At 39.3% G+C, this 470108-nt stretch overlaps 8 protein-coding genes, 1 long non-coding RNA gene and 1 pseudogene across 37 annotated transcripts; 6 read left to right on the top strand and 4 right to left on the bottom strand.

The window, feature by feature from the left end:
- Nucleotides 1-11031: 11031 nt before the first annotated feature.
- ACBD5 (acyl-CoA binding domain containing 5) lies at nt 11032-51725 on the bottom strand. Of its 5 annotated transcripts, none has more exons than XM_026490268.4 (14): nt 51659-51725; nt 50255-50426; nt 46005-46125; nt 44280-44352; nt 38391-38505; nt 38261-38293; nt 34434-34568; nt 33084-33287; nt 31709-31815; nt 28064-28325; nt 23500-23699; nt 18911-18955; nt 18480-18589; nt 11032-12970 (listed from the first exon to the last, which is right to left on the bottom strand). In XM_026490268.4, the coding sequence occupies exons 2-14, from the start codon at nt 50328-50330 to the stop codon at nt 12958-12960; spliced, it is 1494 nt and encodes a 497-aa protein (XP_026346053.2). In that variant the 5' UTR covers nt 50331-50426; nt 51659-51725; the 3' UTR covers nt 11032-12957. The 5 variants fall into 5 exon arrangements, with proteins under 5 accessions (XP_026346053.2, XP_026346051.2, XP_048075364.1 ...); XM_026490266.4 differs by lacking the exon at nt 51659-51725 and adding an exon at nt 50610-50793; XM_048219407.2 differs by lacking the exon at nt 38261-38293.
- Nucleotides 51726-60469: 8744 nt separating this feature from the next.
- On the top strand, nt 60470-67121 carry LOC113248684 (uncharacterized). Its single transcript, XR_003313587.4, has 3 exons — nt 60470-62038; nt 62784-62859; nt 64317-67121. It is a non-coding gene; the product is annotated as an uncharacterized LOC113248684 (long non-coding RNA).
- Nucleotides 67122-71841: 4720 nt separating this feature from the next.
- On the top strand, nt 71842-195810 carry ABI1 (abl interactor 1). 10 transcript variants are annotated; one of them, XM_026490284.4, is made up of 12 exons: nt 71842-72202; nt 129118-129285; nt 166596-166772; nt 171438-171452; nt 172176-172276; nt 173538-173678; nt 177055-177155; nt 178064-178144; nt 182465-182638; nt 185715-185801; nt 189718-189903; nt 193643-195810. In XM_026490284.4, the coding sequence occupies exons 1-12, from the start codon at nt 72086-72088 to the stop codon at nt 193816-193818; spliced, it is 1524 nt and encodes a 507-aa protein (XP_026346069.1). In that variant the 5' UTR covers nt 71842-72085; the 3' UTR covers nt 193819-195810. The 10 variants fall into 10 exon arrangements, with proteins under 10 accessions (XP_026346069.1, XP_026346066.1, XP_026346063.1 ...); XM_057304722.1 differs by lacking the exon at nt 71842-72202 and adding an exon at nt 81694-86470; XM_026490278.4 differs by lacking the exon at nt 178064-178144 and having other exon boundaries at nt 71881-72202.
- LOC113248693 (putative 60S ribosomal protein L39-like 5) lies at nt 150034-150310 on the top strand. The gene has a single exon (XM_026490291.4). It carries the CDS (start codon nt 150124-150126, stop codon nt 150277-150279), a length of 156 nt encoding a protein of 51 aa, XP_026346076.1. The 5' UTR covers nt 150034-150123; the 3' UTR covers nt 150280-150310.
- PDSS1 (decaprenyl diphosphate synthase subunit 1) lies at nt 195617-239851 on the bottom strand. 7 transcript variants are annotated; one of them, XR_008956548.1, is made up of 12 exons: nt 239665-239851; nt 233616-233680; nt 233080-233200; nt 230129-230259; nt 215964-216105; nt 213197-213308; nt 212993-213102; nt 204740-204820; nt 204521-204634; nt 203934-204154; nt 200065-200138; nt 198806-198886 (listed from the first exon to the last, which is right to left on the bottom strand). XR_008956548.1 is itself a non-coding variant. In XM_026490286.3 (11 exons), exons 1-11 carry the CDS (start codon nt 239791-239793, stop codon nt 195934-195936), a joined length of 1227 nt encoding a protein of 408 aa, XP_026346071.1. In that variant the 5' UTR covers nt 239794-239851; the 3' UTR covers nt 195617-195933. The 7 variants fall into 7 exon arrangements, 4 of the variants coding, with proteins under 4 accessions (XP_026346071.1, XP_057160706.1, XP_026346075.1 ...); XM_026490286.3 differs by lacking the exons at nt 200065-200138; nt 203934-204154 and adding an exon at nt 195617-196074; XR_008956549.1 differs by lacking the exon at nt 200065-200138.
- LOC113248680 (E3 ubiquitin-protein ligase Mdm2-like) lies at nt 223954-226065 on the bottom strand (annotated as a pseudogene).
- Nucleotides 239852-239895: 44 nt separating the features above from the next.
- SELENOO (selenoprotein O) lies at nt 239896-285155 on the top strand. 7 transcript variants are annotated; one of them, XR_003313590.3, is made up of 20 exons: nt 239918-240465; nt 244082-244200; nt 244837-244965; nt 247594-247658; nt 247746-247802; nt 247892-247990; nt 248180-248247; nt 250069-250156; nt 252362-252431; nt 253416-253488; nt 255637-255720; nt 256644-256773; nt 262984-263028; nt 263349-263430; nt 263526-263618; nt 264647-264726; nt 265674-265717; nt 270781-270860; nt 272693-272770; nt 274069-274152. XR_003313590.3 is itself a non-coding variant. In XM_057304715.1 (19 exons), exons 1-19 carry the CDS (start codon nt 240219-240221, stop codon nt 284231-284233), a joined length of 1830 nt encoding a protein of 609 aa, XP_057160698.1. In that variant the 5' UTR covers nt 239917-240218; the 3' UTR covers nt 284234-285155. The 7 variants fall into 7 exon arrangements, 6 of the variants coding, with proteins under 6 accessions (XP_057160700.1, XP_057160698.1, XP_057160701.1 ...); XM_057304715.1 differs by lacking the exons at nt 272693-272770; nt 274069-274152 and adding an exon at nt 284057-285155 and having other exon boundaries at nt 239917-240465; XM_026490276.4 differs by lacking the exon at nt 272693-272770 and having other exon boundaries at nt 274069-274354.
- APBB1IP (amyloid beta precursor protein binding family B member 1 interacting protein) lies at nt 266789-393814 on the bottom strand. Of its 3 annotated transcripts, XM_026490296.4 has the most exons (15): nt 393706-393814; nt 392770-393093; nt 351130-351201; nt 346223-346310; nt 342511-342803; nt 339625-339702; nt 333452-333611; nt 332157-332278; nt 316286-316372; nt 313784-313927; nt 309549-309659; nt 302291-302389; nt 301600-301714; nt 293702-293805; nt 290373-291212 (listed from the first exon to the last, which is right to left on the bottom strand). In XM_026490296.4, the coding sequence occupies exons 3-15, from the start codon at nt 351199-351201 to the stop codon at nt 290709-290711; spliced, it is 1977 nt and encodes a 658-aa protein (XP_026346081.2). In that variant the 5' UTR covers nt 392770-393093; nt 393706-393814; the 3' UTR covers nt 290373-290708. The 3 variants fall into 3 exon arrangements, with proteins under 3 accessions (XP_057160697.1, XP_026346081.2, XP_026346080.2); XM_057304714.1 differs by lacking the exons at nt 290373-291212; nt 393706-393814 and adding an exon at nt 266789-268665 and having other exon boundaries at nt 392770-393474; XM_026490295.4 differs by lacking the exon at nt 393706-393814 and having other exon boundaries at nt 392770-393484.
- A 3475-nt stretch (nt 393815-397289) lies between these two features.
- Nucleotides 397290-444317, top strand: LOC125282790 (ankyrin repeat domain-containing protein 26-like). Its single transcript, XM_057304645.1, has 10 exons — nt 397290-397301; nt 397379-397609; nt 408818-408944; nt 411602-411635; nt 416705-416768; nt 420049-420106; nt 420219-420391; nt 423525-423637; nt 430707-430740; nt 443141-444317. Exons 1-10 carry the CDS (start codon nt 397290-397292, stop codon nt 443459-443461), a joined length of 1167 nt encoding a protein of 388 aa, XP_057160628.1. The 3' UTR covers nt 443462-444317.
- A 32-nt stretch (nt 444318-444349) lies between these two features.
- On the top strand, nt 444350-461295 carry LOC130542185 (ankyrin repeat domain-containing protein 26-like). 2 transcript variants are annotated; one of them, XM_057304727.1, is made up of 4 exons: nt 444350-444543; nt 446000-446228; nt 459887-459932; nt 461060-461295. In XM_057304727.1, exons 1-4 carry the CDS (start codon nt 444395-444397, stop codon nt 461110-461112), a joined length of 477 nt encoding a protein of 158 aa, XP_057160710.1. In that variant the 5' UTR covers nt 444350-444394; the 3' UTR covers nt 461113-461295. The 2 variants fall into 2 exon arrangements, with proteins under 2 accessions (XP_057160710.1, XP_057160711.1); XM_057304728.1 differs by lacking the exons at nt 459887-459932; nt 461060-461295 and adding an exon at nt 452000-452242.
- Nucleotides 461296-470108: the final 8813 nt, after the last annotated feature.

Genomic DNA, 470108 nt, shown 5'->3' with positions numbered 1-470108 from the left:
ACCTAGGAATAAACCTAACCAAAGAAGTGAAAGACCTGTATTCCAAAAACTATAAAACACTGATTAAATTGAAGATGACACAAAGAAATGGAAAGACATTCCATGTTCACAGACTGGAAGAACAAATATTGATAAAATGTCTACACCACCCAAAGCAATCTACACATTTAATACAATCCCTATCAAAATATTAAGAGCATTTTTCACAGAGCTAAAACAAACAATCTTAAAATGTGTATGGTACTACAAAAGACCCCAACTAGCCAAAGCAATGCTGAAAAAAAAAGCAGAGCAGGAGGCATCACAATTCTGGACTTCAAGTTACATTACAATCAAAACATGTACTGGTACTGGCACAAAAATAGACATGTAGATCAATGGAACAGAATAGAAAACCCAAAAATGAACCCACAACAATACGGCCAATTAATTTTCAACAAGGCAGGAAAGTATATCCAGTGGGAAAAAGACAGTCTCTTCAACAAATGGTGTTGGGAAAACTGGACAGCACCATGCAAAAGAATGAAACTGGACCACTTTCTTACACCATAGACAAAAATGAATTCAAAATGGAATAAAGACCTAAATGTGAGACCCGAAACCATACAAATCCTAGAAGAGAACACAGGCAGTATCCTCTTTGACATCTGCTGTATCGACTTCTTTCTAGATATGTCTCCAGAGGCAAGGGAAACAAAAACAAGAATAAACTAATGGGACTACTTCACAATAAAAACCTACACAGCAAAGAAACCAATCAACAAAACTCAAAGGCAACCTACTGAATGGGATAAGATATTTGCAAATGGCATATCCGATAAAGGGTTAGTATTCAAAATATGTAAAGAACTGATACAACTCAATATCCAAAAAACAAGTAATTCAATTTAAAAGTGAAAAGAAGAGGTGAATAGACATTTTTGCAAAGAAGACATCCAGATGGCCAACAGACACATGAAAAGATGCTTAACATCACTCATCATCAGGGAAATGCAAATCAAAACTACAATGAGATATCACCTCACACCTGTCAGAATGGCTAAAATCAACACAAGAAACAACAGGTGTTGGTGAGGATGTGGAGAAAGCAGAACACTCTGTTGGTGGGAATGCAATCTGGTGCAACCACTCTGAAGAACAGTACAGAGGTTCCTCAAAAAGTTAAAAACAGAACTATCCTATGATCCAGCCATTGCCCTATTGCAAAATATACTAAGTCAAAAGCCTATTGCACCCCTATGTTTATGGCAACATTATGTACAATAACCAAATTATGGAAACAGCCCAAGTGTCCACTGATTGATGAATGGAGAAAGATGTGGGGTGTGTGTGTGTGTGTGTGTGTGTGTAATGGAATATTACTCAGAAATTTTACTCAAAAAGAATAAAATTTTGGCATTTGCAACAATGTGGATAGAACTAGAGAGTATTATGCTAAGTGAAATAACTCAGTCAAAGACAAATACCATATGATTTCACTCACATGTGGAATTTAAGAAACAAACAAGCAAAGGGGAAAGGGAGAGAGAGAGAATGAGAGAGAGACCAAGAAACAGACTCTTAACTATAGAGAACACACTGCTGGTTAGCAGAAAGGAGATAGGTGGGGGGATGGGTGAAATAGGTGATGGAGATTAAGGAGGGCACTTGCTATGATGAGCACAGGGTGATGTACTGAAATGTTGAATCACTACACTGTGCACCAGAAACTAACACTACACTGTATGTTAACAACTGGAATTTAAATAAAAAGCAAAAAAAAAAAAAAAATGGCTGAGTAGTAAAAATTTAGGAAACGAAATCCTCGGTGAGTCTTGGAAGTAGCCAAAAGTAAATCCAATTTACGCTATAAAAGTCCTCAAATAGGTTCAGTTAGGAGTAGGTACCAGGAACATCCCAAAGTATGAGTCAAAAGGACTGGTTAAAGTAATTCCTTGAAATCCCTATCAGAAGCAGAATCCTAGATCCCCTCCCCAACTGCACACACCTTTCTGAATAGGCCCTGAATATGCCAAATATTGTAGGTTTTTCCGCTGCATAGGTAAGCAGAAAGGATGCCAAGCACACACGAAAGTAGGGGTACTGACTCTGCTGTAGATCTGTCAGTTGCCCCTCCAGATCCCCTTTCACCCTTCTCCAGCCTGCTGTGTGTCCTGGGAAGCTGACCCGTGTTGACTACATCCACAGACTCCCCTATACTCTGGCTTCCAGTCGGATTTGGCTAGTGGGGAGTATCACCAGGAGAACCAAGGGAAGGAAGAGAGTGAAGCTGAAATATTGATTCCCACACTTTCTTCCCTGTTGGTCCAGGCAGGCTGGCTGCCTCTTGACCAGTTTTCAGCTCTTGTAAAGTAGCTGTCCCCACAGTCCCAATCTGTCTGCGGCATCAGATATCGCTTCTTCCCCTTATTACTGAAGACCTAGGGGGGAGAAACAGAGACCTACTGTTGTTACTTCCCAAGGTACTTGCTATGATCTGATCTGTGTCATCTCAAAATTCATATGTTGAAGTGCTACCCTTCAGTACCTCAGCCTCTAAGTGTATTTGGAGGTAGAGTCTTTATTTTTTTTTTTTAAGATTTTATTTATTTATTTGACAGAGAGAGATAGCCAGTGAGAGAAGGAACACACGCACGGGGAGTGGGAGAGGAAGAAGCAGGCTCCCAGCGGAGGAGCCCAGTGTGGAACTCGATCGCAGGACTCTGGGATCACGCCCTGGGCCAAGGGCAGGCGCTTAACGACTGAGCCACCCAGGCGCCCCTGGAGGTAGAGTCTTTAAGAGGTAATTAAGTGAAATGAGGCCATTAGGGTGGGCCCTATACCAAATGACTTCATCCTTATAAGAAAAGTAGGTTGGGACACAGATACAGAGGGAAGACTGTGTGAAGTTTCAGGGGAAAGATGGCCATCTACAAGCCAAGAAGAGAGACCTCAAAAGAAACCAACCCTGTCGATATGCTGATCTTGGACTTGTAGACTCCAGACTGTGAGAAAATAAATTTGCTTTACGACTAGGCTGCTTTAGCCGCCTCGTCTATGGTACTTTGTTGGGCAGCGCTAGCTAACTGATATTGTACTAAACTATTCCCTGTGGTTTCCTTACGCCCTGCCCATTCCTTCATAAATAGGCTCCTTGTTACACTCTCCTCAACATTCCAAATGACTTTGCCATTTCTGTTGGGTCTCTAATACAATAATAGCGTTAAAATGGGCTTTGAAAGAACATGTACATCAAAGGCCAAGACCCCCAGCTCTCTAACTCTGACCCTCAGTCACCTCCCAGAATGCAGGTAGAGAGGATCTAATCCTCTAGGCAAGAGATTATTTAGAGTGTTCTCAGGAATTTAACCACCTCAAGAGATCTTTAAAAATATCCAAAGATGGGGCACCTGGCTGGCTCAGTCAGTGGAGCATGTGACTCTTAATCTCCGGGTCATGAGTCCAAGCCCCACCTTGGGTACTGAGCTTACTTAAAAGAAAAGAAATACAGGGGCGCCTGGGTGGCACAGCGGTTAAGCGTCTGCCTTCGGCTCAGGTCGTGATCCCGGCGTTATGGGATCGAGCCCCACATCAGGCTCCTCTGCTATGAGCCTGCTTCTTCCTCTCCCACTCCCCCTGCTTGTGTTCCCTCTCTCGCTGGCTGTCTCTATCTCTGTCGAATAAATAAATAAAATCTTTAAAAAAAAAAAAAAGAAATACAAAGATGTGACGTGAATGTTCCCCTAACTTTAAATGACTTATACAGAAAGCCCTTCAGTGAAGCCTACTACTGTATCTAAGTCCCACTGAGAGCCTCCAATCAGCTTTTTAGTCTCTTATAAATATGAGCAAACAACCAAAGATCACTGGATACCTGAGGAAAGGCTTTTAAAATATATAGACCAAAACAATTTGGAGAAAAAAGTAATGAGGGCAACAGAGTCTACACACAGAAAACTTCAAAGGTATTACCATTAGAATCCCCAGAGAGAATTTAAAGGATCTTGCATATAGTAGAGTATAAAGAAAAGAATACTCAGAAACATGTTAAAGCATTTTTTAAAATATGATAGTAGAAACAAAAACTAAATAGAAAAGTTCAAAGTTGAAGAAATCTCCCAGAAAGAGTAAAAAGGCAAAGATGGAAAATAGGAGAGAAAAGATACATTGCAAGAACTTGTTTAGTTTAGTGGTTCAGTATCCAAATAATAGGAGCTCCAGACAGAACGAACAGAGAAATGGAAAAGAAATTATTAAGGAAATCAGTCAAGAACAGGTTCAGCACTGAAGACCATACATTTGCAAATTGGGAGAGCCAATGCCCAGCATGAAGAAAGAACAGTACTGAGGTAGATTGTATTATCGTTTCCAATCCACTCCACACCCTTCCTCATGTACCAGTGCAGTGTTCTCCCTAGAGTGGTTGGAGTAAATTTCCTCCAAAATCGGGTGTGGCCATATGATTTGCTTTGGTCAATGGAAGGTTAGTAGACATTACACATGCTGGTCCAGGTAGGAAGAAGAGGCACACAGAACAGAACTGAACTCACGCCAAAGCCTCACTCTGACAAATGTACTGACCCCGGCGTGGGTAAAACCTACCCAGAGACTCATAAGTAAGAAAAAGAGGCTTGTAGACCATTGAGCTTTGAAGTCATTTGTTACGTGGCATCATTGTAGCAAACATCTTTCCTATGTATACTAACTTACAACAGTGAAATTTCAGACACTGCGGCAAAAGGAAGATCCTATAAGTATCCAAAGAGGAAGAAATAAGACTGGTGTGAGATAATAGAAAATATATATGTTGACTTCTGTCCCTGGTTCCTGGCACAGAGCTCCTAAAATCCTTGTAATTTCCTAAGTGATAAAAGCAGTAGGAGCATCTGTTGTTCTCGTATCTGGTCTTTGACCCCAGTTTTTGCTTCTAAATCCCTTGGAATTTCCTAGTGACAGGAGTATCTTTTGTTCTGATGAGATGACTCTTGGATGGGGACTGGTTGCCAGAAAGACAAAGCCATGACTAGAAGCTTGGAATTTTCAACCCCATCCCCATTCTTGAGAGAGGGAAGAGGGGCAGGAAACAGAGTTGATAATCAATCATGGCTCTGTGGTGAAGCCTCCATAAGAATCCCAAAAGTACAGGGTGCAGAGAACTTCTGGGTCAAACACGTGGAGGTTGGCGGGAGAGCAGTGTGTCTAAAGAGGGCGTGGAATGCCTGTACCCCTTCCCACACACCTGGCGCTATGCATCTCCTCCATCTGGATGTTCATCTGTATCATTGACTACATCCTTTCATAATAAACTGGTAAACAGTAAACTGTTTTCCTGAGTTCTGTGAGCTGTGCTAGCAAATTAATCAAACGTGAGGAGATGGTTACAGGAACCTCCAGTTTATGGCCAAATGCTCAGAAGCACAGATGACTTGGACTTGGGACTAACCTCTGAAGGGGGATTGGGAGGGCAGTCTTGTGGGACTGAGCCCTTACCCTGTGGGATCTGACATGATCTCCAGGTAGAAAAAGTCAGAATTGAGTTAAATTGTAGGACACCCAGCTCGTGTCAGAAGTGGTGTGAGGGGCGCCTGGGTGGCACAGCGGTTGGGCGTCTGCCTTCGGCTCGGGGCATGATCCCGGCGTTCTGGGATCGAGCCCCATATCGGGCTCCTCTGCTATGAGCCTGCTTCTTCCTCTCCCACTCGCCCTGCTTGTGCTCCCTCTCTCGCTGGCTGTCTCTCTCTGTCAAATAAATAAATAAAATCTTAAAAAAAAAAAAAGTGGTGTGAGCATAGCAGTGGTGTGAGTGTCAAGGAAAAAAGGAAGCATTTGACATGTCTTCAAGCTTCTTAACAGTTACAACTGCAAATGAAAAGGCAACCGAGCAACTTCTGAAACAGAAGAATAAAGACACTTTCACACATACAAAGTTTCAAAATATTTACCTCTTGTCAAGGAAGACACTGGAAATCATGCTCTAGCAAAATGGGACAGTAAACCAAGAGAATACATGGATTAGGGGAAGCCAAGTCTCCAACAGAGGACAGAGGTAAGATGACCCCTCACAGATCATGGTCAAGTGTGAGGCTGGCGTAAGACCTCTATGCTGGGCACAGGGCACAGCCACTTCAGAGCAGGTCAAAAGCTGCCAGCAGACTTCGTCAGCTACACGAAATTGATAGGATACACATTCAATTGATAGAGTACCTGAGGTTATTTAGACAGCTGGGGAAGAATTGGGGATTGAATTATTGATAAGTATAAAGAAAACTAAACAAATGAAAAAATAAGAGTATTGGGGCACCTGGCTGGCTCAGTCAATAGAGTATGTGACTCTTGATCTTGGGGTTGTGAGTTCAAGCCCCACGTTGGGCATGGAGCCTACTTAAAATAAAAATAAAATAAGACTATTAACTCCAGCAGTAACAAAAAAGCTGTGCAAGAAAGGGAAAATTGTCATAGTTTAATAAATTGCTCACATGTGAATAATGTTTACATGGTTCTAATAATGTGAACCCAAAATACGGATCTAACCATAATTATAATACAAATGTATTGTAGTACAAATGTGTGAGACAACAAAAATTCTCCATGGCTCTTGCATGTCTCATGTCCTGTGAATAAGGCACTGACTGCCCTTTATTCTGGACTATATTTTCAAGGATGTTTGTATGGTGAACAGCCTTGGAAGACAGAGATTGTATCTCCTTTTGCAGTAAATGCAGGATAGTTACTAACATAATAAAGATAGGGTCTCTATCCAGAGTAAAGTTCAGGTCGCTTAACACCCGTTATAAAAGATTCAGGTTCCCTAAAGTCAGGGCTCCTCTCCTGTAATGCACCCCCACTGCATGGGCAGGTGCCATATGGCCTCTTGTGTCACCCTGTGGGGGTTGGGGCTTGGAGCACCAGTACCAAAATGCCAATACTCTTGCTGCTAATACTGCTACGTATAATAAACCCTCCTTCGTTCTACCAGCATCCGTAAAACTGTGCCAGGCAAACTTGCTAGCTTCCAAGTAGCGTAAGATCTAAGAGCCTTCAGTTTTGACAAACTGTTTTTCAAAGGTGGGGAAATGAAAAGGATATACATGAGCAATGAATGTGAAGGAAGGAAAAAGAATGAGATGTTCAATTTCTGTAGTGGGAAGTAAACAAATAATCCCTAACACAAGTATCAGAGAGTAATAGTTCAAACATATTATTTAGAACCTTGGAGGTAAGTACCGCCCCCAAAAAATCAACCAAAAGTAATGAAGATAGTTGCTTCCAGGGAAGAAATACATGGCAAAATCTTTGAGGAAAGGGATAACATCCAGAAGATAAGTGGAGGAGACTGGCTCTTGTTTAAAAACAAAAAACAAAAAACAAACCCTTGCACTGGTGTTCCAGTGTCTTATCTTTTTTTATAGCACTTTCAAAACCTGTGAAAGGGAATTGGGTGTCTTCTTATCCTACTTCTGTAGAAGGACTGATGGTGAAATGATCAAAATGATATTGCCAGCACAGTAGCTGTCAGTTACTAAGTACTTACTGTATTCTGAGCGCTATTCTCTGTACACTACATGTATTAACCCTATGATATTATTATCCAAATTTTATACATGAGGAAACTGAAACACAAGTTTTAAGTGACTTTCCCATAATTGGCACAATTCCAACCTAGCCAGTCCGGCTCAAAGCCTGCACACCACATCGGTCCCAAGAATCGAGAGCTGTCTATAGTAGTCAGGACTCTGGCTGCGAGTGTCAGAAACCCAACTGAAACTACCTTAAGTAACAAGGGAAATTTATTAATCCATTAAACAAATTGTATAAAGAGAGGAGTAGCGTTTTCAGAGGTAACCTGAGTTCACTGTTTCTGATTCGGGTCTAAGTTCTTAAGTCCAGATGAGGCCTTATTATCTCAGCCTCCTCCAAGCTGCAGGATAGAAGGCCCACGCTCTCTACAGTATCAACCTTACAGGCTATAATTCAAAGCGAAAGAGAAGGAAACCACGATGGCATGCCACTGCCCACCTACCAGAAAGGCTCAAATCCAAAACACTGACACCACCAAATGCTGGCAAAGACGTGAAACGAGAACACCAGTCATTACCGGTGGGAAGACAAAACAGTACAGCTGCTCTGGAAGACATTTTGGCAGTTTCTTATAAAACTAAACATACTGGGGCACCTGGGTGGCTCAGTCGGTTGAGCATCTAATTCTTGATTTCGGCTCAGGTTGTGATCTCAGGGTTGTAGCCCCACACTGGGCACTGTGCTGGGCGTGGAGCCTGCTTGGGATTCTCTCTCTCCCTCTCTCTCTGTCCCTCCCTACCCCGCTCACGCTCTCTCTCCACCTCCTCCCCCCCAAAACTAAACTAAACGTACCTTTGCCATGGGATCCAGCAATCATGCTCCTTGGAATTTACCCAAATGAGTATGACCACACAAAACATGCACACAGTTGTTTACAGCAGCTTTATTCATAACTGCTCAAATCCGGAAGCAACCAAGGTCCTTCAGCAAGTGGAAGGATAAACGGTGGTGCATCCATACAATCAAATATGATCCCGGGCTATAAGGAAATCAGCTATCTAGATCAGAAGTCAGCAATCTATAGCCTATGGCCCAAATCTGCCCCCCTCCTGCTTGTTTTATAAAACTCTATGGAAACACAGTCATAGAAAATATAAAGAAATGAGGTATGGAGCTATAAAATTACATGGAGGAACCTTAAATGCATATTGCTAAGTGCAAGAAGCCAATCCCTAAAGGCCACATACTGTATGACTCCAACTATATAACGTTCTGGAAAAGGCAAATTATTCCCTCCCCTGATTACTTGAAATAAATCCAGAGAATAGCACAACTTGCCCTACTTATGGTCATATGCCCATCCCTGAGACTGTCAGTGTGGTCAGTAGAACGGGATATACACTGGCCAGCTCTGTCACAGGCCCACCACTGTAGTATGCGGAGGGGCAGGGCTGGCATAGCTGCGTGTTCCATTGACAGCCTCCTCCGAAATCACCTAATGAGTGCGGGAGGAAGAGCTCTCTCCAAAGGTGGAGGGACAGAAGGGAGTGGTGCTTTTATCAGGAGGAGGAGGAAAGGACGCTAGGCAGAGTAACAGAACAATGCCTCCCCCCACCCCATATTACATATGTATTTAAAAGTTCAATTGTTGGGGCGCCTGGGTGGCACAGCGGTTAAGCGTCTGCCTTCGGCTCAGGGCGTGATCCCGGTGTTCTGGGATCGAGCCCCACATCAGGCTCCTCCGCTATGAGCCTGCTTCTTCCTCTCCCACTCCCCCTGCTTGTGTTCCCTCTCTTGCTGGCTGTCTCTATCTCTGTCAAATAAATAAATAAAATCTTTAAAAAAATAAATAAATAAATAAATAAATAAATAAAAGTTCAATTGTTTTTTAAAAGGAAAGGACAGTTATCATTTTCCAGTTTATAAAATGTGTCACCATTGCAAAAGAGGATTAATGGAGGGGCGCCTGGGTGGCTCAGTCCTTAAGCGTCTGCCTTCGGCTCAGGGCGTGATCCCAGAGTCCTGGGAACCAGCCCCATATTGGGCTCCCTGCTCTGAGGGAGCTTCTTCCTCTCCCACTCCCCCTGCTTGTGTTCCCTCTCTCATTGGCTGTCTTTCTCTCTGTCAAAAAAAGAAATAAAATCTTTAAAAAAAAAAAAAAGAGGATTAATGGAGACAAAATAGGATAAACAAGGATTGAGAAGCAGAAAGGAAAGACAAGTAGAAAACGAAGAGACCTGAAGAAGGGGGCACTTAAGCCCCAAACACATGGTCTTTCCTATTATATAGGGGCAAAAATAAATTTGTAAAATTATACCTGTATAAACTGGAATAATTTTAGTCTTTAAATAATGTTTTTATAGACAAAGACATAACTGTGGGACACCAGCTCTAGCCAACAAAGGGAACGTCCTGTGTGAGAGTTCCAAGAAGTTACTGTTTCCTGATCAGCTAAAGATCTTTGCCTGTAAAATAGACATCAGACCTAGGTGAGCAGCAGCCACCTGGCAAGCAGAACGACCCAAGCCACACATAAAAGAGGGTAGAATAGAATGACAGAGGGAGCCTGCGTCCCCAGTTGCGCTGTGGAAGCACCTTACCAGACCTAGGCTTCCTACCTCTGGACTTCTTCTTTTTTTAAAGATTATGTATGTATGTATGTATGAATGTATTTATTTGGGAGAGAGAGAGAGGGAGAGAGGGAGAGCTCAAGCATATGAGTGGGGGGGAAGGGCAGGTGGAGAGGGAGAAGCGGACTCTCCCTTGAGCCGGGAGCCTGACCTGAGCCAAAGTCAGACGCTTACCAACTGAGCCACCCAGGCGCCCTGTGTACTTCTTGCATATGAGAAAAAAAACCCAAAACTTATTCGGTCAAGTCACTGCAGTTAAGTTTTTAGGACATGCCACAGAACACTGGTATCTTAAATGATACAAATAGCTAACATCACTTTTACCACTATCTGTAGAAGTTATAAGTCATATATTTCTATTAAAGACACAAATCCTGGGGCGCCTGGCTGGCTCAGTTGTTTGAGTGTCTGCTTTTGGCTCAGGTCATGATCCCAGGATTCTGGGATGGAGCCCTGAGTTGGGCTCCCTGCTCAGCGGGGAGTCTGCTTATCCCTCTTCCCCCACTCCCCGCTTATACTCTCTCTCAAATGAATAAATAAAATCTCTAGGGAAAAAAAAAACCAAACCAAAAAACCACAAATCCTCTCACTATATTCCACCTAAGACCAACTATGTGTATTTAAGATGTCTTGGCTGATTAAGGGTGTATTGAGTGGCTGAGGGAAGCTATCTGTTTGGTCTAAGAATGGAAACTAAGATTTTGACGGGATCAATAATATTCTCAACGAAATGACTGAAGGAGTTCTACCTTATCCCACTTTCGGACTTTTATAAAATTGTACGAATAGCATGGCTTTATTCTGAGAGAGGCATGATTATTTTCTATGAATTGCCACTATTTATGCTCATTTAATCCTTTATAATCAGTGTACTTCTACCAGTAACAAGTAATAAACCATAGGATTTCTCATTAACCTTTTATTTTTAACGTACTTTTACAATAAACAGAAAAGAAGTAGATCATTAAAAAAATACCAGCTGTCAATTTAAAATTTTAAATGACGTTCTTGTTAAACAAAGCAGTACCACTATATCCTACAATTACATCTTCACTTATATATACAAGAACTGTGTGCAAAGTGCTTTTCAAACTATAAAATAAGACTTTGGAATAGGATACAAATGGTTATCCCTAGGAGTTAGTTACCTCCCACTGCCTGTAATGAATCACAACTGCTTACATTATTAATTTGCATTTAATTAATTTATTTACTAAAGAGAAAAGCCACCATTTTCTGATACCAAATTGATATCTTATTTTTGAAAATAATCCCTGATCCACAGGTCTAAACCTTATTTTTACATATAATTCAGTTACTTCATTTTTCCCCCTAAATAACTAGAGAACAGTTTTTTAAAAAGCAAACATTAGTAATCCCTTTAGATAGACACATTTTAATCAAGATGTGATTAAAAAATAAAAAACATCAAGTTACATGAAAAAAATAGAAAAAAAAAGAGTCTGGGGAAAGCAAATTCTATTCTTATACTTTTTTCTTCAAGCAACAAAGAACCACCCTCTACCCTAGGGACAGAATTACTTTCTTATTGAAAACACTCTTGAACACATGATGCTTAACCCAACAACATACATACCAAGAATGCTTAAAAAGTAATTGCTACTTTGCCTTCGAATGAGAGAAATCTTTACAGTACGAGGTGTATCTAAATGAGTGGAGTTTTGCGAAGAATACAGGAAGAATAATTCCAAACAAAGCCTTCAAGGATCTAAATTACAGTCTTCTTTTTAGTCTAAATGGGGGGGGGGGCATTTCAGTTTACATTAGCTGGGTGTGCCTTATTCATATGGAAGCATATGGCCTGCTAGCTTGCAAATCCTTCCATTACCCTTGTGAAACAGGTATATCTCAAATATTATACCCCGAAGGAAAAACGGAGGCACTAAGAGGTTAAGAGTGCAGTCTGTGTAGTTTACCAGTTGCAGAAAAGTGATTTTCATGTGTTTCCTTTTTGACCTCTGTAAAAACAGTATAAATAAGTTTTCATTTTATATTTCAAAGCACCCTATGAAGCAGAAACAAGATATCTTCAGTTAAAGAAAAGCGATTAGAAAGGAATAAATGTATACGACTGAATAAAATCTTATCAATGATCTGCAGGCTCAGAGTATACTTTCAGACCTACTTGAAGCCAATGCATCATTCCTGTCAGCAGGTTATGTCTAGTCTGTGTTCGTTTGTAAGAAGTAAGCCTTGTACGAAGGGCTCTACTCTGTAATAACGACGCCTGAAAGCGCTAAAGTCAGCGCTGTGAATGCCCAGAGAGGTTAGGGGCAGCCCACAGAGTGGATGTGGAGAAGATTCTTCCAGCAGTTTTCTATTCCTTGGATGGCATTTCAGTGACTAAGATAGAAAGTTGATTCAATCTCATTTGAAATTCACTCCTTGTTTGCATTCTTTCTCATAGTTAATTCAGAAAATTAAAAATATCCAGTTATAAATCTCATTATCACAACTGTACCTTGGAAAAGCAGCTTATAGTTCTCTATGGTAGATAATCAGGTAAACATGTTACCAAACAATAATTAATAATTTAATGTCCTTCAAGTTCAAGGGTAGGGCAAATCTATGTATGCTACTTATAACCTAGTTGAGATTAATTATTCAAGTATCAGCAATATTAGTCCTTAAAATGTTATCATTTGTGTAGTGCAAAATATATATATGTATATATGTACACAAACCAAACTATTGGACGACAGAAAGAAGTGTAATCATCACAGACTGAGATTTCTTGTGAGTTCCACATTCCATTTCATTCTGAGGTCATTCAGGCCCAGTAGTCTTCTCGGGTAAAATACCATTTTCTTCAGTTCAGTTTTCTTTAAAAAGAAAGTAAAAACCAATTTCCTATGAATATAAATGCAACCTGAATACAAAACACATCCATACCAGAGAATTCTTTGAACAATAACGTAACAATAATACTCACATTCAGAATCATACAATAAAATTAACAACAGTCCTTAAGAAATTACTTCTTATCGTTTTCTAGTTGGCTTAATACAATTCAGAGTTTTGGCTTAATACAATTCACAACTTGGAAAAGTTGTGAAACAAAAAAAGCTGAGTAAGACTACAAAAGGTTGGGGGCGACTGGGTGGCACAGCGGTTAAGCGCCTGCCTTCGGCTCAGGGCGTGATCCCGGCATTATGGGATCGAGCCCCACATCAGGCTCCTCCGCTGGGAGCCTGCTTCTTCCTCTCCCACTCACCCTGCTTGTGTTCCCTCTCTCACTGGCTATCTGTATCTCTGTCAAATAAATAAATAAAATCTTTAAAAAAAAAAAGACTACAAAAGGTTGATAGATGTATAACCTAGACTACTCATTTAATCAACATATATTGGGGCGTCTGGGTGGCTCAGTTGGTTAAGTGTCTGACTTCAGCTCAGGTCGTGATCCCAGGGTCCTGGGGTCCCTCTTCCTCTGCCTGCCGCCTCCCCCCCCCCCCCGCTTATGTACTCTCTCTGTCAACTAAATAAATAAAATCTTATAAAAAAATCAACATATATTTTGTGTCTGCTACTTTCCAGGCACTGTTGCCAAGCACTGGGAATTCAAACATAAATGAGGCAGGCTCTCAGCTCTCAAAAGAGCTCTCAGGTTAGCTTGGGAGTGGGGAGAGACAATATAAACTAACAATTTGGATAGGCATAATGTGACAGTTTTAGTGAGAGCAGAGTGAATGAGTGATCAGAGAAGGGTGGGCTTGTTAGCACAAGACACAACAATTTACGTATGATATGAGGTCTAGCAAGGGTCCCACAGCTGTAAAATCTCTATTTCCTCCCCAGAACTCACGATGCCAAAATGCCTGAAACGTTCTCATTACAGATTCATTCCTCACCTCTGTAGAAATGCTCTTATGCAACCCAGTTGGCAGCAGTGATATTTTGGATAATACCGTCACCCTTTATCTTCTGTAGAAATCCTCTTACGTACACTTCCTTGGCAGGAGTGATATTTTAAATAATCAGATCGATTTTCAAATAACAGAGGGAGAGCCCTCAAGGCATGAAGGGAAAAAAAGGCCCCTGGAGCCAGAACAGAATTGTGGGTAGTCCTTTCTCTCTCTTTTTTTTTAAGACTTTATTTATTTATCTGAGAGAGAGAGAGAGCGAGTGGGTACACGCGCTGGGGGGAGGGGCAAAGGGAGAGGGAAAAGAAGACTCCCTGCTGAGCAGGGAGCCCGAGTGGGGCTGGGGTTCAATCTCAGGACCCCAAGATCATGACCCAAGCTGAAGGCAGATGCTTAACCAACTGAGCCACCCAGGTGCCCCAGAATTACGGGTGGGTCTAAAGACTAACAGCCTGAGTGAGGTTTTAGCAGGAACGTTAGCTGGAAGGCGCATGAACAGTTAGCAACACTTACTGAGAACCCATGTGATGTAGATAACTACACAAAATCCTCTACAGATTTACAAAAACACATACAACTCTCTGAACCCTCAATCTTTTCCTGTAATAGGTTAATAGAATAAACATAAACCTCCGATCAGTATTTTCAGAACTCTGGAATGTTTTTCAAGGCTCTTCATGAGATCTTTTTGTCCTTTTTTCTTTTTAAATTAACTTGCAAAATGTAGGGTATGGTGTGATAAGAGAAGAAAAGTTACAGAAAACAACAGATTAAGGGTAGAGGGAAACATCATGCCTTTTGCCGTGCCCGCTCAACTATCTGCTCTGGCTGTACAGATGAGATTTCCTCTCCTCAGAAGCCTGCGCCTGACTTTTCAAGGCAGGACCATCTGCCCCAGGGTCCACCTGAAGAGTGTTCCCACAGAGATCTTCCCCACACCTATCCTGTTTCTAGAACCTTCTCTACAGAAAGCTCAGTGCCCCAAGAAAACTATACGCCTAATTATGACCCGGGCAGAATGATTAAGAAAAGTGGTTACAGGGGCGCCTGGGTGGCTCAGTCGGTTAAGCGTCTGCCTTCAGCTCAGGTCATGATCCCAGAGTCCTGGGATCAAGCCCCGCATTGGGCTCTCCGCTCAGTGAAGAGTCTGCTTCTCACACTGCCTCTCCCTCTATGCTTTCCCTTTCTCTCTCTCTCTCAAATGAATAAATAAAATCTTCAAAAAAAAAAAGTGGTTACTAACATCCTTCCCTTCAAAGTAAAAGCTCAAGAGTAGTCTTTTGGACTTAACATGGGTGCTTTTAGTATTTTACTCCTGGATGATTTTACTAGAATGGTCAGGTTGGGTAACTGGGAAGAGTCAGAACCACAGGAGGCCACGCAGGGCCAATTTCTGAACAAGAAGTCTGCAGGTGTTACTACATTCAGAAAAAATGTCTTTTTGTTTTTTGGTTTTTTTCTGATCCACTGCAGAGTGATAATGTGAGCAATTTACTTTTTTTTTTTTTTTTAAGTTTTTATGTATTTACTTGACAGAGAGAGAGAGAGAGAACACAGGCAGGGGGAGCAGCAGGCAGAGGCAGAGGGAGAAGCAGACTCCCTGCTGAGCAGGGAGCCCGACGTGGGGCTCAATCCCAGGACCCTGGGATCACGACCTGAGCCGAAGGCAGACTCTTCACCGACTGAGCCACCCAGGCGCCCTGCGAGCAATTTACTTTTGAATTTAGACTCTTCTGCACTGGGGGGAAAAATCAAGCAGTGGACCTTACACATTACTTTTAATGCTTAAGAAAACAAAACAAAACATCTTTTCAAAAAGCTTACCACAAATAGACAGCTACTTATTTTACATATATATGGGACTCTCTCCGTGTGTTTGTATCCAGAGGCATATTTATTAAATAAAATGGAAAAAAATGTTTTAATAAATAAATAAAACGAAAACTTTCTATATCATACAGTACTTCAGCGTGAACTCCTATAAATCATGGGCCTTCGGCCATGAACTCAGCACACATTTACTGGAAGTCCACTACATGCCAGACACTATAAGAGGGGTCGAGGCACAGAATCGTCCCTATTACGAATAGGGCACACCCACTCCTTTCCACACCTTTCCCACTCTAACTGGATTTCTGGATCTTTCTCCTCATCCTCTAACACAGAACCCATCTCCACCAAACCATACACACTGCTCTCTAGTTTTCATTCCTATAACTGTCAGATTAAAAATCACTACACACATCCAGATGAAAAGATATCTAAGTCCCCTCAAGGCTGAAACGTATTTCCGTATCAAACATGGCTCTATCTCCAACCCCAGTTAATTTGTTACGTATATAAACAAATAATATATAAAACACTATCTCATCAGGGGCCCCTGGGTGGCTCAGTCGGTTGAGCATCCAACTCTTGATTTTGGCTCAGGTCAGGATCTCAGGGTCTGAGAATCGAGCCAGGCTCAGCAGGAAGTCTGCTTGAGATTCTCTCTTTCTCCCTCTCCCTCTGCCCCTTCCCTCCACGTGCTCTGTCTCTCAAATAAATAAATCTTTAAAAAAAAAAAAACAAACACTATTTCATCAAAATGCAGTTGCACACTGCTAAATAATTAGTAATTTGGAAGGACTAAACACTTAACATACTGAAAACTTGATGAAGATTCAACAACAACAAAGCGGAATATTAAAAACAGGTATAGGAGAAAAGGTGTAGATGTCTACCAGTAAGGAATATCTTAAAAAATACTTTTAGAAAAATGGCCATTTCTGGTGATTGCTGAAGCAAAGTCATTGTTTTTTCAGTCTTTAATAAAGTAACAAGCTGCTGCAAACTGAAGCCTAACATGTATTATTAACCCAAATAAGCTTTAGGGTTTTTGTCTCATGCCGAATTTCTCTACTCTCCAACCCTCAACTTTCAACAAAGGAAACATGAAAAGGAACTTTGAAATACATTGCAAAATATGTCAACACCTAACTTTAGTGCCACTGTGTCCTGCTGCTTGAATCTAGCACTCCTACTACAAGTGAAAAAAGGTTGGGTTCTACTTCCCTCCATTTATCAGGGAAATTAAAATTTAAAACACTGTGTGAGGAACACCTGGGTGGCTCAGTCTGTTAAGCGTCTGCCTTCGGCTCAGGTCATGATCTCAGGGTCCTGGGATCAAGCCCGACGTTGGGCTCCCTGCTCAGCAGGGAGTCTGCTTCTCCCTCTCCCTCTGCTCCCATATGCTCTCTCTCTCTCGCTCACTCTCTCTCTCAAATAAATAAAATCTTAAAAACCCCACTGTATAGCACTAAACCCAACCATCATGGGAGAAATGTAAAATGTGTGAAAAGAAAAAAAGAAAGGACTTAAACTCAGGTTTATCGAACCCTGACACCCACCTTCCCCACAGCTGAAATGACATTTATACAAATGACTTAGAAAAGAGGTAATAACACTGCGAGAGCAGCTTTTGTTTCTGAACTCCTACTCAAGCTTTCTCAAGTGGGCGGGTGTACTCCAAGAACATGAATGTACCACAGAACTTATTTAGTTCTCTTATGAACCTAAGTCGAACTGTCTTAAGCAGAAAGCAAGAAGACTGAAAGGATTCACCCAAATCCCGATGCATTTCAGTTTCTCTGCCATCAAGTTTCATCACTGGAGCGCTGACACTAACTAGTGTGCTGCTTACCCCTTTCAGAGAAGAGAAGGGCAAATGTCTTGTTTCTGCTTTGGGTAACAAGTACAGTTAATTCGGGACTTGGGTTCTTTGGTAGAAGAACAACATACCCATAATTATTTAAAACTTGTAGATTTTTAAAAATGTGTTTCTGTTGCACATATTGTTACTTAATGCCAAATGGTGATAAAACACCAAAAACACAGTAAGTGAGGCCATGAGTGGGGTAAATGATGGTCTATATGCCCACCCACGTGAAGTAATTCAGTTTACATAGCGTCTAAAAAAATGCTTGAAGAATTTTTTTGAAACCAAGAGATTGAGACTCGGGTTATTCTTAACCTAGACAATCTCAGAGCCCTTTCAAGGATCCCAATCTATTATTCTCAGACCAATCTAAGGTATCTCCTGGCGTCCCAAGCTACAATTTTGGCCCTCAAATTAGAAAAATCTCTATTTCTAGAGATAGTCAAGCACCAGGCTAAAAATCTTCTGAAATGCATCTATTCCAAAAGTACAGAGAGCACGCAGGCATTATTTGTTTCCCCACCCACAGTCTATAGTCCTTTCATGTTAGCAAAGGGCCCAAAATAAACATCGGACTCGAATTTGTTTAAGTCTAACAGGTACCTAGACATCCACTAGGTATCATTTCCAAGATAGTTTCAGTCTCAGGATCGGTACAGAACCTTTACTATGACAATATATCTATAAAATGGAGCTATCCTCGTCACTGCTGTTGAAATCTCTGTCTACTCTAGATTATAAGACTGCACACTATTGTTAATTATAAAACTAAATTACCTTCTCCTTCTTTGATAATATAAATGCACCAACCACTGGGCAATAAAAGGCCATATGATAGCAAAAGTCAATGCACCAGGAGACATCTCGAAGGGCCACCAAGGTGGTCTCTGAGAAAATAAAATAAGCTGGTCACCAGTCTATTACACATTGCATGTATAAACACAAAAACATACCTATTTCATAATTTTGAAAATATTATAGTAGCAAATCTCAGTCCTGCTAAAGAGCAGAGGGATATTCTGTACCTCAGAGCATAACTCAGTAAGCAGACTTTCAGGAGTACTTTAGACTTAAACACATAACAAATATATTTTAATTTCAAAGTTCTACAGGGTAGATTTCATTTGGAATACTTTAAGAACCTCGTATAATCTAAATTTAAGTTAATTGAAACCCTGGGACTTAGATTTAAGAAAAGAATTTCTTACCTGTGGGGGAGGCTGATTACTGGTCTGTAATGTTGATGATTTTGCCTATAAATACAAATGAAAGTGATTAGCTTTGACAAAATGAGAAAAAGATAGTATTTTTTCTATTTCCTATCTTTTTTTTTTAAAAAAAAGAGGCTAAAATATTAGTTTATTCTGCTAACCATGCTTTGATTGTCCTAAAACCCATGCTGGCCAAATAACAAGGTCCCTAAATTGCTAGCCAAATAAATACCCTTGACATTTTATATTTTATAGTTCAAATTATATAAAATTATCAAAATAAAACCTCAAATTAATCTAAACATTACTTCTTTTATACTGTTATTAAATTACCTAATCAACTTTACTTATTCTTTAAATTCTAAAAAAGTTACCAAATTTACAAACACATCTGAGAACTGCAGCCTTGATTATTATTAAAATTATATATCATATCCAAAGATCTGTTTTGAAAATTCATAAGTTATAGCACAAGAGATATGATAAATGTGAGAAATGAACTGTTAGTGTTGTAGGTTTATTTTTTAATTTTTTTCTAGCTCTATTAATGTATAATTTGAGACATAATTAATATATATATGTGATGATTTGGTACATATATATATTGTGAAATGATTACCATAATCAAGTTAATTAGCACATTCCTCACCTCACATAGTTACCTCTTCTAAGGGGAGGAATACTCTCGGTTTTTCAATGAGATTATAAACTAAGCAGAAAATTTTCAAATTAATTTGGGAAATTTATATTCTACCTTGGCTCATCCAGAAAACAAGTTTCCTTACACTACTTGTTGGAAACTTATTACTTTAGTTTCTCCATTTATTATAGCTTCATAGAAATGGTATGAAAATTAATAAGATCATTCATTCATCATTCAGTCAATATTTACTCAGCGTCTATTATGTACCAGGTACTACTCTGGGCGTTGGAGATGCAACAGAGAGCAAAATGACAAAAAGTGCTGCCCTAACGGAGCTTATGCTGTAACGGAGAGGTACAAATAATAATGAATAAATTAGTAAGATATATAGTATATCAGGTAGTGATAAATGCCATAAAGAAAAATAAAACAGGAGGGAGGGAGGAAAAAAAGAAAAAGAACACAGAGAGAGGAGATGAGACATGTTGGAGGAGGAGAACTTGCAATTTTAAATAGAGTGCTCAGGGAAGCCTTTACTGACATTGGAGCAAAGACCTAAACAAAGAAAACTGTATGCTATGTGGCTAAGGGGTGCGGGCTGCAGGGAACAACCTTCAGTACAAAGGGAATAGCAAATGCAAAGACCCAGGGTGGGAGGGAGCCTGCAGGCAAGTTCGAGGCACAGCACAGAGGCATATATACTGAAACAACAGCAGGAAGTGGTGAGGACGAGACAGGCTTTAAATTTCCTTGTTATATGTAATATTCCAAGGACCCCAGTACCCAGGATGACTATACCTTACAGGTGAAACTAAATTAGTTGCCTCCAGATGTTGCACTAGTCCTCACACACCATTAAGGTGTTAAAGAAGAGAATAATCAAATTGCAAGTGCTGAAAGAATTCAGACAAGGTAATGATCTTTATGATATTAGCTGTAATTGTACCTTGTAGGCGTAATGATATATTTTACAGATTTACTTATTTCCTTGAAAGAGAGAGTACGCACACCCGCAAGCACACAGCGGGGAGGGGCAGAGAGAGAGAGAGAGAGAGAATCTTGAGCAGACTGCTGCTGAGCACAGAGCCCGATAAGGAGCCTGAGGCGGGGCTCAATCTCAGGGCCCTGAGATCATGACCTGAGCCAAAACCAAGAGTCAGATGCTCAACCGAATGAACCATTTAGATGCCCCAAGATAAAACAATATTTAACCAGGAGATTAACTTTATGGCACGTCTTCAAAATAAAGAATAGATTTACAAAATTGGGCTCCCTGGTATATGTTGACTTAACCACGGTCACATTAATCAGTGTGATTTTGAATGGAATTCAAGGTGACCAAATCCCAATATGGTGACACTATTCTTCACTAAAGCAGCAACTACTAACAAATACTAAGGTTGAGTCAGAACTATTAAATGTTAACTATTAGCGGATTTTTTTTTTCTAAGTAATAAACGGTCTGGAAAGGCAAAGATTCCCAAGGACCCTTGCTTACATCTAAGCAGCACTGGCATTAGCTGTATAATTAGCATTATGATTTTTTTGCCTTAATGATCTTTATGCATACACGTTGTTGAAAAAAAAAATTAGTGGACGCATGTGAGAACACAGTAAGGAGGGATGCGTATAGGACCTTCTGCAGCAGGGGAGACAGATGGCGCTCAACTCCCAGCACAGCGTGGGCAAAGGGGAATTTAGTGTCAAGGAGTAGGGCTGGGATCAGTGGATGGAAAATTCCTAATAGGAAACATCAGGGGTAAGGGAGATTCTGGCTAAACCAACCTAACAGGATTCTTGCTGAAGACGGGCCAGGCAGATCTCAGACATCACCTGACTGCTGGTGGAAGATGAGGAGCCCGTCTGGTTAAACTGACTGAGCAGGGTTCTTGATAAAACTGGATTTTACAAGGAAGAAGTGAAGAGATGGGCCTAAGAGAAAGTTCAGGAGTCTGACTAAAGTTTAGTCGAGTAATGAATCTTTGTCGGTACTGGTGGCTTTTACATATTTAGAAGTTCTATTTACCATTCTATTGCTAGATTAAAATAAGGATTACTGAATTTTTTTGGAAAAGATTTTTGAAAAGAAAATTCTCATACAGTTGTAACCATTGCAAAGAAAATATGAAGACAGAGAATTATTTAAGTTAGGTCCTTTCTAGGGCTGTGAACCTCCTGAGGGAAGAAACCAAGCTGGTTTACTATCATTGCTATTGTCACCATCATCGTCTCACATGACAATATGTAAATGTCACATGAGTGTTCCAGGCACTGTACTATGCATTTTACTTTATTCTCTGAACAATCCTATGCGATAGGCATTACTAGTATTTCCATTTTATAGATAAGGAAACTGAGGCACAGAGAAGTAAAGTAACCTGACTGAAGACCACACAGTAAGTGGCAAGAGTCAGGATTTGAATCCAGGTATTTTGTTCCAAGCTCTGCTACACAGCGCTGTCTCCCCTTTCCCTTATGCGCCCACTGCCCAGAAAAGTACCTGGTGTATGGCCATTCAACAAATATTAATTGAGTGAAGGAACCTCAGGCAGCCCACTGTGATGGAAAGCGCATTGCATGAGAAATCTGGAAAGCTTAATTATAGAGCTGGCTCTGCTACTGATCTCACCTTCCTCATCTGCTGAACCACAGGTATTGAACTAAGTTTCCTTTAGCTCTACAATCTACTACCATTCTATCATCAATTTATTTTTTTATTCATCCAAATGAATTATTCAAATTTAAAGGAAAAGTCTGTAACATGTCAAAATCATTTTTGAATCATTGCTTTATGTAAGAATAAAAAAGAAAACTTCTAAAGAAAAAAAATCAGAAGAATTTTTAGCAGAATTTCAATAGCATTAAAGGCATTAAGTATAAACAAAATACTCTTTTAAAAAGTCACAAAATAGGGGCACCTGGGTCGCTCAGTTGCTTGTGTCTGCCTTTGGCTTAGGTCATGATCCCAGGCTCTTGGGACCGAGCCCCATATTGGGCTCCCTGCTCAGTGGGGAGCCTGCTTCTCCCTTTCCCTCTGCCCCCCCCCCCGCTCACTTTCTCTTGTTCTCTCTCAAATAAAACATCTTTTAAAAAAACTTTTTTTTATTTTCAAGTAATCTCTACACTCAACATGGGGCCTGAACCCTCAAGCCCAACATCAAGAGACCAATACTCCACTGACTGAGCCAGCCAGGCACCCCTTAACAGCTCTTATCCTTCTAATACTAAGTACCCTACTTCTACCTCCAACATGGTACTGGTAATTCTACACTCGAAAAATTTTCTATTAAGTGGTAGTTAGCTTTTGGATCAGTCTTTCTTTTTTAAGATTTTTTTTTTTTTTAAAGTAATCTCTACACCTAACATGGGGACTGAACTTACAACCCTGAGATCAAGAGACAGAGGCTCTACCGACTGAGGCAGCCAGGCACCCCTAGGTCAGTCTTTTCTTAAGTAAAAAATATTTTCAAAGATAGATCCTTTTATTATTTTTTATTATTATTATTTTTTTGAAGTAATCTCTCTGCCCTACATGGGGTTCGAACTCACAACCCAGAGATCAAGTTGCATGCTCTGGGGTGCCCGGGTGGCTCAGTCGGTTAAGTGTCTGCCTTCAGCTCAGGTCATGATTGCAGGGTCCTGGGATGGAGCCCCATGTCATGCTTCCTGCTCAGCGGGGAGCCTGCTTCTCCCTCTTCCCTCTGCTCCTCTCCCCCCTACTCTCTCAAAAAAATAAATAAAATCTTTAAAAAAAATCACCATAAAGGAAAAAAAAAAAAAGAGTTGCATGCTCTGTCGACTGAGCCAGCCAAGCACTCCGAAGTCCTTTTTATTTGTTAAAAAATCATTACATTACATTGATTTGTGTAAATCTGATCAATACAGATTACACTTACATGCTGTTTTACAGGATCAGCAGTGGGAGACGAATTCGAAAGCTCACCTGTGAAGCCGTTAGTGTTTCCAGTTTATGAAGTCTCTGAAGGACATTCTGCATGTCCTCCTGTAGGCGCATGAGGACGAGAGCAATCTGTTCATTGAGGCTGCCTCTTGACCCTCTGTCGGGGCCCCAGCGTTCCCCATCACCACCACTTCCCACTTGCCGACCCTTGGATCCTTCGCTCATGTGTGGCATTCTATGCCCTATTTTAAGACAGAAAATAAGTTAGTTTTAAATAATTCTTATAAAAGTAGAAACAGGGACACTTGGGTGGCTCAGCTGGTTGAGCATCTGCCTTTGGCTCAGGTCATGATCTTAGGGTTCTGGGATTAAGCCCCACATTGGGCTCCCTGCTCAGCGGGGAGCCTGCTTCTCCCTCTGCCTGCCGCTCCCCCTGCTTGTGTTCTTTCTCTCTCTCTCTGACAAATAAATAAATAAAATCTTAAAAATAAAAAAAATGAAAATGAAAATAAATAAAGGTAGAAAGAGTGCATTTTACTCATTTTCCTCTGTTATTTCTTTGAGATCTAAATCTCCAAAGTAGAATGGACGCAATCAGGAAGTACACAGAATACTGGGAACAAAGAAGTCAATATATAAGCTTCTATTTATGTTGATATACCCAAAGTTTTTCTTGCTAAGATTTTATAATGTACCTACTACACTAGCGTATGACTAAATGCATATAATTCACATATAATTTAAATATTTGGGGTGCATTCTCAAAAATTCCTTTACTAATAAGGTAACAAGATTGATAAAATTTGAAGACTGCTTTTTTTTTTAAGATTTTATTTATTATTTATTTATTTATTTGTCAGAGAGAGAGAGAAAGAGAGCATGAGTGAGCACAAGCAGGGGCAGCGACAGGCAGAGGGAGAAGCAGGCTCCCCGCTGAGCAAGGAGCCTAATGTCCCGGGATCATGACCTGAGCCAAAGGCAGATGCTTAACCGACTGAGCCACCCAGGCGTCCCTGAAGACTTCTTTTTTAGAGTATTAAAAGCTACACTAAATAGCTATATTTTCCTTTTTGGTCATTTTTTATTCCATCACATTGAAAATCTCTCAAAAGGTTTTTTAATGTATCTTTCTTATTATAAATTCTATTATACTTATCACTACTATTAAGATTTTGTTATATAGCCATCCATTATACATTTTTCCTATGTATATATTTATAGAATTGGCATTATCCCTAATACAAGATTTTGTGTCTTTCTTTTTTTTTTTAAAGATTTTATTTATTTATTTGACAGAAAGAGAGACAGCCAGCAAGAGAGGGAACACAAGTGGGGTAAGTGGGAGAGGGAGAACCAGGCTTCCCAGCGAGCAGGGAGCCCGATGCAGGGCTCAGTCCCAGGACCCTGGGATCACGCCCTGGGCTGAAGGCAGACACTAAACGACTGAGCCACCCAGGCAGGCACCCCTATGTCCTTCTTTTAAAAAAATATCATAACATTTATCTGCATCATTAAATTTTATTTCAAAAACACTGCAATGGCTAAATAAATTCCCCAGGAAGACCATGAAATAATTTACTCAATCATTCTCCAATTTTGGATAATTAGGATGATTCCAAATTTTCACGATTACAGATCACACTGCGATGAATGCCTTTGTATATAAATTCTTGCCCAAATTTCTGCTGATTTCTTTAGGAAAAACAAAATCAAAAAAGAAGAATTACTGAGTCAAAGGATGACAACTCCGTAGGGGTTCTTTTTTTTTTTTTTTTTTTTTTTTTTGGAGAGAGAGAGCACGAGCTGGGGGAGGAGCAGAGGGAGAGGGAGAAGGAGACTCCCCACTGAGGAAGCCTGATACAGGGCTCGATCCCAGAACACTGGGATCATCACCTGAGCTGAAGGTAGATGTCCAACCCACTGAGCCATGCAGGTGCCCCTTAGTCGAAGTTCTTAATGAGTGTTGCCAAGTTATTTTTCAGAAAGGCTGCAACAGTTTTATATTGCAGCCTATAAAAAGCACTACCGTGCAGAAATGAAATACTACAAGTTTTTATCTGTTTGCTAAGACAGTGGATAACTTTTGTTTGTTTTGTTTTAATAGGAAACTGTTTGCCTCGTTGCCCTTTGGCATCCCGGAGCCTTAGAGCAATAGCAGGATTCCCAAAGGTAAGCTTGCATCAAGCAGTGTTTTTGTAAAAGTGATCTTGTTAGAGAAACCCAAATGGGGCTGCTTGCCAAGTTAAACCCCAAAGAGAACACCGAGGTGCTTATGCCATTCCAAGAAGACTTCTACTCTTGTATTGAAAGGAAGTAAGTTTTGAAATAGTTCTTCAGGAAACGACCACATCAGTTACTGGTATGGAATTTACAAGGGGAAAAAAGTGGGAAATCTGGTCAGAGGCTTAGTTTTTTTCCTGCATCCTTAAGAGATTAAGATATTCTGTGAGGGCTTATCAGTGGGTACAGAAGGCCCTAGAGAACTACTCCCATCTCTGCTCACTTTAGTACATCCCATGTCACAGTCAGCTTTCAAACCAGCCTTCACAAAGACAGGATCAATCACACCATTGCCATGTTATGGTAACCCCCACCTCCACTCACTCACTCACTCACTCACTCACTTCAATTACTCATTGTTTTTCCTTCAGAGCACTTATCACCATTTGCAACCAATCTGAATTATTTACTTACTGTCAGCTCCCCTTTACTAGAACGTGAGCTCTGTGGAAGGAGGGACTGTCTCGTTCTCTACAGCATCCCCAGAAACCCAGAACAGACCTTCACAAAGAACAGCTCAGTAATATCTATTCAGTGCTGAGGCAGATTCACTGTGAAACTCACGAAGCTTAACTTCAGGGCCTGGCACTTGTACGGACCCCTGTGATTGCCGGGAGCTGTGGTGTTTTATAGGTGGGGTGAAGTCAGGTTATAAAAGAAAGCCTTTCATACATACGATTTTGGTTAATTGCTTAAAGAAAGGGACCTGAATCCAAGGCTCTAGTAATATGTTACGATCTTTCTCCTCTTTGTTAACTATTTACAATTCAGTACGTGTTCAAATGGCTATTGCTTAAACAGTAATTTTCTTTTTTTTTTAAAGATTTTATTTATTTATTTGAGAGAGAGAGAGCACAAGCAGGGTGGAGGGGCAGAGGGAGAGGGAGAAGCTGACACCCGCTGAGCAGGGAACCTGACGTGGGACTCAATCCCAGGCCCCCGGGATCATGAGCTGAGCTGAAAGGAGACGCTTAACCAACTGAGCCACTCAGGTGCCCTAAACAATAATTTTCTTAATACCATTAATTCTCTTTTTTCCCCTATGTCTTCATGTGTTTTATGTATATTTTTTTTCAACCAGATACACAGATAATCCTTTAACTTTTTATGACCTAATGAAATTATGTAAGGATTTTCTTTTTTAAAGTGTATAACATAATGGGGGCACCTGGGTGGCTCAGTCGTTAAGGGTCTGCCTTTGGCTCAGGTCATGATCCCACGGTTCTGGGATCGAGCCCTGCATCGGGCTCCCTGCTCGGCGGGAAGCCTGCTTCTCCCTCTCCCACTCCCCCTGCTGTGTTCCCTCTCTCACTGTGTCTCTAGCTCTGTCAAATAAATAAAATCTTTAAAAAAAAAATAAATAAATATAAAGTATATAACATAATGATTCAATATTTGTATATATTGTGAAATAATCACCACAATAAGTCCAGTTAATATCCGTCACCATACTGTTAGAGATTTTTTTTTCCTTGGGATAATTTTAAGATTTACTATCTCAGCAACTTTCAAATACGCAATACAGTATGAATAGCTATCGTCACCATGCTGCACATTATATCCCCATGACTTACTTATTTTATAACTGGGAGTTTTTACCTTTTGACCTTTGTCCCATTTCACATTCCCCTCACCCCTACCTCTGGCAATCATCAATCTATCTGTTCTCTATCTATAAGCTTGGACTTTATTTTTTAGACTCTACATATGAGATTATATGGTATTTGTCTTTCCATTAATTCTCTTTTTTGACAGTACCTATTCATTCCTAACTATGAACAATTATAAATTAATAATGTACTTACTTTTCTTCCCCATTCACCTCTATTCTGTTACCTGATCACATTACTATTCTTGATGTTTACCTTTGTATTGTTAAATGTTCTTTTATCTCTATTACTTGATTTGTCAGCTTTAAACAGTATCTTTTGATTTAAGTAGGGAAATGTGGAAAAGACAGAATTCACATTTTTACCTACATAGCAAATAAAAGCAGAAACGCAGCTGGAAGAACCAGTAAGTGATTGTTTGGGGGAAAGAGGGCTGACAGAACATATATTTGGCTATCTCAAAAAACTGTGTAAAAGATGTAGAAATAGGGCTGTTCCCCACCCCCCAACCTGTACCTTCAGAGATGAAACTACTAGGCCTTGTAGAATCAGAGGAGAGAACCAGGCATAAAGAAAAATGGTCAGATGTTATGTAAGGATAATTTTTAACATTCCCTTTGTAGATGGACAGTTCTCATGTCTCTCTTATCTGAACCTTTTCCGTTTTACTAATTAGTTTACAAAGCTAGTCAGTGAGAACAGAAAACAATACACACCTCTCCCTCTTCTGACATTAGAGAATTCCTCATTTTCTCCACCCCGTCTCTCACGGTGCGGTGCTCCGCTGTTACTTCGGCCATCTTCTCCTCCATGCTTTACTTCGCCTTTGCCTTCAACTGCAACCACCTGCGTAGCCCCAATGTTGTCATTTCCAGGAGATCCTTCTTCAGGAAAGCCAGAGTTTTCCAAGGGCTGATTGGGATCACCACCCAAGTAATAGCGAAATGGTCCACTGTTTGATGTAAAGCTGTCTAAAGACTACAAATTTAAAACAACACTTAGTTAAAAGCTATAAACATAAGTTTCTATGATAATAGAAGAATTACTGTTTTTATAAAACTTTTTCCATGTTATGATAAGAATTATTTTTCTGAAAAGTTATTCAATTCATCTTCTGCCTCCTATATATACAGAAGAAATGGGATAGAAATGATTTATCCATGAGCAAAGAATTGAGTAGTTTTGGCAATGAATTGTTCTCATGGGTCAGTCTTTCATCCAAGAGACTTTTTAGAAATGTCTACTCTTAGGGGCACCTGGGTGGCTCAGTCGGTTAAGCGTCTGGCTTCGGCTCAGGTATTGATCCCAGGATAATGGGATCGAGCCCCCGGCAGGCTCTCTGCTCAGTGGGGAGTCTGTTTCTCCCTCTGCCTCTGCCCCTCCCCCTGCTTATGCTCTCTCTCTTTTTAAAATCTTTTTTTTAAAAAGTCTACTCTTATTCTAGTTACTATACTAAACTCTAAGGATAATATAAAGAAAGAGATAAAATCTCTGTCTGCAGGAGGCTTCTAGTCTTAGTAAGAGAGTGAGAGAAGTAAGATCATTACAGTATAGTCTGATAAGTGTTATGAAAAATATAGAAAAAGGATGCTTTTGCCATAGGAACTGACGGGAGGGGTGCCATACGGGGGCTGAGTGGAGGCTTCCTGGACGAAATGATATGAACTAAGTAAGACTTATGAATGAGTATAAGCCAAGTCAAAGGTGTAGTAATGATGTCAGCCTGTACCAATAGAGTAGCAGCAGGACAGAGGGTGATTTGAGAACTTTTGAGATTACAGAATCAACAGTAGTTGAAGACTGAATGTGGGAAGTAAGGGAAAGGAAAAGACCAGATGGTGATACTCACCAAGATAGGAAATACAGAGGACAAAGAGGTTTCAGGGGACAGAAAGAGACAACGGTATAGTTACAGGTAAGTATAAACTAAGGCTCTTAGGCATGATGTTTAACAGGGCAGTTAGAATGCAGAGATATAGGTTGGAGATAACACGTTCAGAATCAGCAGCACGTGAGAGATGGCAGACACCAAGGGAGTACTAACTAGGAATATATTCCTGAAGAACACCAAATTTAAGGGGTCAAAAGAGGAAAAAAAAATTGAAATCAAGTTATTAGGCCAAAGGGAGGAATATGTAGGAATGGTGTATATAGCAAATATTTCTAAGTTGTACACAGCTTATTGGAAATTGAATAAAATTACACTTGTTATCATTAAAAAGAATCCTAGGAATCTAATCCACCTAACAAAATTCCAAGTATACTGGTCTGTGTTGGTCTACTGGTTTGCAAGGACATCAGAAGCATATGTATACGTATATATAAAAAATATTTCCTATCTCAAATCTCTTCTTCAGTTTCAGAACAGCACTTTCAACCAAGTCTCTACTCCACTAAATAGTTATTCTAGAATCATTTTCTATTTTTAGCTACTACAAAGCAATTATTCAATCTTTCAAAATTTCAACCTTTTAGAAAGGGATCTATAAGCTGTACAACTTATTTAAACTGAGCTGAAAAAACTGAAATAAAAAACTGACTTTCTTTTTCTTTCTTTTTTTTTTAAAGATTTATTTATTTATTTATTTATTTATTTATTTATTTATTTATTTGACAGAGACAGCCAGCCAGCGAGAGAGGGAACACAAGCAGGGGGAGTGGGAGAGGAAGAAGCAGGCTCCCAGCCGAGGAGCCCAATGTGGGACTCGATCCCGCAACGCCGGGACCACGCCCTGAGCCGAAGGCAGACGCTTAACAACTGCGCTACCCAGGCGCCCCAAAACTGACTTTCTTTCAAACAATAATTTGTTAAGTGAGATGAGGCCCTTGAAAGCATGAAGTCTTCTAACATGTCAGAGATTTAGTTAAACCCATGAGATGTAATGCCTTCACACCATAAACCCTACAGTAAGGACAGAAACCAAGGTAACATAAATATGAGATAAAAACATTACTGTATTCAAAAAGCACTACACACCTCACACCAATCAGAATGGCTAGTATCAAAAAGACAAGAGGTAACAAGTGTTGGTGAGGATATGGAGAAAGGAGAACCCTGGTGCACTGCTGGGAATGTAAATTGGTGCAGCTACTTTGGAAAACAGTATGGAGGTTCTTTAAATGATTAAAAATAGAAATACCAAACATTCCAGTAATTCCACTACTGGGTATAAACCCAAAGAAAATGAACACACTAACTTGAAAAGATATATGTACTTCTATGTTTATTGCAGCAATATTTACAAAAGCCAAGATACGGAAGCAGCCCAAGTGTCCAATAGATGAATGGATAAAGAAAATATGGTATATATACACAATGGAACATCACTTGGCCATAAAAAAAGAATGAAATCTGGTCATTCTCGACAAAAATGGATGGATCTAGAGGGTATCAGGCTAAGTGAAATAAGTCAGACAAAGACAAATACTGTATGGTTTCACTTACGTGTGGAATCTAAAAAACAAATAAAAGCCAAACAACTCTTAAATACAGAAAACAAACTGGTGGTTGCTAGAGGGGAGATGGATGTGGCGGAGGTGGGTGAAATAGATAAAGGGGATTAACAGGTACAAACTTCCAGCTATAAACTAAATAAGTCCCAGAGATGGAAAGTACAGCATAAGAAATAAAGTCAACAACACTGTAATAGAGTTGTATGGTGACTACACTTGCGAACACCGAGTAATATACAGAATCATTGAATCAACATGTTGTACACCTAAAACCAATATAGTATTGTATGTTAATTATATCTAAAAAAAAAAAGTCAGTGTGAAGAACACATTTATTTGAAAATTATTCACTTTTCTTGACTGTCAATCAATGTTTCCAACACAGGGACTAGCTTTAAGAGTTTACCCTCTGCCTTCCCCATCCCACCTCCCTCAGAATATTTACAAATATAAATATATTACAAATAACAATATTTAAATATTTTTGAATATTTAGGAATATTATCTATTTTTAAATTCACAAAAATAATTTTAAATACAAATGTTTAAATATTTTATAGGTATATTTTCAAAGTGATGAACAACATGTACATCTGCTATTAAAAGAAGTTATGCAGGGCGCCTGGGTGGCTCAGTCAGTTAAAGAGTCTGACTCTTGATTTTGGCTCAGGTCATAATCTGGGGGCTGTGAGACTGAGCCCCGCGTTGGGCTTGCACTGGGTGTGAAGTCTGCCTGAGGTTCTCTCTCCCCCTCTCCTTTGCTCCTCTCCCCACCGCCACACATGTGTGCTCTCTCTCAAAAAATAAAATTTAATAAAAATTAAAAATTAAAAAGTAAATAAAAAGTTATGTGCTGAATTCTGATATATCACTTTGAAAATTTACCAATTAAAAAATGTCATTTTTACCTCCTCTTGTCCAAATTGTTCCATGGAATCACAGTAAACTTCACTGTCTGAATCACTTGTCAAATGCTGAATTCCCGAAACATCTTCAACATGATCATCATTTATATCTAAAAATGAACACATGTCCAGGTGGAATTATTATTCTCTAACTGAAGAAAAATGCATTTATTCCATTCTTAAAATTTATCAGCTCTATATAATTTTCATACTGGAGACAAATTCGATTAAGCCATATTTTTTCTTTCAGCTTACCAAAACTTTAAATTTAGTTGAAAATTTTTATTTGAAAAGATTATAAAGTAGTTTATCATGTAATTACACAAAGATACTGTCCATATCAAACCATACAAAGCTAGGAGGACTAAATTGCTACGCAACTATTCAAGTTCAGTTGTTATATTAAAAAAGTATATTTCCTGGGGCACCTGGGTGGCACAGTGGTTAAGCGTCTGCCTTCGGCTCAGGGCGTGATCCCGGCGTTATGGGATCGAGCCCCACATCAGGCTCCTCCACTATGAGCCTGCTTCTTCCTCTCCCACTCCCCCTGCTTGTGTTCCCTCTCTCGCTGGCTGTCTCTATCTCTGTCGAATAAATAAATAAAATCTTTAAAAAAAAAAAACAGTATATTTCCTGGTTTCTTGACTGAATTGCAGCAATGTTCATAATTCATCAAATATATACTACAGGCTCACCCCTGAGTCCTAAGATATGAAAAGACTATAACTTATCTTGCTGACTGGAGAGCAAAGACATCATATAATCAGAGGTTTAGGTTAAAAGAAACAACAGGAATAAAAGTAAAACATTTCAAAATTTTATTTTAAAATGCCATACAAAAACACAATAAAAAATGTCTCAATAAAAATATAACAGTTGCCCCTAATTCACTATCTTTCAAAGCTATACACCCTTATAATATTAATAAACCCTAAGATATTACTGACTAAAAGGTTTTTATGGGAATTTCTTTTCTTCCTCCCTTCCTCTATCCCTCCCGTCCTCTATCCCTCCCTCCCTCTATCCCTCCCTCCCTCTTTCCTTTCCTTTCCTTTCCTTTCCTTTCCTTTCTCCTTTCTCCTTTCCTTTCCTTTCCTTCCTTTCTCTCTTTCTCTCTCTCTAGCTCCTCCCTCCCTTCCTTCTTTCTTTTTTTCAGTAGGCTCCACACCCAGTACAGAGCCCAATGTGGGCTCACAACCCCAAGATCAAGACCCATAGCCGAGATCAAGAGTAGAACACCCAACTGACTGAACCATCCAGGTGCCCCCTGAATAAGAGGTTTTAAAATTCTAAACTGCTCCTAAACATCCTAAAACAATGAAAACAATATTCCGTTCATAGGAAAGAGGCTAGGCAGATAATTATTATGGGACAAGACCTTGGTGAATGCAGACAGCAGTTTTTCCAGTTTGCTCCAAGTTTTCATCTACAGGCTTTATTTCTTCAGCACTTCTGCCATTCAGGGAAGAACCGACATGAATGTCATTCTGTGTATCTTGAGCAGAGCTGTCTTTATCATAGCCATTAGTAACAATGATTTCCAAATTCTTATGGTCTGCAGATGTCTTCAGCATTTTCTTATCTTTTATAAGAAAGTAGGGAGATTCATAAAAGTTCATAGCAGGTCAACTTCTGTGTATATGTTCTAATATCAAGTAATCATTTCTCCAATCTACCATAATCCCTTGGATCAGTTTCCTACTTGGATCAGAAAGACAGAGTACTCCTTGAAAAGGGGTTTATTATATGCTGACAGCGCACTCAAAACTGCTTCAGTTCCCTGTGAATCTTCTAGAAGATATTTTATTTTATTTTATTTTATTTTATTTTATTTTATTTTATTTTAAGTAGGCTCTACACCCAACATGGGGCTTGAACTCACAACCCTAAGATCAAAAGTCACATGCTCTCCCAACTGAGCCAGCCAGGCTTCCCTAGAACCCCTTTTAAAAGATAACCTCTCAAGGTCTTTACACTCTCTCAAGCATAGGCAAATTGCCCTGCGAGACCCAGCAGTACAAAGGGGTTAACACAGTCAGTAAAAATATCCTTCAAATAAGGTATTATTTGTCATATCTTATTAGAAAGACAAAACTAAGTTGTGCCATTTGTTTTAGTGTCTTCCTGCCTCCCCTTTCTCAAATAGTTTTCCCAAGAATCACTGGTACTCTTACTAACAAGGCCCCCCAGTGCAGTACCCCATGACTCCAATGTTCCCTCTTCATCAAAACTTCTTCCTGTATCCAATTCTCTGGATTCCATTCTACTCTTGATAAGGTCTTCAGAGTTTAACCTGTCTCCTCTCCTTGGTAACATATGCATAGTCATATCTGGAACAATACCTAAAATGAATACATTTCTTTTTCTTTTCTTTTTTTTTTTTAACTCTATGCTCAACATGGGGCTTGAACTCACAACTCTGAGATCAACAGTCGCATGCTCTACTGACTGAGTCAGCCAGGCGCCCCATAAAATGAATACATTTCTAATGCAGCATTTCAGGCATTACATTTAGAAAAGTGGTCTATTCTTGTTAGTGTTCAATTCCATCTACTCTATCTCTGCACAAGGCTGACTGTCCCTGTACTTTTGGCCCACAAAAAACTTGGTTATAAGGTCAATAGCCCATATCCCACCATACACACAATTCTCATACAAAACCAAATCAGCCCAAACTGCTCCATATTTTATTTAATATTAAATTATTAGCTCATCATCCAAAGAGTACCATTATCACTTTGCTCTGCTCCTTTCACTTCTTCTTGGGCCTCTTCTTCCTCAGACTCGGCTCCACTATCACTGCTTTCAGCTTTCCCATTAACAGTTTTGGCATTTGGAGTAGAAGTTAGAACATTACCAAGATCTAAAATATGAAACGATCATTTAATCGCTAGTGGTATAACATATAACAAGGCTGTAATTTACAAATAATACTGTCATTTACAAATAAGTAATAAAATAATTTTGATAAAACTTACCTTTTTTCTTATTCTTTTCTTTGACTATAAATATACATATATTACATAAATAAACCTCTTCAAGTTTCAGTTTACAACAAAAATGATAAAGCTATCTTAAATCCTTTCTAAACAAGACAGAGAATGTTATTTTTAAGTTAATTATCAACCAAAATAGTAAAGTTAGAGATGAATGATCTACTTTATACACAGTAAATGACGAGACAGTTGCTATATGCTAGCATACTGAAAACAAATACAACAATCTCATCAATATTATAATTGAACTACATTTAAAATTTTTTTTAACCTTTTATTACCTTTAAGGCTTTATCTTTTTTTTTAAGCATCAGTTAATGCGATCAATCACTTAAAAAGGCACATACATTGTCCTACTGGCCAGTCATATGTTGAGAATAAATACATCAGAACTTCTCAAACATTAACATGCTTAGGAATCACCTGAGATCCAGTTAAAATGCAGATTCTGAATCTGTAAGTCTGGAGTGATCTAAGATTCTGCATTTCCGTAAAACTCCCCTGTGATGCCAATGCTGTTGGTTACTGGACCTCATTTTGAGATAAAGGGAATTACATTTCTATCACTCTTTAAGATAATAAAGGCCTCCTACACGGCTACTGGCCAAAAACAGTGGTCTCCCTCCATAAACTTTTGGGCTCATTTTCGCTTACTCAAATGCATTTTGGATGCTTCCCTGCATCCCAAACAACATATTAAATTTCAAAATCTCCATACATCTTAAACAGGAACAAAAGAGTAAGAACTCAACTCTACCATTGCCATTGTGTTCTACTCTCTCCTAGAGAACCATGCAGCATCACAGTTTATGAATCTTGTTCTCTCCCTGACAACCAGAAAAAGCAAGACTAACAAAAACAAAAAACAAACAAATAAGAAAAAACACTAACCAAAAAAACAACAAAAACAAAAACAAAACAAAACCCAAGAAACAAAAACACCCACCACTCATGGACATCTTCAACAAAACTCAGCACAGGGAATCCCCTAAACCCCCATCAAATGTACGGTTATAGCAAAACTGCTTGACAGCAGCAAAACCAGCATCACAGCAGTTCTGTGATGAGAGGTGTGGAAAGCACAGAGAATTTCTAGCAAGCCCTACTCAACATTCAAAAATCAGTTAATGTAATATACCATACTAACAGAATAAAGGACAAAAGCCACATGATTATCACAATAGATGCAGAGAAAGCATTTGACAAAAATCAAATACTTTCATGATAATAATGCTGAAGAAATTAAAAATACAAGAAAATTTCCTTAATCTGATAAAGGGCATCTACAAAAATTCACAACGAGCATCATAATTAATGTTAAATGACTGAATGTTTTTTGCTCCTAAAATAAGGAAGAAGACAAAGATGTCTGCTTTTGCCATCTCTATTTAATATGGTACTGGAAGTTCTTGCCACAGCAATTAGACAAGAAAAATACAAGGCATCCAGAATGAAAAAGAAAAAGTAAAATGGTCTCTGTTTGCAAATGGCATGCTCTTGTATACATGAAATACTAAGGAATCTACAAAAAAAAAAAACCCCAAAACCGATTAGAACTAACAAAAGGTTCAGTAAGGCTGCAGGATACAAGATCAATAAGCAAAAATCAATTGTATCTCTACAACCTAACAATGAACAATCCAAAAATGAAATTAGAAAATAATCTTATAATAACAGTAAAAAGAATAAAATGCTCAGCAGTACACTTGACAAAAGAAGGTGTAGGAATTTTATACTGCAAATGACAAAACACTGTTGAAAGAAATGAAAGAACTAAATAAACGGATTGGAAGACAATATTGTTGTGATGACAGTACTCCTCAAAATGACCTACAATTCACTGCAATCCCTATCAGAATCCTAGGTGACCCTTCCTGCAAAAAATTGACAAGCTGATTCTAAAATAAAATCCTTGGAAATGCCAAGGATCCAGGATGGTCAAACAATGTTGAAGAAGGACAAAGTTGGGCAGTTCATACTTCCTGATTTCAAAACTCACTATGTATGTATACTATGAAAAACCCCATATGAGACAGATACATCTGTCCTACTGGGCCTAAGTAGCTACTTTTAATACCACTCTTTGTTAAAAAAAAAAAAAAAAAGTCAAGATTGCAGACTATGAAACACCCATATACTTTGACCTTGGCTATTAGATTTCTAATACTATTTCTTACAGATATTTCTTCCCATATATTAAATGACATTTGTACAGGGTTACTTTCAGCAGCATTTTTTGAAAATCAGAAAGGGAACATGGTACATAACATAGTATGTTAACTATACTAAAATTAAAATTAAAAACTTAATATAAAAAAAAGAGGAAACAATCTAAATGTCCATTAGAATGTTATAGGTTAAATAAATTATGGTACAGGTCCACATCCTTTATAACCCTTGGATCCAGATCTGATTTAAAATCCAGTTTTCTAATTTTGCAAAGGTCATATACTGTATGTACTATATATTAAATAAAGTTTTTACAGCAAAACATATGAACAGTCACACTAAATAGAATAAAGATTTAAAATAGCTTCATGTCATTTCAGGTCAGGGTCTGCTGCTCAATTAGTTCATGTTCAGGTCTTAATTTTAAAGATACAAGTGGCCACATTAAAACTGTGTATAAGCCGAAAAATATGCAAAAATGATACAGGACCTAAAAACAGGTCCAGATTTATTCCCCTCTGAATCCTAGCAACATGCTTCATACGGAGGAAATACTTAATATTTTTTCTGCATTGACTAGCACGAATTATAAGGAAGATTATTTGTTAAAATTCGATTCCTTTAAGCAAATCAGCTCTAGAGGATGTGGTTATAGAGCATTATGCCCAGTGAGCAGTGTATCAGCTACTATTGCAGACACAAACTGCAGATCTTATGACAGACAGCAAGGTAACTGTGCTGAAACGGCTAATTTCTGTCAATTAGTAAAAGATATCTTGTAAATAGGGATGCCAGGAAAATAAAACATATATAATTATCATTGAAATAATTCTTACAGGCTCATTTCACTCTGTTTTCTTAAAAAGAAATTTAAAGAGCAAATGTTTACAGTTAATGCCAGGAAATTTGCCTATTATTCAACTCCTGCTAGTATGTAAAAGATAAGCCTTTCAATTCTTTCCTGAGAGCACAAAATTAGAATCTAGAAAAAAAAAAAAGACCAAGCTAAGTGAATTCACCGATGTCTTGTTTCAGGTTGCTACACTATGTGGTTGAACTATACTATAAACATACCCACGTTAAAATTAGCTAGAAAATCATTTCAGCCATGGCACTGTTAATGTAATTCAGAAAGCGAATCAGAAAGTATGATCTATTGAAACAAAATCATGAATTCTGTTCTAATTTTGTGTACACTTAGTGAGCCACCTGTTGTTTTAATAACTGAAGTAAACTAAAGCGTTTATAGTATTTTTGAATTTTATGCAATGTATTTGCTTGGAATGAAAACTTCTGGAGTGACAAGCTTATAAGCTATATAAATTTGTGCAAAATTCTTTTGGCATGTAAATTTTAAACAAAATGTTTACATGGATGTCATTATTCCTACCTTCCAAGTATTTAGAGATTTTCTCCAGTCGGACTGGCATGTGAAAGTAAAAAAAAAATTAGACATATAAATATTAATGCATGCATAATATATCAGTTGCTGGATTAAAAACAAGGTAAGACAGTCCAACCTGAGGCTAAATCAGAAGTTCCGCCACTCTTTTTGTCTTCTACAATTTCATAAAATGGACCTATGACATGTAGCAACTCTTCAACTTTCTCAGTCATTGGCATAGTTTCAAGAATCTGTAATCAAAAGAAACAAATCTTGTGAAATCACAAACTACTAATCTGATGATCTACACCAATACCAAATAACATAATATTTATAATTTATTTTGTAATATTTTTGAGATTTGATGTTCATTTATAGATTCCCCAAAGTATCTATATTAATTACATACTTAAGCTGTATACTCTCCTAGAAAAGTTTCAAGTACATTAAAGATTTAAAAGTGTCTTCATTTTGAAGATTGTTTTATACAAGCTTCTTTTAAAATTTTACACAATAACCTATAAATTGTGCATTAAAAACTAAAGGCACTAATGTTAAATACAATTGAAAATGCTGGGGTGAGAGTAAAATTATTCTGTCTGTTCTTTAAGGTAGTGTTTCTAAAAGGGCACAAAAGTAAAGTAGGAAATGGTCATCACTTTCAGACACCTTCATACCTATGGGCCAATTTAGAATCATCAAATTTAAAGAGCAAGGTAAATTAACTGAAAAGGCATTCAAATAAATAGCCATCAACTGGTAACTGATAAAATATTTCCATATAGGACATATTTTTCAGATATTTAAAAAGAATAAGGTTAGCTTTGTGTGGGCTGACAGGGAAAACATCTAAATTTTTTTTATAGGCAAAAAGTAGTGAACAGTACCAGTAGTATAATACCATTATTGGGTTTTTTCTCGTTTTAAATAAGAAGATATAGATATAGATACATCTATGTGTTTTCTGAATCAATCTACAAAATAGAATTAAAAGTAATTATCACTTAAACAATTAAAATGGAGGGAACAGGGAAGACTCACTTTTCATTTTAGACTTTTTTCTGAAGTTTGGATTTTTTTCATTTACATATATTACTTTTATTACTAAGATGAACACATTCATTACTTTAAGCAACCAAAATCCTCTATCACTTTTGCATATTTTTCAGCTTATACACAGTTTTAAAGTGGCCAGTTTCATCTCAACCTCAGACTCATCAGTCACTCTCCCTGCTTTACTGTTTGCTTACTGCCTACCTCTCGCAATACAACGTAAGCTCAGTGTTGGAACAAGGCCTTCATCCGTTTTTGATCACTCCTGTATTTCCAGGCGTCTAGCACACACAAGGAATTTAACAAACAAGGCGGGGGTGTGTTGAGAGATTATACAGAATGAACTATGCTAAAAATAACTGGTGTTAGTGATTATAATGTAATTTTAGAGCTCAGAGTAGATTATCTAATTGCTGCTCCTATCAATGGATAGGAGTGTAAAAAATTGCTTTAACCAGAAAATGTCTTTTTGTAGAAGGAAGCACTTGTTATTGTAAGGCTGGGGCCATTAGGGAGGGCATTTTTATAGCTTATTATAGATACATGATCTGTAATTCGTATAGATTACAATAATAATTCTGAGAATTAGATTCAACCCAAAAACTGAAACCATTAGGTAATATTTACTTTTTTTTTTTTTTTTGGTGACGTTTACTTTGATATGACCGAAGTCCCAGCTACTACATGGCAGAGATATAATTCGAACACAAGCCAGCACCCTTTATTCTATACTGGAATAGTGTACGTATGTAAAGACTCAACAGAATCTAGTTAGCCAATCATATAGCCCATCTTGACCCACCCCACCCAACATCTCCATTGATCCTCTTTCAAACCACATCTCTTTTAGTTATCTCTCCGTTAAAGATTACTCTCAAAAGTCTCTCAGATTTGTCTGTAAGTAGGGCTACTCAAATCTGTTTCGGTTTCTCATACCCCATAGGTAACAGACTGAATTACGGATTTCAAATATCAGAACTAAAGAAATGTAGCATGTGTCAGTGCTAAGCAAATTTAAGCAGAGTAATTTTTCTTTCGATAAGCTAGAATTTCAGTAGTCAATACAGGCGGGACACAAGTGGTCATGGTAAGATACACCCAGAATTTAAGAGGTTAGTCTCTGAAGAAGAAACTTAAAAAATACAAAACCCAAGAAGAATGATCTTGCACCTGCAAAATTCTCTCCCTCACTCCAATGCTGAAATAAAAGAAATGGCACACACGCACGACACACACACACACAATCTCGGCTGGGACAGAGACACAGAAAGACCAGCAGAGCCAGGGAAATCTCAGTCTAGGTAAGTACTCCTTAACCCCAGAGATTTTATTTACAGTGTAAGTAAACTAAATCAAGTCAACTGGATTGTAACCTATCCAAATGAAGACTATTTGGTGAGCTGCACGGACTCTGAAAGCAGCACGATATTTTTCTAGGTTTCTCCAGCACATTTCATTGGTAAGAAACATCATTTTTGCATGATGAAAATTTACTATTAAAGGTACAGAGATGCTGTATTGTAAAGCAAAGATTAAATTCCTCAGATTTTTTTTTTTTTTTTTTGGTCAGATGGACACATCTCTTAATGTCATCCAAATCTCAGTATTCTACACTCGGTTCAACAGACAATCTCAGCAATCACTACTCCAGTTTCCCAAGTGCCTCTGACATTTTGAGGAGCGTCCTCTATCTCAATCCTGAGTCTGCTGCGCACTAGAAGGTATAACACCCACTGTAAGTTAAGGAATTAGCGTTCCGGGGGGGAAAAAAAAAAGAAATTAGCATTCTGGCTTTTCTCTAAATCTCCAGAACATGGTTATCATCAGTCAAGACTTAAAAAGAGAAGGCCAGTGTTCTGGACTCGTAGAGCTACAGACCAGACTCTCAGCCATGGTAACTTTCAGGTTCCATCCTTTATAAGACTCTATTCGAATCCTCCCTCTAGTACAGCGATTGTCCCATCCTCTTAGAAATCCTGAAATAATGAGTCTGGGGTTATGCTGGGGCATTTTTTTTTTTTTAAACAAGATCCCCCTAGTGATTCCAATGTGCAGTGCTGAGTACAACAATCTCTCTTTAAATCCCACAGACATGATGCATATTATTCAAGTTCTGGCTGAATTCTCCAGAAATCCTCATTAAGATAACCTACACAATTTGGGGGGTGGCTGGCTGGCTCAGTCAGTAGAACACGCAACTCTTGATCTTGGGGTTCTAAGTTCGAGCCCCATGTTGGGTGAAGAAATTCTTAAAAATAAAATCTTTAGGGGCGCCTGGGTGGCTCAGTCTTTAAGTGTCTGCCTTCAGCTCAGGGCATGATCCCAGCGTTCTGGGATAGAGCCCCGCATTGGGCTCCCTGCTGGGCGGGAAGCCTCCTTCTCCCTCTCCCACTCCCCCTGCTTGTGTTCCCTCTCTCGCTGCCTCTCTGTCAAATAAATAAATAAATAAAATCTTTAAAAAATAAATAAATAATAAATAAATAAAATCTTTAAAACAACAAAAAAAAGATAGCCTATAAAATTTGTACAGAAAATAGAATTTCATATTTCCTTTCCATTATGAATCAAAATTAACTTTATTTAAAGAACTATGGATTATTTCCCACAAACCACATTAGTTATTCTGCTCCCTCAAAGCTAAGATCCTATTAAATTATTTTAAAAGAATTTTTTATTCCAGCAACTTTTTCAGTGATATTTCACTGGGCAGTTTATAAATTACAAAAAGCAATTTTCCATAAGACATTATCTATTATAAGATATAAATTAAATTGATAAGTTCTTAAACATGTGAATGCAAAAGCGCAGAATGAGATTTATACTAAAAGAGTAATTCTAAAGAGCAATAGCACAGTGAACTATATTTACAAATATAATTTAACAACCGGTTCAGTTAGTAAATTATTGCAATTAGAAGTCCCAGGGTGCCTGGGTGGCTCAACCGGTTAAGCGTCTGCCTTCAGCTCAGGTCATGATCCCAGGGTCCTGGGATCTAGGCACCCCCACCCCCCCACCCCCGCATCAGGCTCCCTGCTCAGCGGAGAGCCTGCTTCTCCCTCTCCCTCTGCATCTCTCTCTGTCTCTCTCTCTCTCAAATAAATAAATAAAATCTTTTTAAAAAGTCCCAAATTCAGTAATCAAATCTTTGGGATAATGTAGAACCCCATACCATTATTTAAAACATATATATTTTTAAGTCATCTCTATACCCAACATGGGGCTCGAACTCACAACCCTGAGATTGAGAGTTGCATACTCAACCAAGTGAGCCAGCCAAGTCCCTCCCATCTCCTGCCACATCATTATTTAAAAGCATACAATTTTATCTGCTGATGTCCACAAAGCAAATCTCTGAAAATACTTTAAAAAACTAATCAAATTTTTCAATCTATGGGTATCCTAACATTCTTAGATTTATCTCTAGAAGTTTACTATAAATTTTATTGTATTCACCATATGAAAAATGAAATTTGAAAAGTTTGAATGGAAATAGTTGGTATATTCTCTTAACTAGAGAAGTAGCTATAGAAATCTACAGGCACAGTGGAAGTATCTTAAGACAGCTAAAAGGCAGCAGTGTAGTTTAAATCCATCTCCCTCCCACTTTAAACTGTGGCTACATTATTAATTAATCAAATCGGATAGGGAAATGGGTAAATTTTACATAATGTGTCAATTCAACTTTACATGATAGAAGCGTGTCCTAAAAATTATAATGATATTTAAAAGAAAGAAAAGGAATAGTTACCAAACCAAAAAGGCTTTAGATTTTCTCTCTTGGCTTTTAAAAGTTTCCTTTGTTGTTGTGCTACTGATACAGTTAACAGCCAAAAGGACCAAACTCTGCCTTCTGTTATAGATAAACCAGGTCCACTAAATAAAAACTGCAAAAATTTAACAAAGGCCACAACTTTGAGCAGTACAGAAGAAAACAAAATAAAACAAACAAATGAATCTCAATCGACCAAACAGAAATTACTTCTAGAAATTAACACTGTCAAACAATCTGGCAAAAGAACTATTCCATTTTACAGATTTTCTTTATGTTCACAGAAAATGTATTTAAGATTATCAAATGGACCTAAACTTTACAATTTCTGATCCAATTCCAAAATAGAAATGGTGTAAGAGTATCTTTAAAATCCAAGATTTCCTCATAAATTTGCTCCTCAAAACAATCCCTTGAACAGACTTAAAAGAGCTAGCTAGTAAGGAATGCCCTCCTTACTAATTATCAGAGAAATTAAAAGCATCTTATTCTGCTTCTGAAGGATCTCTGCATTCAGAGAAAAATGCTTGTTACTAAGAAGTCCCGTGATGGGAGTATCTCAATTCTTGAGTCAAACCTGATGAGAACACTGATGGGCAGGGTTGTTAACTACTTCTCCTAAATAAAAAGTTCCAAAGCAGAAATGCTTTCAAGACAGCCCAGGTACTGCCCAGATTCCTGAGAAATATTCAATATTTCAAAAGATTCCTATTTCCACACTTTCTGAAGAAGTTGACTATGGAGAAAGACAGAGAAAATGAAAAAAAAAAATCACATTGCATCACTCCAATGTGATTTTAAGGAAAAAACACTTACCTTAAGATGAACATGAGGAGACAGATAAAGCCCTAATAAATTCAACAATTTAAAATTTCTATTCTAATATATTGTGATCTCTTTGTTCCTTAAAACAAAGCAGCTAATTTGCTTGATAACAAAATTATTAGAGCTGCTCTGAATATTTTCATCTTCTTTCTTTTCTTTCTTTCTTTCTTTCTTTCTTTCTTTCTTTCTTTCTTTCTTTCTTTCTTTCTTTCTTTCTCCTTCCTTCCTTCCTTCCTTCCTTCCTTCCTTCCTTCCTTCCTTCCTTCCTTTTTTTAATTCATGACCTGAGCTGAGATCAAGAATCAGACGCTAAACCAACTGAGCCACCCAGGTGCCCCATGAATATTTTCATTTTCTGCTGTGAATTATTTCCCCTACCTTTTTCATTTCTTCAACATATGCAATCATGGCCTCCTCTTTGGTCATATCACCCAATGAACTCCAAGCATCCCTAGAAATGAGAATATCCAAATAACAAAAAAACACATTTTCCAATTGCTCAGAATACAATTTGTAGTCAATGCTATAGGATCATTAATTTAAAACAGGCTCTCTACTTAAAGCCTACACAAAGATATTATACTCTCAAAGGATCACTTTAAATGTACCATCTTAAAGAAAAGTATCAGAGTAAATAAACCGTCAAATTAAATAGTATTTAAAGTTTGCAAATATATAGCCCATCTATAGATTATAGACTATAGATTACAGAGACTATATTATATACACTATAGAGCAGACACTATAGACTGTTGAAAAATACCTGCTAAGAACTCTTCAACAATTTTATATTGTAAAGAACAGTAACAGAAATGATCATTTTAGAACTCTACATGAAAAAAAAAATGAAAAAAAAATGGAAAAAAAAAAAAGAACTCTACATGAAATGAACTATCACAGCCATATTTTAAATGAACAGAAGTTTTGGTTAAAGGTTTCCATGAATTTAAACAAGAGTCTAACTTACACACTCAAAAAATAAAAGTGGTTTCCTATGTCTAAAAAAACAAAAATGTGAGGCATAGGACATTTTTAAACCCCTAGATAATGAGAACAGTCCTTTGAAATTTTTGCCTAAAATGAAAAGCTTTCTTTTTACACATTTTTTCCAGAAGCAGTTTAGATCCACCAATGGTCACTTCTGAGGAAAAACCATAAAGTAAATCAATTTTCTTAAAACAGGTTAAATAACACACTGCTATTACATTTAACCTATAATCTATGACTACTCATAAAGAACTTAGAGGAAAGTACAGTACTAAGAAATCCTCAAAGGAGTTTAAGGACTTCCAATTCAGTGTAAAGAAATCTGGCCATTGGGCGCCTGTGTGGCTCAGTCGGTTGGGCATCTGCCTTCAGCTCAGGTCATGATCCCGGAGGCCTGAGATCGAGCCCCACATCAGGCTCTGGGCTCAGCAGGGAGTCTGCTTCTCCCCTTGCCCCTCACCCTGCTCTCTCTCTCTCTCTCTTTCAAATAAATGGAATTAAAAAAAAAAAGAAATTGAGCCATCAAAATGTGTGGCTCTTAAGACATTCTTCACCAATTAGAATACTCTGTTCATCACATATAGTCTATGTTACAGAGGTATCTCTGGCTATTTTATGATTTTCTTAAGTATATTAAAGATCAAATTTCTATTCGAGTACAGTGGGACAGGAGGGACAGCCTAGATAAAAAGTTAGCACCGCAGTCCCTTAGTCATGCGCCTAGTTACTTATCATCTAAAGGCTCAAAGCAAACAGTGTCACTGCGTAAGTAAAGTCATTATTTTTCTTGGTAGGTACAAGAGGCAGGAGAGTTTGTTTGTTTAACTGACTTTGGGAGTTGCTCTTCTTACAATAAATGGAAAAAACCCCATCAAAGGAAAGACTAACTGAAAATGATTTTTTTTATCTTTGATACACCTTTCGGTTTTATTGCTTTCCTCTCTTCCCCAAGACTTTTCTACTTGTATGAAATTGTGTTAAAAGCACATGGAGGATAAAAATTGGATCGAGCACGTTAGAACACTTCTGCTTAGAATACATAACCACAAAAATATGTCATATGATAATTATGTCACTAAAATAAAATTCCTTCCATAGCTCTCTATATGAAATTACCATTTGTATCTTCCAATAGGATCCCAGAATCCAGGCCTTGAAAGTTTACAGGGTCCTTCAGTTGCCTGCTTATAGAAGCTATAGAATTTGAGCATCATTTCATTTGTTGGCTGAAATGAACCTATTGGAAACATATTAAATACAGATCACCTAGAGAACACAATCGATAATCTAAGGCTATAAATCAGCTTAGCTATACTAATAGTGATTTTTAAATATTTCATTAATAGTTCAGATAATCATTTCTTCCTGTCTTATAGAAACAAATGTTATGGCTCTGTTAGTTGCTATACTCCTTCAATTCAAAAAAAATCTCTCGAGATTTTTATACTTTAATAACAATGCCTAACATAGTTCAGTAAGTAAAAGCGTAAGTGAACAAATATGCTGTAGGTGTAACTAAAATAACTGTCAAATGTCATTTAAAAAGCATTATATAAAAATATAGAATAATTGCATTAGGCAACTACAATAAGGTATTTTTTATTGAAAGACTGTGACAAACCAAACTGACTAGCATAAATGAAAAAGCTAAATGTACACTATACTTAAAAAAACTTCAGTATTAAGAAATTCAACTCCTTTTGGCCAAATTTCAATTTCTTGATGAAAAAGGAAGTTTGGCTAAAGTCAACCAGTACGTGCTGTGGTAGAAAAAGAATTAATCCAAGATAAAAGAGATTTCTCGGGCCGCCTCTCGGGCCGCCTGGGTGGCTTAGTCAGTTAGGTGTCTGCCTTCAGCTCAGGTCATGATCCCAGGGTCCTGGGATGGAGCCCCGCATCGGGCTCCTTACTCAGTGGGGAGTCTGCTTCTCCCTCTGCCTGCTGCTCCCCCTAACTGTGCTCTCTCTCTCATTCTGACAAATAAATAAATAAAATTAAAAAAAAAAAAAGAGAGATTTCTCATTTCCTACCTCTGTAATTTTGGACACATCAATTTCAGTGAAAATCAGTCTTCATATATGTCTCTAGCGTATCTATAACCTTTTTTATGTAAAAAATTTCAAACTGTATGCATGAATGCTATAAGTTGCAATACTTAATAACAGGGAAAATTGGAATGCAAATGTTTTATAATAAATAATTGCCTAAATAATTATGATACATATATACAACAGGATAGTTTATAACTACAGCCCTTAAAAATTGTATGGTATGAAAATATAAACAATGGCTTGAGAAAAGTTTCACAATCTATTATAAAATGATAAAAAAACAGTAGTTTAAAAATTGCATATCCAGTACAATCCATTTTTGAAAATAAGTATTATATAAAGTAATAAGTATATACATAAAAAGCAGAATAGAAGGAAACACATCAAAATGTTAAAGAAGATATCTCTGAAAATAGTAAGCATAAAGATTATTTTTATTTTCCTTTTTGCTTATTTGTGTTTAAACATTTTTTTTACATTCAGTGTGTTTGTATATTACTTTTATACCAAAATTATTATAAAAATAAAAATTAAGGGGCGCCTGGGTGGCTCAGATGGTTGGGCATCTGCCTTTGGCTCAGGTCATGATCCCGGGGTCCTGGGATCCAGCCCTGCATCTCCCCCCCCTCTGCTGCTCCCCCTGCTTGTGCTCTCTCACTCTGTCAAATAAATGAATAAAATCTTTTAAAAAATAAATTAAAATTAAAATGTAAAAAGATATTTTAAAAACTTTATAGATTGCATAATAAACAGATAACGTGTAGTAATCAAAAACAAGTAGTTTATAAACGTTGTGAAAATTACAACATAGACAGGCAGAGAGGTGGTATTTCAGGTTTGGCCAAGAATGAATAATTCCAAAATCACAATAACAATTATCTCTATATAACATATGTTCTTTTAGGAGTATCTATTAGATATATTATTTCAATAATATGGTCCTTCTTTATATAACAGAGGTAAAAAAATGGGGAAATTACAGTTAAAATGGTCACGTATTTTTTTAAGCTTTGAAATAAAGTTTTATTTGAAAAAATATTTTTAAATGGTTACCTACTTAAATAAAACAAATCTACATTTAAAACACCAATAGCCTCGTCTCATAGTATCTTCAGTAAATCAAAGTAAGATTTAAAAGTTTATTTGTTAAGGTGAGTGACATATACATTAGAATATATTACAGTAAAAACTGATAACATATTATATATATTCTGTGTGTAAGATACCAGATAAAGTATAAGCTGTCTTCAAGGTGCTCACACATAATATGTTTGATATTTGTATTAAAAATGTTATCTAAGAATTTAAATTTCAGGGGCTCCTGAGTGGCTTAACAGCACCTGCCTTTGGCTGAGGTCATGATCCCAGGGTCCTGGGATTGAGCACCCCATGGGCTCCCTTGCTCAGCAGGGAGTCTTCTTTTCCCTCTCCCTCTGCTCCCACGCCCCCTTCAGCGGGGTTTGTGCTGTCTCTCTCTCTTGCTCATTCTCCCTTTCAAATAAATACATAAAACCTTTAAAAAATTTTTTTAAAAATAATAATAAAAAAAAGAATTTAAGTTTCTAAAAGCTAAGGAGAAACCAAACATAGATGCTATAGGATTGATTATAAGTTTAGACCTTAAATAAAGATTAAGCAACAAGGAACAAAAAAACTGTAAGAACTTACTCATTGCCAAACGGTTCAGGGCAGACACCAATTAAAAAGTATTATTATAAAAAATTTAATAATTCATTGTAATAAGACTTCCAGCTTCAATTAATATCAATTTAATTTCACACAACTAATGAATCATCGAGCCTTACATCAGAAACCAGGGATGTACTGTATGGTGACTAACATAATATAATAAAAAATCATTAAAAAAAATCAATTTAATTTCAGGGGATAACAGTATACTGAATACTGTACAACACAGGTGCCATTTGGCAGGATATCTTAACTTTGCAATAGCTTCTTAAATGCTATGTATATACAGATTATATTTACATATGTTTCTTAATACATAATATATATCAAAAAAATAAACTAGAGACACCAAGTTCTACCTTTAACAATTTTCAAAACATTATAAAAATGTGTGGTTTAGGAGAAAGGATGAAGATACAACTTACGTAAAACTCAGAATGATGCCTTTCTATAAACTCTCTTAATCAGGCATTTAAAAAACCAATAGCTAAGTAAGTTCCTGTATTATTTCTTTACATATTCTTCATTCACTCTTAATAACAACCCCCTCCTATGTCCTTCCCTAGTTCGACGTTTGAGATTACAAAGGAATACTTTTTTGTGTATATTTATTTTTAAAATCTTTTGAATCTGCAATTAATTAATTTTTATTAAACGGTGTTGAATATTCATTACCAAGTTAATTCATGATTAATTAAAATAGAGACCATATTAAATACTGCAATAACAGTGTATTCATTGAGCATTCAGTGAGTTTTACCCTCTTGGCACAGTAATAGTGCTTAAAAACATCATTTAAAAAATACAAGTTTATTGTGAAAAATAATTCATATGATGAAGAAGGATAGGAAGTAAAACATGAAAGTTCCCCTTGCCAAGCCTCTCCACAGGAAAAAATATTTGAATAACGGCTTTAAATTTCCCAACTTTGGTCAAACACATAAAATTACAAATTTGAAAAGCTCTGTAAGCTAAATAGGATAAGTTTGAAGAAAACCACACCTGGACACATCACAGTCAAATTGCTGAACGGCAAAGAAAAAAGAGAAAAATTTTGAAAGTTGTCTGAGAAATGACACATTAAATACAAAAGAACTGGAATGATATTTCTCCTAAGCTGAAAGGAAGGCCCCATGTAAGAATAAGAAAGGGAACCCTAGAATAAGAGAATAGCACACACAAAAAAGTCACAAATATGTGTATTTATTAAAATAAATCATTTTACAAATGAATGTAGCTATTCTTTCCTTTCCCTCCCTTCACATCAAAAGTTTTTGAAAGGCTTAATAGTACACTTTATGAGTATGCGGCACCAAGCATCCCCAACCCAGTTTTATTTTTTTTAACATATCCAAATCCGCAGTCATTAAGTGACAGACTTTTGTTTTCAGCAATGAAAACTACTCAAAATCTGGATAATATATTTGTCTTGTGCTTGAAAGATCAGCAGGTCATTAATTAACGCTCTTCACCTTCCCTCCAATTACATTCCTTTTAAACGCAAAAACGAAGTAGGTTAAATTAGCAAGACTAGAAGCAGAAAGAAGATTAAAGGAGGCGAGGTTCGGAAACTGGGGCCTCCGGCCTCTGCAGGAGGCTTCTCCAGCGCGGGCCCAGCGCACTTACCATTTTTCGGCAAACTCTGGATCACCTTCACCGCCGCCTCAAACCTGGTTTCGTGCACGGATCTCGTGTCAGCCATCTCCAGCCGCCAGTGCCGGCCCCAGTCCCGGTCCCAAGGTCTGTCGGCTGGAATCAGGCAGCAGCAGCACCAGCTTTCCCAGGAGCCTGCATGAAACTGGAACATGGAGCGCAGCCGCGGATCAACATGTCCAAAGGGAGGAGGCCCACGCAGCTGATCATTGCCCCGTTACCCTGCCCTATCCAGGCCACCCAGACCGAGGTGGCCCAGCTCTTTCCTCCTCCCCGGGGCGTGACCTAGGCCGAGAAGCCGGCCCGCCGAGACTGAAAAACAACTCACCGAGAGGAAGAGCATCTCTAGCACAACACGGAGGGGCTCCGGCCACCCGTGGTCGCGGAGCCGCTCTCCCACCCGCAAGACCCTGGCGGAGCAGCCACACTCCCCATCCCGGCGGGGTCCCCACAGCCCCGCCCCAGAGCCACTAAAGGACCCACTAGCTGCCGCCGCCGCCGCGGCCGCTCAGCCGACTCCACCCACCCGCCCCGCGTCCGAGGCGACGACGCGCGCTGCTGTGGATCGCCTGGGTAGGGCCAGAGAAGAAGGCAAGGCAGAGAAGATGGATCGCATTTAGCTTTTTGAACAGACCGGACCGCGGCGTCCATCCCAGTGCAGCCTGACAGGGGGAAGCGCGCAGGGGACGCGGGGTTGGATCCTGCGCCAGGGCCCAAAGGATGGAGTATCGGGCAAAAAAAAAATGCCCCTGCCCTCTTAGGTTAGGTTTTGAGGAATGTGATGGGATATAAGCAAAGGGCTTTAGATCCGGATAGGCTCGGTGCGAAACTTATGTTCTGCCATTCGAGTTCTGGCACCCTAAAGAGTAGATGAAAGAATCTGAGATGCTGGAACACAGTGTTCAGCAGTGTTTGGGCCGCTATTCTTTGGCAGTTTTAACCGCCTCGAGCCAAGAACGTCCTAGAGTAACCAAAGGTGTGTGGGAAGGTTGCCAGCCCGTAGACCGTGCCGGGGGAGGAAGGAGGAACGAGGGCACTTTCCCCAGCACCACCACTAGCTTCAGCCCGATTTAATAGGCCACGGGGCTCGGGGAGGGAACAGTGAGGACCCAGTACGGATTGTCAACCCTAGAAAGGTGTACCTTGGGCCTTCACCTTTCTAGTTTAACGCCCCGAGACCTCAGGCACCTGGAAGAGCCCCCAGGCCCACCGTGGAGGGACTGATACGGGTTTTAGGGACGGAGTCTTGCGGCCCAGAAATCCCCGAACTCCCAGGGCCTCTTTGTCAGTTCGGGGTTGGTTAGGAGGGTTACTAGCAGAAATCTAAGCGCAGACTGTAAGTTACTCTTCCCTCGGAGCCTCACTGCCGGCATTTACCTTGACATTGCCGGGCAAGGCCCGTCCGGTATTGTCCCCGACGCCCGCCCCTCGCCCTGCCCCGTGGACTTGTGGGAAATGTAGTCCCCCCACCCCCCACCCCCTCCGGCGCTTCCGGATACCTCCCTCGGCGGCCAGCGTTCTTCCCACCTTTTTCCGGTTGGGCTTCTCCGTACCGCAGACGCTCAAGCCGTTGCGGCGGAAATCCCTCCTTCTCGCTGCGTCGCACTCCGGCACTAATTTACAATGCCACATCCGCTTCCAGCAAAAGAAACCCTCTGTGATATCTTCGGAGGTATCCTGATGTGACCTGGTGTCAATCGGAGAACTGGGATGTAGTTTTTTGCTCCTGGTTGCTTACTAACTTTGAGGGCAAGTATATGAAGGCAAGCGCCGTTTAGGTAATAAAGACTACCGCTTTGCTGAGTGCCAGGTATTTGCCAAGAGAATACACACGTTCCAAGACCGCTATAGGGTGTTTACGAATGAGGAAATGGAGGCTCACGGTAACTGATTGGCCCAAGGTCCCACAGTTTAGTAAGTAGCAGAGCCAGGAGTCAGTCCAAAAAACTCTTGCTTTAGATCTTGGACTTTTTCCAGGACGCCAAAGTGTAAGAAATTAACAGTTTTTGTAATAGACTCAAACTAGGAAGAATTTATGTGGTTTTTTTTAAATTTATGTGTTTTAATATCTGCTGCTTCCTCACCTCTTTGTTCTTTTTTTAATTATATTCATTTCGGTTCCAAGCTATTCAGTCATGGATACTTATAAAAGGGCTTGGGTGTTTATTTCTAAGTCTTCATTTTGACAACTTTTCATGAAGTTTATGTAATAAGCAAATGTATGTTGGTCTTTAGGTACAGATGAATGGGAATTTTCTGTCAGTGATTTTTGTGGAATTTCCATTTGCAAGTAGTGTAGTATAGATTTCCAATCAAGGAGAATAGCATAAGGAGAAAGGAAATTGAGATTATTCAGGTAAAGTTATTTTAAAAGTAGCTGTTTCATGTAGCTGTGCTGGTTTGTATGTGGTAACTCCTACTGAAACACAATGATGAATATGATGGATTGACTCAGTTCCTAAGCTGCCTTCCATTTATGTGAACAACCTATAATTCTACCTAAAATATATCTCATGGAACACTGGTTAATATCTTTCGATACCAGGGCGCCTGGGTGGCTCAGTCAATAAGCGACTGCCTTGGGCTCAGGTCATGATCCCAGGGCCATGGGATCGAGCCCGCATCAGGCTCCCTGTCCAGTGGGAAGCCTGCTTCTCCCTCTCCCACTCCCCCTGCTGGTGTTCCCTCTCTCTGTGTGTCTCTCTCTGTCCAATAAATAAATAAAATCTTAAAAAAAAAAAAAAATATATATATATATATATATATATATATATATATATATGTATGTATATCTTTCAGTACCTTCAGAACAGTGCCTGATCTGAAGCATTTTTTGAGATTTAATTGACATACAACATTATGTTAGTTTCAGGTGACAAAATAATGATTGTCTGTTTGTACATATTACTAAATCATCACCATAATAAGTGAAGCATTCTTTTTTATTTTTAAAGATTTTATTTATTTGACAGAAAAAGAGAGAGCACAACCAGGAGGGAGCAGCAGGCAGAGGGAGAGGGAGAAGCAGACTACCCACTGAGCAGGGAGCCCCGTGCCCTAAAAGGCAGACGCTTAACCAACCGAGCCACCCAGGCGCTCCAAATGAAGCATTCTTGATTGTGTTCTTCTAGAGATATTTTAATTACGAATGGGCCCACTTCTTACGTATGACCATAAAAAAGGTAAAATGGTATCTTTATGCGTTTAAATAAACATAAAGGAGCAAATTTTAAAATAACCGAAAAATTCTTCTTTTAGATGCTCTTTCCTTTACAAGCATTTTTAAACTCCTACTATGTCCCATGGGACATAATTAACACTAAGGTTACAAAGCCGGTCAGGGAACTCAGTCTAGGGTGGTAAATAGCCATGTAATATAATAACCACAACACAATGCACAAGTGTTAAAATTGAAGGATATAAAAAGAGCTATATTATGTACACCAAAACAAGTACAGAAATGTTGGTAACAGTACTATTTGGTAAAGGCCCAAATCTGGAAACAACTCAGTGACCATCAACAGTAGAATAGACACATATGGACTACTGAAGGGCAATGAGAACAAATGAACTACACCTATTCAACATGTATATAGCTCATAGACTTAATGTTGAGGAAGAAGCATCTAAATTCAAAAAAGAACATAATGTGTGATGCCCTTTATATAAAGTCCAAAAACAGGCAAAAGCAAATGTTTAAATTCAAGCTGGAGGTATAGTGTCTAGAAAGGGGATGAGGGAAACTTGGGGTTCTAGTAACAGACAATTTCTTGAATTAGGTGTTTATTACATGAGTATGTTCAATTTGTGAAACTATTGAAATGTATAATTAAGATTTATTTGAATCTTAAAAAAAACCAACAAACAAATAAATAAAAGGCAGAATCAGACCTATAAATACAGAGAACAAACTGATGGTTACCAGAGGAGAAAGGAGTGGCGGGTTGAGCAGGATGGGTGAAGGGAAGATGGAAATACAGGCTTCCAGTTATGGGATAAATAAGGCACGGGAATGAAAGGCACAGCATAAGGAATACAGTCCATGATACCATAACAGTGATATAACTGGACAGATGGTAGCTACACTTGTGGTGAGCATAGCATAATGTACAAATTGGTCGAATCACTAAGTTGTACACCTGAAACTAATGTAACATTGTGTGTCAACTATACTAAAAAAAAAAAGAGGGGTGCCTGGGTGGCTCAGTCGGTTAGGTGTCTACCTTCGGCTCAGGTCATGATCCTGGGGTCCCAGGATTGGGCCCCATGTCAGGCTCCCTGTTCAGTGGGGAGTCTGCTTCTCCCTCTCCCTCTGCCCCTCCCCCCTGCTTGTGCACATGCTCTCTGTCTATGTTAAATGAATAAATAAAATCTTTTTAAAAAATTAAGAAACGAAAAAGAGAAAATTTCTTCTTTCACTCTCTAAAAAAGATTTATTTTTCTTTGTGTATGTTATACTCCATTTAAAATTGAAATTTAAAAAATTGTACCTGTAGGGGCACCTGAGTGACTCAGTTGGTAGAACATGTGACTCTTGATCTCAGGGTTGGAAGTTCAAGCACCATGTTGGATGTAGAGATTAGTTAAAATAAAATCTTTAAGGAGTACTTGGGTAGCTCAGTCGGTTGAGTGTCCGACTCTTGATTTCAGCTCCAGTCCATTATCTCAGGGTTGTGGGATTGAGCCCTGGATCAGGCTCCTCACTCAACAGGGAGTCAGCTGGAGATTCTCACTTTCTCTTTCTCTCTCTGTCTCTCTCTCTCTTCCCCGCAAATAAATAAATCTTAAAAAAAAAAAAAAAAAGAGTCCGTGGGGTGCCTGGGTGGCTCAGTCAGTTAAGTGTCTGCCTTCGGTTCAGGTCATGATCCCAGCGTTCTGGGATCAAGCCCTTGCTCAGCAGGGAGTCAGCTTGTCTCTCTCTCTGTCTCCCTCTGCCCCAGCCCCCCTTCGTACTCTCTCTCTTAGATAAATAAAAAATCTTAAAAAAAAAAAAAAAGTGCATGCGCTTAACCCTCATAATCTATCACCACCTTAAAGAAATCCTAAATATTTAAAAATAAATAAGTAGCTGCCTTCGGCTCAGGTCATGATCCCAGGGTCCTGTGCTCGAGCCCCACATCAGGCTCCCCACTCCACAGGGAGTCTACTTCTCCCTCTGCCTGCTGCTCCTCTTGCTTGTGCTCTCTCTCTCTCTGTCAGATAAATAAAATCTTAAATATATAAGCATTTTTTAAAAAATAAAAATAAATAATTAGGGGCACCTGGGTGGCTCAGTTAAGCATCTGCATTTGGCTCAGGGCATGATCCCAGGGTCCTGTGATTGAGCCCCATTTCAGGCTCTTCTGGGAGCCTGCTTCCTCTCCACTTCCCCTGCTTGTGTTCCCTCTCTCACTGGCTGTCTCTCTCTCTCTGTCAAATACATAAATAAAATCTTTAAAAAAGAAAAAGTAAATAAGAAATAAAAAAATAAAATCTGTAAGGGGTGCCTGGCTGGTTCAGTCAGAAGAGCGTGTGACTCTTGATCTCAGGGTCATCAGTTCAAGCCCCACATTGGGCATGGAACCTACTTACAAACAAATAAACTTTAAAAAATATTTTTTAAAAGATGTACATGCTATGGGAACATAAGAGAGTATTAAATCTATGTGACAAAATGAGGAAGATCAGAGAAAGCAATATTTGAGCTGGTTCTTCTGGGATGAGATGGCATTTGCAAGGAGAGAAGGTGAGAGAGAACCATTCTAGGGAAAGGTAAAAAAGCTAAAACACACCATATGTGATAAGCAGCAAGTTTGTTCATGTAATGGGACTGTACATATGAGGGAAGGTGGGACAAGGTACTGGATGAAAAACTGGCTGAGGCTCACTTGAAGGTCATATATATGCCATGCAAAGGAGTTTGTACTCTGTTTATAAATTCATAAAGACAGTATATTTTTGTATGAACTACAATTTGTTCAGGAAAGCACAACTATTATGATTGATATGGTATCAGACATTAATTACACTATATTACATTAATTAGACTGTATAATTGTGGGAGCTACTGAAGAGTCTATGGAAAGCTATTGTATCTGTGTCTGGAGGGGAGCTTAAAATTGCTATAGGTCAGTGTGTCTTGTAGTCAAGAACTTACATGAAGTAGGGAAGAACAAAGAAAAACTGAAACCCCTAAGGACAAACTGGAACCAATGAGGACAAACTGAATTCTATGTTCTCTCTCACTGCCTCTAAAGTCAATAACATTGATGGCCTTCAGAATAAAATGGTACCAGTCTTCATGCAGCCGAACTCATGCCTGACCTAAGACTCAGGAAAGTAGGTCAAGGTTCTACTCCATGCCTGGTACCCTCCAGAGATCCTTCACTCCTACCTATCAAATCTCACATAAATTCTTATGGTCAATCCTAATTCAGAGCAACACAAGGAAGGGAATTCTGGGAGATATAGTTGTAGCTTCTCTAAGAATAATGACCCAATACAAATTGACCAGAATTATTCTAATTTTTACTTTTATTTTTTGCTTTATTTATTTGAGAGCAAGAGAGAGAGCGAGCAGGAGTGCAGGGCAGAGGGAGAGGGAGATACAGATGCCCCGCTGAGCAGGGAGCCTGACATAGGGATGTTTGATCCTAGAACCCTGAGATCATGACCTGAGCAGAAGGCAGACACTTAAGTGACGGAGCCATCCACGCACCCCATTCTAATTTTTACTTTTAGAGTGACCAGAGTTTATTCCAGAAATATACAGAAAGATGAAATTAAAAAATCTAACATAGGACGATTATGACTAAGAGTCAGATGCTTAACCAACTGTGCCACCCAGGCACCCCAAAACTACAAACTTAGACAATATGACAGTCTCGGCTAATGCAACAAGATTAAAGAAAATGAATGAGATATAAGAATCAGGAAAGAAAAAGTAAATATTTCGTTATTTGTGGATGATAAGTTGTCCACATGGAAAATTTAAGGGAAGCTACTATTGTTACAACTTAGGGTTCAGCAAGGTCATTGAACATAAAATCAATCAATAATGATCCTTTAAAACAACAGCAATAGATTAGAAAATATAACAGAAATAATATTCACAATAGCAATAAATTCCAAAGTCCTAGAAACAGAAGATGTACAATATCTTCATGGAGAAAAACTATAAAATTTATCTGGACATGAAAAAATCTGAATATATAGACATATGATAGTTACATCCAAAATTATAAAGATGAAAATTCTTCCCAAGTTATCCATAAATACAATTCCAATTATAATCCCTGTAGGACTCTGAAACAAACTTCATAAACTTTATAAACTGACTCTTAAAAAAACCTAAAGAAAAGCCCAAAACAGGCAAGATGATTCCCAAAAGAATGTGATGGAATGTTGGTCAGGGTGGGCTAACTGCTACAGTCAACAACTGCAGTATTTCAGAGGCTTAACACGCAAAGTTTCTCTCTCATTCATCTTACAGTCCAATGATAGTGGCAGAAGAGGAAGGGGGAGGTTGGATTCACTTCACTGAGTCTTCTAGGAATCCAGAATCCTCTGCCTTATGGCTCCATCATCCTTTAGGACCTCAGAGTCCTCCAAGAATCCACTGCATGCAGAAGAAGAGGTTAGAGGGATGGCCTGGAGAATCTCAAGAGAGATTTTTAGGAGCCAGGTCTGGAAGTGGCAAAGACTGCTTTCCACCAGCATTTCATGGGTCCCACTTAACCACAAGCAAGACTGAAAAATTCTAGTCTAGCTAAATTTCTAGAGAAGAAAACTTGATGAACAAATAGCAGTCTCTACCACAAAAGATTGGTCCCACCAAGTAGTAGCATACTTAAGAATTGTTAGTAAAATGTTATACGCAACTAATGAATCATCGAACTTTACATCAGAAACCAGGGATGTACTGTATGGTGACTAACATAATATAATAAAAAAAAATTTAAAAAAAGAATCATTAGTAATTAACAAGTGTGGGATACTGACTGAAGAAAAGCTATTTAGCTTAATGGGATGGAAGAGAGGGCTCAGACAGGAATTAAAGATTACTGGAGAAAATATGAACTATTTCATAAATAGCAATGGAACGAACTCTATATAGAAAGTAAAGATAAGGGGCGCCTGGGTGGTGCAGTCGTTAAGCGTCTGCCTTCAGCTCAGGGTGTGATCCCAGCGTTCTGGGATCGAGCCCCACATCAGGCTTTTCTGCTGGGAGCCTGCTTCTTCCTCTCCCACTCCCCCTGCTTGTGTTCCCTCTCTCACTGGCTGTCTCTGTCAAATAAATAAAATCTTTAAAAAAAAAGAAGAGAAGAAAGCAAAGATAATAAGATCCTTACCTCAGATAGACACATAATAAATTCCACACAGATTAAGGATCTAATGTGTAAAGTACATCTTTAGTCATTAGAAGAAAAATAGAGCTGCTGCATTACACAACTCCAGGGGGCACCATTCACGTTGTAATCTGTATTAATTAGTGCCCCCTGAAGTTGTGTAGCACAATGATCTTGTTTATGATTAGTGTTAAGGAAAGGATTACTTAAGCCTCAAAAATAGAATTGCAAAAAGAAAATATGGGTACATCTCTTAGCTTAGGCTGCATTAACTAAATGCTATAAACTAGGTGGACAGTTATTTATTTCTCATAATTCTGAAGTCTGGGAAGTCCAAGATCAACAGTCCAGCAGAGTGTGATTCTTGGTGAGGGCCCCCTACCTGGCTTGCAGCTGGCTGTCTTTTTGCTGTATCCTCACATTTCTTTTCCTAGATGTGATACATGCTCCTCGAGAGAGAGATCTCTTTCTCTTTATCTTCTTATCAGGACACTAATCTTATTAAAAGTCCCAGCTTCATGACCTAATCTAAGCCTAATTACCTACCCAAAGTTCTCACCTCCAAATAGTATAACATTGGGGAAAAGAGTTTCAGGATATGAAGTTAGGGTAGACATAAACATTCAATACATAACGATACATTTGACTACATGCAGATCGAAAACTTTGGTGTAAAAGAAGATACATATATAAAATTAAAATATGTTACAGATTTGGAAAGAACACTTTCAACATGTGTTGAATGATACAGTCTCCAAATCCATCTCCCTTCTCCCTTGTCTCTGAGGAGATTATGAAAAGCCCAAAATTCAGTGTTCTAAGCTCTCCTACAGCTAAAGGTAGCCATGTGTCACTGTTCTGGTTTATGTACGTAGTAAACATTGCTCGATAGTGCTTCTGCGAAGGTTTTTAATGAGTAAAGATTTAGCTGGAGCATGCCTTTGCCCTTTTTAGCCTTTCCCTTTTACCTTTATCCTTCTTATTCTTGAAATGTTGAAATAGATGGAAGTATAGCAGCTATCTTGTCCCATAATGATGAAAACCAGGTACCAAGTTGGTGAAAACTAAAAGAGAGGAGGAGCCTGGGTTCTTGGTGGCATCATGAACACCTGCACCAGTCTAGCATGGTCTGTGCAAAATCTCCTGATCCAAGAAAAATATAAACATCCTTCTGTAGGGTTTTATTGCCTGAAGCAAAACAGAATTTCTAACTGCAACAATCTGTAAGAGACAAAAAAAACCTTTTGTACAGAATGAAGAATTCTTGCAGTTAATTAAAACCAAAGGACAAAAAACTCAACAGAAAAATGGGTCAGGGAAAAGACTGGCACATAGCAGACGAGGAAAAATAAATGACCAAAAACACAAATGGGAAGATAAGCTCTATAATAATCAGGGAAATGCAAATTAAAACAACAATTAAATACCACTTTTTATTCCTCGGTCCTGCTAATGATCTTATGTCTGACAATATGATGCTGGTGAGAATATGAACGTATGGAACTCTCATACACTCTTAAACTTTTTTTAAAAGATTTTATTTATTCATTTTGACAAAGACAGCACAAGCAGGGGGAGCGGGAGGCAGAGGGAGAGAGAGAAGCAGGCTCCCCACAGAGCAGGGAGCCCGATGCAAGGTTTGATCCCAGGACCCTGGGATTGTGACCTGAGCCAAAGGAAGACGCTTAAGTGACTGAGCCACCCAGGTGCCCAGCTCTTATATGCTCCTAATGAGAATGTAAATTGATACAACCTACTGGAGATCAATTTGGTGCCTTTCTTTCTTTCTTTCTTTCTTTCTTTCTTTCTTTCTTTCTTTCTTTCGATTTTATTTGACAGAGAGAGACTGTGAGAGAGGGAACACAAGCAAGGGGAGTGTGAGAGGGAGAAGCAGGCTTCCCGCTGAGCAGGGAGCCCGATGCAGGACCCAATCCCAGGACCCTGGGATCATGACCTGAGCAGAAGGCAGATGCTTAATGGCTGAGCCACCCAGGCACCCCTGATGTTTTCTTTTCTTTTAAGATTTTATTTATTAGAGAGAGTGAGACAGACAGAGATAGCGAGAGCGAGCATGAGTGGGGAGGAGAGGGACAAGCAGACTCCTGCAGAGCAGGGAGCCTGACTACGAACTCGATCCCAGGACCCTGAGATCATGACCCCAGCCAAAGGCAGATGCTCAACCTACTGAGCCACTCAGGCGTCCTCAATTTGGTATTTTCTACTGAAAATGAAAATACACATACCTAATAATGGAGCAATTTCCTTTTCTAGCATAAATTCTAGAAAACTTTCACCCATGTGCGCATGGAGACAGATATAAGGATATTCATTAGAGAGCTGTTTGTAGTATTAAGCAGTTTGAAAAAACCAAAATACCTTCAAATAGAGAATACCTAACGAAATATGGAATGCTGGAACAACAAAATACTATATAGCAATAAAAAGGAATAAACTATACTAGAACTATATGAATCTTGAGAATATAATGTTAAGTGAAAAAATAAATTTTTAGAATATATAAAATGCATTAAACAGAATTATAAATTGTTTATACCAACTTAGTACATAAAGTTATTTTTCAATAAAAAGAGAAACAATAAATTCATGCTAGTGGTTACTTCGTGGGTGGAGAGACTGGTTGTGGTGCATAAAAGGTCCACATTTTTATCCAAACATTTTATTTCCCTTTAAAAAGCAAACATGAAAAATGTGACAATTTTGCAATTTTTTATAGAATTTTACCCAATTGCCCTCCAATGCTTATTGAACAATCCATCTTTTCCCCTTGATTTGAAATGCCTCCTCTTAAAATACTAGTTCCCACAACTCAACAAAGAAAAACAATCAGATTTTAATATGGGCAAAGATCTTGAATAGACATTTCTGTAAAAAAGATATGCAAAAGGCCAGTAAGCACATTAAATGATCCTCAACATCGCTAATCAATAGGCAAACGCAAATCAGCTGTTTTTTGGTTTCTTTAGATTTTCTATTTGTTGATATTTTCATTTTGTTCCCACAATGCTTTCTTGACTTTCTCCACATCCTTCCTTAGTTCTTTGAGCATTTTTTTTTAAGATTTTATTTATTTATTTGAAAGAGAGAGAGAGAGCGCCCGAGAGATAGAGCATGAGCAGGCGAGAGAGGAGAAGCTCAGCAGGGAGCCTGACATGGGGCTCAATCCCAGCACCCCGGGACCATGACCCGAGTGGAAGGCAGACTCTCAACCAACTGAGCCAACCCAGGTGCCCCTGCAGTTGCTTTTCAATGTTGTAATCTTTATTTATTTATTTATTTATTTATTTATTTATTTTCTTCCTTGAAATGTGTTTTTTCTTTTCTTATGTAAAATGAAGATAACAATACCGTTCTTACAGGATTGGTAAAAGATAAGAGATAAAGAAGGATGAAAGAACTTGGCATGTTCTTGGTAGGTAGTAGGCATTCATTTTTTTTATAATAATTTTTTATTATGTTATGTTAGTCACCATACAGTACATCCTTAGTTTTTGATGTAGTGTTGCATGATTCATTATTTGCGTGTAACACCCAGTGCACCATGCAATATGTGCCCTCCTTAATACCCATCACTGGCCTATCCCCCCCCCCCCCCACGCCCTCAGTTTGTTTCCCAGAGTCCATAGTCTCTCATGGTTCATTCCCCCTTCTGTTTACCACTCCCCCTTCATTCTTCCCTTCCTTCTCCCACCGATCTTCCTTCTATTTCTTATGTTACATAAATGAGTGAAACCGTATGATAATTGTCTTTCTCTGCTTGTCAATGTCGTAATCTTTAATATCTGGCTCTGGAAAGGGGGAAAAAAACTAAAAATGAAGGGGCGTGGAGGGGTTCTTTAAATTCCCTGTAAGTCACTTCAGTGAGAGGGGAGGGGCTTGCAACCCTGGAGAGAGGTGCACCAACAATGCCTGCTTGCTTTTCTGGCAACACTTCATTGATCAGGTGCAGTAATCAGTGATCAGATCCCCGATCCCTGATATTTGGGGGAGAGGGTCCTTTTTGCGCACTCTGGCGCCCACAAGCTGTATGCAAGCTGCTCCAGGAATATCTACACACCTGCCTGCGGTGTGGCAGGGGGTGGGGGAAGGGTAGCAGCTAATGTGCTAAGTGCCGAAAATGACCAAAAGTAACTGCGATTTTCCTTCATTTTTTTCAGGAAGTTGCAAACTGTGGGTAGACTCCAGAGTAGTTACATCAGGCAGACTGTGCCAGCGCAATTCTTGTTTGGAAGGGTAGGCCGATTCTTGGTGCTTCCTGCTCTGCCATCTTCCCAGAATCCTCTCTCGAACACTCACTTTTAACTGGTGGTGTGCTAAGTAGTTTATGGTTCATTTCATTTATTATTTTCAAAACATAAGAATTAGCAAGGTTTCTGTAACTTCCCCAGAGTCTCACAGCTGGTGGATGGTCAAGGTTGTATTCAAAACGAATTAAGAGAGGCACGTCCAGAACAGCGGAATAGGGGTCATCTTAACCTGCTCCTGCATAAAAGCAATGAGAACATTGGCAAAAATTGCCGAAGTCACTGTTCTCCAAACTCTGGCAATCAAGCAAACTCTGGAAATTAACCATAATCATGAAAAATTAACTGTGGGGGCGCGCGGGTGGCACAGTCGTTAAGTGTCTGCCTTCGGCTCAGGGCTGATCCCAGCGTTATGGGATCGAGCCCCACATCAGGCTCCTCGCTGGGAGCCTGCTTCTTCCTCTCCCACTCCCCCTGCCTGTGTTCCCTCTCTCGCTGGCTGTCTCTCTCTGTCAAATTAATAAATAAAAAATCTTTAAAAAAAATTAAAAAAAAAAGTGTGTGACTCTGGCTGAGGTCATGATCTCAGGGTCCTAGGATTGAGCCCCCTGTGGGGCTCTGTGCTCAGTGGGGAGTCTGCCTCTCCCTCTGCCCCTCCCTCCCCTCCCTCCCCTACCCTTCTGCACTCTCCTGCTCTCTCCCTCTCTCTGAAATAAATAAATGAAATCTTAAAAAAAAATTAACTATGGAAATAAAGGAACATTGATTCAAGAAAAAAGCTGAGGGCTCTTGGATGGCTCAGTCGGTTAAGCCTCGGATTCTTGATTTCCACTCAGGACATGATCTTGAACCCTGAGTCAGGCTCCTGGCTTGGGCTCAGTGGGAGCAGGCTCGAAATTCTCTCTCTTTCTCAAATGAATAAATAAAATCTTAAAAATATATATTTACTATTTATTTGAGGGAGAGAGCACAAGCAGGGGGAGCGGCAGAGGGAGAGGGAGACAAGCAGACTTCCCGATGAGCAGGGAGCCCGATGTGGGGCTTGATATGGGGCTTGATCCCAGGACCCTGGGATCGTGACCTGAGCTGAAGGCAGACGCTTAACCGACTGGGCCACCCGAGCACCCCAAATAATAAATCTTTTTTTTTTTAAAAGATTTATTTATTTATTTGACAGAGATAGAGACAGCCAGCGAGAGAGGGAACACAAGCAGGGGGAGTGGGAGAGGAAGAAGCAGGCTCATATCGGAGGAACCTGATGTGGGGCTCGATCCCATAACGCCGGGATCACGCCCTGAGCCGAAGGCAGACGCTTAACCGCTATGCCACCCAGGCGCCCCCCCAAATAATAAATCTTAAAAGAAAAAGAAAAACTGCTAAATCTCTGTAAAAACAGTAAGCTTTGTGGCGTTTGAACTTGCCTTATTTCCATCCCTCTCTCCCTAGCACTGCAGTAGCCTTGAAAACAAACTGTCTTACAATCATAGTGTACACCAAGCATCATCCTAGCAGCCTCTGGACGGGGAAGAACAGGCTGGGAAAGCCCCCAGAAGTCCAACCTCCAGAAAATTATTGCTATTTGACCTTGCTGGCAGCTCCCTGGAAAAGCCCCATTCTCAGGACTTAATCTTTCACTTGACTCAGAACTCACTTCGCACCAACAATTCTAGCCTCAGGGTATTTGTTAAAAGCCAGTTTTAACTGTTTTCCATTGCAGTGGCTGTGGCAGCAAGAATAGTTAGGACAAACAAGAGGTTGAATAATTTAAAAGGAAAATCTGGAGAATGAGATGTCCGCAGAGGATCTTGAAAAGCAGCAACATAAATTTTTGGAAATCCAGAATACCACGAATATATGCAGAGTCGTGCACGTGCCCAGGAGACACTGAGACACCGAGGAGATACTTCAGTGGCCGCAAATGACAAAGAATACAGATGTTACAAAATTAGCTTGGAAAAGTTATCAAACAAACAAACTAATGACAGCAGCAAACAGGAACACGATCAAAACCTGGGAAGAAAGCCAGATGTTCTTGTGTATGAGTAACTTGCACAATCTCACAATAGCACCCAGGCCACATGTATATGTATTGCAAAAGTTTCCCCACTTGCCGTGAACACCTGACACTCTTATTTTCTTTGATTATCTACTCTCTCTGGAAACTTTCCACACCAATCTCGGGGTGTTCAAGTGATTATGCTAATGCTGTTTCAACATGTCTCCATTGCCAAAGTTGATGATTGTAAAGAAGAGCCAATTCCAGAGGGACTAATCAGATTTTCTTTCTGAGGAATGTGGATTTGGAACCGAGGGAATTTAGAGGAGGATTGGCTTCTTGAATGGTGGAGATGAAAAATTTGGGACACAAATTTGTCATGCTCTCCGCCATTTACAAAGGGTAGCAAAAACAAAACGAAACCTTTGCAAAGAAACGGCACTAAATGAAAATGCTACCTGGGTTCCTGATGGCCCTCCCAATGACTTGCACTAGAATTTTCTTAGGACTGACTGCATTTGAAGTTTTGAGTTCTGTGAGTGAGCATGAATTTTCGTAATGAGAACTTATTTTTTCTTTTTCTCTTTTCCCCTTTTGTCTTTTTCTTTCTTATGCTACCTTGGGGTTTTGTTTTCTGTACCTTTCAACTAAAGAAATACTAACTTTACATGGGCTGCCATTTGTCTTTAGAACTTTTAAATATTATTTTGTTCATTTGTCAGGGAAAGAGAAATTACTCTGGATATTTCCAACACTAAGGGATTTATAAAACCATTGGAAGTGTTGGAGGACAAAGTTCAGGGAGGAATGTGATTAGCCAGTTCTAGGCTAGGTTCAAAGATTGAGATACTTGTTATTGCTGGAGGGGTCAACTGTTCCGGGAACAGTTCTGTTGTCACAAAGCCCCACAGCATGTTATTGAAGTTGAAAGTGAGAGGTGGAGGAGGATTCAGCAGCTTCCAAAATTAACAAGTGATTAATTCATTCAGACCATGCTGGAAATATTACAGCTTCTGGAGAAGAAGAAAAAAAACAACATGAGATTGCACTTAAAGGCTCTATTTTCCCCCCACAGTACTCCAGATACTTGGCATTTTTAGCCACTGCTAATTTTTAATTATTTCATGATAACAGCTTGCTCCACCGTTAAATAATACTGACATTCTGCCGTGGCTTGACTTAACGTGTCTAAGGGAGACCTTTCCCCCATGTTAAAGGAATCATCAGACCTGCCTGAAAACTAGCCTGTAGGTCTGGCCTGCTACAAATACGATGACTTTGTGTAAAAGAATTTCCGCCTCCAATTATAATAAAATTTGAAGGAGAGTTTACAATTCACTCTATCTCCTGAAATCCTCTTGTCTTGTGTGGGCCTTGCTAAACTGTTTAAACAGAGCAGTCCATTCACCCTCCTTCTTTTCTGAGGATTCCTGGATGGTACTGTAAATTTGAAAAGAAGCAAAGAGGTAATAATGGGGGGTTGTAGAATCCTAGGATGTCAGTTAATCCTGGAATGATCTGTAATGAACTGACTTGCGTCCCCTGCAAAATTCATATATTGAAATCCTAACCTCAGATACCTTAGAATGTAAATGTATTTGGAGATAGGGCCTTTATTTATTTATTTTTTAAAGATTTTATTTGTTTATTTGACAGAGAGGGAGAGTGCTCGTGGGTGCACAAGCAGGGGAAGCAGCAGGCAGAGGGAGAGGGAGAAGCAGCTTACCCAGCAGGGAGCCCGATCTTGACCTGAGCCAAAGGCAGACACTTAAGACTGAGCCCCCCAGGCGCCCCTAGATAGGGCCTTTAAATAGGTAATTAAGATGAAATGAGGTCATAGGATATGACCCTAATCTAGTATGACTGGTGTCCTTATCAAACAAGATTAGGGGGTACCAGGATAGCTCGATTGTTTAAGCGTCCTGACCCTTGGTCTTGGCTCAGGTGGTGATCTCATGGGTCGTGGGATAGAGCCCTGCTCCAGGCTCCACGCTCAACGCGGGTCTGCTTGGGATTCTCTCTCTCCTCTCCGCCGGCTCACTTTCTCTCTCTCTCTCTCAAATAAATTAAAAAAAAAAAAGGCAAGATTAGGACATAGACACCAGGGAAAAGGTCCCATCTGAGGACATAGTGAGAAGATGGCCATCTGCAAGCCAGGGAGAGGGGCTTTGGGAGAAGCCAAGCCTGCTGACGCGTTGATTTTGGACTTCTAGCCAGCAGAACTGTGAGAAAATAAAATTCTGTTCTTTAAGCCACTCAATGTGTGGTATTTTGTTTTGGCGGCCTGAGCAGACTAATACAGCCCCCCTCCCTTTTTTTCGTAGAGAATGTATTCATGTCACATAGTGGTGGTGGAGGAGGAGAGGAGGGATGGTGGGGGGAGAAGCCTGATTGCCTGACTCCCAGTTTCCTAACATTATACCACATTTCTAGTCCACATTCTGGTTTGTTGATCACACAATTCCAATTTAGTATCCTGGGATGCAATATTGTGAATTAACCGTGCAGAAGTCTGACACTAAGTATGCAGTGTCAGTTGTATCCCAGATGACAGGAGAAGCAATCTTGTACCAAGATAGTCCAAATTATTCTTTCCTGGCACATCTCTTAATCCCTCTGAAGTAAGGTCTTTATGATTATCAGCAATCTGGTATTTCAAGGTTGAATATATGAAATTTCCATTTATCCCCACGCATATGTGCAGAATTTGCAATTACAAACTGTTTTTCATGACCAAATTGATTATCTTGACTAGACATCCATGAAATGAAATGCAAAAGGTCTGGTTTTCAACTTGAGCCTCAGTATACATCATATAGTTTAATACAAACAATCTTATTCTTTATTCTGCCTGCAGCTCTCCCTGCTTGTGCTCTCCTTCCCTCTCTCTGACAAATAAATGAATAGAATCTTTAAACAAAACAAGACAAACCCCAAAACTCTTTAAAAAAAAAAAAGAAAAATACTAAATCAGTAAATAGTATAAAAGTGCGCATTCTGGGAGAGAAACTGGACTCAAAAGCTTTCATGACATTCATAATTTAATGTCACCACGTCTGCGTGCAATTTTTAATGTTAACTCTCACCCATTTAGTCACCTATATAACTTGGAAAAGCAAGTTGTCTCCTATCTTTTTGGTTGTATGATTTTTTATCCTATATCAAAGCCAACAAAAATATGTAATTTTTTCCCTGTTCTTTAATATTTGAAGCAAGGAATTTTTCTTCTGCTTGTGATTTCTTTGGGGGCCAGTTTCAGTCAGATATAATTTAGTTACAATAAAACTCACTGATTTTAAATGTGCAATTCAATAACGTTTGAGAAGCGCATTTAGTCATGTAACCCTCACTACTATCATGATTTAGAACATTTCCATCAACTCTAAAAGTTTATTTATACCTGTTGGGAATCTGGCCTCTTGCAAAGTCTGATCTGATTTTTTTTTAAAGATTTTATTTATTTATTCGACAGAGATAGAGACAGCCAGCGAGAGAGGGAACACAAGCAGGGGGAGTGGGAGAGGAAGAAGCAGGCTCATAGCGGAGGAGCCTGATGTGGGGCTTGATCCCAGAATGCCGGGATCACGCCCTGAGCCGAAGGCAGACGCTTAACCGCTGTGCCACCCAGGCGCCCCTGATCTGATTTTTATCACCGGAGTTTTGCCTTTTCTGAAATTTCATATAAATGAAATAGTGCAATATGTAGTCATGTGTGTGTCTGACTTCCTTCACTTAGCAAATTGCATTTGAGAGTCACCCATGACTTTGTCTGCATATATTGTTTATTACATTTTATTGAGAATAGTATTCTATTGTTTGTTTATCCATAGCTGGTTGAAGGACATTTGCGTTATTCCCAGCTTTTAGTTCATGTATATAGCTACTATAAACATTCACATAGTGGTTTTTGTGCCAACATACATTTTCATTTCTCTCGAGTAAATACCTACAAGTAGGATTGCTACGTTATATATTAGGTATATACTTGGCTTTATAAGAAACTGTTACACTGCTTTCCAAAGGGGTTGTAGCAGTTTGCAGCCAGTTATGTATGAGAGTCGAATCATTCTACATTCTATTTTCTCCTCTATTGTCAGGATATTTTATTTTAGCTATTCTAATGGGTGTGCAAGGTAGTCTTTTATTTTTTATTTTATTTATTTTTGTTTCAAAGATTTTATTTATTTATTTGAGAGAGAGAATGAGAGAGAGGGAGAGAGCACATGAGAAGGGGGGAGGAGTGGAGAAGCGACTCCCCGCTGAGCAGGGAGCCTGATGCGGGACTTGATTGTGGGCATCTGGGATCATGATCTGAGCTGAAGGCAGTCGCTTGACCAACTGAACCACCCAGGTGCCCCCAGGGTAGTCTTTTAAAATTTACACTACGGGGTGCCTCGGTGACTCGGTGGTTTAAGCGGCTGCCTTCGACCCAGGTCATGATCCCAGCGTCCTGGGATAGAATCCCACATCGGACTCCCTGTTTGGGAGGGAGTGTGCTTCTCCCTCTCCTCCCTGCTCATGCTCTCTCTCGCTATCTCTGTCGCTATCTCTGTCTCTCTTTCTTTCAAATAAATAAAATCTTAACAAAATTTACATTACAGGGCGCTTGAACGGCTCATTCAGTTAAGTGTCAGGCTCTTGATTTCGGCTCTGATCATGATCTTAGGGTCAGGAGATCCAGTTCAGCGTGAGGGTCCATACTCAGTGTGGAGCTGCTTAGGATTCTTTCTCCCTCCCCCCTCCCCCAGCTTGGGCATGTGAGCAAGAGCGTGCAGGTATACACACTCTAAATAAATAAATAAATAAATAAATAAATAAATAAATAAAATTAAACAAATTTATACTACATACTGGTGGAATGCACTATTATCTTAGTATGGCTTTATTTTATTTATTTTTTTAAAAAGATTTTATTTTCTTGTTTGAGAGAGAGAGAGAGTGTGCACATGAGTTGGAGGGGGGCTGCCGAGGGAGAGGGAGAAGCCGACTTCTGGCTGAGCAGGGAGCCCCACATCAGCTTCATCCCAGGATCCCGAGACCAAGACCTGAGTGGAAGGTGGACACGTAATGGACTGAGCCACCCAGGCTCCCCAGTATGGCTTTAATTTGCATTTCCTTGATGAGTAATGAGTTGAGTAGCTTTTCCTATATTTATTGGTCTTTTGTGAAATAGAGTTGTCTTCTTTTGTCCATTTTTTATTGAATTGCCTTTTTTTTTAATTGGCTTGGAGGAGTTTTTAAAAATTATATCCTGGGTATGAGTCCTCTGTCAAATGTATATGTTGTGGCTTATCTTTTCACTTTCTTAATACTGTTTTTTTTAAGATTTTATTTATTTATTTGAGATTGAGAGAGAGAGAGAGAGCACAAGCATGGGGGAAGGGCAAAGTCAGAGGGAGAGGGAAAAGCAGACTTCCCCAAAGGTTTACAGGGTGAACATTTTATGGCCCCTAGTAAAGATAATATTCAATAAATACCTATTGATGGGTCAATTTTTAAAGATGTGATTGGGTCATGTTATTATTCCTATAGTTATCGTGATTTGAAATGACTTAGTGGAGAGCTGAAAATATGGATTTTTTAAATGATTTTCAAATCATTTAAATCATCAAAAATCAGTTTGCTTTTTGGCCTTTGGACACCACTATTCATAGCTCATTATATCAAAAGCATTTACTGTTCTAGTTGAAACGAAAATCTTGAAATATAGGGCCTTTCGCACTATTACAAAGCAGTTGAAAAAAAAGACAACAAAATGATTTTCTGCAACCTAGATAACCCATACCTAACTTCAAAAGTGTAGGGGCACCTGGCTAGCTCAGTCTGCCTTCAGCTTGGTCATGATCTCAGGGTCCTGAGGTTGAGCTTGCATCAGGCTTTCTATTCAGCAGGGAGTCTGCTTCTCCCTCTCCCTCTCCCTCTGTGCTCACTCTCTCTCTCTCAAATAAGTAAATAAAATTTAAAAAAAAGTATAGGCAGATATTTGCAAAGAAGAGTCAAAGAAAAAGAGATTAGGATGGAATAACACTGAAATTATGTGTATTTATTTAAAGATTTTATTTATTTACCAGAGAGAGAGAGAGAGCACATAAGCAGAGGGAGCAGCAGGCAGAGGAAGAAGTAAGCTCCCTGCTGAGCAAAGACCCTGGATGCAGGACTAGATCCCACGACTCTGGGATCATTACCTGAGCCTAAGGCAGACACCTCACCGACTGAGCCACCCAGGCGTTCCTGAAATTATGCGTATTTATTTATTTTTTTTTAAAGATTTTATTTATTTCTTTGACAGAGATAGAGACAGCCAGCGAGAGAGGGAACACAAGCAGGGGGAGTGGGAGAGGAAGAAGCAGGCTCATAGCGGAGGAGCCTGATGTGGGGCTCCATCCCCTAACGCCGGGATCACGCCCTGAGCCCAAGGCAGACGCTGAACGACTGCACCACCCAGGCGCCCCCTACGTGTATTTATTTTTAAACTGTGAGTCTTTACAGGTAGGGAGTATCCTTGTTCAACTCATACCCCCAGTGTTTAGTACATGCTTGGTACAGAGCTGTCAATGATAAATGTTTGCTAAATTTTAAATGAAAAATTGAGGGTGGAGGAAGTTTAGAAAGAAAAGCCTGAGTCGTGTTATGTCTAAGAAGACAGAGGAAGTAAAGATTTGGATTTCTTCATATTCTAGCCCTTCTTAATTCCGTATCAGAATTGATATTTCTGATCACTGACATTTCCTAATCAAGCAAATTCTGCCAATTTTCACAGCCTTCTCCGGGAAAGGATTTCATCCTCTAGATTCACCCTGTGGCGCCACCTGCCGGAGATGTCAGGAACCTTCGCGCTTAAACCCCCTCCCTGGGCCGTCCTTACGCTCCTCCCCGTCCTTTACGCTCCTCCCCTATTCGCATGCGTTTTCGATGGGCCTCCTAGCCCGTGAGAGACTACAGTTCCCAGAAGACCATGCCAAAAAAAAAAATCCCGTGGTTGCGGCGAGGAGGAGGGAAAACGTGAAGGCTCGCGAGAGAACGGGATTGAGGCGGCTGCGCGAAGTGGGTGGAGCGGGGTGGAGAGAGTGAGGAGGAAGAGGAGGAGGTGCCGTCCCACAATACCAGGCGGGAGGGCGGTAGGCGGTTTGTATCCGGGCTGTGAGGTGCTCTGCGCCTCCGCGGACCTTGCTGCCTCCGTCTCTTTAGTGCGAGAGGAAGCGATGCAGAGGGGTGGAAAATGGCAGAGCTGCAGATGTTACTAGAGGAGGAGATCCCGTCTGGCAAGAGGGCGCTGATAGAGAGTTACCAGAATCTGACCCGGGTGGCGGACTACTGTGAAAACAACTACATACAGGTGAGGAGCGCGGGCGAGCGGGCGGGCGCTGGCCGGCCGGGCCGAGGATCCACCGCCTGCCGCCCGAGAGATCAGCCCACTGGGCGGGGTGGGGAACTGCCGTAACCTCAGCGGCTGCCTCAGCCCCAACCCCAACCCCAACCCCCAGCCGGGGAGATCAAGTGGCGGGGCTGAGGGAGTCGGGCTGCGATACAGGAAGTGGCTGTGGTGGTTGAAACCGATAGAAGGGGAGAGAGAAAATGGGCGAGGGAACCCGGAGCTCGCCGCCGCCGGAGCCCGGCGCTCCCCTGCTGTCCGCCTCCTTTCGGGCTGGCCCCCCCGGGTCGCGCGCTGCCCTCGGCAGCCTTCCATTCTCTGGACTCCTGTGTGGGAGAGGCAGCTGCCTCTCCGTCCGGAGAGGGGGTCTAGGACGGGGAGAGGAAAGGGCAGGGACGAGGCGCGGGGAGGAGCGGCAGAAGGGAGAGGAAAAGCGGGGTGTGTGTCGGGGGAAGGCGGGGTGGGGGCGATTATGTCAGTTTAACCCAGAGGGTGTGTCTTTTATTTATTTATTTTTTAAAAAATTTGTCATGAGTCACATAACACAGACCTCCCCGAGGAGAGGAGGAAGCGGGTGGGGAGTGAGGGAGGGCGTATAAGAGAAGTTAATCGCAAAATTCCTTTAATTGAAGGTTTGTAAATTTGCCTGGCTGTCCGTTTTCAAGTCGGGTTTTTTCCCCTCTCATCATTTTCACTTCCGCCCCACCATAATGTATTCTAGAGGTTGTTAGGACTATCGTTATTATAAAACAAATTCTTCTTAACTACTTGGAAAATGTCTTACTCTCTCTTCCCCAAAAGTTCTTGAACTGTTGGCTTTATAAGTAACTTAGAACGGTGTAACCTCCGGTTACTTATTTTCTGAGGTTTCTCTCTTTCCGACCTAAGTAAATGCATAGAGTATGAATCCAGATAGATTACCGAACATATTTAGTCCTACGACCATAATATAAAATGTTATTGTAAATTTATTAGAACATTCTTGGGGCCTTATTTATGACAGAATCTCGTTTGTTTTTATTTTAATTATTGGAAGTGATTTATGTTGTGGTAGTTTGGTTTGTAGATCTTTAACTGGGTAAACCAACAGTTTGCTATATATAGAAGCAAATAAAGAGCAGAGTCCTTTGTATGAGTATAATGGCATCAGAAATTCTCTTGTTAGGATAAAACATAAACCAAACGTGCTTTGAAAGAATCGGGTTATTGCGATTCAGAACTGAAGTATTTATAGAAATGCCTCCCATGTGATTTATCATTTTTAAGAACCAACAGTTTCTGTGTTGGCAAATGCTTTTCTTTATTTTTAGAAGGAGATACTGTTTTCAGAATATTTCGAATATTTCTCAATTTCCATATTAGTAACATTGTATCTTCAGTATCAGCAGTAGGAATTTATCTCATAAACTCCTTCAGGTTTTTACTTTAGGAGTTCTGATGAACTTGTTGAATGCCCAACCCTGTCTACTGTATTACTTGTTTTTGCAAACTTTGTAGTTAGCCTTTTAAAAAATATTCTAAAATCTATAGAAATGTGAATATAGTTTTCAAAGAGAAATGTGGTCTTGTAGTTTATTGATATTAACACATACAACGTGTATTCAGCCTAACAGGAAAAGCCTTAAAATTGAGGTGAATCTCAATTTGCTGAGGGTTCTCAAGATTTTGAAAGTCAAAGGGAAAGCACAGGAAGTTAATGTGCCCCCAATCCAGAAAAGTCATTTCTTTGTAGAAGTCATTAAATAAGTACTTCATAAAAGGGTAGCTTCTTTTGTTTTGTGTGTTGGGAAGTCTAACAAATATATGGTGTGGTAACTGCTATGTGTTGGCAAATGCAAACGTGTTTTAACTTGTCTGTTGACTACTTTTTTTTTTTCCAGGTAGTTGTGTGCTGTAAGGTTTTTATTTTTTTCCTCCCTGACCTCTTTCCTCTTCTCTTGCCATTATCATGTAACCCTGAAGCACTTTTAAACTTTATTGGTAATATTCCTAGTTAAGATAAATCGTGGTATTTCTTCTGTAGTCTCTCTTAAACATGTTAATACCATGGTGCCAAGAGCCATTGCCAGTGGCCCCCAATTGTTTTTGGTTGTTCTAAGTTTGACACCAGTGAGATATTCTGATCTTCCTGGGGGGAGGGAGGGAAAGATGAAATTCACACATAATGTTTATCTTAGTAGCCTTGGAACCTTGGGCAGCATGGTGCAGGCTACTAGCTGCCTTCCTGAGATGCTCAGATGGGGTTAGTCTCAGACAGGCTCAGAAGATGATGGAGACGGGGCACCTGGGTGGCACAGCGGTTAAGCGTCTGCCTTCGGCTCAGGGTGTGATCCCGGCGTTATGGGATCGAGCCCCACATCAGGCTCCTCTGCTGTGAGCCTGCTTCTTCCTCTCCCACTCCCCCTGCTTGTGTTCCCTCTCTCGCTGTCTGTCTCTGTCAAATAAATAAAATCTTTAAAAAAAAAAAAAAAGATGATGGAGACTGTGGAAGTTCATATTGTAGCTATTTTGTGATGTGCAGTGCTGCTAACTTTGGTGCTGTGAATAGGAAACAAATTGTGCTAGAAATACCGATTTAGATGTCTTTTGAGATCTTTCTGTATCCTTTCTGTGACTCTGATTGGGTTATAACCAACATCCTACATAAACATACCACGTCTCAGGGAAAGTATGCAGTCACTTGTGTTTTGAGAATTTTTTATACCCAAGATGAGTTAATTTATTGCCTGGGTGATTTTTATCCTGAGAGTTCAGTTTTCATTTTGTTTTTCTATAGTTTGGAAGTACAGTTCAGTTCAGGTGAGTTGTTTAGCAGACAAGTTCTTTTGGCTGTAGTTCAGTTGAGCCTAGAGCACTTTCTTAGCTCATCGGGTCCTGTTGACTTTAATTATTAAATTGTTTTATTAATAGCAAAACTTCTCAAAAGAGCCTATTATTGTAAAAAGGATGGGGCTTTTGAAATTGTTATGGGGAAATAATATTCAGAATATGAAATGTTTTGTATGTAGACGTGAAGAAAAACCTTTGCCTTTTTCTGGTGGGTTATGTCAAGGACAATCACTCGCAACTTGCATACACTCATCTGGCCAGTTCTCTTTGCTCTACTTTAGGTTCTGTACTGCCTTTGTCATGGGAACTATTTGGGGGAATAGGAAGGTAAGTTAAGTGAAAGGGAGTAGAAACTACTTAAGAAAGGTTTCTCAGCATGCAGATTGCTAGATTGGGGAAGGACATACAAGTCTTCCATACAACTTGTTAATTTAATTTTTCTGCCTGGAATTTTCCCAGCCAGAGCTACATTTGGGTTAACAAGAATATTCTCTTTTTTTTTTTTTTTTAAATAAATTGATCTGGGACATTTTTTTTTTTTTAAGATTTTATTTATTTATTTGTCAGAGAGAGCGAGCACAAGCAGGGGAAGAGGCAGAGAGAAGCAGGCTCCCCGCAGAATCCTGGGATCATGACCTGAGCTGAAGGCAGACTCTTAATGAACTGAGAAACCCAGGCATCCCTAACAAGTATATTCTAAAGTCTGGGAGTATGAAGGGGATATCATCAGTGAGCTACTTAGTTTAGCTTGTTTTCCATCTTCCATGATGTTAGTTTATGCTCCTTCTTATGCACATTTGATCTTGGAAGGCAGGTAATTTTTGAGAAGGAATAGTTTGGTGTAGGTAAAAGCTAACATTTCTGATACAGTACAATGTATGGCAGTTTATAAATAATGTCAATTATTACAGTAATTCTATGCTGCAGTTCAGAGGCATCAAATACCTAGCCTAAAGTTCTGTATCTTGTATTAGATAATGTCTGAAATCAAACCCAGATTTTCTGATTCCGTATCTTCAGTTCCTTTTAATGAATACTGACTGAATGGGGTATTTACCTCAGCATAGAGGATAAAAAGCTGGTGAGAAGAGGATACTATAATTGCTTCTATTTATTGAGTACCTACTCTGTCACAGTCTCTGCTGCTTGATTTGTATTATCTTTAATCCTTACAGAAACTCTCCATGATAGGCAGTATTTTCACAAACGAAATTAGGAATCAGTAAAGTTATATGAATTTTGTTTGATCATACAGTTAGTAATTGGCAGTCAGGGTTTCTGCTGGACTCCGAGAGACTCCACAGGCTATACTCTTGCTATATCACACTGTCTCCAGACTTGAATGAGTCTAGAACTCAAGAAACTAATTCAGAAATGTCTTGCTGAGCAAGTCTAGGAACCTAACAACTATTTTAACATTGTTTCTTCTGAGTTCCAACTTGCAAATAAAAGAACAGGTATGTTTGTAATTTGGGGGCTTGCCTTCATCACCAAAGGATGGTAGCTTTGGCACTTGAAGTGCTGAATTATAGGAATCAGGCTAGTTTTTCATTGAGCTTAGTGGATCTTTTTCCTTTCTGTACATCCTTGTCTGTTTTTAAATTCTTGTTCAGCTTTGCAGTTGTGATAAGAAAATTTGTAGAATAATTAGTGGAAGTTAACAGGGATGTCTGGGTGGCTTAGTTGTTTAAGCGTCTGCCTTCGGGACAGGTCATGATCTCCTAGTCCTGGTATTGAGCCCCAAGTTGAGCTCCCTGCTCAGCGGGGAGTCTGCTTCTCCCTCTCCCTCTATGCCTCCACCTGCTCTTGTTCGCTCGCTCTCTCAAATAAATAAAATCTTTAAACAAAATTAGAAGAAGATAACAAAAAAGTCTTGAAGTATTATGGTTATTTCTGATTTCCACACAAACTAAGTTCAGGTAAAGACAGTCAAAATGATTAAGGAGATTAGGATGGATTAGAAATGGTAAAATTCTTGGAATTGCACTTTGCATTTTGAGTACAGCAGGGGCTAGTGAAATTAGAGATCTAGGTTGGAAATCTAAATGAATTAAACAGGCTTTTAGTAATGTACAGTGTGGTGACTATAGTTAATACTGAATTGTGCATTTGAAAGTTGCTAAGAGAATAGATCTTAAAAATTCTCAGCACGGGAAAGAAAACAATTATTACTGTGTGGTGATGAATGTTAACTAGATTTATTGTGGTGATCATTTTGCAGTATATACAAATATTGAATGATGTACATGTGAAACTAATGTTATGACAATTATATTTAAAGTAAAAACAGGGCTTTTTAAAAGAAAGATTCTATTTATTTGAGAGAGAGAGAGAGCAAGTATGAGTGGGGGATGGGCAGAGGCAGAAGGAGAAGCAGAAGCAGACACCCCCTTGAGCAGGGAGCCCCATGTGGGGCTTGAGCCCAGGACCGCGAGATCACGACCCGAGCCCAAGGCAGACGCTTAACCGACTGAGCCACGTGCCCCAGAGCTTTATTGTTAAATTTTATTTATTTATTTTTTCAAAACCGGTCTTCAGATAATTTTATGGAAGATCCTCAGTTAATTGTTAGATTGATCCGTATCATGTCACAACATGTTTATTAATGTTGCTATGAAGCAGAGAGGATCTGACCTTCCATATTACATCTTACAAAAGTCCATTCATAAGAATAGAATATTATATTTCTTAATATATGCTCTCTTAATAATGCTCTCAAGAATATGGACTGTTTTTTAGGGCTGTTTGTCATTTGAAAGTTTGTATTAAAACTAATGTCCTGGAGCGCCTGGGTGGCTTAGTCAGTTAAGCATCTGACTCTTGGTTTCAACTCAGGTCATGATCTCAGGGTAGTGAGATGAAGGCCTGCACTGGGCTCTGTGCTCAGTGTGAAATCTGCTTGAGATTTTCTCTCCCTTCCTCTCCAACCCTCCCCCATCCCCCCCAAAATAAATAAAATCTTAAAAAAAAAATAAAACTAATGTCCTCTCCTTTTTCCTTTTGTACCTTTGATACTAATAAGAACTTTACCTGTGGTGCTTTGATTTAGTCCTGATCTGTTTAGATCCTGAGTTTTAGCATGCTTGTGTCTTTTGGATATTCTAGTCCCTCAGGATGAGGACACTTTTCTCATTCCTTCTGTGTGCTTCTGCTTCCTCCAGTTGGTTCTGATAGCTGAAGAATGCTAATGTTCCTTGTAGTGGAGGAAAGGTATTTGAACAAATGGAGGTCTGATCTGTGGTTGTGGTTGGAATAACCCTACCATTTCCAGTCCATCCTAATCTCAATCATTTAGAATAACCCTATTTATCTATCTTGAGTGAAATTTGTCCTAGTAATTACATCTGTGAGTTAACAAAAATATATTAGCCAGAAAGGAAAGCACTAACGTTGGGAGAAGAGGTTGAATCAAACATTAGGAGATTATGTGGATATAATTCCATAAAATTTCCATGTTGGATGAAAAGTAAGTTTAAAGTAATAGTTAAGTGCTAATTTAGGGGCATTAAAAAACTTTGAGGGGGTGGGTGCCTGGCTGGCTCAGTCAGTCTGAAGAGCATGTGACTCTTGATCTTGCTCTTGAGCTCTGAGTCGTGGCTTTGAGCCCCATGTTGGCTGTAGAGATTACTGGGGGGGGGGGGGACAAACTTAAAAAAAAGTTTGAGTTTTGGGGGAGCTGTATAGTTTTTCTAATGTCTATTTGTGTCGATTGTGATCTCCATTGAAGTTATGGTTTGATTTTAGAAGAAATAATAGTCAAACCCCAGAACTAGAAACTTTTAGTCACTAATTATTTGTTAAGACACTATATCAAAAAATAAGGGATTTAAAAAAATTACGGCATTAAGGGGCGCCTGGGTGGTTCAGTCGGTAAGCGTCCAACTCTTGAGCTCAGCTCAGGTCTTGATTTTAGGGTCGTGAGTTTCCAGCCCTGGGTTGGAGCTCAGCATGGAGCCTACTTAAAAAAAGTAAGGGGCGGGGGTAGGGGGCCAGGCCGGTCCGCCGGGGCGGGCCTGGTAGCCAGGGGCTCCGCGGACCACGGGAGAGGCCGCTTCATTGGCGCAACACCTCCGCCTCGGGATGCTCGGTTCCCCGAGGCAGGGCCTGGAGGAAGCCCCCGGAGTGCCCTGGGACCTTTGTCTGTTCCCTGTGCCGCCTGGACCCTTCATCCAAAGGGAGGCCTGGTGCATTCTGGCCCCCCTGGTTTGCCCCTTTTGGCACCGACCTTGTCACTGGGGGAGGCCAGGGGAGGAGGCCCAGCCTCCTGATGAGGAATAGCAAGGAGAGAATTCAGCTCCAGTTCAAAAGCCTACAAAATCTGAGACTGTCACTGCTCGTGTAAGGATTCCAGCTTTCCCTCCTGGCCAGAAATGTGCAGCCTGGACTTATTCAGAAAAGATCGGGCCCAGCACAGGCAGCGTCAGTGCAAACTTCCCCTACCCCGCCTTCCACCCATGTGTGTCAACCCTGCCCCTGGAGGGACCATCTCTCGAGGCTGAATGTTAACATTTCCAACATGGCAGGCAAAGGAGGAGTCAACTTTCCCTCCCCAAAGAATGGAGAGTGGAGGAGAAGTCTTTAATGTTGGTGGAAAGGAAGAGGGCATACCTGAGCCCTTCTAACTTTCTTCAAAATTCTCTGGGGTGGGAGTCAGCAAACTTTAAGTGTCACAAAATACATATTCTGGGCTTTCTGGGCCGTATGGTTTCATTTGCAGCTCCTTCACTCTGCCACTGTAGTGTGAAAGCAGTGGTAGATAATACACAAACAATGAGCATGGCTATGTTCCAATAAAACTTTATTTATAAAAACAAAACAAAACAAAAAGTAAGGGGCGCCTGGGTGGCTCAGTCGTTTAGCGTCTGCCTTTGGCTCAGGTCATGATCCCAGGGTCCTGGGGTTGAACCCCGCATCGGGCTCCCTGCTCAGCGGAAAACCTTCTTCTCCCTCTCCCACTCCCCCTGCTTGTGTTCCCTCTCTCACTGTGTCTCTCTGTGTCAAATAAATAAAAATCTTTAAAAAGAAATTTAAAAAATTACAGCATTGAGAAGATAAAACTTTTGGAAAATAGTAGTTATTGGATTTTATTTTTATTCATTTATTTATTTAATGTTTTTTATTTGTAATCTCTACACCCAACGAGGGGCTTAAACTCTCTGCAAGATGAACAGTTGCATGCTCTACGGACTGAGCAAGCCAGGAGTCCCTGGATTTTATTTATTTATTTTTATTTATTTATTTATGTGTTTATTTTTAAAGATTTTATTTATTTATTTGTTTGTTGGTGGGGGGGCAGATAACTCGAGCACGCAGACAGGGGGAGTGGTAGGCAGAGGGAGAGGCAGGCTCCCCGCTGAGCAAGGAACCTGATGAGGGACTTGATCCCAGGACCCTGGGATCATGACCTCAGCCTAAGGCAGATGCTTAACCAACTGAGCCACCCAGACATTCCTGGATTTTATATTTAAAGGAAATAGCTGAGCTGATAATTTTTTTTTTTTTAAAGATTTTATTTATTTGACAGGGATAGAGACAGCCAGCGAGAGAGGGAACACAAGCAGGGAGAGTGGGAGAGGAAGAAGCAGGCTCATAGCAGAAGAGCCTGATGTGGGGCTCGATCCCAGATCGCCGGGATCACGCCCTGAGCCGAAGGCAGACGCTTAACCGCTGTGCCACCCAGGCGCCCCCTGAGCTGATAATTTTAACAGTAAACATTAATTCCTTAGAAAGGAGACTTGAAATTTCCTATTGAAGTTTTCTAGTGTTACGACTCCATGTCAACTGAAATAAGTACAGTTAAACTTGGTTCTACTGGGGCGCCTGGGTGGCACAGCAGTTAAGCGTCTGCCTTCGGCTCAGGGCATGATCCCGGCGTTATGGGATCGAGCCCCACATCAGGCTCCTCCGCTATGAGCCTGCTCCTTCCTCTCCCACTCCCCCTGCTTGTGTTCCCTCTCTCGCTGGCTGTCTCTATCTCTGTCGAATAAATAAATAAAATCTTAAAAAAAAAAAAGCTACTTGGTTCTACTAATTTTCTCTATCTACAAAATGAAATTTTCTTAGAAAAAATTCGTAGTGAAGTGAAGTTTGTGAAGAAAATCTGAAAGCAAGATAAAACATCCTTAGAAAGATAATGTGTGTTATCAAATAGATTCTAATTTTGATATGTATCTGAGCTTTAGCAACTTCAGATGTTTGCAGAATTGTGATTTATGTTGATTAAAGAATATTGGTAGGATTATTTCAAATATAACTTAAAGTATACGGAAACTAATTTTAAATCTTATTTTACCAATAATTAATGCAATAATTGAAAATTTATTATGGAAAATTTCAAAAATACTCAGAAATGAAGAGAATATATAATGAAACCTCATATGTTCATCACCCACCTTTAACAAGTATTAACTCATGGTGAGTCTCCTTTCATCTGTATTCCTCTTAAATCTCCATACATTATTATAAAGCCTATCTTTTATATATCATTTCATCCACAAATACTTTAATATATTCCACTGAAAGATAAAGGCTTATTATTAAATCGTTGCATAAGTTTTATATGTGGAGAAAAGATAATGAATGTTACTGTAATTTGTGACAAAAAGAGCTTTAAAATAGTTAATATATATTTACAGTTAACATTTTTAATTTCTTTTCAAGATTTTATTTATTTATTTGTCAGAGAGAGAGAGAGACAGCAAGCATAAGCAGGCAGGCAGATGGAGAAGCAGGCTGTCTGCTGAGCAAGGAGCCTGATGCAGGACTCAATCCCAGGACCCTGGGATCACGACCTGAGCTGAAGGCAGACACTTAACCAACTGTGAGTCACCCAGGCGTCCCAACATATTTTTAACTTACAGCTAATTTTGTTAGTGATTCCTGCCACAGGCTGATTAGATACAGCTATATTATTTGGTTCGTAATGGAAGGTTTTTGTTTTTGTTTTTTGAGGATTTAATTGGCTTTATTAAGCAATTCATGAATCTGGGATCATTCCACATAGCAAGTAGAGGGGAGCTCCCAAGTGGAATTTTTTTTATTCAGGTATAATTCTTATAATATAAAACCAACCATTTTAAAGTATTTAGTTTAATGGTATTTAGTACATTTCCAGTGTTGTGCAACCATCACCTTAATCTAGTTCCAAAACATTTTTATCACCCCTCAAATAACCTTGTACTCATTAAGCAGTTTGTCCCTATCCCTACCCACCTAGTACCTGGCATCTACCAATTTGCTGTCTCTCTGAATTTACCTATTCTATATAGTTCATATAAGTGGAATTATACAATATGAGGCCTTTTTTTCTGGCTTCTTTCCGTTCATAGTAAGTATAATATTTTTGATGTTCATTCATTTTATAGCATTTTATAGCATGTATTATTATTTAATCCCTTTTTATGATTGAGTATATATCATCCATTGATGGACGTTTGAGTTGTTTCTGCCTTTTGGCTATTGTGAATGGTATTGCTGTGAGTATTCATGTATGGTATTTATTTGAGGGCCTGTTTTCAGTTCTTTGGCATATATACACCTAGGAGTGGTTCATAATGCTCTTTTGTTGTGAAATATATAACTAATTGCACTGTAGTACCATTATATTGCAGTGTAATGAGGGATTTCCAGGCTTGAGCATATACTCAGAATTTCAGTGTAAATTGATAGAAATTAAGACTTAGAGCCTAATTTTTCACTTTATATTTAAGCTTAATTTTCCCTGATTACCAAAGTAATATGAAATATGGTAATTGCACAAATTTTAAATTTTTTAGAAATATACATGGCTTAGACAGTTACAAGTTGGTGGAGCTTGTAACTTTTGATCTTGAGGTTTTGAGTTTGAGCCCCATGTTAGGTATAGAGATTACTTAAAAATAAAATCTTTTAAAAAAACTCACTTCTTTGTACAGCCTTTAAAGATTGTATCTAAAGCTTATGCTGTACAGTTGGTAAACTCATATTGTTTACTCTAAGGCAGAAAATATTTCAGTCATAATATATTTTAAAAACTAAAAACATTCTGAAACTTCTGTGAGATTATCTAATTATTAAATCAAATGTGAATTCTTATTCAGAGCTTAAAGCGTAGTATGCAAGATGTATATCTGGATATTCTCAGCTGCTTTTAATTAGAGCAAATTTTTATTTTTTATCTCCTTGAAAGTTAAAGGGAACAAAAATACTGTGCTAACAACAATGTATATCATTGAAAAACTTCAATTTACCTTTAAGCTGCTTGTTTCCTGAATGCTTTATATTTAATTCCTAGTAGTAATTTCTACATGCTGTGATAGAATTGCATTCGATAAATTTTATTTTTCCCTTTTGTGAAAAGGCAAGCATGGTGCTTTTTTTTTTTTTAAGATTTAAAAATTTTTATTTTTAAGTAATCTGTACACCCAATATGAAGCTTGAACTCACAACCCTGAGATCAAGAATCATATGCTCCACTGACTGAGCCAGCCAGGCACCCCAAGCATGGTGCTTTTGAGAACTCTTTCTGTTCTTGCCATGGGAAATTAATGTCTTCCAGAAAGGTAAACACCAGAAATGTATATAATGCATCATGTGGAAAAAGATACTTCTTTATTCAAATATTAGCAACCTAAGACAATAACAAATACTTTAAAATGTTGTGTACTGGAAAAGGTTTATGAGTGTCATTTTATTTATTTATTTATTTTTAAAGATTTAGTTATTTCAGAGAGAGCATGAGCAAGGGAAGGGGCAGAGAGGGAGAGAGAGAGAGAGAGAGAAGCAGACTCCCTGCTGAGTGCAGAGCCTGACTAGACGAGGGGCTCCATCTCACGATCCCGAGATCGTGATATGAGCTGAAATTAAAGAGTTGGGTGCCCAACTGACTGAGCCACACAGGTGCCCCTGTGAGTGCCATTTTAAAATCATGATTATTGCTCAAAAGTGGGCCCTTAACATAGCCCAGCAATCCCACTGTATTTTTCACATCAATATATTCTGCTGCTCACCATAAACTGTTTTAAATGTTCTCTTCCCTTTTAAAATCTCTTTCCTTTCTAATCTTTTATTCCATAGAGAAAATAGTCCTCATTATATGACATATAATTTCTTACCACTGCATCTCCAAGCTTACTAGCATCCTTATCCAACCTGTTCTACTTCCTTCTTATAATGGAGGAGAGATGTTCTTCCTCCTAGCTAAGGTCAGTCATTATCTTTGCTCTGAATGCCATTTTCTCTTACCTTTTCAAAAGCCTTAAACTTTCCTTCTCTCTTTATTGAATTTGTGCAGTTGGAATCAAAACATCTCAAGTCTTTTCTGTATTAGAAAATTATCCTTTTGGGGGCGCCTGGGTGACTCAGTCGTTAAGCGTCTGCCTTTGGCTCAGGGCATGATCCCAGGGTCCTGGGATTGAGCCCCACATCAGGCTCCTCCGCTGGGAGCCTGCTTCTTCCTCTCCCACTCCCCCTGCTTGTGTTCCCTCTCTCGCTGGCTGTCTCTTTCCGTCAAATAAATAAATAAAATCTTTAAAAAAAAAAGAAAATTATCCTTTGATTTCATAGATCCATGTAGTAACTGACCTCTTTTAATGTTGCTTAGAGTTTTATTAAAATTATCATCTACGCCTTCCTCCATCCCTCACTTTGCATTCACTCTTTAACCTGTTCTGTTTTGTCTGTCATCAGCACTGCTCCACTGAAATTGTGTTCAGTAACCTACTGCTGCAAAATTCACTGAACTCTGTTTAGTTCTCTTTTTTAATGGTAGATATTTTTTAAAGATTTATTTATTTATTTTGGGGAAAGAGGGAGAGAGCATGCACGTGCACGAGCAGGAGGGACAGAGGGAGAGACAATCCCAAGCCCAATGCAGGGCTCAATCTCATGACCCTGAGATCATGACCTGAGCTGAAACCAAGAGTCAGATGCTGAGCCACCCAGATGTGTGCCCCCAAATGTATTCTCATTTTGTCTTCTTGCATTATTTCACACAGTTGACTATTTCCCTTTTTTGAAAAGTTAATCCTTGTTTTTTTTTTTGAGTGTAGTCGATAAGCAATGTTAAATTAGTTTCAGGTGTTCAAGGTAGTGATTCCAGAGAAGTCTATACATTATGCTATGCTCACCACAAGTGTAGTTACCATATGTCACCGTATCAGTGCTATTACAGTATCATTGACTATCTTCCCTATGCTGTACCTTTTATCCCTGTGACTTATTCATTCCATAACTTGAAGACTATAGCTCCCACTCCCTTTCGCTTATTTTGTCCAACTCCCCATCCTACCTTTAAGTATTAAAGTGGCCTAATCGATACCTCTGCTTATTTCAGTCACAAGTGCCTCAGACTTAACATGCTAGAAACTGAATTCATCGCCTTTCCCCAGTCTCCTTTACTACTGGCCATTCACTCACTTATTCAAAACCTAGGCATCATTCTTGAGTCCGTTATTCCTCTTTGTCCTGTCCTCCAATTCATCTGTAACAGGTCCTGTTGATTCTTCTAAGTATCTCTTAAATTGGCCTATTCCGTCTCTACCATCCCATTGTAAAGCTTAGACAACTGCTATAGCTTCTAATTGTCTTTAAATCACCACATGTCTTCCTCTGATCACATTCCCATTATCTGTACTGTGGCTCAAGTGGTATTTTGAAAAGAGAAATCTATCATGTTACTCCCTGCTTAAAAATCTTCCTGTGATTCCCCATAAGTATACAATCTCACAATAAGACCTAAGAGGCCCTATATAGCATAGCTCCTATTTTTCTAGTCTTGTTGGATTCATCCTGTTACCTTCATCTTACTAGTCATATTGGCCTTTCAGTTTTTGAAATTTCATTCTTTTCTAAAGCCTTCGCAAATGTCGTTCTCTCACTAGAAAACTTGTTCCTCTTAGTCTGAATATTACCATTTGTCAGGTCTTGTAGTTCAGAGAAAATTATTGTACTTACTCATTGTTCACTTGATAAAAATTCTTTGAGTACCTACCATGTGTCAAGTACTCTCTGAGGTTCCAGAGATACTATAGTAAGGCCAAGTACCTACCCTTATGAAGTTTTCATTATAGAGATGAGGAGAGAGACAATAAGAGACAATAAGACTGTTTTAGATGGGGAGAAGTGCTGTTTGGAAAATTAAATGGGAAAACAAAGTGATTAAAAAAATGGGCAGAGGATCTAAATTGATATTTTTCCAAAGAAGATGTACAGATGGCCAGCAGACACATGGAAAGATGCTCAACCTTGCTAATCATCAAGGAAATGCAGATCAAAACCACAGTGAGATATCACCTATACCTGTCAGAATGGTTTGAATCACAAAAGACAAGAAATAAGAAGTGTTGGTGTGGATGTGAAGAAAAACGAACCCTGTGCACTGTTGGTGGGAATGTAAATTGGTACAGCCACTGAGGAAAACAGTATGTAAGTTCCTCAAAAAATTAAAAATAGAAATACCGCATGATCTAATAATTTCACTACTGGGTATTTACCCAAAGGAAATGAAAACACTAATTCGAAAAGATACATGTACTCCTGTGTTTATTGCAGCATTATTTACAATAGCCAAGATGTGGAAGCAATCTAAATGTCCATCAATAGATATATGGATAAGGAAGATGTGGTACACACACACACACACACACACACACACACAGGAATATTATTCAGCCATGAAAAGGATGAGAATTTGCCATTGTGACAACATGGACGAACCTAGAGGGTATAATGCTAAGTGAAATAAATCAGACCAAGAAAGACAAATACTGTAGGATTTAACTCATGTGGAATCTAAAAAACGAAACAAATGAATAAACAAAAAGTGGAATCAGACTTATAAATATAAAGAACAAAGTGATGGTTGCCAGAGGGAAGGGAGTGTGGGCAAAATGGATGAAGGGGAGTAGGAGATACAGTCTTCCAGTTACGGGATGAATAAGTCATAGGAATAAAAGGCACAGCATAGGGAATATAGTTAATGATACTGTAATAGTATTGTATGGTGACAGATGGCAGCTACACTTGTGGTGAGCATAGCATAATGTGTAGACTTCTCTGGAATCACAGTGTTGTATAGCTGAAACTACCGTAACATTGTGTGTCAATTATACTAAAAAAATTAAATACAACAGAGCAAATAAACTTAGTATTACTCTGACCTGGTTTAAAAAAAAAACAAAGATAATTAAATGGGGTGATGATACAGAAAATTTGAATTGGAAGGAGGACTTTAAGGAAGTTAGGGAGTGGTACTCTATGGAGGTGACGTTAGAGCTGAGACCTGGAGGGTAGATATTGCATCTTCCATGTGAAGATCCGAGGAAAAGGAAAGATGGGAAAAATCTTTCTAAGGGTAATATGGCTAGAGGATAGTTGGTGTGAGGGAAACTGGTAGGAGAGAGGTCAGAGAGATTGTCAAGAGCCAGAGTACACAGGGCCTTGAAGGCCTTGAAAAGAGGTTTGATTTTATTCAAAATGTGTTGGGGTTATCATTAGAGTACTTGATTTACTTTTTAAAAGAATCATTCAGGCTACTGACTGGAAAACATAACTGAAGGGAAGGACAAAGCAGAATCAGCCAGCAGGGAGGGTATCCTGGTAGTCCAGGCAGGAAATGAGAATTGCTTGTACTTTAGTGTGGGGTGGGGAATTAAGGGGAGAGCTTGGATATTTTTAAGGCAGAGCTGGACAGGATTTACTGGTGGATTGGATATGGGGTATGAGGGAAAGAGAGGAATCTAAGAATGACTCCTAGTTTAAATTTTTTTCTAAGTACGTTAGTGGATGTAGTACATCTGTGGGAGGATATCAAGAGTACTGATTATTAAGTAGATACCAATTGTTAAGAGATACCAATTAGACAGCCAAATAGGCCAGATGGTCATTCTGGAGCTTAGGAAAGAGTCAGAGTTGGTTAACAACGTTTAGGAATCATAGAATAGATTAGCACTGTTTCACAGAAATATAATGTGAGGCACATATGTAATTTAAAAATTTTCTAAGAACCACATTAAAAAAATATGGAGAAACAGGTTGAAATAAATAACCCAGTGCATCCAAAATAATTATTTCAGTAAGCAATCAGCATAGTTAATTAAAGGGATATTTTACTGTGTGTGTGTGTGTGTGTGTGTGTGCACTAAGTATTTGGAATCTGATGTGTTTTATACTTAGCACATTTTAGTTGGGACATGGATAGTGAAAAACTGGGGGTATTAATGGGTAGGAAGTACTGTGGTATGAGAGGATAGTTGGAATTGAGGTACTAGAGTAAGTAAACTGTAGAGATGGAAGTTGTGTGTGTAGAATGTGGGATTTTTGAAATCTAGATTTTTGAAATTGGTGTAATTACTTGGCGATGATCATGAGAGTTTTTGACTGTGGTGAAAAAAATGCAAGAAAAAATTGTTTCAGTTCAGAAGGTCAAGTGAGAGGGAAGGGTTTTTGGTGGATTATCAGAATGTATGTGGACATCACTAAAAAAAATGATATGAATAGTGGTGAATTAGTGAGCTAGATGTTAGAGTCCCTCCAGTGTGATGGATGTTGGTAGATGACACTTATAAGGAGGTTACTTCCTTAGACACCTCTTCCCTGTCCCACAGGTCAGTTTTATACCCTGTTAAACACTCGCATAGAATCCTATATCCTCTGTAGCATTAATTGCACCTGTTTGACACTTGATGCCAATCTCCAAGAAAGCAGGACCAGGATTGTCTTGTTTATTCCCATAACTCCAGTGCCTGCTCAATACCTGGCACATAAATTCTCTTAAAGTGTAAAGAAGTCTAGAAGCTTGGTTCCAGTCCTTATTCCATCTTGAATTAGTTTTATTGTAACCAGCCTTTAACTCTCTTTTACCTTCTGTGAAAGGGCAAATTTGAATTAGGTTATGTACAGATTGACAATTCAAAAAAATTTTTTTAAAAAGTATTTGTTTATTTGAGAGAGAGAGCAAGTGTGCATAGTGTGCGCATGAGTAGGGGGAGAGGCAGAGGGAGAGGGAGAAGCAGACCCCTGCTGAGTAGGAAGCCTGAAGTGGGGCTTGATCCCAGCACCTGGAGATCATGACCTGAGCCAAAGGCAGATGCTTTAACTGACCGAGCTACCCAGGTGCCCCTATTTAAAAAAAATTTATAAGTTTTAATTCCAGTTATTTAATACACAATGTTATAATAGTTTCAAGTGTACAGTATAGTGATTCAATAGTTCCATGCATCACCCAATATTCATGGTGACAAGTACACACTCCTTAATCCCCAGATTGACAATTCTGATGGTTTTTAGTAAAGTTTGTTCCTGTATGACTTCCATTTCTGGTGTTTTTCGTTAGTTTGTTTCTGAGTTCTTCAGTTTTCTCCAAAACAAACAAACAAATCTCTGATTTACTTATACCTGTTCCTTCCATTGAGTTGGTAGCAGATGTTATGTTTAAATGTTTACTTTGTTACAATTAAGATATCAAGACACTGAATAAACAGATTATTCAGGAAATGATTTAATTCCAGTTGTTATGAACTGTGATTCCTCTTAAACATTCTTAAAACCTTTGGGTTAAAATCAGTTTTTTCAAGGCTTACTGAAGAAAGAAAATGTAGGGTAGTATGTGTTAGAACATCTTTTTCTTTATCTCTTGATCAGTTTTCTATAATATAGATCAATATTACTGAAACTTAACGGTCTCAGGACTCCCTTATACTCTTGAAGAATTGAGGTCCTCAGAGAACTTTTCTTTAGCTGAGTTATATCAGTATTTACTGTATCAAAAATTAAGACCAAGTTTAAAATATTTATTAATTCAGTTAAAATAACATGTAATGGGCTTAATATTGTTAATGTAAATAATATATTTTTTTGAAAAATAACCATAATTTTCCAAAACAAAAAAATTATGTTTGATAGGAAGAGTGACATTATTTTACATTATTGCAAATCTCTTCAGTGACTAGCTAATAGCTAAATTCTCATCTGCTTTTGCATTCAATCTATTATATTTTATTTTGGTTGAAGTATATAAAAATATGGCTTCATACAGTTGTGTAGTTGGAAGGAAGAGTTGGATTCAGGAGGAGTATTTTGTGCATATAATTGTGGATAATCTTTGTTGGTGTTTCATCAGAACTTGGCACATTATAGTTTCCTGAGGGTTGGTTGCAGTGTGGACTCTGAAACCATATCGGTAAACATTTTGTCCTCCGTTACACTAGAAATTGTTGTATAGGTCATTTGGAAAAGTAGAGAAGAGCTTTCAAACTCATATTGATGAGTACAGGTTTTCAAAAATTCTAATTTTTGCTTGAAAGCTTGAATTTTGCATTGGCAACAAATATTACCAATTATTTTCCTTGAAGTGATAGGCTCTTCTTAATAACCATAGTTCGTCAGTTGTTTTTTGAAGTAACAATGACCTCGTTTTTGAAGTCGTTTTTTGAAGTTCTGTGGAGAAGTAGCTTTTTCAGCTTGTAGATACAGTGCTTTTTCCTAAAGGCAACCATCATACTTAGAATTTGAAAGTATTTTATGTTTACTCCCCATTTTGTCACACAGAATATTAAAAGTCACATTAAGGGCCAGGATTTAGTAAGGTTAGTATTTTTTCCTCTTTTTTCAAGAACATTTTTAAATGAAGCTGTTTTTTTCTCCCCTGAGATTGGTTAGGACTATAGATCACAACATTTGTTAGTGCAGTTGGTGACACTGACTTGATTCATGCTAGAAGGCTGGTGGTTTGTCACCTTTGCTTTTTCACCATCGTTGCAAATATAAACAGAAAAGAAGGCAAATAGTGTTAGTATTATTGTAAAAATAGTTTTGACCTTGTGAACCTCCTGAGAAAGTCTTAGCCACCTTGAGAGGTCTGCAGACCACACTTTGAGAAACTTGATATAGATGATTGGTTTAGTTGTCTTAATGTCTTCCTTTTGTTCTAATAATAGTCTGAATTTTAAATACGACATTGTAGCGCTATATATATTAGTCATCTCTGACTAAAGGAGCTTGGGTAATACCTCATAAATTTAAATTTCCTTATGTAGGAATTCTCTTAGCTTTGCATATACTGTGTTAATTATTTGGATAGTTTTTTTTTTTTTTTAAAGATTTTTTTATTTATTTATGTGACAGAGAGACAGCCAGCGAGAGAGGGAACACAGCAAGGGAGTGGGAGAGGAAGAAGTAGGCTCCCAGCGGAGGAGCCCGATGTGGGACTCGATCCCAGAACGCGGGGATCACACCCTGAGATGAAGGCAGATGCTTAACGACTGGCTACCCAGGCGCCCCTGGGTAGTTTTTATATTGAGTCTTATTGCTCTATTTTACCTCTCAGTTGCACTAATTTTGAAATACTTTAAAAAGTTTCAAATATGTTTTCTCCAAATTTCAACAATGCTAAAAATTTTGTAACGTTAGAATAAATTTATTTAATAGGAAGTTGTTCAAAATATATGATTATAATGAAGCAGTATGAAATACTAATTTTAAAGTGATACAGTAATCACTTATTTCTAATTTGAAAAGTATGTTCCACATTAGATTTGAAGAAATCTATTCTTTTTTTTTTTTTTTTAAAGATTTTATTTATTTATTCGACAGAGAGAGACAGCCAGCAAGAGAGGGAACACAAGCAGGGGGAGTGGGAGAGGAAGAAGCAGGCTCCCAGCAGAGGAGCCCGATGCGTGGCTCGATCCCAGGACCCCGGGATCACGCCCTGAGCTGAAGGCAGACGCTTAATGACTGAGCCACCCAGGCGCCCCTGAAGAAATCTATTCTTGATATTATCCCATGGCACATATCTTCCTTTTCTTTTTCTTTTTTTAAAAAGATTTTATTTATTTATTTGAGAGAGAGAGAGAGAGATCACAAGCGGGGGGTGGGGGATAGAAGGAGAAGCCAACTCCCTGCTGAGCAGGGAGCCTGATGGGGGTCTTGATCCCAGGACTCTGGGATCATGACCCAGGCTGAAGGCAGATGCTTAACCAGCTGAGCCACCCAGGTGCTCCATGTCTTCCTTTTCTATACTAATGTATTTATGTCTTAAAAAATAAAAATAACCAAAATGTAGAAAGGAACAAAATAGGAGGATATGCTTTTGTTTTAGCTGTTTTCTGGCATTATATATATATATATTTTTTTTAAGTTTTTTTTTTTTTTTTTTAATTTATTTGTCAGGGCTGGGGGAGCATGCACAAGCAGGGGGAGCAGCAGGCAGAGGGAGAAGCAGGCTCCCCACTGAGCAAGGAGCCTGATGTGGGACTTGATCCCAGGACCCTGGGATCATGACCTGAGCCAAATGCAGATGCTTAACTGACTGAGCCACCCAGGTGTCCCACTATTATATATTTTTATGCTTTTCATGAAAAAGGCTTTGGATTAATTCATTTCTTTTTTAAACCATTTTTTTTTTCAAAAAGGTTAAGAAACCTTTTTTCTTTTTTGGCTCCGTGTTCCATTGATTAACATTCAATTGATAATACTATTCAAATTTTCCTTTGAATAGTGGGAAGACATCCAGGTGATATGCCCCCCCCCTTTTTTAAAGATCGTATTTATTTATTTGAGAGAGAGAGACAGAGATAGAGAGCACAAGTGGGAAGGAGAGGGAGAAGCAGGCTTCCTCCTTAGCAGGGAGCCTGATGTGGGGCTCTATCCCAGGACCCCTGGATCATGACCCGAGCCAAAGGCAGACGTCTAACCAACTGAGCCACCCAGGTGCCCTGATATGCCCTTTCTGTCACAATATTCAGAGAATACCATAAAGATCTTAAAGAAAATTGTCAAAATTTTATAGGATCCCAAGTTCTAAGAGAAATGTTCAGTAAAATGAAATATGTATAATTGTATGTAACAGAGTTCACAGTACGACAGAATATATTAATTTGTCACCTGTTTATTCAGCAACTTTTTGTTGCTTATTACGTTCTAGAGTGTGTTGTGTGAATCAGATAATCTCTGCCTCCCCCCAATCAAATAAATCACATACTTTAATAAACTTTATCTAGGGAAGTACATGTTGACCCGAGAATATACATAAGGTTCCCCCACCTAGCCTAGTGTGTCAAAGAAGTAATGTTGGAGTTGAGATTTGAAGAGTGAATATATGTTAGCCAAGAACTTTTGAGAGAAGGAAAACAATGTGCTTACCAGAGGAAACAGAAACATTGTATCTATAGGCCCAAAGGTGAATAAGAGAAAATGATTTTGAACAAGATAAAGACCTGTGTGTGCCTTAGAGTGTAGTGAGCAAAGAGGGGAGAGTGACCTTTGAGGAGTTGGGTAAGGATGAGATCAAATAAAGCTTTATAGGCTATGGTCAGGATGTTGGTCTTTTTTATGAGACTGATGAGAAGACATTGAAAGTTTTAAGCAATGGGAATCACGTTATCATTTTTACTTTTTAAAAAGATTACTCATGTTAGGAGAACAGACTGGAAGGAGGCTTGTATATGGATTGAAAGAAGCTCAAGAAAAGATGGGGCAGAGGCTAGTTTAGAGTTGATGGTAGCAAGTGGTGGTGAATTATCTAAAATCTCTAGTGCATGGAATCAATATGGTAGGCTGTGGCTACTTTTCTTTTTTAGAAAAAGAAGTGTTGTGGCTATAGGGATGTTACAAGTAGTTCAACAAATAGTTTGATATTCAACAAATATTTACTGTCTACTCTATGAAAGACTGTGCTAAGTACTGTGATGAAATGTGTCTATTATATGTGATATTGTTATGCAAAAATCATTGACTAATAGCAGATTATAAAGCCTTAAATTTAGGGAGGAGAAAATTGATCTGTAGTACTGATATTTAAATGAGGAAATATTCTGTATGGAAGAAAGTAATTGTTATTTTTGAAAGGTTTTCAGTTTTAGTTTTGGCAGTCAGTAGAATTTTGCTTGTGGAAAGAAAAAATGTCAAGCAGTATTTTTTTTTAAGAGCATCTAGATATTTAATACATTCATTCCTATAAAGGATTCAAATAATACTATTGCATTAAAGGCAAAACCTAAAATTCCCCTTTCTTCTTCTGCTCCCCATGTTCCTATTCATTGCCTTCCCCATACTGTTGTCAGGTTTATTTTGTATCCTTCCACTTTTTACTCAAAAGTTGAGGTGGTTTAGGAAGATTGATCTGGCACTGGTGCAGGATGGATTAGTGAAGAGACAGACTGGATGCCTGATGACTAGTTAGAGGAGTTGTATTTGTCCAGATGCAAAGAATATTTCTTGAATTGAGATAGCTGCAGTTATGATTAAAAAGGAAGGAATAAATGCAAGTATCAGGAAACCTTGGTGAAGGGGATATGGGTAGATAGGGAAAGGGAGAACTCAGAGATGACTTACTTTACCTATAGCCGTTCTCCTCCAACATAATGCTACTACGCCTACAGAAGGTAATTTGCAGTCACAGAAGTCAATCTATAGATCCTCTCTTTTCAACCGTTAGTACACAGTTGGTTCAGACACTTCCCAGGTTTTACTCCTCCACAGTTGAATTGATTGGCAGAGCAGTGGGTTGGAAAATAGGAATGAGGCTTGACTGTTAGCTGGCTGTGTGGGTAGAAGCTGGGAGAGGGAGGTGAGAGAGGAAAGGGACTCCAAGGTCTCTGGCTATATAGTATGATGACGTGAGGTTGAGGTGCAAGTTTCTCCTTCTAATGTTAATTTTGATATTCTGTCGTATGTTCTGTATTATAGATGTTGACATTTTTAGGTACATAGAGTCTTTCTATAAATACTTCTAAAACATGTTTGACTTATATGTGAATTGCCCCTTTTAAAAAGAAACTTTTAGGGAGACTTCTAAGGAACAGTTCAGTAGTCAGGGGTTTCAGGGAAGACCTCATAAAGACTGAGTTTAGCTGAGTCATGAGTTTAAAGAGTTCAGGGGCAAGGGAGATTGGGAGGCAAGGGTGGTAGGTAGTAGGAACAGCATGTGTACCAATGCATGTTTGAGAGAGATACAAGTAGTTTGCTTTGGTAGTGTCAGATGTAAGGGAGAGTAGTGGAGAAGATGAGAGCTCAGTCAAAAAATAGGGAGACAAAACACACACACGCACATACGCACACCAAAAAAAAAAAAAAAAAAAAAAAAAAACACCCCAAACCAGGCAGACTGCTGTCATTAAAATGTAGATAACCAGTTCAGAGTTTCCCATATTTGAAAACAGAAACCACGTTTTAAATTTAACACTGATAAGATGAAATTGTGCTTTTGCTGTGTCCTGATAGGTATTCTGTTCCTTTGTCTAGACACACTTGGCATAGTCAACAGATACCAATGAGTAAGTGGGTAATTGCGGGAGAATTGATTTATAGGTCTAAATAAATTGTTTTTGTATGAACTAAGTGTCATGACTCAGGACTGCTTGCATTAGTGGATTTATTATTAGTGTTTATTAGTATCTTGTGGAATGTGAAGCCACTTACCTCCAATTCAGTTGTGCATTTCTTCCACTCATCCTTATTCCTCACTTCTGAACACACACACACACACACACACACACACACACACACACGAAGAAAGGCAGCATGGTACTACCTATATGAAAATCCTTCTACTGTCTGAGTTTTTGTTTTCTTTTACTTTGGTTTTGAGTGAAGAGGTGAGATGGCTTAAGGCGAGTGGAAGAGTAAATAATATATTTACATCATTGAGAAGAATTGCAATAAAACGTTCCTTTTACGGACAGAAATCCTAGAAAATTTGCTTCCACCAAGATGTTTTGACTTCGTAAATGCTATAAATCATGTAATGATCTTGTTTCTTTTATCTTTGTGGTTTCATAGAGATCAGAGCCAAACTTAAGGCTCCAATTTATTAAGTAGGACTGTGTGGTCTTTGTGGTCTATTAATGTCCTGCCTTTATATTATTGGATATCCTCACTTTTATCTTGTATATTTTGCTGTTTTGTACACATTTTTGGTACTGATACAGTAATAGCTAATGGCCTTACCCCAGACCAATGAGATTATAATCTTTTTAAGGGAAAATGAGGATTAGATCAAGCCCAGGCCTCTGGATTTTTTTTTAAAACTAGAAGGTGTAGATATCCTCCTAGGGTTGAGACTCACTTGTGCTAGAGCAGGATGTTTTCAGAAAAGGGCTGGATAGTAATTGTTTTAGGCTTTGCAGGCCATATGATCTGTCATAACTACTCAACTCTGCCTTTGGAGTAAGAAAGTATATATAAATTAATAGGTATGACTGTGTTCTAATAAAACTTCGTTTGCAAGAACAAGTGTTTAGCCCGAGGATCATAGTTTGTAGAGCCCTGTTCTATAGTCTGAACTTTAGTGACTGTGCTATACTGCTGATAGACCAAAACTATGTTGGAGCTAACATATTGAGGTTAACGGATTTCTTCCCTTTTTTTTTTTTTAAAGATTTTATTTATTTATTTGACAAAGAGAGAGAGAGACAGCCAGTGAGAGAGGGAACACAGGCAGGGAGAGTGGGAGAGGAAGAAGCAGGCTTCCAGCGGAGGAGCCTGATGTGGGGCTGGATCCCAGAATGCCGGGATCACGCCCTGAGCCGAAGGCAGACGCTTAACGACTGAGCCACCCAGGCGCCCCTCTTCCCTTTTTAAAGATAGACTTTTTTTTTGTTTTTTTAAAGATATTTTTGTTTTTTGTTTTTTTTTAAAGATTTTATTCATTTATTTGAGAGAGAGAGAGAGAGAACACAAGCAGGTGGAGCTGCAGAGGGAGAGGGAGAAGGAAGCTCCCTGCGGAAGCTCCCTGCTGGGCAGGGAGTCAATGCAATGCGTGGCTTGATCCCAGGACCCCAGGATCATGACCTGAGCCGAAGGCAGACGCTTAATTGACTGAGCCACCCAAGTGCCCCTTTTAATAATAGACCTTTTTTTAAAGATTTTATTTATTTGACAGACAGAGACAACGAGAGAGGGAACACAAGCAAGGGGAGTGGGAGAGGGAGAAGCAGGTTTCCTGCTGAGCAGGGAGCTGATGTTGGGCTCGATCCCAGGACCCTGGGATCATGACCTGAGCCAAAGGCAAACATTTAATGACTGATCCACTCAGGCACCCCTAAAATAGACTTTTTAAGAGTAGTTTTAATTTCACAGCAAAACTGAGTGGAAGGTAAGGAGATTTCCCATATACTCTCTATCCCTACACATGCATAACCTCCCACATTATCAACATCCCCCACTGGGATGGTTTTTTTGTTACAGTTGATGAACCTACATTGACTCATTATTATCACCCAGAGTCTATAGTTTACTAGTTTGCATAGTTAAGGGTTAATTTTTGGCGTTGTACTTTATCTGGGTTTTGACAAATGTGTAATGACAGCTATACACCATTATAGTATCATACACAGTAATTCCGCTGCCCTAAAAATCCTCTGTGCTTCACCTATTCATCCCTTCCTTCTAATCCCAGGCAATCAGTCAGTGATCTTTTTACTGTCTCCACTGGTCTGCTTTTTCAAGAATATCATATAGTAGTTGGAATCATATATTATGTACCCTTTTCAGATTGGCTTTTTTCACATAGTAATATGCATTTAAGGTTTCTCCATGTCCTTTCCTATCTTGATAGCTCATTTGTTTTTAGCTCTGAATAATATGCATTGTTGGATGTACTACAGTTTATTTATCTGTTCAACCCACTGAAGGACATCTTGGTTGCTTCCAGGTTGTGGCAATTATGAGTAAAGGTTGCTATAAACCTTTTTGTTCAAGTTTTTATGTGTACATAGTTTGGAGGTCCTAAGTTGCTATACCATTTTGCATTCCCACCACAGATGAATGAAAGTTCGAGTTGCTCCATATCCTTATCAGCATTTGGTGTTGTCATTGTTCTGGATTTTGGCCATTCTAATAGGTATATAGTGATAACTTATTTTATTTATTATTATTATTTTTAAAGATTTTATTTATTTATTAGAGTATGCGCACAAGCAAGGGGAGTGGCAGGCCGAGGGAGAGGAAGACGTAGGCTCCCAGGTGAGCAGGGAGCCTGATGCGGGGCTGAATCCCAGGACCCTGGGATCATGCATGACCTGAGATGAAGGCAGATGCTTAATCGATTGAGCCACCCAGGCACCCCTGTGATAACTTGTTTTAAATTGCATTCCCTGATGACATATGATGTGGAGCATATTTTCATATTCTTATTTTCTGTGTATCTTCTTTGATGAGGTGTCTGTAAGGTCTTTGATCCATTTTTAATTGGATTGTTTGTTTTCTTATTAAGAGTTCTTTGTATTTTTTTTGATAATCTTTATCAGGTATGCTTTGCAAATATTTTCTTCCATTCTGTGTCTTGTCTTTTCATTCTCTTGACAGTGTCTTTGCAGGGCAGACATTTTTAATTACATTTTTTTTAGAAATTTTTAATTTTAATGAAGTCTAACTTATTCGTTCTTTGATGGATTATGTCTTTAATATATCTAAAAGTCATTGCCAAACCCAAGGTCACCTAGATTTTCTTTTATGTTCCCTTCTAGGAGTTTTATAGTTTTGGGTTTTACATTTAAGTAGGTCTGTAATAAATTTTAAGTTAATTGTTGTGAAGGATGTAAAGTCTTTGTTTAGATTCTTTTTTTTGCATGTGGATGTCCATGTGTTCCAGCACTATTTGTTGAAAAGATTTTTCTTGCTCCATTGTATTGCCTTTGCTCCCTTGTCAAAGATCAATTGCCTGTATTTATGTGGGACTATTTCTGGGCTCTCTATTCTGTTCTTTAGATTTGTATTTCCGTTCTTTTGGCAGTACCACACTGTCTTGATTACTATGGCTTTACGGTGAGTCTTGAAGTTGAGTAGTGTCAGTTCTCCAACTTTGTTCTCAAAATTGTGTGTTGGCTGTTCTAGGTCTTTTGTCTCTCCATATAAATTTTATTTATTAAATTTTTTTCCAGGTACACTGAGATATGATTGACATGCAACATTGTGTAAATTTAAGGTGTACAACATGATAATTTGGTACACGTATACTTTACAGAATGATTACCATAATAGGGTTAGTTGACACTTCCATCATCTCACATAATTACCACTTTGTTTTGTGGTAAGAGCCTTTAAGATCCACTCTTAGCAACTTTTCAGGTATATGATACAGTATTATTAATACTGTTGTTACCATGCTGTACATTAGATTCCCCAGAACTTATTCATATCATAACTGGAAGTTTGTACCCTTTACCCACATCTCCCCATTCCTCCCACCCCCACCTTTGGCAACCACTGTAAACTCTGTTTCTATGAGTTTGGCTTTTTTTGATTTCACATATAAGTTGGTACCATATAGTTTTTTATGGTATACCCATGCCCTCAAGATCCATCCTGTGTTGTTGCAAATGGTAGGATTTCCTGTTTCTCATGGCTGAATATAGTTCTGTGTGTGTGTTTTGTATGCACCACATCTTTATCCATTCATCTGTAGGTGGACATTTTAGTTTGTTCCCTTATCTTGTCTATTATGAATAATGTTACAGTGAACGTTGGAGTGCAGATATCTCTCCAAGATCCTGATTTCATTTCACTTGTATATATACCTAGAGATGGGATTTCTGGATCATATAGTAGTTCTATTTTTATTTTTTTCAGGAACTTTTATACTGTTTTCCATAGTGACTGCACCAGTTTACGCACACCAGTTGGCCACACGCCAAAAGGTTTCCCTTTCCTCCTATCCTTACCTACGCTTGTTATGTCTTATCATTTTTTTGTTTTTGTTTTTTTAAAGTAGGCTCCATGCCCAGTGTGGAGCGCAACGTGGGGTTGAACTGACAATGCAGAGTTCAAGAACTGAGCTGAGATCAGGAGTTGGACATTTAACCAACTGAGCCACCCAGGCATCCCCTGTCTTATCTTTTTGATGAGAGCCATTCTAATAGGTGTGAAGTGATAACCTCATTATGGTTTTGATTTGCACTTTTGTAAAGGTATTTCCTGCCTTTTTTTCTCTTTTTTTAAAAAAAATCTAATGAACTTATTTAAAATAATCTCTGCACCCAGTATGGGGCTTGAACTCATGAGCCTGAGATCAGGAGTCTCATGTTCTACTGACTGAGCCAGCCAGGCGCCCCTGATTTGCCTTGTTCTGGTGATTAGTGATGTTGAGCATCTTTTCATACACTTGTTGGGCATTTGTCTGTCTCTTTGGAAAACTCTTCAGGTTCTCTGCCTTGTTTATTTATTGGCTTGCATGCTTGCTTGCTGTTGCTTTGTAGGAATTCCTTATATATATACACTTTGGATATTAATTCATTACCGGATAGGTGGTTTGCAAATACTTTCTCCTATTCTGTAGGTTGCATTATCATTCTGTTGATTTTTGTGTGTGGTTTTTGTTGTTGTTGTTGATGATGATGATGATGTTTTTTGCTTTGCTGTAGCTTTTTAGTTTGATGTAGTTCGACTTATTTTTTTTGCTTTTGTTGCTGGTGCTTTTGGTGTCTTATTCAAAAAAGTCATTGTCAGGATTAGTGTCAGGGAGGTTTTTCCCTATGTTTTCTTTCCCTATGTTTTCTTCTGTGGTTTCAAGTCTTAAGTCTTTAATCCTTTTTGAGTTAATTCTTTTTTTATTAACATACAGTGTATTATTGGTTTCAGAGGTACAGGTCTGTGTTCATCAGCATTATGTAATACCCAATGCTCATTATATCACATGCCCTCCTTAATGTCTATCATCCAGTTACCCCAGCCCTCTACCCCCTACCCCTCCATTAACCCTTAGTTTGTTTCCTATGCTTAAGAGCTAACTCTTATGGTTTATCTCTGTCTCTGGTTTCATCTTATTTTATTTTTCCCTCTCTTCCCCTATGATCCTCTGTTTTGTTTCTTAAATTGCACATATCAGTGAGATTATATGATAATTGTCTTTCTCTGATTGACTTATTTTGCTTAGCATAATACCCTCTAGTTCCATCCACAGTGTTGCAAACTTTTTGAGTTAATTTTTGTGAATGGTATAAGATAGGGGTTTAATTTCATTCTTTTGCGTGTGAATATCCAGTTTTCTCAACACCATTTATTGAAGAGATTATTTTTTCTCCACTGAGTGTTCTTGACTCCCTTGTCAAATGTTACCAGACTATATACGTGAGGGTTTATTTCTGGGCTCTCAGTTCTGTTCCACTGGTCTATGTGTCTGTTTTTATTCCAGTGCCATACTTTTTGGATTATTATAGCTTTGTAATACAGTTTAAAATCAGGAAGTGTGATGCCTCCACCTTTGTTCTTTTTTCTTAGGATTCCTTTGGCTATTTGGGATATATTGTGGTTCCGTATAAAATTTAGGATTGTTTTTTCTATCGGTGAAAAATGTCATTGGAATTTTGATAAGGATTGCATTGACTTTATAGATGGCTTTGGGCAGTATGGGTATTTTAATAATATTCTTCCCATCCATGAAATGGGATATTTTTCCATTTATTTGTGTGTTCAGTTTTTTTCATCAAGGTCTTAATAGTTTTCATAATACAGATCTTTCACCTCCTTGGTTAAATTTATTCCCATGTATTTTCTTATTTTTGATGCTAATTTTTTTCTACTACGTAAAATCAATACAATTGCAGTACAAAAAGTTGTATTTTAGTGTTTGTGATATATTGTTTTATATGCTATTAATGGAATTAAAAAAATTCTTTTTCATGTATTTCATTGTTAGTGTATTGAAGTGCAATCGATTTCTGTGTACCAATTTTGTATCCTGCGAATTTACTGAGTTCTCTTGTTCTAGTATTTTTTTTTCCTTAAGATTTTATTTATTTGTTTCAGAGAGAGAGAGAGAGAGAGAGCGATCACAAGCAGGGGAGACAGTAAAGGGAGAGGGAGAGGGAGAAGCAGACTCCCTGCTAAGCAGGGAGTCTGATGCAGGGCTCATCCCAGGACCCTGAGATCTGGACCTGAGCCAAAGTCAGATGCTTAACTGACTGAGCCATCCAGGCGCCCCTCTAGTATTTTTTGATGGAGTCTTTAGAATATTGTATATAGAAGGTCATATCTCCAAACAGACTGTTAACTGCTTCCTTTCTGATTTGGATGCTTTTTATTTCTTTTTTTTGTATAATTGCTCTGGTCAGAACTTCCAGTACTATGTAGAATAGAGGTGATGAGTATGGGCACCCTTACCTTGTTGCTGATATTAGAGAAAAAGTTTTTAATCTTTTACCCTAGAATATGATGTTAGCAGTGTGCTTGTCATATGTGACTTTTATTATGTTGACGAACATTTTTTCTATAACCAATTTCTTGAGAGCTTTTGTTATGAAAGGATGTTGAATTTGGTCAAATGCTTTTTCTGCATCTATTGAGATGATTATACAATTTTTATCTTTCTCTTAATAACACGTGGTGATTTGCATATGTTGAAACAATCTTGCATTTCGGGGATAGATCCCTTCTGGTTATGTTATATGATCTTTTTAATGTGCTATTGAATTCAATTTACTAATCCTTGTTGAGAATTTTTACATGTATATTCGTCAGGGATATGGGCCTGTAGTTTTCTTGTAGTGTCCTTACCTAGCTTTGGTGTCAGGGTAGTTTTGGCTTTGTAAAATGAGTTTGGGAGTGTTCTCTTCAATTTTTAGAAGAGTCTGCAAAGGATTGGTGTTAATTCTTCTTTAAATATTTGGTAGAATTCACCAGGGAAGCCATCTGGTAATGGCTTTCGTTTGTTGGGAAATTTAGAAAAAATTATTTTATTATTTTATTTATTTGTTTGAGAGAGAGAGAGAGTGCATGCACATGAGTTGGGGGGAGAAGCAGAGGGAGAGGGTCAAACAGATTCCATGGTGAGCATGGAGCCTCTGATGTAGGGGCCAGTTCCACAACCCTGAGATCACAGTCTGAACCAAAACCAACAGTTGGTTGCTCAGTTGAGCTACCCAGGTGCCCCTGTTGGGAGATTTTTGATTACTGATTCTGTCTCTCTTTTTTTTTTTTTAAAGATTTTATTTATTTATGTGACACAGAGACAGCCAGTGAGAGAGGGAACACAGCAGGGGGAGTGGGAGAGGAAGAAGCAGGCTCCCAGCGGAGGAGCCTGATGTGGGACTCGATCCTGGAACGCCAGGATCACGCCCTGAGCCGAAGGCAGACGCTTTAACGACTGCGCTACCCAGGCGCCCCTGATTCTGTCTCTTTAGTTGTTAGTTTGTCCAGATTTTCTGTCTTCCCGATTCGCGCTTGGTAGGTAGTGTGTGCCTACAACTTTATTCATTTCTTCTAGGTTATCCAGTTTGTTGGTGTATAATTGTCCATTGGAGTCTCTTATGATTCTTTATGTTTCTGTGGTTTGTGTTATGATATTTTCTCTTTCATTTCTGATTTTATTTTTTTCTTTTCCTCTTTCTTTTTTTTCTTTTTTCCTTTCTTTCTTTTCTTTTTTTTTTTAAAGATTTTATTTATTTATTTGACAGAGAGCACAAGCAGGGGGAGTGGCAGGCAGAGGGAGAGGGAGAAGCAGACTCCCCACAGAGTAGGGAGCCTGATGCAGGGCTTGATCCCAGGATGCTGGGATCATGACCTGAACTGAAGGCAGCCGCTTAACCAATTGAGCCACTCGGGCACCCCATCTATCTTTCTTTTCTTTTCTTTTCTTTTCTTTTCTTTTCTTTTCTTTTCTTTCCTTTTCTTTTCTTTTCTTTTCTTTTCTTTTCTTTTCTTTTCTTTTCTTTTCTAAGTGTCACTAAAATATTGTCAATTTAGTTTTTCTCTTTGAAAAACCAGGTCTTAGTTCCTTTTTCTGTTTCCTTGAGGTGTAAAGTTAGGTTTATCTGAGGTCTTTTTCTTAATGTAGACATTTATTGCTATAAACTTAACTCTTAGAACTCATTTTGATGCATCCTGTAAGTTTCAGTAAGTTGTGTTTACGTTTTCATTTGTTTCAAGATATTTTTTAATTTCCCTTTTGATTTCTTCTTTGACCCATTGGTTGTTCAGGTGTGCTTAATTTTTTTATATATTTGTGTGTTTTCCCATTCTTCTGTTATTGATGTCTAATATACCGTTGTGGTCAGAAAAGATACTTGGTATGATTTCACTCTTCTTCAATTTGTTAAATCTTGTTTTGTGACCTAACATAGGATTTGTGGAGAATGATTTATGTATGCATGAAAGGAATGTGTATTCTGCTGCTGTTGGATAGAATATACTTACCTTCTTGTAAGGCAGGTTTAGCGGTGCTGAACTACTTAAGCTTTGTTTGTCTGGAAAAGTCTCTATGTCTTCTTCATTTCTGAAGGATAATTTTGCTTGATAAAATATTCTTGGCTGTATTTTCTTTCAGCACTTTGAATATATCAACCTACTCTGTCCTGACCTGTAAGGTTTCTGATGAGAATTTTGCTGATAGCCTTACGGGGATTCCCTTCTAGGTGACAAATTTCCTTTCTCTTGGTGCTTTTAAGATTCTCGCTTTGTCTTTTGTTTTTGACATTTTCATTATAATGTGATTAGAGAAGATCTCCTTGAGTTGATTTGTTTGGGGACCTGTAATCTTCATGAACTTTAATGTCCAAATCCCTACCCTGATTTGGGAAGTTCTCTGCTATTCTTTAAGTTTTCTGCCCTCTTAATTAGGCCATCTCTTTTCTGTAGTACTCCGGTAGTTCACAGATTGTTTCTTTTTATGCTCTCCCAAAGTCACATAGGCTTTTTTCACTTCGTTTTCATTCTTTTTCTTTGTTCTCCAGTGACTGAATGATTTCAAAGTTCCTGTCTTCTACTTTACAGATTCTTTCTTCTGATTGATCCATGGTGCTGTTGATGATCTCTATTGCATTTTCTATTAAATTGTATTCTTTTGCTTTAGAGTTTGTTTCTTTGTTATGATTTTTGTCTGTTAAATTTCTCATTTTGTGTATTGTTTTTGCTGATTTTTAAAAATCATCTGTTTTCTTGTAGCTCATTGAGCTTCCCAAAAGAGCTATTTTGAATTCTTCATTGAATAAATCGTAGAACTTCATGTCTTTGGGGTTGTTTACCAGAAAATTATTGTGCGCTTTTGATGGTGTCATTTTTCCTTGAATTTTCATGTTCCTTGAATTTTTTTTTAATTAATATATGTTATTCACCATACAGTACATCATTAGTTTTTGATGTAGTGTTCCATGATTCATTGTTTGCGTGGAACACCCAGTGCTCCATGTGGTATGTGCCCTCCTTAATACCCATCACTGGGCTAGCCCATCCTCCCCCCTCCTCCCTCTAAAACCCTCAGTTTGTTTCCTGAAGTCCATAGTTCCTTGAATTCTTGTGTTGCTGTTTTCACATTTCAAGTAGTGGTCACCTCCTCCAGTCTTTACTGATTGACTTCAGGAGAGAACTATCTTCTGTTAGCTGTGCGAGGGATTCTGAGGCCTTAACAGATCTTCCATGGCTATGTCTGCTCCAGATTCCTTGCTTATCCTTGTAGCAGAATTCTTAAGCTTCTGTGTTCTTTTTTGATTCTACAAAGTGCCAGGCCAGGTGTTGAAGGCCTGCTTTTGGCTTTCCCATAGGTGGTACTTATATGCTCAAGTTAATGATGTCTCCCAGACTTGCAGATTTGGGCTGGCTTTCTGTGTATGCTCACCAGCCTTTTGCAAAAGCTCACTTCCTTCACCGTCAGGTGTGGTCACAGAGAGCCAGTGATGAGGTGGGGGTGTGTGGGGGTCAGTCACATGGTGCACCAGTAGTGTCTGTACGCCAGTTTGGGGAGGATCCACAGGCAAAGTGTTTCCTGCAGCTCGTGGTTGGGCCTTCTGTTCTGAGTCTGGCTGCTGGTCTCCCAGTTGCTCACCGCCCCCTAGTCATACAGCTCATGACTTAGTATTTTGGGTGGGGCAAGAAAGAAATGGACTTCTTTGGCAGTGTGTCACACATCCGGGGAAGTCGGGCACTCTCTCACACACTCTCAGTTTACCTCAGAGGAGAAATCATTGGCAGAGAAGGGCTCTCTTGGCCCTGAGCTGTTTTGGAGCTTTCTTGGAGGAGGGGTAATGTGGGTAAAGTCAAACTATTCGGTTTATCCTTTCCAAAGCATCTTATCTCACTTTTTTTTTTTTTCTCCAATGTTGTGCAGGAACTTTTCCATTGGACTCCTGGACTTCCCAAAGGTTTTCTCATCTGTGGGTGATTGTCTAAATTAGTGTTCTCCAGGGGCTCCTGGACTGGAGCTGGTTCATGGGCCACTTCAGCATTCACATTCAGGACCAATGTCTGTATATCTGTTACCTGATGTATGGGTGGGTGAGAGTCCTTCTAGATCCCTTGGCATGTGGTACTAGTGTCTGAGCCAAAGGTAATTGGGGCTGGAGCCGAGTCAGTCCTCTGTTAAGGAGCTGATTGTGAGTCTGTAGTCAAGACCGTAGTCAAGTCAGCTGCCTGGTGCTGGCCTGTCTTCTTAGAACAGCTCTCCTCAGTCTTGAACTGCACTAGGTTTCACAGTCTCTTCTCTGGATCTTAAAACTCTTACAAAGGCACTTTTGTCTGGATGCCAGATTGTTGTGGCTGGAGGTGGTTATGATGGGGGATATCTTTTTTGTCTATCTTGCTGATATCACCTTTCCATGTAAACTTTAGCATCTGTTAGTGTTCACAAAATAACTTGCTAAGATTTTGATTGGGATTGCATTGTATAGATCAAGTTGGGAGTTAGTGACATCTTGATAGTTATTGAGTCTTCCTCTTCATGACCATGAAATATCTCTCCATTTATTTAGTTCTTTGATTTCTTACATAAGAGTTTTATAGTTTTCATTCTACAGGTCATGTATATATTTTGTTAGGTAGCTTTCTTTCTTTCATTTTTTTTAAAAAAGATTTATTTGAGAGAGAGACAGAGTGCGAGTTGGGGGTGGGTAGGCAGAGGGAGAGGGAGAGAAACAAGCAGACTCCCTCCTGAGCATGGAGCCTGACACAGGACTCGATCCCAGGACCCTGAGATTATGACCTGAGCTGAAGTCAGACACTTAACGGACTGAGCCACCCAGGTGCCCTGGTAGCTTTCTTTTTAATGCTGTTGTATCTCCTTAATGGCATTTAGATTTCTTTTCTTTTTCTTTTTTTAATTTTTAAAAGATTATTTATTTATTTATTTGAGAGAGAGAGAGAGAAGGAGCATGAGCGGGGGCAGGGGCAGAGGGAGAGGCAGAAACAGGCTCCCCACTGAGCAGGGAGCCCTTTGTAGGGCTCTATCCCAGGACCCTGGGATCATGACCTGAGCCAAAGGCAGATGCTTAACTGACTGAACCACCCAGGCGCCCCTGGCATTTAGATTTCTAACTGGTTAAATTATTTGGTTTGGATTCGGTATCTGGTAATTTATTAATAAAGAATTTCTTCCTCTTTTGTGTCTTTATTATAACTGATGTGTGTGAACAGAACATCTCTGTTCATATCTCAGATTTTTTGAAATAGCTACACAGATGATTCTCGATCTCTTTTTGGCATGACTGTAACTTAACAAAATTCAGTTGATTTCAGTAAAGGTTTATTAATTGAGTCTTATACTCTTATAATTCTCATACTTTTATATAACAGATTAAGAAATCAGGATAAATATAATTTGTCAGATAGTGTCATACTGGTCCTGATTTTTGGTTTGGAAAATGTGGTTAATGAATCACTACGATGGAGACAGCCAAGACTGATTCTGTGAGACTATTGTAAGCTGGTATGAGTGAGGAAATAGGGAGAGTCAATGGTAGGACAAGGTACTTTTGTTGGTATTTAATATTTATAGAACTTTTTTTTTTTTTTTTAAAGCGGAAGTACTTTGTTGTTCTCAAGTCAGTTAATTAAGGGTGGTACTGATTGTGACAGTATTAACTACCACTTTACCTAATAGTTTACAAAACATGCATTATGGTCCGTAAGTAATTTCCTAATGGAGTCACATTTATTTGAGGATGAACTGAAGATGTGAATTTGTTACTTTAGTGAGGAATAACTTAGAAAAGTGTTAAATGTTTAATTTTTGTTTCTCTCATTTATAGAACCTCTGTTCAGAGCATTAATTGTTTTGTAGATCAAAAACATTCTCAGCTGCCCTGAGAAAGTCAGCTTTCTCTATTCTCTTCCCTTCCAGATAATTAGAATTCATTTGGTGTACAGATTAGTTAATGATGACTTGAAGTGGTTCATGTTAGAGGAACTACTTTAGTAGTTTTACTCTGACACATCAGAATTATATTTTGTTCTATCTTAGAATTATAGACTGGGAGGCAGTGTGGTATAGTGGAAGACCATGGCCTTTGGAGACATAGTGGTTCTGTTTTCCTAGCAGTGGTACTTTGGGCAAATTACTTAACCTCACCAAATTTCTTTTTCTTCATTGTAAGTTATTCTAAATGGGATATTTAACATAAAGATAGATGCCTTTCTTGTGTGTGGTACAGGGTACATATTACAACAGAATTCCTGTCTCCATTCTTGTCTTCTCTCTGTTTTCCCAGTCCACTTTATAAAACTGCAGCTGAAGGGCTCTTTCTTTCTTTCTTTTTTTTTTTTTTAAGATTTTATTTATTTATTTATTTGACAGAGATAGAGACAGCCAGCGAGAGAGGGAACACAAGCAGGGGGAGTGGGAGAGGAAAAAGCAGGCTCATAGTGGAGGAGCCTGATGTGGGGCTCGATCCCATAACGCCGGGATCACGCCCTGAGCCGAAGGCAGACGCTTAACCGCTATGCCACCCAGGCGCCCCTGAAGGGCTCTTTCTAAAGCCAAAAACTAGTTCATGCTTTTTCTTCCTGAAAATCCTTCTGTGGCTCCCTTGTAGCCTCAGGATGAAGTCCAAATTCCTCAAGAGCCTATAGGATTTTTCTAGCCTTGTGGTGTATTTTCCCCTTGTGCTTGTTGACTACTGAAGCTTGCTCACTGCCAAGCTGATGTTCTTGTTCATTACATTCTGCTTTGAACTCTATCTTTTCCTCTTTGCCCTTCTCCTTTCTGATCCCCAAGCTGCTTCTGTTGTTCAGAATGTTAAGTGAAATAAAATTTCAGCCCCTTAAGTACATATGACAAGAGTAAGAACTGTGTAAGATGACCATTGGATAAAGATGCAGACCTGGGTTCTAGTCCTAGCTCCTCTGTTTACTAGTTAGAGGATACTTGGACAAATTAATATCTCTGAGCTTTATATAGTGCCCTTTATCTGTGAAACCTGGATGCCTGCTTAGTTTACTGTGTGAAAGTGTTTTGGAAACTAAATATATAGCTGTTAAAAGTATTACTGTCAAGAGCATATTTTGGGTATTAGTGAGATGGCTATATTTCCTAATGTTTGAGGAATTGGAATATGTTCTCCTGCCCCAAATTTATATGTTGAAGCCCCTGCCTGTGACTGTATTGGAGATAGGGCCTTTAAGGAGGTGACTAAGTTTAAATGGAGTTTGGGGTGTGGCTCTGATAGAACTGGAGTCCTTTTAAAAGAGGAAGTGACAGCAGAGATTGATTGCTCTCCATCATGTGAGAACATGTTGAAAAGGTGGACTTCTGCAAGCTAGAGAGAGAGCTCTCACCAGAAACAGAATGCTGACCTTGGATTTTTCATCCTCTAAAACTGTTAGAAAATAAACTGCTGTTGTTGAAGACAGTCAATATTTTGTTATGGCAGCCTGAGCAGACTAGTACAGATTAAAATATAATTGCCTTGTGGGAAGGGCAAACTAGACTGATTTCTCAGATAACATTTTTTTTTTTTTAAGATTTTATTTATTTGACACACACAGCGCGGGTGCACACCCAAGCAGGGGGAGCAGCAGAGGGAGAGGGAGAAGCAGGCTCTCCGCTGAGAAGGGAGCCCGATGTGGGTCTCAATCCCAGGATCATGACCTGTGCTAAAGGCAGATGCTTAACTGACTGAGCCACCCAGGAGCCCCTAGATAACATTTTTTTTTTTTTTTAAGATTTATTTATTTGAGAGAGAGAGAAAGAGAAGGGGAGGGCCAGAGGGAGAGGCAGTGAGTATCTTAAGCCGACTCCACGCTGATGCGGGGGTCTATCTCATGACGCTGAAATCATGACCTGAGGCGAAACCAAGAGTCAGAGATGCTCAACCTACTACGCCACTGAGGTGCCCCTCAGATAACATTTTAATGAGTAACACAATCAGCTATAAATTAGTGGACTAGTTTAGAAATTGGCCTTGGTAATTTGGGAGTTACCCTAATAGATTTTTCGTCTGTATGATGAGAATTAGTGTCAGTTGTTACTTTCAAGTTTAACCAAAATCCTTTTTTTGGAATGTACTTTGCCCCCTCCCATATAAAAATTAGTAAGGATGCATTTGGCTGTAGTTAATAAAAAAGAACTCAGGCATAAGCAATAAGGAACATACATTATTTTATATCACAAGAAATTCCAAAGTAGGGTTGTCCCAGCGTTGGTTAGTTCTTTGGCTTTGTATTACCAAGGATTCAGGTTCTTTCTGTTTTCCCTTTTCTCTTTGATGGAGTGGTAGTGGGGTATTATTAGCCTTATTTTTAGTTTCCTGGTGTCTGCAAGCTGGTTGCAATAAAAATGTTACATTGTGATTGTAGAACATTTGGAAATTCCACAAAAGAACGAAGATGAAAACACAAATCGTTTATATAATCCTGATGTAATTGTTAATAATGCTGATGTATCTCCTCTCAATATCTGATGAGTTACTTTGCATAGGTATTTAATTATACCAAACAGAATTAGGTAACTAATATGTATTGTGTTTTTTTATTTTTTATTTATTTATTTTTTTAAATTAAGATTATATAAAGAGAATTTTCTTAGTAAAAGTAATTTCTTTCTGATTATTGAAGTGATCATTGAAAAAATTAAATACAGAAAAAAAATAAAGAATATTAAAAAATCACCCATATCTCATTATCCAGGTATATTTACTAATTAATATGTTAAAATATTTTTATATTTTATGTTTATATAAATAAACATATATTACATATATAAAATTATGTATATTTTAAAGATTTTATTTACTTATTTTAGGGAGAGTGTGTGTGTGTGGTGCAAGTGGGCTGAGGGGGAGAGGGAGAGAATCTCATGCAGACTCCATGCTGAGTGCAGAGCCTGTCTAGGGGCTGGATCTCATGACCCTGAGATAATGACCTGAGCCAGAGCCAAGAGTTGGCCGCTCAACTGACTGAGCCATCCTGGCACCCCTATACAGGTTTCTTTAAAAAAAACCCCAGGTATTTGGGGTGCCTGTGTGGCTCAGTTGATTAAGTGTCCAACTGCATTGGGCTCTGCGCTCAGTGTGGGGAGTCTGCTTGAGATTCTCTTTCCCTTTCCCTTTGCCCCTCCCCCTTCTCTCTCTCTCTCTCTCTCTCTCTCACACACACACTCTCTCTCTCTCTCAAATAAATAAATAGAGTCTTAAAAAAACAAATAAACCAGGTACATAGTCATTTTGTAATCTGCTTTTTACTGAATATACATGTTTTCTTGTGGTTCATACCCCAACATCTTTGCTTCTTCGCCTCAACCGATACCTGTTGTCTCATAAGGAGTTTCAATTGACTGAGAAAGAAAATTTGGGCCGAGTTTACAGATGGTTTTGCATCATATGCTGGTACCACCTGAAGATGGATATTTATAGCACTGTAACCACAATCAGGGGTATGACCCAGAAGGGCAGTGGTGAAGGGAAATTCTCCTGATGCGTAGAACTTTGTACCTCCTAATTTATTTTGCATGGAAAGAGAGATGGTTAGAGATGTAAATCCATTCTGACTCATGGGAGTAACAATTCTTGGGCCTATTCATTATGGACCTGGAAAGAACATAATTGGAAGTATGGGGAGTAGATATGTAGATACACTTCTGAATGGACATTAGCTAATGTTCGTGTTCATCGTGTGAATGCCTATCAAAGAGCAATCGCAGCAGAAGGATCTTAATAATCAAGTGGACAAGGTATAACCTCTGGATTCTAGCCTCTTTCCTCATTTACCATGATCATTGCTCAGTGGGCTCATGAAAAAGATGCCAGGGCGGCAGTCATGGAGGTTGTGTGTGCATATGCTTAGCAATATGGACCTCCACTCACCAACACCAACCTGGCTACTGCTGAATGACCACCTTGCTAATAACAGAGCGCTGACACTGAATCCCAGAGAGAGCACCATTCCTCTGGTATTTCATATGACACTGCCACCCCTCTTTCTAAAAGATTTTATTTATTTATTTATTTATTTATTTATTTATTTATTTGAGCACGTTTGCACGTGAGCAGGGAAAGGCAGAGGGGGAGGGAGAGGGAGAGGGAGAAAGAATCTGAAGCAGACTCCGTACTGAGAGTCAGATGTTTAACCAACTGAACCACCTAGGCACCCTCATATCACATTGCTTTTGACTAGGCAGCTCGTTTTACAGCAAGTAAAAGGTGGCATTGGGCTTATGTTCATGAAATTTCTGATTTTACCATGTTCCCCACTACCCTGAAGCAGCTGAATTGATACAACAGTGGAATGTTCTTTTGAAACTCACTGCACCAGCTGGTGGCAGTTCCTTTGTGGTGTTGGGGTAATGTTCTTTAAGTTGTGGTCCAGTCTCTGAATCAGCCACCAGTGTGTGGTGGTATTTCTTCTGTAGCCAGCATTCATAGGTTAGAGAATTAAGAGGTTGACACAGAGTGAATTCCTCTCACTATTACCCCTAATGGTCTACTAGCAAAATTTTTGCTTCTTTTCTTACAGCTCTGGGGTATGCTTATTTCGAGAGGAATGCTTCTACTGGGGAATGCAGCATTGGTTCTGTTGTACTGGAAGTTGAGCACCTGGCCACTTTGGCTTCCTCATGCCAGTGAATTCATAAGTAAAGCAAAAGATTACTGTATTGGGGGCGCCTGGGTGGCACAGCGGTTAAGCATCTGCCTTCGGCTCAGGGCGTGATCCCGGCGTTATGGGATCAAGCCCCACATCAGGCTCCTCTGCTCTGAGCCTGCTTCTTCCTCTCCCACTCCTCCTGCTTATGTTCCCTCTCTCGCTGGCTGTCTCTATCTCTGTCAAATAAATAATAAATAAAATCTTAAAAAAAAAAGATTACTGTATTGGTTAGGGTGATTGAGTCTGACCCCAAAGTGGAAATTGGGTTGCTGCTACACAGTGGTAAAGAGGAATATGTATGCAATGCAGGAGATCATCTGGAGTGCCTCCTAGTACTTCCATATCCTATGATAAAAGTTAATGGAATACTAAAACAGTCAAATACAGGCAGGGCTAATGGCAGTAATTTGAGTCAGCACACCAGGCAAGGAGTAACGACCAGATGAGATGATTGCTGAAGGCAAATGGAGTATGTGATAGATAGTGGAAGAACATTATAAATACCAGGTATGACCTCATGAACAGTTACAAGATGAAAACTCTATTGATGAGCATTTGTTCTGTACTTTAATATTTGTGTATATATTAGCCAATTCTTTTTCTCCTCTCTCCCCAGTTGTCTTATATTTAACTTTAGGTGTGTTAATAGTGGTTAACCTAATATTTCAGTATTTAAATTGCAGGATATCAAAGGGGAAGTACAACTCAGCCAGCTAGAAAAAGAATGAACATTACTCAGAGAAAGTAGACTTTGTATTCTCTTTTGGGGAGATAGAATTGTTTTGGTTGTATGAGGATGAGTGTATCATGTTAGACTAAAGCATGTTTTTGCTATTGTCTTTATTCAGGAGTTAAATATGATGAAAGAGGTTTGTACATATACCATATTGACAGAGGTATTGTGTTGGTTTGTACTGTTGGCAGTTTACTTAAGTTGAAACTATGTATCTCATAGTTCTGTATCAGGGTTCCTTCCTTGTATGGTTGTGGGTTAAAATTGGCTAAAAGAGAATTCGTTTAAGCAACATTCATTAACCTCTAAAGGTTTTTGTGGTTAGATGTAGTAAGAGGCAAAGAGGTGTTGGTGGGTTCCAGCTTGACCTTGGTCTCCTTTGCTCTGCATGTAGTTCTTTTTGCTGGTTGCAGACAGTTTCATCAACAGTGGCATCAGGCCCCTTACCTGATAGGAGACCTGCAGAAGCATAGCTTCCCAGATCTCCCCAGGAGCATTTCTTTGCAGTCCCATTTCTCCAGCTGGGTGTGTTTGGTTTCTCAAATTGGCTGATGCCTTTCTGATCCTCCCACTTCCCTTGTGGACTATCTCAGCTTTCCCAGCTATTTCTATAATTGTGTAAGGTAAAATTCTATAATTTTTTTTCTTATTCTGTTAGTCTTAGTGGCTCTGCTTCCCAGTTTGAATCCTGACTTACTACCCTTTATTTGGTAAATAGCTATCACTTTTATTGACTACATGGCATTCTAGTATATGAATTTTTTTAACCACCTGTCATTGGTCATTTTGATTATTTCTTTTTTTTCCCTTGTGATTATAAACAAAGGTGGTTGGACATCCTTAAGCATACAATGTATTTTTTGTTGTTGTTGTTTGTTTTTTTTGTTTGGTTGGTTTTATTTGTTTTTTGCACTTGACCTTTTATTTTTTTTGGGGGGTAAATTCCTAGAAGTGAGGACTATATACGTTTTAAAGAACTGTTGTACATGTTGTCTAATTGGATCGTCCAGCAGTATGTGAAAATGCTTGCCCAACATACAGTCTCTATCATGGTGGCTCTTTCAATTGAATTCTTTTTTAAGTTTTCATTTAAATTCCAGTTAATTAGGGGCGCCTGGGTGGCACAGCGGTTAAGCGTCTGCCTTCGGCTCAGGGCGTGATCCCGGCGTTCTGGGATCGAGCCCCACATCAGGCTCCTCCTCTAAGAGCCTGCTTCTTCCTCTCCCATTCCCCCTGCTTGTGTTCCCTCTCTCGCTGGCTGTCTCTATCTCTGTCAAATAAATAAATAAAATCTTTAAAAAAAAAAAAAAATTCCAGTTAATTAACATACAGTATAATATTAGTTTTAGACATTCAGTATAGTGATTCAGCACTTCCATACAACACCCGGTGCTCATCACAAGTGCATTTCTTGGGGCACCTGGGTGGCTTAGTCATTTGAGCATCCTACTCTTGGTTTTGGCTCACATTGTGATCTCAGGGTGGTGGGATCGAGCCCTGCGTTGGGTTCCACACTCAGTGCCGAGTTGGCCTGAAATTCTCTCCCTTTCCCTTTCCTTCCCCCTCTGCCCCTCTCTCCCCTCACACGTGCGCTCTCTCTGTAAAATAAATAAAATCTTCCAAAAAAAAACCCCTCCAAAACCTAGAAAAACAAGTGTACTTCTTAATCCCCATCACTTCTTTTAACCCATCCTCCCACCCACCACCCCTCTCAGTGTAATTCTTTTAAGAAGAAAGAAGATCATATGAGAATATAATTAGTTAACATGGAGTTAATGGGAAGGAAGCTAGTGCCTTGGGCTAAGTATGAAATATATTCTGTCAATAATACTTAAATGTGTAACTAATTTTGTGTTTAAATGTAGTGCCTCTTGGGGCGCCTGGGTGGCTCAGTTGGTTAAGCTGCTGCTTTCAGTTTGGGTCATCCCAGGATCCTGGAATTGAGCCCCATGTCTGGCTCTCTTCTCTGTGGGAGCCTGCTTCTCCCTCTCCCCTTCTTGTGTTCTCTTGTGCTCACTCTCTTTCTCTCTCTCAAATAAATAGATAAAATCTTTAAAAAAAAAAGTAGTTGCTCTTTTGAAAACTGGGTTCTTACAGGTTTTCTATTAAGCCTGTTTTTTAAAATGTAAATCTTTTTTCTTTTTTGAAGATTTTATTTATTTGACAGAGCACAAGCAGGGGGAATGAGACTTCCCCTTGATTTTGCTGGGTCGCAGTTGCTTTAAGGGGGTGATGGTAGGAGGAGCTGTGCTACTGCTTACAGTAACTAGGTTTCAACTTGAATTGTTATGCAAACAGTTTGTTCTTTTTGCTGGATATTTGCCATAACTTGGTAGGGCTTCTTTTAGTTATTTTTCACTTCTCTTGAAATGGGAATTGTGTTGGAGAAAATTACATCCTTTTAGTGCTAGCTGGGTATTGAGTACATGCCTACCCTAATCCACATGACTTCATGCTTAATAGGTTTATTTGTCAGTAGTGAACCAGCATTTGGCCTGTGTACTCTTCCCGCCCCCCCTCATCCTCTCATTCCTCTCCACAAAATGATTATGGATTCCTCCTGGAAAGCTTCTCAGGTCTCAAACAATCAAATCTTAGGTTAGCCTTTGGCAAAGTAGATGTTTTGTGTACTTTATGGTATATAAAACTCTTACTGTTACAGGTGTTAAAACTTGACATTTTAAATTCTTCCTATTAGCATTAACATACTTTTTTTTTTTAAGGGCCCTTGGAACGCTCCCTGCTCAGCGGGGAGTCTGCTTCTCCTGGCTATGCCCCTTTACCCTGCTGGTGTGCGCTCGCTCTCTCTCTCTCTCTCTCTCATGAATGAATAAAATCTTTAAAAGGAAAAAAAAAATACAGGGCCCTTAGACCAAGAAGTGTTCCTTATGTACTGTATATATAATCAATTTTAAGAAACTTCTTCCTCACCCCTTAATTTTAACATTTCTGAAATTGGGATTCATTTTACAATTAAAAAGCTGTCAGAGCAGTAGTCCTTGTACTTGTGTGAACTTGGTTGTTTTGCTGGTGGTTTAGCTGGATTATTGCAACCTGTTAACAGATCATTTATGGACCATTTGAGGAAAGAATAGAGTCCTGGGTTTTGCCTTAAGACAATTTTGGGGGGTGACACCTTCTGGTAAGATTAAGTTAGCATTAGCTTCCAAATGTGCAGAATTGGTGTCAGCAGGTTGGAAGAAAATTCTTGAAATAATGATAGAGCCTTATCTTAAAAGATATTGTATCACCTGCAGTGGGAAGTATACAGCATCACCTATATAGTGTTCTTGCCACTTTGTTTAATCAGAATCAGTCGTAAGGGAATAATCAGACAAATCTAGTTTGTAGGACTTTCTGGAAGAAAACTGGTTTTTGGTTTTTATTTTATTATTATTATTATTATTTATATATTTATAAAAAAGATTTATTTATTTGAGAAAGAGAGAGTACACGAGCAGGGGGAGGGACAGAGGGAGAGAGGGAATCTCAGGCAGACTCCCAGTGTGGAGCCCAGCTGAGACCATGACCTGAGTCGAAGCCAAGAGTTGGACGCCAGGGGCGCCTCGGTGGCACAGTCGTTAAGCATCTGCCTTCGGCTCAGGGCATGATCCCAGCGTTCTGGGATCGAGCCCCACGTCAGGCTCCTCTGCTGGGAGCCTGGTTCTTCCTCTCCCACTCCCCCTGCTTCTGTTCCCTCTCTCACTGGCTGTCTCTGTCATGTCAAATAAATAAATAAAATCTTAAAAAAAAAAAGAAAAAAGAGTTGGACGCCAAACCAGGTGCCCCAGCTAATTTGGATAATATCTGTGTTTTGAACATAAAACAGTGTCAGGGTTGAAGGGTAAAGGTTATTTTAGTTTTAAGGAAACTAGATAGATATGACAATAGCTTTGGAAAATCTTTGGTTGGGTTTTGGATCATACAAAAGATACAGAGATTTTTTGGGGGGCGCCTGGGTGGCTCAGTTGGTTAAGCATCCGACTCTTGATTTTGACTCAGGTCATGATCTTGAGGTTTTGGGATTGAGCCCCGTGTTGCACTGTGTGCTCAGTTGGGAGTCTGCTTCTCCCTGTTCCTCCTCCCCTCACCCTGCTTGTGTATCCTCTCCCTCTCAAATAAATAAAATCTTAAAAAAAAAAAAATTTCTCTCCTCTCTCTGCCCCTACTACCTGTAAAAAAGGTTTTTTTGTTTGTTTCTGAATTTGGATAACTGAATATGAATTTTGTAGCAGATTTTATTACTTCATGATTAACACTGACATAAATTATCTTCTAGATAAGTCTGAAAAAGTATTTCCTATAAGTATGAAATGAATTCTTCATCAGAAAGCATTCTGACACAATTGGCAGGTTTTTTCTTAGTGATACATAAAAATCGTGCATCTAACAGCTGATTTGTTATTCTTTTGTAGACTTCGGTTATTTTTAAATGGATTGTCATGAAATTGCTTCTATAAAGAAATAGGAAAAGCCTTATATAAGCATGTAAAATATTCTATGGGAAAAATACTGACTTTGGAAAAGTTTCTGGGAGATTTGGATTAGAGGTCAGTTAAAAGTTATTAAAAGAAAAAAGTTATTAAAAGATATCATGTGACATTTCTAGAAAGGGGGAGAAAAAGTAAAGACAAAAAAAGATGGCAGAAAACTTTTTTTTTTTTTTAACGCATAGACCCCCCCCCCCCCCGCCCCTATTTGTTACCTAAGTAGGCTCATTAAAGCACTTGCAGTTAGGGCAGAGAGAAATTGTTTTTCAGAGAAAGGAAATTACCTTCAAGTCCTCTTGGCAGACTTTAAGGAAGGGTTCAAAGTGAGAAAGAGAACATTTTAAGTTATTATTTTTTTGAAATGTTATTATACAGGCCAATGCTATAGCATGTGTTCTGGGTATAGGCTCTGTTTTCCATATTGGACATCTTTTAATAGTAGGACCCTATCTTAGAATGGCACTTTTAATGTTAGCCTATAGGTTGATATTTAGAGCTTAATTATATAGCTAAAATGTTTCTGTGAAGAGTTAGAAGAAAATGATTAATTCTATTAAACTTGTAAAATGAATAAATTAGCACATTTCATAAGTCAGTGGTGCCTACTGTTTGAGGAAAACAGATTTAAGGTAGAGCTAGAACAAAAGGACAGTATTGGTGTTTTGTTATTTATTTCATATGACTAAAAATGTTATATGGGTATTTAATTTTTAGGATACTTTTTTTTTAAGATTAAAGATTTTTTTATTATTTTGAAGTAATCTCTACACCTAATGTGGGGCTTGGACTTACAACCCCGAGGTCAAGAGTTGTGTGCTCCACCTGCTGAGCCAGCCAGGTACTCCTTTTTAATTTATTTTTTTAAAATTTTAAGTAGGCTCCATGCCCAACGCAGGGCTCAAACTCATGACCCTGAGATCAAGAGTTGCTCTCTCTACTGGCTGGGCCAGCCAGGCGCTCCAAGATGCTTTCTAAGAAAAGCATTCTGAGTTTATTTAAAAAATGAGTGAAAATTAATTTTTAATGTATTCCAGTTATAAAATTTTGCAGGCAGGGGAGCTTGGCTTGGCATAGTCACTGGAGCACGTGACTCTTAGGGTGCTGAGTTCAAGCCCCATGTTGGATGTGGAGCCAGTTTTAAAATTCAAAAAAAAAAATTGCATCCTTATAAAACCAAGTAAAATGTAAAAAAAAAATTTTTTTTGAGAGTGAGTGGGGGTGGGGTGGGAGGAGGGGGCCGAGGAAGAGAGAAAATCTTAAGCAGGCTCCATGCCCAGTGTGGAACCTGATGCAGGGCTTGATCTCACAACTGTAGTATCATGGGCTGAGCTGAAATCAAGAGTCAGATGCTTAAATGACTGAGCCATCCAGGTGCCCCTAAAATGTGAATTTATAAAACTAAATATGATATTTTGCTGAAGTTGAAAAACAGGTATATGGGGTTATCATATTATTCTTTCTACTTGTATATATATTCTTTACTTTTCAGGGGGAATAGTAGGAGATATTCATAATTAACTGTACATGTTTTCCTCTGAATCCCTACAACTACTAAATAATGCCATCTCTTGTTTGGTCATTTAGAAGAAATTAGATTTGAATTTTTTTTTTTTTTAAACAGGGCTCAATACATTGATGCCCTCATTAAAATCAGGTTCTTAGTATTAGAGGATTTAAAATGAGGCAGTAGGCAACAAACAGGTTACTGCCATAACCATGAAGCCATTGAAAATTGTTTTTTGAAAAAGATGCTTACCTAGACTGGCACATGGAGAAATGCTCATGGTATATTTAATGGAAAAAGCAGGGCGTTAACTGTAGGGTATAATGTCAGTTTTTTCATTCTTGCATACAAACACATACTGGAGAGACTTGGAAGAAAATACACTAACATGTTAACATGGTCTATTTGATAGGACCATGATACATTTTTTTTCATTTTTCATTTATATTTCTCTTTTTCTGTATTTTTCTGTTAAAAATCAGGCAAAAAAATTTTTAAAAAACTATATAGTATTTGTTTTCATTTAGAATGCATTAGTTTTGGGGCACCTGGGTGGCTCAGTTGGCTAAGCGTCTGCCTTCGGCTCAGGTCATGATCCCGGGGTCCTGGGATCAAGCCCCACATCAGGCTCCCTGCTAAGCAGGGAGTCTGCTTCTCCCTCTGCTCCTCCCCCGATCATGCGCGCGCGCGCTCTCTCTCTCTCTCTCTCTCTCGCTCACTCTCTCTCAAATAAATAAATCTTTTTTAAAAAAAGAATGCATTAGTTTTTAAGCATAGTCATGACAAGGATGTTCTCCGTTTCTTTTAGGACTTAAGTATTTACATGAGGTGGAGGGGGGAAGAGTTTTGCTTTGGTAAGAGATGAAGGTTGAGAGAATGAGGGAGAGGAAATATTGTTAAAGGAAAATGTATAGATACGAGAGAGATTGCTTATAGCTAGTAATTTACACTTGAGGGAGGGGGGAAAAGATCACTCTGCCTTTGTAGTCACCTTGAAGGGCAAGAAAAGGACTTATAGGTATAGATATTACTTGAAAATGTTCTTTACTACAGCTAGCAGATCCTGACTCAGTAAAGCTTGATTTCCACAGGTAGAGGAGGAAAGAAGACAGCTAGTTTTATGTATGGGCTGTTCATAAAATTCAGTTATCTAAGGAATTTCCTGTTTAGTTCTTGGCTACATTGTTTATTTTGAGTTTAGCTCTTTTAAATAATTAACTTTATCTTTTAAAGCTGAACATGTTTATTTCCATTTTAAGAAAACTTCATCAGTGGCATAAGACGGGGGTGGCAAATGGATTTCATATCACATGTCAGCTCCTGGAGTGATTAGTTAAGAGTTTTTAGACTTTGCAGGGAAGACTGCTATAATTAACACTGTCTGTTTTAGTTCTTGAAGAAATGTTGGATATTTGTCTTCTAGTTTATAATCCATTTTGTATGATGCTTTGGAACGTACTAAAGCTATTGGTAGTGATTCAGTTAAAGTATAAAAAAAAGCAGGAGGGAGACCAACTATTGGATACTAAATTTACAATTTGAGATAAGCAACAGCAGCAATTCTTGTCTAGACTTTACTTTTAAATTCAGTGACCTGTAGAGGAAATTAACTATAACTGTGTCTTCAGTAAGGTAGCTGCAATCCACATGTGGTTCTTGGGCACTTTTTAAAATGTGGCTAGTTTGACTGAAAATGAATTTTTAAATTTCACTTCATTTTAATTATTTTAAATTTAAGTTAAAAATGGAAATTGTAAAATATTTTCTGTTAAACACAACTTCATTGTTTTGGTAGGACTACATTTTACTTTAAGAATTGCATTGGAACAGGGGCGCCTGGGTGGCTCAGTCGTTAAGCGTCTGCCTTCGGCTCAGGGCGTGATCCCAGGGTCCTGGGATTGAGCCCTGCATAGGGCTCCCTGTTCCGCTGGGAGCCTGCTTCTTCCTCTCCCACTCCCCCTGCTTGTGTTCCCTCTCTCACTGGCTGTTTCTCTCTCTGTCAAATAAATAAATAAAATCTTTAGAAAAATAAAATAAAATAAAATAAAAAAGAATTGCATTGGAACATTCATGGGAGGTTTTTATGTCTAGGCCTGGAAGTGGCATCCATTTCTGCTATCATTCCATTGACAGTATTTAGTTTTGTGACCATGTGATTAGGGAAGCTGGAAAATAAAGTATAATTTTGTGCTCTAGAGGAAGGGAGAATAGATTTTAGTACAAAACTAGAGTCTTTCCTACTCTTGTAAAAGAAAAGTGTGCAACTTGTAGACTGAAAACAAAAAGGCAGATGAAACTCTAAAATTCAGTGGATGACCGAAAATAACCAAGTGTCACTCAAGATTAAATCTGCCTAGTTTGGTAAACATACTAAGAATAGAAAGTACTTCCTTAACTTCATAAAGGGCATATACCTTCGTAAAGGTCAGATGCCCAAAAAGCCAGAGCAGTAGAGCAAGAAAAAGAAGGTATAGAAATTGGAAAGTAAGAAGTAAAATCATCTTTCATGATTGTCTGTGTACAATGTCCTAAGAAATCTACGAAAAAGCAACTGCAGCAAATAATTTAGCAGTGTTGCAGCATTACAAGGTCAGTATTCAAAAATCAGTTGTACTTTTATAAGCTTGCAATGAATAATTGGCAATTGAAATTATAAAAACAGTACCATTCATGATAGCATAAAAAATATGAAATATATAGAGATAAATTTAACAAAAGGTTTGCAGTTGTAAACAAACACTTTAAATTTTCTCAGCAAAGTTTTTAAGAAGACCTAAATAATAGGAGAGGGTTATTGTGTTCATATCTGGAAGATGCGGTATTGTTAAATGGCAGTTTTCTCCAAATTTATTTATAGATTCAGTGTAATTCCAGTCAAATTTTCAGGGGGCTCTTTTGTGGAAATTGACAAACTAATTCTAAAATTTACATGAAAGTGCAAAAGACTTAGAAATATCTAAAACAGGGGCACCTGGGTGGCTCAGTCGTTAAGCGTCTGCATCCAGCTCAGGGCGTGATCCCAGGGTCCTGGGATCGAGCCTTGCGTCGGGCTCCCTACCCTGCAGGGAGCCTGCTGCTTCCTCTCCCTCTTCCCCTGCTTGTGTTCCCTCTCTCGCTGGCTGTCTCTCTCTCTGTCAAATAAATAAATAAAATCTTAAAAAAAAAAATCTAAAACAATCTTGAAAAAAGAAAAACAAATCTGGGGTACCTGTCTTCAAGAGTTACTAAAGCTATAGTAATCAATACAGTATAGTACTAGATGAGGATCAACAGATGTAACAATGGAACCCAAAAGAGAGCCCAGAAATTGACCTATATCTATGCAGTCAATTGATTTTTGAGTAAGTGCCAAGAGAATTCACTGAAGAAAAGGGTGATCTTTTCAACAAATGATGCTGGAACAGTTGTATATTTATGTATAAGAGTTTTGACCATTACCCTAACTTGGCACCATATGCAGAAAGTTTATATGAAGTAGATCATAGGTCTGTCTAAATGTGGAGCAAAAATTATAAAACTTCTGAAGGAAAACATGGAAATTTTAGTGACCTTGGGTTTGGCAAAGATTTTTAAAAACAGGACACAAAAATCATGAAATATAAAAGAAAAAACTATAAATTGGACTTCATTAAAAGAAAAGTATTTTTCCCTTCAAAAGACTTAATGAAAAGGCAGGCTACTGACTGGGAGAAATATTTGTAAAACATATCTAACAAAAGACTTGTATGCAGTTTATAAAATCAACTCAGTAATAAAGCAAACCGGTTAAAAATGGGCAAAAGATTTGAACACTTACTGAAGAAGTGAATAGTATATAAGCGTTTGAAAATATGCTCGTCATGATTTAATAGAGAAATTGAAATTAAAACCACTAGTAGAATGGTTAAAATTAAAAAGACTGACCATGCCTAATGTTGCCAAGGATGTGGAAAAACTAGAACTCACATACATTGCTGGTGGGAATACCAAATGGTATTGCCACATTGGAAAATAGTTTAGCAGTTTCTTATAATGTTAAACAGAAACTTAATTTACCATGGACTTGGCAATTCTGTTCTTAGGTATTTACCTAGGTATTACCCAAGAGAAATGAAAACATGTCTACTCAAAGACTTAGACTCAGAAATTTGTAGCAGTTTTAGTCATAGTAGCCCCAAACTGGAAACAAACCAAATGTCTATCAGCTGATGAGTAGATAAACAAATTGTGGTAAATCCATACAATGGAATATTGCTTGGCAATAACGAGGATAAATTTTGAGAGCAATATTCTAAGTGAAGGAAGCCAGACATAAAAGACTATATAATTTTTTTTAATTTTTATTTTTATTTATTTATTTTTTATAATGATTTTTTTATTATATTATGTTAGTCACCATACAGTACATCCCCGGTTTCCGATGTAAGGCTCGATGATTCATTAGTTGTGTATAACACCCAGTGCACCCTGCAATACGTGCCCTCCTTACTACCCATCACCGGCCTATCCCATTCCCCCACCCCCTTCCCTTCTGTGGCCCTCAGTTTGTTTCTCATAGTCCATAGTCTCTCATGTTTCATTCCCCCTTCTGATTACCCCCCCTTTCTTTATCCCTTTCTTCCCCTACCGATCATCCTAGTTCTTATGTTCCATAGATGAGAGAAATCATATGATAGTTGTCTTTCTCTGCTTGACTTATTTCACTTAGCATTATCTCCTCCAGTGCCGTCCATGTTGTAGCAAATGTTGAGAACTCGTTCTTTCTGATAGCTGAGTAATATTCCATTGTATATATGGACCACAACTTCTTAATCCAGTCATCTGTTGAAGGGCATCTCGGCTCCCTCCACGATTTAGCTATTGTGGACATTGCTGCTATGAACATTGGTGTGCATATGGCCCTTCTCTTTACTACGACAAAAGACTATATAATTTTGATTCCATTTATATGAAACTCTAGAACAGGCAAAACTGTAGTGGCAGAAAGAAATCAGTGGTTTCCAACGTCCAGAGAATGGGGAAGTAGTTGACTGTAAAAGGACATGAGAGAAATGCTCTTTATCATACTGGCTACATTATTGTACACTTTTGTCAATGCACACTGAATTGTATACTTGAAAAAAAATTTTTTTTTGAAGATTTTATTTATTTGACAGAGAGACACAACTAAAGAGGGAACACAGGCAGGGGGAGTGGAGAGGGAGAAGCAGGCTTCCCTCTGAGCAGGGAGCCTGATGCGGGGCTCGATCCCAGGACCCCAGGATCATGACCTGAGCTGAAGGCAGACACCTAATGACTGAGCCACCCAGGTGCCCCTGTATACTTGAAATTTTTGAATTGTATACATTTCATACTTTAATAAAGCTGACATACCCATCCGCTCCTGAGGTGGTTCTTAGCATCCTACCAAACTGGTCAATGACCTTTTTAGAAAAAAATTTTTAGGGGCACTTGGCTGGCTCAGTCGGTCTTAGAGCATGCAACTCTTGCAGGGTTGTGAGTTCGAGCCCCATGTTGGGCATAGAGATTGCTTAAAAAAAGTAATATTGTTATGAACTCTCAGATTTAATGTGTTTCATTACATTGTAGTTATTATCCTCAATTATGGTTACAGTGTACCATCTGTGGTCTCTGGAAGCTTATTTCACTTGATTCCCAAGTGTTTTTGACATGACCTTAGAGTTATCCTTGGTGGCTTTCACATGCCTTGTGCATCTTGTGCATTTCCTGTCCTAGACTTGTAGTTGGCTAGGAGTTTAGATTCCTTGCAGTGGAGAGTGGTATTAGAGATTACAATCTGGGTAATAAGTAGTGTTCCATGGCCACTAGACAGTCATTATTTTTAGGCCTTATCCTTTTTTTCTTCCTTGCTTTGTTCAGGTATAATTGACAAATAAAATTGTAATATATTTAAAGTATACTTTGTGATAGTTTGGTATACGTACACGTTGAGAAAGGATTCCTTCCATCTAGTTAATTAACACATCCGTCACCTCACATATTTATCTTTCTTCCCCTTTTTTGGTGACAACATTTAAGTTCTACTCTTTTAGCAAATTTCAATTATATAGTATGGTTGTTACCAACTGTAGTCACCATGTTTTACATATAGGCCATTTCTTTGGACAGGGGTAGGATATTGATATGTGATATGATAAAACATAAATTGGGTTCAGACTGTTGTTTTCAATTTAAAACCAGAACAACATGTTTTTTCTTAAACCTTGTTCTTCTTGCAATCAGAGTCTCTTGAATCATACCAAGATCTCACTTCTCAATGACATAAACACACAATGACTTGCTTCATCTCACACTACACAAACAACAGTCTCAGGATAATTTCAAAACTACCACCAGCAGTAAAATGATTGACAGTAGTTTCAACGGTGTTTTTTTTTTTTCTTTTCACTTTGAATTATTTTTGTCTTAAAGATAAATCCCATTAAGAATGAACAGTCAAGGGGCACCTGGATGGCTCAGTCGGGTACATGTCCAACTCTTGATTTTTGCTCAGGTTATGATCTCAGGGTGGTGAGATGAGCCCCTTGTTGCTGCACATTGGGTGTGGAGCCTGCTTAAGATTCTCTCCCCCTTTTCCCGCTGCCCCTCCCCGACCCCTCTAAAAAAAAAAAAAAGAATGAACAATCAAATTACTGTCATTTGAAGTCACTTTTTATTTCCCCTTTGGTTAAGCCACTAATTGGACACACAGTTAGGCACATTTTACATCTAATTTTTGGGTAATTTTTTGAAATTTAATTTTGTTTTATAATTGTGTAAATTATTTACATAGTTCTAAAAACAAATCTACAAAACAAGGTATGTTTAAGAAATGTTAGCTATGCTCCCTCCAACCTGTTTAACCCTTCACCCTAAATGTAATTATTTTTTAATTTTTTTTTTTAAGATTTTATTTATCCATTAGAGAACATGTAAGGGGGGGGAGGGGCCCAAGGGAGAAGGAGAAGCAGACTCCCTGTTGAGCAGGGAGCCCGATGTGGGGCTTGATACCAGGACCAAGAGATCATGACCTGAGCTGAACGCTTAACTGACAGAGCAACCCAGGTGCCCTTAAATGTTATTATTATTTTTTTAAATGTTGTAGTTTAGGGGCACCTGGTGGCTCAGTCAGTTAAGCGTTCAACTCTTGGTTTCCGCTCAGGTCATGACTTCAGGGTCCTCGAATTGAGCCCTCTGTCGGGCTCTGTGCGCAGTGGGGAGTCTGCTTTCCTTCTTCCTCTGCCTCCCTCACTTCATGCACTCTATCAGTTTCTCTCTAAATAAGTCTTAAAAAAGTAAAGTGTTTATTCTTCCTTCTTAAAAAATACAAGCATATATTCTCATATCTTTCCCCATTTTTTAAATGGTAGCATTCCAGAAACATTTTTTTTCCGTCTTGTGTTTTTCACCTTAACAATATTCTAGAGATCACGGTGTAGTGGTAATAATGACATTCCTTATTGCAGCAGTATAGTACTCCAATGTTTAGAGAGCCCATAATTTATTCAGTCCTCTATTGATGATTATATGGGTTGTTGCCTATCTTTTACTATCATAAATAAATTGTGCTATCATGAATAACTGCATTATATATTTTTGCCAGTGGTTTTTTGAGGTAAATTCCTAAAATGAGATTACTGGGACAGAAAATAAATTGGTATGTAATTTTGCTGGTTATCACCAGCAATGTATCAGGGAGTCTTTTATTTTTTAAAAGATTTTATTTATTTATTTGTTTGTTTGTTTGTTTATTTAAGATCGAGAGAGAGAGCAAGCAAGCATGTTGGGGGGGGTGCAGAGAGAGGGGGAGAGAATCCTCAAGCTGACTCTTCACTGAGTGTAGAGCCCAATGATCCCAGGACCCTGAGATCATGACCTAAGCAGTAATCAAGAGTTGGTGGCTTAACTGACAAGCCACCCAGGTGCCCCTGCATTTCTTTTTTCTTTTCTTTTCTTTTTTTAACATTTTATTCATTCATTCATTTGAGAGAGAGAGAGAGGGAGAGACCACAGCAGGGGAAGGGGCAGAGGGAGAGGGAGAAGCAGGCTTCCTGATGAGCAGGGAGCCTGACGCGTGGCTTGATCCCAGGACCCTGGGATCATGACCTAAGCCGAAAGCAGACACTTAACCAACTGAGCCACTCAGGTGCCTTGCATTTCTTTTCTTTTCTTTTCTTTTCTTTTCTTTTCTTTTCTTTTCTTTTCTTTTCTTTTCTTTTTTTTTTTTTTTTTATAGTGAATAGGTTGAATGTCTTTTCAAATGGTTAAAAATCGTTGCATTGCCTTTTGTGTGAACTGTTAGACCTCTGTTTTTTTAAATTGATTCTTGGTCTTTTTCATTTTTAGATTATATATTAATGATATTTACCCTCTATTTGTGATCTAAGTTGTTGCCTCCATCCCCCTACACAGAGTTTATCACTTGTCTTTGAACTTTGTTCTGATCTTTGCTTTAAACTTTTTTGCCTCTGAACTTTCTCACCACTTGACTCTGAGTTATGTACAGGACTTCGGGAAGAACAGGTGTGTAAAGGTTTGGTTTATAAGATTCACAGTTTTTGTGGAGATGAGAGATGTGGTTATAATGGATAACAGGGAGGTTGGATTTCTGATGTTGATTAATGTAAACAGGAATATAAAATGGAATGGATTTAATCTATGTCATTGTTGGTAGGTGTTGGGATATTTTGTTAACATTTGTTAAGTAGAGCCTCTGGATGATGAGCCAAGGTTCAACAAAAGACTTCGAGGGAAAGTGGAATAGAGAAGTTTATTACTCACAGGTCCTGGGGGTACGCAGTATGATGTCTCCAGGGGACACAGGGAGAGTTCAGTGCAGGATGTAGGCAGGCAGTGAGCAGCAGGACTTGGTGTGTAAGCCTTTATTAGGGTCCTCAGGTGCAGTGCTCTGGGGTTCCCAGGTTAATTGTGGATTGGTCAGTTCAAACCAAAAACGAGGGTTTTGATAACCTCCAGGGTGGTCTTTTCTAAGGGGCACAAAAGAGGAAGGAGCTGGGAGACAGGAGAGATTGTTTATCACAAAGGGGTTTTGGGGAATCATATCTGGAACTTAAATTTGCTTGTGATCTTGAGAGCCGTTATCTAGGTCATGCACTGTTGGGAGGAGGTAGTATCAATATAAGGCCCCTTTAGGCCACTTAGCCACACAAAGTGGATGCTGAGGCAGAGTATTACAGAGTAGTTTAGCTAAACTCTCAACAGTGGGTTAGGAGGTTGGGGCTGGCATAAGGTCCTAAAGATGTAATGTGCTAAATTGGTGGTTTAAGGGGCTTTAGGTGACTCAGAACCAACTGTAATGTATGATTCTGATGATAGTCACTTGGTGGCTCCTTTGGTGGACCTCAGTGGATTGGCCACTCAAGAGACAGTGGGTCCCACCCAGCAGATAGGATTTCTGCCGTGGCCTAACCAGTGTCCCGAGACTATCATCAGACTTATCTGATAAGTTTTTTGATTCAGCTGGGTCTTTCCATTAAAAAATATAATTATAACTTTGCCTTTCTATAGAATATATGTTTAATGAATATTAACGTAAGTATTGTTTTTTTGTTGTTGTTGTTCTTATTTTCAGGCTGCAGATAAGAGAAAAGCTTTAGAAGAGACCAAAGCCTACACAACGCAATCCCTAGCTAGTGTTGCTTATCAAATAAATGCATTGGCCAACAATGTACTCCAATTGCTGGATATCCAAGCCTCTCAGCTTCGGAGAATGGAGTCTTCCATCAATCATATCTCACAGGTAACAGTTTGTGCAAGGCTCTACGTTCACATTTAATCAGCTGGCAGAATAGAAGCTGCAGAGTCAAAGAAGTAGATTGCCTGAAAATATGGATTCTTTACTCACCTTAATGACTGTAGTTATTTAGGTTCGGCTTTGAGTTCAGTATACCTACTTTTCTTTTTCTTTTTTTTAAATTTTTTGTTTTCGTGGTGAAATATACTTAACATAAAATTTGCCATTTTAACCATTTTTTAGTGTATAGTTCATTGGCATTAAGTATGCTCTTACTGTTGTTTAACCATTACCAGTTATCCTACTGTTAAAGCCTTTTTTTTGAGGTAAAATAAATTGCACATAATTAAAGCATACAATTTTATAAATTTTGATACACATACTACCCTGGAGACCATCAGCACATTCAAGATAATGAACACCGACCAACCCCCAATTTTTTCATCCTTCTTTGTTATCCTACCTTTCTATCCCCTGTTCTCAGACTTTCTGTCACTATGGATTAGTTTGTATTTTCTAGAGTTCTATATAGATAGAATTATATGATATATACTGGTTTTTTGTCTGACTTCTTTCAGCATAATTATTTTGAGATTCGTCCATGTTATGTGTAAAAATATTCCACTCCTTTTTTATTGCTGAGTACTACATTGTTCCACATTTTGTTTATCCATTCATGTGTTGATGAACATCTGGATTGTTTTTGGGTTTTGCCTATTACAAATAAAACTTCTATGAATATTTGTGTACAATCTTTATATGGCCATATGTTTTTATTTCTCGGTTAAATTAAATACCTCTTGAGTGGAATGGTAGATGAGTTACATGGTAGATATCTGTTTAACTTCATAACCAAATTTATACCTGAATTATTTTCCAAAATGATTATACCATTTTATCTTCCTACCAGCACTATATGAAAGTTTTAGTTGCCTCACGTCCCCACCAGCACTTGATATGGTCAGTCTTTTTAGTTTTAGCTATTCAATTAGGTGTTTAGGTATTCTAATACTGGTGTTTTAGTTTCCATTTCCCTGGTGATGATTAATGATGTTGAGCATCTTTTCATGTGGCTCTGTAGGTTTTAGTATTTTAAGGGTTGCCCATCTTTTGTCAGATTTATTCCAAAATATATCATATTTTTATGCCATTGTAAATGGTATTTTTTATAATGTTATCTTGATCATTTTTTGCTTGTATGTACAGAAATACAATTGATATTTGTATGCTTATTTTGTATCCTTGTTAAAGTCACTTAATAGTTACAGTAGTTGTTGTATAGATTTCATTGGATTTTCTACATAGAAGATTAAATACAGTTTTAGTTTTACTTCTTTACTTTCTTTCCTCTCCTCCCCACCACCTCCCCCTCTTCCTTCCTCCTTTCCTTTCCTTTTTTTTTTTTTTTGCCTTACTACACTAGTTTGATCCTTCAAGAAGATGTTGAATAGGGGTAGTGAAAGTGGACATTGTTTTCTTTTTATTTTAGTAAGAAAGCATTTAGTTTATCACTATTATGTGTATTATAGGTTTTTCAGAAATATGCTTTATGATATTGAGGAAGTTGCCTTCTCAAGGTGCAGTTTGCTGAGAGTTCTTACTAGGAGTGTGTGATGGATTTTGTCAAATGCTTTTTCTGTGTCTGTTGAAATGATTTTTTTTTTTTTAATGTTAAACTAGCCTTGCCTTCCTTGGATAAACTCCATGTGTCTTGTGATGTATTCTCCATTTCATAGATTGTAAGACTTCATTTGCTAAAATTTTGTTAAGAACTTTTTGCTTCTATGCTTCTGAGAGTTATTGTAATGTCTTTGTCTGGTTTTGGTGTCACTATAATGCTGGCTTTACAAATACGTCAGACAGTATTCCCTCCTCTTCACTTCTATGGAAAAGTGTCGAATTGATACTTGCTACCTTTTATATGTTTGGTAGAATTCACCAGCGAAGCCATCTGGGCCTGGAATATTTCTTGGCAGGGAGGTTTTATCTATGTATTTAATGTCTGTAGTAGATATAGGGCTGTTCTCTCTGTTTCTTCTTAAGTAAGCTTTGTATTTTTCCAGGAATTTGGCCATTTCACATATGTTGTCATATTTATTTGCATAAGGGTGTTATTAACATTCCCTTATTTTAATATTTGTAGAATCTGTAGTGATGTCACATTTCTCATTCTTGATATTCTTAAATGGTGTCTTTTCTCTTTTTAAACTGGTAAGTATGGCTAGTTTATCAATTTTATTGATCTTCTAAAAAAGTCCTCAGCTTTTGGTTTCATTAATTTTCTGTACTGTTTTTCTGTTTTCTATTTTGTTGATTTTTATTTTGTAGTTGATTATTTCTTCTCCTTTTCCTTTCCTTGGAATTAATTTACTCTTATTTTATGCTTTCTTAAAGTAAAAGGTGAGGTCTTTGAGAGCCTTTATCCTTCCTTATATAGGTGTTTTAGGTCTATAAATTTCCTTTGAAATAGTCTGTTATCTGTATCTCAAATTTAGGTATGTTGTACTTTCATTTTCATTCAGCTCGAAATAATTTCAAATTCTCCTTTTTGGGTTCTTCTCTGGCCCAGGGGCTATTTGGAAATATTTCAGGATTTTCAAAGGATCTCTCAGCTATTGATTTCTAATTTAATTCTGCAGTAGTGAGAAAATATTATATGATATGACTCCTTTCAAATTTATTATAAATTGTTTTGTGTGCACTTGAATGTGTATTTTGTTATAGTTGGGTGGAATGTTCTATAAATCTCATCAGGTCAAGTTAGTTGATAATATTGTTCAGTTCTTCTACATCCATGCTAATTTTCTGTCTTGTTAATTTATTAATTGTTGAGGAAGGTGTGTTGTAATCTCTGACTCAAGTTTTTTATATATTCTCTTTCTCTTTGAATTTTTATCACATTTTAATGTATTTTGGAGCTATGTTATTAACATAATACTGTAAATGCTTAGGTTTGTAATGTACTATTGATGGATTTATCATTATGAAAAGACTTTTTTTTAAATCATTGGTAAGCCTAGGTTTGACTAAGGCAGATGTAGTTTGTCCAGGCACTGGGGAGATGGAGTGAGTTCCTGCAGTAGAGGTGCTAATTGGATCAGTGCTCTGAGTTCTCAGACTTTCTGTTCTCAGGCACACTTAGCATCTTAAATTATTGAGAGTGCAAGGGTTTTGGTTTATATAGTAGATTCTCCAGTATTTATCATAGCAGAAATTAAAACTGATAAATTTTAACGTACTTACTAACTTACGATAAACATACCCATTACATGTTAATACAAATAACATTTTAATGAAAAATAACTCTTACCCAAAACAAAAAAATTTGTGAGAAGAGTGGCATTGTTTTTACATTTCTGCAAATCTTTTTAATGTTTTGTTTAATAAAAGATAACTGGATTCTCATACCTTTTTTTTTTTTTTTTTTGCATTTAATCTGTTGTGATTTGTTGTTTTGGTTGAAATATATGAAGAAAGTCTGGATTCATACAGATATATCGTTAGAAAAAGAAGGATGTTGGGGACCCTGGGAGTCTTGGACCATAGTTGGAGAGCCATTGCATTATGGTGTTATTACAGTTTAGTCTATGATATGTATTCTCAGTGTCATATACTGGTCCTCATGCTTCCATTTTTATTTATTTATTTATTTATTTATTTATTTATTTAAGATTTTATTTATTTGACAGAGATAGAGACAGCCAGCGAGAGAGGGAACACAAGCAGGGGGAGTGGGAGAGGAAGAAGCAGGCCCATAGCGGAGGAGCCTGATGTGGGGCTCGATCCCAGAACACCGGGATCATGCCCTGAGCCGAAGGCAAACGCTTAACCGCTGTGCCACCCAGGCGCCCCCTCATACTTCCATTTTTAAAAAAATCTCCCAAGTTTGTAATATAACTCCACCTATAGTTTTTTCTGGCTCTTTGTTGTATAATTCTTCGTCCATCCTTATTGACTTCAGTGTTATTTTTGGTGAACTTACCCATAATATCATAGGACTTCTGTTGATCCCTAATGGCCTGTTGAAATTTATTTTAGGTTTCCTCAACCAGTTTCTTAGAGATATTTCATGAGTTTTAAGATTAAGCATGCTTCTCTTCTTTGACACTTGTTATCAGCTGAATTGTGTTCCCTCAGAATTCATATGTTGAAGTCCTAATTTCTAATACCTCAGAATGTGACTGTATTTAGAGATAGGGTTTTTAGAGAGGTAATTAAGTTAGAATGGGGTCACTGGGTGGGCCCTTATCCACTATGATTGGTGTCCTTTTTTTTTTTTTTTTTTTTTTTTAAAGATTTTACTTACTTATTTGAGAGAGTGAGTGAGTGAGCAGGGAGAGGGGCAGAAGGAGAGAGAATCCAAAGCTTCCTGCGCTGAGCAGGGAGCCCTGTGTGGGGCTTGGTCCCAAGACCATGAGATCATGACCTGAGCGGAAACCAAGAGTTGGACACACAATCGACTGAGCCACCCAGGCGCCCCTGATTGGTGTCCTTATGAAAGGAGAAGATTAGGACATAGACACACACAGAAGAAAGAGCATGTGAAGACACAGAAGAGGGCCTTTTACAAGCCAAGGACAGAGTCTCTTAGAACCCTTCTAACATGTTGATCTTAGATTTCTAGCCTCCAGAATCATGAGAAAATTAATTTCTGTTGTTTAAACCTTCCAGTCTGTAGTACTTTGTTATGGCAGCCTTTTGTGATGGTCTTGGCTAAGAATGACTTAGGCTCTTACCCAGGCCCGTATTTACTCATAGCAAGCCCCATAGACATGCCCCCTATTGCCACTGGGGCCATTGTTTTGGCTGGACCAGCTCTCATGGTTCATAATGATTCAGGACCACCTCCTAAAACCAATGGGGGAACTTTAAAAAACAAGATTTACTATTTACAGGTCTTGAAGAGTATATGGGCAGAAAGATACAATGCAGATTGTTGAGTGTCATTTAAAATGAGAAGGCATGAAAATAAAAAAGTAAAAATGAAATGAGAGAATATGATACGTTGAGTTAGCTCGGAGCATTCATAATATTCATTTGATTGGCTGATTTACTGTGAAAAAAAAATATTAACTGCCCTGTTTGGAATTCTAATGGATTTCTAATTTCTAATTCTAATGCATCTGACATTCCTAAGATGAACCATATGGTATTAGGCTGAGTAATGGTCCCCAAAGTAATGATACCCAAAGGCATCCAAGTCTTAATCCCTGGAAATACTTTATACAACAGAGAGGACTTTGAAGATGTAAGTTAATACTTGAGCTGGGGAAATTATCCTGGATTATCCATGTATGCTATAAATGTAATCACAGATGTCCTTATAATAGGGAGGGAGAGGGGTGCCCATGTGACTCAACAGGTTGGGTGTCTGACTCTTGATTTCAGCTTGGGTCACGATCTCGGTCGTGAGATCAAGCCTCCATTGGGCTCTGCGCCGGGCGTGGAGCCTGCTTGGGATTCTCTTTCTCCCTCTTCCTCTGACACTGCCCTCCTACCCCCAACACGCTTGGGCTCACCCTCTCTCTTTAAAAAAAAAAGGCAGAAGAGAATTTGACATAGAAGAGCAGAAATCAAAATGTTTATATAAGAACAGAGATTAGAATTATGTGGTAACAAGCCTAGGAATGCCAGAAATTGGAAGAAGCAAGGAAAAAGGTTCTCCCTTGAAACCTTCCAAGGGAGCATGGCCCTTTTGACACTTTGATTTAGTTCTATAAAATTCAGTTTGGATTTCTGGCCTCTAGAACTGTAATAGAATAAATTTCTGTTGTTTTAAGCCACTACGTTTATAGTAGTTTGTTACAGCAACATTAGAAAAATAATACACATGATACAATAAATCGGTTCTAAATGTGGTATGACTTTATATTTGTGTAAATCTTTGGTAGAGATTGGTTCTTGTCATCCTTATGATGTGGATTAGAGTTTATTTTTTAAAGGGTTATATAAAATTGTGTAATATCTTAAAATCATAAGGAAAACATGAGAAATTCCTCAAGCTTCATGCCACAGTTCTATTATGAAATAGTATCTTTTATCTTCACCTTTGTTATTTTAAGACTGATAATACAATCTAACCAGTTGCTAACTTTTCTCCATTTTTCTTATACGTATTAAGATTCAACAATCAAATGTTTTAGGGCAAATTTCTTCACCTCCTTTTTGGAGGGGGGACACCTTTTATTGAGATTAATGAGGCATTCTTCCTTTAATAACAGTTATTAACAAGATAGATTTATAGAGGAACAGCTATAGTAAAGATGTACTAATAAAGAATATAGGTTCTACTCTGTAAGTACATGGCGCAGAACATATAAATGTTTATCTGTAAGAGTTGAGGGACTAAACTTTGTCTTGGCGCTAGACTTTGTCTTATTGTTACCTAAAATAAAATTCTTTTAATTACTGTATGGATAAACATTTGTTTCAAAATTAGTTATTCTGCCAGGGACTCTTATAGCACATAGCACAGTGACTGATACTTAATGTGTGCTTCCATGTGAGTTGAAGGAATTTTTGAATTTTGGTTTTAGACATTATCTGAAAAATTTGAAATTAAATAAAAATACTCTAAAGTATAACAAAGATTTCTGGTATACCTTTGGTCCTCTACTTCTCATTATATTCTTTCTATATATATTTGATTTGTATGATATGATTTGTATCATTAATATGTGTGTGTATGTATTTTACTCCAAATTCAGGTTTTTTTTTTTTTCCTGAAAAAATGTTTGAACCTTGTCTGTCAGACGGTTAGTCATTGGTATGACACTAGAGCTTCATGCCATCAGATGACTTTCATTAATTTGAATGTTTATTTGAATAAATAATTTAGTGCAGGGATCAGTAAATGATGATCCACGTGGACTAAATTCAGTCCTCTCGTTTTTGAAAAATAAAGTTTCATTGGAACAAAGCATTTTTTTTTGTTTACATGTTGCTATGGCTGTTTTCGCTTCTGCAATAACATGGTTGAGTAGTTACGACAGACACCATGTGGCCTGTAAAGCCTAAAATATTTACACTATTGCTCTGTTCAAGAAAAGTTTGCTGACCCTTCATGTAGTGTTATACAAACTTCTGTTTCAAAAATTTTAAGAAGTTTTGTGGGATTTGATACCACTTTCTCCAACTACTTATAATAACTTTGTTTTTTTTGTTTTTTTTTTTGAGATAATTTTTCTGGAGGTTGATTTGCTGAGCCGGAAATTGTAAGGAATGGGGCTTGCAAGTTGTAGATGGCACGATACACATCCTACAAGTTTTATGGCTTCATTCCTTCTATATCTCAGCATAGAGAAGTTAGCTTGTATAAGAAATGATGGAGGAAGCTCCATTAGGGGTTTGATATTCTGGCATCACTTGGTATACTGCAGTGCTATTCTGACATTAACCACTCAGAGTCATGACTGCTCCCATTTCAGATGCCAGTGGCAAGTTGGATCCCCATTCTACCCACACTTTTGACCAACTGGTCACAGATCTTGAGTGGGCTGGGGGTGGTAGGGGGTGTCTTACAACCCCCCTGAGGTGTGATAATTTATTAGAATGACTCAGAATTCAGGAAGACACTATTCTTATGGTTACAATTTTATTTTAAGCAAATAGATTGGGACCAGCCAAGTGAGAATCTGCGATGCTCCCGAACACAGAGCTTCTGTACCCTCTTCCTGTGGAATCAGGGCACATCAGTGTGTTGTTCATCAACCAGGAAGCTCTACTGAGCTTTGGTGTCCAGAGTTTGTTTCACGTGTAGGCATGATTGATTGAGTCATTGGCCATGTGACTGAACTCCATGCGCAGCCCTCCTTCCCTACTCAGAAGCTGGGCTGACTCAAAGCCTCAACACTAGTCACATGGTTGGTCGCTCTGGTGACCAGCCCCCGTCTTGAGCCATCTTGTTAGCATAAACAGAGATACCCCTATCAATGGGGGAAATTCCAGGGGTTATAAACTCCCACCCAGGAACAGTGACAGAGGCCAGTCAAATTCTTTGTTATACAATAGCTATCAAATTTGAGGGTTTATGCCCCCAAATAAGTTAGTAAGAACCAAGAGTTAATAATGTATTTGTTCCATGGTTGAATCTACGATTTAGTTTTGTTCGTATTGAAGTTTATATAAAACCATGTTGGAGGATTGCTATGTCAATTTGTTTTATAAACAGTTTTTGCTGCCATAGAACATTAGATCAAAATATGAAAGTTATAGGATGTTTCTTTCCTTTTTTTTTTTTTTTAAAGATTTTATTTATTTTTGTGTGCGCTCGAGAGAGTTGGAGCATGAGCGGTGGGGGAGGGGCAGAGGGAGAAGCAGGCTGTCCCCTGAGCAGGGAGCCCGACATGGGACTCGATCCCAGGACCCTGGGATCATGACCTGACATAAAGGCAGACACTCAACCGACTGAGCCACCCAGACGCCCCTATAGGATGTTTCTTACATCTACTTTTCATATACTAATGAAGTGTAGTATATTTACAGAAGTAGATTTTTCAAATTGGTAATTCTATAGAAGGATATTTAGCATTTTAGATAACTGAAATTTCCTATTTTAATCATATAATAGAAATTTTTCTAATATAGTACCTTCTTCTATATTTATGGGTAGACTGTAGGTAATCCCACTCCTCTCTAACCCCCATGACAGAATTTGTAGGTTTTCTATGCATAAAAGAATCTCTGAGAACTGTAGACTTGGGTGAATAACCTCAAAACATGTTTTCTTCTCATGGCTTTCACTTTTTAGGGTAGATTTGATTGGGGTTGGAAGTAATAAGATTGATTTGGAAAAGAAGGGTATCAAATCTTTGAATTTTCAGTATTCCCCTTTCCTTCCTTTCTGCATCTACATTTAGCACTACAACAACCCCAGAATGGTCTTATTTATAGATTATTTGTGCCTAGATGTAGTTCCAGGACTAATACTGTTTTTCCCCCCCACAATTGTTTCTGGTTTGTGAAGAAAGAAAAGGAAGGTAAATCTAGTGTTCATGTATATTATAAGTTGGCGGAATGTCAAGTAAGGTCTCTAAGATTTTAAAAATTTTTAAAATGACAGTTGATTGTAGTGTTTTTGTTTTTAAAATGTTACTGGCCAATAAAATCGGTAACAGTACTTTTTCTCCTTCCCCTTTTCTTCCATTTTGTCTGATTTTTTGTTTGGTCTTTCATTCTGTCTCTTTCTTTTTAATTTACTGATCCTGAAATTCACAGTTATACTAACCTAAACCTTTCCATGTTCTAGTCACCTTCTAACACACGAATGCACACCAACCCACCATTCACTTCTGAATGAATGAAGATTGAAAGAGACTTGTGCCATCAACCTTAGAGGACTGGAAAAATTAATATATTTTTAGGCTATGGAGAATAGAGGCAAAGTTATGTATTTAGTTTCTAGTCTAGAGCTCCCAATTTTGTAGTAAAAGTTTGCCAGTATCATAGGCTGACCCTGAACTATGCATGTGTGGAATGAAATGCGAGCAACCTAGCCAGGGGTAAAAGAACTGAAACGAAAGTTTCAGCTGCTCTCCATCTTAGAGGAGACCGTTTGGAGTTCAAGTCCAGCAAAGTTTACTAGCAGTACTTTTCAGAGAACTATAATAGGATTTTGAGTTTCTGCAAGGTATCTGTTACTGTCATTACTGGACCTATGAAGAAATGGGAAACATGACCAGAACTCAAGATAAAAGGCAGTCGGTAGAGATCAACTCTTACGTGTGTTGGACAAATAACTGTTTCATTATATGATCAACTGTGAATTCAGGGACTTGAAACTTTTTATAGTTAAAGGGAATTTCAAGGTACTGATTCTAATTTTATTCTGCAGTATTTTTTCTCATGTGTTCTAAGGTCTGACCTACAGTTTGGTGGTCTCTTGCCCTGTAAGATTAGGTCGCCATGAATAATTTCCAGAATTCTAAGAACTGGCTTACTAGGAAAGCTGTAATCTCTGATGGTGCCATTGTAATTACTGACTTTAAGAATTTGATTAATGGATTCCAATAAAGAATTAGAAAGCTTTTGCCACTTTGTTGCTGCCTCAACTACCTCTTGACACTTGCAGCTGGTGACTGGGTATTGGAATTTGGAGTCCAGTCTTGCTTCCACTGCAGTTGCTTCTCAATATCCAAGGACTTAGAGAATGGATACTGGAGCACCACTTTGAAAAAAATCTCAGATCTCAACTTGTTTACCAATAGAGAGTAATATAAAGAGGTAGTAAGAGATCTCCACCTCGCTTTTAATTTCTATATCCCATAAAAGTGTATCATTGACAGGTCTGAAATTGTATCCAGAAGCCCAGTTGTGAGAACAATTGAACAATGTTGGTTTTGGCTTTTTAGCTTCTGCAGAGCAAGAAGGTACTCTTGGGGTGTGGGGTGGGGTGGAGAGGGTAGAATGAAGATTAAGTGAGCTAGTTTTACAGCAGGCCTTGATGTTATCTGCACTCCCCTAGCACTTTAAACACATAGCAGTTGCTACATTTACTTTTGGCATTATGTTTTTGTGTAGTTGGGGAGCTTTTGAAAGATAGGATTGTATTATTTAGTTTTTAAAATTCTAGAACCGAGCACTAATCCTGTCATTGACTAAGCATTTAGTGAATGTTTGTTAAAAAATTTCACTTGGGAGGAGTTGGTATATATACTATTAAATGCAATGCATGGAAATATTTAATAAACATTTTAATAGAGTAGAAAGTCCCGTGGGCATATAGTTAGGGTGGCATTGAGGGAGTGACATTTAAGTTGGGTTTTAAAGGTGGTCTGTGCCCTTATCAAGTGATGTGGAGTGCAGATACATTCTAGTCTGAGGTAATGGCATCAGACACAGACACAGATGTTTATTCAGGGTGACCAGGATGTGTGGTGGAATGTTTGGAATGCGGCATGTACCTGGAGGTCAGTTTGAAAAAGTAAATCTGAAGTTCTAAGTTGTACTTCATTCCCTTTGGTTTGGCTTCATTGATGAGGCTGAATAATGGCTTTTGTTATGTTAGGAGAGTAGATAGTATCCTATTGCTTCTTTTTTGCTTCTCGTATCTGCGTAGTGCTGGAACTGTACAGCTCCTGAATTGAGCAACATGCTTAGTAGAAAGAGAGTCATCAGTCTTCCTAAGCCATTGTCAGATGGCTGACTGATGTGATGAAGCCTGTGAAGCAAAAGGGAGACCGCATTTTTTGGAAATTGGAGACTCTCTTCTTTGCTTTCACATTAAACAGCAGGTTTATCCTGCCTCTGTTAAATATGCTTTTTGGAGAAAAGAATCGTCCAAGCCCATCTTCTGCCTCAGGTAGTCTGTGGTGTTGAGGAAGCAATCTTCCAGTCTCCTCCCTATTGATCACAGAATTTGGGCTCAGCATCTTTTTCATTCTGTCCTAATTAACAATGGACTGTTCTCATCTCACTTAAGTAAAAAAGGATTACCTTTTTTTCAAAAAGAGACTTTGGAACCCCTCCTTCTTCTGGCTTGATTCTATATAACTAGTTTGGGAGTCTCCTTCCAGATATTACATTCTTTTGGTTGTCTGTAATCCTTTCACCAGGCTAATTGGTTTCTGAGTCTTCACAGTAGCCTAATCTTGTTGCAAAGCCTGGAAATGGTTTTTCACTTCCTGTAGAGTTTCAACTTTAGATTCCACAGCATGGCATAAAACACTCTTCGATCTGGTCTCTTCCAGCTCTCAAAGCATTCCTGCCATGCTCAACTTCTTGAAATGTTCCAAACACAGCATGTACATTTGTGCCTCTTTGCTTTTCCATAATCTGTTTGTCTTACTTGGAATTAACTTTGTTGTGTTTCTTCTGCTTGACAGGCACCATCTGAAGTCTTCACTGATTAGTTCAGGGTAGACTTAACTGTCTCTTTGTGCTACGCCATCTAACTTGTTCCTGCTTTTGTCAATGACTTGAGGTATAGATGTCTGTCTCCCTTTTGTCACTCTTGAAAGAGCATGTTTAATTCATCTCTGCTCCTCAGTGCATAGTAACTGGCACTTAAGTGGTGTGAGGGGTGTCTGGTTGGCTCAGTCAGTAGAGCATGTGACTTTTGATCTCGGGGTTGTGAGTTTGAGCCCCACATTGGGCGTAGAGATTACTTAAGAAAATAAAAAAAAATTTAAAAATGAAATGATTTGAGAAAAAAAAAAAAAGATGTGTTTTGAAAAGTATTTACTGAATGGATAAAGCCATGTGGTATGGTGTGCTTTGGAGTCATAAAGACCTGGGTTTGAATCTTAATTCTGCCATTGTATAATGTGTTCAGATTACCTAACTTCTTTGAGTTTAGGTTTCTTATTCTTCATATTGGGACAGTTGTGCTGACCTTAGAGATTAAATAAAGAATTGTACATAAAGCATTTAGCCTAACACTTGTACATAAAATGTTGGTATTATTATCATATCTATCATCTGTTCTTTCTCTTACGTGCAACTACTCTCGTACTCCCCCTTCTAATCAACATGCGAGCATGTTTGTTTTTTCCCATTGTAAAAAAGCTTTCCTTACCATACCCTCAAGATGTTATCTTTTCTTTTGACAGTTCCCAGCCCAAGATCTTGAATCTGTCATCTCGTGGCATCTTTTTCCTCCAAACATGTATGTGTCTCAGTCCACTGTGATTTGATTTTTTGTCTCTATCACCCTGTGGATGTTACTTTCGCAATGATCAGGAACAGTATCTTTGTTCTAAATCTAATAGCATATTTCATTTAAACCTCATCCTTATTGTTTTTATTTGTAGTACATAACAAATTTATAATTATGTTTCTTTGTATGTTTACTTATAAATGCTTCTTCTATTACAGGTAAGTGTAATGATGACAGGAACCTTATCTGTTTTGTGCATCACTGTATCCCTAGTGTCTCCCATAGGGCTGGCAAGGAGTAGATCCTCAAATCTTTGAATATCACTGTGGCACTTCTGAAAATGTATAGTCCTTTGGAAATAGGGTGGAGGTTTCAGTGTTGTTTTTAGAAAGTTCTCCATTTCGGGGTGCCTGACTGGCTCATTTGGTAGAACATGTGACTCTTGATCTTGGGGTTGTAAGGTTGAGCCCCATGTTAGATGTAGAGATTACTTAAAAAATAAAATCTTAAAAAAAAATAGCTTTCCATTTCATAGCAGCATGAATATACCCTAGTGTAAATTTTGAGTTATCAGTGCTTTGGTTCAGAATCTTAAATAAATTACTATTATTATTGTTATTATTTCCAAAAAAAATTTATTTATTTATTTATTTATTTACTTACTTATTTATTTATTGCGAGCACGAGCAGGGCGAGGGGCTGAGGGAGAGAGAGCATCTCAAGCAGACTCTGTGTTTTAGTGCAGAGCCCAACGTGGGCTTGATCTCATGACTCTGAGATCATGACTTGAGCCAAAATCAAGAATCAGACAATTAACTGACTGAAGCTACCCAGGTGCCCCTTAAATAAATTATTTAATGTGGTCACTAACAATGTTTTTGTCTTCCTCTTCCCTGAAAAAGTCAGTGCGGAGAATTACAAAAAAAAAAAAAAAAAAAAAGACTGAAGTGACTTAGAACATGTAATTAGGTATTAGTAGTGTTTTTGCATTCTTCTCTACACTCCTCCTCTGCCTTGCAGTTCTTGTGAAGTGACCAGGCAAGAGCTATTCAACCAAGAAATAAGAGAGAATTTATTTCTACCATTAAAACAAAAAAAAAAGTCTGTGTCTGTTACTTTTTTTAAAACCCGGTCAGATGATACTATGTCAGCCCTTAAACTCTGCCTTCAGGATAAAGGCTAGTTTGTTAGCATGGTGTTGATACAAGCTTGATCTTGTCTCTCCTTGCCTCTCTAGCTTCATTCCTTTCCCCTTCTTGCCTCTTACTTTGTGCTTCAGACATCCTAATTGATTTACTCTTGTAGCGGTACACTTTTATAGTGGCTAGTCCCTTTGCTTGGAATGTCTGTCTCCCCTACTTCTGTCTGCTAACTCCTGCTCATTCATTCATTAAGCTTCAGGTTAATTGTTCCTGCCCAGAGAAGCCTTTTTTTTTTGGGATGGGGGGTTCCAGAAGGCTAGTTTCTTTCCTAATACCTCTGTGCATGGTTCTACATGACAGATAACTTCTGTTTGATCTTCCTAATCTACTCTTCCTATCCTGGTCTTTGCTCTGGGAGGCTTACCTGTATGGATTATGTCAATGGGCATCTGTGACTTCGGGCTTCAGAGTGGGTGCAGCCAGTGTGGAACACAGGAAGATAGGAAGCAGTAAGGAAGGTAAGCTCAGAATATTTACTTCCCTGGTTTGTTCCCTGTGGGTTGGCTGTGTCCCAGGACAAATCATTACTCCCTTCAAGATGGCCTTCTCTATGTGACTTTCTCTTCCAAATTCTGGTTATCTCTCCTGCCCCTTATCCTTTTGTATATAGGGGTACAGCTCCTGCTGCTACTAGTTCCTATACCTTCTGTTGCGTTCCCCTATCCCTCATGATTCCTTGTGTTTAGTTCCTTTATATGTAAATGCTTTTTGAATTATTCTAATTGGATTATTTAATCAGATTCTGATTGGAAGTCTAATATAACCTGGCATATATTATTTTGATAATGTTTTCTTTTCAATAGTTGCCTCTTTCTGCCTTTGACTTTACTTAGGTAAATAGGCTCAGCTCATGTAGTTCTAAAGTACCTTATTTCCTCTTTAGACAAGACATTGCTACTTTTGTATATATTACATATTGAGCTTCTATGTATAAGGTGACTTGAAGTAGGATTGAACAGTAAAAAAGGTTTGAAAAGTCTGACTGTGGGGACAAGATTCTTAATATCTTTGTAGTGGCATTTGAGGATCTTTAAAGGCTTGGCACCTGCATCCCCCCCCCCGCCCCCCCGCCTCATCCCCTACTACTAACCCTTCATGAACTTTCAAGCTCCAGGGATACTAAATGCTGTCTGCCATGTCAGTGTCCTGGCATGCATTGTTACGGACATGTTTCACCTAGCTAACTCCCACTCATCCTTGAGGTCTTACTCTAGATATTCTTAAAGGGTGGTTTTTCTCTGTTGCCCCTTTCTGTCCTGTTTCCACCTGCACATATATTATTAGAGTTCTCTGTTAACTATTTGTATAGCATCCGATACCTCCCTTCATAGCATTTATCATTAGAATTATATAGTTATTTGTCCTGTTGTTCAGTATCTGCCTTCCATAGGGTTCTGTTATCATCATTACTATATTCTCAGTGCCTAGCATGTATGTATCCATTTATTCAACAAATGGAAGGAAATTAGAATGGAAGGTCATAGAATTTCTTTAGAGGGGTGTGATGAAGAGAATTTAGGGCCATTGGAATTTGTCAGTTTGGAATGGGGTCATCCCCTTTTTAAGTTTCATTGATGAAAAAAATCAGTATATCCTCTTTATAGATAAATCTTACTTGGTTCTGTTCCTTCATAGATTGATGGAGCATGGATCACTAAATACCTTGGAATCAGTGAACTAAAAAAAATCCTATTCTCATTTTTATGACTGAACAATAAAGATTACTTAAAACATTTGTGGGGGCTGGGTGGCACCTGCCTGGCTCAGTTGGTAGAGTGTGCAACTCTTGATCTCGGGATCGTGAGTTTGAGTCCCACGTTGGGAGGTAGAGTTTACTTAAAAAAATAAAAAAACAAACATTTTGAGGGGAAGAATTTTCAATTTACAGAAAAGTTGCAGGTACAGGAGAAAGAACTTTTTGTTTTGAACAGTTTGAGAATAACTTGCTGGTATGCTGGCCTGTCACCCCTGAATACTTTGGTGTGTATTTTCTAGACACAACCATATTCTACAGCATAACCACAATGCAGTCATCAAAATTATGTGATTAACATTGATACATGCTACTATCTAATCCTCAAATTACATTTAAATTTTCCAGTTGATCCAATAGCTTTGTAGGAAAAGGATCCAGTTCAGAAGCTTTTATGTTATCATGTCTCCTTAGTCTTCTTCAATCTGGAATAGTTCGCCAATCCTCCTTTGCTTTCCCTGGCCTTGATACTTTTGAAAATTATAGGCCAGCTCATTTGTAAAATGTGTCAATTATGGGCATGTGTAATATTTCCTCATGATTGGATTCAGGTGATAAAATAGAGATACTTTTTGGATGCAGTAGCTTCCTATTTAAAAACCACTCCTATTGTCTTAATTTTTTTTGAAGATTTTATTTATTTATTTGAGAGAGAGAGAGAGCACGAGCAGCGGGGAGAGGGAGAAGCAGACTCCCTGCTTAGCAGGCAGCCTGACATAGGGATGTTTGATCCTAGAACCCTGAGATCATGACCTGAGCTGAAGGCAGGCACTTAACTAACTGAGCCACCCAGGCGCCCCATGTCTTAATTTTTTTCAAGAAGCTTTTTTGTTTACATATTAAGTGTTATTCTAAATTTTTTAAGTTTTGGGGGCTTATAAATCCATAGTAATCTTCAAAGACAGAGGAAACCTATAAAGAACCTGGCATGTACATCAAACATAACATCCCTAAAAATATTTTGTAAGAGACCAACAAAACTTACTGTCATAGGAATTTGTATTTCAACTAATCAGGAATAATTTATTTTGCTATATTTTGTCATTAAGATCACATTGTGGCTTCTGAATTGCTAGTGGTACTTCTAAGACATAAATAAGTGTATTTAATTATGGCAGAACTTATTTCTAAAATAACCCTCTTGGTTAAAAACAAATTGTACACATTCTAGTTCTCAGTTTTAGCTCTGAAATAATTTGAAAATCCAATGAAAGGCAGTCAGAATCACTGTTCTAAGCCTATTTTTAGATTTTTTTTCTTTATAGCTGGTTTCCTTTCTAGCCACCTGCAGTTTTATGTGCAGTTGCACGTGTTCATTTTTTCTAACACTGTCCCCTTATAAAGCTTGGCCTGTAAGCAACCTCTGTAATGCTTTTGGTTTGTTCTTTTTGATGAGGAAAGTGTAAATTATAAAACCTTCATTGAGTATTTCAATTCATTAAAAATATATTTGATAAAATATATTATTACAGAAGAAAAGACTGTCTCTAGGAATCCTTTTTGATTATAGTTTACTTTGTCTTAATATAGTACGTATTATATAGAATATATCTTTTTTTAAAAATTTCTTTTCTTTTTTTTATTGTATTAGTCACCATACAGTACATCATTAGTTTTTATGTGGAGTTCCATGATTCGTTGTTTGTGTACAACACCCAGTGCTCCATGCAGTACGTGCCCTCCTTAATACCCATCACTGGGCTAACATATTCCCCCACCCCCTCCCCTCTGAAATCCTCAGTTTGTATATAGAATTATCTTTTCTATTTGTTTACTTTCAGCTTTTTTCTGTTTTTTTGTTTTTTTGTTTTTTTTTTTAAGCTTTGTCTCATCTAAGCATAACTGGATTTTAAAAAATCTCTTAACTGGGGCATTCGTTGCATTTACACATAATGTAGTTGGTGATATATTTGGATTCAAATGAATCCTTATTTTGTCATTTTATTCATGTTATCTGTTCTGGGTGTTTTCCTCTTTTTCTGGATTAACATTTTCTTTGGATTAACATTTTTCAGAGGCTTTTTTGTGTGCGTGCGTGCATGTGTATTTTGTTCCTTGGTTATGGTGAATTATTTCCTTATGTGTTTTATAAATTTTGATTGTGAGCCCATCTTAAAATCTCATCTTTGAGATCTGTCTAGTATAAGAGGAATACACTGATAAGATAAATTGAAGATATATTCCTAGTTTAGTTAGGGGTACCATCAGTACCAGACTGTTTAAAGTTTTGAACCTAAAGACTTCATAGGAACATGTTAGACTTTCTAGGACAACTGCTGCCCCCCACCCCCACCCCACCGTGTGTGTGTGTGCGTGTGTGTGTGCGTGTGTGTGTGGTATGTGTGTGTGTGTGTGTGTCTGTCTGTCTGTCTTTGTGTGTTTTCTTTAGCTGCTGTGACAAATTACCACAAACTTAGTGGCTTAAAACCACACAACTTTACTATCTTACAGTTACAAAGGTCGGAAGTCGGAAATGTGTTTCACTTGGCCGAAATTGACATGTGGGCTGGACTGTGTTCTTTCTGGACATTCTGTGGCAGAATCTGTTCTCTTGCCTTTTTTCAGCTTTTAGAGACCTCTTGCATTTCTTGGCTGGTGGCCTCTTCCTCCATCTTCAAGCCAGAAATGGCCATTTGAATCATTTCACATGACAGTCACCCTGATAAGCATTAACTCTCCTGCCTCCTTCTTTCCCTTATAAAGACCCTTCTGATTACAGGAGCCCACCTCAGAAATCTGAATAATCTTTGTGTCTCAAGATCCTTAACTTAATCACATCTGCAGAGTCCCCTTTGCCATGTGAGTTCTGCCTTCCCACCTTCAGCAAACTGAGGCCTTATGTTTTGTTCCCATTTGGCATAAAAGTCCTACCCCCTTTCTTAGTAGCTAGCAAGTCTCTGTAGAGTAGCTTCTTTCATGTTTCTGCTCTGGGTTTTAGTCCTTCCTTCTTCCTCTTCCAGGATTTTCTTTACTCTCCTTAGCATTGGGCTATGAATTTTTAAAAGACGCTGTCACAGTCTGTCAAGGATGTTTAGGTAGTTTGTAGTAGTAGAGAGTTTTCAGGTTATCTAATCTGCCATATTGCCCCAGTTGCCATTCTTTATATTAGCAAGGTATTAAAGAGTTTTAATAAGATGTAAAGTCTGTCACTTTTATTTTCGAATTTAAAATGCTTTTAATTTAGCTTCACTAAAAAAAAATCTCAATGAGTCTCATCATTGAAGAAGCTGATCCATTAAGTCTGATTAAAACCACTTTATCTGTTTGAACATGTGTTTTACTCTTATCAACACACTATCTTTTTAAATTGTAATCTGACCCCACTCTGTCCTGGTTAGTCTGCTACTTAATCCAGACTAAGAATCTGTCTCACCACATCCTGCCTTCTTTCTTGACTGTCTGGTCAGGTGGTTCTCTTTCAATAAAAAATGTTATTTTCTGTCTCATCTGAGCTAAAGTATATAGATATTATTTTGTACCCAGCTGTTACCATTGAGCTTCATTTCACAGTTTCCTACTTCTTTTCAGTGATACGGAAATGTGGTTAAAAGCCATTCAGATATTACCTAAAGGATTATAATGGTAAGTCAGGTTCTAAACCCCTTTCCATACCCAGTCTTGCTCTCTGGAGCACTCACATAGTGAGTACTGTGTATCTGGCTTTTTATGCATGTGAACACCTACCAATTAATTCATCCTCACAACAATCCCATCTTACAGATAAAGAAACTGATACACAAGTAGTTATGTGACTTATTTAGGATCAGATAGCTGTTAAATGGCATTTGAACCATGCAGTCTGGTTTTAGAATCTGCTTATCACTGCCTGCTGGCTCAGTTGGTGGAGTGTGTGACTCTTAATCTTGGGATTGGGTTTGGCCCCACGTTGCGTGTAGAGATTACTTAAAATAATAAAATCTTAAAAAAATCCCCAACAATCTGCTTTATCACTATGCTGTGCTGCTATTACTTTTAGACTGAAAATTTTTTTCCCTCAGACTTTTAAAGGCAATATACCATTTCTTCTAACTTCAAGTATTGTCATTGAACTTTATGATGTGTCTCTGATTTTATTTTATTTATTTATTTTTAAATATTTATTTATTTGAGAGAGAAAGAGAGAGCAGGGGGAGGGGCAGAGGGAGAGAATCTTCAAGCAGACTCCTTGGCTGAGTGTGGAGCCCGATGCAGGGCTCTATCCCACGATCCATAAGATCATGACCTGAGTCGAAACCAAGAGTTGGACACTCAACCAACCGAGCCACCCAGGTGCCCCGTGTCTTTGATTTTAGATCTTTTTTTTTTTTTTTTTAAGATTTTATTTATTTATTTGACAGAGAGACAGCCAGCAAGAGAGGGAACACAAGCAGGGGGAGTGGGAGAGGAAGAAGCAGGCTCCCAGCAGAGCAGGGAGCCTGATGCGGGGCTTGATCCCAGGACACTGGGATCACGCCCTGAGCTGGAAGCAGATGCTTAACAACTGAGCCACCCAGGAGCCCCTGATTTTAGATCTTTTGTATGTAACTTGTCTTTTTCTCTCTGGAAACTTTGGAATATTTGTCTTTAGCTGTGGTATTTTGAAATTTCATAGGGATATAACTCAATACTGGTCTTCTAAAAGTACATATGGTCCCCTATTTATGACGGTTGACTTAAGATTTTTTAACTTTATGACAGCGTAAGAATGATACCCATTCAGTAGAAACCGTACTTTGAATTTTGATCATTTCCTGGGCTAGTAATGTGCTGTACAATATTCTTTTGTGATGCTGAGCAGCAGCATCTCAGCTCTGTCAGCCACGTGATCAGGAGGGTGAACAGCGGATACACTTAACACCATTATGCATCCATGCAGCAATTCTGTGTGTTTTTTTTTTTTTAAAGATTTTATTTATTTATTTGACAGAGAGAGATGGCTAGCGAGAGCGGGAACACAAGCAGGGGAGTGGGAGAGGAAGAAGCAGGCTCCTAGCGGAGGAGCCTGATGTGGGACTCGATCCCAGAATGCCAGAATCACGCCCTGAGCCGAAGGCAGACGCTTAACGACTGCGCCACCCATGTGCCCCCCATGCAGCAATTCTGTTTTTTACTTTCAGTACAGTATTCAATAAACTGCATGAAATATTTAACACTTTGTTATAAAATGGCTTTGTGTCAAATGTAAGCTAGTGTTAAGTGTTCTGAGCAGGTTTAAGTTGGCTAGGTGAAGCTATGATATTCATTAGGTTAGGTGTATTAAATAAAGTTCTGGCTTTGCTCCGCCATTGTGGTATGTACGATTCACTGTCCTCACCATGTCTCCTCACAAAACTTTGAGGATCCAGTCATTCCTGTCCAGGAAACAAAAGCAGAATTGTCCCATTCCCCAGTGGATTTGGATGAAAACTGGTAATAAAATCAGGTACAGCTTTAAGAGGAGACATTGGAAAAGAACCAAGCTGGGTCTATAAGGAATTGCACATGAGTTGGCACACATTTATGCTGGTTTTTTTTTTTTTTTTAAGATTTTATTTATTAATTTGACATAGCCAGCCAGCGAGAGAGGGAACACAAGCAGGGGGAGTGGGAGAGGAAGAAGCAGGCTCCTAGTGGAGGAGACTGATGTGGGGCTTGATCCCAGAACTCTGGGATCACGCCCTGAGCCAAAGGCAGATGCTTAACGACTGCGCCACCCAGGCACCCCACATTTATGCTGTTTTGATGTTACTTGCTCATATTATATCACTGTATATATCACTACTACCTAAGCAATAGACCTGTTTTATTGGGGAAAATTTTTTTTTCCTGTTTATAGGCTTCTGCACTAGTAGTTTGGTTCAGTAATACATGAGATCTTCTATTTGAAAAAAATGCACTTTTGACTTAACAGTATTTTCAACTTACAGGTTTAATAGGATATAACTCCACTGTCAGTTGAGGAAGATCTGTACATTCTTTTGGCACTTGGAGAGATGCTACTATATTTTTGGGAGACACTGTTATTTAATAATTTCTTTTCTATTATATTCTCTGTATTCTTTTTTTCTAGATATTCTATTCAGATATTAGACATTTTGTGTTAATATTTTAGTGCTATTTTCCTTCTTAGTGGAAAATTTAGATGGAAATCTCTTTGGGAGACTTACTCAACTATAAATTCCACTATCTATTATTTATTTTAGTTTTTACTGTTCTTTTTAATTTTTAAGAGTTTTCATGTTCTTTTTCATAAGTTCTTTCTTATTAATGGATGATGTTTAATTCTTCTGTATATAATATAAAGCCTTGTTTTTAAGTATTCCTCTGATCTCTGAAAAATCAATCTTTCTTTTTTTCTTTTTTTAGCTTTTGCCTCCCCTTCATGAAATATTGCCTCAAATAATCTAGTGATCCTTGGCTGTTTCTGTTTAAGAATGAGGAACTCAAATGCTTAAGTAGAAACTTGATATGTGATAGATTGTCACTTAATGGGTGATTGGGCTTTAAGCAGGGGCACACCAGATTTTCAATATATAGAAGTCTATTCTTGTGCCATTATATTTCTGTTTTGGAGAATTTTCTAATTTTTTTCATGAGAGTTCCATTCATGAGGGAATGCTGGCATTCTGAGAACATGGTGAGTGGAAGGGAGGGAAGTCCACTATTTGGTATATAGACACTCAGTTATTCAGCTTTCAGCTTTGTTCCTCTCTTTTCTTTATTCATGTATTTTAAATTTTATTTATCTATTAGAAAGAGAGAGCGCACACCAGTGTGGGAAGGGGCAGAGAGAGGTGGACAAGGAGATCATGACCTGAGCTGAAGTCAGATACTTAACCGACTGAGCCACCCAGACTCCCTATTCCTCACTTTTAAAAACAGTTCTGTTGAGATATAATTCACTTAGTGTGTAATTCACCCCCTTAAAATGTACAGTTGAATGGCTTTTGATACATTCATAGTGGTATGCATCTATCAGCACAAACTATTTTGGAACGCTCTCAATTACTCCAAAAAGAAACCCTCGGTACTCCTTAGCTGCCGCTTCCCAGTCCCTGTATCCTCTCTCTACCCAGCCCTAAGCAACTAGTAATCTACTTTTTATCTCTGTAGATTTGCTAATTCTGGATATTTCTTATAAATGGAGTCATGTGGTTCTTTGTGATGGCCTCTTTGACTTAGCATATTTTCAAGGTTCAGTCTTATAGCATTTGTTAGTACTTATTCCATGTTATTGCTAAATAATAGTCTGTTCTGTGGATATATCACATTTTATTTATCCATTTATCAACTAATGGACATTTGGATTGTTTCCACTGTGTGGGTATTATGATTAATGCTGAAACCGGAACATTTTTTTACAAGTGTTGTGTGGACATAGGTTTTCACATATATTGGTTATATACCCAAGGAGTGGAATTGCGGCATCATAAGGTTCAAGGAACTGCCATTGTTTTCCAAAGTGGTTGAAGCATGTTACATTTTCACCAGCAGTGTGTAGAGTGTCAATTTCTCAACATCCTCACAAACCCTGTTTTATCTTTATATATATATTTTTTATTACAGCCATCCTAGTGAATGTCAAGTGGTATCTCATTGTCGTTTTGATTCTGTTCCTCACTTTTGTAGTCTGTAGAACCTTCCAAATTCTGAGCCTCTCAAAGGTTATTATTTTTTTCTTTTAGGATAAATTGTCTTGCTGTCTACAGGCATTTTGGGTTCTAGCTTCTTCTTCTTTTTTTTTTGAGAGAGAGAGAGAGAGAGCTTGCGCATGTGAGCAGGGAGGGGCAGAGGGAATATTAAGCAGCCTCCACATCCAGCACAGAGCTGGACTCAGGGCTTGATTCCATGACCCTGAGGTCATGACCTGAGCCAAAATCCAGAATTGGATGCCCAGCCGACCGAGCTGCCCTGGTGCCCCTTCTTCTGTCCTGATCAGTTATCTTGACTCCATTTGCTTTCTGATACCCAAAGATTTATTGGCAGTTCTTGTCCATTGATTTTTCTCCTTTTATTTCCCCTTGTCCTTATAGGGAGGAAAAGTATATTTTAATATATATATTCTATATTACTTATGCAGAATATTTATGCATTAATTATTATATATAAATTAATTTTTTGGTATTCATTTTGGTGGCAGTATCAGAAGGGAGAGCTATTAAGGTATAATCAGTTCTCTAAATTTGATCTGAATTAGCGGTTTGTACCTTTAAATATCTTTTCTCTGTAAATATCCCCAAATGTGGTTGTTACTTGTAAGAAGAATTATAGTACCACAAATCAACTTTTATGATGAATATGAAAGAAGTGAGTAGGCTCAGAAAGGGCTACTATTGAGTATAATTCAAATCTTTTCAAAGTGTTGGATTTGATTCTTTTTTTCTGATAATACTGATTTGCACTCCTTATATGTTTAATGTGGCTGGGCATCTTAAATGAGCTAAGTAACAATTTTTAATTTCTAAGATTGATTATAAGAGTTGTATTTTTTTTTTTTAAAGAGTTTATTTATTTGACAGAGAGTGAGAGAGCGCAAGCGGGCTGGGGGAGTGGCAGGGGGAGAGAGAGAAACAGGCTGCCCGCTGAGCAGGAAGCCCAGTGCAGGGCTTGATCCCAGGACCCTGGGATCATGAAATGAACCGAAGGCAGACGCTTAATCAACTGAGCCACCCAGGTGCCCCAAGAGTTGTTATTTGTTATTGGCTTTAAGCTTTAACTGGTTTAACATTTAGTAAACTCAGTTAAATGCTTGGATATGGATTGGGGAACAGAATAATAACAATAAAAGCTAACATTTATTTAGTTCTTTCTGCATGCCAGACACTGCTGAAAAGCCTTTATATATAATAACTCATTTAATCTTCACAATAATGGTGTGAGATTGGTAAATTTGTTTTTTGTATCTCATTTGTACAGTAAGAAACTGAGGGCATGGAGAGGTTAAGTCACTTGCCCTAGGTCACACAGCTAGTAAATGTAGAGTCTACTCTTAAATTGACACAGTCGGGTTCTTGAGCTTGTGCTCTTAATCATTAGACTATAATGTGTGACATTTCTACAGAATGTGAAATACATATATTATCTTTTTAAGGGAGGGGCACTCACGAAATAGTAAAAAAAAAAAAAAAAGTTCTTAGTAAGGAGTACTAAGTTGAGGAATAAATACAAATTCATGACCTGGTATTTGGAAGATAAACTGTGATCTGATGTTCTCTTAAAAGTTCATATTTGCTTTAAATCCTAATTTGGATAAAAAACGGTCATCCCTGAATTAAGCACAAAAAATTCTTTTTTTGAGGTAGATGTATAATTACCGTGTGTAGTATTCTACATTGTGTCTTATATTCTTAAGCAGAAGAGGAGACAGAAAAATGTCATTTGGGTGGTACTAAAAAATTGGATATGGGCCAAAGTGTTAGTGACAAATCCAGTTTTTCCCAGGATAAAATATTTCAGAATAATTCTGATCCAAGTGTTTTAGATTATGGTTTTTCCACCAGAGTCTTATTTTGCAGCTCATCTTTTCTAAATAGGTCTATTTTATAGTGTGTATATATAGGTCATTCTGAATCAAGTTAACTTTGCAGTTTATTGGGACCTTGTTTCAAGCTTATTGAACAAAGCTCCGTAACACAGGATTTTGGGCATAGGGCCATTTCCAGAGTCTGGTCCAAATAAGCAGTAACAAACAAAGATTGTCTCTTTCTTGGCTGAAGGCTTTCTCTGTGTGGCTTGTCTCAGGACTCTTTTACACTTTTTCTATCCCTTTTATACTCCTCTCCCTTTTCTATTCAGGGCAGAAGTGTTTCAGTTTTCATTCTATAGTTATTCTTTCAGCAAACATTTATTGTGCTTTTACTTAAATATAAGTTTCTTTGCTTGAAACCTATAATGCCCTCCCTGTATTGGCAGTGGCAGTTGTGAGGATAGTAGGGCTTCCAACATGATATTGTAGAAAATATGTGAAATGTTGAGTAGTTTTGCTTTTCTGCTCTAGCTTTCTGTCTTTTGATAACTAGGATTTTTTTTTTTGGAGGATCTATAAAAGAGCATGTTTTATTGCCCCTTCTCTCCTCCCCCTCAACTTGGTAAGGGAAAGGAAAGAGAACATAATTAAAACAACTTATTTCGATATAATAGTTTAAAATAATCATATCTTAAAATATAATTTAAAAATCTTGTGTACTTACAAAATTTGTCTTATTTCAACATTTGTTTTAAAAAAATAATATTTTCCCTTTTAAATGGAATCACTTTTGGAATATTTTAATTAGAACCTTTGCTTTCCACAAAGTTTATTTTACCTGTTCAATTCCTGATCTGATTGTATTTTAAAGGGCCTGTTTGACCCTTTAAAAAGAAATTACCAAATTTCATTTTCTAATTTCTTTAGTATTCCTTTAATAACTTTTAATCAGAGCAGAGTTTAACTTATTTTTATTTATGCTGTTAAAAATTTTCTCATATGTCTAAGCAGGTATTGTATTTTCGTGTCTCTTTGCCTTTGCTTATGCTGTTCCCCCCACTTGGATTTTCCTCTGCCTTCCATCCTCCTTTCTACTTTTTGGTCTGCCAAATATGGCTGGCTAAAATGAGGTTTCTTTTATGGAGTTCCTTGATACTGCTTGAAGAATTTTAATCATTTTTTTTTCTCTGTGCTCTATTTAGGACTTTGTGTGTGATTAAGGACTTTTGAAAAATTATATTTAATACATTCAGGGGAATAGATGTAGTGCATGTTACATTTGTAATAATAAAACAAACATCTGTGACTCCACCACCAAAGTTAACTAGAAAATGATCAGTTCTGTTTCTTCTGCCTGTGTGTTTCAATCCATACTCCCAGTGTCCTTGCCCTTCAAAAAAGTGTATCACATAAATATGTATTCCTAAACAATTGTTTAATTTTGTTAATATTTGGGTTTAGTAAAAATAGGTACATGCTGTATGCAGTCTAGCATTGCTTGCTTTTTTTAAGTTAAGCATTATGTTTCTGAGATTTATCTGTACTTCATGTATAGTTCATTCATAGTTATTCATTCATGTTAATGCATAATATTTCAAATATAAATATGCTACTTATTTGCATTTACATTTAATGGATCTGGACTTGATTTTTTCCCTATAGTGTGAAGTAGGGATCCATTTTTAGTGTTTCTTTCTATATGGAAACTAGTTGCTCCATTTGAATAATGTATTCTTTCCTAATATGTCATCACTGTAAGATACCAAGTTTCCTTGTTAAGGGTGAGCTTTTTTCTGAGTTCTCTCTTCTGTTGAATTTGTCCATAGTCTTACTCACTATGGCTTTATAATAAATCTCAATGGGCAAGTCCTGTTTCCCCCTTTCTAATTTTTTTTAAACCTTACCTTGGTCATTCTTTAGCTTTGCTCTTCTGTATATATTTTGAAACTATGAAAGACCTGTTGGGGTTTTTATTGGGAGGCATTGAAGTTGTAGATCAGTTTGGAAGATTTGGCATCAGTACTCCATTGGATGGGAGTGGGGGAATGAGAGAGATGTCTGATTGTAAGTGGGTGTGTATTATACTTGGCTTAGAAGGCCACATAATTTTTTTTTTCAGGTTAATTTTTCAAACTTCCGTTTCACTGTTTCTTTATTTCTTCCCTTAATTATAACTGGTTGGGGAGAGAGTTTGTTATGGTTTTATTCAGGATGTTCTGATCATTTCTGTTGATTATCTTATGTTCCACATTGTCATGTTTCTCTCACAACTCTCGATATTATTTGTATTTGTATTGAGTCTGTCAAGAGTTTTCTATTTGTGTTAGCTTAGCTCTAGATTATACCTCTTACATTACCCAAATTCAGAGGCCTCATTTGCTTTGTATTCAACTGTTGCAACTGTGTCTTTGTTCCTGGCCATTGTTGTACAGTTTCATTTTGTGTACCGAAAACGCAAAATAAAATATTAATAAAATTGAAAAAATTATTTTTGAAATGTGAAGACTTTCTTCAAATTAAAAAGTTTTACAGGGGCTCCTGGGTGGCTCAGGTGGTTGAGGGTCTGCCTTCGGCTCAGGTCATGATCCCAGAGTTCAGGGATCAAGCCCTGCATCAGGCTCCCTGTTCTCCATCTGCCACTTCCCCTGCTTGTGCTCTCTCTCTCTCAGATAAATAAATAAAATCTTAAAAAAAATAAAAAATTTTACGAGCCATTGCATAGTTTCAAAACTGGACAAGGAAATTGTTAAACTGTTTTATCGTCATTTGACGTTTAGGCAGTAAGCAGAAACATTGCCTTATGTTATACTTAGTTCTTTGATTTTTTAAGCTTTGAATTATGCATAAGGTCTTCAGGAATGTACTCTTCCCTTAAAAGATGATCTTCTGAACATGTTCATTCTATCTTTTACTTCCAAATTTATCTCCATGTACATTCTGTTTTGACTTTATCACTTCTTTAGGTACTGAATCATCAAACATGATCTTCATTTATCAGAACTTGTCTTTGGGTTTTTAGCTTTTCTCTAGTTTGTCCTGCTGATAGCCACATCTGTAACATCTGCTTTCTTCTTTCAAGTCAGTTTTAGTCTTTAGGGCTTGTTTACCTTGGGATCATTGAGTTTCGAGCTTCCAGAATTGTAATGCTCATTAGACTGGCTCTGAGGAGTCCTCTAAAATCCTACTATTGCTACTGGCAAAACTGGAGATTTGAACATAATTCACATTCATCATCTTTCTTTTTTTATTTTATCTTTTAAAATAAAAATTGTGTATATTTAAGGTGTACAACATGATTTGATGTACGTATACATAGTGAAATGGTTACTATAGTCAAGCTAATTAACTATCTTCTTCTCACAGAGTTACCTATTGGGTGTGTGTGATGAGAGCACCTGAAATTTACTCTTTGTAAATTTCCAGTATTCAGTACTGTTATTAACTATAGTCATCATGCTGTACATTAGATCTTTAGGCTTACTCATTCTATATAGCTGCAACTTTGTAGCCTTTGACCAATATCTTCCCATTTCCCCCACTACCAGAGTCTGGTAATCATTTTCTGCTCTGCTTTTTGTACATTCAGCTTTTTAGGTTCTTTATTTCCTCTACCTCCCCACCCCATCTCCTTCTGTGTTTGACTTTTTTTAGATTCTACATGTAAGTGAGATGATGCAGTTTTTTTTTCTTTCTGTGTTTGGCTTAGTTCACTTAGCAATTAGTTCACTCCAGGTTCAACATTCATTATATCTCTAATACAGAATGTGATATTCACTTAAATAATTTTTAATTATTAATTAAATTAATATAAGTTTAATATATTAATTTTAAAGTAATATTTTAGACATACTTTGCCTTAACTTCAGGGTTGTAGAGTGGATAGTTTGATAAATAAGATTCAGATTTGGTTAATTTTTTTTTTTAGTACTTTTTTGTATCAAGCAATATTCTGTTATCCCATCCCCATTTTATATAAGCAAAATGGAATCTTAGTGAGCTAAAAAAGCTTGTATAAAATATCACAACTAGTACGTGGAAGAGCCAGTGTTCAAACCTAGGTTTTCTGATTTCATATTTGTGTGTGTATGTGTGTGTATTGGTCTAGGGATTCCTGCAGGGTGATCACGTGGGTAACTAGGGTAACTCTTAAATTTTATCTCCAGTATATTATAGTTGAAAACTAATTTTCTTTATATCAAACTGCTTATTTTGCTATCTAAAGATGAAAAAACTGTGAAAGTAAAGAAATTCAAGTGTGAGAAGGAATTAGTCTCCCTGAAAAAGCTAACTTTGGCTTGGTGAGCATATGCATGTTGTTGTTATACAAATGTTCCAAGTCTGTTCCCCTCCTCCTGCCTGCTGTATTCAGTCACCCTGCCATATGGAGTGTTGTGCATTGCAGAAAAGGGTTGTGATTTGGACTTCTGTGATTCCTACTTGGGAAACTGGGGAGGGAGTGGACTCAGAGAAAATAACTTCAAGAAATTTGAAATAGTGTCCTGAATATATCTACAGTGTGTAAGGGAGGTAGGGAGGGTGAAAAAGATTATTTTAAGGAGAGTTGTGGATACCGTGATATTTGAGAGAAATAGGGAAAGAACTCAAGCCATTTTGAATTTGTTTTTCCCATGAAGACTTGGAACCATGTGGGATGTTCTTTTAATAGGATTTAAGCAGGTGAGATGTCTTCAGAGTTTTTCATTTTGTTTTCTCAAGTTTACTGTTTTTGTAAAGATCACCATGGTTACACCATAAAGAACAGATTGGAAAGAGAATAGATTGGATGCCAGTGGACCGGTTAGAAGGCATTTGCAATAGCCAAGGTGAGAGACGATACAGTAGATTGACTAAGATAAAGGTGTTGGAGACAGAAGGAAACACATTTCTGGTTTGTATATATGTATGGTTTTAAATTGAGGTAAAATTGACATATTAGTTTCAGCTGTACAACATAATGATTCAGTATTTGTATATATTGCAAAGCGATCACCACAGTAAGTCTAGTTAACATCTGTCCCCATAGTTAACAAAAATTATTTTCTTGTGATAAAGACTTTTAAGATTTACTCTTAGCAACCGTCAAATATACAACAAAGTATTATTAACGATAGTCACCATGTTGCACATTACATCCCCATGACTTACTTATTTTATAATTGTCCGTTGTACCTTTTGACTCCCTTAACCCATTTTGCCTAGCCCCTGCCTCTAGCAACTACTGATCTGTTCTCTGTACCTGTGGGCTTGTTTTTTGTTTTTTAGATTCCACGTGAAAGTGAGATCATATGGTATTTGTCTTTCTCTGTCTTATTTCACTTAGCATAATACCCTCAAGTTCCATTCATGTTGTCGCAAATGACAATACTTCATACTTTTCAATGGCTGAAAAGTACTCCATTGTATAGTATACCGTTGTTGTTGTTGTTGTTGTTGGTGGTGGTGGTGGTGGTGTGTGTGTATAAGATAGACACACATGCACACATATATCCCACAACTTCTTTATCCATTCATTGATGGACATTTAGATTTTTTTCCCTCCATATATCTTGGATATTATAAACAATGCTGCAGTGAAAATGGGAGTGCATATATACTTTTGAATTAGTTTTTTTATTTTCTTCAGATAAATACTCAGGTGGAATTGCTGGCTCATAGGGTAGTTCTGTGGGGAGGGGAATGTTACACTTTTTTTTTAAGACATATTTATTTTAGAGTGACAACATGTGAGCAGGGGGAGGGGCAGAGGAAGAGAATCTCAAGCATACTCTGTGCTGAGCGTGGAGCCTGACTTGAGGCTTGAACTTATGACCCTGAGATCATGACCTGAGCCCAAACTAAAAGTTGTACTCTCAACCAGCTGAGCCACCCAGGTGCCCCTGTTATACTTTTTTTGTACAATTCTGCAGCTCAGAGGAGAGATCTAGAATAAAGTTTATGTGTATATGAATGGCAGTTTAAACTTGAATGTGGATGAGTTTGTCAAGGAGAGGTTATAAAGTGGAGAGAACCTAGGACCCAACGCGGAGGCATTGCATTTGTAAGGTGACCTTGCAAAGGACACAGAAATGAGTGTTCAGGGAGTTAAGAGCAAACCAAGGTGAGTGTTGGTCCATGTTTTTTTACCCTCCGGTGAAATTTCAGTATTTTCTGTGGAGTTACGAATCCCCAAACTTAATTCCATGTCAATCAGAATTTAGCTAAAATTTGTACTAACTAAACTTCTGCTGTTAGAAAAGGAAAGAGTTTATTTATTTTAAAAAAGAGTTTATATTAAAAAAGATTTATTTATTTATTTATTTATTTATTTATTTATTTATTTATTTTGGAGAGAGAGCGTGCGCGAGCATCCCCCCCCATCTTAACCATTTTTAAGTGTTCAGCTCTGTAGTGTTAAGTACATTCAAAGTTTGTACAACCAATTTTCAGAATTCTTTTCATCTTGCAAAATTGAAAATCTGTTTCCATTAAACAATACCTCCCATTGCCCTCTCCCTCCAGACTCTAGCAACCAAAATCCAACTTTGTCTCTATGAACTTTACTATTCTAGGTACCTCATATAAATGTAATCATGTAACATTTGTCCTTTCATGACTGGCTTATTTCACTTGGCATAATGTCCTAAAGGTTCATTCATATTGTAGCATGTGTCAGAATTTCTTAACTTTTTAAGGCTGAATAATATAATACATAGTATGTATATACCACACGTTTTTATTTATTCCTCCATCAAAGGCACTTGGGTTACTTTTGCCTTTTGCCTCTTGTGAATAATGCCACTATGGACACAAGTGTGCAAATATCTCCTTGGAGATCCTGTTTTTAATTCTTTGGGTATATATCCAGCAGTGGAATTGCTGAGTCATATGATTATTTTTAATTTTTTGAGGAGCCACTATGCTGTTTTCCACAGAACCTGTACTATTCTACATTCCCACAAGCAATGCGCAAGTGTTTCACTTTCTCCATATCCTTGTCAACACTTGTTATTTTCTGTTTGTTCTTTGAGGATGGTAGCCATCCTGATGGGTATGATATCTCATTGTGGCTTTTTTTTTTTTTTTTAAGAGAGTGGTAGGGGGGCGAGAGAGAGAAGAAGAAGAAAGAGCAGGAGGAGGGGCTGAGGGGGGACAGGTTCTAGAGCCAGCATGGAGGCCAATATGGGGCTTAGTCTCACAACTTTGAGATTGTGACCTGAGCCAAAATAAAGAGAGGCTTACCTGACTGAGCCACCCAGGTGCCCCCATCTCATTCTGGTTTTTGATTTGCATTTCCCTGATGATTTAGTGATGTTGAGCATCTTTTCATGAATTTATTGGCCATTTGTATATCTTCTTTGGAGAAATGTCTAACCAAATCCTTTGTCCATTTTTGAATCCAGTTGTTTGTTTCTTGTTTTTGCATTTGTTGAGTTGATTTTTGAGGAGGTTGTTATAGCATTCAGCAATACAAGATGCCTGTGGATGGTAGGGAGTATGGAAAGCCATCAAATACCTTGACTAATAGCCCATGTTAGTGACTTACAGAATAAAAACATATCATTCTTTTTTTTTTTTTTTTTTAAGATTTTATTTATTTATTTGACAGAGATAGAGGCAGCCAGCGAGAGAGGGAACACAAGCAGGGGGAGTGGGAGAGGAAGAAGCAGGCCCATAGCAGAGGAGCCTGATGTGGGGCTCGATCCCACAACGCTGGGATCACGCCCTGAGCCGAAGGCAGACGCTTAACCGCTGTGCCACCCAGGCGCCCCAAAAACATATCATTCTTGCAAATCATTTGGAGAGTGAAAAACATAGCACAGATTAGCATCAAGGGTAACACTAGTTTGGCTGGAGTCAGCTGATTGGACTGGAATTAGCAATATCATACCTGAGAAGGTGTCATCAATGGTAAGGCACCACTAATAGCCTGAAGGGGGGGCGGGTCAAAGATCTGATGTAACCAATCTGTCAGTAGCAAGAGTTGTGGCCTCTGTCATGTGAGGTAAATGGGTCTTATGGGAATTACAGGTGTGGGATGTAGTGGTTGCCTCTGTATCAGGAATATAGTTAAGAGTCCTTTACTCTGTCTCTCTTCTATGATGGTAATGTGTTGATAGATCCTGCAGCAGTAATGGCAGTCTGGGCAGTACAGGCCCAATCAGCAGCTTCATTCCATGTAGACAATGGTCCCTTACCAAGGGCATCTATATTTATGACCTAGATGATCTGATCAGCAACTGCAATATGTCCCCACAGTTTATGGCTAGTTTTTAATGTCAGTCTGTAGTTTTCCAAGTGGTAGACCAAACAGCTAGGTCATCACTAACAGACTCAGAGTCAGTAAAAATATAGCAAGGTTTATGAAGAGGAGTATTGGTCAAATCTATGAGAACATCCTTGAATTCTGCCCACAGAGCAAAGCAGCCACACCCATTTTCAGCTTTGTGTAGCTGGCCCTGAAATTGAACAGCATAGCAGGCCATTGAACACCATAGGGTTTCAGTGTAATTGAATCATTCATTAGTGAACCAGGCTGAGGCATTTATGGGACCCTCTGTGAATTAGGGGCCTCAGTGAGTCAGCAGCTTTGGTTTAGGTAGAATGGAGGGTAAAATTTCCCCAAAGGGATAACTGCCACTTTTTTATTTAAAGCTGAAATACTATAGGGGCCAGGCTGGCTGCATTCTTGAGTGTACCACTTTAATGTGATAAGAGAAGCTTGTTAGGCTCTTACCACCTTATTAGTCATTGAGTTTGAGTTGACCCATCCTCAAATGGGAAACTTCGAAAAGAGTGCACCTGGTGGCTATGTCAGGGAGGCATTGAATCCAGAAACCAAGGGACACCTTGGTGGAGGCTGCTCCTCTTGCCAGAGGCTCCAGTCAGTAAAATCATCTGTGCGTGGAGACTTGTACACAAAGGAGTCATGAGGATTTTGGGGTGCTAAGCTATCAGTTCTTTCTACACGGGCTCTTCCCAGAGGCATAATCCCCTCTGGCACTTAGGAGCATTCATAGTACAGGCATGTAAAATACCAGCAAATTATACAGTCACAACAGTAATACATTGAATTGGTCCAAAGATACCAACTGAAAGTATGAGTTACTCTTTCCCTGCTGTGTATCCCAACCAAACATTGGTAGCTGAAAGCATGTATCCTCTCCCTCTGCATGATGGGAAATGAAGGTGATGTGGGCTCCTGTATTTAACAAAGCCATAAAATTTTGAGTCCCTCCTCTTCTGAGTGTTCTAGCATACCTGGGTGTGTTTGATCTTAAATTTCCCTTGGGAACTAGGAAAACTCATCTCCATCCCCAGTCATCTTTCTCTGCAAAGCAGCTGAGGCTGGGCTGTGGGGAGATTGGGAGAGAGCAGCTCTGCACCCATAAACAAGGTGCATTTCCTTTCAGTTTTGAGCAGCGCTCCAGCTGCATGCTGAGCAGTCGAATAAACCTGTGGTATTTTTGATCCACCCAAAGTCCCATGTTCTGTGGCAAGGCCATCAATACTGACATTCAGCAGCTATAAGCACATTGCTTTCTGACCAGGCAGATGAGCTTGTGCCCTTTGCATGACTTGGGCTAAGAGCTGCACAGTTGACAGCATTGTTCAGGAGTGTACCTAATGTAGGCTATTTGCTGCTCCATTGTCAAGATATCTCTTAAATTCTTGCTTGATTTCAGCATAAGAATTAGAAGAGTTTTCCATGGTAAGAAGGTCTGACAGCAAGAATTTATCCAGATTTCCTTGGGCAAGTTTCTCATTCTCTAGTGAATCACCTTCATCATCATTTTAAACCCAGTTCAGTACAGTAAGAGCCTGCAGACTATTCAGTGCCCGTAGTAGTTTCTCTTAGTGAAATTTCTGGGATGGGGTGGGGAGGGTGATGGGCAAAGCTCTCTTGTAGCAGACAGGACCCATTGCCAAAAAATGCTGAGGTCTTTTACTCTTTTTTGTTTTGTTTTGTTTTGTTTAAGATTTATTTATTTGAGAGAGGGAGAGGGAAAGAGAGAGAATGCGGTGGGGAGGGGCAGAGGGAGAGGGAGAGAGAGGATCCCAAGCAGACGTCCCATAGAGCATGGAACCCGATGTGGTGCTAAATTCCACAATCATGAGATCATGACCTGAGCTGAAATCAGGAATTGGACACTCAGCCGACAGCCACCCAGGTGCCCTTTTACTTATTTTGAATGGATTGAACATTGACAAAATAGGCTGTAGGAGGGTCTGAGCAATAAGATAGTCAGCTGTTGTCACCTTTTTTAGTAAGCATTATGTGTCCCATCCCCACATCTCCTAAGCAAAGTAGCCGAAGTTCTGAAGATTCTTGTGGTTCTGACCAGAGTGGTTGCAGTTTTTCTCCTTTGGCACCCAGTGTAACATTGGGCATAATGTTATCTGAAGAAACAGTCCTTTGTATTCCCCACTCCCCCTGCCAGGTAAATCTTAGTACCAGTTGTTCACAGGGCAGACCTGCTGAGGCCAACTGTCAGGCTGATGGAAAGTTGACAGTAACTGGGGCATCATTCAGACTTCCATCTTTGAACCTGCAAAATGATATTCAACCTGAAACTACATCCTCAATTTAGCCTTTATTAATAAATAGGCAGTAAATTGGAGGACCATTCATTGCTTTGTTGACCATCCCATTTGGTCAGCATGTTCACTCACGATTCCCACGGACTTACATTGATTCCTGTTAACTGGTCTTTCATTCTGTTTCTAAAAACTCTGTCAGTATTCCATCCTCATTGCCAAAACTGTCAAAAATTGTGAAGAGTTTAAGATTTTACCCTTTGTGCAAAGCTAAGAAGTTAGCCTGCCACAATTTCATAGATATTATTAAAGACATGAGACTCTTGGACAAGATTCAGGATGTCATTGCTCACGGCAGTAGCAGTAGCCAGTGTCAGCATTTGTGCTAGATAACTAGCCCCAATTTCCTTAGGATACTGAAAAGAGAGCCAAGTGATGTCTACACGGAGTTGGGTACATTACAGGAAAGGAAGTCCCAGCTTAGGGGACCAGATCATTTATAATGGGCAATAAGCATTCCTGACCTTTGCCCCAGGGCTGACATTATTTTTATTACACTGGACGGTAAACAAACCTACCTTTTGCTCTCCGGAAGACACTATATCTTCTAAGGCTATTTACTATATAAATATCAAGGACAGAGGGAGCAATGTCTTTTCTTAAAAGATGTGCAAAAATGCTAGACACTGAAGGGGAGTTGTCTCTCTCTACCTTGTTTTGGAGTTGGTAGAACATTTTTGATTACAGGTTCTTTCCCAATCAATTTTTTAAATTCTGGAAATAGAACCTTAAACAAACATTAACATTAAACTTGCTTTTTTTTCCCTGACAATACCCCTACACCCCGTTTGGTTCACATCCTTGCTTCTCCACCTAGACTACCATCATTGCCTCCTACCTGGTCTCACTGCCAGTGCTCTTGTTCTTTCTGTCCTCAACACCTCTACCAAAGGGATTTTTCTTTTAAGATTTTTATTATTTATTTATTTATCTATTTATTTATTAATGAGAGAGAGCAGGAGCAGGGGGGAGAGAGAGAAAGCCCCAGACATACGGCTCAATCCCAGGACCCTGGGATCATGGCCTGAGCCAAAGGTAGATGCTTAACCAACTGAGCTACCCAGGCACCCCTACTGTCTAGTTTTAAATGTTGGCAACTAAAAAAACAACAAAAAATTTTTTAAGCCATAAAGGCCGGTATTAGGTAGGTTGCATGATTCCAGTTCATAACCTCTGCTCTAACTTACCATCTTTTCTTTTATACTTTTGTCTGCAACGTGAATTATTGCCTTGAATAATTTCCATATTTACCTCTTCTATTCATCCTTAAAAACCTACAGATTCTATGTAAAGTCTTTAAGTGAGCCCTTCTCGACCTAGTTAGGTATCTTGGCTCTGAACACCTTTGGAGTAGTTTCACATACACTGTGCATATGTCACTGCAGCACTTACCTCATTGTGTTGTAATTATTAATTTTCTTCCTGGTCTGCATCCCCAGTAAATAAAATGTAAGCTTCTCAGAGCAGGACCTCTCTCCCTTTCCATACATACTGAGTTTTTGGGAATGAAAATTGCTTTCCTGGAAATTGTCTTTGAACCAAATCCATTAAATCAGTTGATGCTTTTAATCATCTTTAGATATTCCCTGTTTTGAGCCTCAGGGACATTAATTTCTTTAATTTTGAAGGGAAAGATATAGTATTCACTGGAAAATAGACATGCAATACCATCCTGTGGTCCAACCTTGTATGTGGCCCACTATATATGGACATTATTTTAATTTACTATGCCTAATAATATTTTCTTTGTTCAAATTTAAAATACAGACCGTGGACATTCATAAAGAGAAAGTGGCTCGGAGAGAGATTGGTATTTTGACAACAAATAAGAATACATCAAGAACTCACAAAATAATAGCACCTGCAAATATGGAGCGTCCTGTAAGGTATATTCGGAAACCTATTGACTATACAGTTCTGGATGATGTGGGCCATGGTGTCAAGGTAAGCGTTTTTATATTGCATTAACTTGAAATAATTTATCCAGTAAATATTTTGGATAGGAAATAGGGTAATAAAAATAATTTTCTTAATAGATTCTCTTAGCTAGTAACTAACATTACAATTTTCAAAGAACATTAATATTAGTTATAAGAATTTTATCTGTGGAATAGGCTGTGTTCAAGACAATAAAACTTACTTAACATGGCTATTCATCAATTAAGCCATTTGAATCCTAGACCAATATTACAGATTTTATTTTGAATACCATGTCTTACTTTTACTACTCAATGAATATTTAAAAATAAAAAAATTATGTGCTTTACAGAGTTGGTTTAGAAAATAATTTGTAAATACTTTAAACCTTTTATTTAAAAATATGTATATAAGTGCATCTATGTAGATGTGACTATAATTCTAGCAACCTATGAAAAATAAAAAATTATATATATTTTGTTTTGTGCACCACCCCCTCCTTTTCTCCCTCCCCTCCCCCAATAGGCTTTTAGGAAAGAGAAGTTTTGTTGCCCATGTTTATTTCTTAGCATGGCAGAATTAGTCGCTCTTGAAGGATTCGGTAGCTTGTCAACTTCTTAGGTGTTTGTGGGTCATTTTGCAAACCTACTGAATGACCTGAATTCTTCAGCCATTTCTGCTCAGGCTACTTGTTTGTTTGTTTTATTCTTACCCAGAGGATGTGGCTAGGCTTGTAAAAAAGCTTAAATTCAATTTTAATTTAAGATATTTTAGAGTAGATTGAGCTACAGGATTTGAATATTGATAGATATAAAGAGAAGAACTCTTTTTGTATTAACTGCCTTAGGATTAAAATTTATATGTATACACATATACCTGTACATGCATGTGCACACACACACACTTGTACTCACTTCTTACCTTTTGGCCTAGTTTTGAATTTTCTTTCTTTCAAAACAATATACATGCATAAAAAACATTCTGTCACCATCTTAGCAGTAAATATCCTATATTATTCCTCCACTAATAATTATATTTAATAGTTTAATACACATAGTACTTAGCAGAGTAGAAGATGAAAGCAAATTTTACAAGGAAATTTTGCGTGAGACTGTTTCATTATATATATATAAATGGGAAGTGTAAATGCCACATAATATATTGAAAGTATGCAGATGTGAATTTTGGCAGTCTACTTTCTGTGATATGGATATTGACATGGGTTTTTTCTTTTTCTTAACTTTTTTTTATCGTGGCAGAATATACATTAAATTTACCATTTAACATTTTAAGCATACAGCTCTGTGGCACTAAGTACATTTATATTGTACAGGTAATTTTTTGTTTTTATTTTTTTACTCTGTTAAAATTCTGAGTTTATTTCACATGTATGTACAGGTTATTTTTAAGTATATTTTTTACTAGGAATAGGAGAGTGGGTGGTCTGTGAGAACAATATATTTTAGAAGCTGATATGTGGCATATTTGTCCATATTTTGTTTCTGTGATATACAAATATATACACAATTTTTCCCCCAGTTGTCTCCTTGCCACTGTATTTCTCCTGTTTTCTGATTTCTCTGAAGGATCATTGCCAGCTTAATTAAATATTTCTAGAGCACAGTTAGAAGTATGTGAAAGTTAGAAATTAGGGTAGTAGTTAATGAACAAATGCTAGGGTCAAAATTATGAGAAGGAAAAGAGAGAAGCTATAGTTAGTTATAGTTCTAGAATTATTTTCTTATCTTTCATCTGCCACTTTCCTATTTAGTAGTTTGTTTTCCTACTGATTGGTAAGAGTTCTTTTTTCTGTTAAGGAAATGAGCTTATATATTGGCAGATATTTCTTCATACTGCTGTTTGACTTTTGACTTTGATGTTTGGGTATTTAAAAAAATATATACAGATTTTAAAAATTGTATCCAGATATATTAATATTTTCTTATAGCTGCTAAGTTTCATTGCTACACTCTGAAATTAATATTCCATCATATTTTCTTTTGTGATGTAAATTTTAGGGTTTTGGTATTTGTATTATTTAAATAATATTTATTATGTTAAAACGTTTTATGCTGTGAAGTAGATGGTTACACGTAAGTTTGGTAGGAATTAAAAATATGGAGGGGCGCCTGGGTGGCTTAGTCGTTAAGTGTCTGCTTTTGGCTCAGCGCGTGATCCTGGTGTTCTGGGATTGAGCCCCACATCAGGCTCTTCCGCTGGGAGCCTGCTTCTTCCTCTCCCACTCCACCTGCTTGTGTTCCCTCTCTCGCTGTCTCTCTGTCAAATGAATAAATAAAATCTTTAAAAAAATATATGGAAAAAATATCTTAAGTCTGATTTGACTTTTGGAAACAGTGTAAGATATGGATAAGAGAATCCTAGCATAAGGAAACTACCAGAATATATACATAAAGGAGAATGGAAAGAAGATGAACCTTATAAGAGAGCACAAGTTTTCAGAGTAAGCTATAGAGCAGAGAGGACCTGAATACTTAGTAGAGACATTTAACTTTTTTTTAAAAGATTTTATTTTTTTGAGAAAGCAAGAGCACGAGTGGGGTGGGGGGGCGGTGGGCAAGGACAGAGGGAGAGGGAGAAGCAGACTCCCCGCTGAACAAGGAGCCCAGCGCAATGCAGGGCTGAATCCCAGGACCCTGGGATCATGACCTGAGCTGAAGACAGACGCTTAACTGACTGAGCCACCCAGGCGCCCCTAAATTTACTTTTAATTAACAGTTTTATAACCTGATTCATAATTTACAAAAAACTGACTTTCAGTGTATGTGTTTTTAAGCCTCAAAAAGACCATATGATCTAGGAGTTGTTACATTTTATTAGTAGAGACACTAAAGATTTACAGTATGTACATAGGAATGATATTTTTTTGAAGGTTTTGCTTGTATTAAAGGAGTAAGCTAATGAGTCATATATCAAAGAAGGGATTGGCTGGCCTTATAGACTTTCAGCACCTGTGGTATACAAAGCTTATGATTTACTTAGGGCCAGAAGATAGGGAGGAATCGAAGAGAATTCTGTTGTTTTCAACCTAAGATTCCAGGGAAATGGTAAAGTGGCTCATCCATAAATGTAAATGTTAAAGAAATGAAGTGAGATTTTAAGGAAATAAAAGTCTAGTTTGGATGCATTTTGGGGACATTTAAGTGGAAAAATCTTGTAGGTTGCTAACAATTACAGTATTCTAAGCTGTAAGATACAGAGATTATTTTCTTTTAACACTCTCAAACTGAAACACTTCTGAATACATAAATACACGCTTGGTAGAAGAGGCGGGGCTCCATATAAAGTTAAAGGTTACACCATTGCATAGTCAGAGTTCAGCTAGAATTTTTATTCCCAAATTCTCCATTCATTCTTTCACTTGGGATCAGTTTATACTTGAATGTTATTTTTTTTCCCCTCTCGTTCACTTGAAACAACAAATGAGGGAAGATGTGTGGTCATATTTAGAATATTTCCAAGTTTAGAATGGGATAGTGTTTAGCATATTGTAGTGCTATCAAATTAGTATATCTTTATTTCCAAGGATGATAATGTTACTCAGGTTTACAGTTTCTAAATCGAGGTGTGATATATAGCAGCGAGGTAGGATTCCAGACCTTGATAAAAACAAACAGTATCAGTCTAAACAAATATTAAAGAACACCAAAATTCTGGCATAATTTCTGGAAATGAAAATATATCTAAGACAAAATACATTCCTCCTTTGGTTGACTTTCTTAATATTGCCTTTATGGTCACCTGAAAAATGATAGATTCATATTTAGAAGGGCAAATATTAAAGAAAGAATATATACACGGTTAGACTGTATGACCTTAAGATATTTCTTAAGTGGCATAGTACAAGTAGTGATGCTTTAGGACTATACGGAGTATTTCATATTATTTATAGTACATTACTGCATATACAGGCTAGTCATCTTTCATAGAAGTAGCCTTTAGGATCAAAGCAATCATTCTTCAGTTTTGAATGTTAGTTAAACTGGTTCAGAAGAAAACTTAGAACTAAATCAACCTAATAACTTCCTAGTATTGTTGGCCTGCTCAGATTTAGATTCGTAAGTTACAGATGAGAGGGTTGCTAGACCCTGTTTGTTTATGCCTTTGTTAGAATCTGGCTAAGCTGCTAATGTGCATAGTTGTTTTGTTTTAAACATCAGGGTGCTAGGTCCTTTTCTGAATTTGGAAGCAACATGTGATTTTGAATTTTAACATTAACAGTTTATCAGTTTTTAAAATACCATATTACCAGTCATCTAATGAATACTTGGGCATTGATTGTTCAGTAAAGCCTTACTCTTGTACACTGATGTTAAAGTAGCCTTACATTGAATGTGTTAGGTGTTTGTGTTTAAATCAGTGTTTATCATCTGTGATTCAGTTGATTAGTTTCATAGGATAAAATACTAACCTAAGACATTATTGGACCTGCATGAGATTGGCATAATTAAGTGGTGGTTTCCTTATGAATATATTCTTTTGAAAAATATTTGATACACATGAATATTTCCCTACTGCTGATGGATATTTTTTTTTTATAAAATATTTGAAATATGGCTGGGTAAAAGCTTAATAACATGAATTGAATAACTATAAATGTAAATGTGTCCTATCAGATATAATTTGTTTAGAATTAATTTCTACTTTTTCCCCCCTTTTTTTGCCAACGTAAAGTGGCTAAAAGCCAAGGTAAGAGATATTACTTATCGTTTGATCCACAGTATTCCCTCTATATTGATAGAGGCTGCAGAGCCACTAAAATTTGAAAACTCTTCCTATGTCTGTCTGCTTTTTTCCCATAGGATTTATGTAGATTAAATAAACTCAGTTCAAATCAGCAACATTTAGCTTGGATGTGTTAATATATCAAAGATATATTGACATCTGCATTTATATAGGAACATTAATTTTGCTAACATTTATTGCTTTGCTCATTTTTTGATAGTTGCCTTGCTTTTATTGACTTACAATTAGGAGGTTTTCCAGACATATATGACTTTGTTACTGAATTGTTAAGATAAAGATGATTTTTATCTTAATATTTTAGCTACTTCACACTGAGATTTGTAGCTTTTATTCATGTACACATCTAAAAAATTTTGGGAAATCCAGTATTTGAATGCAGATAAGTTTGATCTCAGTGAACATGTTTAACAATAAAATAATGTAGAAAATCCAGTAATCACACCTGTATTTGTCATCAATTGGTATGAATAGCACAGGATAATAGGAGAAAAGCCAAGTGCAAGTGGTTTCTTGACTTTTTAAAATGTAGTACCAAAGTCTGTTATTAAAACTGTCTGGGAATCCTTACTTCACATTCTGATATTTAAAAAAATAATAATACATGATGTCAAAACACCAACAGAACAATTTGATATAAAAATAAAAGCTTTTCTCTCCACATTTTAGCATGGAAATAACCAGCCTGCAAGAACTGGCACACTGTCGAGAACAAATCCTCCTACTCAGAAACCACCAAGCCCTCCCATGTCAGGCCGGGGAACATTGGGGTAAGAATTCAACTACATTTTACAAGAAAATCCATATGTGAAAGAAAAAGATGTTTCTATGACTTAAGTAAGTGTATGGGTCCTTGCCGGGGGACTCTCTCATTGTGAACTACCTTTTGCAAATTCATTTTGGTTCCTATTTCCTTGAACAGAATCCAAAATAAATCTGCTTGTTTTATAATATTCTCTGTACTCCGTACTAGAAAGGTTCTTTTGTATATGTGTAAATAAGCATTACTTATTTTTTTAATTTTCTAATTAATTTTTTGGGGAAAAAATAAGTCTAGCCTAAGTTTATTTCTAATGAAATTGCTGGAGGATTCCATATGGTGCTTTCACATGTGGTAACAATATTCGTATTGCAGGACTTTGAGTAAGTGGTGTATTTTATGTCGTTCGACTTCATAGCCTGCAGATCTTCTTGGTACCTAAGACTTAGGGATTCTACCTGGAGTACTCTTAACTGTGTTTCTGCTGGTAATCTGAGTGCCCTTCAAACTTGAGCTTTGGGGGTAGGCCAGTTGGAAAAATAGAAAAGATAACAGTTGGTGGCTTCTTCTTTCTCAGTTCTCAGTGCAATGAAAATATTGAATAATTGGTAAGACATTTCTGAAAGATTATTCACCTTAACATAGGAAGGCAAATAGTAGATTTCTCATTTTTTGGTAGAGGGGTGAGGAATCATTATTTTATAGTAACAGGGATTAATCAACATTTTTACAGAATTTTAGTTTCCATTTTCATTCTGTAAATCCCTAGCCCCTGAAAAAAAATATGAAGTTGTTAAATAGAAAAGTTAAAAACATTTATTGAGAAATACATAGCATTACATAGGATCAGAATGTACTCATTTATATATTTCTACACTGAGGTAGGAATAAATTGCAGGGGAGATACTTCGTTTTTATAATATGGGAGGACAGTGGCTTGTGTGTGGGTCACGGAGCTGAGAATAGTGTATAATTCAAAATTGAATATTACTGAGCATTTAAAAAATTATAATTATTTTTAGAAATAAGGTTAGAACTTTTAAATCACCCTTTCCTATGGTTTTAATAAGAAAAAGTAACAAACTTTAGTTTTTGTGTAGAGTAACAAAATTTATATACCCCAATTAAGAATTTTTTTTAAACAAAACTTATTATAAATTAAAGAAAAAAATTGTGTTATATTTGGTTACAAAGAAACAATCACAAATTTGGGGGAAAATACCACCTAATCTTTCTTATTCGTTATTCCTTTCTCTGTTATGCTTCTTTAGACGAAATACTCCTTACAAAACCCTGGAACCTGTTAAACCCCCAACAGTTCCTAATGACTACATGACAAGTCCTGCTAGGCTCGGAAGTCAGCATAGTCCAGGCAGGACAGCGTCTTTAAACCAGAGACCCAGGACACACAGGTAAACCTTCAGGCGGAGTCTTTAAATACCTGCGAGTGGGGGTTATTGACTGGTGACAAACTCCTGTAAAGTTGCCGAGTAAAGCATCGCTCTAATGCTAATACAGAATATAAAAGATGAGGGGTAATAACATTGTATATGTTTCTGTAAATGAATTTATGCCATAATTCCTCTGTTTTTTAGGTTTTAAGTAGGTTTATACTAATTGCAGATTTGCCACTATGTTTTCTTTTTTTTTTCTTTTTTTTTTTTTTTTAAAGATTTTATTTATTTATTCGACAGAGATAGAGACAGCCAGGCAGAGAGGGAACACAAGCAGGGGGAGTGGGAGAGGAAGAAGCAGGCTCATAGTGGAGGAGCCTGATGTGGGGCTCGATCCCATAACGCCGGGATCACGCCCTGAGCCGAAGGCAGACGCTTAACCACTGTGCCACCCAGGTGCCCCACTATGTTTTCTTTTTTGATGGAGGTATAAATGTATATTTGGATCAAGGCCTAAAGAATGGTTTTTTAATTTTTTTTTTTTTTTAAGATTTTATTTATTTATTTGACAGAGATAGAGACAGCCAGCGAGAGAGGGAACACAAGCAGGGGAAGTGGGAGAGGAAGAAGCAGGCTCATAGCGGAGGAGCCTGATGCGGGGCTCGATCCCATAACGCCGGGATCACGCCCTGAGCCGAAGGCAGATGCCTAACCGCTGTGCCACCCAGGCGCCCCTAAAGAATGGTTTTTAAAACAGTTATTTAAATAAGATCAAGGCAGCCACTCAAATATTTTGGTTTAATAAAAGGTGAAATATCAGAAATTATACAACATGATTTAAACTTTATGAATAAGGTTGGAAGAAAAAAGACACCTTAAATCTGAGGAAGAATTTTGTTAAGAGAGTTGCTATACTAGAATATGTAAGTTTTTTTCAAAAACTTCTAGAAATCACCTCCCCAGTGGATTTTTAAAAACTTGATTATGGAGCATGATGTATATTCAGAAAAGCATACAGTCTATTAAGTATACAACTTGATGGTTTAATACAAATTGAATATACCCACATAACCATCCCCAGATCAGAAAATGGAATATTACCAGCAGCCCCGAAGGTCCCCCTTGGGCTCTTTCCCAATTATAGCCTCTACTTTCTTTCCCCAGAAGTAGCCACTCCATGTTTGGGTACTTTTATAAAGTTAGACAAATTTATTGTAAAACTTAATTTATTTTATTATTATTATTATTATTATTATTGTTATTATTAGCTTAACTTTATAGCTTTAATTTATTCTTCAGTTTTATCTATCACTTAATAACTTGGCAAGGAACCTCTCTTTACCTTGACTTTTAGGTTGGTATTTAGAGAAATTAGGCAAAATCATTTTGGGGGGATTCAATTAAGTAGGGTATGTCAGGCCTCTTAGGTGCTATGTAATGGAAATTTGTTGTTATTGCTACTGTTAATAAATAAAATTTTTATATTGATATCTGCAGTTACTGTATCAGGTCATCAGTTTCAGTGAGGACCAGATTTTTATGTGTGTGTTTGTTTCTGAATAATAATTCATAGCATGGTTTTTCTCTCTAGTGGAAGTATTACTAGTTTAATCATATTCAACAACCAGTTACTGAGAGTTACTTCATTAGGTACTAGGGATATGACCGTAAGGTATAGTTTAATTTTCCAGAAGCTCATTCTGTTAGAACAGGGATTGACAAACTTTTTAATAAAAGGCCAGATTGTTAATATTTTAGGATTTGTGGGCCATATGGTCTCTTGCAATTACTCAGCTCTGTCATTGCAGCATGGACAGCACATAAGTGAATGAGCATGGCTGCATTCCAGTCTAACTTTGTGTATGGAACTGAAATTTGGATTTCATATGATTATAATGTGTCATGAAATATTCCTCTTTCAATTTTCTTCAACTATTTAAACATGAAAAGAATATTCTAGAAAAGAAAAAAGAAAACACTAGAGAGAAAAACCATGCTTTGAATTATTATTCAAAAACAAACACACACATAAAAATCTGGTCCAGGTGGCTCAGTCGTTAAGCGTCTGCCTTCGACTCAGGTCATGATCCCAGCGTTCTGGGATCGAGCCCCGCATTGGGCTCCCTGCTCAGTGGGAAGCCTGCTTCTCCCTCTCCCACTCCCGCTGCTTGTGTTCCCTCTCTCACTGCCTGTCTGTCAAATAAATAAATAAAATCTTAAAAAAAATATATATATTTTTTAGCTCACAGGTTGTAAGAATTGGACCCAGAGCCAGATTTGGCCCATGGGCTCTAATTTTCTAACCTCCATGTGAGAAACAGGGCATATAGGCCAATAATTGTAGAAGAGCATAATAAGTGCAAAAACTTCATATGTCTGTGATGCATTGCCGGCACAAGTCAGGATATTGATCACCTGGTTTGAGGGAGTAGGGAGTCCATCACAGTCAAGCAATTTATGATATATAAACAGCTTGCTCTCTTTTTCTTTTTCTTCCATTAACATATGATAATGTAATTATAGAATAATCATATTGGAGAAAAAATATTTTACCTAAGCAGCACAAGTCTTTACTCTCTTCAGTTTCTGGGCCTGTTGGGACAGTGATTTGGTTTTTAAGACAATATGGAGCCTAAGGTTACACATCACATATATACATGTGCATACATGTACACGCACATGTTACTAAAACAACTGGATAGTGTGAGGTCATATGCCTAAAGGGACAGTAAAGCCATAGGAATCAGAATAATAAGGAATTGGTTAGAGTTTAACAGTATCGACTCTCTAGAGTGCCCAATGCTGAAACTTCACTTTTTTGTCGTTGTTGTTGTTGGTTTATTCATTTTCCAGAAAGCTTCCCTGTTTTATCACCATTTTTTGAGATGGGATGGAGATTTTGGTACTAATTCCAGACTAAAACTGATTACACTTTTTATTAACTTCCATTACATCTTATACATTTTCTTTTGTGGCATCCATCATGCTATTTTTTAACATCTATGTTCCCATTCTCATCTGTGAGCTCCATGGCAACATGGTTCATGTCTGCTTTAGATAGTGCTCTTCATAGTAGGTTTTAAATAAACTTTTGTTGGGTCATTGTACTCTAAGATTTTATTGGTCATTCATTTCTCAATAGGATGATCTCTTCGGATGGTTCTATGTGCTATGTTATGACTACACTGATTTCCAGTAGTTTGAGAAATAGAGTAAAACACAAGAACCACTTTAAGTATTAGGGTTAAAATTGTATTGAATAGTTTTATAAACTTTTTGTTTTATGTATTTAACACACACACACACACATACCATAAAAGCAGTATTTAGTGGCTTTGAATTTGTCTTTGGATAAATCTCTAGAATGGCTATTTTCAAATTTGTTTCTTTGCAGTGGAAGCAGCGGAGGGAGTGGAAGTCGGGAAAACAGTGGAAGCAGCAGTATTGGCATTCCCATCGCCGTGCCTACACCTTCACCGCCCACTGTTGGACCAGGTATGTTGTGTATTAACCTGTTGTAATATGTGCTGGAACTTACGAGCTTTATTATGAAAGTCTGAAATAGTTATATTAGATAAAATTTACCTATTAAATTTATGTGATTGTTGCTAGAAGAAATGCTAACAAATTTAAGAGCATTTTTAGGGAGACTTTCACAGAGACTTTAGGATTTTACTAGCTCTTTTTGCTTACATACAAAGCATATTACATAACATTATTAAATAGTTTTTTGGCCATTTTGCTCTAGAAATACTTTCCTTGGGGCAGTAGTCAAGAATGATATTTATTATTTCAAGAGCAAACCAATATAATGTGAATTATATACCAGTGAGTTGTTTTGTTGTTATTGTTTTTTAATACCAGTGAGTTTTGATGTTGCTTTGTAGGCTGTTGTCTCAACTGTGGCGTTAGCTTGTTCTCTGACTTCACTACATTTATAATATTCCATTACATACTTTAGTAAAATGCCATGAATATAAAATGGGATTAAAATAGGAAAAGTTTTTTACTCTTTAGATTATAGAACAATTGAAGAAATCATTGCAGAGCATTAATTAGTCCCTTGATTTTTTTAGTAAATGAAACGAATACTTTCAGTGTTAAAAATACATATTTAATAATCAAAACTGTTAGGAAAAATTCTTAGCTTCTCAAGGAGGTTTTTGAAAAAGGAGAAAAAGCTGCTTATAAAAATAGCGTATTTTACAGTGGATGCAGGTATGAACTCAATGTCCTTTTTATCTAGTAAAACAAATCATATTCATTTGGACATGTTTTACATATGGGTGTCTTTCTTTCTTTCTTTTTTTTTTTTCTTTCCAAATCTTTGTACTTTCTTACTGTTTCAGAATGTTTAGTTCTCTTTCTTGTCCTCTGACGTGAATTATAAACTATTTTACTAGAAAATATTTCTGTCCCTTCTCCTTCTGGAGCTCCACCAGCACCACCTCTTCCACCACTTCTCCCAGTGAACACTGTGATAGGTGAGATTGCATAACCACTGGAGTGCTTTAACTTACTTTTTGTAATTCATAATAAACTCCTCTGTTAGACTGCTAGCTTTTATTAGGTTGTAGGTGGTAATACAAAGGTTTAAGTGTTAATCTAATTTACACTAATTTCTTCTGGTGAAAGGCCTCTGAAGTTACACAGTTAAATGTAAAATCACATTCTCTGAAATGTGAGATGTTTTTTATGCTTAATTTGTAACCAATTTCATGTGATTTGTATTTGTTGCTTGTTTTGATTTTTTAAGGAAAATTATAGCAGTGATTGTTCAAAAAGATATTTTTAAATTAGTAATATAGTATTTTTTTTACGTGAAACTTCATTTGGAACTCCCTGGTGTATACAGTCAAAGGATTGGAGTGAAGACGTGGGACAGGAGGAGTTAAAATGGAAAAGAAAATGATGTGTGGTCGTGGGGTGCTCCTGAGGCTTTCCTGTGGATCACAGTGTAAAAAACTCAGTATATAGCTCAGTACTTGCGGCGTCTGGGATGCCAAGAATTTTTTTTTTTTTTAAGATTTTATTTATTTATTTGACAGAGAGAGACAGCCAGCAAGAGAGGGAACACAAGCAGGGGGAGTGGGAGAGGAAGAAGCAGGCTCATAGCAGAGGAGCCCGATGTGGGGCTCAACCCCATAACGCCAGGATCACGCCCTGAGCCAAAGGCAGACGCTTAACCCACTGTGCCACCCAGGCGCCCCAAGAATTTTTTTTTTTAATCAGATAATTTAAATTGTTCCTAAATCGGAGGTGACTGGATTGGACATATTAGGAATTCAGAATACACACATAGTATGAAACCATTCAGCCTAGAAATGTTCAAGAGCAATAATCCGGGTAGAAATGGATAATGAAACATTTCAAATGATAGCTGAGTTTCAGCTTGAGTGAAGTAAAGCTGTTCAGCCACATCTTTTCAAAACATTGAAAAGGGGCAAAAGGAGATAATAAAAAGAAGACCCTAATAATAAAAATTATTGTCAGAAATTCCATGTGAAAAAAAAGTCCCCAGCCTACTTAATAATCAGGAAAATGAAAGTTAAAATCACAATGAGATACTATTTTATATCCACCTTATAAGTAGAAATGTAGAAGTGTCCTAGTACCCAGTGTTGATGAGGATATGTAGTAACAGGAAAGTACACTGCTGGTGGGAGTTTATTAGTTGATACACTCTCTTTGGAAAGTAATTTGTTGTTACCTAGTCAGGTTGAACAGGTTTCTACCTTAGATTTAATAATTTCATTTCTAGATTTTTTTTAAAAGATTTTATTTATTTATTTGACGGAGAGACAGCCAGCGAGAGAGGGAACACAAACGGGGAGTGGGAGAGGGAGAAGCAGGCTCCCAGCGGAGGAGCCTGATGTGGGGCTCGATCCCAGAACGCCGGGATCATGCCCTGAGCCGAAGGCTTAACAGCTGCGCTACCCAGGCGCCCCTCATTTCTAGATATTAACCCTAGAGTATGGCTTCTCAGAATATGGCTACAGGTCCCCTGGGGGGTGCTAAGATCCTTTTTTGGAGTTTTTGGGGTCAGAATTATATTCATAATAATACTAAGACCTATTTGCCTTTTTCATTCTCATGTACAAGTATACAGTGGAAGTTTCCAGAGGCTGTATGACTTATGATAGAATCATTGCTGTGACAGCTAACAGAATGTTTATTCGTATTTGGTATATTCATGTGTTTTAAAGATGTGTCAGTTTTAATTTCTAACATAGTAATTACCTCTTGCTATAACCCACCTCTGCAAAAGCTTTTTGAGGTTCTCTAATTTTAAAGAGTGGACATAAAACCATAAAATTTGAAAACCACTGTCCTAGAGCAGTGGCTTTGAGAGTATGATCCCCAGACCAACTGCATCATCATCACAGGGGAACTAGTTAGAAATGTAAATTCTCAGATCCCATTCTAGACCTACTCACTTAGAAACTTTGAGGACTAGGCCCAGCAGTCTGTATTATAACAAGCCCTCAAAGTGAAATTGTGATCAATGCTGAAGTCTGAGAACCAGTGTGGTAGAGAAACTCAGGAACCACATTTAAGAACGTTCATAGTAATAGCATTAATATTAGCGAAAATCCAGATGTAACCCAAATGTTTAATCACAGTAGAATGGTTAATAAATTGTGGCATGCTCACATGCAAATAAAACAACAAAAATGGATGATACAATATTGATATGCTTACCACCGGGGATGAATCCTAAATAAAAAACAAAACAAAAAAGAGCAAGCCAGCAGCATGCATAATTACTCCATTATAAAAGTTTATAAATTATAACTTCTCTGTGTATTGTGCATTGTTTAAGGGTACATATATATGTGTTTTAAAAAAAGAATCTGTAAAGAAAGAATGTTGGACACCTTTTGGGTTTTGGGATTTAGGAGGCAAAAACAGGAAGCTTTGGTGTTACTGGTAATATACTGTTTCGTGGAGCTGGGTATTTTATTTTTCTTTAAATTATATATAAAATATTTATATAAAAATTATATGTAACAATTACATATAATTATACATATTAGTATATATAATATTTCTGTATATAACAATTATGTGTATAAATCATATACCCATTGGTATTATGATTTATTACATAATAAAATGTTAAAGAAAAATTCTGAAATAAGCACAGTTTGGAAATGCTGAATGGTTGGTTTTCAGTTTTAGATCATCAAGGAGAATACTTGGGTTTCATGTACTTTTTATATAAGTCAGAGAAATATAAAAATCATTTTACAGAGATCTCCATTAAAAACAGCTAAAGGTTTACCTCCTAGCTCTGTGGAAACCCTAGCTATCCAAAATTTCTTATTCATGAAGGATCTTGAATAGAGTGTTATATTTGTTTATTTATTTATTTTTTAAGATTTTATTTATTTATTGGACAGAGACAGCCAGCGAGAGAGGGAACACAAGCAGGGGGAGTGGGAGAGGAAGAAGCAGGCTCCCAGTGGAGGAGCCCGATGTGGGGCTCGATCCCAGAACGCCGGGATCACGCCCTGAGCCGAAGGCAGACGCTTAATGACTGTGCTACCCAGGCGCCCCGAGTGTTATTTTTAAAATGTGTTTCTATTTAGAAAATGAGCATTGGGATGATTCAAATAATTAGTGACTGCTTATGGCTTGGGAGCTCCAAAATGTTAAATTTATTAGCACTTTTTAAAATGAACAACCTCTGCTGTATGGTTTTATGTAATAACTTGTATGACCTCTAGGAGAGGTTAAATTACACAACTGAATGAAAATACACTAGTTTTACTTACTCTGGTTAGATGTTTGGGTGGGGCAAAGAAGCTAACATTAATCCTGAAGTTACCTTTGGAAAGTATGGTTAACTTTAGAGGCTTTGAACTTTATTAACCTTTTAAATATTAAACTTTTGAAATGTTGGTAAAGATGATGTTGAATAAAATTTTAAGAACTGTTAGTACTTTAGTCATTCTAGATATGCATGATACTAAAAAAGAAGATTGTTTTGGGTATAGGATGGAAAAAAACCCTCCAAGTATGGTGAAAGGTAATGGATTTTCTACATGAAGCTGCTTTAAAATTGTAAAATTGTTTTACAAAGGCTAAAATTATTTACAGTTTTGTCAGTTACAAAAATTTAAGTGAAAGGGGAAGTATGTTATTCTTAAAAGTTTGGAGATACGTAACAAATCCGATACTATATATAAGTACTTTGAAACTAGAAATTGTGCTTCTCATAACAATGATTCTGCTATCATATGTATTTGATTGTAACCACTAACACAGTAAACATTCACATAAAATATGGCAGTGTATGTGGAAAATATGCTAGCCTGTTTACATTTTATAATTTCACCTGTGCTCCTGAAGATTTTGCGATGGAAAAGGAAGTTTGTAAACCAACTGTTAATACATTCACTTTTGAAAACTGATGCGTTCCATTTCATATTACCTTTTGGTACTTATTTTGTTGGAGAGACATAGTTCACATGTAAAACCTACATCTTCTAAAATGATACAGAAAAAAATTATGTATAATATTAACAAAATACCATTTGGGATTCTGCTAAATTAAAAGGTTTAAGAATGTTATTTGTTGTACTTTTGCAGCTTTCCACACAGTATCTATTTTTCCTTTTGTTTGTAACTTCAGAGAGCTATTTGTGCTTTATCTTCACTTTTCTCTTTATTTTGTGCTGTGGGCTTTAAAAAATAATACATATTTCTTACTGAGAGTCCCCCTCTCTTTGTTCTGCCTTCAGAGGTCACATGTTTCTCAAGTTCTTTGTTGGTTGCTTTTGACTAATGCTTTTCCGCAGCCCCGGGCTCAGCTCCTGGTTCCCAGTATGGCACAATGACCAGGCAGATATCTCGACACAACTCTACCACTTCCTCGGCATCTTCTGGTGGATACAGACGAACTCCCTCTGTGACTGCTCAATTTTCTGCTCAGCCTCATGTTAATGGAGGTCCACTTTATTCTCAGAATTCAAGTAAGCTTTTGCTTTGCAGGCGTACAGCAACAGTGGAGTTCCTTTTGAAGGAAATTATTTGAAGCTGTTGTTCTTGCCAGTGATAGACAACAATTGAAACCAGGCTATTTCATGTTTAGTTTTGCTTTAGGAAATCAGTCCTTGAATCCTGCCATTTTAAGAATTAGCACTTATCACAAAAATAATTGCTTATCACTTTCAAAAAAATTCAGACTTAACTGAGTATGCTTACGTACTAAAATTTAACTAATGGTTTAATATTGTCATTTTTATTACTATAAATAGAATTAGAGAAGAAAAATACTGAAATTAAGCTGAGTTTATTTTTATTGGCATGTTTGAGACACTTCAGTAGCAGTGAAAGTAAGAACATTGTGAAAATTTTTCTTTTAAAGTAATACAATGAAATTGCTGGCTATCACTTTTAAGCTTGTTAACCTGTACTGAAATGAGTTCAAAACCATTAAAAACATTTGTGATGCTTGCTTATTCTGTCTCTAATCACTGTTAACAGTGGGGAGGATTTTCTTCTGATTTCTTTCTCTTCATGTCAAATTGCACATCTCAACACTAACTGCAATCAGTGTTTTTAAAGGCATACAGATATTTAAAGATTAGAAACTAGTTTTGGCAGGGAGTATGAATTGCCTAGGGTAATCGTTAATTTCACTTATTATGTTAAGATGCCTAATTCAAAAAGGAAAAAAAAAACCCTGACATGAGTCTGTTGTCCAGTATTTGTTATTGGCTTCAAGAGGCGAACACTGGGCATAGTCTGGAACACAATTTCCCATGTGGCGCTTGTAACTACTTTCTAGAGCTGCATGTTGTATTAGTAAAAAACAATGAGTATTCCCTCTTTCCCTAAGAAGTTGGTTTTAAGATAATTTATAATGCATGTTCTGAACATGTATTTTACAGCAGAGCTAGAGGAAAGTTCTCTTATTTCTAATGTAAATTTTAGAGTTAAAGATTGTGTTCTAGCAAAAAACTCCCAAGAATTGAAAAATACTTTAGCAAAAATGTCAAAATTTACAGATAATCCCCAAATTTATACAGTCCTTTTCCAGACCAAAATTTTTAACCAGGCTACCTACCAAGAAACTTTACCAGTTAGAATTTTATCTCATGTTTTCCCTGATTTCCTTTTGGTAATGAAAGGTACCTAGAGTCTGAATATTCCATGGATTGATTATCTGATTATTAGCCTCAGTAGTTTCATGATCTTTTAATTTTTTTCATAATATATTGTGTTTTTAGATCCCATCTTTATGTTCTTTATTTTTCTTTGCCTCACTTAGATATTTAGATTACTCTTCAAATAGGGTTTTTAGTGACACTTCACCTAGTACATGTTTGTGTAGTTTTATTTTAACAGTGCTCAGTGGATTACTTATTCTCAAATAAGACCTTTTCAATACTGAGTAACTATATCTTTTTGATATTATAAAGGAAATTTGGACTCAAATTTAAAAAATATTATGTGTCAAAATAACTATCCCTCAATCTGAGTTACTGTTGGTGTTGTAGTAATAGTGGTAGTAGTGGTGGTTGCTGTAGTAGTAGTAAGTAGTAGTAGTAGTAGTAGTAGTAGTAGTGGGGTGTAAATGTTTTTAGTGTTTTGATGTGCATATTTCCCCTTCTGTCCAGGTGTGTTGGTAATGACTAGTATCTTCATAGCATAGCTTTTCTTTTTCTCTCTGTACTAACCAGCATGTCTAGTTACTAAGGGTTGTTTCTAAACAAATTTTTTAGGCTCGTGGGAGGTTTGTTTTGTTTTTAAATCAAAACTGTAACATTTTATTTATTTAAGAGCCTTCTATATCCAAAGTATCAGAATCAATGAGAACCAGTTTCATAGTGAATTGAATGTTAATTTTAGCCATACAATGGGTATAAATGCAATTACATTGCTTTGGTAAGTTATTGCTGCTTTGAATACTGAACCTCTTTCAAATTTTTATGCTTACCAACAAAATTTATACATTGGGTTAATTGAAACCCCCTTTTGGTTAAATGATCCTTGGGAACCAACAAATCGTTTTTCTCTGTCGATTTAGTGTCACGTTTTACTAACTGCCAGTAAAGAATTTTGCGAGTCAGTCCTGTTGATTTTTTCTAAGCAATCTTTGGCAATTACTATCTTGTTAAAAATGAGACAAAATGGTAAACTTAGGAATGTTTACTTCTAGTTTGCTACAGTTTTTAATACATTTGTTTCCCATGTGAGCATTTGATATCAACTTCCTATAAATTATGTCCTCTCTAGGTAGAAGTTGGAATGTTTACAGCTACTCAGTGATTGGTTAGAAATTACTTTAATGCAAATAACTGCATATTTTAACCTGTTATGAGATCAGGTTTCCTATTTCAGAAAAGTGATAAAATGAAGAAGGTCTTTTGAAATACTTACCCTAAGAAACTCAATGAACAGTTAACATGGTATGTGGAGCACACTTATTCCCTAGTAAATTTAGGAGGGATATCTTTACAAATAAAATTGTCACCTTAGAATAATAATCACCTTGTTTTACAATAACAAGGGTTTTTCCTGGAGAGCTGTATGTAAATTTAGATATATAATAAAGGAAACCTGTGACTAATATATATATTTATATATGGAATAAACAGCTATTCCATAACACATTTATTTGGGTTCTAATTTACAACATTACCTTAAAAGCTAGACATACCCGTTAGGTTATAGCGATTTGGCAGACACAATATCTTGGAAATACTGCTGTTACTCATTTTTTAAAGTCTTTCCTTAGAATTTGAAAATGAGTGTGATGGTAAACTTGAATCTTCCCCAAACAGAATAACATTAGGATTAAATTACATGTATTTAAAAAAATTAATCAGTTGGCTAAGCAACAGCTCAGTTTAGGTTTGCTGGTGGGAAATGAAGAAGTTTCTGCAGATTTTTGTTTTGTTTTTTGTTTTGTTTTGTTTCATTTGCAAACTGTTCTTTGCATACTTATGTTTGTGGTCCTTGTAACTGACTTCTGCTTTTTGTTTGTTTCTTTTTCTTTCCTTTATCTGTTTTACTTCCCCCATACTGTGTTGTTGCTACCAGTATCTATTGCTCCACCCCCTCCCCCTATGCCTCAGTTGACTCCACAGATACCTCTCACAGGCTTCGTGGCCAGGGTGCAGGAAAACAGTAAGTTCGGAAAAACAGAGCTGTCAAAGAGTAGAGGCTGTCTCCTTATAGCTTGCATGGCTGATGAGTCATCATTTTCTTACTTTTATTGAGAAGCTAATCTTATCTTGAAAGTAGGTGCAGATATGTTTTTGAAACTGAAGAGCACGGTCTTCAGTTTTTTCTCTTGTGTGCATGATTACTGACCCATAGAAATTTCAAAACTGCAACTTTCTTATGTTATTTACATGATCTAAAACATGAAATCTGATCTCTGCAGATTCTTAAGGAAAGCGTAATGAAACATAAAAATTCAAATTGTATGGAAACTACCAGCTTCCAGTAGTTATTAGGGGAATTAGAAAACATTTTGTATTCTGTTGCCAGCAAATTCATCAGCATATGGATAATTACAGTATGGGATTAAATTTATTATGCATTGGGGGCAGGTTTTTTTTTTTTCCCCCTTTAGTTACATAAAAATTTTGGTGAAAGCTTTGTAAAAGCCTCAGATTTTTATGCAGAAATAATTTTGAACCTATATAAAGATTTGTTGTTAGGATAAGAATGAATCTGCAAGAATAATTTACATCCAGGTTATCCATGTGAGAGTGATAATGGTGAGCTCTCTTCGTGTTTTGGCCCATGAGGAATATTTCCGAATACCCACATCTTTCAGCCTTTAGGTCTTCTCTCAGGCAGGTCAGGTTAATGATTTTTGGAAATTCTTTTGAATACATGGATTTGATTAGGATAGAGTAGTTTATATTGCTGCTTACATTGAGGTTCCAGAGGATGTATGATCCTAACTCCACAGAGTGAATGTTACTTGACAAAATAAAAAATACCACTATTACTGAATTATACTATCCCAAAATAAATGTTGAGATTAAGATGGTAAGGTGGTCTAGTAATGATTTACTTCATTTGGGATCATCGCCATGCAAATTTTAGAATGGTTATAACAAATGTGTAACCCACATGACTACCCCATCTTCCAGGAGAAGACAGTGTAGCAAATTCTAATGTTCAGCTTTTGCTAACCCTGTTGTGTAATTCTCCACATTTCCTCCCTTCCTCCAGTCAAATAATTGTTTATTCAGTGTTATGTGCTAGGCTCTGGGAAGAGTACAGATAGTCTAAGACAAAGTTTCTACCTTCACGAAACATGTATGATTGAATGGGCTTTTTATAAAATGTTGTAGTTCCAAAATGTTGAAATTTCTGAGTGTAAAACATCCTTATTGTTAACATTTGTTTGAAAACTCCAGTATATTTAAACTTATTAAAAAAAGTGAATCTTATTTTTTTAAAAAGAAGTAAGTAAGGGTAAATTGGTGGTCCTTAGTGCTACAAGAGTTTAAAAACTTGAGCTGCCTTACAGTCAAAAATTGGGAGGAAATATTTTAAGATAGCCATAATAAACATCCATTTAGTGGGGCCAAAGCATATTGACTAGCATTTTGGTAACTTTTTATTTAGATTGTATTTATTTATTAGACAGAGGGAGGGAAAGTGAGCCTGAGAGAAAGAGAAAGAGGAAAAGAGAGAGCGCACCAGCAGGAGGAGAGGCAGAGGGAGAGAGAGAAGCAGACCCCCCACTGAGCAGGAAGCCTTGATCCCAGGACCCTGAGATCATGACCTGAGCCAAAGGCAGACGCTTAACCAAAGGCAGACACTTAATCGACTGAGCCACTTAGGCACCCCAACTCTTTTTTTTTCTTTTTTAATAGAAATTCAGTATTAATGTATATAATTCTAGGCATGCATGGTTTTTGCTCAGGAGGACCATGGTACTTACTATTTTATTTTAGTTCTTTTCCCCAGACTTAGGAACTGGAATCAGTTACTCTCATTTTGCTGCAGAATGTGCAGCTTTATTTAGGATCTATTTTCTTTGAAAGCATGTTAGGAATATTGATTATTAACTTTGTATCAGTATCTTACATGTTTTATGGAGTATGAATTTTCTGTATTCTCTTAAATACGCAGTTTCCTGTGGCACTCAAAATTGGTGATAATGGCCTGTGGCAGTTAACCTACTAAATGTGCTTCACTTTAAGACATGAGCGCCTGAAAAATGTCCATGTGTTTACATCTGTGTATGATTAACATCCGGAAGCATTTTTGAACTAATTATGTGTGGTGTTAGACAAAGGATTATGCGTAGAGAATTAGATTGACCAGACTTCTGCCCTTGTGTATATATAATTTAGAGATAAGCCAATGTAGAGTCACAGCAGTTGGACATGAAGCAATTGAGTGAAAACATGAAACTAGTTATGTATTAAAAGAGTAAATGCAATTTAGGGGTTCAGGCAAACAATTTACACATTAAGCCAAATTAAGAATATGAGCTATGGCTCTTTGATGTTAGGATGGATTCATACCCATTTTCTTCTCCTCTCAATAATATTAGAAAGCTTTGTGGAGAAGGTAAGGGCAAAAATAAAATGGATCCAGGCATTTGGTGGAAAAATAAATTGTAGACCTGCTTGATAGCTATCAGAATGAGCGTCACTACACAAGATTTGTTTTCTCATAGTCTTTCTCATCTCCCGACAGGATCAAATAAAAATCAGAATTGAAGTGCTTGTGGAAGTAGGGCTATTATCCACAGGTGTTCTAAATCTGGATCCCTTGGTTATATTCTCAGCACGTTTTTCCAAATAGGGTGGAGTAAACTTTAAAACCTGTATTACAAATAGATTATGACTGCATGCTTTGATCACATAAATAGCTCCAGAAATTGGCATTTGAGTTAGGATGTTGGTATTCTGAATTCCTCCCCTGCAGTTATTATAGAATTCCTTGTATCATTTGTGTCAAAACATTTTCACGTCTTTAACTTTCAAAGAAATCTGTGGATCAGAAATTCGAATTAAGAATTAGTTGCGTGTTCTAGCTTTGAATTGCTTAATATTGGGAGCACTTGTTACCTGGTATCATAATAGTTCAATGAGCATAGTTCTAGCCTGTCATTTTCTCATTTCACTGTTCGATTATTTAAATCACACACACATACATGTACCACACCCATCTACAACTTGAGGTATGAGTTGTTATTATTGTTTTGCATGATATGAGTTTTTGTTTGTTTGTTTTTAATTACATCTTCCTGCAACACTTTATTTTAAAAATCTTTATTGTGGATGTATTCTTAGAAACTTGTATCTTTAGGATCGAGTCTTTCCCACATCCCATGCTTAAGTTTTACTAGCAATAATGCAAAAATTCTTAGTTTGCTTTCTGCATTTAAAAAGCTGATTATGAATTACAAACGTTTTTGAAAATTTTCAATGAGATATTGGAATTATTTAATTTCTAACTTAATTTCTCTTGTTAAAATTTACATAAAAGAGTAGAAAACCTACACAATGAAGCAGACCTGATACTGCCAATTTTTTTCTCGGTTAAAACAGACAAAAATGAATACCCACCCACTGGAGGCTTATTTCTGGGGAACTAAAAGATAACTAAAAGCTAAAATCAGGGACCTGAATGTGCACAGTGAATGGTTATCAAACCCTAAATGTAGTGGTGTACATAACATTTACAGTAGTCCACATGAGAAATGTGACATAAGGCTTACTTAAGGAGGTAGGCTAACTAAAGAGTGACATTTGTTCTGATCCGAGCCTTGGACTAAGGGAACTTTTTTACTCCTGTATCCTTATAAAAAGAGACATTGTCTCCTAATCTCCTGCGTTTATTAATTTGTAGCACTTCCTAATACTCTAATTTTTAGCTCATTTTATCATTGCAAAATTATTCTTAGGAGTAGAAGCTCTAACACACCAAGCTTTTATTTCTAATCATTGCATGTTTTATTAGAGTGCATGCTATATACAAATTAGAGCTTTCTTAAATTCTGTTAATTTAGGAATTTTCATTTACTCTAATTCCTGATTCAAATTAATTATCTGGATTCTTTTAGTTGCGGATAGTCCGACTCCACCGCCACCACCTCCCCCAGATGACATTCCCATGTTCGATGACTCTCCACCTCCGCCACCACCACCTCCAGTGGATTATGAAGATGAAGAGGCTGCAGTAGTTCAGTATAATGATCCGTATGCGGATGGGGATCCTGCCTGGGCCCCCAAGAATTATATTGAGAAAGGTAAGGTACAGTCACCATTGAATTGAGGTAAAGGAAACTTAACCTCATTTTATAGAATTTTAGAGCTATAAAGAACATCTAGTCGTTTCTCAACCCTTTGAATAGCTTTACCAGCCAACATAATTTCGTTAAACCTTATTTCCTCTACATTTCCAGTGTAAAGGAATGGTCTTTCTTTATTTTTAAGTTAAAAGTATGTTATGATGTTAGATGTGGTTTTTCAAATGACATAGGCTTCCAGCTGGAGATGAACTTGGCTGTTTGCATTTTGTAGCTGAAATAAATAAGGCACAGAAAAGGAGTTAAATGACTTACTAACGTTATATAATTAAGATTTAAAACAAAATTTCTAAACTCTTAAAGAGAGAAACTTTTCATATCTAAATATTTTAAAATATATTGAGACTATCATGAGAAAGAGCCTCAATTAAGGTTTTCAGTTAGTTGATCTTGTAAAAGAGAAGATAATCACTAGAATTTCATTTCATGAAATTATGTATAACTCTAACATCCAGATCTATCAAAATTACCTGACATTCACTATAATTACGTATTAAGAAAATAGTGGTAGGAAAGAAAGAAATCCTGTTTTTAGAGATTTAATTGCTTTTCTTCATCCAGCTGTCATTTTAAAGTCTGTATTTGTCGAGTTTTGAAAAATGCTTGTAATGTAGTTAAGCACATTTGATTGCCTTTGAAATGTATTTCCTTCCATTGGCATTTACTCGGTTAATTTGACAGTAAGCAGCTATAGCTCTTGAGGCCTGCAGCATTCTCTCGTACCTAGAGTTTTGAATACATGGCTAAAAGGGAATTGGGTGTTTTCCTTTTGTATGTATGTGTTTAAATTTTTTGAGTATAGTTGACACACAATGTTACATTAGTTTCCGGTTTACAACATGATTTAGCATTTCTGTAGGTTATGCTGTGCTCACCACAAGTGTAGCTGCCATCCGTCACTATGCAAGCTATTAACATGCCACTGACTACATTCTCTATGCTGTGCCTTTTTAAATACTTTTAAACAGTGAATATTCTATATACTGTTCAGGAAATCTTGAATATTCTACCTTATGTTTAGATTCTCCTCTGCCTTTAGATAGAGATATGTTGTGGTTATTATGAGGTTGATAAACTTAAGTAGTTTTGAGTTGTGTACCTGTATTTCCTGGTTTGGAAAAGCAGATTTAACTTTAAATTGGGACTAATATGGAACTAATAAAAAGATAAATTTGAAATTATTTAATGGTTAATACACTTGGCAATAGAGCAGAATTACAAAATGTCTTTACAAGTTGAAATAACAGTTTTAAGTTAGCGGTCATCACACATGTTTTGTAAAAGACCGGATAATAAGTATTTTTAACTTTAAAAAAAAATTCAGGTATAGTTAACACAACAGCATTCTGTTAGTTTCAGTTGTACAACATAATAATTTGATACGTTTATATTGCAAAAATGAAATATTTTTAAGTTTGCCAACCATACAGTTTCTTTTGTCACAACTATTCAGCCCTGCTGTTGAAGCACAAAAGCAGCCATAGACACTACATAAGCGAGTGGATGTGTCCATGTTCCAGTAAAACTTTATTTACAAAAAGGGCAGTGGTTTGGATTTGGCCATGGGCCACTGTTTGCTGACCCATAGTCTAAATCAGAGAGTTGAGATTTAGTAGGATTATATTTAAAGTCTTCTTAAATAGTCACCTTTATAATCACAAGATGAATAAGACCTGGTTTAAGAGGAATTTAGTTGGATATATTAATCAATGGTATGACATGACTGTTCCAAAAGCCAAATTCCTAGGGTACATTAGCTGAACTGTAACCTAATATATACCAATCTAATCATATCCATTTATATTACACTAGTATTATGTCTCGTTTTGAGTACCACATTTTAAGATCCTGCAAACAGAAATGTCTTCAGGAGGAGAATATCAGGAGGCAGAATATCTAGGAAGTGCACCAATAACGTGAAACAGTTGAAAGCATTGTTTCTAAGTTGAGGAGAAGATTGTAGGGGAACTAGGTAGCTATCTTCAAATTTTTATCATGTAGAAGTAGGATTAGAGTGTGAGACTTTGAGTTCCAAAAAATCCTACAGTACATACAGAAGGGGGAGTTTAGCTCTGTATGAATTCGGATTCTGGAGAGTGGAATGGACATTGAATTGTTAATGATTAAGTACTCATCAGTAAACATTATTATATGAGAGAATATATGCATCGGGGAGGGGAAGTTGGGTACGACTAGGATTCGTTTACAAAAGGACTTGGAAAATAGAAACAATTTGGCTCAGTACTTTCACCAGCTCTTTGTGTAAGTGGAGCTAAAAGCCTGAGGAAAAGAAAGCTTTCATTCTGCTGACTAACTTTGAGGGTGTCAGGCTTCTGTCATGATCCGTCTAAAAGTCCTCTACACCACACAAACTCTGACCTATTGTGACTGTGAATACAAAGAAATTAATGTTACCGAAGCTATAATAAATAATAATAATTGACAAATTAATAAGTAATACGTTAATGACTAAATTATTACATTATTTTCCTTACTAATGGTTTTCTAGTAATCACTCAATTTTCTTGAATGGTTATTTAGCCAAAAGTAATACCAGGATAATAGTTTAGTACTATTTATTCTGTATGTTTTTGGGTTTTTTGGAAACCGGATAGGTCAGTGAGCTTATAACTATGATTCAGCTGCAGGATTAAAATAGAGGAGAGTGGACTTGAGTTTACTTAATATAATTTTGTAAAGGGAAAAAAAGGTTGCCTGTTTTAAGTTTGTGGATGGTGCTATGGATCAGTACTTTAAGCCTCTTCCTTATTTATAATTCACTAATTCAGAATAATTAGGAGAAGTTATCTTTCTCAGGGGAAAAGCAAGTTCCAAAATAAATGTCCTAAGAGCTGTTTTAAGAAAAAAGATAACACGAGGTAATGAAAATCTGTCACATACCATTTCACATATACTAGATAATTGCATATAACTTCAGAACTATCAGGCTATAAAGGCAGGATGAAGGAACAATTAAATTCATAAACCAGTTGTTTGGAAAACTAGTAATGTTTTGATGACTCTCCTTTCCACAGCACTCTTTACAAAGGAAGTGAGTATTTTGAACTCAAAATAATCAAATAGCACAGAATTGCACAGTTCTCTAAGTCTTAATTAATGGGCCTTTGCTCACATATTTCCCCCTTTTAAAAAAAAATCCAGTTGACCTTTAAAGTATGTAAATACTCTTTTAAATAATCTAGGTATGGCCCCACAAATTACATGCATATTTTCTGTGAATGAGTAGGATGAGATTGACCTCCCAGGATATGTGTATTTTCAAATTAGACAGGTTGGGTTGTTACCTGATGTACTGATTGGCTCTGTAGCTTTGCCCACTACGTATTTTGGAAGATGGTGTTTTGCAATGGTTGGCGCTTAGTCGATATTTGAACAAATGAAACATCTAATAAATAAGAAAATTCAGGGATCTTTCCTGGATAGATTGGTTGAAACTCTGGACTTCTCTGTAGTCAGATTGTCAATTTGGTCCTACGATCAAGCCAGTGATTTAGACACATCGTTGGCCACTGACTTGCCTGTTTTTACCAGTTTAACAGTATTTGTACAAATAGTTGGTTTTGCTCTACTATAGATTTAACTGGAATTACATTTTAAAATTCAGTTAAATGTTGTAAATAGTGCACTTACCACGGTATTTCAACTGTTCTTTCCATAGTTGTGGCAATATATGATTATACAAAAGACAAGGATGATGAGCTGTCGTTTATGGAGGGTGCAATCATTTACGTAATAAAGAAGAATGATGATGGCTGGTATGAAGGAGTCTGCAATCGAGTGACTGGTCTGTTCCCTGGGAACTATGTTGAATCAATCATGCACTATACTGATTAATTTTTTTTGCTTTTAAAGTAGGTTCTTCTTATTACTCAGTCATACTGTGGGACTATTATGGTTAACAGAATTGTCTTAAAATGTTTTAAAATGTGCCCATACTTTCAGGACATGCTGTTTTATTGGTATAATTGAATGTCTACCTGTAAGCATACATCTCTGAGGCAGTTTGTGTATTGCTAAACGGCAATTTATACAAGAGGCTGTCCATAACTGATTATGCTTATATACTTACTTACACAGTTAACTTTATGACCAGCCTAAGTATTCTGGGGGTGTGGGGTATAATATTTAACAAATCATGATTCAGATTGTACCATTACATGTTTCAGTGCAGCATGGTTACTAACGCTATGTCAGACTAATATTAAAATCAGAAAATTTCAATCCTGGTGCTGGTCATACTTTTTGTTCAGACTTTCTCATTCTTGAAATATACTATTTGTTTAAAGCATGCATACAAATTTATGTATTGAAATATACTTAAAAAAATTCAAGATGCTTCCAATTTGTGTAATATTTACTTGGAGTACTAGTACTTAGGTCTCTTGAAATGAATTGAGTCTCTAAGGTCTCCATGTGAAACAAAACAAAGGGTTATCTGTAATGTTGTAATTTGTACCTAAGTTTTTTAATGAGTGAATTTGCATTATAAATTTTTTCCATTCATAAATACATAAGTGAACCAAAGGTTTTTGTCCTTTCCTTCACTGGTTTGCTTTTAAAATAAATAAATAAATGAATAAATAAATGAATAAATAAATAAAAGATACTGATTTATTGCAGAATTATGGTTCTATTTTCTCAATATATTAACTTGGAAGAAAAATATTAGCCTTATCTCAACCTGTCCCAATGGCAGTGACTGATTTTTGCAGATTTAAAATCTGAGATGGGTATTTACAAGTCAATCTATTGAATTCCTTTTCTAAAGTAACTTTTTCAAAGCTAAGAAAATGTGTTAAAGTGTGCACATTCTGTAAGTAAAAATTCTCAAGGACTGCCGTATCAGCCCTTCGGGTTTCCAGTGGATTGTTGTATACTGGGTTCAATGAAAGGAAATTATAAGTATCTTTTACATGTTGTTTTTGTAGAAGTGGGTGCAACTGACTTTTGAATAGGCGCTATTTAATCCATTACCTGGCACTAGCAACATAAAAAGGTTTTAAAAAGAAAATAATTTGAAAAAAAGGTGGATCTTGTATTAATCAGTGAACAGGGAATATACCTGACCAACAGATTTATATTGTCTTTTGAAATAATTGAAATGCAACACATGCACTTTGTGTGTCTCCTCTTTATTTAAGGGAAGGTTGGAGGGATGTCTTTTTCTTGTGTGTAATTCTATATTGCCTAGGATATTAAAGTAGAGCACTCAAGTGTGGGTTTCTGTGTAGTGAGGATTTGTTTGGATTTCAAATTACAGTTATGTACTGGGCATTACAGACTTATAACAGCATAGTAAATGGTAAGACTAGTGCAAAACATTTATTTCTGAAAATTAAAGGCCATTATTGCTACCAAATCAATGTGACTGTTGTATATGCATTTTGCCTTTGTTAATTTTAAACATGATTTCAGTATCACTAGTGATCAGCTAGCTACCTTTTTCATTTTTTCAAGTGGAATGTTCTCTTAATTTTGTATATAACCTGTTGTCTAAATTTTATGTACAGTCTTTTATAATAAACCATTCTCCTATATGAAATTTTGGATATTGTTAAAATCTAATGTGGATTGAAATGTAGACTTCACAATTTTTGTGACCTTTACTCCTATGGTGAAACACGATAAACCATTTGAATTTTAACATTGATTATTTATTTGTGTAATGGCTTTACATGTGGATCTTAACAGTGTAAACAATACCACATATAACCATCAAGATACCTCGATTAGAATTTACAGGACTAGAGTGACAGATTCGGATGGTTTAATTACATTTAAAAATTTTCTGAAAAACTTTGCCAATAAAAAAAAATTGCCCATCAATAAGGTTGAAATGATTTTTTGAAATGATTTTTGGTTATCTGCACATGAAGCAAAGGATATTTCACAAAATTCTTTAGGCACAGTCTGGTAAAAAGTAGCTGCCGGAAATAACAGAAAGAGTCGTCATTTATCTCTTGTGAGGACAATTTCTGAAAGCTGAATGAGGGCGTCTCTTTCAGGGGACGGGCGAAGTTTGCTGATCTCTCTCACTGCTTCGTGGCAGTACCGCTGTGCGAGGTAGGTGGTTTGCTGCACACCGTCACTCTGGGGGGGGTACAGAGCAAAAGAGGTCAGACGCATCACTCACTGGGGCAGCGCTTACATTTCTGCTATGACAGAGAGTTAAAATGTATTTTTGTGGAGATCGGGTTAATAAATAGCCAGACTGTGTCTTAAGCGCTGTCTCTCCAGCTCATCATTGCAGCCTCCTCTGCCTACTGCGTTGAGGCACTTTTCCCAGATTGAAGCACATTTCTATTCTGCCAGCATGCAGAGCAACTAACTCATTAATATCAAATAGCCACCTACTTTCCCTTATTTTTAAGTGAAAAAAAATCTCAAGTTAAAAAATATAATAAAAAAGCACATATGATGGAAATCAACAGTTCCCTTCTTCCAAAGACACCAGTTTTATCTGCTGGTTTTAATGTCTTAATTAGTAACTTATCTACTGCCTTTCTGCTGAGAAAGGTGAGGATTTAGCCCATCCACCCTGCGCCTCTTGATTTGATAATTCTGTTACCATCTTTAGTTCTGCTGTTAACTACTTTTGTCATCATATAGCACCGACTACTTACTTTCTCTCAAGGATACCAGTGTGCCCATTCTTTATTCCTTTACACTATAGAGATTTGTATTCTCTTCTGGAGCCATGATTTTATGTTGGTTCTAAAAGCTGAACACCAGTAAAACACTGTTTCCATAACGTAAAGATACGTTTACTACAGAATCAAGTCTTGTACTGTCATTTCCTTCCACATCGTTCCAAGCTCAGGAGCCCACTGTCATTCAGAATATTCCTAACGTCACTCTGAAAGGCCTCTTGATTTTCTGTACTTTACCAATTGATAGAAAATAGGATGCATTTTCGTCTGCTCTGCCTGAGTGTACAGAAGCCCTTCTGAATGTAACTGCCTGATCCATATCTTTCCACTGCCTTCATCATTCGGTTCGCTGCTTGGACGGACCGCCTTCCAGCCCTAACAGACAGACAGCTGCCTTCCCCGGCAGGCTTCCATCAAACTCTAGTTCATTCCACTGGTTTGAGTGCCTGCAGCTTTCTCTTCCTTGGTGTTTCCATGCCGTTACTGAAATACATCCACAGATAACTCACTCAGGGAATGGGTACTGGAAATCAACTTTCCAGTGTGTGATGACAACTTCTGCCTTCATATTTAACGAATGGTTTGAATGGATTTAGAATTCTAGGTTGAAAATGTTTCCCCATCATTTGGAAGGCCTTGCCTGCTGTTTTCTAGCATCCAGGGTTTTTGCTATACACTGAGCCAGTTTTGAACTCTTCTCCTGACCACTCTTTTCTTTTTCTTTTTGGATTCTTTTTCTGAGATACCTGTTACCTCATCATACTGATCCTCTCGCAGCTTTTCTCATTTTCTTCCCTTGCTGTTTATGTTTTTGAAGATTTGCTCATTTCACGTTATAACCCTCCTCTGGAGTTAGTTTTTCCACAATCATTTAGACTTTCTTAGAGCTTGTTCTTACTGTTCTTCTTTTTTTTTGATATCCTGTTCTTGTTCTATGGATACGGTATTTTTCCACCCCCCACTCATATTTTTGCCTGAGTATTTCTGTTCGTCTTGGTCTCAGCAAGCTTTAATCAACTGTTCAGTAATCCTACTAAGTAAATCCTAGTTGTGCATTCATATGTAATGAAGGAATAGGGACTGGGAAGGAGCTCTGGGTGAAGGGAGCTAGGATTTAGCGGTTTTTGGAGAATTTAAGAGACCATTCTTGTACCTTTCTAAATGCATTTCTGCCTAGGCTTGCTGGATCTTCACTGTTTTGCGAAAACCGACAGTTAATTTGCCCTCTTTTCGGTCCCACCTCTCACTCCGGCCTTCAGTAATACTATTTTTGACACCAGAACGTCTCCCAGGTACATTTATCAGCTACAGCCCCTTCTCATACTGAGTTTTTACCAGTACCACCGAACTACCCTCCAAAGACGTGGTGGCAAATTATGATGCTTAACAGTGTAGAGTTAAGAGAAGTACATTCTTTGGAGGGGGTCTTGCTTTTTGGAAATCTGAAAGGTAATTATTTGGAATTCTTTTAAATACTGCACTAACCATAGATCTCAAGTCACACATTAGCTTACTAAAAATTGCTCACCCCATCTCATTCATTAGATCGACTGGCTCCAAATGACTTTGGGTTTGGATTTTGGAAACAGCTCATTCTCAAAAAGATAGTTATCAAAAGTGAAAATATATGAAAAAGATCTGGCTTCTACAGAAAAGTTCTGAGGATATGTGGCAGTGTATCTGAAATAGGCTTACAGCCCCTGAAGGTGAAACAGTCTGCCTCCGTGGGTTCTTAAGTGACCACTGATGGCAATTCTAGGGGGGAGTAGGGACGGCCAATACTAAGGTGATGGCCGCAAGCGCCTGATAACCTGGTGGTGGCAAAGGTGAGAGCTTGCACCAGGAGGCGTGTCTGGGTGACTGGAGGGCAGCAGTGCTGCCTGTGGATTTGGCGAAGACTGGTTTCAAACCGGTGGGACTCAGCCCACACTACACATTAGAATCACTTGGGTAGCTTCAAAAAATTCCTATGTCCAAGCCTTACCCAAGGCCAATTAAATTAGTCTTTAGAAAGAATTCTAGAAGAAAAAAGAATTATATAGGTGTCTCTTTTTAAATTTTTGTCAAGAATTGACCACACTTCGTTTTGCATCTAAAATTTGTTACATTTGGTTAACAGAACTCCCGCATCGTACCTGCTCCTGCCTTATTTCTTTGTAAAACAATCTTACCTGTAACACATATTGTCGAGCTCTGTCCACATCTCCAGGCAAACGGAACCGTCTCATTATCATAGCATTCATTTCTGGGAACTAACCATAAAGACAGAAAATCTATTTATTGCTCTTGAGAGAGTCAAATGTTCTAACACTAAGTTTGTAACAATAGGAAAAAACAAAGGTGTTTAAATGTTTAGATGGTTGGGGGGGCAATAAATTGCATCAATTAAAGAAGCAGAGCTGAGAGAGACATCCATTTTCCATGCCCAGGGACTGAGCTGGTGCTCAGGAGAGGCAGCTGTTGATCCTTGTTCATTCTGGTGTTCTTTCTACTTCTATTCTTAGGTCCAACACTCAGAAAGAGTGAAGGAACAAAGTACATCCCTAAAATCTCCTTATTGGCTTCTCTTAGAGTTCTCAAACTTAGATTGCATGAGAATCACCAGAGGCCGACTGGGCCGCTCCTTCAAAGTTTCCTGATCAGTAGGGTTGGGGCCTGAGCATGCATTTCTAAGATTCCCAGATGATACGGATTCTGATCTCTGCTGACATTTTGAGAAGCAGTGGCCGAGGATGAGGGTGGGAATTAGGCATTCTACTTTTAGTGCTACACTGAGTGACACTTGAAAGCTACTGAGCTATCTGAGCAGAGGGACTATGAGCAGAGCTCTACCGTAGCAGCTTGTCAAGTGGCTCAGAGCAGGGGTCGCTCAATGTTGACTGCACACTGGAGTCAGGAAGTTGATGGCTGCCTGGATCTGCTCCCAAAGACTCTGATTCTTTTGGCTGGTGGGCTGGGGCGGGGGGAAGGGGGTCTGGGCATCAAGATTTTAAAAGCACTCCAGGTATTTTTAATATGTAGCCAAGTTCGAGAACCACTGAATTAGAGGAGGTAGAGGTAGAGAGGCCAGTTACATTACTGTAGTTAATTATAAAGACCAAAGTTAAGCTGTGGCAGTAAGAGAAAAAAAGAAAATAGCTACACAGAAGATAAAATCTATATTCTGCAATACATAGCAACAATTCAGGAGAATTGTCACCATTAACAAAATCAGGAAGTCAGGACACCAGATCACTTCGTTTTCTAGACCGGAGCTCTAGTCCTGGTGCCTCCATAGTCGAGTGAGCTCCGTAACCTGTGGGTCCTAGCCGCCTCCTCAGTGTCGCGAGGGAGCTTAACCAAATGAGCTGAAATCCGTTAGCTCTAACAGCTTCTGGTTCCATGACATAAGAAGTAAGATATGTTTGGTTCTGGACACATCAGTGCTTACAGCAGTTGCCAGTTTTTCCCTGGCAGTGAGCCTGAAGTTGATGTCCTGTAACCACCACCACGGTATTAGTAATCCTAGAAGAAAAAATAGGGCACACATAGAAAAACCTCAACCGGATGATGACAGATGAAGAATTAAGAATGTTCCTTTCAGAGCAAAGTATGTGTCAGAACAAAGTTCTCAACATGTCGAGGCTGCTCACATGCTTATAAAATGTAAAGGCCAGCAAATGGTTAGTTCTTAAATGAAAACCGGTAATTTGTTTTAGTTACTGGCCTTTTAAGAATAGAACAATTCAAGCTTTATAGGAAATACATCAGGAAGCTCAAATCAATTTTAGTGGTAAAAAAGCCAAATCAAGTAAGCATCTGTCTTAGTATGGTGTTCCAAAATCGGACTTCTGGCAGGCCATATCCTCAGAACTGACAGGACACTGTCCTGGGCATCAAGTAAAATGACCTTGTTCATGGTGCGTGAGCTTTCTCCGTACCAACAAGGGTGGTAAAATGTGCTGTGTGCGGACTCCTTTGACTATAAAAAGCATCAAGAAAGCAAAGTTTGAAGAAAATATTTGCAATGAGTGTGACTACATCCTTCCTTTAAACATGTAGTGTGTGCAATTTTAATATGCAAATACCAAACTCTTCCCCTAGGCATTCGCCTGTCCCCTTACTGTGATGTGGAGCAGAAATGAGAAGCGTAATGGGAACAACAGTTGCCTGCTTACAGATTTTGTGAGAAGTTAAGAAAATTCTGTTTGTCCAGGCTGTTTTAGTTTGAGGGTAGGGTGACCTTTTAAGAGTAGGATGAGTCAGGGGCACCTGGGTGGCTCAGTCGGCTGGGAGTCTGACTCTTGGTTTCGGCTCAGGTCATGATCTCAGGGTTGTGGGATGGAGCCCCAAGTCAGGCTCCACGCTCAGCAGAGTCTGCTTGAGGGGTCTGTCTCTGCCACCCCCTTTCTCTCTTTCTCTAAAATAAATAAATCTTTGGGAAAAAAAAAGAGTAGGACAAATCATATTCTAACTGTGAAATACATCCCTAAGCTAAACTACAAAGGTGATCAATAAATGTAGTGAGCTTACGGAAACAACACCTGGGTAACTAGGGGACCAGCCAGTCACAGTAACAGAAGCTTGTACAGCTGGTGCAGGGGCTGGGGCTGCTGACGGCAGCTGGGAGTGCGGCTAAGGCTGACATTTAGGGCTGGTGACTTACAAATAAGACAAGCAGAAGAAAGGAAAAGATCTTTTAAAGGATTGAGAACTAATGTAATCTCACACAAAAAAAAGAACCCAAAAAACACTCCCATTTGGTTTCTGAAGAGCTCGAGATCCAACTTACATACTCTTTTTAAAGACTTGACGTTTTTGTTCTTACAGTAAGTATGTATACGCATATAGATGGAGCGACACCGTCATCACTGGGACCTCTCCAGAAATCCCGAAATTCTTCTTAAATCCCCTGTACCAACTGGTACCCAGAAACCTCTTTAGAGAGATGTCAAAAATAGTGAATTCCAAAGAGAGGGAGTTTCTATTAAGTTGCTGGGATAGGAACAAATTCCTATTTCAAGACAACGACTGTGTTAAAAAGGAAAAATGGTTTCCCAAAGTGGCTCGTTGTGGTCGAGACTCAGTGTTCACAGATGGAAAAATTCAAAGGCTAATTTAGTAATTGGCAAACAAAACTCACCCACCTATAGAAAAAGATTACAAACATCTTACAAGGACTCCACGAAATGGGGAGGTTAATGACATCCTGAGAGCCGACGCAGAGGCTCTCCCAGAGCGCCTGCCGCCAGTCTCAGAGCACACAGGTTACCTGCTCTGCGGGAAGCCCCCCGGGGGTCAGACAAGCTCTCAGCAACGCCAGCGCTGGCCAGAATAGGACATTGTGGAGTGAGAGGAATACTGGTCTTAGAGGAGTTGGTGTTTAATTGTCTGCTGTGCCATTTACCAGATGTTTAATTCTGGCCAGGTTTGCGCATCACCTTATTTGTAGAGTGGGCATAATACCTACCACAAAGAGGAGTTGTGAGGTTAGAGAGAACGTACGAAAGATCCTTTGCAAACCATGAAAACAATGCACTTTCATTAAATGGAGATACTGCAAGTCTGTTATTTTGGAATTCGTTTTACTCAAAATCACTTTTGGCCCCATTAATCTTTTCACACATTTCTGGCCAAGAATCCCCTTTTTTGAAAGTGTAATCCACGGGAGAGCCTACACTTGATGTTTTCTTTGAGAACAACTTAAACTTTTTTGAGTAGCTTTTGCCTGTGCCCACAGGACACAACAGCCGGTCAACTTAGGAAACAAGTTCTGTCCGGAGTCACTTCCTGCTCGGCCTCTGTGTGTTCCCTTTTCTAAGGCTGCCGTGCGCAATTTTTCAGTCCTTCTCCTACCGCCTTACAGGCAGATGGGAACAGTGCTGTCTGGTGAGGGTGAGTGGGTGCCTCGTGACGCTGCCTGTCCCAGTGAGACACCGGAGCACTGCGGTTTGGGACGCTGTGAGCTTTTGTGTGTTCCTTTTCCTTGCCTTTTTTTTTAAACCAGCATTTTTAATCTCTTATGTGTGACTCACTCATTAATATGTAGGAGTGATCCATTTTGACCCCTTGACCCACTATATCTGAAGGGAGAATTATTCATTACTCCTTTGTGTAGAGGAAAGCAAATTCATTTATTCTGAAATATGCTCACGGTGAAACAATCAGAAGAGGCATCCATTCTTAATCATCCTACAGACACGTACAGACTCAGCTGTCAGCGTCACGAGGGCTCATGACGATTATTTGTAACTGTTAAGATTTCTAAAAGTACGACACCCAAAGCTTTTTGGTAGACTGCAAGCTTCTTTCGGAAAAGACCTGTTCCTTAGTCATCCTGATAACCTCAGGGCTTCGCTCCAGGAATCCTCACTCACATTTGCTGGCCAGGTTCTCAGGAGCAGACAGACCGCTTACTGTTTGCAGTTGTCTAGATGGCTGGCAGTGACGGATCTTTCTAGCCTGGGGCATGGCTCACGAGTCCTCAACTTTTATGTGGGTTAATGGTAAAAAAATATAATGTTCCTTACTCATGCTTTAATGTATACAAGGGGATTGTATAAATTTTTGTCAGAACTTAGCACACGTTTTAAAATTCTCCTTGATTTTTGGAATGACAAGTTCGTCTCCGTAGGAGAAAGGACCCATTCATAGCACGCCTCTGACTTCTCACCTCTGCCTCAAAATTCTGTGAGGACAGAGCCTGGTAGTGAGGACAGATATTTCCACAAAGGGCTCCAACATCTCTGTTCAGAGCGCTCATTCCTCAGTTGACTGCTGTCCACGAGTATATTGTCCTGGCCCAGCCCCTCCAAGCCATCGGCCTCCTCTGAGGAGAATTACCCTGGTTAACGGCTCTGCTAGACAGTGGATAGAAGATCTCTCCTTGCTTGGATCAGAAATTCATCAAAAGTAAGGTCACTGGTTTCAATAATGGAATCACTGAGTTCTATGGAAGACATAGTTTATCTTTGTAAATTCTGAGAAAGAATAGAGGCACAAATCTCAGAAAGACTAAAAGTTACTAAAATTTTAGACCAAAGAGCTAATTTTTTAATTTCATGGCATGGTGATGAACATCTTACTGCTTTGCCGAGTTTTAACTGGATTAAACATACTACAAAGATGAAAATCTATTAAAAAGACGTCCAAATGTCAGCCAATGTCCCACTTACTTCAAAGCACATTTGGACCAGCCCCAAGCAATGTGGCCAGGCTCCAGAGCAGGCTCTGGAAACGTCTGCCTCACAGTCCCTGCAGCATCTGCACTTCCTAAACTCTCATCCACATTAGGGAGAATATGAAGGCAGCTTTACTTACTTCCTTAATGGACAGTCCCTCAATCTGGAGAAAGAAGGAACTATGTGGTTCTAGCAGTGCATTCCACTGACTTCTTGACATTTTGAGGCAATGGCCAAGGCTCTCTGAGTGCAGCAGTCTCATTAAACTTCTAGAACTGCAGAATTTCTCAGAATTTCTTATGCTCGGAGGCCCTTCCTGTGCCTTTTTAAGGGGCTCCGAGGGATACCCCAAGTCCAGTCCTATAATCAAGATGCGGAAACCATTCACCTTGTCAGTGCCTAAAATATATGGAAATTATCATCATGCTACCTTAAATGCACACAGCGTTTAATTTGTAAAGTACCTCCATGAACATTATCTCAGTTCATCCTCACAACAGCCCTGGGAGGAAGGTTGTAATCTCCTCAGCGTCACCGATATGGACACAGATAAAGCTTAGAAGTAAAACAGCCAGTCCCAACATCTCGGTCACAGAGGCCAGGATCCAATCTAGATCTGAGGTCTCTCATATAAATGCTTTCCCACATCTCCCTTATCTGAACTCCCCCATCAGCTGTGCCTGGAAGACACAAAGCACTGTGTCAGAGCAAGTTTGGGAAACGTACCTGTTGGCAAGCGAATAAGACGGGGCCAGTGGCTAACCCAAGCTTCAGGTCCGCTGATGTTGGTTTGCCCATCTGGTCAGAACATGAGGTGAAGTCCAACACATCATCTATCAGCTTATGGACGGAAAAAAGGAATGTCAGGAGCACGGCCACGCCGGCATCATCACTACCCTTCCCCCTGTGCCAATGGGCCATGTTCTTAAAAAGCAGAGGACCAACCTGAAAGGCGATGCCCACATTTTTCCCATATTGATAGGCAATCTCATGCACCACTGGGTCCGGGCATCCTAGGACAGAGACCTGAAGCAGAAAGATCATTCTGGAAAAAGTTGCTGACAACGAGCAAGGCAGCCAAGCCCTGAGTGCAAGGATGCATACATCCACTCCCTTAAATAAGAGGCGGTGAGGCTGTATTATGCGTGGTCAGGAGATCCCGCCATCAGAATGAGACCAGACACCCACAGAATACCTGTGTTCTTAGAGAAGGGATTTCAGCCTTGATCTCAGATTGTTCTCTTAAATTCTAGGGAAGCTACCTTCCACCGCTCCTTCCCTAGGATAAGACCTCTTTCTCACTGCTTTCAGCATTCAGCAAAACTGGCCTAAATGTTGGCTCTATTTTCATTTTTCTATTGATTTAGCCCCTATTTTAGGAATAGATACCTAATCTGCTCTAATCGCACACGATGTTGCCATATATTTCCTCATTTGTAGTTCCTCTCTTTTAATAATTTTTGGTGATTTCACTTATTTCTCAAATGCAGTTATTTTCCCAACATGTCTGTAACAGCCTCAAGCCTCACACTTCAGAGAGATACTGTTTTCTCATTATCAAAGGGCCGTCACTGGTCCTACTGTTTCTCTGTTTCTTATGCAAGAAGTAATTAACTACATAAACGCTCCCCACCCCCCCTTTTCAGTGGAGGAGAAATAGGACTTCTAAGTCTTTTTAAAACTCAAAAAACCCTACCTGGCACTGGCCACTTGAGCGCACTTCCCACTGCTCTGCTAAGCGTGCTAAGCGGGCCCTGACGCATTTCTAGAAAACAAAGACCGGGTAAAAACCAAAAGGGGGGAACGGGGGGGGGGGGGCGACATCGACTCCCCTGGAGAGGAAATGTCTATACTGAGTGCACGAGAAAGCCAGATGGCATCAGTGTCCTGCCTGTAGTGGGTTACTGATGATGAAGAGCCCCGTCGGCTTCAGCCCCTGCCTCCGTGGCCCCCTCGTCGGGGCCCTGTCTGCACAGGCATCAGTGGCGCCGGCCGTGGGGACTGGGGCTGGGGGCGCTCTGCAGTCAGGCCGCTAGGGGCGCACTTCCGCCCCTTGCGACACCACGTGATCTCAGTATTTCTGTGCTTGGGTTTCCCCCTTCGGTCAAATGCAGGATCTAAAGCACTTAGCTCGAGTTGCTGTAAGGAATGCATGTCATGCTACTTTTAAACCTCAGCACGGTGCCTGGCAGCTGGTTCTAACACTAGATGTGTGCTGTTACTGTTAATAATCCTCCTCCGCATCCCCCGGTGCAGACGCAGGAGCTGGGCAGGGTCCCTGCATCGCGGCTACTAAAAGCCAGATCCCACCACCCGCTCAGCCCAGAGGATGTTTTTGATGACGTAAGGAAGCCCGTGACTGTGCACGTCTGGCTGCACGCCCTCGGATGAAAATGTGCGCGTCGTGAAAGGTCAGGTGACCACTTCCTTGAGTGAATAGTAAACTCATAACAGCTACAGGGAGGGCGTCCTCTTTCCAACCAAACTACAGAATCTAGGAAACCACATGTGAAGCAATTCAGAAACTTCGGCAAGAGTCAAGATAGCCGTCCACTTGGCTGAATGAGCAGACGAGATTCGGGCAGGCGGGCATGTGCTGAGCTCAGAACACGGGGACACCCCCTTTCTAGATGGAAATACTTCACAGAGCGCTCCTGTTCACGCAGTTACCTCAACACAGAATAGCGCCGCAGTGCCAGCTTTCTTCCCGAAAAGCAAAAGCCACTTCAACGCTCCATTCTATTTCTAAACTTGCCGGATTCAAATTTACGGAGCACCTAGCATAAGCACTTCACATTAGCTTAGTTAAACCTCACAACGTCCCATCAGCGTTTCCGCGGTTGACGGTTGCGAGGGGCGAACAGTTCCCCAGCGCTCAGTCGGCGCGGGTCCTGCTCTGAGGTGGCCCGCGGGTCAGCTCACTCACGAGCGAGGCCCGGGGGCTCAGAGGGTTCGCCCCAGATGTGTCGGGGCTGGGAAATGGCGGGATCAGAATCCGAACCCGGAAGGTCTGACTCCAGAGACCGTGCTCTTAAACACTTCACTGCGTCGCTTCTGCTGGGCACAGAACGGAAGCTCGAAGGGGTCAAGTGACGTGCGGTTCAGGAAGCACACGGCTGCGGGCCCGCGCTCACGCGCTAACCCACAAATGAGCGTCTCTCCGTGGGCAGCTCCTGCTTCGCAGGCGGGGAAGGGCCCTTTCTGCTCGGATCTCCACCACGGCGGGGTAAACGCCGGTCCTCACAAAGAATCCTGCTCCCCCACCCTGGGGAGGGGCTGCGGGGGTCTGTCCTTCCCCAGCCGGAAGGTCACAGGCCACGCAACACAAAAAGCGCAAAGGAGGTGTGCCGGCGGGACGCGAGCGCTTCCTGTCCCCGCGTCAGAGGAGAGTTATCGTTCTGGACGTGGCTGGGGGACAAGGAGGGCTTAAGTCAATGGAGGAGGCGCTTGGCTAACCGTCCTGCGGGAAGCAGGCCCACAGCCAGGTCATGGGGTACACTTGTGCCTCTTGGCGAGGAAGGGCCACACCTCCCGGAACGTTCTGGTGCGCCCTGTCTCGGAAAGGCTGCGGAGTCCTGATCGCACGGGCAGGGGCCGGGCACTTGGTATTATCTCTGTTGTCTCTTAAGTGTGTGCGCCCACCATGTCAGACAGATACGCACATGTATCGTGTCTTACTAAAAACAGTGGAGATTCCTGGAGCTCCATTCTCACATAAAAATATCAAAACAGGTTGTTGTCAAAAACCAACTAAAAGTATCGGGGGAGAACACTGGCAACATAAAATCACGGATCAAGAGCTAGTATTCTTACTATATAAAGAGCTGTTTAGAACTGCGGGGATGGGGGACCAGACACCCGCTAGAAAGCGGGGACAGGACGCGGATAGACAAGTCACAAAAATTCAAGATAGAAAAATGGCCCTTAAGCCCCTGAAAAGTTGTTCAGGGTTCCTTTAGAAAGGAGCTATGCGAATTCAAACTCCACCACGATGCCATTCCTGGGAGCGGGAAGCCTCGCGACCCACTCTGAGCGAGGCTGCCGGCGACGTCGACACCCGCATTCACGGCCGGTGGAAACACGGTAACGGCCCGACCTGGCTGCGGAGATCGGTGCTGGGGCAACAAAACCACGGACACAGTCACCCCGAAAGCCAGCCTGCAGGTGCACTGCCAGCAACTCAGAAGCACACGCCCGGTGTGGCACTGTGCCCTCACCTGTCACTGTGAGGTGCTAGGAGCCCGAATGCCCGCAGGCAGGAGGGGCTGAGAAAAAGCACGGCGCCTCCACACGATGGGATGGGAGGCGGCTGTTTACAAAACGAGAAGGGGTTCCACAGAGCAGCATGGGATGGTCTCCCTCATACCTGGTTAATTGCAGAAAGCAAGGTGCCAAGGGAGAGTGGCACAGCATCCTGCTTTTCCTTGTAAGACAGAAGGGGAAATCCCAGCCTGTGTGTCGTTCATTTGTGTACCGAGAAACACAGGAAGGAAAAAGCAGAAACTGAGCCTGGTTCCTCGCAGGGGGGAGGAGAGGCTGCGCAGCGAGGTGGGGGGCTGGCGGGCAGTCACCTGCGGTACTGTTCTGACTCGCAGTGCTTTGTCAATGTTTCATACACTCGAAAACGAGAAAACGACAGCAGCCTCCAACCCCAAACACAAAATCCCTAAGATTGGGAGGGAACCCCTAAAATGGAGTAAAAAAACCTCACCTATATGTCAAATACTAACGTAACCACACTGAAAAGGGGTGAAAAGTAACTTTCGAACACAGATTTTTGATTATATCATCCTCAGGCTAAAGACAAAAGGAGCTGTAAATGAATACTGAACTACTAGTTACCGATTTTTAAGCCCCTATCGTATATTCTAGGGGATTGAGCAAATAAATATATTGGGGAAAATGGGAGCCAAGCTTCTTACTCTCAGGGAAAGGAGTTACAAATACAGTTGACCCTTGAATAACATGGGGGTCAGGGGTGCTGACACCACTCCCCACCTCCCGTGCAGTTGAAAATCTACCTATAACTTTTGTCTCCCCCAAAACTTAACTACTAACAGCCTACTGTTGACCAGAAGTCTCACTGATTAACACATTCGATTAACACATATTTTGTATGTTGTATGTATTATATCCTGTATTCTTGTAATAAAGCTAGAGAAAAGAAAATGTTATTAGAAAAATCATAAGGAAGAGAAAGGACTTTCACAGTGCTGTATTTATTTAAAAAAACAAAACAAAACAAAAAAAAACCAACCAACCCGCACAGAAGGACCTGTGCAGTTCAAACCCATGTGGTTCAAAGGTCAACTGTATGGAAAGAAGGAATGCTAGAATAAATCATGAATCCTGTCGTTACCTCATGGTTTTAAATACACATAGATGAGGGGCGCCTGGGTGGTTCAGTCGGTTAAGCGTCTGTCTTCAGCTCAGGTCGTGATCCCAGGGTCCTGGGATTGAGCCTCACAGGGCTCCCTGCTCAGCGGGGATCTGCTGCTCCCTCTCCCTCTGCCCCTCCCCCCTGCTCCTGCTATCTCTCTCTCAAATTAATAAAATCTTAAAAATAAAGAACTACATAATCATAAAATAAATACACGTAGATGAGATATAAAAAGCCCAAGATAGATGCATACCCATTTTTATATATATACTGTCCACTGGGAGGGCCCAATGATACCTAGGGCAGGATCTTGGTTTCTAAACACCATTCTCCACCAGAAAGAACAGGGCTCCTTAGAGAAACTATGAATCCCAGTACTGGAAAGAACACGATGAACCTGGAACACCTCCTGCTAGAAATTAAGAAAGTGCGGAAAGAAGGAAGAGGGTAGACAGATTAACAGGACACAGGAGCCAGATTAAAGGGCCTTGCCCACTGGCCAAATATGGGATCCTTTAGCATTTAAATAAATAACAATAAAGGGTTATAATCCATAGAATAAGAAAGCAAGAGCCATTATAGATAAGATCTTCCTTAAAACAGAAGACCCACTCTATTGGAGAAGCAGGGCGTGGAAGGAATGATGGAATTCGCACAACTGTCTTTCACCACCATCGTGGGAATAAGTCGAAACAATCATAACTAGATGTGAAAACCGGAGAGCTTGATAAGAAGCAGATTTACATAATCTCAAAATACCTTCCCAGATAGGGAACAATAGTAACTTTCAAGTGAAGAAACCTGGCAGTCACCACCACAATCAAGTGGTCAAAGTGAACATCGCCAGTACCGGGACAAAGCGACGTCACGTGCCCCGGACAGGACGAACCGAGAAGGCGGCCTCCCTTCTGCTGTACTCCTGCCCCAAATGCATAACCTGTATCTTAGTGTGCGAAGTCGCAGACAACTCCAGCTCGAGAGTCCAACAATATAACTGGCCGGTGCTCTTCAACAGTTCACGGTAACGTAAGAACGCAGACAGATTGGGGAACTGTTCCAGAAGAGACTGAAGATTCACGACCGCTAAATGCACCGTGAGAACCTGGATTGGATCCTGAACCAGAAAAATTTTCCCCTTCTTATGACAATATTATGACAGTTGGCAAAATAGGAATAAGGTCTATCTGCAGATGAGGTAAGAATATCGTACCAAAAGTCTGTTCGCAAATACAAGCCACAGAACAAAAGCCTGTAATGACGCGCCATGGCTTTGAAAATAAAGTAACAGGAAGACAGACCATCGATGCCAGGCCCCATGCAGCACTGGAGAGAGGAGAAATTCAGAAAGAAAGAAAGAAAGAAAAAAAAAAGAATGAAAAACGAGTACAGGATTACCACACCCAGTTCTAGGTTCAAATCCCAGCTCAGCCACTGTCTGACTAACACGGAATGGGCCACTGGACCTCTCAGATCTCATTCCCATTAGATTTTCTGGGGAACAAATCATAGCCTTCATTGGTAAGCTCAAATGTATTCTGCGTGACTATGTATACAAATAAATAACACTTATTTAACAACATTACTACTATTTTCATATCAATCACTGTCCTAAAACAATCCAAGATAGCCCTCTCTTAGATTTTTATACCATTTCTACTGAAAATACAAGTGGTTAAGGAAGGGGGGTGGTATCTTAGCATAAATTATAAGCTGCTCAATTTCCTTCAAATTCCCGTAACATCTTAGACTCTTATTAGTTATTCCATAATAATCCCAACGTTTAAATTTTCTGTATTCCCTCTTTTTGGCCCTTCTAGTTTGCTTTGCATGAACTTTTGGAGCCCCACATGTCTTTGCATTTTGAATACCAGGAGTATATAAAAATAGCCCTTTTGAATATGTAACACCTCTGGAATATTTCTACCCATAGGCACTTAAATATAGAATCTTTTATTTAGAACGCTCACACTATGATTTTGCTTTATTATTCTAACAGTTCTGGGGTTTAGGAATAAATCACAGAAAAAGTGGGTCGTTGTGGGATGATGCCAGCATGCCTCCTAGTGGATAGCATAAAGCATCTCATTTTTTAAAAAGGGCTGAGCCATGTTAATACACACGTCTCCCGGAGCCTTGCTAATCTGTGAAGAACGGGGTGCAGTTTATAAATGAGTACGTGGGCTAGGACAGAATGTCTCTGGCTTTCCAAACAGAGAGGATAGGGACCACAGTCCAGGCTTTCCTTGGTGCCTCTGGTCCATCTCCTTGGCCCTTCATAGGGTTTGATCACAGAGGGCATCAGCACCTCTGGTTCTCACGGGGTGCTGCGGCCCTGTGCCTGTGGGATGTCTACTTTGTGTGAACGACGACTCTCAGCGTGTCCAGTTCCAACGGCCCCGCTACCCACCAGCGCTTCCTGCTGCCGTGTCCAGCCTGTGAAATCACCCGTGAGCCTCACCGAGGGCCCTAGCTCGCCTTATGAGATTGGCGCTCCGTCTTCATGGAGATTTTGACCATCAGGGATACGATGGTCAGTGAAGGGTTAATGTAACAGATTGATGGCACTCCCTTTTAAAACCAGTCATTCTTTTATTCAGCATTCTACTGGCTACCATATTTTCATCCATCTCTCTATTTAAAAAACCACACCTGTAATTCCTTGGAAATAAAATACCGACCCTTTTGATAAAGACAAAAATGGCTGAAATCGTGGCCAGCACGTTCTACGTAATTCACATTTCTTAGAGGTGTCATTACGTCTTTTTAGAAAGAAAATGTCCTCATCCTTTTATGACTCAGTTATCCATTTCTTGACACTTTTCAGAACTGAGCCACTGTTGGCAAGAGACCTTTCTCACTGGAGAGGCCTGAGGAAAAGCTCTAACTGCAGTAATAGTAAGAGCGCACGAGGGCAGCAATGCACGTCTGCGCCCTGGAGGGCTCCCTCTGTCGCTGCTTTGACCGCAAGGGGCCAGGGCCTGCCCACCACTCACGTCTGTCACGTAGGGTAGGCTGAGACGCAGTCATATGAGCAATGCCATGGGGAGAACCTGCTCTCATTTAGGGGACAGCACTGAATACCACATGCTGTAGCCTCCAGACTCAGGGGAGTAGGGACTTCTTAAAAAAAGAAGAGCGGAGGGAAAGCCAGGGAGGCAGAGAAGAAGGGATGGTTCACACCTGATTTATACCCGAAGAAAAATGGCGTGGGTTTTTTTTCTTTTTTCACAGGGCTTGAACTCACAACCCTGAGATCAAGGCCTGAGCCGAGATCAAGAGTGGGACACTTAACCCACTGAGACACCAGGGTGCCCTGAAAAATGGCTTGTTTATATGTCATGTAAAAAGACCGAGAAGATCTACTACTCATAACAAAGGCCAAAGAACACCAGGACAATCTAACAGGCATTTTCTCCTGGGCAAACAGCATATTTAAGGACAAAGCACTTCGCTAGTTTTTAAGGGTAAATGGCAGAAATGGTATACGGGACAATTGGGAAAGCAATTATTTATGAGAAGTTGTTCCAAACGTCACACAGTTTGGAGATTAGACCGGGTGCAGAGGGCTAATTTTGATTCTGCTCTTGGGAGGAAAGATGAAAAGTGAATGTCCGCTAGCAAAAGACGACCGCAAAAACAAACCCACAGCAGAAGCTCTCCGCTGTTTGGGGATGTCATCCTTTTCTCAATGACCTATTGGGATTTTGGTTACTATTTTAAGGTTCTCCAGAGAAATGTCCCTCAGGAAAAGTAGCTCCCAAGAAAGAGCTATGAGGCTTTTTTTTTTTTTAACTTGAACAAAGACAGAACGTACATACTGCTTTACAACTGTTGGCTATCAGACTGGCCGTCTTCTTGAAGGTCTTCTCAAGGTAGTGTGCAAATCTTTCGTTCTCGTTTTCTTTTGACCCCAGCTGTAGAAATTCACCTAGAAAGAAAGAAAGGGTCACTTGCCATATGGCTTGATTGCCTGGCTAGTTAGACTGGGACTGAATAAAAAAGAAAAGTCAGAATTAACCTACCACGCACCAAATCTTCAATAACTTGGGTTAAAATAGATATCACAGCTGTATTTCCAATTCGTGCCAGAGCTATAGACGCCGCAGAAAGAATTAAATCACCAGCAAGAACAGCCTAGAAAAGAAGAAAAAAAAAGAAAAGCATCAGAGCAGTGGAGAAAAGCATCAGAGCAGTGGAGCCCACAATGGAGCTGGCTGTCAGAGAGGACGTGCAGGACGAGAAGGAGGGGTCATCTCCGCGGGAAGTCTTCCCTTCCCTCCTCCTTGGCGGGCCTCTGCCTAATAATCAGTTACAGATTCGGGACATTGCTGGAACTGGATCGGTTCCCAGAGATTACCCAGTCCTTCTCTCCAGTTCAGAGCACAGCAAGTGAATGCCGGGGGGACGGGCGCTATCTCGCTCTCCAGCTTCGCGCCGCGGCCGCACCAGAGTGCAGCGGCCCTCGGGTCAGACGTGCTGGAACCCTCGCGCTTCCCTCACACCACGCTGTTGTGCCTGTGCACTGACTGTCTCTTCTATTCAGAAAATCCTTCCCCTTCTTCACTGGGCAGACTCAGCCGCACAGTTAGCTTGGGTGACACTTCCAGGAAGTCCACCGGGATCCCTCAGTCTGTAGATGCTTCTCCTCTGTGTGCGCGTGCACGTGCACGCGGCGCCCCTCGCATACTGGGGTCTTCACACTGTCTTCAAACACCGATGATGCCCTATTTACCCAACTCCTTGGGGGCCCGGGCTGCGGATTATCTCAGCTGGCGCCGGGCACACCCCAGCACCTGGCACAACGTGTGCTTTTTTCAGTGAAAAGCAAACCAAGGCATCCTGGCTCCAAGTTCAATGCTCTTTGCTATACACACTGCCCCCTGTTCCTAGAAAAAATTTTTTGTAGTGAGCACTAATCAATATTTTTCCAATCTTCTTTAGATTGGGAGTAGGTGCCCATACTGTACTTACAGCTTGTTATAAATTATACATAACTGAATTATACACTGTAATCAAATATACTTATTTTCATATTTAAAGATATGCCTGAGTTTTATTATAGTGTAGTTACAAATTGTAAATGCTAGATTTCATAGAAATTTTCAACATCACATTTCAATTTTTTTGTCTTTTCTCTAGTATCTAAAATTAGTGTTCGGTATGTTTACCTATTAATCATTTTATATAACATATTGTACAAATTATCTCGACATAAACAGAAATATACATGTATAGAGTCATTGTACCCAGGATGATATATATGGACACATATATATCCCTCATCCACCCCTCCATCATTAGGGCTCTGGATCTCTAGGCTTTTATGTCTTTCCTCTCCTGGCCCCAGGGATCCTAGAGGCCAAAAGGTTCCAGCGTATGAAGGTGAAGCCGCCAGACTGGGCGCTGGGGAGCGCTGGGTGAGGGGCTGAAGGAAAGGCTGGAACCCGGGCTCCTGGAGGAGGCGCTGTGTGAATGGATTTTTATCGGAAGCACAGGTACCTTCCATGAGAGGCAGAGAAGGGGAGGAGGCTGGCAGACCAGCCTCAGGCTGAAAGAAGCCGCCAACAGCAGAGGGGATCTCGGGGGTGGGGGGTGGGGGGAGGGGTGTGTGTGTGTGTGTGTGTGTGTGTGTGTGTGTACAACGACGGTTGGTCGGGACTAACTAGGCAAGGAGAAGACCCGAATTTGTTCTCCGAAATAAAGCTTCAGGACGGGCCCTGAAAACGGACAGCCGCCTGTAGGCACGTGTCCTAGAGGTACCCGTGACCTCTCCAAAATGAAACTGCACCCCCTCACACGTTTTTTTGAAACAACGTTCTGAGGTATGGAATTCTGTCAATAGGACACAAAACCTTTTAATTTCACATGCGAAACAAAAGATTTGTCAATGAGATCGTAGGACTCGGTACACAGCAAAGTCACGTACGCGAAAGTAAAACCAGCATGTGAAGATGACAGTTCTTACACATTCCTTCTTTTTCATAAGGGCGGTTAGAAAACAGGAGGGAACCCGGTACCATAGACATGTGAGGAAGGTGAGCAGAGGGAAACCTTGTTCACACTCGTGTTTTGTTCGTGAGGCGTGTGCTGCGGGGACGCCGCCTCCGAGCAGAAGGCCTGGACGCCTTCCCGTTCATTCGTTCAGCGCCACTCCCACCTTCAACCCGTGACTTAAAGATCTTCAGGCAAAAGTCCCCATTCTACATTCCCCCTTCAAGAGATGCTAATAAAATACTGTGGAAATCGGCTTTAAAATATACATGTATGAACCAAATTCAATTATAGAGCCTCTATTTAAACATGTATAATTTTCACAGTAGATGCGTGTATGTATATATATCTTTTCACATATCTATATTTAAGATATATAGATACACACACATAAGTATTTTAACTTTCCTTATTTACTTGCCGTGATACTCTTGCACAGGGCCGTCAATAAACGGTTAAAGAATTAAACTGGACCTGCGTAATCTGAGCCCAAAAGTCAAATGTATGGTTCCTCAGGAGATATGCTTTTTGGATAACAACGAAAATCCCTTTCCCTATAACCAAAAGGAATTCTGCATAAAACTGTGAATAGCCAGAAATACGAAGCTTATTTTCCTGTGGTTTTCTCTATTACGACACGCATGTACACACACAAGACGTGAATACTATTTTGAAAGTTGGAAGGCTGCATTTGAGGAAGCATATTTTACTTTTTAATGAGACAAATCTAAAAAGTAAATGCAATCCAAAGAGCGTGTGAATGGGTAAGAAGATGAAAAGGAAACAAAAACACCGTACCTTCTTTTCACCCCAGATCTTATTAACCGTGTGTTTTCCTCGCCGAGAACTTGCGTCGTCAATGACATCGTCGTGTACCAGACTAGCAGTGTGGATCATTTCTGCAATTAAGGCTATGGAGCGCTGGCTCGCTTGCACATCTCTAGTTAACAGAAAGCAATGCTTTTTAACAGAGACGCCGCCTATAACCTTCTCAGCAATCATCTTGTGAAAACGGGACATCCGATCTAGGATAAAGAATTTTATTTCTCTAAGAGAAACTGTATAAACACTTTAGCTTCTCTACCAAGCCACTTCTATCATTTGGAGAACATTTTAAAAACGCATGAGATACCCAGCCAAGACTCTGTTTTATGGACAACACATTCAGAAGGAGAATTTGTATGATCGACAACAACAACAAAAAAGCTTAAATGGCTCAGAAGTCTGGCCGTCAGGCTGAAGAATCACCCTTATACCCTGTAATCGTGGTCCTGGGCATCTTGGGCAGTTGGTCCGAGTTACGATTAGGTTAGGAGATTTCAGGGGTACATGGGGGAGACAGGTCAAGGAGCATTATGGAAAAGTGTACTGAAGAACCAATAGTCCCTGTGTTTAAAGCTTTTAACATTGTGTTAAATGAAATGTTTAGGAAGAAGACCTTAAGAACCAAGACAGAATTTTGGTCAAAACTGTCTTCCAATCCACGTTTAACCTTTGCATTAGAAACTGAAACTTCTCGGGGCGCCTGGATGGCTCAGTTGGTTAAGCATCTGCCTTCGGCTCAGGTCATGATCCCAGGGTCCTGGGATCGAGCCCCGCATCGGGCTCCCTGCTCAGTGGGGAGTCTGCTTCTCCCTCTGCCTATGTTTGCTCGCTCTGACAAATAAATAAATAAAATCTTAAAAAAAAAAAAAAAAGAAACTGAAACTTCTCTTTCCAGCTATAATACAATATACAGGATAAGCACTCTCAAGAAGATACATGGCTGTGAGGTTTACGGCTTTTAAAAGGAAATGTGCCCCAGTTCCTTTTTAATCATCATCATTATCACCATCATCATCTATGGGCATTTTAAAAACTGAATTTGGAGAAAATCAAATTGGGGAAATAACCAATGGAATTTTCTGACCCAAAAACACACGCCCGACTTAAACAAACACATGCTGACCAAATGTTTCACTTATTCCAATGGCTTACTTTTCAGACACACTCACGCTGTCTCTTAGAGGGGAGCAAAGTCAGAGGGATGTTGAAATAGTCTGAACATCTGCAAAAGATAGTGCCCATTCTAAGTCCTCACATCTAGCAGAAAGCAATGAAAAAAGGAAGTGCAAGTACATAAAAGCTGCGGATATTTAACTAGACATGAAATCAGCCTGGAGAATGTCTTCTGATCTTGCTTTAAATATAATCTTAAAATGCGGTGTTTTGCTGCCAACTCTCAGCTAAGATTTCAGAACAAAACCTCAGAACCTTCCAACTGCTTTTAGCCCAGAAATCACTTGTAAAGTGCTGCCCATTACTTATTAACCTGTCACAATCGTGACAGCTCTAAATCCTTCCAGATCACACCACGTTCTTCAGAGGCGGGGGGTGGGGGGGGTGGGGGGGTTAAGCAGCAGCGGGTAGGGACGAATTCTAACGCCGTGGTGGGAAATGAGAAGATGAACGTTCCCATGGTTTCTATGAGCTGGTTCTGAAGCCCTTGGTGAGACACTCGCTGACCCCACAGTAGGAAGCCTGGACTTCAAATATTTTTCAGGTGAATGTGTTGGACCCTACCTTACTTGAGTTCAAATGTACAGGAAAATGTAGACATTTACAGGTGTTTCCTATAAAGGCTATCTCTCAGGGTATTTTCTCAACGGCATTTGGGTCTCATTTACACTGCCTAGGGCTTCGTAGCAGAACTTACCTTAAAGCGACTGTGAGGGCCCCTAACCGTTCTCATGCTTTCACGGGGGGAGGGGGGGCCACCTCCATCATCACAAACTAGGTCAATGGACGGGGGTTCCTGCCAGAAAATGGCCGCGCTCACTGAGACACCGGAGTTTTTATGATTTGAGGATATTAGAACAAAGATTTCTTAAAATATTTTGATATTTCAGAGACCAGATGTATACAGAAAGGCCACCTGACATGGCTAAGCTACTGAGTGGTGCGATCAGGCTTCTTGCTGAGAAGGTTATCTGGCGTTGTGACACAGCCCCCGTGGGCGATAAACATCGTATTTTAGATGCGTTCTAATTGTGTCTGATGTCCTTCCTACACAACTAAGCTTTAATGCGTGTCGGCTTCTGTCAGGAAAAACTGCCACTGCTTTTCCACAGCACAGCATCATGCCTGGAACCAAAATTTACGTATTACAGAACACTCTCACGCTGTCTTTAAGATGACATCTCCAAAGTGCCAAACTGAGTCATGCCTTTGGAAAGCTGGGCACTGTTTCCACATCCTACTGGGGGAGAGCTGACACACTTTCCCGGCTTCTGGAGACGTGTAAGAAAAGCCAGACTGGCAAGACGGCACGAGAAACAGAGGCCCTTGGCTTGAACGTTGGCTATGTCCCCTGTAGTCACACACGCACGAGGATGTGATGATTCAGCGGCCCCAGGACGTTTGTTTCTTCCCCTTTGTTAGACTGACAACAAAATTTTTACAATGGTGTATTTCAAGCACAGACAACAATTAGGTGTAACAGTATAATGACGCACCCCCCCACTCTTTACCCAGCTTACAAGCGATTTAGGTAAAGTGTTATTTTCCTTATTCATACTAACACACATTGTGAAGTCTCTCTTTTTTTTTTTTAAGACTTATTTATTTTTAGAGGAAGAACGCGAGCAGGGGGAGCAGAGGGGGAGGAAGAAGGAGAGAACCTGACTCCCTGCTGGGTGGGGAGCCCGAAGACCTGGGACTCGACCCCACGACGCTGAGATCAAGCAAGACCTGAGTCGAAATCAAGAGTCAGATGCTTAACCAACGGAGCCACCCAGGGGTCCCTGTATAACGCAAAGTTGTAAGTTACACGTAAAGCCCCCAGTGTGGGAAAAGGGTCTCTAAACAGAAATTCAAACCTTGTCAATGGATTAGCTGGGTTCGGAACAAACGAGGGAAGCAAATTTAAATAGTAAATGTGGCTTTACTCTAACAGCAGAGACTCAGAAGTTTCTATTCCTAAATCTACAGAGGTTGTGTAAAGAACAGAACTCTCAAGTGGTATACGAAGGGCTCTATTTCTATTTCAAAATGTTTTTCGTCTCTCCTAACAATTCTAAACCTAAGCGTTTCCCTTGGCTTGTTAGGACTTTGACAAGCTTAGTGTTTCTTAGACATACATCCCTCGTCCACCATGTCAGAATCTGCGGCTGGGGCCCAGGAATCTGCATGAATATGAAGCAGGCCAGGCGGTGCTGCGGCACAAAGTCTGGGAAACGCGGGTTTGGGTACCGACGCCGCCTTCGCCGGTCCGCAGCTGCACCGCCTCTAACTCATGGACAAATGGGACAAGACGGCGCTGTCCTGTTCTAAACATGAGCCAGAATCTAGAGGGGTCCGTTCAAAGGTGGTATGCTATTGACTCCCCAAGTCCTCCGCGGCCCAGGAGCACAATGGCTCACCTGCTCACCTGCACAATCACGGGAGGCTGACCTCTCTTTCCTCTTACACTCTGCATCCTTTTGAGTTTTAAAGCCTATGACCGAATACTTTATCCGTTTGGTACTGAACAAACTCTCTACTTAAAAGGCAAGTCAAGTCCTTCTCTTTCTCCATCAAATGCTTCAGGACATAAACCACATCTCCTAGTTGTTACCTGATAAAAGTCCACACATTCAAGTTTTCAGTATGCCGAATGCTCCATCCATCTAGACACAAATCAGATTACCTTTCTCCATCACTGAATGGACTTGCTACAAGTTGGGGTCCTTCACCTACTGAGACCATGGAGTGTGTTCTGCTTGACCCTCCCGTCTGCTCGTGCAGAAGAGGCACCCCTGGAGGGAGAGAGAAGCCCCGGGGCCCCTCCCCACGCTGACGTGATACGACCTAATGCCGGGGTCTGTGCTAGTTTCCCGTAGCTGCTGTGACCGATTACCACAAACTTGGTGGGTTAAACCACAGAAACTCTCTCAGACAGTTCTGGAGGCAGAAAGTCCAAAGAGGGGTGCCTGGGTGGCGCAGTCGTTAAGCGTCTGCCTTCGGCTCAGGGCATGATCCCGGCGTTCTGGGATTGAGCCCCACGTCAGGCTCCTCCGCTGGGAGCCTGCTTCTTCCTCTCCCACTCCCCCTGCTTGTGTTCCCTCTCTCACTGGCTGTCTCTGTCAAATAAATAAATAATAATAATAAAAAATCTTAAAAAAAAAAAAAAAAAAAGAAAGTCCAAAGAGTTCCACTGAGCTCAACTCAAGGTGTCGGCAAAGCTGTGCTCCACTCACAGGGGCACCCCTCTGCCCCTTCCAGCCGGTGGCAGCTGGCCGCAGGGCTTTGGCCTGCGGCCACAGGGCTCTGACCTTTAAGACTGGCATCTTCACCACCTCTCTGCTCCACCTTCACAGCTTCACGCTGCCTGCTCTCCTGCGTGCGTCAACCTCCCTCTACCCCGCTCTTACAGGCAGACATGGGGCTGCATTTAAGGCTCACCGGATCATCCAGGGTCATGTCCCCATGTAAGATCCTTAACTGACATCATTTCTGCAAAGACCCTTTTCTGCTGTATACCGTAACACAGGCTCCAAGGATGGGGATGTGAATGCCTTGGGTGGGGCCATTCTTCAGCCTCACGATTTCTTACCTTCACTAGCCTCTTGCTGGGGGCTCAAATGTTTCCTTGTCAGTGATCTGATTCTTGAAATACCTGCTTTTACTGCACCGAAGATCTCCTCTGTCCTCATTATTGATACTACATTGAAGTGTCTCCCCTTCCACAGCGGCGGAGTGGGACCAAAGACGTTCCTGACCATCTCTCACTCTCTAGTTCTCCTTTGGCCTCATGTTTCTATTTCCTGGCCTCTGTCTTTGGCCTCTGAAATCTCGTTCCCCTTTCCTGTATTCCTTACGGGCATGTCGAGGATGGACTGGCATGAACACCAAAGGTGCCTTCCATCTAAGGAACAGCAGAGTGCAGGGGGGATGCCTGTGAGCTCAAACTTGCTTAGCAGGTCACTATCCTTGGTCACTGGCTATTCACCTTCCAAAACCCAAACACGGACTCCGGGCTCAGAGCAGCGTCTGTTTCTCTTGGTTGAGAATGGTGGTTTCAAGCCTGATCACCAGCCAGAATTCAGGGGCAGTTCTAACATTAAGAGAGAAGAACTGACATCCAAGAGCAGCAGCTCCTGGTATTTCACATTTAGCTCTGGATGGCACGGATGCCCACAAAGCCGCATCACACATGACGCGGGTTCATGCTACTATTTATTTTTTTGCCACTGAAGACGCACTGCAGAAGTTTCGGGATCTGCGGACGTGCAGAGAGCAGCCTGCCACAATGATGTCTTAGACCTGCGGCTTACCCAGGCTGGTTTTGCACACAGCTTTCTCCATAGGAACGGGGCACTACAGAAGAACACAGCACTGGGTTGTTTGTTTGTTTTTTTTCCCCAAATTGGCCGCAGCGAATGAAAGTGTGGTTGATTCCTCCGGTGATGACATCACCCTGGCGTGCTGGGTGCACGTAGCACGTTTATAAGCCTACAGGCCTCTTGCTCTCACTGCTGTCCTTATGCTTGAGCTGGACCTCACCAATGCAAGCAGCGGCCACCTGGTTATCAAAGTCCCCTCTGCCTCAGTTGCTGTCCTTTATTACAGACTCTACTTCAAGGTCCCTTTTTAAAAAAATGTTCTGTTGCTTTTTATTAATTCCTGTTAATGGTCCATTTTATAACAACATATTCAACACTCCTGAGCACCTTTTGCACTTCTGCGTTCATATATTTATCTTTTTAAAGGAGTATTTGTAAATGTCATAAATTCCCTACCGTATATAATTGAAAGCTGCCTAGAGGATGGACAGTTCGGCCACAAACTTTTGAACAGCTGGTATTTTTTTTTCAGCCGAGAAAACATTTTTTTGTAAAGACTAAATCAAACCCCAGTTCAGAATCCGAACAACGAGCAAGTACGACTACAAACTTTCCACAAGACGTCTCCCTATGACAACTTGCGGTTACCTTCATAAGCCAACAAACGCCTACACACACTAATCAGTATCTTTAAAACGCTTATTAAAAATGAAAGTGAACTAAATGATGCCGAGAACTAACCCTGGTCTGCCTGGGGGCCCGCAGGCTCCTGCCTTAGAGCCAGCTACAAGACTCGGGCCCGGTGCTTTGCGTCCCTCAATAAATTCCTCCTGAGCACCTGTCCATGTGTGTCACAGTCAAGAAGAGGTTCTTGGCCTCGTGGCATTTAGTTTCCTAGCTGATGCAGAGAAATTACAGGCAATTACAACCGGGGTTTTTCATGCTGACGAGTAGCAGGGTGGCCAGCCCAACTCCCCTCTCTGCCCCAACCCCAGCCCTTCCAGACCATTCACCATCACTAGCTGAGAAACCACTTAAGCCAACCTGCCACGGGATAACACGTGTGGGAGATAACACAGGAGGAAGAGAACGGCAGTTCGTGGCCCTACTAAACTGTAAGATCCTCTCTCAAGTTGAGTCTATTCGATACCTTGGAGGCTCCCAACTGTGTCGAGCTGTCCCTTAATATGTGTACGGCCACAGAGGGCAGGCACCGCCATTCCAAAAACAAAAGCACATTCAGACGTGGACCTCTGATTACCCGAATGGATGATATTCAAGTATAATTTCTTTTTAAACACAACTCATTATGAAAAATTATTTCTAAGATCCAATAATCATATTCTTGAAACAATGCCTAAACATTTAATGTTTTTATTTGGCAATCAATAAATAATATAAAAATTTAGACAATCAAGACATCTGCAATGTAAAGGCACCAGAATGAGACTATTTCCAGATCTGAATGTTTTATAAATAGCATAATCACTGCATAATATACCCTGAATATACAGTGTTTATAATCTCATTTTTACTAACAACTCTCCTCAGAAAGGTTCCAGGATCATGTCCCCATTTCAAGTTCTAGTTGATTCTAGTTGATTCTAGTTGGTTCTAGTTGCTTATAAAGCCCAAATTAATAAAGCTTTACTGCACTTCTGAGGACGGGTCTCTGGCTACGGTGCTAATCCATGTAGCCAGGTTTCCTACTTTCATATGCGTATGTGGATAAGTCACGTGCATGTGTGGTTTTCTTTTAAAGTTTAATACAATGTGCTGTTAGTGACTGGCACACAGATTTGCTGTGCAAAATTATAGCCCTCAGTTCTACTCTAAACTTACAGTCCGGTTGATTTTATTGTCCTTACCCGAGTACATACAACTGTCATACATGGGAGAAAAAAACTGGGACCTTAAAGTGCTTATTTTCACTACTTTGCTTAGATTCCGATTTAAATATAAATGGAGATATGAACGTACGCAGTTTGAGAACTATTTTAGAATTCTCTTCTGACCCCATCTTTCTAGAAGGAAAATGATGCCTCATTTCTGGACATATCAGCAAGAAGAGATAACATTCCCAGCTAGTTTAAAAACAATCCTTCTGTTTACTGAATTTCTGGATTAGTCTGTGAATTCACCAATTTCTAAACCCAGCTTTAAGCAAAGGTCTGAAACCTAGGTAACTACCAGGGCCTATGCAATGCAGCCCAAGAAGGCACTTCAAAGTGTCTCAGGATGGTTTTCCAATTTAGGGAAAACAACAGATTGTACTAAATCCTGAAATTATGTGTGGAAAAGGGCCTGGTATGCAGGTGAGACCCCTAGGACAATTCCACATTTTCCTACAGGGCCTTAAAATAGTTTTGTCTTATGGGTAAATGATGGCTTTCTCAAAGACTTCTCAAATGACACCATTACCACCTATCTCTTACTAGACCAAAGAGTTGGAGAATTAGAAGTGCATTTATACTTACATAGCACTAAATACAACTAACAATTTCTTTTTTTATCTGGAAAAAGAATTTTAAGAGGCTCTAAAAGAGCAGAGAAACTAAGGATTGGAAAGTTTTAAAGTATCTAAAATTTAAATATTAAATCTTTTATACAAACTCTCCTTACATGAAATAACATACATTTAAATGTCCTACTTCTATATTTTAAAATCAGATACTTCTCTAAAATGTAAGAAAGTGGAAATTATTTAAAATACAAGAGGTTGGGATGCCTGGGTGACCCAGTCAGTTAAGGACCTGCCTTCGGCTCAGGTCATGATCCCAGGGGTCCTTGGATTGAGTCCCGCATGTGGCTCCTTGCTCAGCGGGGAGCCTGCTTGAGATTCTCTCTCTCCCCCTCTCAAAAAAAGGAGAAAACTAGATTCCACCATTCTTTTGACTTTTGTTTTGTGTTTTTTATTTTGTTTTGACTTCTTGGCTGCCATAAATGATGCTATTAGAAGTTGACGGCTGGGAACAGTCCTCACTTTCTTGGGGTTAGGAGGCTTGTGTGATTTTATCACCATTCCCTCAGCACAGGATTCTCTGGAATCATTCACTGTAGGTTTTTGTTTGTTTGTGGGATTTTCTACAATCAGAGACATCAAAGCCCTCTTCTCCTTGTGTTGAGTTTTCGAGTTGGCTTTTGTAGGCGTTTTCCCTTCATCTTTCCTTTATCGTCAGGAAGCCAGCTCTCACGAAGGGCCCAACATGTCTGCAATGAGGTGGAAGGGGACGATTCATCTCCCTGCATGAAGTACAGCTCTAACAGTCAGCTGAGGAAACTTCAGGATCTTCAAATGCCTGTTTCACTCTCCCCCGCCTGATGCAGCGCCTCAGTATTCGTCCTCATCTGCATCGGACAGTGCTTGAGGCTGCAATCTTCTGCACAGAGAGACTCAACCTCAAAGTCTACACCAGCTTGACCTGAAACTGAATCCTAATCCAACCGATCACCTCACTCTTCACTTACACCAGCCTCCAGATCTGGGTTAGACAGAGTCCCCGTTGATTCACTGCTGCTGCTTCTTTCACAAGGGACTTCCCTTGTGACACACAGAGCAAGGTTTCATCAATGGAAAGGGAAATCTATCAGATCTATGAGCTCTGTCGTTCACCAGGTCATTCATCCGAATGTTTTTCTGCCTCACTAACTGCTCTCCTTCTGGAAGAGGAAGAGGTCCATGGTGGAGACGCCAATCTGAAGGCACAGGGTTCTCTTCCTGTAGCTCCTGTGTGGGTCCTTTTGATCTCTCCCACCTTCCAGGTGACACCTCTTCTCACTCACGCAGGTGCCTGAGTCGGACAGGTCATGCCGACTGACCACTGCCAAGTGTCTGTAGAACGCTCTATTTTCCTGTGCTCTTTCACAGAGCAGCTCGGTGCTCTAAAAAGTCCCCTCAAGATCCCTGGGGCCACACGCTGTGCCGATGCTTCTCATCACGTAGTCATGTAGTCAGACTGGCCGAGAGGAAAGAGAACTTCTGTCCCAGTAAGATCAGTATCGTGGCGCGTGTATCTCTAGTGCGGCCCTTAACCTTGGATCTGCGGATGCCCAAGGAGTCCTCATTCATAGCTTCAGTGTCTCTTTGTGTGTCGACAGACTTTAACCACATTAAAAGCAATGGCTTCGGTCTCACCAGGGTCTGCGGTGCTTACAGGACCGGCAGTAGACACAGACGTGTCAGTGCCGCACGCCTGCCCGGCTCAGGGTAGCACAGTGCTCTACGTGGGTGACCACAGGTATCCAGGTCTAGTCGCCCGTGAATACGGCTGCTCCTCACCAACTGGGGGTTTTCTGCGTCCCCAGTAGGGGGAGCAGGGACCCTCAAGGCTCCCCAGTTCCCTCTACTGGACACGCGGGAAATGCGACGGCCTGGACCTTGGCGACCATTCCACTGGCAGGGCCCAGGCCACCGGGATGCTAGAACGCACCAGGTCCAGAGGAGGCTCCCGGCAGTGAGAGAGGCAGGACCTCAGAGGGGGTAAGGCTGCCCCTCGGGCTCGGGTTCTCGCTCCACTCTCTTCCAGGTGCTGGGGCCACAGGAGCCCAGCGGACCGAGGGAAGCCTGATGCGTGGCCCCTGCTGCCCTCCAGATCCATTCCAGTACGGACACCGAGGTTAAAAGCAAAAACGTTTCTTTTGGCACCAACTCTCCCGCCTATCCCATAAATTGCTATGGTAGTGGCTGGCTCGGTGATTCAGAACACAAAGAAATCAGGAATGGTTCCAGAATCGTGAATGGCCTAATCTTAGGAATCATTTAAGTGAGATGGTGCTGTAATGACTGTTTTGTTACAGTTTTCCCAGGGTAGACTTTTGTCATTTCCTTTGTCTGTATTAGTATCATAAAAGTCACCTCCTCGGCACGTAGGATTTTCATCACACTTGGACCCTTGATATCGTCACTAATGTGAAAATGGCAACTTATAATCTGTGCCATCTGATCAAATGTCTGGCTCCATAAGCTGGCCCAGTGGGATTCAGTGCCCCTTGGTCATTTGCACAATCAAGACCAATATACTGTGAGCAATCCTGTTACCCCAGTCACTGGCTGCGATACCCACTTCCAGAGCTGGAAGGCTTCCACACAGGGACGGATGGGGCCAAGAGCGAGGACAAGAAGAGGTCCCCTCAATGTGGTTGCTGAAAGGGGGTTGGGCTTGTTGGAGAAAGATGAGACACTACGGCTGTGCTGCGTTCAGTGAGGACAGCAATTTTATGGACCTCTATTGACTCGAAAGCTCGTTTGTGATCTAGATTGATAAAGTAAGTCTGACTTACAGTCAGTTTGCTGAACTCTGGTGCACGCTGAGTTCTCTGGGAAGCAGACTCTGAAGTTTAAAGTACAGGATGTCTGTCTCAGGAGTGCCCTTGGGATCAAAGGCTGTGGGAGGGAGAGAAGGAAACAGGACTGGGGTAGAGGGAGAAGTGTCTGTGATGTAGGCCCAGCCACAGTGTGCGCTGGAGCAGAAAGGCCCTTCATCTCTCAGTCTCTGTGTGTGGGCCGGCTCTGGTGAAAGGATGTGCGGCAGCGGATGCAGTCCTTGAGGCTGAGAACTGAAGGTTCTCTGCCAACGAGACGGGGTCCAGCACTGAGTCCTTCACTGCAGGCGGACCTAGGTGGCGCATTTCAGAACCACTACAGCTGTTTTCAGACCTTTCAAATCCAAGTCTTTTTATTTGTGTGTTCTTACTTTACCTGCCCAGGTACTGTGTTATCAGGATACAGACAGGAAATATACAGATTGAGTCTTAAGCTCTTCGGGGCCATATTACCTTTGGGAGAATATATTATGAGCCTCTGATATCCTTCCCCAGAAAAATGCAAATACACAAAAAATTCTGCATACAATTCTAAGGGACTCACAGACCCCCGTAACGATCATGGACCTCAGGTTAAGAAGTCCTAGTAAAGTGATCTCGCAAGGAATATTTAATGGACCACTGAAAAGCTTGTAACAGAAAAAGGAAAATCAATAAAAGGTAGTTTCTCCCCTGGCTATTTCTTAGGTATCTGTTCTATTCAGTTTTCCAAAATCCCCTCTAGGATTATTATATACCTATGTAATAGACATTTCACACACGAGAAGATCCATTTTGATGAGCCTCACAGAAGCCATTAAACTCTGATTGTCAGAGGATAAAGCAGGGATCTCTCAATCTGCCATCACCAGCGAGCGAGCAAGCAGGTGCAGTACTAGAATGGGTTCTGGTGCCCCCGGGGGGCTGGGGGATGCCTCCGGTGGCACTGGCTAAAACCAGGGGCTCTGTGAGGTCCAGCCCCGAATCTATAGCTCCCTCTTATCCATACTGTTCTAAGTCTTCCTCAGCAAGCAAAACTGGAAATGGCCCAGGTCCCTTCTTGCTTTAAGGGGCATGGAATTAACAGCTAGTTTTAGCCAATTAAGAGCCTGATTCAAAAGGGCTCTTAGGAAGCAAGTATTCTGAAGCTGCTGGGGCCCGGAGAACGATACTGTGGGACACCACTCTACTCAAATGCACGCCACCGTCGCAACTCTGCCCCTGCACTGTGCCTTTGGTGAGCCCCGCTCCCATCACTTACAGGACAATGAGGCTGCAGCTAAAACACCCCGGAGAGGGCAGTGTGCAACGCACTTTTCATTCTATTCAAGTAAATTCTACCCCCAACATGGGGCTCGAACTCACAACCCCAAAATCAAGAGTCACAGGCTCTCCTGACGGAGCCAGGCAGGCACCCTTGAACTTACTTTTTTTTAAAGATTTATTTATTTATTTATTTGAGAGAGGGGGAGAGTGAGCAGGGAGAAGGGCAGAGGGAGAGGGAGAGAGAGAATCTGAAGCAGACTCCCCACTGAGCGCAGAGCCCAACGCCGGGCTCAATCCTGTGACCTGAGATCACGACCTGAGCCGAAATCAAGAGTCAGACACTCAAATGACTGAGCCACCCAGGTGCCCCCGGAACTTTCTAAACTAGCAATGCCTTTGTTGTGTTACATTCTCCCATGTTTTCTGCAACCAAGTTTATACAGTTTCAGCAAAACAAACTGAAAAAACTTGCAACCATGGGGATAACAGTGGAGAGGACTTAAAACGATGCAGGATATCTTCCTTGCCATGTCACCTCTGAGGGTAACAAACCATATGACACGTTAATCTGAGACACACACTCTCTCTAGACCAGCGGTTCTCAACCAGGGATGATTTTGCACCTCAGGGGACATCTGGCAATGACTGGAAACATCTTGGTTGTCACTGACTTGGCAGGGGCTGGGACGGTGCTACTAGCATCTAATGGGCAGAGGCCAGAGACGCTGCAGAACATCCATGGTACAAGGACAGCCCCCTCACAAAGAACTGTCTGGCCCAAAATGTCAAGGCCGAGAACCCTGCCCTAGATCGTGTGAGACGTATTTCAAATATGGTTCATTTCTGCTGTTCTGCCTCCTAGGTGAAGTAGACGTGGTCCCGAGGATGGTCCCTGGCCAGAGATTTCACCGCCCGTTCCAATCGCACTGTGAGCACTTGGTGAGTCTTGGGGGGTGGCTTTGGGGGGAGGCACCCCAAGGTGGTGGGAAGTGCTGGAGCTGGCGGCACAGCAGCGGGGAACAAAAGGCTGAGGAGAGCAGCTGCTAAGAGGCGACATCTGACACTCCCTGAGGCATTCCTTCAAGTGCGCGCCACGCAGAAGAGGGAACGTAATACAAATGTTCCACGCCAGGGCAGCGTATGAGTACGTTCTGGTGTACTGGAATTTCCATCAGCGGATCACACCACGTAAAAATAACAACTATGAAGACAGTCTAGCAACGAGGTCAAGGGTGAAAACAGGGGTGAGCAGAGAAAGCAGAACACAGAATCACTGAGACATACAGAATGACTCCGTACAAGAATAGCGGGGAAGAGGGAGTGGTAGAGATAGCTGCATAAGGGAAAGGGTCAAGCCTATTTTAAGATTTCCTGTAATACGGTTGTTTTAAAATTATATATATTCAAAACACAGAAGTTGAGGACCAATAGTCAAAATGCCTTCTTTGACACAGATTTTTCTTTGGCCAATTTCCGCAGGTCACAGGAAGGCAGACCGTCAGGGCGTGTGGTGCCCAGACTCACGGCGCAGGCGTGTAGCTCAGGACTTTATAAAGATGAACCTTTGGACTAACGGCCCCGTGTATATAAAGGTTACATGTACACACCCAGCTCTTCTTTACTTCTGAGTGAGAAAACTAACTTTGGCTTTTAAAATTCTTTTTTTTTTTTTTAAAGATTTTATTTATTAATTTGACAGAGACAGCCAGCGAGAGAGGGAACACAAGCAGGGGCAGTGGGAGAGGAAGAAGCAGGCTCCCAGCGGAGGAGCCTGATGTGGGGCTTGATCCCAGAACGCTGGGATCCCGCCCTGAACCGAAGGCAGACGCTTAATGACTGCACCACCCAGGCGCCCCTAAAATTCTTTTCAAAATGGTTACTTGCAGCTGAAGTTGTTCTTCTATGACATGAAAAAGCGTGGAAAGGGAAGATGCCCAGACCAGGTGACTCTGGGGACTCAAAGCCAGAAACTACTCACCACAAAGTGAATTCTAAGATAAACACTACCTCTTCATCTGGGAACTAAATGGCAAGCTTGGGAAGGAAGATTTGCCAAATATCAGAACGACAGAGGCGTGAAAGTAAATAACTCACCGGGAATTATTATGATGAATATTACACGCCCGGGCCATTAGCACCACAATAATTGGTCGAAAGGCTTTTCCTTTTCCATCAAAGTAGTATTCAGACATTTCCTTAAGTTCGGCTGTAGATATGAGTAGTTCCTGAAATAAAGTTTCTCTGTGTCAATATGGCATCATGACAGCACAAAGGGCAACAGGATTTCTTTTACAAAACTTTGACTTGATTTCAGTGTACTCGCTTGAACTCAATATACTCATTTCACTTGAGAAATTCAACACTCAATTGGAAAAGGTTCCAGCGTTGTAAGGCCGCAAACCTGGCCGGCTGCCCTGCAGCTGGGCCACAGGCAATGCCGGGCCCGCCTTAGTGGCCAAAGGCCTGGCACGAGCAGGGCTGCCTGCCCCCGAAGACTCCAAAGGACTCCAGGGAGGAGGAGAAAGCACTAGGCAGCACAGGGACCACAAAGGAACAGGGGCTGGTAAGGAGAGGACAAAGATGGGGAGCGTGGGAGCCAATGAAGCAGCAGTTAAGGGGGGGTGTCTGGGGTATGGAGGCAAAGCTGTGTATCAGGGACAGGAAGAGAAGATGGCGGCCGGGAAGAAGCAGGGATCAGTTAAGCCTGGCTCAGCCAGACGTGTCAAAATTTCACAGAGGAAGTGAAGACATGGTTTGCCTGACTGTGAGGAACTTACAACTGAGTTGGGGAGATAAATTTTTTAAGAATATAAAATGTTCATAGTGGTAACTTGAGCAATGACATAATTAAACTAAATGCAATAAATTTTTTTTAAGATTATTTATTTATTTATTTATTTGAGAGAGAAAGAGTGAGAGAGATAGCACAAGCAGAGGGAGAGGGACTAGCATTCTCCCCGCCGAGCAGGGAGCCTGACTTGGGACTCGATCCCAGGACTCAGGGATCATGACCTGAGCTGAAGGCAGATGCTTAACCGACTGAGCCACCCAGGTATCCCTAAATGCCATAAATTAAATTAAATGCAGTAAAAGTTCAGAGAAGGGAGAAATTGGTATGGGCTAGAAAACCAAATATTTAATGAAGGATAGAAGCTTTGACCTGGAATTAAAGAATAAGTAGGACTGATTCATGAAGAGGAGGGAGAGCCTTCTAGGTGATGGACTTGTGTTTGTTGTATCTGCCTTTCAAGGACTTGCTAGAATGAATCACAGCTTATGTCTCAAAGCAATGGGAGCTAAGAACAGCCCCAGGAGCCTTGGCCAGGCTCAGGTGAACATGGTACAGCGGGCCAGTCTTTAACTCACCAAAATACTGACTTCAGTGACAAGCACAGCAATAAATACAGAGGTTACAAAGAAAAATAAGACAGTCCCTGCCTTCAAGGAGCTCGGTCTGGATGGGGAGAACACAGTAACTGCAGTACGCAGTGTGACGGGTGCTGGCTCTGAGGTAAGAGCGGCTCCTCCAGGAGCACAAAGGGGGCACTGCCGGCTCAGGAGTAGGCAGGAGAGCAACATGACAGGGCCACAGAGAGGGGCATGGCCTGACCTAGACTGGGGGATGAAGGCAAGAGACAGGCGAGGAAGATGTGGAAGGAGGAGAGGAACAATTTCAGGATCCTGCCCGGGTTCCTGGGTGGTACCTTCAATGAGTAGGAAAACCAAGAAGAACCGATTATGAGGGGAAAGTAGTTTCAGATATGTTATGTTGAGACAGTCACGGACACTCCATGGAACTGCCCAGCGACAGTTAGATGCATGGTTTTAAGAGAGAAAATTCAATCTGGAACAGACCTATTATTTGGGAGTCATAAGTATGGAAGTGGGTAAACTGAGGACACAGAGAGAAGAGGGAACAGACAGAACCCAAAGGAATGCCAAAATCAAAGGGGGTGGGGAGAGGACAGAGAGGAGTCCAGGAAGCAGACTGAAGGATGGTCTAAGACTTAGGAGAACGAGAAAGGTGCAGAAACCAAGGGAAGTGTTCCACGCAGTGGGGAGCGGTTAACAGTGTCCAGTGTTCAACAATGTCAAGGAAGAGAAAACCGGAAGTGTCTGATGGATTCAGCGGAAAAAGCTATGGAAGCGAAGGGCTGGCAAAGCCAGGTTCAGAGAGACGCTGGGAAGGAAGACACAGTGTGATGGTGGAGGAAACATGAAGGGACGAAAGAAAGAGGCAGAGAATACTGGAAGGGAAGGGGGAACGCGGGGTCAAGGGACGGTCCTTGAAAGGATGAAGGTGAACAAACTGGAGCGCTGACAATGGATGTGAGAGGCATGAGGAGGGAAACCTTGCAGATAAAGGTGAGCAAACAGGCAACTGTGGGAGTCGTTCCTAAGGCACCGGGGAGGCAAAGGGCCCGGGACGGCGCTGGTGGTGAAGAGACTCCTGGAAAGGAGGGAACATTTACTTCACCGAGGAGGGAGGACAGGAGGCCCGGGTGCAGACGGGCACAGGCAGGGTGACAAAGCAGGCGCCCAGGGAGCGACTCCTCAAGGCCTCGCCAAGATCACTCAGATGGGAAGTGGTGCTGTGTGAGAAGAGGAGAGGGGAGTGGGGGTCTGAGGAAGAAAGTGGAGAACCGTGAAAGGGGACGGAAGCTGACAAGGGGCACGTGAACACTTCTGGGCAGCATTTGAGAAGCCACCAAAAGTTCTGGGGGAAAATGTGGTTAATGGAGAAAGCCCCGTTTGGGGCGGCCTGGCACGGTCTTCAGCACTTGACTATGCCCGGGGCGGGGGAAGGGATAGGAGAGGGTAAGGAGGTGCTGCCTGTCCATGTTTTCAGTTCCCCAACTCCGCAATAACCTCGCTCTGGGTGGTGATGGGCACTGCGTCCCTACACCGCCACCCACCTCCTTGGTGCTCTGTAAACACGGGACACTGGACACTCGTGAATCAAGGTTTCAAGTGAAAACCCGCACTGTCTGTTCACAACTCTCAGAAACCGACATTACTTCCTAGCACGTTCAAAATGATCTTACCTTCCTAATGTCCTCATACAGACCGTTCAAGTCTCTCCAACCGAGTTTGAAAGGATCGGTGTATTTCTCCCCACTCCGTGTCTTGCTACAGCAGCACGCTGCTGACGTCGTGTGATGGAACCTGGGACAAGCAAAGATGCAATGGTAAGTGTGTTTCATTAAGTGAGATAATTTCGTTTTTAAGTAAGAATTATATACACATCTGCTTGCTGGAAATTGAGCACGAATCCAAAATGGCCATTATAATCTAGAAAAACGCACAGAATTCTGTTCTTGCTCAACAATACAGCAATAGTTTATTTTTATACCCAGGACCTTGAGAACCCACAAAATCAAAGACTAAACTAGTTTATTGTGTTCTGAGTTTAAATTTTATTACACTCTCATTTTTGGAAAAGGCAGAGATCATGCAGAGCGAATACTGTGGCACTTGGTTAATCAAAATATTCAATTTGTTGGACTAGCCCACCACAACAGAAATTTACTGGCAATATGGCTAATAATTTTAGCAGTTGTAACACAGATCATAAACTTACCGTGACATACTATACCTATTTGGAAAAGCAGATGTTAAACTCTTCACAAGATTAAAATAGGACATCTATAAAATAAAAGTATTAAGAAACTTGTAAGAATATTCATGAAAAATATGTTTATAATACCTACTAAAAACATTCATAATCCACAGAATTCATAAAATAATTATTCACATGTAGTAAGAGTTCATAAAAAATTCATAATATATATCTTTATCTTTTAGTTGTCCCTTTGTAGGTAGACTGCAAACTTCAAAAGATGATAATAAAAAAATTTCATTATTACAAAAGCAATATTTGTCATTACAGAAAATATAAGGAAAAAAACCACATCTATAATCTATCCCTTTCTCCAAACGCTAGTTTCCATATTCCTATCTAGCTTTCCAGACCCGAAAAGGTAGTTTTAAAACAATTTCCTTCCATTTAACTAAGATTGGTCAGAGAATAGTAAAGATTAGAGTTATTTACACTCTTTTACATTCTTAAACTAGTTGACAACAAAGAGTACTGAAGCTCCCCCAAGCATCAGACCAGAGAGTGCAAAGGAAAAAGACTTCAATGTTGAAGAATGAATTTACATTTATACATGAACACTACCTATTTTAAGTTATCGTTCCCAAACATACTTGGAAATGCTACTTCTTGATCAGTAACATTCAACAAGAAGCAAGCTCAGGGGCACGTTTTGAGAATAGCAGAGATCAAGAACAGATTCTGAGGTGGTGGAGACATACGTTAGTTCCAGTGATTACTGAGCACCACTACGGGCCAGGAAATGGGACAGGCACTACAGCCCAAAGATGCAGACTGCCAATCTTACAGAATGCAGGGACACAGTCATTTCAAAAATTACTAATTTATGGGGGTGCCTGGCTGGCTCAGTCAGTGGAGCATGAGACTCTTGATCTTGGGGCGGGGGGGAGGTCATGAGTTCGAGCCTGACGTTGGGCGTAGAGGTTACTTAAAAAAATTTTTACTGATTCACTAATTTAATGTGGTAAGGGCTTTGTATGTGAAGAAAGTATTTTGACAAAAAGGATGAATTTAGCACAAGAAAAATAGAATGAATCCACTCTATCTGCAATAAAGTCTTACAATGTGCTTTTACAGTATTTGACCCTCACAAACTACCTGTTTTTATACAGCTGGGGAACTTGAAATTCAGAAAAGTCAATTCTGAAAAACTGAGATACAGATAAATTGACAATATATCAAAAGAAAAAAGTTGGTGGCTCAGTCGGTTGAGCCTCCAACTCTTGTTTATAGCTCAGGGCATGATCTCAGGATCGTGGGATAAAGCCCTGGACTGGGCTCCATGCTCAGTCTGCTTGGGATTCTTTCTCTCCCTCTATCCCTCCCCTTGCTCAGGCACGCACAGGCACTCTAAGTAAATAAATAAATCTTTAAAAAATAAAACAAAAGAGCATCTACAAAACCATACATATTACGTGATCCCACTAAAAATTTATATATTCACGCATGCACAAATAAAATACAAAGAGAATAGGATTTAAAAGCATAATAAATTAGGGTATTAAAATGGTTATTTTTGAATAAATAGGATTGTGGGAGTTTTTCGTTTTATTCCTTTTTTGGTTTCTATTTTCTGATTTTTCTCTAGTGAACACATATTGCTTTAGACATATTAAAACGACAGTAAAGGTTGACTTTGCCAGGCAGGCAGTGGCCACGGAAGACTGGCTGAGTTCTAGTCTTTCCACCATAGCGTTATATATTCATTAAACCAGTAAGAACATTAATAATGTCCCAAGAAAGCCAGGCGATAATCCTCTCTTTTGATTTTCCCATTATATGACATTTAACCCACTTCTCTCAGCTTCTTTCATTAGTTCAAATGAATTCAGTAATTCACTGTAATACTTAGTTTGAGACCTAACCTCTAACTTGGGGTGAAGAGTTAAAATTACACAGCTAGGGTAGTTCTACCCAGCAACTGAACTACTATGCATTTATCCAAAGGATACAAACATAGTGATCTGAATCAGGGGCACCTGCACCACAATGTTAACAGCAGCAAGTCCACAATAGCCAAACTATGGAAAGAGCCCAGATGTCCACTGACAGATGAATGGGTAAAGATGTGCCCGGAGGTCATCGAAAGATGAATGGATACTTAAATAGAACACACACACACACACACACACACACACACACACGGGAGTATTACTCAGCCATCAAAAAGAATGAAATCTTGCCATTTGCATCAATGTGGATGAACTAGAATGTATTATGTTAAGTGAAATAAGTCAGTCAGAGCAAGACAAATACCATGTGATTTCACTCATATGTGGATTTAAGAAACAAAACAGATGAACACAGGGGAAGGAAAAGAAAAATAAAATAAAAACAGAGAGGGAGGCAAACCATAAGTGACCCTTAAATATAGGAAACAAACTGAGGGTTACTGGAGGGGAGGCAGGTGGGGGGATAGGGTAACTGGGTGAAGGGCACTTGACATAATGAGCACTGGGTGTTATATGCAACCGATGAACCATTAAATTCTACCCCTGAAACTAAAAATACACTATATGTGAACTAAATTGAATTTAAATTAAAAAATTATACTATTGATACAGAGTGCTTTTAACGACTACGGAGTGTAACAGTGGTTAAAAGCATGGTCTTTGGAGGATGGATCTTGGTTCCAACCCAACATCTCCTGGCCGTGTTACCTTGTGACATCTTTCTGGTAATACCTACTCCTGGAGGGCGGCTGCGATGTGTAAAGCTCTTGGCTGAGCGCCGAGCATGCTGTATACATTTAACACAGTATCTACAGATCTACCGTAGCTCCAGTATTTACTATCTACTCCATCATTTTCTGCTTGAAGAGGGAGCAGTGTTCTCCAAAGTAAGGCTCGAGGCACTCAGAGCAGCAGTGAGGTCTGACGCGGAGGCTGGGACGCCAGAGCCGCACCAATTGGGAAGCTGCTACTGGCAGTCGTGACAATCGTTTTCCTATCTCAGTACTGTTCCCTTCCTTCCCGTCACATACTCTCGCCTGAAAGCCAACCTTGCCTTCCATGAATTTACTTAAAAAAAAAAAAAAAAAAACCATGCTGAGGAAGAATCAAAAACATACCGACAAGTGATTTGGCAGTAACAGATGCACCCTGGTTTTTGTCCTATTACAAGATTTGTTAATGCTACCAACGGTGAGGCTGGGAGAATGTACCTATATCAGGAAGCAGAGCTGCATCTGAGCGTAGATGTGGCTTTTATTATTGTTGCTCTTTGTCCCCAAGGACTCTCAGGCCCTAAGAGGCTTGAACTAACCAAAGACACATGCCTGAGGCATACACCAGAAGGCTTATCTTGTATAGTGAAAACAGCAATGACACACGAATCAGCAATACATGGCATTGGCATCATCAGTGTAGTCCCACCCTGTGGTCATGAAGGCAGACACGGAAAACACTGAGTGTATTCTCTCCAGGAAAGCACTCTTTCTGTGGTTGAGAAAGTTGCTCAGTGAGGACGTCATCCAAAAAAAAAAAAAAAAAAAAAAAAAAGAGCGTCAGGACTACGTCAAAATAAAAAGCTTCCGCACAGCAAACAATCAACAAAAGACAACCTACTGAGTAGGAGAAGATCTTAACAAATCATATATAAGGGGTTAGTATCCAAAATATATAAAGAACTCATACAACACCAAAAAACCCCAGAGAATCCAATTAGAAATGGGCAGAAAACACGAACAGACATTTCTCCAAAGACATACAGATGGCCAATAGACACATGAAAAGATGCTCAATCTCATTAATCATTATGGAAATGCAAATCAAAACCACAACGAGATATCACCTCACATCTGTCAGAATGGCTAAAATCAAAACCACAAGAAACAAAATCAAAACCACAAGGAACGACAAGTGTTGAGGATGTGGAGAAAAAGGAATACTCGTGGACTGCTGGTGGGAATGCAAACTGATGTAGCCACTGTGGAAAATAGTATGGAGTTTCCTCAAAAAACTAATCAGAATTACCATATGATCCAGTAATTCCACCACTGGGTATTTACCCAGAATACGAAAACACTAATTTGAAAAGATATACATACCCTGATGCTTACTGCAGCATTATTTACAATAGCCAAAATACGGAAGTAACTCAAGTGTCCACTGACAGATGAATGGATAAATGTATACATACAATGGAATATTACTCATCCATTCAAAGAATGAAATCTTGCCATTTGTGACATGGATGGAGCTAGAGAGTATAACGCTAACAAATAAGTCAGTCAGAGAAAGACAGATACCAAATGGTTTCACTCACATGTGGAATTTGAGAAACAAATGAACATAGAAAAAAGAGACAAACCAAAAAGCAGGTAATTAACTATAGAGAACAAACTGATGGTTACCAGAGGGGAGGTCCACCGGGGATGGGTGAAACAGGTGAAGGAAATCAAGAGTACTTATGGTGATGAGCAGAGTCATGTACAGAATTGTCAAATCACTATATTGCACACCTGAAACTAATATAATACTGTGCATCAATTACACTGGAATTTATTTACTTTAAAAGATTTTATTTATTTATTAGAGAGAGAGGGTGTGCATGAGTGTGCACAAGCAGGGGGATCCACAGAGGGAGAAGCAGGCTCCCCGCTGAGCAGGGAGCCTCACTCAGGGCTGCATCCCAGGACCCTGGGATCATGATCCAAGGAAGACGCTTAACCGTCTGAGCCACCCAGGCACGCCTATACTGGAATTTAAATAAATAAATAAAAAGGAGTGTCAAAGAAGTATCCAGTGCAATCAGATGGCGGGTGCAAACATCTCTCCAAATAATGCCTTCAACTGTGATGCTACAAATATTTGAAGTCTGGTTAGGACAGTGCTGAAATGGATCCCGGCAAAGCCCTGAGACTCTCTTTGCCCATATTCTGTTTTTACTAGCTGTCTGCTGGCCCTGCTGCTGCTGCTGTTCTCTCTCCAAGTGCCTGTTCTGGATAAGTTGTGATATGTATCCACCTTGGTACAAAGTAGACATTTATAAATGCTACATATTTCATATAGGCAACTGGTGTTTGACAAATACATGGGAATACGAAGTGTCCCAAAGCCAACTGAAATAGAAGAGTCCTCAATTCAATGAGCTTTAAAAAAACCAGCCCTGTGGATGAAAGGAGAACACATCATAATTACTATATGCCTGGAGAAGTCTCTAAAAAGGACAGTGAGTCTACAGATTGTACTCAATTATTCTAAACAGTACGGGTCTACCCTATGGCACGTTGAGAGTCAATCACTACAAAGTGCAGGAAAGACTCGTGGAGCCACAGAACATGTCACTTCACAGAGGCTAACCTGGACGGAAAGGGAGAAAATGAGGTCGGGCCCAAGAGCAGCAGAGGAGAGTCAAGCAGTCATGGTTAGTGCTGAGATTCTGACTCTACTCAAGAAGTCACGTTAAATCAAAGTTTAAGGTCTCTCCACTTGTGCCATCCTCAGGCCTTTTCTCCTTCCAGTGCCCTTCCACCCCGTCCAGGTAGGGTCTTCCCGGGAAAGCAACTACCATACGACAGAAATCCGGTGCCCCCGGGGCATGAGCCTTACACTTTCCACAAACCGCCCATTCCCAACCCAACTGGATCTCTGAGCCCTCAGGGCACCTTTTTCTCTAAAATCCTAATTAAGACCTGTCCTCCTGAAGCCCTGGCTGAAATCCGAAAGGAAACAGCTGCACTCGGGTCTCCAGGGTTCACGGGCTCCATACCCCAGGAGACAACCTGACTACCTTCCCCCGAGGCCTGGCTCCTCACCGCTCCCTCCCCAAGCCCCGAGGCTCCTGGGTCCCCAGGACCGCGCTCTGCGGTCTCCCGCGGGGCGCCACCGCTCCACGTCCCCCGGCGGGGCTCGGGTCCCGGCGCCCAGCCAGCCCGGGGTCCCCCCGCAGCGCAGCTCCGCGGCTCCCGGCCCCGACGCACGTGCCGCCAGCTCCCATTCATTCCGCCGCGCCGCTGTCATTGGCGCCGTGACCTCTGCGCCCGGCCGCCGCGCGCGCCTCTGGGCCTCACCTGAGCGCCGGCGTCTGCAGCCGAGGGCGGCCCGGGCGGCCCCGCGCGGCCGGGGGAGCCGGGCCGGGGGCTCCGGGCCGCCGGCCTCCAGGAGCAGCAGCGTCGCCAGGGCCACCGGCACGAGGCCATGGTCCGAGTCCGAAAGCCGCGGCGGAGCGCTGGCTCCGCCTGTGGCCCGGCGGTCCGCCTCCCGGGACCCGGAGCCGGAAACTTGGCACAGGAAGAGCTTCCGCCGCTCCCGGGCCGCGGCTTCTCGCTCCTCCCCCGGCTGGCGCCGCCCGCGCGCTACTGGGACGGCGGCGCGGAACCTTGGGTGATCCCCACGCGCCTGCCCCGAGCTCGCGGGAGCGGCCCGTTGCCCCCCTGCCTGCTCCGGTACCTTCTGTCTGGGCGAACCGTCGCTCCCGAGCCCCTGCCCGCCGCCCCGGGGAGCCAGGAGCTCCAGCGGTCACAGCAAAAATGGACCTTTGGGAGACCGGCTGTTAGCAAGAGCTGCCACGGGGCGCCAGACTTCCAGTCGCCAGCTCTTCTGTTCTGAGTATTTAGGCAGAGCTATGACTCCAAGAATCGGGTTCCCGTTCTGCTGCCTAATGCGGGGGCTCCCGTGTCCGCCGCTGTTTCTCTTGGGCGTGACCTGCCACGCCGTTGTCCGCTGCTCGTTGCCACCTGGCCTCCAAGGAAGTGCCCGCCTTTTGCATCTTTCCACTAACGTGTCGAGCCACGAGCTGGGCTACTGTGAGGCAGAAGCTAAATTAGCCTCGTCTCTCGACTTTTGGACTCTGTCCTCTGAAAACCTTATAGGTATATCGTGGCATAGTTTGGCAGTCTTGCTCATGTCTGGGTAGGAATCCCACTCGTGGGTGTACTTAGGTGTTTAGTATTTGGTAATGTTGAACATATTTGCCAGCCTAGGGGATGCTGGAATGTGTACAGGATTAGTACCTGATGTGGGTTAGAAAGACCTCTCCTTGGTTCTATAGCCCGATCTACTCTTCTCATGGTAATGAGAAAGCGTACTTACAACAAAAATCCGTGGTGTAATTAATAATTCATCATGCACACAAGGAAACAGAGCCAGGGAGAAAAAGGGTAGGTGTTAGGGATACAAAATGAAAGAAACTTCATCTGTCCTCAAAAAATTCACCGTTACGAGGAAATAGACCAGCAAGTAGTCAACTATAATTCTCTAAAATTTTCCTCTGTTCTTCTGAACCATGCTTTTTGCATTTAAAAAGTGAAAGTACCCCTAGTAGAGCTGAGCACATTATTTATTTTTTTTAAAGATTTTATTTATTTGACAGACAGCCAGCGAGAGAGGGTACACAAGCAGGGGAAGTGGGAGAGGAAGAAGCAGGCTCATAGCAGAGGAGCCTGATGTGGGGCTCGATCTCATAACGCCGGGATCACGCCCTGAGCTGAAGGCAGACGCTTAACTGCTGTGCCACCCAGGCGCCCCGAGCACATTATTTTTATGTTTATCTTCAAAGTGTCTTTTACTGAATAAAACCATAACACAAAGTTTATGAAAATAAGCCAATTTTATGATTTTTTTACAGTCTTGAAGAATATGATGTAAAAAAAAAAAAATGCCCTGAGCCTTACAAATAAAGGTTGTTAGTACACATCTGTGGCTTGCTACAGGTTTGTATATTAAGAAATACTCCCTCCACAGGTAAACTTCTCCATGGTAAAGTGTAGCAATAAACACTTGTATTTACAATAATCCTACAACTTAGATAGTATGTGCCGTTTTTCACAGATAGGGGAATGGATATGAGGATTTACATGTCTTGCCAAGCTCACAGTTGGCAGATACAACACTGTCTACCAGGCCATTTTCATTGAGAGATCATTTTCCCTGATTAAAACAAAACACCTAGCTCTTAAAAAGATGTAGCATGGCAAGGCTAAGTAGGGAAAGCATATGAAATTTGTGAATGTTTCCAACATGACTATAGCTAAACTTTGGATGAGCTATAACCTACCAATAGGACATGCAGAATACAAAGTAGTTCTTTTAACCCAAGGAGGCCAAGCCTGTGTCTAGGAAGTTAAAACCATTGAGCTGTGCAAGTAACAGCCAAAGAAAAGACTCCTCTTCGGCACAGGCTAGGAGCAACATGGGTCTTTTCGACTGTACTTATATGAATGGAACGACCAGTATTGACTGATAAACATGGAGTAAGTGTGTAATTGAAAGTATTTTCAAAGTTGTTATTTCGATGTTGGAGAATTGATTATACTTTAATAAGACATTTTCTTTCCATAGTGATGATACTGTTCAAAACATGATCTATGGTGGGACCAGGTTTTATAGCCAAGGAGAGATTATATACATAATACCATATATATATATATATATATATCATAGTACTGCCTGAAAACATCTCATCCTGATGTTATTAGCTAAATGATCAACGAATTATCAAGGTAACTGTGGTAAGAACATTTTTTGAGAGAAGAGGTTCAGACATCATTGCATTGAAAGATTAACGGTTTTTGTGGATTTCATATTCTTAGGCAAAACTGAACGCTAAAGAATTTAATTTTGGAATTACTGATTTCTCTGAGATGTTAAGATAAAGACAATATATATTTGGAATTTTGTCTTGGGTTGGGTTTGTGGTCTATGACTGATTCTTTGGTTACAGTGTAACGAGGGTGAGGGCTGGGGACCTCTGAAGCAGTTGACTCTTTTGTTCCATAGCCAATGATTAAATGTATTGGCTGGTCAACTGCCTTGCCAAAATGTGAATCAGTCAGTCCAAAACCGTGAGTATTAATGAACAGTATATACTGTCTGTGCTCTGGTAAAATGTTAGGGCATCATAATAAATGCATAAACTGTAATTTGGTCTGTTTCTACATTATGGCTCCCCTAAAAAGACAAGAAAATACACTGTTGGATCTTCTACTTTTAATCATATTGACAGGTTTCTGTGGTGAATGCTGAAATCAGCTCTTTTTGGCTGACAACCCATTTGTTTCCCATGATATGCCTTTTATACCATGTATTTAGGGGAAAATATGAAGGTTAAATCTGGTCCACATTTGCCTGTTTTTATACTCATCTGGGAAAGATAGAAGATTACTTTTATTTCTGTTATAACTTACATTTGGTTCACCTAGGCTTGGGTGGGATAAATAGAAGTTAATCTGAACAGTTGGATAAATTGTCTTGATGTCACCTTTCTCTACTGATTCAAAATATCATTTTCATTATATAGAGAATTCTTAACATTACTTTGGCTGTTTCTGTTCTTTTTATTGAGTCCCTTTGTTCTTTGCATCTATTTTTGGGATAACTATTTTTAATGGTTGTGTTCTTATAATTTATGATAAGAAAATTCTCATTTCTAAAGAATTAGTTTTTATATTTCAAGATTTATACTTTAAGATGATCAGTTGTTTTTTTTAAGATTTTATTTATTTGAGAGAGAGAGAGAGAGAGAGCAGGCAAGCAGGAGGAGCAGTAGAGGGAGAGGGAGAAGCAGGCTCCCCACTGAGTAGGGAGCCAGACCCCAGGACCCTGGGATCATGCTCTGAGCCCAAGGCAGACGCTTAACCGACTGAGCCACCCAAGCCCCCCTAAAATGATCTGTTTCTTAAAAAAATCCTACTAGGTTGTTGGTTGGGTTTCCCTATGTTTATTAAATAATTTGGTTACACTAACGTCTTCACAATATATTCTCTATCCAGAAACAAGTTTTTGTGTCCCCTTGTTTTGTGATTTTAGTAACACACCTACCCTCTTCTGTTTGTTTGTTTGTTTGTTTGTTTTAATTGGTTTGGATTAGGAAAACAGATTAAGATTTTTAAGATTGTACTTAAAATACGTTCTGAGTATCTAAAGCATGTTCAAAACTCTTTTTTTGTACAGCTTTAAAATAAGGTCCATGTGCTTTAGCACATGTTTTGTACATTTAGTAAAACATCGGTTGCCTGGTATTAGAGTTTTTTTTTACGTGTATCTGTTTCCTTCAGTAATTATGATTTTCTGAAGGGCAGAAAGAATGTGATTAACTGCCTGATATTTTTTGGTTGGAGTCCACCGAATTGGCTAGTACTGTAATTCTAAAACTGTAATGTAGCTCGCCTCCACTTCATTTATACATTCTTATTTATAATCATATTGTGCATCCGTTGGTCTCCCACGAGTGCAAATCCTCGAAGACAGGGTATGTGTCTTGTTTTAAACTTTTCCCATCTCCCATCTTCTTGGGTGGTTCCATTTACTGTATTATATGAATATTGGATAGATATGGTTGAAAATGACAAAATAGGCTTTAAATAACTAAGTAGGAAGAAAACAGTGGTATAAATTGATTTTCTAGGAATGTTAATGCTGTCTGTGGGACAAATGAGAACATTAAGAAGAGTTGTTGTTGTTGTTGTTGTTGTTGTTGTTTTAATTCAGCCGTGTTGCCAGTTGATCCTGTTCAAGAAAATTATGTTCGTAAAGTGAAAAACTGTATTTTTTCAATTGCCTTCCCTACTCCCTTCAAATCAAGAGTACGTCTTGCAGCAGTTTCAAAGGTTAGGCTTTATTTTTTCACAACAAAAATACTTAATTCATTGTAACTTTTGTCTAAAAAAGATATTCATACCTTTTATAGTTGAATTGTTAGCCTATTGATAAATGATTATCTTTGTGTTTAGAGTTCAGACACTTGGAGAATGTCATTCTTAGAAATCACTTTTTGATACAAATTCCTGGACCCTAGTACTCCGTTTCATCTTAAAGTTATCTTACAAAGAAAATATACTTTTTTTGAAAAAAGGGGACAAATGAGTTCAATTCTTAGAAATGGGCTCTAATAACAAATTATAAATTGCTCTTTCATGATACGATTGGATTTGGGATAGAAGTAGGACATTTACTTTCTCCTAGTTCCTTTAAAGAATGTGTGCTAAGAAAAAATGGTATTTTACTATGCATCACAAGAATTACATAAAAATTTTAAAACTATCTAATAGAACTGATTTTTCCAAAAAGCATAAATAAGCATATAGAGTATGATACATCCCTCATGAGAAAATATTAATGTACTTTTGGAAGAGGTTCATTTTTCTAATTTTCTTCCATCATATCTCTTTTCTCAAAAATTATTAAAGGATTGCTTAAGTCTGTAAGGTCTTCTTGGTTTGTTTTTTTGTTTTTTCCTGCTTCAGGAAGTTCTAGAAGATATTTTGGACCTTGACTTATCTGTCTCAGAAACAGATGATTTTATCCAGCTTGTGAGTGGTGAAAAGATAGTATCTGGGTCCATTCCATTGGCTCACAGATATGGTGGGTACCAGGTATGAGCAGCATCAGCATGACTTCCCTAATATAAATATAATTTACATCTCATTAATGAAGGTTTTTTTTTTTTTACATTAATTCCTCTAATATTAGTGTGTGGAGACTTCGACAAGATGTTTCTAGAAAAATGTGTCATGATAAGATATTTTAATTGGCTGATGTGATTTCTTGCTGTGAGAAAGCTAATGCCCAACTTTCTTTGATGGAATCGAGAAAACTGGGGTAGCACTAATACAAAATTTCTGTGATTTATTGCTAGAGAGCTCATTCAGGGACATTTCAGACAAGAAATGTAGGCAAAGTCAAGTAGCACAAAAAGTCAATATAAAAACCTCAGAAGGATAAAGAGATAATAGTTTTGCCAGGATAGCTGCAGAACAAAGTTTTAGAACTGCTAGAAACTGCTAGAATTTAATCAGGATTAACTGGGGGTGTTATATATGCTGAAGCAATTAAGAAAGAGCCTTCTAGAAATGAAGTTAAGATATTGAAGCAAGTTCAGGTTGTGGTATCTGACTAAGTTAAAAAAAAATAGGAGAAAGTGAAGGAACACAGGATCAATTGTTGAACTTGCTGTGACTTTCCTATGAACTAGATAAGATGAACAGTCTGGTTGTCTGGGGGCTGGTTTACTTTGGAATATATTTTAGGACAAGTAGCAAAGTATAATAGGGTTGGAGTAAGGATTAAATTAAGAAATATGAAAAGTGAAAAGTGCTTCCATGATAGCTATTATAATAATGATAATATCAGGCTCTGGTTTGTTGGGGGCATTTAATTCCTTTTAGATCTTTGTTGCTTTCCTTCTTCAATGTCCTAAGAAGCAAAAGTATCATGGAAGCTAAGCTAACATAAGCTGAGAAGCAAAGTGACATAGACCTTTAGAACTGCAAAAGACTTCAGGGGTCATCTATGACAAACTTGAACCTCCGTGTCGTGATCCGTAATGTGCAAGGGTTGACCAGGTCCATTCCAGGAACTGCGAGAAGGGATGTGGCAAAGAAATCCGCTTAATTTTACTTAACACCCCATTTTCCAAACATACTTGACTGTAGGGTATTGTTGTGATTTGTTCTTAAGTAATAATTATTAACATTTTGCCGAACTATGTTTCTCCATTTCGAAACTTCTGGACAAGATGATCCTTATGGTTTTTTCTAGCTCCCAAATATAGGGATTCCATAGTTCAAAAAGCCATTCCCCATATAGGTTAAATTTATCAGATAGCATTTTGTGCTGGTCCTCGCATGTACTGTTAGAGTACAAACGCAGACCTTAAGCCCTGCAGAGTTTTGTTAAGGTGTATTTTTTTGTAGGGTGGTTTTTTTTTTTTTTTGATAGTATAGTAAATTAGATTTTAAAAATCAATTTCATGTTTCATCTCTTGGTTCATCTCTTGAAATTATAAAGATTTATTTCTAAGGATGGGTTTGCCATTTTGAACAGTAAATCATTTCTCTTTTATTAATAGAGAACTACCTTCTTGTTTCCCCTGACTTCACTCCTAGCTCTGGATTCACCATTCTTTCTACTTTTTCATGGTGTGGGATATACCTAATGTATTGTCGACTTTAGAAATTGCCAGAGTATGCTGAGAGCACCTCTCAGATTTGTGCTCTTCGAGGTATTAGGTAGCTAAAATTAATGGTGATCTGTGTCTGGTTAAGATGAAAAAGTAAAATACTGGGTAGATTTTTCTCAAGTTCATGTTTTTCTATCAGAACTATCAACAGTTTAAATATTCCACACCTGTTTATAGAACTCCTTTTATTGCCAGGAGCTATGATGGTGAATGAGACCTTCCCCCTTTGCTCTGATTGCTAATACTCTAGGGGAGGGGATAAAGAAATCTAATAACATCACGGTCACGATAGGGGTAGGCATAGGAGTTATGGGAACTCCCAGAACCCTCCTAGTCCCAGGAAGTCAGAGACATCTTTCTGGTGGAAGTAACATGCATGTGGGAAATGGAACAGTGTCTAAGCCAGCAATTCAGTGTTGGTAATGAGAATTATTACCGTCTTCTGAGCACTTGCATATGTCGGACATAGTACAGGGCATCCGTTGGCGTTCATTCTTACAACAACCTGGCAAGGGTCATCCCATTTTACAGAAATGAAAGGTCAGTCTCAGTGGGATTAAGTAACTCAAATTCCCGTAGCTGGTAAATGGCATACCTGGGAGTCGGGCAACCGCAAACAGACAATGTTGGGAACAGCTAACTGTAAGTTCAAAAGCAATTTTCCAGTTATAAGTATTTTCTTGATTTTACATTGCATACATATACTATAGGCAAACTTTCTATGAATAAATTGTTCCGAGTTCATATTCTGGAATTAAATAGATCAATAGGTCAGTTCTAAATATTCTACACCTAACAAACTTGAGCTCAGCTGTAAGATGATGAAGTTAATTATATGTCTCAAATTTATATTTTGAAAAGGAATTTCACTTATGTTTTATTGACTGAATTTTTTTCACCTTTGTTCTAGTTGTTGATTATTATAATTCTAAAAATGTAATACCCCATTCTCAATTTTGACAAAATAACTTTGGCTATAATATTACTATGAAAGCTTTAAAAAAGGGTAATAAGCATGAATAATTTTCTTTTTCTCCTTTAGTTTGGGATATGGGCAGGTCAGCTTGGGGATGGAAGAGCCCACCTTATTGGAATTTACACAAACAGGTACCACATGTTTTCTGATATAATAGCTTTTCTGCTAAATATTAGTACGGATCTTTGAATACTAAGATTTCTTCATTGTTGTTGAAGGCAGGGTGAAAAGTGGGAGCTCCAATTAAAAGGCTCGGGAAAGACCCCATACTCCCGGTACAGTTTGATATTTTTTTAGTCATCTAAATAAAAATTGATGTTGTCTTCATTACAACTGAAAATCTTTTTTCTCTTATTTGCCCTAGAAATGGTGATGGCAGAGCTGTTCTTCGTTCCTCAGTGAGAGAATTTTTATGCAGCGAGGCCATGCACTCTCTTGGAATTCCAACCAGCAGAGCTGCAAGGTAAGTCCTTTTTCCTTGAAGCTAACTTTCAAGACTACATCATGTTATCTGCAGGCACGTGTCAGTAAACTGAGCCGATAAATCTCTGGTAGCGTGATTTCTTATCGTTTCTTATGGTTTTAGGCACTTCTTGGTAGCTTGCTAGCAGCTAATATGTAACTTTAATTGTTGGGTTCTCTTACGTTTCAGTCTGGTTGTCAGTGATGATGAAGTATGGAGAGGTCAGCTCTACAATGGAAACATTGTGAAAGAACGAGGTAATGATAATTTTTAGAATACGGACATAAAATTAGGCTAAGTTCTTAAAGAAGAACAGATCCTGGACCTCTTTGCGGTCTTCTTAAAAAATGACCCGGGATTCTTCAAGATGTAATTGCAGCATTAGAATATTACCGTAGGGGGGGCGCCTGGGTGGCACAGCGGTTAAGCGTCTGCCTTCGGCTCAGGGCGTGATCCCAGTGTTATGGGATCCAGCCCCACATCAGGCTCCTCCACTATGAGCCTGCTTCTTCCTCTCCCACTCCCCCTGCTTGTGTTCCCTCTCTCGCTGGCTGTCTCTATCTCTGTCGAATAAATAAATAAATAAAATCTTAAAAAAAAAAAAAAAGAATATTACCGTAGGGTATCCTGCCCCACATCCTTACGTCACTAGCCCTTCGGTTTCAAACAGTAGACAGCTGGGAAGTGAACAAAAATGCTTATGCACAGCCAGCAAAATGGACACGAAAGCTCATACACTTTCTTCTGAGGAGAGCCCCTCAGACCTTTCCTCAGAGCCTGATTGCTCCTACTTCATGCTCCCTTCCAATCGGTTCAGTTAACTTTTTCCTCAGCCTTTAGTAAGCCAAAAAAAAAAAAAAAAAAGATTAGGAAGGGGTGAGGAGTGTGCTGTAGGGCGGCAAAGAGAAACAGCGAGAGAAACTTGACCTTGAATCTCTGGGGCGGGAAGAGCCCTGAAAATCGATAATAAATGTATTTTATTTTATATGTATATATGTATGTATGTATGTAAGCTCTACACCAACGTGGGGCTTGCGCTCACTGCCCCGAGATCAAGAGTCACGTGCTAATAATAAACTTATTCAACGGTTTAGAAAGCAGAGCTGTTGAGGGCTGCCGATACCCTACCTGCCCTGTTGGGTCCTCCGGACATCACTGTAGGACGGGGCAGCGTCGTGCTCACTGATGTTCACGGTGATTCACGAGTGCACGAGTTATGTTCTTGATACTTAGTGCCTAGTATGTTTTGACAAGATTCTCATAAAAAACAGCCCCCCTAAAGTATTCATGCTTAACGGAGTTAAGGGTTATTTATCTTTGAAATTAGGAAGGATTTCGGTCGGGGGAGAAGAAGGAGCGCGCCCGCACGTGGGGCGGGGACTAGCACAAAGGCCCGGAGGTAGCAGTGAGTGGGACCGTCTGGAAGGGCAACGCACCGAGGCAGGAGGCTTTGCTGCCTGGGATTGACTTCACCTTGACATCCAAACACACGGAAGTACAGCATTCCTATTCAGAAAAAGAACATGAATTCTCTTTACTAATTGTATTACTAATGTCTGTAGTCAAAACAGGAGGTGGCAATAGAAGGCTGCAAACACTAACACAAAAATGCATAGATTCACTTTATTTCTTCCGTGCATGCATATAACATATGCAAACATTTATTTATTGAAGTTGATTTTCAATGAGTTACACCAAGAGAAGGCACTTGTAGGGACTATGCCATGGAAATCATCCACTGATTCCCTATCTCAAGATGAAGTACAGGGAAAAGGTCCCAACAGAGGAGACAGTGGGAATCCCATGTTGGGAGCCTAACAGTTGAACTGAGCAGCCTTTAGTGAGGTTGGGACCTTAGTATTTCTGCAAGTGTTGTGGTTTCTGACATTCTAACTGATTCAAGGCTTAAAGAAATAGAGAAAAATCCTTGATCCTTTCTGGGGTATAAATTTGTTGCTTTTCTGATAAATTTGGTTCCTGTGTTATTTTTTACTAAAATAATTTGAATTTTCAGAAAAGCATATTATGCTATATTTACATAGTTTAAAATAATTTATGCTAAAGTGTGTGTTTTTCAGGTGCAGTAGTGCTGCGTGTTGCAAAATCATGGTTCAGAATTGGATCGTTAGAAATTTTGGCTCATTATGGTGAGCTGGATTTACTAAGGTTAGAAAATGACTTTTGTTTTTAAATGATAGAAGACTTTTAAAAAATGCTTATGTGAGTGCTGTGAAGTTAAAATATTTTTGGTTTTCTTGTAAGTAAAACCAAATATTTCAATTAATAAATATTTTTTAACGCTTGCTATGTATGGGTTTCCTAGGAGGCCAAAAGAAGTGTGAGACCCCGTAGACCCTTTGCTCAAGGAATTTTTAATCTCATATGCAACCCAGTTTCTTCTGAGGGTCTCTGTGCCGTTCAGAGCCCTGGGTGGAAGTGATTCAACCCCCCCCCAAATCCGCAGCCTGCAGAGATCCAAAGATCTCCTTCCAATTTCTGGGATTCCCAGAGTGTGTCTTCTCTCTTATGTCTCTTCTTTCCTGGACTCCGGTTTTGACACACGTGAGATGCCTGCTTTGCTCTGGGTTGACCCACTTGAAACTCAGCCCCTTCACTGGAACAAAAACAATCAAACCAACAGGCAAAATGTACACAAAGCATTTAAGAACAGAGTGTATCTTACTGAAGATTTTTCTGCAGGGAGGACAGAGGATTACTTCAAAAGAGCGAAAGCAACGAATTCTCCCCCATGCATCACACGGTACAGCTTCCAGCATTTTGTGATGTCTTGGTGCCTACAGTGTCTCTACTCACAATTCCAGCTTCCGCAAGCAGACTTAGCAAGATGTGTCTTCAGACAAACATATTTCCTCCTTTAAGAGGAAATCTTCCTTTTGTTAAGATAGTAGTTTTTTTAAAGTCATAAAAAATCATACAGATTCTCTTAGACAAACTAGAATCGTTTGGGAGGTGGATCCTGTATTGCAGTGATCAGCATCATAAATCCAGGTACCTGGTCCATAAGGGTACCGGGAGAAAAGACACGAGGGAAATGAGTCAGCAGAGTAGAGAACTCATCGCACTGGTCAGAGTGGTCTCTGAGTCTCTTACTTTAGCAAATGTTCCCTGAGCTTGTGGTCATCTCGCTTGTGGAGAAGAGTTGTCTACACTCACTGGGCATTATTTCTAACTTCCCATTTGTTTTTTGGGTCACTTCTGCTTGGATTCACAGTGTCACTGAAATTGTTCCATCTGATGGTAATACTTCCATTATAGTTCACTTATCTCTCTGACATTTGATGTATATTAGTGACCGCCGCCTCCTGAAAATCTCTCCATTGGTTCACATAACCACGGACATATTCTTTTTTGTTTCCCAAATACCTGCAACAGTTCTTGACATATAAGCACTTACTCACCTGGTTAAATTATTAAATGATTAGAAAAAAATAGGGGCGCCTGGGTGGCACAGCGGTTAAGCGTCTGCCTTCAGCTTAGGGCGTGATCCCGGCGTTACGGGATCGAGCCCCACGTCAGGCTCCTCATCAGGCTCCTCCACTATGAGCCTGCTTCTTCCTCTCCCACTCCCCCTGCTTGTGCTCCCTCTCTCGCTGGCTGTCTCTATCTCTGTCAAATAAATAAATAAAATCTTAAAAAAAAAATATATATATATACACAAACTCGAACCCACTCCTTTTGTTTTGACTGACTTTTAGAAATTCCCAGGTCACATCTACAACCCCCCATTTTTTTCTGGCTTCTTTCTTATCCAGTGCATTAAACACTATAGTTAGTGGACAAGTCAGTTAAAATAGGGAATAAAAAAATATGATGCACAGACAACTTAAATACTTCAAGTTCAAACATTGGACAGTTTTTTGCCACCCCCCCCCCTTTGCGAAGCCTTATGTGACCCTGCAGACATAAATAATCGTTCCCTGCTCTGTTATCTTTGTATCTTTTATAGTGTTCTGTTATTGCATGTGTTACACTGTAATGTCAGTATTTCTTCCTGTGTTCTTCTCCCTGACGGGCTCTGTGTTCGTTGAGGTTTGGGTCCTCTGGGTCTGGGGCTTGGCCTCCTTTCCCCCAGTACTTGCACCTGGCGGGGCATATGGCAGGTGCGCACTGGACGTTTACTGAACTAATCAGCATTTGTAATATAACATGGTGGAATCTAATTTTGTCTTAGAAACACATTCCCAGTTTTGACTGGTGTTGAGGAAGTATTTCTCTATGGCTGTTTTGAGTGTAAAATCTTATTTTAATTTCTGAACATTTTAAGCTTGAATCTCATGGCTTCCTGGATGTCACAGGCAGATTGAGATGATTCGATACTGAGGGACACTGATGCTCTCTCCTTCTCTCCAGGACATTATTGGACTTCATCATACGGGAGCATTTCCCCTCAGTGAAGGTCACAGAACCAAACAGATATGTGGTAAGTTTTTAAAGAGAAAGGTCAGTACTAGGTTTTCTCTCTTGGCCCGCCAACATCAACGGTTACAACTCAGAACTTAACTAAAGGTAGGAAAGGAAACGGAGAGCACTTTGAACATTTTGTGAGAGGAGGAGAAGGTGAACCACTTCGCACACAAGGCATAGGTGAGAAAGGTGGTTTGACAGGCGTCTGGAGAGAAGGAGCAGGCGCTGCAGCGTCCTGACTCCAACGCTGTGTTTTGTGCGTGTGTTGTATAACTTGGTCCCACATGTTCTTTTCTCACACATGAGAAATACAGATATTTCTATTGTCGTAGTTCTGAAAGAAGCACAACACATAACAGGAAAATGTGATTTTCTATTCTTGTGGAGATGATTTGGTCTTCATAACCCTCTTTCATTCTCTTAGCAGCCACAGAGAAGGGAATTCCGTTATTTTTCTTGGTGACTCATTTCAAAGTTTAAGAACTCACTTTGCTTACATTTAACTCTCTTGTGCTGAATTCTATTGCTTTTCCTGCTCTTATTGGACATGGAGAAGGCCTGGTCGTTATACTGTGTCCGAGCCTTTATATATTGTATCTCGGTGACTCATTCCACATTCTTCCATTTTTTTCATACATCTGCTAATTTCCATTCCTTTAGTCATCTTTTGGCACGCTGAATTCTTTCCGTGTTCTCCTTGTGCCTTAGCAGAATATCCTAAAAGAGTATACATTCCTGGGGCGCCTGGGTGGCACAGCGGTTAAGCGTCTGCCTTCGGCTCAGGGCGTGATCCTGGCGTTATAGGATCGAGCCCCACGTCAGGCTCCTCCGCTATGAGCCTGCTTCTTCCTCTCCCACTCCCCCTGCTTGTGTTCCCTCTCTCGCTGGCTGTGTCTATCTCTGTCTAATAAATAAATAAAATCTTTAAAAAATAAATAAATAAATAAATAAAAGAGTATACATTCCTGAAAATCTGAAAAATTTCTTGATTTTATTTTAGGATTTTTTCTCTATTGTGGTATCAAAGACGGCACGACTCATGGCCTTGTGGATGTCTGTTGGTTTTGCTCATGGTAAGTCATCCATCAGGAAAATGAAACATCAGTAGTCATTTTCCTGATGGGAAAGTAGAGTTAATTTGTTGAAGCAGAAGACTTCTTTTTTGTGTACTTCAAAATATTCCTGCTGATGAGCTTCTTAACATTTAGTGTATGAGTTTGTTTTTAGCAACAGAGAAACAATTTTCGTGCATTTAAAATGGTTTTGAGTGGAACAATATACACCAGACAGAAGAAGCATCCTCCATTCAATGAGGATGTGATTACCTGTAAAACTTTCTTTTTTAAAAAAAGATTTTATTTATTTATTTATTTGTTTATTTATTTATTTTAGGGAACAAGCAGAGTGAGGGGCAGGGGGAGGGAGAGGGACAAGCAGACTCCACGCTGAGCACAGAGCCGGACTCTGAAAGCTGGACTTGATTTCACAATCCCAAGATCAAGACCAGAGTCAAAGTCAAGAGTTGGACGCTTAACCAACTGAACAACCCAGGCGCCCTGGCCTATAAACCTTTTAAACTTTGTGGCTACATGTATCATATTTAGGTCTCTTTAAAGCTGTTTTTATTTTTTATTTATTTATTTATTTGTTTATTTATTTTTAAAATATTTTATTTATTTATTTGACAGAGATAGAGACAGCCAGCGAGAGAGGGAACACAAGCAGGGGGAGTGGGAGAGGAAGAAGCAGGCTTCCCGCGGAGGAACCCGATGCGGGGCTCGATCCCAGAACGCCGGGATCATGCCCTGAGCCGAAGGCAGATGCTTAATGACTGAGCCACAGGTGTCCCTAAAGCTGTTTTTAAAATCTTATTTATAAAAGCACTGCATGCTATGGTAAAGAATTATAAGTATAGAGTGCTTGGGTGGCTCAGTTGGTTAAGCGTCTGCCTTGGGCTCAGGTCATGATCTCAGAGTCCTGACATCGAGTCCTGCGTCAGGCTCCCTGATCGGTGGGGGGTCTGCTTCTCCCTCTGCCCCTCCTCCCACCCGTGCTCACACACGCTCTGTCTCTCTCTCTTTCTCTCTCTGGCTCACTCTCTCTCTCAAATAAAAAAAATCTTAAAAAACAAATTGAAAGTAGAGAGAAGTGAGTGCGAATTCCATTCTCCAGGGTAATCATTATTAACCATTTCATATCAATTCTTTTGGACTCTTTTGGGATGATATTCATACACCTCCTGTGACAAAAGCAGGGCTGGCTTGTGTGTTTGAAGCCTTTTAGTGTGTGAAGTTGCATAAGAAGGAATATCTGCCTCAACTAAGAATAACTGAAAAACAAACCGTGTATGTCCTAATGTCTCTAGATAAATACCAAAGAGAATCCCACATTGCAAAACTTCTTGAAATCTGCTTAGTTTATCACATGCATACTCTGTGTATCTCTCTTGGGGTGGGTTGGGGTAGGGAGAGCCGGGTAGGTGTTTCAGAGTTTTTGCTACTATGAACCAGTGACTGCCTTGCAACTGTATCTTCCTATTCCTGAAGGTGACTTTTGAGGACAAACCGCTAACGTGGAATGGCTGGGTCAGAGAGTCTGTACATTTAACATTTTGATAAACAGGGCCCTGTTGCTCTGAAAAAGGTTGAAACCCTATATTGGACAGAGTTGCCAAATATCCTGTATCAGGCTGGCATATCCATTCCCCAGCTTCCTCCTACCCCACACTCCTGCCGCCAGCCCCCTCGGCTGGGAGGCCGCACTCCCTCCCCACTCTGCTAGTGGCCTCCAGCTGATGACAGTAACGGGCGCGCACATCCATATTTTCCCCTTTTCCCATCCTTTGAAAATGAATTAATCTTATTCCTTTACTAGTTTCACTTCCATTCCAAGTAGCCTATATTTTTTTAGAACAAATGCAAGAAATTGAGGATAAGTAAGAAGAAGTTGTATTTCTTGGGGCTTTTGTTCCTGCAGTATTTGAAATCTTTGTGTGGGGGGGTATAAAACAAAAGGCTAAATTTAGTTAAAGGATGTAGTTTGAATATATATTAAGCTATTTAACATCACCCAGTTAAACTTTCAATTGGTAATCTAATTTTGTTTCACTTCTAAAACAAATGCATTTCCATTACCTTTTCTATTCTGGATAATTTTATACATTTAAAAATGCTTTATTATTTCATTACCATGTTTTTGGAATCCTTTTGTTGTGGTTTCAGGTGTTTGTAATACTGATAACTTCAGTTTGTTATCTATTACAATTGACTATGGCCCATTTGGTTTTATGGAAGCCTATAATCCAGGTATGTGTGATTTATATGTAAATATGTATATATATATACACACACATATAATTTCACTAAACTATATAACTATTGTTATAGTGATTACAGTGATGGGGTAGTAGAAAGAATTGGGTTCATTCCTAAAATGGTCATTTTATGTGGTACTCCATGTTCTAGGTGCTGTTGGGATACAAAAATGAGCCCTTCGTGGTCTCTGCCCTTAAGGAATTACATAGTAGAGAAGATGACAGGGAGGGTAGTAGGGAACCTGTGTGAGACAGATCGCAGGTTTGACCTCTGCCATCTGAGCCGTAGTGGCTGTGAGCCCTTCCTTGGACAAGTTACTTAACTTCTCACTTCACCAGTATAAAACGGAGGTCATAGTAACAGTCCTTACAAGGAGGGATCCAAGCGGGCTTCGTGGAGGACATGCCACTTGAGGTGGAGTTTGAAGTGCATTTATGATCACCTGAAAATTCTTTTTTTTTTTTTTTAAGATTTTATTTATTTGGGAGAGAGAGGGAGAGCGAGCAGGAGCAGGGGGAGGAGCAGAGGGAGGAGAGGGAGAAGCAGACTCCCTGCTGAGCAAGGAGCTTGATGCAGGACTCAATCCCAGGACCTTGGGATCATGACCTGAGCCGAAGGCAGATGCTTAACTGACTGAGCCACCCAGGTGCCCCTGATCACCTGAAAATCCTTACATATTAGAATTATTTCCTCTATTGGGCAAATATTCATATTTAAAAAGAATTTCATGTGTATGGGTAGTGAGCGTTCATGTTATTTTTTTAGTTAAATGTTTAACGTCAGAAAGATTTAATAAATGTAGACCTATCTGATAATATAAATTTCTTAAGTTTAAAAATAAATTTAGAAAGGGAGAGGCCATTTATTAAAATTATCTCCACTATAAAATGCCAATATTTTTTTATTTTAAACAGATTTTGTCCCAAACACATCTGATGATGAAAGAAGATATAAAATAGGAAATCAGGCCAATATTGGGATGTTTAATTTAAACAAGTTGTTGCAAGCTTTAAACCCCTTACTGGATCCTAGGCAAAAGCAGTTGTGAGTAAATCCTAAATCCACTAATTAAATCTGTGTGAAAATACATTTGTATAATGATCATTTTTTGAAAAACAAGAAGCTAACATTTTAAAAACCATCTTATTAGTCTTTAATAGTGAAGGCATTTCAAACTGTATTTTTTTCTTTAGTACAGTTTTGGCTTTTTCCCACAGTTATCAGGATAAAGTGTTTCCTTATTTATTGCTTTTTAGGTGTTGTGAAATTTTAGTTTATTTCTCCTTTGATCTAAGGGTTATTTATCATTTTTTTTAATATCTAATAGTTGGGCTCATTTTATTCATATATTTTTATATGTGTTTGGTAAAACCTACTATTTAAAATATGTTAAGGTTTCTTTGTGGCCTCAACATAATGACTTTTGTGCATGTTTCATGACCAAACAAAATAATGTATACTCTTTAGTCAAAGGTTTTACTATATCAAATTGAGTGTATTGAATGTATTATGACTCTATTTTTTATTTATTTGATAAATTTGATTCATAAGAGATGTGTATTAAAATCTTCCACTTGTATTTTTACTAAGTAATTTTTTCTAATTGTTTTAAATTTGCATATGTTGCTATTGTATTATTAGTACATACAGATTTTTACTTATATTGCCTTAAAAAAATGTGCCTTTTAGCTTAACATCATGACCCCTTCATCTTGATTTATCCTTTTAACTCCAGATTTCAATTTATCTGATATTAATATTGCGATTCATGCTTTCTTTTTGTTGGATTTGCCAGGAGTGTCACTTTGTTTTTTACCTTTATCACTTTGTTTTAAAGTATGTTTCTTGTAAAAACAAACAACATATATAGCCAGATTTTAACTCAATGTGATGGTTTCTGTCTTAATAGAAGTATGTAGGCTGTTCACATTTATTACAATGATTGATTTTATTCTTGTCTTACATCATGCTTTATCTTTATATTATGTATTAGTCCCCCCCCCCCGACTTTCCTTATGTTTTTATGATTTGAGCAGTTCATTCATCACCCCCCCACCTTGATTTGGAAACTACTGTATTCTCCACCCACCACTGGTAGTTATCTTCCTTTTTCTGCCACTTTCTCGGTGGGAAGTTATGGGAAGATGAGTTTCCAAACACTTTTCCTTCACTAAGATTCTGTTGGTTTATTTAAGTTTTTCCCTCCATCTCAGCGAGACTTAGAATGCTTTTACGTTTTACCTCTAAGTACCCAACTGCTAGATTTTGCTAATACGACAGCTTAGTATTTTGAATTTCAGACCGTTGTAGGTTTTCTCTTGAAGTGTATCTCTCCTGTCGTAAGACTCTTTGCCCTAGTGCTTCCCCCACCTGCACACGCACACACACACATTTCTAATCATTTCGCTGCTGGCCACTGCTTTTTATTCATGGTTCCATCACCAAGTTTTGATTACTGTATTATTTCACTTACCGGGGTATAGAGGTGATATATTTTCTGAATTCTTGCATAACCGTTACTGTTTTTATTTTACTCTGACAGATGATTGAGACATAGGGTATTAGATTATAGATTCACTTGTGTGTAACAGAAACCCAGAATAATAGTAGTTTGAACAAGATGGACATGAAAGCGTACAGGTTGGTAATTGAGGGCTGGAGTGGGGACTCTGCTGTCCCAGACTGCTTCCAGCTTTCCATCCCGCCATGCACTGCGTGTAGTCCTCAGGGTCTGATCTCGGACACCATCTGTAACATCTGTATTTTGTGTGGCAGCGTGGAGAAGAAAAGAGTCAAGTCCTCACTATTGAAGGATACATGTCAGAATTTGTGCACTTCACTTCCCTCCTTTCACATCAGCCAGAACTCAATCATAGAGCCATATAAAGTGTCGGGGCCTTACATTGTATCAGCATAGCTACGCTGGCCCAAATTTTCCTTCCCTGTATGGTCGTGGGTTCATTGGCCCAAGAGAAGTTTGCAAGATCTGGAAGGCGGAAGTGAGGCAGCAGCGTGATTACACCCAGAAGGCTGGTCTCGGGTCAGGCCCCACTGCCGCTCGCACGTACTGCCGTCCATCTGCTGCTTCATGGTGTTGGTGTGGGGAGAGAGCCAAGTCGCATCCTGGGCCGGGCGTGCACTGCTCCGTGCTCAGGGCACTGGCTGACCCTGCAGCTGACCTGCGCCACGGAGCTGGGACACTGGAGGTACAGACAGGGGTTTCAGCTTGTATAGATTCCACTTGGTCTTCACTGTCTCCAGTCTCACACACAATTTTCTACCCTCTCCTCTCTGCCCACGTTGAGCCCCAAAACCAGACACAGAAGCAACAGTATGATATGTCGTTCTTCACTGGCTCCCACAGTCACGGAAGGTCAAGTCCCTAAGATACACCCCTTGTCCTAAAAACACCAACAGTGGTTCTGCTGCTCTGCTACATTTCCAAGGAGAGAAATCTCTGCTTTTGCTTAACTGTGGACTCTCTTCCATTCATTTCTTTTTGTGCTTTGGACACTCCGTTCTTTGTATGAATCCTCCATACATCCCCAAGTCTGTTACTGTTTTCCTGATGCTTTCCATCTCTTTGTGTTTTTGCGTAGTGTTTTGTGGTAGTTCTTCTCCCCGAATTCCTAGGCCACTAAATTTGAGTCTCAAGAGTAACCGTCTTCTCTCTCAATTAGCCCACTGAATTTTGTAGTCGGAAATGCTATCTTGTAGTTCCAGAAGGTCTGCTGAGGCATAGCTTATTCTTCTGAAGTGTCTTATTCTTTTTTTTCATATTGTTATCTGTCTTCACCAGCAGTTCCATTGTGCTAAGAGCCAACTGTTCTGACGTTCTTTTGTTTTTCCTCTCTCTGGGTGTGGGAGGAAAACCCTTAGGCGCCGTGTTATTTTCCTTTGCCTCTGTGTTGGGGCTCCGCTCCAGGTAAGTGTTGGTACCCGTTTCACGGGCTGGCGGAGTACCTGCAGGATTTTAGCTTTCTGCTGAGCCTCTCCTAGGCTGCCTCTCTGCTCCCAGCTCCCAGCCAAGGCTAGCATTCTCCCACCTTCGGGGGCAGAGAGGTTTTAGCAGCGCTCCGGTAGCTTCTTGGAAGCCAGGGAGCCCACTAACTTTTTGCAGTAACGTTTATACAGGTAGGGCCCGTAACGTCTTTGCTCTGCTCAGCCATGTGGTACCTCAAGAGTGAGGGCCTGCAGCCTTGCTCAGACCCTCCAGGCCCCGCCTGCCTCCCCCAGCCCCTCGCAGCTCTGAGGCCCAGGAGAGGGGCTGAATTAGAGCAGGGAAGGGCAGGTACCAAACATTCATTTGAACCGCCATCTTCCTTTGACATCTCTGGTTTAGTGTTTGGCCTTAAAGACTTTTAAAAGAAATCACTTACTCTCCCTTTCAGTGGTTACCTGTGGTTGGGGGGGGGGGCTTCATTAGAGTACATAGTCCTTCTCTGGCTCCATTTACTCCTCTCTGGGGGAAGAAGGGTTAATGATCAGTTCGATGAATTTGGGAGAAGAAACTAAATGTGTGGCTCATCCTATAAATACCTCTCTTTTCAGAGAGCTGCCCAACCAGAGAAAGCCCACATGTTCTGCTTTTTTATATGAAAATTGTATGGAGGTGCGCCCAGATGGGGGAGGCCCATGGTTGTAACTGCTGTGCTAGTAACGGAGAGAATAAATCTCTCTAATTTAGGCGCAATATATTAACATGCCGATTTATCCGCAGACTTAAGCCATGTTTTCCAGACTAGCTTTTATCAATAACAAAGCTGAACTTATTTATTTATTTATTTATTTATTTAATGTTTTTTTATTATATTATGTTAGTCACCATGCAGTACATCCCTGGTTTCCGATGTAAAGCTCGATGCTTCATTAGTTGCGTATAACACCCAGTGCACCATGCAATACGTGCCCTCCTTACTACCCATCACCGGCCTATCCCATTCCCCCACCCCCCTCCCCTCTGAGGCCCTCAGTTTGTTTCTCATAGTCCATAGTCTCTCATGTCATTCCCCCTTCTGATTACCCCCTTTCTTTATCCCTTTCTTCCCCTACCGATCATCCTAGTTCTTATGTTCCATAGATGAGAGAAATCATATGATAGTTGTCTTTCTCTGCTTGACTTATTTCACTTAGCATTATCTCCTCCAGTGCCGTCCATGTTGCAGCAAATGTTGAGAACTCGTTCTTTCTGATAGCTGAGTAATATTCCATTGTATATATGGAGCACAACTTCTTAATCCATTCATCTGTTGAAAGGCATCTCGGTTCTTTCCACTATTTGGCTATTGTGGACAATGCTTCTATGAACATTGGGGTGCATATGGCCCTTCTCTTCACTACGTCTGTATCTTTGGGGTAAATACCCAGTAGTGCAATGGCTGGGTCATAGGGTAGCTCAATTTTTAACTTTTTAAGGGACCTCCACACTGTTTTCCAGAGTGGCTGTACCAACTTGCATTCCTACCAACAATGTAGGAGGGATCCCCTTTCTCCACATCCTCTCCAGCAATTGTTGTTTCTTGCCTTGTCAATTTTTGCCATTCTAACTGGCGTAAGGTGGTATCTTAGTGTGGTTTTGATTTGAATTTCCCTGATGGCTAATGATTTTGAACATTTTTTCATATGTCTGTTAGCCATTTGTATGTCATCATTGGAAAAGTGTCTGTTCGTATCTTCTGCCCATTTTTTGATTTGTTTATGTGTTTCTCGCGTATTGAGTTTGAGAAGTTCTTTGTAGATCTTGGATACCAGTCTTTTATCTGTAGTATCATTTGCAAATATATTCTCCCATTCCGTTGGGCTGCCTCTTAGTTTTTTTGACTGTTTCCTTGGCTGTGCAGAAGCTTTTTATCTTGATGAAGTCCCACAAGTTCATTTTATCTTTTGTTTCTCTTGCCTTTGGAGATGTGTCATGAAAAAGGTTACAAAGCTGAACTTTTAATCTCAGTCTGACTATTGTGTGATCTCTCCTGAATTCGGGCTGAAGAAAAAAGGGTACCTGGTTGCCGTTTTAGACAACAGAATAAATAATAAATAGGCAACATTGTAATGTTTGTAATTACTCAAAATGAAATATCTTGCATATGTATACAAATAAGCATGAATAATAATCTAAGTATGTTAATAATTACATAGAATGTGAAGATATTTCTTGATGTAACCACTGGACATCGAACTCCTTGAGGGCTGGATCACGTTTTAATCATTTCTGTGTCTGTAATGTATTTGCCAGAAGATAAAGTATATTTAACTTCACTCTCTCCCCCCCCCAAAATCTAAAATTGACCATTTCCAGTACAACAAGATCCCAGGTGGAAGGCAAAGCAGATAGTAATTTCATTAACCCCAGGTAGCACAAAGGATTACTACAACAAGGTAAAAGTTTTATATACCATCTATGGTTTCCTTAATATAATTTAAAAATATATTGGTAATACATTATATTTCAAAATCAAAGTAATATAAAACAATATTCATTAAGCAGTCACTCTTGTCTCCATTAATTTTACATTGGTTTTGTCCTGCAGAGTTCATTTATTCGTTCAACAAACATTTATTGAGGTGCTTAATATGTGCCAGACGCTGTTGTAAGTGCTAAGGGGACAGCAGCGAATCAAACAGCATGATAATTGTGCCCTTGTGGTGCTTACTTCCGGTGGGAGAGACAGTCAAACAGAATAAATAAGTTACATAGCTTATTAGAAGGAGATAAATACAATGGAGAAAAATAAGGAGGGGATAGGGAATAAAGGAAAGGAGGGGTTTGCAGATTTAAAAGGATGGTCAGTACCTCCCTCAAGCAAAGGCTCGAAGGAGTCACGGGAGCAAGCCGCATGGAGGCCTGGGGGAAGGGTGCTCCCGGCGAGGGACCAGCCTGTGCAAAGGCCCCGAGCAGGTTGTGTGCGGTGTTGTAAGGCACAGCAAGAAGGCTCCTGTGGCTGCCTCGAAGAAGCATATGGGATGAGGTCAGTAAAGTAAAGGGAGTGGAGCTTCAGAATGAGTTGAGCTTTTGTGTGATTTAAAGTACATATAAGAATCTTATGAAATAGAAACTTAATTTGTTTCAAGATGAGTTTAAGGTTAAGAATGCTTTAATCTTTATATTTTTATGAAATGTATGAATTGAGATTGATAAATATAATTACCATATTTATATTTAATATGTGAAAAGGTTCCCTTTGTTCTTGTAAAATGTAATTCAAGAATGTTAATTTTTAATCAAGTTTCACTGTCCTTCCTTTTCTCTCCCTGTAGAGCAGCTCAGATTCTTGAGGGATATCCTGTTCTTTATTATACAAGGTTTGTCCTTCTGAATAGGGATATGAAAGCATCCTAGTTGGGGCGCCTGGGTGGCTCAGTCGTTTAGCGTCTGCCTTCGGCTCAGGGCGTGATCCTGGGGTCCTGGGATTGAGCCCCACATCAGGCTCCTCACTGGGAGCCTGCTTCTTCCTCTCCCACTCCCCCTGCTTGTGTTCCCTTTCTCGCTGGCTGTCTCTCTCTCTGTCAAATAAATAAATAAAGTCTTAAAAAAAAAAAAAAAAGAAAGAAAGCATTCTAGTTGGTTTGAGGACAATTCTTAAAATAGTGAGAGTTGAACTAAACCGACATTTCTCTTTCAGATTTAGAGCCTTGTTCAAAGCCAAACTGGGGTTACTTGGAGAAAGGAAGGGTGATGATGATTTAATTGCATTTCTCTTACATGTGAGTTTGTCTTTTTTTTTCCTGACTAACATTTGAATTACTAATCAGCATATTCTTGAAGAATTGAGATTGATAAATATAATTATTTTCATTAGCTCATGGCAAAGACAGAAGCTGATTTTACAATGACATTTCGGCAGCTCAGCGAGATGACTCAAAGCCAATTAGAGGAGCTCGACATTCCCCAGGTAGTCATTTGTGACATTTGGTTTTCTCTTAATTAAGTTTTCTTTAACAGATGTACAGAGGTATAATTTCCATGCCATAAAATTCCACTGGCTTTAAGTATATAATTCAGTGATTTTTTTATAATTTACAGATTTGTGCATTTATTACCACGATTTGATTCTAGAACAATTCCGTCACCCTAAAATAAGAGCCTTTGTGCCCATTTGCAGTGAATCCCTGTTTCCATTCCTAGTCCCAAGCAGCTACTAATTTACTTTGTGTCTTAAGGTTTTCACTTTCTAGATGTTTCCTATAAATGGAATCACACACAATGTGGTCTTTTTCACTTGGCTTCTTCATGAGCCGAGTTTTGGGGTTCTTCCACGTTGTGACCATAGCAGCAGTCCTTTCCTCTTTGTTGCTAAGTGGTGCGCCACTGTACGGATATACCATCTTTTGCTGGTCCACTTCCAGTTGATGGACATTTGGGTCATTTCCACTTCCTGGCTATTGTGAATAAATACTGCTCCGAACACGCAAGTACAAGTTTTTGTGTGAACATATGTTTTCATTTCTCTTGGATAGATACTCAGAGTGGAATCATGTCTTATTAATTTTTATATCCTTCCCACCTCACATAGTTCCCAGTGCAGCATTGACATTCTGTAAATATTTGTTGAATGAATTAATAGATGACTAAATAAAATGCAATTGCAAATTAAGTTTTTAAAAGTAAATTATACATTATTTAAAGGAAGGCTTTTGGATAACGTTAAGTATTCACGTGTCATCTCTCTAAGGACTTCGTTTACCTTAAATCATGCCATTACATGAATTACCATGAATTAGAATTTTACAGTTGAATGTCATGTAAGGAAAAGGAAAATATTACTCTTTTTTAGTACTACTTCTACTTGAAATAGCATGTCTTAAAAAAATCTGGTATTACAAATTATTATCAAAGAACATAATTTAAAGTAACATGAAGTTAAAATAAACAGAACTAATATTAGTATAATAAGCAGCCTATTACCACATTTTCATTTAGCAATTCTGGGCACTGAAGATGATTTCGAAGCACAAGCTTTTTCCTGCCTGGGTGTCCCAGTACCTTTTGAGACTGAACAGGTAAGGTCATCTAACCACTTCTGAAAAAGCTTGTGATGGATTACCTTAGCAGAGGCAACCCATCAGGTTTTCCTTCAGTTCCAACATTTCCTTCTACTGCTGGGTACTTTGCACCTGCCTGTGGCAACATGTCACCCATGCAGAGAGCACTGGTCTGTTCACTTCAACTCTGATAACACTGCTTCCCCAGATGCCCTAAGCTCTGGAGGAGAGCTCCCCAGGCTTCTAGCCCTGCCTGTTACTTGTCACATTGGCTAAGAATTTGTAAGAAGTTACTTTGTTTCATAAATCCCAGCAAAGTAGAAGCAACAAACTTGGGAGTAAAGACATTGTAGGTAGTGGCCCCTGAAGAGAAAGACAGGGAGAAATAGCCCTTCCCAGTTTAATTGCCTCTGAGGGCTGTTTATCAAGATGACCAGGATATATCAAGAAAAGAAAAAAATGGAATCATTTTCAGAAAACTGTTTAAGATAAAAGTATCAGACAGTTTAAAATTTTTAGATAAACCTTTTTAATTTGTAAAAATAAAAGATTTGGGATTAGATGGGGCGCCTGGGTGGCACAGCGGTTAAGCATCTGCCTTCGGCTAAGGGCGTGATCCTGGCGTTATGGGATCGAGCCCCACATCGGGCTCCTCCGCTGTGAGCCTGCTTCTTCCTCTCCCACTCCCCCTGCTTGTGTTCCCTCTCTCGCTGGCTGTCTCTATCTCTGTCAAATAAATAAATAAAATCTTAAAAAAAAAAAAAGATTTGGGATTAGCTAAAATAACTAAACAAGGTAGTATTTTATATATTATTTAATCAAATTCAGTATTTTCTATCTTCCTTTCAGACACTGATTCAATGTGATTTTTAAATGTCCCCCCCCCCAAGATTTGCCCACCCTTTTGAAAAAAAAGATACGAGGAGACAATGGTTAATTTTGTCCTTTGTTTTATTCCTTGTTAGTAACACAAATGATTCAGATTCTGAAAGAAGAAAAAGAATGACAAGTGAGTAAACCTTTTGATTTTTTCAACTTTAAGGATTATCACATAAAAGCAACACTTTTTTGAAAGCTAGAAGTAATTACTTGAGGGAACCGAGGGTTTTTTTTTTTGTTTTGTTTTGTTTTTTGGTTTTTATGGCTTGTTTTTAACTAGAATAATTCCAGTTGAGTATAGTTTAGTTGAGTTGGAGTGTCATTGATGGGCTTTTCTAAATGACCTTTAACAGAGTATAACAGTTCTGCTTTTAGTAAGTTTGCATACTGATGTTAAAATAATATTGTCCTAAAAGATGGTGGAGAGACAAGGTGGTTTGGGTTATGGTGGAAAGAATGAGTTTGGGGATCTGGCAGATGCATCTCCTTTTAGCTGTACGATCTGAGAGATACTTAACTCTGAGTTTCAAGGCCCTTAGCTGTTATAAAGTGGGGCTATTTTGCAGCGATGTTGTAATGATGAGCAATGTATATAAGGTATCTTGGTACAGTGCATGGGCTATAATACACACCCCGTAAGGGGGAGCTCTAGAAAGAAATCATCTCTATATATCAATTTCAGTTTACCATGTGACTTCACACTTGGTTTGGAGAAGAAAAAACTGGAAGTTAGTTCCTTTTGCAGTGTGGATTCTAATAAGGTCAAAGTTCAGACAGAACGTTCCCAAGTCCTTGAGGCCTGTTGCCTTACTTAGGACTTGTATACAGAGCTCGAGTGTGTCATCAGGGTGGCCGATTCATGCGAATGAAATAAGGGTGACGCTAGCAACCCACGGTACGTTACGGAATGAGATTGCTTCTTGAACTCAGGGCATTATTGTGGAAATAACACCCAGTTTAGCTTTTACATTGAAGTGAGTGATCTCTTTGGGGCTCGGCACGGATTTCGTTTCCAGCCACTTCTGTCCACTGGTGCAGTCATACAGAATTCATAGCCAGTTCAGCATATGGACACTCAGCAGTTAAGGGGAAGAAGAGATCGAAAGACTAACCTGTGGTGTCAGTCTTCAGTATTTGGATTTGTTTGGTTATGACGGGATGGACGAGGGGGTAAATGAAAGAAATCCAATGAACTCAAGGCTGCCGCTTTCAGTTATTTTAGAGAAGTAGTCAGTGCTGAATAGTGAGCTCTCGAGGACGGGAGAAAGATCAATTTCCACAAAGAGCAATGGTCTGATAAAAGTTCATAATGATAGCTCAGTTATTTTTTTTAAAGGTACACTTCCATACATTATTACTATATATTTAATTGAGATGAAAATGCAAATATGTAAGAAATTGCCCAAATTATGTAACAGTGTGTACCAGGGGTGGGAATTGAAGAATTGAACAGGCACGAAGAAATAAACCATGTAAGAAGAGGGTCCAGTGTAGTGAAGTCTGAATCTTCATTTCCCTTATAATCGACTCTTCATTTCTCAGCTCTTGACCCGAGCTTCTTTTCCTTCGAGGGACAGTATGGCCTGGCCGCCGGAGTTGGACCAGCTGTGCCTGAGCTCTGGTTCGGCCATTTCTTTCCTAGATGTTATTAAGCAGGTCGCTTGATTCCTTCATCCCTCTTTTTCTCTTTCCGGTGTGGACATGTATTTTTTTAGTGGCTTTATTGAGATATAATTTACATAACAAAGTTCATTTTAAGTGTACAGTGATTTTTTTTAAACTAAATTTAAAAAACTGTGCAATCATGACAGTCCATTTTAAAACATTTCTATCCACTTGACCTCACTTTTGTTTCCTCATCTGTAAAGTGCATTTACCTCATGGACTGTTGCACAGCATCAGGGAGATGGTAGTTGGCACATAATAAGTACTCATTAAGTGTCAGCTATTATGTGAGTGTAAAGTACATGAAATATCTTTGTTGGGAAGACTGGGATGATGATGTTTTTTAGAAACCAAAAGACTAAAAATATATTGCTGTTGTATATTGTTTCAAAATATTAAAAAAATCAATAGTAGATGAGGAGAAGTTTTTTGTTTTTTTTGTTTTTTGAAGTAGGCTCCATGCCCCACGTGGGGCTTGAACTCACGAGCCTGTGTCAAGAGTTGCGTACTCTACCAGCTGAGCCAGCCAGGTGTTCCAGGGGAGGATTTGCTTTAAAATGTTTTTGTACATGCTCCAAGTTGCAAGCAATGAGAACATCAAAGATAAGTGTTTTAAAGGTCTTAGAATTTTAAAAAAAAAAAACGCTATGAAATTTATTGTTTTTAAGACTCCAAATAACTCTACGATCATAAGCCATCAGAGGGCATTGATCACTTCTCTTCTATGTCATACCGTGCCCACCCAGCCCGGAAATCATACTATAATTTTATTTAATAAATGCTTTTCATTACTGTCATTACTGTGCACTGAGCACAGCCATTGTAGTTCCAGCATTATACAGCTGGGTTTATATTGCTACGGAGACATTTTAAAAAGCTCTAAAACAGCTGCATGTGCGATAAAACTAACTTGGTTGTGATTCTGAAAAATGCATCAGTGTAATTCTGCTTTCTTTGTGCCTAGTAGTGAATTTGTGGCACATGCTCAGAAGAATCTTGACTTGTCCTTAGAACACAGGTAGTTTAGAGCTCAGGGCCAACTATGTTGAAATCCCGGGTTTGAGCCTCATTGGAAAATACAGCCCTAGGCCTAGTTCACAGACCTTCCCGTCTGCCACCTTACAAATGGCATGCCCAGTGATCATGGAGAATGAATTGGCCCAGACTGGGATTGGCTCAACACAAATTTACCTCTTTTGAAAAAGAACACAAAGAGAATGCTAGTGTGATTCAAGTCAGATACCTTTCCTTTGTCTGCTGGGACTCTCAGTAGAAATTAAGCAAGATCATTGGGAATCAAGGTGAAAGTGCTCTCAGTTAAGGTGATAGTATAAATTTAAATTGTGGCCTCTAGTAGATATTTCAGACCTTTTGTGGATAATAGAAGAAAAAGTTCCTTCTTCATTCTTCCTCCTGGACATTAAAAAAAAAGAGAGACAGAAGGAACAATGGAAGATGCTATATTTGAAATAATTTTGCTCTTAAATTATTTTAATAACTAACAATTAATGAGAATACAATTTATTTTTATTGAGTTAGATAAATGATAAATAGAACTACCATTTTCACTGCCAGCCTATGAGAGATTAGTTGTGTTTAATAATTGAAGAGTTCAGTGTTTTATGGCCATCGGGTCTGCGAACTTTCTGATACATTAAGCTTTTCCAATTGGATGGGAGCAATGATATGCTTTATTTATAATCTGATGTAGTCAATAAAACAGTCTTAAATCTCTTCCAGCACTAAATTTGCTTATTCAGAAACATATACTAAGCCCCTATAATATGTCCCTTTTTGTACAGTCACGTTGTTTAAAGTTGAAACTACAAAGATGAATTTGAGTCCTGTCACTAGAGTCAACACTCTAGCGGGTCAGGGATTCCCACATTGCATGGAGCTCTGGCAGGGTTTGTGCGTGGACATAATCCTCACTAAACCACTGCTTAAAATTTTGTTGCCAAAAGAACCCACCAACAGAAAATTCCCAACTAGGCTCCAATAACTCCTCAAAGAATCTTATAAACAGATCTATAATTTTCTGATTTCCAAGTAGTTCATATATTTATAACTTGGTCCAAAGCACTTCTGCTTGTAGCTGAAATTTCTAGTGTGTTTAAACAGTATTTCATTATCAGCTTTGTATGAAATGTTTGTCAAATTTGTCAAACTTTTCATTGGAAGGCTCCACTCTCCCTCTGCCTACACTGAGTGTTTCCACAACTCCCCTTGCTTGTTAGTTTCCTTTTTGTTTAAGGATTGTATGTATTTTCTGTGTACATGTGTTTTGTTTTAAACAAGTACTTTATAAATTCTTCAAGCTTTGAAAAATGCAGATTTACAGAAAGACTAAGAAAAAAATCCCGTTTTCCCAAACACAGTTATTATTTACTTTTTTGATACATTTACTACTAGTCTCTCTTTTTCTGTGTGTATTGATTAGGAGAAAAATATAGTAGTAATCATACAATGGTATAATTTAGGTGCTTTTTTTTTTTTTTTTTGCTAAGAGAAAATAAGGCATTTTCCCTTGCACTTCATTCTTTATAATGTAACATTTTTAACGGCTACATAATATTTCTTCGAAAGGATATGCAGTGTTTTACTTAACTATTCCCCTACTAAGTATTTAAATTGTTTCTAGTTATCCTTAATATAAATAATACTTTTTTATGTTTAAATTTGTTTTCATAGACTATGTTCCTACAGAATTACTGGGTCCCATAGCACTTCTTATTATATCATTAGATTATATGTCATATCTTGGCTGATCGTTAAAACCAAGTTGAAAGGGACTTTGTATGTTTCCTCCATTTGAGTAGCTAGCTCAGCAGGCTGTTGAGAATCACAAAATGATGATTCCCGGAGTCCACTCAGAATTTCTGTTGAGCTAGTGGGGAGAAGCGTCCCTCCTCTCCACTCAGTTGATAAATTATTTTGGAAAAGTCTCATCTCAACTAAAGACATGGTTTCCGGAATTTTTCTAAATGTGCCATTATTATAATACTTTAAAATGACAAAATGAGTGGTCACTATCAAAAATATAAATTTGTAAAGAGTTTTGCCTGCATGTAACCTTTCATGTTTGCTCTTGGCAGCGTTAACATTAAGCAGTACTACTAAGTCGGAACTGAATTCTGAGCTTAAAAATATTAAAAGCAGCAACTTCTCTCCCCCACCCTCCACTTAGGCTAACAGGCCTAACTCAGATACATTCACTACTTTCTCCATGCTTTAGAAAGTGCTTAGTGAACTGAACAGGGTGAAAAACCACAGTAATGATGCAACACCTTTGAAGAGAAAAACCAAACACGGTATTGCTCATACGCTCAAAAAAGTGTTTTCTGTACCATAAGGTAATAGACAGTGTACATTGTTTGTAAATAATAAAAATTGACTGATGCTGATCGCTTCTTCTCATTTGCACTTTCCAGCACAGTCCTTAAAGCTTATCTAGTTTGGGGGATAATTTCATATGGCCTATACGGACTTAGTAATTTATTGTTCCAAAACATGCTTTTCCCTCTTAAGCTGTTAATCCCAGGTATGTCCTGAAGAACTGGATGGCAGAGTCTGCAGTGCGAAAAGCAGAAAGGAATGATTTTTCAGAGGTAAGGTGTTTGAGGCTTCTGGCTTTATTTTTATTGATTTTAAACGTATCATATTATAAGCACACTTATTTTGTTTGTAGACATGCTGAACTAGACCATTGCCAGCACCAGCTTCCCAGAATTCTTGCTGCCTCGTCTCCCTTTTTTTTTCAGTGAATCTTTTTTTTCATATTTTCTAATTTATTCTTTAATGTATTTAAAATTTTAAAGATTCATTTATATTCTCTATTATTCGAACTTCTGAGGGTCTGATTCTGCTGTTTATTGCTTCTGTTTTGGAATTTTGGATTTCCGTCTCCGAGATCCAGTGAAGCCTGATTTAAGGGTGTATCTCTCCAGAGGGAATTCGCTTTTCGCTTCTAGCAGGTGTCCATGGCACTAGCCACGGGGGTCCACTTAAATTAATCCTGACAGCAGTGAAGACGGATGAACTAAGTCTACATGCATCTACCTGGATGAACCCCACGTATAATGTTAAGCAAAACAAGCAAGTGGCAAAGGCGTATAACAAGCACCACTTAAATACAGTGTAAAACATGCAAAATTATACGTCACGCAAGGACGCGTGCATATATAATGAAAGTAATGAAACGAATAAAGATGATAAACATCCTCTTCAGACAGCGGGTACTTTGAGGGAAGGAAGAAATTTGAGTTATGGAAGGAGACTCCTCCTGGGCTCCAATCATATTGGAAGTATTTGATTTCTGAAGCTGAGTGGAGGTTACACGGTGTTCATTGTATTGTTCTGCATACCTTCTTGTATGCTTCAAATACTTCATAATCAGTTATTTAAAATGCAGTGCATGTAATATGTTTTTAGAAGAGGAATGGCCTTGGCACTTGTGCTGTCACTGTCCTGCACTGGAAAAGATATCATGCTCATGGCTCTCTTTCCCTCTGACACTGATGCCACCTCAGAATCATTCTTACCACAGCACGTATGTGGTCACTACCAACTGATCAGAGTTGGCATGAGAGAAAAACTGTTTTTGCTATTTCTTTTTTTTTTTTTAAGATTGATTTATTTTAGAGAGAGAGCGAGAGCATGCATGAGTGGGGGGGAGGGGCAGAGGGAGAAGGAGAGGGAGAATCTCAAGCAGACTCCCCACTGAGTGCGGAGCCTGATTCGGGGTTTGATCTCATGACCCTGAGATAGTGACCTGAGCTGAAATCCAGAGTCGGACGCTTACCTGATTCACCCAGGCGCCCCTATGGCGCCTGTCTAATCGGGCCCTATGTCTAATCGGGAACTTGCATTAACTTTTTGTTTCAGTAGTTTCATTAGCCTGACAAATCTACGTTTTCGCTTTAGAAAATAAAATAGTTTAAAATGTAATCTTTTTATGGTATCAAAGAAAGACAAAGAAAAGGGAGAGGGCTCAGTATTTATATTTAAATCACCTAAGCTGAGGAAATGAAGCATTGTTTCATCAGTTGTTTTGTTGGCTTGTTTCTCCTTCCTTCTCTATCTTTTGTTACTTGTTTTCTTCCCTTCCCCCAAATTATATTTGAGTGAGGGTGCAGTGCCCATCGTGGGTGAGGAGGTGTCTTCCTAGGTTCAAGTGAACATTCAGATTCATAAGGCTAACACAGGCTGCTCTTGGCCCCACTCAACTCAGACGGACAGAGGACAGACCTGGCTTCCCAGCGGGACAACATCAGGGTCCTCGTTTGCAGGAGTTCTTGTGGTGGCCCATGGCAGCAGCCCGGCGCAGCCGCAAAGCTCAGGTGTAAAGAGACGAGGTCCACACTGGGAAGATGCAGGGGCAGCCCTGGCTTCAAAGCTTCATGTTCCATAGAAACCACTATCCCTTGTCACAACTCCTTAGGCATAGTTTCCAGTGTCCCCACAAGAGACCTGCCTTGTACCAAGTCACCACACTAGAGAAAGCCGAAAGCATCACCAGGTATTTATGCTTCTCCCATCCAGATGCTGTTGGTCAGTCATAAGCATTGTTATATGGCGATATTTATATAGTTGTCATACTACCTTATCAAGTGACTAGAGGAACAGACCTGGAAAGTTAATTAAGGGTCAATTCTCATGCAAGGAAGGAAAAAGATTTTGTTAAACCTCTATACAGGTAACCCTTTACACATACGACTTGTGTTTACCTGCCTGCATCAAACATTTCTTAAAAATCTATGTGAGGTGCTATGAAGAAGTATATAAAAATGTATCCAGGGAGATTTTTAGCTAGCAGGTGAGATTAGATAGGCATAAAACTAACTGCAGTAAAAGATATGTATAGAAAGCACCTGGGGGAAGTTAAGAGGGGCTCTAAGAGCACCATATTGATTATGACGAGTCTTCCTATTTAAAATATTCGTAACACAGTAATACCCTCTCTTTGACCTCTTGGTGTATTTTCTTAGTATAGATAATCATGTATCTTTTTCTATCAGAACCAAGCATTCCTTTATTAATACCTAAGAAAATGGCAGAAACAACAAAAAGTATATTTTAATTGAGGTATAGTTGACATATAACGTTATATTACTTTCAGGTGTATGACATGATGATTCAATATTTGTATATATTACAAAACTATGACCACATAAGTCTAGTTAATACCTATCACCATACTTCGTTAGAAAATTTTTTTCTGGTGATGAGTTCTTTTAAGATCTACTTTCTTAGCAACTTTCAAATATGCTGTACAGTATTTTTAACTATCGTCACCATGGTGTACATTACATTCCCACGACTTATTTATTTTATAACTGGATGAAAATATACATTTTGATCCTAGAATTATTGCTGAAAGGGTTGTGTTCTTTGATGCCTCGGTCTATTACCATGGGTCAAATTGCAAATGAGGAAGCAGCATGAGTTGGAATCCATGTCCTTGATTGGGAAAAACTGCAAACCACTGACATTCTTTTATTTTTGTAAATATTTTAGAAAACTATAATTCTCTTCATGTTGCAAAAGAACTTCAAAATTATTGGGACATATATATGTAGTCTTTGTGACAGGGTACATATTTGCTGTCCTGTTTTAGCACAAAACTAGTACTTAAAGGCACTTTTTATGGAATGATAGAAATTTTAAGTAACAACTGTAGTTGAAATTTAAAAAAAACATAAAATGTTGAAACGTTTTCAAAGAAATATAAATTTAACCTGTCATTCTGGGAATTTAGAGGGTTGGTAAGGCTCCTGAGGAAGAAATCTGTATCTATGTCCTTCGACTGTTTGCCAGGTCCGTCTTCTCCAGCACATCCTTCAGCATCCTTTCCAGAAGCATTCTGCAGCTGAGAAAGCAGGCTACTCCTCACCTACTCCTTCCTGGGCTAAAGACCTCAGAGTTAGCTGCTCATCTTAATTTAGGGTAAATAAATTAAGGACTACTGTCATTGAATTCGACATAGAATGATCTATTCGATAAATTCTTAATGACTACATTTTGATGACAACCCCACATTTCATAAAAAGGATTGTGTATGCAAATATTTTTTAATCAAATAAACTGGACCTATTCTTTGGAACAACTTTGTGATCATTTTTGTTCTAACAAATAACGTTAGTGGAATAATAAAATACGTTTGGCAAACTGTGTGAGTTATTGTCAATAACTGAAAAATCTTATGGGAATCTTTTAATGAACTTGTAAGTATTCATCTAAGACATGCTGTGTACCCAGTGTTGTGGGGGCACATCCGATAAGTATGTAGTTTTACTGTACTCCTAGAGCTTTTTCATCTGTTATGGTAATTTTCAAACATTAGCCAAAGTAAAGAGAATAGTTTAATGAACCTGATTTTCCAGCCAGCTTCTTAATTATCAATGCATGATCAGTGTTATTTCAGCTACATCCCTACACACTTCCCCTCATTTCTAGTTATTGTTTTAATTGAGGTATAATTTCTGTATCCCCACATAAGTTCCCATATGTGTTTCATTTAATTTACAAATATTTCTGTATACATCTCCAAACGTTAATGATTGAAAACACATACAATACCATTATCACCTTAAGGCAACTGAACAGCTCCCTAATCCATCAAATCCAATAACTAGTTTTTGGATGTTTCCTGTTGTTTTTAAGTTATTATCACTACCATTATTATTTCATAGTTGTTTATTTGTATTGGGATCCAAGTAAGGACTATATATTCAAATTAGATGACAAAATCTCTCGAGTTTCTTTTGATATTTTTGGGTACAACCACCTGCATCTTCCTTTTCCTTGCAATTTTTTGTTTTGTTCTGGTTGAAGAAACCAGGTCACGTATCCCATAGTGTGCCCCAGAGTCTGCATTTTGCTCATTGCATCTCTGTGGTATCGTTTAACATGTTGCTCTGTCGCCTGTATTTCTTATAGAAATTTATCGGAGGAAATACTTGCCATCAGAAGGCAAGTGTGTGCACTTCCACCAAGGGCATATCATCTGTCTCTTTTTGTGATATCAGTAGCCACTGACAGTCATCTCCTGGACCCGTTGATTCAATAAGGTTGTAAAATGATAATCTAATCCTGTCATTCATTTGTTAGCTGGAATCCTTCTATAAAGGAAAACTTTCTATCATTAATTATTTGGTTATCCTGAGATACGGAAAGGCAAAGAATTGGTTCCCAAGCATGCTCCAAAGACAGCCAGTAGGCTTGTTTATTTGTTTTAGTATCATTAGGAACTCTTGAATTTAAGCACATTTTATGTGCCTAGACTATTGCAGTTATTATCTTTACTGATGTACAAATTGTCCCATGTATGGCCAGTGAGGTTTTATTCAGATGGCTCCTCGTGTACATGATCTTAGAAGGTTTTCATAGCGTCTTTGTTTTCTGATGGGGTAAGATGTTCCAGGTGCATCATGTGTATGTCTTGCCTTAGCCCTGGAGCCAGTCATTTTTCTAAGGAGGCCCCGATCAGGGAAATGATTTAGAGACTGCAGATTAGACGCTTAATGCTTTGTGAATATTTGAAATGCTTTACAAAGCTTATTAAATGACAGCAAATATCTGAGTTATAAACCTTCCCTAAAATTAAATGACATGAGCTAAGAACAAAAAAAGCAAAAAAATACACTATTAAAACTAAAGAAAAGTCCTAACCTCACAAAATTTTAAGGTGACCATCTATTATTTAACTGTTAAAGTAGTACTTGCTCATGTTAGGTAATACATGCTTGTGTAAAAAATGTTTTAAGAAGTATATTGAATAAATGGTGGAAGTCATCCTTCACACTGCACTTCCCCTCTTTCCTATACCCATTCTGTATCCCAGAGGTAAATAGGCTTTATGAGGCTTGTTTCTTTTTAGACTTCTGCTGTTCATGTACATACCTATAAACCAATGTACATATATAAGTGCACAGGCTTCTGTGACTAGGGACATACCTGACCTACTGTTTTGTAAACTACCTTTTATTCAGTTACATATATTAATGTTCAATATGAATATGTACTGATCTCCTTCATTTGCTTTAATGGTTCAAAAATATTCCATAGTATAGCTATACCGTATTTTGTGACTTCATTACATATTTGGTGCCCAATTGTGCTTCCAGATTTTTTTCCATTATAAATAGAGCGTCCTTGTCTGTATGTCTCTGTAGAGTCCTACAAATAGAATTAATTGGGTCAAAAAGTATATGCATTAAAAATGTTTATGTATACTGCCAAATTGAACCCCCAAAAGGCTTTACTAATTAATATTCCCAATGATGTATCACAATACTAGCTTCTCCACACCCTAAGCATTGGATATTTGTTTTATATATTTTTCCCAGTCTGATACATGAAAATCTGATTTATTATTTTAATATCAATTTTAATTATTCGTGTAGCAGATAAGTTTTGTTTTTCATGTAATAAATAGTGTTTCTTTTCTATCATCAGTACTTTATTCTTTAATGGTGTCTTTTTAAACAGGTTTTTAATTTTCATATGTTTGAATTTGTCAATTTAAAAAAGCATTTTTGGATTTGATGTGTGGTTTGTATTATTTAAATTTTATAAAAAGTATTTCCTCATATTTTCTTCTAGTATTTTTAGAATGTGTACTTTTAATCCCTTTGGGATTTGTTGATTGTTTTTGCCACATTGACAGAAAGTGTCCCAACACTATTTGTCAAATACTTTATCCTTTTCATAGATGTTTGAAATACTTTTATTTTATATTAAGTTCTCATGTCTTTGAGCTCACTGCTAGACTTTTTTTCAACTCTTCTAGCAATGCAACTCTTAATTATTTTGATTGTATAGTACTGACAGTATAGTATATTTCAACAGTTATTTTATCATTAATCTTTATTTTTATTTTTTAAATTTTTAAAAAAGATTTTATTTATTTATTAGAGAGAGCATGAGAGAGAGAGAGAGAGCACAAGCAGGGGGGAGGGGCAGAGGGAGAGGGAGAAACCCACTCCCCGCTGAGCAGGGAGCCCCACCTGGGGCTCGATCACAGGACCCTGAGATCATGACCTGAGCTTAACCAACTGATCCACCCAGGCACCCTCATTAATCTTTTTTTTGTTAATTAATTTATTTGAGAGAGAGAGAGAGCACGAGAATCCTGAAGTGGACTCCCTGTTGAGCATGGAGCCTGAAGCGGGGCTCCATCCCAGGACCCTGAGACCCTGAGATCATGACCTGAGCCGAAATTAAGAGTCAGATGCTCAACCGACCGAGCCACCCAGGAGTCCCACAAAGAAAACATTTTAAAAGAGTAATGATAGGGGCACCTGGGTGGCTCAGTCAGTTGAGCGTCTGACTCTTGATTTTGGCTCAGGTCATGATCTCAGGGTCGTGAGATTGGGCTCTACTAAGCATGGAGCCTGCTTAAGATTCTCTCTCTCTCCCTCTGCCCCTCCGCACCACTTGTGCGTGCATGTGCTCTCTTTCTCTGTAAATAAAATAAAATAAATAAAATAAAATAAATGTTTCCTTCGCTATTTAATTATTTTAGATGAATTTCTATGTGTGTCAACTTTCAGAAAAAATCTTATTGGGATTTTGATTGGGTTTATATTAAATTTATAGAGTGAGGGACACGTGGCTGGCTCAGTCAGTTAAGTGTTTGCTTCAGCTCAGGTCATGATCCCAGGGTCCTGGGATGGAGCCCTGCATTGGGCTCCTTGCTCAGCAGGGAGCCTGCTTCTCCCTCTGCCTGCTGCTCCGCCTGCTTGTGTTCTCTCTCTCTCTGGCAAATAAATAAATAAAATCTTAAAAAAAATAAATTTATAGGGGCGCCTGGGTGGCTCAGTTGTTGAGCGTCTGCTTTCGGCTCAGGGCGTGATCCTGGCGTTATGGGATCGAGCCCCACATCGGGCTCTTCCGCTATGAGCCTGCTTCTTCCTCTCCCACTTCCCCTGCTTGTGTTCCCTCTCTCCCTGGCTGTCTCTCTGTCAAATAAAGAAATAAAATCTTCAGAAAAAAAAAAATTATAGGGTGACTTGGAAAGAATCGACATCTTTTCAACATTGTTTTCCCATCCAGGAACATACTACAGGCATTCTTCATTTTGCATGGTACTGCAGGACTGTAAAAATGGCCATGCAAACTAAAACCATGCAAAGTGATCTTAATAATCAATGAGAAAAATTATGATTGTTTCGTGATCTTCAAAAATTTTGGTCAAAACCTTAAAAACTCTTTCATTGTTGGCTATAGATATACAGGGAAATAAAATAGTAAAACTATTATTTAGTGCACTGCAATTTAAAACATTAGAAACATTGAGCAAGAAATTTATGGAGAGTGGCTTGAACAGTGCTTGCCTTTTTTCTTGTCATGTAACTCATAATACAGAGCAAGGATCTTTTCTATGCCTTATTGAGTTGCCACTATTTTTTTCTATAACTCCATTTATGTTCAATTTGAATTTCACTTTCAGTATTATCATTTTTCATTTATGTGTTGCAGTTTCATCTTCTTGGCCAATTTCCCTTTTTTGATGATCATTTTTATAAAATGTCACGTGGGTTTACCACTGGGAGACAAGGAGCCAATGCAACTACATACTTTGCTGTCTATGCATAAACTGAATGACAAATACACAGTAATCAATCACTAACAGACTTTGAAAGAATATCATGATCATGATATTCATCTGTTTTTAATACAGTGATTTGTGGACTGTAACGCTAACAGTGAAGTTTGTAATTTACCCAATTACTCACTGTTATAATACCATGGTAGCAAATGTTGGAGCACTAGTGTTATTTAACTAAATTGTGGTAATTGGAACTATGCAAAGCAAGGGCTGTCTGTATCTGTTTCCTACCGTTTTCTCTTATGTCCTGTAATAAAGATTTATAGTTTTCTTCATATAGGCTTTGAAGATTTCTTATATCAATTCTTAGATATATTGTAGTTTTTGTTGTTATGGTGGATGAGATCATTTTTATACTACATTGTCTAAATGGGCATCACTGGTACATAGGACAGTTTCTGGTTTCTATGGTTCATCTTGGATCTAGCGATGTTGTTGAACTCATATCCTTACAGCTTTCAATGAATTGCTTTAGTCTTCTTTGTTTTTAACTAGATATTTACATCATCTGAGAATTGAAAATTCTTTTTGTTCAGCTGCAAATAACTGCAAGTTGACTAACATTGTTTTGACCACATTGAGGTTTGTTTGAGTCGGACAAAGGGAAGTGTATGACCAAGCATTCTGAGGCTGGTGCAGCAGCTCAGCAATGCCCTGAGGGGCCCAGACTTTCCCTTCCATTCCCGCATCTGCTTATGGCATTGCGTTGGTCTTCTGCTTGTTGCTTCATGGTCAGTAAATAACTGATGACCTCTAAGCTCTGATCCTCGGTCCAGTCAGGATGGAGGAAGGGAATGGGGAAGAAGGGAGGGTGCCTGTAACAGGGAAACAAAAATCCTTCCTAGAAATCCCCAACAGTCTTTTACTTACATCTCATTTCTATTTTTGTATTTCATTGGCAAGGGCTGGGTCACATGACCATTCCTGGCTGCAAAGTGAGTCTAGGAAACTATTTTTAACCAGGTATGTTGCCATTCCAATTAGATCTTTTAATTAAGAAGAAAGGGAAATTAGATACTAGGTGGATGAAAACAGTGTCTTTTCATTTCTTCCTGTGATTATGAGACTACAGTTATCCTCTTGCATCCAAGTTGATAATTATTTTGTTTCTCAAAAAAATAATCTAATTCATCAAGATGCTTAATTTTGTTGATGTATATTATATGTGCTATTTATTGTCTTATAATATTTAATTTCTTCCATAGCTGTAATTTTGTCCCTGTACTTGTTTCTAAACTTCTTAATATATATTCTCGATCTTTTATCCTTGATTAAATTTGCTAAATCGTAGTCTTTTATGTTGGTCTTTTCAGGTCATCTGTTTATTTATTTTTTTGATCTTCTGCTTAATTTTTATTTTTCTCTTTGTAAGTGAAATCTTTCAATTTCTTTAGGTTTATTTTTTTTTGTTCTTTTGACTTTCTTGGTTTAGTACACTCTTAGTTCATTTATTTTTAATCTTGTTTTCTAATATATGAAACTAAGACTATAAAATTTCTAGTGAGTATTGCTTTGGCTATTTCATTGTCATTAGTTTCTAAGTAATCTGCATTTTTTAAAAATTTATTCATTTGAGAGGGAGAGAGCAAGAGCATGAGCAGGAGGGTCAGAGGAAGAGGGAGAAGCAGACTCCCCTCTGAGCAGGGAGCCTGATGTGAGGCTCAATCCCAGGATCCAGGATCGTGACCTGAGCTGAAGCCAGACATCCAACTGACTGAGCCCCCCAGGCGCCCCATTAATCTGCATTTTTCATATTGATTTTATTTTTTATTTTTTTAAAAGATTTTATTTATTTATTTGACAGAGAGAGAGACAGCCAGCGAGAGAGGGAACACAGCAGGGGGAATGGGAGAGGAAGAAGCAGGCTCATAGCGGAGGAGCCTGATGTGGGGCTCGATCCCAGAACGCCGGGATCACGCCCTGAGCCGAAGGCAGACGCTTTACGACTGAGCCACCCAGGGGCCCCTCATATTGATTTTATTTTTAACCTAAGAGTTCTATGGAAGTTGCTTTAACTTTCCAAGTGGGTTGGCTTTTTCATTTTATGTTTTGGCTATTCTTTTGTAGTTATCTGTTTTATTTCACTTTGTGGCCAGAGACTATACCAATTTGGGGGAGTTTGTTTTTTTTCTGTGTGTCCTAATACATAGAAAAATATAACTGTTTCATGCATATTTGATAAGAACGTGTATTCTTTAAGTTAATGTAAATACTATGTATTTTACTGGATCAATGTTTTTAGTTGTGCTACTCATTCTTACTTATTTTCGATCTGCTTTAGTTATTGGATTTTTGAGAGAGATGTGTTACAAGTCTGACAGGAACTTCAAGGAGATCTAGTCTCAGGCACCATTTCCACACTTTTGTGGGTTTTATCTCCAGGAGTTATACCAGGTTCTCACAGTGAAGATCTGAGAAAAATCCCCTCATGTTTCCAGCAGGGAAAGAGGGAAAGTAGCCACTTTGAAATATGACAGAGCATTCCATTCTTCTTAACAAGACCTGCCCTCAGGAAAAAAAAAATGTTTTACTGAGCCTAACCTAGTGAGGTTTTATCACAGCGTAACTGACCAGGGGAAAGTGAAATGCCAACTCCAGCCTCCTCTAGCCTTTCATGTGGGGAAAGGGAAATACTCGACTCTAACCCTGTAACCATCTTTTCCCAAGTAAGGGGGAAAAAAACTGAGAAGCACTTGTGCACAGACCAGTGCCCAGTGTCACAGGCTAACTAAAAGACTGAGACCTAATCACAAGACTATAAAACACTTCCCCTTCTCCATACCTTACCACACATCACTAAAGACATATTAACCACAGTGCCTTTTACCCAACACATCATGTCCAGCTTTCACAAATCACAAGGCATACTAAAAGGGAAAAAGCAGTTTGAAGAGACTAAGCAAGCATCAGAGCCACAGTCAGATATGGCAGGAATGTTGGAATTCTCAGACCAGGATTTAAAAATAACCATGGTTAACATGCTAAGGGCTCTAACGGAAAAAGTGGACAACAGGCAAAAATAGATGGATAATGTAAGTAGAGAGATGGACAATCTAAGAAAGAATAAAAAAGAAATGCTAGGGATCAAAACCACTGTAACATAAATGAAGAATGCCTTTGATGGTGTCATTAATAGACCAGACACAGCTAAAGAAGGAATCTCTGAGCTTTAGGATATGTTAATAGAAACTTCTAAAATTGAAAAGCAAAGAGAAAAAAGACAGACGACAAAAGAAAACAGATTATCCAAGAACTATGGGACAACTACAAAAGGTATATTATACACATCCTAGGAAGAAAGGAAGAGAAGTAATGACTGAGAATTTTCCCAAATTAATGTCAGACACCAAACTACAGATCCAGGGAGCTCAGAGAATACCACGCAGGATAAACACCCCCCAAACACCACCTCCAGTATTTAAACATATCATATTCAAAATCTAGGAAATCAAAGATAAAGAAGAAATCCCAGAAGTTGCCAGAAGAATAAAACAAATCATAAATGGAAGAAAAAAGATAAGAATTACTTTTGACTTCACAGAAAGCATGCAAGCAAGAAGAGAATGGAGTGAAATATTTAAAGTGTTGAGAGGAAAAAAAAAAAAAAACACACCACCAAACTGGAATTCTGTATCCTACAAAATTATCCTTCAAAAGTGAAGGACAAATAAAGACTTTCTTAGACAAGAAAACAAACAAAAAACAAACAAAAAAAACGAGAGAGAGAGAGAGAGAGAGAGAAAAGAAATTTGTTGCCAGCAGACCTGCCATGCAAAAAATGCTTGAAGAAATTCTTCAGAGAAAAGGAAAATGATATTGGTCAGAAACTCAGATCTACATAAAGAAAGAAAGAGCATTAGAAAAGGAATAAGTGAAGATAAAAGAAAGTTTTATTTTTCCTATTCTTAATTAATGTAATAGATAACAGTTTGTTAAAAACAACACTAGCAACAATGTATTAGATGATTATGGCTTATGTGTAAATGAAATCAAGGACAGTAATGATATAAGACACAGGAGGGAAGAATAAAAAATATTTTGTTATAAACTACTTGCACTGCCTATGAAGCATTGTAATGTTACTTGAAAGAGGATTTGGATTACTTGTAAATATATACTGCAAACTCCAGAGCAACCACTAACAAAGTTAAAAAAAAAAAGTATAAAAAAGGAGAGAAAATGGAATCATATAAATGTTCAGTTAAAACCACAAATGGGGGGTGACTGGGTGACTCAATCAGTTAAGCATCTGCCTTTGGCTCAGGTCATGATTCCAGGGTCCTGGGATCGAGTCCTGCATCGGGTTCCCTGTTCAGCGGAGAGCCTGCCTCTCCTTCTCCCTCTGCTGCTCCCCCTGCTCTCTGTGTGTGCTCTCTCTCTCTCCCTCTCTGTCAAATAAAATCTTTAAAAAAATAAAACCACAAATGGTAGAAAAAGAGTGGAAGACAAAAGGAGAAACAAAGAACAAGGACAACTAGTAGAAAACAGTAACAAATATGGTAGATAGTAATCTAACCACATGAATAATCGATTTAAACATTAGTGGTCTAAATGCACTGATTAAAAGACAGAGATTATCAGAGTGGGTCAAAAAGCAAGACCCAACTATATTCTGGCTACAAGAAATCCACTTTAAATACAAGGACACATAGAGATTAAAATTAAAAGGTTGGAAAAAAGATACGCCACACTAACATACACAAAAGAAAGTTGGAATAGCTAGATTAATTTCAGAGCAAGGAAAAGTATCAAGGATAAATAAGCTCATTACAGAATGATAAAAGGGTTTATTCTTCAAGAAGACATAACACTCTTTAATGTGTATGTGCCTAACAACAGAATGTCAAAACACATGAGGCAAAAACTATTACTGCAAGGAAAAATAGATGAGTCCACTATTATAGCTGGAAACTTCAACACCCTTATGTCAGAAATGGACAGATCCAGCAGGCAGAAAATGAGTAAGGACACAGTTGAACTCATCAGCACCATCAATCAACTGGATATAATTAACATCTATTGGTTATTTTATCTCATAACAGCAGAATACACATTCTTCTCAAGCTTACATGGAACATTCACCAAGACACACTATATTTTGGGCCATAAAACAAACCTTAACAAATTTATTTATTTATTTATTTATTTATTATTTATTTTAAAAGATTTTATTTATTTATTTTTTTTTTGCAGACAGAGCACAAGCAGGGGGAGAGGCAGGCAGAGGGAGAAGGAGAAGCAGACTCCCCATTGAGCATGGAGCCCGATGCAGGACTCGACCCCAGGACCCCAGGATCACAACCCGAGCCGAAGTCAGACACTCAACCAACCAAACCACCCAGGCGCCCCAACAAGTTTAAAAGATTATAAATCATACAATGTCTGCTCTCAGATCATGATGGAATTAAACTATAAATTAATAGCAGAAAGATACTTGGAAAATCTCCAAAGACTGGGATTAAACAACACACTTCAAAATAACATATGAGTCAAAGAAGGAATCTCAAGAGGAATGAAACAGTATTTGATGAAAATACAACTTCTCAAAATCCGTGGGATGAAGTGCTTAAAGAGAAATTGGTAGCACTGAATGCATAGAGTAGAAAAGAAGAATGATCTAAAACCAATAATCTAATCTTCCTCCCTGAGAAGAGTAAATTAAATCCAAAATAAGCAGAAGTAGAGAAATGAAAGTTAAAGCAGAAATCAATGAAATTGAAAACAGGAAATCAATAGAGAAAATCATCAATACCAAAATCACATGGTCATATCAATAGATGCAGAAAAAAGTATTTGACAAAATTCAACAGCCATTCATGATAAATAGTCTGAACAAACTAAGAGTAGAGGGGAGTTATCTCAACTTGCTAAAGAACATCTACCCCCAAACCACAGCTAACATTTTACTTTATGGTGAAAAACTAGAACCTTTCCTGCTAAGGTCAGGAACAAGGTAAGGATGTCCCCTCTTGCCACTGCTTTTCAATATCCTACTGTAAGTTCCAGCTAACTTAATAAGGAAATAGAAGGTATATAGACTGGGGAGGAAGAAAATAAACTGTCTTTGTTTGCAGATGTCATGATTGTTTATGTAGAAATTGACAAAAAAAAAAATCCTGGAACTGATTAGCAATTACGGTAAGGTTGCAGGATTCAAGGTTATATGCAGAAGTCAATTGCCATTGTATTCCAAATACCAGCAATGAACAATTAAAATCTGAAATTAAAAATACCGTTTTCATTAGTTCCCCCAAAATGAAATACTTAAGGACATTAGGGAAAATATACAAAATTAAGAGATAGAAAGGATAGTGAGAAGGCCTGACATACATTTCACTGGATCTCCAGAACTGGATAAGGAGAGGCAATATTTGAAAACAAAATATATGAGAATATTCCAGAATAGTGAAATCCACATATTTTAAAATTATGAGACTCAAAAGATTCCCAAGCATTCAAATAAAAAGAAACCCACCCTTGAACCCCAATAAAGAAAAGTCTTAAAATCATCCGGAGGAGAGAACAAAAAGATGACCGAAATGAAATGATAGTTTGACAGTCAACTTCTCAACAGCATCAGCGGAAGCTAGACGATAGGGGGACAACCTTCTCAAAGAACTTGATGTTCTTTGGTATTTACTGAAGTTTATCTACAGCCGACCCAGAATTTTATATAGAGTGATACCATCTTTCAAGAGTGAGTGTGTGATAAAGACAATCTAGGAAAAAAAACTCTGAGACAGACTCCAACATTGGACAACAATAGAGTCTGTGTGTGTGTGTGTGTGTGTGTGTGTGTGTGTGTGTGTGATTGAAATTAAAGTGTTCTCAAGTCTTCATTTGTCCTGGTTAAAGTTGTTTAACTTTAGACTTTCTTAAGTATGATGCTGTCACTTATAGGTAGCCATTGAAAAATAGAAACAGAGTGTATAACTTTCCAATAAGAAGATTTATTTATTTATTTATTTATTTAAAAAGACTTTATTCATTTGACACACCGAGTAGGGGGAGCAGCAGAGGGAGAAGGAGAAGCAGGCTTCCCGCTGAGCAAGGAGCCCGACTTAGGGCTCGATCCGAGGACCCTGGGATCATGACCTGAGCCGAGGGCAGCCACCTAACCAACTGAGCCACCAAGGCTCCCCCAGTAAGAAGATATAAAATGGAGTAAGAGAAAAATCCTTAGTTACATGAAAAGAAGATAGAAAAAAAAAAAAAAGCCCCAGAAGAATCCAGACAATAGTAGGTACAAAATAAGATATTTAAAACAGTACAAAATAAGAGTTATAAAAAATATATAATCGTCACAATAAATGTTAAGAAAAAAACCCTGCCAGTTAAAAGACAATGATGGCCACACTAGATACACAGCAAAATCCACTTGTATGCCATGTACAAGCGGTCAGCCTCAACATCATGCTGTAGAAAGTGCGACAGTCAGTGCATAGAAAGATTTTTCAGGCAAATCACCGAAAACAGATGGTATAGCTATAGGAATACAATAAACGAAGAGCAGTACACAGAAGTATATCGTTCAATTTGCCAGGAAAATATACAAATAAATTTCATTTATACTTAATATTAAGTGTCAGAATATGTAAGGCAGAATTTGTCAGAAAAATGATACGCTATTGACAAATCCACCTTCATTAGAGGGAATTTTAACACATTCTTCCGAGTAATCGATGCATCAAGCAGACTAGATATTAGGCTGTGGACGGCTTGAGCCACATGCTTAGCAAGGTTGTTTTAAGCAACATTTACAGTGCATTGTACCTAAACACATGTGGGTCATTTATAAAAACTGGCCATATATCAAGCCATAAAAAAATCTCAAACTTCAAAGGCTCAGTTATCATTGATAATTTCAGTATCATACCAGCCATTGTTTCTATGACTAAATAAAATCTGTAAAACACACAGTAGAAGCTTAAATGTTCATTTCCCTCTGAGACCCGCTGAAAGCAGGAGAGTCTGTCTCCTGGCACCTTAAATCTTGTTTCTTGTAAACTCGATCAAACCCTATGTTTTGTTTTATTTTGCCTCGCAGTTACTCTGTTACCTGGGTCTTTGTCCTGTCGGCCACAACATGCACAAAATGCTGCAGTTATTATAAATTATGATACAGGATTACTGTCTTAATCCCATAGTTCCTTCCTCGCTGGCTGCACCCCAAAGATGGTACTTCCCTCACATCCAAATTTGTGGCTAGCTTTTCATGAAAGGGGAACAAATTTGGGTGCGTTTTCAAGGCTGACCTAAGTAGACTCACGTATAAATAGTGTTTGGAAGAACTTTCTGCAAGACACCAGAGATTCTGTTCCACTTGAGTGAAAATCACACAGAGCTCCTGATCTGGTGCCTGGGACTATTGAAAGCAAACTTCTGCCCCAAGATGAGGCAAAAGTAGCCCCAATTTCTAAGATTGCTGACTGAAAAGACCTTAGCACCAGATTCTTTCTTGGATACTCGTACAACAGAGATCAAAGTGGGCCCACCACACAGGCCAACAAGGAAAGGAGACTCATAATGTATTCAACACTTTGGTTCACTAAAGCTGTCAACACTTTGACCACAAAATCAGTTGATTTTCTTCAGGAGCTTTCCCAAAATTCCTATTATCAAATGCTAAAACTCACAAACATTTTAAGGTTTGAATTTTTATATTTTTTTTCTCTGTAAAGGAAAGGTATGGTATGGATGGGAGTTAGGAACCTGGGGTTCTGACCCAGCTCTGTGGGATCTAGGTTAAGCACATTGTCAGGCCCGATTTCTCCTTACTGTTAAGTTGGGAATATGTTTGAAGTGACACTTTTTGGGTCTTCTGTGAAGCCCATAACAACCACAGCTCTCCCTTTCCCCTCCTCAGTGCCCTCACCCTACTCTCTGAGCCTTCTTGATCAACAGTGATGGGCCTCAGTACCTCCCGTGTTCTGTTCTGGCTACCAGCGATTGGGCTGAGCACGTGACCCTTTCTTCACTGAGGCCAATGAGGTTCTCTTTTAGAGAATTTTCCCAGTCGAGGCTAAAAGGTAGACCACCAGTCTGTCCTGATTTCTAGACAGATGTGAAGAGAAATTCGGGAGTTGGACAGTGAGACTGTCTTCCACCATAGGAACTGAAAGATGAGTGACAACACGAGAATAACAATGTTTGCAAAGAGAGGGACAAGGAGGCAAGCGTATGGACAAGAGCAGAGATGAGTAGAGGGGAAGACTATGAATTTCCAGGCACCAGTTCTAGGCCCTGCCCAACAGTCTAGGGGCACATGTAGCCTCAGGTACTGACATTCTGCTCTGAATTGTGTAATCAAGTCCTATTTTTTGCCTAAGATTGCTCCAGGGGTTTTGTCACATAAAGTCAGAATCCTAATTAGTGTGGTGGGTCAGTTTCCACAGTCCCTTCATCTTTGCGATTCTGTGGCTGTGGAATGGGGAACGCTTCTGCTTCCTGCTCTAGACATGGCTGGGAAGGGCCATTAAGGTTTTTATACTCTGAAATCAAGTCAGCAAAAGGTTATTTTTTTTATTGTAGAGGCACTGAATTGTAAATTATTCTTCTCAAGTACTAATGCGTTTCTTCATCTGCGAACTAGGTGGTCATTTTGAACAAAGAAAGTAAGATCCGGGTAATTCTAATGAACAATCTTTTGTCCTGAACCTCACAGGCTTGGTTCATTAACCTATGTCAGGTTGAAGCAACCTGGACAATTCTGTGCGGCCACAGAATTCTGTTTTACATTTCCTCTGTGAGCTCTACATCTGCAAATCAGTTCTTAAGAAAATTCTGCCATTAACATCTTTCCTGTATTGTCCCAGAGATCTGCATAATGACCAAGCTTTCGCCAGGTCTCAGAAAAGCTATGTTTTTACTGCATCTGACGTCAAAGATATCATAAAACAAAAACAAAGAGGAAAGGGTTACCGTGCATGAGGAGACATTTAATGTAAAGCATTTACCTTCTATCCTATTTTAGGAACATGCTTAGGAAAAGTATAGAGCGCTTCATCAGTTTTGATTACTAAATATTTTGGCTTTAAAGTCTGAATTTGCTTTTTTGTTTTCAATGTCAATTTAGAGCTTACCTTCCCCCAAATATTAAAACATAAGATTAATCATCTTCCTTAAGCAGAAAGTAACATATGAGTTATTATTTATTTTCTACCTGCTTTAAGAAGATTTTGAGATGTGGAGAAAAAAGAATCCTTGCTCACTGTTGGTAGGAAGGTAAACTGGTGCAGCCACTGTGGAAAACAGTATGGAGTTTCCTCAAACAAAAACAGAAACACCGTATGATCCAGTAGTTCCTCAACTGGCTATTTACCCAAAGAAAATGAAGATACTAATCCTAAAAGATACGTGCACCCCTACGTTTATTGCAGCATTATTTATAATAGCCAAGATATGGAAGTCAACTAAATGGCCATTGATAGATGAATGGATAAAGAAGACGTGCTATATATACACAATGGAATATTAGCCATAAAAAAGAATAAAATCTTGCCATTTGCAGCAACATAAATAGACCTAGAGGATATGATGCTAAGTGAAACAAGTCTGAGAAAGCTAAATCCCATAAGAGTTCACTCACATGTGAAATCTAAAAAAAAAAAAAAAAATTTCAATAAACAAATAAAAAGCAGAGACAGACACTTAAATACAGAGAACGAACTGATGGTTGCTAGAGGGGAGTGGCAGGGGGATGGGCAAAATGGGTGAAGAGTGGGGGACACAGGCTTCCAGCTCTGGGATGAATAAGTCACAGGAATAAAAGGTGCAGCGTGGGCATACAGTCAATGATATTGTAATAGCTTGTCGTAAGCATAGCAGTAACACAGAGTTCTCGAATCACAATGTTGTACCCCCGAAACTAATGTAACATTGTGTGTTAATTAAACTTCAAAAAAAAAAGATTTTGATGTGTTTCACAATTAAAAAGAAAAATAAAACAGAACCATGGAAATAAAGTTAAGAAAATCTAAAAGGACTCCCAGAAGCCAATTTGAAAGAGAAGTGAGATAGGGTAACAGGAACTCAAGATACATTGGTTATTAAAATTGAGCATAGAATTTATCTGAGAGAAAACATTCCAGGTTAAAGAATATAAACGATTGCCTTTTCCTGTCTCTAAATTTTAATTTATAGGATACTTACAGCACTGTAATAACAGAGAATCCCCAAACTCTACATATCTCTTTTCTTCATTACTATGTTATTTGGCCATTGGAAAACCAAAACCAAAACATTGTATGTCCAGGACCCCCATCAATCAAGCCATGAGTCTCAAAGAAACTGAATTCACTCTGCCTCTCCTGTTTTTTCCTTTTTCCTCTTCCGATTTTTCATAAAATTCTGAAGGTCATGGGGGTGGAGATGGAAAATATCTCGAAGATTAACAACACTTTAGAAGGGCCCACGACTTTCAAAGCTATTTTAAAAGGTCAAGTGTATTATAACATGGTGTCGATATCACAATAGATTTATATACACTGATATTTTTAGAAATACCATCTTCAAGAAAAAAATTAACTTTTATTAATGTGATGCTTCTGAACATAATAAAATAAAAGAACATAAAACATTTTAGTTATCTTGAAAGGAAAGATGAATTCACGTAAGTGGAGACGCAGGAAAGATATGTACATTTATGCAGATACTCTAACTTCTGTGTTAGGTTAATGGTTATGAATGTATTTGAGCTACGGTGAAACGTTTTACATCATTTCTAGTCTGAATATGTCAATATTTTATCGAAAATCAACAAGATGTCACGAAAATTAAGTAGTAAAAACGCACTTGAGGTTAGAAATGCTTATGCCCATCACAAGAAGCTATTTCTCCGTTTCCCTTAGGACATGTTGCCTCTTTTCTTTTGCAAAGCTTTCATGAGGTCGGACATGAAATCTTGCTCTCCGCTGCCTCCCCCGCTGGGCGGTCCTGGGTTCTCTTTTCTCTTTGGGGGAACTGGAGCTCTTTTAACGCCAGCGGGGGGCGGCTTCGCGGCCTCGGGTGCAGGTGGGGGCGGGGGAGGGGGCGGTAACGGAGACCCCGCAGCCCCTGCAAACGACGGCGGTGGGGGAGGAACGAAGTCCGGGGGCGCGTCGTTAAAATCGGGGGGCGGCGGAGGCAGGTCTTCGTCGTCCAGGGGCGGCGGTGGCGGGGGTGGCGGCAGGGAGTCGTCGGGCGGGGCAGGGAAGCCGCCGCTCAGGCCCTTGGCCCTGGGGACTGTCGCCGGGCTGCCGCAGACGTCCGAAGAGCGTCGCACGGGAGGGGGCGGTGGCAGGCTGGACTTGGGAAGCTGAGGGGCCCTGGGCGCTCCTGGGTGGTGGTTACCAAGGACTGGCCTCTTGTCCTTCAACAGAGCAATCAGAGCATGATATTTCCATTGAAAGGTGAGGTCTGCCTCCCGAGGGGTGGGGGAGCCTCCCTTCCTCAGGCCCTGGGACTACAGGTGGTTCATGAGCTCCCTTTGTTCTGCGTGAGGAGAATGACTCCAGATGGCCCTTAACGTTATTACCGATAATAACATGATTTAACGCTAATCTGTGTCTTCAGTAAATGGAATACGAGGTGTTTATTGTATTTAGACTTTAGATGTATCACCTTCCAACCACCTTGGAGAGGACTTACCCATGGCATTGGAAGAGCTTTAGTGGTACAGAGTTGAGCTAGTTACCGGGTTACTTCAGTCTTTACCTACCCTAAGCTCAGCCTAAAGAAACTCAAAATGGCAGCAGAATGGCTCTCCTGGAATTCCCACACATGCCTTGGTTCCCAAGACAAGCCAACACCGCAGGTCCCAGGCATATGCAGCCTTAACATTTTTCTAGTCTCAGCCCAACTGGTTGTGAAGCTTCGTTGTCAGGAGCACGTGTCTGTTAAGATTATTTTGCTTCTGTATCGTACCTCCGGTGGCAGAGAGGTGATTAAGAAGTTTCCCCAGACCTTCCCCAAATCTCCTGGCTTAGAGGTCCTCCTTTGATTAGTACAAGGAAGAGGGAGGGGAAAAATGAAACAAAGAGTTCTCTCTAGGCTATCGGTAACCTTCGTACAAGTCTGGGCACAAAGAATAACTCTCCTTGCAAAGAACTGTTCTGCCTTCTCTTGCATGCGTGATTGCTGGCGTGCTGAGAACAGAGATGCCTTTCCCCAGGACTGTGGGCTGGCAAGGAGAAGCCAATGACAAGCTTTTCTCCTTCTGGAGTGACAACTTCAAGGGGGGTGGAGGGTGGCCCAAGAATCCACACACCTGGTCCACATTTACCTTTTCTTAACCGTGTGAGTGTCAGCTGGCTAATCAGGGATAGAACGAGCATCGCAGGCTTTGTTGTTATCCATGCTTCAAGGTTATGATGGTATCAAATGAGCTAAATGTGTGGCTGGGTTCTATAGAGTAAAATCATGCTGCCCGTGCTACTACTGGTGGAAAACAGAACACCAGACTTGGCCAAAGGCTAAGAGAGGCACAGTCCTTTTTCTGCCAACAGTGGAATACATAATAATAGTAAATTACATTTATACAATGCAACTTCTACAGGAATTTCAGGCAGCTTAGCTGAAACCCTCTGTTTTAGTTCTAGTTATCATTGCAATTTACAATTTATCGGGCTTCCATTTTTTTCCTTTTGCTTAACAACCTTTTACCACTGACGATTAAATTTAGAAGTTATGTTTGTTTGTTTTTTTTCCTACAAAGTGCCTTATGATTTTCTATTTTATTTAGTTTATTTGCTTGGCATGATAAGCTAGTTGACTAGTGATGTCCTTAAAAAAAATTCTGAAAAGGAAGTTTGGGAATTGATGTTCACACAAAACGAAGTGATTTCTATTTTGGGATCCTTTTGTTGTTTTCAGCATTTTCGAGTGTTTCTTTTCAGTTGGCATTACAGGAACCATAGAAATAATTAGAGCTGAAGGTACAGTGCCTGATGTCAGACTCGAGAAGCTCATGAGAATATTAGAGAAACACAACTTTTAATGCTCGACAACAGTTTTCCAAAATTATAACAATTTAAATAAATACAAGATTTAATTGTTCCCACCACTGGCTGATGGACAAAATGAAAGGGGGGAATAAAGTGAAAAATAAGGGAAGGTAAAATTTTTCATGGCTGTTTGAATCACATGTGGAAGATATTCAACAGAATAGCCCGTTGAGATGTTACCAATTAAACTAGTAACTAGATTACAACTTTAAGCTACAGTTTTCAGATTAAATAAATCATTAATCTTCTCTACTGAAAAAAAAAGTTATGGAGGATGTTATATCAATTTGGCTATGATTTTAAAATGTGTTTTCTTCTCCATCACTCTGAGGATGTATGTAGAATGTTAACAGAAAAATATAAAATGCATATTTTCTAATAGAACATTTTTAGTAGTCTTCTAATCTGGTTTTGGGGCTTAGCTAGCATTTACTATAGGGCTTCTAACTGGATGCTCTAATTTATTCAGAAAAAGATAAGTAAAAATCCCAAGGGCTTAAAACTCAGGGTCCACTTTCAGAATGCTAAAACCACTTGCTTAAACCAAGAAGGTCCCTTCAGCCAAAATCAATGTAGCTGAATTAAAAATATTTACCAGGCATCAGTATTAAAAAAAAATTCTTACATTTTTCTGGAGCAATGTGTTAACAGTTGGCTTTAACTTTTCATTCTAGCCTGTATAACTCTAAGTTGAAAAAGAAAAGGTAATTATCTAAATGAAATTATAGTGACTTCTCAGTTGCTGGAACTAGATTTTCTCTTTTTAGAGGAACAGTTATTGGACACTGCTAATGGTTTAGTATATGGGCTTACCGGAGACAGGCTGAGAAGGATGCCAGTTAGTCTGTGGCCTTACCTGAGTTGTTTCTGCATGCCTCTGGGCTTCTTCGAGAACAGCACTTACAGAATGTGCAGCCTGGGGAATCTGACCATTGGCCTGGGTGGTGCCTGTTTTAAGTCCTGAGAAGGGGGAAGAAAGAAAAGAAGGGTGGGTAGGGCATAGTCAACATTCTTGCAAGTTCATCTAAAAACATACAGTAGTTTCTATATTTCGAAAGCAAAAGACAAGGAGTCATAGGTACATAGGCCTTAACAGAAAGTCTGAGGTTCTATGGCAATACTTCATGGGATTCAGCAAAGGTTCGGAAAAGTGAATGCTTTATATAGGCTACGACATCTGAATTAACTAGGGGCCTAGAGAATAGTATGTTCTGCTTTCAAAAGCCTTTGTTTGTTTGTTTGTTTTTGTTTAGAGAGGAAGAGTAGGGAGGGAGGGGCAGAGAGAGAATCTTAAGCAGGCTCTACACCCAGCCCAAAGCTCTACACCAGGCTTGATCTAAAAAACCCTGAGATCATGACCTGAGCCAGAATCAAAAGTCGGACACTTATGGGGCGCCTGGGTGGCTCAGTCGTTAAGCGTCTGCCTTGGCTCAGGGTGTGATCCCAGAGTCCTGGGATCGATCCAAGCATTGGACTCCCTGTTCCTATGGGAAGCCTGCTTCTCCCTCTCCCACTCCCCTTGCTTGTGTTCCCTCTCTTGCTGGCTGTCTCTCTGTCAAATGAATAAATAAAATCTTAAAAAAAAAAAAAAGTCAGACACTTAACTGATTGAGCCACCCAGGTGCCCCTCAAAAGCTTTTTGATAAGTGGAGACTATACTTTGAAAAAATGTTTAAAAAATTCCTGTTGTTGAAGATTTTTCTGAAACGTATGTTTCTAGTTTCATACTGTGCTGTGTACAGGAACAACTTTCGAACATTATTTCTCAACAAAACGTACTATGGGCCCAAAAATAATAGACAGAGGGGACTGAGCAACATGTGCAGACCCCTGAGATACCCTGGAATAGATTTTCTTCCAGAAAGTTCTGATAAGCACTTATTTTATTTTCCTGCCTTTTAATTTACCGTTTGTCACAAAAGTGAGACTAACTGAGGTTTCACAGTTTTGAGGGAATCTGTTAGGTTTCTTCAGATGTATGTGGATCTCTATTGCTCCTTAGAGAACATCCTGGAAAGAATGGCCATCTCTCCACACATGAAAGCCATTTCTCCAATGACCGAACTTCCACCTGGCCCACGATGACAAGAGGTCTTCTCACTGAGTGAACTCAGAGACTAAGCTATGCTTCGTGCCAGCAGTTCTGTCAAATATTTATGACATGACCGCTTGCTTGCTTCTTCAAATATTTTCCCAATAGTTTGAGAAACCCATTCATCTACATAACAACTCAAAGAAGGCTGTTTAGAAGTTGAGATTGGAAGAAGGGAGTGTTTGATGAGGAATAGGATATTAACAGGGCTTCAAAGTATCTCTCCACAAATTATTAAATACCAGATGAAAAATCTGTACAGGAGAGAAATCAGACAACACATTAACCAAGTGGTCAAAATGAATGTTTCCAATGAGGGGCAAACAGACATCGTATGCCTCCGATCATGATACCCTGAGGAGGACACGCAGCCCTCGTGCAGGATTCCCTCCAAAAATGCACTACCTGAAACGAATCATAAGGAAACACCAGACACATCCAAACTGAGGAGTGTTCTGTAAAATAAATGACCCTTATTCTTAAAAAACTGTTAATGTCCTGATGGAGAAAGGCTGGGGGAACGTTCCAGATGAAAGGGAACTAAGGAGCCATGGTAAGTAAATGCCATACACCATCCTCGGGGGGGCCTGTGCCAGGAAACACGCTGCTAGCGCAGGCACCACTGACACAACTGGGAAAACTGGAACACGACTGTGCTTTCGATAATATTAATATTACATTTCCTAGATTTGATAACTGTACCACAGTTGGTAAGAGAATAGCCTTGATTTTAGGAACCACGAAGGGAAGACGGAGGGGTAGTCAGTCTACTCTCAAGTGGTTTGGAAAAAACATGTGTGTGGATCACATATAGAGAAGTGGGAGTCTGAGAGAGAAATGATAAGGCCAATAGGACAAACACTCACTACTGGTGATCTGGGGAAAGGGTTCCTTGTACTATTCTTGCACCTTTTCTGCGTGTTTGAAACGACTTCAGAATAAAAAAGATATTTGTGTTGATTTGTGCAGGTGAAATATCGGAACAGGCTATAACCATTTTCTCTACTGCCAGTGTTTTATTATAAAATCCACATTCCTCATTTGGCAAGGACAGCCATCTCTGTTCTGAGCGGACCTTGGCTTGCCCTCCTCAGCACCCCACGCAGCGCTGCCAGGACATACTGATGTGCCCCGTAAATGTGCATTTCTCTAGCTCTAAGGCTTATTAAACGTCTCTAATTAGCCATAGCTTTGCTCTGGAGGTCAGGAAGCAACAGGTCTAAACATCTCAAAGCCCTAGGATGTTTATACTTAAGATTTTCTTACATGTATTCAAATCCTTTCTTCATATATAAACACCTTTGTACAAAGCGAACAGAAACTGAAGCTGAATCCTGAAGACCATTGGGGGAAATTCCTCTGAAGGGCACAAATTGTAGTTTGTTTTTGCTTCTTTTGTCTAAACACATACACAGGCTGATTTCTCACCCACACCGTGTGTGTTTTTATGTTAACTAGGATGTCCTGGTCTTTAATCTGTCTGTGAGAACAAACAAATAATAATATCCTGAATGCTCCAAGCTGCTGTCTTCCCATGTACCGGGAAATCCAATTGTTTCCGTGGGCTCTCTGCCCCATCCTGGGACAACCCATGGGTACCCACATAACCCATATATTTTGTAGGTGCTACTGACTTGGGATCTAGGTTGTCTGGGCTCACTGTATTAACAGTCCCAGCCATCAAGTAGCAATATAGTCTCTCCCACTGTCTCTTTAGCAGTCCTCAGACGAACTAGGGGTTGGAAGTTGATTAAACAAATATGAGCCCCAAATGCTTTACAGGACTCAAGTGTATTCTGAAAAGAGGACCAAACCCCACGCCCCTCATTCTTAACTCACATGGTTTGTGAAAGGCCAATCCTCCCACTTGACCTGGCAAGTCAGAGGGTAGCAACCTCTCGGGCACAGTGAGATTGTTAGGAATGGGCACAAAGCAGAGCCCTCCCAGAGCTTTTTCAGAGATGGGGCATTCTATTTGCACTAATATTTCTAGCTGTGTGAAAAACATAAGCCTAGAGAATCACTGGCTGCCACCTTATGGGGATAGTGCTTAAGAAAGAAACCGTATCTTGATGACATCAATTACACACCTGGATCCTGCTGTGCCTGAAAGCAACTTACCCTGGACCTCCTAAGTTTTGTGCCTTAATAAATATCTCCCCCCCACTCTTTGTTGCTTAAAACAAACTGAGTTGGATTTCTGTCAACTGCCAAGTGAAGAGTCCTGACTAAAAACAGCTGCTAAAGTCAAATTGATTTAATAAGTGCTAAAAAAAATCCCGTCTATGGCTCTTCTCTAATGTGAAAAAGAAAAAAGCTGTCATTTACCAAGAAAAAATTACTTGTTAAGCACTTTGGATACAGAACAATGCCTCCCTGTTTTTTCAGTTGGGAAAACATAGCAGAAACACCTTATGATTTCCTTCAATGTCCAGAGGAGAAAACAGTTCTAAACTAATCAAACAGGTTATTAATTATGACTGGCTTATAAAGGACAATTCATTGTAGACCTGAGGATAGGAAGGAATTAGCCTCATGAAAGAAAAAATATCACAGAGGGAACAGCATCTGAAGCCCTTAAGAAAAGAAGGTGTTTGGGGCTTTGAAGAACTAGGAAAAACAAGTGGCCCACTAGCCGGGAACAGGAAGACACAGGTGGGGAAAGAGGCAGCAGAGCTGGGCAAGGCTCCTATTATGCAGGCTTGGTTGGCCTTGCTAAGGATTTGGGACTTTGTCCAAGGGCAGTGGGAAGCTTCTGAAATGTTACCCGTAGGGGAGAAATCACATTTACATTTAGAAAGGTGACTCAGGGAGGGAGAGAAGTCCGCAAATGTAGGGAGTTGAGCTCGTACACCACCACCATCACTAGAGGCCAAGTGAAAGATCATGGCGGCTTGGGTTTGATGGGAACGGAGATAAATACACCTGTACAAATTTGACCAATATTTAGAAGGTAGAATCAACAGGATTTGGGGGTGATTGGATTTGGGCATGAGTGAGCTTTTCTTGCATGTGTCCTGCATGAGCAACTGGGCAGATGATGATTCTTATCTACAGAAACTTGAGAACAACAATGGAAGAGCAGGTCTGGAGGGTAAGATGATGAGTCAGTATTACAGATATTGAGTCTGATGTATCCAAGTGGAGCCACTGAGCAGACAGTTGGATACATGGTTTTGGAGGTCAACAGAGAAGTCTGGGTTGGATTTATATATTTGTGGGTGATCAGCACACAGATGGTGCCGGGAGCAGATTTAGACCACTTAGAGAGACAGTATAACATGAGAACAGGATTAGGATTGACTGGGTTGTGGGCAATGTAAGGTGGCATAGGGAGGGAGGTTAGAAAAGAGTGAGCAGAGAAGTTGAGGGTGGGATGGAAGATTCGGAGCGTGTGGTATTTGGAAAGCCAATAGACAAGACTGTTTCAGGGAGGAGTGGTCAATCGTGTTGATGCTGCTGAAATGTCAGATAAGAAGACGGGTTTATAATACCTGCATTTAGTAACACGGAGGCCACTGGTGGGATTGGCAAGAGCCTTCTCCATGGGGTATTAGAGGCAGAAGCTTGCCTGAAATGGGTGGAAGAGTGAGTGAGGGTAGAAAAGTGGAGGCAGCATATGTGGTCCACCCTTTAGAATAGTTTGGTTGTTGGGGGGGCAGTAGCTATAGGGAGATGTGGAGTCATAGGAGGGTTTTAAAACTTACTTGCTTGAAGAAGGGAGCAGTGTTGATGAGAAGGACCCAGTAGAGCAGAAGAGGATGGTATAATAAAGCATCTGTCCAGTCTTTGTCCTGGGTTCCTGGCACAGAACTTTTAAAACCCTTGGTGTTTCCCAGGTGATTGGAATGTCTTTGCTATTCAATGAACTCCTAGGATCACATCTGAGTTTATGCTGACAAGATGGCTTGGGATGTGGGTTGGCTATCAGGAACACTAACAGGTGATTAGAGGGTTGGGGGCTTTGAGCTAACCCAACCTCGGTGGAGGCACTGAAATCAATCATGTGGTCAAGGAGAGGACAAAGCAGCTCTGCAGGCAGGACCCTCCTAGACCTCGCTCTGTGTGTCTTTTTATTTGGCTGCTCCTGATATGTATCATTTATAATAAAATTATAATAATAAGGATAGCACTTTCCTGAGTTCTGTGAGTTATTCTAGTGAACTGCTGAAGCTGAAGGGGTAGTGGGAACCTCTAAAATTATAGCCAGTAGGTCAGAAGTATGGCTGGCAACTGACGAAGGCAGCTTTGTTGGGAATGGTGCCCTTGACCTGTGGGGTCTGAGCTAACTCCAGTGGTGGGCATCAGAGTGATACTGCAGTGATACTGGTGTTGGAGTAGGGAACCAGAGCACGCATGGAAGGACTGGCCCTTGTTGGGAGGTGACATAATGGATGCAGGCTAGGATGGGTGCCGATGCAGGGAAGTTGTTGGGTTTGGTGGTGGGAAGTCAAAAGAGTTCCCATTTGATAGTTCCATTTTCTCTGCTGAGAGTGAAGGATTTGGAGTTTGGAAGTCTGAGGAGAATGAAGAACATTGAGACCGTGAGAAAACTAGGAATTACATTGACAGGAATAGGTTTTCTCAACCTTATTGACATCTGGGACTGGAAAATTTTTTGTTGTGTGGGGGGGCTGTCCTGTGCATTTTAGAACAGGGAGCATCCCTAGCCTCTACCCTTTAGATGTCATAAACATTTCCCCCAAGGCGTGACAACCAAAATTGTTTCTAGACATTGCCAAATCTTCCCTAGGGGGCAAGGTCACCGTTGGCTGAGAACTGCTAGTCTAGAGAACTGAAGTAAGATCAATAGGCAGTATTAAAGGCCCAGTTGTGGGTGATGTCCCGAGCTCTGTGGTGACCAACCTCCATTCTAAAGCTACCAAGGGGTCCACCATGAGTCACCTCAGGAAATTCCTTGGGCTCTTGAGGCTATGTCAGGAACTGAGGCCAAAGACCAGATATATTTCTTACTGAACCACAGAGACAGTTTGTGATCCGAATGATTTGAACGAACAGCTGATGTCAAAGATGATCCTCTGAGCACCTGACTGGATATGGCTCTTCCTGGCCGCTGACCACAAAACCCCAACTTCCTGACCGATACCTCACTCAGCCAGAGCCAGGCTAAGAAACCTGTCTGGGTAACAAGATGATTGTCAGTATACAATACACAAGTTGCTTCATTCTGGGAAATGGCTGATACTCCAATGCTTGCGAAAAATAACTAGAATCATTAGCTGGTAAGAAACAGAGCTATCTGCTAAAGCAAGTGATCCCAATTTCAGAGAAAAATGCTCAGAAGAAAACATTCTTTGGAAAGGAAACTCATCTTAGTGTTCCCTTGAATCAAAGGACTTAGAGCCTTATAGGCTCACCTGCAGTGAGTAAGACCTGAGGCCACAGGATCTGCCTCAGAAATAACTCAGGAGCCTTTACTGGAAAAGAGGCCGTGCGCCTCGGGGAGATGGTCTCAGGATGCCTCATCTCGAACAGTGACTCCATTTTAAGAAGGGGAAACTTGACAGCCAAGAACTCCAAGTGGTGTTTCACTCCCAAGCTGAAGACTGATAGAATTAGGAAACCCAACTCCCAACCAACCTCAGCAACCCTTTATTTAGTAACTCAATAAATATTTACTATCTGCCAGACTTGGAAACTCTGGGAACACAATGTGCAACGTGGTGAAGTGGTCCTTTGTTCTTTGGAGACTTAGAGTCCAGTGGAGAAAACAGGCACCAAACACGATCATGAATACATAAAATAACTACAAATCGTGGTTAAGTGCTTTGCAGAAAACAGTTTTATTCGGCATAAACACTTCCAGAAACTCACTGTACACAGAGCAGCCAGACTGGACACATCTAATGAAAATATCTTTAAATGTGGGGTCAAATCTGCTGTATTGTACCTTCTACACTTTCAAGCTGCTTTTACCCTTTGAGCTGCAAAGAACATATATACTGGCCTTTGATATGACCATTCTCTAACACTGAAGGACAACGACCAGAACTTTCCTGATGTAAATGGTTCCTTTTCTTTCAACCATTATTTATCATAAAGACAATGTGTTTGAATTACAGCTCAGCCACAGAGAAGGCACTAGACACTTATCCCAGCTTCAGAACTTCCTCAGCTGTAGAGTGTGGATAATAATCTATACTTCGCAGGGCTGGTGTAAGAACCAGAAATAGTCTATGTAAAATGATGCCTGTACCCACTTCCTCTCTCAATGTTGTGTCCTCCTCAAAAACACAAACAAGAAGCTGTTATGTTACCACAGAAGGTGATGTCCAGGGTTGGGTACGAGGCTCTGGCCATGATACCATGAGGCAAAACAGCAGGGAATGATCTCGTCCTTTGTGTGGGCTGTCTACTGGGTGCTAACGGAGCTTTGAACAAATGTCGCCTTGATACTCTGATGAGACATGGTACTTGACCAGCTCACCCTACACCGGTGATCATTCTCTAATCCACAAGCATATCATGAGAAAAGTGGTTGAAGCCTTGCTAAGAATCACTTCTAAAGAAATAGATACAGGTGTGTGTGTGTGTGGAGATCTTGAGCCAACAAAGTTCCATTTTTATAAAACGTGTTGGCTAAGTCTGCACATGAACTCTGAGCTTTGAGCAAGCATGAGGATTTCCTCTTTGCACCATACCTGTAGAGGATGGGGCTGGCGGAGCCGCGTTGACAGTGCCCAGGTTTGACCACCGGGAGGCGAGCCCGGCCCTCTCCATAGCTCGCTGATAGTTATCATAGAGAGTCTTTCCGTACTGGGGAGAGAACACAAAAGAACCAAGAAAGAAATCCATTTATCCCAAATTCTGCACCCAATTGCCATATACATATTGAGGAAAAAAAGTACTTTATAACTACTTTTTACTTCTTTCCTGAGTTGTTTTTAAAGTATATTTCAATAAAAAATCCCTAGATTGTTTTCTCATGTTAAGTGATTTTCCAGAAAAGCAGAGTCACTTAATACTTTTACCTAGATGTTAGAGGAGGGCTTTTGCCACCCAGTTCTGATTACGTAGGTCTTCACGTAAATCTACCACAGGTTATGTGTTGTGTTTCTTAATTACATACTACATATGCAAAGCTCTCCACGAGTAAATAAAGATCTGAGAAGTCTCATGGGAGAGTAAACCCTTGATTCTCAGGTCGTTGGAGAGGTCATGTTTCTATCACTCTCACCTATTAAAAGAACCCTGTGGGCAAGTAAGTAAGACAGCACCTGAAGCACTGACCCATTAGGATGGGTAAGCCATTTCCAAGTAGCACAGAGACTGCACCCAGGTCAGGACGCTGGCACGCAGCTCAAGACAGGGTGGGTCCAAATGCTCTCTCACCTTGGCAATCCTTATTCCCATGACCCATTGGTTTAGGGTTCTCGCGTCGTCACAGCAGAGATATTTGATATACTGGGACTCCTTCTGAATTTGGGGATGCTAGAAAAAAGTAATTTCAAAGACCATTTATAAACTCTTTATTTATTAACATCTTTCAATTTTTTTTTTAACTTAACAATGTATGTGATTTCCCGAGATGGTGGAAAATTGCTGGTAGCAATTTTAGGATTAGGAATAGGAGCACTTTTATTTTTTTATGTTTATTTTATTATTTTAAAAATATTTTATTTATTTAATTTTGAGAGGTAGAGAGAAAGAGTTGAGGGGCAGAGGGAGGGGGAGAGAGAATCTCAAGCAGACACCCCACTACCTGCTCCCTGCTAAAAGTGGAGCCCAACGCAGGGCTCAACCTCATGAGGAACAGGGGTACTTTTAAATGGACTAAATTTTGAAAGGATTTAAGAAACCTGTGACATGATTTATCATAAGCATTTCTTACTATATAATCAATAATAATTTTCTCTTCTGCTTTTTTACCCTTTGAAAGCCTTCACATACACCATGTCTCCTTTCCCACTAGAAATCCGAATTGTGTCTCCATTTGTCAGATAAGAGACCTTACCTGATGTAATTCTTATGTCACAGAATTAACGCTCCGTGACTCCCAGTCAGACCCAGGGGTATTTCTGTTACCAGGAATTCAGGGTTTTACCTATTCTTAATTGTCTTCTCCTACCCAAACTGGCCATTTTGGCCTCTGGAGGGATGGCCCAGAGAAGGAATATTCTGTCTATTCTCATGTGGCAATGGCTTGAGGTGCTGCACTAGGATCCGGGCCTTCCAGGATCTCACAGCCAGAGAGAGCAGGGATACCGGCAGGCATGAAGAGGAGAGAGAGACACCGGTCCCTGGTCATCAGATCGCCCTGGGCCCCTCTTTCTTAATCCTCATTGCCCTTGTAATTTCTGTTGTGTGTGTCTGTCTCCAATAGACTGTGTGCTCCGTGAGGGTGGGGACCATGTTTGTCATTCAGTGCTGAAGACCCGCAGGGCTTAGCACTAGCCTGGCGCACGATCTGTATTCTGGTACAGAGGTGTAAATACTTGTTGAAGAAAATAAACAAGAGCAACATTTTTGTTCAGCCAGAAGTCTTATGGCTACAAGGTGAGGGGCAGGCAACAAAATCTAGATTCTAAGTGCCACGTGAATTTTCATGGGTCGTTATCATTTTTTTAAAAAAGATTTATTTATTTATTTGAGAGAGAGCACACATAAGTGGGGGGAAGGGCAGAGGGAGAGGGAGAGAAAGGCAGAGCAGCAGACTCCCGGCTGAGTGTGGAGCCCCAGGCGGGGTTCCATCCCAGGATCCTGAGATCATGACCTGAGCTGAAAACAAGGGTCGGAGGCTTAACTGCCTGAGACACCCAGGCACTCTGGGTCATGATCATTTTTAATAAGTTTTATTATATAGAAAAATAATCACAACCATAACCATTGTGTGTTCATGTGTGTGTGTGTAAGACCAACTCTTCTGTCTGCACCTCTCAGAGGAGTTTGGTAATCCTGACAGAATGGGGACAAACTGGTAGTAAAATGGAATGCCAAGAGAGTGGGAAGCTGTCTTCTGGGGCAGCTGTCAGTTCCTCTCTTAGAGTATCACACAGACCTCTCCCCTTCACTTTTGCTTTTGGCTTCGTCACTGACGGTCAAGGAAATGGCTATTTTCAAAGCTGATCTAAGTCAAAGGCATTGTGCCTCTGAACGTCAGTTTGAATCTGAGAAGAGGCATCTGGACTAGTCACCCTGCTGATCTTTCCCACAACTCAGTGGCACTGCTGTCATTGCCCAGAAAGGATAAGACCCCTACAGACTCTAAGAGCTTGATGAGAGGTTAGTAAGTTTTGGTTTTACAAATGAGAAAACTGAGGCCCCGAGAAGTTACCGTATATTTTTTATGCCATCGTCCCCTAGAATCTTGGGGGTCTCTTGTCCTTCTACCTAGAATTTCTGTATTTATATTAATTCCAAAATAATTCCAAACTTTAAAGATACCACAGAAAAATTCAGAAATTGTAAAGAATTCTTCCTTTTGGCCTTTTGGCCCAGTTGAGGAAAGACCACCTTCATACTTTTCTCCGTAAAGGGACCATTCCCTTTGTTAAGGTCCTTCGGCTCTGAGAATTTGCATCCGTATCACTTGAAGAATGCTCTTAGGTTTCCCCCCCCCAAGGTGACACCATTGGGCTCCCCAGTGTTGCCGTAGTTTTCCATTCTGGCCGTCAGATGGCAGCATATACTTCTGAGTGGCTGCTGCACATTTCCCCCATTACTGGGGTTCAATGCTTCCTCATTAATTCTGAATGTTAGCTTTTAGCTTTATTATAAATGTAACCCCAATGATCATCCTCTGTGGAGGCCTTTAAAATGGAAACTCTCCATCAACTCAGATAATGTGGCCCAACAGCAAAAGTGGATTTGTAACATTAATTAACTGGAAGGTCATATTGATGACAAGTGACTTATTTCCTGGATAGAATGTAACATTCCACAAATGCCTGCAGCACTCCCTCCAACAATAAAACCTGCAAAGCCAAACCAAAGTTCTTGGCTTTCAGTACCAGAAACACAGCTCCCTAACTTGCAACGCATTCTCGTTGACGGTCATGTAAAAGGGGCAAACTTGGGTCCCTTCAGCAACTTAATGCTTATCATTTTTCTTAGAAAGCAGTTGTTATATTTTTTTTCCTGAGAAATTTTAAAAGTTAACATTGTTACCTTGGGCTTGGTATATTAAAATATTTTTCGTTTGTGTTTTGGTTCATGCCTCATGAGAGCCAGGTTTCTAACAGCAGACTACACGTCACATTGTGCTTGCAATGAAGTGTAGAGGTACCCACTTAAACAGCACAATAAATGATTTCTTAAGTATGTTATTTATCCAAATAGAGTAAAATGTGGTTATTCCATTGAATATAATGGGGCTTGAGGATAAAACAGAGGCAAGAACTCTTGAACTTGAATTCTAACAATGGCTCCTCCTATGACGATGACGTAAACATACAGAACTTGGTTCATTCTCACTGACTTGCTTACACTACACGCATACTACAAATGTACATGGGAGAGTCAGCATCCGATGACCTCCGAGGTTGCATGCAATACTCAGATTTGATGGTTTTAAGATGAGTTATCTAGTGGGCACAAGGCTCCTTTCTGGCTCCCGGGACGTCACACACTAAGTCACTGTGCTTGTTTTCCAGTCATGGCTTACGGCCTTGCCAACGGGTTTCCTCCCTAACTGAGCCTTTTACTGAAAAATTATTTGCAAAGGGGTTTAAGAAAAAAATACTGCTGGTTCAGTACCACTGGCCAGACTCTTGTGCAATTGGTTGGATTGTTCCTGAAAGAGAGAAGCTCTTTCATGCAGCGCAGTGCACAAGGGGCAGGGCAACTGCAGAACACTGCTGTTAAAAAGGATCTTACAGATCCTCTAAACTGGGGTAACTATGTGTTACAAATGAGAAAACTGGGTCGAGATAGATTAAGCCAAAGGCCGAAGGAGTGGCTGAACTAAGGACCTGCAAATTCACCAAATACCTTGGGGTGCTAAGAAATATACCCCTCATTAATTAAGGATGAGTAAGAGGCTCACACCATAATTAGGAAGTGGTGGCTGGGGATGTTGCTGGAGGAGACATATGTCAACAAATATATGATTACCCTATGACGTGGTGAAATTCATAGTAAAAGTTTGAAAACAGAATGAGAAAGGCTCTTTGGAAGAAGTGTATTCTATCACTCAATCCCATCTGAGGCACATCTAGAAATTCTGTGTGGTTAAGGTCTGGGAGCCATGGAAAGGAGAGGCAGAAAATGAGCTGGAGTCAGAGTCCAGGGCATGGTGTCAAGCTAGCATCTGGACATTGTCCTGTAGGCATCAGACATTTCAGAAAAGCAGAGGGATATAGGCAGCAACCGGCAGTTATGTTGAAGATGGGCCTGGAGTGAGGAGGAAGGACAGACAGAGAGGGCTGGATGAGAGATGTCTCTGATGGAAAATCAGAGCTTGATGATGGACTGGACAAGAAAGGGAACAGAAGGGACTTCCGGGATGATTTCTCTATTTCTAGTTTAAGAGTAGGTGTGTATTATGGGTTTAACTGTGTCCCCTCTAAAGATATGTTGTAGTCCTAACCGCTGGTACCTGTGAAAGTGACCTTATTGTAAATAGGATCTTTGTAGACATAATCTAGTTAAGATGAGGACATGCTTTGATTAGGGTGGGCCTTAATCCAATATGACTGGTGTCCTTGTGGGAAGAGAAGAAACACAGACAAGCAGAGAGCGGAGGGCATGTGATATAGAGGCAGAGATTGTCGTTATGCAGCTATAAGACAAGGAATGCCAAGGATTTCTGGAAATTGACAGAAGCTAGGAGAGAAGCATGGAACAGATTTTTCCCTCAGAGCCCTCCAAAAGGAACCAACCCTACGGACACGTTGGTGCAGCCCAGGGTAACCAGCAACCCAGGTCAGATCATTCAAACCATGATTCCAGGACCTACTTCCAAACTTGTGAGTTGGCATAAGAAACTGAGTTCCTGTCCCGCTCGCTGTGTCTAAACCTCATCCTGGGAACCCAGAGGTTCCCTCTGGGTCTGGGATCTTGTCTTTCTCTCCCCAGACATCCTTGCTTTAGCCTCTGGGCCCCAGCCCTGGGGTTGGAACCTCTGTTCCCTCCTGACAACTGTCATTCCAATTGTCCACTCTAAAGTGTATTCTATTACCAGCTAAGCCCAGACTGTGGATGCTTAGAGGTAGGACACATTCTAATGCTCTGAGTGTAAAACTTGGCTGTGCTTAGGGAAAGCAAAGATTCCTGGGCCCCATCCTTAAGTGTTTTGAGTCAGTGGGTCCAGGGATTTGGAACTTGTATTTCTACCGTGAGTCTAAGTAAGCCAGTTACTGACCAGCATTTCAGAACCTCCTCCAAAATCTTCTGCCTGCTAAAGAGATGTGGGCACTGGAATGCACACTTGGAAATGAGGGCCTCTGGTCTGGCAATTTCTCAGGGTCTCAGAATTCCAAACAAGGGCCGTGGAGTCAGAGGAACACAATGAAGACACAGTTCAGGCCAGCTGGTGGCAGGGGTGGCACAGGGCAGAGATTTTGCATCCTAGCAAATAGCAGTCTTGAGAGGGGCCCCTGAGCCACCACCTGGCTGCTTTCTTTAAGTAGGCTCCACAGCCAGCATGGAGCCCAATGTAGGCTTAAATTCATGACCCTGAGATCAAGACCTGAGCTGAAATCGAGAGTCAGATGCTTAACCCAGGTGCACCTACTGGCTGGTTTCTTATCCTGGTTCAGCCACTTGCTGGTTGGGGAGTCTCTGTGCTCAGTTTCCACATCTATATTTTGGGGAGAATTGTGGCTCTTACCTCAAAAGGTTGGTAAGAGGATTAAATGTGTTAATGTATGTAAAGTGCTTAAAACATTGCATTATAGATGCTAAGTAAGTGTTTGTTATTATTCTCACTGCCCTGTCTATGCCAGGAGAAAAGAGGATGTGGGAACCTGAAGTAGGCAGGACATTCTCCTCATCTCTCTTCCTTCTGACCCAAATGGGCCCCTACCTCAGGGCCTTTGCACTTGCTGTTCTTGTTTCTGGAATGCTCTTCCCTGGGTATTTCTTCCTTCCTCACTTTACTCACATCTTTTGTTACATGTCATTCCCTCAGAGACTGTTTCCCTGACCAACCCATTTAAAGAAGCCCTGGTCCTGGCACACTCTGTCCCCTACCCTGCTTCATATTTATCCAGAACCCTAGCATTACCTGATATCACATTTTTTTTTGTTTGTTTATTGCCATTTCCCTCACACTGAATATAAACTCCATGAGAACAGGGATTATTTTAAGTTTGGTTTACTTCTGTATTCCTAGCACCTAGCAGGGAGGGGGCATTCAATCAATATGGAGTAAATGAATGAATGGATGAATGCCCAGGCTGTCTGCAGTCAATCAGGGTTTTGGGACTGTTTTGGTCTAGGGGACACCCAACTCCTGTAGTAACAGATACATGACAATGCCACATTAGTGTGGACACCTCTGAAATGACAGAGTGGGTACACGGTCATCTCTAATGATGTGGTCCTGGACAAAGAATAAGTTTGCTATACACATTAAATTTTTTTTTATAATTTTTATTTTGTTAGTCACCATACAGTACATCCCCAGTTTTTGATGCAATGTTCCACGATTCATTATTTGCGTATAACACCCAGTGCACCGTGCAATACATACACATTAAATGTTAAGTGCTGTCCTCCACTTATGAAAATGATGTAAACCTACAGTATAGACTTCGAACCACTTCCTTAGGAGAGTGTCAGCTTTGCTATGGAGTACATGGGCACGCACGTGGAGTCTGGCAGCATACATTTCTAGAAACATGGTGATGGGGTTCTTCCTTGGGGGGCGGGTGGGTGGCTGACCTATAAAAGGATCTCACCAGGAACCTGGTCTTATCAACACCTGCTCCACAGACTTCCATCCCAGATGGAATGTGAGGAACCTGACTGTCAGGAGAAACTCTGCACACAGCCTTGCGCCATACTTATGAATTAGATACTCAGCACTCTCTGGTGTGAGACGTGATTGAGGGGCTGAGAAGGGAAAGGAATTTATGGTGTTTGAGGCAACGGTATGGTCAGAACAGCTATGTAAATTCCCTGAATCCATTTCTAGGAGTCAGTTGTTCATTTGGCAGAAAACAGTTATTTTTGCCCAAACTTCCAAAATATGGTGCTAATGTAAACCTCACCAAACACCTGATAATTGCCTTTTGATAATATACACCTTAAAAAGTTTCAAGACCCAGTAATTCTATTTTTAGACAAAGGTGTTTTTTCCCCTATTTTTTGTATTTTCTCTATTTTTCTAGGAAATCTTGTGAAGTTCCTAATTTCTAAAAACTTCTTACAGCAGAATTATGGTCCAATAAAGAACTGAAAAACTGTAAATCAGATTTGTTCAAAATGGAGAGTTTTCAAGCCTGGACAGATTCATTATAGAGTTTTAGATTCAGAAACAGGAACTGAGGGTAGAAATGCTTCCACCTTTCCTATTTTGGCTTAAAATGAAAAAATTATTATGGTACACTTGTGGTTTATTATATGACATTTAACATTTTTTTCCCTTAATAGGAAATATTAACTCGAATTGCTCACAAATCTAAATCAAGGACTTCTTATGACATACCTTTAAAACAAAGCAGTAGTCAGTGGGTGCTTTATATTTCATTTTACACTGAATCCCATAGTAGATGTTGACATTTTCAAACTGTATAAAACATGCCAGATCTCGAGATGTCTGAAAGAGAAGGAAAAAAATAACCTTAACTGAGTTGACAGCTAATAATTTTTCAAGGTTGTCCTTGATGGCACAACGAAGGATTACATATTAGCCAAAAAATATTGAATTTCAGGTAACTTCTTTAAGCATCTATCATGTCACGCTGGCATTTTTAGAGGTAAAAGAGCACACTCAAGACAAAACGGTGTGCCGCAGACCCAGACATGGAGTGGAATATCATAGTGCTGTTCTGGCCTTGTACATGGACTCCCAGGGCCAGAGCTGACTGGCTGACCTTGAGACGCCCTTCCTGCTGCAGGGACTGACCACCTAGGCAGAAACTTCATTTTGGCTTTTGCCATTCCAACTCAGTGGTGGATTTCATGATGGAGCATTAAAAAAGAGAAAGTCCTCCTCAGGATGAACAATCAGAGGTACATTTGATGCTCAGTAAATTAGCACACACTTCATGCACTTCTCCCTGAGAAAAAAAAGATTCCTTTCATGCTTTCTCTTCAGTGCTGGCAGTGTTGCCATGGAGACAGAAACCTCTCCTCCATGTATTTTGCGCGTTGTGAGCCCTGCAACCTCTAATCTACATATCTGGTTACACTTCAATTACAAATTCGCCCTATTACTCTTTTTTTTTTTTTTTAACCTTCACATTCTATAATTCTTTACCAGGTTAGTGAATAAAGAGTAGAGGGCAGAATCACTACACCTTGGTGCACAACTCCTCCTTTAAAGACGGTTGTACGGTTTTTTTCTTGTAAGATACTTTCTTCCGGATTTTCAAAGTCATTTCTTTTAAACTGCAAAAATAAAACCTATTCATTGTAACTTTAAAAACAATGTATTATACATATATATAATAAAATGAAAATCTTCTTCCACGCTCCTTTTTCTAATTCCGCTCTTTTCCCTGGAAGTACCATTGTTAATAGTTTGGAAGTATTCCAAATGTTTCTGGGTGAACATTTATATACATATGTATGTGTAGACATACCCACATACATACATGTATACAATTTTTAAAATATGAATGAGATTTTACTGTGAACACTGTTCCATGAACTTCTTCTTTTCTTAACATAGTATCTTGGGGTCTTTCTATGTCCAGACATATGGATGGATACATGACAGCCACGGAATGGCTGCACAGAGCGCTCCACTCCATGGGCGTAATGATTCATTTAACCATTCCCTACCACAGATGACTAGAAGTTATTGCAATATTTTGCTCTTGCAAAAAATATTGTGCATATGAGCAAATATTTTTGTGGGGTAGACTGCTAAATGTGGAACTGCCATTTGAAATGAAAGGGCATTCCCCTTTATATTTGAATAGATCTTGTTAAATTGTCCCCCAATTTGGCCATACCAGTTTACATCCTAACCTTCTGAGCATGACAGGGCCCGTTTTTCTTACTCACTCCTGCTGAAATCTGGATATTATCAACATTGTTCATTTTATCAATCTCATAGGAAGAAATATTTCACCTTTCATTTCACCTTTCTCTGATTTACTACTCGTAAGACAGAGCAACTTTTTAATTGTTCACAAGCAACTGATATTTCTTTTTCTGTAAATTCTCACTTAATAAGCTTTGTTGTTTTTCTATGAGCATGTTTATTTTTCTTACTGATTTGTTGAGGTCTTTGTATTTTATAGATATTCGTATTTGGTTATACATGCTGAAATGTACTCTCTAACTCCAGAGCTAATCTTTAACTTCTGTTTGGTATCTTTGGCAGTAAAGAATTAAAAAAAACTTGGGTGGGGGGTTGGGGTAATTAGGTGATGGGCATTAAGGAGGGCACTTGATGTAATGAGCACTGAGTGGTGTTATATGAAACTGATGAATCACTAAATTACTTCTGAAACTAATAATACATTATATATTAATTAAATTGGTTTAAATCTAAAAAAATAATTAAAAAACACTACACAATCAAATTTATCAATTTTTTCCTTTATAATTTTGAATTTTTAGTCTTACTGAAGGTTTCCTCATCCCTGAATTATGAAAATATTAACCTATATTGTCTCAGAAAATTTAAAACAAAATATAGATAAAAGAAGATTTTATATTTTTTCTAAATATATTTAATCAATCTATGATTTAATTTGGAACATGGTATGAGGTAAGAAGCTGTTTTTTCCAAATGGATATACAATTATTTTAATGCTATTTAACAAATACCATATTCTTTCCCCACTAGTATAAAATGCTCACTTTAATTTACCTTATATTACTAGATCTCTCTGTTGATCTGTTTTCTCTACTTGCAATGTTTTTATCTAATGTTTTGGCATCTGGGAGGAGGAGTTCTACCTTAATGTTCTTCACAACTTTTTTGGGGGGGGGGAACAGTATCTCTTCCTGATTAATTTTACTTATTTAATTTAATTATAATTTTTTTTCAACATGGGGCTTGAACTCACAACCCTGAGATCAAGACCTGAGCTGAGCTCAAGAGTTGGGTACTTAACTGACTGAGCCGCCCAGGCGCCCCTCTGATGAATTTTAGTGTCAGTCAGTCTGTGAAATTCTAGTCAAAACAATCCTATTGAAATTTTTCTTGGGATTTAATATATAGAAAGTTTGGGGGAGAATTAATATCTTCATCCACCAACATGGTACATTTCTATTTATTTCAGTTCTATTTCACTTCTTTTATTAAATTTTATATTTTATGCCACAAAGGTCTTGAACATTTCCTGTTAAGTTTATTGTTAAGTATTCTGTATTTTCTGTTCCTATGATGCATAAAATATTTTGCACTATATCTTAATTTGCATATTGTTTGTACAAAAGAAAACAATTTCTTTCAAATTTATTTGGTCCTAATAGTTTTTCAGTTGAGTGTCTTATATTGTCTGGTAGACAATTATGTCAAGTGTGACTAAAGAGAGTTTTGCCTCTTCTTTTCCAAAAATTCTACTTCTTATTCTTTTTCTTGACTCCTGGCTTATTCCTCCATTCCAAGGTTAATGGTAACAGTGAGAAAAAGTACTCTGGTCCAAAGCCACTGTGAACACTTCTAATTTTATCACAAAGTGTGTTGTGATAGATTTATTTGTACATCTCATTTACACGTAAAGGCCAAAGACTTTTTCCCCCAAAACACTTCTAAATGATAACTATTTATGGGTCAACTCTTATGTCCCCAGTGTGGGACTGGACTGAAGATGGCACAGATGGGAGGGTACCAGTTGTCTAAGACTGACACTAAGTAGGAGCAGTAGCTGCCCTAAAACCGAGCGTTACCCATAATGCCTCTCCCGCATTCTGACAGAGGTAAGAGAGTCTTCCAAGTAGAGGAGCAGGCCTGGGTATTTCCCAGGACTTCACCTGCTTGGGAATGTAGGTCAAGCCTTAGTAGAAGAAGCCTGCAATTTGTACATATGCCATTTGGTGGTGCCCTGGATTTGGCAGTGAAGGCAAAATACTTCAGGGTACCCCATATAGATGAGATATAGATGAGAGAGGTATCCGAAAGCTTTTTAAAGGTAAGCAAAAATGCCCCAAGCCTCTAAAAAAAGGACTTAGAAAAAGCTAATGGTCAGAATGAGAGTCAAAATTCATTTCAAGGACGAAGAATTTATGATATGCTTGTAGATCTGAGGCAATAATCCTAACTCGCCAAGTAGTTTAATGATACCTAAGATACTCTTCTAAAATAGGCAGGAAATGCATCTAGCACACCTCAGAGAACAATTTAAATGTTCAGAGTATAAGGGCTACAATCTTAATGTAGTTCTCTCAACACTAACACCTCTATGATTCCAGATAAAAGAAGTTTACTATAATGATTACAGAACAAGAGAGTAAATACAGGGGAAAAAAACCTTCAGAAATAGATATGTAAAGTAACAAATTAATCTCTAGAAAAGTGCTTCTGCCATAATTTTTGAAACCTGACTTTAAAACAGATAAAATTCTTCACCTTCAGGAAAAAGGTATGGAAAAATTCAAAAAGACTTCTGCAATTCTGTCTGAATAGGGTATGTATTTGTATAAACATTGTAATAACACAAATTTCAGAGCAGAAGAGTGCATTTGAATTGCCACCTGAGGATTTCTTAGTTTCATTTTCATAAAATGATTTTTTGATAGAGTTTTATTTTTCCTTCTGACCTTAGTTTTTCCTTTGGGTACATAATAAATTCCAGAAGCCCGTAAAAGAAAATAGCGCCGTTTCCAGGATTTCTTTCCATCTTCTTTCAAATAAAGAGCTCCTTCAAGTTCTGGGACAATGATGGATGTTCCACAGAAACTTTCCTGAAATTGAAATTCCAATCATAGAGAACCCATGAAAGAAACAAAAACCACATTTTTGTTCACATTTAAACAAGCTCCGGCAAACTAGGCTTTACTTTTGTGCATATGCCATTTGGTGGTGCCCTGGATGACTTTACAAGTCATTTGTTTATAATGCTGAGTGCATACGCTGACATTACATGCTATTTGTCGAAAGAGAGGAGGAGTACCGTGGCGGTTGAATCTCAGCTCTTGAGCTAGACTTCAAGGCTTCTTCACCACTTAGCTTTGTGAATGTTTGCAAGTCACTAAATCTCAGTTCCTTTACTTGTAAAAACTGAGTCATAATAGCCCAGCTTCATAAGAAAAGTTTTGAGTACAATCTTCTTGGTTTGCTATAAAAGTAAGCATTCCATAAAAGCTATTTCTGTCATTTAATCTGATAAATAGAAAAATTATTCCTTTTCCTATAAATAAAAAAATTATTATTTTACTGCTGGGAAATAGAAAAATTAGAATATATAATCCTATACCTAAAGATGTGTAACTTAATTTATTCTTGTAATGGTTTTCTTACTGAAGAGTAAAGAAAGCAATTATTAATACTATTAGGTATCAGAAAAGGAGAGGGACAAAATAAATTTTCCAGGTGTAGATTTTCAAATGTCAAGGCTTACATACAATTATACCACTCTTAGTAAATTCCTTTTAAAAAACAATGCAGTAAAATTAAATATCATTCTATCTCCCGGTTCAAATACTCAAATTTATTTTGGGCTCTCTTTTTTATAACTTTCAACCTCCTTTCCTTCCATCTCATAAATGTAGAATAACTTTTAATTTTGTACTCTGCAAGTAAATTTATATGTAGTGGAGCTGGGATACGTTTTTGTTCACATTTCCGCCCAATTTATCTAGTGTTAGTTGCCTTGTCAATAATCTCTTCAATCAGATTTTTGGTCCAAATTAGAAAGCAGGATAATGCTGATTTTTCACAGTGTAACGTGCTTTGTATTTTCTTCCACATCCAGGTTTTCATACACTGCTGAAGTTCTATATCAAGAGCTATTCAGGCAATTGTATAAATCAAGGCACAAGCAGTCCCTGATTTACAGACAGCTGATGGACAAGCACTGATTAAAAATAAATGGCGGTGTCAGGACACTTCACCCTCCCTTTCCGTGTCTGTCAGTCCCCATCACTGCTAGGTACACTCAGAACCTGAATCTCCTTGCTGCTAGGGACACCTGGGGCTTTCTCTTCCTCAACTCAACCTGGAGTCTGGTAAATGCAGAGAACATCCCCACTCCACTGTTGGGCCTCCGCAGGAAATACCCACCGTGCTCTTGGCCCCAGAAAGCAGCATCTGTCACGTGTTTTCAGGACCTCAGGAGTGGCAGAAGGTTCTGGTGCCTACTCCATCTGGTACAGGGCTGGGAGAATGTGGTGGGGAGAGAAACCTGTGTGAGACCCTGGCCAGACCTTGGTGAATGAGAGAGGGTGCTCGTCAACGTCAGCGAGCTGCTTCCAGCTGTGAATGTGGCCCAGGTGTCACCAGGTCTTCTGAGTTTTCAGAAGAAGCCTCAAATCTACTAACTCAAGAAAAGGTCAACACACTGTTGAAGGCGAAGAAAACCTGTCTAGGCCTCCAGCATGCCCATATGTGACCTGTGATCTCTGCACTTCTCTGCATTATGTGCTGGGAACAGAGTCCTGAGTTTTAGCATAGTTAGTATGTGAAAACTCACTAGGAGTTTCAAAAAAAACCAACCATCAAATGATCTTCTGGAACGTGCCCCTAGAGTGATAATCACAAACATTTTCACAGTGATCGAGACATGGTGTTTTCACTACCTCCCTGGATAGTTGTAATAATTCAAGATGATCCAGGAGACTGAGGTTCTTGGGCTTGCCCAATAGCACATGAACCTCAGTGGCAGACCCAGACCTTGAGTCAGGTCTCCCAGCTCCAAAGCTCATACTTCCTACCACACCTGGCTACTGGAAGAGCATCTTAGAATTCAGTGTAAAGAAGGTTTGGAAATCCTTACATCTGACTTCTGTGGAGCAATTAAGTAATGAAAAACATGGAATGTTAAGAGATGAGTTTTATGTGGATTCATAAGTGCTCTAGTCAAGAATTACTAATCGAACTTCATGAAAGTAAAATATAGTCTAAAGCCATACTTTTAAACAACTGACTCAAAGAACCAGTTTAATTATCTAAATAGCTATAATTTGTAATAATTTGATTTTAAAACCCCATGTTAAAATTTCAGTGTGTCTCAGAATCTCCCATTGTTTCAAGAAGCAAATAATTTAAAAATAGATACAGTTAATATCCTTGTCTTTTCTTCCACTCTGCAAAATTAAACTTACCTCAAGTAAGGATTCCTTGTTCTTAGCATTCATTTTCTCATTTGTTTCCTTTCCTTCTTTTTTTCCTTTGTTATCCAGGTAAAAATTCTAAATAAAATATTAAAAGAGCAGATCAGTAAGTGTTCATGACCATGCTAGCCATCTAGGGAACTCATGGTCTTGCTGGAGAGAGAACACACACCTACAGGAAATAAAATGGGAACCACAGCATATTGTATGTGTCAACCAAGTGCTTACCGACCATTTACCTAGTGCTGACTACGGTGTCACTGAGACTAATGTAAAAACCTTCTCTTCTTCCCACAGTGCATAATCAACAAGGAAACAAACATAAGATAGAAAACACTAGCAAAGGATATTACAGCATTTAGTTGTTAGATTCCATTTCCTAGAACACGTGCCCAGGGCTGGAGGCTGGGAGACCCTAATGTCCTGGAAGAGGCTGGGTCTAGCTTGCAGGGGGAGCCTGTGCCCCAAGTGTAAAAGGGTGACTTCTTTGGCTTGTGGGTGTCATGTGGCATCCCAAAGCCCTCTGGACTAGAGTTTCTGGCTTATGAAGAGAAGCCTGAAATCTGGAGTTATATTTATTTATTCATTTTAAAGATTTATTTACTTTTGTTTGTGTGTGTGTGAGAGAGTGTGCAGCAGGCAGAGGGAGAAGCAGGCCCCCCACTGAGCAAGGAGCCTGATGCAGGACTCGATCACACCCGGGATCATGACCTGAGCCAAAGGCAGATGCTTAACTGACTGAGCCACCCAAGCATTCCTGAAATCTGGAGTTTTATAAACGTCAGTGACTACTTTTAATTTTTTAAAACTGTATGGGTCAATCACAACATGGAATTTGCTGCTTGGCAACTTCTAGGGACAGAGGGAAGTAGAAAGGGCATTTCTGGGAAAAGAACTAGCCTCACGAAGACAGGGAAGACCATGGTTCAAAAGCACTCATGAACGGGTGCATCATTTCTTTCTTTTTTTTTTTTTTTAAGATTTTATTTATTTATTCGACAGAGATAGAGACAGCCAGCGAGAGAGGGAACACAAGCAGGGGGAGTGGGAGAGGAAGAAGCAGGCTCACAGCAGAAGAGCCTGATGTGGGGCTCGATCCCACAATGCCAGGATCACGCCCTGAGCCGAAGGCAGACGCTTAACCGCTGTGCCACCCAGGCGCCCCGGGTGCATCATTTCTAAGTGGAGTTTGTATTAATCTATGTATCATACTTTGTTAATACTGAATATCAATGAGATGGCTGAAACTAAATGTTAAATGAGTAAGTTTCCAGAAAATCATGAGTATCCAAGGGTTAATCTTCATGTAACCACTACAGCTGACGTATCAATATACAAAGTGATTATTACTAGTGACCACTGTCATAATTAAAACACTGAAGATTTTTATGTGAAAATAATGTAGAGTTTTGTAAAATAATGCATGAAAAAACGTATTAAAACTAGAACATATACCTCTGTAACACAGTAACTAAAATAAGGACCTCCTGAATTTAGCCACAAATGTTTATTTATATCACAAGAGTGTTTCTCCAAGTGTGATTCCCCAGACTAGTTGATGCTCAGCAAAATGCATGTTCCTGGGATCCTGACCTACTGAACTGGAACCTCTGGGGTGGGGCCTGGAAATCTGCATTCCAACCTGCTTCCTGCATGATTTTTATAGACACTGAATTTTAAGAACAGAGTGTACTGCAGATGGCCAACAGATACATGACAAGGTGCTCAACATCACTCATCATCAGAAAAACACAAATTAAAACTACAATGAGCTATCATCTCACACATGTGGCACACATGGCTAACAACAACAACACAAGAAAACAGCAGATGTTGGTGAGGCTGTGGAGAAAGGGGAACCCTCCTGCTCTGTTGGTGGGAATGCAAACTGGTGCAGCCACTCTACAGGAAAACAGTATGGAGGTTCCTCAAAAAGTTAAAAACAGAACTACCCATGATCCAGTAATTGCACTACTGGGTATTTACCCAAAAATACAAGAACATGAATTCAAAGGGATATATGTGCCCCTCTATTTACTGCAGCATTATTTCCACTACTCAATTTTAAAACAGCCCAAGTACTCACTGATAGATGAATGGATAAAGAAGATGTGGTATACATATACACAAAGGAATATTATTCAGCCATAAAAAAGAATGAAATCATGCATTTGCAATGACACGGATGGAGTTAGAGAATATCATGCTAAGTGAAACAAGTCAGAGAAAGACAAATGACATATGATTTCACTCATATGTGGAATGTAAGAAAAAAAAAAAAACAAGCAAAGGAAAATAAAAAGAGAGAGACAAACCAAGAAACAGACTCTTAACTACAGAGAACAATCTGTTGGGTTACCAGAGGGGAGGTGGGTGAGGGGATGGGTGAAATAGGTGATGGGGATTAAGGACGGCACTTGTGATGAGCACAGGGTGATGTATGGGATTACTGAATCACTATATCATACACCTGAAATTAATGTAACACTGTATATTAACTATACTAGAATTAAAATAAAAACTTAAAAAGTAAATAAGAAATATTTTTTTAAAAACAGAGTGTACTGGACAGAGGGGAAGGAAGCAAAGTGCAGGCAAATAAAATATGCAAAATTAGGCTATTTCCGAAAAACAAGATGCATAAAAATGGTGATTTGCCAAATTAAATAGGGGAAATAAATCAAGTACAATTACTTTGATAATTCTTTTTGAATTATCTTTTAATATGTTTTTCAAGACTTATAACTTTTTTTTTTTTTAAAGATTTTATTTATTTATTTGACAGAGATAGAGACAGCCAGCGAGAGAGGGAACACAAGCAGGGGGAGGGGACTTATAACTTTTGGGGCGCCTGGGTGGCACAGCGGTTAAGCGTCTGCCTTCGGCTCAGGGCGTGATCCCGGCGTTGTGGGATCGAGCCCCATATCAGGCTCCTCTGCTATGAGCCTGCTTCTTCCTCTCCCACTCCCCCTGCTTGTGTTCCCTCTCTCGCTGGCTGTCTCTATCTCTGTCGAATAAATTAAAAAAAAAATCTTTAAAAAAAAAAAAAGACATAACTTTTACTTATTTGATAGGACAGTATATCATGAATTAGTGTGATTATCATCTAGGGTTCTGAAACCATTTTAATTTTACATGTTTGGCTTGAAAACCATGACCAACCGTAACAGGTAACGTATACCGCCTGCCAGAACTCTGCGCTAAGGTCTCACTTACAAGAAACGCATTGCATAGGTATGTTACTATTTTACAGATAGGGAAGCAGAAAGTCCAATCAGTGCCAGAACTTTGAGTTTTTCCTATTTTTTTCTCAGCATTAAAATGCTCTAAATACCATAGGAGAGAACCTGGATCCACAACAGTGGGGATGCACTTAATGCCACTGAACTGTACCCTTAAAGATGATTACAATGGTAAATTCCATGTTATGTATATTTTGCCAAAATAAAAAAAAGTGAGCAGCCATAAGAGTGAATGCAGAGTGTTGCTCCCAAGCACCCCTCGCTGGAGGGTCCTGGAAATGTGAATTATGCGTGAGTTGAAAGAATGAACAGAGAACACAAGGAAACTGTAACATGCCCTTTTCATTGTCATCTGGGAAAAGGAGAGCACGTGTCACCCTCTGCAGGGACAGGTAAGGGAAGAGCCTTTCTAAACTGTGAAGGGCCTCGTTTTATGAGAATATCCCAAAGGGTCAGGATCTGTAGTTGTATCTTCCTCTGAGATTTTCTCTGAGTCCCCCTCTCACTTTTTCAGCTTCAGAATAAGTTTTTTCCCCCTCCAAGTGATGGTGCTGTACTGTTTTTTGTTTCAAGGAAAATGGAAAAACACAAAGTACACCAGAGTTGGAGTTCAGGGAGCGTAGTCCTTAGAACGGACTGATTGCCCTGGGGTCAGAACTTTTCATCAGTCGGTGGTCAGCCAGCTCAAGTCGGGCTGCTCTGTAGCAGGCGGCAGAGCTCAAGAGTGAACTCATTTTCTGTCACACGTGGAACTGTGGACAATCTGGGCTGAACAATAAGAGAACTGTAAAATGGGAAATGAGACTTTCCGTTACAGCTTGCTCCCTTTTCTCACAGCTGAAAACACAAGATGTGGGGGCAGCTGAAGAGGAAAGAAACAAGAGCATTACTTTTTAAAATGTATTTAAAAATACATTACTTTTAAAATACTACCTTCTTGGAATTAAGAGCAAACCAAGCCGTTATCAGCCCACAGATAAATATCTGTGAGAACCCTCTACATGTAAAATACCCCCGTTTCCGAGACTCTGTCACATTGAGAAGATACGTGTTAATAGATGGGTACGATCTGTAGATGGGGAGCTACATGACACACTGCGATAATACAAAATGAGCCATTTCTATAGGCTTTCAGAGAGGAAGCAAATCCCTGTAGGCTGAAAGGGTCAAGGAAGACTTTGCAGAGGAGGTCAAAGTTTGAACAAGGCCTGAAAGATGTTCCATATTCAGATAGGGAAGAGGAATGAGGAAAACACTGGAGGCCGGAAGAGAAGCACGCACGAAGGCCTGGAGGTAGTTAAGGACTGGGAGTATTCGAGTCACCAGTGAAGAGTCTGGCTATGGTTTGGTCTTCAGCACAGCCGAAGACCAGACTCTCCCTTCCATTTCTTCTCTTCTTCCCTGTGTCAGAATACACTCAGGGCCCGTCATCAGATGACGGAGCAATGCCTCCCCCTACGATGGGTGGAACTCATGTCCTTGCCCCACTTGTGTTGGGTTTAGCCACGTGACTTGCTTTGGCAGCAAAAATCTGGGTTGAATGGACAGAATGTGGGTGGAAGGGACAGGGCATCGATTCTGAGCAGAGGACTTGAGATGCTGTGTCATGTGTTTCCACACATCCTCCTGTACTCTTGCCGTTCACCGTAAGAAGAATGTGTCCCAGGGAACTGCTGGTCTGAGGGCAGTAAGAGGCAAGACCTGACTCACATTCTGGAGCCAAAGATGATGACCTGAAGACCCAGGAGAGAGGAAATGTCTGTGGCTGTAAGCCACTGGGCTCGGAGGTTGTTTTTATGCATCAAACACTGACTGATATACACGCCCACGCTAGCTGGTAAGTGGATCTGGGACTCTGAAGCCAGAGGTAGACTTTCCTTTAAAATAGGAAGCCATATTGGAGACCTGAAATGTGATTACTGTTAAGACTTCCTCCTGCTGGGCCTGGTCCTGGATGGTCAAAGGTGACCCTTGGTGGGAGGAGGAGGTTGGAAAGCAATGGTGGAAAGACGCCGTGAGGTAATTTTCTCCCTCAGTGGCTGGCACCCTTCTGCGCCTGAGGAGCAGAATGAGGTTGTGTTTCTCTCTCTGTTCCAACGCTGAACCACAACCACTACCAAATTTCGGTTAAGGAACAAAACAAATGGTGGAATGAACACTGCCTAAAACATCAACAATGATCATTGTTGGAGTGAAAGATTACGGATAATTTAAATTTCTTCTGTTTGTCAACTTTTTTTCTTTACAATAAGTTGTTGTTATTTTTGAAGTCAGAAAAAAAATGTTATTAAAAGAAATAAAAAGCAATTCAGTTAGCAAGCCCCCCTATATCAACTGATTGGCCAGTACCTTCTTTGAAAAACAGATTGTTCAGGCTCCCAGCAAGAAAAATGGAGAGCTGCTCTACCTCCAGACACGCTCCTCAGTCCTTACACCTCTCTTTTGGTGTTCAGACAACACACTGGTCTTTGCATAGTGGGACTTTGTGTCAGTATAATCCCGGGAAAACAAAACTCTTTAGGTTACAGCAGACTTCCGTTTCAACAGTTGGCACTTAGTTAGGAAGAGCCGACCACCCTGTGCTTCCAATCAACTGGGAAGAGTTGAAAAAAGTAGAAAAAACTTTTCTAATGACAACCAGGCTAAGAAACTAAGCTGCTTTTTAAATAAAGTTGCTTTTATTAGGATAGTAAGTATCCCAGGGTCCTGGGACCAAGCCTTGTGTTGGGCTCCCTGCTTAGTGGGGCATCTCTTTCTCCCTCTCTTCCTCCCTCCTGTGTGCGTGCACTCTCTCTCTCAAATCAATCAATCTTAAAAAAAAAAAGTGAGAGTAGATGTCCCAACCCACTTTCCCCAAGAGAAGCAGTACCACCTGAGCAAGAGGGGCCCCTGCCTGGACTCCACTCCTTAGAGGGTTCCTGCTCTTACCCTCACCCAACCACTCCCCTACTCATAGGGTGACAAGTCTATAGGGCCAAAAGGATATGCCCACCTGGAGCCAATGACCTTGCCACATTTCAGTCCACATTCTACAAACCCGGGACCTTGGAATTCCCTGCCCAAGCCGCCCTGAGACTCTGCCCTATATCCATTCTCCTGAGGGCAGATGGCATTACTAGTATGTACATTTTAGGCCAGAGGGCAGCCGAGGGGCAGCTCTTTGCAGGGGAGTGATGGGTTGTCTGGAGCCTACTCCCTGGGCTGGATCGTCCACATCATGCATGCAAGGCTCCCATGATGCAGGATGGATGGGATGGGTAGAGGGGGAAGTCTAGAGGCAGGCCATGAGCAGCTCCAAGATACCACCTTGCACAGAACTCAAAGAAATCTAGGAATACTAAGTCCAAACTTTTAGGTCATTATGAAGGCACTAAGGTAGGAGGATAGAACACATTTAACTGCTTATTAACTTGATTTAGAACTTTAAATATAGAGATATATGGTATATAAGCCTTCAATCTACTTTTGCCCTAGCCCCTAATAAATATTGGGGGTGGGCTTGTGCAGATGCGTGTCCTCCATTCCCTGTGGGATTCCACATTGCCTTCCACCCCAACCTTTTATTCTCTTCTTTTAGTCATCATGCCTACTTGAAATGCAAAATAAAAATATAAAAGAATTTCTTTAGACTCTTTCTCTTTGAGAAATGCTTAATTTTCTAGGGTATTTGAAGCCTTGGGAAACTTTCTCAGTTATAGAACAGCCATAGTTGTTAATGAGTAGAAGAACATGACACCTCCCTTCCTCATCCTGGATTTTTCTGCCCATCAGCCTACATCCTTTAAAGTCTACATCCCAGGCCCCAGGCTGGAACAGGTCCCCATCTCTGACAACTCTGTCTCAGTGCTTAGGATATAGGGCTAAACATCCTTCCTGAGCCCAGAGTATCCTGGCTATACTTCACTGGCTACTGACCCCATGCCCCTAGGCAGCCAGCCAAGCAGAATGTCCCCATGTCACTCATTTGTCCTCTGCATGGACCTCACTTCCTAAAGAATGCTGGTTGCTGCTTTTATTTTCACACTAGATCCTAGATGCTTCTGCTCCTTCTGCCCATTACATCCAGCCTGGCCTTGTAACTCACCTATAGTCTCCTTGCCTGGCTTTATTCCAGTACAATGTAGATGCTCAAGAAGTGTTTGCTGGTTTTGAGCATCTGGAGCAAATGCCTGGCATCCTGGGGAACCTAGGGATTAAATCCTTACCCCCTTAATTTGTCCTGAACAACTTCAGGTAGCCTGAGGTTAGACTCCTATTCACACTTCTTTGAGTCCCTGGCCCAAAACTTCTGAGATTACATAGCACCACTGTCCCAGATCAAAATCTGGCCTGGCTCCACTCTTATCGCCCTAATCTGAGAGCACTCTGACGCCTTCTGGAGAGTTGCTACCGTCCTCCCACATGCCTCCATTGCTTCTCTTCTCCAGACAGTTCCCTACAATGAAGCAAACTAAAATAATGGTAATTATTACACTTTGTGTGGATGATAGCCTTTAATTCTCACCACACACTTCTAAAAACAAATGATCTCCATTTTCAGACAAGAAAATAGAGACTTGGTGAAGTTAGATGATTTTCTCAAGGGCCCACAGCTAACAAGCAATGGAGTCAGGATTCGAATCCCACCCGTCTGACTTTAGGACCCAAGTCTTGGACACTCCACAGACTGCTTTCCAGGGAGAGGCATTTTTGCAGAAGACAAATTTGAACAGAAAATGCCACATTTATGAAGTTGAAAAACCTTAGCACAGTGTGGCAGGCCCACCAGCCTGCCCCTACACACCACTGTCCCCATAGCGTTCTCCACAGCAGCCTCAGTAGGCCTTTCCACTTCTTGAACATGGCATACAATCTTGATTCTGGGCCTTGATAATCCTGCACTATGGCTTAGAATCTTCCCTCCTGCCTCTCTCCCTCATCTCAATTCCCTTGGTGAACATCAGAAACATTGCTTCCTCAGGGAGGCTGTCTCTGATCCCAAGAACTGGAGGACCCTCCTGCGGGAGGCTCCCAGAGTCTCCTGGTCTGTTCCCATTACGGTATACACTTCACTGGCTATCATTAGCTAAGTGTCCTTACTGGTTGACAAGAAGTTCAATGGCACACACCCTCCTTGAGCCTCCTAATGGTTGAAGATGAAAATGACACAAATTATTATTTTATAGTAGTTGTGACAGATTCAGAAGCAGGGACACAGTTAACTGTGGGGGAGCCTGAGCCACCCTTCAAGGCCAGGGGCCTTTAAACTGTGTCCCCCTTGGAGCGTGTATTGAAGCCACTCAAAGGGTACACAGGCATCGATTTCCACATCCTCAACTTCCACGTGCACTCTTCTCTAAAGTGGATCTGCCTGAGACTGGAAGGCCCCTTTACCACTTCACACAAGAAAGGAACACCTCATAGCCACACGGCCCTGGGTGGGAAGTTCAAAGACTCTAAACGAAGGGACAACCTGAAACACAGGTGTTGAGAAAGGGAAAGACTCACCACTCAAAACAAATCTTTTTGGAAGTCAAGTGGTTTCTAGCTCTGCTTCTACACAATGGAAGGCAGCTAATCATCTTGTCAGGTGGTGTATTAAAAGAACCATTGATCCCTCAGTGACAGATAACTTGGAAGGAGTTCAAGAAATGGGATGGCATTGCTCTCACAAAGCTCTTCTATTCTCATCCACTTATTTATGGGAACAAGGTTTCTCACTATTGATATCTATAAAAAGTACTTAACTTCTATAGAAATGAAAAACAGCAATATAATTGATACTGAACATTCATCCCTTTATCCTGGAACAAATTAGAGGGGAAAAAGGTTTCATCTATTATCTCATTAAGAGATGTTTCCCCCCAGATTTTTCCTTTTTAAGCTTAATAACAATATTTACAATTGTAATGTTTTTAAGTTGTTTTAACCAACTGTGTAATTTTTTAACACGTAAGTGCCTTATGATGACAGGATATAAAAATTACTTATCAATTTATAAACAATTTGTTGAAGAGAAGTATGAGAGAGATCAATAAGAGACTTAGAAACATAGAAATATATCACAGTAGGAGAAATCTTTGTGGAGAAAGCAGAATGGGAATAGTTCCAAGGGGGAAAAACAAGGAACAATGTAAAATTTCCCAAATGTTAAAAAGGCTTATTGTACACCACCAAGAGTGAACCCTAATGTACACTGTGGACTTGGGTGATAATGGCGTGTCAATGTAGGCTCACTGATAGTAACAGATACACCACTGTGGCGGGGATGCTTATACTGAGGGAGGCTATGCATGCGTAGAGGAATTTTCTCAATTTTACTGTGCACTGAAAACTGCTCCAAAAAATAAAGTCTATTAAAAAAAAAAGCTATTCATGTGCTTTTTTTTTTTTTGATTCATTATTTGCGTGTAACACCCAGTGCACTATGCAATACATGCCCACCTTAAGACCCATCACTGGCCTATCCCAATCCCACCCCCCCCCGCCCCTCTGAAGCCCTCAGTTTGTTTCCCAGAGTCCACAGTCTCTCATGGTTCATTCCCCCTTCTGTTTATCCCCCCTTCATTCTTCTCTTCCTTCTCCTCCCAATCTTCCTATTTCTTATGTTCCATAAATGAGTGAAACCATATGATAATTGTCTTTCTCTGCTTGACTTATTTCACTTAGCATAATCTCCTCCAGTCCTGCCCATGTTGCTGCAAATGTTGTGTGATCGTTCTTTCTGATGGCTGAGTAATATTCCATTGTATATATGGAATCTTCTTCATGCAGTCATCTGTTGAAGAGCATCTCAGCTCCCTCCACAATTTAGCTATTGTGGACCATGCTGCTATGAACATTGGGGTGCATATGGCCCTTCTATTCAGTGCTTTTTACACGGATGCTGGTGGGAAATCAAATTGCCATGAAACTGTATTTAGATTCCATTGGGGAGTTTCAAAAATGTCAAAATTCATAATATGCTCATTGCATTATTTGCATCTGTTTAAACTAGTGTTGAAAAATTCTGGATGTAAGCATATAGGTCTTACTGATTCTGATGCACTCTCAGTATTTAGTAGTGCTTAAGTTTTTATCCATCTTTAAGACTACTGGGCCGTTTGTCAGACTTTTTCAAGTTTCTTCTTTTTATCTCTATTTCATTCTTAGCCGGTTTTGCTTGTTTGGCATCTATTCCTAAAGTTTTGGGTCTAGGTGAAGTATTGGTGAGTGAAATGCATGTAAACCAACAGCTTGATGCCACTGGCTACTGCACTACTCCCAGCCAGGAAGACAAGGACATAGTCCAGGAATGGTGGGTGCTCCCTGGGTGCCCCCAGGCCTCCACCAGCTCTGACAGGCACTGAGATGGCAGAAATAAGCACAATACCCCTAAGTCTGAATATAACGAACAGTACTCTTGATTATTATCAGTGGTTGCAGAACCTTCTGTCATATCATAACCTTCTGCAGATGGCATTTCACTCATCATCTCTGCTTCCATGAATCATTTCTCTGCAAGAATGAAGCCTAGACTTCAGCTTTGTGCACCTACAAAGAATAGAGCACACTCTATGCAACAGCTTCTGTCACGATAGCCAAGTTGAGTCACATAGTGGCAGGGAAATGCAGTCTAATATAAAAGAAGAACAGGCATTGGTGGTTGCAATTGGATTTTTAAAAATAACTGGATGCTGGAAACTGACTTACCTTTCTGAAAATGCACTTTAAGTGAATCCCATACAATTACGACTGCATGAACTGGTGACTGGAAACATTCATTTCTGACTTGTTTTATTTTAATCAATATGCCGTTTTGACAAGTTTCTTTCCTACCAGTTTATCGGAACGCACTGTCACTCCCTGTCCCTACCCTCACCTCTCCGTGGTCCAGTCATACAACTATTTCCCACGACCTAGATGCTCGTCCCTTCGTCCTCTTGGACTTTGCACATGCCTACTGCTTAGAGTGCTTGCTCCCACTCTACTCTTCCCCTGGCTACTTCCCACAGGTTTACCAAGTGAATGCTTGCAGATTCGTTTCCCTGAGTAAATTTCCCTGCCCTCCCTGTGCTCCACAGCAGCCGGTACTCCACCCTATCCCAGAGCTTTCCAGACCCGATTCTAATTTCCCACTTCCCTTCTTTTCCCTCCTCTTTTCTTTTACTCTTATTTAGTTGCCTTTTCTACTAGTTTATTTGGACCATATCTTACCACCTTCTACTGAAGATAACAATTTTCTACAATTTTCTTCTGAATCCTAACGAATCCTTCATTAGTTGTATTGATATGTTGTCTAGAGGTCTTTCAGATGCTATCTCCTGTCAAGTTCTGTAGTATTTTGTCATAAACACAATGTTGGTTTTCCTGGTTCACTCATCCTAAATCAGGGCGAACTGTTCTGCAGTCAGTAACTGTCAACAGGCATAATCTGTGGTTTGCCTTGAGCTGCACTCTCTTTGCATCTGTGTGGAGGGTATTTTTTCCTTAGGGTTAGGATTGAGGGGTGAACTGACTGCCCAGTTCCTAGTTCCATTGCTCTTCTAACCTTGGGTTTTATGAACTAATATAGTTATTACAAAACTAAACTTCTCAGCATACACCTTCACTAAAGCTCTTCTGTCCTGTCATTAGCATCTTGTGCACTGGGACTTAATCTTAAGATGGCACCATGCCCCCGTCCGTGTCCTACACCATTCTCATGTTAAAGCTGGAAGAGCAAAGATGGTCTTCATTTTTGTATCCTCCATAAATAGCACAGGTTACGGGTAAACAGATACGTCACAACGTTTGCTAAAAACAAGCAAATGGAGTGAATTCCACTAAAGTTTCATCAGATAAGTCAACATGGGAAAGACATTCAATAGTTTGAACCATTTTGAGAAGAACAGATAAATTGTTCAGAGTCTTAGTCTTTTCCTTTGATAAATTCTGGTTAAATCTAGTTCTTCATGCACAGTTTCTAACTAACTCTTGGAACAGTTCCTAGACGGCACCCTCATCCAGCTGGGCCTGAAAATCAAGCCCGTAGGCTCACAGATGTAGCCCAGACCAGGGAGTGGAAGCAGGTATCAGTTACACACTACTCTGTTCTGGGAGTCTCCACTACGTGTAAATGTTGACAATCACATTTGAAAAATAACTAACAACCCAAATGAAATACAGGATGTATTGGATTTTTGAATTACCTGCCTGAGACACTGCTTGAGGAGAAAATCTAAGGCAATTAAACTAAAGAATCTCCAGATTGTGTTTCCATAAGAAACTTACTCCGGAAATACTCTTCTCTAGGATTTGTTATTCTTTTGGTGTAAACTTAAAAATATGTTCCTGTTAAAAACTATCAAAAGGGTCTCAGCATACAGCTTTTAAAAAGGGATTGTGGGTGTTTCAAAATTACAAAGCCTCCCTTGTAGGAGTCATGACATCAGCATAGGAATGGTCACAGTCTACTTCAAGAGTAAGGTAAGCGCCCTATGGTCAGCATGCTGAAGTAGCTATTCACGCAGAGCACTGATCAGAAAAGATAGATTATCCAACCAAACACTGAGAAAATGGAAATACTTAAAATCAGCAACTTCAAAAATGCTTCCACTTCCATTATGGTCTTTAAATGTGATTGTAAATTCGAAGAATCTACTTATATGGTTTTAAGAACATATTATTATCCGGAAGAATTCAGCAGGAGGATTTCTGCCTCCTCCTATGCTAGAGTAGCTTCCAGGTAGACCACAGCTCCACAAAAACAGCTAGAAAACCTGGATTTAAAAAACATCTGTGCGAAGGCTTTGGAGAGCTATGGAGGCAACCAGGACTCAAGGGGCCAAGATCCAAGAGAGAAAGGAACCATAAAGAGATGCTGAGACATTCTGAGAGCCACATCCCCTGCCTCCCCCCCGCCCCAGGTAAGAGGCTGAGAACCATGGCAGGGGACTTGAACAGGCACCTCACAAAAATGGATATTTACACGGATAATAATTCAGGTACTCTAATCTTTGGCAATAGAAAATTCGACATAAAACCACAGGAGATACCACTACACATTCACACAGAATAATTTTCTTTTTTTTAATGGGAACACCAAGGGCTGGCAAGGATTTAGAATAACAGGAATTCTCATACGATACTAATGAAGGCAAATCGTGCAATCGCTTTGGAAAACTGCCTGGCACTTTATCCTAAGGCTAAATATGTGCATAACCTGTGATCCAGCAATTGTACTTGTAGGTATACATACAAGAAAAAAGTCTATACATGTTTAACAAAAGACAGGTATGAGAATGTTCTCAACAGCATTACTTGTTAAAGCCTCAAATAGAAAAAAATCAAATGTCCATCAATAATACAACAGATAAACTTATTCTGGTACAATCACACAATGGAATACTAAACAGCAAAGAAAAAGAACAAACTACGGACTGCCATTTGCAATAACATGAATGAAGGTAAACACCAAAGAGAACTATGATATGATTCCATCTTATGTAAAGTTCAAAAGTGGGAAAAACCAAGGCCAGAGAGGTCTGAATCGTGATTATCTTGGTAAGGGGATCAACGGCTGGGAAAGGTATAAGTGAGTCTGCTGGTCAACCATCCATCTTGACACGGGTGTCAGTTCAATGGGATGTGCACTTTGTAAACATCCATAGCATGTAATTATGTTTTGCACATTGATGCATTAGATGCCACAGCAAGCTGCAGATCTACTAACACCCATTCTCCTCTTCCTCCTCTAGGTGAATACAGTGCCATAGCCATGTTACACAACTCTCGAACACCATTTTCACAGACTCAATGTGAAAGGTTCCTCGTGGAAGAACTGTACGAGGTGGTGACTCTGAATTTAATTCCCAATTTTAGTTATGTGTATGATTGTTCAGATGGAGATTGCGTTCGTCAGCTTCTTGTGCAGCTCAATATCACCATGTAACTAAGTTCTGGCCAATGGGATGGAAGCAGAAGTTTAAAGTGCCATTTCTAGGTCTTTCCAGTAAGAAGTCTGGTTGCATACTTCCCTGCCTCTTTCTTCCCTCCCTGAGAACTGGATAATGGCCAGGTGAAAAAGCTGCCTTGGGCCCAGAGATAGAAGCCACATGTTGAGGATGGCATAGCCCCCTGTGTCTGGACTGGTAAATAAGAAAGAATTAAGCTTTGAGCTGGTTTGAGCCACTGATTTTGGGGAGTCTCTTTGTTACAGAAGCTGAGATGGTACCCTAAATAATATAGGCATTAAATCATGCCACTGAAGGTAGTTACAGTTTGAAAACTTTGTATAGTTGATCCCTGAACAACTCAGGGTCCATTTATACACAGATTTTTTTCAATAAGTATAGTACAATACTATAAACATACTTTCTCTTCCTTATGATTTTATGAATAATGTTTTCTTTTCTCTACCTTACTTTATTGTCAGAACACATTATATCATACATAGAACATACAAAATATGTGTTAATTAACAGTTTATGTTATTATTGGTAAGGCTTCCCAGTCAACAGCGGGCTCTTAGTAATTAAGTTTCTGGGGAGTGAAAAGTTATACACAGATTTTCAACTGCATAGGTGGTTGATGCCCTTAATCTCCCCCCCCCACACCCAATGTGTTATTCAAGAGTCAACCATACTTTTACTGTTCAATATTTGTCAAAGACAATAGTATTTAATTGCTTTGTTGTGCACCACCACAAAACCTAGAGATGACTAGAAAAAAGCACAGTGCAGGGGAAAGAATATTTTCTCATGAGGAAGTTGAGAGAATCCTTCTATTTCTGCCTCTAGTGATATGGGACTTAGATTTTTTAAAAGATTGATTTATTTATTTTAGAGAAAGAGTGCACGGGGGAGGGGCAGAGGGAGACAGAGAGAAAGAATCCTCAAGCAGACTCTCCCCTAAGCATGGAGCCCAACGCAGAGCTCAGTCCCAGGACCCTGAGATCATGACCCAAGCCAAAACCAAAGTTGGCCGCTTAACCGACTGAGCCATCCAGGCACCCGATGACTTGTTTTTTTTTAACCCGTAAAATATAAATGTGTCTGGATGTTCCCAGTGATCTCCTCTGTGTCTAACATTCTTTGACTTTACAAAAAAAACTTAATGACCCTCACGCAATTACAATTGGCTGGAGGCCCCAGTGGGAAAAGGCCTATACTTCTGTGGCATCCATGTACATAGTACTTGAAGGAAGCCTTCTCAAATATGGAGAACAATGTTTTTTGTTATGTAGACTGTTTGTAGAATGAAATTACAATAAATTGTACATTTTCTAGGTGCTCTCTTTGGTTATCCCAGCATCAATAAGCACCAAATATTAGCAACAGGAAAAAGGAGTGTCTTTAAAACATGAAGCATTAATAACCCTTAGTGCATCAAGGTGTATTAAATTAATGTAGCCAAATGGAAATAAGGACAGAAGAAGAGGATTAGTCAACAGACAGATATGCTTTGGATGCTGAATCCAAAGAAACAAATTGGTCTCTTTTCTTTCTAAATCCTTCAAGGGCTTATTAGTTTACATATGACCTAAGAGTTGGGTTTGTGTTTTTTGAAAGGAATGCATTTGCGATATTTTGTGAGACAATGAATGTTTGTTAGTACGCAGGTGACATTAAAAAAAAATCCTCCATATTTGATATGGTTTAACTATATACAAGTTATCTTACCTGGGGATTTTTAAATACAGCATATTTTTCCTCTTTCTCCAAAAATAGCACTTTATTTTCTGTGTCTCTTGTCCAGTCTGATAAGACTTCAACAACATTTTCATGGTCTTCAAAAATCCTTTCTGAGGAAACAAGAAAAAGCCCAGGATGTTAGGCTTTCCAACAGAGAAATAAGCTAGTATTGAGTTAAATGCAATGCTTCCTCCCCCTCACTGGTTTTTAGAAATTCCTAACTCTTACATGATGTCATGTAACACCCCTATTACGTTTCTTCTTCAGTGTCAGGTCTTCAACTTATTTGCCATAAAAAAAAAAAAAAAACACGGCAGATGAACACATAATATCGTGATAATGGCCAGTCACTGCACTTTTTTCTTATTAGCATTTCTGACTTTAAATAGTCCCAGATGGAGGTAAACTTCCTATCTGTAAGGAGGACCATGAAGCAGTAATTGGCTAAACAACTTTGAATGAAGCAGTGAGACATGTGATCTGTTCTCTAAAACATCACCGCGAAGACTCTAAAAACAATGTATGCTTTTCTGAACCAAACCTAAACATAAGGAAGGCTTTTATTTCTCTATTTGACTCAGAGAGTTAAAATGTACTTCAAGAGGTTATTTCAGTGTAGAACTTTTACTTCAGAAAAAAGAAATTCACTGAAAACTTCTAAGGCAGGCAGTTCTGTATTCCACTAAGCTCTCCTGAGAGAAAGAACTGTTCTGAGTGATCTTAACAGTGAGAAGGAGAAGTAACAAGAGTATATCTTTAATTGCCTTTTTACTTTTTTTTTTTTTTTTTTTTTTTTTTTTACTCCATCAATTTTTACCAACTGTCTTCTGCTCTTTGGGGCTGAGCTTCTTCAACTAGACAAAGTGAGTGGGGATGGTGGAAGGGGAAATGAACATTGATATGTGGTAGACTTATGCTATAGTTTAAAGAAGAAAACTCTACAGAGATATTAGCTACAGATACCCAGGCCCTCTCACAATCTGCTCACTTTGCTAAGCATGTAGTAAGAGGTATCATCCTGTCACTTTCTTTTCCTTATGGAACCACTAGAGAAGTGGCAATAATAATGCTGACATCCCCCAAGGTATGGCCACTTGCAACACTCCGAGTCTCTTCACCACAGAGAAATGAAGAGGCAAGCACTGAATCTGACGTAAGGAGAGTGATTTATGGCAAGTCTTGATAGCCTTGAACCAAATTCTTCTTAATAATACACCAAAACCCATCATAAAGCAAACCCGCAGGTTTTTGGAGCACAGTCTATCACGGGGGATGGGACTTACCAATTTGCAGTTCTGTGTAGATTTCATAAAGACACCAGTCTACGTTGCAGTCACAATGGGTTTTCTCAAAAAGGTTGTCTAGAACATCTCGGGCCAATTGCCGCTCATCCACCATCAGTGACTTAGTGCTGTTATCGTTCATGTGCACCTTGACAACAAGCTGAGGACAGAGCCACAGAGCAGCCAGTAAATTTCAGCAATGGGAGAAGGCCATGGAGATTAAGGTTTCAAAGTTGCTATTGTTTCTGTGAATTTAAGTAAGAATGTGTCCTGCAAAGTCACTCAGTATGAACTCATATGCTCAGTACTTGTTTAACGTGCTAAGAATATAGAGGTAGAGAAACCAATTTACAAAAACAAAACAAAACAAAAAAACCCCACACATAATAAAGTCCTTGCCCAGCCTTCAGACACTCTGCATTCTGGTCAAGGAGACAGAAAACAAACAGAATCAAAGAAGTGTTGACTTCCTGCTTTCATGACATCTTTCTGGCACTTGTCCAGGTTCATCCTGGAGCCCAGAAGCATGTCTTGATTGAAAGTGTATCTATAATAAATTCATCTCTTTTGCTTAGCTGGAGCTGAGTCCTATTTCATGTAACCCAAGGGTTCGGCAAGCCCAAGCTGGTTACTTTACAGTTCTTCTGAAGGTCAAGAGTACAAGCGACATAGCACCACTGTGAGGTCTTACGGAGGCCGAACGGGCAATGGCACAGCAGAACACGTTTGAGATTAGAGGTGGATTAAGCAGAATGAACGAAGACTGAGAAACCAGCTATTATGGAGGCATGCAGGCAAATTAGTGAACAAATGTACTTTTCATTTCAGTTTATAAAAATTCTACTGTACTGATTTCACAGTCAAATTGGTCATTATCTCATTGCAAATCTGGAGGGTTTGATGAGAGCAGAGTTTACTTATCTTCAATAAGGACATAGGATTTCACTGCTTTTTCCCAGGCAATTTGGCAAAGTTATTAAATCTTCTGACTCCCCCACCCAGAGAGACCATGATTCGGATGTACTATAACAGAATTAATTCATGACATCATACAGTTAGGGTCTGGATTTTCTCTGACACCTGTGTATTTGTAGTGTATTTCTAATTATGGTAGTTGCTATTCATGAGTGCTACCGGTTAAAACGGTACTTTATATCCAGTCTTCAAAGGAACACTGGAAATGGGCCCACTAAGCCTTAGTTTACTACACGCATGCTTAGGGACGATTTCCTACAACTCCTTCTAGGAAGACCTGTGCTTTTATTTTATTCTTTACCAAGATCACTGATCCTACCTAATTAAGCGGGAAGTGGGTTTAGTTACAGTCAGTCAAGTTAGAGTCTATCTTTGAATGCAATGCCAGAAGGAAGTGTTGCCTTTCCCTTTTCGGACAACATTGCCTGACCATCAGGCTGCGGTGCCTGTAACTACACACACTGTACCCACCAGCAGAGAATGCCTGGAAACATCGTCAGCCAGAACCACCTGGTACTACTCTTGCTTACATTTCTCTTCTAATTTGAACAGAGAAGTGTGAAATAGTTAAGGACAAATTCTGCCTATTCTGTTTGTCTAGGGTTGGTGCTGGCTACTCACAAGTGAAACTTATCACTATTAAAAATGTGAATAGATGGACTGGAGAGGCCATAACAATTGGTAACATTTCTTCCTCCCCAAAAGTTTGGGTTAGGTTCTGAGCCGCTGAGAAACTGCACCTCCTGTCCCACTTCCACCTGATCTGATCTTGAACACGTTCTGCAGTGAACAGAATGAGGAGCGCAGTCTCTGTGGACTGTTATGCAGAGTTACAGAAAACAACAGAGGGTTTGGGTGGAGATAGAAATCTGGGTGACGGTCTGGCAGGGACCACAAATTGAAGCACTCGCATATGCCTTCTCTTCTCAACACCTGCACACAGACATCAGGGTAGTAAACGTGCATTTCTTTTTTTGTTTTGTTTTCACCATTTTTTAAAATAATTTTTATTTTGTTATATTAGTCACCACACAGTACATCCCCAGTTTTTGATGCAATGTTCCATGATTCATTATTTGCATATAACACCCAGCGCACCATGCAATATGTGACCTCCTTAATACCCATCACCTTCTCCCCAGGATCATTCAAATTAGACCTCTACTCCAGGCTTGTCTGAAGAATACTTTTTTCTCCCTTGAAAACCTAAAAAACCTGTAGCCCAGAAACCTCTTGTTGGATAGTTGCTTTTTTTTTTTTTTTGTATTGTATGTTTGTCTTTTGATATATTTAAAATGATAGGCCCAAGTGCCACAATGTCAAAGATACACTCCTCTGACCTGAGAAATGAAGCATGGAACGTTGCACAGAAAAACAGAAAATCCTCAAATAGCGGGCTTTACTATGACTTATTTTCTGTGTGTGGAAGGCATATCCACTGCTCTCTGCTGAGAATTATTACTATAGAGGAGCTACGTGTCCTAAGAAACACTGCCAATGTTAGGATTGAGAAGACTTAATTTCCCCGATGGAAAAATTTAATGATGTTTGACCACATTTCATTTTTGCATAGGTATTCTTGAGAAAATAAAACATATGTTTGTGTTTTGTTTTGTTTTTATATAGAGACAAAAACCTAAACCACATAATTCAGCAGTGATGAAAGGCTGTTTTTTAATTTTTTCTGGCAGAAATTGCAAACTAAATTTAATCCACATGCAGTTATGAATATCTACAATTACAGAACTTAGAAAATAAAAAAAAAACAAGAGAAGGCTGGCGACTTTTAGCAAGAAGAAGTTATATTTACTATTCTTCACAGCTTCTGTCACATTTACAAGCTAAAGAGGAGCTATACCAGCACATAATATTGTTAGATCCCAGTTACATGATTCTGCAAGCAGAACGCTTTTCATATCTACGCTGTTTCGTAGGGGGTAGAATGATTGAATCAAACCTCCCCTTTCTAATCTGTTACAGTAAAGACTTTATGATTTTTATAATTTCTCCCTTTTCTTTTGCAAGTTGTTAAATAAAAAGAATATCCTAGCCCTAAATCTTCTATACTTTTCTGCTTCTATGTTAAAATGTACACATGGAATTGTTTTCCTGTGTCACAGAGCTTTAAAGCAAACGAACAAACATGAAATTCATGAGTTTCCTGTTCCAAAAAGCTTTGTAACGTAAGCTGTGTACATCATTCGCAATCCAAACTGATGTCAACACCCCACAGAAGACTTGAGGGCCAAGTACTGCAGACAGACTTGATTTCCACGTCGCACGTTATGTATGAGCGCATCTTAGTTACTTCAGTAATGTGCAAGTATGTCTCGGTTATGCTCATAGGCTTTTGTTTTAAGAGATACATTCGGAGCATCTGAAATCAGACCAAATATACAACTTGGCTTCTTAATTTTCTCTCTTTTGCCACCGATGAGAGTGGCTTCTGTTTTACATCTTCTTTGTTGAATGAAAATAGGTTGTGCTTTGTGTTCACTGCTACAATTCACCCACCTAAGTTATGGAGAAGTTCTCTAGCTTTCTGATACACTGCAGGAAACAGCTGCAATCTCCTACCGGTCTCTTGACCACCAGCTGAAGCAAATCGACTGAATAAGCTAATGGTCCTACCTTTTTATCTAACAACTTCTCTTTTCACTTCCCCTCTGAAAATAAAGCCAATGTGGCCCCCTTTTTATAAACAATCCAGTGGTTTAAAATAGTTTAAATAATTACGAGTTTTCTTTTTACTCATTTCCTTTTGTGTTTTTATCTTACAGGTAAATTCGGTGACTCAGGGCAGCTCACGTTTATGGATGGTGAGCTACTGCTCTGGATGACAGGCCACCCTGCTTGTCTTCCTTCCCCCTACAATCCATTCTCCACAAAGCAGCCAGAATGATCTTTAAAAAGCAGATACTATCCCCAATTAAAAACCTTCAAATGGCTTCCCAATGCACTTATAATATATTCCAGACTCTTCCTTGGGTCTGTGAGGCTGTGTGGCCTGGCCTGCCTCTCTGACCTCAAATCTTCCTCCACTTTCCCTCCTACTCAATGGCTCCCTGAGCAAGGGCCACACAGCCCTGCCCAGGATGCTCCCCCACTATGCCCCTGGGGAGCTGGCCTCTTCTTGCTGCCAAGAGCTTTGCTCAAGTGCTTCCTCTCAGAGAGGCCTCCCCATCACTAGGTCCACCTAGAAGTGACTCGGGCACTCGCCATCACTTTTTTCTGCTTTACTTTCTTCCTAACACTTATTCACCCTCTAGAATTTAACTCTACATAGGCAGGGGCCACATCTGAACTGGTTTACCTCTGTAAACCTAGCACCTGTTCTGTGAGATGGGGATGCATCAGGGAAGAAAATACAAAAATTCTCGGAAGAACAACTGTGGGGGTGGGGAGGGGAGGTAGGCAATAAATATGATAAACAAGTAGAGTGAATATCATGATGGATGGTGATGATTACTGAAGAGAAAAAGAAAGTAGTAAGGGGTGGGAGTACTGGGGGTGCATGTGCAATGCCAGATAGAGAAGGCCTTACTGAGCAGGTGTTCCTCCTAGGGGAGGAACAGAGAAAACCCACTGGAATCTGGGGGAGAGCTTTCGAGGCACGGCACCATAAAGTGCAAAGGTCCTGAGGCCAGGGCATACAGGAGTGTTTGAAGAGTGAGACCAGGTAGTGAGACTGGGGTAGGTGCTGGGGCACAGTGGGCAGCCAGACCACTTAGGGGCTATAAGTTGCTGTGAGGATTGGGCTTTTCTGTGTGAGATGGGGTGCCGTAGGAGACTTTAGCATGGGAGGCATAAGAAGATAGGACGGGAACTGGAGCACACACAGAAACATGACAGTTCATCCACAGTAACAGGAAAGACTGGATTATTTGTCTCAGGTGCAGGAAGGCAGGAAGGTAAATGTGTCAGGAGCTTATGGACCCTTCCTTCTGAGTGCTTCTATTTTCTCAGTGCCACGGGCAGCAACGTCATTAGCTGAAAGAATGTGGATGAGGAAAGAGGTATTGGAGGTTTTAAAGGAGAGGACAGATAGAAATTGTTTCCTCAGTTAGCGGTTAGCGGGTGAGTGAGTGCGCTGTTGGGGAGCCCAGAAAGTGCTGAGAGCCCAGGAGAGCGGGAGGAGAGCTGGATTTAGGGCGTAATAAGGTGAATACGAGGGGAGAGAAGGGCAAGGCAGCCGAGGACGTGTGATTTCAGTAACTGACCACAGGATTTAATCACATGTAGAGAACTGGGAAGAATAATGGTAAAAACGTTCATGCATGTTTAGAATGAATGGGACCAGACTGATCTGGGAAGGCCCTCAACGCCTGGATCCAGGGATAGACAAGGACTATTTACTATCATTGAAGATGTACTGAACACCTTCATCCAAGGAACCATGAGAGGTGCTGTAGGAACATAAAGTCTAATGCTCTTCACCCAACTAGAAGTAAAAAGTTCTTACGTGGTCTCAGACATGATACATGCTTCAGGAACTGAAATAAGACTGTTTCATCTTTCTCCTAAGTAATCAAATTAACTATTATTAACACCTGTTATTAGGTATGTGCTTCTACTGAGGTTAAATACATGTGTTTCTGTTATAATATATGTGTTCTTGGAAAACCTATAGTTTACAGAAAACACTCAATAAAATTGCTGGCTTATTGGGAAAATAGGATTAAGCAGGTCACTCAAAATTTATGCAACTTTGAACCCAGAGCGCTAGCCAAAACAACATTTGGGATCTCAGGACATAACCAGGACATCTAGGGCGGGCAGCAGGGCTGGAGGCTGCTTCAGGGGTTATGAAAATTGCACAAAAGCAATCGTGGAAATGCTAAGGCGAGGCCAACAGAAGCTGAGCTCTGACCCAGTAAAGGCAGGTCCAGAAGGTGGCACCACTTGCTATTACAGGACAGATGAGCAGAACCCAAGAGGGTGCGCCCCCAGGGGAGGGAGCCCTGGGAGTGGACACTTGGAAGCTTCCACATTTGCAGTAACATAGGTCCCGATTTATCAGTCACAAATAAGCTAACTGATGTCACAGAACGAATAACCGTGTAGTTATCTTTGCACTAAAATTTTTAAAAATTACAACTATTTGGAAAACACCACTTGAAATTTTATTTACTTTTTATCATTCAGGATAGTACCATGTTATTAATTTAACTGCCCCATGCATAAGTGATTCCGTTTACCTTCTTGACCTTGGCCTCCTTCAGTTTTTCCAATGCTAGCTTAATTTTATCAGCCTTGGCTTGGGCTGCTTCTTCTTCCTGTAAAACAGCAAGACATTCAACACAGTCCACTAGAGAATAGCAGTGAGGAACTACCCATGCCATGGCTAATGTCTTAGTTACTTATGTTGACAAAAGGCTGGGTTAGGAGGCACCAAATTTCACATGTTTGATTTTCAGAATTTAAATGACTAGAACAAAAATCTTCAGCCCAAAGATGAAGGCAGTCACCCTTCATATCTTAGAAACAGTAACTTCAAAGATAAAATGACGACTCTAAAAGAGCTTCACATATGTAGTCCACAGAAATCTCTGAGTGGCTCAAAACTTGGGTCTAACCTCAGGAATCTGCTGGCGGCTCTCAAGGGATTTGAGCAGCCCCTGAAATTATACACATTCTTCAGGATCAATGTGCGTTTTCTGGAATTCCTAGTTTTTATTTGATTCCTAAAGGGGTACTTAACTTCCTGAAAGTTAAGACTTAGACTCAAACTTCAACTTATAATTTAGCAAGAAAACTCTTGACAAACACACATGAGTAGGCAGAAAAGAGACCGAAACATTTTATGAGCTTAAAAGCCCTTTGATTTTTATAAGTAAATATTCTAAGACTAGGTTTATTAAGGCTCTCCTACCTATTTATTTATTTATATTTTTAAAATTTAAATTCAATAGCAAATACATCATTAGTTTTTGATGTAATTTTCAATGATTCATTCGTTGCGTATAACACCCACTGCTCATCACATCACATGCCCTCCTTAATGCCCATCACCCAGTCACCCCATCTCCCCGCCCACCTCCCTTTCCACAGCCCTCAGTTTGTTTCCCGGAGTCAAGAGTCTCTCTGGTTTGTCTCCCTCTCTGATTTCCTCCCATTCGGTTTTCTCCTGCCTGTTTAAAATGATGAGGAAATGAGCTGTTCTGGTTATATTCTAATTACTTGGAAGCAGACATATATCTTCTTAAACCAGTGATTCTTAATTTTTTTTTTGAGACACAAACCCCTTTAAGAATATGTTGAAAACCATGAAGCCCATAAAGCTTTACATGTGCGTTCAACTTTGCATATACTTTCAGGAAATCATGGCTTCCTTGAAATCTTCACGGACACTGCACTAAGAGCCTCTGCTCTTTAGAATGGCAGTTGTCAAAGAGACAAGAGAAAACAAGTGTTGGGGAGGAGGTGGAGAGAAAGAGAACCCCTTTGGGCTGTTGGTAGGATTGTAAATTGGTGCAGCCACTATGGAAAACAGTACGGAAGTGCCTCAAAAAACTAAAAATAGAAATACCATATGATCCAAAAATTCCACTTCTGGGTATATATCCGAAGAAAATGAAATCACTCTCTTGAGATCTGCATTCCCGTGTTCACTGCAGCATTATTCACAAAAGCCAAGACATGGAAACAAACTAGGCGTCCATTGATGGAAGAATGGATAAAGAAATTGTGGTATATATACAATGGAATATATTTTGCCATAAAAAAGAATGAAATCTTGCCATGTGCAACAACATGGATGGAACCAAAGAGTTTATGCTAAGTGAAAGGAGTCAGAGAGAGACAGATACCATATGATTTCACTTACATGCGGAATCTAAAAAAGTTGAACTCATAGAAGCAGAAAGTAGAATGGTGGTTGTCAGGGTTGGGAGGGGGTGGGGAAATGGAACGATGTTGGTCGCAGGGTACAAACTTCCAGTTATTAGACAAATAAGTTCTGGGAATCTAATGAAGTACAGCGTGGTTACTGTAGTTAACAATACTGCTAAGAGAGTACATCTTAAGTGTTCTCACCACATACATGTGCATGCACACACATGCAGACACACAGGTAATGTGGAGTGATGGAGGTGTGACTAACCTTGTTACGGTAATCATACTGCAGTATACATGTGTATCAAATCATCACGTTATACACCTTAAACTTATACAGTGTTATATGTCAATTATAAAATAAAGCTGGGGAATAAAAGAGTCTCTGCTCTACATGGATCACTAATTTTTAAGTAATATTTCTACAATAAATACTCAATAGAACAATGAGCATGACAGAGTATGACTTAATAGTTGATTTATATTTAATATTTGTTCATTCAAAAAGCACTGTAGGAACTTTCAGGGTGACTAGGGTCATTTTATGAATACTGATCATCATTACACAGTATAACAGATGTGGAAATAGAGCTGGGTTCTTTAAAATATTTTTCAAGTGGCTTACCATAAGAAAATTCCTTAAAAGTGCTCCTTTTACTTTTATGAGATACATATTATAAGTTAATGTCCCAAATAATGATGATATGAATTTCCCAGATGTATGGCTTCCCAGTGTTCAGAAATTTATTAATACCGAGCACTCATCACCTGCCTGGTCTACAACAACTGCCCCACCCAACTACGACGCTACCAATGACTCATAGGTATCTTTGCCCTACTGAACAGAGCTGCCAAATTCAACAAAATTCCATTTAATTAAATCAAGATGTAAGGCATGCTTTCAATTCTTTATGTACCGGGTTAGACATGTATATATCAGTTCCACAGTTCATGCCAAGTTAATTAAACATTATCCCAAAAGGTTGAGTATTATCAGGGAATGTTGCATATGAATATAAATTTTAGCCAAGCTATAATAACTCCTGAATACGGCCCCAATAAGTTCTTTATACCCACCAATGTGTCTTCTATGGAGGACTCTGGCTTTGCAACGAACATACTCAGTATCCTCGTTTTTCAAGTATCTCAGAACTCCAGATACTTATGAACGTAACTGTCATTCTGAAGAAAGTCAAAGATCGTGGGTAGCAGAGGTCAAGAGCCCTGCCATCTTTGCCCCTCACACTTACCTGAGAGAGAGGTTCAGGAGGTGGTGGCGGCAGAGGAAGGTCTAACATGGGATCAGCTGGTGGAGGTGGTAAGTCATCCTCATATTGGCTAACACTAACTGCAGTGACATTTGCTCCATAACCAAAAGCCACTGCACCGCTGAAATCTGGTACCTCCAGGGATGCTGCATGATGCTGATTCTGAGAGGATTCTTTCTGTGCCTGGATTGTTCTCTGCTCAGCCTCGCTTATATCTGCCACCAGATCCGCCATGAGAGCATCTAAATCTTGGTCTTCCAGTGCATTTAAGGACTCTGATGGGGGAAATCATGGTAATGATCAAAACAATTTATACCTGGAAAAACTGAAAGGAGGTCATTTTTAAGAGTGATATTTGGGTACTGGTTGTCAGGGGCTTGGTGGGGGTGTGGGAAATAGGGAGAGGCTGGCGAAAGGGTGTAAACTTTCAGTGGTAAAGATGAATAAGGCCTGAGCATCTAATGTACCTAACATGGTGACTATGGTTGATAACACTATTGTATAAGTGAAATTTGCTGAGAGAGTAGAATGTAAATGTTCTCAATGACAATATCAAAGAGGGTAATTATGGTGAGGTGATGGATGTGTTAATTAACTTGATAAAGGAAATCCTTTCACCAGGGATACATATATCAAGCCATCACGTTGTACACTTTAAATGTCTTACAATTTTGTCAGTTATACCTCAACAAAGTTGAATTTCTCCCCCACCACCTCCCCCCAAAAAAAATAAAAGGAGAAAAATGTGTTTTCTACCCTCACAGATTAGCTATAAAGTCAGACCCAAACACATGATTAGCTTTCTAAGTAGGAATTCTTATATAATCTGGTGCAAGATCTGAGAGTTTTAGAAAAGTAGGGGAAGGGACATGTTGGAAACAGATGGAAAGGGACTTTTCCCCAGGCCTTAGGAGGACAGAATACCACTGATAAATATTCTTGGAAGAAAGTAGGTCTCAACCAACTGGAGCTGAATATGCTTTGAGACCTGTGGTAAGGATAGAGGCTCTGTAGACACACCATCCAACTACAGAAACTCTCACATTTAAAGAAAGAGCAATTAATGGTAAACAGTGGGAAATAAAGCACTAAGGAGGTTAAAGTAAAAAATAATTTTTTAAAAGTTGGGGTTATGTGGTAAAGACTTCATAAGATGGTGAGCTGAGAGTTAACTTTTAAAAAAGGGGCAGACATAGACTTTCAGAGTGATGGGGAGGGAGGACAGTTCTCATTGGAATTTCTTCCACGTGTGATTGGCGATCGGCGTGTGATCCTGAAAGCTGACCTATGGTGAGGCCTATGGGGAATGGGGTCAGTGAGCGGTGTTAGCAGAATGCTCTCTGATCAGGCATTCACTGGATAGCAAAGGTAATGAACACAGGATGGGCACGATGGAAGTGATGCACGAGGAAGAGGATTCACCTGCTGTGTGTAGGATGAACTGGAACGAGGAAATGCAGCCTACTCTGAGATAAGCACGAGGCTTTGTGAAAGAATTTACCGCCAAACATCATCATAATAAATACCACGTAACATATTGTACTCATGCTAATAGTTCTAGTATATAACACTTGGACTAAGGTCTGGATCTCCAATCCATGTAAAAAGTATTTATTTTCTTCTAAGCGATTTTTGCATATAACTTCATAAAATTAAATTAATTTAAAAATTTTCAGAGAAAACATATGTAGAACAAATGAAGCACACTCACAATTTCCCAATGCCAGCAATTACATTGTGACTGTTGCCATATAAGCAAATGATTTTAATCCTTTATAAAAACTTTAGGGTCAAAGTTCCCATAATAATTCTCATAGTAACAACTTCCAAAGCAAGTCATAATTCTAACTATATCTATACAGAACTGAGCAATACGGAATTGGGGAATAAGAATGACATGGATTCTATTTCATTTTACTGGACATTTCTCTTAGAACTTGGGATCCTATACAATTTTGACAATTTTCTTTAGGATCTTTATGGTATTCTCTGAATATTGTGACAGAAAGGGCATATCGGGGTACCTGGGTGGCTCAGTCGGTTAGACGTCTGCCTTTGGCTTGGGTCATGATCCTGGGGTCCTGAGATCGAGCCTCACATCAGGCTCCCTGCTAAGCAGGAAGCCTGCTTCTCCCTCTCCTTCCCACTTGTGCTCTCTAGCTCTGTCTCTCTCTCAAAAATGACATGGATTCTGTTCAGAAGTCTATCACTAACTCTCTGAATGACTTTGGGCAAAGGATTTTTAACTCATTCTAGCAATGTTTTAAGTGAAGACAGTAAAGAACTTATTTCTTTTCTAATTCCCAACACATTTAAATTTCAGTACATATCAGTACTTTTTAATGTTTTTGTCCTAGATCCAAATTGTGCCATTAACATTGCTTAACACTGCTATGCTTATATACTGCTGGGTTTCTTTGTTTCTGTCATTTTCAGAAATTTTTGGATACTAGGCACTGAGTGTTTAGAAAGCTTTAGTTTAGCTGACTAGAATTGCAGTTTTCTTAATTTTAATTGAATTGATTAAAGCTCAGCCACTGTGAGTGTGATGAGGCAAATCTGCATCATTTACATGTGCAAGTAATGTTATTTATTAAGGTCATACATTCCACCAAAGCATATTGCTTTTTTGAAATGTCATGAGTTTTACCATCATTTGTGATGGAATTGATTTACAGGAACAGTAAATTTATATGGCTAACAGAAAAGAAGGTGGGAAAAGAAGTCAGAAGAGATATATTATAATTTATCCAGTTACAGGCACTGGCACTTGAGGGTTTATAAAAAAATTATCGAAAATAACAGAAGCAAAAAAACCCAGTGAGTGACAGAAATAAAACTTGGAATTTTGGATTTCTGTAACTGGGCTTCTCTATAATTTTGTTTTTCATTTTTTTGGTGGGTACTGCCAGTCTTTGGAAAATCTTTTTCAAGAGTTGCAGTGAATTCTCATTAACTTGGAAGCAATTACTTCAAGATTCAGTGTAATTTGTTTTTTTTTTTAATGATTTTTTATTATATTATGTTAGTCACCATACAGTACATCCCCGGTTTCTGATGTAAGGCTCGATGATTCATTAGTTGTGTATAACATCCAGTGCACAATGCAATACGTGCCCTCCTTACTACCCATCACCGGTCTATCCCATTCCCCCAAGGATTCAGTGTAATTTGAATAGCACATGGGCTATTGTCTCCACACTAAATAAGAAGAGAGATTTTTGTTAATAAAATAATGTGACCATCTCAGGGAGGATAAAAAAGTGTCAGAGCAAATATATTATATATTAATTATGTATCAATTAAAACATATCTTGAAGCATCCATTCATATATTATCAATCATTTTGAAATGGATAATTCATTATTACCCTTGAAGGGACATTTCCTTATTAATAGTTTTTACACTACTGTATCTTATTACTCTCAGGGCTTAGTAATTAGGAGAAATTCTTTTTACTTAAAAAAATAGTTTTGATACTTTACATAAATGCAGGATAGTATTTCCTTTCATTGTAGGTAAAAATATCTTCTTTGGCCCCAATTTAATACAGACACCATAAAACACAGTCTGAAATCCAGGACTTTAAGATGTCCAGGTTCCTTACATTTTTGTTTTCAAATCATAGTTCTGTACAGATTTTAGTCATCATTGTGATCTCAAATTACTTAAGAAAAGAAACTATTATGCTTACCATTTAAATCTTTAAAACCCACACTGTAGTTAAATTCAGCTCTAGGCGGTTTGGGGTCAGGAGGAGGAAGAGTGTCAACTCCTAAACTCTGTGAAAATAGAGCCCCGCCCCCAAAGTTATTCACCATACAAACATGCTTGCAGTGTATTTTAATCATTAAGTCAAAATCATTTATTGTTTACACATTTTCTTTCTGAATATGTTCTTTAAAAACTGTATTCTTACATGAAAATGTTTTATGTGATTTTTTTTTCCCCTACAGAAAATTACAACTTAAAAATTGTTCTACAACATACGTCTTAAAGCTGGTCAACTGAGAATGATGAGCATGAGATAGTTCATTTTTATAAACTACAGAAAAAAATCTCCTGTAATGGTGCATTTGTGACACATACACTGTATGCAGTTCTGTGAGGTCTTTAGTAATGACATCAAAGAAAAGGAATGTCTAGTCACTTGGAAGATAAAAGTTGTTTCAGGATGAATCTGCCGTTAGATAATAAAATGTTATACTGTTATTCTTATCTAATAAAATTCTTGTTAAAAAGAAATTAAGACAGAATAAGTTATTAATTGTGTAAATAATGGTTTTTAATTGAAAAAGTGACTTCCTAGATGATTTAAAACCTACATTACAAATATAATCTAAATTTTCAAAAATACTTTGATGTCTATAGTTTGAGACGTGATTTCTCCCACTCTGAAACACGAACATTTTCATGACAGTGAGTGCATCCTCTGATGCTAATTTGATTTGGTCAGTAATATCCTTGTTCATGTCTTAAATTTCTGAAGGATAAGAATAATTACATGTTTGAGAATAAAGTAATGGGATATCCTCAATTATAAGTAGAAACAAAAAAAAAAGACCACTAATCAAGAAGTCAAAAAAATTAATCCAAGCAAATTAGAATCAAAGATAAAAGGTAGGGAAAAGTGACTGCAGTCCCAGAATTCAATCTGAAAAACAGAATCAACAAAATTGTGGAGAAGAGGGGAGGCTGACAGATGAACTGGAGGGCAAATACCAGAACAAAAAATTTAGTGAGAGAAAGTACAAAGAAATTCCTTAATGAGTTCGTTTGCTGTGACTAAGAAGTCTAATATCACAATTAGGGCACAATTAACCTTTGCTCAGGATATAATTTACTAGGCTATTCAAATAAATTAGAAGTAGTTCTCTAACAAAATACTAATACATAAATGTGTGATAAAACAAGCTTCTAGTAAAATGTAGAGAAGAGAAAAAAGAGAGGAGGCTGATTTCTAGAAGGAGCTCCTTTCATCACAGGAAAGCCATTCAAAGCCCAACGTGAAGTAAAGAATGTAGCATGTTCTCCATGTGTCTGGTGATTTTAGGTGATATTCAAAAACACAAACAATTAAAATTTAAATTACTGTGTATCTCTTTGGATGTTTGTGAAAAAATTAAGTAATAACATCTAACCTACTTGAGATAAAGTTTAATTTTATAAATCAATTAAAGACAAATATTAAGAAAAATAATAGGACAGATGGTTTGCAACATAGCAAAAAACATGAAGGTGATATGTGAATGACTAAAGATTGAGAACACTTCTCTGTATGCACTAACCTCTGAAAATTTATTTCATCAGAAGTTGCATAATGGTGATTTTCTAACTCTTCACTCCTTTCCAATGTTTAATTGGAATTCTATGATAAAGAAGAACTTTCTTGGGGCGTCTGGCTGGCTCAGTCCATTAGGGTGTGTGACTCTTGATCTTTGGGTTGTGAGTTTGAGCCTCACATTGGGTGTGAAGATTATTTAAAAATAAAATCTTAAGGGGCGCCTGGGTGGCACAACGGTTAAGCATCTGCCTTCGGCTCAGGGCGTGATCCTGGCGTTATGGGATCGAGCCCCACATCAGGCTCTTCCGCTATGAGCCTGCTTCTTCCTCTCCCACTCCCCCTGCTTGTGTTCCTTCTCTCACTGGCTGTCTCTATCTCTGTCAAATAAATAAATAAAATCTTAAAAAAAAAATAAAATAAAATCTTAAAAAAATAAAGAACTTTCTCTCATCAATTATTTGTTTCATCTGAAATATAGTTTGACTGGGACCATAGGAAGACAAAGATAAATGCTTGGTTCTCTCTCTATCAATTTTCAGAGTAATAAGTTAATGCTCTGTCAATTTCCAATGATGACTGATAGAGTAGTTTTGTTTTTGTTATTTTTGTTTATTCTTGGTATCAATATGAACTCACAGTTTGTTTTTTTTTTTGCCATGTTATATATTTAAAATTTTTTAATTTAAATATTTCCTTCTTTCTTTCTGGCTTTTGGGTGTCATATCTTGCTTAGGAAAGCTACCCACATCTTAAGATTGGATAAACATTTTTCTCATGTTTTCTTCTATATATATATTTCATATATTTAGATCTTTCAGTCAGGAACTCATTTTGATATAGGTATAAGGTAGAAATTCAGCTTTTGATTTTCCAGACATTAACCCAACACAATTTATTAAATAATTTTTTATTTGATTTTAATAATTTTATTAAATTAAATTAAATTATTTATAATAAATTCATAAATTTATAAAAAATAAATTTATAAATTTAATTTAATTTATTAAATTTATTAAATTTAATTTTAATAATTTTATTAAATACTTATTTAAATGCCACCTTTATTATATTTTAAATTCTTGTATATATTTGGATCTAATTTTGTTTCATGAATCTAATTGTAGCATTACCTCTTCTTTTTCATATTTTCATGGATATTTGTGTATTTAAATCTTTCTCATATAAATAGTGGAAATGGCTTGTTTCCTCTTCCACACAAAAATTCAGTTAATATATGTATTGGTTTCTAGTTTTACGTCTCTCTATGCATAGATATACATACATACACACATTCACAGTTTCTATGTGCATGATGTACATATATGTGTACACATATATATACAAACACATGCATATAACACATGCACATACACATAAATACGGAGAGAGAGATGGAGACAAAGAGACAGACATAGGGAATGATAATGCAAATGGAGTAACACATTAATTAATGAGAAATCTGGGAGAAAAGTAAATGGGAGTTCTTTGTATTATTCTTCCAACTTTACTCTAAGCTTGAAATTATTTCAAAATTGAGAAGTTAAAATCACATTATTACATTTTAGTTTCCTTTAATTTTGCTTCTTTTGGGAAATTAGGAAGCCTATGGTTAATCCAACCATTTCAACCACACTGCATCTTCAAAGAATATGCACAAAATTCGCAAGTGAAGATCAAAATACAGCTTTTCTAATGGCTCAGAAAATACTCAATAATCTCAAAGGGCACTTGATAATGGCTGGATTGAAGCTGAGATTTTAAACTCAAGGACAAAGCGGGGCCTTTCTGTTACCATGAAATCTTGAGGCCTGCCTGTTGGGAGAAGTGCATTAGCCAAGGAAGCCCTGTGACTACATCCACTTGAGCACAATAAAGAAAGAGCAAACACCATAAGGGCCTTGAGGAGAGACAGGGGCCCAAGACACAATGAGGGGTCCCCTCCCCACACTTGAGTTAGAGTAACAACACTCAGTTGTGGAACTATGGAAACCTCAGATTACAACCAATCAGAACAATCACAGGGGGTGCCTGGGTGGCTCAGTGAGTTAAATGCCTGACTCTTGGTTTGGTTCAGGTCTGATCTCAGGGTCCTGGGATGGAGCCTAGTTTTGGGCTCTGCACTCAGAGTGGAGTCTGCTTGGGTTTCTCTCTCTCTCTCTCTGCCCCTTCCCAACTCTCTCTTTCTCTCTCAAATAAATGAATAAATCTTAAAAAAAAAAAAAAAAAAAAAAAAAAAAAAAAAAGAACAGTCACTCTCCCAACTGGAGTAAAAGTAAGTGAATGGATGGAGATCACAGATGTTCACTCAAACCCTTCCCTTTCACTGGCAGCATAAGAAGTCCCCTCCTCTGCAGGAATGTGGTGACCATCCTAACACTCACTGTTAATCAGCACCCTTTTCATCTAAGTCTATTATTGTCTTACATTTTGTTTCTTCCTTCACAGAGTCTAAACGTTCTTGACTTTTACATGAACTATAAAGCAGATGCTAACTAAAATTGATTTATTTTTCCTGAAATAAATATTTTTAAAAAACATAGACTATTCCTCAATTATTTTATAGAAAACTTTAAGATCCTTGTCTTATTTAGGAATATCAGATTATTCTTACTTTTAATATTTTGTGAAGAAAGTTATGAGCTGACTATGCTCTGAATCAAAGAAACATTTATAAGAACACTACAAGACACACTAATGCTCATCTAACTTTGTAACCTGGGTCAGGGGTCCTCAGGTCAGCAGCCCCGGGGCTCCAGTTGGCCTGACAATGGGGTGATCTGCGTTAATCTAGTCCTGCCAGTGGCTTTTTCCTAGATGTGAAGCTTGTCTGAGTGGTCTTATGCTACTCTGAGAAAGATAAGTTCTTACAGACTAACCAGAAGTCACAATCACTCCCACTTACCCTTTAAAATGTAGCATTTCTTCAAAGATTGGTAAAGAATCTTACTAAAGATCGTGTAATTTTCTTGGCTCGTCTTTATATAAAAGTGACTGCAGGGGAAATTTTTCAGTGGTGGTGGTTGTGAAGGTTTGCTTGGGGAAAATTTTTCCATTGGCTAAATATTTGAACATGATAAGCACGGGAACTGCCATAACAGAATGTATGTGTGACCAATGCATTCAATTAACTGAACTCAGAGAGTATAATCAGGAAAACAGCTTTGTTTTATTCCCAACCACTGTTATAGCTACATCAAGAAGATATGATATGGTCAATCTCCAGTTGTTGTTGTTTGAAGATAGGTCTCTCATCAGATTAAAGTCAAATTCTGTAAACCTGTCTTTTACTAATTTGAAAGTTAAGAAGGGGTATTTACCTGGGTCAGAAGATCCATCTCTCCCAGCAAATTGCTGAACATTTGATCTATGTCTTCATTTGACTCACCCATCTGAAAAAGAAAAAAAAAACAACCAGATATAAGCAGTCTAATAAAAGCCTAGTCCTGGATAATTGTCCCACCTCTTTATTTTCCCCAAGAGCCCTATCCATGGGCAAGTAAGTCAAAAAGAGAAGGCTATGGAGAGAAAGGTTCATTTCAGACTAAAATTCCATGCCTACCTTCTCTCCAATTTGCTTGGCCCAAGACTGAATCAAACTCTAGGAACTGCTCAGAGCAACAGTTGGACTCTATTTTCTCAGACTAAACTAGTCTCTGTGGAGCCAAGTAGACAGAGTGAGTAGCTACAAAACTGGGTTGGCCAGAGATGGCGGTGGGGGGGGGGACTTAAGTTAGAACAAGAGAGGACTATGAGACAATGGGACAACCACACTCCTAAGTAGCAGACACACCTGAAAGAATCAGGTAAACACGCACAATGGGCAGGCAGGCCGGCAGGCATGTGTTTGGATCCAAGGAAGCCATTCAGTGAATGCTCAGGGTCTGACCGCACAAGGTGAGGAGGTGAACGCTCAGGTATGTGACAAGCAAGGCAGACACTGCAGGTGTCTCTGTGTGGAAAGTCCGAGTCAGGGAGGATGCAAACACAGCATCAGTGGGCAAAGGTGGAATAGCAAAGAAGGAAGATCCCATTTTGTGTAGTTGTTGGGCTTAGTGTTTATCACAGTGAGAGAAAGAAAGACTGCTGCAGATAGGTTCTGCCTCTGTTGGGGAGGTAAGCCACTCACATGTGGTTTTATTCCTCCCCAGTTGCTTACAAAGCATCTAACTCATACCCTTCCTTCTTTAAATTACCTACAAAATGGAGAAAAGAATGTATTTAAGTCAACAAAGTACTCATGGTTTCACACACTGTCCCCTCAAACAATTCATCTGGTATTTAAAATCTCGTCATAGGGGCGCCTGGGTGGCATAGCGGTTAAGCGTCTGCCTTCGGCTCAGGGCGTGATCCCAGCGTTATGGGATCGAGCCCCACATCAGGCTCCTCTGCTATGAGCCTGCTTCTTCCTCTCCCACTCCCCCTGCTTGTGTTCCCTCTCTCGCTGGCTGTCTCTATCTCTGTCGAATAAATAAATAAAATCTTTAAAAATAAATAAATAAATAAATAAAATCTCGTCATGGATGATTCATTTATTACTTTAATAAGAGGAAACTAGCAGGATAAACAATAAAATTCTAGGAATACCTATGTGAGTTTATTTTCATTAGAATATTAAGCAGTACAATGTGACAAAAAAAGAAATCCTTCAGATGAATTACTATTAATAGGGAAAGTTAAGAATAAGTGTATCATAGTGAACATTTCATAAAGTATATAATTGTCAAATCACTATCCTGTACACCTTTAACTAATATTTTATGTAAATTGTATTTCAATTTAAGAAAGAGTGTTAGCGTTAACACATTTTAAATTTTCCATAAGAGAAAAGTAATCCATTCAGAGGGGAAAAATAAATTTATTTGCTGACCTCAAAAGTGCCAGCCAGTGTTCCAAAAAACTCATAGAAACCCAAGATGATGTTAATAATAAGAACCCTGCCATTAAAGCTTTCGCTTAAATCATTAAATTCGGAAAAACACTAAAATGATGAAGAGTCAAGTCTTGAAAAGAAATGTGAAACGATGAGTCAGAAAAACCTGTTGAGTGCAAAGACCTTAGTTTCTCAGCCTGGACACACCACTGATACAGCGGGCGAAGGACGTGCCACACTGAATCACACACTGAAGATGGAAATGACTCAAAAAACCCAGCATTCTCATGACCTCTGCTGAAACTCTTCCTGCGTTCATCTGGGAAAATCTTGCCCCCTACCCTTTCATTCCCTTTTCCTAGAGTCTGTGTCTGTTGGTATTCAATTACTTAAAGGAGTCAACATCAAAATTGTGCTGTGAGTCTACAGGCATAAGTAAATCTGCTAGTGAATGAATCGTAGTTGGAAAGAATTGTAACCTTGGTGAAAACAGTAAGACATTTGAGTTAAAGGCCTTTATTAATATAAATTTAGATTAATCTGTAAATTCAATCATCTTCCATACTCATCCTCCCTACAAGAAAACCTTATTTTTTGAATGGACAGAATAAGAGTTACAGGGATGTATAGAGTGTATACAAATACACATATACATCGGCCCAAGCATGAGAAAATAGGGTTGTGTCTATTTGTATGTGTGGTATCCTCCAAAGGTCAAGATTCAAAAGAGAGAGCCAAAGAGAGAAAGAGAACACCCAGCCCTGAGAGCTCAAAACGTTATTTGGATTAGCAGTCCAGAAGAGCAAGGGTGGAGCAGCCTAAGTCAAGCAATGGATTGCAAAACAAGCAATGTGCACATCATGATTGGGTGGAATTAACATCTCTTTGTGAGTAGTAATTTCTGAGTTCCTTTTGGGTCTTGGGAAGAACAACAAGCTGTTGATTAAGAAAAACTGGAATAATACTTTATCAGATAGATTTGTTGTTGCTGTTGTTTTCTGGAGGCGAGGGAGTAGCTAGGAGAGGGGTGGGTAGTTGAGGCTACATATCCAGACTGAAATTCTGCCTTAGGAAGATTGTCTGAATGACAATGGAATTTGCCATAATGCTCAGTATTTCCTTAAGGCTCAAATTTCTAGGCCTCAGTTTTTATCCTCAAGTAGTTTCTTTTCTCCACATACATAAATTTCATAGATAAAATTCAAATATACATATTTTAAAAATCCATCCATTGTAATTCATTACAATGGATTAGCAATTCCACCCATAATTTTGGACCGAGATCAGAACCTTATCTTATCTGTCAGAGTAGCTTGCCTAAAAACAGCCTGCTATGAGCACTTCTATCGTTATGGCCTCTCTGGTGCATTCTAACTTGGCTAGTGGCCATTATTACTTATTAGTCTGATTTAGAAACCTTGGTCTAGTTCCTGACTCCTCTCATTCTTCCATCCAATAGTCAAAAAAATCCTGTTGGTTTTTCCTGTCGAGCACTCTCCTTTCCCTCATCCTCACTGTTAAGCCATGGTTCCGCCCCTCATCAGCTCATCTGACATCCAGCTTCCTGGATCCGTCCTCAAGCCTCACCACCATCACAGTGAATTTGAAATACAAATTTGAATGTGTCACTCTCTTGCTTAAAAACATGCTGTGGTGGGGCACCTGGGTGGCTCAGTCGTTAAGCGTCTGCCTTTGGCTCAGGGCGTGATCCCAGCGTTCTGGGATCGAGCCCCATGTCAGGCTCCTCCGCTGGGAGCCTGCTTCTTCCTCTCCCACTCACCCTGCTTGTGTTCCCTCTCTCGCTGGCTGTCTCTCTCTCTGTCAAATAAATAAATAAAATCTTTAAAAAAAAAAAAAAACATGCTGTGGTGATCATGATGAGGTAGAAAGAGTTCATGTCTTAGCCTGTATTTCAAAGTCCTTGATAGTAGCCCTTGACATTGTCTGAGAGGCTTTAAAAAATTCTCTATGTTTTTGTAATATGCGTCCCTATCCACCTATCCTTCATAAAATCCTCTTTATTATTCAAAATCCAGCTCTCTTGTCAACACTTCAGTGGTATCTTCATAGCCTGTAGAGAGATTTGCTGTCCATTGCCTTTGGTAACCATATCAGTAAATCCTGGCCCCAATAACAAACTTGATAAGGTATTAAGGTACTTCCTTAGGTTTGTTTCCTTGTCTGTAAAATGAGAGGAATAATACATAATTCATAGGATTGTTGTGACATGTATTTTATTTTATTTATTATTTTAAAAGATTTTATTTATTTATTTGACAGAGAGAGAGACAGCCAGTGAGAGAGGGAACACGGGCAGGGGGAATGAGAGAGGAAGAAGCAGGCTCCCAGCAGAAGAGGCCGACGTGGGGCTCGATCCCAGAACTCCAGGATCACGCCCTGAGCTGATGGCAGACGCTTAACGACTGAGCCACCCAGGCGCCCCGACATTTATTTTATTTTTTAAAAGATTTTATCTGTTTATTTGACAGAGAGAGAGAGACAGAGACAGAGAGCACAAGCAGGGGGAGCGGGAGAAGGAGAAGCAGGCTCCCAGGGGAGGAGCCCGATGTGGGGCTCGATCCCAGAACGCCGGGATCACGCCCTGAGCTGAAGGCAGATGCCCAACGACTGAGCCACCCAGGCGCCCCTGCTATTTTCATTATTTTTAAGTTAAAACAATAGCAGGCCATGTCCATTTTTTCAAGTAAAAAAAAAATCAGCCCACACATTACAACCACAGATACCAAAGAAGAGAAAATTAAAAAAAAAAATCTGTTCATTACAGGGATCACACTTAGTATGGGATAGGGAGTGTAGAATCCAGAAGCTCACAAATGCTGGTGGGAACTATGACGTAACTAGTATACAGTATGATTGGAAAATAATTGACAATATTGAATTCTACCTGATTCCTTCATTGTAGTTTTTTTTTTTGCAAAATGCAATGAAAGCACTTAATCAAGAGGAAGTGGTTCACAGAACAACACAGCACTTGGTTAAAGGTTCTTGCAATGTTTGGGGGTGGGGAGAAGCTAAAGCATAAAACAGGAAACAGAAGCGTCTCTAAACTTACACATAAATAAAACGATACTCAACAAAGAACTAAGATGAAGAAATCTCTTGGGCCAACTTAACAGGCTTTATAGTACACCTGAGATAAGTGAAAATTTTAAGAAATAAGCTAACAGTTATTAAGTTGGTAGGATAATCACTATGATCACATGAACAATACAGATCAAACACAACAATCGCTCACAAAGGAATTCGTGTGGACCTTGGGAATATGCATATGTATGGTTACACAAAAGGAACAGTCAAGACAATAGGGTTCTTTGGTAAGCAATATTGTGATGGCAAGCATTAGATGGAAAAAAAAATCTGTACCTGAAAAAGGAATCATGAAATGACATGGTTTATTTCAGTAATAAAAACCACTACAGAGGTGCTTTCAAAAGCCTTAGAATTTGTCACAGTGTAGAGTCAGATACATACACAGAACATGAGATGGGCTACCACATTTTTTTAAGGTATGATTTTTAAATGTATTTACTTCCAAACTGCTTTGCTCTAGAGTGAATGCAGGGTGGAGTAGGGCAGAGTGCAGCATTATGCTAGGTCAAGTCCCGGGGTAGGTGAAAAGTGAGATGTCTGAGAGACCCAAAAATATTTAACAGGACTAAGAGGTAAACAGCATGTAACACAGGGAAACAAACTCATATGCACTCAATATTCTCACTTCCATCTGTCCAGATGGCTTTTCTGTATCTTGGAGAGACAAGCTGTAGACTATTTTCACTTGGATATACATAGACTGAAAAGTGAATTTTAAAATCTTGAGATTTTCTCAAGTTGCCTTTTAAATCTATTTTGAACATCCATATCAGGAATGGGGAGCTGCTTTTGTATTTGGGATCTGCTGTGACATTGAACTAAAATGACAACATAATTCAGGGGTTTTTTAAGAGACAAAAATAGAAAATATATTCACTCATTTGTAAATTAAAACTATGGGCATTAATTTTCATACAGAAAACTCCTGTGAATATTTATCTATATGAACATCTCCTACTCCTCTCCATTTTCTCCTCAATCTCTCTTGCCATGGCTGAATGTTTGTGTCCCCCCAAGATTTATATGTTGAAATCTAATCCCCAATGTGATGGTATTTGGAGAGGTGGGGATTTTGGGAGGTAATTGGGTCATGATGGTGTAGCCTTCATGTTGGGATTAGTGCCCTTATAAGAAAAGATACAAGAGAGCTTGTCTCCTCTCTCTGCCCTCTGCCATGTGAGGATACAAAAAGATGGCCATGTGCAAACCAGGAAGAGGGCTTTCCCCAGACACCAGATCTGCTGATGCCTTTATCTTGGACTTCCCAGTTTTCAGAACTGAGAGAATTAATGTTTGTTGTGTGAGCCACCCAGTTGATATTTTTGTTATAGCAGCCCAACCCTGACCAAGACATAACCCAGTCGGACTTTAGTTCCCCCATGTCAACCACCCATGTGTCAACATTACCGATGACTTTCATGTTGCCAAATCCAATGATTGATTCTTAGCGTCTTAAAGAACATTTATCACCATTCATTGATCATTCTCTCAGAAATACTTCTTTCACTTGGCTTCCATAAAAGCTTTCCCTCCTGCTTTGCCTCCTAAGAGAGGCCAACTGACTTGAAACTAATAAAGCCCAAGCTTCAGGGCTCCTCATTTGTAAGACTGCATTTCTCTTCTAGCACCCCAATAGCAGTATGGAACACAGTTCTCATGCTGGAAAATAATCCTGGTAGTGGTTCCATGCCTTAGAGTGAGGCCAGTGAGCTGCCAGCCCTACCTCCACTTCCCCTGGACTCTAGCAAGAGTTGGACCCATAATAGATCTCATGGACTGTGGAATCTACCTTCTATTCCAAGGAGAAGATCTGAGGGAGACACTATCTACTCTACTCCTTGCATGGGGTCACCTCGACCAAGGCTTCATGGCCACCTTACATTGTCCCCAGGACCAGCCTAACAGTTGGAAGGTAGCAAGAACTGATGGCTATACGGTCCTGGCTGAGTGGAACCAGCTGCTTCCTGGGCCATTGGGAGCCATGGGGTGCCACGCCACAACTAGTGAGAGAATATACCTCAGTTCTCTGAGGTCTTTCTCCTGGGCAAGACACACTGCTAGAGGAAGAAACCACAGAGGAAGTTACAGATGAGGCCTTACCACTGAGAGCTGTGAGAACGAAATAAACTTTTTCTAAACTATCAATAATAAAACTAATTTTGAGCAGCCATGCTGGAGGAAAGACTAAATTATCTATTACCTCTATAGAAAATTGTATTTCAAATTCATCCTTATAGAGAGGGGTGATCAAAGAATATGCAGCCAAACTGTAGGAAAAAAATTGTATCAGGCAAGTAATGAGTAATAATAAAAATAAGTGTTACTTTTTGTATTTTGTGATGTTTGTGGTATGTGTTTTTTAAAAATTGGTAATTTGTTGAGATTTCCTTTCTCTAAATAAATATTTTCTTCTGTTCTTAACTTTTTATTCATAATTTTGTATTCTATTTTTAAAGAGAGTCTCCCTCAAATTGTATAATATTTAGGCCCCAGAGATCCTGGAACTGTCCCTGCCTACCTCACTGGCCTCTCATTTGAGCCATTGATTCCTGCCCCATTGATTCCTGATCTAGTTTTTCTCCTGGCTTCTATCTACATCCATTCCCTAGGAAACATCATGCTGCCTCAGGCTTTAAATAGCATAAACATGTTGCCAATTTCCAAAGTATATCTCCAACCCCAACTTCTCTCCTATTTCACACATTGAACTAGTACTTAGCACTGCCCTGTCCCCTGCCTCTCTGATTTCATCTCCTTTAACTCACTCACACCAGCCTACAGCTGTTCCTTGAACACTGTGAGCATGCATTTGCACATGCTTTCCTCTGTCTGGAACACCTGTTCCCCACTTACTTAAGTGGCTTGCTCTCCACTGCCATTAGGTCTTTGCTTTCATGTTCCCTCATTACTGAGGCCTTCCCTGACCTATTTCAAAATCAACTCTTTCCACAACTCCCATTTCCCCTGCTTATATTCTCTCTCCACTTACCAACTAGAATGTAAGCTACATGAGGTCAGGGATTTGATTGTTTTTGTTTACTGCTAGATTCCAGCAATCAGGGCAATGTAGATACACGATAGCAAATAGTTGTGCAGTGAGTGGATGAATAAATAGTTTTTAAAGATTAAAATGTAATATATTCCTTAGGCTTCACAAGGGCAGGGTTCACCTTTATATTTCTAGTGCCTGCCTTGTTCATGGAAGACCTTCAATAGTATCTGATGAATAAGTGAATGTTTTAAGGGACAGCAGTAGAGAAGAAATGAAGCTGGGGCGGGGGACAGATTGAAAAAAGGAAAATGACTCTACAACCATTTTAATGGATGGCAAGGATAAATGGTGGATGTTGACACGAATGGCTGAAAGATGGTTATGGAATGATACTGACTCAGAGTAACACCCTACTCTGCTAAGTCAAGCTCCAGGTAGGTGAGATGGCTAAGATCCCAAACTGCTTAACTTAGAAGCAGGACAGTAAGTAACACAAATGTGATCTAACTCTTTCAAAGGCTACACTTTTAAATGTAGAAATCTGGTGGACCCAACTTTAACCAAATGACCCAACTTAGGATCATTGATGAGACACCCTGACACCACTGTCCCTGATGTGATGTACTGAGGACACGGTGTCACCAGAATGCTGCTGCCAAAATGTTTAGCCTGAGTCTAGTAAAGAGGAATCAATCAGACAAATCCAAATTCAGGAACATTCTGCAAAACAACAGAGTGACTGGTTTGGACTCTTTACATAAAAAAAAGATACAGGGGCGTCCGGGTGGCTCAGTCGTTAAGCGTCTGCCTTCGGCTCAGGACCCTGGGATCCAGCCTCACATCAGGCTCCTCTGCTGGGAGCCCACTTCTTCCTCTCCCACTCCCCCTGCTTGTGTTCCCTCTCTCACTGGCTGTCTCTGCCAAATAAATAAATAAAATCTTTAAAAAAAAGATACAGGAATAATTTGGAAAATTTGAATATGGACTATATATCAGAAAATGCATTAAATCAATTAAATTTCCTGAGGGTGATAATTGTATCATGATTGTGTAAGAAGTCATTGTTCTAAAGAGATAAATAGTGAAAAAAATAGAAATATAATAAAATGTAAATAATTAGTGAATATGAGTGAAGGGAATATAGATGTCTGTTGCACTATTCTTGCTTCTTTGCTGTTGTTGAAGTTTTGAAGCTTTTCAAAATAAAAAGCTGGGGGGAAAAAAGAACCAAACTTTTAAGTCAGACAGACCTGAGTTTAAAAAAGCAAGGCAAAACAAAACAAAACAAAACAAAAAAAGAAAGAGGAACAGGGCAGAATAAAAAGCAGGCAAAGGCAATGAATGTAAAAGAAAAAAATCTATCTTGTGAACTGCTGATATGTTGTATCATCTAATTCCCCCAAAAACCATGTGGGGATAAAAATTTATCCTATTTTCACAGATGAGGAGCATGTGCTCAGGAGTTTGAGTGATAAGTCCACGATCACACAGAAACGCAGGTGGAAAATACACTTGGACTCACACAATGCATCTGCCTACAGATGACACACATTCAAACACACACAGAGAAATAGAACTCTGTAGTGTGCATTACTTCCTGATGTAATTACCTTAAATCTTAAACATTATACTTACTAGGTTATGTAGTCTCTGTTAAAGTTTTGTATTTTTATATCCTAAGAATGTATACTAATTACCCACTATTTTTTTTTAACCTTTTTTCACTTATAAATAAAAAGTTCTAGGGATTTTTGTATTATTATTGGGATGAGCTATTTATACAATTTATTGCCAAGGCTTTCAGACTGTAATTTTCAAAGTGAAAAGAGATTGAAATGGCAGATTATGTACCACCAAGGAGGTGACCTTTAGGTACCAAATGCCTACCTATCAAAAGCTTCTATTAGAATTCAAGAGAAGCTATTGAACTTCCAATAGTACTTCAGATAATAAAGAAAAATAAATCTTTGTATTTAACCAAGTAAGAAATACAGAAAAATTCACAACTTTCTTTGATAAACCATAACATTATACTGTGAACTCTTAACGGCTTTAAGGAACAAGAGTGTATGGCCTTGGGTAATGAACGGCTGGGGTCCTGCTCTGCACGTCTTAACGTCTTTAGATTCTCAATTTGTGAAGTGAAGACTCTGTTTTATTTGTAATACTAACAAGAAATGATATGGAATTCTATGAATCACTTTGTGCTGTTAGGTCTTAAAATCTTTCTAAACATTTAATGCAGTATCCTCCCACCTCCAAAAAAGAAAATATTAATGAATTAATCAATGAAATATGACAGTCACGTTGAACGTTCTCAAGATGAGAACTGAAAAATGACCTTTGGCTTAAATGCATGAAAGTCCCTGGTTATCTGGGGAGTATTGAGGGTGGGAGCCAACAGAGGGCTTTCAGAAACGAGTGGGGAACCGAGATAACAACACAGACAAGTTTTCTGGAGCTACAGAAATTACACGTTTTCTTCTCTGTCGTTCAGAATTCTTCCAAAGTCACTTTTGTGGCTTCTAGCATCTTTCACATGGATGTGCTACACCATCATCTAATCAAGTCTCTATTGTTGGAAATTTATGGTTTGTTCTTCTTTTCAAGATATAATGCAAGGAGCCAGATGTTTGCATTTGCAGACAAATTATATGCAGCATGGCTTAGGGATGACATTGGAAATATCAACCAATTATTGACTTTCTGTGGGGTGAGGAATTTTCTGTTGCTGCATCTCAGTCAATATTCTGCACCTGTCACTAGAAACCCCCAAAGATTGGGGCTCTTGGTAACGATAAGGGTCAAGTGTGGTAAACGTTGCATTAATGAGCTCAAGCAGTGTGTGTCCCACTGTGCCATTTATTTCTCTCCGTTTGGAACTATTTGCAGCCATCTCTGTGACTGCTGCTGTGTGCAAAACCATTAGGGTGATACATGCCATGGAAAAAATTTACATCAGAAAAATCACGTACATTTGAGACTTTTTCAGCGACAGCCCAGTTTTAATTCTTTTCCTGAATCTCTTAGTAAAATTTCTCTCTTCTTCTTCAAAGATGCTACTGACAATACCTTTCCCTCTATTTTAAAGAAAGGAACTGAATCTTTACTCCCCCACATTTAAGATGATTCATCCCTTAAGTAAACAAAAAACATCTAATATTTTTCTCCTAAAAGACCTTCCATAGGTAGCTAGAGTGGTGTGTGGGGGGGCTTCTGTTTTGTGTGCATTTATCTCCCCCTCTGTGATATGTGAGCCCAATTAGGTGGGCTTCAGGCTGGGGAACCACTGAACTGCAGGGGGAAGACAAGACCCTCCCCCAGGAACAAGACTAGAGTCTAGAACCAGGATGCCTGTGTTCAAGACTAGCACTGCCGCTCACTGCTGTGTAACCTTGCACAAGTTACTAATTTCTCAGTGTGTTAGTTATCTGTGAAAAAGGCGTGAAAAAAGCTACCTCATAGGGTTAAAGTGAGAATTCTATAAATTAATACATGTAAAGTGCTTAGAATAGTCCTGGCTTGGACGGAAGAGCTCAGGAAGTGAAGGTCCTCATACTATTCAGCAGTCAGAACCACAGCCATCTTTTAGCCCCCTAGGAGCCCGATGTGCAAGGACACAGGATGAGGTCAGACACTCTGATCGTGGCTTTGGAGAGGAGGGTGATGCCCATACAGCATGGCATATTGTTAGTCAACTGTCTCCAGACCTGGGTCCTCACTCTTGCCCCGTCCCTTCCCCAGAGAACCCACATGTGGCCTAGGGATGTTCTTGGTTACAACTGGTGGGGAAGGGGAGGTCATGAGTTGAAAAAGGGAGAGAGTTCAAAGAACAAAAAAAAAACCCTGCATCTTTTGAGACCTTAGTGGAAATGAAGAACACAGGTCTCTGTTTTGTGGAATACGCTGGAACTGCCCAGAGTAACAGTGAGGCCACACTAACGGCACAGAGGTCAAAAGATGAAGGCAGAACTGCCACTTCAGGAAGGGGGAAGGCAAAGTCGCCATAGGAAGAACATGTAGCCTGCAAAGACAGCACCACAGACGGTGCAGCAGGAATGACTGCGTTCCCTGTCTCAGGACAGTCACGTCCAAGGGCTCACATGAGCCCAGCTCAGGACTCTGGGAACGAGCCTGGAAAAGCCTATGAGGTGGGGGTGCAGAGACACCATCTAGGGTGGCTGGAGCAGGGGCTATTCCTTAGTTACTGTAATAACCATATTTCCCAATTGTTCTCTTAGGTTAGTATGCCCTAGAGAAACGGGGGACACACATATACACAAAACTATTGTTTATTTTCACATGAGCTCATTTACTTATACAGTGATAGGTTGCAGTTTTATACCAGGATTTTTCACTTATGAATTCATTCATTAGCTTAAGAAGCATTTATGGAATGCATACTTTGTCAGATCCTATGGTAAGTACTAGGAACCATATCCTGGATATTTGTCCAATGAATGAAGTTCACAATCTAAAGAGGATGGCAGACATGCAAATAATTTAATGCTATGCAACAATAATATAAACAGACATGAATAAAATAATACAGGATCAGAGAAGAGAGAACATTAATTCTTTTGGGGTGAAGAGTTGTTCTCGGCAGTCTGAGAGGGAAGGGCATGTAGCAGCTAAGAGCATGAGCACACACTTTGGATTCTGAAAGAATGTGTTCTGCTCTGCACTTACTGTGGTGTGACGTTGGGAAACCTCAAACACCTACAGTGTCTGAATCTATAATACGGGAATATTTCACTGGGTTTGATAAGGATTAATGTGTGTAAAGGGTTTACCAAATGCCTGACACATGTTTAATGCCCTATTGTCATCATTTAGATAGTACATATATTTTATTAAGAACATTCCAGATGCTTGAAAGCACATGGCAGGTTGACAGATTTGAATAATCTAGTGAGGCCAAAGCTGATCTGTGGATTTGGTTCAGCATTTCCTCCTCAACAGTGGTTCTCAAAGTGTGGGTCCTCAGACCAGCAGCAGCAGCATACACAGACACTTAGAAATGCAAATTCTTGGGCGCCACTCCAAAATTACCAAATCAGTTACCCCGGGGTTGGGGACGAATAATCTTTTTAACAAGCTGTCCTTATGATTTTATTGTACACTAAAGTTTTTTTTTTTTTTTAAGATTTTATTTATTTATTTGACAGAGATAGAGACAGCCAGCGAGAGAGGGAACACAAGCAGGGGGAGTGGGAGAGGAAGAAGCAGGCTCATAGCGGAGGAGCCTGATGTGGGGCTCGATCCCATAACGCCAGGATCACGCCCTGAGCCGAAGGCAGACGCCCAACTGCTGTGCCACCCAGGCGCCCCTATTGTACATTAAAGTTTGAGAACCACTGCTCTATAAGTAGACGGCAAATTCCAAAAATAATGGAAAGGGATTATGAGAACCAAAACTTTTAGCCAGGACACAAATGGCTTGTGTTTTACATCAAACACAGGGAAAGATGGCACTTCCCATACCCTGCATTACCTCAATGCAAAAAATGCACTAGAAATTATCACATCTTTTCATTGTTTGAAGGTACAAAATGAAAAAGAATCTAGTGTTTAATGTTAGGTATTGGGGAATCAAGGTCAGTTAATATTCCTGTCCTGGGTATCTGGATAAGCTCTTGAAGCACATATTCACTCAATTCCTATAGGATTGTGAAGCACTTCCTTTCTTTACTCACATACAAAAAGCATATTCACAGTATAATGATGATAATGATGATGATGCTTGGTGGTTTTAAACATGCCTTCAGTTCTTTGAGACTTCCTCCATTGAGACGTGGGATCTATATTTCCTTCCCCTGAATCTGAGCAGGCTCATGATCACTTTGATAAATGCAGTATAACTGACACTATGTGTCTTTGGAGGGTAAGCCATTAAAAGCTATCTCCCGGAGGCCTCTCAGAGCTCCCTCTAGACATTCCATCTAGGAGCCCAGCTGCCATGCTGTGAGAAGCTTGAGCCATATGGAGGGGCCACAGGAGGACTTTCGTCACCAATCCCAGGCCAGGCAGGTGAGTGAAAAACCCTCCAGATGAGCCCAGTGTTCAGGTGTTTGGGTCATCCCCAGATGTTCAAGTCTTCCTGGTTGAGGTCACAGACCTCACAGAGCTGAGACAAGCTAGCCCTGCTGTGGCCTGTCTGAATCTGACCCATAGAAGCCATACCATAATAAAATTGTGTATTTTATAGCACTAAGTTTTGTGTGGTTTTTATCCAACAGTACATAAGTGCGACAAATAATCATAATGTGTAGGATTCCAGAGCACCTTCTGTGTGTCAAGCACTATACTATGTTTTTTTAAAAGATTTATTTATTTATTCTAGAGAGAGAGAGAGAACGTGTGCAGTGGGGAGGGGCAGAGGGAGAGGGAGAGAGAATCTCAGGCAGACTCCACGCTGAGCGCAGAACCCAATGCAGGACTTGATCTCAAGACCCTGAGATCCCGACCTGAGCCGAAACCAAGACTTGGACGCTTAACCGACTGCACCACCCAGGCGCCCCTATACTATGTTTTATATGCTACACCCCTTATCCTTTCTACTGCTCTGAAAAATATATATATACACACACACATATATATATTTTATACACACATACACATATATTTTTATACACACATATACACACACATATATTTTTATACACACATATACACACACATATATTTTTATACACACATATATATTTTTTATACACACACATACACACACATATATACACACACACTATATATATACACACACATATATATATTTTTTCTCTGCAAAATATATTATCCCCACATGCATGTGAAGGAATGGAAGATCTGTAAAGATAAGTATCATACAGGGGCACACATGTGGCAAATGACTAGTTTATGTCAAAAGTCAATGCACAGAAATGACAAAACGTTCGTCTGCAGCCACCTAAAGATGGTAACTAGGAAATGGCAAATTAAATACTGATAATGATACAATTATACCATTAAAAAAACTTTTAAAAGTTAATGCTGTTTCTATGGAGAATTTAATCATTGTACCTACTCATCCAGAGGTACAAAGATCATTAACTTATTATTAATTACAATTAGTAATTATATCATTACAATATACAATCCATAACAATGTCAGCATTGATTAATAATTTGATTTAATTTATTTTGCCATACTTATGAGATGTTGGTCATGAAAAGTACAGAAATTTGTGTCCCTAAATAAGCCAACTAGATAGAAATTAACCTAACTACAGAGCTCACAAACAGCAAACTAGTTAAGATCTGAGCAGATTTATGAAACAAAACAGGATACCTACCAGTTCTGTGGATATATGAGAATATTTAATGGCTCTATGTGCATTTCTTCAATTTCTTTGTGAAGGCTATTTACACACAATTTCCAATGGGTATTATTTTTATATATGGCTTTCCACACAGTCTACATGGGATCACACCCAGTCTACAGCATTTTAAAATATTCTCTTACAGTTGTGAGAAAGCACAAATAAAGAATGAAAATAATGTACTTGAAAACACAGAATGCTCCAGAATTGTCTGTCAGTTTTGGTTAGACAGTGCCCTAAGCCAGTTCTCTAATTTATGTATCAAGAAAATAAAAACAGTGAATACGGAACTTGGAATTACTCTTGATCATCATTCAAATGGTATATATTTGGGGTCCTGTTCTATCATCAGAAAATTTATTAGGTGTGAATGTGATACTGGATGAGTCAAACCTGAATTCAGTCCTAACTACTTCACAACTTTGAGTAACTTAACCTGTTGAACTCCAGGTTTTTCAACTGTAAGATGGGAGTAAGAAAACCTAATTCATCAAATTGCTTTGCGAGTTAAATTAGCATAGTCAGGCCCTGGCGCAGTAACTGGCACACAGTGGTGCCTGTATGTAGGTAGGTAAATTTAAAATGCACAGACAAAGACAAATACTGTATGATCTCACTTATATGTAGAATTAAAAAAAAAAAAAACCCACCACAAAAACCCAAGCTCATAGATACAGAGAACAGACTGGTGGTTGCCAGAGGCTGGGGTGGGGGCTGGGCAAAGTGGGTGAAGGGGTCAAAAGGTAGAAACACCCAGTTATAAGATACATAAGTCATGGGTGTGTAATATCCAGCATAGTAACTATAGTTGTTTTTTTTTTAAGATTTTATTTATTTATTTGACAGAGATAGACAGCCAGCGAGAGAGGGAACACAAGCAGGGGGAGCAGGAGAGGAAGAAGCAGGCTTCCCAGCGGAGGAGCCCAATGTGGGGCTCGATCCCATAATGCCGGGATCACGCCCTGAGCCAAAGACAGATGCCTAACGACTGCGCCACCCAGGCGCCCCTGGTAACTATAGTTAATAATACCGTATTGTATATTTGAAAGTTGTTAAGAGAGTAGATCTTAAAAGTTCTCATCACAAGAAAAATTTTTATAACTATGTGTGATGACAGATGTTAACTAGAACTATGGTGATCATTTCACAATATAAACATAGCATCATTATGTTGCACACCTGAAACGAATATAAAGCTATATGTCAGTTATATCTCAAAAAAAAAAAGACCCAAGAATGCCAAGTGTTGATGAGGTTGTAGAGCAACTGGAAACCTCATACATTGCTAGTAGAAACGCAAAATGGTATAACTGCTTTGAAAAACAATATGGCAGTACCATACAGTACCATGTAAAATTAAACATACATTCACCACTCAGCTTAGCAATTTCACTTTAAGGTATTAGCCCAAGCAAAGTGAAAGTACATGCTCACTCAGAAATGTGTTTAAATGTTCATAACAGCATTATTCATAAAACCAAACCTGGTGAGTGAATAAACAAATTGTGGTATGTTCATTCCACGGAATCCTATTGTCAATAAAGAAAAGGAAAAATAATAATACACAGAACAACATGGATGAATCTAAAAAATATTAGGCTAAATGAGAGAAGTCAAACATAAATACTGTATACTGTATAATTCCATTTATATGAAATTCTAGAAAAGGAATAGCTATAGTGACTGAAAGCAAGAGTTGGAACCAGGAGTTGGAGGGAAAGGTTCAAGTGCAAAGAGGCACAAGGGATAAATATATTTATCCCATCCATCCTTTGAGCTCGGGTTTATGATAAAATAAAATAAATGACAACTTCTGGCTCCAAATAGTGGGCAGTGAATATACACTCTCTACTAAAATCCTAAGGAAATGACTATATAACAGTCTGGAAAGCAAGGTAGAATGGCACCACCATACCAAAAATTTTGAGGAATTTCTGGAAGATGTTAAGGAGAAGGGACTGAACAATGAGTGCTAAGGAAACAGCAGTTCAATATGAGTCTAGAGGAGGGCTGCTTAAGTAGAGCCAAGGAAAACACCCAAGCTCAGGGTCAGCAAAGAGGGAATCCAGAGGACCCCCCCACCCACAACTGGAGGAGTAATTATTTAAAGGACTAAGTGCTATGGGTCATTTAATTTCTGTGTCACAAGGAAAAATGAGCTGTCACCAACTGCCCCAGTCTAAAATCAGCAAGAATCTTTGCCTTAAATAACATGGGAAAAGTGTCTCATTGGTTTCTTTTTTTAAAATTATTATTATTTTTTATTATGTTATGTTAGTCACCATACAGTACATCCCTGGTTTTTGATGGAAAGTTCGATGATTCATTAGTTGCGTATAATACCCAGTGCACCATGCAATACGTGCCCTCCTTACTATCCATCACCGGTCTATCCCATTCCCCCACCCCCCTCCCCTCTGAAGCCCTCAGTTTGTTTCTCAGAGTCCATAGTCTCTCATGCTTCATTCCCCCTTCTGATTACCCCCCCTTTCTTTATCCCTTTCATTGGTTCCTAAGCTATTAAGCCCCCCAAAACAAACAGAGCAGTGCTTTGAAAGTTGGGATTGCATGACACACAGGCAGATTCCAATCCAACCAGCTAACAATTCAATCAATCGATCAGAAGGAAGTGGGAAGAGAAATTTTCACATTCAATGAAATGCACTAAGAACTCTCATGTGCTCTACCTCCAGCACAAAGCTTTGTTGGCCTCCGTAAACAGTATTCAAGGAGGGCTAAAACTTACATGTCTCATTGTTATCCAAACCAAAGGGAAAAGCTGCCTGTCTATTAATCCCCACATTCATTTATAGAAAGAACCCTACAGTCAGCTTTCTAGCCAAAAAAGAGGGTTTTAACAGCTGTCAAGTAAATCCATACCATTTTCCTATATCATTCTAGCCCTTTCATTAAAATTATGAATCAACAACCAAGGGTCATGAAATATTTGAGGAAAAGCAAGAGCATAAGAGCCTCAAAACTAAAAACCAGAACACTGACCCCTGAGGAGACAGAGCTAATGAGAGAAATGGAAGAGAAATTTTTAAAAAAATTTTAACTGATGCTTTCAGAGAATTTAAAATAACATAGCAACAAGAATAGGTTGCTATTAAAAAACCAACCAAAAAATAAGAAAACAAATTAATATTACTTACAAACATAGATGCAAAAATCCCAAATAAAAGTTTAGAAAATCAATTCCAGAAATATATTAAAAGAACAATACATAATAACCAGGAATGCAAGAACACCTCACCAGTAGGAAATATATTAGAGTAATTCACAAACTTAAATGTTAATGATAGACCATATGATCATCTTAATACATGGTGAACAGGTAGTTGGTAAAATACAAAATGTACTCCTGATTAAACCCTCTTAGCAAGGTTGAAATAGTTGGTACTTTCCTTAATTTGATAAGGGAATCTACCAGAAACCAATGGCAACCATTAATCTTTCTTTCTTTTTCTTTTTTAAAGCCTAGTGTGGAGACTAATGTGGGGCTTGAGCTCACACCCTGAGATTAAGACCTGAGCTGAGATCTTAACTGACTGAGCTACCCAGGTGCCCCTGGCAACCATGATTCTAGCTGTAAAACACAGAAACTGTTTCTTTTAAAGTCAGATACAAGTCAAAGAGTCTCATCATTATTGCTATTTGTCTGTTCTGGTGGTCTGAGACAATACAAGGCCAGAATAAATATTTCAAATTTATAGATATTTTATGGCAGGACCTGGCAAACCTTTTCTATAAAGGGCTAGATAGCAAATATTTGAGGTTTTGCAGGTCACATGGTCTCTATTACAACTACTCAAGTCTGCTGTCGAAGGGAAAAAGGTGCTGTAGATAACAAGCCATGGCTAGTGGCAATAAAACTTTATGTATGTATGTATGTATGTATTTTATTTATTTAAAAATACTAAATATTTAAACATGTAAATATTAAACAACACACCACTGCACAAGCAATGGGCCAAATAAGAATTCAAACAGTAAATCGAAATATGTCTCAAAAAAAAAAAAGAAAACACAATATTCCAAAACCTATGAGATGCAGCAAAAGCAAATGTTATAGTGAAATTTATGCTATAAATGCTTGTATTAAGAAACAAGTTCAAATAAAAAACTTAACATTCCACCGCAAGGAACTAGAAAAAGAGGAAACTTACCTGAAATTTAGAGGAAGGAAATAACAAAGAAAAATCATAAATAAATAAAATAGAGACCAGAATAAACAGTAATGTAACATTGAAAGTAATGACCATTCTTTCCAAAAAAATAAAATCGGTAATGGTTTAACTACATTAACTAAAAAAAAAAAAGACAGAAGACTCGAAAACCAAAATGAGAAACAGAAGAGAAAACAATTCAACAGATAACCACAAAAATACAGTGTGGTAACAGATTACTAGAAATAATTATATACTAACAAATCAAATTAACTTAGAAAAAAAGATCAGATAAGTCCTAAAAATTCACACATTATCATGATTGAATCACAAATCTTGAATCCAAGAAGTAGAGGAAATCTTCTTAGACCAATAACAAGAATGAAAGTTGAATTAGGAATCAAAAATCTCCCAGCCCAGAAAAGCCCAAGACCATATGGTTTCACTGATGAGTTCTACCAAACATTTAAAAAAATAATTAATGACAATTGTTATCATAATCTTAGAAATAATGGAATGGAGGGAACACATTCAAAATCATTCTGTGAGGCCAGTACTACCCTGATACCAAAGTAGGACAAAAACATTATAAGAAAAGCAAAGTCTAGTTTGTCTGATGTAAGTATTGCTACTCTGACTTTCTTTTGACTTCCATTTACAAGATAAATATATCTCCAATCCCTCACTTTCAATCTGCAGGTGTTTTTAGGTCTAAAATGAGCATATAGATAAGTCTTACTTTTTTTTTTTTTTTACCCATTCTGACATCCTATGTCTTTTGACTGGAGCATTTAGTCTATTTACATTCAAAGTAATTATTGATAGATAAGTATTTATTGCCATTTTATTACTTATTTTGTCATTGTTTCTGGAGATTTTCTCTGATCTTTTCTTGTCTTTGTCACTATTGGTCTTACCTTTGCACTCAAAGAGTCCCCTTTAATATTTCTTGTAGGGCTGGGTTAGTAGTCACAACTCCTTTAGTTTTTGTCTCTTTGGGAAACTCTTTATCTCTCCTACTCTGAATCATAGCCTTACTGGATAGGGTATTCTCGGCTGCAGATTTTTCCCATTCAGTACTCTGAATATATCATGCCACTTTTTTATGGCTTGCCAAGCTTCTGTTGAGAAAGCTCTAGCTAGCCTTATGGGTATTCCCTTGTAAGTTAACGACTTCTTTTGTCTTGTTGCCTTTAAGATTTTTGCTTTATCACTATATTTTGCAAATTTAATTACAATATGTCTTGGTGTCGGCCTGCTTTTGTTGATTTGGATGGGCATTCTATGTGCTTCCTGGTTCTGGATGTCTATTTCCTTCCCCAGATTAGGGAAGTTTTCTACTCTTATTTCTTGAGATAAATTTTCTGCCCCCTTTCCACCCTCTTCTTCTTCTGGGACTCCTGTAATACAAATGTTATTACATTTGATGGAGTCACTGAATTCCCTAAATCTATTCTCGTGTTGCATATTCTTCTTTCTTTTCTTCATCTGAATTATTGCCCATTATTTTATCTTCTAGGTCACTAATTCATTCTTCTGCTTCTTTCAGCATGCTGTTCATTTAATCAAGCCTGTTGCCAATCTCGCTTATTGTATTCTTCATCTGATTCTTTTTAAACTCTTTTATCTCTGTGGTAAGGGTCTCACTGATGTCTTCTATTCTTTTCTCAAGCCCAGTGAATATCCTTATGGTTTTTGCTCTAAATTCTCCATCAGGCATGTTACTTATATCTGTTTCACTAAGATCTCTGGCTGTGGCCTTTATCTTGTTCTTTCATTTGGGATAAATTCCTCCATCTTCACATTTTGTCTAAGTCTCTGTCTTCTTCTTCAATGTGGCCTCTTTTTTTTCTTTAGTTGTAGAGTTTGTTAGGTCAGTCTTCTGCCCAGTTTCTGGGATATTTAGGATGATTTGATATTTATCTAGTTGTGTTCGTGGGATGAGAGGAGCCTAGGGACCTCCTACTCCACCACCATCTTTGATCTCACACTTTATTTACAAAAGCCCCTCAACAGATTTGTTAAATAGGCAATAGGGAAAAGATGAAATTAGTATAATACATAGGTGACATGATTGTCTACATAGGAATACAAGCAAAAAGTAAAATTAATTGGATAGCAGATGTGATGTAAATACACACAAAATAACATTTCTATATATCAGGCAATAAATGTTAGAAAATGATACAGCAAAAACATAAAATCTGTAACAGCAACAAAAGCTATGAAGACTACAGAATAAATAATTAGCAATTTGTCAATTCCAGATAGAGAAATCTATATGGCATAAAAGAAAACTTGAACAAATGGACAGAACATGTTACTAGAAAGGAACTTTCAATATGAAGAAGATACCATTCTTTCTAAATGAATACAAAACTTTTTGCAATTTCAATCAAACTTCCAGATGGATTAAAACAAATAAATAAAAGCTGACAAACTTATTATAAACTTCATCTGAAAAATAAAAGATTATTCTTAAGTAATTTGGTTAAGAATACAAAACATGTATTTTAAAGACAAAATTCGGTACTTTAAGATTTACACAAATAAACCAATAGAAAAGAACAAAGAGATCACAGAATTTAAATTTAATATCTGAAAAAGTTGGCAATAATCAGCAGAAATAAGAAATTATTTAAGAAATCGCTATCCATTTGGAAAAAAATAATATCAGATCCTACTCCATCACCTTCCACATAATAAATTCAAACTGGGTGAAGAATTTAAGTGTAACAGTAAAACTGTAAGAGTTATAGAAAAAAGCTTTTCTTTCTCCCTTTCCTCTTTACCTCCCTCCCTTTCCTTCTTTATAATTCTACGGCAGATACTATTAACTGGCTTTCTGAAACACTCTCTTAGTGCCTTGTATAATGTGCTCCCATAACACCGAAACTGGAAATCTAGAAATGATGTTTCCCAGACGTCTTTGCAATTAGGGTTCTACCTGTGATCAAGTCAAGGAAACACAATGACATGAGATCTGCTAGGTGGAAATGAGCAACTTAACTGAGAGCCACATGTGGGCAATCTTCCAGGGGCAGCTGTCCTGTCCCTTTTGTTTTGTTTTGTTTTATTTTATTTTATTTTATTTTATTTTATTTTATTTTATTTTATCTTTTTCAAGCTTTTATTTAAATTCCAGTTCATTAACATACAGTGTAATAGTGGTCTCAGGTATAGAATTTAGTGTCCCTATCATTTTAGATTGAGTACTGGGTACTAGCAGCAGTGACATTTCACCAGAACGGTTTTGAAGGTAGAGTTGGGCATTTCTCTTGCCTGTTAATCTCGACTGTCAACATCAAACCTAACTCCCTGACCCTCTCAGTTTTGTATGCAGCCATATGCCTTGTAGTATACTCCTTTCTACTTAATCTAAAATGGATTCTGTTTTCTTTTTCTTTATTTCTTGTTTTAGAGAGGGAGAGGGGGGTGAGAGGGATAGAGGGAGAGAGAATCTTAAACAGGCTCAATGCCCAGTGAGGAGCACGAAGCAGGGCTCAATCTCATAACCCTGAGATGATGACCAGAGTCAAGAGCAAGATTCAGATGCTTAACCCACTGAGCCACCTAGGCACCCAATCTGTTTTCTGATCATTACAAGTAGTGAGGTATTTTATATTCATTCATTCATTGACAAATATTCATTAAATACCTAATATCATAGAAATATTCATTTTCTTTGTTTTACTTATTCAACCTTTAGGAATTTAATTCAAGGAAATTTTACATACTATGAAAGAACTCTATATGCCTGAAGGTAAAACTGCAGCAGTATTGGAAATTAAAAGCAATCTAAATATCCAACAAATAAAGGAAGAGTTGTTATTCTATTGCATTCAATGTTTTGTTGTTGTTGTTACTATTAAAAATAATGGCTATTATTTTTAACCATATATTTAAGCAAAATAAGCAAGATACAAAATAATTTATATTCTAATTTACAATAGTAAGAAAACCAGGAACAAATAAAAAATACTAGAAGATAATAAATCAACATGTGAAATAGTGCTTGTGTTATGGTGCTGGTCTCTTTTTCTTTATTTTCCAAATTTTCCATCATGTATCAATTTCATAATTTAAAATAGAATTAAGAGTCACATTTGGGTGTTATATGCAAGTAATGAATCATGGAACATTACATCAAAAACTAGGGATGTACTGTATGGTGACTAACATAATAAAAAACTATTAAAAAAAAAGAGTCACATTTGGGCTCAAGTCCGTAGAAATGATTAAAGGGCATGCTGGCAAAAGCAGAAATTAATACATATTATATATATTTTAAATTGAAATATAATTGAACATACAATATTATATATGTTTAAGGTGTACAATGTGTTGATCTGATACATTTATATACTATAGGATGATCACCACCACATGTTAGCTAACATTTCTATGATGTCACATAATTATCATTTTTTTTTGTGGTAAAACAATTAAGATCTAGTCTTTTAGCAACTTTGAAGGTTATAATACAGTATTGTTGACTATAATCATTATGTTGTAGATCAGACTCCAGGACTTACTTATCTATTAGTTGCAAGTTTGTACCCTTCAACATCTCCACAATTCTCCCATCCTCCAGGCCCTGGAAACCACCATTCTACTCTCTGCTTTTATGAGCTTGGTTTTTAGAGTCTAGACTTTCACTTATGTGAGATCATATAGTATTTGTCTTTCTCTGTCTGACTGATCTCACTTAGCACAGCACTCTCAAGGCCTATCCATCCGTGTTGTTACAAATGGCAGGATTTCCTTCTTTGTGAAGACTGAATAATATTCTGCTGTGTATATATACACCACATCTTCTTTATCCAGGCATCCACTGATGGGCACTTTTGTTGTTTCCATATCTTGGCTATTGTGAATAATGCTACAATGAGCCTGAGCATGCAGGTATCTCTTTGAGATCCTGTTTTAATTCCCTCTGGATTTATTCCCAGAAGAGAGAATAAACTGCTGGACCAGAAGGTAGTTCTATTTTTAATACTTTGAGGAGCCTCCATACTGTTTTCCATAATGGCTGAACCAATTTACATTCCAGACAGTGTATAAGGGTTCCCTCTTTTCCACATCCTCACTAACATGTTATCTCCTGCCTTCTTGATGACAGCCGTTCTGACAGGTGTGAGGTGGTACCTCACTGTGGTTCTGATTTGCACCCCTGATGATTAGTGGTGTTAAGCACTTTTTCATGTACCTGTTGGCCATTTGTATGCCTTTTTTGGAAAAATGTCTATTTAAGTCTGTTGCTTATTTTTAAACTGGGTTGTTTGTTTTGTTGTTGTTGTTGTTGTTGTTGTTATGGAGTTGTATGAGTTCTTTATATATTTTAGATATTAACTTCTTATCTGATACGCAGTTTTCAAATATTTTCTTCCATCCCATAAGTTCCCTTTTCATTAAATTCCACAATGAGAGCTGCTCACAAAAAGGGAAAGGGGACTCTTCTCCATCCCATCTGATTGTGATTTTCCTCTCCAAAACATTGCCAGCATCAATCTGAGGTGGACAATTTGAAGTGGAAAGTGTATTGCAACAGTCCCTAGTCTTTCTTGCCCGTGCTCTTAGTGAAAAGAAAATTCAAATGAAAATGTATCCTTCATATGTTGTTTCTGATTGGTGAATTTTATGATTAATTTATAGAAGATATTTTATTTATTTTTTTGTTACTATGCTTAGTAACTTTCCAGGGAGTGTTTTTCTTATCAGAAGCTAATTATTTTCATTATTTCTCTGGAGCAACAACTGCAATTAAGAATTTAGCATTATTTGTCTAGGTTCAGAACTGATTCATTATTAAACTTTCTAGCCAAAAATATATTCTTTTATGTATTCAAATTATTTTGAAGACTAAATCAATGTTATAGAGAAATAATGCTAAAGATTTGACTTATAAAATTATGACCTTAGCAATGATAACACATTTCTTGTCTATATACGACTGATTAATGGGAAAAAAATAAAGATACTAGAACAGATTTGAGTAAAAATCTTGAGTAAAGGCTTTGCTTTAAAAAAAATGAGGCTTAGCTTATAATATTTATTGAAAACTAGTCATATACCAGAAAATCCCAATAAATCCAAAGGAGACATTGTACAGGCTGTATTTTCTGATTAAATATAATAAAACAGGAAATACTAATAAAATATTAAAAAAATAAAAGAAATCCTTAAGAAAAAAAGCATTTCCCTAACAACTTAGGGATTAGAGGAAAAAATTTCAAGAGGACAATTTCAAACTACCTAGAAAGTAGCCATAGGAAAAAATACACACACACATACTCAATTTAACCACAGTCAAATTCAGAGGACATTTGGAGGGAAAAAAAAAAAAATAATGAAAGCCTTCCACAATGACAATAATTAAAACACTAATAGTATAAACATAAAACAGACAACGATGGAACATAACAGAATGTATAAATATATTGAAAAATATTAAAGAATTTGGTGTTTTATAATCTTACCAGAATGGGAAACATAAAATGAAATGCAGTCTTAATGTTTTTGGCTAGCATACTATAGTCTGTTTTGCACCAACTTTACTACTAATAAGTTATTTTAGAACATTGCAACTGTTCAGAGATGTCCTGAAATAGAAGACATAATATATTAAGAGACAACTTAGGATCATTTTGTTATGGACTCTGAGAGAAAAATGGGATACTCTGCTTGGTTAGTTTCTTTGATCAGGTGTTCATGGACCTTTCCAGATCGACGTCTCAGTAAAACTTCCAAGAAACCACATGTTAAGTCCTCACATCTTCCATTCCACTCATCTTCCTGTTGTCTAGGTGGCTGTCTTGGCAAAGGTATGACCATAAAAATAACCAGATTTCACAAATATGAATAAAGATGGAGCTGTAACTACCTTTTGAAGCAAAGGTGGCAACAGTTACCACTTCAGAAAAATGATTTAGTCATTTTAACTGTGATCCAGGATTATCTTTGGGATAGATCCTCCCTGATCTTTGTTTTCTATTATTTTTATTCCTATTATCTAATCTCTGTAGATATTGGTGCAGAGTGAAGCAGAAATAGCTTATTTATCCATGTCACCATCTACCTCCTCACACGGAGCCCTGCATTTATACTTCCATTGTCCACAGGGCATTCCCACAGAGGGTAGTGGGTTCAACCACAACATGGTCCCCTTCCAACTTCCTCTTCTCCACTCTGCTCCTCAACCACCAACCCCCCCCCCCCCCCCGCTTGCCAACATAGGTCGTGGTGCAGCAAGATCCAAGTCAGAGGTTGTCTTGGGAACTGGGGAGAAAGTCAGCACAGCTCTGGGTGCTAATCAGATGCCAGGGAAGATCAGTGCGGTAAAGTGAGGCTGAGACTGGGTGTTTGGGCAGAAGACACTGAAGTCAAATGCGTGAGTCACGAGAATTGTAGAACTGAAACAGAAGCATTAGGAAGTGGAAAAGCAGGTGAGACAAAGGCAAGAACGGGCTCAGCGAAGAAATACAGGGTGGGGTTAACCTAATAGCTGTGGGTGTTTGCGATGACCAGACTCAGACTTGTGGCTAAAAGGAGCCACCTACACATGACTCTGCCCACATAATAATCCCCCCAAAAAAGAACACGAGTCTACATTTGCCTCTACCTATAGTCCAATTATCTCCTCTCAGCCATTCTCAGGAACTTCAGGGGCATCTTTCTGTTCACGAGGCCCCCAACTGGGTCAGCCAGTACGTCTGGTCAATGCAGCCTTCCTGATGCCCTTGAACTTGTCCCATTCTTTCCACACCTATCACCTTAGTTCAGTCTCTGCCGTCTGCTTACTATTTACCTCCCCACCTCTAGTCTCTTTTTTAATCCAGTGTCTAAAATGCCACCAGGGTTTTCTTATTAAAACCCAGATCTCTTCATATCCTTTCAATTAGTAAAACTTTTCAGTGGCTTCTCTTGTCTGCAGGATAAAATCTATACTCTTTAATGTGGCTTTTATGTTCTTTCACAGTCCAACCTCCATCAGCTTCTCCAAATTCACCTTCCAGACATCATCATGTTCTTCCCATAAAACCTCATCTGCTGCAATAACAACTGTTTTCTTTATAATCCCCTGGTGCACCAGATGTGTTCTTTAATGTACGGCAGCCAGGGCACAGATTGCTTCTAATGCATCTTTTCATCTTCCTAGTGGTTACAGTAGCACCTGGAACACAGACTCTGCACTCCATATCTTAAAAAATAGTTTTATTAAGATATAATTCACATAACATTTAAAGTTTATAATTCAATAATTTTTGGTATTTCCATAGGGTTGTGCAATCATCACTAAAATCTGATTTTAGAACATTTTCTTCTCTCCTAGAAGATACTCCATACTCATTAGCAGTCACTCACCATTTCCCTCCCCTCCCCTCCCCTAAGCAATCACCAATCTACTTTCTCTCTATATAAATTTGTTTATTGGGGGCATTTCATATGAATGAAACCATACAATATGTTATCTTTTTGACATGATACTCTATGTAGAAAACCCAAAAGACTCTACCAAAAAATTACTAGAACTAATACATGAATTCAGCAAAGTTGCAGGATATAAAATCAATGTGCAGAAATCTGTTGCATTTCTATACACCAATAATGAAGCAGCAGAAAAAGAAATCAAGAATCAATCTTATTTGCAATTGCACCAAAAACAATAAGATGCCTAGGAACAAGAGGTAAAGTGGTAAAAGATCAGTACTGTGGGGTGCCTGCCTGGCTCACTTGATTAAGCACCTGACTCTTGATTTTGGCTTAGGTCATGATCTCAGGGTTGTGAGATAGACCCCCCCTGTTGGGTTCTGCACTAGCTGTGAAGCCTGCTTAAGATTCTCTCTCTCCCTCTCCCTTTGCCCCTCCTCCACCTCTTAAAAAAAAGATCTGTACTCTGAAAACTATAGAACACCTAGGAAAGAAACTGAAGTGGACATAAAGAAATGGAAAAGCATTCCATGCTCATGGATTGGAGGAAAAAACACTGTTAAAATGTCTATACTACCCAAAGCAATCTACACATTTAATGCAATCCTCATCAAAGTATCACCATAATTTTTCACAGAGTTAGAACAAACAATCCTAAAATTTGTATGGAACCACAAAAGACCCTGAATAGTGAAATCAAACTGGAAAAGAAAAACAAAACTGGAGGCATCAAGATTCCAGATTTCAAGCTATATTACAAAGCTGTAGGCATCAAGACAGTATGGTGCTGGCACAAAAACAGATGATCAATGGAAGGGAATAGAGAACCCGGAATTGGATCCACAGCTATATGGTCAACTAATCTTCAACAAAGCAGGAAAAAATAACCAATGGGAAAAAATAGTCTCTTCAACAAACGGTGTTGGGAAAACTGGACAGCAACATGCAGAAGAATGAACCCGGATCACCTTCTTACACCACACACAAAAATAAATTCAAAATGGCTGAAAGACCTAAATGTGAGACAGGAAACCATCAAAATTCTAGAGGAGAACATAGGCAGATACCTCTTTGACCTTGGTCATAACAATTTCTTACTAGACCCATCTCTGGAGACAAAAGAAACAAAAAGCAAAAAAGGAACTATTGGGACTTCATCAAGAAAAAAAGCTTCTGTACAGTGAAGGAAACAATCAATGAAACTAAAAGGCAGCCAATGGAAAGGGAGAAGATATGTGCAAATGACATATCTGATAAAAGGTTTAGTATCCAAAATCTATAAAGAACTTATCAAACTTGACACCTAAGAAACAAATAATCCAATTAAGAAATGGGCAGAAGACATGAATAGATACTATTCCAAAGACATCCAGATGGGTAACAGACACATGAAAAGATGCTCAACATCACTCATCATCAGGGAAATACAAATAAAAACTATAATGAGATACCACTTCACACCTGTCAGAATGGCTAAAATTAACAACACAAGGAACAACAGGTATTGGTGAGGATGTGGAGAAAGAGGAACCCTCTTACACTATTGGTGGGAATGCAAACTGGTACAGCCACTCTGAAGAACAGTGTGGTGGTTCCTCAAAAAGTTAAAAATAGAACTACCCTATGATCCAGCAATTGCACTACTAGGATACAAAAATACAGATTTGAAGGGGTACATGCACCCTGATATTTAAAGCAGCATTAGCAACAATAGCCAAACCGTGGAGAGAGCCCAAATGTCCATTCAACTGATGAATGGATAAAGAAGACAGGGTATATATACAATGGGATATTACTCAGCCATTAAAAAGAATGAAAACTTGCCATTTGCAATGACGTGGATGGAGCTAGAGTGTATCATGCTAAGTGAAATAAGTCAGTCAGAGAAGGAGAAATACCATACTGTCTCACTCAGATGAACGTATGAGAAGGATGGGGGAGAAAGGAGAAAGATAAACAAACCATAGGAGACTCTTAATGATAGAGAACAAACTGAGGGTTGAGGTGGGTGGGGGATGGGCTGAATGGGTGATGGGTATTAAGGAGGGCACTTGCTGTGATGAGCACTGGGTGTTGAATTTATGTGACGAATTACCGAACTCTACTCCAGAAACCAATATTGCACTGTATGTTAACTAAGCAAAATTTAAATAAAAATTTTTTTTAAAAAATATGGTCTTTTGTGTGTGGCTTCTTTCACTTAGAATAATGTTTTCAAAGTTCATCCACATTGTAATATGTATCAGCACTTTGTTTCTTTTTACTGCTGAATATTTCATTGTATTGAAACACCATATTTTGATTATCCATTCATTAGTTGATGAACATTTGGGTTGTTTCCACTTTTCAGCTATTATTAATTATGCTGCTATGAATATTTGTGTACAAGATTTTGCATGGAATAGGTTTTCATTTCTCTTAGGATTCCCAGGAATGGAACTGCTGGGTTATATGATAACTTTAACTTTTTGAGGAACTGCTGAACTATTTTTCCAAATCTGTGGCATGATTTTGCATTCCACTGGCAGTGTATGAAAGCTCGAATTTCTCCATCAATACACGTAACTGTCATTTTGATTATAACCGTCCTAGTGAGTATGAAGTTCTCATTGTGGTTTTGATTTGCATTTCCCGTATGTCTAATGAAGCTGAGCAATTTTCATGTGCTAATTGGTCATTTCTATATCTTCTTTGGAAAAAAAGTCTACTCAGATCCTCTCCCTAGTATTATATATTATATAATCCATTTTAATTCTCATGATCATGTGGCTGCCAGGGCTGAGGCTCGGGGCCGCTGCCCAGCATCATGAGAGAGTATTGTACCATATATCCTTAGCCTGGGAAAAGATCCACATCCAAAATTCAAAGTACAGTTTCTACTGAATGAGCACTGCTTTCACACCATGGTAAATCCAAACAATTATAAGTTGAACCATCATAGGTGGGGACGTTCTGTAAACAATTTGCAAATAAAATATTTTCTTCTATTCTGTGCATTGTCTTTGTACTTTCTTTACAGCACTCTGCAGCACAGAAGTTTTAAATTTGAAAGTAGTTCAATTTATCTATTTGTGCGTGTTGTGTGTTTGTTTGGTATTACATCTAAGAGACTATTACTTCACCCAAGGTTATAAAGATCTAATCCTATGTTTTTCCCAAGAGTTTTACAATTTTAGCCCTTCATTTAGGTCTATGATCCATTTTGAGTTAATTTTTGTGTATAGTATGAGTCATTTTTAAATGGATGCTATTGACAGCAGAGTGGTTTTTTATATCTTAAGGTCCCCCCCAAAAAGGCCTTTTTCTCTGTGATGTAACAACTTACAGTGCTCTGCACATTGAAACAGAAAATACTCATTGAGTCGTTTGTACAAATGTACATAATAGTGAAACAGCCACTATGATAAAAATAAAAAGAAACTGTAACAGCAATCACTATACGGCTATAATCCAGGACCAATCCAAATGGATTTAGGGTAAATTTATGATTGCTCCTGCAAACAACCAGACCAGAACAAGACAAAGCAACACTGGCTTAGATTGAGTCCAACCATAGAAAGATTACTGATTAACCTGGCATAGAAATTAATCCTTGATTTAAAATACACAGATACCAGCAAAACAAAACAAAACACCCCAAAACCTCAAGAACCCTAAACAATGGAATCAGCAGATAATGGAGTGAAAGTCAACTTCTAGAAGTGTATGTGTTTTATATGTGTTTCACATAACAGTTACCATGTAACTTTACTAAGTTAAACTACAAATCCTTAAACATTTTTTTTTTGATGATACATTCACAGTCCTTAATTTATGGTTCACATTTATATTTCAATTAGCTAAGAAATATATTGTTTTTCTTGGCATGTCTATCATTTATTTGCCTCTTGGTAGAGTCTGAACTCCTTATACCATTTGGCTCATTGTCCCAGCAGATTCCTGAGTAACACAAATGAAGTTCTGCAGCAGAGACAACCTGTCAGAAATGAAATTGTTCTCTCGTCCCTTTAGATCAAATTGTGGAGGGCCATTCAAGGCCCTCCTGTCAATATGCACCAGGGGCAACTGGCCCCTGATGCCTTTTCCAGTAGTGACCTGGGTTTGTGCTATAGCCCGAGGAACATCAGCAGTCTCCAAGATCAAGTCAGTAGGCTATCTGGGCACTCCTGTTCCAAAGGGTACAAACACCAAATCTGGAAAGTCCATGTCAATCAGAGAAAGACAAGCAGAAGGTGAAGGAGTAGGTGGCAGGGAGGCCAGTGCTTCTAGTCAGAAAGCAGAAAGTAGATGGTTGATCTACAGCCCTCATTGCTGCTTGCATGCAGGCCAGCCTGGCATGTTCCCAGCTAGCTAGAAAAGCTGATCAGAGAAAATATCTTCCAGGATGAGCTCATTGACAAGTCACTGCACATACCACTCCAAATTCATCAACATCTTTCATTAAACCAGTTTCTTTCTCTTCCTCCATACACATAATTTGTATTGCCTCTGTGCTATATTATATTATATTAATTATATTATATTATATTATTATTATATTATATTATTATTATATTATATTATTCCTACCCACTACGCCAGGCCAGCTCCAGGCTCACTGCTGGGTCCTAGTGATTTACCCTCATCTTGAATCCTGTAGCAGCAGTGTGAGGATCACTAACTGGACAGTTAATCAGCTTCCTTATGGTTTATCTCTCTCTTTATGTGTACTGTTATCTTCTCAACTATGTTGCAGAGGAAAAACTTATACCTTAACTCTCTTGGTACCTGGCATAGAGTCATGGCTGGACTTAGAACTCCATATACACTAGTTCATATTAATATACATTAATGCCGACTTTAAAATAACTATAGTAGGAGTTATAAATATGGAACAGTCACTACAGGTCAGACCCCCAGAGTGTCTCATTTAATTTTCAAAACAATCCCATGATGTGGTGACATTATTCTAATTTTATAGGTTATAAAACTCAAGCCTAGAGAAATTAAATAATTCATGCTCATGCAGCTAGTGAGCAATGAACTGGACGGTGCCTGGGTCTAACTTGAAAGTTCACATTCACAATCAGCATGCCATGTTGCCTTTTGAAAATAAGGGTTGTAATTATTAAGAGGTGCAAACTGGCAGCTGCTTTGCTCATACCTCTGTTACAGTGTCTGTATGTCCAGCTCTAATATAACTGTGTGTCTGCCTTTCACACTACGTTATGAGTTCAAATATGGAACCTTGTATTTTCATCAAATGTTGACACACACCATTTACTCAGTAAATACACTCAGCCCCTGGGTAATCTTGGGCAAGTTATTTAACCTCTCTGTTGGCTTAGTTTCCTCAGCTGTAAAATGGCAATGAAAACAGCCCCTCTCTCACGGGGATGAGACGACATCTGTAAAGTGTTTAGTATAGTGCCAGGCCCACATATAGTGATAATGTCAGCTATCATTGTTATCAATAGCATCATGACTTTTATTACGATATTCTCCACCTAAAACAAGTAGAGGAGACAAACGTCAGGTACATATTCACACACACATTCCCATGTTCACAACTGGATGGGTACTTTTGTTTGTTGCATTTCTGTGTACCTAGAAACTGAGCTGGACTGCCGTTTTTTCATAGACCAGGCATTTTAAAAAGACCAAGCCATTGGGAAGGACATCTGTAAATACTGTTTCTACGACAGAGATTCTTAACCATTCTGAACAAGAGAGGGCATCAGAATATCCCTGAGGCTTTTTCATACCAAACCCATGAATCAAAACAACTCCATCTTCCAAATCTTATCACTACCTGCCCCCCTCCCCCACAAGGAGGTGTATTTCTGGAGTTGGGAATCACAACAAAGAGGGTTACTGTTGACGCTTATGAACTAGTAGGTGGAAGGGGGGGCGGAGAGAGAGAGAAAGAAAGAGAGAGAGGTGGTAACCACTGTCGCCTAGGGCAACAGTTCACATTTTGCCGGATGTGGGTTTAGGGCACACTGCTCCACCATTTATTTCCATTCTTTTTCAGTCCCTGTTACTATTAGGCAGAATCCAAAAAATAAGGCAGGAGGGGAAGAGAAAGAATAAAAAGGAATGTAAGCAATGATAATCTGAGTTTGTTTTTGTTGCTAAAGGACTAATAAAATATGAATTAAAATCAGTTTCCAGGGGCAGATTCCATACTAACAGAAAATGCTATTCCCTTTTTTTCCCCTTTAGCTTACTTCATAATTCATCTAATATCCTCCATGCATCTGAAGAGTCAACGCATGGTTAGGATACAATAATTGTGCCGTTATCTAGAGTTGCGCTGTCTACTTTGGTAGTCACTTGATCATGAGGCTGTTGAGTACTTCATTTGTGGCTAGTTCAAATGGGGATGTGCTTGAAGGGTAAAACATGCTTGGTTTAAAAGACTTGGTATCTTCAAGATACCAAAAAGAATAAAAGACTTCAATAATTTTAATATTACTTAAATTTAATGCAATTTAGTATAACTAATATTAATTAACTAAATGACCATTTGGGACATATATAAAATAAAATATATTACTAAAATTAGTGTTATTGTTTTTTACTGCTTCTAATGTGGCTTCTTGAAAATTTTAAGTTATACATATGGTTTGCATTATATTTTTATTGAACAGGGCTGGTCTAGAGTGCTACAAGTTCTGTTATTACAAGTGCCTAGATATTTGACTCAGAGATGATAGACTGTGGTGACTGTATCATATGAACCTAATTTGAATATTACTCACCAAGCGTTAAATCAGAATTGCCCCATTTCCTTTCCCACTATACTTTATGCTCCAGCACTGCCAAACTCTTTCATACATGTGGTGGCTGGGGTGGTCTTCTTCCACAGGCCACCTGAAAATACCTTTATCCTTCAAAGTGCCTCTTGGTCACCCCCTGTCCCCATATAATGTCTTCCCTATAGTCACCTTCTTCACCGTATTATTTTTGCACCTATCATTGCATATCAGACACTGGAATGTGTTTATTTACAGGTCTGTCTCTCCCACTCAACTAGAAGGTTCTTCAGGTTTGGGGCCATATCTTATTCTATTTTATACCCTCCATGCTGGGCACATGGCTGGCCTTCAATAGATGTGTGTGGAAAGTGAAAAAAATAAAAGTTCTGATTGCAGCATGTTGAGCAGTTTCATGTAACTCAAGTATATCCATATGAACCATACTCCCCCTCTAAGCCTTGCTTTGAAGGATGCTTCTCTGCTCTGACAGTCAGTGGAGTAAAATACCTTGGAGTTTCAGCTTCTCTAGTCAGTAGCGGTCTTATGAGCCATGTGTTTATAGCACTGCATTGCATTTGCCCACAATCATGGCCTAAACAACTTCATTTCTGTTTGTTGCTTGCAATAGGGTAAATATAAGGTCACTGAATTAGTAAGCATGTTAAGAAATAGTCTTGGTTTGCTAAGCCATATCATTTATGGAATTTAATCAGAAGGAAGCCATCCTCTTAAAAAAAAAAACAAACCAATACTATATCCTGAAGCTACTCAGTTCATTGACCTGTCAGTTGTGAATTTTATGTTATGAGCAGACATGAATAAGTTTGTTAATGTTGTACTATAAATAGAATAGCCTTAGATAAATTTACTTAATTAGTAACGTAATTAATACACTGTAAATCTACTGCGAAAAATTTTGTGGTATTCCCCCCTTCCCTAAAGAATTCTTTCTTTTATTTTTGAGATGAAATCTTAATGCACTTAATTGAAGACTGGAGTTTTGCCTGGTGAAAAACACAGTCTATTAAATGGTAATCGACCACTTAAGCAGCATTCCACTAAATACTGTCATTCCATAACTATGCTGTTTTGATGCCTGTTATAGTAGAACAAATGAAACATCAATTATCACCATTTCAGTATACTTCCTAATGAAGTAGGAAGTACTTTCAGCTTTCCAAGCACTATAACAGTGTCATCGAACACTCTTCAACAGCTGTTAGTGACCCCTCAGCCCTGCTTGAACACTTGCATCCATCTGAAATCCAGCTGTACCACTCCCTTCTCTTCTGAATTTGGCCTCAGATTATGAAAATATAAATACCTTAGCCTCTGGTTGAGATAAAAATCTCCTTTGTGGAAAAGGAGAATCTTTTATTAAACACGATCACAGAAACCTGGTATTGTATAATGCTCATGTCACTAGTTAGCACTTTATGTGTGTATCTTTAGTATCTATTTCTTGCCTTTCCACTCATTAAAAATAATTTTCATTGTCTAGAGTCTCATAGAGGTGGAATATTACTGATTAGTTGACTATATTCTTATCTGTATAATAAAGATTATTGGTCGACCCTTTCAGCAAGGGTTTTTTTTCCTTCCCTTTTCAGCAAATTTTGAAAAAACGGTTAAAGTTTTAGGATCTAAAAGATCTGGTTTTATGTCCCATTTCTTTAACTCTCAAACTATCATTTCTAATTTTGTAAAATGAGAAAAACAGTATCTTCCCAAATAGCTGCTTAGCCTGAATGACCTTAGCCATATATGTAATAAGCGCATAGTTTTTCCCAGTTGATACTTCATATCCATATCTGAACCTGAACTTCTGACCATCTCCTCTCCAACCTCCCCCTGTCAACTGATGGCAGTTCCATCTTCCAGTTGTTTAGGCCAAGACTTTGGAGTCATCACAGATTCCTCTTTCTCTCAAACCCCACATCCTGTTGGCTGTACCTTCAAAATACATGGTGATTCCCAAAGCTTCCTAATGGGCTCCTGGCTTTCATCCTTACTCTGCTCAGCTTATTCTCAAGCAATCAGAGTAAGCCTTTTATATGTAAGTCAGATCATGCTACTCCTTTCCCCAGAACCCCACAATAGCACCTCAATTCACTCAGAGTAAAAGCGAAAATTCTTACAATGGCCTACAAGACCCTACATGATCTGCCACCTCTTTGTGCTCCTCTCCAACCACATCTTCTGCTACTCTCTTCCTGTTCATATACCTTCTAGCCACATGGGCCTTCTTGTTTCTTGAATACACCAGGCAGATCCCTGCCTTACAGCCTTGGCACTGGCTGTTCCCACTGCTGAGAACACAGTTCCCTCAGAGAGCCTCTTAGTTAACTCCTTCAAAACTCTGTTCAAATCATATCTACCCAGTGAGGCCAAGCCTGACCACTTTATTAAATACAACTTTACTTTGCTCAACTTTGTCTTTTTTTTTTTTTTTTTTTTTTTTTTAAGATTTTTATTTATTTATTTGACAGAGAGACAGCCAGCGAGAGAGGGAACACAAGCAGGGGGAGCGGGAGAGGAAGAAGCAGGCTCCCAGCCGAGGAGCCCGATGTGGGACTCGATCCCAGAACACCGGGATCACGCCCTGAGCCGGAGGCAGACGCTTAACGACTGCACTACCCAGGCGCCCCAACTTTGTCTTTTTTTTAGACACCTTTCACTTATTTTATTTATTATGTTTACTAACTATTGTCTGTATCTCCCCATTAAAATATAAACTCTATAAATGCAGAGATCTTTGTCTCTCTTGTTCACCAACATGTCTTAAGCACCTGGAATAGTGCTTGGCAAATATTTTTGAATGACTGAATTGTATTTAAAGTAGAAATCTAGGGGCGCCTGGGTGGCTCAGTCATTAAGCGTCTGCCTTCGGCTCAGGGCGTGATCCCAGAGTCCTGGGATTGAGCCCCACATCAGGCTCCTCTGCTGGGAGCCTGCTTCTTCCTCTCCCACTCCCCTGCCTGTCTCTCTCTCACTGGCTGTCTCTCTCTCTGTCAAATAAATAAATAAAACCTTTAAAAAAATAAAGTAGAAATCTAAGTAATATGAAAAAATGAGCAGTTCCTAATTTATATATTCTTTATTGCCCTTAAAAGTTATAGTTATCCTTTGGTGAATCTTGGTCACTTCAGTAATGACTAAGATACCCCTAACTATTTCCATGGTACTTATTTTAATCATTATAACTCACTTTGCTTTTATGATACTTAAAATAAGTTGTCTTCACTTAACAGGGCACTCTATTTATAATCGTGCCTACAGTTGGTGGAGATTCTAATCTCAGTTTCCCAAGTGTCAGTGTGCTCTTAATTTCCAGTTTGACATGTTTGCAAAGCCACGTACCTGCCTTCTAAATGCTTTTCTAAAAAAAAAAAAAATCAGCACATTCCCAATACTGATTATGTCTGTTGAGAAAAAAGGGGAATGCTACTGGGAGGAAGTTGGAAGATATATTAGTTATATTCTACTTCTTCAGCTGGGTGAAAACCAAATGGTTTTATTATTATTTGTTATAATTTACATATACATTATACACCATATTTTGTATGTATGAAACATTTCATAATAAAAAAGGAAGAACAAAATTAAATCCAGTCTAGCATACTACCACTCTTTATTTTCCCTCCAGGTTGATGTGATATAGCTTTCTAGACATAAATCTTCTAGCCAGTTTGTGGAAACATAATTGACGTTGGTTTAGCATTTATACCCTCTCCCAGCCCACAACCATCTCACTGATGATTCTGTAATATAAGATCAAATCAGAAAGATCCCCAGCAGAAACAACAAAAAAATTATACTCCTAGATTTATTGATTCAATCAACCTAGCAAGCTATCAAGAGGGATAAGAATAAAGATAAAAATGAAAACATGTGATGGCTGCCAAAACAGATTACTTTTTCAAAAGACATATATAAAGACAATAACTTCACAATTGATTATAATATCTTGTCTTCTCACTATAGCAAGACAAGTTCTTGGTTACCTTCCTTTCATCCTCCCTTCCCTGACCCCACTGTGGTATAGGGATCTGTTATCTGCTTCCACAGCACACAATTCTGGTCACATGTAGAACTGTAACTGCCCATTTATGTCCCCCCGTCCAACTAGACTACAAGTTCACTGAGGAAAGGTCCCATGTTTTTTCACCCTTTGAGCCCTGTCCCTGGGACAGCTCCTGGGGTTTTGGTATGAGACTAGCTCAGTTCAAAGGTCAGGTCCTCTTCTTACTCTCTGTGTAACCTTCTTAACCTCTCTGTGCTTTCATTTCCTCGATGATAACAAAAATGGCATAAGCCCAGGATGTGAGGATTAATGTAATGATACATCTAAATTAATTAGCACAGAGTCTGGTTCACAATCTAAGCTAAATAAATAGAAAAATTATTTACGATCACCATTTGGCGATAAAGAGGAAACTGAGTTGACAGAGAAGAGAGAAAAGAATGCTTACAATATGATTCTTAATGATTCGAGTGCATCGTCAATCTTCAGGAAATGTTTGGAAACTGCGTCATGAATTCAGGGTTCAGAGTTCATGCTGAGAAGGTGTGGTTCCTTGGAGTGGTGTTACATCTCTGCCTGCTCACGCCTCAGGGTTGCTACCAACAGGGCTGCCTGGGTCAGGGGCTTGCGACATTTTGATAGCACAACTCAGAAGTGGAACTGATATATCTGGACACTTAGCAAACACTTTTTGAGTCCCAACTGTGGTACCAGGAATTTGGCTGGATAATGGGGATGTGGCAGTGGCAGGTCATAACCTCTAGACCCTAGGAGCTGTCCACAGGCCTTGCCTTGTCATGCTGCACGTACAATCTAGCCCCTTAAACTGAGTGTAGCTCATTCAATGCCATTCCGTAGTGCTGCTGTTGTCTCTTCTCAAGAGACATCTGTTAACTTTTCCAAATGTATTGCAGTTTCCCCTACAAATCATGTTTCTCATGGCAACTATAACTGTAATACAAATACACATGACTATACAACCAGTGTACCAATCTAATACTTCGAATCCTGGCATTTATTATGTACTTGAATTTACAACGATTGCTTAAACTTTAAGCTACTTGCCACACGGGATGACAGAACTGACATAAAATATAGACATATTTACATACTAAAATATTAATTATGTTAATAAGAATTGTTCTATTTTGAGGTGAGAATTACTAAGATCATTCTATTGCCTACAAAATAAACTCATGAGGTCTTTAAAATGGAAAATATTTTTGTGTGGTAAACTATGAAATGCCAACTTAATTTATTATAACATTTGTGGACTTACTAAAAGATTTTGGATATAAAGATAATTTAAAAAGATCAAAGAGGATTTAGAAGTAAATGAAAATAATAATGCTTTTGAAAGTATGATTTGAAGAAATTCAGAGTGGCATAACAAACAGACATTTATGGCAATAAATTTTATAAATAGTTCATTCTAATAATAATATGAAAATATCTAGAACTTTTTTATTATAAGTAAATAAAGTTTTAAAAAAAGTAGGTGATTGGTATACATTCCTAGGATATAAAAATATGAAACAATTTATGAACCCTATTTAACCTAGTAAGTACTGTGTTTAAGATTTAAAGTAACTAAATCATTAAGTAATCCATATTATAAAGTTGTATTTCTTGAGAAACAATAATTGAAGAATTTTGAAATTTACTATCAACCTGCCCAAGCTTGGGCACATCGATTCCCCATCTCAGTTTCTCAACAGAACGGAAATCTGCCATCTTACATATAAATCAAAAACTGACTATTTTTAGAGGAACTTCTTAGAAACAAAAGGCCTCAAAAGTGTTGATATTTCAGACTCTAAGTAAATCTGTTATCATTATGATTTTCTCCCTTCTTTTCTGTGGCATCAGCAATTCTAACTTTCCCAGCATTTCAGACAGGACAAATTCAAAGAATTAGAGTAGTTCCCTAATTGCTATTATAATGACAGACATACTCTAGTCCAACAATCTCACTTTACAAATAAGTTATCTCGGGCCCAGGGAGGTTAAAGCAACTTAATCAAAGTCACCCTTGTCTAGTTAAAGGCATCTATGGAGCTATAATCCAAATATCCCAAGTACCCAGAAAAGACACAAATATTAATATCAGTGTGAAAATTATTAAGTATTAATAGCCTGAAGATGACATTATATTTTTTAGACCTTTCACAACATATTCAACAGGCAGGAAATACCACCCGGAAGACATTATAGATTTCTTAGTAGATTTTCTGTGAATTTTGCTTGCCAGTCTTAACTGTAAGACTATTTCAGTGAGGCCAGAGGGAAAACTGCCAGTGGACAAAAGCTCTCTTTTCTGAAATTTCTGGGATTTCTAGAATTTAGAATTAGTAGTAGGTATTAAGTACCCTTGCCTTTATTTAAACCACATTTTGCCGCCAGAAATAATATCCTGGGGAGTAATAAACTCATGTACCTTTTCCCCATGTTTCTTTCTTCAGTTACTCCTTTTCTCTTTCTCTAATAACCACATTAAACGTTCTTTTTGAACCACTTTACTCTGCGTGGCGCTAGAAAACTACACATTTGGTGTTCCACAGTGGTATAAATAAGAAATACCTTCCCAGAAGGAAAATCAGAGGTGCAGGGGGCAAAGTCTTCAGGGGGGACTCCTGGATAGGACATCCTACTCCTTTCCTTCATATGCTATAAAATGGCACTCTGGACACCCACTCCAAGCCAAATTATGAGACTAACTCCTGGTGTCCAAATCATTCCTCTATCTTATTTTAAAATGGAAAGGCCAATCACTGGTAAAGATGTTTTTAAAAAGAAGAAACAGTTGTCCAAAAGTTTTAAAGTCAGGAGACACTCGAAGACATGTCAGACTGCGATCGTCACTCTCAAATTCTCACACGACTAGCACTGAATCTACAATGCCTCAAATGCCCCCAGGAATTCCTTCCGAGGGGTCAGGTTGGGGCTCCTGGGCTGCCGGACAGGTGAGGATGCAGACGGGTTTCCCATCTGTCCCTGAAGCAATTTTCTGGGCAGGAAATCGGTCAAATGTGATGAAAGAGAATGCGGGGAAGACGAGCCCGCGCCCCAAACCCCCGCGTAGCTGGGTCAAGGACCGAGGTTAGCAGAGGGGATGCCGGGAACGCGCTTCCCGCGAGGGCCAAGCGGGGGGCTCGAGTTCTCCGGGCCAAGGCCGGGAGCGGGGTCGGAGCTGGGACCAGACCCATTGGATACAGGGTCCCGCGGCAGCCCCGAGGGTCCCCGCTGCAGCTCGCAGGGCGCTCGGACCGGCCGACGCCGCTTACCTTGACGGTTCCGCGGGGACTCGGCCGGGACTCTGCGCGGGCTGGCGCGGGCCGGCGGCGGCGCAGCGGCGGGGAAGGCGAAGCGGCACACTGGGCTCCACCCGGGCTCAGGTCGGCCAACTCGGGGAGGAAGTGGTGTCAGCCCTGCCCTTCCCACGCAGCGCGCAGACGTGTGCGGCTGGCCCTGCCGCTTAGCATCGAGGTGCAACGGGGACGCCTGGCTGGAGGCACCCCCGCAGGAGGACGTGTGGATGAAGACTCCTAACACTCGGGGGCCGCTTTTTCCAACTCATCGGGTCTGTGCCTCATTTCCTCTATTTCCCCCTTGAAGGAGAAAAAAAGTTTGTTTTTTAAGTTCTGGGAAAAGTTGGGCCTTCCTTTCTCACCCCTCCCCTACGCGCGCACCCTTCTCTGAGGAGAATTCCCTCGCTAAATGATCCTTCTTTGTCGCTCGATCTGTTAGTGGCTAAGGGGTGTGGGGCCAGATGACAGCTCCACAGAAGCCCGAGACCCTGATCTCTTTTGCAATGGTCTTCCGAAGTGTTTACTTCAGCCCCTCGGCGCTTCCTCTTTCGGGCCAGTTGAGCAAGGCCGGATCTTCCCGCCGCGCGCAGCCCACCCTTGGGGGATTTGAAGCGGGAGTGCGGAGCAGAGCGACCCCGCGCCTGCGCACCTGCCCGTCCGTCCGCAGGGACGCACTCTGGGGGTGCAGATCTCTGCCGGAGCCCGGGTGGGGTCGGGGGTCGGGTGGGGAAGGGCGCGCTCGGCTCCTCCCATTTCTCAACTGTCGGATTGGCACCCCCCCCCCCAAAGCTTAACGACACTGAGTTGGCGGGCAAGGCTGTGAAGAAACACGCACTCTCACACATTGCTAGTGGAAATCCAAAATCGTATGAACTCCGTGGAGGCGAATTCAGCAAAAGCTCTTTAACTTACCTATGCAGTTACCGTTTGATCCAGAAATCCCACATCTAGGAGTATATTGGGACGATAAAGTGATGACAATAAGTTTTGCATATGCCCACGCCCAGTCTTGGCCACAGGATTTGTAATAGCAAAGGACTGACTGGAAGTAACCCAGATTCATTGGACGTAGAGCCTACTGAGAGTGGGGAGATCTGAAAATACAGAAGTTAGAAACAGGATTTGTAAATGTGGTTGAATTAACTCCTCTTCCCCTATACAGTTGTGTCTTCAAGGGCTTTTATGTGGGGAAGGTGGTGGAGAAGACATAACGATATACATTAGACGTGTAAATAATTAGGTAAATTAAGATAGTTCAGTCATTTGATAAAAAAAACTTCTAAGCACCTACTCATCTAAAAACAATGAAAATAGTTGTGAAGAAAATAATTCCTGCTCTAGTGGATGGTACTTTCTAGGTGGGAGAGAACAAATTAATATTTAACATGTTAAGCAATGTATTTTGAAGGGAATTAACAGGTGAGAGTGATGGTAGTGGGGATAGAGCCGTTATATTAATTAGGATCATCAAGGAATATCATTCCGATATGTGTCACTTGAGCCAGACCTAAATTGCATGAGAAATTAATTCATGTGGATTTTTGGATGAGAATGTTCAAAGGCTCTGGTTTAGGAGGGCACTTGAGATGCTGGAAGAACAGCAAGGAAGCTAGTATGGATGGAGCAGAGTGAGAGGGAGACAAGTGGTATATGAGACCAAAGACAAAATTGTGGCCAGATCATGTGTGTCCTTTCTGGCTATGGTAGAGACTTCACTGTGAGAAAGGAAGCCGTTGGAAGGTTCTGAACAGTCATAGTACTATAGAGAAAATCAGATCAATAAATGGAGTGACTTACCTAGGAGAGGAAGAGTGGGCAGGCAATACCTCTTCACAAAGTAATGAAAATGATTTGGAAAAACATTCCAAGAGAAGGAAGAGCAAGAAAAGGTCTTGAGATAGGAACATAGAAGGTTAGAAAGAAGGCCAGCGTGACTGGTGTATAACAAGAGTAGGGCAGTGGTAGAGGATGGGGACAGAGAGGTAGACAGGGACCAGATCAGGCAGGGCCTTGGAGTAAGCCTTGAGGACTTTGAGTTTTATTCTGATTGCAATGGGGAGCCGTTGGAAAGATTTTAGAAAGCATATGATTTGACTTCTGCTGTATGCAATCATGCTGATTGGTGATTGGAAATGGATCCAATGGGACAAGACAAAGGGCAGTGAGAGATCACTGAGTAGGCTGTGGCAATAGCCCAGGTGAAAAATGATGGTGGCTTTGGTTAGTATTCTAACAGTGGGGATGATGGGAAGAGTTTGGATTCAAGACACAGTTTCAAAGCAGAACCAAATTTTGCCGATGGGCTGCTGCAGGAGTGGGGGAGTGGCGAAGTAGCAGAAGGGATTAGGAATTGAATGTGAACCAGTGTGACTAGAGTCCTGGGAGTTCTGGTGTGAGGCAAGGCAAGACAGAGAAAGGTCAGCAGGGACAAACCATGTAGGACCATGCAAACCATGTCGAAGATTTTTTTCTCATCCTAAAAGCAATGAGATTGTGTTAAAGAATATGTTAAGCTGGCAGGATTTGTGTTTTAGGAAAGTCACTCTGGCTATAGTTTGGGGGAATTGATCAGATGAGGAGAAGAATGGGTGCAGGAAGATTTCTGAACTAGGCTGGGTGAGAGGTTATAATGGTTTTGACTAGATTGGTGGCAGTGGAAATGGAAAGAAATGGATGGACCTGAGAGACATTTACAAGGTAGTTAATAGGAAGCTGTGATGACTGGATGTGGACAGAGTGAGGAAGAGGGAGGAGCCAAAGATGCCCACTAAGATTCAGGCTTAGATAATGATGGTTGTCACTGCCATTCAATGAGATAAGGAGAACTGGGGAAGGTTGTGGTAGCCTGAGGATGGGCTGTGTGGGGAAACCCCAGGACACCGTGGTCCTCAGCTGGGACCCTGTGAGGAGGAGGTGGTGGGTGGCCAGGGAGGAAGAAGGGCGGGCAGGTGCCCAGGTCCTATAGGCGCTTGGCTCCCCAGCCCCTACTCCGCAGCGCCTCCCACCCCGCGTTTCCTGCCGGTTGTCCTGCGGATGGGGGCACACAGCAAGTCCCTCAGAAACCCCAACTAGCAGGACCCTCCCGCCAGCCCCTTCACGAGGGGGTGGCGCACGGGGTCGAAAGTCGCACGGTGCGGGTCGCAGGGTCCGGCCTGGGGATGCAAGGCCGGGCGTGAGACCGGGGGCCGCCAGGCTGGTCGCGGGGCCAGGAGCCAGGTGCGGGGTCTGGGGCAGGGCAGGGGGTCTGGGGCCGGGCAGGGGGTCTGGCGCCCGTCGGAGCCTAGATCTGACAGTAGGGAGCAAGGAGCCAACTGCGGCCTCCAGCAGAAACAACAGCTAAATCGTGGAAGGAGCCGAGATGCCCTTCAACAGATGACTGGATTAAGAAGTTGTGGTCCATATATACAATGGAATATTACTCAGCTATCAGAAAGAACGAGTTCTCAACATTTGCTACAACATGGAGGGCACTGGAGGAGATAATGCTAAGTGAAATAAGTCAAGCAGAGAAAGACAACTATCATATGATTTCTCTCATCTATGGAACATAAGAACTAGAATGATCAGTAGGGGAAGAAAGGGATAAAGAAAGGGGGTAATCAGAAGGGGGAATGAAACATGAGAGACTATGGACTATGAGAAACAAACTGAGGGCTACAGAGGGGAGGGGGGTGGGAGAATGGGATAGGCCGGTGATGGGTAGTAAGGAGGGCACATATTGCATGGTGCACTGGGTGTTATACACAACTAATGAATCATCGAGCCTTACATCGAAAACCGGGGATGTACTGTATGGTGACTAACATGATATAATAAAAAATCATTATAAAAAAAAAAAAAAGAAAAAAGAAAAAAAAAGAAAAAAAAAAGAAAAAAAAAAAAGCTTCCCGGAAACTGATGTGGGGCGGGGCAGCCGCGCCGGCACCGCCTCCAGCCACGCCCCCGGCCAGGCCCTTCCCTGGCCACGCCCCGGCCACGCCCCTCCCCCTGCGCTCCCTCAGCTCTTCAATGCGCCGGCGCACTCTCCCTCCTCCCATTGGGCACGGCGTGGCGGCTCGCGCCCTGCATTGGCGGGTCGGCGGCGGGCGGGGGTGTGTCCGCGCCCCGCCTCCGGCTCAGCTCAAGGTGGTGCGCCCCGGCTGCGGCAGAGTGTGGCAGGTCCGGCGGGCGGGAGGAGGCGGCGGTAGAGTGTGGCAGGTCCGGCGGGCGGGAGGAGGCGGCGGTAGAGTGTGGCAGGTCCGGCGGGCGGGAGGAGGCGGCGGTAGAGTGTGGCAGGTCCGGCGGGCGGGAGGAGGCGGCGGCGGCGCGTGGCAGGTCCGGCGGGCGCGAGGAGGCGGCGGCGGCGCGTGGCAGGTCCGGCGGGCGGGAGGAGGCGGCGGCGGCGCGTGGCAGGTCCGGCGGGCGCGAGGAGGCGGCGGCGGCGCGTGGCAGGTCCGGCGGGCGCGAGGAGGCGGCGGCGGCGCGTGGCAGGCCTGGCGGTCGCGCGGCGGCGGTGCATGGCAGGTCCGGTGGGCACGTGGCGGCGGCGCGTGACAGGTCCGGGGGGCGCGTGGCAGGTCCGGTGGGCGCGTGGCAGGTCCGGTAGGCGCGTGGCTGGTCCGTTGGGCGCAAGGCGTCGGCGGCAGAGGCGGTGGCAGCGGTGGCCGCGGCGGTCGCGGCGGCCGGAGCCCGGCCCAGCCTCGTCCTGCCTGGCCCCGACCCCGGCCCCTGCTCCGGCCGGGCGCCTGCCGAGGGAGCGGCGCCACCGGCCGAGCGCAAGCCGGCCATGACCGACTTCAAATTGGGCATCGTGCCGCTCGGCCTGGTGGCCGGGAAGGTGAGAGGCGCGGGAGTGGGGGCGTGGGGCCGCGGGCCGGGGCGCTGGGCCGGGGCTGGGGCCGCAGCCTCGGGGTCGGGGGGATGCGAGGCCGGGCGGGCGGGCTGGCTGGCGGCGGGTCCCCGCGGGCCAGAAGGGGGCTGGCGGCCGCGGGCAGCGCAGGCCCTTCGGAGGCGGCCCGCTTGCTCGTTGGCAGGACAGTCTGCGTGTGCCTCTGTGCCTGGTAGTCCTAGTGGAACTTTGCGCAGGGTTCACGCTGCCAGCGGTGGCCGTGTCTGGACGAGCCTCAGTGGGCCTCCCAGAGCAGGGCCTCCCTCTGCTTCTCTACCTTACCTGGCCCCGCCCTCGGCGTGTTGGAGACTGGGGCTTCCTGGCACCTGTAGGCATTGAGGCTTGGCTGTTTACAGGAGCCGGCCGGCCATGCAGCTGCACCAGCCAGGGACCTTACCCTGGATGGGAATCCTGTTCCCATCCCCAGTGCCGGAAGTTTCTGGTGGGAGAGAGGAGCAGAGGTAGTCAGATGAAGGTAAAATCAACTTAGATCTTAGAAAAAGGCTTTCCAAGCAAGAATGAGACTAGTCCGGGGGGTGCCTGGGTAGCGCAGTCGTTAAAGCGTCTGCCTTCGGCTCAGGGCGCGATCCCGGAGTACCTGGATCGAGTCCCACATCGGGCTCCTCCGCTATGAGCCTGCTTCTTCCTCTCCCAGTCCCCCTGCTGTGTTCCCTCTCTCGCTGCCTGTCTCTCTGTCACATAAATAAATAAAATCTTAAAAAAAAAAGAAAAAAAAAGAATGAGACTAGTCCGTTTGGGGGACTGTTTCCTGCCTTTCCTGCAAGAGGAATGTGGCTTTTTAGCTAGGGAAGGGTGGGCTCACCCGTCAGCTCTGAGACCCCTTCTAACTCAGTGACTAGTTATAGTAATGTCATCCCTTAAAACTCTTTTTTTTTATAATGATTTTTTATTATATTATGTTAGTCACCATACAGTACATCCCCGGTTTTCGATGTAAGGTTCGATGATTCATTAGTTGTGTATAACACCCAGTGCACCATGCAATATGTGCCCTCCTTACTACCCATCACCGGCCTATCCCATTCCCCCACCCCCTCCCCTCTGTAGCCCTCAGTTTGTTTCTCATAGTCCATAGTCTCTCATGTTTCATTCCCCCTTCTGATTACCCCCCCCTTTCTTTATCCCTTTCTTCCCCTACTGATCATCCTAGTTCTTATGTTCCATAGATGAGAGAAATCATATGATAGTTGTCTTTCTCTGCTTGACTTATTTCACTTAGCATTATCTCCTCCAGGGCCGTCCATGTTGCAGCAAATGTTGAGAACTCGTTCTTTCTGATTGCTGAGTAATATTCCATTGTATATATGGACCACAACTTCTTAATCCAGTCATCTGTTGAAGGGCATCTCGGCTCCTTCCACGATTTAGCTATTGTGGACATTGCTGCTATGAACATTGGGGTGCATATGGCCCTTCTCTTCACTACGTCTGTATCTTTGGGGTAAACACCCAGTAGTGCAATGGCTGGATCATAGGGTAGCTCAATTTTTAACTTTTTAAGGGACCTCCACACTGTTTTCCAGAGTGGCTGTACCAACTTGCATTCCCACCAACAATGTAGGAGGGATCCCCTTTCTCCACATCCTCTCCAACAATTGTTGTTTCTTGCCTTGTCTATTTTTGCCATTCTAACTGGCGTAAGGTGGTATCTCAGTGTGGTTTTGATTTGAATTTCCTTGATGGCTAATGATTTTGAACATTTTTTCATGTGTCTGTTAGCCATTTGTATGTCTTCATTGGAAAAGTGTCTGTTCATATCTTCTGCCCATTTTTTGATTTGTTTATTTGTTTCTCGTGTATTGAGTTTGAGAAGTTCTTTGTAGATCTTGGATACCAGTCCTTTATCTGTAGTGTCATTTGCAAATATCTTCTCCCATTCCGTGGGCTGCCTCTTAGTTTTTCTGACTGTTTCCTTGGCTGTGCAGAAACTTTTAATCTTGATGAAGTCCCATAAATTCATTTTATCTTTTGTTTCTCTTGCCTTTGGGGATGTATCATGAAAAAGGTTGCTTTGGCCGATGTCGTAGAGGTTGCTGCCTATGTTCTCCTCTAGAATTTTGATGGATTCTTGTCTCACATCGAGGTCTTTCATCCATTTAGAGTTTATTTTTGTGTATGGTGTGAGATAGTGGTCAAGTTTCATTCTTTTGCATGTAGCTGTCCAATTTTCTCAGCACCATTTATTGAAGAGACTGTCTTTTTCCCACCGGATGTTTTTTCCTGCTTTATCAAATATTAGTTGCCCAAAGAGCTGAGGGTCCATTTCTGGGCTCTCTATTCTGTTCCATTGGTCTATGTGTCTGTTTTTGTGCCAGTACCATGCTGTCTTTGTGATCACAGCTTTGTAGTACAGCTCGAAATCCGGCATTGTGATGCCCCCAGCTTTGTTTTTCCTTTTCAACAGTTCCTTGGAGATTCGGGGTCTTTTCTGGTTCCATACAAATTTAAGGACTATTTGTTCCAGTTCTTTGAAAAACGTTCTCGGTATTTTGATCGGGATAGCATTGAAAGTGTAGATTGCTCTGGGTAGCATGGACATTTTAACTATGTTAATTCTTCTGATCCATGAGCATGGAATATCTTTCCATCTTTTTATGTCTTCCTCAATGTCTTTTAAGAGTGATTTATAGTTTCTAGAATAAAGGTCCTTTACGTCTCTGGTTAAGTTAATTCCAAGGTAACGTATGGTTTTTGGTGCTATTGTAAATGGGATGGATTCCCTAATTTCTCTTTCTTCGTTCTCGTTATTCGTGTACAGAAATGCAACTGATTTCTGAGCATTGATTTTGTATCCCGCCACGTTACTGAATTGCTCTATAACTTCTAGTAGTTTGGGAGTGGCTTCTTTTGGGTTTTCCATATAGAGTATTATGTCATCTGCGAAGAGAGACATTTTGACTTCTTCTTTGCCGATTTGGATACCTTTGATCCCTTTTTGTCGTGTATTTGCTGTTGCAAGGACTTCTAGTACTATGTTGAATAATAGTGGCGAGAGTGGGCATCCTTGCCGAGTTCCTGATCTTAAGGGAAAGGCTTCCAGCTTTTCCCCATTGAGAATAATATTTGCAGTAGGCTTTTCATAGATGGCTTTTATGAGATTGAGAAATGTACCTTCTATTCCTACACTCTGAAGGGTTTTAATCAGGAAAGGATGCTGTATTTTGTCAAATGCTTTTTCGGCATCGATTGAGAGGATCATATGGTTCCTGAGTCTTTTCTTGTTGATATGATGTATCACGCTGATTGATTTGCGAATATAGAACCACGCTTGCATCCCAGGTATGAATCCCACTTGATCGTGATGGATAATCCTTTTAATGTACTGCTGGATTCTATTAGCAAGTATCTTGTTGAGGATTTTGGCATCCATATTCATTAGGGAGATCGGTCTGTAATTCTCCTTTTTGAGGGGGTCTTTGCCTGGTTTGGGGATCAAGGTAATATTGGCCTCATAGAATGAGTTTGGTAGCTTTCCTTCTGTTCCTATTTTTTGAAATAGCTTTAGGAGAATAGGTATTATTTCTTCTTTGAATGTTTGGTAGAATTCCCCAGGAAAACCGTCCGGGCCTGGAGTTTTGTTATTTGGAAGGTTGTTTATCACTGACTCAATTTCTTCATAATTAATTGGCCTGTTTAAGAAATCAATTTCTTCCTGTTTCAATCTTGGTAGTTTATAGGTTTCCAGGAAGGATTCCATCTCTTCCAGATTGCTTAGTTTATTGGCATATAGCTGTTGATAAAAGTTTCTAATAATCCTTCCAATTTCAATGGTGTTCGTCGTGACCTCTCCTTTTTCATTCATAATTTTAATAATCTGGGTCCTTTCTCTTTTCTTTTGGATAAGTCTTGCCAGTGGTCTGTCAATTTTATTGATTCTCTCCAAGAACCAGCTTCTAGTCCTGTTGATCTGCTCTACTGTACTTCTGGTTTCTGCTTGATTGATTTCAGCTCTAATTTTGGTCAACTGCTTCCTCGTGTGTGGATTAGGCCTGTCCCTCTGTTGCTGTTCCAGCTTCTTGAGGTGAGAATATAAAAACTGCATTTTAGATTTTTCTATTCTTTTGAGTGAGGCTTGGATGGCTATGTATTTTCCCCTTAGGACTGCCTTTGCAGTATCCCATAGGTTTTGGACCGATGTGTTTTCATTCTCATTGGTCTCCATAAATTGTTTAAACTGATTTTTAATTTCCTGGTTTACCCAATCATTCTTGAGCAGGATGGTTCTTAGTTTCCAAGTGTTTGAGTTTCTTCCAAATTTTTCCTTGTGATTGAGTTCCAGTTTCAAAGCATTGTGGTCTGAGAATATGCAGGGAATAATCTCAGTCTTTTGGTATCGGTTGAGACCTATTTTGTGACCCAGTATGTCTATTCTGGAGAATGTTCCATGTGCATTCGAAAAGAATGAGTATTCTGTTGTTCTGGGGTGTCGTGTTCTGTATATATCTATGAGGTCAATCTGGTCCAGTATGTCATTCAAAGCTCTTGCTTCTTTGTTGATTTTCTGCTTAGGTGATCTGTCTATTGCTGAGAGTGGAGTGTTGAGGTCCCCTACTATTAATGTATTATTATCTATATGTCTCTTTATTCTGGTTAAGATTTGGCATGTGTATCTAGCTGCTCCCTTGTTGGGGGCATAGATATTTATAAAATTTGTTATATCCACTTGTTGGATACATCCTTTAAGAATAATATGGTGTCCTTCTGTATCTCTAACAACAGTGTTTAGTTTAAAATCTAATCTGTCTGATATGAGAATTGCTACCCCAGCTTTCTTTTGAGGTCCATTGGCATGAAAAATGGTTTTCCATCCCTTCATTTTCAGTCTGGATGTATCTTTAGGTTCAAAATGAGTCTCTTGTAGACAGCAATTGGATGGGTCATGTCTTTTTATCCAATCTGCAACCCTGTGGCGTTAATGGGAGCATTTAGGCCATTCACATTGAGAGATATGATTTTAATGATGTCATGTTGCTTGTGAAGTCTTGGTTTCTATAGATTGTAAATTTCTGTTCTGTATCACTCTTGGGGCCTTTTTACTTTTATCGAACCCCCCTTAATATCTCATGTAGGGCTGGCTTGGTGGTGGTCACAGATTCCTTCAGTTTCTGCCAGTCTTGGAAGGTCCTTATCTCTCCATCAATTCTGAATGACAGCCTTGCTGGATGAAGGATCCTTGGCTGCATGTTCTTCTCAGATAGAGCTTTGAAAATGCCCTGCCAACACTTCCTGGCCTGCCAGGTCTCTGTAGACAGGTCTGACGTTATTCTGATATTTTTCCCTTTGTACGTAAGGATTTTCTTCCCCCTGGCCACTATCCTTGGATCTAATATTTGCGACTGCACTATGACGTGACGTGGTGTAGGTCTGTTGTCATTGATCTTGGGAGGGGTCCTCTCTGCCTCTTGGACATGAATGCTTGGTTCCTTTGCCAGATTAGGGAAGTTCTCAGCTACATTTTGTTCAAATATCTCTTCTAGACCTCTCTTTCTCCACCCGCTTGGGGATGCTGATGAATCTGAGAGTGGAACGTTTTCATTGAGTCAGTAATCTCTTGTAATCTACATTCTGAGATTGGATTATTTTTGAGCCAAATTTCCGTTTTAACTCTCTCTTCTACCATCCCATCTTCCAATTCACTAATTCGTCTTCTGCCTCATTTATCCTGGCCATCAGAGCATCTAGTTTAGACTGCATTTGATTCATAGCATTTTTAATTTCTGGCAGATTCGCTCTCATTTCCGCCCTTAGAGATTCTATATTCTCGTTAATATCAGCATCCTAAAACACTTTATATTATTTAATCAGCTACAGATTCACTGTTGGCATGTTACATTGACTACATACCTGACTTCTGATTTGACTTAATTTCTTCGTTAAATTTAATTTTTATTTACTAGATACAAGTTAACCCTGGCTTATAGTCTATATATTTTTTATATTCAACTAGATTCAAAATTCAGCCATAATCATTCAGGTCATGATCTCGGGGTCCTGAGGTGGAGTTCTCCAATGTGGAGCCTTCTTGGGTTTCTCTCTTCCTCTCCCTTTGCCCTACCCCCATTCATGTGCAGGTGCACTCTTTCTCTCTAAAAAAGAAAATAATAATAATAATAATAATAATAATCCATAATCAAATATCACTTTGAATTTTCTCTCAGGAAGCTTGAAAAATATTTATCTTTCTGGATACTTCTCTTTCTACCTTCTCCTTTTCATACTGATAAATTCTTTTTTTTAAAAGATTAAATTCATTCATTAACTCTTCATTTCTCTCTTCCAACATAAGAGCTTGTTTTTCACTTTCAGCCTGAAGTTTTTCTAGAATATCCTGAACCTGGTCTTGGATATTAATTACTATCTTTTCTTTACTGGCAGCTTTGTTGTAAGCATCATCTAGTTGCTGTTGAAGCAACATATTTTCACTTTGTAGTTGAGAAAATCTCTCTTCTAAGGATTCCTGCTGTCCAACGTATTTATTCACTTTATCTTGTTCATTTCGATACATGTGTTCAATTTCCTTTTTCTGACACTGTGTGTGACTTAGGTCTCCCTGTACACGTTCTAAAACCAAAGTCTTTTCTCTGAGGGCATCTCTTGGGTGACGGAGCTCAATTTCTAAAGTATTGAGTTGACCTTCACCTTTCGAAAGATTCTGAGAAGGCAGGTCATTGTTATCTTTCAGGTTAGACACATCGAAATTCAATTTCTCCTGCACAGGAACACATTCATCTTTTGCTCTCTGGAAAGGAAGTTCTAGGTCTCTCTTTGATGTCTGAATTTGATCACGATCCTGTATAGCACTAGCTAGTCTAGCTCGGCATGATTCAACTTTTGCATCCAGTCTTTCCTTATTTTCCTCCTTGCCCTCCGATTTTGACTTTAGCATTGTATTCTCAGCGGTCAGAGCATTAATCTGTCCACTATACAGGAATATTGTTTTTCTTAATGTTTCCTCGTTCAGTTTTATGGTCTTTCGAAGGCTGGCATTTTTCTCTTTTATAATTGCAATGTCTTCACAGTACTTCTTTTCTTTTTCCCGGTTTTGATTGTTTATAGTGCCTATTTCCAGTCTTAGCATGGCAAGTTGATCCTGACACCTGTGGTTTTTATGCAACAGACCTTTTTCTTTTCCATGACTATTAAAAATCTAAGTGAAACAAAGGAGACTTTTAGCTGGAACTCAATAAAATGACATTATCATGATGTTCTCTGAAATTAAAGAATAACCTATGTTTATACAACGAACAGGTTGCAGTAAGTGGATATCCAACGGGAAAGAAATAAAGTTGGGTCCAAACCTCAAACTTTATACAAGCCTAAATTCCCAAAGGTTCAAAAATTTAATTGAAAAAAATGAATACATGAGAGGAAAAAAGAAACCACGACAAAATTTTTAAGAATCTCACAATTGAAAGGCCTCTCTCTGATTTACAACAAACCCAGAAAGCTTGAAATAAAAGATTAATAAATCTGACGACACTAAACATTGAGTTTACAGTCTGATATCTAACACAGCTACCCCACAGTAAAATCCTTAGCTCTGCATATGTTTGGACAGATTAAATTTCCTAAAATTCTTTTTTCCTGACAATATTCCACAGAATTCCAGTTTTCTAACATTTCTGTAGTCAGTTATAAGAATTGCATCTACTGACAACCGACAAATCCAGGCACTGCACTATAAACACTTCTACATACTTCAATGACCACTTTTAGTTATCACAATTCTAGAATGGAGAGGTTAAAAATAGTAAGTGAGCTGCAGGACTTTCCTCAGGTCTTCTTACTCCACTACTAGTGCTCTTGCACCAAACTGCAGTTCTTCTCTAGTGGAAATCATCAATACAAAAGGAGCCTTATATTTCAAAATACTGGTGGTAAATAAGGTAAAATGTATACAGCTCTTAGAAAAATCATCAGATTATTTGCTGCTGCAATAAATTTTATTTCCTCTTCATGATGTTTAAAATGGTAAGAAATACAAAATGGGGGGAAATACACTGAGCTGTTTTATTAGGAATAAAATACTCATCAGTTCATTATCATTAGCATATGATTGTTTCAAAAGCACCTTGTAATAAAATAGGATACCACTTGGAGCAAATTGCTACTTTTCTCAAAAGTAGGACACTAACATCCAAAAGAAAGTCTCTGAACAGGCTACACTTTTCCTCCTGTTCGTCAGTGGAAGCGTTAAGCTAACCTCTCTATTAATACAGAGGTGATGAAGTAACTGCCCCAAAACTGAAACATATGTTGTCAGTAGCAATAGTTTTGAGCTTATGGAAAGCTCATCAATTCTTGTGGAAAATAATAAAAGCCTCTCCTTTGGATGAGGACATTATGAATGCCACTATTTGACTCTTGCAGACAAATGCATTTAAATTGAGGCTATTACTTCAGCCACTGGACCAAAATGTCACCGCCCCTTATGTCTCGCCCCCATATATATATATATGCTTTACAAATCCTCTATACTTTCCATGATCTACACTGTTGGTTTTTAAAATATATATATATATATATATATATGTACACACACACACACACACACACACGGAGAAAAAAATAGTAATTTCAGAAAATAAGATATGTATACATACAAATACATACACACATGTACTTCAAAATAACTAAAGAAAATACCCCAGAATGCATTTTCTTATCGGCCTTTTCTAGCTCCTTTTGTTTGCAAAGGTGATGGTTTAGAATTCCGTCTTGTAATATTCTGGCATTCTGTTCTTGAGAAAGGTGTTTCTTGTGTCGTTTTGTTCTTCTACAACCTAGAGACCTATTCTCATTAGGATTTTGGATCACACCATTAAAAAAGAAAGTCAAAAGCTTAAGAGAACTTAAAAAAAATGTTCAAAAGAAGTAGCCTTTGTAAAGACAGGATTTTTATCCTGCTCATGAATAACTCCAATTTTAATTTAAATGACAGGTAAATTTGTCATAGAGTAAAAATACAGGTACATAAAGTATGTGAAATAAAATTTCTTTACAAAACATTTAACTAGTTCCATCATAGTCTCAAGGTGATTTAGCCTGCATTTTCACATAAAAATCCAAAACTGAGGTGCCTGGGTAGCTCAGTTGGTTCAGTGTCCTATTCTTGGTTTTGGCTCAAGTCATGATCTCAGGGTTGTAAGATCCAACCCCAAGTCGGGCTCTGCACTCAGCGCAGAGTCGGCTTGAGATTCTTTTCCCTCCCTCTCCCTCTACTTCTTCCCCTGCTCATGCTCTCTCTCTAAAAATAAATAAAATCTTAAAAAAAAAAAAGAGCCAACATTCACATTTATCTCAAATTACTTTCCATCCCTTAACTCAGAAAATACACATACAGCAAATATGAGAAGCCAAGGATTCCAATAAGCTATTAATTTTAGCTATAAATATCATAGTTCCTATTAGGATAAAACTGAATTTTTTATCTATTTTATATCTAAATAATATACATTAAATCAAAGGGATATTATAAATAATATTGATGGAAATATACAATTTTTATCAAAGATGTACCTGATTCAAATTATTTCTTACAGTCCTCAATTCTTCATCCCGTGTCCGAAGAGTAACTTCAAGCTGTTGTTTCATTTCAGCTTCTTTATTATACTGCTGTACTGTTCTTTTTAATTGCTCCTTAATTTTTTCATATAACATATCAGTATTTCTTCTTTTTTCTTTTTCCTGTTTGAAGGAAAACCTGCAAATAAATGTGCTTATTTTAAAATTTGTTTTGTAAGCAATAAAAAGTTCATTCCATGATCTGGTTCCACATATGTTGGTTTACTGTCCAAATGAAATTTCTATGTTCTTTCTTTTTTTTTAAGATTTTATTTATTTATTAGACAGACAGCGAGAGAGGGAACACAAGCAGGGGGAGTGGGAGAGGAAGAAACAGGCTCTTGATGTTGGCTCAGGTCGTGTTCTCAGGGTCCTGGTATATCAAGCCCCATGTCTGGCTCCATACGCAGTAGGGAGTCTGCTTGAGGATTCTCTCTCTTCCTCTCCCTCTGCCCCTTCCCCTGCACGCGCACACTGTCTCTCTCTAAAAATAAATAAATCGTTAAAAAAAAAATCACCACATCTCTACCTCTGAAACCAGTAATACATTATATGTTAATTAATTGAATTTAAATTAGAAAAGCGACACCTGGATGGCTCAGTGGGTTAAGTGTCTGCCTTCAGCTCAAGTCATGATCCCAGGATCCTGGGATCCAGAACTGCGTTGGGCTCCTTGCTCAGTGGGGAGCCTGCTTCTCTCTCTGCCTGCCACTCCTCCTGCTTGTGTTCTCTCTCTCTTTCCCTGACCAATCAATCAATCAATCAATAAAAATCTAAAAAAGAAATAAGTTAAAAAACAAAAAATAAATTTAGAACATTCAGTCATTCACGACATTCAGAATTTTGTCCCTGCTTACCATTTTTCATATGTTATTACCATAATTCACCCCCTCACCAATAATTTTGAAATACTCTTCTGGTTTTGGTTCCTTTATGTTCATCTTTACATTGCTGTCAGAGGGACCTTTTTAAATATGTTTGTGACGATGTAACATCTCTGCTTATTTGGTGGATACCCATGACATGAAGGAGAAAGTTCATATTCTAGCATGACACTTGCCTTCTTTGGTTCAGTCCTGATTTTCCAATTACATGTCTGTATCCCATTCCCAAAAAGTGTGTTCCAGCTTTGCCACATTCTCTAGCTATCGTCACTTCCTGTGTTATTTCATAGTTCATCCTTTTGCTCCTCCTACCTTTTCTAGAAGGCCCTTCACACCCTCCTTGTGCACTTTGTCTGTCTTTCAAGATACAGCCCTATCTTTGCAGCACTTCCTGAGCTTCCCACATACAACTGTTTTCTCTTTTGTGCCTTCGCTGTGCTTCATTCACCTCACCTGTAGAACTAGTAAATGATACTCTCTGTTCTTATCTGTTTTCGTCCATCTCTACCCCTACTACCATACAGGGTAGTCTCTGTCTTTTCTTTCTATTTCCAACCTGTCCCAGGATAGTGCCTATGGCTTGACAGAGACGGTATGTATTTGTCTTTCTTGAGTAAGTGAGTGAGCGAGCAATTGAATTAATGTGATGTTTTCTGAAGGTGGGTTTTGTTTTGTGTTGTTTTTATAGGAAGGAGAGGTGCTATCAGCAATTGGGGAAAAGGACAATGGGATTGATATGGAAAGTGCTCCACGAGAGCAAACAGTTAATGACAGCTTGACTTCTGCTGATAGAGCATCCAAAAATAATGGAGATGGTAAGTGAGTGAACATCTATGAATCTTTTTCTATGCTTAAGTGCTGGTACATCACAATCTGTAAGTCTGTAGATCTGGATATGTTTTCCATTTCATTAAGGTATATTTCTTTTGCTGTCTTTCCTTATAAGTATCCCGATGACTACCAACTTTTTCTTCTTGAAAATACTTCAACTCCCTGAAAATCTTTACTGCTATTACATTTATTTTATTGAAATATTCATGAATGGGGATAGGCTTGTATATGTGGCCAATTAGATTACCACGTTTTTAACCATCTATGTATATAAGATAACTCACTTTGTTTTCTCCCAAATGAGTCCTATTGGTCTTTAATGATCAGATCCACTATTTTCAGGGTGGAGTGGATAACTCATCCTGTATTTTGGATGAAGTATTTTTGACTTTTTGACTAGTTTGTTCACTACTGCCTTTAACAGGTGAATTATGTTTTTAATTGTATAAGAAATTAAGAAAAAGACTGGAAACAAAAAAACTATAATCAGTAGTGTGTAATCAGTAGTTATATATTTTTCTATAATTATCCCAGTTACCTTATTGATTCATAACAACCATAAAAATGAATTAAGCCCTATTTAGTTGGAGAAATTTTATGTGATCTTTTCATTTTTTTACAGGAACTTTTTACTATAGAATATATTGATAATTATCAGGATTCTCTTTTTTTCTGATTAAAATAGGATTGTTGCTTGTATCATATTATTTTCTGACATCATTATTTCATCCTTTATTCAAATGGATATAGAATTACAGAAATCTCCAAGGCAACTACTAAGAAAAACAGATTGAAGGAAAGGTGTTCTGTGACATGACCTACTGACTGTAATCATGTACAAAACATCAACCCACATCATAAAGATTCCACATAATGCAGTTGTATTAGAGGCTCCCAAAACGACACCCAGATGTGGTTTTTCACTAGAAGACCTCACAGGTCTCAGCATAGTTGTACTCATGCCTGTGGTTTATTACGGTGAAAGGATACAAAACAAAATCAGCACAGAGCAAAGGGGCATGGAGTGATGTCTAGAGGAAGCCAAGTGCAGGTTTCCATGCGTATGGATGTGCTTCATTCCTCCAGCATCACATTATGATGACACATGTGAAACGTTGTCTGCCAATAGAGGAATCTTAGAGAGACTAAATGAAGTTTTCTTTAAATGACAGTCAGGTAGGCATCTTTCCCCTAGCATATACCAAAATTCCAGGTTCACAGAAGGAAATGAAGTATACGGGATAAATCACCTGGTTGGTATCAAGACTTAGGCAGAGCCACTCTTAGCAGTTATGGAATGGTGGGAACCCTGCCCACATCCAGGCTTCAAGATACCAACCAAGGGCCAGCCGTTCAGGTGGGATCTAACGGTGGCTGTCTTTGGCCTGCTGTGTGGAATCTTTTCTGCACAGGAATTATAGCCCTGACTTACTTTTTAGTCAGATTTTCTTTCAATAGCAGGTAATATGGTGATATAACATGGTACTGATTTCAGGAGCATCATCCTGTACCACAGTGGTACATTGTTACATTAACATTAAGTCATCTTTGTCCCCCAAAGTCCATAGTTTACATTAGGGCTCAGTCCGGTGTTGTACACCCAATGCACACATGTGGTATCACATAGAACAGTTCCACTGCCTCAAAAGTCCTCTGGGCTGTGCCTATTCATCCCTCCTTTTGCCGCAACCCTTAATTCCTAACTTACAAAGTTTTACCTTTCCAGAATGTGAAAGAGTTGCAATCATACAGTAGGTATCTTCTTGGATGTTTAAAACATTAAAATTCCAAGGTAATTGAATGTACCGATTCAAGATAGCCTTTGTCCTTTGTTTTGTTCATCAGTGTAGGATCTGATGACATGTGCCTTACGGACTGAGAAAGTGTGATTTCTGTAGACATTTGTCACATAATGGGGAGGGCTGAGAACAATGACATTATGTACTACTACCTAGCACTAACCATTGGTACCATCCTCGTCTAAGAGGTGAGTCCAGATAGACTCTCTAGCAATGAAAGTAGGTAGTCTCAAGAGGTTATACTTTATTAAACCAGACACTCAAATCACTAACTCTTTCAAACTTACCTTGCAATTGGAAATAAGGCGCGAGAGAGTCTGTTTGCTGTGTTTTGCCATGCTGCAAAGTACCGTGGCTACAGACCAAACTTTGTGATGAGGTGTTTCATCGTAAACTTAACAGTCTCTGCTGAAGTGCTGGAGAAGTTCTGCTGTGTTATAGCAAAATAAATACAGTCTCTTTTAACTGCTCCTAGTCCTGGAAGTCCAGAAGAATCATGCTATTTAAGTTTGACTTTGTCAGTCTATGATAATGATTCTGCTGATGATAGCATTTTCTGACAGTCTCATAGGGTTTGGTTACAATCATGGTCATTATAAACATTCACTTGCAGGTACCAAATTTTGATAAATACCATTCTTTTCTTGCATTTGGTAAACGTAGAGGAGAAAGTAAGATTTCTTAATGCATTAACTGCCTACCTATAGTATGCTTAATTTTCCCTCCAGTGTGGTTTCCAGGTCTGGTCCCAAAAATATACTTTTTAAGAAATCATCAGTCTTATACTTTTAATCTGTATTTTTCTAATGTTGATTTAAAATGTATCTTGGTTTTTTCTTTAGCGGTGGATGAGAGTTCTGAAGACACGTTAAGCAGGTAGGATTTTTATGGATTTTTAAAAATTATGTGTTGACTGAGGGAATGCAGAGAAAAGCCTTTGTGGAGAGTTCTACTCCGGGCTAGAGACTGTATTATGTGCTGGACATTTATTACTTACGTAGTCATTACAATAGCTTCACAAAGTAGCTGTGCTATTATAGCCTATTTTTTATTAATTAGTCAGCTGTGGTTCAGGGAGGTTGATTAATTGACCTATGATTCCATAGTTAATGAGTAGCAGAGCCATGATGTGACTGTCAGCCTGTGTGACTCCCACACCCATTCTTCTGTTCTTCAGCAGCACTGGGATTAAGATACCGATCCTAGTCAGATCAACTCAGAAAGTCAAATGTAGTCATGTGTTAACTCGGATTTAGAGTTTTCTTAAGAAACCAGGTTAGTCCAAGCGTTTGTCCTAGTATATTTGACAACTAGTGATAACTAGAGGCAATTAGTGCGGTGGTAACTAGTCTCTTATTTTTACATATCAAAGATTTTAGGGTGGATCTCAGTAACCTATAGCCACAGTACATAGCTTTTACATAAGCAAGACCTAATCACGCAAGTTCTTAGCTGTACTGATGTCTGCTCTCCTTGAGATGAATGATTTTTCCAGAAGTGAAGGATATGTAATCTAGGTGTAGACCATGTTACATTAATTAAATTTATCATCTATTTAGAGGATCTTTCTAAATGGTTCTATATTTACTGATTCCCAGTCTAGTTTTCCCTTTAGACTAGTACCCTTCACTAGTTCTTTGAAGCTTTTTCTTTTCTTTTTTTTTTTTTGTAGACTTTTTTCCTTTTCTCTATGACTTTTCTATAATCTTTTTCAATTTTTTTTTTAACTTTCTTCTCTGCTTTTCTTGGTGCTTCTTGTATTCCATTAATTTCTTCTACTTCTGCCAGCTAAGTATTCTCTGTTTTTCTGTAGACAACATCAAGAACACATAATTTCAGGATTTTAAGGAATCTTAGAGATGAATGAATCAAAATACCGTCGGGTACTGCAACCTATGTTTAACATCCTTACCAAATGGTTGTTTAAATAGAGAATTTGAAACTCAAAAGAGATTAAAGTGACCTTTTTGGCTATGATCAGTAACAAGAGTGAGGTTTAAATTCAGGTTTCTTCCTTTTTCCTCATCTAGTGGGTGAATGTTTTAATAATAGAAAGATGGGGAGTGGGTCTAGTAAACACAGTGAAGGTGGGTTAGGAAGGAGTTAGCAGGGGATGCCGAGTTTCAAGAACAACAACGTTGGGTTGGACAGGAATAAGAGTTTTAGAAAAGATGTCAGAATATTGGGTTTTATTGTAAGTTAGTTAAAGATGCTCTATAGGAAGGAAGGATACACACACAAAGGAATGAAGGACACAGGATATTGGGAGTTGTGTAGAAAGGCATATTAAAATAGACGGTTCAAGAGAATCCTGAGAAGCTTTTTTGTTTGTTGGTTTAATTGAGCGAACTAGCGTAGTTCAGGTTTTCTGTTGACAGATATTAAAATTATTTGAGCCACTGGGAAGAATCTTTTTACAGAATATAGGAATGTGATACCATCTACTTCCATTCCAACTTACAGAGAGTGGCTTAGATCCTCTCGAGTAATAGGGGGAATGGAGATTCTGAACTATCTAGATGTATGGCCCAAGGTAGTGGTCTCCTCCATCCACCTCTTTTCCTAATTCTTTGATGCCCTTCCATGTACATGTAGGGTTTGGTGGGGTGGGACTGGGTGTCATATCCATAACAGAGCTTCATTTGGGTAGTTGGTAACATGTCTACGTTGAGATGACTCCATGGATGACTGAAACTCCGTGTAGCTTGTTCTCCAGGAGCAGCAAATGGCTCCTACTGTTAGTCATTTGAGCTTATCCTTGTTTTGGGAGCCTGTGCTTTCATAGTCTAGAGATTGAAAAGTTGGAGAGTACGGCTGAGCCCTGCAGAAGAGTGATCTAGGAGTGGGAGCTCACAGAAAGGAACTATTAGGCAGTGTCTAGGGAAATAGAGGCACGGCTACCTGGACTTTATTTTTTATAGCAGTCTCTCTTCTTGGGTATCTGAGTGCCTATGAAGGTTTTTAAGGTCTTGCTAGGTTATATAAGGCAGGACCTGTGTAGGAAAGAAGTTGGACCTTCTAATTTTTAATCTTTCAATCTCTCTGGGAAGAGTATTCACACTAATAACATAAATTTGTGTATTTATTTATTTCTTTAAATTGAAGCATAGTTGATACACAGCATTGTGTTAGTTTCAGGTGTACAACATAGTGATTCAACAACTCTGTATGTTACACCATGCTTAGCACAAGTGTAGCTACTATCTGTTACTGCATAATGCTATTACGGTACCATTGACTGTATACCCTATGCTGTACTTGTATCCCTGTGACTTACTATAACTGGAATCCTGAACCTCCCTTTTCCCTTTGCCCATGTTGTCTGTCTGCCACCCCCTTCCCTTCTGGCCATACAGAATTCTCTGTATTTCTGGGTCTGTTTCTGTTTTTTGTTTGTTCATTTGTTCTACATTCTAGATTCTACATATAAGTGAAATCATATAGTATTTGTCTATCTCTGTCTGACATATTTCACTTAGCATAATATCCTCTAGGTACATCTACATTGTTGCAGATGGCAAGATCTCCTCCTTTTTTTGTGGCTAGGTAACATTCCTCTGTGTGTTTGTGTGTGTGTGTGTGTGTGTGTGTGTGAAAGAGAGAGAGAGAGAGAGAGAGGTACATCTGTTGATGGACACTTGGGTTGTTTACATATCACGGCTGTTGTAAAGAATGCTGCAATAAACGTGGGGGTGCATGTATCTTTTCAAATTAGTGTGTTCATTTCTTTGGGGAAGTATTAAATAACCAGTAGTGGAATTACTGGATCATATGGTATTTCTATTTTTAATTTTTCAAGGAACCTCCATACTGTTTTTCACAGTGGCTGCACCAGTTTCTATCCCCAACACCAGTTTACAAGGGTTCTTTTTTCTCTACATCCTCGCCAATACTTGTTTTTTGTGTTTTTGATTCTAGCCATTCTGACAGGTGTAAGGTGATAATTCATTGTGGTTAACTTTTGTACGATTAACTTTCAAACATTTCAGAGAGTTCTTTGCTTGTCACTCTTACTTATGGGAGCTAAGACTGGGTCTTTACTAGGTGTTTCACGTCTTCGGAGAGGTGGAGACAAAACAGAGAATGAAAACTGTTTAAAACCAGAGTCCAAAGTTTGAAAGACCTGTACTCTAGCAACTGTAAAACAGTGATGACAGAAATTGAAGATGACACAAAGAAGTGGAAAGACATTCTATGCTCATGGATGGGAAGAACACATATCGTTAAAATGTCTATAGTACGCAACGCAATCTGCAGTTTTAATGCAATGCCTATTGAAATACCAACGACATTTCTCACAGAACTAGAACAAACAGTCCTAAAATTTGTATGGAACCACTGAAGACTTCGAATAGCCACAGCAACATTGAAAAAGAAAAACAAATTGGAGGTATCACAATTGCAGATTTCAAGTGATAGTACAAAGCTATCATAATCCAAACAGTATGGTACTGGCATAAAAACAGAGATATAGATCAGTGGAATAAAACAGAAAACCCAGAACGAAACCCATAAGAATATGGTCAATTAATCCTTGACGAAGCAGGAAAGAATATCCAATGCGGAAAAAGCAGTCTCTTCAACAAATGGTGTTGGGAAAAGTGAACAGCTACATGCAAAAGAATGAAACTGGACAGAAGAATAAACTCAGAAATGGGTTTAAGACCTAAATGTGACACCTGAAATCATAACATACTTGAAGAGCGCACAGGCAATAATCTCTCTGATATTGGCTGTAGCAACATTTTTTTGCTAGTTCTATGTCCTGAGGCAAGAGCAGTAAAAGCAAAAATAAACTGTTGGGACGACATCAAGATCAAAAGGTTTTGCACAGTGACGGAATCAATACACAAAACGAAAAGGCAACCTAGAGAATGGGAGAAGATATTTGCAGATGACATATCTGATAAAGGGTTAGTATACAAATATGAAGTACTGATAGAACTCAACACCCAAACGCAACCCTGTTTAAAAATGATGAGAAGACAGGAGCATACATTTTTCCAAAGAAAACATACAGATGGCCAACAGGCACATAAGAAGATGCTTAACATCACTCATCGTCAGGGAAATGCGAATGAAAACTGCAACGAGATACCACCGCCCACCCATCAGAATGGCTAAAATCAAAAACACAAGATACAAGTGTTGGCCAGGAGGCAGAGAAAAAGGAACCCTCTTGGACTATTGGTGGGAATGCAAACTGGTACAGCCACTGTGGGAAAAAGTATGGCGTTTCCTCAAAAAGCTAAAAATAGAACTACCCTACAATCCAGTGATTGCACTACTGGGTATTTATTCAAAAAATACAAAAACACCAATTCAAAGGGATACATGCAGCCCTATGTTTACTACAGCATTATTTGCAATAGTCAGCCCAAGTGTCCATTGACAGATGAATGGATAAAGAGGAAGTGGTATATATACACAATGGAATATTATTCAGCCATGGAAAAGAATGAAATCTTGCCATTTACAATGAAATGGATGGAAATAGAGAGTATTAAGCTAAGCGAAGTAAGTCAGAGAAAGACATCAACCGTATGATTTCCCTCATGTAGAATTTAAGGAACAATAAAAATGAGCAAAGAAAAAAAAGAGAGAGAAACCCAGAAACAGCCTCTTAACTATAGAGAACAAATTGATGGTTGCCAGAGGGGAGATCGGTGGGGGAATGGCTGAAATAGGAGATAGGGAGTAAGGAATGCCCTTGTCATGAGGAGCCCTGGGTGATGTATGCAATTCCCGAATCATTATATTGTATACACGAAACTAATATAGCACTGCATGTTAATGGTACTGGAATTAAAATAAAAACTTAGTAATAAAAACAGAGGCCAAATTTTAATTATATCAAGAAACTTCTTTCAATAAATAGATAGCTGACCTTTCAGTCAATTTTTCTTTTTAATGAACTTGGTTTTGTTGTATATTTTTGTCTAAAGGCTTTCTGTTTGCCGTGGTGCCGATGATGCACGGCCTACATCAGATGATGACTTTAATATCAAGGTAAAGTACTCTCTTGTGAAATTAATTTTCCTGCTCTGAATTTAGTTTTGTCTATTATTTACTGTTAAAATTTAGCAGTGGCCTGCCTGTCATCATTTTATGTTTGTAATGGAAAGTTGGTCAGAACAAACAATTTTACAAAATTATGACAAGTTGAAAAATCTTTTTTTTTACTCTGGCAAATAGTGAAGGTGGAGGTTGAAGAAAATGAGCTGGAAAATATATAATGACAGGAAAATTATATTGGGAAAAGCTTTTGCATAATGGTGGAAATATGACATTTAGTCAAGGATAAGGATTCTTACTGTGAGTTTTAAATTATCTTAACATGACTGTCTTTCTCTTTGCATCTTTCATTCTTGCTTTCTTGCTTTCTTGTTTTCTTTCTTTCTCTCATTCTTTCTTTTTTTCTCTCTTTCTTTCTTTCTTTCTTTCTTTCTTTCTTTCTTTCTTCTTTCTCTTATTCTTGCTCTCTTTTCCTTCCTTCCTTCCTTCCTTCCTTCCTTCCTTCCTTCCTTCCTTCCTTCCTTTTTCTTTCTTTTTTTCTCTAGAAAACATGAATTTTATAGTACTAATGCCTAAATGAAATCTTTAGTGGATCCAATTATTTATTGCAGATGTTTTTTCTTGGACATTTTTTATTTTGGCAGCCTGTAGTGTTATGACAGAAGATATTTTTTCTGTTTCTATCCTTTGTTCTACATTCAGACTAAAATAAATTGACATTGTGGAAATTCAGAAATTTAAATTGTTTCTCAACATGTATATTGCAAAGGCATTCCATGTGCTTTCAAAATGATTCCATGGAGAGTATAGTTAAAACTCTTTATCTATGTGAAGAATACATGTTTGGCTTAAATAATAATCAGCTCTAGAAGCAGAGGCTCTTCATACCCATACGGTAAAATGTCCAATTTCAGAAATCTTTTATATTATAGTTTAAAAAATATCTACTTGTAGCCTTTGTATCAGATTCTAAAACTGAAAATATCACTCATTTTATGTTTATTTAAATATTCATTTGAAAGCCCCTGCATCATTATATGCTGCTGGATGTTAGGAAACATAATTGTGCATCTCTTGGAACACCTAGAATAAAGTCTTGCTTGGAAGAGGCAATTTAATATTTTTGAATGTGAATAAATGAGCAGACAGATGGAATTCTGTATAATGGAATGTTATAAGTAATGTAATGTGTATAATATGTCATAATTAAATACATAAATTTTAAAAAATATGGCTCAAATTTAGATTCTATTTTCATGTTTAGGCTTTATAAGTGCAAATGAATTATGTTGAGGAAACAAAGAAATAAATAAGAAGGAAGGTTACAGTGTATTTTTTAGTATCCTCTAATTGTGAGCTTAGAGTTGTAGATGAAAATGCCCAACTATTTTCTTTAACCCCACCTATGTCCCATTAGATATATCCTTTCAAGGAATCCATTTCTCCTTAGAATTCTCATTACCAGTTCTTTCTCCATGTGTAAAGTTGATTTATTAGAAACATTTCTTTTTCTATTTTTTTCTCTCTCTGGTAATAATTTATAGCTTTAAGATAGTGATAGATGACCACAAATTGAACAACCTATAGTGAAAAAATTAAATTCTTTACTACAGTAATTATAAAGAAATAGTTGTAGAGTGAGAAAAGTCAGTATTATTAGGGATAAACTATGCACAAGAGCCTCTGTCTTATATATATTTATAATTTATTTGTAATATATATTTATAATATGTAATTGAAAAAATTTTAGAGACTTCTGTTTGTTGTATATCCATAATCATACTTACATATTCCAGAAAATACGTATTTTTTCCATATACGTTTTGTACTTACATTTTTCCTTTTTTTCCTTGTCTTAACCTTGTGCTTGATTGATTGGTCATGTCTTATTGTTTTCCTTTTTGCTTCTTCTCCCCCCAACTCTTTTTTTTTTTTTAATGACTTATCCCTACCCCAATTTTTCCTTGAAGAAACATTTCTTTACAGTCTGCTCTTTCAGTCCTTCTCTTTCTGTCTCCATTGTCAATATATTTGGTTATGGCTTTGTGTTGTCTGAGTGTGGTTTTCATTCATGAATCATTGCCCTACAAGGTTTATTATTAGTTTTTTCCTCTTTTCTGGAAGGAGCTGAATTTAAGCAATCATTTGTCTTTAGCATTTTGACAAACAAAACCAACTTAAAGTGTAATTCCAACTTACCTAAATAAGATACTACTAAACACTAAATTTTAGTATTTTCTCCTACAAGAGATATTCGTGCAAATATAAATCATGCAAACACATGTTAAAGTATAAATAATTAATCTAAATTTCTTAATGTTTGGGGTTTTTATCAATAATGCTTTCAATTACCTAGGAACAAAGTTGTGTTTTAGGTTACTTTGGTAAAGAAAGTATTTAAAAATATTTAAAATTTCATTTTAATTTACATATACTGTATTCTTAGTTTTAGAGGTAGAATTCAGTGATTCATTAGTTGCAAACAACACCCAGTGCTCATTAATTCAAGTACCCTCCTTAATGCCCATCACTCCTTATTCCACTCCCTGCCCCCCACTCTGCCTCCCCTCCAGCAACCCTGTTTCTTGCCTATAGTTAAGAGTCTCTTAGGGTCTGCCTCCCTCCCTGTTTTCATCTTTTTTTTTTCCTTCCCTTCCCCTATGTTTGTCTGTTTTGTTTCTTAACTTCCACATATGAGTGAAATCGTGGTAGTCGTCTTTCTCTGACTGACTTATTTCGCTTAGCAGAATACCTTCTAGTTCCATTCATGTCATTGCAAATGGCAGGAGTTCGTTCTTTTTGATGGCTGAGTAATATTCCATTGTGTGTATATGCCACATCTTCTTTATCCATTCATCTGCCAGTGGACATCTAGGCTCTTTCCATAGTTTGGCTATTGTGGACTTGCTGCTGTTAACATTGGGGAGCAGGTGCCCCTTCAGATCACTATGTTTGTATCCTTTGGAGAAATACCTAGTAGTGCAGTTGCTGGGTTGTAGGCTAGCTTTAGTTTTAAATGGTTCAGGAAGAATTTGTATGATAATCAGGGGTAAGGAAAGTAACACTTTGGGACTAGCTATTAAATCTCTCATAATCCTCACCCCATGAGAAAATGTAGGCTAGTAAATGGCAGAATGGTGACTTGAATCTACATTTGAATGATTCCAAAAGCTGTGTTCTTTGTGTAGCGGTGCTCATTTGATAATAGCGACTATTATGATTATTTTACCAAATGTGATACTTGCAATCCTTAAAACTATTAATTTTTTTCTAGAATGTCCCCAAACCAAGCTTAAGAAAGCTAATGGCTGCTTGTGAGAAATTCAAGAACTGTAAGCTATTTGAAGACTTGTGTTATTCACTGCTGTTTGTCCATTCTTGTGTTACTCAGTAATTCAAAATTACAGATATTTTCATGTACTCTTTATTTTGTTTTTTACTAAGTGGAAACAAAACGTGGCCTTATTACAGTAGGCGATAAGCTTTCACTTACGGATGATAATTCTGATCATGAAGATGAAAATACAAAAGTGCATGACCTTTTTTGTCCTGAAATTCCATCACCCAACACTCTTAAAAAACCTCTCAGGCCGTTAGAAGGCCTTGGTGTTACAAAGGTAAGTTGTTTTGTTTTAAACTTTTTTCCCTGATATTTTTTTTCACATACATCCCCTTGATCCTTATAATGACAAGACTCTTAGGAAGAAATGGAATTCCTCCAAATCATAAGAGGACACAGTGTAATAACAACAGGGAGATAAGTACCGGATTGAGATTTATAAAGGTTGGTGGGAGTGAACAATTCTTAGGTATGCCAGTATGGAAGTAAAGAATTAGAAAGCACTGGCAAGAACAGCTAGATGGATGTGAAGATGAGGGAGGGGGTGGGGGGAAGAATGTATTTAAGAAGGGCAAGATGAATAATATTTTTCAATATGTTTAAAAATTCCCAAACTTTGAGTAATAATTTGATCTTGAGTTCTGACTTTCTCTTGTAATCTAAACCCTTTAATGAGATTTGAGGATGGATTACCTTAATGATAATTTGTTGTGATTTGTAATTAAAAATTTGTAATTTATTGTCCTCATCAAGAATGACTACTAGGTCATTATGCAAACGTTTTTCTCAAAGGAATATCTTTTTCTCTTTGTTGGATTTTGAAAAGGAAAAGAGATGCCAGTGAAAAAGTAGAAATGAGTGCTCAATCAGGGCCTTACGTAGTAACAGTACTCCTAGCATTCATTGCAAGTTCTGGAGCTCATTTCTTTTCATTCACTTGAATTAATCAGCCTTTCAGAGATTTAACAATCAAATCTCAGAAAAAATTAATGTGCAATCCCCAATTCCAACTTATTGATCCGTAGTGAAAACCATATAACTATTTACCAAGCAGAACCAGATTCTCGTGCCATTTACACCCTCCTTTGTAGGAGAGGCTACCAATGATGTAAGATGAGAGGACTGCATTGTGAGTCCTAACTTGGAACAATGAGGTAGATGCACCTACCACTAGTTTCTTTTAGTCACAAAAGCTGCATACTTTCAAATTTCATTATACAGCTATACCTATGAGGGGAACTGGCACATTCTGTTGACTGGTCCTTTCCGTGGCCCAAGAAACATCAAAAATTATTTTTTTTCTAGATTTCATATAAATTAGTCACATTGGATTACTGTGCTTTTCATTGCGTGTCAGTAACATGACAATATGTTGATTAAGAGTCTTCTGTGAATGAGAATGCCAGGGTTTGTCCCCCTCCAGTGTCATACAGAAATCTATTAAGGAAGGTATCAAATATTGTCAGGTTTTTAAGAATATCCATAGCTGTTCTGTAGATTCCAATGGAAATGAATTAGGGTTATGACAGAAAATTATTAGCCACTTTAAGGTCTACCCTGTGAAACAAAAACTTAGCTTTCAACCAACTCAGTCCATAGTCCTGACTTCTCTAGAAGGATTTAGCTCACGAATCCCCAGGCCAGAGACTACTGGGTTAAGATATTCGATGGACACAGTTTTGAGGTGAAGAATCTGGATTGGGAAGAAGAGATATATCGTTCTAGGCTGACTTAAGCTTCCAAACAGTATAGTCAAGTATGTTTCTGAAAAGAACTCCAGAAGACTTCCCTAAGATCAAATCTCTACGGAATAGGAAATTATTCAAAAGAAAACAAAGGTGAAAAGTTGATAATCTGACCCTTGTGAAAAACCTTTGCATCATAAAAGAAAAGCAAGACAAAGTATGGTGGGCAGCATCCTAAGGGTAAGGGTGCCCCCTGAGATGATAAAATAACAATATACTTGAAGTAATACCAAAAAGAGTCAACATAAACTGTAGAAGATTAGCTGTCTAGGGGCACCTGGTGGCTCAGTCAGTTAAGCTCCTGCTTTCAGCTCAGACCATGAGCTCAGGGTCTTGGGATTGAGCCCTGCACCGGGCTCCCTGCTCCCTCTCCCTCTGCTCCTTCCCCCATTCATGCACTCTCTCTCTATTTCAAATAAATAATTTTTTAAAAAAACTAGCTGATGTAGTCCACATCAGGTAACGGTTTTTGAGTGTGTGGTTTTGAATATTGTCTGTGAGGAACTAGAAGGAAGATCAAAAGGACAAATGACCTCAGTACAGGGGTCAAGGCTGGAAATGTAGATTAGAGAATCCGGTTTTGAAGCCCTGAGATTTAAACAACTTGGAGAGGATTTGAAGAGAGGAAGAGCAAGGGTCAGGGACTAAATGTTAGCGGTTGCTGTCATTTAGAAATAAAATGGGATTAGAAGAGCAGAGGGGAGGGTGTGGTCTTGTTTTCAGGGGCTGCTGAGAAGTAAAGTGGATAAGGACTTTAAAAAAAAGATCCTTGATGACCCTCAAAATTTTTTAGTGGAATTCCAGGATGGAAGCGCAGATTTTAGTGAAAAGAAGAAAAGTGATGAAAAGTTGAATCTGTGGATGAAAGGACACATTAAATAAAGAATGTTCAAGGCCAGCGAAAGGGGAGAAGCAGGATGATAGTAAAAGCTTCAGGAGTTAAGCAAAAGTTTTTCTATAATATCGAGAAGACTTAAACTTTATTTAAAGAGAAAAGTAGTTAATAGAAAAGAAATTGAAATTTTGCAGAGAATGCTTGAAATGCTTGCAGAGAATGAGAGTATCTCATCCTAAAGTCAGATGATCATCAAAACTGTAATGGGGACTGCATGGGAATTTTTCAGAGGTTATCTTAGAAAGGTGTGATCTCACAGAACGCAGAGTATCTTAAGCTATGGATGAAAATGCTTCTAGGGCATCGTTAGAAAGTAAAATGTAAGTATAGCCACTTTTAAAATGTTTTCATTAACACTTAGTATTAATATGGGTAAGAACCTCTGTATTTCACAAGTAAATTTTGGCAATTTAAATTCTAGAAAAAATAATGATGACAGTGTAAAATCAGTTTAAGCTGTTTGAAGAAAGTTCCTTACATTTGAAATTTGTTTTTATTGGCATCAGGTTTGTAAAACTACATTAGATAAAATTTAAAATTATAAATTTCAAACTACATTATATACATTTAAAATTAAATTTAATTATAAACCGTTTATATAATGATAAAACATAAAATTATAAATTTTAATTTATAAAATTTATAAAATGTAGTTTATGAAACTGTCTATACATGTCTTAGTCATGAATTCATGAGAAATAATATTTTATGAAAGAAGAATGAGTATCTAGATTTTTAAAAATAATTTTCTTTAAAATTTTTTTTCAAAGTGTGATGATGAAAGGGGAGAGATGAAGAAATTTATTGAGTTAAAACAACCTCTGGAATATTGTTTGGATCAAGAAATGAAGAAAAGTGGTCAATTAGAAAAAGAGATTACTAGGTAAGACTAATATTTCAGATCATTTTAACCATTAATTAATTGATTTAACTATCATTTTACTTTATTAAAACCTAAATACAAATTCTTGCCAAAATATTATGCTTACACTTTAATTAGATTCCTTAAATAGTAACAATAGTTCCCCTAACAATAGCAACTGCACTTTTCATCGTCCACCTTGAATAGTTTCTGCAAGATATCTTTGTTCTTTGGTAATCTTTCCTTTTAATAGTGTTCTTCCCTTCAAACCAATATTTTAGTATCTAAAAACCTCTCTGTGTCATTGTTTAATCACCTCAAAAGTTATCTTGGTTTGGCTTCTATATTCTTATTTTGTATTATTGTTTAATTTAAATTCAATTCATCAACCTATGGTGTATTATTAGTTTCAGAGGAAGAGTTCAGGGATTCATCAGTTTACATAACACCCTGTCCTGATTACATCAGGTGCCCTCCTTCATGTCCATCATCCAGTTACCCTATCCTCCCACCCTCCTCCCCTCCAGCAACCCTCCGTTTGTTTCCTATGATTGAGAGTTTCTTATGATTTGTCTCCTGCTCCGATTTCATCTGCTTTTATTTTTTCCTCCCTTCCCTTAGGCTCCTCTGTTTTGTTTCTTAAATTCTACATACCGTGAACTCAAATGATAATTCTCTTTCTGATTGAATTATTTCGCTTAGCATAATACCCTCTAGTACCATCCACGTCACGGCAAATGGTACGATTTCATTTTTTTGATGGCTGAGTAACATTCCATTGTGTGTGTGTGTGTATATATACATATACATTCATATATATACATATACATTCATATATATACATATACACACACACACACACATCACATCTTTATCTGTTCATCTGTCGTTGGACATCTGGCCTTTTTCCATAGTTTGGCTATTGTGGACATTGCTGCTATAAACATTGGGGTGCAGATGCCCCTTCGGATTGCTACATTTGTATCTTTGGGGTAAATCCTTAGTAGTGCAATTGCTGGGTCGTTGGGTAGCTCTGTTTTCAACTTTTTGAGAAACCTCCATACTGTTTTCCAGAGTGGCCGTACCAGCTTGCATTCCCACCAACAGTGTAAGAGGGTTCCCTTCCTCTGCATCCCTGCCAACATCTGTCATTTCTTGACTTGTTCATTTTAGCATTTTGACTGGTGTGAAGTGATATCTCCTGGTGGTCTTGATTTGTATTCATTTCCCTGATGCCGAGTGATGATGAGCATTTTTCATGTGTCTGTTGGCCATTTATATGTCTTCTTTGGAGAAATGTGTGTTCACGTCTTCCACCCATTTCTTGCCTGGATTATTTGTTTATTGGGTGTTGAGTTTGATAAGTTCTTTATAGATTTTGGATACTAGCCCTCTAACTGATATGTCATTTGCAAATATCGTCTCCCATTCTGTGGTTGTCTTTTGGTGTTGGCGACTGCTTCCGTTGCTGTGCAAAAGCTTTTTATCTTGATGAAGTCTTTGTTTCCCTTGCCTTTGGAGACATGTCTAGCAAGAAGTTGCTGCGGCTGAGGTCACAGAGGTGGCTGCCTATGTTCTCCTCTAGGATTTTGATGGGTTCCTGTCTCCCAGTTAGGTCTTCCATCCAGTTTGAGTCTATTTTTGTGTATGGTGTAAGAAAATGGTCCCGTTTCATTCTTCTGCATGTGGCTGTCCAATTTTCCCAACACCATTTGTTGAAGAGACTGTCTTTTTTCCACTGGCTGTTCTTTCCTGCTTTGTCAAAGATTAGTTGACCATAGAGTTGAGGGTCCATTTCTGGGGTCTCTATTGTGTTTCATTGGCCAAAGAAACAGAATGTTTTTGTGCCAGTACCATACTGTCTTGATGATTACAGCTTTGTCACAGAGCTTGAAATCCGGAATTGTGATGCCACGAGCTTTGGTTTTCTTTTTCAACATTCCTTTGGCTATGCAGGTTCTTTTCTGGTTCCATACAAATTTTAGGATTATTTGTTCCAGCTCTGTGAAAAAAGTTGATGGTATCTTGATAGGGATTGGATTGAAGGTATGGATTGCTCTAGGTAACATAGCATTTTAACAATATTTGTTCTTCCAGTCCATGAGCGTGGAATGTTTTTCCATTTCTTTGTGGTTTCTTCAGTTTCTCTCATGAGTGTTCTAGAGTTTTCAGAGTACAGAGCCTTTGCCTCTTTGGTTAGGTTTATTTCTTTTTTTTTTTAGTGTTTTTTTTATTATGTTAGTCACCATACAGTACATCCCCAGTTTCCGATGTAAAGTTTGATGATTCATTAGTTGCGTATAACACCCAGTGCACCATGCGATACGTTATTTCTGATTTCTAATCTTACGGTTCTTGGTGCAATTGTAAATGGGTTTGACTCCTTAATTTCTCTTTCTTCTGTCTCATCATTAATCTATAGAAATGCAACTGATGTCTGTGCACTGATTTTTCTATCCTGCCAGTTTGCTGAATTCCTGTATGAGTTCTAACAAGTTTGGGGTGGAGTCTTTGGGTTTTCCACATAGAGTATTACGTCGTCTGCGAAGAGTGCGAGTTTGACTTCTTTGCGGATTCGGATGCCTTTTGTTTCTTTTTGTTATCTGATTGCTGAGGCTAGGACTTCTAGTACTATGCTGAACAACAGTGGTGAGAGTGGACATCCCTGCCATGCTCCTGACCTTAGGGGAAAAGCCCTCGTTTTTTCCCCATGGAGAATGATATTCCCTGTGGGCTTTTTGAAGATGGCTTTTATGATATTGAGGTTCTGTTCTCTCTATCCCTGCACCGTGAAGAGTTTTAATCAAGAAAGGATGCTGAACTTTGTCAGTTGCTTTTTCTGTGTCTATCGAGAGGACCATGTGGTCCTTGTCCTTTCTTTCCTTAAAGTAGCATATCACATTGATTGATTTGTGGATGTTGAACCATCCTTGCAGCCCAGGAATAAATCCCACTTGGTTGTGGTGAATAATCCTTTTAATGTACTGATGGATCCTGTTGGGTAGTATCTTGGTGAGAGTTTTTGCATCCGTGTTCATCAGGAATATTGGTCTGTAATTCTCCTTTTTGGTGGGGTGTTTGTGTGGTTTTGGGATCAAGGTAATGCTGGCGTCATAGGAAGAGTTTGGAAGTTTTCCTCCCATTTCTATATTTTTGAAACTGCTTCAGAAGAATAGGTATTAATTCCTCTTTAAATGTTTGGTAGAACTCCCGAAGGAAGCCATCGGCCTTGGAGTTTTGTTTGTTGGGAGATTTTTGATAACTGCTTCATTTTTCCTTGCTGGTTACGGGTCTGTCCAGGTTTTCTGTTTCTTCCCGTTTCAGTTTTGGTAGTTTATACGTCTCTAGGAATGCATCCATTTCTTCCAGATTACCTAGTTTGTTGGCCTATATTCGTTCCTACTATGTTCCTTAAAATTGTTTGTATTTCCTTGGTGTTGGTTGTGATCTCTCCTCCTTCATTCGTGATTTTATTTATTTGGATCCTTTCTCTCTTCTTTTTGGTAAGTCTGGCCAGGGGTTTATCGATCTTACTAATTCTTAACCAGCTCCCAGTTTCGTTGCTGTGTTCTACTGCTCTTTTGGTTTCAGTTTCATTGATTTCTGATCTGGTCGTTATTAATTCTCTTCTGCTGCATTTAGGCTTTAATTGCTGTTCTTTCTCCAGCTCCTTTAGGTGTAAGATTAGGTTGTGTATTTAGGACCTTTCTTGTTTCCTGAGAAACACCTGCATTGCTCTGTGCTTCCCTCTGAGGACCGCTTGTGCTGCATCCCATGGGTTTTGAACAGTTGTGTTTTCATTTTCCTTTGTTTCCATGAATTCTTTTCATTCTTCTTTAATTTCCTGGTTGACCCATTCATTCTTTAGTAGGATGCTCTTGAACCTCCATGTATTTGTGTCCTTCCAATTTTTTTCTTCTGACTGAGTTCAAGTTTTAAAGCATTGTGTTCTGAAAATATGCATGGCATAATCTCCATCTTTTTGCTCTGGTTGAGTCCTGATTTGTGACCCAGTGTGTGATCTACTCTGGAGAATGTTCCATGTGCACCTGAGTAGAATGTGTATCCTGTGGCTTTAGGATGAAATGCTCTGAATATATCCGTGAAGTCCATCTGGTCCAGTATGTCATTCAAAGCCCTTGTTCTTTGTTATCTTTTGCTTAGGTGATCTATCCATTGCAGCGGGTGGGGAGTTAAAGTCCCCTACCTACTATTATTGTATCATCATTGATGTGTTTATTTAATTTTGTTATTAATTGGTTTATATAATAGGTTGCTCCCATGTTAGGGGCATAAATATTTACAATTGTTAGATCTTCTTGTTGGATAGACCCTTTAATTATGATAGTGTCCTTCCTCATCTCTTATTACAGTCTTTGGTTTAAAATCTAATTTGTCTGACATAAGGATTGCTACCCCAGCTTTCTTTTGATGTCCATTAGCATGATAAATGGTTTTGCACTTCCTCACTTTCAATCGGGAGGTGCCTTGGGTCTAAAACAAGTCTCTTGCAGAGAGCATATCAATGGGCCTTGCTTTTTTATCCAATCTGATACCCTGTGTCTATTGATTGGGGCTTTTGACCCATTTACATTCAGGGTCACTGTTGAAAGATATGAATTTAGTGCCATTGTATTATCTGTAATGTCACTGTTTCTGTATATTGTCTCTGTTCCTTTCTGGTCCTTGTTACTTTGTGGCTCTCACTTGGCTTCAAGGATCCCCTTTAATATTTCTTGCAGGGCTGGTTTAGTGCTCACAAATTTTCTAGGTTCTGTTTGTCCTGGAAACTCTGTATCTCTCCTTCTATTTTGAATGACAGCCTTGCTGGATAATGTGTTCTTGGCTGCATATTTTTACCATTTAGCACATTGAATATATCATGCCCGTCCTTTCTGGCCTGCCAGCTCTGTGTGGACAGGCCTGCCCACCAGCCTTATGTTTTCACCCTTGTCGGTTAAGGACCTCTTGTCCCGAGCTGCTTTCAGGATTTTCTCTTTGTCTCTGAAATTTGCAAGCTTCACTACTGTATGTCGAGGTGTTGACCTACTTTTATTGATGTTGGAGGGGATTCTCTGTGCCTCCTGGATTTAAATACCTGTTTCCTTCCCATTTTAAGGAAGTTCTCTGCTGTAATTTCTCAAATACAGCTTCTGCCACCCCCCCTTTCCTCTCCTACTGGGATCCCAATTATTCTAATATTGTTTTGCTTTATGGTATCATTTATCTCTCAAATTCTCCCCTCGTGATCCAGTAGTTTATCTCTCTTCTTTCTCAGCTTCTTTATTCTCCCTCATTTTGTCTTCTGTATCACTATTTCTTCTTTCTGCCTTCTTTATTCTAGCAGTTAGTACCTCCATTTTTTATTGCATCTCATTAACATCGTTTTTGATATTGACTTGATTAGATTTTAGTTCATTTCTCCAGAAAGTAATTCTTTAGTGTCTTCTATGCTCTTTTCAAGCCCCGCTAGTATCTTTATACTTGTTATTCTGAACTCTAGTTCCGACATCTTATAGCCAAAATAATTAGGTCCTTGGCAGTCATTACTGTCTCTTGTTCTCTTATTTGAGGTGAGTTTTTCCATCTTGTCATTCTGTCCAGAGAAAAATGGATGAATGAGAGAACAAAATACTAAAATGGCAACCAGAACTCCAGAAAAATACACACTAAACAAATCAGAAGAGACCCAAAACCCAAAAGAAAGAAAATTAAAATTAAGAAAACAAAAAATATAATCAGAGAGGTGAACAGAACAGAATAATACACTGGATCCCGTGTTTATTTTGGTCTGTTTGTTAGAAAACTACATCCCAAAATTGTAAAGAAAGAAAAACTTTTATATATAAAAATAAAATTAAATATAATGAAACGATAGCATGTAGCTGTAAAAATGAAAATTAACAAAGACTTGCAGAAAGTGGTCGCTTTTTTTTTTCTTTTTTTGATTATTAACATATAAAGTATTACTTGTTTCGGGGTACAGGTCTGTGATTCATCAGTGTTAGATAATACACAGTGCTCACCACAACACATTCCCTCCCCAAAGGTGGTCACTTTTCTATTTGTAGAATTGCAGCCATTATTTTCTTAGATCTCTGGTTGATTTCACAAGTGTTCAGAATGGTTTGATAAGCTATCTAGTGAGTTCTGGACCAGATAAAACTAAGCAATCCTACTCCTCTGCCATCTTTTCTGGTTCAACTGGCTTATAGTTTCTTTCTGCATTTTTAAATTATAAAATATACATAGAAAAATATATGTCTGACTCAAAGAAGAATAAAATGAGCAGTCGTGTTTTTACCACTAAGATAAAAAAAAAAAAAAAAAGTCTTTGCAGTGTCTCTGTAGCTCCCACAGGGCTTCCTTTCTGTTTATTTGCTGAGTGCTTAAGTTTGTTCTCTGGTTTTCATCAATACTTTTCTTTCATTTAACTCTCTTTCTCTGCATTGTTTTGTATCCCTATCGCTTTGCTAACAGTGTCCTAGCCAAGACATGTAGATTTTTTTTTCTGAAACAGTCTCATAGACCATCACACATTATCTCTTTGCTGATTTCCTTTCTTCTAAAGCTCTGTCTCTTCCTTCTCTCTCTCAAATCAGACTTTAAAGATTTTTCTTTCTTGTTTCTCCCTTTTGAATTATCTCCCTTGATGTGTTTTACATGTATTTTCTAGTTGGAGACTGTGGTTAGTAGGTACCAAAATGTATTTTTGTGTCTTTTTAAGACATTCATACATAAGTAGGCTTTTCTTCTTCACCTTAGATACTAGTCTCTGGTTTATAGTCACTGTTTAATAATAGATTATTATATTAATATACTGAAAATAGATATTAATAATAACATATATAAGAACTCTTAATGTAGTTACAGTTTTAACTCTTTGACGGCCATATGTGTGATAAAAATTTTCTCCATATTTTTTACCTAAGATTATTATTTAGTATGTTCTCAAACAGTGTGAGATTGGGTCAATTGAGAGATCATAATTTATAGATTTGTTTATGTGATAGAACATAGTATCTATTTAAATAATTATTAAATATTTACTCTTAAAGAACCTGACTTACTCATTCTATCCCTTCTGCAGACTTAAGAAACTTTTAAGCATGACAAGAAGCGAGGTAAGTGAATATGAAAATGGAGAGCTTAGTTTCCATGGAGATTTAAAAAACAATTAAACTGAAATGGATACTCAGATTAATATGATAAAGCATAAGGTAATTTTTAATTAATTTTGGGACTCTAAAATCATTTAATTTTGGCAAATAAGTCACTCAGTGCTTTGAGCAGTGAAATACAGATTTTCCTGTTAATTTTATATACTCGCTACATTTTTTTTTGTAACAGCTTTATTGAGATAAATGAACATAACATGCATATTCAAAGAGTACCATAGTCAATTTTAGAACATTTTGTCACCCTAGAAAGAAACCCTGTACCTTTTACCTGTCACCCTATGCTAGTTTCCCCTTCCCTACTCTTCTTAGCCCTAGGGAACCAGTACTCTACTCTCTGTTTCTATAGATTTGCCTATTTTGGACATTTCATATCAACGGAATCACACAATATGTGTTCCTTCGTGACTGCCTTCTTTCATTTAGCATAATGTTTTCAAGGTATACCTATTTTGTAGCATGTGTCAGTACTTTATTTCTGTTTATTGCTGAATAGTATCCCACTATGTGGACAGACCACATTTTATTTATTCCTTTATCAGTTGGTGGGCCTTTGGTTTGTTTTGCTTTTTGACTGTTGTTAATAATGCTGTTGTAGACACACATGTACAAGTTTGTATGTGAACATTTTCATTTCTCTTGGGTATATACTTATAAATGGAATTGCTGGGTCACATGGTTACTCTCTTTAACCTTTTTTTTTTTTTTTAACATTTAAGGAACTGCCACACTTTTCCAACGTGGCTGCACCATTTTACATTTTCATCAGCAGTGTTTGAGGGTTCTCATTTTTCCTGACTTTTGCCAATGTTTGTCATTATCTGTTGTTTTTATTATAGCCATCCTGGTGGGTGTGCTGTGTCATCTTATGGGTTTTTTTGTTTGTTTGTTTCAAGTTTCTATTTAAATTCTAGTTAATTAACATATTGGTTTCAGAAGTAGAATTTAGTGATTCATCACTTATATACAACACCCAGTGCTCATCACAACAAGTGCCCTCCTAATACCCATCATTCATCTAGCCCACCCCCAACCCACCTCCCTCCACTACGGCAAGACTTAGTTTTTTCTCTGTAGTTAAGAGTCTTTTATGGTTTGCCTCCCTTTCTCTTCTTTTTTTCACCCTTCTGCTGTGTTCATCTGTTTTGTTTCTTAAATTTCACATATGAGGCAAATCATATGGTACTTATTTTTCTCTGACTGACTTGTTTAGCTTAGCATAATACACTTGATGAGTTCCATCGATCTTGTGGTTTTGATTTGTATTTTTCTTAAAACTAATGATGTTGAAGGGCGCCTGGGTGGCTCAGTAGGTTAAGCGTCTGCCTTCCGCTCAGGTCATGCTCCCAGGGTTCTGGGATCACGAGCACCACGTCGATCTCTGTGCTCAGCAGGGAGCCTACTTCTCCCTCTCCCTCTGCACCTCCCCTTGCTTGTGCGTGTGCACTCTCTCTCTGTCAAATAAACAAATAAAATCTTAAAAAAAAAACCCCAAACTAATGATGTTAAGCATCTCATCTGTTTATGTGGTTATTATCCATTTTTTTTTATTTTTAAAGATTTTATTTATTTATTCGACAGAGATAGAGACAGCCAGCGAGAGAGGGAACACAAGCAGGGGGAGTGGGAAAGGAAGAAGCAGCCTCATAGCGGAGGAGCCTGATGTGGGGCTCGATCCCACAACGCCAGGATCACGCCCTGAGCCGAAGGCAGACGCTTAACTGCTGTGCCACCCAGGCGCCCCAGTTATTATCCATTTTTATATCTTCCTTAAAGAACAAATCAGTCCTTTTGCCCATTTATTTATTGGATTGTCTTTTCATTATTGTTAGAGTTACTTATATATCCTAAATACAAATCCCTTATCAGATATAGGATTTTCAAATATTTTCTCTTATTCAGTAGCTTGCCTTTGCACTTTCTTGGTGGTGATATTTGAAGCAAAGAAGTTTTTAATTTGGATGAAATATACTTAATCTGCTTTTGTCTTTTGGTGTCCTATCAAAGAAACTGTTGCCAAATCCAGTCACAAATGATACACTTATGTTTTTTTCCTAAGAGTTTTATAATTTTAGCTCTTATATTTTGAGTTAATTTTGTATATATGCTGTGAGGTAGAGGTGTAACTTTATTACTTTGCATGTGCATATCCATTTGTCTCAGTAGCTTTTGTTAAAAAGACTTATTCTTACTCCATTTAATTGTCTGACACCCTTGTTGAAAATCAGTTCACCATAATGTGACAGTTTATTTTTAGATTGTCAATTCTAATACACTGATCTATCTGTTTATCCTTATGTCACTCCTCAATCAAATTTTATGAGAATTCTTCCCTGCTCGTCTTGCAAATTACCACTCACTTATGTAATAATAAAAAGTCAGTGTAGTAGAACTTAACTTTACTCCTGTAGAAATTTTTTGCTTCTCGAGGAAGACTTTTACCAGTTTATGCCTTGCTGACTCCATGATATGATGTGAAGTTAGGCTCAAAAAGGTAGAGTCCTGTTTCTTTTCTCCATTCATATCTTAAGTCTCTCACTCAGTGCTTCCCACGTCCATTTCCATCAAATCTTGGTTGTAGGATCTGCTGTCTACTCTTTACTTCATTATGTTTTATTAACTTGTGATAAAGCATAGACTCATCCATAAATTTCACCATCTAGGAAGGAAAAGATGAACTGTGGGCCGTCGGCTTTCCTGTGTTCAAATCTTGCTAATCCTTCATCTTGCAACTCACAGATACTTTTTCACTTGGTTCTTGTGTATAACACTGGTGCTGATCCTGTTCTTGGCACAGATCCTACATTCTCAGAAAACACAGTTGTCTGTATCCATCTTCTTGGACTTTAAATAGAAAGATAAGGTATTGTAATAGCTCAATACATAATTAATGGAATAAGCATTTCATTATATTATTTCAAGAATACAGCTGTAAAATATCAGGTAGTGTTTAACTGAGTTATCAGAGACAAATGGATTAGCAATTTGAATTCCAAAAACATTTCAAAGCCAGTTTGTATGATATGGGGAAGCATTGTGGTACAACATAAAGATGAGATGGTCTTACTTACCTCCCCACGCAAATAAGCTTGGAGTAAGAGAAAGGATTCCATAATGTTCTCTTTATTTCCTCACTGATGAAAGTAGAATGAAGATTGAGTATTCGATTGATTAAAAAATACTCAAGGCTGCCTATTTCTTTTAGAATTTCAGTTAATGGAGATCAGGTAAAAGGTCCAATTTTGGTTTAAACTATTTCTGGTTTCTCAGCTGTTCTACTTCAAATCATACTCTCTCTCTGCTTGCCAGTCTTTCTTCTCCCCTAACTTGAGGGGAAATTCTATAGAGGCATTCCTGCCTAGTCGTAATAATTTGTAATTGAAGGGACTCCTAGAAAAATGTCTTAAGAGAAAGGAAGATGGTGGCAGAGTACGAGGAGCGTAGGTTCACCTCCTACCTAAAGACTGACAGAACAAACTCTACAACTAAAGAGAGAGAAGAGACCACATCGGAGAAGGTAGGAAGCACAGAGATGTGGTTTAGGAGAGAAACAGATCCTGGCTGCTGCAGAGGGGAGGGAGTCGTGGTCATGGAGAAAGCAGGAGAAAGGAGTACATGGGAATGCACAAAGAGAACGTTTCCCCATAGGCACTGGCTTGGAAAATGAGAGGGGCTGAATTTCACAAGTGCTTACAACTAGGGGGGCTTAAAGCCTGGAGTTCTAAAGGTCATTGAGCTTGGCTGGGCTAGAGCCTGTAGGGCACTGTGCTGCTCTTGGAGAGGAGGCAGGCAAACAACCCGGGAGCATGCAGCATGGAAACAGCAATCTGAACAATGCCTGGGGCATACAGTGGGGAGATTACTTGCTCTTTTCAGAGCACGTCCCTGAGAGGTGGTGTTCATGGAGACACCTCTCTGGGAGCAAAGGAACCAGCTGGTGCCATTTCCCTCCACTGGCCCTCAGCACAAACAGAGAGCCACCTGTGGGGAGCAGTGTAGCTCTGACACTGGCTTAGACCAAGCAACATCCCCTTGCACTCCAGTGGAGCTGCCTGCTCAGTCATTCTTGCCTCAGTTCCAGCACAGCAGGCCTTACCTCCAGAAGACCAGCACAAGCCCCTGCCCACACCATGTCTCCTGACCAGATTTGGGAGGGCCTCAGTTCCATTGGAGGGGGTGACAGATCTTATTTCACAAGCACACCAGAGCACACCTAGTTAAAAGTTGCTACATTGAGGCCAGGTACCAAACACTGCCAACAGCAGGTAGGGAGATCCTCTACCGATAACTGGCCTGAAGGATAGAGCAGCCAGAACACAATAGCAGAGTCCATATAGCACACACTGGAGACACTCCCCTAAGTGCCAGACCCTGGGCACTACATGGCGTCTTTTTCATAAGTCCGTTACTTTCAGGAGCAGGTGACATAACTGGCTTTTCTAACACAGAGAAGCTGGTAGAGACTTAGACAAAATGAGAAAACAGAGAAATTAATCTCAAATGAAAGAACAGCATAAGGCCACGGGGCCAGAGATTTAAGTGAGACAGTTATAAATATCATGCCTGATGGAGGATTTAAAGCAGTGATCATAAGGATACTCACTGGACTTGAGAAAAGAATGGAAGACATCAGTGAGACCCTCACAACAGAGATAAAAGAGTTAAAAAAGAATCAGAGATGCAGAGTGCAATCGGTGAGATGAGAAACACACCTGATGCAATGGACAGCAGGCTGGAGGAAGAGGAACAGATTATGACGTAGAGGACAAATTAATGGAAAGCACTGAAGCTGAAGAAGGGAGAGAAAGAAGAATTATGCCAAATGAGACTAGACCTGGGGGGCTCAGTGACTCCATCAAATGTAATAACATTCATGTTATAGGAATCCCAGTAGAAGAAGAGAGAGAAAAAGGGTAAGAAAATTTATTTCAACAAATAATAGCAGAAAACTTCCCTAATCTGCAGAAGGCAACAGACATCAAGATCCAGGAGGCAGAGAAAAGTCCCATCGAAATCAACAAAAGCAGGCCAACACCAAGACATATTGTAATTAAATTTGCAGTGTATACTGATGAAGATAACATCTTAAAAGCAGGAAAACAAGGCAGTAACTTCCAGGGGAAGCCCCTTAAGGCTAGCAGGAATTTTTTCAACAGAAACTTTGCAAGCCAGAAGGGAGTGGCATGATATATTCAACGTGGTGAACGGAAAAAATCTGTAGCCATGAAGACTCTATCCAGCAAGCCTATGACTCAGAATAGAAGGAGAGAGAGAGTTTCCCAGACACAAACTAAAGGAGTTTGTGACCACTAAACTAACCCTGCAAGAAATATTAATGGGGACTCTTTGAGTGGAAAGAAGAGACCAAAAGTGACAGTATCAAGGCAGGACACAAACAAGTAGCAAAAATGAACATTTATGTAAAACCTAAGGAACACAGGAAAAAAGGATATAAAATATAATACCTTATCTAAAGCATAGGGAGAAGAAAAGAATGGGTTCAAACTTAAATGAGCAGCAACTTAATATAAGACTGCTATATGCAGAAGAGGTTATATACAAATCATATATCAAAAACCACTAATAGGGGTGCCTGGGTGGCTTAGACAGTTAAGCATCTGACTCTTCGGGGCGCCTGGGTGGCACAGCGGTTAAGCGTCTGCCTTCGGCTCAGGGCGTGATCCCGGCGTTCTGGGATCGAGCCCCACATCAGGCTCTTCTGCTATGAGCCTGCTTCTTCCTCTCCCACTCCCCCTGCTTGTGTTCCCTGTCTTGCTGGCTGTCTCTGTCTCTGTCGAATAAATAAATAAAAAAAAAAATCTTTAAAAAAAAAAAAAGAAGAAAGAAAATTTGAAGACTGATAACCAGCAAAGAAATTGAATCGTAATAAAAAAACTCCAAAAAAAAAAAAAAAAACCCAAGTCCAGGACCGGATGGCTTCAGAGGCAAATTCTACCAAGCATTTCAAGGAAGAGTTAGTACCTATTCTTCTCAAACTGTTCCAAAAAACAGAAAAGGAAGAAAAACTTCCAAATGCATTCTATGAGGCCAGTATTACCCTGATACCAAAACCAGATAAAGACACTGCAAAGAGAACTACAGGCCACTATCTCTTATGAACATAGATGCAAAAATCCTCAACAAAATACTAGCACACTGAATTTTTTATTTTATTTTATTTTTTATGACTATGTTCGTCACCATACAGTACATCTTTAGCTATTGATATAGTGTTCCCTGATTCATTGTTTGCGTATAATACCCAGTACTGCATGCGATATGTGCCCTTCTTAATACCCTTCACCAGGCTAGCCCATCCCCTCATCCCCCTCCTCCCTAAAGCCCTCAGTTTGTTTCCCGTAGTCCATAGTCTCTCATCGTTCATCTCCCTCACTGCTATCCCCCCCCTTTCATTTTTCCCTTCCTTCTCCTACCGATTTCCCTGCTATTCCTTATGTTCCACAAATGAGGGAAACCATGTGATAATTGTCTTTCTCTGCTTATTTCACTCAGCATAATCTCCTCCAGTCCCATCCATGTTGATGCAAATGTTGGGTGATCATTCTTTCTGATGGCTGAGTAATAGTCCATTGTATATATGGACTTGTCTTCTTTATCCATTCATCTGTTGGAGGGCATCTTGGCTCCTTCCACAGTTTGGCTCTTGTGGACATTGCTGCTATGAACATTTGGGTGCATATGGCCCTTCTTTTCACTACATCTGTTATCTTTGGGGGAAATACCTAATAGTGCAATTGTCAGGTCGTAGGGTAGCTATTTTTAACATCTTGAGGAACCTCCATACTGCAAAACCATAGTCTTTAAAACATTGTTGATCTGTTTATGTCAGTCAGATTTTTAAAAGTTGTATTACAATGGAGCTTTAATTTGCATTTTCATTAATTAATACAGAGTGAAATTAAATATCTTTTCCTATATTAAAAGAAAAAGACTTCTTGTAGTCATTAATCACACCTGTATCTTTGGTCGTAAATACCCATTAGTGCAATTGCTGGGTTGTAGGGTAGCTCTGTTTTTAACTTTTTGAGCAAACTGAATTTAACAATACATTAAAAAAATAATCACCATGATCAAATGGGATTTATGCCTGGGTTGCAGTGGTGGTTCAACATCTGCAAATCAATCAATGTGATACACCACATTAATAAAAGAAAGAAGAAGGATCATCTGATCATTTCAATAGATGTAGAAAAAGCATTTGACTAAGTACAGCATCCATTCATGATGAAAACCCTCAACAAAGTAGGTTTAGAAAGAACGTACCTCAACATAATAAAGGTCATATATAAAGAATGCACAGGTAATGTCATCCTAAGTGGGGGAAAATGGAGAGAAAAACTGATTAGATCTTGCTTCTAGTTATGTGCTGCTTCTCATTAGCACTGTTTGTCATTAATAAATTAATCTTAACATTTATTACTTTCCACTTTAATGGAGACCAATTCTTCTATATATGTATCTTATTCACTCTTTTTATCGCCCATTTTTCTCTTTGTCTTTTTTGTCTTTTCTTAACAAACTCCCCAAAGTTTAGTGGCTTAAAGAAATAACATTTATTTTGTTCACAAATCTACTGTTAGGAAAAGTGTGGCCAGGACAGCTTGTTTCTGTTCCCCTGGCTTCAGGTGGGGCAGCTGAAAGGTTTGAGGCTGGAACTGTTTGAAGAGTTGTTCACTCATGTCTGGTGGTGTTGATCCTGGGTGTTGCCTAGGACTATAGTTAGGGCAGGCAGCTGAAGCACTTATTACACTGGCACAACGAGACTCTCTTTGTGGCCTGAGCCACCTCACAAGATGCGGGGCTAAATTCCAGCAAGCAGCCTAACATACAGAGCAAGGCAGAAGCTCTATGGCCTTTTGTAACCTAGCCTTGGAATATACACACAGCATGACATTTACCGTATTCTGTTTGTGAGGAGAAAGTCACTAAGGTTGACCCATGGTCTTTATTTTTTTTAATGGAATGAATATTTAAAAACCTGTGGACACATTTAAAAATCAGTGTAATTTACCCACCAGCCACAATTTTTTGTATTCCTCCCACATAAAAAATACACTCACCTCCTCCCAATACCTCCCACAAATCTCAGTTATCATGGCATCAGGTTCAGGCTTGAGTCCAAGATCTTACCATCTTAATCAGTTGCAGCGGGGATAAGGTGTCTAAAGTATAGTCCCTTGAGTACATGTCCTCTCAATGTGAAGACTTGGAAATTAAAGAGACCGTTCTCTACCACTCAAAATGCAACATTCTGGAAACCTGCTAAGGACTCTCCCATTCAGAATGAAGATGGGAAGCATACTAGTCCATAGCAGTTTTCAAATACAGCCTGAAGCGTGCTCAGTTCTTCAGTTAGGACTTAGTCCTAACCATGGGAATGCTTCTCCATGGCTCTTTGCTCTCCTCTTTGAGCTCTCAGTTCTGTCCTTTTCATAAGGAATGACCTGTGTTTGTAGCTGTTTTTTAGCCTGCTTCTTCCTGGTGGGACTTCTAAGACCCAAAGGCCTATTTTCAGTTTGTACTATCTTGGTCTCTTTTAGTGCAAGCTCGCAAGCAGTGTTTTGGTACTATAATTCTCTTCAGTTTTTGAGTTTTCTGTGAATATTAATGATTTTCATGCCATTAGAAAAGCCATTCTCCCGGATCTTTTTGAGATAAGCTTTTCACCTCAGGTTTCCTGTGAAGCTCTTACTTGACAGTGCCTTTAAAATTCTCATACTCTGAAGATCCTTAAAGAAATTCGAGGCGCACCTTACATCCTTCCAAGTTCTTAATAAAGGGTTTTATAGTCTTGGCTTCATCCACAGGCCATGTTTTCCTGGATTTGCTCTTAACCCAGAAGCCATTTCTTTATTTTAGCATTGTTTGACAATTCAGCATGTAGAGAGGCTGTAAATGAGGAGCAGCTACTTGAACCCAGTAAATCCTGGTTGCTTCGTATCGAATAGTCTTTCTGTAGCTTATCTCTCCTATCATTTTTACTTTCAAGTGTTTGTGGCACGAGTTCCTTTCCCTGTAGTGTCATTTTCTTCACTTGTCTAGAAACCTTTGCTGTAAGCCTCTTTAAGGGCTGTCAGGTTTCCACTAGCAGTCTCTTGGAAGCCCTTTTGGTTCTCAATCTTCTCTACGTCCTTTCAGGTTCCACTTCCTGGTTCAAAGGAGGTTTTGTTTTAGTTTAGTTTAGTTGTTTTTTTTTTAATGGCAGCACCCCATTTTTGATATCAGTATCTGTACCAATTATTTATTGCTGCAAAATAAACCATCTCAAAACCCAGTGGCTCAAAACAACATTTATCTTGTTCACAAATCTTTAGACAAGGCTGAATAAGGCCAACTCATTTCTTCTTCATTTGGCATCACCTGGGATGACTGGAAGCTGGGAACTAGAATCACCTAAAACCTTGTTCATGCACATGTTTGGCTGTTGAGGCTGGCTTTTGGCTAGGATGGTAGCTGGGGCAGTCTCAGCTAGAATATCTACATGAAGACTCAGTGGGTGGCCTGGGCTTTCCCACAACAGCTAGATTCTAAGGGTGAGCTTCCCTAGAAAAAGAAAGTGAGATGGAGGCTATATCACATTTTCTAACCTAGCCTTCAAAATCACATAGCAGACCCTATGACCCAGCACTTGCACTACTGGGTATTTACCCCAAAGATACAGATGTAGTGAAGAGAAGGGCCATATGCACCCCAGTGTTCCTAGCAGCATTGTCCACAATAGCTAAACTGTGGAAGAAGCCGAGATGTCCATCAACAGACGAATGATAAAGAAGATGTGGTCCATATATACAATGGACTATTAGTCAGCCATCAGAAAGGATGAATACCCAACATTTGCATCAACATGGATGGGACTGAAGGAGATTATGCTGAGTGAAATAAGTCAAGTAGAGAAAGACACTTATCGTATGGTTTTCACTCATTTGTGGAACATAAGGAATAGCAGGGAGATCGGTAGGAGAAGGAAGGGACAAATGAAGGGGGGTAAACGGGGAAATGAACCATGAGAGACTATAGACAAACTGAGGGTTTGGGGGGGGAAATGGGCCAGCCCGGTGATGGGTATTAAGGAGGGCACGTATTGCATGGAGCACCGGGTGTATACTCAAACAATGAATCATGGAACACTATATCAAAAACTAACGATGTGTGGTCACTAACATATCATAATAAAAAAAAAATCATGAAAAAATGAACCATGAGAGACTATAGACAAACTGAGGGTTTGGGGGGGGAGAAGGAAGGGGCAAATGAAGGGGGGTAAACAGGGGGAAATGAACCATGAGAGACTATAGACAAACTGAGGGTTTGGGGGGGGAAATGGGCCAGCCCGGTGATGGGTATTAAGGAGGGCACGTATTGCATGGAGCACCGGGTGTATACTCAAACAATGAATCATGGAACACTATATCAAAAACTAATGATGTGTGGTCACTAACATATCATAATAAAAAAAAATCATGAAAAAAATGAACCATGAGAGACTATAGACAAACTGAGGGTTTGGGGGGGGGAAATGGGCCCGCCCGGTGATGGGTATTAAGGAGGGCACGTATTGCATGGAGCACCGGGTGTATACTCAAACAATGAATCATGGAACACTATATCAAAAACTAATGATGTGTGGTCACTAACATATCATAATAAAAAAAAATCATATAGCAGCCTGCCATATTCTATTCACTAGAAACCAGTTGCTAAGGCAAGCACATATTAAGGGGAGGGATTGTCATAGGAGAAGTGTCAAGGAATTTATATAACCACCACATCCACTCACCTTGTCTTACCAATCATATCTAAAGGAAAGAAGTTCTTCCCAACTCAGCATCACTGAAACTCCAGCAAGTTTTTTGGTTGTTTTTGTTGCTTAGTATGTTCTCTTATTTTGTGGGAAGTAACGAAGGATTGTAGCACTGTTGAATTAAGGTTTTTTGTTTTTTGTGTTCTTTATGGTCCAAAAATATATGGATCATCTCACTAAATTTTTTTACCTAGAGATGTGATTTCTTAAACCCTGCGAATCATTTCTCCTCAGACTGCAATTCAGATTAGCATAAAACATTTGTAATTTAGAAAAAGCCTTTGGGGGCACCTGGGTGGCTCAGTCGTTAAGCATCTGCCTTCCAGTCAGGGTGTGATCCCAGCATTCTGGGATTGAGCCCCGCATCAGACTCCCTGCTCTGCTGGGAGCCTGCTTCTTCCTCTCCCACTCACCCTGCTTGTGTTCCCTCTCTCGCTGTCTGTCTCTCTCCCTGTCATTCAATAAATAAAATCTTAGAAAAGAAGAGAAAAGAAAAGAAAAAGAAAAAAGAAAGGGGCGCCTGGGTGGCACAGTGGTTAAGCGTCTGCCTTCGGCTCAGGGCGTGATCCTGGCGTTATGGGATCAAGCCCCACATCAGGCTCCTCTGCTATGAGCCTGCTTCTTCCTCTCCCACTGCCCCTGCTTGTGTTCCCTCTCTCACTGGCTTTCTCTATCTCTGTCAAATAAATAAATAAAATCTTTAAAAAAAAAGAAAAGAAAAGAAAAAGGCTTATGGTATTAGAGTCAGTATTTATAGATTCATTAATTAGAGTTTTATTTTCAAAGTCTTATTTTGATAAGCATTTATTGGCTCAGACCTACATAAGTCAATATGATATTCCTAAAACTTCTTTAAGAATTATGGAGTACCAGGGCACGTGGGTGTCTCAGTCAGTTAAGTGTCTGCCTTTGGCTTGGGTCGTGATCCTGGCATGCTGGGACTAATGATGTACTGTGGCACGCCAGGCTCCCTGCTCAGTGAGGAGGCTGCTTCTCCCTCCCCTTGCTCTTGTGCTCTCACTCTCTCTCCCTCTCAAATACATAAATAAAATCTTTTAAAAAAATTATGAGGTGTTAAGGTGAGGGGGAAGGGTCAAGCGACTTTGTACTAAGACGTGACTTAACAGTTATTTTATGGAGGAAAGATCTGAAACAATCATAGAGAAATAAAAGTATAAAATCAAGTACAAATGGGTGGCAAAGAGAACGATAGCAGACATCTCTTTTAGTAACTCCTAGTGGTTTTAATTTTGTTCCTGATTTCCTGAGTTATTCAAGGTTCCACATTCCAAGACTCTGCTACAGTATAGATAACATTTTGTTGAAAATCAGTTTAATTTAAAATTTGAGCACCTGGCTGGCTCAGTCAGTAGAGCATGTGACTCTTGACCTTGGGGTTGTGAGTTTGAGCCCCATGTTGGGTGTAGAGACTTAAAAATAAAATCTTCAAAAAAATTTTTGGTCATAGTTTTGCATTAGACTGTTTTCACTCTACTTCCAAACTGTATTATTTTATTTATTCAGGTTGATGATCTTACAGCAAAACTAGAAACTGCGTCTTCAAAATGTCTACAACTGGATGAAAAAAACCAGGTTCTCTCTCAGAAGTTATTATCTATGAAGGAACTACAGAAAAAATGTGAAAAACTAGAGAAGGATAAAAAGAAGTTGGAACAACAAGTAGTAAACCTGAAGAGTCATGCAGAAGTCAATATGGCAGAATACAGTAGAATAGAACAATATAAACGGGAACTGGACAAAAGGGCAAGGCTGGATATGGAGGAAAAATTAAGAGAAGTCAATCTGTTTTTACAGGTTAATTTATTGATCTGTAATATGCTTTAATTCATTTCACTGCAAATTACATTTTGGTTATATGCATTGTATAGTTTTCCTCTACTTCCTTTATAGCAATTTGGTAAATTTCTGGAAGCATTTGTTCCTTCCCTTTAAAAATTTCAGTTTTCATCATCATTCTCACTAAATTGGTCTTTCGGAATGATTCATAGTAGAGAATCATTTTATTTCTTAAGACCAGTTGGTATAAAACAAGACTGTTGAGAGGAAAAGAAAAAATTGTGCTCTAAAAATTTGAACTTTGGGGTGCCTGGTCGGTTGACCAGCTCAGGTCTTGGTCTCAGGCTCATGAAATCAAGCCCCTCATTGGGCTCCATGCTGGGCATGGAGCCTACTTAAAAACAAAATTGTACCATACTTGGGTTCTTTTTTTTTTTCTTTTAAGATCTTATTTGTTTGTTTGTTTGTTTAGAAAGCATGAGCAGGGGGGATGGACAGAGGGAGAAAGAGAATTTCAGACAGACTCCATGCTGAGTATGACACAAGGCTTTATCTCAGGACCCTGAGATCACAATCTGAGCAGAAACCAAGAGTCGGGCGCTCAACCGACTGACCCCACCAGGAGCCCCATGTACTTGGATTATTCTTAAGTTGTATTGTTCACTTTTTAAAATTTTTAAATGATTCTCTTATTCTTTGAATTATCATATTGAGTGAGTTCTAATATAAGAATGATTGAACTTTATCATTCAGATTTAATTCAGTTGACATTGATGATAAATGTTTTACACTTCAGCTTTTTTCACATTTAAAATTGCTCTCTGAATCATTGACTCAAAACTAAAGGAAAGAAATATACTATAATTACCCAGGTTATAACTGTTTTAAAACAATGTTTTTCATTTGCTTTAGGCACAAGTAGCGTCTTGAGAAAGCTTAGGACAGTTAAGAGACAGTAATAATGCTTTAATAAGTAGTCCGATGGAACTCAGAATGAAAGATCTGGAATTTGAACTATCCAAAATGAAAAGTTCTCAAGAACATTCTAATAAAGCAGAGTTGGAAAAGTACAAGTATTTGTACTTTGAAGAAGTAAAAGTTCGAACGTCATTGACAAATGAACTGAGCAGGTAATTTAAAACAGAATCATAGAAAATAGATGTAGCTTATTAATTTGCCTCTAAAGCATAATTTTTATGGAGCCAGGTTCATGAGATGAGTAATAAGTGAAAGTCAACTGGATAGTATAATTTTGGAAAATGATGTTTATAAATGAACTGTGAGATGTTAGGCCAAGACAGTTTGCATCGCTCCTCCTTTTTTAGTTTTACATGATTTTATTTTTTTTCCCCTCAATATTTTCAGTTAATCTGATCGCCTAGTGTTTAAGCTAATTGTTTGAAGCTTTATAATTTAGACAGACAGCATATTATTATAAAATTGTTTGTCAGAATTACCCTAAATAGAAATGAGTTTATTAATATTAGGGAGTTTATTTTTGGAAGATTACATCTTTAACCCAAAAGGTCAAGTACCAATACTGCACATCCTCACAGCTTGGTAGATTTAGTTTTTTGATTGTGATCTTTGGTATTCTTAACTAGAGGGTGCTTTGAAACAAACTATTCTTTATAGTTTTTCTACTTTACATAAGGGTATATACATACAGAAAGATTCACCTAGAGGTGAAAGGCAGTGTAATTCCCAAAGTGGCTAAAAATAGCACCATGGTGGACATGACAAGGAGGTGTGTGGAAGACAGAAAGGGCAGATTCCACCTCCAGTACCTTGGTAACTGTGTTATAACCTAATCGCATCTGGAGCTGTTTTAGTTCTTTCTGATCACGACTCTGCCATCTACTTCTCCCCTAGCAATTGTTGGTCTAAATTATTCCTCAGTTGCCAAATGCTCAATTTCTCTGAGGTAATGAGTGAAATGTACAAGAGTGGTGAAAGCAAATGCTTGAAAATGTCTTTGAGGGATGGCTTGTTTGTAGTTTTATTTTCTTTTAAAGATTTATGTATTTATTTGACAGAGAGCGAGTGAGTGAGCACAAGAAGGGGGAGCAGCAGGCAGAGAGTGAGGGAGAAGCAGGCTTCCTGCTGAGCAGGGAGCCTGACGTGGGGCTCGATCTCAGGACTCTGGGGTCATGACCTGAGCCGAAGGCAGATGGTTAACTGACTGAGCCCCCCAGCCCCCTGGGGTGGTTTATTTTTATATCTCTAAAGTGTTTACTAAATATAAGTATGTGTAATGGCTTCCTCAAGAGTCTCATAAGTACTGCCATTCTGGAGGGCAGCAATTATTACCTATTAAGCCGTGTATATCACTGATAGCCATTTCTCTCCCTCCTTATTTTGAATTACTTATTAGTTAGGAGTCCCAAGAAATATATGTACTTATTTAGAACAATTTTAAACCTATAATATATATAGTAGGTCTTCTCTGTCACATTTTCAGTGTTAAAACACCATTTAAGGGCATGTTCTGTTTACTATTATGGAAACTTAAAAAAAATACACGTCATTTAGGAGTGATTTGGGGAGAAATGAAATACTAAGCATTGTGTTTTGTAATCTTAACAGGACTAATGAGAGGCTGGCAGAGATCAGAACCAAACTTCAAGTGGAAAAACAGCAGAAAAGGAACTTCCTTCACACTGTTACTATGAGTCCTATCTTGGAACTGCCTTACGTCAGAAATATCAGTAATAGATTACCTCTCGATAGACATGTTGCTCCAAGAGAGAATGTCATGATTCCACCCTCAAGCTCGTGTCCTTCAAATAATGGCATCGAGAGTTACTTATTGAAGGTTAGTTATATAGTCTTATCTTTTTTTCCTTGGGTTTCAGATTTCTGATATAATTTTTATTTTTAATTTGGTGAAATCCTGAGTTGTTTAACTGACTTATACACACTAGTAAAAGTCATAATTATTTGTGCTAATAAGGAAATGAGACAGAAAATTTGTGATTTTTTTTTGTTGTTGTTCCTGGAGCTCTTACTTTCAAGAGATAACTTTATTCAATAAATATAATTAAACTGACATATTTTATTATTGTTTTAAAGATTTTATTTATTTTAGAGAGAAAGTGCACAAGAGGGAGAGAGAGAGTGAGACTCTCAAGCAGACTCCCCGCTGAGCATGGAACCTTATGTAGGGCTCAGTCTCACGACCCTGAGATCATGACCTGAGCTGAAATCAAGAGTCGGACACTTGGGGCGCCTGGGCGGCTCAGTCGTTATGCATCTGCCTTCGGCTCAGGGCGTGATCCCGGGGTTCTGGGATTGAGACCCACATTGGTCTCCATGCTCTTCTGGGAGCCTGCTTCTTCCTCTCCCACTCCCCCTGCTTGTGTTCCCTCTCTCACTGGCTGTCCCTCTCTGTGTCAAATAAATAAATAAAATCTTAAAAAAAAAATGTCAGACTCTTAACTGATTGAGCCACCCCGAAAGTGACACATTTTATATTTCTTGAAAAGTTACACTGAAATTCAATTTTAGAAAGTAAATATTATTGCTCATTAACCAAATGTACACTTAGATACCTTGACTTATTTTCTGGTTGACGATGGTTTATAACAATTTTAAAGTTTGCTGTTACCAATTTTTTCCACCCATATGCGTAAGTGAATGATTAGAATCCAAACAATCCCATATGGATGTTAATTATTTGGAAGAATCCATGAAAAGTTCTTTTATGAATTACATAAACTTATAATCCTAAAAAGATTAATTTTTCTTTTTAAGTTAAAATTTTTGGCATTTTCTTACAGGAGAGTACATCCTTTATTGCTTTCTTACTTAGAGCATCTTTTTTTTTTTTTTTTTTTTACTTATAACACTTGTTTCAATTTTTACAAAATGTCTTGCTGAGCAATTGTAGAGCATTTTCTAAATAGCTAAATCAAGCAAATATTTGATTTTTTTTTTTAAAGGAGAGAATGGCAGTGCAAGCACGGGGTGAGGGGCAGAGGGTAAGCAGGCTCCATGGTCAGTGAGGAGCCTGATGCACGGCTCAGTCTCACGACCCTGAGATCATGACCCGAGCCAAAATCAAGAGTCAGACGCTTAACTGACTGAGCTACCCAGGTGCCCCACAATTTGAATTTTTATTTTTTTTTTAAAGATTTTATTTATTTATTTGACAGAGAGAAAGAGACAGCCAGCGAGAGAGGGAACACAAGCAGGGGCAGTGGGAGAGGAAGAAGCAGACTCATAGCAGAGGAGCCTGATGTGGGGCTCGATCCCATAACGCCGGGATCACGTCCTGAGCCGAAGGTGGACGCTTAACCGCTGTGCCACCCAGGCGCCCCACAATTTGAATTTTTAAAATGAAGTTCACACGTATCTACCTTGCCATCACTTAAGTTGGTGATTGATGACTAAGATGAGTATGATAGGGAGTCTTTAAATAGCAGCCAGTTTCCATTGTGTATCATTGTTATTAAAATATCCATTTCAATCAATGCACATAGGTTTATGGTTTTGATGGTATATTCATGGTCTTATTGATGTGGACAAAAGTAGCATAGGCTCAGGATAAATGAGGCCTCAATCTTGGTCTTTCATTCGGCTTCCTTATTGTCTTGCTCTCTTCCCTTCTAATTTGAGGACTTTCTTTAGTGTTATGCTTGGATGCCTTTCTTTTTCTTTTTTGTTTATCGATTATAGATTTTTGGTTTGTGATCACCATGAAGTTCATATGTAACATCCTATGTATATAGCGGTCTCTTTTAAGTTGATGTTTAAGTTCAAACTCATTTTATAAACACTGAATTTTTACACCCCTCCTTGTTTTATGTATTTGATGTCTTAGTTTACATCTTTTTATTTTGTGTATCCCTAAGCTAATTACTGTAGATATAATTGATATTACTACTTTTGTCTTTTAACCTTCATACTGGCTTTATAAAAGTGATTGCTCTATTACCTTTACTGTATGTTTGCTTGTACCAATAAAACTCTTTCTCTTGTAATTTTCTTACTTAAAGTTATGGCCTTTTCTTTTCTTGTTTATTTTTGAGAGAGAGAGAGAGCAGAGCAAGTGAGAGCAAACACAAGTGGGAGGGGAGGGCCAGAGGGAGAGGGAGAGGGAGAAGTAGGCTCCCTGAGCAGGGGACCTGATGCGGGGCGTGATTCTAGGAGGTCCCTTAACCTATCCTCATTTCTAAAATTCTTTTTTCTTTTTGACTTGGATCGTTTCTACTACCCTATCTTGCAGATCACTGATCTGTTCTTCTGCAGCTTTTACTCTGCTGGTGATTCCCTCTGGTGTATTTTTCATTGCAGTTATTGTATTCTTCAGCTCTGATTGGTTCTTCTTTATATTTTCTCTTTCTTGGAGTTCTCACTGAATCCATCCATTCTTCTCCCAAGTTTGCTGAGCATCTTTATGACCATTACTTTGAACTCTATCAGGTAGATAACCTATCTCTTTTTCATTTAGTTATTTTTCTGAAGCCTTGTATTGGTCTTTCATTTGGCACATATTCCTCTGTCTCCTCATTCTGTCTGACTTTCTATGTTTGCTTCAGAAATTGTTCTTGTCAACTTTTTCCCTCTTTTAAGTATGTGGCTTTGAACAATGAATGTTCGTTATGAAGTCAAGGAAGAAAGCATTTCTAAGTGTTGTCTGGCCATTTTTCTTGGAACTGTGGTGGGGTAGGTGGCAGATGGCGCTGCTCTTCTTTTTCTAAGTTGAGAACACGAGAGTCAGGCAGATGGAGATAAGCTTAGTAACTTTATTACCGATACATACTAACAAATTGGAGGATGTGGTTTAGGCATGTAGCCACAGTGAGCTTCCCAATACTTTATCCCAAATTAGGCACTTCCGTACACAGTTGTAAACGGAGAGAACAAATGTTTGATGCCCATCCCAAAAAGATGAGAACAGGCCTGAATTGATGTTATTGTGGCAGGCACATCTTTTCAGAGAAGAGATTTGCAACCACGTACACACTGCTTAGTGCCTTCTCCCAAATTCACCCGTTAGGTACATCTCCCTTCCTGTCGTGAGGAAGGTAGAGAAAAGTCCTCACATGGAAATGAAGATTTACCTATAATTTCTGACTGGACTTCAATTGTAATTAAAGTTAGTCATGTCTTTTGTACATACCAACTAATGATGAGAGGTTGGACAGGGCATGCTAGATGGTAAGGAGAAATCTGTTTTGTGTTTTAAATTTTGCTATAAATAACCCACAACACAGGTAACTCATTTATTGGTTGATTTTGCTAAAACCAAGTTTTATTTGAAGGAAATGAATAATTCTTTCAAGGAAGAATTTCCTCAGCTTCAGGTTCTTTGGTTCAACTAAAGATTTTCTCCTTCAAGTTCCCTGTCCTGTGGTTAAAAAACTTTGTGCTTATAAATTGAGTATATTGACTGTTACTAATAGGAGTTAAGATAACTTCTGTTCTTTTATGTTTGTTCATGACTTCAACATTTATAATTTAGTTAGAAAGTTATGTTGTGCCTAATGCCTAAACGTTATTGAGCCACATGACAAAGTTTTATATATTCATTTTCTCTGAGTTATCCTTAAAAACACATGTGTTTTTCCTGACTATGGGGAAGTAATTGGCATAAAACTCTAGGCTCAGTAAGACCTAAATTAGCACATTCCTGGCCTGCAACTAGGTGGGTTTTTGACCTCAGGCAAACTACAATCTCTCTGAGGCCTTTTTGTCTCCTCTGTGAAATTAGGAACTTTGACTAAGTTAGTGACTTCCATACCATTGGAAAAATTTTTTTTTTCAAAGAATAGAACTTAATTTTTTTTGCATTAAACTGTATTATATAAAACAGAGACAAGTAGAGCTCTTTAGCTAAAGGAGAGATGAGACTACACCTGTAGACTTCCTTGTCCCTCAATCCTGCTGTGTCCCCAGTGGAACCTTAGATTTCTATGGGCGATAGTTTGAAAACTGACACTTACGAGAAAATCCTTCTAGTTAATAATTCTTTGGATTAAAATTTGCTGATACATTATACATTGTTTTTCTGTGTATAATTTTCTTAACCTCCTATGTTTTTGATAAATGGAAAAGTATAAATAAAATTGCAAATGTGTTCTCTTTATTAATGGACCTCAAGCTGTTTCTACCATCTAAACACAGTTCTCACCTGGAAATAAACACAGGTCCCAGAAGTAAATATTTAGGAAAAGAGCTTTTGGGGGAAAAGATAATAACATTACCTTGATAGTTTTTTAAGTCACGCCGTATAAAAAGTGGTTTATATCTTACATAGTATTTATTAATGGTATTATAAAATTGCTTCAATAAAAGCTTCTCCCATCAAGTGGTATTGAGTTACTAATTTTACAAGGCCTGTCTTGTAATGTTGTCAGATTATTCGTTTTATAAGGCCGGAATATAATGTTATGGTCAAAAAGTGTTACGGTTTCTCAAAAAATTAAAAATAGAAATACAGTACAATTCAGTAATTCCACTACTGGCATTTACCCAAAGAAAATGAAAACACTAATTCGAAAAGTTGTACGCACCCCTATGTTTTTTTGAAACATTATTTACAATAAGCAAAGGATGGAAGCAACCTCAGTGTCCATCAACAGATGAATGGATAAAGAAGATGTGTTATATGTATACAGTGAAATATTAGTCAGCTATAAAAAAGAATGGGATCTTGCCATTTGTGACATTGGTAGAACTAGTATTATGCTTGTGGGATCGAGCCCCACGTCAGGCTCCTCTGCTATGAGCCTGCTTCTTCCTCTCCCACTCCTCCTGCTTGTGTTCTCTCTCGCTGGCTGTCTCTATCTCTGTCGAATAAATAAATTTAAAAAATCTTTAAAAAAAAATAAGAACTAGTATTATGCTAAGTGAGATAACTCAGAGAAAGGTAAATACCATATGATTTCCCTTACACGTGGAATCCAAAAATCTAAACTACTAATAGCCTACTGGTGACTGGAAGCCTTACCGATAACATAAATAGTCCATTAACCCATGTTTTGTACATTACATGTGTTATATACTATATTCTTACCCTAAAATAAACTAGAGAAAAAAATGTTACTGGGAAAAACAGCAGGAAGAGAAAATACACTAATACAGTATCAAAAAAAGTCTACGTGTAAGTCGAGTAGACCTGCACAGTTCAAACCCATGTTGGTCAAGGATCAACTGTATATTACAAGTATTCCCATCTAGAATATTCTTTCTTAGACCTTTCTTATAAAAGGTATCCTCTCATTGAATGCCCAAAATGAGGTCTAAAGTAGGGTACTGGGGTTCCTGGGGACTCAGTCAGTTGAGTGCCTGCCTTCAGCTCAGGTCATAATTCCAGGGTCCTGGGATAGAGCCCCGCCCACTTCAGGCTGTCTGCTCAGTGGGAAGTCTGCTGCTTCCACTCCCTCTGTTCCTCCCACTTGTGCTCCCGCTCTCTCTCTCTTTATCTCTCAAAATAAAATTGCTGCTATAAACATTGGGGTGCAGGTGCCCCTTCAGATCATTACATTTGTATCTTTGGGATAAATCCCTACTAGTGCAATTGCTGGGTCGTTGGGTAGCTCTATTTTCAACTTTTTGAGGAACCTCCATACTGTTTTCCAGAGTGGCCGTGCCAGCTTGCATTCCCACCAACAGTGTAAGAGGGTTCCCTTCTTCTGCATCCCTGCCAACATCTGTCGTTTCCTGACTTGCTCATTTTAGCCATTCTGACTGGTGTGAAGCGAAATCTCATTGTGGTTTTGATTTGTATTCATTTCCCCGATGCCGAGTGATGGTGAGCATTTTTTCATGTGTCTTTTGGCCATTTGTATGTCTTCTTTGGAGAAATGTGTGTTCACGTCTTCCACCCATTTCTTGCCTGGATCATTTGTTTTTTGGGTGTTGAGTTTGATAAGTTCTTTATAGATTTTGGATACTAGCCCTCTAACTGATATGTCGTTTGCAAATATCGTCTCCCATTCCGTGGTTGTCTTTTGGTGTCGGCGACTGCTTCCGTTGCTGTGCAAAAGCTTTTTATCTTGATGAAGTCTTTGTTTCCCTTGCCTTTGGAGACATGTCTAGCAAGAAGTTGCTGCGGCTGAGGTCACAGAGGTGGCTGCCTATGTTCTCCCCTAGGATTTTGATGGGTTCCTGTCTCCCACTTAGGTCTTCCATCCAGTTTGAGTCTATTTTTGTGTATGGTGTAAGAAAATGGTCCCGTTTCATTCTTCTGCATGTGGCTGTCCAATTTTCCCAACACCATTTGTTGAAGAGACTGTCTTTGTTCCACTGGCTGTTCTTTCCTGCTTTGTCAAAGATTAGTTGACCATAGAGTTGAGGGTCCATTTCTGGGGTCTCTATTGTGTTTCATTGGCCAAAGAAACAGAATGTTTTTGTGCCAGTACCATACTGTCTTGATGATTACAGCTTTGTCACAGAGCTTGAAATCCGGAATTGTGATGCCACGAGCTTTGGTTTTCTTTTTCAACATTCCTTTGGCTATGCAGGTTCTTTTCTGGTTCCATACAAATTTTAGGATTATTTGTTCCAGCTCTGTGAAAAAAGTTGATGGTATCTTGATAGGGATTGGATTGAAGGTATGGATTGCTCTAGGTAACATAGCATTTTAACAATATTTGTTCTTCCAGTCCATGAGCGTGGAATGTTTTTCTATTTCTTTGTGGTTTCCTCAGTTTCTCTCATGAGTGTTCTAGAGTTTTCAGAGTACAGAGCCTTTGCCTCTTTGGTTAGGTTTATTTCTTTTTTTTTTTAGTGTTTTTTTTATTATATTATGTTAGTCACCATACAGTACATCGCCAGTTTCCGATGTAAAGTTCGATGAGTCATTAGTTGCGTATAACACCCAGTGTACCATGCGATACGTTAGGTTTATTTCTGATTTCTAATCTTACGGTTTTTGGTGCAATTGTAAATGGGTTTGACTCCTTAATTTCTCTTTCTTCTGTCTCTTCGTTAGTCTATAGAAATGCACCTGATGTCTGTGCACTGATTTTCTATCCTGCCAGTTTGCAGAATTCCTGTATGAGTTCTAACAAGTTTGGGGTGGAGTCTTTGGGTTTTCCACATAGAGTATTACGTCGTCTGCGAAAAGTGCGAGTTTGACTTCTTCTTTGCGGATTTGGATGCCTTTTATTTCTTTTTGTTATCTGATTGCCGAGGCTAGGACTTCTAGTACTATGTTGAACAACAGTGGTGAGAGTGGACATCCCTGCCGTGCTCCTGACCTTAGGGAAAAGCCCTCGTTTTTTCCCCATGGAGAATGATATTCCCTGTGGGCTTTTTGAAGATGGCTTTTATGATATTGAGGTTCTGTTCCATCTATCCCTGCACCGTGAAGAGTTTTTTTTTTTTTAAGATTTTATTTATTTATTTGACAGAGATAGAGACAGCCAGCGAGAGAGGGAACACAAGCAGTGGGAGTGGGAGAGGAAGAAGCAGGCTCATCGCGGAGGAGCCTGATGTGGGGCTCGATCCCAGAACGCCGGGATCACTCCCTGAGCCGAAGGCAGACGCTTAACCGCTGTGCCACCCAGGCGCCCCCGTGAAGAGTTTTAATCAAGAAAGGATGCTGTACTTTGTCAGTTGCTTTTTCTGTGTCTATCGAGAGGATCATGCGGCCCTTGTCCTTTCTTTCCTTAAAGTAGCATATCACATTGATTGATTTGCAGATGTTGAACCACCCTTGCAGCCCAGGAATAAATCCCACTTGGTTGTGGCGAATAATCCTTTTAATGTACTGATGGATCCTGTTGGCTAGTATCTTGGTGAGAGTTTTTGCATCTGTGTTCATCAGGGATAGTGGTCTGTAATTCTCCTTTTTGGTGGGGTTTTTGTCTGGTTTGGGGATCAAGGTAATGCTGGTGTCATAGAAAGAGTTTGGAAGTTTTCCTCCCATTTCTATATTTTTGAAACTGCTTCAGAAGAATAGGTATTAATTCCTCTTTAAATGTTTGGTAGAACTCCCGAAGGAAGCCATCAGCCTTGGAGTTTTGTTTGTTGGGAGATTTTTGATAACTGCTTCAATTTTCCTTGCTGGTTACGGGTCTGTCCAGGTTTTCTGTTTCTTCCTGTTTCAGTTTTGGTAGTTTATACGTCTCTAGGAATGCATCAATTTCTTCCAGATTGCCTAGTTTGTTGGCCTATAGTTGTTCCTACTATGTTCCTTAAAATTGTTTGTATTTCCTTGGTGCTGGTTGTGATCCCTCCTCTTTCATTCGTGATTTTATTTATTTGGATCCTTTCTGTCTTCTTTTTGGTAAGTCTGGCCAGGGGTTTATCGATCTTACTAATTTTTTTTTTTTTTAAGATTTTATTTATTTGACAGAGATAGAGACAGCCAGCGAGAGAGGGAATACAAGCGGGGGAGTGGGAGAGGAAGAAGCAGGCTCATAGCAGAGGAACCTGATGTGGGGCTCGATCGCACAATGCCGGGATCACGCCCTGAGCTGAAGGCAGACGCTTAACTGCTGTGCCACGCAGGAGCCCCGATCTTACTAATTCTTTTTTTTTTTTTTTTAAGATTTTATTTATTTATTTGACAGAGATAGAGACAGCCAGTGAGAGAGGGAACACAAGCAGGGGGAGTGGGAGAGGAAGAAGCAGGCTCATAGCAAAGGAGCCTGATGTGGGGCTCGATCCCATAACGCCGGGATCACGCCCTGAGCCGAAGGCAGACGCCCAACTGCTGTGCCACCCAGACGCCCCCGGATCTTACTAATTCTTAACCAGCTCCCAGTTTCGTTGCTGTGTTCTACTGTTCTTTTGGTTTCAATTTCATTGATTTCTGCTCTGTTCGCTATTAATTCTCTTCTCCTGGTGCGTTTAGGCTTTAATTGCTGTTCTTTCTCCAGCTCCTTTAGGTGTAAGGTTAGGTTGTGTATTTAGGACCTTTCTTGTTTCTTGAGAAACACCTGCATTGCTCTATGCTTCCCTCTGAGGACTGCTTTTGCTGCATCCCACGGGTTTTGAACAGTTGTGTTTTCATTTTCCTTTGTTTCCATGAATTCTTTTAATTTTTCTTTAATTTCCTGGTTGACCCATTCATTCTTTAGTAGGATGCTCTTGAACCTCCATGTATTTGTGTCCTTCCAAATTTTTTCTTCTTTTTTTTTTTTTTAAAGATTTTATTTATTTATTTGACAGAGATAGAGACAGCCAGCGGGAGAGGGAACACAAGCAGGGGGAGTGGGAGAGGAAGAAGCAGGCTCATAGCAGAGGAACCTGATGTGGGGCTCGATCGCACAACGCTGGGATCACGCCCTGAGCCGAAGGCAGACGCTTAACCACTGTGCCACCCAGGTGCCCCCCAAATTTTTTCTTCTGACTGAGTTCAAGTTTTAAAGCATTGTGTTCTAAAAATATGAATGGCATAATCTCCGTCTTTTTGGCCTGGTTGAGTCCTGATTTGAACCCAGTGTGTGATCTACTCTGGAGAATGTTCCATGTGCACCTGAGAAGAATGTGTATCCTGTGGCTTTAGGATGAAATGCTCTGAATATATCCGTGAAGTCCATCTGGTCCAGTGTGTCATTCAAAGCCCTTGTTCTTTGTTATCTTTTGCTTAGGTGATCTATCCATTGCAGCGGGTGGGGAGTTAAAGTCCCCTACCTACTATTATTGTATCATCATTGATGTGTTTATTTAATTTTGTTATTAATTGGTTTATATAATAGGTTGCTCCCATGTTAGGGGCATAAATATTTACAATTGTTAGATCTTCTTGTTGGATAGACCCTTTAATTATGATAGTGTCCTTCCTCATCTCTTATTACAGTCTTTGGTTTAAAATCTAATTTGTCTGACATAAGGATTGCTACCCCAGCTTTCTTTTGATGTCCATTAGCATGATAAATGGTTTTGCACTTCCTCACTTTCAATCGGGAGGTGCCTTGGGTCTAAAACAAGTCTCTTGCAGAGAACATATCAATGGGCCTTGCTTTTTTATCCAATCTGATACCCTGTGTCTGTTGATTGGGGCTTTTGACCCATTTACATTCAGGGTCACTGTTGAAAGATATGAATTTAGTGCCATTGTATTATTTGTAATGTCACTGTTTCTGTATATTGTCTCTGTTCCTTTCTGGTCTGTGTTACTTTGTGGCTCTCACTTGGCTTCAAGGATCCCCTTTAATATTTCTTGCAGGGCTGGTTTAGTGCTCACAAATTTTCTAGGTTCTGTTTGTCCTGGAAACTCTGTATCTCTCCTTCTATTTTGAATGACAGCCTTGCTGGATAATGTGTTCTTGGCTGCATATTTTTACCATTTAGCACATTGAATATATCATGCCCGTCCTTTCTGGCCTGCCAGCTCTGTGTGGACAGGTCTGCCACCAGCCTTATGTTTTCACCCTTGTCGGTTAAGGACCTCTTGTCCCGAGCTGCTTTCAGGATTTTCTCTTTGTCTCTGAAATTTGCAAGCTTCACTACTGTATGTCGAGCTGTTGACCTATTTTTATTGATGTTGGAGGGGGTTCTCTGTGCCTCCTGGATTTAAATACCTGTTTCCTTCCCAGATTAGGGAAGTTCTCTGCTATAATTTCTCAAATATACCTTCTGCCACCCCCTCTTTCCTCTTCTGGGATCCCAATTATTCTAATATTGTTTTGCTTTATGGTATCACTTATCTCTCGAATTCTCCCCTCGTGATCCAGTCGTTTCTTTTTTCTCAGCTTCTTTATTCTCCCTCATTTTGTCTTCATATCACTACTTGTCCTTTCTGCCTCATTTCTCCTAACAGTTACAGCCTCCAATTTTTAAAATTTTAAATATATCATTTTTGTTAGTTAATTATAGCTCAATAAGTCTGGAAAAGATAAGCAAATAGTGTTTTATTTCACCTTACCCATTATGTATGTGACGAATTTTTTAAAAATTCCTATTCAGTTATCTGACACATATCATTAGTTTCAGATGTAGTGTTCAGTTAATTATCAGTTGTGTTTAACACCCAGTGCTCTACACATCACGTGCCCTCCTTCATGCCCCATCACCCAGTTACCCCAACCTCCACCCACCTCCCCTCCAGCAAATCTCAGTTTGTTTCCTATAGTTAAGAGTCTCTCATGGTTTGTCTCCCTCTCTGATTTCTTGCCATTTAGTTTTCCCTCCCTTCCCCTATGATCCTCGGCACTGTTTCTCATATACCACATAGGTAGGAAACCATATGATAATTGTCTTTCTCTGACTGACTTATTTCTCTCAGGATAATACCCTCCATTTCCATCTACATCAATGTAAATTGTAAGATTTCATGGTTTTTCATGGCTGAGTACTATTCCATTATATTTATATATACCACATCTTCTTTATCCATTCATCTGTTGATGGACATTTGGGCTGTTTCCACAGTTTGGCTGTTGTGGACATTGCTGCTGTAGACATTGGTGTCCAGGTGCCCCTTCAGATCCCTACGTTTGCATCTTTGGGGTAAATCCTTGTCGTACCATGACTGGGTCATATGGTAGCTCTATTTTTAACGTCTTGAGGAACCTCCATACGGTTTTCCCGAAGTAGAGCCTCCATTTATGATTGCGTCTCATTAATGGCCTTTTGATTTCGATTTCTTAAGATTTTATTTCTTTTATTTCTCCTGAAAGGGATTCCCTAGTGTCTTCTGTGCTTTTTTCAAGCCCAGCTAGTATCTTTATAATTGTTATTTTGAAGTCTAGTTCCACCATCTTACTTATATCCGTACTGATTAGGTCCCTGACAGTCAGTACTGCCTCTTGTTCTCTTCTTTGAGGTGAGTTTTTCCATCTAGTCATTCTGTCCATAGAAGAATAGATGATCGAGAGCACAAAATACTAAAATAGCAACAATGACCCCAGAGAAATATACTCCTAATAAATCAGAAGAGACCTGAAACCAAATAAATAAATAAAATAAAAATTAAAAAAGAGAAAGAATATAATCAGATAGGATATGAGAACAGAGTAATACAGTAGATTCTGGGTGTATTTTGGTCTGTTTGTTAGGAGAAACTATATATGCAAAAATAAAGTTAAATACAATGAAAGGATAGAACGTAAGTATAAAAATGAAAATTTAAAAAGTTGGGAAAAAAACGAGTTGCTAAAATACGAAAATGAAAAGGAAATAGAAAATTAAAGTGGAAAGATTAAGGAATCATGAGAAAAAGCCAGGAATTCTTTATAGCATTTTCCCCTCGTGCTGGAGTTCTGCAGTTCCGTGTGCTCTGTAAACTTGGTCTTACTGGGATGTTCTTGCTGGTTTTCTGAGGGAAGGGCCTGCTGCGCTGATTCTCAGGGGTCGTTTCCCCGGCTGTATTGCACTGCCCTTGCCAGGGGGGCCGGGCTGAGTCATCTGCTCCGGATTGCTCTCTGTGGCTTTTGTTCCCTGAAGGCTTTCCGCACCACTTTAGAGCATGAGAATGGAAATGTCAGCCTCCCAGTGTCCAGCCCTGGAGCTGGATGCTGGCACCCTCTACTCTTCAGTGTGCCCTCACGGAGAAGCTGTCAGACACTTCTGTCTCCCTGGTTTCTGTCTGCACTCTGTGTACCCCCAGCCTGTGACCGAGCATTTTTATCTCAGCCCCGCCACCCCCTTTGGAGTTTCCAAACTTTGTTGCCTCCTGTGGCATGCATTCACACCGCTCCTCCAGGGGGTGGGAGGGAGGTCTTGCCCTGGTTCTGCCGCTTGTTGGGCCACCACTCTGAGAGCAGTTGCCCAACCCTTGGCAGTTCATGGTTTATGGCAACACCCAGCTGAAAGCCCCCTCCTCCGCTCACTGGTTGCAGCCGGCTTCCCTGCTCAGATGCCTGGGAACTCTCCCACACTCAGACAGCCGTGTTCTTTCTGTGATTCCGGGGATCCTGAGCCCAGGCTGTCCCACCTAGGATTCCACCCTGTTTCTCCACCTGAGTGCCTTTCAAGCAGGGATGTCCCTCACCGGAGCAGACTTCTAAAAGTTCCGATTTGCACGCGACTGCTATATCACTTTCTGAAAGCTGGCTTATGGATGCTCCCTCCCCTTACGGTTTATCTTCCCATATATCCCCTTGCATTCGCATCTCCGCACCTCCTACCTTGCAGAAAGTGGTCGCTTTTCTATCTGTAGAATTGCAACCGTTCTTTTCTTAGATCTCAGGTTGAGCTCACAGGCGTTAAGAGTCATTTGAAAGCTATCTAGCTGAATTCCACGGAGTGGACGAAACGATGGTCCCCTCCTTCTCCGCCATCTTCCTCCTCTTCCAGAATTCTGTGTATTCAATAGACCAATATTAAAGGTACTTTTTATCAGATTCATCTAAATAGCATTCCATATGTTTCTTCTCAGTTACCTAAGATTAAAATAAGTAGGGATTTATTTTATTTCATTTATGTGATTATCTTTCTATTTAAGCAATCCCTAATTTAGTTGTAGTCTCTGCAAGTGTTATTTGAAGACCACATTTCATAAGATATATATAGTTCCTAAAATAATATCTCTTCTTTAACATGACATTATAAATAATATTTGACTTCTTTCAGGTGCAGCAGGAGTTGGAAAAAAATATATCTAGAGAACTAGAAGAAGGTATGTTGCCAAATTTATGAATTAAGATAGACATCGATTTCTGAAATAAACTGTGAATAGTCAATGGCATCTCTTTCCATTGTTTGGGTAATAGGTACTACATTAAAGTTTTTTTATGTATATCTAATAAAAAATGTAAGACATAACCATACTGAAGAACATACTTATTCCTCATTTAGTCATCGTGTTTCAGACTTTAAAAAAAAAATCCCCAAATGTCTATGTATCTGTTATTATTTCTGGCTATACTCTTCCTTCACTTCTTCCATTCCTGTGGAACTGTCACCCTGAATATGTGGGCTTTCTCAAATTCTTGTTTCTGCTAGTGGTATAAGACCAAAAAAACCAGACTTGTCTTAGTAACACTTAGTGAAGCAATTATAGTTCATATTGTAGTTCATATAGCTGTCACTTGACAGGTGACATTTAAATCTCCAGTGATTGATTTGTCATTGGTTGACCTTTTGCCATTGGGTAAAATTCCAAGTTCCTTACGTAGAATAAAAACACTCAGATCAATTTGGTTCTTGCCAGATTATTCAGCCTTCTCTTTTGCTGCTTACCCTACTGTGCTGCTTTGCTCTAGCGCCTCTTCAGCGTAGACTGCTTGCAACTCCACAAGTGTTCTTCCTCACTCTTTGTGTATGTTCTTTGTATATGCGTCTTCCCTCTACCTGGCACCCTTTTTCCTCGTCCTTCAGGTGTCAGCTTACATATCACCTCCACTAAAAAGCAGACAATATTGGTAGAAAACTAGGATGTCCCTTCTGTGTGCTCTTACAGTGTCTTATTTTATACCTGTCATGGTATATTCAACGCTGCAAATTGCCTGTTAGATTTTTCAGTTCATAGTATATGATTGTTCAGGGGTGGGCTCTGTCATCACCTTGTCATTTCCTTTTGTAATGAGAAAACCAGAAGCTCTGATATTTACCCACAATAGCAATTAACTCAGTGGCAACCATGAGCAAAATATATTTAAAAGGAATCTTGTATTTTATATTGTAGCTGTATGTAGATATTTTTCATTATTCTTAACACTCATAAAGCTTCAACTTTGTTTTTTACTAACTTGTAGTTAACCACGAAGTATTTTAGATAAAGAATAGAATTCTTTTTCTTTTCAGCTGCTGCTGAATTGGAATCAGATTCATCCTATTATACCTCGTCTTTCTTCTGAATCACATCTAAATCAAGTTCTATGGAAAACATCAGAAGGCTTTTTACAGAATTCGAGGAGCCGTTATAGGATCTGAAAGATAAATAGTAAAAATGTATTTACTGGATGTTTATATAACATTATACATGTTTCCTATTAAACGTATGCTGTGCAAACATCTTTATTAAAGGAACATGTTTTGAACCATGTGTGTAATATAAGTTTATATAATATTTTAAGCTGTGTTTCTTGGCACCTAATGAACTTTTAAGCAGATTTTGTACATGGAAACCAGCACTATTGGGTTTTACGTTTTTCAAGCTTCCCAAATACCAGCTTTTTAAACAGCACCCAACCAACCAAGTTGTCATTAATACTTCGGTGGTGTTAACTGATAGCTTTTTTGTATTTTCCAATTCTTATTACTACATATGGACCTAGGGATTTAGACAGACATCATTTTGATATATTGCTGCTAAGGCTATTGTCAATGTTTGTATGCATTACAATTTTTATAGTGCCATAAAACCTATGCATAATTTTAAGTTTAAATACTGATTCATAGCTCTTTCCTCATGGTGAAAGAAGATTTGCCTAAGGCTTTTTACCTTTTCTGTTTATTTTTTATTTACTTTTTGAGAACAGTCTTAAAATTAGAGAAAAGAAAAATTAGAGGGAAAAAAAGAATTTTCCCCCAGAACCATTTGCAAGTAAATTGTTACATTATGCCTGATTCCCATAGCATTTATATCCTACAAGTCAGTACATTCCACATAATTACCATACAACCCTGACAAACAGACAATGAACTCTAATACAATTGACCCTTGAATGATGTGGGGGTTAGGGGCACTGACTGTTTGCAGTCAGAAATACATGAATAACTTTTGACTCCCAAAGCACTTAACTACTAATAATCTGCTGTTGACCGGATAACTTACTGGTACCAGAACAGTCGATTAACCTGTGTTTTGTATGTTATATGTATTCCATACTATAATCTTACAATAAAGTAAGCTAGAGAAAAGAAAATGTTATTAAAATCATAAGAAAGAGAAAATACATTTACAGTACTGCCATGTATTTATTGAAAAAAATCTGCGTATAAGTGCACCCATTCAAGCCGTGTCCACTGTATATTCTGTCTTTTTTTTTTTTTTTAAAGATTTTATTTCTTTATTTGGCAGAGAGAGAGACAGCGAGAGCACAAGTAGGCAGAGCGGCAGGCAGAGGGAGAGGGAGAAGCAGGCTCCCTGCTGAACAGAGAGCCTGATGCGGGTCTTGATGCCAGGACTCTGGGATCATGACCTGAGCCGAAGGCAGATGCTTAACCGACTGAGCCACCCAGGCACCCTATACATTCTATCATTTAATCCTCATATTCTTTTTAAGTCTTGCTACTTGTCTGTAATATCCTTTATAGCAAGGAAGGTCCTGTTCAGAGCCATGTATTTAATTCAGATGTTGTGTGTCTTAGTCTCTTTCAGTTTAGAAGGGTTCCTTAGTCTTTCCTTGATTTTCATGACTTTTAATCTTTTGAGGAGTTGATTGCAGTAATGTAGAATGTCTTTCAATGTGGGTTTTTCTTGTGTTTCCTTGTGATAAAATTCAGATCAGGGACATCTGGGTGGCTCAGTTGGTTAAGCGGCTGCCTTCGGCTCAGGTCATGATCCCAGGGTCCTGGGATCAAGTCCCGCATCAGGCTCCTAGCTCAGTGAGGAGCCTGCTTCTCCCTCTGCCTACTGCTTCTCCTGTTTGTTTGTGTTTTTTTTTTTCTCTCTCTCCTTTCTCTCTCTGACAAATTAAAAAAAATCTTTAAAAATTTCGGATCACACATTTTTAGCAAGAGTATGACTGAAGTGGCCCTCTACTCATTGCATCCTCTCATGTGACCTACAATTTTGATTTGTCCCGTTGTTGGTGATGTTAATGTTGATCACTGGAGGTAGTATCTGCCAGGTTTCTCCTCTGGACTGTTAACTTTCTACTTTACAATTCATTAGTATTTTATGCAGAAGTACTTTGAGACGTGTAACTATCTCCTTTCTCAGACACTCTGTGCCAGGCCACCTCTTCTACAGATTTATTGCCCCCACACGGCTCTGAAAACCCATGCTGGGCTGTTGTTTCCCTTCAGTCTGTGATACCACATTCTATGTTGTTGACCTTTCAGGGATGTTCCAACACTGTGCAGGGTGGCTCTCCCACATTTATGCCTTCCCCATTCTCTCCAGGCTCCAACACTTCACTGTGGGCCACCAGGCTCCCTGTACCTGTTTCTATGCTTTTGAACTGAAAAATTGGGAATACAAAGAAGAAAGGGGGAAAGGGCTCCATAGGTCTTTTATAATCAACTTGTCAAGCTTTACAAAGCCAAGATTCTGATTGGAATCACATTGAATCTATGAATAGTTTATAGGGAAAAGACATTTAGAATACTGAGTTTTCCAAACAATATTTTAATTGATTAACTCTCAATGTTTAAAAATGTTTCTATAAAGGTCTTGCAGATATTTTTTAGATTTATTTCCAGTTATTTGATAATTTTGATCCTAATTATAAATATTTAAAAATCAATTTCATTTCCTGTTTGTTGCTAGCTTATAGAAATAAAATTATTTTGCATATTGAGCTTAAATTCACCCGTCTTGCTAAACTGTCTTAGTATATCGTTTCTCACAGTTCTGGAGGCTGGGAAGTCCAAAATCAAGGCACTGGCAGATTCAGTGTCCAGTGAGGGCCTGCTTCCTGGTTCATGGATGCTGGTCTTCCTCCTGTTTCCTCATAAGGCACAGGGCCAGGGAAGCTCTCTCAGGACTCCTTTAGAAGGGCACTAATCCCATTCATGAGGGTTCCACCTTCATGACTTAATCACTTCCCAAAGCCCCCACCTCCAAACACTATTACATTGAACATTCAGATTTAACACATGAATTTGGGAGTGAGGGGACAGAGATATTCAGTCTATAGCAATGCTGTTCCTTGTTCTCAGCCATGTAGGCCTCCTCAATATGGCTGCTTGCTTCATGAGGACAAGGAGAATTTTGCTGCAGAGAGCGCTGAGTCCTCTTTTAAGGGTTTCACCTGCTTAAGTCAGGCATACATAGAATAATCACCTCAAATAACGAAGAGGTAGATATTGCCAAGAGAATACTGAAAGAGAAGTTTAGGAAGGGGAACTCTAGATCTGTAATGGATATCAAAACATATTTTATAAAGAAGTTAAAATAGTAGAGTACTGACACAAGAGGAAGACTACCAGTCAACTGAACAGAACACAAAACCCAGAAACAGAAAAAACCATACCTGAGAATTTAATAATGATGAAGTGGAATTTTGAATTAGGTGAGAAAAGATGGATTAGGTATGACAAGCAAAGAACTATCTTTTATTTTTTAGACAGTTCTTAAAGTTGGAGCACCTGGGTTAGGCATCTGACTCTTCATTTCAGCTTGGGTTATGATGTCAGGGCCCTGAGATCAATTCCCGCTCTCCCCAGCCCCCCGCCTCTGCGCTTGGGGTGGAGCCTGCTTAAGACTCTCCTCCCTCTCCCACTCCCGCTGCCCACCCCCGCCCCGCCATTATCTCCCCCATGCTCTCTGAAACACCTCCCCCATCAAAACAAAAAACAAAAAACCTTATATGTTGCACCATGCTCCAAAATAAATCTTGGACTGATTAAAGACTTAATTGGGAAGTAGCAGCAGAAATCAAGATTAATCAAGATCACAAACATTTTTTCCAAAAATGGGAGACAGGAGTGCAAGTAGAGAGTGGCTTTGCAGCCATGTGAGTGTCTAGTTTACTTGTGTTTATCTGGGCACACACTACAGCCCAGGACTCATGCCAACAGATGCTGGGCAGGGAGGATCTTCAACTCAGAACTCCTAGTGTTTCTGTGCTACTTGCTTTTTGAGGTGTTGGAGGCTCTTCAATGGCTTGGGGAGACAAAATCACTCTTCTCTCTTGCGGTGTGTCCCAATGACTCATTCTCATTGTATATATGGCACCTCATAAGCCTTAGTGAAGTGACCATATTAGCAATTCCAATGAAGCCAAAGCTGATGTCCTGTGTCATTTTGCTCTAACTCTGATGGGTGCCTGTCTGAGGCAAGGATGTGCTTTGGGGAAAGGGGTTCAAAACAAGAACTGGATAATTCATCCCAACTAACATAGCTTACTTCCTTATTCTCTGCCTCCTTCCTCGGCTATCCTGTCCAGCCTGTGTGGGTCTCCTCCCAGTCTCTATTACCTCCAAGGCCATGGTCACCAAGGCTTCTACAGTCACCAGCCTGCTGTCCTGTATGCATTCAGGATAATCTTCTCTAGGCTGGTTAAGGATGAAGGGCTTGCATCTGGCATCTGGAAGCCTGGTCCTTACAGGCACAGAATAAAAATAAAACAAACACGCATTGAACATTTGCTATCTTCTAGGGATTTGGTTTTCTTCTCAGCTGAATCTTCACTATCACCCTATGAGATAAGTGCTATTTTTATCCTTGCTTTACAGATGAGAGAAAGACGTTCGGAGAGGTGAAGTTCAGGGTCACAGAGCTAATAAAAAGCAGAGCTGCATCTGAGGCCAGGCAATATGACTCCAGCAGCTGCTTCGTTGGGGAAATGTAAACGTGAGCACAGGGATCGACCTCTCCTGGCAGGAGCCCGGGTTTCCAGGCTGCCACAAACCTCACTCCATGGGGCTGCCTGCCATGAAATGATAGTACTCATGAGCGCTCGTATACTAAATCAGATTTGTCGGTACTTAGCCATGGAAGTCCTTGGGGAGGAAGTTAATGGGACTCGATGCCTCTGTAGATGGCAAGGACAAGAAGAGTGTCCCCTGGGAACCCTCAGCTTCCATAATTAACATGTCCGGTTTGTTGTTTTATCATAAAAGCTGGGCACAAATGCAATGGCGGTTAGGTGAACACGGTGATTGGAATCCCTTTACTATTACCCATGAAAAAAAATATCAGGTGAGGGTATGGGAGTAGGGATATATTTTAAAATCTCATATACATTGGGAAAATACTGTTTTTTAGTTTAAACAAATCCCTTCAGTTATTTGGTCTTACAATACTCCCATTTACATATGGGATAAAGAGGTTAACACAATAGAGCTTTTTTCCCTCTCCTCCTACTCATCTTCCTCCCTTGCCCCTACTGCAGTCTTCTAGGAATTAACTGGGAAGGCAAGAATCAAGAAAATCCCTGGATTTATAAAGTCTTTGCCAATCAGATCTTCCTCCATATAAACAAAGACAGATGTTAAACCAGGTGCTTTTCCTAAATGGACACTTTGATGTATGTTGCTGAGATTTGCCAGTTTCCACGCAGCAGCAAATGGTGTCAAATGCGTAAATCTGTTTGAATCAGACAAGGAAACTTTGGGAAATGTGAAGCAGAGAAAGAATTGCCATTCTACTCACTGGAGCATAGGAAACATCCAGATTATGAAACGGACCTATAATTCACTCATCTGAAGTCAACAGAGTGAAGCAAAGAGGAGATTTTGATACTTCCCAGTGAGAGCTTCTCGTCCATCTATCAAAGACTAATTTTGAAAGTTTTTGTTTTTTGAATTAGCATGAAAGATTATATCTTTCTTTTTTTTTTAAGATTTTATTAATTTTGTCAGAGAGAGAGCACGCTCAAGCAGGAAGAGTGGCAGGCAGAGGCAGAAGCAAGCTTCCTGCTGAGCAAGGAGCCCCATGCAGGACTCGATCCCAGGACCCCGGAATCATGACCTGATCTGAAGGCAGACGCTTAACAACTGAGCCACCCAGGCGTCCCTCTAATATCTTTCAACAGTTGCCTGGGGGGGAAATGAAAATCTTATAAGTTTGCCTGGCCAGACTATAGTGCCCTCGCTAAATCACAATAAAATGCAACCAATCAATGAGGAATCCAATGCCAAGGGGTATGGGGATGTGTGCGAATTTGAAAGTGAAAATATTCTTGGTGGATTCGTAGCTTCTAGCACCATGGAGACTACACCACAACGCACAGTCTCTCCCAGTTTTCCATTTGGCTTGTAAATACTCAAGTCAATGTAAATTGCATTTATTAAAGGCTGATCAAGTGCCCTGAAATGGGAGCTGGGGTGGGGAGAATCTGAAAGATTTAATTAAATTAGTGGTTCTCAGATTTATGGTTTCTATAAAAAATGCAGTTAGCAGAGTTGGTAACTCACTCTTTTGCCATCACAATCATTTTAGAAATGATAGGGCGTTGATGAGTAGCAACAACAAAATGTAGCAAGGGCATCATCTAAGATGAGAGACTTCCCTTCCAAATGAATGGCTTTGGCAATACAAAACCCCTTCTTTGTTGTCCTGATGTTAGGAGTGAGTTGGACAGTTAGGTAGTCAGGGCCAGGGTCCCCAACAAGAAAATATGGAGTCAGGATGGCTAACATAAAACAGGACTAACATCCTGTTTTACAGCTTAGACAGGCCTGCATTAATATTCTGCTTTGCAGCCTTTGCAGAAAAGACTTTTGCAAAACGTCCTAAAATAAGGCAATTAACCACAAAGCATTTGTCACTATCACGGGCAAGGGGGCAGTGAAGACATAAGCCCCTAGATGTCAGCCATAAAAGACCATCAGCATGTGGACATCAACCTAATATGTAGACAGATACGTGACCAAAGCCCCTACTGGCACGACTCAGCGCACCGATTGCTTAAGATAGTTCTGCAAAAGAGCTCAGAAACCCCCTAAACTTAGAAACTCCAAGGGCAACCCTCTCGGGCCCCCTCCCTCTCCGGGAGCTTTATACCATTAATCAATAAATTTGCTTCGCTGCCCACCACTCTTTGTCGGTCTACCTCTTCGTTCTTCACAGCAGCGTGACCAAGAACTGCGGGCCCTAAAGGCAGAGAAATCCTGCGACCCTGATCTTCTCTATTTTGCCCCAGATTGGAGAGGTCTTCACTCTGCCTGAGTCTCCGGTCCAGGGTTTGCGAAACTAGGGACCAGCTGATCTCTCGGCATCTTTGTAGATCTCTAAGCCTGTGAGTAGGAGGCCTGTCCCTGCCCTGACAGTATGACGGACAAACAGATGACAAACAGAGAACGTTTCCAAAGCAGCATGCGTGCTGGAGAGCATCGCACGGACCGAGTGTCTACAAGCACTGTGTGTTTACTTAAGGGTAAGCGAGGAAGGCTTTGTTGGGAGGTGAAACCGAGTCAGGGTTTGTGTTGAGTAGCTGTTGTCTTCTAATGAGAGATTTGGCAAGTGAGAGTAGCTCCCTTCGATTGGGCTACCGGGAGGGGACTCGGCAAGCGGGGTGTGGAGAGAGAGCTCCGGTGTCCCTCAGCAGAGGGGCGTGCAGACCTGAGGGGGCCATGTTCACTCACCCGGGCTTTGGGCTATTTCCATCCACACTCTTGGCCCCTCACGTCAGTTTTCTCCCATCTTTCCTTTCCCATGCAATCATCTGCTGTCGCCACGGCAGGAGATTGTCCATCTGTAGTTCTTTTAGAGCAATTTTTATTGTACATTTTCCTCAGACAGCAGTAGCTCAGGGGTTGGGAGAAGGGTGAATGGTGGCCAAAGGGGGTGCGTCGGTGGTGCAGTTTCTCCCGGGAACCTGTTACTCTCCTCAGCCTCCCTGCTCCTGGCCTTCTTTTCTGGGCCTCCCCGTTCATAGGCATAAAGAAACATTTATGCCTCTTAACCAGCCAATGATCACGGACTGTTTTTATAGTACCCCTGCTTATTGGGAAATCAGCCCCTCCAGTTCTCCTTAAACTTGGGCTCTGAGCTAGTGAGCGTTCGGTGAGTGCTTACTCTTATTTTGTGTCAATAACTGAAATATTTGAATTTGAATTGATTTGAATTTTATTATTATACCACTAAGTCCATTAAATTTTAGTGGCTGTGTGTGTGCACTTTTATCTATGTAATTATATTCAAGTGTATGCAACTCTGTAGATAGAATATTTGTATATATCCACATATAGTTGTCTATGTGTATTTTAATAGGCAAATAAATTAAAGAAGGTGGCATTGGCTGGCCTTGCTATTGGAGAACGTCAGTGGAACCTCAGACAGTGTTGCCTGAGATGGTAAAAACTGAGTTACCTGGACATTGCCTTGGGTTTAATTTTAGAGCTAGATGTGTTCACCTAAGTGGACTAGGAAGCAGTTCTTTTTGCTGGCTCAAATATTAAATTAAACAAAAAAAAATCTAATTCATAAAAGCAGAGTGTAAGAAGCCCGTTAAAATGTGAAGAATCACGAAATAGAAAATTTTAAGCTCTAGTTGAGGTGGGGGTGATGAGAAAGAGCTAACATAGGGCCGGGCACAATTAAATAGCCTTTAGGAATTGTGTATCATCAGGATGTTAGCATGGGGCATACTGTTCCTCTTCTTGTACATGCATCTATGAATTTTCTCATTTTGACAATGAAAGAGTCTGAGAAAATTCTGGTTTGGTTTTTTTATAATGATTTTTTATTATGTTATGTTAGTCACCATACAGTACATCCCCGGTTTCCGATGTAAAGCTCGATGATTCGTTAGTTGTGTATAACACCCAGTGCACCATGCAATACGTGCCCTCCTTAGTACCCATCACCGGCCTATCCCATTCCCCCACCCCCCTCCCCTCTGTGGCCCTCAGTTTGTTTCTCAGAGTCCATAGTCTCTCATGTTTCATTCCCCCTTCTCATTACCCCCCCTTTCTTTATCCCTTTCTTCCCCTACCGATCATCCTAGTTCTTATGTTCCATAGATGAGAGAAATCATATGATAGTTGTCTTTCTCTGCTTGACTTATTTCACTTAGCATTATCCCCTCCAGTGCCGTCCATGTTGTAGCAAATGTTGAGAACTTGTTCTTTCTGATAGCTGAGTAATATTCCATTGTATATATGGACCACAACTTCTTAATCCAGTCATCTGTTGAAGGGCATCTCGGCTCCTTCCACGATTTAGCTATTGTGGACATTGCTGCTATGAACATTGGGGTGCATATGGCCCTTCTCTTCACTACGTCTGTATCTTTGG

The sequence above is a fragment of the Ursus arctos genome, unplaced genomic scaffold (assembly GCF_023065955.2).
Source record: "Ursus arctos isolate Adak ecotype North America unplaced genomic scaffold, UrsArc2.0 scaffold_30, whole genome shotgun sequence".
NCBI classification, from domain to species: domain Eukaryota; kingdom Metazoa; phylum Chordata; class Mammalia; order Carnivora; family Ursidae; genus Ursus; species Ursus arctos.
The sequence above is the reverse complement of the archived record's forward strand: the minus strand, read 5'-3'. Positions and strand labels throughout refer to the sequence as shown.

What these genes read in the sequence shown, in the direction of transcription:
- SELENOO (XM_057304715.1), top strand. Translation starts at nt 240,219, where the DNA reads ATGACTCCAAGAATCGGGTTCCCGTTCTGCTGCCTAATGCGGGGGCTC. An exon ending in AAACATTGTGAAAGAACGAG is followed by an intron (nt 248,248 to 250,068) that starts GTAATGATAATT and finishes TGTGTTTTTCAG; the next exon opens with GTGCAGTAGTGCTGCGTGTT. An exon ending in GTCTGTTGGTTTTGCTCATG is followed by an intron (nt 253,489 to 255,636) that starts GTAAGTCATCCA and finishes TTGTGGTTTCAG; the next exon opens with GTGTTTGTAATACTGATAAC.
- PDSS1 (XM_026490286.3), bottom strand. Translation starts at nt 239,793, where the DNA reads ATGGCCTCGTGCCGGTGGCCCTGGCGACGCTGCTGCTCCTGGAGGCCG. An exon ending in CTGCAGACGCCGGCGCTCAG is followed by an intron (nt 233,681 to 239,664) that starts GTGAGGCCCAGA and finishes TTTATTTTATAG; the next exon opens with ATGTCCTATTTTAATCTTGT. An exon ending in TATTGAAGATTTGGTGCGTG is followed by an intron (nt 213,103 to 213,196) that starts GTAGGTTAATTC and finishes CTTTCTTTCTAG; the next exon opens with GTGAATTTCTACAGCTGGGG.
- LOC130542185 (XM_057304727.1), top strand. Translation starts at nt 444,395, where the DNA reads ATGGAACTCAGAATGAAAGATCTGGAATTTGAACTATCCAAAATGAAA. An exon ending in TCGAGAGTTACTTATTGAAG is followed by an intron (nt 446,229 to 459,886) that starts GTTAGTTATATA and finishes GACTTCTTTCAG; the next exon opens with GTGCAGCAGGAGTTGGAAAA. An exon ending in ATCTAGAGAACTAGAAGAAG is followed by an intron (nt 459,933 to 461,059) that starts GTATGTTGCCAA and finishes TTTTCTTTTCAG; the next exon opens with CTGCTGCTGAATTGGAATCA.
- ABI1 (XM_026490284.4), top strand. Translation starts at nt 72,086, where the DNA reads ATGGCAGAGCTGCAGATGTTACTAGAGGAGGAGATCCCGTCTGGCAAG. An exon ending in TCAGGCCGGGGAACATTGGG is followed by an intron (nt 172,277 to 173,537) that starts GTAAGAATTCAA and finishes ATGCTTCTTTAG; the next exon opens with ACGAAATACTCCTTACAAAA. An exon ending in GGCCAGGGTGCAGGAAAACA is followed by an intron (nt 185,802 to 189,717) that starts GTAAGTTCGGAA and finishes GGATTCTTTTAG; the next exon opens with TTGCGGATAGTCCGACTCCA.
- LOC125282790 (XM_057304645.1), top strand. An exon ending in ATCCAAAAATAATGGAGATG is followed by an intron (nt 408,945 to 411,601) that starts GTAAGTGAGTGA and finishes TTTTTTCTTTAG; the next exon opens with CGGTGGATGAGAGTTCTGAA. An exon ending in TAAGCATGACAAGAAGCGAG is followed by an intron (nt 430,741 to 443,140) that starts GTAAGTGAATAT and finishes TTATTTATTCAG; the next exon opens with GTTGATGATCTTACAGCAAA.
- ACBD5 (XM_026490266.4), bottom strand. An exon ending in TGCTGTCTGCATTCACCAAG is followed by an intron (nt 31,816 to 33,083) that starts GTCTTGTCCCAT and finishes GTTCATTTTTAG; the next exon opens with ATATAAATGATGATCATGTT. An exon ending in GTAATCAGCCTCCCCCACAG is followed by an intron (nt 18,590 to 18,910) that starts GTAAGAAATTCT and finishes TTATTTTCTCAG; the next exon opens with AGACCACCTTGGTGGCCCTT.
- LOC113248693 (XM_026490291.4), top strand. Translation starts at nt 150,124, where the DNA reads ATGTCTCCTCACAAAACTTTGAGGATCCAGTCATTCCTGTCCAGGAAA.
- APBB1IP (XM_026490296.4), bottom strand. Translation starts at nt 351,201, where the DNA reads ATGGGTGAGTCAAATGAAGACATAGATCAAATGTTCAGCAATTTGCTG. An exon ending in CTGTATTTAAAAATCCCCAG is followed by an intron (nt 316,373 to 332,156) that starts GTAAGATAACTT and finishes TATTTTATTTAG; the next exon opens with AATTTTTACCTGGATAACAA. An exon ending in TGGGAATAAGGATTGCCAAG is followed by an intron (nt 301,715 to 302,290) that starts GTGAGAGAGCAT and finishes TTCTCTCCCCAG; the next exon opens with TACGGAAAGACTCTCTATGA.